The following is a 526871-nucleotide window of genomic DNA, read 5'->3' on the forward strand; positions in this document are numbered from 1 at the left end:
GCTCGCATTTTATCGCATGCTTTCGGTGTAGAGTTTAACATGTCAACAATAAAGAAATTTTGCATTTTTTATTATAGCTCATTAGTTTATTGTTTGTGAAATTTATCTCTAAAATTAGGACCGAGGAAAAGTTAAATTTCAGATTCAGCCTGATTTCTCCAAAAATTAAATGGCGGTTCCATGATTTCGATCCCTCTCGTTGCGATTCATCCTACGATGTACGAATAATGTCCCGTGTGGCGAACTAAATAATGATTTCCAATAAATAGACAGCAGCTTGATTAGCATAATAAAACTTTAGAGCCAATTTTCTTATAATATTAAACGGTATATAACCTGGGAAAATTTTAGCTTTTTCATAATTTTCAAGTAAAGATAACAAGGATTTAAAAAAAACATAATAAAACAACTTTAACAACATCCCTTTGTTGCGTGGTGCGAAAATACCTGCGGTGCATGAGCCTGCGAAGGTAATCAGCCCATTCGGCCGGAGTTATTCGCACAGGAAGTTAACCCTTTGACACCAAGTCCCTTTCGTCAGGGCTGGCTTTGCCGGGGGCTAGACGAAAAATCTGAAAATGTATCAAACTGTGTGGAATTTAACGGGGTATCGTTTGAGACCAATTAAGACGAGATTGGAAAAAACTCTGAGAGGAGGACTCACAATTGCCATTCAATTTTTTTGGTCGATTTTTCGACACTCAACTCATCGTGTGAGCATTATGAGCTAAATTTTGCTTCTGGTGAAATTGATTGGCAGATTTTCTCAAAAATTTAAACGGTATAACCTGGGAAGTTTTCAGCTTTTTCATAATTTTAAAGTAAATAAGGTAACAAAGATTTGAAAAAAAATAAAAAATAAAATACAAAGGCACGCACCCCTTTGTCGCGTGGTGCGAGAATGCCTGCGGTGCGTGAGTCTGTGATGGAATACGCTAGACGGAAGAAAAGCGCTGGCTGGTACCATCAGGTGCCAGGCGGCGTAAGATGAGCTGCTGGGCATGCCCAACTGCTATCGACCATTGGTTGCGAGTGGCGCTCTTGTTGTGCACCACCAGGGTCACGAATCACAGAGTTTACGTCGGAGAACAGCACGCGTCTTGTACAGACACGGATCAGTTTGTTTTCTTTGCCTGTTTTCATTGCCAAGTTAACCACAGACGCGAATTCAGCTGCTCTACTTCGTCTCATCGACAGGGTGAGTGACACTGTTTCTTTTTCTTACCCCTGTTTTTTCTACTTGCGTGTCTATTTAAGGCGCTTGGGTTAATTTCCATGGCAATCATATTTTGTTTCCCAAGTCCCGTTGGTTTATTATGGTTACGCGAAGACGCTTCTTAAAAATTATTTTATTCAGGCTTAAATTAAAGAATTATTTTCTCTGTTGCAATCTATATTTACTACATATGTATTTTTTTATTTCTTTTGAACCACCCTCCAGTTAAATAATAAATAATATAATTGATTACAATAGATTTTTAATACTGAAATATGCAATTTAAAAGATAGGAAAAATTAAAGTTATTTATTACAACATTTTAATTTTGTTAAGATAATTTTATTTTCTGAAGATATTTTGAATATTTTCGTGAAATTTACCATACGTTTGTCTCTTTCACAATTGTTCAGATTGTTTAGGTAAATAAATGCAAATAAAAAGGACGAAAAGTGCTCTCGGCAATAAATGAAACAATTCTGCACAATAAAATTAGGCTTAGTTTCTGGTGCAGTCTGTTTCCGCCTGATTTGTTTCACCGCCCTACATTGTTAGTCGTTGTATTTAAATTCCGGCAGCGAAGCAGCCCCTCCTAGCTGCAGCGCGGTCACACCACTCGGGAGAATAATTCGCATTCGCGCATTGATCAGCAGCAGGACGCACAAGGTCAAAGAAACTCAGCGCTCTCCACATTTAGGCATTTTGCTGCATTATAAATTCATAGCATTTTCTCGCTCCATATCTCCCTTTTTATTTCGAGACAGGAATTTTTTTCGCGCGAATGTGAAATGGAATCAAAGAATTGAGCATCGAATCGGAGAGTTTGCTCCCCACAAAATTATTTTACTTTTGGTGCCGACAGTTGACACAGAAAATCGGTCATGCCTGACAAACGGCCAGCGCACCATCTCCCTTTCATATCATGACGTGGGATGTGCTGTCCGAGCGGCGAGATCAGTTCGTGCTGGACCGTCAGTAAAACGCCAGCTTGTATTTTGGTAGTGTTCATTTCAAAGGCTTTAAACTGGAGAGTACCGGTGAAAAGAATACTCTTGGAGATGTTTCTTCTTCCCCAAAGATCACTTATGAGAAGTTTACTTCATACAGGTGTGTGTGTTTTTAGATATCCTCCCAGTTTTTAATATCTATATTGATCAATCAAATTTTTAGCAAAACAAAAACCTTGAAAACTATGGAGATTTCCTATTCAGGGACTGACACCGAAAGTATGATCCTATATACGCAAATTGAATTATTTTCCATGGGATTGGAAGGCGTCAATTTTATTTGTAAAATTGCCTTATTTTTAATTGAAGATTATTCATTTATATATAATTATACGATTTTCCTTTTAAATGTTATCGTTACATAGTAAATTTTAGATTCATTTCTCACTTCACTACTGCTCGTCAAAATTTATTCACAGCCGCCCGCAGCGTTGAAATATAAAATGCACTTAAAATTGATGACTCTTTCCACGCCCTATTATTGTATTTTAAGCTGTATTTTAGCAACACAAACGCTCCCAATTTTTAATTGCAGAGGTCGTAAAAATGGAGGGGCCTTCGCGGCGTAGGTTGCCCTTGCTCCTTACCCTGGACAACTTTGACTGCGCCGAGGCTCGAGACTCTCCTTACGTCCTAACGAGTCCAAGGTCACTGGAAGCCTGCAAAGTCTTGGGAATTAAGGTACAGAATTAAAATATTTAAAATTCATTGTTTTGTTACAAATTTAATGGATGTGTCATATCTTTAAACTTTGTTGTTTTATAATATGTGTAAATATTTCCAAAATGGATGAAATTTTAATAGGGTAAGAAAATTATCCTATTATTTAATGCGCATAGTTATGTGTCTAATTGTTTCTCATTCTACGCATGTTAATATTATGCTTTTCTCATTTGATTTAAAAATCCTTGATAGTTGATAGGCACACCACCTTTAAATTAAGATGTGAATTTGCTTTAATTTGTAATTTTAGGATTTTGTAGTAAAAAATGTATATAGCTGAATGAACTTTAACGCCGCAGCACTCTAATAATGATTGTGCACAATTTAGCTTTGAAAGTTTCCAAGTAGATATATCGCCCGATCAAAATCAAATTTAATTTTTCAGCCCGTTGAACTGCTTTACCAAAGTTTGGAGGAAGTGAGGCAGAAACTGGGCGAATCCGCGAGTCTCGACAGAGTGATCAGTGTGTACCAAAACCTGGAGCGAGAGCGGCGAAGTAAGCTAAGCACGTTATTTTATTCGCTCACTCACTCTGCGTGAAGTGAGAGGCGCAGTCAGCCACTTCCAAGAGGGCTTGAGTTTCAAAGACTTTGCATGCCATGTCACTTTTTTATTGCCCAATGCTATCGGGATGAAAATAGAGTGTGTGTGTATCGCAAAGAGGCGAATATTGGCCTGGATTTGTAAGCTGTCACGCACACCCTTTTCAGGCAAAATCGAGGCTTGCAAGGCAGTACGCGATCATCTTTCGCTGAGCACCACGGCGGATATAAAGGAGAACCAGAACCCGTCGCCGAAGAGCAGAAAAGAGCAGATTGAGCGAGACAACAACAATGTGGCGAGACACGACAAAGCGCTGAGGTTGGTGTACCCATCAAAAAACATATCCCACTTCTCAATCGCTTCAATGGCCAGATCCTTGGAGAATAACAGCGAGGAGACAAGTGGAGAGTCTTCTGCTGTCAAGTCTACGACTCCGTCCAAGCAAGGCATCAAAGCGCACGGCTCTCCAAACTCGAGGAAGAGCCCAACGTCAAGTGCGCTGAAGAAAGGCTCTTTTCTGATCAAGAGTCCCAGCCCCATTTTAAAAAATATCTCGCCGTCTTCGTCCCGAAAATCCAGTCCAACCCAAATTCCAGCACCGACTTTCAAAGTCTCTGCAACCCCACGGAGGAGGAGCATTGCCAAGTACAATTTAATTGGAGAAATTCACGGCAAATCGATTTTATTTATCAACATTTAATTTCAGAACCAGGCCAAGGACAGTTCCAAACAGAACATGCGCCCAAAGCCCCCCTTTGAGGAAGTCCTCGTTTGGATTTCCTTATTCAGCTGGTAAAAATCGCGTCACACGATTTTCTCCAGACTGCGGAAGACCAAAGTCCAGCACAAGCTACAGTTCGTCCTTGAGTGGAAGCCACAAGCATTACCCTAGGTATTGCACTTTGAATTGTCAAATGGCTCACTATCGAAACAGATAAGGACCGTTGTTAATTCTCAAATTTTCCCTAATTGAACCATCGTAAAAGCAATTAAATTAAATAATTTGATTTTCATAAAATTACCTGCGTGTGTATTTCTTTTTCGTGTCTATAAAAATATTTTATCCTGATTATTTGTCAAAAGCAGACGGCTTATAAACAGTGCCACCACTACAAGGAGCTCGTGTCTCTCCCCTTTCAAGTCTGCAAGATCTTCATCCAAATGGACCAGTGGTTCGGATCTGACATCATGCCGCAAAAGTCTGTTTGGTGAAATCAAATCACAGTTAAAGTAAGATTTTATTCAAATTATATTTATCATAGTCACATAAAAACACGCAAAAGTCTAAAACGCGTGTTACATTTCCAGCTTAGCATCAGCCACAATCCCTGAGCATGACCGGAGGATTTTGGATTCTATGGTGCTCAAGAGGGAGCAGGAAATCGCGGCAAAGCAGCTAGCGTTTGAGTCTCACCAGGCGTGGGAAGAGGCGCGAGAGGAGCGGAACAAGGTAAAGCTTCTTTTCCTCTACTTCAATCGACCCACTTGAAAATTTCTCGAGCAGGAAAAGGAGAAGCAGGCTTGTGTCTACAGAGACTACTTGAACAAAAAGAGGCGCCTTGAAAATGAAATGAGTGAAAGAAAAATGGCTTTGCTGAAGAAAGAGGAGCAAGAGGCAAAAATGCGCCTCCAGCAGAGTTTGGCAGAGAAGGAAATGAGGGCGGCGGCGAATCTAAAGGCCGTTGCTGTTAGCAAGGTAGCCTCTTTTGGTATGGTAATTGTTTCAACATTTCTGGAAATATCCTGAATTACAGTCTCATGGGCAAGGCGACAAAGCTGATGCAATTGAGCAGCAGAGGGCTGCTGTAGCCTCTGCAAGAGAGCAGATCCAGGAGCAGATGGAGCAGTGGAGACAAGGAGTTGGCCGAAGACAGGTCGAAAAGCTGAACCGGGCACATGAGGCTAGAGAAAGAAGTGCTGAACACATTAGAAGGGTAATTACACTGGCATTCTTTGAATAAAAAACTGTTTTATAGTTTGATCAGAGCACTGGTTTAATTATAAATAGAGACTTTGAGGTTTTTAGTTTACGGAGAAACCATTGAATTCGTGTAGCAAATTTTTCGATTCTACAATTGAGACTTAGGAGATTTTTTAGACAATGGCCAAAATTTCAAAATTGATTTAATAATATAGATTTTGCTAAATTCAGCTGGAATGTGGATTGTAGACATTTGGTCATTGGTACAAAGCGATCGGGGGATCATTTTTGACGTCACGGAAATTTTAAAAAATCCAATATAGGTTCATACCAGGATTTTTTTTAATAGCTAACTGTGGAGTAAAAATCTTGTCATATTCTGAACGAAAGTTTGAAAACATTATCTAAAAACGGCAAATGAGCTCCTTGCCAATTTCCCACAAAATTCGAGAAATAGAGACTTCTGGAAAGTCAAAATGTCTATTTTTAAAATATAATCATGATTGAGTAAAAGCTGAGTTCAAATTTTTAATATTTAACATTTCCCAAGTTAAATTCCATAATGATTTTCAGCATTTTAAAATTAATCGCCAGTTCCATGGAATCAAAACTTTTCTCCTGCTTATATCTCTAAAAACAATTATTTCGCAAAAACTAAATGAGTTCCCTTTGTAGGCATTATTTGACTGCGCCTATTAAATGTTATCCATCCTATAGAGAGTTGCCAGTGCAAATAGAGTTGAGGAAATGCGCCGTGCCGAGCGAAAAAAGCTGATGGAGGAGGAGAGAAACCAAGCCTTGGCAGCCATGAGGGCCAAGTGCGAGGAAAAGCTGAAGAGAGCTGAGACGAGGCTGAGCACGATTTCCGTGGATAAAGAGAGAAATCTCAAAGGCCAGAGGTAAAGAATCGTAAATTGTGCTCAATTTTATTCAAAAGCGTGCGCGTGTGGTTATTAATCAGTGAGGCCAGGACAGTGAAATTTGAGAGCGCTCGAAGGATGCACGCGGAACTTGAGCAGGGTTTGCAGCAGTGGCGTCAGCACTGTCGACAGCTGCAGACAAAGGCGGCTGAAGACGCGGCGAAAAGAGCCACACAGCAGTATTTGGAGAAGAAGAGGAAAGCTGAGAGTGCCAACAAGGCAAAGGAGGAGCACCACACGATAGTCATGAGCAGGTAAAGACGTGCATGATACTCGCAACACCGTTATAAATCAATCTCCAACACTCTAGACCTTGTCCAGAGTGTAGTGTAGTTGTCACAAGCAAACTGATTGTGATAGTGAGTCTCCCGTTTCTAATTAAAGCTGGCTAATTCAATCGGTGCCAAACTTTCAGAATATCTGCAAACCAGAACGCGTTACTCGAGGCGCGGCGCAGTGCCCTCTTGGCCAAGGAAGACAAGATGCGGCGTCTGCAGCTCCTCAGAGAGAGTTCTGTCCACGAATCGAGAAGCACGGCCCAAAGCACCGCCCTCCTGAGGGACTCGGTCCGGTGAGTTTTCCTAATTGCAGTGCCGATCCAACTGGTTGGGCACTGCACTCTCTTGTCGAGATTTGCTTCAACGAAAGCGTGGTTGTGGTTTTAGAAGGACTCTGACCCCAGACACTTTTGACAAGCTGGTGGCTCGCACTGCTCTGGAGACGAGAGTGACTGCGAGCAGGTCTAGTACCATCAGCTCACTGCCAACTTCATCTTCCAAGTCCCACATTTTGCTGGGCTAGGTTTAAACCGAAATGCAAACGCTAGAGAAATTACTCTCATGCATATATTTGTCGTGATGTGATTTTCACCGTGCTTTTGTCTGTGCTGCGTGACACTCATAATGTAGAATAGGTATGTAACTTGTAAATGAAAGGGTAAGCAAATTTTGTACAAAACAATTTATTTATTAAAACACCATAGTTGGACATTCTGCTCTTTTTTACTTGGCTGACTAAAAAAATGCCCGTACTTTGACCGTATTACAAAATTAATGACCCACTGTGACTTAATATGATATAGATTTCCGTTTGAATTTTTGTGAGTTTTACAGGAAGATTTTTGTGACAACTAAAGAGCCCGTTTTTAGTGTGTAGCAGTTTACGATTACCAACCTTATTAACATTTCATGACTAGATAAATTTATTGTGCAGAGACTTTTTAATTAATTTGGAGACATGTTTGACAAAATTGCCAGCCAGTTGAAAACAAAAAATATATATATGTATGGTTTAATAATCTCTAAGTATGCGTTTAATTTAAAGTTAATCTTACAAATATTACACTGTGCGCCCATTTTTGACACATTTTGCACGAGTCTGTTTCAAATTTGAACGTGTTTTCAATCTTGAGACCGCTCTTGATGGGCAAAAAATTAAACACACAGCAGTACATCACATACGAAATGCTCGAAATTCCATTTCTTCTTTCCGATTCAGTGACGATGAGGTGAGAGTAGCACAAAGTCCGAAAACAATCATCGAGCATTAGATTTTCCAAGTTTCGATCCTCGCCGTTGAGTATTATCCATAATGTAATATGTACACAATCATTTTTTATTACACAAAATCAGTTTTCTTTTCTTTCTTTTTTCATGTCGTTATTCCAGACTCGAAAATATACAAACATCTTCTTGCACCTTAAAAAATCTCGTTTGGGGATTCTTTTTGAGTGTGGAGAAATTAAGAGTCGCGATTAGAAAAGAGATGATTGGATTAACACACTGAAAATATCGATCAATGCAGCACAAATAGGCCAGCTACAAAGAGATAATATAATATTTTGGACATCAAGTGTATGAAAATCAAATCGAATATCCATGGACATTTGGTCAGTTTTATATTTGTGAATAGCCACTGAGGATCCAACAGATTGACAAAGGGTTCATCGCCTTTTCGGTAGCTGACGACGGTACATCAGCCCCAGCAGCGTAGAATCGTTTTTTACACAATACAAACTCCATATCAAACAGTTCGTGTGCTTCAGATGTGTATGCTTATTAAGGCAAATTGAAAGTATCTCAATTTCAAACGTTTCCCGGATTATTCATCAATAAATAAGATTTCTTGTTTATATTCAATCGGAAGAAAAGTAGAGAGTAACAAAAAATATCTCGTCTCATGCTTTTCTCGGTATGGAAAAGTTTGGAGTCGCAAAAAAATAATTTACAGAGATGCTGTGCTGAGAGTATGTGAGAGTTATATCGTTTCTTTTAAATTGAAGCGCTTTTGTAATGAAAAATGTGGAATAAATGCGTTAATATGTATCTAATCTGCTTACGAAGAGGTTCTTTCTGTGTTGAATGGAGTGAGAGGTATACATGCATGTTGATGGAACGACCAGTTTATAATCTTCTGTTGCAAATGATGGCTTACAATGACTCCATTTAATCGTGGTACATTCAAGCACACTGATTTTACAGCAATCATTATAATTAACACAAAATTGTATTTACTACATTAATCAATCCGCACTACTACTTTCCGCACAAGAAATTAGAAAATGTATTGACTGAGACTCGGGGGTAAATTTCAGTTAGGAAGATGCTAATTTGGAATGGGTCGAGTGTATTCTTTCCTTTTCAATGAAAAGTTAAAATTTTATGAGATAATAGCACCCATTACTTAATTAATAAGTTATTAGAAAGAATTCACTATGTAGTCAAAAATTAAATCTGTGATTTTCAGATAAACAATTTGTGCTGAAATCATATCATTTAAAGATCAAATTTTTGCCTTAGATCCTGAAAAATGCTTGGAATATTAATTTTATCAGTCATTATATAATATCAGGACACACTGATGTGCTTGAATCTTTTTTTCGAACAAAATTAAGCACTTCTTTTTTCTCCTCCCTCAACCTTGATATCATAATCAATGCATTACGCGCGACTCAACATCACATTATTTTGTCCAACTCCTTTCCTAGACCCTAACCTTCAAATTATCTCGTCGTAGTTTTTATTTTTTATATTTTTGGCATCTTTGAAAATCTAACAAGAATAATGCAACAATTATTTTGTTAGGAGATAGCGCTGAAAATCCCACTTTTTCTGTCTTCTTCGCTCGAGTCGATTTTGGCGGATTTCCACGAAAATGCGTATTTTTTTTTAGCAACGCGCGCAGTTTAAACTTTTTTTTCTATCCGAGTGTCCACCAGAGAATGTACCTGTATTGTCGAATTCAAAACTCATTGGAGGTGAGACGACCGTATTAACACGCAGTGTCCAGCCTCCAGGGCAACCACCAGCGGGGCGAGCACATTTTGCTGGTCGTCGTCCAGATGCCGTTGTCCAAGCTCGATTCCGACCGCTTTTTGCGGCCCTTGGTCGTTCGCTCAGCCTTCTTCACGAAGCGGACGTTAAATGGATCCTCAGCCAGCTCAGGGTATTTCTGCACGTCATGCGAGTACTCGCCCTCGTACGCAGTGGCGCTCCCGGTCTGCGTGATTTCTTCCACTTCGGCTGGCGTCCAGTCGAAGCTGCCGGACAGACCGTTCTTCAGCAGCTCCTTTTCCCTGTGCCATGCCTTGCGGATGGCTAAACTTCTGGCGTGGTGCAGCAGACGCTGCTTTTCCCTGGTGGCTGAAGTGCCGTACCTGGCGAACAAAATTAAAATTTATTCAAATGTGGTGACAATGAATTCCTTTTTGAAGCTAAAAAACATAAATTTATATTTGATAAAACATATGACCAACTGAATATTTGGGATTGATTCCTCTATATCTAAAAATTTGCATCATAACCGCGCCTAAACAAAATTTATTTTTTCTCCTCACTGAAAATTTCCTACCTCCTGTTAGATATTGATCGAATTTCTTTTCTTTGAAATTGAAAATTAAATTTTCTAGAACGAAAGGTACGTTTGTGCGGAGAAGTTGCTTATAAAGTTACTCTCTGGAATTTTTAAATACCTCAAATTGACGACAGCGCTGGGACTGTGGATTTTCAAATCAATAACTTTTCCTCCTGAGAGCCCTTCGGTGGACGAGTCTTTTTCGTGGAAGGTCAGGTTAACCTGGTTGCCCAACCTCTTGATCTGACTGTGGTCCTCTGATGCTCGCCACATGTCTTCCTTGACGAAGTAAAACGCGTCTTGCGAGTGCACCATCAGTGTGAAGTCAAGCATCAAAGACTGGTTGAATACAGAAGTGAACACATCCCTGCAGAAGAGCAAAAAGTAATATTCAGTATGTTTTGTTGGCTTTGCAAACACTCGAATCGTACCTATAAATCGAGTTAGCGGCTTGAACACTGCTGACAACAGCCTGATTGCCCACTCGCGACACCAGGATACCCTTTCCGAATGGAGGGTCTGCCATGGTCACCCTGACGGGCAGTGGTGGCCACGAATCCTTTTGGATGGCCGAGTGCATCAGCGAGGAGAGCATTTCTGATCTGTATCTGCGCTCTTGCAGGTGCGTGACGAGCCCAATTTTGGCGCTCAAAGGAGTCGCCCCGACCTGGATGGACCCTGACAGGGTGGGAGGCTGCACGGGTGGTGCGGGCCAGTTGGAGAAGAGGTCGCTGCTGGCTGCTGGGAATCCTCCGACCTCAGCAGGGAAGAGCTGTGGCGCCAGGCTTCGCAGGTCGTGCCCCATCAGCTTGAGCCATCGGTTGTGTTCTGTTGAGGAATCAATCATTTTAGTAACTGATAATAAAGGGGATGATTTTAACTCTTCACCTGTCATGAGAGACCGTGCATTCTCAGGCATATTGCGGTCTTGTCCCGCGTTGATGGGGTCGTTTCCGTTGAATCGGTACAAGTGCAGTTGGCCAGGCGTGTTGATCCTGTCCAGGATGCCCTCCCACCTCGGGGTCATCCACTGTCCGATCAGCGGATCGTACACTCCTCCTCGGGCACCAGGCATGTGCACCAGAGAGGTGACCTTGTCTAAAATGCCTCCGTAGAAGTCGATGGGCATGTACAGGTAGGGATTGGAGTCGTAAACGATGTGGCCGTACGGCGACCGCATGATTTCCCTGATGCCCTCGCCGTACTGGTTGAACATCATGATGGGGGTGCCGCAAAGGTCAGTGGCCACGTAGTACCGGCTTCTGTACACCTGGGCGTAGATCAGGTGGCCGAGGTCGTCGTACACCAGCGACATCAGTTTCCCGTCTCTGGGACTGTAGATCTGGCTCACCTGCGCAAAATTTCACATCAAAACTAATTTACAAACTGCGAAAATAAGAAATACCTCGTGAGGCCTGTCTTGGTTCGTGTAGAAGAACTGGGTTACATTTCCATAGTTGTCCTTTCTGGCGGAGAGCCGGTCCATGTGGTCATAGAAGTACCTGATGTCGAACCTGCCCTTCTTGCTGGCCCTGGTGAGCAGACCCTTGGCATTGTACTGGAAGTGCTCGTCCCTGGCGTTCTGCACCACCAAACCGCGGCTGTCGTACTTGTAGGTTCCCTCTCCAAACTTGACGATTCGGTCCAAAATGTTGTACTCCATCGGGATGTTGTTGCCTCGGTAGGTGAGGGATAAGAGGTTGCCGTTGTCGTCGTACTTGAAGCTCCACGGCTCCTGGCCCTCGACACCTCTGAGCTGGCCATCCGGGTCGTAGCTGAAGTTCTTCACGTTCGTGTAGGTGTTTACACCGACGCCCTGGCGCGTGTAAGTCTTAGACTGGGCGATTTTGCGGCTCTGGGTGTAGCTGAATTCAGTGCGGATCACTTCCATTCCGTGAATGGTGAGTGCAACCTGTTGAGAAAAAAATTGTTAATTGTACAAAATAGGTGAAAATCCATTACCTTGGATTCCCTAAAGTGCCTATCCAAGTGTCGTGTAAATGTAGCAGTCCCGTCAGTTAGTTCAGTCTTGTTCATTTTTGGCTGGCTGAGGGTGAACTGGCCAATTGTTTCGGGCAGTCCGGTCCTACTGCTGTAAGATTGAATGAGATCCGGCAGGGTTTGCCCGCCGATTCGACCCGTCACGCCCGTTAGCCGCATGTTTGCGTCATATTCGTAAGTGAATTTAGCGTTGCTCAGACCAGTCTTGGCGCCAAAATCGTACCGCTCTTCAGTGAGAAGTCCCTTAATGTACTGAGAATCTCTTCGATACTCGTAATCGTTCCTCTCATTGTGCACAATTTCGCTTGGGAACCCTGAGCTAGAGTAGGAAACTTGAGTTTTGCCGTCTCCGTGAACAACCTAAATCCAGGGGTAAATTATTATTGCAGTAAATTAAATTTAAAATTACAAACCTCTGTGACTCTTTCCGCTTCGTCGTATCTGTACAATACTCTTGCGCCCTCGCCAGGCAAGACTGACTGAATCAATTTTCCAGAATGGCTGAAATGCTGCAAATAGGCGCGTTGGCTGCCAGGTGGGGTGTAACTTAGCCGCATGAATCCAAATGACTGTTGGGCCGAGAAAATGTGCTTGGTCTCGCTGGGCAAAGTGATTTGCTTGAGTCCACCCTGCTGGTCGTACTGGAAAGTGAACCTGCGGCCGCTGGGTAATGTCACTCTCGACACCTGTTCAAATCAAATGATTATATTTATTAGGATTAAAAAAAATTTAAAATTACCATTTTGAGCTCGTTGTAGGTGTATGTGGTCGACTCTTTCTTGCTGTTGATTACTTCAGAAAGAAGCCCGTGCCTGTCATATTGGTATTTTTCCGAGAGATCTCCCCACGTCCAGCCATCAAGGCGGTTGAAGCGGTCGTAACTGATGTTGAACGCTTGACCATGCTCCGAAGGGTCCCATGAAACCGGTTGTCCAGCTAAGTCGAAGTGGACGGACAACAAAGTTTGGTGGTCTCGGTCGTAATAGGTCTCCTTGCTGTTGTGGTGGTCGTACTCAACAGTCAGTACTTTGCTTGCGTTCACCTGAAATTTTACGTTAGATTGTTTGAAATGAAAAAAAACATCCAGCTCCAACCCAAAGTTCGCGGTCTAGCTTCTGTCGTTCGGCTTTAACGTCTCCAGAAAGGCGATATTTGCACTCGACAGTATTAGCAATGCCATCTCCGATGATCAGACTCTGGCTGGCTGCCAAGGGCAACATCTCAGCCTCGACCGGCATCGTCAGCTTGAGTAAGGGGTGCTGGGCGCCCGTCTCGCTGTGCAGTTCAGCGCCCCAGCCAGCGCGGCTCCAGAAAGAGCCATTGGTCAAAGCTTTTGACTCGCTCACAGTGCCAGCTGCGTAAAAGGATGAGAGAGAACGTTAGGCGTGTGCTGCTGCAGCTGATTTATTTTTAATTTAATCCTACCATGGCTGATTTCCAAGGCTTTAGCAGGTCCCCGCATCCTCAGCTCCGCAGGCTGCCGATTGTTCTGCGCCACTTTCACAATAACGCCTTGGTCAGATTGCAGTTGGAACTTGAAATTCATGGTTTCGCCGGTTGGGAGAATCACGTGGCTCAAACGACCGTTGCTGTCGTATCTGGGAAATAAAAATTGTGGAGTGAAGATTAGCTTTTAATTTTATTATTAAAGCATGGTCCTTTTTGGTAAAAATTTTTCTCTTCTAAAACAAAATAATATATAAAACGATTTTTAAATTTAACAACAAAAATTCGAGAGTGAAGTTTTTTTTAACCGTTTATTTTATCCTTGTGCAAAATTTCACTCCTCTCATTTGAAGGAATGAAAAATAAGCAATAAAACAGATTTAAAAAAGTAGGCAACCTGCAGTATTGATGGGTCGAGCGGGTTGCATATCTAGTTTTTGACTTGATTCACGGGCTTACCTGTAGATGAAAGCGTTGCCTTTGGTGTCGGTTTTGCTCGTGAGCAAGCCGTTGGTGCTATCGTATTCAAGGTCGATTTCCGACCGCCCTTCTTCCTGCGTCAACTTGGTCAGGAAGCCGACTCCGGTGATCATGAGGTCACTCTTGTGGTCTTGCGTGCTCTCGATCGTTCCCACAACATTGGAGTAGTCCCGCAGGAATTGGAGTTTGTTTTCAGCGCCGTCGGTGACCTTTGAGAGTTTGCCAAAACTGGTGTTCTTGCTGTAGCCGAACTTGTACTTGATTTTGCCCGAGGTCAAATCCTTTGTCAACACATGCTGGCCGTATCTGTAACAAAATGGTGTCATTAAAATCGGCGAAATTACACTCTCTGCGGGCGAGCCAACCTATTGAAGCTGTAAATTTCGTTGGAGGCCGGGTAGGGAATGTGGAAGTCCCCGTTCGTGTCGGCGGTGGGCAGGTAGTGCTGCAGCGACAAAATGTGCAGACTGCCGCGGTCGGCAACGTGCAACACGCCGTCGGGTGACACGGTCATGGCCGAAATTGATTCAAACTGCGCGTTGGACGACAAAACGGTGTCCCTGGGGGCGCCGGGCGGCAGCTTGGGCGTCGGCGTGCACTCGCAGGTCACGTTGTAGAAGGCGTGCTTGATCGGGCACTCGCAGCGGGGCGCCGCTTGCCTGCCAGCGAAGTCCATGATGCGGCCCGAGGGGTCGATCAACCGGATTGCGTTGACGCGCCGAGAGTCGGTTTCGGCGATGTAGAGGTCACCCTCTGGCGAGAAGGCCAGACTCAGGATGGAGCCCAGAGGGGTGGACGTTGCCTCCTCGTCAGCGTCCTCCGCCTCCTGCTCTTGAGACGCGGGACAGTGTAGCGGAGTTCCAGCAACAACCTGAATAAATTTAGACGAAATTTTAGTATTTTCTTTCATTTATTTGAGCTAAGAAAGTGTTTGGAGTTTTGCATGTTACTTGAAGATGAATTGTTCTTTTCATTTAAACTGCTTTTGGCGATCACGTCAAGACTTTGGAATTAAGGGTCGTTAATTTTACATAAAAAATTCGCCAGATCTTATTTTGTTGTTCAAGATTTTTAGGGCCGTATAATATATTTTTATTTGTGACTTACAAGCTGTTTGTGATGGTTATTAAGTGTAAAATAATGTTTATTTGAATGGAGATTAAATGAATACATTGAAGCTAAGAAAATACGTTTAATCGACTTAAATTCCAAATCTAAAGATTTAAATTGCAACGTAAGCAATAACAATATTTTTCACTTTTTGGCAAGTCCAGCTGAAAATTTATTCGAATCCGAAATATTATTAATAAATTTCGCACGAAATTTAATGCTTTCAGTGCATTCCCTGCATAAATGTGATTAATTCTTGTATTATTTCAAAACATTTGAAAGCTAAACTTCACCAAATGCAGAAGCAGTACAGCTCCGTGTGAAAATTTCAGAGTTTCGCTTCCGGCTGACAGCTTTTAATTTGCCTGAGGTTTGCTTTGGCGAGCTAAATGTTTACATACCTTCACTTTGAGGTCGTCAGTGAGTCGGAGCACGAGGTGGTCATCGATAAAATAGAGGCTGCCGTCGAGCGGGCTGAGAGCCAAGCCAGTTGGCCACTGCAGTTGAGCCTGCTGGGCAGGAATAGAGCCGTGGCAGGGGATGGGTTTCCAGTGGTTGTGGTGGCCATGGTGGCCGACCAGAGTGTGGATTATGCCCTTGGTGTCGACAATACGAATGTTCGTGCCGTCCGCAATGTACATGGTCTTGTCGGCGGAAATTGCAAGTCCTGCCAAGCACAACACCAACGCAAGAGAGTTAGTGCAGTTCGCAAAAGTTTGCGCATAAAATAGGGAAACTTGTAACTCACTGTTTTACAAAGGGAATACAAATTTTACGAGAGATTCTAGCTTTTAATGACAAAATTAATTCTGCTTTTACTGGTAGTAAATATACTATGTATATTGATTTTACCTTTAGGATGTGCAAGTTTTGCCTCCTTAGCGGGTCCTTCGTCACCACAATTACTTTCATCTCCAGGGATGCAACGTTCACCAGACCCAACCGCAGATTCAAAGTTGACACCTGGATCGCTCACTTCGTCGAGCGAAATGACCCTCAAAATCTGGTGCTTCTCAGGGTTCGAGACGTATAAATGGCCGTCGGCGGGTGATATGCTCAGGTAGTACTGGTATGACACCTGCGTTGCGCTGTGAATAAAATGAAATGACGGTTCCTTTCAGTAGCTGTTTCGTAATTTTGGTTAATTTCGAGAATGTTGCTATCGATTCGCGAGAAATAAACGCGTTGCTGGACAAAAATGTGTCAGCGGTGGCTGTGACATGGTAATCTTGACAGACAGCGGGGGTTCAATGGTGACACGCGAAAAATGACAATTCTCGAAAAGGAAAAATGCGGCGCATTTTAACTGACAACTGACCAAAACTTTTCTGCGCTCTCCTGGATATTTTACTCGCTCAGTTTCAATTTAAATTGATTTATAAAATTTAGGTATGACCATATTAATTATTTTGATAAGCACCACGAATTTCTCGATATCAATTTCCCTCACTAGATTTACATTTTCGAGTTCAGTTATATACATTTTTTTCCAGCCCAGATTAAATTTGTCTGGTGCCTGACAATTGTTTGCTAATAGGACTCTCGTGTTTGGAAAAAAATCCGCTCGCGACAAAGTGAAAGGAATAAATTTCAGGCTCAAACCGTCAGCTTCATCCAATTATTGTGGCAGATTTTGTCAAGCGCTGTATCGATTCGCGGGGAAAATCGCGCTGGACAAAAAAGCGTCAGCAGTTGTGACACCGTCGAGCTGACGGGCAGGTGGGGTTCGCTCGAGCACCTTTCATGTTTTCCCACGGCGGATCCGCCGGTGCCAAACACAATGGATAGTGTCATCGCATTGTTCAGCGCCGCGGGTATTTTACAGCAAATATGTTCATGAAGATGCGGCGAACGGCAGCCGGCGCCATTGTGTGTGTAGTGGGCCGCTAGTTTGGCTCACAATAAAACTGCATCGCGCGTCGTCACACGCAAACACGCTCATGACCGTACTATAGTGGATCGCAGCAATAACACGACTAACGCATTATGGTGATCATCACAGCACGCGTTTATTTTTATTTCGCTCCTTGGTACTGGCGCCACTGCCGAAATTTTATGCCAGAGACGTGGAAGACAGGGCAAAATGGAGATAAATTCTCGGCTGCTTTTCATGCAATGGTTTTTAGACTCAAAAGAAACCATCGTTTCAAAACTATACATTTTGTAAATATTATCAGGCTTGATAGCTACATGATATTCGGTCATAAATCCAAACAAAGACACCGAAAATGAGCGTACGGGCGATTTGTAATTTTGGACTATTTGTCACATCCCCCATTTAACACTGAGAGCCGCACTCCGGCCAACTAACTCGGTGGAATGTGATCGATACGGCACTACTTCTGCACGAGCGAGTAAATTTCCACACGCCAGTGCCAAAACGGCCGAGTTAAAATGCAATTTGCGAAGTCGAATTCAGCCTTGTTTATGCTTGCGCGAGATATTTAATGAGTTAAGCTACATCTCCAACTGAAAAATTAACGTCGAGTTAAGAGAATGACTTATAGCCGCGAGGCCCTAATTGCATTTCTGTGCCACTTTTAATGAGAATCGCGCACATGAGGGGAGAGCAGAGCAAAGAGTTTCGGCTGCTTGCCGACGTGCCGTTTGTGGAGAATTATTGTCGTTTTAATGCGTTCATTTGATGTCTCTTTATAATCGCTGGAAAGTGAAATAACGGCGAAATTTAATTTCCTCCGCCTGTGCTGCGCGTTTTATGGACTGCTTCTCAACACGTTGACGCGCACAGCCCGAGCGCGGGGGTGTCATTCCTCAAAAGGATTAGGAGTCACACTCGACAGCATGATTTGACTCGCGTAAAAACGCCATGCTGTAGGGAGATGCGCTAGACGCGTTGTCCAAAAGAATATAAAAAATTTGTTTGCATTTAAAAAACACAATCATTGTATAGTTTGATTGAAGTAAAAAGCTTTACAGAAAATTTATGAAATTTTTTTTTACCCTTTATTCGAAATTCTATCTTAAATAGGAAAAAAGTAAAATGTTCCAGGTTGCCGTTAAAATTTTTGAGAAAATATAGGCTCAAAAGTTTGTATGCTAATCAAGCTGCGTCCCTTATTGGAAAACCATGATTTATTTCACAATTTCGGGAGTTTTAACTCAAACTTCTGACACTGTTAGATAGATCGCGACGAGAGGGATCGAAATCAATCGAAAAAATCATTATACTATCGCGAAATTTGGCGAAATTTGAAATTTAACTTTTTCGGTCCTGATTTCATTATAAGTCAACAATGCAAAATAGTCTTAATTGTTTGTCTGGATAAAGCTCAACTTTAAAACCAACACTACGGTTTTATTACTAGATCTAGAACGATTAAATCTATCTCATTTGGCATTTAAATTGAAGTCATCGTCCTCGTTTTAATTATACCATCTTCGATGGTGAAAATATTGATTAGAAAGGCATTAAGTGAGTAAAAAGCAGGAAGCTCCGCTCGAGGCGGGCGCGTATCTCCGTTTACGGCCTCTAATATGCGCGCGTCTTTTCATCACAATAAAGGAAGCTGCCGGCGAGTTTTGTTGCGAAGAGCGGTTTACGACTCGCGAGAATGATTCGCGACCGTAATTTTATTATGGCTCACACACGCGCCAACGAGAGAGCAAGCAAGGGGGGCTGCTGAGACGATAAAACGGGCACATACCTGAGTTTGAGCACCGTGTAGACGCGTCCCTCAGGAGTGACCCTGCGCACCAGATTGAAGTCCCCGACATAAATACTGCCATCCTCCCCAGAGGCCAGAGCCACCGGGGTCAGCAGCCGGGCGTCCTTTGACAAACCGTTGCAGTCATTGCAGTCCAGAGTGCGTTGCAAACCGTTGCCCAGGAGAACCTGCACCGTGCGTGGGTAGCGTTTGAAATGCAGCGTTGCGCCATCGCCCTTTTGCAGAATTCCTGTGTGCATTAAACATGAGTAACATTACTTGTAAATAAAGACGATTTGTTGTGTCCAGGAAAGAGGAAAAAAAGCAATACAAATTTACAAAGTCGTAGAGCAGGGGATAATAGAGTCAACAAGACTTTAGTATTTCAGTGCTGAATATTGTAAAATTAAATAACAATCAACTAAAAATTTCATGATAAAAGAACTACAATTTTTACTGACAAGGAAAGTGTAATAATGCTATTTTTTCGTTAGTGCAAGACTAATTTGCAAGCGCTTAAATGACCGATGAATAAATTTGGAATTTTTTTCTATGAAAATCACGGAATTATGAGATAATTGTTCTATATTTATGAAGCAGTCTAGAGCTTTAATTACATCACAAATGAATTTAAATTATTTCAGGTTTGAAAACAATTTAATTTAAGATTTTTTATAAATTTTTAATAGTTCAGATCGAAAATGCAAGAAATTTTTGATCGGCAGAATAATAGGAAACTAGCTTTTGAAATATAAAAAGGTTTTTTTAATCAAGTAAGTTACAGAGGCCAAAACAAAAACCCTTATGAGATTTTTTTATCACATTAATCTTTAAATTAGCCAAAAATTGATTTATTTTTTATCAGAATTTGTATCCAATTCAAATTACGTGCAAATTCTGCGAACATTGAATAAATTTGTTTATTATTCAGTAAGAATATTTAAAACTCCGTGTCCAATAGAAAATATTCAACCACAAAACTTCACATCACGACACGCTTCAAGAGACCATGGAACTTATCAAAACCACAAAACTTTTAGAATTTTCATTCTAGCGCAATCCAGTATATTTAAATAACTTATAAAATGAAACGTAAGTAGTGTAATTTATAAGCCCTACCTTCGTTGAAGTTGTAATGGTGATGAATCTCGAGGCTCCATCCTCCAACCCCAGATATTTCCACGTCAAATCCTTGCATGGTGACCGTCCTCGTTTCCCAAATGATGCTCGCGCATCCCACGTACTCGTATCCGACAGACACCTTGCCGATGGCCACTCCGTACACCTTCTGCTTGTACACGTTGCGTTTGTTCCAGGCGAAGGTGTACGTCAGGTTGGGGTCGGCTTCAAACGTTTTCTCGTAAACGGATCCTTCAATGATCACCCTGAGGTGGACCAATCGCAGGGAAAGAGGGATTTTCTCGTGTGTCAAGCGCATCAGGGCGATGGAAAGGTACCCTGATGCCTGGCTGCTGTGGTACATCAGGTGCACCTCAGATCCAGGGATAGGAATGCTCTCTTGCAGAATCTAAAATGGGTGAAATTGTTTGATATTTCGTTTTAGACTTGGTTGGGATTTAATTGCTAAAATAAAAAATGTTGAAAATGTCCTATCATTTCCAATCTAAAATAGAGAGAGATTTAAAGCAACTCTATGGCCGTAACCGTCACAAATGTCACTGTCAATACAAAGTTTGCTTTTTGGTTTCTTGTTTATTTTTTAATTAAAATAAAGCTGGTAATGAGGAAAGTCAGGCTCAAAATTGAAGTCCTGCGAGAATCGGTGTGGCGGTTGACTGTGTGTGCGAATTTTCCTTGTTAGCCATTCAATCCATTTTCCACTTTCAATCAATACCAATTCCTCACCATTGCCTTTCACATTGAGAGAGAATAAACAGACCGACGCTTGAGTCGGTCGCTTTCCCTGGGTGCGCACCTTTGGGAAATCAATTGCGGCTTTAATTTCAGCAGCGGCACAAAGCGGGTGGCCAGGCTAATTCTCGGCGAGGGGAAAAGCATGGAGCAAAAAACGCGGGCAAGTTTATCGTAATGTCATCGGAAGTTAACAAGTGTTGGCTCCAGAGCCGAAGCCGCTGCGTGTTGTTTGTTTGCACTTTCAGAGGGCCGAACTTGGTTTGCTGGTTCGCTTTTAATGAAAATCCGTCCATCAGTTGCAGCACTATGGAGCGGCTCAATTTATCAAGCGTCTGAATAGCAGGTGGGCGCACGCAGAAATAAAATAATGAAGCCCAAACAAAGCCGTGGGTGCGTGTATTGAATTGACACTTCAGGAGCAGTTGACGCGGAAGCCTGAAAAACTTGTTTGCGCAGCTCAGTGGAAAATTAATTATATTTCCTGGCTGGGCAAGAGAAAACGTACTGCTAGGGACGTGTAAAAAGGGTTAGCTCTGAAGGGTGACAACTATTTAGAGCAATTTTTACAGCTGTGGAGTAAAATAGAACTGTACACATGTTGTGTCACTAGCTCAAATTGATAAAGGTATTAATTACATTTATTATACTGCTTTTCGCCACACCCGTTGAGCTTTTTGAGCATTTCCAGTCGTTTAAATAACCACCTTTTCCCATCTCTGACATTAGGCAGCCATAAATAGATCCCCGAAATTCTTAAATATCTCTATTTACCTGGACACTGCTAGCAAAATGCCTTAACAATGCGGAGCAACGGGCCGGTTAATTCATTTAGAAGTAAACATTTGATGAGGATAATTATTTGGCGTCTCAATTATTCAGAGAGACAATTCCTCACGGCCCTGGTATCTGCACACCTTTTATTTCGGAGCCATTTTTTGCGTCAAGAAACCTCACACCCGTGCAGCAAATTTCATTAGGGCGCCAATAAAGCGCGGCGGCGGTGCTTCGCAGATAAAAAATTCCATTATTGTTATTGCAGGCGGGAAAGCGAGCGAGCCAAGCAGCAAGGGGAAATCCATTTTTAAAAAACATTTATTTGCGCTGGCAGCGAAGGAATTCGGGTCTCGATCGATAGGATACAGCTTCTCTCGAGTGGTGTGGCAGCTGTGGAATGCGTCGACCCGAGAAAGATAGGAGCAGAGAGAGAGAGAGAGAGAGAGAGAGAGAGAGAGAGAGGGACGGACCAGTGTCCCTTTCCTCCCCTGGGTGCAGCACAAAGGGCGTCCGACCCGTGGAACAAAAGAGCCCGCCAGGGTGGCCATTGTGTGCTGCTGGATTAAATTGGAAATGAAGCCTCGTCGGCACCGTTGCTTGAAAAACAGCGAATTAATAAAGAGCCTGCAGAGTGGAAAAGGATCCGGGTGGAAAAACGGCATCCAAGCGGCTGATCTCAATCGCGGGTACAATGGCGGAAAAATTGTCCCATTGATTTTTAGAAATAAAGTAGGAGTGGAAGCAGAATTGGATTTTATCAATGAACATCGGTAATTTTCATAAAATGATTGCATTGCATTGTGTGAAAAATTGCTTGATTACTTTAATACATCGGTTTAAAACATACTTGTTCGTGCTTTTTCCTTTGAATCAATGCAAAAAGATGGATTTTTGTATGTTTTGTACGCAAAGTCATGCTCTCGAATCTTTCAGGCGAGAAGTTAATTTAGCAAATTATTGATAAAATTTAATTTAATTTGGTAGGCAACTGCTAATTATACTCTAATTGTAGAGTATATTATAGTATATAATGCTTTGGATATACTAAAGAATAATGAATGAAGTCAGCGCTTCCGTTTCAAAAGTTTTTAGCAGTGTAGCAGTCTACGCAGGAAATGCGAATTCTGTGTTCCAACATCGCTGACTATTTATTTATTTATTACACGCATGCAGACACGTGCCAAGGCTGCTGGTGAAAATTCGCTACTGTTTTTGCACGGGCTGCGAAATCCCTTTTTAACTTGCAATTTTGCGTGCAAACAAATTCAATTTCTGCGTCAACAGACTGATTGGTTGCTGCTTTCAGATCGATGCTGCGCCCAAAAATAAAGTTCACAGCGCGGCAGATAGCGAACAAAATAACAGCGGGTGAATATTATTTCAGGCGTTAAGTCGGAGGAAATTGAGAAGTTGCTCTGTGCGCAAAGTGGAAAAAAGCATGGGCGAATCAAAGCGGCAAAGGCGAGAAGTATGGATCTCCGGGGAGCGCAGAGACGAACGAGAAACGCTTTGAATCCTAATTTAATAAATGACACACTATCATAGAACTTGGTCTGCGTGTTGCAGCAGGAAGCAATTTTTGCGCCGCATTGCCGTGAGTAATGCGAAAATCCTGCCGCCTGCCGTTCACCACCGCCGACACAAGAAGGCAATAAAAACTTAACAAAATAGCCAACGGCGCATCGAGATTTCAGCAACAGATATGTATTTTTATTTCCCGGGCCAAAGTTAAGAGTGGCAGAAGAAAAACTGTGACGCCTCTCCGCTCTCTTCCTGCTCTGCTAACGCCAATAGCTATAAAACTCTGGGAAAAAGCCTGGAAAGATTGAGCAGGCGGTCTTTTTTGCACCGCAAGAAGAGGAGGAAATTGAATTTCGCATTACAGCCGGCTCTCGGCGGAGCTTCTCTCTCTTGTTGCCCAACTTAAAAAAAATCAATCCCTTGTCTCGTTGTGGCGCCAGGTTTCGAGTGATTTTATGCAAACGAGAAGCATACCGGGGATTTAATCGCGCACCAATCTCAATAGCAAATATGTTTCCTTCTTGTGACAAGCGTCGCAGAGGCGGAAAGGTAGGCAGACCCTTGGGCCTTCATAGATTCATAGCAATGTTTATGGCAAAACAATTTATGGACATTTTTTTCTATGCTGGGGTAAACTGAGAGTGGAGTTTCATCAAAGAGAAAATGCAAGATTAAATTTTCCACCCACGAAATTGTGAAAACAAAAGGGAAAATAATTGAAATGAGTGGAATGACGCACGGTAGCAATTAGGAATTTAATTTATTTTTATTGTTGGCTTATTTCGGCGTATTTCATATGAATGGATTGAAAATGGAAGAGAAACAGTCATGACAGAAATAAATGTAACAAGGCTTCTTTTTCGAAAAAATAAAAATAAAAAGTATTTTACTTCTATTTCAACGGCTGATCCGTTGTTGGCAAAAATAGTCCAAATTTTCTTACCTGCGTCTCGCTGAAAACGGCGCTCTGGCCAGGGGCACCGCCGACCTTGTCCGGCATCCAGGTGGAGACCACCACCGGACTCATCAGATTGTGGTCGTGCTCGTTGCAGGGCCGCGAGTACCTTTGGGGCAGTTGCACGGGGATGGGCGTTTCAGAGGGAGCGGGAATGGTCGCTGGCTTGCCGCCCTTGCCCTTCCGCCGCTTGTAGTTGGCGTCGTCGGTTGAGTTGCTGTACTGCAGCGTCACGGCCGGGGCCACGATAATTTGGTTCCACGGACAAAAAAGAGTCATTGTGACGGGCTGGAAGGGCATGCGGGTGAAGTGCAAGGTCACCGCACCACCACCGTTAACAAGCAGGTCGAACCTGGAAGAAAGTGCGGGAAAGAGGGTTCAATTTCATGTCCTATTGACAATTCTTGTTGGAAGGTTTTTATCTAGAAAAATCGTCAATACATAGTATTTAGTAAGAAATGACTTCCAACCACTATTTTACTAACATCACTGCCTCGATTACAATCTAAATACCATTTTGGTTTCTATTTGCTGCGTGTAAGTAAGAAAATTGATTTAAATACAAACGACTAGCGCAAAAATTTCATGATAAGAATTATTTGGATTTTATTTATCGGCTTTTGATTTGATACTTAAATCAATTACCGGTTAGGTTTGTCATTTGCTGTTGAGCGTGTTAATATAATTTTTGAACCCATAATAAGGAGTTAAAATTAAATTGTCCTTCTGCGTCAGAATGATCAGAGGTGTCAAAGGCAGTCAAGTAAAATTTAGATCGTCTGAAGCTTACAAGTGTATAGCGTGCTTGCCTGGAAGCATTTTGCAGCTGTTCACTTGAGCGAATGCACATGAACCTGCCAGACTCTATCATTATAAATTAGATAAATATAAATTAAATTGCCACCGTAGTTGAATTTAATCCCTGACGGCGTTGTTATTGTTGCTGTTTTCTGAGGCAATAAATTATTATCTTCTGCCGCCACGCCACAGTCCTCGCAGTGCGTGTAATACACCGAAGGATTATTGCTCGGTTGCGCGGCAGCAAGAGATTATATCCATATTAAATGGTATAGAAAAGCAGCACAATGCTGTGCAGAGAAGGATTGGCACACAAGTGGCGCCAGTTCTCACCAGATTACTGCTTTCAGAAATCGCGCGATGAGGAATTTGTATTAGGCGATTTGCATGCGATTTCTGCATTCGCAGCCTTAACAACTTTTCCAGCGCCGAGTGATGCGGAGCGGAATTATGCGCGGCTAAGTTGGCTCGTAAATTCGAAATTTCAAGCCAAGAGCTGGTCCAATTTATGGATGGTAACCGCACTGGGGGAGAATTCTGGATCCCAGAGAAACACGCAACAGGCTTTGCTTGCCAAATAATAAAGTTTGAGATGCTTTCTAAATCCGCATAGCAAAATTACGTTATAAATTATTTTTTTTTTAAATATATATACACAACCTTTTTATTTTTCCTTGTTGAGCTTGATGCTAGATTTCTAAATTTCTGATTAGCTAAAATACGAATATTCTTGAAATATAAATCGAGGCAATTTATAAACTAGTTAGTGGGAAGTCTCGTTCTAGTTATCAAGCAAAAACCCGCTTTTTGAAGCTGAAGTTTACCGGTTAACTTATCCTCTCTACGCAGTATTTGAAAAGTTTATCATGTAATGAAAACGATGTGGCCTTTGTTTCAAACTATAATTGACCCATACCGCCATCAAAGGCAAGAGCGGTGGTTCGAGCGTAATTACAGTGGTTATCTTTGGCGTGCAAAAATTGCATTTGCGTAACCAACTTACCATCCGCCGGGACGCGTCAAGGTGAAGCCGTTCTTGGTTTTCGAGTCAATGTTCACTCTGACTCCAATTATGCCGAGGCCTTGCGGCGACAAAACTTGTCCGCGGATGACAGCGACTCGACTGTGGAGAGAAATTAATTCTTGGAGGAGAGCGGCTGGCAGAAATCTAGTCATTTTGCCTCGTGAGAATGTGGAAAGAAACGGAATTATGTACACAGATTGAGGCAAAATCACAATGCTTGCTCATCCGGCGCGCAATGGGGTGGTGAGGGAATTTTCGACTGCGTGAGGGAGACTGCATGCTTCATTGCGCACTCGGATGGCAGTTTTATTTACACGTCTATAAACTACAGAGTGCACCAGACAGCGAGAGATTTGTTTCCAGTCTGTAATTCTGAGAGTGGAACAATTACGAGTAATAAAATAGCACAAGTGCGCACATGTAGTCTATATGACCTAATTAAGTAAGAGAAAATGATGGCATGCGAGGGTTAAGTGCTTTTATCCTCTAATCAAATGCGCCGTATTGAATCTTCACTCGGGGGGAGAAAGAAACTGTAGATGCGCCACGTAATTGAAATTTGCAACACTCCGAATCGCAACGTGAACGCAACAGTCTCAAATGACAACTGCGGATTCCAAGATTTCTGGCATTGGATGCCAAATTGAATGGATCAAATTTCAATTTTGACACACAATCAGATTCTACAGAATGGCGCATTTCGTGGAATTATTTCTGAGGGCGATGAAATTGAGAGAACCCTGTGCCTAAGCTCTAACACGAGTGAAAAGCCCGGGGAATAGACTCCTGCTAAAACCGTTCTCCCATAAATCAAAGCGGAAATCATATTTTACTCCGGTTTCACAAACTTGACGTCACAAAAAGTTATCTTCTCTGCTTTTGAGCGCAAGAAAGCCGAGCTTTGTTACTGAACTTTCTCACGCGAATAAAGAAATTTCGTGCCTCCTATCACAACCAACGAATCTCGGGCGGGCGCTTAAAGTGAAATGGACGCAGAGAAGATATGTTCTGAAATTGAAAAGTAATGTTAAATTTACATGAAACAGCACAGCAGCGGAACACATAAAATATATATGTGCGACCACAGCGAAACGCAGTGGCATAAATTCAGATAACAAAGGGCCGACCTATTTTTGGCAGTAGCAGCAGTCTATTCTCAAAAGAAATATGTGTGAAAAAAAACTACAGCGTGATTTCGCATTGAAAAATGAGGGGTTGATGTAATTTCCCTATTTTATAGTATCAGGCAAAAGATATTTTTATATATTAATGGCTAGAGAGTGAAAGAAATGAAAATGGGCTGTAAAATATGTTTTATATAGTACAAAAGTGGTGAGTGCATCCGTCAGCGATTATTTGAAAATAAATAGCAGACGGGGTAGAGCAGCATGTGAGAGAATGAATGTGTGTGAATCAGGATCGAGGATTGGGTTTCAAGGGTTGTTAGGTGACCACAAATAGAGATAGAGAGAGATAAACATTCAGACGCAGACACAAGGAAGGAAGGAGTTTGTTTGAGGGGTAATTTTTTTTAAAAAACATAAATCTTCTGACATTTTTATATGTATAATTTCCTTCAGACGTAAATTCAATGCTTTTAATTGAATCATGACGACAGCTTGCGCTTCAAGTTCGTGAAATAAAATCACTTCAGCTGCAATCACAAACTTGAAAGCAACTCTGCGCATGGAGTAAATTTGATAGCGACCCTTCTTTCATTATTTAAGTTCTCTTGCGGGTCTTTCATTTTTTTCTTTCTATTTAGAAATCATCTAACGTTTCTGTATATTGTCAAAGAAAATAATGAAACAAAAATATTTATCGAACAAGTTTGATGTGAACTTACCGAGGAATGAACGAGTTCCAGAACTGACTACAATGGGGTCAAAGAAGAAATAACAGGGTATTACAAATAAGGATTGAACGCCACAATAATTATCACAGTTGCAATGACAGACACAAGACGGGCATGCACAAGTGGTCTCGTTAACGGATCATTCCCAGTGCTTCTCGCCAGCGACGCTAATTAAACTTCTAATTGCGTTTGAGCGCAGAGCCGCTGGCAAGCAGACACTCGGTTAGAGCTCGAGACGAAACCAATCGTGCATTTCACTTGATCAAAGACGCTCACAATATGATTGACGCCACAAAAATAATATCCAACCTGTTGAAATGAAAACTCGGTCTACTCGGGTTCTTGTGTCTACCATAATCAAAATTTGAGACCTGCCATGAACTGGGCAGTTTATAAATTTCAATCACTCCGCTCGAGATGATGTATGTATTAAGAGTGAATTTATTTCTGGAAATTCTGGTTGACAATTTTCATTTTTACAGACAAGCGAAAACACACTTGTCGATTTTTGCATTTTTGATTTCTTTTTGTCGTATTGAAAGTAAAATAGACACGCACATATTAGGTGGATGAGGTAGGGTATAAAGGTAAAACACTAGACAAAAGACAATGTGAAGGCGTTGAGAAGTGAGAGAAAGTATCAAAGGATTAGTAATTCAGGTGCCAAAGTAAATTGTTACTTAATAAGGCTTTGTAAAGTAGTTAAACCAATAACTACTGATCAACGAAACAAGAAAAAGCAGCGTAGGAAACAGAAACGATAAAATCGAGGATCAGAAAGTGGTGAGAAACCAAAGAAGAGGAGAATTCAAATCAAGAGAGAAAGTCACTGGAGTTATGTGGGTTAATATCAGATTAGTCTCTTCGAAAATCGATCGTTACTGACTCCTAAAGCGTTTTTTATCAAATATATATATACGTAAATTATATATAGTAGTTCTCAATTATAAACTGCCGCTAATGTAGCATATTAATGTGGTGTGTGAGATAGAGGAGTTTTGGCACGTACCTCTCGCTGAACGCTTCCATGGGAGCATACACCTGAACCGAGTTCTCCTCGATGAGGAATTTGACGCGCTGGTAGAAAGAGGCTGTCACCGAAGGCGGCTGCTTCCGTAGCAGAACCTCCACGGGGTCGTTGGATGACTGACAGAAAAGGTTCTCCTTGCATCTGGGAAGCGCGCAGCACTCGCTATCCGCGCAGTCAGTCAAGTTGTCTGTTTGGCAGAAACGGAGGACGACTCTTTAAAAAGTGCCCGCATGCAAGCAAGGACGAATTCTTTTGAACTTTGCCGACGCAGCCCGACCATCGATTTTCGTCTATTTGGGTCTTTTTGTCCTGCAGTGCACAACCGAGGGCGGCGGTGGCGGTGGCGGCGGCTGCGGCACCGCTAAATTGTGATGCTCGGCAGATAGTGATCCCACTTTCACGTCAGGCACTTGAGAAGAAAGGGCTTAAACGTGATGGAAATTTGAAAAATCGCGAAATTAGATTGTTGCCGGCGCACTCCATTTCATTGTAAAAAGCCGGGAGTGGTGCCGGACTTAAAATGGAAAAGTTTGCCTTTCTGTTCCTTTCTGAAAAGCGTTTCCGCGGAAAGCAGTTTTCAAAGTAACGTGCTCTTTTTGCTCACATATTTGCCAAACGGCGTGTAACGTTCATTAAGTCGGCGGATGACGAAGTTATGCAACCTGCCGGCTCGGCTTGCCGGGCACGTTGCATACCTCGCTCCTCCCGGCCGCTCTTTCATCTCCTCCGCCTCCACCGTCTGGCCAACTTTGTTTCGCGAAAAATCGGGGGATCACTCCGAGTGGCCCAGCCTGCTTTAATTAATGGGCAGAGCACGCCCATGCTAAACTCTAATTATCGACGCCGCCTTATCTCTAATGGTCCACTTGAAAGCAACAGCGGCGGCGGCGGCGGCGACACGTAAAGGCTTGCTTAATAACAGGGTGTTATGTCATGCGCCAGTAACGACTGACTGTGCTCCACTCACCCTCGTCATTGTCAATCTGGTCGTTGCATTCCTTCTCTAGGCGGATGCTGCAATCGCTCCCCGCCCAGCCGTCGGAGCACTCGCATCGGTACAAGCCGTCGGCCATGGCGCAGGTTCCATGTCGATTGCAACCATTTTTGCATCCAGCTGAAAGAGTTCAGCACTGGTAATCAGCCTCAAAATTTATACATGAAAATAATGGATTATTTTTTTCTTTTCAAGAGACGCTAAACTGAAAATAAAAATTTGGACGAGAATGAAATGTAAAAAGCGTACGCAGTGTGCAGTGGCGTCCGTTCCACCCTTGCGAGCAAACACAGGTTCCATTCTTGCACTGTCCGTGGTCACCACATCTCAGGTCACAGGGAAGAAGGTCGCATCTGTCCCCTGTCCAGCCCTCCTCGCACTCGCACTTGCCTTTGTCGCAGCGACCGTGAGGTCCACAGTCAAGACTACATAGAGCTGCAACAAAATATGTTTTTTTTTTATTTTTAAATTCACTGCATAAATGGAGATATTTCATTTTTACTTGCGAAATTCCCAACACAAATATTGGCATTGTGAATAAATCATTAGTGCTTGATCTCGATGCGTTGCGAAAAGCAATTTAAAATTGAGTTCAGCAGGGAGCAGCGGCAACAATCAATTTTGCGCACAGCCATATCATATTTTGCACCGCACTGGAGGGAGCAAAAGCGGGGCAAAAACATGAAAAATGCAATGCTCACACACAGACACACCACCGGTGGCAGCGGGCCGACTGCCGTGATAAATTATCGCGAAAAAAGATTAATGAATCTGGCAAATTAATTCCCTGGCGGCGTCAAGCATATCATTAAACCTGCAGCAGTGTTGCAGCTCATAAGTTAATGGACGCAGCGGCGCGCGACTATCAATTATACAGACTTTCCAAATGGGATATGAGGGGTGTGAAAAATAGTCAATTACCCTTAAGCGGCATTTAAAGTGGATCGAGACATCAAATTTTAAATTTTAAATTAAAATAGATTTTAAGATAGACCAATAATTGATTTCTTGTCTGATTTATTAGAAAAAATAAATTTAAAACAGAATACGAATAATTAATTAGGCGCACTAGGAGTACAAGACTGAAACTATAGAACAGAGAAAGTTTTGCATAATTTTGCTCTAAGAGACATTTTTCTTGCCAAACTCGTCTGAAATTGATACTTTTCCAAACCCCACAGCAAAATTTGCATTATAAGTCACCGTTTCGTTCAATAATCATCATAAGTTTCATAGGCCTAGCAGACATAATAAGTGAAAAAATGTCTCTTTTGAAATGATGTACACGCCAGTTCACATTTTAGATCATTTTAGTCTCATAAAATGCGGCACTAATTAATTAATATTTTTCTATTCAATTTACCTCAAAACGGTCTCACAAGAGATTAATTTAAGTTTCTCTTTTTGCGTTCAATTTCAATGAAAGTTGACCGGAAATATTAATTCAGGTATTCATAATCGGTAATGACCACTTTAACATTCCCCACGATCATTTTGCGTGGCGAAATGCGGAACGATCGAAATAATTTCACCCCAGCTGACATTTATACACGGTCTAATCCCTAGGTCTACGTATGTGGCGCACACACGCATATTTGTTTTACGATGCGCTTGGGAGCGAAACTGAATATCAACGCGTGTTTTCCGTCCTCCCCGAGAGCAATTATCAAATTACGTTATAGCGTGCGTGTTTCTACGCCTTACAAGTTCGCACGCGCGGAATTTTTTTATTCGTTGGAGCCTCGCAAGTGACTCGACTGCGCTGCTATTATAAAGTTTGCCAGCTTTAAACATGACGGCTTGAATTTCACACCGTCGCGCCCGCTGCCAAGGTAATTATACGCTTTCATACTCGCACGAGGAAAGAGTGCAGACTGGAAATTCGAGCTGCTGCACCCTGTTATGTTCAAAGGGATGTTCCAATTAGCGCACGGAGGCGGCTTAACAACCAAGCAGAAATTGGTTTTAGTGTGTAAGCGTTGCTCTTCTCTCGATTTCAATTCAAATGAGGTTTTTGTTTCCAGAAAAAAATAGCTCAATGTTTTGGAGCAAATTGCGGTAACAAACGAATACATGTGTAGGTGATATGTTAAGAAAATTAGCTATCAGCAGTTGACGGAGATCTCGATTTCGTGTTTGTATATACTAGGGCACAAGGAAACACCTTTGGCGTACATTATCCGCTATTTGACGCATAGCCCACGGCATTTGCTGAGCAGACGAGAGTCGAAAAAAGACACATTTCATTATGTATTCATATTTTGAGTACTTTAAGGAATGCGACTAACAGGAATTTATGTTTGGGAATTTCCCATGTATGATTTAGCTCGTTTATTTGCAATTTTGCCTAATCTAATCAATCTTAGGAACGTAGGAACGCAATATTTTACCGTCTTACAGGTTTGTTATTGCCCGAATATATTTGCTGCACACATCTTGCCAAAATTCATTTTCCTTAGCCTCGTCGGTGTTTGCTTTTACAGCGGCAGGCACAATGCCAGCAAATGGAGGACTTGAAGTCCTTCTACCTTATTAACTTTTATTGAATCAAAATCCTATTTTAATGTCAGCTATAAGAGCTGCCTTTCCACTTTTTATCGTGGCGGAGAGAACAGACGGGGCGATATAGAGGGCCGTATTTTAGGCGCTCACGACGACCGAGAGTTGCTCGCGGCGTCGGTGGCTTTGTCCAAACCCACTTCTCGGCCTGCAGAAGATGGTTTCCGCACTTTTGCCTGCCCGCCTTTTCGCGAGGAAAAACCGAGAGCGGGCAGAGAACAAACACGCCGACTTTGGGAAAGGGTTGCCTGCTCGCTGCTTGTTTGGCTGAGTGGTGCGGTGGATGCAGCTTTGGCTGCTGGTTCTGTTAATGGGTCCATACGTCACCAGTGGTGCGTGCACCGACCAAAGAGAGCCAAAGCGTGAATCAGCGAGAACGCCTAAATAATAGAGAAACACGCGGCCAGAAAATGAGCGCAAATAAAGCTGGCAGGAAACGGCGGCGGCGGCGGCGGCGGCGGCGGCGGCGGCCAAGCAGGTCTAATTTCTGAATTATAGCGTCCGCAAGAGGGTTAAAGTGTGGGTGGCGTTGAAGTTGCGCGCCTCTGACAAATTTATCTGCTATTGGCGAGCGCGCGGACTCATTCATATAAATAAGGGAAGCGGCAGAGAGCCCGGCGACAAAAAGCGAGAGTCCGCTGCCCGAGAACAAGAACACAAATGAGCATGGGGTGAGAGAGAATTTCACTGGCAAGAAAGTTGTTAGGGGTTGTTTCTGGCGTAGGTGGATAACTTCAGCAGAGAGGGAGAAGCAGCTGGGCAAGGGTTAAAGGGGATTTTGACGTGCTCAACCCCTGATGAATCAAGTTTTTTCATTTTACACAAAGAATTGAAACAATTATTTCCTGGGCAAATTGAATTAACAACATCAGAGCTGAGGAATTTCCACTTCCCCATGCATTTACGGGGAAAGCAAATGTGCCTACCTGACACCGACACAGGAGTTACCTCTTTTAAAGGTGTTGCCCCGCAGTTTATAGATCAATCAGAAGGCACCATCGATCACGTTTATGTTTTCCACAACAATCCCTCCAGCGTTATCGCTCTCGGTTGTGATTTATTGTCACCACCCCGAGGCCCTGAGGCGATTCATTTCAATCGCCCAAAATTCCAGATCCAGATAAACCACGCAAACGTCCGCAAATCCGCGCTGTGCTCGGCCAAGCACGGGGTGGAGAGGGGTTGCCAGAATTATTAATAATAACTGCCATCACGGTGGCGTGATATTATTCCGATGATAAAAGTCGTCCAAAGTTGTCTGTTTGATATATATCTGGCGGGATGCTGCCCACCCCTTTTGTGCGTTGGGGGATGGAGGACAGAAATGGAGATTCGCGCTCTACAAGTCAAGCAAGTTAACTCTGAAAAATCCGAAAAATCATACTATGGAGTATCTTGTTTATTTTTGGAAGGTGAACCATTTTTTTTAAAACTAGTTGAAATGTTTTTTCACGCATAATAGTAAGGTTTCGTCAGTCACGTGATTTATTTTGTCAGACAAAGACTGAGTCTTTTTGGCTCCGTTCAAAAGCATTTATATTATTCCGACTTAAATTATGTGCACAGATTTTTTTTAAAAATTCCAAGGAAATTTATGGAAGAGAGACTAAGCCGGACTTTAAATTGTAAGAATTTAAATAGGTTAAATGGAATAAAATATCCCATTCATGCATGGTCAGTAATGAAATAGTTTTTGATTTCATATGGAGATTATTTTCCAATTTAACATCTTACTCATTTTTTTTTAATTTGCTTCGTGACTCATGAACATTATAGCTGTGTTTAGTACATGAATTTAATTTTCATAATTATTATATGGCGTTTTCCAAGCTGCAATACCTCTTTGGGCATGCATGTACAGTATGAAAATTTATGAGTCTTGGGTTTGAGGGTGTTTGCAGCTGGCGCATCTCCATTCCAGGTCTTTCTGCAGGGGCGTGCACAGCACACGTCTTTCTTTGGTAATATGGCACAAGAGGGTGGCTGCTGCTAAAAGTTTGCCGAAAGTTTCGCCGCTCGAGCAAGCAACACAGATCAATGCGCTAAACAACGGCAGCGGGCTTGCTCTCCCATCGAGCCCGAGCAAGAGTGAGAGACTAACTTCACTACTTAGGTGATGTACTGCGAAGCGAGCCAATATTGGCAGCTTTTTAGCGTCTCTCGTGAGACTCATGCATGTAGCCTGTGTTACAACACACACCCGCCCTCAGACAGGAGGCGATCAATTTGCCGAGTGAGCAGATAACGCTGCATAAATTGCGCCAAGGTGCGCCTGGCGTAGTCTTGGAGCTCGCTTTTATTATAGAAAGTAAATTACTCAAATGCTTGAGCCAGCCGTAATTAACCCTGAGCACACGGTGGAGGCGGCGGCGTGCAGGCGCCGCTTCAATTAAGCGCCAAGTCAAACACATCCGTCTTTTGAATTATTCCGGCAGCTTTCCCGCGGCTGTCAGGCCGCAACGTCTGCTTCGTTATTTTTTTCGCTCTCTCTGTGTGCATGCTTGTGCGGCAAATCCGTGCCAAATTGCGTTTCCAGATTAATTAGATGTGCTTGCGTTTGATCTCATCATTAGTTACTAACTAATTTCCTGTCTATTCTGGCGCTTTTCATTGCAAATTTCACTAATTAAGCATCAAATAGAACAGCATAATTTCCTTAATTAGTTCATCTATATTTTCAGATGAAAGTCCTCTATCATCATTGGTTGTGTTTTGTGTAAGCCACTAAAAATGTTAAATTCAATTTTTTTTCTTTCTAATTCTTTATAAACGCCTATTTTAATATACAATGCAATGATTCGTAGACTCAGTTATTTCAGCAAAAATATTAAATTTTTTATGAGATAACAAACCTCTTTTGTTACTGAAAAACCCGGGAAAATCCTTGTTGCCAATGCATAAAACAATCTATAAGGATTCAGTTAAAGCCAAAATTATGTTAGGTAGCAGCGTAAATTTATGAGAAAAGTGGCTGCAAAGTGAGCATGCTTTTCAAATGGCGAAGACGTACTACCTACGTGAAATCTGACTTTATTTCACAACTAAGAACTTCCCCATAAAGTGGAAAGTTCTCGACGAGAGGAATAGAAATCTTCCAAGAGAATGTGATCAAGCGCTGTAAATTTCAAAGAAAATTTGACAAAATTCAACTTTAACTCTATATAGCAAGGCCCTCTTTTGACTGTTGCACATAGTAGAAAATACATTTACAATTAAAATTTCGATCCTCTGCTTATTTTAGCCATTTATTCTAATAATTTTCGATTGATGCTCTGTACAAATCCTTCTATTTTGGCAGGAGTAGCCAACTCTAACAATGTGGTATTATTATAAAGATTTTATTTTTATTTTTTAGGAGGAAAAATTCAGCTATCCATAAAAATAAACAATAAAGCAAAACCAGGGTGCACCGATTCAGTTTATTCGGTCAAAAAGCCAGTTCTGGACGATTTTAAGACACAATTTATGATTTGCCTTTGAAATAAAACCCCCAAAGGATCTCAATTGGTACTCACGTTCAGAGCAATCGATGCCTGTCCAAAAGTTATCGCAGATGCAAGCGCCGCTCTCGAGGTCATAGGAGCCGTGGTCATTGCAGCCAGGTAGACACTGGTAGACTTGTTGGTCCAGAGCCGAGCAATTGACACCTTGCCAACCTGCTTTGCAGTAACAGCGTCCGGCGACACAGGAGCCATGGTTCGAGCACGTAGGGTCCGGGCACTCGACTGGAACAAAAAATTTTTTCATTACACGCTGACTCGCGCCAATTTACGTGCTGAGAAGAGAAGGATTTTTTATCGCACAGAATGGCTCTCCGCACAAAGACAAAATCGATCGGGACGTCATTCGAGCCAATTCCTTTTATCTTTCATCCGAGGAGCGCGGCTCTATTTATGCTTTAAGCCACTTTTTGCCAGGCGAATCGTGAACGAGAGCAAATGGAGAGGGCGCATTAAAAGCGTAGTATTTCACCGTTTGAAGGTGCCTGCTAAAATCAAGTGCGACACGGGGACGTGAAAAAGAGGGATTCGAATTAAACCACGCATTTAAATTATCATAAAATCATTTTCGGTACAATAATTAGTTTAAAATTTCTCAACAATCTCATATTGTGAAAATAATGATCGTCGCTAGGAACAAGTCTTGCCATTGATTAATAATGAATAAGGTTAAATTTCGTGGGAAAATTACGTGCACTAATAGACCTTAATCAGATTGCTAGAATGTACAATTCAAACGGAGTCAATATTGCATGAGCAAAGGTGCAGCTTGTAAACACAGGCAATAGCAAAGAGGAATGCTTAAACACGCATGTTTGCGAATATATGATTGATCATGCGAATAGAGAAGCTGACACATTTGGACTGAATTGCTTTTATAATTATTTTCACGAGATGGACTTGGGACTGGAGTAATGGTTTATATTTGTGTTAATATTCAGCACCACTGTTTTTCACGCCCCTTGAGCGAGATGAAAAGTGAAGCAGTGGTGCTGTGAGATCAAAGCGGAATCGCGAATGATAATTTCATATTTTATTTCGCCGTGAATGGGTTCACGGCTGCATGGATAAAGCTGCTTTTAATTAAAAAAAGGGAGGAGAGCTGTATGAGAACACCTGTTAGTCTGTGCTGCTGACAATATATATGAAAAGCAATGAGCGAAATGCCGGATGAATGAATGTGTGGCCGCTTTTCCGGGCACCGATTCGACAACAAGGAATCGATCCGGCAGGCGACACTCTAAAAAGTGCCCGTCTCGTCGGCGCCCCTGTGTATTATGCAACCTCTCGGCAGGTGCTGTGGAATATGTGTGTGCTTTGGCGTGCACACACCGTACAATCTGTTGCAAAGCTCCTTTATGGCAAAGGGGGTTCTCGAGTGTACACGCCGAAAAAGTTGTCAAGAGGGAAGAACACAAGAAGGCAGGCGGCAGAATCTCGGCTAGAATATCAGGTGAAGCCCGTGAGATATTAAAACTGCTGCTGAGTGACGCGCGAGCGAGATATTGTATTGCGTGCACGCAATTTCGTCGTCGTGAGGAAGGCGTTGCGAGATTCGCCGCGGCTCACAACTAAATTAGCGTCTGGGAAATGTGCTCAAGGGTGGGTGCTCCAACTGATTAAACATTTTGCAGCTGAAAAGGGGTGAAATATGACTGACGCGTCGAAACTTCGCGCCGCAGCATCAAAACTTTGTAACGGGAATTCGGGACCTATGTGAAATTCAATTTTTATGACTGCAAACTTTCCGGCGCTCGCGTGTAACTCAGTTAGGCTATGTGCATTTTTTACGCTAGCCGCCTGTGGAAAAGGTTCGCTCGACTCAGATAAAGTTGCACCGGATTTGCTTGCAAAATGGAGCTGCTCTCTCTCTCTCTCTCTCTCTCTCTCTCTCTCGTTCCATATTCAACATTTTGACTCCTTTGATACGCTAAAAGGCAGCGACTTTGTTAAAACGAATGCCGTCCCTCTGGTGCGTGACTTTATTAGCCATTGATTTATTACGGCGCATAACCAGGCTGCTGCCGCTTCGGAACAAAAGCTCTTCGTGGTTGGATTAGCATTTTCATCCAACAGCCGACACAAAATACACCCTTTGATCTCGATTTTTAATTTAGGTCCCCAGACTGCTTCAATGTGACGAACAAATTTCAGATTAAAAATATATTTAAGAGTTCTTTATTTTTTGCCTAAAAATAATAAAAGCGAGAGCCCAATTTTTTAAAGGGTGTGTCAGTCGTCAGGAATTTGAGTGACAGACTCCTTAATAGGGACATCCCGAAAAGCTTTTGCAACTCTCTGGAGAGATGATATCTCAGCATACCTATGTACATATACACTTATTTATGTATACACGCACGCACACTGCCTTCCTCTCTCGCGTACATAGAGGCACGCTAACAAGTTAAGGAGGAAGAGGAAGGAATCTATCACGGCGTGCGCGTCTTCAGAATGACGACGCGCAGCCGACAAACAAGGTTTGCGCTCGCAGAAAAAGAAAATAAAAGTTGGGTACACATCGAGAGCCGGCCGAGGTTGCTGAGAGGCATGGAGACACACCCTTATTTGCGATACGAGGCCCCAGCTATTTTCGTCGGCGCGCAAATTAACTTTGCGCCGGTTTAATGTACGCATAATGAGAGGATCAGTCTGGCAGGCGGCTTGCTGCTGATGAAGGAGAAGAGTGCCGCACTGATGGAGCCTCATTTTTGGCAGTCTTTGTGTTTTAGTGCTTTTATTAAAAGTATAAAGGGATTAAGCCGGCAGAACGGTGTGGCGGAGTGCTGAAAATTTAATAATCTGCCGCGAGTGCGGCTTTCAAAAATTCTGGATTTGCTGCGCCGCTCTTATTGAGTTAGCTGTGCATCAAGAGCGTACATTTTAAGGAACAATCGAAAGAGGAAATTTTAACTGTCACGTCGCATTTTGTTTAAAAGAGCTCAAGACGTTCTTTCTTACGAATTTGGATCTGTGAACGTGGAAGCGGAGGAAGTTGGTTGCATTCGAAACCGGTGGAGCAAAAGGGAGGCTTCATTTGGGTGAGCACCGAGGAGCAAACCCGCAGACCATTTAGGATTTGGGATGCTGAAATCAGCAACTCTCAGCAGCCTATCTCTTTTTATTGTGACAAAGAGGGCACATGAATGTGGTACGTGCGCACGACAAAAACAAAAGGGATTTCCTCCGCTCTTGGTGCGCATTACTTGTGAGACATGGAGACGTGTCATCTCGGTTGAAAGATTCTTGAAGGGATATTCATTATTGTTAAAATAGCCGAGGATGAAAAAGGGTTTGTCGTTGTTGAAAAATGTTCTTCAATAAAAAAAAAGAAATTACACCAAAGCTTTAAAGAAAATTTGTGAAAATTCCTTTTTACCTTTATTTGAAATACTTTCTAAAAGTTTGGAAAGAGCTAAAAATTTCCCAGCTTAAAATTTTTGAGAAAATCGGCTCAAAAGTTTGCATGCTAGTCATTTCTCTCGATTCTCTTTACTGTACAATCACGCTTTATTTCACAATTTAGGGCAATTTCCTCAAAATTCGCACACCGTTGGATAGACAGTGACGCAAGGGATCTTAATCAAACGAAAAAGTCATAAATATTCCGAGAAATTTAGCAAAATCTGAAATTTAACTGTTCTTTGGTCCTGATTTCATTATTGCATATTATAGCGATAAGCTCTTCCAAAATTACACAAAAAATAAACTCCTTGCTATAGTCAACAATGCATAATGTTCTTAAATGCTGCCCTGTAAGGTTCTACTTTTATTATCAAATAATGAATACTATTTCACCAGGATTCAAGCATGCTAAAAACTGCGGAGAGAGATTTTGCAAGTACTTCTTATTGTTTGTACCGATCAAGTTGCAGAAACAAATTAGTCTGCACGTTTAAAGTGAGGTAGGTGCCATAGGAAACTATTGATTTCCCTCAGCGGCAGTGGCAGCTTAACCGATCTCAAATCGTTTTTCAGTCACTGGTGGAAAGAGCGATTTTTCCCCCAGAGCAACCTATAATTATCATCAAGCTCGCCAGCTAATGTGCACCGACCTTCCGACTCCGCAGCCTAATCGTAAATTGAGTACGCAATTGCTGACTTTGACCCTAATTCCGGCCCTCGTGCTCGACGGTGAAACCCCGACAAACAAGCAACGACCGCAGAATGCGCGCACAGAGCATTAACTGGCCTTTTATTATATTTATCGCCGGAGAATTATGGCTGGGGTTGCAGCAGCAGCGAGCTATTTCGGTGCGGTGGCTGCAAATTGTGTGTGCTGTGTTGTGTATTCGCCTTGAGTGAACCGAAGCGAAAGGGGGATGCCGCCGCAAAACAACCCCTGCAACCGAATGCACTCCATTTGAGGCGATGGGAAAAGGCGCACCTGCATTCGCCCAGATATGAATAAAACAGCAGCGGCTGGGAAAAGAGGCAATTGGCATCTTAACTGCCGCCGTGCTAACCCTTTTCGTTTTATCCGCGGCGGCACAGATATGAATCTTAATTGTTATTGCAAGGTGGAGCGCCGGCAATTAAAACTAACTTCTCGTGTGTTGGGTTGGGGCAGAGAGCAATCAAAGTTTTTGAGGGAAAGCTGCTCTCAGTTGAATCTAATAATCTAATTGAATATAAAACTGGGTTTAAGCGTGCCATTCCGCGCTAAAGATAAAAGCAAATTTGAAAAGTTTTAATTTGTGACGTGTGCATGTAAATACACTCATCGCTTTAATTATTTCCCGTTTTGTTAGACTTGCAGCAGCAGCGGATTTGTTTGCCGAGCAATTTCATCTCGGCGAGCACACGCTGCAACGACCGATTCCCTCCTTTCGTGAAATATACTTTGATATCTCTGCACATCATTATACCGCGCGGATGCAGCAGCGAGCGAAAACGGAGCCGGCGGAGACAAAATATTTGTCTTGTGCGATACTTCTTGGTAGTTTTGTTTACTTGAAAAATTAGCGTGGAGGAGTGAAATATTAGACTTATTATCCGGTTAGGAAACTTCTGCGCTGCCGCCGCGGCATAAATTCAGCCCTGGGAACGAGGCGCGGGACAAATTATTTAGCGCGCGCACTGGCGGGCACCCTCCTTCGCAGCAAAACGAGCCAGGAAAGAAGTCGGCCGCGGCGGCAGCGGCAGCGGAGCTGGCTTATTTTCCGAGCTGCAGAATTCAATGGAAGGCTGCACGGCAAATATTTGAGCGCGTGGCAGCAAGTTTGAAATTAAATTATTTTCAAAAGTAGTCTTGTGTAATTTTACTTAGAGCTTTCCATTAAATGCGGCATGAAAGGGATACGCAAGCAAAGCAGCTTGAGCAATGAAAAGCCTGTACGCGGTCACAAAAATGTAAGTTCCTTGAGACACACTCAACAGCCGTTTTCCAAGGAACCTTCTCTGCGACTTAATTAAGAAAAAAAACGTTGATGTAAACATATTTTTATTCTTTTACGTTATTATAGATCCTTTTACAGAACAATTAAAAATGACCGCAGCTCTGTTTCGTTCAACATTTTGTGTTAAAACACGAGCCTATTTTGTTGAGCCGCAAATCCCAGCTAAATTTTGAGCTGATTTTCCCACTCATTATCAGAAGCTCCAGTTTCAACTGCTCCGCAATCGAGGAAAACGCGCTCGCGTGGATTGCTGAATAATCTGCGTAACCCGTCAATCACTTGTCTCTCTGCATTTCGCAGAAATCTCGAAATGGCCCTCGAAGCCCATTAAAACGTCTCGTTCGGGAGCGCCGGGAAGGCTTGGAGAGGCTCGCTTCGAATGCAGTCTGTGGAGCTCGACACTGGAGCACACACACTTGGATCGTCGAGTGCTTGCGAAAGGACAGGGAATTTAATTTCGCTGCCGAAGTTTGACTCGTCGACTTGTTTATACAACGCTGGTGAAAATAGCAAAGTTTCTCACTAGCGAGCGGAGGCAGCAAGCCGTGTTGTTTTGCGAGCGGCGAAATGAGGCGACTTTAACTGCTCTCTCGCCCCCTTTTGTCCCAAACGCCTGAAACGACACTCTCGCAATCTGCCGTTTCAGGATGCATTCAAACTTTCTACCTTTTTCGCTTTCTTGCTACACCTTCCGATTTTCTTTTCCCATCTTACTTTGCCAATTTCGATTGAGTGAGCGCGATTTGATGGCGTCGATTCTTTTGTTCCTCTCAATAACAAGCTAGAACAACTGGTGCTGCGCTAATTTTCTCTTCGCACCACCGCGAATTCTGAGAAACGAATATTTTGCAAAATTCATAGATGGAATTCTTTTGTCATCATGGATTGAGTGCGTTTTGATGTCGGCGCTTTCTTTGTTCCATCCATTCGGCAGGCGCTGTTGCGGCCCGGTCTGGTTAAAAATTGATGATCGGCGTTTATTTTTCTTCCTCCGTTGGCGGCGCTGCTGGGGCTCTCTCACTGGTGCACGTCTTTTGTGAAGAAAAATCGATGGCAAAAACAGCCTTAAAGCGGACAGCGCCGTATTATCACGGCAAACACATCCGACTCATGTTTTATGCCCGTGCAATTACGCCGATTTGATTATGCCCGTCACTTTTGCCGAGTTGTTGGTTTTTGTGTGGGCCAAACTCCGGTTTGCCAATGACGTCAGCGAGCCACTTGCCACTGACAAATTTAATGAGTTGGGTAATGAAATTCCACGGTATTTTTTGTGTCCAAACTCTGCTCCAACTCTTGACACGGAACGGTTAGTATAACAAAGAACGAACAAAGGTTAAATCAGAAATTAGATTTTTTGCGAGAATTTAAGAAAATAATCTTTAATTTATAATTGACTCATAAGATTGTTATGAAAAGGAATGATTTTTTTCTAGATTGATAAAATTTTCTGACGATGACAAAAAATCAAATAGAAAATATATTAACGTAATAAGTAAGGGGTTCGAGTTTGGCTTTATAATTCAAGAGGGTGCAGATCATTTTTTTAACTCGGAAAGCTGGTAAAATTTTTGTATTTTTAGCATATGATGAAAAAATATTTCCTCTGCCCAATCTCCCGGAAAAGCTGTTTGAAAAGTTGATTCAAGCTTTCGAGGACGCAAAAAAATTGAAATGGCTAAAATGAAGCTTGATTTTATGACAGCCAAAATGGTAACTCTACATTTCTGCATTCGATTTTCCCAGAGTAAAAGTCGTCTATCAATCGATTCGTCTCACTAAGTACATCGCAATTATGTCAAGTTTTAAATTTTGAATTTTACCACATTTCAAGAAATTGTGGTTTGTTAAATTTTTTAATTTAGGCTTGGATTTTGTCGGTTTATCAAACCATATAAGTAATGGGAGCTTTTTTCATTTAGAAAATTGTCATCTTTTATCAAACACTATCGAATTGTAGCGAAAATAAAAAATATTTTTCGGATTAATAGGTGCATTCCCCGTGTAAGAAGGCAACTCTTGAAACTGAGACTTGAGAACGAGCTGGATTGATGAAGCGTGATCAGGCAGATCTCTTTTACCGCTTCATTGTGCTGCGACTAGAATAGCAAGCGTAACTATAGATCGCAAGTACATATAACAGAATGCGCGCATATTAAGAATCGATCGAGCAAGCAAGAATGAATGTAAATGCTGCGCATCTGCCGCCTGAGATTATATCTCCAGGTTATAATGAATGCTCTCACATTAACGACTTGTTGAGAAAACAAAAGATTATTCGACGTGCAATCAGCAGCACTGTCCTTGCCGTTGCCAGTTAGCGAGTGCAGCTTCCAACAGGCAGCACTACTTCTTGCCATCTAATGACAACGCTTCGTGATTGCTCCTCGTTAATCTTTGTCCTAGGAGGAGGAAAATATTCGCCTCTTATTGAATAAAACATGAGGAAATGGTTTTTCTTTTTCTAATCTAATTTTTGCAACCTATATCTCTCTCGTCCATTGTGCTATTTTTAAATTGATTTATCCTTGCAAACTTTTAGCCTACAAAAGGAGCTCTGCAAAGTGCTGTGCAGATAGTTATATTTTGTTCTGTTCACAAAGATGAACTCCTGCTGCACGTTTGACAGAGAGCAAAAAGGACGGCAGCAAGAATTAAGTGCCTGCTTTTAACCGCTGACTCAGGTATGCTGTTTTCCCGGCTGCTGGTGCGCTGTAATGTATGTATTTCACACACGTACATGCAGAGCAAGCGAGCGAGCGGTCGGCTGGCCTTTTTATGTACATGCAACCATGGGCGAGCAGAGCATTATTTTACAAAAGCACATGCTGACTTTTGCATGTTGCCTGTACAGCAGTCGGCCGGCGTTCATTGCCGTTTTTAGTTAGTGCCTTGTATCACGAAGCGCCGGCTGGTGTGGCTTATATCCAGTCGGAAAATATTATTATCAATCTCCGATCTTTAATTATAAATGTGCCCTTTTTAAATAGCGAGAGGCCGTTGAACGCCTGCTAATGCGAACGGATTAAGCGCGTGGCAAGTGTGTGTGTTTAAGCTGATTACTGATTACAACTTGAATTATTGACAAAGGTTTAAAATACGATTTAACGCTATGGTTTTTCGAACTATAAATTTGCTCTCCAGGTCTGATTGAAATTATAAACGCTTGACCTCTACAAATTCGTCTCCTTCAACGGATTGAAAATTTATAAAGAGGTATAAAATTAACTCGAAGAAGAGGAAATTAAAAAATTGTATCATTAAATTTTGATATCAATTAACTTTGTTATAAGTATAGCCGCGAGATTTAAAGCAGCGGCTGGCGGGACCGGCTTAGCCGAATATTTTTGCCCAGCGGCGGCTGGTCATTTTCACCAGCGGCTGGCGCGGCTGACCAATTTTTAAACCTTAATTTTGATAGTGCTTAACGGCCCCAAGGGCCGGAAGACATCTTTTTCTCCATCACTTTTTAATTTTTCACCGACGGCTGACGTGGCTGGCGCAGCTTAGCCTGACTCTCGGCGGCTAGCGGCTGCCCACGTGAACAAAATTTGCCGGCTGGCCTGGCTTAGCGTGGCTGGCTGAGACCTCTTATAAAGTGTAATATCAATTATTTCAAAATGAACATATAAATATACATATATTGTAAAATATTTATTCCTTAAGAAGTAAAAATTCCAATTTTTTTATTTTACAAATTCAGTGTATCGTTTAAGTTGTAAAAAATTAGTTAAGGAGCATGAACAAATCGATTTTGCACGGTCGAACTCCGTGACCCACGGCATTTGATTTGAACGCCGAGCAATTATTGACGGTTAGCCGCTCTCAACGATGAATTTATCTTCGACTGCTCTCGAGCAAATGCCTTTCAGTGCTCGGTGTTGTGGGACCAATTGCAAACAGATGTACACTGTACACCGTTAGTCTCGCATTGAGCGGACGGAATAAACAAATTTCCCTTCCCAGCGGCAGCGCAGCGGACGAACCCTTTGCGAATTGCGACCGACAACCGGTTGATGGCCTGCGATATAAATCACCCGTCCTTACCTTGCTCGCAGGAAACGCCCTTCCAGCCGGTGTGACAGACGCAGACACCACCGATGCATTGTCCGTGACCAGAACAATCCGGCGTTTCGCAGTCATGTTCCGGGACGTCGCATTCAGCTCCTTTCCAGCCCTCCTCGCAGTGGCACATTCCGCCGCCATAGCGTCCGTGGTTCGAGCACAGCACGGGACACACACCTGCAACAGGAGCGAACCATCTCATTAGAGTTTATGCGGCTGCAAGCTGTTTGCAAAGTACATGCAGGAGAGATAAAATACGAAAACCTGAAAGGGATTTTGTGTGAACTGTTCCTCGGTCCTGATTTACTTATTGCACATTAGAGATGCACATACACTGTTTCTAAATTACACAAACAATAAATTCAATGAACTACTTGCTATAGTCAACAATGCATAATGTTCTTCATTGTTGGCCTGTAAAGCTCTGTACTTTAAATACACAAAGAACATTGCATTTTTGTCACATTCAAATTATTATTTTTGATGAGGCTTCGCGTCATCAAATTCAGCCCGTAACTAAAATTGCAATTCATGCACGCGTGTTAGCATAATTAATTCCTCATGCATGTCGCTTGACAAATTTACGGCCAAATTTTAACAGCTGCAGCTATAAAACGCTTTATGAGCTTCGAAACAGAACACCCTGGCTGACACTGCACATATTGGCCTGCTGTAGCCGAATAGTATTGATTGGTTCGTGCAGTACTCGGTATGTACCGCTACAAGCGGGTCGCGAGCTTTACTGCCTAATAATAACTCGTCTGCATTATAAAGGCAGCGGAGAGCACGCGCGTGTAGCATCAGCAGTGCTACCATGCCATGAGTAGGTAGTTCCTACCAAATTGCCATTTTTATGCTGCACGTCGCTCTGCAGGCAAAATAGTGCGACGCGTAAGACACATTAAAATGCGCTAACATTTACATGTCTCGCTGACTCGGGGGTTAAAGACCAAGCTAGATGCTAAAATAGTCGGATCTAAAGGATAGCAACGTTTAACTATCAACCTTCAAAAAATTACATTTATACAACATAAATCTTAATTAAGGATATAATCCAGCTAGTTGGAACTTTTTAAATTAGCCTATTACAATTTGTATATGTTCTTTCCAGAGAAAAACGGAGTTTTGCGAATTCCAAGTGAAATAAGATCATTAAATTAATTTCGGAGCGCACGGTCTGGAGGCGGAGAGGCTCACTCGGAGCTGCGTGCGTGGCGAGAGATTAATTGCACCTCTTGGACAACCCACGAGTGATATTTATTTCAAGCGGATCAAAAAAGCTGTGGAAGTGATGATAGTTTATTACGAGTGTGTGCGCGCGCGAGCAGGCAGGGGAGCTGGTCGGAGGATTATTACGGGTCAGAAAAAACAGAAGGACGGAGGAAAATACTGCAATTCGATCAGCGGAAAATGAAATGAAAGAGAAAAGAAGAAGCGTTGAGAGAAGAGGGATGTTTGCAGCATAGAGATATTACATTTTCTCATCTTTCCGCCGCTGGATGCCGGGCGATGGGCGGGTGGGTGGGTATCACAGAAAGAAGGAGTCGCTCGCTCTCTCTCGCTATATTGAGGGGATATAATAACCGACAAAATGTAATAATATAAAAAATATCAAGATAGCGAGCAGGAAGGAGACAGAGTGCAGGCGGGCAGCCGCACTGCTGCTGCTGCTTCACTAAAACTGGAGGGAACGCGACGTGCAGGAGGTAACCAAGACACGTATCATTGTGGCGGAGGTTATGCCTTCCCGCCCGCCCGCCCGCCCGGCAGCCAGCTTTATGACGGCTATGGGGAATAAAATAGCACGTCTTTGCCTCCTTGCCTTAATGCCACTTCCAAACTCGCCTTTATTGTTCATATTTTTCGCAACAAGTTCTGCTGAGCGCGCCGAAACAACGGCCGAGGGGATTCAATCATCTCCGGCCGCGGCCGGTCCGGCCGATATATCTAAATTATACGAGCGCCCGCTGGCTGGCCAGCCACTAAATTTGAGCCGCCTTCTTACTACTGAGCCGCGTGTGACCGTTAACACTTGTCGGCGGCCTCTTTTATACTCAAATTGAAACAGGATCATCTGGGGAGCGATCCATACATGTGTCACGCCGGAATCGTTCAACTCTCATGTTTCATTCATTTTCCGGCAGAACGGATGCATGCAAAACGGAGGCTGCGAGGCTCATAAATGTCTACAGAGACTTACTTTTCGAGCAGTCGGGTCCTTCGTAGCCGTCGATGCAGTCGCACTTGCCCAAATAGCAGCTGCCGTGTCCGCTGCAGTCGTTCGGACAGGTTGTGGACACGCCGTCCGCCTCGCCAACCACCATGGTCACCTGCTGCGGCCGCGAGTCGTCGTTGTAGATGCTCATGAACCAACGGCCGGTGTCTAGGTACTGCAGAAGGGTCACGTTCACCATCATCCCCTGCATGCCATTAACGGAGGGTGAGCGTTTTTCCCTGATCGGGGTTGCCGTGGTCGAGGGCGTGGGTTCCTTGCTGGCAGGGATCAGTTGATCATGGTGGACGACTAATGGAGGGGCCTCAACTTTGACACCATTTCCTGAGAAAAAAACATTTTCACCATGTAAAATGAGCGAAAATCACGGGTTGCAGGACGTTTTTGACGGTGTCCAGATCATTTGACGAAATTGATACCATCAACCAGTCTTAAAACTCAAAGAGTGACCGTATTATTTCTGGCAAATTTTGTAAATGCAATACGTCATTTAGAGTAGGTGCAGTTTTTAAGTATGCGTTAAAATTTTCTCGTCAAGCCCGATTGAATGAACACCAAATTTGAGGTCATCGGTCAAGGTCACCAAGAGTCATTTTCGAAAATTTTAGGTAGTTTTTTATTTTCAAAACCGGCGCCATACTTTAAGAATCTGAAACACAACTCAAACGTGGTCTCAAGGTGCGTGTGATCTTGTGTGAAAATTACAAGGTGCTGTTAGGCATCGTTTTCTAGAAATTCAATTTTGAATTTCATAAAACAATGATTTTTCAATTTTTGCAAATATTGCGACCGTCAAATCTCGAGTTCTAACAGTCAGATATGCAAAAAATGCACACCGCTCGACTTGGTTTGACTTCCCCTAGTGAGCTGATTGGTTTTTGGGGTGCTCACCCCTCAATCTCCAACTCCTATTGGCCATACGTTCATTCACAGAGTCGAAAAGGGAATGTTTTAAATAGTCGCGTTTTTTGTTCTTTTATATCTGAAATTTAATAATTTTAAACTCATTTTTTGAAAAAGTGTTAAGAGATGATTTAAAACATTTTTCAATGGGTAAGACGCATTAGACGTTTTAATAGCCAAGACTCAGCTTCTGGAATAAAGGGATTTTCAATAATGACGTTCTATAGAACCAAATTTCTTTCAATTTTTATTTAAAACATTTTTACTGCCTATTTTAATTTGATTTTATTGATGGGCTGCCCAAGAATCTTCCTGTCTACCTCCTCACAGTCAGAGAAAAAAATTAACATGTCGTTTCACGCTTCAAAAATTCGGCCCGACTCCTCCCGCCAAGAAAAAAATCCCCGTCCAAATAAGCTACTTACCAACTGCTGCGAGGTGCCACTTGAGCGTGGTGAAAGTGACAGCGGCATTGTCCGTTTCGTCGGCGCTCCTTTTCAGCCTGTCCACCCGTCCGCCCTTGATGAACTCGACAAAGTCATACTGCGTGACGCTCGGAGCCACATTCCTGCGGCCGTAGACTGCGAAATTAGCGCCCCACGGCATGGAGAAGTTGAACCGGATGAACGCCGGCTGCTTGTTCCTGAATTCCGAGTTCCAAAAGCTGAGCGGAGGGATTAGCGAGGAGTGCGGTTTGCCAAGTTCGCGCATTTCCAGGATGGGCAGTTGTTCGCTGGGGGCCGGGGCCACCCCGCTGGTGATTCCGCCCCCGCCGCCTCCACCTGTCACCGCACTGCCCGTCCCCAAGCCTCGTGCGGATGCTGTACTCGTCGGCATTGATTCTGAAATAGAGAAAAGTAATTTGTAACTAAAATACAACATCAATATTGGTAAAAACCAAAGTTTCAGAAAGCTTAACGCAGAAACTACGTATTTGAATTTGTTTATTTCATTGGAAAACTAATGGTTATTTGTTACTCTCTTTGCAAGGGAAAAAAGTAGAAATAAAAAAATATTTAACAGATTTACAAAAAGAAAGCTAAAATTTAAAACCTGCTTTACAAGGAAAAACACTTTGTTTTGTTAGAATTTTTGCATTACGGCTTAGTTGTTGAGGCAGTGGGTATAAATTAAAACAACAGAAAATAATGTACGTCGTAACAAGACATGAAATAGCGCCACCAGTAGGAGACTATCTTGTTAGCGTACAGAGCGACTCCGCAGGACCGAAAATAATAAAAAAAAGGCTACGCGAACAGCCGAGAGGGAGAAGGAAAGTGAAAACGGAAAAGGCGCGCAATGGTAGCCAGAACAATGAATGAAATTCGCGCACTGCGTGGAAAATAAAAGCCAAGGGAGTATCCATTAGAATTTGGACGCGCGCCAGCTCGAGTGGCGGCGAGGGTACACACGGAGCAAACATAGGCCTTTGTGCCGCCGCCGTTATTTACGCCGCCTAGAAATTGCCATAATTTTTCACCATACTTGCTCCCAAAGTCTTGTGATGAGAGCGATGCCATGAAAGCAGGGTTGCCACTTTTTACGCCACAAATAGGGATAAAAAGCATTTCTTGCAAGAGAATTTATATCTTATTAAGTTGTAATAAAAATTTATTTCAGCTTGACCCATGTTTATGCATTTAACTCCGACTGGGAAATGCCATGCCATTATTGATTTAACAAACATCATTCGCACTATTTATCCACTAATTTCACTTGCGTAAATTTATTTTACAAAGGCATTATGTGAGAGAGAAAAGAATGGACAGGAGAGAAAAAGTGTCTAAAACAATATTAAATGAATTAATCATTTTTCTAATTTACGACATCGCTGCTAATTTCACATTGCACAATTGACAATGCATCGTCGTTTTATGAGAAATGAGTGGAATGTACTCTCAATCAACAATGCAGGACGGAAATGGAATTCACACCATGCACACAATTCAAATCACTTGCAAATTAAGAGTCATGCGACACCATTGCACCTCTACCCCTTGCTGATTGCTGGCTTGCACATTCCCAGTGTGTGATATTGGGTCTTCAATGCTATGCAGGACGTAAAAGGCCCCCAAATGATTGTTTTACTCATTATAATGGTAAATTAAAAACTTTTTCGTTTGCCAAAACGCCACAATAATTGTTATAATCAAAACTCAAATCAACAAAATAGAAATTATCGAACAAAAAATAAGAGTAAAAATGTCCAGAGGAAATAAAGAAAATTCCCACTTTAATTAGCTAACAACGTTATCCTCCTGAATCTTAAATTAAAGGGTGGGTCTTGCGGTTAAGGCAAAAACACATCAAAACGTGGCAACCCTACAAGAGAGAGAGAGAGAGAGAGAGAGGGCGAGAGCAGCATGAATGCGGCGGCGCTCAGTCTCAAATCCCCACTCGTGTGATATACAACCCACACAGCCCGTGATATTACAAGCGGCTAAAAATGCCGGCGCGGGGCACAAAGAAAACAATTTAGTGGAATAGGAAATGAGGGAAAAAGAACGAGCAAGTCACGACGCCGGCGGCTTAGCCAGTCCGAAATGAATTTCCACGACCGGCCCGGCAAACTTCTGGTATCATTAGGGAGGATTTGGCGGTCTTAAGCCGACCCTTTTGCGTCTTGCGTGCCCGCATAGTTAGTTGGCTGGCTTTCGATCTCTCTTACCTTCTGTCGGTACTTGTGATGATGTGACTTCGCGGGACGGATCTTCGTCCAAAGACGCTGCTTTGGCATCCTCGACCAGTATACAACCTGTGCTTTCTATGCCGCTCCTCATGGAGTTTACAGCTGCGAACACAAGAAGCGGTGCTGGGATTAAACACTTGGCCAACTACTGAGACAGCCGCAAAACAATCTCGCCTCAGACGAGGAACGCACCAAATTTGGGATGAAAGCAAACTTGCATTGATATATATACTGTTAATATGGCCGAGCGTCCGTACCATTGCCTTTGGACGGAGGCAAGGGAAATTTAAAAGATACCCTTGTAATCATCAATTTCAAAAAATTCGATATGGATTAGCCAATCAATTGAATACCCTATTTCTCTAAATTTGTGTAAATCATTTAAGAGGATTGATACTGAAAAATCGTGTAAAATGTTTGTTGTCAATGCATGAACTCATCCCTTAGGTATGTATATTCATATTTGGTTAAGTTTATGCGGCTATCCATCTCACATAGAAGAGCTTCTTCGTTAAAATAATGTAATTGAAGCAAAATTAGTTATCATATCCTTGAAAAGGATTGCTTGAAGATTTAATTGACAATTATCTTCAAATGAATTTTATCTCTTCTGGTTCTTCTTAAAATTTCAATTTCTTTTTTCATTACAAAAAGTTCAGTCACATAATGGAAGTGGCCAGCCTTAAAACGTATTATCCTAGAAGCGCTTTGTTTCGATAGTTGAATCCTGGATTGCAGAGCAAACAATATCAATGAATCGTTGTTCAAGGCTTATCCAGGCCTAGAGCGTGGACGAGGCTGAAATGAAGCGTTGCTTTATTGTTATGCAACGCGTTGGACTGTGAAGCTCGACCGGTTGCCTAACCCGACTAGTCCGCCTCGGTCGTTGTGGAAGTGAAGTCAATTGAAATTAGTATGGAGCGGACAGAAGTGGCTGCCGAGGCCGAGAGTTGCTTGGGGCCGGGATGGATTTACTATTTGCGATTTCCACACAATATAACTTGACTCGCTCAAAAGCGAGCAAGTTCATAAGTGCTGTTCGTCAAACAGGCTCCGAAAAGCTGCCGGGAGCACACCACTCGGAAATTGCAGCAGGCGGCTCTCTCTCTCTCTCTCCCTCTCAAGTGAGTAAGTATAATTCATCTGTCGCTCTGCGCGGTGGCGTAATAAATGAAGACGCCGTTGTTTATTTGTAATCAGCCAGCGCCTGTCTTTCCTCTTACTTAGAGGCGAAACGACATCGCCAGGTGACCGCCAGAGGAGAGATAAAAGAAGCGAGGCAAGACAGACGAACGCAAGAAAGAGAGAGAGAGAGAGAGAGATTTCTATTCACATCACAGTAAGAGAGAGAGGGAGTGGGCAAGGCAGAGATACGGACGAAAAGTTCTTTTGATAATTTAGTTGTGATGACAGCAGTTTACGGAGCAGTTGTCACCCTCCAAATGCGCTCGGAAAACGACAGCGCTGAATTTTTCTGAGGGCCAAACTCGTGCGGTCTCGCAGATGTCAAGATTCTGCCCTCGGTTCAAGAGTTGTGCGCGCTATCTTGCTGCTTGGTGTTCCGTTAATGAACTCACTTTCAAAGTTTGACGTTTTCATAATTGTGAGGCGAGATTAAATCGAGGAGATCGAGTGACTCGAGTGAAATCGTACCGTGGCAGCGCTAAAACAGTCGATATTTGCAGCGCAATTTTAGTTATCGCATTCTAAATAGAGTTGCATATTGTTCATGTCCGCAACACTGAGGAAATTTGCATAATCAAGTCGGCGGATGGCTCTAAAGACCCCAGTTTTTAATTACTCAGCGCTGTTTTTGCATCACTGACGCTGAATAAATAAGAGTGGAAAATTAACAGTGGTGCAGCCTGAAATACAAAGCCGTGTAGCTCTCGGCAATATCTAACCCAGTGGACGCTAGAGCGAATCCCTCGAGAATCTTCTCATTGTTGACCTCCCGTAGCCTATTTAATACAAAAGACTGAGCGAGCCAACGTTTCTTCGCCCTTGCTCCCGCAGTTGCAGTTCAGAGGGTTGTGAAAAACAGTTGTTTACTTCAAAATATTTAACTCGTGAATACCTTCTTCATAATTCTCGTGTACAGCGTGATCGTCCTACACATGATTTTTTGTTTTGCAATAATTATTGCCAAAAAAATTGGAAATATGTGCAGTTATTTGAAGTTTTTAAATTTTTTCGCTCAATCATTAAAACTGAAATTTACAAGATCAGATTTTTCTGACACTAAACAAATGGCAAGATTTATTTTTTTAAATAATGTTATGATCCCTCAGGAATTTTATTAATTTTTCACGTCCCCCTATTTGCGTGTCAGTGATTTGAAAGAGAAAAAAAGCTGCCTCTGGAGATGCACACGCGTCTCTACAGTGCACTTCAATAATGAAAACGCACCACTCATTCCGCACAGCTTTTTCTCGTTGCAGATCAAGGTTGAGCATAAAAATTTACACGCACTCGTACGAACGTGCTACACATAATGCACGCAGCAGCGAGTAACGCGCACGCACAGGGGTAGAAAGACTGTGTGTGTGTGTTTCAATTACGCGGACAAAAAGTACGAAACACGACGCGGCTTCTCCTCTTCTCCTAGAATTTTTATGAAACTCGCTCCGAGCAACTGTTGTGTCCCATTAAGTTTCATAGCGCAGTACGCACACACACACACAGAAATTTATTTATTATGGATAAAAGAAGTGAGCCTGCTTTTGCGCAAAGAAAAATAAAATGAAATCTCCAGTTGTGTCTGAGAAAGAGAGATACGACCCCAGGGCTTCGCAAAACATTCCGCTCGACGTCTTTGTGAGGCAAAGAGAAATTTCTTCATTCGATTTGTTTTTGAAAGTCACAATCTCAAAAGAAACAAAGAAAACAAGCTTGGATTAATCTTTAATTTCTTGAGTAACATGAATTATTGATTTTAAGACTGACGCATTCATGCAAAAGAACTGGACCAGTTTTTTTAATTTTTTTTTACAAGATAATCAGAAAAAATTCACCAGCAACAATTTTAAATTTGTATTTAGGCTAGGCATGAATCTATTTTATGAATAAAAATTAATTTATCGAATTTTAAACTCTATACATCTTTTTCGTTTTGAAAATAGTCCAATTTTCAAAGAGATTTAAGCTTTTCTGAGAACAAACATACGTATAATTAGTATATTTCTGTGAGCTAGCCAATGCGAATATCTTATTAAAAGATCCGTTCCAGTTGTGCTCTCCTTCTTCTTTAAAAGGAAAACACTTTACGCAGCGGTAACGGCACTTTCGCACGTTTTATTAAAACCATCACTCGCTCGCAAATTGCAAGACTCATCCTGAAACGATGGATTACACGGGCTCCTAATTGTTTGCCGAGAAAAATGGCCGAGCTGCGAGCCACTCTTCTTACTCATTTTCAGCTCCCCCTCGCGTTTCACGAAAGACTTCTTCTCTCTCGCGCGGAGAAAAGTTTTGTCTTCCTGTCAGACTTTTATATGCAAAGTGTTTTCAGCGGTGTCCAAATTAAGGGCCTCTTTCATGTTGGTACTAACTACCCGAGCGCTCCGGCATTCTTCTCGGCGGCTCTCTTTCCGCGACTGCTCTCTATGTCGCTGCGCTACGGACTAATCTTATTATTTCGCAACAACGTTAGCTGCCTGACTCGCTCGGCTGCTGTTTCCTGCTAAAATAATGGAAACAAATTTGCGTGAAAGGAAAAGGAAAGTGGCTCGTCTGTTGTTCGAGATTAAATTAGGACAATAACTCCGGCGGCGACAACGACGCCACGCCCCAGCGGCATTGTGCGTCCGTCGGCCGCAAAAAGTGCGCGCGTGAATACATTTTTGCACCCATTGTGTGGACGCCATTGCGGGACTGCCACATTCGGAGTAAAAAGGCTCTTAATGAATGGACACTGAATTCGGAATTTGGAAAGAGCCAGATTAAAAGCTTAAAAATATGCATCAGTTTTTTTATCACGGTGAAAAAATGGCCCTATAAAGAGCCAGATGGAACATTTATGAAGTTCTTAAACAAGAGCCTGTAATTTTTAATTTTGCTAATAATTATCAAGGGACCTCACTTGCACAAAAGTAAAAAAAAGACCAGAGCTCTTTTAGAATAGAAAATGATCTCCCTATGTGCACTGCTGCATGAATGATTGAATGAGAATTCCTTCTCATCGCCCACTGGTGTAATTGCAGCACAATCAAATGTGACTTTTCAGTTAATTACAGAAGTTGCTGGCGCGCTTACATAAATCATCTAAGAAATCCCGAGGATAATTACCCAACTGCTAAACTGCAGCGTTGTCTCCCAAGAGCAAATAACGGAGGCTTCGAGTTAGCGGCAGCCCAAATAATAATTATTCAGCGGCGTCTGTTCCTGTTTGATAGTCGGTTCATAAATTACCGCGTGCTAATGAAAGTACCTCTCACATTTATCACTGGCAAGCAGCATTAATGACGGGAATAGAGCGACGACGGCGCGCTATGCATACGCGGCGCATTATAATAACGTGTTTCTGTGCGAGCAAGAGAGCGAGAGAGAGAGAGACGGCGGCAGCGTCTAAGCAATAATAACAACAACAATCACGTGACGTGGGCTGCGCTGCGTGATGCATGGCGTTATGCTAATGCTGCCGATACACGTTCATGCATACAAATTTATTCGCGTTTTATCATCATTACAACGCGACACACGACGTCAAAGCCAGTTACGCGGGTGAATTGCTTCGAAATCTCGTTAGTGCCAACGGCTGATTTGATTGCCCACGCGACCTTTCTACCTGCACCCTTATAAATAAGTAATCCGCGCCTTTGCCCGTCGGGGCTGCTCGGAATTTTCCGCGACACGTCCAATGCATGAAATTATAAAGAGTCGGCGTAAAATATTGCCAGCGAGGCGAAACACAAAGAATCCGAACGTGCATGTGTGCTGTATTTTTGAATGAGAGTTCTGTGTGTGTGTGTGTGGTGTGTACGGGCAATATTTATAGCCAAGCCCACTGCTTTGGCTATAAAACTCGATGGAGGGTCGATAATGCAATATTACTTTCAATACAATCTGCGCGGATGTTTATTCAGCGAACACGCGGCGAGCTGCTTGATATATTGTAGTGTGTTATTACATGAAAAGTGTGATTTGTAGGTCTTGCGCAAAAAATTGCCCCGTTTCCACGACAAAAACATCACGTCGGGAATTGAAAGTTGTAGGACGGCTGCGAGTAGGAATATTTAAGTTTGAAAGCGACACAGAAAATCAAATTGATATTACACACTGCTCAGGGAAATTGTGTTTACGCTTGTTGGATAAAGTATGGAGGTTTGCTGTCGTGTTTCTGACTTTTGTTCGAGGAATAAAGCCGATAGCGAGATTTTTCGTCACATGTATAAGAATGAGTTTGCATCTAGTATCGGCAAAGAATAAAGGGATTGAATAACATTTCTTCAGAAAACGTTTTTTTTTTGTACTCTGGAAACAAAGTTGCGCGGATTTATTCAATGTTGCAACTAGAAATATCCCTACCAGTTTGTACCACTCTTTCTGTTTGATTCATGGGATGAGCATCCAAATTTGCGGCACCGTGAGGCGCTACAATGTAAACAGAGCTGCGTTATTCAAAAGTTACAGGAATGTATGCTTTGCTAATTCCCCTTCATCCCACAAAAGTGGAGCATAACGCGCATCCATCATGCCGGTCCAAAGCAGCGGTGTAACCCATCTCGTTGCCGCTCGCATCCTCCGTCGGATGAACTTTTCAGACTTTGTGCAATCCATTGCACGAGCCATAATTCAAAATAACAGCATCAGCAGCTCAAGGAGGATAACCTCAATTATTGGGCTTAACCGCCCGGCGGCGGCAGGGCGTAATTTATGGCTTGGACCGAGCCCACAGCATGCACGTATAGTATCTCGAGAACGTGTCACGTGTCTTACCTGCAAAATAAGCCAACATAGCGGTGAGAGCTAACACTAAGGGGATGAGCGCGATGCTGGCACATTTCCACGAGCACCGGTGCTGACATCGTTTATCAATATGAAATCGGGAAGGCGAATATGGAGAGTACGACGCCGAGGCCGCCGTCGGCCCGTGAGTGACCAAGTGGGCAGGGGCGCCGCTGATGCCGTTGCCGCCGTTGCTGCCCCTGCTCGTCGGAAACACGGGCATCACGCACGGCGCCGTCGGTGGGCCCGCCGAGCCCATCTGCTGCTGTTGCTGAGCTAGCCTGCAACACAAAATTTCAACAATTTAATTCAAGAAAAGTGCAAGGTGACAGTGCTAAAAACATAAACTTGGGAAAATTGAAAAAGGCTTCATTCAGTCGAAATTCAATCAGGAAAATGTCAGATGAATGTACCGCTATATTGCTTGAAAAAAGGGTGTCTTTGACCCAGATAGGATGAAACAAATTGAAGCGAAGACATTTCATTATTTTGTTTTATTAACACTTTGCTACTCCATCCGTAAATTTTTTTCAATATTATTTCATCAGCCGGTAAATAGTGATTTTCAGTCCAGATTTTTCCTCTTATAATATGAATTTTTGCCTGTTAATTCTTTATCATGAGCTACGAACATTTATATATAAATATATTAAATAAAATGTTTAACAAATATTGAATATATTTTCTCAAATTTGCGTAATTGTGTTCACGGGACGCACCCAATCCACCGTTTGTGATGCACTGACACCCTTTGAGGACAAATTTTATTATTAATTTTGCACTTTACGCAGAACAATTGATTTTCAATAAAAAAAAGAAATTAACCAGTTTCAGGCGGATTTGGAATTAGACAAGTTTCCGCTGAGAGCAAGGGGACAGTTGTTGGGCTGCATGGTTTTAATTAAAGTTGCAAAACTCCAAGTTTGAGCAAATTTTGGAGCGGCAAACTATTTTGCGCAAAATTTTCCAGGAATCTTGTCAAAGCAGCCACGAAAGTGCTCCCCCGAAACAATCAGTAATCTCAAAGTTAAACTGCCACAGCGTCGAAAGCAAAATTGCCACGCTGCGCAAATTACCGGGACTCCCTTTGACACATCAGAAATTAGCGTCAGTGCGTTTAGCATGTTCCCGCGACATGGAACTAATGCAAATTTCCTCTATATTCGCACGCCCCCGTGCACATCCAGAATCAAAAACATTCGTTTAATCGTGGAAGTCCCGGGAGCGTTGTTTTTTTCGCAAGAACAGCGTGACGTTGCACAACTACACACTTGAGCTTTGCATAACACTCATACGCAGATGCAGCATCATTAGAGAGGAAATGGACTTGTTTGTCAAGGGCCGTAGATTTAGTGGTTGACACACATACGCTGTACGACACGCCGGGACGTGCGTCTGGAAGCCGAGCTGCAGTTCCTTTTATGTTATTATTATTGCTGGCAGCAACGACCCTGGAGTGCGAGTGCGAGTCTGCCCCTGGCTGGTTAGGCAAACTGTAGAACAATACACGTCTATTACGAGAGGAAGGCTTTAGCCGGCTGCTTCTTTGCTATTATGGACATGGAGTAATTACACTCGGCTGGATGATGTACCACCACCGCCGCCGCCGCCACTACCGCCAGCGGACCAAGAGCAAAAGCAGCAGCGAGAGACTCGTCAAGTGCCCGTATGCCTGCGCTCTTCAACTATTTAATACCACACGCGGCCTGCTTTTTCGCTCTCCACCAGCAACTGCACAGTCAGACTGCTGGGGATTTGTGTCAAATCAAAAGACGCAGTCTAACTCTCTCTCTCTCTCTCTCTCTCTCTCTCTCTCTCTCTCTCTCTCTCTCTCTCTCTCTCTCTCTCTCTCTCTCTCTCTCTCTCTCTCTCTCTCTCTCTCTCTCTCTCTCTCTCTCTCTCCCTGCCTGCGAATTTCGGTTGCGTAATCCTCTTTAAATTTCGTACGCCCATTCCAGCACCAGAAGTCATTTGTGCTCTACATTACCTCTCTCTAAAGAGTCTAAAGTCTGCACGCTGAGTCGGGCAAAATGCCTTTGAATTTCCGGTTAATCGCTCCAGCTCAGACGAATTGAAACGAGTCATTACGATTACATTTTTTTGACGCATTAATACTATGGTAGCTTTTAATTGCAACTGTTATTATGAAATCTTGCTTTGTGATAAACTGAATATTAATTAAATTCAGGAGGTTCAAATGAAAATGATGAGAAGAGGTTAAAGTAGTAAATGATTTTACCCAATTTTCAATTCTTGTGAAAGGCGGAAATGGTAGAAATTCAAATTTACCCTCTACATTGATTAAAAATGTATTTTAAATACTAAGCAGTAATGCATCAAATCTGGAACCATGACTTTAAATTTCTTGCCAGCGCGAACAGGACCAGGAAAAAGTATTAAATTATTTTTTCAATGTTAGTGCCCTGATATCAAAGACTGGTTTGTTCAGAATTTAGTGATGTTGTATGGCAACATATTCATTTCGTAATGAAAACAGTTTTAGAGGTCGATACGCTTGGCCCGCCCCGAGAACTTGCTTTGGTGCCTGTTTTATTTAAGTAAATCATCCTGCCCATTAATCACTTAATGAAGCAACTTCATTAGTGCAGACCATCGACTCTGCAGTAGTTCCCCGTCTGCTCAATTATTGTTTTATCAAGCAACTGCCTTTATTCGCTCCAGACACGCGAAAGGAAGCAGTTCCACATCGGCGGAAACATTTGCTGAGGGGGAGAACAAGTCCGAGGAAATAAATAAAGCGCTGCGCATTTCAATAATGATGTGTGGCAGGTGTGAAATATACTTCTTCGGCGGCCCTACGGCGGAATAAACGCACTTTATTGAGTTTTCTCTCTCTCTCTCTCTCTCTCTCACGCGCGCGCGTGTACTACATGAGTCATGACAAGTAGTAGTGCTTCGATTCCGGAAAATGAATTGCAGCCCCCGCCCGCACGCTCTTTTTCGCTTTCTCCCCACAGAGTGCGATTGCTTTTAGATCATCACATTGCTCCCCACAGCCTCGTTTTTTGATACGCAATCAGCCAAAACTTGCTTAGCTGGGCGTGCAGCTTGAGAAATCCATCATGATTGACATCTCTATCCGAATCGGGAAACCACAAAAATGATACATGCCCCCAGCGAGACTGCGTTATTGTTTGCCGCATAAATTTGCATTCAATGCAGATCCTGCTACTAAGGCTACCGAGAATCAAGCGAATTAAAATTCTCAAAATCTGTTCCGGACCCGCTGATATTAATGATTTTTACTGATTACACGGGATGTCTTTATTGTTGGCCGTGTAAATGAACGTTAGAGTGCGGGCGGATGAGCCCCGGCCACGTTTAATGTTAATGAACGAGCAGGAGGGTGTAAATTCTCGCCCTTGTCGACAGGACGGAAAGTTGCGCGAGGGCAAAAATCTCAGTGTATAGCTCTGAATGTTCTCGCAATCTCCGGCGGAACTTTGCTTTTCAAATTTTAAAGCGCTGCAGCAAAAACTTTTGCAACGACTTTACGACCTCAAAGCGAGCGAAGAACGTTGTTCGCAGAGCAGCCAGAGCGTCGGGACGAAAAATGCCGAGCGTTTCTTGGCGACAACCATACTTGCATGCATACCATATATTATATGAACAGTTGAATGAATGCATGTGCTTATTGCTCGTGGTGCATCTGCCTGCTCACTGGAAAATAACAACACACACGCGGTAATAAAAAATGCTCGCTCGCCGTGCACTAAAGAGCAAAAGTCATGCACAAGCGAGTGACTGCTGCACGGTTTTTGCACTTTACAACTTGTTCTGTCTCGCTGCTGTTGTCGGCACAAAGGCTATTTCATCAAAGCGACCGTGCTATTGGACATTCAACGACAGAGCCAAGGACACTAGTTTCAGAGGGTTGCGGATTTTAATCAAACCAGACGATTTTATCTCGTTGAAGATGCAATTTCCTTCCAAATCACTCGCTTTAAATGCAAAGGAAAGAAGGGAAGATAGGCAACTTGCTCAGCACACACATGCTAACTTGACATTCAAGTCATGTCACAGCAAAATCAATTAGCCATGACGGATTTTATGGCGTCTGCGACATTTCCTTACTGTTCCAGCTATGATTTATTTACATTTCGGTTTGCAAATCCGGCGCGTTAGAGGCAGGGCAGGATGCGCGGTTAGCCGTCCAGCTCTATTTCCACCTCGTCCTGCAAAGTCCGTGGCTGCCCACAATACGTTCATTTCAACATCGGCCTCGCCGACCGGCCGGGGTGGAGGGCATAAAAGCTTGGTTGTAACGTGCAGAGATGATTCGAATACGCCGCAGATGGACAGCCATCAAGTTGTTTATGGCTGCTAATTGGAGTGCACCGGCCGTGCTCATCCTCCGTGCCGGTTTTATTTGCAACGAGAGGCTATGCCTGGTCATTTTGTGATTTTTAAGGGCTTTCCACCCCCTCTCATGTCACTTTTTATGGCCACCACGGCTATTCACAAGGCAGAGACGTTTTGTCTGATTTTTCGCAATTTTGTTATAACTCACGAGTGCGTAATTTTTTATGGTACCTCTTGAACGTAAAATTCCAATGCCGCACAGGCACTATGAACGATCGTAATTCAAGGAATTGGGTTTCTCGCGTAGTACATTAACCTCTAACAATAAGCTATTTCGACATGTTCAAATTTTGAGCATATTGCCATTTCAAGATATTCTAACAAATTGCAGACCGTCAGAAGTTGCCAATTGATAACTAGTTCTGAGACTTGTCTTTTGACTTGGAAGAACGCAAAGTCAATAGCATGCACATTAATTCCAGAAAGTGGTACATTCTGAGGGCCGGCATCACGTCTGCGAGCGCCTTCCGCACCGGAGAAAAGTAATTTCATATCGGAAATATGCGCATTGAGTTAATTCCAGTGCATGGTGAATGCAAATCGTTCTTGCGAGAAACTCCAGCTTCCTTTGGAACGGCTTTCCTTCCGCAGACGTGCCGGTGCAGCTCACTTTTTGCCTGCTTTTTTCTTTCCTTTCTAGGAAGATAGCTATCTCGGCCAGCTGCGAGTTTTCTCAATTGAATGCAAATCGAGCGACAGCACAGCGGTGCTGAAACTGATACGCCGGCGCATTTTTTTAATTAGAAGGGTGCCGGCCGTCGGCGCGAGCAAGGATTTCCAATTTCACACGTGGGTAACTCGAGCATCAGGAAGTTAATTTATGTTTCGTCTGGGGAGCACGGTCGCGTATCTCAACAAAGCGACCCCCGCCCCCCGGGGTGGAAATTATCGCGTACATACGCCTCTCTTGAGTCATTCATGCATTTTGATGCGGCGAGGGTCATTGTATGCGTGTTTGCTCGGCGGCCCAGTGCGCATTGGTTAATAAAAAGCGATCGGATATTGCCGGCTGAATGACTGACGATTGGATAACGAGATTACATTTCAGCCTTACCGCACTCTGGGAATTCACACTCGACGCTGAACTGATGACGCAACCTTATCTTTTCACATAACGGTACAAAGCAATTGTTGTCTCTCGCTGCGTTTGGTTCGCATTTTTTAACATTCAGTAATAATCTGATAATATTTTAAGCTGAAAGCAGCTAATGGAGAACACGAAAAAATAATATTTACGAAAATATATTTAATTCTTCTTGAGTATAATGATTTTATTCTCCAACCAATTTAAATTTAGCAGAGCCAAAATCCCTGCGATGAAAATAATTTGTTTTTTCTCTGGTTTTAATCGAACTCATTCCAAATTCCAAATAAACCTGTTCCGCACTGCGCAAATTTGTCATTTGCAAACTCTTCGGCGCTCCGAAAAAGCCCGTCAGTCTGCCGAACCTCCGCCTCTCTCTATCAAGCACCAAAAATCTGGACGGCAATAACGGTGAAGCGTGAAATCAAAGCCGCACCGTGTCGTTGAAATCAACAGTGAGCGTTTGCGTCACTGTTTATTCGCCGTCTCCTGGGACGCAGATTCATGAGATGGGAGCGCAGAGCCGAAATTGCGCGCTATAAAAGCAAAGCAAAGGCAGAGCGAGTGTTCCCATTTTCACGGTGGAACGCAGCATGAGTAACAGATGTTTCTTATTTAGCAACAGCAAAATATCACCGACGAGAGAGCAGCAGCAACGCCAGCGGACGCGCATTCGTTGCGATTGTCATCTCCCGCGACATGCAGCATTAAATGGCCCGACGCTTTGCATATTTTACGGTTTGATCTTAAACAGATTAAAAGACCCGCGGGAAATAAAAGCTGCAGTTATTTCCGCACTTTGGATTTTGGTGACGCTCCCTTGACAGTCGCAAAGACAAAGGCCTGATCCCTATCAGTGCGCTTTGAGAGATTTTCTTAAACATAACCCGGAATGAGAAAGAAAACGGAGGGTTATTATATTACAAAAGTTTTCTTTAGAAATCAAGCGGTAAGGAGAGCCGCTTTAAAAACTTTGGAGCGTTGGAATTTCACGTTTGGTTGGTCTTGAGCTGGAAATTATGCTGCACTTTTTTGGGAATCACTTTCCTCTCTTTCAAATTGAAGTATTGACTCAAGGAATTCGGAGGAAATTGTTTGCTGTAAATTAACTTTGTCCGTGGGATGCGGAGTGCGGAAAAACTCGGACGGCCTCTTTCCCTTGCCTCTCCCTTTTGATGTAGAGGGAATTTTAATCAGAACAGGTCTCGTCGCTCTCTTTTTCTGCCTTCTCGCACTCTTTCTTTCTTTCTTCCTCCGCGCAGCAGCCGTTCGCGTGCATCGTTAAGGAGCGGCAGCATATTTTGCTGCATCAGCAATTGAGTTCAAATTTTGTAATATAAAAAGTAAATTACCCCGAGCTCTCCAGGAGGCGTTCAAAGGGAGCGAGAAAGCTAAAAAGCTGCTCAATTTCCATCCTTTTTCGGCCTCTTGTTACTTCCTATTGAAATTTTCATCATCAAAAAAGTGCTCGGCGGCAGAGTTTTTAATAACAATATGTACGCCAGCGAGAGTGCGGTCGGACGGTTTTTCCGGCGCCGCAGTCGAGTTTTAATTGCCGCATTTCTCATCTTTCTCACAAAGCGCCGCGCGCAACCAAGCCTTTTGCGGCCGTGCGCGCGCAATAATTTAAAAATTTAATTTTTGCGGCCAAAAGTGGTGGGTCTTTTGATGTCCGGCTATACTTGCGGAGTCGGACGGAAATTATCAACGCACACGATAATGAAATATTCACCTTGTCGGAAGTTTGTTTCACTCCGGGGATAATCGCGTTTGGTGTGCTTGTTTGGTCACCAAATATTACCGCCGCAATAAACAAGGCTTTATAGCCGAAAAGCGAGCTCGCGCATGTAAAAATTATCGCACCCCGGCGCCGTGTTTACGAATGCATGTTGTGAGGCACTTATCGGCGGCCATTATCACGTCCTCGATCGATTTTGCGCCCTCGTCTCCCTCTCATTTCGGTCCCCGGAGCCGTTGAAAGGCGGCTTTGGCACTTTTTGTTTGATGTATAAATCGCCGCCCCGCATGCATAGGCAAGGACAATAATCGCGACACTCGATCTGAATCTGCACGGAATAAAAGACGACGAACGAGATGCAAAAGGCGGGGGATTTAATACTAGCGGCGGCGATACCATCGCTGCTCCGCTTTTAATCCCTCTCTGGTATGCATTCGCCAGAGGAATAAGTAAGAAATCCGTGCTTCGCGCTGAAAGCTGGAATGTGTGCGCATGCAGTTCGCTCTCTTTCATTCCAACTGCACAGACGAACTCTTTTCCCATAATCCGCAAATGATAGTCTTGATCCCCTCGAGCAAGAAACGAACTTCCCGTGATAGTGGAAGCGCTACGTGAGCTTGAGGGTAAAAAATACCCTGTTGTCGCTGTTCACGTCAAAGGATGCCGGCAAGGTCAGCTAACGAGTACAGTTGTTCTGAGCTTTATGGTCTTACAGGACCATAAACTGGCTTACTTTACTTTTCGGTCCTCTATGATTAAGCTCACAACCTAGCTTCAGATGAAACGTGAAATCCGCCAGAGTTTCAGTCTAAAACTCTTTGTCTAGTGGCTGGCTGCGTCACAGTCTTAAGGTTTCATTAGTGAAGCGGGTGAGTTTCTCTGCGGCTGCTCAAGCTTTGTTCACCTTAGCCGACTGAAGCTGCTTCCTATTAGTGTCTCTCTATCCACTTATCCAGCAGTATTATTATTTCTTGCTGTTTATTTATCAACAAGCTACAGCCTTTGTCTTGCAACCCTCTCAAAATCCATAAATAAAACGACAGCTAATAATATCGAACAAATTCGACAAAATTTGATTAACCAGAAGTGGTTCCCCTTCGCTTGAGTATCAAGCAAAAAGCCTTTGAGTGTGGAACTTGGTTCAACCAAATATTTTCACTTTATATATAGATTATTGAAGTGAATTGATGAATGCAAATTAATAAAATCAGAAAGCAGAATCGCAGGGCGAGCACTTTGAGCTTGTTAAAATTCAGAAATATAAATCCTCGCGTTGTAAACTTTAATGAAGCGCCGTAAAATTGCTATCAATTTCCATAATAATCGTTTTCAAGAGCTCCGATTCTCCACGTTGCTATATCAGAAAATTGTAAATTTTGCTTAATGGAGTGTAATAACAACACGGGCTTCAATAAGGCAATTTTCGCGCTGCTGTAGTCGTATTTTCTTCTGGCAATTGCCACTGCACCACTTCAATTAAATCTCTAATTTAATGACGCCCTATGAGAATGAATAATGACAACGGCTTATCCAGATTGAGGAGTATTTCTAGATAACCTAAGATTGGAGCTTTGAATCGGACCCAAACGAGTCTCCTTGGTTATTGATCGACTTTTCCGAGGATTAATTTTCCGCAAATGTAGAAAAGAGAAGGCCTTTATGTTAGTGCTTGAGCATCTCTTTGCCGAAGCCTAGCGACTTCTTTTTTTTAAATTCAATTACGAGGCGAAAAGAGAAAAAGAAAGAAAAAGGAGGGAAGCGGAGAAGCCACCCTGCGCACTCTCTTTCATCAGTCACTCAAGTGACGGCCTTAACTGACGAGCGAGAGAGACGGAACATTTCTGCCCAAGCGTAATTGCGAATGCATGCATTTGACTGAATGCATAATTAATTCACTCAATTGAGACAAATTCGCCAGAGCCTCGCTGCTGGAATAAGTTAGAAAAACAGTCGCTGCGGAGATGAAGATGGGGTTAACGCTAATGTTGCAGATGGAATTTCTTTTTTAAGATAAAGCGTCGATGATAATGGGAGTTTAATGAGAGCATGATATGAAATCAACGAAAATTGTTTTAATTTTAACAAGTATTTAGTGAACTTTGTAAAATAACGTTTTGATATTGAAGTATTTTTTTCAATCACAATAATGAAAAACAACCAATGGATTTGAAGAAAAGATTGCCTTTCACTACTGATCGTCCAATAATTTTTCATCCTTGCGGAGTGCACAAAGTTGGACAGATATATTTCTTAATATTTCTGCTCCTTTCCTCAAGACAGAAACGTGTCGACCTATATTCCCGTCAAATCCCACCCTCCTATCTCAACAATATTATCAATCATCAAGGGAAGAGTAATCGAAGCACGTTTTATCAATCCCCTTTTAAAGATGACGTTCGCCATTACATTATATTTGTTCTTGATTCTGCGGCCATTTTTCCTCTGCCATATCACTGAGTGGGCCGAACGCTTTTCCTTCCACTTGCGCGAGATGATGGTGATGGCATGTCGATATCAAAGTCAACTTTCATTCACTCAAGGGTGTATACACTCGGCCTCGTGTGTATTTCGATATTTATACAGACGGGCAAAAAGCACGCATTCTTATTTACAAGGACGGCCACTCACTCCGCTAAAACCCTCGACCCTGCTGCTGCCAACCAGACAAAAAGGTCAAACGGCGACCGACTTTGCACCACAATCATGTGGGAAGCTGGCAAGAATCGCGGATTGAAAATCAATATGCGTGAACGTCGAGCGTAAGCAGCAGCTTATTTATTGCGCCGAATCACGGCTTTGACACTTTTGGTCCCTCACTGAAATATTGCTAATGGAGCTCCGTTCGTTCGGCATCACTGGAACTGCATTAGCAGATTGATGAGGGCCTCATAACGTGCGCACCCGGCTGAGTGACTGGTGATTTCAATTTTATAGATGAGTGCGGGAATAATTAAATATGATCAACAAGGCAAAAAGCAATAATTCAAGCTGGTTTGGAATTGCTGCAAGCGGCCAGTCAACTTTGTTTGTTTGTTTTACCTAAATTAGATATCGCGTTTTAACTGAAATTATGGTGAATTAGCTTTTTATTTATTTGGAAACACCTACCAAAAATTATTTTCAATAAAACACACTGCTCTTCTTCGTATATATTGAATTCATAAATTTGGGTTAAAGGAAAAGCAGTTGTAAAATTATTTTAAGTTCACGTCTGGTTTTGCACAATGTTTGCTGAAACTTTTTTCCTCTTGTAAAAGTAACTTTTGGGCAAACTACGCCGCACATGTTTGCCACACATAAGGAGGACCGATGTATATACCGGCAAGCAGGTATAAGACAGCGTTCAGTGCCCTTAAAAGTTGGGGCTTAAAAGTTGTTTGCCGGTGAGAGCGGCAGGCAAGCGCACTTCTTTCCTTCGCTCCTTTCCGGCGTACATGCGTGCGTCCTTACACTCGGCCTCGGAAAGTGAGCGGCTTACACACAAAAATCTTTTCCAATATCGGTCTCGACTTTGATTTTTCCGAGGAAAACATATCAAGACCCCACATCACGTCGACATGCATCCACACGGTATTAGTCCCGTGGCCATCTTCCCTCCAGCAGCTTTTCCTCTTTTTGCGGCCGCCACTCACTCCCGCACACTCGCGATCTGCATATTATTCCGAACAAGTAGTCCTTTCCTGCCTCCACTCTGGCCGCGCGCAGTTCCTCTTTTGGATATTACGCATGGCGGGCGGCGGAACAAAAACAGACGTTGCGAAGGCAGAAAGTAGCAGGAAGAAGACGAAGAAGTAAACAGCACTGATTTGTTCGTGCATGCGTGGAATCGCATGAATAATATACAATACACACGTCAAAGAGCGTGTGCCAAGTAGGGATGTGAAAAATTGTGTGTCATGAATGAATTTCAAAATCGTCGAGATAGATATTTATAAAAGCAAAGAAGTCCTTGATCCATTGCTATAAAAATACGGTTCTGCGTCATAGTGATTTTTCAGCTTTTGTGATATTACTCACAAGGCATGGAAAGCACTAGTTTTCTGTTCCCCAGCAGAATGAATAAATAGTTTGATTGATGACCTAAAAATGACACTCGTTAATTAAATATTTCACAATTTGACTTATTTACTGATGAATGAGAATCTAACTTAAAATTATGCATGTAAATTTTTATGAGAATATTTAGCGTGGCCAGGCGATGGTGAAGATTTTGTCATTTAATTTTTTATTATTTGTGCTCAGGAATCTGTGAAATGGCAATTGATTTGTTTTCAACGGCCAGCGACAATTTTCAGCAGTGAATTTTGATTTTGACGTTAATCTCTGCTAATGAATCGTGCCTGAGCCACTGTTCAAACGTGCAAAATAATTGAAACTAGAATGAAAACATGTGTATATTTTAAATATAATTTGTATAATTTGAAAAATATTAAATTTGAACGAATTTTTCCGAAATTCCTTTGCTGCGAAATAATGGTTTTTTCCATTGTTATCTTTTGGCTGCCCATTCTGGTTAATTTTAAATCCACAGCGAGAAGAGCCATTGTGCTATTTTAGCATGTTTTTGTGGTTATAAAATTGTTGTTTTTTCTTCAAGCTCTTTTTAATTTGACGCGTCCATATTTTAAAATTCCAAATATTCCATTTTACACTTCCCTTGCTTTCAGCCCCACATTCTGTTTTCCGCGGGGCGGGTAACAGGAAATAAAATGCATCCCTCCGGCAAGGGCGCCTTAAATTGCATCATTCCAGCTGGAAGTGAATTTTCCACCATGTATTTCAATCATATGTATTGACGGAATACACGCACGCGTGTACGCCAAATTTGACTGCGATTCTCATGGGCCCATGATGGAAAACAGCCGAGCTGATGTGTGTACGATTTGGGGGAGAATCTGCCCTGTTTGAAGTGTTATGTGTTTTTCCGGCGAGCACAAAAAGGCTTCTTAAATTTGATATCGCGGAAATGGAACTCTCCTCTCGCACATAGTTTCTGCATATTTCGACGTTGAAATGACGTGAACACAAATCAAATCCCGGCGAGGAAGGCGTGGAATTACCAAGTGCGTGTGCAGAAAGAAAGCGCTGTTCACCCGAGCAAACAGGCTTCTTTTGGGCGACGCGAATTTTACATGACCAAACAAACAGCGCGCGCGCGCCTCTACTTCAAACACAAAAGCAGGAAGAAACTGCTTTCCCGAACAGAGCAAACAATTTCCCAAAATAAATAGCGAGACTGAAAATTTAACAGTCCGCTCGCATTCACTACCGTCTCTGCGCCGGTTAAATAATAAATGATTGAATCAGGAAAGTTTGCGTCTTTGTTTCGACAATTGGGCCGCTGGAGCGGAGGAGAATGCAGGGTTGGTTAGCCTCTCGAGCGGCGGCTAAGTTAAACCGAAAGTTTGCTGTTTTGTTTGTTGCAACTTTCCTTTGAGTCCAGGTTTCAAATTGTGCGGATGAATATTTCAGGATGGAACGAGCACGCGGTATGCAGCGCCATTGAGTGATTGGAAAACTTGCTTGTTTGCGCTTGACAGCAACACGACAATCTGTCTTCCAGCGTTGATTTTAATTATCTGGCAAACCGCCGCTCAGCGTTGTTAAAATGCAAACTTCCCACCCGATGAAAAAAATTCATGGTACCTGTCCGCAAATTGGGCAGGTGGGCCTCGGGCGACGTTGAATTGAATTGTTTCATGTTATCGGTATTTGTAAACATTTATTTAATTGGAAAAAGTGTAATTTTCAATCAATCACCAAACGCTTCTGAAGAATAGCCTGGAGATGCAAGGATCGTCATTGAAGCTTAATTTTTCATCAGTAATTTTTGCAATTAGCGTTATCTCAACCAATAGGGTCACACAGCTGTTTTACAATTTTACTGGCTGAAGGTGCTGAGGAATATGGCCTGATTTCTACGCTAGTTGTTATTTTAAGCCCTTCAGGTATGCATAAAAATTGGTTAAAAAAATTGCAAATATTTTAATACACGATGATGAGAGAGCATAACTTAATTTTAACCCAGGGACGAAAAGAATAACCAAGGTTTCAGCTTATTAGAAAATTTGGTAATCCTTTATTGACTGTTTATTGAATGAATGGAGGTCTAATGATGAAAAAACTCTCGCCTTAGGGTGTGCGTTAATTTGCTTTGATCGAGCGATAACAACAACAGTGCACCTCAGTTGCCTAGCAGCCACGGCAAGGCTAATGAAATGAGCATCACCACCGACCGTGCATTGTGTACACACAGGTCGTGCATAGCTAATTGAGTCGAGGAGGGTGGACATCGGTGGCCCAGTGCCCCTATCGTTTCCTTCGCAACCGCTCAGCAAGCCAGCACTGCTTCTACGTGAGAGAGCACCCGAAAGAACCAAGGTGTGCGTTATGTATTATAATTCTCATCTGGGTGCCATAAATTAGGCTCACGAAATTTCAATGGGTCACGTCAGCCCTCTATCAAGATGGGTCACGCGCGTCGGGTGTTTTGGTTGAGAAGCAAGAAATTCTGGGTTTACGGTTCCTCGGAGGCGAATTAACGCCGAGCCTGTAGGGTTTGATGCTAGTCATGGAGTTTAATTGAAAATCGCCCCCCTTTTTTGTCATATATAGGCCAGCTGGAGTTGCGACGCGGGCGTTTTGTTTTGATATCGGTCTCCGTGCAAAGTTTAAAAGCCATAAAAGCGGCGCTATAAAAAGGAGATAAAGGGAATTGATTCGCCGTGAAAGAAAAACAGCTCCCGCCCGCCCTCTCTACGCGAGGCTGGCTGGGCTGTGATTCTGTCGAGCAAAGTGCGACAAGTTCACCGCTGCTGCTCCTTATTTAGGGCACAATAAAAGCAGCAGCCGACTTGATTACGCCCGACCGGATTTTATTGTGCGTGGAGATTTAGAGCCGGCCCTGCGAAATGCAATTTGCCTAATTGACGTCTCAACCCGCTCCGAAAATCGGTTCGAATGCTCCGCTCAGCGGGAAAGGAAAAAATAAATATTTAAGCGGCCGCCTCAAAAATTCATCTCGCTCTCCCTCTCAAAGAAACTAATTAAAGAAACGACCTACTTTCCACTCTCAAAGAGCCGCAATTTTCTCGCGCAGCTGCCTTGCCATATAATTGTTAAAAAACATTATCGTCGTCTGCAGAACAAAAAGTGGCTCTTTGTAAATGTGCAGCATTATAACCAGGGTGTACCAGATGCGATGTTCCTCCCTTTCCCTTTTCTTCCGCGAGCAGAGGGCACATGTTAAGCTTTGTAATTATCAAGTCAAATCCCAAGTTGCCATTAGCATCGGCGATAAAATTAATTCCGCCGCGGGCAATTTTTCGTGCTAGCAGAAAAGTTAATTGGCTCTGGCGACAGCTCGGGCGCGAAAATATTATTTCCAGGGGCAAATCGAATGATAATAATAATTGTGCGCCGTCATCAAGACTCGGCCGCTGCCGATACGAGGGGCCATAACTCTATCGAAAAGCTCCGGCGGCGAAGGAAAACATACTACACAAATTCAATTAAAAGACAAACTCTCTGGACTCGATTGAAAAGTTTGCTCTCGATCTAAATCGACTTAGAGTTTAATTCAATTACAGGCAACGAGTTAGGCAAGTTTTCTTCTTCTTTTCCGGCGCGTCTCCGCCTTTTTCCAATAGATAAATACCAGCCAGCAGTGAATGCAGCAGAGGCACTTTGCTGCCACCGGCTTCTCCGCCGGCGTCTTTCCGATCGCCGCTGATAACAATGAAGCGAGAGCCAACTTTCGTCCCATTCTTTTAATCAGTAATTTTTCACTGAAAGGAATTCCGTCGGGCGAGATGCAAACGGAAACTGTCTGCCCGAGAGATAAGCCATCCAGCCCGCGTTATTCAATTATTTCATCTGCAGAGATGACTATTGAAAAATGAATTTATACAGGAGAAAAAGGTTTCCCCCACTTTTCCGGCCGGGGTATTGAACCAGAGTGAAATAAAAGTACGCTCGCTGGTTTGCAAGAGAAAAATTCCGCAATTTTATTGCTACCGCTCTTATTAAAACGCAGGGAATTTCTGCCGAGCTCAAAGCGAGCCTTTGATGCGTGGCTCGCAATATACGGGAGGGCTCATCAGAAACAGATCGCGCACCGAGAGCGCGTATAGTATAGCACGTTTGCAGGTGCAATGCAGTGCATGCAGTGATGAGTTCTCGATATATCGCAGACAAAGCGGTGCTTGTATGAATTTCCAGCCCAATAATTACCTCAGTGCGCGGTAGCAATTAGACTCGGCGAGCAAGAAGTGATGCGGCCAGCTGCGCATAATTACTCTCATTCTCCCCTCGCAGGACCACTTTTCAATCGGAGCTCGGCGTGATTTCAAGTGGGTGTGCTCCAGAAAGGGTTTGGTTGGGAATATTATGTATATATCTACCTACTGGTGATATTTATGCCGTAATGCGAACGAGCACGGTGAGCCCTTTGTTATGCAAAGCAATTTTGGAGCAAGCTAGAGAGAATTAAAGGCTTTGAATGGAGATGTGTGGGTAGCAAAGTTGCTGATCCAATATTAATTTTTTTATCTTTATCAGATTAAGGATCTAATCATAATACCATCGAAATTACGAAATTTCAAAGTGTAATAATGAAAACCGCTTATGTGAAATGTTTTGCCCATTGCCAAATCTTTATCGGGAAGTTGCGTTTTCAGGCGTTGTTGAGCGAATAATTAATTTCATGAGAGTTTCGTCAGGAACAAAATTTGTTATAAGGAATCTATGGAACCATTTACCAGATTGTTATTTTTGTAATTAAAAAAAGTATTGCCGTTTTTCAAATATCCATTTTGCTTAGTAGCTGGAATACACGACTCTATAGTCTATAAGTCATCGTCATCAATAAATTAATGATTTTGGCCATTAACGGGAAATTTTGCAGCTTAAATTACTTTCCTGAACTCTAAAGCGCGCTGATTGTTAGCACTTTACACAAATCTATTCATATTTGTCACACGAATTACCACAAAACTCTCACGCAGCTAAGAGTTGTTTCATAATGAAATTAATACTTTCAGTACAATAAAAATAATAATGTCCATGACACGCATGGCTCGTAAATTATAATTTATGTGAGGCTCTTTATTTAAAAAAAAGGTAAAAGCCGCAAGCGTTGCATATTGACTATAGGACGCTGGTAATGCGCATCTCCATTCAAGCATCGAAGCTTTGAACATATTACCGCAGACTTGGCCGCCCTTTCTGCCTACTCACGCTTCATTATCCGTTTTAATTGGTCGCAAATAACAATGGGTGCGCGCAATATTCGGCGGCGCTGATCTATTTGACGTGATGGAAATCATCGCATGTGGCGGCGCGTCGGCTTTCTCTCTGCAGACTCTGTGCCAGTGATATTACATTTCACAGCGCATGCTGAGCGAAATGGAAGGCAGAATGAGTCTGCGGTCGCTGTGCTCGAATTTGAGAAAATTGGATTTGCTGCTTCGTTTAATTATTTATCAAATTTATGCATTGCAGACGTCCGCATTGACTAGTCAGACGAAATTGGGATCATGCGTTTGCTGCAAACTTGATGATTAACGACGCAGAAGCGAGGGGTGCACAATTTATGCTATTCAACCGTACTAAAACGTCAATTTGCAATTTTTCACCCACATGCAACTTATTTCCCAACACGTGGAGACATACAGTATGCTATATTGAAGCCATTCACCACCAGTTTTAAATTTCACCCGCTCAATATTCTTTGTATATGCACGATCGCGTTTATTCAGTTGGCGAAAAGTGAGAAAAACCATTCGCACCGCGTCTGTTCGTAATGGAAATGGGAGAGGCAAAGCAGACACCCGACCACCACTATTCCCACACCCTTTTGCAAAACTCTTCAAAAGCTTCTGTGCAAAAAGCACGTACGTGCGCGTACCCATAAAAAGTGCGCATTGAAAAATAGTGGGGATTACTCTGCTCGAGCTCGGAATTACTCACTCACTCAGAGCGAGTTGCAGACACGCCGAATGAAAATAATGCATACACACCCATTGAAATTAGTGAGAGGAGCGCAGGGGGAGGAATAAATAATAACGTGCTGGTACATACAAAAGACGGCACATGCATATATGCGTAGCTCATCGGGTGTTTCATGCAGTGTGCAGTATCTCTGCAGACGCACGGAATTATTATTCCTCGTCGTCTACGGTTAAACAAAGACGCGGTGCTATCTCGCGCAGACAATGCCGCAGAATTAAATTCTTACTCATGCAGAAAAATGTGCGGGGGAGTATAAGGATGACACGGAATTCATCAGTAAATATCTCCACCGAGAATGCGTGTGGTGGATTTAGTCCCGCCCGGGAAGGGGTTGCTCTCCATGCAAATCCAGCCGGGTTTAATTATTTTCTGCCGAAGCTGCAGATTGCCGCGCGTGCACTGAGACTGAGACTGTGTTGTCGCTCAGAGATCAAAAAAGCTTTTTCGGAGCGTATTGATTTTGATGTACGGTTGCCGAGAAAAATAATGGGCTGTAAACTGCGGAGACTTAGCAAAATTGGCCCTTGAGATCCGTTTTGATTTTTCCTTTAAAATTTAACGAGCAAAATAAGCCTCTCGACACTTCGTTTTTGAGTGGGATAAAGAGAGGAGCCATCCATGAATAAATTTGCTATTAACTTTTTACAGCTTGCAGAACAAGCCCAGCATAAAAACTTTCGGTAAGAGCACAAATAAAAATTTCCCTCCGCTCAGCGAGAAATAAAAGCCGAGGCGTGCATGAATTTTGCCCTGCCTATCAGGTACACAAAAACACCACTTTATCGCCGAACTGGGCGCAAGAAAACAGCAATATAGGAAAAATTCTCTGGCTGCAACTCGGTCAACGTGCTCGTAACAGGCAGGATATTATTCTCAATGCCCAGGTCACGACTTATTTTTATGGCCGGTCCGAACTTAGCTGAGGAAAGTACGTTTTATCGGCGCTTGGTGGAAATAATTGGGACGCTCGCACTTGCCGGCGAAACTTTTTGGTCGGCACCACCCACAGGCAAGGGGACTGCAATTGAAATTTACGCTCGGCGGATAAAAATACTCCCCGCCAACCAGTACTCTTGACAAGTGAGTAATGATGGCGAAAGGAAGCGACAAAGAGAGTGAGAGAACGACATTTGATACCGCGCACAGCAGGATTCACTAGGGTGGTACTGCACGAATTTTCAATAATTCTTTGGAATTCACGGAATTCATTAAATTGAATTAATTTTGATTAGAACCGCATGAATAAAACAGAGAAGCCTCTAGTCGAAAGATTTTTAATTGTTGTCATATGATTTTTTTCAATTTAATTTCCACAGTGTAAACCACTTTTTTGTATTCCACTACGCTGCACACCCCTCTAGCGTTGGGATTTTTTGATACAACGTTTCTTCTCTTCTTTCTTTTTGTAAGGATGCAGATAAATCTTTTTAATGTTTTCAAACGATTTCCAGATCTTTCAGAACAATAGTAACATCCCCCTGCGAATATAGCTGAACAAGCAGATGAGATATTGTCGGAAAAAGGGAAGAGCAGAATAGCTAATTGGAAATTCTTCAGACCTTTTTCTTTTGGGGAGCGAAATTCCTTAATTTGAAATCCGATCCAAGAGAAAATTAGCAAAAAAAATCTGACAAGGGAAATTAGTATTCAGCGCGGAACGGTGATTATAATTCATAGTGGTGGAAGAGTCAGTTCGCGCGCGGAAAAGACTGCTGGCTGGTTGGCTGACTGACTAGCTGGCAGGATAAAGGGTTGCCGGGTACATTTTCTCTGCCGGGTCCGCTCTTTTCACAGGCTTGCTCTCGCTAATATCACATGACGTACAGCTGAGCAAAAGAAGCAGAAGAGCTGGCGCTGAGCATTTTAATTTTGATGCCTCTGCACAGCTTTTGTTTCCGAGACTGCCTGCCTCTCGCCGGGTTTTTATATTCATCTAAATATACGCGACTGTATATGTAAGAAACGACCCCAGGGAGTGCAGGCCCGGAACAAAAGTAGAGTCAGTTTTTAATATCACGGCACGAAAAAGGAGCGAACCAGAGACAGAGCAAATTAAAATATTAGACTTCACTTCCCCGTGCCCACGGTGCAAACATTAAGCGGTGGAAAAAGTTTAATATCCTCTTCTCGTCCAGCTCGTCGTGCTTTGTTTTCGGCTCACTGCTAGTTTTTCGCGGTGTTGATTTTTATGGCTGAACAATTTTCAGCTTGAAATATAAAATAGCCGGTCCGGTGCACGAAATTATTGCCCAGGCCGGACACACGGCTCAAACATGATGGCGTTGGAAATTGCTCGCTAATTTTTATTTGGACGCCGCGCCGGGTGTTTATTCATTTATTCAGCCGGCATTAATGGCAACTGGTGCTGTATGCGAGGCATTGCCTTTTTTCGCCCAGCGTAAACAGAGCGCGCGGATTATGAAACGCGCAATAATGAAGTGGCCAAGCAAAAAAACTGGGGACCCAAAAATATGGAAGCGAATTCTGCTCGTCATGCGTGAAAACTGCCTCTGTATCCAAACAAGCACGAAATTTCTTTCCAGGAACGAAATTTGCTTTTTTCTAGACAAATAATCAAGTTCGAAATGATCCGCACTGTTTGCTGTGAATTCTAAAGAGCCATCTGTTTTTTTTTATCATTTGGCGAGACAGAATGTTTTCAATCAGCAAAAAAGGCTCGTCGGCGAATTCACAGCCATTCTGAGAATCATCAACGGCAAATATGGCCACTTCTTGCCTCTCGGTCGACGGCAGCAGCGCAGCGGTGATGAAGAAAAATCAGCCGACTCGTCTCTGGTAAGTCCGTGTAAGCGGCTTTGGTTTTGAAGGTTTTTGTTTGCCGCACGAGAGCGGATCTCTCTGACTGAGTGATACATACACACACACACACACACACACACACACACACACACACACACACAAAAGACACAGAGCCTTGTTATATTCATCAGGCTGGCTGCTTGCTGGCAGCAAGAAGCGGAGATTTGTTGATTTTCATCCTTGAGCACACAACGGAAAGAAGCAGCGCAGCAGGCCGAGAATTGATTCCACGAGGCTCCGCGCCGAATTCTCTTGCCTTGCCGAGGGAGGCTGCTTTGGCAAGAAGAGCAGCTCGAGGATGATTGTAGCGCCCATTAGGGCTGCGCGCTGCTTGCCTGGCGAACGGTTTTGTTGTTGCACAGTGAAATCATTAGCAGTGGTCCGTGCAGTTGTGCTTTGCTTTTATACACACGGCAAAAAGGAAACATAAGTAGCGGCAGAATCAATTTAGCCTTGTGTGCGCGCGCGCTCGGAACTCCTCTTTGTCGTGTAGCAGGCAAAGAAACAGATTTGGTGAATCTTTTTCGATCTTTCTGCTCTCTTTGACGTTCGCGATACCAAAATAAACAATTTAATGAGCAAAAGCTCAGAATAAAACGCAGCGGCGTTGCTGGTTTACCGACGCAATATTAGAAATCGTATTGAGCTGGTTCTAAAATACACTCTGTTTCTCAGTAATTGCCAATTTTAATTGGACTCAGGTGAACACAATGAAGGGTTTAGATAAACAGCCTCTGTCGATTGAAGAAAATATTCAACCTAATATCATTATTGAGGATTTTTTATTAGCTGAAATTTCATTCCGTGTTGCCAGGAGACAGATTGGATTTTTTAACCTTCCAAGAAAATATTTAATTACCGGCTTCCTGTTTCTTCACAAAACAAAGTATTGATTATTTTTCTCGTGCCTTTTTGACAACAACTAGGGTTTTAATCAGATTAATGATTTCTTTCTCTCTCCATTGCTGATCATAAAAGGGATAATAAAGACGGAAAACTCATTAACGTTTCCTCAGTTTACGACTTTTCTGCTAATTTAGCGGGCACTACTGGGAAACATATTTCAGTCCGGAGCAATGATATCAGCCTCAAGGGGTGCGGGCTGCAGCACGCTGATAGATATAGATAGGGCGAAAGCTGCGTGGTATTATGATGGTGGGCTGATTGTCACGCTCCATTTCATCAGACATTTGCAGCAGCTCAGCGAAAATGAAGTGCTCACATTTGCCCTGCTGCCACGTCTGCTGGCCCTGTAAGTTTCGGCCATCGCGAACGTAATGACCGAAAAAAAGTTCATTGTCACGGCCATTTCATGGGACAAAGGATCAATTCATCCGACGACACTTCTTCTTCATTCCAGCGCTCGAGTTCATATCGTCTATTTTATCCGATTGTAAAGATCTTTTTAAATTTGATAGAGCTAAGATTTGCCTACATATTTACCACTTGAATGAATATGTGCTGCTCAAATTCCAATAAGTGGTTTTATTCACACTCCTTTCTCGAAAAGGGGTTCTCAACAAAATTGAATATTTGATGGATGCATGGCAGCCTGCAGCTCGCCCGCCTGTTGACAGACCAATTTTTCAACCCTTTCGTTATCGCTCAACATGCCGGGGTGGGCGACAAATTTATATCCAGTGCAAAGAAGTGAGCCGGTTGTTCGCTTCCCACGTGCGCGACTGAAAAATACATTCGCGTTCGTCTAGGCGGGTGATGCATGCTAGTGGCAGTGCAATAAAGAATTAATGCGCCCCAGAACATGGCGACCGACCGACCGACACACACACTAGTTTAATAATGCATGTGACAAAGGCATGCATAAGACGCACGCCGCCGGGGTGGCAGCAATACAAAGCGACCCCCGCTTTTCCACCCTTTATCAGCGAGTGCAATTCATCTTCGACAGCGACCGCTTTTTATCGAGTTTGAAAATGATTTTTGATATTGGAACAGTTGCTGGTGACTGCCAGAGTTGAGAATTTTAATCACGCTTTTGATTGTTGCAATTTTATTCCAGCCAGTGCTTTCAATTTTTGGTTTTTGATTGATCACAAACTCTGCCAATGACGGATTGAAAATATTGAGTTTGATTTTGAGAGCTTGATATGAATTCCGTAATAAGCGAACGGCCAAGTCATCAAATCCTCACTCATAAATAATTTAAAAGGTCGGAAAACCATTTTTTACTATGAATAAATAATAATAATAACAACTCACAAGCCTTATCAGAAAAGCTGAGAGGATAACAAAGCTGTTGTGTAAGGGCTGCACCAAGTGCTTTTTCGAGGGTGAGTTCTCGATAATGATCGCCTTTCACGCGGTTGTTTTCGGCGCGAAGCGGTGCATGATGGTGCAAATTTCGACATCAAGCAAGACCGGGCTCTTACACATTACATTCTCCGCCCCTGCTCGCGGCTTGTTTGCAAACACACACGCGTGCGCGCTCACAGAGAAACGGCGGCGCCTGGGTTTGTTTGTAAAGAAAACAGTCGAAATTTATTACATGCTAATTTATGCCTTTTATGCAAAACAGCACCTCTTGCAGCAGCAGCAGCAGCCACCGTGGCGCAGTTATAATAGCAGAAATGATGCGCAGACGGAGGCACACTTTAAGGCAAATATTATTTTCTAAGGCTGCTTTTTCAAAACGACGCGTTACGGGAGGCTGTGAGAAAGATAAACACGCGCTGCCTTTTGCTCACTCGCGATTATACGCGAAAACAAATAAGCTTGTGGAGCAAATTATCGAGCAAATACAGCTAAACTGCCACGGGAATGCTCTTTCAGCAGTGAATTATTAGAATCATAACATACCATATTGTGCTGATTTTCGGATATGAAATGATTTTGAGCATACCAGAGGTGAATTTGATATTCAGCCAGGTCTATTTGGAAGTTCTCACGAGTAAAGGTCACGTTAACTCGATTCCTGATTTAATAGGAATCCCTCCATTTTTAATTCAGTTAAATCTTAATAAATATTCTTGATACATTTGGATTTGTCTAGATCGAGCAGTGGCATCAAACGAAAGTCCCAACATCCCTAATGGAATAAGAGCGCTGGGATTAAAACCTAACGAATTCCATCAGGCTCAGTGCAGTGCAAAGCCGTAGCGCTATCCAATATTAAAAAGCTGCAAATAGGAGATTGCTGTGAAAGGTGCACTCAGTTAGTTTTCTTCTTGCAGATGAAGTCAACCTGCCATGTAACTCAGAATGGCCTTGCGAAATGCATTTGCAGATGATGTTTCACTTTACGTGCAGCGCCAGCTCGCCGTGTATGACGGCTGTTATTTGCACTGGCAAATTCTGTCGAGCGTCGGCACACATAGAAATAACTAGCTTGTCCAAGTCACCCAGGCCGTCACTTCAGACGTCATGGCGACTAAATAATTGAGCGCTTTTAAGAGCTTACCCGGAATATTAACATTGAATGGCTCGTGTTGTGTGAGTTGTGAGCTTGCTTGCGGTGCTTTTGCAACTCTCGGTCGCTCTGGGATTATTAAGGCAGCGAGCGCAGCATTCAAAACGCGCGCGCGCGTCGAGGTGAGTAATATGCATGAAGAGCGGAGAGAGAAAAAATTCTCCAGCGGGAGGAAAAATGGGATTAGCTCTAAGCTGATTTACCTGCGGACGTGTAATATTACCCAGAAAAGCGGATAAAGGCGGGATAACCATTTTTGGACACATCTGAGAGGAAGAGCGAGGGTTGCACGCAAACGTAGTGTGAACACTTTTTGCATTCTAATGGCCTTCATAAAGTTTCAGACAGAATTTTACAAACAGGATCGAGATATCTGCTTCTCACCTACTTACAAAAATCAATTTATTTTTACAAGGTTTCAAGGCTAGGCTATTACTAATCATATTCATTGCAATGAAATTAACCAAATTAACGGCCGAAGCTTGAATGATATCAATCTAATAGAAATGTTGTAAAAATTTGCGTGATTCAAGAAGATAATTTGCGAAAATTTCTATTATACCGGTGGCAAAACATTTCTCTATTAATTCTTAGTTTTTTGTTGGAATTCAAAGGACTCGTGGGTTAAAGAGATTACCCGGCGATTCTATCCAAAACTTCTCAGTTCTCAGAATCAGCATACTGCGTAAATTGAGAACTATTTTGAATTTTTTTGGAATTGATCTGATCGATGTGTATCTTTTCGTGGTTCGTTTATCCCGGCGTGTGTGTGTCGCCCTCTTTCCAACGAATCCTTTTACCCGGCTTTCGGAAAGCGTCAGATGCGAGCAATGTCACCTAACCGCTGGTCTGATGAAAATTTTGTCGCACCGCCGCCGTCCCATATTATTTAATACCGCCTGCATTATAATTTACTATAAAGGACGAACACGGCTGGACGTGACGCGAATTCCAAAATGTAATTTCGCCGCCCGGCAGTGTTGTGCTCTGAATTCAAGCAACACACAATATTACGCTCTACATGTCGCCAGGTATATAACTACGCGCCGCTCTGTACATACATGGTGTGCTCTGGGCCGCTTTTTTTCTTGGCTAGTCCCTGTGCGGTCTCTGTGAATAATAATTAACGACCGCACGGCAATTAGGCCACTGTTTTGATGACAATGATTTAGATAGAAGCAGCTATGCTATTAAAAGTTTTGCATGAGAACTCTCTGCTCTCGGTAAAGGTAAAGACTGATGATAAAATTTTATGATGCACTAAACTTGTTAATGTTGTTTCTAAACTGCAAAATTGTAAAATAGATTTGATAATAGGTCGGCTGTCTTGTATGCTAAATCGAGGGGATGGAAACATTTTTTTCACGCCGCCCCAGGATTTAGGCGGCCTAAAGATCCCCCCAACTGTCAGAAAACTGCATTTTTATGGTTCTTAAAGTGCCTAAATGTTCGCGTTCCCAGGGGTCTGTCAGGCTGGAAATCTGCCTATTTCTTTTGCTTGAGCAACACTTCTTGCGAACGCGACTTTAGTGTCTCTCTTAAAAGCAAAAGTGGTAAAACTGCAACACCGCGCGCGTCATTTTTTCAGGCGCTTTGATCCAGGCGGTGGTATCGATCGCGGCATCGCTCGAAAAATGGCGCTTTCAAGCCGTGCACGCTGCAAATTGCGTCTCCTCCGCCAAATCCCGACTTAGCACGTATTTGTACACACAAGTCTCGTCTGCCGAGCAAATCATGCGTGAAATATTCAAGCAGCAAATCTGATAATGAAGCTTCCGCCCTTCGCAAACACGCGAAACACGCCGGCACACCATCTCTCAAAATTATTTTCTCATTAAGCACGGAGGCAAGAGTCGTCGTCATCGTCATTTTCCATTTAGCCTTGTGTCGGTACCGGGTGCTTTTTCCTTTTTCGCCAGCGCAATCACGCCAAACAAGGACGTATTGTTGCTCGCGCACATAGTCGGTCTCGTGGCGCGCGCGCGTTAATTCTGCGCAATGGAGTTAATTAGAAAAATTGAGTGCCGAGCTCGTTTCAGTGTAAATTTGCGCTCTGCGTGAACGCAAACAATAGAGGCTTCGCTCTGACTGTGTGCTGCTGCTGATGTGAGAGAGTGTATGTACACACAATATGGTGCCACTGCCGCCGCCGCCGCCGCACCACTGCTGCCACTGCTGTGTACCCTGGAATTTGTTTTCGAGAACAATATGTGTGTGTGTATTGTGGCGGAATTTATTTTTACTCTCGCACACGCGAAACCCGCTTTGCCGGGAACAAAACTTACAGCCACCAGCAAATTCTGAGCGCCTCAGACTTTCCACCGAGAAATCAATGCGTCCTTTTTTTGTTGCATCAAATACAATACACACCACTAAGAGCAAACCAGACTTATTTCGATTTAAATGGGGGAAACAATGGACTCTCAGACGATTGAGATTCGTTAAGGGGGAAATTTTCACATTTAGTTAATATCCATTTACGACACTGAAAGTAATTATCAAATTAATGAAATAATCGAGCATCTGTAATAGTTTCTTAATAGCAATGATTATAATAAATTTATGCCATTATCGATTTTCCCGATTTTCATGGATCCGTCCGTTTAGTGATGTAATTTTTACCAGCGAAATGTGAGGATAGCCAATGCCTCTTTGTTGCAGATCTGCCATCATTTCTCACAGCTTTCTGTGCATAAAAATCATTTGAATTGATCACATTCCGACAGACATTCCGTTTTCTCTGATTGCGCGCTCGTTTCTCAAGAGGCTCGCCTGCCTTGTTGCAATACATCGATCCTTTACGATTCCCCGGCAATCTCGAACCAATCTTTTCGCGCATAAAATCAATGCAATCCAGTAGCCGCATCTAAATAAATAAGCCATGGAAAGCAACATTTGCCCCAGATTTTCGAAAATAGAAACGCGGAGCGCATCTTGAGCCTGGTGTGTTTATCTGCTTCGACCCTTTCTCGTCAGGCAGTGTTACGATCCAATAAAACAGCAATAATAGGCGCCATTACACCCGATGGATGTCTCATTACTGCATTACAATCCATGCGACGTCACGTTCTCGCAATCTTATAACTCATTTGACAGCGCAGTTTTAATCAGCCCTAATGGCTTCTGTGCCAAATAACACCGACACACTGCTCCTCCAAATGAAAATTCATATATGAGCCCATGTGTACATATGCGAGCGAGAGTGCCTCTGCGCGGGGGAAAATTAATTACTGTAGTGATAAATGCTCAACCCCTTATTTTATCTCGCTCATTAACGCGGAGCGTACGCAGGAATTATTGCCTTCTTCACTCGCAGTGAAAGCGTGCCGGATGAAAGCTGAATGCACACGCGCAAGTGAAAAGATTTTTGCCACTAATTACCAGATGCAAAAAAGACTTGCAATTAAGCGGAATCAAGCCGAACAACACCATGGAAGAATTTCCTATGCAGTATTTTACATATTTTTTTTTTAATTAGGTTCTTGCCAACTTTAGTATGACAATATCACTTTCCTGTCAGCAGCACATTCAAACAGAATATTTTTTTTAAAAAAAAACTAGATCTCACTTAAGCAGGCAGACACCCCAAAATTCAATTTCCACTATTGGGTGCTGCACGAGAGGGAAATTTGTTCTCTGGCGAGAATAAATCTTGCGGTGATTGCATCTCCACTTGCGTAAAATGTCACAATTTGTTACGGGATATTGCCTTCTCAGACTGGTCTTGTGCTTTTCAGGCTTGTCTAGTTGCTCTCCAGAGCCGTAAGAACTTACTATTATTGCCAAAGAACAAGTTACTTCGCACTGCGCAGCTTTGAGATTTGCTCTTAAAGACCAAGATTGCGCGCACTCTTCGGCTTATCTCGACACGCTGGAATTGTTCAAAAGAATGGTTGAAAATCGACTTTTGCCCACACAGCTGCTGAGGAGCAACAACTGGTAATGAAAATTAACCCAGTTACTGCGTAATTGAACGAATTCCAACATTGCGAGCAGCAAGAATTGTGGATTACGACGCTTCACAAGGATAAAAAGTACTTAGATTATCCAATCGAAGCTTCTATCTGTAGTTACGCGCAATTTTCTTCATGTTCGCCAGCGGTCTGAATTCGTTAGGTGCCATATCAACAATTGAATTTATGCACTGTGCAATGTACATTGACTATTTAAAATGTTTTTTCCTGTTTCACTGCAGATTTGTAGAAAGTAAAAAAGCAGATGAGTTGGCTTCCATTTCCTTCTTCTAAGAACAATTCTTGCGAGACTTTACTTCAGCTGAATCAAGTATGCAGTCAGGGTTTAACTTCACTCTGGTGCAGGAAATGCGAGCAGAAGTGTTTTAAACTGCTCCAGAACAGAATTTCCGCCTTGCTGAGAAATTTTCCGTGGGAAGCAGGCAACCTGCTTGTCCGACGCGACGCCCCGGTTGCATACTCACTCATAATTCAGGCGCACTTTGCTGATAGCCATCGCTATGGGAACAAGCACGCTTAATTTAGCACCGAGCGCGTTTGTCTCGCTCAAAGACGCGAATAAAAAATTCTCTTTGGCCGGGCCTGATGGTTTTGTGTCCTCTTCCTGTCTATGTCTCTTTAAAATATCAATCAAAACGGGCTGCAGAGCAGAGGGGACACGGTGCAAATGGCCACTCATATTTTTCTCTCGCATTCATGCATGCGCAAAATATGTTCGCGGCATTTGCCACGGGTTTGTCCTCCTATCTAGCTAGGCATTATTATAAATGAAAGCTCGCTTTTTCCACGCCCTCTCCTTCCTCGCGGGGCGACTGTCGGCGTCTGATGTAATTATCAGAGCACTTTGCTTGCCGGCAGAGGATGAGTATATGTGTGTGAGAGAGAGAGAGAGTGAGCGATACAAATAATGATAATCACGCAGGCACGCACCGTCGGCTTTTAAAATCTCGCATTGTGAGTGGAAAGTGCACGCGCGGCGAGGTTGCGGCATTTTTGCTTGCATGCTTGATGAACATTAGAAAGAGGGCGGAGCAGATTGTTTATTGTTTTTGTGTTCGCAGCCTATTTTTTATACAAGGAGTGAAATTTACGATTCGTTATGACGCATTTCAGAACGAAATGCTTAATGGGTCGATGATGTTATCAAAATGTAATGACGGTGTACAAAGCTGCCTGGCTGGATCAGGCGCTAAAGTTAAACTGAAGAGTGACGCTAATGGTGGAACAGAATTTTTAATTTTCCTCTTGGAAATTCGTTTCAGAAATTGGTGCATTTATTGAAATCGACGACTTTCATCGATGTGCACCGATGTAAATTAGGACCACCAGGCGGGGGGGGGGGGGGGGGGGGAATTGTCGGGAATATTGCGAAAAACTAGATTCTGGCTCAATATTTTCTTAGTAGCAAATTCCATCATGGACTTTTTCATAAATCCAATTATTATTTTTAAATTCCAGTGCGTAGAGTAGTCTTGAGAGAAGATAGAGTCGGGATGGACGCTAGGATTTGAATTAACTTTGTTAATCAAAAAGCCAAAATGTATTTGAGCTGATTGACGAATGTCCTGCATGCAAATTACGCTTGGCGGGAAGTCGTCAAATCAGACTGGCGCAAAATCCCCTTTGGAACAACTTGATCCTCGCGGGTAGTCACTTTCTATCCTCCACTTCTGTCTGGCAGCCCGCACAATCCTCGCAGCACCACGATACGGAGCCGCAGAAGTCATATCAGCACATTTTCGCCGACGCGTGCGTTCGGCACTGCTTTATTTATCGCGCACACAGACAACTCTCAATATGCGGGGACTGCGAGCACAGGAAATAGGATGCAGAGTGGCGGGCGGGTGGTGAGCGGCGAATCCACGGCGCGGCACGCACGCCGTTCATGCAGATTATCTTGGTAGCGAGCGAGCGAGGATCTGCCGACGGAAAAGGCGCGCATAAAATGCGTGAGGGGAGCGCAAATTCGACGCATTAATGCACGGCGATGCATGCGTTGCGTGAAATTGCGAGTGGCCTTAATTGCTGGCAGCCTAATCGTTAACTCAAACACAGCCACACATCGCACACGGGAGCTAGGGATTTGATATCGGCGAGGCATAATTACTATGTGCGGCCTTCTTCCGACTGCGCGGCTCCACAGGCAAAAAAGACGCGTGCAGACAGTGGAAATGCTGCTGTTGGCAGTCTCCCCTAGGAATTATTTGCCCTCTTCATTGAAAATTCTCAGCGGACGATGCCACGCAAGATCATCCCTCGCATCGGCCGGTCGAACACCGACTTCGGACGCTCTTGCCTTGCTCAGCAGCAGTCTGCCTGAGTGCGCGCCCTTTCAATTCCAACCGTCCTATCCTCTCAATTTGCACAGCAAAAACTCCCCTCGTTGCTGCCTGGGCAATATAGCGCGGCTCTATGTATGTACTTTTGCGTTACTCTCGTCCCCTGGCATCCATTCAAATTCGGCTGGCGAATTATTATGTGCTCGGCCGAGTGCGATTCGGATCGGATGCACTGCTGATTCGTGTAATTTCAGCTATGTATTCATTATGATTTTGAATTAATTTGGCGAGTATGTAAATATTGAAGGGTGTATGAAGGCATATATTAGAATGGAAATTAGTTCGTCTCTGCACTTTACCGCAGTTTTTATTGCAATGAAATCGGGGTCCATCCCAAAGATGGCTACTCGAAAGTAAAAAAACGCACACCTATATTTTGGGTTTATTATCCTCAAACAAGGCCCATTTTACTAAGGTAATCCTGTTTATATTATAATTACCTGTGTACGGTAGAGCGGATTACAAAGGATAATTGCTATGATGTCGAGTAAATTAAATTCAAATTATATCCACCCGCCATTAGTTTTGATGAAAAAATCGTCAAAATGTTGCTGCTTTTAGCTGGAATTGAATTTCGTATACGCACGTGTTCAAAATGGAAGTGCATTTGCAGCAACATTGCCGAACGGCGATCCCGTCGGCCAATCAATCAATAACGTTTTCACGCTGGACGTTTTTAACTCGCCGGTATAAATTACCTGTTCGAACCGCTAGGGAGATTTATTAATCGCAAAATTAAAATGACAGGCCCCGCCGGCCGACCGGCGACATTTTTGTGTTACGCGCAGACCCCACAGCTCTAAATTTCGCCGCTGTGATACCTGGCTTGACAGCGCTGATTTCAAAACTGTCACCACGCTGTTTTAACGGAAATTATTATTGCATACGTGCACACGCGTGAGTAAATTTTATACATTTTGTTTGCCGGCTGCTGCGGTTGGTCGAGTGTTTGCAAAAACCATCATTAAATGAAATTTCTAGTTCTAAAGGCAGCAGCGGTGGCCTCTGTGGCTCCAGTGCTATCAAAGCACGGCCGCAAAAATCCATCAGAGTGGCCTTTTGCTCTACAAAAATGATGAAAAAGCCCCTGCAAAGCCGCAACGAGCGGAAAAATGACGAGAGTAAAAATAGAGAACGTTGTAAAATGTTTTGAAAAGAGGCCATTGGTACATCTTTTCGTACTTGTTTCTCATTAAACTGGAATGCAAATCAATAATTAAACAGGTCAAAACAGTATTTTTAATAAGACAAATTATTATTATTGTATCGTCAGTTAGACAAAATTGAATTTTGTTAAGAAGGAATGATCCAACAATTCGTAGGATTATAGGATTAATAATTGGGAGCGTCTACTAATTTTAGAAACAAATGATTGTCATATAATGGTATTCAATGAGATTAAATATCTTTACCATTTTCAATTTTTTGTCAACGAGGTAGAGTTAAATGAAATTGTTGTTTAACATCCACATATCAATAGAGTGTACCATATAATAAATTAATTAGATTTAGTTATGATAACATTAGGCTCCTTTGGTCAATTTTGTGAAAAATAATTAAAATATATTTGACTCTGGTAAAATAATATTTTTTTAACTTATTATCAAAAGCGTTTAAACTTCTTTTGAAAATTGTGCTGTTGTATCAGTGAGTATGTGTGCTCCATTAGAGCGTTAAGTGTGGCTATAATAGTAATGACTTCATTTGCAGCTCATTTAGCCGGCTGAGCATGCTCCTTGTGCCGACCGCACATACGGTCCCGTTTTGGCGATGTCTTTGCTCGCGTAAATCTTGTTTAGCACCGGCTGGCCATACACACCAATTTAATTTATCATTGAATCAGACATTAAGCGCAGAGTGAATGTGCATGCAATGTGCGCCACCGGCTTTGAGCATATTCGCCGGCGCTCTTTCCCGACCGAACAACACAGAGCCGGTCTCTAGCGAGTGATAATTTTAAAGAGCGCGCGGCACATTATCTTGCACCGAATCGCAATAAATACCCCCGCCCGTGCAGCGGAACGGCGGAGTGAGAGAGGAGCCGCGCGCGCTCTCTCTCTCTCTCTCTCTCATCATTTACGCAGCGCACAGCCGAAATGACAGGCAGATAGCATCAGCTGCACTGCAGCCCGAAAATTGGGAAGCTGAGGCGTGCGCACTAAATTTTTTATTATCATTGCATGACTGACTGACTGCCTTTGTGAATTACTGCTCTTGACTCGCGTGAAAAAAAAACGACCGACCCGCTCCAGCGCCGCTCTGCGAGTAATGCTGTGAAAATGGATTTGCATTTCTCGGGAAAAAAAGAGGTCGGCGTGAAATATTGCCGGCTCTGCATGCTACGAAGAGGTGAATCGGCACATTTGGGGATTAATTATTATCACGCAACCCAGCTGTGAAATAGGCCCACCAGGGGCGTATTTCAAATATTAATCAATACTCTTTATCCATCCGCCGACAAAAGGACTTCAAAATCTACTTTGGGCTGGCCTTTTCAGGTATAGACACGAGGAACCGCAATATTTCTGTCATTCTTTGTTTGCCAATCTGATGGGCAATAAATTATTATTTCCCACCAACAGTAAAACATTATGGATGATAACTCCTCATGTTAGGCGATGCGAAAGGCGCGTTCGAAATTCGCCCCAGTGCGTTTAGAGGCGAAATAAACGCTAGCTAGGCAAGAGCGTGCTTCGTCGTAAATAACAGAAAGAGATATAGACTCTGTCACAATAATATGGTCATCTTGGCAGTCCATATTTCACTCGTGCCGTCGGGCCCATTTCGTGCACCAAACACAACAAAAGTCACCCCTTTTAGGACTTAAAAGGGCATCGCATGAATGCCGAATTCCGCAGAAAATTGCGGACCCTGAAAAACACACATCCTCTCGAGAGGATTGCATTATGTACTCACCGGTGTTGGCTGCTGAGCGTGTTGGTTTTGCTACTGCTCAGTCCTTCCGGTTGCATGAAGTCTTTGCCGGCCATCATCCCGCCAGGTCCCATCGGGGACTTGGGGGACTTTGCAGGGTAGGTCCGCGGACTACCCGACATCAGGTATTCTGCAACACAAAGAACGGGAAGTTAGCACCAAAAAGAAATTTGCAAATTCAAAATTAATTAATTATGCAGAATTTAGGTGAAAACTTTTGCCCACAAGCGCCTTAGTTAGGCTCCGCAGCGGCGTATTTTCTCGTGTGTTTGAATATTTAAATTAGGAAATTTCCAAGCATAATAAATTTCGCCGGCGCAAATCTGTAAACACGGAAAACGCGGTCGCACTGGTGTCAAGGGGGAGGCCGGAGGAACCGTCGGAGAGTTAAAAAACTTTGCAAAGTTTACAAGATTATGGAGTCGCTCGCTCGCTCGTTCGCGAATGAAGTCGCAGCGCGCGCGGCAACTTCTCGGTCGGCGTTGGCGACGGCAGTTTGTAAAAAGCAGAGCGAGCGGATGAGGTGCGAGGAAATCCCATCATCCTACTTTCATGCTGACAAGATTATACCCGTGGTATAATGGTAAATAAATCCCCTCTCATTTTCACGCTTCTCTTTCTTCTGCATGTGCGTTTTTTATTTCGTCGCCATGCCTCACGCCAGCTCAGCTCGTTTGCAAAACTTTTGCCGATCTCTCGTAATTACAAAAGTTATATTCTATTTGCGTAGCAGCCTTTCATCGAGCAACCCGACCAGGGGTAAAATCGCAACACCAATGAGTCGGTCATGAGTGCTGCATATATACTCATTTAATTGTATTTGTAAAAGTTACGAGAAAAGAACTGGGCGTCTTTTTTCCTGTGTGTCTCCCCGCCACAGTGCTGTGTTGTACTGCTCAAGTTGGAAAGCAATATCCTGCTCCTCTTTGCATGCCGGATTATTTTGCGAGAGGCGCCTCAAAGCGCCGCCTGCTGCTTCGAGAGGGAGAGAAAGGGTCACATACAAACACATACAGCCGTCGCCGCCGCTGACGACGACAGCATATAATGAAACTAATATTCATTGCACTCGACGAAGACGTCGAGCTCGCGGAAATTCGCAAATACTCCAGAAAGTTGCTATCGTCACTTCAGAATAGCTCGGCACAACAATATTCGCTCCCTTGTTCCACGACTTTGAAAATTGCTTCGCAATGTCTCGTGTTTTGAGAATAATAACTTTCCTTTCAATGCCGACAGTTTCGACTTGCTGACTGTCAAATGAAAAACGACTTGAAACCTTAAGCAGATTAGAATTGCTGGCTTAATATTCCCGACAAAGAAATAAATGCTTCCCAAATCGCAAGAACACAACCAAATGCTCGTTGAAAAGTTACTTTCCCGTCAATATTTTACGGTCACTCTAGCGCATTACGATCCAGTAGTTTTTTTTCTGAGGAAGAACTTGCTGCCTATATCTTAATAAATTTCTGCTGTAAACGTAAATTCTTGGGGAATTATAATTATACTCTGTTATTGCTCAGTAAGAAATTAAAACTCTGATGATTTACTTTGGTGAATTTAAACTACTTTCCACAATTTTTTAACTAACTAGGAAATCTTATTAGCCAAAACAATTTTTAGGTCTAATGTTTTGAAGTCGACAGCTGACATTATAAAAAAATCTAACTTGAAAAATTTTCAATGCAATGAAAAATTAATGAACCATACATAATTTTTCTTTTTTCCGCATTGAAAATCGTTTTGGCTTTTCCTTTTCTAAAACTCAACGCAAACAAGGTTCACTTCGAAGGAAAAGTGGCACCATTTCCTTCAACTTGGTGCCCGCGGCTGCAAGCTAGTGGAAAAATTTAATGCAATTCCAGCAAGGGGCCAATTGGACACGGCTGGTGTCAGCCTCCTTCCGCTCGGCAGAGATGCGCCAGCAGTCGCGGGACCCGGACGTCAAGACTGCAAGAATGCAATTCAGACCCGCGGCGGAAAAGTCACGTCTCGAGGAGTTGAAATTCCTACTCGCTCCCTTCCACGAGACACTGTCAATGCAGCTATTTCAATTGTTCAACTTGCCAGTGGTGGTATCGGAAAATTGACGCTGTGAGGCAACAGAATGAAGCTAATTTCAGCGGCGGGGTGGGCAGGAATCGCACCATCGATCCATTGGACCGACTCCAGAGCCACTTTTTCGCAGAGCAGCCAACCCATTATTTCACTTTGGAAGCCGCAACTTTCAACCGATGACCTAATTAGCATTTTACACGGACGCAAACCAATTATGCCGGTTATTACTGGTAATTGAAGGGTTGCGGTTCGTAATTGTTGCTACATTTATCTCTTAGCAAGGTATTCAGATCATAAAATATACCAACCTCTCTGCTGCGTGTTTCGTTTCAGAGGTAGAGCAAAATGCAAATTTGTAAATAAATGATCTGCAAAACATTCCAATTAATAGGTCTTAAACGGGGAACACGTGTTTTTGATGACCTTATATAACTCACAATTTATTTATGAGAAATGATATCTACATTTACTGGACCAGAAATTGTATGAAACATAATTTAAATTTTTAGAACGGTCAGAACGGTTAATATATTTATTTTCCCAGTGATGTTGTTTAGTCTAGAATTTGCAGGAATGCCTAGAGCTACAATTTTAATGAGAAACAATGAGTAATTTGATATATACGACATTGTTGTTTATTCTTCATCAAAAAGCTGCTGGGAAAACAGCACAATTATTTCCATTTGTAAAAGTTGAGAGCAGCGCGAGTTTAAAACCGTTAAAACCATACAAGCCTTTGTTGAAGAATCTTGGTACACACCGTATACACAGTCCGCAAAAGCTCTTTTCAAGCAGAGCACCTCCCAAATGGACTTTTCACATTCAGGCTAAATTGAATGCTGCGGGCTGTGTTTTCCGAAAGAACACGTCGTTGCCGTCTGGAAACTTTGCATTCATTTTGTCGCGCCACGCCACGCCACAATAATAATAGCGAAAAATAGGTCCCTCATGAGGTGGCTGTGCTCACCAGAATGCCGCGGTGCGCTGCAGACACGCTGTAATGCCGGCCTGGCTGCTGTGTTACATTTCACTACGCCCCGGAGTGAAGTTATGTTAATATCAAGCAGCACGCGCATCAAATCAAATATTTATCAAATTTATTTTTTCCACTCGCATTCGGGGCGGCAAAGAGCGGATGGCGACACTGGAATAATAATGTAAGTGCTCTGTGTGAGCCCGACCGCAATTGCGAGAGAGCTTTAGCTGCCATTGTGCCCAGCAGTGCAGATATTCCGTCCTCTCTCACCCGCCGTCGCTAATAAATTTAAAAATAATCTGCGCTGTGCTGCACTCTGAAACAAATCGAATCGCTTTTTGTTTCGCACAATTCATCGACGTCAATTCTTTTCAGTGCGTTCCTGTTGTAACTGCTCGAGCGATAATTTCAATCTTTTATTTTAATTTAAATTCCAACAAATGGCACGGTTGACGTTTACCGAACACTATAAATTTTCATTACACATCGAATTCCGCTGGCTTCTGTCCAGTTTTACTTAACACATATTATAATTTTAAAATGCAGCTACGCCGTTAGAAGTTTACTGGCGATTGATCAATTCATACTAAATTTTCTGTACAATATTGCACATTCAGCAAAAGGTTTTGCGTTGATCTCCACTAGAGCAAGTTTCCCCCTATGACAAAAAGCGCGCAGAATGGTTCCATTTTACCTTTTAAATACCGAATTCCAACAAATAACACGCTCAATGTATTTTGACGTCTATAAATTTCCGATGTTGATGGCACCGCTCTTTTGGCTTTTACCCAAAATTATCATTTTCGCATGGAGCGCAGCACCTTTTTTGAAAGAACGCACATTTTCGTTTGGAATGTTCACCGTTGAGTGCTCCGGAATGACGTGTTTCGAGTCCGATTTCCCCTGCGAAGTGGACGGTATTTCGAGGCAAGGGCCGTGAACTATTTTAATTTCCTACACAAACTTTTCTTATTTCCAATTCTGACACCGCCCAGGGTAGTCTTTTTTTATCAAAACGCAATCATTCGGAGCGAAAAAGGCAGGCGAAAGAGAGAGGGCCGCTTTTTCTCTGCGATATCAGGCCTGAGGCGCGGCATTATAAATGAGCACAAACGCGAAGGAAATCAGCGCGCGAGGGAGCTTTATATATATATTATTCGGCTGAGAAGGGGAAAAGCTTTGCTCTGCTTCTCCTTTGACGACAAATATAATTAAAAAAGTTTTCGCTCGATATTTTCTCAAAGCCAAGAAGCTTTATTTATAATTTCGTATTTGCAATAATTTTATTGCAATTCATTCCAGGATTTCTTTCGTCGGGCTGAAATGAGATTTCCCATAAAAAAGTACTCTTTCTATCTCCTCTTCGGCTCGCATTATGAGAGGCAAGGCAGTCTTTACTGGCCTGGAAACGTACAATAATGAAATTATTATTGCTTCCTGCTTATCTAAGAAAATGCAATTACAAGATCCGCGTTCAGGAACTCTCATCGTTTTGTTCCAGCGGTTGCCTTTGTGAGAGTGCTTCTGGTTCACTCACACGTACGTATTCATACGTAGGCAAAACCACTTTGAAATAATTCAGTTTTATCAGCCAGCTCGAAGGATGAGTGAGTGGAGAGAGAGCAGAGAGACGTATCACATTCTGCCGCACTCCCTTTTATTAAAGCCAGATTATTGAATTGTAATAATGAAATTTTTCTGCTGCGCGCAGAAATCGTGCAACACACGCGAGTGCTTCCATTTTTGAGCCCACTCGCTGACATGCAAAACCAATATTGAGCTGAAATGATTTCATTACTGTTCAGCAATAAGGCCGACTGCTATATCGGTCTTGGTGGAGCGGAAAATTGGAACAATAAGCGCGCGCCACGAGTGAATTTACTGCACCAATCGACGGTTAATAAGACTGCAAATTGGATTATACCGGCGGTTGGGCTGATAAAATTTACCTGCAGCCTCGCTGTGCCAATATTGCAATGTCAAATTCAGTTGCGGACATCACACAGAAAAATTGCCTGCCGAATGCTGCGTCAGTTGAAAAGCCCCGGCTAATAACGGGTCAAATTTAATCACCTCTGCCTCATTTAGCATTCGGTGCTTTGTCGCGAGAAATGTAGATACGTGTGTGTCGATTGATCATTCAAAGCGGCTCGTGTACTTTTGCGTCTGAATATATTAATTTCGGTCCTTTTATGCATGTAAAAAGCGGTGGAATGCAAAATTATTACCCATGCTTTTTCACAATCCGCAAACGAGGCAAATGAGATGCGGACCACTTGATATGCAACCCACGCAGCAGCACTTTTAATAAAGACTAAGTGCAGCAGGCTGCATAAAAGCTCGGCGGCGATCACGCGGAAACGGAATACAAAATGAGAATTTCATACCGCTTTTAATAAATTAATGCAAAAACCGCAGCATTTTGCAAATGGCTTACTGTCTGTGCTTGTTTGTTAGTGCAGGAAAAATAAACCATGAATGCAAAACGTTTTATGACCAGACAAGCGGAATGTCAATATTCCATTTAATTCAGCAGAAAACTGCAGACTTTGCTCTTGACACGAAGACAAGAAAAAATGTATATATGATGCGTATTCGAACAAACACAAAAATTTTATCGGATTTAAGACGTGTATTAAATGTGTTTGCTTTTCTGCTCTTTTCTTGTGGTGCCCACGACCTCAAACTAATTTATTTCGTGTTATGACGGCGCAGCAAAAGGCGAAGCGTAATTTCTTATACGCAAACGTGGCGCTTGCATCACAAAGGATTTAAAAGAAGGCAGAGGCCGTTTTTGCTCGCATTTTAATTACGCTGGCGGAGTTCTGAAATGCCGCCCCCTTTTTGCAGCGTGTCCAGCTCAGCATAAGCAGTGTTTGTACTGTAACGCACGCTGTTTTGTTTGGACAATGCGCTGCGAGGCAAAAGCAAGGGACGAACGGACACGCCGCCACCCACCCCTGGCCGCCAACAACAGAGCAAAAGAGAGCGATTGTTTTTAGCGGGGCGGACAAAAAGGAGCGAAATGAGGAAAGCGAGTGAGTGCCGGACGCTGTGTGCGAAATTCTGGCAAAAGGATTGTGTGTGTGTGTATGCTGGGCAGAACAACAGCGGCTGCTTCATTTGAAGTAATGAGGGTTGCCTGCATCTCGAGTGTGAAAGGCTATTGCTTCTGTGTGTTGGCATCAGCTATTGTGGAGCTAGATTGACCCTTTTTGTGGAGCTTTATGTATTCTGCCGCGCCAGCCAGAAAGAATGGAAAGGAAGAAAGTCTCCGTTGGGAAACCTCACGCGCCTGCTCGCTCTTGGGCCCGCATTTGGACATTCGCGATAAAACTAGAATTTCCTTCAGCAAAAGTGGAGATATATTCGAGGGGTTGCGTATTTTAGCTGTTCGATCCGTGCAAGATTTTATGTTACTTTCTGTTCCGTGAGACGAAAAAGCCTGGTTTTAAATTCTGTTTATTTATCTATTTAAAGCAGTCCTCAATGAAAGGAGTGAAAAAGCCTAAAGCCTAGATTGCGCCACCCTGTCTGCATTGCACACACACGGCACAAATGCTTTATATCCTTCTTTATTTTCCTTCCCTCCGTTTTTTCCTTTTCAATACAATATTGGGTGCTGGAATTCCAAGCTGCGGAACACACATACACACACCGAAAGCAATGGACTGGCATTTATTGGTAAAAACAAAGTTATGGGGGTCGATGGGAAATCCATAAAGAGTAATGCCTACTTTTCCATTCTTGCTCGCCAGCTTGCTCAACGCACAGACAGCACCGAATTTGCCGCCCGGGCACGATTTTCAGCTCTCCAGACAGCTTGAACGACTGTCGAGAAATATAAAAAGTATCGAGAAAAGTTTTATCCGCCACACGAACCGCTGCTGCGTCATTGCTAGAGCGTGTTCATCATGCGCTTCCAGCTAGAATTCGAGTTTGTATCAGATAAACATTTCTGCTTGATTTGGCTGCTTTTCGTTAACAAATTTTAAAATGAAACGAGACACTAGACTTACTTGGAACGTTCCCAAACTCAAACATGTGCGGCTAAGCCAAATTAGTCGATTTTCAATGTGTTAATATTTACATGAAAGACAAACTTGAATACACATCCGAACCAATCCGAAATTGAGTTTGGACGCTGTGCTGTTACACCGGATTAGGCGTGAAGGCAGACGAATATTACCCATTGGAATCGATCCAGCGGACCGAATAACAAGCTGAGCTACAAAACAGATCCATTCAGGCTGCATTCTCGCTCGAGCCAATCCGCGGTGATGGCATTTTCAGCCCGACTGAGCACTTTTGGGTGCAATTTTAATCGAATGGCAGCGGACGACCAAACCGCAGTGCTCGCGTTTTGATAATAAAAATTGTGCGCGGGCGGGCGGCACACATTCGCGCCGCTGCCGCCACCATGATGGATTGCTGTTTGGGTGTCTTGCGGCGGTGATTGATAGGCGCACACTTGTACGCTGTGATGCCTCATAATCAGATTATTATGCTGCAGCAGGCGAGTGTGCAGTCCCGCGGGAGATGCATCGTGCTACAAGCGACGGCTTTTGCATAAAGTATTAACTTTCGCAGCTATTTTTGATGATGGAATAAAATTTCCATCTATTTCTGACATTTTGTTAAGCTTTCCACAGTACGAATAATTTTGGCTCTTTCATACTGAGTTTTCATTTTACAGACTTTCTCAAATGATGGCTACAAAAATGATTTGATTGTTTTTTTACAGGTTAAAAAGTCCTCAATTTATTTTCCTACATCAGCCTCGCTGTGAAATATTGTGATTTCGCAGATTTTTTTATACCATAAACCCGCATTTTCAGCACTACGAATAAGTTATGCGATTGTAACTCTGTTTTGCTCTGCGAGCTGTGCGGTACTTTTTGCAGCAGAGAGTAATCACGGCAGAAAGCAATCTAGAGTTAATATGCACAAAGAAACAATACGTATTCTACTTCATCAAACTTTTAGCTTCTGAGAACTGTGAATTATGAATTTCAATTCAGTTAGCAGAACAAGCCGAGACGACGTATACAGTTTTATAAAAAGCTGATATTTCTTTTTTAAAGCTGAAATAAAATTCAGGAAATTCCTCGCTTGTGAAATGGAGCAGGCGCACATACAAAGCTCCCACCGGTGTAATGCAATTTCGCGCTCGAGAGGGGGAAATATTTTATGCAACCCATAAATATGTGATATTCAATTTACTTTTATCTCTCTCAGCACCCCCGTCTTACCTCCAAGGTTAAGCAAATTTAAAATTCAGAATTTTATTAGCTTTTTCGAGTCAACCCCGCCGTTTCCTATCAACAAATGCAGCCATTTGTCAGGCAAGAGGTCGTAAATTGAGCTAAGCTCCCCTAAAAGTCAACACGCCCCGCAGCGGGCAAGGTTAATTACGCGCGCGGAGATGTGCCAAGGCGAGAATTCGTCACTGTGCACATCGAACAAAGCTGCTGCTGCTGCTGGCCGACTGACTCCCCGGGTGGCTGCAGCCGTAATGCCGCCGCACATGGCCGGCTAATCGCTGCCAATATAACTGCAGCGCAATGTGCGAAGATGGATATTAATATCGGCCAGCTGAACGCCGCTCGCCACTAATGTGCAACTGCTGCCGCTCGCTACTGCGGCCAGACTGCATCTCCGCATTAGCACACGGGTGTCTACATTAGTGGTAATGTGCGAGAGCAGGCCAGTATTAGCGGAGAAAAACGAGCGCAATGTGTGCCTGCCCGCTCGCTCGCTCGCTCGCTCTTGCTGATGCATGGGGCGGACGAGGATTGAGACCAGATAATTCGTCACGCTGGACCCCCAAGGCTGACCACAGCGTCGACGAGCCATTCTGCTTCCTTTGTCAATGGGACTTTGCGGATAAATACGAGACCTTTCCAGTGCGAAAAAATTAATCGGGAAGGATTTGATGATGAGTAGTGCAGTGGATGTCATTACAGTTGACAGTTGAAGAAGTTTGGGTGATATAAATCCAGAATTTGAGTGCTAGAGGTGCATTAATTAGTAAATCATTGAGTAGTTTTTGGGTGGGACCAATTCAAGGGGGCGTTGGATTTTTAATGCAAGTGAAATTTGACTATTTGCACAAGATGAAAATTCTCTAAAAATTCATCGGTGATAGATATTAGGAGCCGATTGAACCAAAAAATTTTCAGATTAGATTTTCAAGGTATATATTTACATTTTACCTGCTGTTTTTATTAATTTAGTCAACAAATTGTTGAAAATTAGCAATCATAATTTCCACTAATTCGTGGACTGACATAATGTATATTTTTTCTCGTGATAAATGCTGCAGAAGTGTTTATTTATTTCAACCTCGATGATCAATTGTTGGTCAAATCGTACCACGTATTCTTTATTAAACCATCGGATAAAATTTCAATTATTTCCTTTAATCTGTGAGCACCACGCGTTTTCAATCAAAAATATCTTTAAATACCTTTCAACATTTCTCCTTTCCTTAATTATCCAATGAAACCAACAACTTCCATGTTGCTTCGGCTTTTATATTTTAATTTCATGATAACGTGCCTCTCAATTCTTAACGAATTGTTTGGATTCTGTTGTGTGGAGAGATAAGTTACAGTTTCAATATAATCTCAAATAAGGGATGTTCCGTTCCGTGTAGTACAAACTCGCGCATAGCACAAGTTTGGGCAGTATGTGTGGGCCGTTAATTAAGGGCGATTGCCGCAAAGTTCAGACCCCAATTCTCAATATATATATGGCACGGTAGGCAGCAGCATTAAGGAAAATAATCAAATTACCCGGAGCTATTGTGGTCGAGAATGTATATGTATTTTGCGATCCGTGGCACCCTGCCGCCTTTGTTTAGGAGCAAAACTGGGTGCAAGCCCAGTGGCGGGCGGAGGCGCCGGCAATCTATCTAATGATCAGGGAGGCGAGCTCGAATTATGAAGTCTGCGAGGCAAGTTTGATACCAGGGCGCATAATACCTTTCACTCGACACACGAGAGTGAGAGAGTGAGAGAGAGAGAGAGAGAGAGAGAGAGAGAGAGAGAGAGAGAGAGAGAGAGAGAGAGAGAGAGAGAGAGAGAGAATTGAATTACAAGAAGTTTGGCCAGCGGCGGAGAGGGATAGACAAGACTCATTAAAGCTGGGTGAGGAATGGGACTTGACACTCGCTCTGACGGTTTTGCCCTATCAGTCAGAGGGACCAGCTGCATCGGAGCGATCTCGCCGGCCTCAAGTCGCTCTTAACACACTTAAAGACGGCGAGAGAGATGATAATTTATCAGCGAATTACATTCGGCCTATTAGCGGAGAGGTCGATTCGCAAGTAGCATCGCAAGCAGCGTGCAATTTATGGCGCCGCTGATGATAACGAATACCGGTCTGATTTATTAATGAAACACACCGGAGGACACGTTCTGTTTGCTGATGAGTTAAATAAGCAATCGTGATTTACCACCGCACGTGACGAGGTGGAGAGGTTCAGCCAGACTGATAATGGCAGCGTTTACAATTGCATCAGAGCTTCATTAATTACGGTTGCACTGCATGCGCACGTTATGAAATTGCACTGCGCATATGTGCGACTGCAATCTGGTTTTTGCTTCCCACGCATTATTTGTTAATCCCACGGGAGAGCGTTCGGTAAATTGATAACGGTGCATGTATTAAATGATAATGTAATTCGAACATCAGTGCGCTGCGCGTATAGTGGAAAAGAGACGTTCTCCGTGTGCACCGACAAAATTCGCTCGGAATCAAAACTTATTGCATCAGCGTGCCGAATTCCGCGCACGTAGCGAAATCACACACGAACGCTCTTTATCGAAAATCGCAGCAATCGTGTCTCAATTTGCTTTCGGTTTTGTTTCACTAAACACATTACACTTGCCGCTGGTGTAGCCGTGAGCCAGGCAAGGGGGAGATTTCGCTGATTTGGTGCTCTACTTATCTCGCTCGCACACAAAATAACAACACAGCACCAACAAATTCAGCGCACACCATTCTCATTGATTTTTCGGCGGGTCGAAAAGGTCATCCGCGCGCTCTCTGTGTTTCAGCCGGCTGCGAGCCCAACCATGAATGAGAATGAGCGCAGGAAGAAACTCGGGCAGAGCGCGTTTCTACTTTTCCGGACGTGTCTCTCTTTCAAAGCGAGAGTCTATGCTAATAAGCAGTACTAAAGCAACGCTCCCAAGTTACTTTTCAGATTTCGTTTTGATTCTTTTTCCAGAAGTATATCCTAACGACCACCAGCGACGCACGCGATCAATAAATAGCGACTTCAGTATGCGGTTCGGCTTTATGAAAAATGATCGTCGTCATACTGAGTGAGAATATAAACTAGCACCAACTTTTTCCATGTTCCGAATCCATTATCTGTGCCATTAAAACTGCTTGAGCACGAGAGAAAACGAGTTAGCTCATTTCTCTGCACCACATGACGGCAGGGGTGTGAAAAAAGTTGTCTCGAGACAAATTAATTTCGTCGTGAAATCAGCAAAGCTTTGGAACATGATGGCAAAAAACGTGTGTCTTAAGAAAAATGAAGGGAGGAACGAAAAAATCAATGTGGTGCATTTTCAATTCCTCTCATTTAACACTTCTTTGAATGCTGTCAAAATAATGCTTCATTGGACAACAGCAACTCATCACTTTCTCAAAGCGAATTTTGGTAAGATATTTGGAAAATTCAGAGCTGTAATCATGTCTATGCTATATCAAATTATGCTCCACGCTCTGGTAAAAAAAAGAAATGTAGTCTTCCTGGTCTGTGCCCATTTCAGCTACAGTGTGGCAGGCAAGTAATTTTTAAAGTAAAAATTTGTTGAAGCACCATTTTGCGAATCGCAGCAATTTTTACCGAGTATACAACTAAATCAAAGAGAAAATTCCCCTAAGGGTAGATTTCGTGCATGTGTGTGCCGCGCGCGCACTACAATGCCATTTTGCACAGCCCTCGGCATGACTATTTCACCCACCTCTACCCAGCACTTCCACGTGCATTTATAACAAATTCTCAGCCGAGCGAAAGAGTGAGAGCACAGCTGTCTGCTTAAATAAAATGCATTCAAAAATGATGCTGCTGGCAATTAATTACGAGGAGTGTTTCACTGCTCTGGGACCGTCGTCGGAACAAAGTGAACAAATAATGGACCGGCTTTTTGTGCTCTCTCTCTCTCTCTCTCTCTCTCTCTCTCTCTCTCTCTCTCTCTCTCTCTCTCTCTCTCTCTCTCTCTCACACACACACACACATACACATACACACACGTATGCATGAATGTATGTCCTGTGCGGATACATATATGCAAGTGCAAAACGTAGGAGCAGTAGAGTGTACGTGCGACGACGGGTGAGCTGTGTGTCGGGGGCTGGCGGGGGGAGGAGAGCCGCTGAAGAGGCGGCTGCAGAGTTCTCTCTCTCTCTCTCTGAATTCAAAGGCAGCTGCGTTTTGCGAGAAAGGCTTGAGGCGTGTATCAAAAGCTAGCTGCAGCCACAAAGGAAGAAAGGAAGAGAGGCAGCGAGAGAAATGAAACGAAATAAAAATGAATATTTCACAAGAAACATGCCAGGCCGAGAAAAATAACCACACAAAGCATAAATTATTTCGCAACGCCGCAACTTTTTAATCCAAAAGCCGCATGTTTGTTCTGCAGATCCAGTTTTAACTGTGCGGTGTAAGTTAACAGTCCTACGCATGCCGAAGGAATTTAATAAAAAAAGGCTTAATTGAGTGAGGTGGGTGGGCGGTGCGAGGGAAAGATCCGATCGACTCGTCCACATAATTTCATATCCGCGGAGCAAAATTTATGGCTGTTTGAGCTGTTTCATTATGACAAAGTGTGCCGGCGTAAATTTCGCACGGGCAGACAATAAAAAATGTCTGCTGGCGAAATTAATGTCCATTAAAGTGACTAATCAGACCGCGTACGCGCGACGGCTGGGGGGTGGCCCAAGTGAACGTCAATGAAACATGCCCTTTCGCATCAAACTTGCATGAAATTCAAATTACTCGCAGCCGTGGGGAGAAGGCAAGCACATTTTTCCTCCTCCTCCGCCGCCGCCGCCGTAATATATCACGAAGTAGTCTTGTTCCTTCTTTTAATATCCTCGGCTCCTGCACTAGCTGGATGCGAATGAAAAAGCAGCAGCAACCGGGCACATATTGAGTTTCAATATTAAGCCGGCGTCGAATTTATTAGCCGAGGACATGACGAATCAGAAAGTGCAGCCGGGGCACAAAATCTGTTGGCTCAATTACGCGTGCACGCTGCGTCTTGGTCGTTTAGTCTTGTGGCAAAGGTCACGGAAAAGTACACGGGAAAGTAAATTGGATATTCAGTAAAAGGCCAAAGCAGCACTTTGCAACTTTATGCTCAGGATCAAATTTTCAAGGATTTCTAAATCTAAAATGAGCCTCTCTTTCTAGCGTTCTTATTAATACAGGAGCTCAGGAACAATTTAATTGCAAAAGAGTTTAGTATTTGTTGCTCCGAAGAAAGGATGATTTGTATGGCATTGCTCCGAAGCCCTTTTCAGGACTGAATGTCAATTTTCAACCCTTCGTCTGCCGCTCCGTAGCGTAATCTAGTCCAAACAGCAGAAGGCGTCCCAAATTTGAATTTTAAGGGGCGTTATTTTGAGCGAATTAATGAGCAGACGCATTTCCATAATGGTTTCCCGCTTGCTCTCCGGCATTCCAGCCGAAGCTGTAATTTTGGTCTGCGCTAGTTAGTTCGGGTCACAGCACTGCTGGAATGGCTGCTCTGGCTTTATTTTACTCCACTTGCGTAATCTGTGTAATGGCGGAATACAAAAGGTGCGGCGGGCGGCGGAGGCGTCCTCCGCAGTGCAAAGCTGTTGCTTGTCTTTGATGTGTTTACAGTGGATTGAGAAGGGCTTATTAGAAGTTGGAAATGAAGCTGCTTGTTGTATGCATAAGCTGCGGGCGGGCTAGCAATTTCCACACTCTGGAATGTGATCAATGGATCCGATTTGGGCAAAAACAATTTGCCCTTTGATTCCTCCTCCGAGCCGCCTTTGCAAGCGGAAATGGAATTTGGCGGTGGCAGTCGCTGGAAACCAATTTTCGGGCTAGTTGCTTATAGCAAAAAGTCGAATCTAGTTCGTGCGTTTCCTGCGTAAAGGACAAAGAACACAGAGGAAACCAATTCCAACTTGAGTGCTAGTTGCTATACCTATTCTGAATTCATATCCTGCTGTTCCCAAAGCCATTCAGCATAATATACAAGAACTAACCATTCAGCGCCGTCATCTCAATCTTAAGTTTGTGCTCTTTGCGCAACAGTAATAAAGCCTATTCAAACATGGTCGCTCCTGCAGAGTCTTGAGGTAGGTCAGGAGTAAGAATCACTACTTAAGAAACAAACTTGAATTTCTTTCCCTATTGTTGCAAAAAAGGAAACAATCAATTCTTAAATGTGTAGCAAAATTGTATCTAGCTACTTACGATACTTACGAACAACATGGAAAATTCCGTTAAAATTCTCTCTACACTCTAGTCTTTCTCAAGTGAAAATTTCATTACTTTAATATTTTCCTTCAAGAAAACGTCAAAAATACATAAGTCAATTCGAGCATGAACTGTATTGGATCGTGCTCCTGTTGCTAGAAACAGTAAGCACAAAACAAGCAACCAGTACGAGCTATGCTCGATCGAAAACTCGTATCTGGCACAGAGCAAAGCTTCAAATATAGTGTAAAATAAATGCCCAATATAAATTTCACAGACCATTTTGTGAAAAATATTTAAGTGTAGCAGCAGACACGGGCATAAACTTAAGTATGCCGATCTCGAGAGCAGAAAATCGATCACTTTTATCAACCGAACACACCAGCGAGAGTTTGTTTAAGGCGAAAAAGCGAGCGGCGCGCATTGTAAATCACGAGTAATGAGGAAGTATGCGATGCCGCCTGCATTGTGTGCGCTGGCGGCGCAAAGGTAGTGTGAGAGGGAGAGAGAGAGAGAGAGAGAGACGAGAGGAAGAAATCTGAGAGGATCATAAAGAAGAATGAGCATGTTTTATAGAAAGAAAGGAAAGGTCGTGTCGACGAGAATGATAAAGTACGCCTGGAAGTTAGATTATAGTAACGGCTCTGCAAAAGCGCTCACTGCTCCAGTTTGAAGCATGCACAAGAGAGAGAGCCAACTGCCGGCTGAGAGCTGAGCATTTGGCATAGCAAATGAAATAATGAGGAAAAATGGCCAAAAAACGAGCAGAGATAAATGTTCCGTTCGGCCAATGACGGTTTTACTGCCTCTCGAGCGTGGAAATTAAGACTGGGAAAAAGTTTAGAATAATACCCGGCGTGACTGCTGATGGTGGAGTTTTCTCGCTCGATGTGTCTGACTGACTGAACGATTTTGGGGCTGATGAATAACACGCTGAGCAACGTTTATTATGTTTTCTCTCTCTCTCATCTCTACAAAATGTGTGCCTCGCCTGCGAAAAGAGCAGACTGATTTTTCGAACGAACAGAGAATGTATGTAGAATTTTTCCCGCTTATACAAACCCATTAAGAGAGCCGCTCCCGTCGCTTTATACTCGAACATGAAAGATAGATGGCGAGTACGTGCAATGAAAAATAATATTCAAAATATAGAGCCAGCGAGGAGGCCGAAATCTGGCCGGCATCAACTTTGCAAGCCCCATTCGCAAAGTTTTTCCCAGCGCGAGCACGCACATAAAAGTTATCTCTCGGTAGGAAAAAAAGTTGCGAATCGGTTTTGAATCTTCATCATTTTTTCCATTGCCTCGGGGTGGAATGATATCAGGCATAATTTCCACACGATCATCGGCCGCGATTTTTCTCCTCCACGTTCAGCAAACCAGATCAAGCTCGTCCTTCCCACGAGGAGAAAGAAATTTAATCACATCCCAGAGTAGGTTTAAGAGCAGTAATTTGGAAATATAAATCTGGTTGTGTTTTTACAGAGGATGAATTCGGGTGGCTCAATTTCGTGACTGGCAAACTTTCCGCTCGTTCTGTCGTCACCTGGGAATTTATCTCCTCGTTATAATTCAAGACGGCTGTGTTTATTTTACGAGAATGCCTCGCGCCAGCAGCTCACCAAGGATCCATCCCACCAAGGATTTTCATTTGCCGCAGACCCAAATTGAAATTTAACCAAGCAAAAAATTCGCGGCTGCCCGTCGTGCAGGCAGTCCGCACCAGGCCGAAAATGATTACAGTTTCGTGCGTGAAACTGCGAAATCAATTACTCGCGCACTGAAATGGCCCGTCGCTTTCGCGGAATAAACGAAAATTTGCACTGCTCTACACCCGATGGATGGCTCCGTCGACAAATGGCCGGTCATTAAAATGCTGGTGCTGCGAGCGCCATGTTTTGGGCCATGCACCAGACATGAGCTGTTTAACAAGGACGCCTGCTCTGCTTTTTCTAGCGCCGCGTCGCCGCTTTATTTTAATAGTCGCGCGCGCTTTCAACAACGCCACCGCCTGTGTTTGTCCGTTCTGGGCGCGCAGCCTTGTTTTATGGCCATTGTAAAATGTTTAAAAAATACGGAGAGTCATTACAATCGCAGATTAACGTGCGTTTTCCTCTGGCACACACAAATCAAGCATTTTTTACAATTTAAATTGTTGCTGGCAACGAACAATGCGTAATCTGATTTTTTCCAAAAGCGTTAAAAAACAGTTGGTTTTTCTCTTTATAGGAGCCGACTTGATTTATTGAACGCAATCTACAATTATTCTCGTTTCATCCCACCAAATGGCCGCTGCGGACGTTCAAATGAACGTTTTCTTAATCGTTTTGTTACTACGCAACAAACATTGCAACGCCTAAAAATTTAACTGACGAGATGGAGAAGTTTATTTTTTCTGAAGCCTCGTGGAAGTGCTTAGGCACAAACGCTGCCACCTGGAAAGTTTTGAGAAGTCTGACAAATCTGGCGAGGGCGAGTCAATTTAGCAAGGGTGTGTGTGCCGCAAATGGGCGGTTCAAATCCGTGCTATCGGTCAAATTTCCAGCACCTGCGGGCCATTAGGGCGCCAAATCCGAGTGGAAGTATTATAAAGTGCGTGTTCTCGGCGAAGATTTATCCCGCCTCATTCCGACATCACGTAGCGCGCTCTAGGTGCAGGCTTATCTTTCAGCCGAGTGAAGATCTATGCCGTGTTCACCGGTGTGACACGGGGTGGTCCTATTTCCCGATGGGAAGACACGCTCCTGTCGCAAGCCATGTCGCCCATCGATCTCCTAAAGGTCGTGACACAAACATCGCCGTGCCAGATGAGCGAGCAAGCAGATCCGAGGGCGACGAGACGCTTCTTTCCAACTTTCTTCCAAGTGCCGCTCTCCTCGCCGGCTGGTGAGAGTTCAAATAAAGTATCAAATTATATCGGTGCGGCTGCGGTCTGACGACGACGACTGGGCGTTGGCCTCCTAAAATCCGGCGCTTCTGAATCGCACGGATGTGTTTCTACTTCCCTGAAATGAGCATCAGCAACGTTTTGTGTGATTTTTAGGTTTGTTACTAACAAAGTTTCAAATGATGGGATCGCTGCGATATTTTGTTGCACAATCATCTGCCAATGATTAATTTTTTCTGACTTTCTATATTTTAATACAATAATTAGCATCCAAACAAATTGGTAATAATTTAAAAAAAATCGAGGAATAAAAAAATGCTAATCTTTCAAGTACCGCCTTGCGTAAAAATAAAATTATATCCCACAAAGCTTGATGACCAAAACACAGGCTTTTATTTAGTCGTGAATGAGTTCTCTTCAGCCGGGTTGAAAGCCGTGGAGACATTAATAAATTTGAAGGACCCGTCGCAGCACTTGAAATCGAGACCGGGAAGCTATATGCGAGAGCGTACGTTTTGAATTTCAACAGCGCGTGTTGAAGGAGCACTCGCCCTTTTGCTCTCTCATCCCAGAGAAATTTTATTAGCAACGGAGAACTAAGAGGGACGTTCGCGAAATTCCCAAGCATTCGGTGAAATCCGAATATAAAAAGGGGTCCGCCTGGCGGCGTCTTTATTGAATTTCCCCAAAGCGGAAGCCATCCATTAGACGCAAATTAGTATTCACGTTAGTACCTAATGGCATCAAGCTTTCTGCTGCTGCTGCTGCTGTGTGGGGGTTGAAAGGATGACATTTTAAAACTAGGTTAGGGACCGCCAGAGTGCCTACACTGGTGCGTGCGCTTGGATGCTTTAGCTTGTTCGCCGGCAGCACCAAGCTGGGAAATATAAAACACAATTGGTGCGCGCAATGATGACTACATGGGGGCGCATTTGTGGCGGTTAATATGCAAAAGTGCTCGTTTGCAACGGCGAAAGTGCTCCAATTAAGCCGCGACCTAATGAACTACGGCTGCCCGACGAAGGAGAAAATTGCACTTTTTAACCACCATGCACAGCAATATTGTTTTAATTATGCTAATCAGTGGCTTCACTCTCTCAGCCGAATGGCTATTCAAATGACATTGATATTGGTTACTAGAGAAAAATTAAAAAGCTAATGAATAATAAAACTCTTTTAACGTTTCAGCTAGAAAAAACATCCTTGGCAAGAAAAAAATAAATATTCTGGCGATTCTGGCGTAATTATTAAGTCATTTTATGCCACAACAAGGTGAAGGTAAATAATAATTATTTTGAATCACTCATTCGTACAGTCAAGTTCTTTTATTTGAAAATTAAAATCTGGGCGTCCTTAAAAATGAATTCAGGATAAAGACCATTTAAGGCATCCTTAAACTATTTTCATTCGCTCGCAATTTTTACAAAATATGTTTCAATGTTCAAAAAACCATTCATTATCTAAAAACAGTCTATTTGTACCTTTTGTATCGATCTTTCTCAGCCAGTGCAGTGATTTTTGTCGAGGAGTAAGCTACCTGTGTATTCGTATTCGCGGAAGCATTCTCAGATTGCATGTCGCGCACGTTTACATTTCTTTCCACACTGCCGTCACTGAATGTCATTACTCGCTTTACAGGTCATAAATAATTACACCGGACTAGGTCAACACGTACACAAGCCCGGCTGGTTGGTACATGATTATTTATTTTCTTGCCGGGCTGAAAGCTGAGTTGGACAAACGGCCCTCATTATCCGGCCGGCAAAGTTGTTGCTGGCGCTCGAGTGTGACACGTCCCTTCCTGCGCGCAAAACTCTCCAAGTGGCATTTGCTGATGTTTGCTCTCGACTCGGCTGCCATTCACTCTTCGGCACGGATGCGGTATTGAGCGTTGCAAATGTAATTCAATTAATTAATTTGATACTACGTAGCAGCAGAAGCTGTGCCGCTTCGACAAATATCGCGCTCTGTTCTATTTACGTAGAGCGGATAATTCTATTTGCATCGTAATTTGATTACGTTTCGCACACGGAAGAGTTGAATGCAAATTAATTCTTTGATGATATCCGATGCTTTCTGCGTGGTTTGTGTGTGCACCCCTCGGTGCAACCTTTTGTGCTGGTCTACGGCGGTGTCTCGTTTCAAAACGCTGTTCAGAGGAAGCGCGAGGCCATGCTAATTTCGTTTATCAAAGTAATCGAGTTATTTAGAACAAGGGTAAAAGGACGAGCTGGTCATTTTTTCAGTTTTAAATTCGACACGCTTCTCTACCTCACTCGTCATTTCCAGTGTTGCGGTTAACATTTCAAGGGCTCCTTCTGCTACCAAGCTGTGTGTGTAGGGATCGATCGGTTTACGAATGGAAAATTATGTAGGCAAATAATTGCCCAATTTTGCATCAAATAATTCCTAGAACTGCAAACCATTAGGTTTTCCTCGAAGCCATTCAAGGATTATTGACAATCTATACCGTAAATTTTCGGAAATATCTGACAAAGCTGAGCATTTCAATTGCCTTTGAATTTGGTGCGTTTCAAATCTTCCACCCTAAGTATAATAACGTTGTAGAAGCCGGGCATTCGTGATTACGTCTGACATGTTTGCAAAACACGAATTTAAAATTCAAATGTGCGCACCAAGGTGCGAAAGCGATCGAAGCAGCAGTTCGCTGGCGCTGTTTTGTGAAAATGGATGCCCCTTGGAGATTTTCGTGAGAGACCGCCGAGTGAGCAGCTAAAGGAAAGAAAGCACTTCTAAATATTGAACGCTGCCATGGCCGGGAGTTGGCGCAAGAATCCATTTAATGCCGTGATTAACAGCAGGCGTCGGGGCATCAGCAGGTTTTAATGCTCCTCCAGTGACTATCAATCTTATTTCGGGGTCAGACCGGGAGAAGAAGAGAGCGGAGAGCGGGATGTGCGCGTGAGAAGTGATTTCCAATCCTTTTTTCTCAGATAAATCTCTCAGAGTGCAAAGTTCGCAGTGTGCATTATTTATGCATTATTCATGCGTGGAAGGCATCAAGCGACCTGTGTGCGCCACGACAATGCTGGTGGGCTGGCGTTAAACTCGCTCGCACTCACAAACGACCGCGATACGAGGCATGCCATTCCTTACAGATTTCAGAAAAGCAGGGTTTATAGTTTGCACGAGGGATTGGGATAGAAATGGAAATACAAAAAAACGTTGACACGCTACAAATGTTGGCCAAAATCTGTGATGAGCCACTGCAATCCAATAAACTAGAATCAAAAACTACTCCTTGCTGTATTTCGATTAAGTTTGAGACCCAAAATCGCGGCAAGTCTTCATTGAATGATATATCATAGCTTGTGAATTGTAATTTACACATACAATTTTTATTTTAAAGGGTGTTATACTCTTTCAGAAAATTCTGTTGAGAATTCTAGAAGCTATTTTTTTAAATATTTCAGTAAATCCAAACCAGTGTAACATTTCAGATTAACTTCTCATTGAATGGACTTTTGAGTATATATGCATAATCCCAATTTGAAATCCCATTGAAAGATTCTATTTATCCCTCTGTAAAAATGAATGTGTTGAACCCCATACATTGCAGACCTGAAATTACCTTGAATTGTTTCGATCGACGGCTGCAACCGTCACGGCCTCAATCACAAACGCGCGTACATTGTCACTCCACTATCGTGCTGATCCTATTGTATATGTTAGCATTATTAATGATTGGCAAAGCTGATAGTGTGAGCGCATATGCACTATAGGCGCAAGTGTGATGTGTTATTCATGGCGGTGCTGGGTGTCGATAAAGTAGCAGCTAGACCTATCTCTATTATGGGCACACAGCAACGCGCCGCTTGTCGGTGTGCGTATATGTGCACCGCACAGAGCGACAAAAAGCCGTCATTACCCCAAAGTAGGGTACGTCTGCTCTCGGCTGTTGTGCCCGAATCTGTTTTGAGTCAACCGCGTTTGCCGTGTCATCGTTCGCCAGGCTAAATTTTAGATGAGGCCGTATTCATGGCTGCTGCTGCTGCTGCAGATGTACACACACGGCAGTGTTCCAGATACGATAGTACTTTCCGTGCAATTTATTGCCCTTAATCGTGGATGCATGGCTCGGCGATACATCGGAAATCAGGCACGGCACTGCATGTTAGCTCAGTCTGGCGTCCCATTGGAATTGCCTTCGAATCAAAATTTATGGCTAGCAAAATAAAGAAAAAATTGGTCTTGGATACCGTGTGTTTTGAAAGGAAGCTTGATGAAGCATTTATATTCGCTGTTTTTTGTTGACACCCCTGGTTTTTTTGCATTGAAATGAATCATTACCACCAGTCATAACGGATTCATGAAGGTACATATTTAATCTCATGTTTACAACCATGATGTGACTCTAGAATTATATAGAAACATAAAAAACAAGAGACATTTAACGTTGTATTGAGCATTTAGCTACGTCATGATTTTCAGAGTTGAATCCGAAATTCCTTTCGCAATGGTATACCATTACAATTTTGGACTCGGCTTACAATCAAGATCACTACTTACACCAAACGAAATTCCAACGAAAAGATCCCTCGGGCAGAGGCAAACATTCCACAGTGACCCCAAACTATCCACAAATTTGAATCCTGGAGTTAGTCTGGCTGCTTGTTAACAGCCCAGAGCCTCGTTTCGTTCTTTCTTCTCCTCAGCCAGGCCGGTCCCTGGTATATTTACACTGCGACTGTGTATTTGATGCTTGAACTGTTTCGACCAAACCGAGAAGGCCCTCGCCACCGCCACATCAAAGCAATATTAGCAAACAAGGTCTCAGAGCTCACCAAGCGAACGGTCGGATCTAGCGATACGAAATTCGAGGGCCAGCGCACATTTTGCTGCTGGCCAACTACGAGATAAATTAATTGCAAACCACCTGACTCCAGGCTTCTAATAACAGTCAGTCGTCTCGTCCCTAAACTGCCTGGGCTACCTACATCCGCAATTTGGGATAAACAGACCGGGCGAGGAAATTACAAAGGAGTAGAGATGGAAGGCAATAATTCTCTGAATTGCACTCATTAGTCAAGTTTCTTGCGCCACTTGCAAGCTTCAATTATTTCGCTCTTACGGCTTCTCGAGAAAGTGTAACTTCATCTCAGAAGTTAAAAAAACCTTGAAAATTTGTGATATTTTCATCAGACTATTTTTCACTTCCCTTCAATCCTAAAACACGAACGAGTTTCCGCGAATCACAGTCACTTTGCAACTTTTAATCGGCAAAACCTCCAAAGTCCAATTAATAATTCACATTTGCGCGGCCGTTAATCAATCCATTTGCCGGTGCATTAGCCAAATGGCCGCAAATCAACTCGGCACGTCTGTACTTATGAATTAGCAATTATCCGCATGCCTCCCTCCGCGGCTCTGTGCAAATGCAGTCACGTTTTTACCTCACTATCACAACGAGTCACCCTTAAATTACTCGCACACATTGTACTCACTCCCTCGCAGCGAAATAGCTATGCACACATTTGCATGCACAGCGGTGATAATATAAATCAAATTACACACACGTACATCTGGTGCTGAATAATGGTGTGTATTTGCTCGCGCCCGGTGGTCGTCTGCCGCGCGGCCAGTCGCAGCCACAGCCGCACTCTTTTAATTGCATTGCCTCGCTGCTCTTCCAGCATTAAGCTTAATTTAAACCGGGCAGCTAATAAAGAGAGGCGTTGACAGACTTCCAAGTGGCACGGAGATTAAAGCAAATTGCTTTTCATTACGATTCTTTCGAGCTCGCCCCAAATCGATTACGAGGGGACGCAGGCGATGCTCCCAAAGCAAAAAAAAAAAACGTATCACTCACTCACTAGCTGTGAATTTCTGGGACAGTAACAATTATGGTTCAAAGTGGCTGACGATGGTGGAAAATAGTACAAAAGCACTGATTTATTTGGAGTGGACCTAAAGTGACATATTTTCAAAATACACACTCTATGAGACATCAGTGGAGTAAAGCTAAAAGATTCCTAATCACTTATTCGACGTAATTTTTACAAATGATAAGTATAGAAATTAACTTTATCTAAACTTGAAGAGCTTATCTGTTTGTTGTTCAGAATTTTGGAAGTCATTTACCAGTTTAACTTGCTTCAGTCAAACTATTACTTTTTTTCTACCGCACAATTTGCAATGTGGAAGCAAATACGAGATTAATTTGAATCTCGTTTGAGTTTTATCCGCGCCAGCGAATGGATCGATAAAGTCGCGCATTAACATGTAAATAATTAACACGCGAGAGATAGCAAAAGTTTCTCTCTTGCCGGCCCTTTTGAATAATGCAGTCGTAAAATGTGCTCATCTAGCATGTTTTTGTGCCGACAAGCGGAATAAAAATTTCGCTCTGGCCCAGATCCAAACTCTGCGCGTGGGCGCTCAAAATTCATGGTAATTTCGAGTGCGTTTGCGTCCAAATCACAAAGAGACTCTATACCAAACTGAAAGCTTGATGTAAATTCATGCGTCAATGAAGGAATACGGCGAAGGTGCCATTTGAATGCAGAAATTCTCGCCTCCGCCAGAGAAGCTCTCTCTCTCTCTCTCTCTCTCTTACTCTCTCTCTCAGGTTTTTTTTTTACTTTCGCGCCAACAGACTGAATGTGTGTATGTGCCTGCGTGCACGCGTTTCCAACACTCGCACAAAAGAGCTTAGCCTTGGTGGTTGTGTAGATAGGCGGTTTGTGATGCATGCATCAGAAAAGAAGCGACGGTGGCAGAATTCACAACACACACGCTCCAACCGTTGGTCGAGTGTATTTTTGAGTGACATTTTCCATTATGAGCGCAACATGAAGCGCTTTCCCCTATGTAAAAATTCTGATACGTGGATTAGGGATGTGAAAAATAGTCGGGGTAGCATGTTGCGGTCACTGTCGGTCCTTGAAAAGAGAATAGTGCATGATTGGTAGGTTTGATTGGAGGAATAATAAACTAAATATTTTTAATTTGTTTTGTAAATTTCAGTTAAAGTAGCTTTTAAACAGGTGCTTTGCATTATTTTGAAATATTTTACCGCATGTTACCTTAAATAACTACTTATCATTACATTTGCAGCACAAATTATCCTAGTGAGTGTGCTAATGGAGATTTCGCTGTGCAGAAGAATCCATGGCAAAAATGGTTTTACTTTTCCTTTGGAAGAACATATCTTGATTAATATTTGAAAAATGCGACCACTCGAGGTTGTTTTCATGTTCAATATAATTAAAACCAGGCTTCATCCTCGCTGTCAAAAAAAACTTCGTCGTTTTTTTCTATCTTGATTAATTTGAATTTGAATATTATAAATATTTAAATTTATTTAGTATCAATTAATGAGCACCTAAAAGCGTGCCTTCCCACGCTAGTTACACGTTATTTTATATAATTGATGGTGTCTATCTGTAGCTCAATGTCATAAAATTACACTTACTCATATTTTGCAAATTGTTTGCCACAAATCTTACAAATACTCGAATCTATTAATTCCAATTTCAAAGAAAATAGTAAAATGATTTAATTTCAAACTATACGTAATTTATGTGATTTGTTCACTTTATCCAAGGGTAGAGGGAAACACAAACATTGACAAAACAATAAAATTTCAAACCAGTCCTGGTTGTCACGATCCGTCTATCATTTTTCACAACCCCTGTGCGGGTACAATATTTCGGTGTGTTGCTGTTTTTTTTAATACATTTTAAGCCCCAGTTACGTCTGAATATGACAAACATCCGTTCTGCTGGGTCTGAATGCTTCACGCGCGCGCATGCAGGGGTGAAACAGGTCGCTGCCAGCGCTGTTTTATGAGAAACAAAATAACATCAAGAAAGAAAGAAACGCGCGCATAAATAAGTGCCCGAGTGAATAACATTTTCTTTATTCCCGGCCGAAAACTGGGAGAAAAACAAAGGAGCGAAAAAGCCAGCCAGACTGCGAGCGAGCGAGAGAGAGAGAGAGCGGAGCGAACGGCTTCTTTGCCTTTGGCTTTTTACTGCTCGTCTGAATTGTGTTGTTTTTAGCATGGAAAAGAAAACAAAGCGTGTATCAGCATATGCGATGAAATTGCATTTTTCGCCGCGAGCGCGATTTTTCCTCGTAAATAAAACAGCAGGCGCGCCGCCGCGCTATTTGCACCCTCGGCGTGTGTATGTGCGCTACGTGCGTAATGGAAATTTTGCAAACGCAAAATCCGCTCGCCCGTGGCTCCCAGTGGATATGCAAATGCGTTGAATTCGCAACGTAATTTAGCGATAATCAACTCACCCATCCTGATGGGCTGCGGCAGCCGGAGGAGGGGAGTGGCACTCGGAAGATTGGACGACGTTTTGAGGCCGTTGGGTTACCCTTTCGCTGAGAAGAAGTCGCGCTGCCTTTCCGCAATCGGCACGGTGGTTGTGTGGCTCGCCGAGCTACACGCACCGGCCAGTACACTCGACGGCATTCATCGTTATCAGCGCTGAATGGGATGGCAGGCACACGTTTTGCAGGCCTCTCAGACCGAAATTCAGGGCTGACGGAGAGACACGGTCCGTGCTGGCGCGCAGCACAATGCACAGTGAGCGGCCAAAGGGTCGCGGGGTGCGGAGGCAGCCTCTCTTTCTCTCTCTCTCTCGCGCACTCGACGCGGCACAAGCGCACTCGGCCGCCCCTCGCGCGCTCTTTAGCTCGCCCACCGCCGCTTTTGCAGCCCCCGGTTTCCCGTCTTTTTGCCAAAATCGACACTTTTCTTCGCAACTCAGGCGAGAGGAAGTTTATCTTTTTCACGACTCTGTTTTCTCTTCCAGCTCTTGTTTGATTGACGACGAGAGGTCCACATCACTCCGTTCCAAAGCACTAATTAGTGTTTGATAATTAAATTATAATTGATAGTTAGATGTGTACCAAATACATAGTTTCAATTATTAGAAACTCCTCTCAAACACTGAGCTGACATTTCTAATTGACAAGATGTGGAATGTTGCAATAATTTACAACCCCTTCAGGTGGAAATGTAAATGAATAGTTCGAAAAAGCATTCATCATATATAGTGACAAAATTGTTACTAATAAAATGAATGATCAGTAATAATTCCTCTTTGAAGGCATGAACTCAGTTTTCACGACATTTAATTTCACTTGTGAATGGAAAACATGCTGTTCCCGTCAAAGGACTCTTAAAACTTTTCAACCCGTTTTTATTTTATTTTTGCGAACAAATGCCTCCCATTTCCAGAAGCGAAAAAAAATCCAAAATGCAAACACAAGCCAAGCCAACAAGAATATACCTTGAATGTGCAGTGCCTGGTTCACTGGCAGCACCAGCGTGGCGGCACACTCTTTTTAAAACATTAAATTCAATCCTCATTAAGCTGAAAACGCTCTCCAACAAACACAAGAGCCCAAAAGCCGGGCCGTGCGAGCAACCGAGCTCAAGTGCACAAAGGTTGAGACTAGCAGCAGTAACACACGCGAGACTTCTCTCCGCGCGTGTGGTGTGGTGCGGTGTGCGGTGGTGTGCGCACTCATTAATTATTTTAATATCCAGCCGTAATATCCAGCAGTGGCACTCTTTCGCTTCTTGCAGCCAGCCGCCTTCAAGAGTGGCTGGCTGCTGACTGCATTCAAATGTGAATACCCTCGCACACACATACTATATACATATACGAAATTGTGAGCCAACACATACACGCAGCTACCGCCCGCTCGACTATGCATAAAGCGCGCGTGCTAAATTTTAAATCATTCATAATCTTTTATGTTCCGCGGCTCTAAACAAATCCACCGCTTGCTCAGTTTCTATCTCGTGCCAGCTCTGTTTCCCAGCTAGCATTAATAATTCATCAGGTTACATTTATGCGAATTAGAGACGAGAGAGAGAGAGAGAGAGAGAGAGAGAGAGAGAGAGAGCCCATCAAGCTCGCTGCACCACTCTGAGCGAATGTCTGCATGACATCCAGCAGCTACTTTTACAGAAGACTGCCTTTCTGGGTTCTTCCAATATTAATAACCATCGTAAATTGTTATTTTTTCGAGAATTCCGTTGAAGCAGAAGATATTTGTTTGAGAAGCCAGGCAACGTTTTCCGCCCTCTTGGAGAATAATTGTGATTATTATTCCTGCTAGCAGTCACTCTTAGATCTCTCTTCTCCGCCTGTGTTCTCCAGCCTCCACGTTTGTAACCGAGGGTGTTGAACTTTAAACTGTTCTGCCGCCGTAAATGCCCTCATTTTACTTGAGTCCAAATTTGACGAACGGTTTTTGTTTTTGCATAAAAGACGCTCTCATTTTCTTCAGTTTGATTTTTAGTTGGCCATGTTAAGCATTTGGTAAGTAGGCAACGTGCCCAGCACGTATGTCACGATATTGCCTAGCTGTGAAAAGTAAAGAAACACGGAGTTCACTATCATAGCGCTCACAAATGAAAATAATTAAAAACATGAGTGAAATATAATCTGTGTTTAGTAAATTCCCACTCTTAAAATGATAGCACTCTTGATCCTAATTAATTTTCTTAGTGGTACACAGCACCTTGTTTTCCGAGAAAAAAAGTTAATTCAACCGTTTTTATATCTGTTAAAAATTTGACCAAAATTCGCAACCCTCAAAGTAATGTGAAATGCGTCGGATCTCTTTGTTGTTAGAGCTTGCGTGAGAGTGTTTTCTTCCTCTCCTTTATTCCTATTCGGCGCGTCTTACTCCATTCCGGAGTCTGTAGCGTGTGTGTGTGTGTGTGCTGCCCCGTGGAGCGTGGGTATGGCTGGAGTAGTTTTATTTACCACCTCGTCGGCGTTGGAATAACAAATAATGACGCTGCGGCTTGGCTCTTTCAAGTGTGTGGCGGCGGCGGCGGCGTGTGTGTGCAAGTATCTGGGTCACTCCACCCTCGCCCCTGGTCAGGCCATGAATCCTTCTCGGGATCATCTTTGAGAGCACCTCGCTCTTCCCAACACACCACTATATGAGCTCCGCTGACCAAATGAGAGTTCCTATTTTATTTCCCCAGTAATGCAGTTGGCCCCACGTCGTTTAGTCCAACTGCCCGCCTTTCCAGATTTATGGTTTTGACCGCACCGCAGAAGGCTGGAATTTTACAAATCTGGTGCCTGCAATCAAATTTGCTCCTCCGCTTCAATGAATAATGCAATAGGAACTAGTGCTAGTAGGTGTTAGATTCTGGAAGTAAGATATTTTACGACCCGTTCAAGTTAATAAAGCTTTGAATTAGTCTTTACCTCCATTTTTATCCAGGTATTATGACAGGGGATTAAGAAATGTCCAAGAAGTGTGTTTTTCCATACTAAACAAGCTAGTTAAATTTTAAATTATTTATATTTTGTTAATCTTTTGGATGTTGGGGTGTTTGGGGAATAGTTACATTGCTGATCCGCAAATAATACATTTTTAACTCATATTTTCATCGAAGAACAATGATAGACTAATTTCAACTAACAAAAACGTTCTAAAAATATTTTTCTCATTAATAGTCTTTCCAGTAATCCAGCAGGAAAATGAAAAATGTTTCACGAAAATTTCAATTAAATTGAATATTGTCTCGTTTTATTGGTCTCTTTTTTAATATTTTAGCAGTTTTAATTTATATTATACGTGGATTCGAGTGGAAATGGAAAATGCCACATTTCAGTAAAATAAACCCACTGATTGCGGCCACTAATCTAAGCCTTTACTAATGACAGCATTTCAGTGGGCGCCTTGTGGCTAAAATCCTAGCAAATATACGAAACACGCACGCATATCAAAGAGGCGATTTCCGTGAACGTCCATTAGCCATTGAGGCAGATATAAAAAACCTTTCGGCATTGGAAAACACGTTGGATTTCTCCGTCAGCACGCAATTTTCCGTCCTAATGACTGTCAGTGTGCACAGAGGGAAAATGTAGCTATTTTGTTTTGGCTACAAACAGAGGCAAATATTTCAGCTGGAGGCACTATCCCGGCGTTCTCGCATATTTTGCATGATATGCCCTTGCGCGCGCGCTCTCTCTCAACACACACACAGGATCACACACACCAGCATCGCGGCAACTTTTTCAGCATTGTTCAAATACCGTGCAACTTTTTATGTGTGTATGTGCCTTCAGAGCTTTTATCATGATGCGAAATGGTTGGCAACAGCGAGCGCCAGCCTCATCCCTGCGTTGATATTTGCAACAGCAAACTGCTCGCGCACTCGAATAACACACCTACCTATAGAGCCACTAAGCACAAGTGTTCGCTCGCTTTTCCTGCTTCACTGGATTGTGTTCCGCCCGACGAATGCAATCCAAACAGAAGCCTCGCGCGCCGCTCGCGCTTTGATTGGGTTTGTTTTGAGCACAGATAGTGTAAAAACGACAGGCTGCAACAACCAGCGTGCGACACCATTGTGCAGCCGGGGTATGCAATTTGGCGTTGATTGGATTCCACTGCCTGGAAAGGATCGTTCACCGACGAGAATAATACGCCAGCCACCCTCGGCTTCCTCTCAATCAACGATTGCTGCACTATGTTTTGCAGCCATAATAATTTTATTGTTTATTTCCTTTGAAAAAATGATTGTCCCATTCTAAGGTTGTCAATTGTAGATACTTTGAAACGGTTTAAAATCGATAGCTCAACCTGGTACAAGGACAGAATCAAGTTAAGACTCACTGACACAAACAAGGAGATATAATACTTTTTATATAAATTTTTTATTTCTGACAGTGAGAAATGTCCAATTTGAAACAATCAAATACGAATGCCAAAAACCCCACGCAAAAATGGCCACAAATTTGTGCTGTCAACGTTTACAATTTTTTGTGTGTTTATTTTCTTCCAGTAGAACACATACCAAAATTTCAATCGGATGCTCCCTAATTTCCCAAAGGTGAAATCGTACCACAAAGTATTCGCATGAGCGCTATGTGCTCGTGAAAATCGGCAGGCACAGGCACTGGCACTAAACAAAACTAGCTTTGCAATCTCCGAACAGCAAACAGGCGAGGTCAATGTTCCAACGAGCGAACGTTCCATTAATTGCTAGCGTAAGCAGAGCAGGCTGGCAGCAGCGTAATTTTTAGAGCAAAGACAACAGCAAAGCCACAAACTGAAGCACGAGCACGCAGTGTGTTGTTGACCGAATTTATTATGACCAACGTCCACTCCGCAATATTTGCGCTGGCCAAACACTTGCCTGCATTAAAATCATTTTCTCTCATTAATTTCCAGCCGCCTCTCGACGCGGCAAACGCTACAAAGGAAAAAGTATTCACGGCAGCAGAGAGGGAAGGGCGGACAGCATTTTCGCATTGTGCGGTGGCTCCGCAAATTAAATTAATTTAACGCATGAACTGCTCCCCGCCGGCTCATTGTGCTGTAAAACTCAGACACTCTGCACCCTGAACTCCACTCAAAAGCAAATATTTGCCTGCGAGCGAACCCATCTTGGCTGTGCGGAGCGCGGCAGATTCATCAGGAATCCGAGTCATTAGCCATTTAGCGTGCGCGAAAACGCGATTCTTGCATCGGCTAATCAGCGAGCTGCTGCTGGCGCGCTGCGTGATTGCTTTTGCACACTGTGTACTTATTGTTAGCAACTTTGGTGTTACTTCAGCAGATTACCGCCACACCAACGGAGGTGCAAAAGTGCTGCCTGCTGCAAATTTGCCAAGACACCGTGTGCTTCTGCACTGCACGAGAAACGCAAGGCGGTTTCCCAACGGAGGCCGAGATAAAGTGCAACACTTTCCTCTGCAAAACCAATACAGAACAAACAGATCTCAACTCGGCCAAGTTTCGCCTGTTGAAACTGTTAATCGAGTGTTCTGTTGTTCTGTTGGCGTAATCTGGAGCGGTGGAAATCGCGGTGACCCAATCTTTATCCCATTCTTTCATCAATTGAGGAAAACAACGTTGGCTAGAGCCTTTTTAGAATCCAATTGCGAGTGGAAAGTGCTCTATAATTTGACACGCAATCACGACAGTCAAGCAAGCGAAGTCCATTTATTGACGGACACACAATCGGCTAAATCGTGTCAGGTGATTGACGTTGTCCGTAAAATCGCATTCGTTTGCATATACGGTCGTCAAGTTTCGATTGTGCACAAATTAAAAAGAACGGCATGATTTATTTTCAGCCAAGGACGTTATTAACTGCAGAATATCAAGTTTCTATAATTAATTAAAATTTTAAAAGGGTCACTGTTCAAACGTCAAATCACAAAAAGAATCTGTTGTCATTTATACATTTTTATCATTTTGTTGTGTGCCAAACGTTCCAAAAAATATCACATTGTCCGGAGCTACAAATTATTTTCAACCTATTCCCAAATTGATCTAGTACTAATAGGCTACATATTAAAATCTTTTTGAAAAAAAGTTGCCGTAAAATAAACTTTACAGACTAACGACCCACGCGATCGTAATTGTAAATAGCGTTATTTTTCGCGAAATTTCTGTGAATTTTCAATTAAAAAAATACAGGGCAAATAAAATCGATTATATTTCTACTATTTATTTCAATATAAAATGTTAAAAAAACAGAATTTTGACAAAAAAAAATCAACTGAAAAATCACTGTAAAAATATGAATATGCCTATAAGCAACAATTAAATGTCATATTAACATTTTGTGTGAATTTAACTTTCCCGTGAACGAAATCAAAATCCACAATTTAAGACATTTTTTAATTACTTTTAAATCATATTTCAAGTCACGCGTTAGTGGATAGGAGCTCAGCAAAAATGATATCGTTTTTACCTTACCCAAAAAAATTATTCCATCAATTTCTCTGATAAATTCAGTTTACAAATATATAATTCAGCGGGTTGTGAATGGAGGCAAAAAATGTCATCAACTTTGAACTGCAAATATAATTGAATATTTCCGCCAGAGCATCACAAATGAACATTTCAAGTCGTGTTGTATGCAAATCAGGCCGAAGATGACGTCAAGTTTCTTTCCGACGGTCGACCCACCTATTCTTCTTGCTTTAGATAAATAGCTCCAGACAACGAGGTATTGATTCCTTTGGCGCGTAGGACGGAACCCAGATTTTTATCAGTAGCTCGGAAAGCTGCAGTGTGGCGGTGGCTCCTTGAAATTAATTCAATTTGGCGCTTCGTGCGCGCACCGGCGGCTGCTTTTAGGATAAAATAAAACCACACCCGGCCGTAAATGGTGCGCGCGTCCGTTCATAATAGCTAATGATAACACACATCAATCGGCGACGGCCCGAGTGGCTCTTAAATTGATACAGGTAGCCGGCCCCTGTTTTATTTTATTAGAGTGCATGCCCAGATTCACTTGCGCTAAGCCGGCTTTAATCCTGCGCTCAGAATTATTATTGCGCCGTCGCCGCTGTGCCGTTGGTTGCCTCGAGCTTTTACTTTTACTTATTGCCCACATTATTTTTATTATTCCCTGCCGCGCCCTTTTAACGCCTCTAGAGTATAAATAGGTGGGCGCTGAGTCGCTTGAAAAACATGCATTATGAGAATTCCGACACGTTGTACAGAAGCTCGGATTAACTTTCGATCCGCGGAGACGCGTTCTTTGGAATTTTTGTCTACAGGTTGACTGTTAATAGGTAACACTTTACCGCAGAGTTATTTAAAACTCTTTGCAGAGAACATGATTGCAATTTGTAATTTTCATTAGCTGTGGAAACATCAAATGACATGTCATGGTATCAATTTAGCGGTGATAATCATTCGTCATAATATATTATTCATCTTCATCTGATCAAACACAAACTTGTATTTAAATTTATGTGGCCCTTTATGTGAAAATTTCCAATTACATCGTCACAGATCCAACTAATTAAATACGTAAAAGGAAGTTTGTGGGCTAATTGCGGACAGATCACAGTACGTTGACATTTATAGCCCATTCCGCCCATTTATAATCATCGCAAATACCTCGGTGCAAAAATAAGTGTAGCGGTGCATTCATTGACTGAGCCATAAAGCTGAGCTTTGGGTGAAATATCGCTCGCGCAAGGGAGAGCTAAGCACATTTGACATCAATAATGACACACACACACACACACACAGTAAAGTTATAATTGTCCCAAAATGGACGTTGTGTGGTGCCGAGTGCGAAAACAGAGTGTACCGCGGCTTTCGTTTTATTTGCTGGACCGAATGTAAAAGCTGCTTCGTCGGTCGTTCGTGGCAATGGAAATTATTGTTTCAACTCGGCGAGCGTTTGACCGAGCGCTGATGATGGAATTACTTGGTGATGTGCCTGATGCGCCGTTCATTTATTGGATTATTCAATGGCGTATGAAATTTTGTATTGATTAAATTCCTGCAGAGCCGTATCACCAGCACATGAATATTTTATCAGCGCCACCAAAGCCGAAATATTTCCGCCACAGAGCGTCAAACTGCGGGGATAATGGCTTTGAAATGGGCAATACTAGTCCGTGGGTGTGTTTATCAATGCGTAATTTCACCTAAATGATAGCCGGGACCAACTTGCTGCATTGTATGCATGTGTGACCGACTAAAATTATTATCACAAGCCGCCAGAACGCCGCAGCTCGGCAGGGATGATGTGCTCACCTGCTGTTCTTTCACGGATCGCGAACCGAGTTCAAAGGCGCTGGCTGAGAAGCTGACATATTATTGCTCTTATTCTTCCCTGTTGGAATGAAATGGAAATACTTTGTGGACTCGAAAAGAGGTACGCACCGCAGTCTCAAGTAATCGTAAAAAGACACGAAGGCATAAATGAATTATATCTGTTTGTGTTAACATTGAACGCTAAAGGAGCTGAGTGAGGAGGCGAATCTCAATTTAATGTCTCTCACAAACGAGTGAAGGCATTTTTCCACTTGGGGATGAATATGCACACAGCGGAAGGAAAAGTTGGCGAGGGAGGAAAACCAATAACCTGCAAAATGCCGGAAAAATTACTCAGGAGTGTGTCACCTGTAGCTTTTTTGCGTTTTTCCTCGAGAAAAAGCACCTCGAGCTCGCCTGCTTCCGCCGCGATATTTTGCATAATAATTGAAAGCACGGTCTTGGAATGCACGTGTTACCATCCATCGCGAGGGCCCTTTTTCCACCACGTTTGCCGGGAAGGATGAATGTGCTGTTGCTATTTAACCCTTGAAGAGTAAATCACGGTCCACAATACATTTAATACAAGGGCGGGCACACACAATAGGTGTGATAAGCAGCACCAGAGGAGCGAGCTGCCGCTCCCAAGACAAACTTTCCCGCCTCTGCTTCTGTGGCATCATCTCTTGCGTGTTTTATTATTTCTCCAGCACGTTGCACTCTATTTATATGCAAATTTGCTGCACTTTCCTCCACGCCACTCACCAAGGCTTTGCCGACGCTGCTGGCGACAAGGGCTCCGCTCTGAGCTGTGTTCATTTTTATTCAAAACAGCTGCTAAATTAATTTTGCAGACAGATTCCAGCGTGAGATAACGTATAGAGAAATTTAAGTCTTTTGCAGTAAAAAGCGTGCATTAGCTTGCACAAAGTGAAGCTGATTGAAAAGAGGGTCTCGAGATAAGAGTGGAGTTTGAAATAGCCATTAAGAAATATTTTTCCAATGCTGCAATGCAGGCTGATTTCGTGGAATGGAAACACTTAAACCATTAAATCCATAAATGCCGGAGCATAAGCCATATCTAAGTACTGCCGATTGAAAGTAAAAACTTTTGAGAAAAAAAATGAGAAGCAAGTTTTGTACACGAGGGGAGCGCGAGATTTTATCGGCATTCTCAGCCTGCGTCTGGGGTATTTGAAAAGCGGGAGAGCACTAAATAAATAATGCTCAACGTCCTCGTTTCAAGTTTGCTCGCTCAAATCTTCCTAAATCAAAAATAAAACTGTCAGAGAAAAGTAGCTCATACGACTTTCGAAACTACGAGCAGACAAAATCTAGCAAGATGTAAAATACTCATTTCACGATCCACCCTTGTAAAAGGAACGGGCTGAATTTTCGCTGGTGTTCTAGCCATGTATCCCATAATTCTTGCGGAGAGTGGTGAACCCTCAAGAGAGATCGAAGCGGCGCCGGTCCTGCTGCTTTTTCTCCGAAAAAAGAAAGCGACCAAGTTATTACGAGGCGCGCTAGCACGAAGACAGACATCTCACCTGGGAAAATGGCGAGAAGCGGTAGAGAGATTCACCTGAACATGATATGAATTAAAGTTAGGCAATCAACGCTGATTAACGCCAGCCTTGGGGTTGTGCGAAATAGGAGAAGACATCCAAATCAGATTTTTCTTTTATTTAAAAAATAAAATTTATAACCAACTCGCCCTCTTTTGATATTTTATTTTCTGCATTTGATTATTTAACTGGCAGGTCGATTGCCCTGCAGACTGGAGAACCAGAGTAAATGGCATGCTGTATTTTGAAACTAATTAACGATATTGAGTTTAGAACAACAAGTTGCTGCTCCGAGTCATTTTAATTGAATTGCATGGAACCATAGTTATGCTTCAACCCAAAATTCAAGCACTCGTCGACTTCAGGCAACTTGGAAACACGCCAAAACCGAGCTCTCTACTGGCACGAAAAAACGCTTGCAGGCGGTTCAGTTCGAGAAGGAAGAATTGCTTTTCAGTGTCAAAGCAAACTATCCTCTCAAAAGAGTATCAAATATCCGGTGTGGCTATCATCTTGGCTTGATTAGTGCACCTGAAAGTCAGATTTTTAAAATAATTCTGCTTTCAAACTGACAATTTAGGTTGGGAATGTATGAAATACTTTTCTCGCGGCCCTAATGCGCAGCGCAAAAAGGTGGAAAACCTGAAACCATGCTGCGAATCCCTCGGGCAGGCCTCGTTTATTTTGATTTCCTCTGCTTCTCCTACCGTATTATATTTCACCCGAGATAAATATTTTAACGATTCTTCCCGTGCGGCCGGCAGGTCTCGTTAATTAAGACAAAAATATTGTGACGGTTCGTTGGGAGCAGCAAAATCTTACACGTAATGAAGGTAAAAGATGGAGGAAATGGCTGCTTGGTGCTGCTGCTTTTTGATCAAAATTGCCTGGGGCGGTTGCTAAAACTCTCAATAATGGGCAAATGAGCTTTGACGGCAGGTGAGGCGCACGAGAGGCTTGACTGGCGCATCGGTTTCGAATTTTAATAATAAATAAGCACCAACGCGACTCCGACGTCAAAGCAAAAATGGAAAAGAGCCGAGCAGCTTTTGTTGAAATCGAATCAGCTTTGACGTTGCGGTGACGGCAGTGGGGAAAGGATTTTCGCTCGAATTCTCGAAAGAGCACGTCAACTTCATTTTGGGCCAAATCAGCGTCAAGCATGTGCGGCGGCAGGAAGGAGCAACCCTTATTATTCACGATAAATATTTTCGATGCACAGACCGAAGAAAACGAGAAAAAAAAATGAAGGCACGTTTGTATGCACACAAACAAATTTCCCCGCAAGCGGTGAATCTTTCAGGCTATGCGCTGCTTTTTGTGTTCGAGTCGCCCGAGGAAATTCCCTTTTAAATGGGGGCTTAGCGAGAGGAATTTTCTTTGAGCACGTTGGCAAATTGGTCGACTGACTGCAGAAAATGTGTGCGTTGCTCCATGTTGGTTTCAGTCCGTCCGTCATGCAGCGGTACATAAAGCGGGTGCGTCGAACGATCGCTCCGGCCCCTCTGCCTGCCCATTTAAGGCTTGCAGATGTATTGATTGCCGATAGTGAAGAAATGAGGCGGAGACGCTGACAAACCGCGCTCATGGTGCGAGAAAAAAGACACGGGAACAGCGCGCCCAGAGAGCATATTGATGATTATGGTCGTTTACTTGCCTCTCCACTCTCGCAGGATTGGCTAGAGATCTGCAACATCCGGGATTGTTTCTGGAGCGAGATGCTTTCAAGTCCGTTCCGGCCGTTTTTGTGGCTGCATGAATTTTATATTGCTTTTCAATAAAAATGCACACCTCAATGATAAGATAACTTGATGACTCGGACAAATTGCTTGGAATCGATATAAAACAGCCTTCGGTTTCCCATCAATTACGATGAGGATCTCTCTTCTGAGAAAAGAGAACTCTTCACTTATCTCGTGTGCTGCCAGTGCATTCCGGAGGTCGATAAAATGGCAGCACAAGATGCAGCTCATTAAACATTGAGATTGGATTTCAAGTGGAGGAAGCTTTCCTTCGCAGGCCTCTACTATTGGCTTTTCTCAACCAGTGTTCAATTTGCAGTGGCGTAAATAATAGACAACGCAGTAGCAGCATAGGCGAGCCACCGCACACCGGTTCAAATTGACGCTGGAAGCCGCATGCAGAAGGCTCTACTTGGCCTCTTCCTCCGCTTTCCGTTTTCAATGGCAACAACTGCCCTATTATTGGAGTTCCGCTCCTCCAATTACTCCATAACTTATTTACCCCAACAGCAGCGGAAACTCGTTTAGAAAGCACCTTCTTAGCGATTTTCCTTGGTTAATAGCTTCCACGCTTTAACAAGTGACGATAGGTAGCTTCTGCTATTCAAAGAGCCAATTGGAAAAGAATTTAACACTCACCATAGACGGCAGCCTGTGCGTTGCTCTGGGTGCTGCCGCTTTTGCCGACACCGCCATTCAGCAGCTCCAAGCCGTGGTATTCACCTGAAATGATCAACAACATTCCGCTCTAGAAACACCACTAGGATAACTCGCTTAAGGAACGTTTTTCAAGGTTTAACTAGAAACCCCGAGAGAAAGCTGCCGCAATATGCAAAGCGTTATAATTATGCAACCTTGACGCACCTGGGGCAAGCAGGTTGCATAATTCTGACATCTCCGATATACCAGAGCTAGACAATTTCTGCGATTTAAATTTCACGGAGCTGGCCGTTGGCGAATATTTGGCATTCCGCCTTGGTAATTAAAAAGCACGGTACAGAGCCAGCAGCAGCCATGGCGGGCAGGTTGATTGATTCTGTTCTGCTCCGCCTTGCTGGGCTTTGTTCATCCCTCGTGGTTTTGTGTTTACAAAAGCGCGCGCGGCTCAGTAATCAGAACCTGGCAGCCAGAGGTTTTGTATAATTATTTGAACTGCCGGTGATGTGTGCGCGCGCCAGCCGTATCTGGCGAAACGACGGAGCAAGGCCTGGTGAAAAAAGCGAGTGGTTTGCGGTCCCATGCGCTGCTGCGGAGGTTTGCTTTGCTACACAATACGCGCGCGCGCGCGCGGATTCCAGAGTGGAGAGCTCGGCACGATTTTGTTTCCAACTATTCCAAGAGTTTTAACAACAGTTTTGATTGTAATTGGTTGCTAACAGAGGGGCTGTGTAAATGTTTGCATCAAACTCTGAAATTCACCATATTCGCCAGTACTGGTTTGAAAAACTCTCGATGTTGATGTCACAGTGGATTGAGATTTAATTAAACTGAAACAGAAAATGTGTCCAGACTGAATTTTAGACACGTCCGTTCCAGCAGCAATTTTTATTAAAATCACAAATGATGACTTTGCCCTTTGACTTTTCGTCCTGTCGTTTGTTAGAGAGAAATTACTAGAAATTTGCAACGCGCTCATCATTTCATTCATTATATGGCACTCACTTTGTTGTTGGGAGTCAAGTAATATATCAACGTGCAGAGCAAAAATGTTGCCGTATTTGTATGTGCCGACTTTTCGCTTTTTGTTGGTTGTTATTATAACAAAAAGCGAGTATATTTCACATTCTCGCGCACTCTCACTTTCTCGCAGCCGCGGTGATAAATTTAGAGGCAGACTGAGGAGTGTTGTTACGCTGTGCACAACTTCAAAAGGGCGGCACGGCACTAAAGAGTGTTAAAAATGTAGAGCAGCAGTATCACACCGTGTTTTTATATTAAACCGAGACGCATGTAGCAACGCGATTCTGCGTGTGGAGGAATGCATAATGGCAGGGCGCGGCACATCAGGTGAAAAAGAAATGGCAGCCTATTTCCGGCAAATAATGCTCTCTGCGCGCTGCACACGCACCATTCTCTTTTGCGTCGCCGCGTGGAATATACTTAAAAAAGGGAAAGGCGTTTGCATAATAATGGGAAAACTTCTTTTCCGAGCGACGAGGACGACCGACGTGTCCTCTCTTTTTACTCTCTCGCGTCGTCGAAGTCCGCTGTAAGAGGAGGAGGCGGGTGGCACCGAGATTTTAGGGCGCACCTTCTTATATTCCCGGCAAGTTCATGCGACTAATATGCTAAACCTTAACTACTTTTTATGTTCGTTTATGTAAATTTGCAACGCACTCGGGCGCCAAATGAATTTTTTATAATAGCCGCAACGAACAATCACTTCTGCCATGGTGTGTATACTAGTCCTTTGTTTATTTTCAGCTGCACAAACCCCAAACTTGTCATAAATTCTCTTTGCGGTAAATCATGGAAACACGAAGCTTGACAAATAATTCATCACGAAACAATCCTGCCGTTTTTACATCAACGCCAAGAGCAATTTACTGTGCAAAATTCCTCCCTACTTACGTCCCACTTGTTGGTTGTTATCTTAATTGGCGGGCTTTACATGTTTTTGATTTACAGTCGATTTTAATTGGAAAGTGTCATTGCGAGAGTCAGATCTTACAGAGAATTATTGCCATCAGCTGCTCGCAGACATAATTAATCGACGCCAAGAAGCGCAGGCAGACTCGTATTTAAGGAAGAGATACATCACGCACCGAGTTAGAACTCAAGTGTGATCAACTGGTTGCATAACTCGAAAGGAGGAAAATCTTCAGGCATTATGAAAGCGATTCTATGTGTGAGCATCACTGTTCTCAAAGGAACAAGCGAGCAATGAACTGTGTTTGACTTGTGTTTTATTGTTTAAATATGGCATATATCTCAAATATATTGTTTTTTACTATGATTTATTGATTTCCTGTGTTCAATCGATGTAAATGAAGATGATTAATGGTTTGTAAAATCCTCGCAACTATTAATATTTCAGTTTTTTGTTTACGCAAGATAAAATGCCCATCATTGAAGGAAAATACGAACTATTTGAATAATGAAAATTAGAGGTCTCAGCCAGCCGCGCCACACCGCGCCAGCCGGCAAATTTTCGATCAGGTGGGCAACCGTCAGCCGCAATCTGGCTAAGCTGCGCCAGCCGCCGATGAAAAAGGGGTCAAAAATTAAAAAGTGCAGGAGGAATAAATAATGTCTTCCGGCCCTTTGGACCGTTGAAACTTCGCGTTTAAAATATTGCCAGCCGCGCTAGTCACCGGTGAAAATGGCCAGCCGCCGCCTTAAATCTCTCGGCTGAGACCTATTATGAAAATTAATCTATATAATTTGTAAACTGGTAGTCTTCTGTCAAATCTAAAATTAGTTTTTCAGTTTGTTTCCGTGCATCAATTGACACTTTCCTGATATCTGTGTTGTTTCCAACCGGAATAAAAAAAACATTTTTGGACTCCTCAACAAGTTCATCAGCAGCCAATTGAGGTCCTAATATCAACACTCTAGTTCTAGTCAAGTGCCAGAAAAAAAGGGAAAGTGAACGTTGGTGTATTAATTCCGTCAGCGTTCGCCAAATAAAAGGGCGACGCCGAGAGCTGAATTTGTTTGTTTGGCAGCAATGTGTGCGAGAGAAAAATAAACATTATTAATGCCCATTATTTTACCTGTTGTAGCACGATAAATTTAACAAACGAGCTGCAGCGAGTTGAATCCGTGGGGCCGCAAATAATATACAAATGAAAAGCAACAGAGCAACCCCGGTGTAATCTGCGAGCGCCAGCAATGAATCATGAAAAGGCTTTGAAGTGGGAACGGTATATATATATTCGCCTGCTCTCTCTTGCTATGATGATGAAAAATGGAAAAACAAATAGCCACAAGCGCCTGAATTAAAATGAACCCGCATGTACACGTCGACTTCGCGACATTGCATAGCCCCCCTTACCGGTCCAGACAGGAAATTGATAATCTTTTTACAAGATAAGAAATGTCGTGAGAAAATTGTATGATACCAGTTTTCCGACCTTTAATATAACTTTTTTCAGCACCAACTTCAAAGTGTAATAGACCACCGTCTGGACGCATCGGCCTCTAAAAATTTTCATCAAACGATTGTTCATTCCATTTCTGTATGTATGACCTCCAGTCTCAAAAGGGGGTACATGTGGTGCCTTCTCGTCACTACTATCGTAGCAATTAGTTTGCATTAAACCTGAATCACCAGGTGGCAGTTTAAAGGTGTGCGATAAGCGCTGCGTCCTTACTGCACCTTTATATCCTCGCACAACAGCAGTCGAAACGAATGTGTTCTCTCCGACCATGATCGTGCTTTAGATTAGATAGCTTTTAGATTAGATAGTCGTGCAATAAAGATTAGAAACTATAAGAAAAGATGCATTTCTGTCACGGCTCCTCAAAGCCCACAGTTTCAAAGTTGGTGTTTTTTTTACCATAAAATGGAGTTTGAATAACCTACCGTGGTCTGAATGCTCGACAGCTATAACAACAATAACTGATGGCTTACAAACCAACTAATTTTAATTTTGGTCAATTTTTTAAGTTTCAAAAACTAAAAAATTGCGAGTTCCCCTGTGGACAAAAATTAATTTCTTAGGGTATTTTTAGACCTCTTCTTTATCTTTGATTTTAGGTCGGGACAGAGCTCCCCATCCCGATTTGAGTTGACTCTGAATTTAACCAACGATAACGTTGTGAAACACACATGTGTGTTTCAGGGATGCGAAAAAGATGCTTATCTCATTCAACCACATAGCGAGGACCACCCCATTTTGTGAAACCAACCAACCAGCCCTCCACCCCCTTTTTCTCTCTCACTCTCTCTTCCCAGCGGGCTACATTTACCCCAAGAGTCTCTTTGAAGTCGGTTTCATCGCCGGCAGGGCAGGAGCAGCAAAGAAACCTCCTCGCAAGGGGCCTCTCAAAAAGGACGAGCAAACTTTCCAGGAATTTGCTAGAGCCAGGAATGCCGCCACGTCTGCAAAATTTGATGCCTTTTTCCGGTGCGTAATTAGCGCGCGATTATTAATTAGGCTGGCGAAAGTTTTATATTAAAGTGGCTGCGCGCAATGACAGCAACAGCGCTTTGGAAATCATCCCCTTTGAAGCGAGATATGTAATCAACTTTTTGACATTCTACGTCGACGGGTAATTTAGCTCTCCTTTGTCGATTGCAGCCTATAGCTGCCAGCTTCTTTACCAAAAAGCAAAAGCGTGTTTGTCTTTGACTGTGGGTGCGCATGTGTGTGTGTGTGTATGTGTGTCTGTGTCTGCGTATATAGATGTGGGCGAATTAATGACGACGGCGTGTCGCTTATTTTAACAAACCCTCCAATTATAATGGTAACGGCGAGCGAGTTTTTTCATGTCGCTTGCGATTTTTCCTGCCTTTGCTTCAGCGAATACGCGTCATGGCGGACGCATCAATTATTCCATTTGAAAGTTTAATGAATAGCGTGGCGAGTTCGCACAAAATTATTTGATTTAATTGCGTCGGAACGAGCACACTCAAAAGGCTCTCTGATTATTTGTTTTTGTTGTTAGCATATGAATGCCGACGAGCCGTGCCAGCTCTTTTCAATCAGTTCGTTAATTATGAAAATCTGCTGTCGCAACTCTCGCTATTTCTGAACGGAGGCTGCGGTCGGTCGGATTGCAGGACGCGTGTTGGTCGAGTCATAAGCTAATTATTTCGAATCAACACATTCCAGCGAGAAATCGATTAAATCTGTGTCGTTAACGTGACCAGTTTAATTCCATTTAAATGAGCTATAAATATTTGCAGCTGGGGGACCGCATAATTGCCATTTCTGCCATATTGATAACATTTTATTCCATGAGACGTAATCCTTTTGATTCAAGCCAACGAATCTTGCATTTTTAACTACTATACTTTTTACTCAAATTGTGTTTCAAATTGGACATTTCAGCTCTTAATTCTGTATAGATCACATATTACCGATTAAATACATTTAAATTGAAATGCTACACTATATGACCTGGTATGGTAAAATGTATAAAAGGGATAGTGCCCGATGAAACAAACAAATGCGCAACTGCAGCTTTCGATAAGTCCTCCCATGCACCACGGCTCCTATATTAATTTGGAAACCGATCAATAAACCAAATCAGCACTAGCTATGCTGCGGACGAGTTTAATTTTTCATGCTGATCGTGCAAAAAGATAGGAACAGAGAGCATGATTCCCCTTCACTCCAACAAGGGGTGCAGTGGAGCGTGAGCGCGTCGATGGCATTCATGTTGGCACTGCAGAGTTGATATTGATGACTAGAAATTGCAATTGTCAAAAGATGACGCATTTAGAGTTGTCAGCAGGGGGCAGAGCGCTTGTAACGTGTAATACACAAAAGGAAACAGCCGCCACCGACCGAGAGCAACTGATTGAGAGAGCTCTAGAAAAGACACACCCGCAGCAGAGCATATTCAGATTATCACTTTAGCCTCTGGCAATCACACGCGCGCCCCCCGTGAGCCTTTGAATGGGCGGCAGTGCTTTGTTTCGTACTTCTAATAAAAAGTACTCTCGCGGCAGACATATATTATACATATTCAGTGCGTAACGAGCGTGCGTTTGCTATTGACAGCTCACTGATCATAGACCACGTGCCGCTGAGCAAAGGGGTCTTTCATTCTGAGATAGGCAAGGAAATCCAATAATTTGTCTGGTGGTGGCGAATGACGTCTAGACAAAGCGGTGAAAGGCGAAAACAAACATCATTTTCGAGCTGTAATTTCTACTGGTCGTAAAAAATTGAAATACTAAGTGGTTTATTTCAAACGCACGCAAAAATATAATTTAAAGTTAATTTCCTCTATGATTGAACATAAATAATTATTCATCCCATTGTTCCTTGAACGTTATAAATAAACTGAGCCTACTTTTTAAGCACTTATAGCGGTGCGTGCTATATTTAGGGCTGTGAATTTTAGACGATTTTTTAGCTAAAATAGTCGACTATTTTTAGACTGTTTCTAAGAGCAAATTAGTCGGTTTTAGACGATTTTTGTAAATTTAGTCTGTTTTAGACGGTTTTATTTTCAATTGTCTGTTATTTGGTGAAACCAGTGGCATTTTTACTGATTTTTTCAAATCCCTTTTTTGGCCCCTCTCTATGTAAATGAAATCATTTGTAAATAACGAATTTGTTATATGGAAGGCCAGAATGAATCATAGCCCCGTTTATTTCCATCTAGTCCTTAAAGAGATCAGGAATTCAAATGTTATATATTTTTATAAATTTTTCTAGAATGCGTTGACCTGTTTCATTTTCGTCCAGAGAGAAAAATGCTTTCAATGTCTGACAATTATGAAATTCTTGAAAGGCCAGGTGGAAACTTTCTGCTTTCACGGCCTCAATATGTATTTTATCCATTAAAATAAATTGATACAGGGCAACAATTGAAATTAATTTGAATTCACCGATTAAGATGATTTATTTGAATTGTTGACCACATCTAGCAGATTGTAACGAGATTTTGGGGTACATACTCATTGTAACTAAACGAGTATCCAACACTCGTTACAAGATGATCAAATTGTTTGAATATTTATTTAGGCAATTTGCCTCTCTCAAATTAAGACCATGTAAAAATCGAATTTTTAGAACAATTTAACAGTTCTAGTTGATGTTTTTTATTTCTTCCCCTTATTTAGATTTCTCTCATCGTGATCAACCCAGTATAGCAGTGAAAAGCTTGTAAACGTTGCTATTTTAAGTTAAAATATTTAGAATTGTACACATATATGCTATATTCCCTCATTCGCAATACTAATAAAATTAACGAAGTGCTTTTCTAACATTTGACCTTTGAAAATGAGAGCCAGTCCGAAAAGGTAAATTAAACGTTTCAGTAGCAGGAGCATGTTCGTTTCAAGTATGACACGAGTTAAAAAATAAAAGGCCTCATCGGTCAACGAAAGGGACCTGTCAAAGCAACCAGTATCAGCGGCAGCAAATAAACCCAAAATATTGACTGCCGCGTGCGTAGACCGCGTAGACCAATTTTGTCGGGCGATACACGCTTTGGCCGTCAGGGTCGCTGTCAACGTCAAGCACGTTCCAAGTAAATTAATCAGCGCTTGTTGCAAAGTTCGAAAAGGCTACGATGAAATATAAAAAGCAAGCGTGCGGCTGTGACACGCCAATCATCCATCTGCAAACAGCACCGTGCGTTGCAGCACTCTGTAGCAATTTTGAAAATCTGAGTGTATAGTGTGCACTGAAACCACCTACACTCACCAGCAGAGCAGCCGCTTGACAGCAAAGCGGCCGCGCAAAAAGCCCCCTTGTTCCGCGGCGTTGTTATTTTATCAAAGCCGCTGCTGCTGGTGCTGGGCGCGGCTCAGTCGTGATGATGACATGTTAATTTCCCGTGCTAACTCTTTTCAGACTGCAACGCCAGCCTGGCGCGCAAGCCGCAGATACCCATTACCGCCAATCTTCGATCAGTCCGCATGTTTCATCCGCCTTTGCGTGCCAGACTGATTGGACTACCCGGATATGGATACTTCATGACAAAAATGACAGTGATTCTCATATACAAAAATTAGATCTATTTTTCCAATGATTTAACACAATTTATGGATTTCAAAAGCATTTGATGTCTTTTTTTGAGAGTTAAAAAAATAATATCACTCCGATGAGCCAAACACTCCACTCAAAACTTTATGTAAAAGATTTAACTTATTTTTAATGATTGTTTTTAACATATCATGAAGAAATTTCCGTGCAAAAGGAAATTAACTTGATTAAGTTAAAATCTCCAACTACTTCAAAGGCTTGCTTTCAACAAAATTGCTCCTACAGACCCCATGTTCTCAAATTTCACCAATTTGAGAGGCTCGCGTCTCAAATAAAAAGCGCATCCTGCATAAGGGTCGTTCATGCAATGAGCTTAATTAATCTTTCTTCACGGTTCGGGCGAACCACCCTCGCACGCCCCTTCAGCTGCCCAGCATGAATATGTATGAAGAGATAAATAATTTTGCCAGGACGTGTTGAAGCTGCAGTTCGCGGAGGGGTGAAATTTATTATGAATCTAGTCGCTAACACCTCGTGACAAGTCTCTCCAGACCCAGACGAGAATGATTGACAGCCGACTACGGGAAACAATCTCTAAATTACATTTAAATTAAGGAGGGAGCAGTGTTTTGAATAAAGCACGGCGGCCGTGCTGTGTGTGTCATCACACTTGTTTCCTTCTCGTGCACGCCAGTGAGAGGGTTCTCGCCTTCAATTACGTGAATTGTGAGCGTAATCAGAGTAGAAGCGCGCGAAAATTGCTTTGTAATAAGGTTGTGACAAGTTTTAATGAAGCCATGCTTTTTTAACTGTGTTTGTCTGGCGTGGAAATTGAGTTGGCACAGAGGGCAATCGATGATTTAAATTTATACATGCACTGCTCTCATCTGGCTTGAAATGTCAATCTCTTTTGTAGTGAAAGCATTGCATGTTCACTTGAAATTCACAAAGGACGACAAGACAGTCAAGATAAAATCAATATTATGACGTCATTTTCGTATCGAAGCGTGTATTTTTAAAAGTGTGAATTTCTCCATTTTCCTCTCCATGAATTCATAACTCAATTCAAAGAGTAATCTTTTCCATATATTTGAATAGAGAGGCGCCAGCCTTTGACTGACGCGTAAAATCCACATAAAAATTGGCACATGAGAATATAAGATCAGAGTTCAGGGAACGTAAAATCAGAAAGGCGCTGCTTCTGCTGCTGCCGTTGAATGGTTAGGCGATATATCGGCCGGGCTGGCAAAAGTGGCTGAAAATTGCAGTCGGAAAGAAGAGACGCGCGCAAGGAAGCTCCGGCGGGTGAGAAAGAACGAAAAAAGGATTGCGAGAGGAGAACAGAGAAGAGTGAAAAGTGGAACAAATCGCGCGGGTGGCGCATTGAATTTCGCGTCCAATTTGGCCGCGTTCGTTCAGCAATGCCCATTTAAGGATGTGAAAAATGGCCAATTTGCTTTAGCGCCAAATTGTTCCACCTGAAGTTTCTCATTCATTCTGCTTTGATGAGACATGACTCTGTTTAGGAAATGTTTTACAAGTAAAACAAGTTTATTGAAGTTCACGATTGATGTGCAGGTCGTTCGATTTCTGCTTTTCGTCCTTTCCTACCGAGCCGTGAAGCTGCCGCTCTAATTGGCACACGTTGCATCATTTGATGAAGTTGCAGTTTGCTACAAGCCGCGGGCAGCGGGGAATTATCTGGCGAGTTTACGACAGACGTGATTTTAATTTCGCGTGCGTGTAGCCTGGCACGCAGTTATGCGGTGCCACGTGAACGTACGGAATTTTAGGCCGTAGAATGAAAATGTCATGCTGGGCCTTAAGGGAAAATCCTATCCCGCCTGCCTGCCTGCCTTCTCGTGTGTGTGTGTGTGAGTGTGTGCCGCTCATGTTGCCAGCCTGTCAGAATTCAGCCCAACAGGCGAAATTTTATTTAGTTTGACGCAAACACACATCCCTCAACCCTTATTACACCTTCAGCAACGGCAGTCACTCTGGAGGGAGTGGAATTTCGCCGAGGGAAAGAAAACGCATAATATTTTCCTTTGTAGCGTTCCTCAGGCACAATTCAAAACACTGACTGCTACATGGGAACGTTATCAAAAAGGGAGGAATCAATTATTCAGTTAATATAATTCAAAAATTTAAGAGCGATTCAATTTTAAATTAATTAAAAATTGTAATATCCATAAGGGGTTGGATAAAAACTAAGATGATTTGTCTATTGAGAGATGCCAGAGAGAACTATCATTTCAATAGTGATATAAGGTGCTCTATTATGAGCTGAAATCAATCATTAGTTCAGATTAACCACAGTGGAAAGAATAATTTTTGAAAGCAAAAAAATATGTATTTGCTGTTGTTTCTAACACGACTGATATTAGGTAGAGGTCTCAGCCAGCGGCTGGCGGAACCGGCTTAGCCGAATATTTTGCCCGGCGGTGCTTAACGGTAGACATTTTTTTCTCCTGCTCTTTTTAATTTTTGATTTTATTCACCAGCGGCTAGCGCAGCTTAGCCAGATTCACGGCGGCTGCTCACGTGGCCCAAAAATTGACGGCTGGCGCGGTGCAGCGCTGCTGGCTGAGATCTCTTATTTTAGAGAATCAAGAATTGAAAGTCTATTCGCGTCCAGAATACAAAGTAACAGGATGAGATTGGGGTGGAAAGCATTAAACTAGGATGATCTCATCTATTGGCACATTTAAAAACGTAAATTAACTTTTAACATTTCAGTTGTTACTGATTAAATCATCATCATGTGTTGAATTTATTTAGCGATTTTTTATCTCTTTGTTTTAGTGTTTGCAGCGAATCAAACCAATATTTTCCTTTCAAATTGCAAGTAGGAATTTTTTGTTTTCCTCGTTGTAGAATATCAATAGAATGAGCTAACACACCGATTGCAATCGTTATTCAGCCTGTCCTTTTTTGTTAAACGCCATTTGTCCAAGCAGCGAGCGAGCTCCTAGTGTGACATGTTGCAGCTCGTTTATTGTACAAACAAAACATTTTTCACGAAACTTTTGCAAGATGCTCTTTGCGCCACATTCCGCGGCATTGGCGCTCGAGTTTTGGATGCGTCCATATTGCGAGTGCAGAAAAACGGGCGAGAGGGTGCTGTGCACACGTGTGTATCCATATGTATGTGTGGCGGCGTGCTCATGTGTCAACCCCTATAATATTTCATGTTCCTCGCCGTTTCAGGGCTGATCCCCAGAGACCCGGTGGCCCTCGCGCGCGCCGACTAACTCACTCTCTTTGGGCTATGTGCATCGGAGCGTTGTGACCCAAAACTAACCAAAGCCGACCTTCCGCCGTGCACATGCATGTATGTATGTGTGCGCAGGAATCACACCCGGACGGCCGTCGGACGATATTCTTATTTCAGGCACGTAAATTGCTCTGCGCGTGACCTTCTCACATTGTTAAGAGTTAATTAAAATTGAGCGTCGGCCCGCACAATGAGAGGTCGTTTGAATTAATTTGCATTAGGCCAAAACAGACCCGATGTGTTCGTGTATACGCTCATATAGGCGCGAGAGCGAGCGCTGCAGAGAGCCAACAGCCTCAAATTTCGCCCAAAAAGCCGACCCGGCCCGCATTGAAAGTAGTGCCGCAGAGGGACTGGAACGTGCCGTCGTTCTGTTTTAATTAACGACTGCAGGTATACGTTGTTTACTTGCTTGCATGACAAATTTTAAATTGTTAATGGTTAAAACCTTTTGAATAACCTGAATCACATATAAATTCGTCATTTTTTAAGCGTCACATATACCCTCGATAATTATAAATAATTTAATTTTCCAGAGTAATTTATCATTAAACATTATTTAAGTTAACACTATTGGAAAATGAATGAATTAACAAATTTTTCGTTGTAAACATTGCTAAAATATGTATTTTTGCTATCCTTTCCAAAAAATAAATAATATAATTTTTGTAAAGAAAGAGCCAACCATTTTGGCTTTCTCGCATTGTGAATTTACTTTATTTTTGTTAATTTTCCTGCTTGTATTTCTTCTGCATTTTTTTACTTTTATCATTGCCCCGAGTTGCTGAAAACGGTTCTTGATATATGTTGCTGCTGCAGAAACAGATTTTCCAACATTTCATTCTGGCGAAGAGGGGGCGAGATTGAGGTAAGTAAATGGAGAGCTCGCGTCAAAAGCGCTGTAAGTCTATTTGAGCGAATAAAATATTCATGCAGCGAATCCGAATCCCGATGAGACCAAAAACAAGCCGGGCCCCTTTTTGTGCGCTATTCCCACGCGTCGTGGACCGACCGCGATCTCTACTCATTTATTTATGTTCAGCCATAGAGTGTTTGCATTCGAAGACGGCCGGATTGATGGTTGAGCGGAAAAATCTCCATTCAGGCGAGCCTTTTGCTTTTTCTCGGCCAGTGAAAGGGCGCATTACGCGCACCTCTTTGGAAAAATAACACGGCCAATTCACACACGCAAGAACGGGCGTGGTTCGATTTTATCTGGCTGAAGAGCGTCGAGGTGGCGGTCGTCTGCCCTATTCGCCGATTCATTCTTATCCATTAGGCGTAATGGCTGCTCTCTTACTAGGCCATTAATAAAATAATGCCCAGCTAAAGGGACGTGATCAATAGTCTACTCAATATATAAATACCGGCAAAATCTAACGGCTAATATTTATTTTCAATTAAAAATTAGCTGTCCTCTTATTCTTGAATATAACATGGATATGATTGTGGCACCCTTTCCATAGTTAATTAAATCGTTTAGTTAAACAAAGCGAAATTATTCGCACTTCACAATGTTCTCATGAGCTGATTTCGATTTCTCCTGTATAGAGCTATCCAAAGGTGCTTGACACATACAACTGGAAATCTCGTTTTTGCTGCAAAAATCGTAAAAAAACACATAAAACCTTTTTCCATATGATTGTTTACAGTGCATTTGCGTTGGAAAATTCTATTCTCAGGGGTTCATTAAGTGCATAAGGCAACAAAAATTAATTTTCTGCGATCAGCAGTGTTCTAAATTACATTTTAAAATCGCATCTCCTGAACATTGGCTTATGACACAATAAATTGTGACAAATAAGGCAATTTATATTTCTATCTAAAAGACTGTTTTGGCTATTTTGGTGTTATTTTTGTGTTTACGAATGAGATTTTTAAGTATGCTCTGTGCGGTGCAATGCCAAATAAAGGACAATTTTGGTTTTTGGACTATCGTTCACGTCCCTCAGTGGATAGTCTAATCCTACAGTGCACCTGATTCACTGAAGCTGCAATCGTGGTGGACGATTTTCACACCGTGCACTGGCAATTAACCCCGTCGCAAGGGCTTAGTGAGCGTGTAAAAAATTGCACACTCTTTGCAACAAATGCAGACTTACATCTGCGATTGCAGCTGGAACTAGATTTGCGAGCGAGCCAGCCCTGTAATCACGCGACGACCGTGCACTGCACTCGCCCTCTCTCATTACACCTGCAATTTGCCCAATGTATTTGCCCACGCTAAAAGCTCCTTTGACAACGAATTACGTGCTGCGAGTGTAAATTAAAGCTGGAATTGTGTTTGCTCTTAACTCCACATTCGAGCGCCAAATTGAAATTCAACAAACTAAACATTCGTTTGAATTTTGAAAATAATATTCTGCAAATCCGCTGGTCATATATGAAAAGCGGAAATAGATTTTAAGGTGTTTGTATTTATTTTATGGTTTTGATTTCCCCGCTAAAATTGATTTCATATTGAAATTTTCTGCGCCTTTCTAAAAAAATGATTCTTTTACTTACAAAAAATTATCAAGGTAAATATACCAGACGATGATTTGAGTGTTGTTGTACTAATTTTTCATCAATAATCAGATATCTACTAAAGCACGTGAATTGTCTGAGAGTGTTTTAGATCCTGGAAATGCATTTTGGACCTTCCTCCGATTAATTCGATTCAATATTTTTAGATTCCCATTCGCAACAAGTTTCAACTATAAATACTTTACACTTCATTTGGGCTATTTTCAATTACAAATGAGCTCAAGTGTATTTCTGTCTGATTTTTGTGCGTGTTTTCGCAGAGGCAGGAGGAGCATCGGTGTGAAGCGGCAGCAAACGAGATCCGCTGCTTCTGTCACTAATTCGCACCGTAACTGTACATAGTACGGCCTCATCTGCACTCTCGGAACGGCTCACTCACTCTCGCGCTCACGGAGCAACTTGTAATTGTGCACTATCCGTCATAACAAGCGAGAAAAAGTGCGTCAGTTTATCCACGCCTTATTAATTACACGTCTTGTTGCGTTTTTGTCCGCTGCTTTATAATTTACGCGGCGCTGGCAGTGTTTTGCGTCGTTTGACAGACCTTGTTTCCAGCTCTGAAAGCCACCCTAATTGTTCCCCGCTCTTTACAACCATTATTTATGATTCCCCTTTTAAAAACATCTCCGTCCTTACGCATGAAAGGACGCTCTAATTACAGTTAAAAATTAATTAATTAGCCTTATTACTAGGCAGCAACAGCACGAAGAAAAAGTTTCAGATCCTCTTTCAAAGCTTGCTTGTTTACCAAAGTTGGCCAGCGTAATCAAAGCGGATATCGCAGACTCTGCATTCTCGCGATCAACAATTAGGCTTTGGCACAAACAAACGACTTCGCGATTTCCCTTCAAAGGACGCTGCGAAACCGTAGAGGTGCGAGTTAATACCTCCTCCTCCTCCTCATGCTTGCTGTTGTAGAGAGGGTGGGGGGTGGGGTGGCTGCGGAGCGTGTCGCCGTGAAATATTAATGATTCGCCCCTGCTCTGCATAAAGTGTGTGCACGTTTCAACAGCACAGCCGCCTCATCTCCAATTACCGCGCCGCGAAGCAACAATTGGCTCTAATTTAGCAGCAGCAGAGAGGCCTTTCAAATGTTTAAATATTAGATGAAAGCCTCTGCCTGACTGCCTGCCAGCCTGCCTGCTTGTCTGATGGAGCCAATCCGACCGGCAAATGTTCGAGTGGGCGAGCAGAACACACCGGCGGCGCCGCGTAACAGCATTTTTACGGAGCGTGATTTTGGAGAAATCTGATCCGGCCGGGAGGACTGCATCTCCCTTTCGTTTGTACATTTTTTGTATTGCCCCTGGCTTGGGAGTTGGGAGGCAGGGAAACGTGAAAAAAATCGAGTTTGAATTCTGTTAACTTGGACAGGCAAACTGCCTCAATTTCCAAATATTTTGGTGAAAAACACATCGCTAGACTTTAACCATCGTGATTTTATTTTGTATAAAGTTACTAAAAACATCAAAGATAAGTTTTTTTGTTCACTGTCATATATCCGAGCGATTTTTTGCTGCGGATACTGATTTGCATTGCAATGACGAGTCAATTCGTATTTGGGAGGATTGCGAATGCTTTCCGACTCGCTAATTTTTCTGGTTTGCTCCTTTCCAGCATGCGTGGATTAATATCACGAGGCAGATGCTATTGGGACGTGGAGTTTTCACTAACGTATCGAAAAAGGTCCCACGGTAAAAAAGATAAGTTGGAAAGTGGCTAAACGAACCATAAATATTTGACTTTTCCACCACCAGTGTCGATTTTCTTCTCGCGTGGAAATGTAAAATTTGATAGCTAGCTGGAATGAATGACGCAGAACATGATGAATCGATCATTTTTCGCAGCCTCTTGAGTTGAGTATTCAGGCATGCTCGTCCAATTAACGTTTAAAACTCTCGTACACTCCTTGATTATTCGCAAGGCCCTTTCATAATTTCCCAATTCAAAATCATCGCGGTGCTAACTCGAGTTTTACCAAATGGCAGCAAACTTATTAGGTGCATTCGAGAAAGGAGCGTATCTGCTGCGTGAAGAGGCAAGCACACAAAGAGATTAATCTCTGGAGAAGCCCGAAAATGAGGAGTGCTCGAAAATATTTGCCCAGAGACCAACAAAAGCGGCGGCAGGTAGAGAGCGAGGCAATTACTAATTACAAAGGAACACACGAGTGAGCAGCAGCAGAGTAGCAATTCCGCGGCTGCTTTTTAATTCATTTCACAGCCACTTTGTACAATGAGGGCGATCGCGAGAGTAGCACGGAGAGAGAGAGAAAGACCTTTTTGTTTGAGGCGGTTTCAATAAGAGCACCACGAATGCATTGTTAAAAGAATAAAAAGGAAAGGTCAACAAAGAGGGGCGTGGCACGCTCACTTTCCACAAAGTGTGCGCCGCTGTTTTGTTCTGCTGCCAGTTTCGTTATGTATTATTTCCCATCTTTCGCCGCTTTTCTCCAGGACACACACACACACACACAAGCACGCGGTGGTTCGTTTCATTTTGTGCAGCCCGTTGGCTGTGCCCTTTCTGCTGCTTCAGCCAGATGAAAAGTCACCCGCGGCTGCGACGTCGCCAGAGCTCTCGCAGTTTCGTTCCCCAGCAAGAGAGAGTAAGTCTTAATTCCCGACGACGGAGCACAGCCGACCACATAAAACACACAAGGTCTCTCTCCCTAATGCTGCTCCTTCTTTATTAGATATTTTATCCAAACACTTGAGAAGGAGTAAATTCATTAAATGGACGCACTCTATTAATTTAAATGGCGACGTCTGCGGACAACGCCAAGACCGCCAAGACATGTTTGTAAACAGTACAGAGTTTATTACTTCCTTTTTAGGCACTGGTCTTTTAATTTTGACTCGAGTTTCCCTTTATTTGTATTACAACATAAGGCGGTGGGAAACAAATAGCTCCCCCAAGGGGAGATGCTTAAGTTAGATAATGAATAAGAAGTTGTGGTCTTCATTTCACAACTGCTCCGTATTTGCTGGAGATCTCACTTGTTTTGTAATTTTCCTTTTTGTGCAAGTTAAACATATTTTATAAATTTTAGGAGAGTAGTATTTAAAAAAAACTCCCCCATTCTTCTGTGTGCTTGCGAAAACCAGGTGTGTTGGAAACTCGCCTGCAAGAGAGACTTAAAATTAAGCATTGGTTTTCTCAAGAAAAAAGACCACACTGCTAACAAATTGGTCAGGAAATGAGTTATTGGTTCCAATTTACTCATCAGGAGGTTATGAATATTTCATTTTGAAGCTTTATCTGCGTGCCCTCTACACTGCTCTCATATAATGCACGCACAGCGAGGGGTGCGGCGAAAATGAAAATGGTCTGAGCTGCAGAGCCGAGGAATAAATCCGGATGTTGCCGTATATACCGTCATATTACACGCTGTAGAGACGCAGATTATAATAAATATATAATAAAATAAGGAAGGGTCATTTTGTATCGGAGCAGATGGGAGCAAATGGGAGTGGATGCGAGAGCGAGCGCATTAGGAGATTTTTGATGAATGTGTCGCGGTCCATTCCACCAAAACGAACCGCCACTGTGTGCATATGCTCGTATTATGCTCCACCATTCGCTCCGGCACTTTAATGAAGTAAACTGTAAACATTTATTTTGTAATGCGATGTTGTCAGCGAGCATTAATTTAAGTGCCTATTTGTATTTCACTGAAACGGTCGCTCAGAGTCTGGAAAATTAAACTGCCGTGTTCGCTGGTGTATGTACAACAGCAAAAAGGGTTGCCAGACCAAATATGTTTTTTTATTTTATCTTAAAAAAGCAGGGAAATGTCTTAAATCTTATAAATATATTTGATTGTGCCATAGAAACAGAAAACAATGCGCATGATTAATATAATTAAACGGGAAACAACTGATTAAAAGCACAAGATCATGTGGCAACCCTAGATCTGGGATAGAAAGCAGCAACTTATGCACTAGATCCGTTCACTGCTTCTGTTGTTTAAATGCTGCATATGCAGAGGGAAAACAAAATTTAATACTGCTGAAGAAAGCCTTACAAAGCTAATTAAACGGCATGCTACTCAACTGCCTTGGCGGAGTTGCATGACGTTAAACTTTCAGCAGCATCTCATCAAAGAACACATCACTTGAAAGAATCTCGCTCCTCGTCGCCGTCCCATTTTGCTCTTGCTCTTTCTCTTTCACACAGACACACACATACACGCGCGCGCAGAGTTAATTGAGTTTGCTAAATATTTGCAAATAAAATTTTGCATTAAGTTTAATGTTTGAAGACACAAACATGTGCACCGCCATAAAGGAAATGATTTAACTCTCTTAATTGCGGATTAGCGCTTGTGTCTCAAGTTCTCCTGGTGGAATGGCACCGACGCGCTTTAACTCTCTTGTGCGAGACAGCCTTTGCTCAATTTAGCAATTTCCGCAATTCCACAATATTGTAATTACAAAATTCTTCCTTTGTTATGCAGACGCCTATACTGAATATTTGGGATAGTTGTTTGTCAGAATTTTGAAAAAAAAATACATAAACCGCAAAAAGCCAATTAATAAACTTTAATCTTGAAAACTCGTGTCTCGACTATTAAAATAGTTTTACGTTGCTCTCATTATAAATTTGTTATGATAAATTAAAACAGTGATGTTATTAAATTTATTTCAACAACTGGCCTGAAAAGATATGATTTAAAAGTTTTCACTATTTATAAAGCAGCACTTAAGCAATTATATTCGCGAGCCAGATCAGTTTCCATCTATTGTGAGAACCGAAATATATACAGTAGACGATATTCTCTGTTTTAGCGATTGGGAAGACCAAGTTGCTACCCACACGTAACCTCCAGCATTACATCCTATTTTGATACCAAATCCTAATTAGTTTAGAATCAGCACACGCCAACGTAATAACGAAATTCAACCTCCGCGCGACCTCAAAATGACTTTGATTTCCAAGGGAGGCAGCGACGCGTTGCAGCGTGCAGGTGCGCGCGGGGGCGGTAATAAAGTGAGTCATGCGATGTTACACGTGTTGTCAGAGGGATGATGTAGAGGCTAATTACTGACGGATGCATATATATTGTGCGCGGGCCAAATCCTTGATACATCCCGCCGCGCCCACCAACCCCCTCCCGATGTCTATTATTTCGATACGCCGCAGCACGAAATACACACACTCACGGTTGGAACAAGCATGTTCTATCCTCTCTGCCCTTATACATATAATCGGCACTCTGCTAATAAAGGAAAAAAGCACCGGGCCTCGTTAATTGGCGTCATATATCTCTAAGTTGGGTGTATGTGATCCTGTTGAACCGATGCCAATTTGCGATGCAGTACACAGCATTCAGTGACCCGCGAAGCAGTCGTTGTTTGCAAACAAGCCGATTGATTTTGTTTAATTTCAGGCGCGTGCATAGGGGTCACTGACTTAGTTTCATACACTGGTCTAAAAAGGATTGATGCAAAAAATACTACCCTATTTCTTAATTTAAAATAAAAATATATTCAATTTGAAAAAAATATTTTACTGCTGGTACGCCCTCAGAAAAGAGTCAATTTAGGCGAACAAAGAAACTAATCAATATAAGGTACAATAGCTGCAATATCTAATCATTGTGTAAATTAAAGCCTGACAAATATAATTTTTTCTTTTTTAGTGACGAAAATCCGGAAAAGCATCAGTCCGAGTGAGTGAAATCAATGCTGGATCAATAGCACACATAAAAATATGCGCATTGGAGGCAATATCGCTGCCGTAAATTTTTTACTCGGCACAAACAATGCCATAAAGGGAGCAGATTCCAATGTCAGGTGAGCTCTCTAATAAAACGGCACCTTTCACAGAGTGCGGGTGAATTTCACACGCGTCGCTTTGTGTGTGTATATAACTGCAGCCTAATTTCCTGCGGGACAAATATTCCACCGCTTTGCGAGAGGAACGCAATGGAAGGTCGTGTGCGAACGCTTATTTTTATTCTAAATGGGCAGGCAGGCTGCAAAAAATTCGGTTGTTAAAAGCCGAGGGGAGTTAAAATGAATATTCATTTATCGCTTAGCAAGCAAAGGAAGCAAGTTTTATACGCGGCACACAAAGAGAAGGCAGCCATCAGAAAAGAGTCTTTTCCATTTCGCCCTTCTCCCGTTTCTGACGGCTCTCGAGCACACGCTGCCACGCTGTAAAAACAATGGAAAATAAACTTTTGATCAGCGTCTGCTGGCGAGAAAATGTAGGAATGGGTGCGCAAAAAATTAACACAGAGCGAAGTCTGCCGGCTCATCTGATGTTTTTCCAGCACAAAGTAAACAGACCGAATCTAGATGACTCAACTGAAGATAATTCAAATGTGGGGAGCTAGAAATTCGACTCGATTTGGTAAAGTATTATTTTCCAGGACAGCATGCAATACGAGCAATATTCATGGAAATGTGATTTCACAGATTATATTCTCACAAAGGCAGTCTCTAAAGATTTTTTTGAATTTTCAAAGTCATTCAAGTATATAGAAATTGAGCTCTCAAGCATGTGCCTAAAAATCGTCCTCAATTTTTCCTGAAATTTAGTTTTATATTGTGAAAACAATGAGGATATATAAAATATATTTTAATGAAGATTGATACTGCTAAATCCTGGAAAATTTTTGTTGCAAATGCATGAAAACATCCCTTAGGATTCAGTTGAAGCAGCAAATTTGACCCAAATATAGCTCTGTAAATGTTTTAGAAGAGTGGTTGCATTAATATAGGTAGTAGGACTGTCTCCCTATTACTTGAAATCTTATTTTGTTTCAGAACAAAGAGTTTCCCTAAAATGTTTCGTACGCTGTTGGAGAGATCTCGACAGAGGAATCCAAATCTGCCACGAACATGTGGTCAAGCGCTGGAAATTTTGGAGAAAATTTGAATTTTTTCTGTAGCCTGGCCCATTTTTTATTAATTGCAAATTGTAGAACAAATTGTTCTTCGATCAACTGCTTATTGCATCCAACAATTAAAATAATTTTCAATTGTACCCTGTATCAATCCAATTTAAATTGTTGTTTATTCCATTACTGATATACATACGTCATTTCGGAGAGACACAAATAACCGAAAAAAAATATAAACCACCTTGAGAATTTGTTATGAGCTGAAAAACCATCACTTTCATTGTGAGCAAACCGAAAGACATTTTCCAGCGTCAAATTCAACCTGCTTCGTCACCCAAAATGAATGGATGAATGAAGGGCGGTAAGAAAAGTGAAACGCGCAAGCAGCGTGTGTGCTGCGCTGAGCGCGTTTTGTAATAAAATGGAATCTTTAGTGCTGAAGCCACCCGCTGTCAAGCAGTGTGACTGACTTTTTATTACAAACATCAAAAGTAGTCATGTTCTTTATTATTTTGTCTTTCTGATTGGGCGTTTTCCTTCTTTATGGAACTGAGAGCCGTGCGCACGCACGCGCCCGCTTGTTTTCATACACAACAACAGAACGAGCGTTACACTCTGTAATAAATGAGTGCTACACACATCAGGTTTTTTATTTTCGAACAACACACAGCACACAGACAGAACGACAGCAACAGAGAGAAATCAATAAGGGTGCGAACAAAATTTATATTACGACCGCCCGTGTGCCACATGAACACAAAACGTCTTGTTCCCAAATATGGACAGGGAAAAACGATTTTTATAGATTCGGCGGTGCACGTAAGTATTTTCCCCAGGCGAACACAAATTCGATCCACGCCCCCTCGTCTTCCAGATGTGATGCTGTTTTGCTTATCTGACGACCTTCCCCAAGTGCTTTTTATGCGTTTGGTTTTTTTGCTCTCAGGACACAAAATGTCTGGCTTACTTTTTGCATCAACATAACGTAACTGCTCATATTTTACTGCATATGAACCATTCATGACACATGAGCTACCACGTGAAGCTCAACCATGTTTTTATAGAGCATTCGCCACACGTAATCTTGATTGCATGTTTAAATTTTCAAATGCCTTGTTAGGCTCTTTTTAAAAGAAGCTATCCCAATTTTCAATTTTCTTATTTCACTCTCCGGTGCGGTGACTGACAAATCTTGTTTGGAGGACAATAATAAGAAAATCGTTAAAGTCATTTTTAATATTCCAAAGTAGTGCATGTCACTTTGGAAATAAGTTGCTCGGGCGGAATAGCTAATTTGCGTAGTAAAAACTTGGCAAGTTGTAAAAAGTCGACGGAGCTGGAGTCCTTTGTCTTGTCGCAAACAAGACATACTTCGCCTCATCAAACTGTGGCGAAAGCGGAGAGAAAGCAGAAAATACACACACTCACCCTCGCCGTCGGAGAAATGCCCGGAAAAATCCAGCGCGAATGCAAATGACGTTAGCCGCTGCTTGTTATTCAAACCGAGATAGGAGCGAGACTGAGGGGGCCATCGGCTTTACGACTCCAATAGGCCTCCTTCCTTTTTTATATATATCATTTTACAGCGCACGCAGCTCCGCCACCGCAGCACATGCACGGCGTCGCTCTGCTGCTGTAGCCAACTTAATGCCCTAATTAATGAAAGCAGCCCGTGAAAAGGCGACTTTTTGCTGCACGGCGTGCGAAAACGCTGCTTCTTCTTGCGAGCCAGCCAGAGCTCCATTCATGACTTTTTGCTCTGTGCTGATGTCAGAGGACTGCTTAAAAACCAGCCACTATGAATAATGCAAAGTATATACATTCACGTTTATTTCCTGCGAGGAGTGCTTTTGCTGGGAGATGCAAGTTTTGCTATTAGCAGCTGACCTTCACTGGGCTGAGGAGGTCAGCGCTCGGCAGTTGACACTGCTGTCAACGGGGTCCTCTACGTGAGACGATGACGCAATTGTCACTTGGTGAGAAAATTGTCTCTCAATCGAGGGACAGTTTTCGCCTCGTCTCGCCTCGCCAGGATCTTATTGAAATTGACATAATTCGCTGGTATTCGGGGACACCAAATGAGACACATAACAAATTGCTATATCATGCTTCATCTTCAATGACATTTAAGAGCTGAATAGCGTCGAGACAGCCGTAAAAGAATTGTCAATGCTAATATGGGAAATTTTTTATTCAAATCATTCACTATAAAGAACTCAACGTGAAATGACACAAATATTCTCAAATAGATCACCATATAATTATCTTAAATTAAAATATTTAAATTTATTTTAACTGGGATTAAAAAAGAAAACTATTTTCTATGCTCGTAGCGTGGGAAATTAAAATATATCTGAATACATAGATTATGTTATTTAAGAAGTTAAATGGCTGGAAACCAGAACGCGTATTAAGATAAGTTATTTTTAAAGCATGTTGGGGAGTGACAACCGTTTAGTTGCTCGATTCAAAGAGCATTCAATCAATAATATATGCTTCCTGCACAAACAAACTCGACTTTCGGTGTGAGCGGAGCGGTGGAGAGAGAGAATCAAAAACGCTGAGTGCGTTCCATCATTTGGAGCTGCGCGACCAGTCGAACATTCAGTGAGCGAGCGAGTGGAGTTCTTTTGTGGGCCGTAATTACTCGCTATCAAAGACATTATGTCCACTTAGATCCAATCTAACTGGAGCACCCGTACAAGACACAACAATAATTGTATCAATTTGTCTGCATCTGCTGATATGTACACGGGAGACGGGAGTACATAGATAGATCTCCAATCGGATCCGCAAGCCAACTAGAAAATTACGTTCGGGCGCACGGGTTGCAAGCTCGGTCTGTTCACATCAGGCTATAGATAGCTTCTAATGAAAATGCTTGTAATTGCACAGCTTGCAGTTAGGTGGAATTGGCTTTACAATGGGATTTGTGGTTAATTTAATTTCGGCTTGCTCCAGAGCTACGAACGTGTTCTGCTGAGGGTGCAAGAAACCATTCTCATCTTGTTGCAAGGCCAGAATGGAGGCTATACTATTATCATTAAAAGCATGACTTCTTAAATAAATCTGAATTTAGAAAATTCATAATGCCTTGTTTTAATTAAATATCTCCACTTTGTTCCCCTTGTTTGATCTCGCATTATAATGCAAATTTAATCACTGCTCTCGTGAAACAAATACGCAAATATGCGAAAACTTTTATCTCTGTAGCTGCATAAGAAACTATTAAACAACAATTTTAATAAAACTTAATGATTAGAGATAAAACACAGACAAGATAATGAAGATTTATGGCACTGGAGACATAAAATTAAAAATTCATTCAATAAACGGCGGTGCACATCCCCCATGCTCATCAGGCATAATTAAACACGACAATAGCGCGAGCCGCATTGAATCTCCTCAGCCCGCCCATTATTGTGCAGAGACGTGTGTCTCTCAATGTACCAAGTTCACACGTTTGTGTTTGTTTATCGGCGCAGCAGCGAGTTTTAGACTCTCTCCGAGCGGCCATAAAGATAAATTATTAGATAGCATTGTTTGGACAAGATCGAGTTTTCAGCATTTAAACGAACGTTCGCCATGCCGCCTGCCCGCCCCTTTGGAATATATATACGCGCGCGCGCACGCCTTTATTTCTGATGCCAACAAACCGTGAGAAATTTTATTGCCGCGCGCCCAGCGAGAAATTAAATTCTGACCACCAGGGTCGAAACGACTTTAGAGAACGAGAGGGTTGCGTTTTGAATTTTATTCCACTGCCTTACTTCACCCCGGCCGGCATATTTGCATTTTTATTGCGCGCCAACAGCCGAGGTGCGGAGGCTAATTAATATTGAGCGCATAAATCTAAATTTATCTCGGCGCGCAGCGCAAGGGATGCCCTCGCACATCAATCTGTCCAATAAAATATAGAAAAACAATGGTAGGAAGAGACCCTCGCTGCATAAGCCGGGGCCTTATTAATGCGCCCTGCCAACCATCCGAATGTATTGGATGCAAGCGCAGCGGTTATCTAATTTTTCTGATGACCAAGCACACACGATCGTATTATATACTACATATATGTATACGTAGCAAAGCTTTGTATGTGCTTTGAATACATGCACGCGAGTTGGTCGCAGATAGCTGCGGTTGATCGTAAAACGTGAGCATGATAAATAGGTTGTCAAATTTCTTTGCTACAAAACTTTAAATCAGCAGTGTTTTCTGTGAGCGTGTTTTTTATCTAGGATTTGCCAGTCTCAATATTTAAGTTTGAAGACGTTTTGATCACTTGAATAAATGCAAAGAAAAATTCTGAATTTAGTCGCACTTAAAAGAAAATCCGCGTTCCAGTTGGTAAAATAAACTCCCTGCAAATATTCCAAAAAGCCTTCAAACAGGTCTCGCAGCAAAATGAGAATTTAAAGTGAGATGATAAGGACTGGGCTCTCTAAAATTCGCATTTCAGCTTCTATATTACGATATAAAGTGAAACTGGCACACTTTTTAACCTTCCATTGGCGTTCAAAGAAGAGTAATATTCAATTTCGGTTAAAACGAAATGCCAAAGTGGAACTAAATCAAATTTGGCAATTATTGCACTCGACCCTCGGGTACAGCGATATATGTGCCACTCTCCCCTGTGTCGGCCGTGAGCTACCTTTTCCTGTGTTCACTCTCGTCAAATCAAATACCAGAGCCACTATAGCTCGATTCAATAAATTCTCATTAGCCTTTGCGCGTAAAAAGAGTCCCCTTGTTGCAAAATTCTAGAGAGAACGTGTAACGGCTATTCTTCCAAATTGAAATTAAATCTGCGCGCCCCCGGTTGCCGTGGATCAATCTGTATTTAAGAGCGGGCTCCCCTCGCTGTCTCTGCGACACAACACAATGGCTCAAAGTTTTGCCTGCAGAAAAAATAAAGCTGCCTGCTAGTGCGTGCACTCCCACTTAATAAAGGTTACATTGTACACACGTCCTCCCCTGTAATATTTTATTCAATAAAAGAGAACGGCTATGGATCGCTCCCGCAGCAGCAGCAGCAGCAGACAAAATTATGGGGTGTCCTCTCGTTTCTGTGCTACCGAGCGTGGCAATATTTACCCATTCGGTGTTTGCGCTGCGAAATATGCTCAAAGGTGAGGGTCACACACAAAAAAGCTGAGAGAGCATAATGTGAGCAGAGCGACGCGTTTCGAGTATCTGCAATTTCGGATCATTGTCATTTCTCGGCGGCTAAATTATAGGGTGCGGAAGTACCAACTGGTATGATATTCATCACAACTGCCATTAGCAGTGTATAGCGGCAAGATATATTCTGGTGACAAATCACAACATTTTTGTTGAAGCCAGGAAGAAATAAAATTCTAATAATTAGATTTAAGATTTTTGTTAAAATGATAGCTTAAAATTATTTTTAATATGAACCAGCCTGTTGGCTCGCATTGTCAAGGCATTCTCAGGAATGTCAAAGTAATGGGGATTGAATACTGGCTGTCCAGTGTCAGAGATTGGCAAAAGGCAGTAGGTTTAGTTACTCAAAATGCTAAAGTAGGAGGCGCCACTTGCTGGTTTTCGCACCTTTCCAGCGGCTTTAGGGACACACTGGCGTTTCAATGAAAGACCTCGGTGCAAGAGGCAAAAAGATGGCCATGATTAGGCCCAAGCTCCTCTGCGGCCACTTGGGCCCCATGTTATCCGCTCAGCGGTGTTATTGGGACCCGGTAAGCTCATAGCCCACGGGATGTGCCGAGCAGAGATGAAAAAAATTAGTTTTTCTGCGTCATTGGACTGGAGACCTGCGGTAGACAAAGATATTCTTTCAAAATTCTCGAAAATTGTATTACTGCAAACAAACTACGTCCTGCATTCTTCAAATTACACCTGGAAATTGAAAATATAACTTCCAAAACTGAATTAAATTGCTCGAGCAACAATAAATAGCTTCTGCTTCCCTTGATGGTTCTTAGATTAGTTCTATTTTCATCATATTGCCTAAGTATATGGTATCAATGTCCTTTTTGCCCGTGTGTGCACTTAATTCGCGTCCATTCACTGCGTCATCGCATACAGTTAGTATCTAACTGGAGCCCATTGTGCAGCTACCTGCCCCGCCTGGACCGTTTCCTAATTCAGCCTAGTTAATCTCCTTTGGTGAGTTGTGTGGGACCAAATAGGAGCTTCTGCATGCATTAATGAACCTCCATTAACCGGCCGGTCCGGCTAACTTTTGCTTTGAAGCCGCACACGTGTACGCACGTACACATACATACAACGGCATAGCCTTTGTGGCCGTAAAAAATGTCAACCTAGGAGTTGCTCCTTGCAAAGGGTCAATCGGACGATAATTGATCCGTCTCATATTCACCATTGAGGTCTTGGAACCAAATTTGCTGCGTTTGATGTATCCACCTATAGAGAGTTTAGACCCAGCAGCTTGTTTGGAATGACGTGCGGCTCTTGATGCGATTATTGCGATTAATGATCGATGGGAGCAACCTCTGTGTCATATTATGGGATTAAGTGGCTTACGTGATACAAACGCTGCTATAGCAAAAGGCTCGAATTGACTAATTTTCATAGAGACAAATTTGCAAAGAAAAATGCAATTTCTTCAACATTGATGGCCACTGACAGCCTGATTTATTGCCCCCTGCAGAAATACTGTTTAAAACCGGTTTTAAAATAAATTAATGCTCTTTGGCAACGATGAAACACACAAAGTCCGGTTTTTATTTCTATACTTTTCCGAAGAATCAAAATATTTGATTTGTTTATTGTAATAAATCTTGCTCCTAACTGATTACCAGCACGATAAATACTACAATAGATAAATTATTTGCAATGAGCTATGCCATGACTACTGTGTGCGCACAGATAGATAATTTTTTAAGTGCATTTGCTCTAATTGTGTGCCCAGTGTTTTATCTCTGTGACAAACGATGCACAACTTTGCATATTAGCCACTACAAAAACAATTCAAATGCCAATTCCGTTCTCAAAAGGAGATCGTATTTGCATTGTTTGAAACGCATACACAATAACAGCGTGCATCAGCCTTAATTACCTACTCCTCGGTTAATAGGGGCAGAACAAAATCACACAGGGCACAATGCGTTGCGCTCTATAAATATGCAAATTAATTCAGTCGGCGCGCATACAATTTTATGTGTGCACAAACAGCAGAGAGGGCGAGAGAGAGAGAGAGAGAGAGATAGAGAGAGAGAGAGAGAGAGAGGAGCGCGAAATAAAATAATCCGGCCGATTTTTAATCGAATCATGCAGCACACAGACGATAATTGGATTCGATGATAATAATGGCCGACAATAAAAGTCCTTTTTATTGGCTCCGTGCGCTTAAACTGCATATACGCCTCACATGTGAACACGCGTCGTGCGAAATATACATTTTGCGTGCGCACATCAATAACGAAATGTTTGCGTTGTTTGAAATTGAATATGAAGCGCGAGATTCGGCTCTGAGCGTTTATGTATGTGTTTTGGCGCGCAGTTTAATATATTTGTACTGTGTTTTATTTAATGTGCGTGTACAGACGTTGATTGCAGCGAACGTGATGTGTTGCCTCTCTGCAGCATTAAGGGGTTTAGCCCTGCTGGCTGCTGCCTGCCTGCAACCCCCTCGTCACTACTAATCACATTGGCAACGGCGTAGTCTCGCCTGCCAGCGGCAGAGGGCAATGTTTGTCGATTACGAGGGTTGACGGGCGGGCTGTCGCCAAAGGGGGTTTAGCGATGGCTCGAGCTTATTGGAATTCGACGTTAATTAGTGACGTGTCAGCCGAAAAACAGCTTCCTTCCAAGGGATCACGATTTGACGTCAAAGAGCCTGCCAGAATTGCCAACTTGTACTCCTAAAGAAAACATATTTTTTTTCCATCAAACTTGATGAGGATCAGTCATACCTGCATTTAAGGAATTGCCACTGACTCATTTGATTACTAACAGGATATATCAGATAATAATGTCACACATTTTCAGCCGCTTTCATATAAAATCTTATTGTTGCAATTTTTAAAAAAGATAAAAAATAAATTCGAACGAAGGTAGAAGAAATATTTCAAATTTTAAACAATGAAATGATACTGTTCATTATAAAAAACTCTGCTCTTGACTGCTTCAAAATGAATTGAGTAAAAAAAGTCTCGGTCAGAAACGCTCCATTTATTTCGATTTCGCTGTAATGAAAGTGCACTGCTGCCCACGACACATTACCGATGCCATCAAATCAAATTCCATCCCATTTTTACTGTCCAGCGGACTCGCAGTTTCCCTTTCACCTCGAACGATAGGCGGGTGGTGGAGCAATAAAAATTTATCGGAGATGCAGTAACGCCTTGTCGACGAGCGCGGGAAATCTGCGGAAAATGCACTTCTTGCAGTGCGCCGGGCACAAAATATCCTCTGCAAAAGTCGCTCTTTCTCCTTTCACTCTGAAGACAGGCGGGGGAGCATTGTTGGTAATGGCATCGCTCCGGGCAATAAACACACCCCTGACACGCGGGGTGCAGGTTTATTAAAAGTGCATACTGATGTAACTCAATAATAGACAAGTCCGGCGAGTTGTGCTCAGTGGGAAATGTCACTGGATGATTGATAGAGGGCGGTTTTGTTTTATCCTTGCACATCATACTCTGTGAAATAGACGCCGTGTCCTGCTTAGCTTCTTCTGCCCCCGCAATGATACCAGTTGCAATCCATCATTTTGTAAATTACTTTCCTTTCAAGCATTCAGTTGTTGTTGTTACTAGGCTGCTGAAACGCCCCGCTGCAAGGACCGTTTTATTGCTATACTATTCAATTCGTGTGAGACAGCTGTGTGTATAAAGTCATTCCATTTGTATATTTGCTGTTTCATCCAAACCACTGTTTATATATGCTTTGCAACCGGATGGACACTAGAGGATATTTGGGCCCAAAATTCAGTTAGTAGAAAATTTGGAATTGCTTTCAAAGATTTCGCCTCTTACCATTATTTTCGATGATGCCAAAAGGGAAAACTAAGTTTAAATTTGTACACATGATTGCAATGTGTGAACATAAAATTAATGTTCCTTCCTTGCGCTCTTTGGGCGGGTTACTTTCATGCAACTTTATAGCAATTCAAACTCAATGAAGTTTCCTGTGGTGCTTAAGAAAATCAGTTTTGTCCTCGAGGTCAATTGGTCACATTAATTATAAACGAGCCTAAATTTCACATTCATTGAATGGTGGAACAATTTCACACATTGGGAGAGACATTGATAAATGCAATAAATTCACGCTGTCCGCTCTCATATTCAATTTAGCTGGGCGGATCTATTTCCTAAAGTCGTGTGTCAGACACGATGGCGAGCATCCTCGGGCGGAAAACGACTTCCAGCAGCGCTCGATCAGCAGCCATTAATTCAATAAACGGCGCTCGGCAAGTGCAAAAGCGACCATAAAAATCTCGGCCGGCCGCGGGTAATGACCAGGAGATTCTGCTCCAATAATTTAACCAGCGCGAGAGCAAACGCCGCCTGGCGTTGCCAATGGCGCGCGTGATGAAGTTATAATTGCGTTAAATTATTCAGCAGGCTCGAGCATGCACGATTACTTCGGCGGCCGTAGCCGTCGACGCGCGTAATGGCGGCCAACGTACGTGTTTTTAATTTCGGCCGAATAATGATCTCGTCTGTGCTATGAGGAAACACATTAATGTTAAACATCAGCGTCCATCACTGCAAATGCGCGTTCACGCCAGCTTGTTCAGCGTACCGTGCTGGACACTTCAAAAAGATATACGCACCCTTTGAAATCGTGTCAGTCGAGTCTGAGGGTGACTAGAAAATTACCGCACTTCCATATCACCTACTTCACAAATAAAAATTTTAGCAAAACTGTATTAAAAAAGAAAAAAACTGTAAATTTAAAGTGTCAAAATTGATCAGTAAATAAGTATTCTTTTAATAAAAATCTATTCATACCATGGATTTCTACCCTGCGATTTAGATTTTTATTTTAGATTCAGAGATGGGTATATAAACGCATGAATATAACATGGCAAATATTATCATGAAAATGTTGAGGAAACAACTATCCTGAAACAAAAATAACCAAACATCACACCTGAATAATAAAGACATTTTTTCAATTAAAATTAAATGCAGCATCCTTCCTGTCCTTTCGAAGGGCTGAGAATAACCGAGTTATTCGTGTTTTTTAAACAACCTGAAAATTTTACATTTATTAAGCAATTTATTTATTGGTTCCATTAAAATAAGGATGACACCAACAAAAGGGTCCTATAATAATGCCAGAATTGATGTTTCGCGCATCTCCATTCGCAGCCCCTAGCAAACAATGTGTCCCTCTATTAAAGGCGTGTGTGTGTGAGAGGTTTAAGTGATTACTCTTTGGCAATGTCAGGGTAAATTTGGCCGGGGCCCGCACCAAGGAAAGGCCGGGGGATGAGCAGGCGGCCGCGTTCTCCTCGACCGAGATTAACATTTGCGTCACTCTCAATTTATTCGCTCGCAGGCAGCACAGCACCCACTCTCCAGCGTGTGCAGCCTGAAAGAGAATCTGAGCTTCGCTTTTTTAAATCCATTTGTCAATGGCAGCCGTACGTTTTTGCTCGCGCGCGCCTCATCATTCAAAATATATTACATTCGCGCCGGGCCCTTTTGTTACTGCGAAAGTGGCCCATTATGGCGCCCTATATATACCGATTCAGCTGATTTCCAGCTCTGCCTTTTCTTCCTCAAAAGCATTAATCTTTCGATGGCAAAAAGAGCCGACCAGCAAATTTAGAACCGCTTTTGAAAACAAACTTTTTGCCTGCGGCGGCTCAAAAGCGGGTATCGTTTTCCACCCACGGATCTGGAATTTATTCTTCAAGTAAACAATACCCGGGCACAAGAACCGTGTTTGCTTTTCCTGCACATATGTGTTCGTCCGCGCTCACACAAGAGTTGGGCTCAAGCACACAGAAACACACACTAAGTCACTTGACTGCCACTGCATGTTTTATGAGCAGTTCTCATACACAGTCTCTTTTGAATTCACCGTGCTCATAAACGGAGCTTTGATCTTGTACCTGCTCTCGGCTCGGGAAACGCATACAGAGCCGCCACCACCGGCGCCATATCTTTTTGCCTCCGCTCTCTGTACACACACACACACACAGAGGATAGCCGGCCGGCCGTCCGGCCGGCACACACCCTCAAAATAAAACGGGCTTTGTTGCGCAAAGTGGTGACACGCGCGGCAGGTACAAAAGTGTCCGAGTAATTCATGCGCTTGTTTTTCTGTCCGATTTTATCGCTTTCGGGTTGTTTACGCACCACTGCCGAGCGCGCACTGTTTTATTGTGATTTAGAATTATCTTGGGATGAATCCAATATTGTACGTGCTCTCCAGGCAGTTTCAATAAAATTTGAGCGCGCCACGCGGACTTGCTCTCTCGGCGGCGAGTCGTGAAAAGTTATGATCGTGCCAGGATTCACGAAAAGCTGGATTTGATGGGCCGAAGAGAGACAATTGGATTGCCGGTTTTCACTGTCATAACGCAGCAGCATTTGTACCAGAAACACTGCATAGGACGCAATTCGTTAAACATAAAAAATTCGTATTTCTTGCGCGCAGACTTTACAATTGAGTTGTTTCCTACCTTGCAAGAAAATGCAGTTAGTGGCCGACGGGGTGGCAGTGTGATAGCCGGCCGAAAGCTCTGACTCGTTTTCGCCAGTGTTGCCTGGGGACTCGGGCGAGGCCGCGTACGCTCTTAGCTGGCGCAAAGTGGGCCCTCCGTTGCCCAGCGAGGGGCCTCGTGGCGGAACCTCTGGAGGGGCTGGCTCAGGCGGCGAGTCGGGCGGGTCTGCGGAGGACAAATTGAAACATGCATTTTTCAAAATGCATTGTCTTCAATTGCAGATTGGCGAGAGATGGGGCAGAGAGATAGAGAGAGGTGCACTTAGAGCATGCGAGGAGAGAAAAAGAGAGCATGTACACAAACAGGCTTCGGTGCGAGTTTCTCTTGGTGTTGAGCGGAGTAACTTTTCAATTAAACCGAATGAACTTTCGCCAGTTTTCCACTTTTTGCGCTCGCAAGAGTGCAAATACGGCCTTTTGCTTCTAACGAGATTTATTATCTGCATGCTCTGTGATTATCGCTCCAAGGTGCTTGCTGGGGAATTAGGTCTGCCGTGTGTTTACTTATGTATGTACATACACTCATCCAACTTGCCTGCTTTGACCACACCGTCTAATTGGATGTTTCAGAAATTCGATTAACCCGTTTTTGTCTCGCGGCTATTCCGCAAATATCTTGCACCACCTGAATTCAATGAGCTTGTACGATGCTTGATGAAAGAGTGTGCTTTGTTTTCTCATCACTTACGGAGAAGGGAAGGGGGAAATTGTATATTGAGAAAATACAACTAGGCTTCATCCTCGTTGATTCAAATTCGTCGTTTTCATTCTGACCAGTTTCGACGTCATCAAGTACGTCCTATTCATGAGGCACTTGAGGCTTGCTCCAAAGACCAAATATGACGTCGAAACTGATCAAGAATTAAAACGAAGAATTTGAATCAATGAGGATGAAGCCTGGTTTTATAAAACAACCTCGAGTGGTCGCCCATTTCAGAAATTGTATATATTATTGGACATATATGTCTTCCGCGGCAACTACGCAGTTGCAAAAAGACGGAAAAAGTAACAATTTCCTCCTAAGAAAGAAAAGGCACTCGAGACAGCTGGCTCATTAATAATTTTGTCGGGTTCTTTCAAAAAAAGAGGCGTGTGGTGAAAATTGAGGCCTGCTGAAGCAGAAAAATAGAGGCCGAGCGAATTGAGTGATGAGAATTTGTGAGTAGGCGTTCGTTCGATACTTTCTGCAACACACATGAGGTAGCAGAAGCTCAGGGTGTAAATTAATGCTTTGTTAAGAAGGTCTGTTTGGGTACAGCTCAAGAGGAAAAAAGGGAAAGGGAAAAACGCTTTTATGAGAAAGAGAAACAACTCTTAAAAGTAAAGGAGCGCGGCTCATCAACGGCACACCAGAGGAAATTACGGAACAATTTCTCCATTCTTTTCACAAATATCCTTCAACGGTGAAAAATTTCCTCATTTGAAAGATTTGCCTTTTGAATGAAGCACTTGTAAACATTATTATGATAATTGCGTTCGTGCTTAGCGGCTTTTCTGCAAGTGGAAAAGTAGCGCCGCACACGCTCTGGTTTCATACGCGAGCATCATCGGCCGCTCCGAGCGTTGCATTCGACGCCATCTTTCGGTGCGGACCTGAAACTAGTATCTTCCAGCTTTTCCGATTTTCCGCAACCGGCGAGCGTCGTCCTTATGTAGCAAAATAGGAATAATAGCTATGTGTTAGTTTCTATAAAATGTGCACCATCACTGCGATAATTTTCTACCAAACCATTCTATTTTTAATTTTTTTCGAGCAATTGCTTGTGAGATTAAAATATCTTAACCTGCATTGACACTACACTGCAAATCCGGCTGACATGAGACCAGCATTATGTGATAGAAAAGATCTGTCGCTAATCCGACGTTGCCGGATTAAAGCTGGGGCAAAGTCGCATCACACTTGGCAGGGCGCGTGTTGCTGTTTGTTGCTGGCGAATAGTTAGCCGAATTCGCATCACATTTGATTAAACACAACAGGAGGCTGGCGTCAGAGCCGCCACAGCCATCGCCACCCTCAGCCACCACCGGCCACCCCCGGCCGTCCGTGCAGTGTAATGACGATTTCCTGCTAGCCCGCCAACTTGGCGCACGCTCTAAATTCAATTAGCGCTGGACATTGTGTATCGCGCACAGTTTAATGTTTGTTAACGCATGTCAACGCTTATTTCTCTAAGCTCCAAAAGGCCAGCCGTGTTTGCTCAATGATAAAGGAGCGGACCACCGGTCGGCGGGCTGGACACTGGGTGCGTGAGGCCTGTTTACCCCCTGTGCGCCGCCCGCGCGCTCCGATGTGGTTGTTTGTGCGAGCGAGTCGGTCGCCCACGCTGAGCGACTGCATGTTTGCGCTCGCACACCACCGTGATCCAATTTGCGATTCGCTGCTGGTGCACATTCAACGCCGGGGGCCTACTTTGCGAAAGAAGATAGCTGCTTCTGCGGTAAAAATGTAAATCTTTGAATATATATGTGGCTAGTTTTGAGGACACGCGGAAATAAATTAAGATTTTTGGCTTACACTGAATTAAGAAGATGATGGGAAAGGAAGAAGTAAAAATAAATTCACGAAATGATTTAAACCATTATTTAATCTAATCTCGAAATAGAAATAAAATATTTCGGGAAAGTGCCCCTCTTTTCTACCGAAAATCCTGACTGACGAGATCTAGTCGAGGTTTGATATTATAAATAGAAGAATTTTTTATGTCCATTTGTAATGTTTGTATTTTTTTTTGTGATAAAGCGAATGTTTTAAAAGAAACAAAAAGTTAGTTGGTATTTTTCATCTTTCATGATCGTGAGCTTTGCCAAAATTGATTCAGTTTAATTTAGATTTCATACTAGCACTAGCGCAAGAAGCCTCTATAGAGAGACATGATAAAATCACCTTGAATCCTATTCTTGGAAATAAAGTACACGTATAATGTTCTGCAAATTGCTTAGGGGCTACAAGTACTTCCGTCCACGACTGATTTGCAGCTTGGGTGCAGTAGAGCTCAGTGCAGGAACATCGCCGTCGAGATTTTGCAATCGAATCTGCGGAACACGCTATAGCGAACAAACTCACATGGTCTGTATTGTTCCACATAGAAACGCCGCTGGCTCTAACTAATGCATTCATATATGCAAATCGGACTGCAACAGCAACGCCTAATTAGCGGCGGAAATCTGTCCGTGCATACGATCCACGTGATAATTAGTGCATCGCTCCTCTGCTCTCTGGTTCGTGTTGTGCGCAGCCGAAGAATGCAGTGTGTGTCGATCGCATGCAATTACCCCGCAAGTGGGACACGGTATCCGTTGAAAAGAAACTCAATTAGTGAGGGTTGCATCACTGTTGGAGGTGCATATCTGGAGTGAGCCGAGTGAATTAATCACATAACCTCATGTAAGCGCCACTTTTATCACAATAGGTGTGACCTGTTCTCTCTGTGCTTGTAAAAAGCTACCGAGTGGAAAATTTCACTTGCGTTGGCTTTCCTGTTTGAAAGTTATATTTACAAAAGCGTTTACCTTGATGCTTTAATGAAACATTAAACTATATTATTTTAATTATAATTGTAATGTTTGAATTTTTATAATATAGCATTCAAGGCAAGAAAAAACAATAGTAGATATCTTTTAGTTCTCTTTATGACTGTGCAGCATTTGTCTGGGAGCAAAACCTAAAGATTGCAATACCCCCTTTCAAAATCTCCGGATTGTGGCAGGGAAAGACATTTTTTATTAGAAAGTCATGTTCAGGAAGAACGCGACCTGAATGTACCGTACCGGAATTTATTTTTACTTTTTAATATCATTAATTTTTATGGGATTTGTTAAAAGATTTCCAATTTTCTTATTTTCATAAATTTAACTCTTTCAAATTCTTTGGGTTTTTCAGAAATGGTCATTAGTCATTATTGATTAATCAATCATATTCAGGAATATTGTCGACCTAAAGTATTGTGCCTGAATTTATTTTTCTCCTTTTGAATATTGTTATGGGATTATTTAGAAGATTTTCAAACAATTTTCAAGCGATGTGTTTTTATGTCAGTTATGCCAAGCATCCAGGAAAATATTTGTCTGGGTTCAGTGAACGTCATTGATCGTGAAAAACAAAAGTAATCAAATATAGAGGCGCGTTTTTTATTTCCAATCCGGGACATGCTCGATTCCACAAAAATTTAACCTTTTCCAGCTCCTCCTACCGATAATTGAATTGATCAAAGGCAAAATTCGTCAGAGTGCGGACTAATTGTGACAAAGTGCCTCTGCAATTTGATTTCATCCGCTGAAATCCATCGGGAGGATTAAAATTGATATTCTTTCGCATTAATTAGGATTAATCATCAGCAAACAGGAACGAATTCAATTATCCACTGCCAATGTATTTATGGAATTTCACTGTGCCTGTGCCATCGGGACGTGATTGCGGCATGCGCCGCGCAGTCCCTGCTGCAAACAATAATTGTTCAGGGAGTGTTTATGCATGCACGTTTCCATTCGATTAAAACGAAGCCGAGCACACACTCAATGGAATCTGCTTGAGTGCACACTTACGTAATGTGTGGACAAACGCAGCGTGCAAATCATGCAAATTAATAAACCTTACTTTTAGTGACAAAATAGGATGCAGGGAGAATATACAGGACAAAAGCGCTTTGAATAAACACAAATGGTAATTAAAACCTTTTGGTATGTTATTCAGTTCACCAATATTAATTCGAATGCTTTTTAACAAATAAATGGTCACATGAAGTCCAATATTTGCCAACACAAAACAAAGCTTTATCTCGCTATGAGTTACGAGAGGTTTGGCGTAAAATTAGGTTTTGTTGCTCAGAATATGAGAAAGTAGAATACAATAATAATAATAATAAAGCATTGCAAATATCTTCAATAATGCTAATTTAATGCTGTTTTAAAGAAAAATTCACGCCGTCAAGCGCACAATTGCTGACTCGAACGTCTCGCAAGGGAGGACGAAAAAAGAGTCGGGTAAAATTTAAATGGATTTCGCTTCGGAGAGGGAAGTTTTATTGGGTTTGGCGTCGAGTTGCAGAAAAGGTATATCCCTCGAACGGTGTGCAACAACTACTACTGTTCTACGCGAGCGCAAATCAAATTTAAAAGACCGTGAAAGAAGTAGGTACATGAAAAAATAGAGGCAACTCGACTGGTATTTTTGTCCTCGAGGAGAAATAAGTGAGCGACGAAGAGTGGATGTGATAGGTCCTCCCTGAGGATTGTATTTTCATGATTTTCTTGAGCTTCTCTCTCTCTCTCTCTCTCTCTCTCTCTCTCTCGCACTATCTGACGACGATCGAAACTTCGCCAACTTGTCACACAAACAGGCTGAATTTTCATATCACGAGTGCCGCTGTGCTGCGGCGGCCGAGCGTCTATGTATGTAAACGAAAGGCGCCCAGGCAACCCGCTGCACACACTCTTGGTATTCAATAAATAATATTGGAATTCCTCGGCACTCTCGGCTGTGCAGCTTGAACCAATCACTTCTCCCGCTATGCTCAAAGTGACAGAAAAGCAAATTACATTTTGCGCCTTGCAGCAAGAAAAATATAGAAAATAAAAATCCAATTTTGCTCCTTTAAGCTGCAAATAAGCTTGTTATAAATAATTTATTTATTTGATGCGCACTGTGTGAATGAGAATCCCATAACTCAACCAAGATAAATGGTGTTTAGGTCAAAATCACATATTATATGCTATAATATAAAATAGAGGGAAATTGGAACCTTTACAAAAATCTGTCTTCTTGCGATATTTGTAATTATTTATATAATTGAAGCTAATATCATCCATCCATGAGGAAATCAATGCAATTCATTCCTGGCTGGTACCATAAAATTGCAGAAATGGCAGCTTAATAAAAAAATATCAATACAAATTGGTGTTTAAAATTCATTCATAAAATTAGTCGGTTAACCTAGTTTTGATATCACAACAAGGAAAAGTCAAATTTTTTCTCAACATATGCATTCCTCGAGTGCACATTTCTTCAGAAAGTCTGAAATAAATTTACGAAAATAATATTTGAAATTAGGCGCATGGAGCAAAATGATACCGCGCTTGATGATTTTAAACCATTTTGATGTATAACGTGTATAACATTACAATTATTCAACTGGCTCGAATGAATCTCCTTACTGAGAATCTGAAACGCGGGATGGAGCATTCATATAAGTGTTCGCGTTAATCGCAATCAGCGCAGATCCAGCCAGAGCAGCAGGTTGTGTGTTTGTTTGCGCCAAATGAGCAGAAATTCACTCTCGGGTTTCGCTCTCTCACGTTTCTGCTTGAACAGAGGCTCAATTCAATTAGGGACGTCTGTAATCTCACAAGTGCTTCAATATTGATAATAATTAGCTTTATATTGTTGTTTGCGTTAGTCAAAAGAGCGTGCACGTTTTGCCAGCAAAGCAGCGCGCGCGCGGCTCTTTTCACTTGGGAGTGGTGCTCTCGATAAGGCCTCGCACCGCTCGCTCCAGCATGCAGCAACCCGAACACATACAGGCAAATTTGATATATTTACAGAACAACGGTGGCGGCCGAGGGCTACACACAATCGGAATGAATGTGCAAAATATATTCAATGGCACACCGTCATTATCGCGGCCAGGCCAACCGTTGTTTCGCATAAATTGTGTGCGGAAAATAATTATTGTCTACTAGGCAGGTACGCTTTTGATATTTTAATAATTGCTCCATATGAAACAACCCGTCAACGGGACTGTGTACCGACAACAACGATTTTGCATCACTGGTGTTTCAGGGACGTGAAAAACAGAAACAACGGGTTTTAATTAAACCATAGCGGTATGATATGATATAATTTATATTCTAATACTAATTTAAAACAGGGTTTGGAGTGTTTTCCGTTCTTTGAACTCATCCGTGAAAACATTTTCAAACGAACGAATTCATTCCAAATAATGAGAAAGGCTATTTAAAATTTAAATTAAAGTGATGATTTTTTGAATGCGGAATTTTACAGTAAATATGAAATGGAATAAAATTAAATAGTGTATTATTACTGTATACAAATAGAGTGACTGTACTCTAATTTGAATTACAAATACTGAAATAAGTGAAGCAAAAAGTTCCGGTACATTTAAACAGAAAACTAATTTTTACTTTTGGACCCTACTGTTTTTCACATCCCTCTAGCGGTGCCGCTTCTAGTGGTGAAATTTAATTGCTTGTTTATTAATCCACGCCAATTGCGGCCCCAGCTGCCCGTTATAAAGTTGCACCGTTCGCTCTCTCTCAATCATTTCGTGATCAGCAACAACGGTAGTGGCGGTGGTAGTGCGGACGCGGACGAAATAATTGATTCAGCCCCGTCATTGCATTTAATATATGGCCGATCACGAGCACAAAGAAGCGAAGGTCCGCTGCTGCTAATGCGTCCGCAGCGAATCGAGTATGCAACCCGCTCAATGGACGAGCTCGACAAAAAGCCTAACTGTTTTCATTCGGCACTCGTGATGCATTGTCACACGATGATTTGCGAAATTACGACGGACGTTTCGCCGATTGATGGACGGCATGTTACGATACTTGTCGCCTCGATTGTTTCCTCGTGTTTCAATTTTTGAAAATAATTCCAGCACAGCCATTAGTGAGTGGTTGAATTATGTTAGCAGAGGGAAATAATTTAAAACCATTTTCATGGAGTTAGAAATAAAATCGCATAGTTCAACATCAATGTTATTTAGTAGTATTCTATTTCAGCAGGAATAATTGTTGATTCAATGAGAAATCCTAATTTACACAAAGCAAGCTTACTCAATTGAACAACTACTTGATATATTTTTTTCTACAAGATGACTAAAATTATTCTAATGAGATAAAATAAACACTCGCACCTTTTCAATGAACATGAAGATATAATAGTCGGTTTTAGGTATTTTATTATTTTACTCAAATTTGTCTTCGTCAAAATGAACAAATAAATCTTTATCTTTGTTATTTCATTAAATATTTTATGAAGAATTGCCATCCCGCACATTTGTTGCGTTCCAAACAGTTCCAAATTTATTTAAAAGAATAATTTTGATAGACACTGAATATGCCATGAGTAAAAGTACGGAGCCCCCAGGAGGCCCCAGCCGCGAAAATCCACTATTGACAAATTTCATGCAATAATCAGCTTATGAGTTATGACGCAAAATTTAATAACGTTCATTTCGTCGGTCGTGGATGTATATGGCATGGTGGAAATGGGGATTACTGCCAGTGTTACACTGTATATTAAGCATATTCGAGGCTGGGTCATTGAGTTTTGCAAAATACCATCTTCCTTCCTGCAGCCGCGCGTGTTCAGTCAACGACAAAAAAGGTCAATTCAATTACTGCGCAGGCAATCAAGCCATACATACAGGGGAAAAAGGGTTCGGTGGAAATGACGGCGCATTGTTTCACATCCATCACGAGACACATAGCGGGAGAGAGGCAAAAATGAGGAAGCGACCCCATTGTATGGTGGAAAAAGTGCCGAGAGAGGTGCAGGAAAACCTGATGAGAGTGACTCCCATTTCAAATAGCAATTCTATGCTGCGGAATTTTTGTTCAGCTTTGCTAATAATATTTGATTCTTGTATATGTATTTACTAACATTTTATTTGTGACAAAATAAATCTGCACCCAATAAATCTCAAAGTTAGCAAAAAATAGACTTTAGTGCTACCTCAGTGTGCATCCACATATTGAGCGAAGTGCATAGTTAATTCATAAAATTGGTTTAGCCTCGGAGGCCCCATTAGGAGCTTTACTTTACTCAAATTTTCGATTGTAACCGACGGTCAGTAATAAATTATAAAGAATCATGTTCAATATCTGAAAAGCACTCAAGCATTTCCAATTCTGTCTTGCTCAGCAACAAAGAGAGAACTAATCTGGCGCGTGTTTGGTTTCATGATTCAATATCAATCGGGCAGCTGGGGAATGAAAAAATATCGAGAAGTGAGCATCGTTTGCTTGCAGGCGGATTTAGCTAGAAACAATTTTTCGCTCTCTCTCGCTCTCGCGAACGTGTGGTGGCAAACAGTAAGGGGAAAGAAACTAAGCACGTTTGAAAATCTGCTGGGAAATTTGAGTAAGTGGCTCGCGATAAAGGCATTGCAGACAACGATAAATATTGACACGAGCAGATGCCGGGAAGGAAACGCAGCGATTGTTATTCAATAATCAACTTGCTGGAAATTGCCATCTGAAAATAGCATCAACAGAGCGCCCGGAAATTGTCGCTGTCGACGGCAAAAAATTGCGCTGGGCCAATCTCTTGGTGCAAATCCGTCGGCAAACAAAGTCGACGCGCGCGGTGGCTAAATTTCTTCATAAAATTTGCAAAGCTCTCTCTCTCTCTCTCTCGCTTCCGGCCGGCGATTTTTTGTCCTCCTCTTTCGCGCAGTAAAATATCCAGGCTCTAATGCCATGTTTTTATACGGAATAAATCACCCTCGGCTTAGCGAACATCCCACTCCATAATCACCACCGTGCCGCGCTCGTTCGCTCGCCCGCTCTCTATCATCGGATTGGTATTTTTTTCTTCCTCTCTCAGCAATTACCAGCGTAATCTCCACTTGGCGCAAACAGGAGGGGCGCAAAATATCGCCCGATAGATGGAAATGAAAGTGCGTCGTCGTGCGCGGTGCAAAATAATAACTCTGGAAAGCATGCCACGCTGCACATTAAAATCTTGGCTGAGTGCATTGAAAATTTTAATCCTCCTTTCGTTTGGCGGTGCATCATTCATGAAGGGGGGGGGGGGGGGGGAGGCACGCGCTGTCGTCGGAAACGAACAAAATTTTTGCATATCAGGCTCCATTTGTGAGCGGAATGGCGTGCGAGGATGCCCGCTCGACACTTCCGCCACCCAAACTTTTCCAATGGGCGGGAAAATGGACCATTACAGCTTCATGCAGCCATTACAACTTATCAAGCTTCTTCCGTCCTGAGGAATAAACATAAATATTTGAAAGCAACAAAACTAAGGGTTTGCCAGCAGCAAAAGCCATTCAGCTTGCGGAAATCAAACACATTCACAAAGTATTGCTGGAGGGGTGGCAAAATATGTGTTTTTTTAGCAAACTTCATGATTTGACCATCGAAAATAAATGCGAATTTTTTCAAATGGCATAGATTTGACTGCTCATCAATCAAGCATGCTAAAGTTAAAAAGTGAGTACTAGTTTGGTTGCTGCTGGATTTTAATTTAAAAATTTGGTTTTGCTAGATCTTAATCTCAAGCTTTTTGTTAAAACAGAGATTGAATTTAATAAAAAAAAAACACACACACATGACGAAATTTCACGAGTCACCTCATTGCCTACTTTTGCACGCATTTGCGATTTTCTTGATCCAGGGCTAATACTGACTTGCAACCTTTACCAGCCCGTTGGCTTGCAATAAGGCATCTTGAGGAGTGTCAAAGCAGTGGGACATATTTGAACAGTTCAGGGATCGAATACTGGCTGCCCAATGTCAGAGATGGCAAAAGCTAATAAGTTTAGTGACTTGAAATGCTCAAATATTTCAACGGTCTGGAAGTGGCGCCACTTGCTAGTTTTCGCACCTTTCCAGCGTTTTTTGGGGCAAATGTCTGGCAAATGTTTGCGGGGTGACGAAAATATGGACCAAAGCTCTTCTGCGGCCACTCGGGGTCTTGATTGTTATTGGGGCATATAGCCCACGGGATGTGCTGAGCAGAGGTTAAAAAAGTTCACCTGTTTATTTTTAGCTAGCCTAGCCTTGCTTCAATCGCTAAATGAAAATGACGCAGAGAAAGAAATAATACAAATGATGTCGATGGCGGCATGCGAAACACATTAAGCAATCTGAAATCGTCCGAATTTGAAAGGCTGTACTCACCGCTCTCGAGATGCAGCCTGTTTTCCTTGACCAAATCCTCCGGGTAGGTGGCGTCGGACATGTTGTCCGAGGACGAAGTGGAGGTGCCGCCGGTCCTGCTGCGTGTGCCAGAGATCCTGCCCTTGGACCCCTGGAGAGTCGTGTTCGAAGCTTGCTTCGAGTTGCCATTTTTTGGCTGCTTGTTGTAGTGCCTGTTGAGGAAGCGCTGCTGCTGACTTGGCGGTGGCGTCGGCTCGGCGTAGATGCCGGCGCTGCTCGAGAGGCTGCCCCCGCGGGGGCTTGCGCCCGCCATCGTGTTCTCCAAAGGGTACGGCGAGCTCTGGCGTGGAGCGTTCGCCTGCATGGCCGCGGAAGAGTACATCACGGCATTTACTGGTGACGAGGATGCCGGTGGCGTGGGAAAAGGGGACGTCGGGTTGTCGGTCACCTCTGTGTCAGAATTTGTGCTCAGTTGAGAGCCAGTGCGGTAGATGCCGTTTGTTTGTGGAGTTGCTGTGGACATTCATTTCAGAATCGGTTAGAACTGGTGTCAAATCAAACTCGATCAATAATTTTATATGTTTGTATGTTAAATGTTTTATATGCCTTATTTTGAATAAGAGATAAGTTATGAGGCAAAATTTATTTGTTAAATTATATAAAATCTTAATTTTGAACAAGATCTAAATCTATTTTAAGCTTCTGACATGAAAAATTGGATATTTATCCATTTCAAAATTGCATTAGGGCTGTGAAAAACGACGTTTTTTAAGGTAATAGTCGCCTTAGTTTAGACGGTCTTTATGTCCAATTTAATCACTTTTAGGCGGTTCTTTGGAACATATTTTATAGACGGTTTTTATTGTGGTTTAAATGGCGTAAAATTGCATGATTCGTGCTGATTTGATGTTCCCAAAATGATTTGAAACTAAAAAAACCAGTCGATCGTCTAAATTTCACAATAAAAAATTTTGATGAGATCGTATGTATTTAATTATCTTAAATATTTTTAACGAAACTGATAATTTTCTGACTTAAAAAAAAATCGCAAACAGAACAGAAAGCAAACAGAACAGTTCAGACTTTTCGATGTGGAAAAGATCAAAGCTAAAATCCTTGGTTGTAATTTTAAATTGACGGTGAAATTTTTTTTCTTAAATTTTCCACGCAAAATGTTTTACTTCCCATACCAAACAACAGCAACGTAAAACCATACAGCATTTTGATTTAATATTTGAAATTAGCACTGCTCTTTGGTGATTTTTTTCAGTGGCATTTAAATAAAAATGCTCCTTTCTGTTTAATATACCATAAACATACGCTCAGAATCACAAAACACTTAATTTCATTCACATGTGTTTCAAGCTTTTATAATTATTTCATAAGACACGGATGTAAGCTTGAAAATGGTGGCGGAAAAAATGCAGAAAAGGCAGGATAGAGGCTGATTTTAAAGTATTAGCCGGACTTTGCGAGCGGACGCTGCATAATGTATACCATCATAGCCGTAAATTCTCATTAAAAATATTCATTAATCTCCATATTACCAGCAGAGCAAGCGCAAAATTTACAATGTAAATCTAATGGCAGAGCGGTGCAAAGCAGTGCCGGGCCGCTTTGTTTTTGTCTCCCCAGCAGGCGGACTTTCGACCGGACCAGGTACTATGCGTAAAAGTTTGATGCTGCTAATCCATTGCTGGCCGTTGCCTCTGCTGCAGCTGAGGAGAAAGTTTAGTGGTGCCGCTTCAAACGGCTTGTTTTTTCCCTCTCGCTCACTCATCTCTGCGTCTGTGTGCCTCGAAATCAGATTATGCAGCTGCCTTCCTTTTCAATGCGTGTTTGTACTTATTTTCCTGTCTCTCTGCTGGTGGAGCGCTCCAAAAGGCGTCGGTCAGTGGTCACAAGTTTAGTGTTTTGCGTCCACTTTCCATCGCGGCAGCTAATGCTGTTCAAAGAGGATTAAGTCTTGATGATGTATAGGCGTAGTAAATGATGCATGGCATTTGCGGCGCTGATGGCCGTTCAGCGGACGTGTGTACCATTTATTTACATCGAATTTTGAAAAAGATTTTTTTATTTTGTGTTTTGCATCACTTTTTTTAGTTTAACTTTTGTTTTTGAAAAGCAATTTGGGAAAGCGTTTAAAATGCTCCCGTTAGTCCAAAAATATGATGCGATATATATTCCGATTAATTTTGGTCGCTTCGAGGAAAACGTCGTTGGGTAGCAATTTTACAGAATTCTTTTTCGGATTTGTCAATATATTGGTTTCAACGCTCAGCTGATTTCCTTTCGGGAGTAAGACTATAACATTTTGTTTTAATTTAACTTTCAATAAGTGCGTCCAGCTTAAAAATATAGCAAGTAACCGAAAAGGCAAATATTAGTAGGGCCGTGTATTTAATATGTTTTTTCCTACTTTCATATTTGAAAACTGAAAAAATTGATAGGAATAAAAATTCCGCTAAAACATTAAACAAATGAGAATAATTGCCAAAAATGCGAAGCAAATATATGCACTTTTTCCTTGGCTTTTAGTCAATTTAGACGCTTTTAGAGTTTTTTGGCAGACAATTTAATTCAACCAATAATGAAATTGCATGACTCGTGCTAGTTATTAATGGTCTCACAACGATTCGATGCTCAGAAAAAAATTAACCGTCAAAATTTCACTGCCCTAAATATTAGCTTGTTTCATACAAGCTATATTATTTGGGTTAATTGGTAGACTATTTCGATAGAGCTCTCCAATAAAATGCATCAATTTGATGGAATCAAATTGTTTAAATTTTAACAATTTCAAGCACCGAACATACTTTTGGTGATGTTCTTTGGCGTGCTGGTGGGCAAGCAGTTCGCATACGTGCGTGCAAAGTTGTAAAGTATTCGCACAAGGAAAGACTTTGGCACAGGGTGAGCGCAGAGCAGTGGTTGTTCAACTTTTCTGCCAGCCGACTTCTTGCATACTATTTGCTCTATAGAAAGTTTTAAGCCACCACAGCAGCAGCAGCAGCAGCAGCAGCTACATTGAGAAGTGTGTTCAAGCCTCGGCCGGCACCGAACTAAATATTCTACGCAGCTCGCAACTTATTTCATAAAATATCGGACTTATGCGCTTACAAAGCCACTTTTTGCTTAAATATTAGCACAAATTTGCCTATACGGGCAGCTTTTGTTGACCACACGGCGAAAACAAACAAGTGAGAGCTTTTTAATTTGGTCCCGCTGGAAATTATTCATTACGGCCGCGCTAAGTCGAAGCTGCAAATTATCCATACACTGGCTTTGCGTGTGTATTTTGAAGGAGGTTTTTCAAATAATGTGGAACAGCGATGTTTTTTGCGTTTAAAAACCAAACCAAAAGAATATTTTAATTTTCAAAGGTTGCAGTAGCGTTCATACAGCAAACAGAGCAACGCCCACGATATTAATTATATTAATTTATCACAAATAAGCATATGTAATGGGAAATACAGACAGTTCACAGTGGAGGTCAAAAATGGTTTTGTGATTTCTTGTAAGTCTAAAAAATGGCGAGCTCTCGTTAAAAATTCTATGTGACTCAGAATGATCATTTAGGCTGGAATTAACAAATTAAACTCATCATAAGAGTGAGGAGATAAAAAGCAATATGGCTTCTCGTACATTAAAATTGTTAAAAATACTCATGGGGATTTCCGTGCGTGGCTGTTGTTGCAATGTTTAATTCTTCCTTAAAAGGCAGGTTGCTGATGCTATGGTGTCGGAAATTACGCATGGTGCAAAGTGTGCGCGTGAATAATTAATTGGGCTCAGCAGACCTGAGTGCCCGGCCTTGTTTTCGCGCGCTCGCGCTTCCCGGCCCGTCTAACAAGTTGACATTTCGACTGCAACTTTACTCATTAAATATTTTGCGTCCGACGCTTATTGTAATGGGCGCGTCACTTGACGAGCCTGAATTCGGGAACGAACCTGCTGCCGGGGCTGACGAATGACGAATGACTGAACAGGGAATGGCAAATTCCGCGCTGAGAGCAGCCTGTTTTCGCTCCGACGGTCAGTTGGCTTTGTTTGCAACACGGCTAAATAGTTAATTAGCAGAGAGCGCTCTCGCAAGTTGAGCCTTTTTAATTGGCAACACAGGCGCCGATGAAAGGGCATCGGAAAAATTTCTGACGCGGAATTATTTCACTGAATGATGAATGCCGGAACACACAAAAAGCGCCGCCTGATGTAGAACAAAACGCGAACGCGTGTGTGTCGATGCTTTTATGTACAAGAGTGTTTTTCATCAGGTTTTATCGTTTTTCTGGCACCCTTAACGAGTGATATTTCAAATAATTTTTAAATCTATGCAAATGAGAGCATTAACTTATGAAATGAACATAAAATATAAACATTTTTCGAACCGTTAAAAATTTTGATAATCACTTTCAGTCCGAAAAACGAAAGTGTAGATTTCTTGAATATCAAATTTTTTCTACGAATTCGAGCTCATCTTGTAAGTTGTAATGGTCCTAGTCAAAGATTTAATTCATTTTGACCGTATTGTTGCATATTTATTCTTTTTAAATAAACTGATTAGTGCTTTTCTAATGAATATTTCAAATCATAAAAGGGAATATACAATTCATTATCTAAATGTAGCCAGCAATACTCTTTATTACCATTGATTTAATTAAAAAAATATTTATGAGGCTTATATAATACATTAAAAATAATCAAGATTTTCCGTTAAATGCAATAGAATAAAAAATTTTAACAAGTCCATTTAAAATATTTTAAACATTTTCCACAATTTTGATGTTATATAACTAATTCGTTCTTGGTTGAAAATTCACCATTTGCTGGGGGCCATCCTTTGGCGGCTTCAAACACCAAGGGGCTTTCGCAACTGGTAAATGAATAAAAAAAAATCATTTTTTAAAAGCCCCGAAAAAAATTGTTACAATAAAAAATGTCTTTTACTATGATCCAAATCTCATACGGTAGTTCTAATTTACAATGATAGGATTCAATAATAGATATTCAACTTTCATGTTTTTTTTCATTATAAAATTTACTTCTGAGCCGGTTGAATGTCAAGAGTGAAGGGAAATTTAATATTCAGTATAATTACAGAGCACGGGTCAGCTCAGTCTGCTTATCGAAGCTTTTGTTGATAAAAGCGGCAGCAACGGGGTGACGACAAGCAGCGTTTTCATTCACTATAACGGACTGAAGAGAAGAGGACTCTCGCTGGCTGCCAACCCTGGAGAGAGAGAGATGGACACAAAGATGAGCCCTGTGATCTTTACGGGCCACAGATTTCCAATTACAGCGATGTCTGCGCTCCAAGAGAGGGACTCGTCGGCTGCCATCCCTGTGCTCTGTTTTGTCTCTTATCTTGAGCCCCAGCTAATGTCGGCCGACGACTACATACGCACGTTATTGTTCAGTACAAGGCATTTGCTGACAATCATCACAATACACGCAACACGACAAAGTGACTGCTGGAGAAGCAGAAACAGATTTTCCCTTCCACTGCGTTGTACCCAAATTTGATTGCCAGATTTATCGAGTGCCCAGCTCGTTCACTTTATCGCAAACTTTGCTCTATTAAAGAATTTAGGGATGCCAGCTATTGTACCTCCAATAGCAGAGGAAAACACAAGATTCTAATCCAGATTAATCCTAATTAATAGAAGATGGGTTCGGTGCAGACCTCGGTTCCGTGGAAATAACAAATATGCTCACTTTGAAAAGGCGAAAAAAATGAATAATATTGGCGAATACTTTGGATAAAAAGAAAATATATTCGTCGGATTTATTACACAAATTACGAAACCTATGGTGATGTGCGTAGCGATAATGTGTAGCGACAAATATATAAAAAAATAGGAAAGGGTTAGTAAAGGGGTAACAAGTTTAGATATTGAAATAATTGCGCTTATCAAAAAATTCTACTCAACAATTCTTCTATCGGTAGGGTCTCTAATCACAAGTCTATCTTGTCGTCGTTCTTCTCACGGCTCAAAGGGTATGGTCAGTTTGGCGCATGCAGAGTGGAATTGGGTTGGTCGTTCCACGCGGACACAATTGGCGATGCCCGTACCTCTCCTGTACGATGCCCAGGAAGGCGCTGCAGGCCGTCGGTGTTAGAAATACCAAACGGCCCCGCAGGGCACCTGAGGGTAGCGAATTAAATAGTCAGATAATGGCCCGATAAATTAATGTGCACAAAAGTCACATAAATAAGGTAGAAGCCCAAATAAAAACTCACTTACGTTTGAAATTTCAAAAGGGAGTTAAGAAATCCGATCGGACAAAGATCGTTGGTTGGCAAATAGCACACCAGCTTGCGTGCTATGCCTTTTGGTGGTTTTCGGGCCTCTGACTATTAAATCACCGTGAGTGCAACGCATTGCACTCCCCTCATGCGCCTGCGAGGTATCCCAAATATCGCAATAGTTGGGGTTCTCAGCATGCGGTAAATGATTTTTACATGACTTTAATTTTGTCGTTTGACTCACATAAAATTAAGATAAGCGCAATTTGAAGAAAAGGGAGATAGTAAGAGAGAAAGAAAATTACAAAAATTAAAATAAATCACTCGTCTGTTTGAATAATTTATGTGTTAATTTCGTCAAATGCCAATTAATCAATACAACGTTATACCTCCCCCCGCACTTAAATTTTCCACGCAGAAAATCAAATTTTCAACTGGAAAATCAATTACTGGGAAGGCATTTTCTTCAAATCTTTTGCATCAAAATCACCAATGTTATCACCATTCTCGCCAATCAAAGTGAACATGTTTTGAGCTTTTTGATCCACAATCTCGAACGGTCCGACATACGTGGGAAGCAATTTAGCTGACATACCTTCTCCTTTTTTAGACAACACAAAATTCCTCTTCATAACGAAATCACCAACCCGAAACTCACATGGCCTACGTCTTAAATTATAATGATGCGCGTTTTTCCTATTGGCTGCTTGCATGTTTTCCTGAACTAAATTATAAATTTTGTTCAGCTTGGGAAACCGTTTTGAGTAATCTTCAATTGGATTAAGTTTTGAATCATTATCATTATCGCGCGGTGCGTCAAAATTGTATAATTTCGGCTGTCTTCCGAACGCTAAGAAAAATGGTGAATATTTAGTTGTCTCATGTACGCTGGAGTTAATCGCATACGCAATATGTGCTAGGTGCTTGTCCCAATCTTTTTGATTCTCGGAAACGAAACTTCTCATTATGGTTTCAAAAACCCTATTAACTCGTTCTGCTGGATTTGCTTGAGGGTGATACCGCGGTGTATACTGCAACGAAATATTATATTTCTTGGCTAACTCTTTAAATTGAATACTGTGGTAAATTTTGGCGTTATCTTGAATCATCAATTCCGGCACGCCGTACAACAGAAATGATTTTTCAAGCGCCGCACATACACTCTTTGCAGTCGCGTCGCGCAGTGGTGCCAAAATTACCATTTTTGAAAAGAAATCTTGCTGTGTCAAAACATATTTGTGGCCACTCGAGCTTCGCGGCAACTCACCGACCAAATCTGAAGAAAAAACCTGCCAGGGTCTCTCGACCTGATGAGAGGCCATAAATCCCGCCGAGGCGGACTGACATGATTTTTGCTCCAGACAAGTACGGCAGTTGGACACAAATCTCGCAATGTCGGAACGCATTTTGGGCCAGTAAAAATTCTCAGCAATTTTGTGATAAGTCTTAGAATAACCGAAATGGCCTGCTTCTGGGCGTGCATGGAATCTATTTAAAATCTCGGCTCTCTGTTCTTTAGGTACTACTTGTTTGTAACACGATTCTTCCCACGGGTTCCACGATTTTACAACTTTGAATAATTTATCATTTACAATTTTAAACAAAGGGAATTTTTGCGGATTGGATCTAACATTTTGCAATAAATGCAGGTACCAATTGTCTTTCACGCGCGCGTTTGAAGCAACAGCACACATTCTGATCGGCGCAGAGAATGATCGCGACAGCAAATCTGGCATTACGTTTAATTTTCCTGGCTTGTGGTACACGTCAAAATTGTACTTCTGTAATTTGTACACCCAGTTAGCTAGCCTTCCTTTCGGATTTTTAAGATCCTTCAGAAATTTTAGCGGTCTATTGTCGGTGAACAGCAAGAATTTATTATAAGCCAAATAACCTTCAAGTCGCTCAATCGCCCATACTATTGCAAGCGCTTCTTTGTGAATAGTCGGATATTTTTGCTCCGCCTCTGTCAAAACTCTACTGACATAAAAAACTGAATGTTCGCCATCATCAAATAATTGTGTAAGCACACCCGAAATGCCTACATCTGACGCATCGGTCGACAAAATAAATTGTCGCGAAAAGTCTGGAAGTCTTACTACAGGATCTTTGATCAGCGCCTCGCGAATGGAAGTAAATGCAGCCTCCTGCTCACACGTCCATTCAAATGAATTTTTCTTGCGCGTTAGTCTCGTCAATGGTTCGATAATCGTGCTAAAGTTGTCAATTAAACGTCGATAGTAAGAAACGCCGCCAAGTAACATTTTTATCTCTTTGACGCTCTCCGGCCGCTTTAATTGTAAAATCGCCTTTATCTTGTCTGGATCTGGATGTAAACCGTTTTCATCCAACACATATCCTAGCATTTTCATTGAGCTGCGTAGGAACTTACTCTTATCCCAATTTGGAGTCATATTTGCGTCGCGTATCAGTCTAAAAAATTCGCGAAGCACTTCAAAGTGCATTTCGAGTGTCGGCGTACCCAAAAATACATCATCAATGTAAACTTTTAAATACTTTTTTATCCATGAATCGCCTATTATTTTGTCGAAAACACGCATGAACGCTGGCCCGCTATTTATGGCTCCAAATGGTACCACTTTAAATTGAAACTGACCTTTCTGTGGAATGAAAAACGCCGTCTTTGGCTTACTCTCTGCGTCCAGAGGTATTTGCCAATAACTTTTCCGGAAATCTACTGAGCTGATAAACTTAAATTCACCCAAATGGTCTAAAATCGTCGCCAAAATTGGAACCGCGTACGCGTCAGGTGTCGTGAGTTTATTCAATTCGCGCAAATCAAGAACGAAACGTGGTTCGGATCCTTTCGCCTCATTGCGTACAAAAAACCCTGGCGCATTCCACGGACTTCTCGCTTCCTCAATCACGTCCATCGCTAATAGCTCATCTACTGTTTTGTGCATCACCGCTAGTTCTGGCGGAGCAATATAATATTGCTTGCATTTAACAGGCTTTGCATCACCTGTGTCAATATGATGCTCGATATCTACGCGTCCCAATTTTGTCGGAAAACTATCTCTCATCTCAGCAATAAATTCATCTAATTTCGCTTTGTCGCGCTCCTCCAATTTGTTGCCGTCCGTCAAAATCGTTGCCGCCTTTGGCTGAGTGCATTTTCCTCCTGCGCGCGTTAAATGCCAAGTGCCATTTCTCACGTCAGGAATGAACCCCGTTTTATTCCAAAAGTCAAGCCCCAAAATTAACGACTGATCAATTTTTGGAACAACTAAAGTCGGAATCAGAAAAGATTTATTGTCCAGCATAATAGGTAAATCAACACTACCCGTCACCTCATTGTACGTCTTATCAGCTAGTTCAACTCGCTTAATATTTGACTTCTCTACACGCAATTCTAGCTGCTTTACGATTGGAATGCCCGGCCCTCCAATAATGCATACCGATGCACCACAATCTAAAAGAGCCGTCAGCTGTTCATTCAAAATTCTCACGTCAAGAAAAAGCCTGTCATCATCTGCTAAAGTCAAAAATGTCCTATCATTACCCGGTCCGCTCTGTGAATTTGTACGCAATTTATTTTTAATTGCGGCCAATTTCACGCGTACCGTATCTGTCCTAATCTTGTCTAAATGGCACCTCCAGCCCGGTCCTAATTGCCGGCACTGTTTACGGGCCGCGGCGACGCAGTGTGCCCATCGGTCGGGCCCGTTGGTCCGTTTTTTGAAAACTCTTTACAACGCGCGGTCGGACAGTTCGCTCTTGTCACGTCTGGCTTCCCGCACGTCCAACAAAATTTCTTCGCGTCAGAAGAAGGACAATACCTGAAACTATGCCCCGGTTTCCTGCAATTCCAGCAAGTTCTACTACTTATACCATCAGCTCTTGCCTCTCGCACAAATGCAGGATTCGGTTTTGCTGAACCCGGAACATAATCTCGCGGCGTGTACTTACTCCCTTTCGCATTCTCTCTCACAGAAGCTGCCGCCTGCGTTTGCGGCTGCTGCTGCTGCTTTTTCTCGCTCGCTATCGCGCTCATTTTCGCCTCTTTCGTCTTTTTCTCGCTCGTTCGCCCTTTCTCGTCATATTTATAAACCAACTTTGGTTCAACAGGGTTATCGGGAGTTGTCGGTTCTTTGTAGGTTTGAATACGGCATTGGATTTTCTCGAGTCTAAGTCCCTCCCTAACTAAATCTTGAATTGACGAAATACTTTCGACCGGCAATTTATCTAACGAAATCGGATTCAAACGCGCTAAAATGAATTCAAGCTTTTCCGCGTCGCTCGGTGGTTTTGCAAGCAAAGCAAAACTTTGCTTCATCTCTGCCACGTACAAATTCAACCGTTCATCTAAACCCTGCGTTCGCAATCGCAATTGTTGCCATAGTCGCTCGTCATAGTTTGGAGGTTTAAAATTTTGAAGAAAATCTGGCACGAATTCTGCCCACGAAGCCCAGCACTCGCGATTCGCCACAAACCACGTTCTGGCCTGCCCCGAGAAAAGGTTATGAGCCGAAAGCCAAATCTCCTTGTCGGACAAATTGCTCTCGTATCTCTTCAAATCAAACTCACGCAAAAACTCTGCAAAACTCAAATCTGATTTCGGATCTCCGTCATATTTCAGCCTCCAGTCCCTAACGGATATGATCTTTCCGCGCTTCCGCGGTTCTGTCACAGTCTCAGTCATCGGCCACGGTTTGGCCCTTTCATCCCCTGCCAGTATCGGCACTGGTACGGACTTGTCGTCGACGATCATCGGCATATACAGAAGCGCCCCGGTAGGCCACTTTGCACCTTCCGTTGTCACTCCATGCTCGCCGCTCCGACCCTCGCGCGCGCTATCATCGTCCGAGTCACCGTTCTCTAACAACTCAATTGACAAATTTAGCTGATTTAACTGCGGATCCTCTGGAGCCGTCTCCAAACTCGACCCTGCCTGTTGCTCTGTAGTCTCTTCCGCGCCTTTACGCAACTTATCATACGCTTTGCCAATGTGCCGCATGAGTAACTGAATATTCTCTCGCGATTTCTCCGCGTCCTCAGGAGGAGTGAGTCGCTTAACCCGATCCCTAAAATACGCGATATAAGTTCGCACCTTCCGGATTTCAGTCGGATCCTTAGCAACAGATGCCTTGCCTGCCCAATTCTTTAACTCGGCCACATATCTAGTCAAAACAGCAATCTCGCCAGTAATCGCAGTGATATCAGTCACTACAACCTCCTGGGTCTCACCCGCAAGCACCTTCCCGCGCGCGATCTTTAATTTATCACGCAAACTTGTCAACGAATCATCCGCCGTGAAATCAATTTGATGGACTTCGCACTCTCTCTTCACATATTTCTCCTCTAAACGGTCGTACTCAATTATGAGTCGATCCATCTTCACTCTGAACTTAATTCAAATCAAAAACTTAAACTTAAATTTAACTCTCAAACTCTATTTATCTTTAAACACAAAATAAACTATTAATCTAATTCTCTACTCGAATCGGAAAAACAGCTCAAAAATTCATACGATTTTACGCATCTATTTTATCTACAAATATTCACGCTAGTCGAATTCAACAAAATTCTAGTCGCACTACAATTTCGGAAAAAATGCGTGCCGCCCCAGAAATGAACAAACAGCCGCAAGAGAACGCACCACAAAAATTTCTAAGTACCACGAATTTCAGCAATGGTATCGCGATACAAGAGAACTGTCTCATCTAATATGGAAAACAATTTAAACTACGCTGGGGGAACCGAAATGTCGCATTTGACACATATAAGGGATGCCATATCGCAAACTTTGCTCTATTAAAGAATTTAGGGATGCCAGCTATTGTACCTCCAATAGCAGAGGAAAATACAAGATTCTAATCCAGATTAATCCTAATTAATAGAAGATGGGTTCGGTGCAGACCTCGGTTCCGTGGAAATAACAAATATGCTCACTTTGAAAAGGCGAAAAAAATGAATAATATTGGCGAATACTTTGGATAAAAAGAAAATATATTCGTCGGATTTATTACACAAATTACGAAACCTATGGTGATGTGCGTAGCGATAATGTGTAGCGACAAATATATAAAAAAATAGGAAAGGGTTAGTAAAGGGGTAACAAGTTTAGATATTGAAATAATTGCGCTTATCAAAAAATTCTACTCAACAATTCTTCTATCGGTAGGGTCTCTAATCACAAGTCTATCTTGTCGTCGTTCTTCTCACGGCTCAAAGGGTATGGTCAGTTTGGCGCATGCAGAGTGGAATTGGGTTGGTCGTTCCACGCGGACACAATTGGCGATGCCCGTACCTCTCCTGTACGATGCCCAGGAAGGCGCTGCAGGCCGTCGGTGTTAGAAATACCAAACGGCCCCGCAGGGCACCTGAGGGTAGCGAATTAAATAGTCAGATAATGGCCCGATAAATTAATGTGCACAAAAGTCACATAAATAAGGTAGAAGCCCAAATAAAAACTCACTTACGTTTGAAATTTCAAAAGGGAGTTAAGAAATCCGATCGGACAAAGATCGTTGGTTGGCAAATAGCACACCAGCTTGCGTGCTATGCCTTTTGGTGGTTTTCGGGCCTCTGACTATTAAATCACCGTGAGTGCAACGCATTGCACTCCCCTCATGCGCCTGCGAGGTATCCCAAATATCGCAATAGTTGGGGTTCTCAGCATGCGGTAAATGATTTTTACATGACTTTAATTTTGTCGTTTGACTCACATAAAATTAAGATAAGCGCAATTTGAAGAAAAGGGAGATAGTAAGAGAGAAAGAAAATTACAAAAATTAAAATAAATCACTCGTCTGTTTGAATAATTTATGTGTTAATTTCGTCAAATGCCAATTAATCAATACAACGTTATAACTTATGAAAGGTAAAGAGCTATAGTCTTATAGTTTAGCATTTACCGAGAAGGTGCTTTCACGCACGTGAAAATGACCAAGGGACCGACAGTTCTTTTACTTCTCCTTTTAACAGAAAGAAGATGCAACAAATATACAAAAGATGATATCAGAATTTCAAAAGTAAGTAAGGATTTGAAAGCTGTTGAATTGAGAAATGTATTGCACAATCTTTGAATGCATTATCGACAAGTCCTAACGGTAAAATTCCTGATATATTATGACTCTCAGAAATTTAATAACACGGAATTTGCTGCTGCTTCTATTCAAAGCCTTATAAATTGATCCTTTTCACCTTATCAAGCTGTCGAGATCCGCGGTGTAACGATGAAATAAATTTATAATATACACACTGCAAGAAGTAAATAAGTGCAAGACTTGGGACTACGCATTTCTTCATAACAACCTCAGCCATCGCCCTCTTTATTGCCAATTAAGTCCGCTGGCGTTTTATTAGCGGCGGAAATTCGCACATTAAACATGACGCTTGAAGCGAGAAAATTTTATCGGCAAGTGACGACACCTTCGCTTGGAAAAATAATTGCACGCGCCACGCCACCGTAATACGTCACATGCAATTTATTGCTTCTAGTTGATAAATGGAAGAGAAATATTAAATTAAAATAAAAAGTGGAAGCCAAGAGTCAGTTCAAGGAAGCATTGTTTTTTATTTTTCATTTAGAGCAAACTATCTCGCAAAATTTAACGACCAGGAAAACTTTTTAAGCGTATAGAAACAAAACCTAAACAACAAGATTAGACTTAATAACTTTTCTTTTTAAAAAAGCAAAAATGTCCATGAAAACCTTATTCAAATTTTAGGCATGCCAAAACGCGCCCACGAAACTGTGCATCTCACCTGTGTAAACGGCGTTGGTGGCCGTGCTGTAGACGGCGGGCGTGGGGCTGGTCCTCTGGGTCTTGTTCCTGGGCACGTTGGTGCTGGTGTTGATGATGGGAGGCGTGCCTTCCTCCTCGGAGGTGCTGTACTGGCGATCACGCCACTCGCGGCTCCTCTGTCTCCGCAGTCTGCCGGCGGTGCCTGTGGTGGCTGCTGAGGCAGCGATGCTGGCACTGCCCCCGCTGCTGCTGCGGGCCCTGCGGCCTGCGTCCATGGCGCCTGCGTTCGAGAACCCTGTAGCTGCTCAAAGCCGCTCTATCTCGCCGGCGTCATGCTGCCATATCGTACCTGTTGAGCACACCAAATACACTTCCTTCAATGCGTTTACTCCACTCTGCGCTTCATCCCCCGCAACAGCAGCTCGTCTCTGCTGCGCGGATCGGATGTCAAAGAGGGGAAGGGGGTTGTTATTTTGTTTGTCATGTTGGATTTTTTTACCAAAAAATGTTTTAACATTAATTCTTTTCCCCAAATCAAATCTTTTCTGGGAATAAAAGTAGAGGTCTCAGCCAGCCGGAGAAAAAGGGTAAAAACATTATAAAGTACGGTCCTTCGGGCCGTTTAGCACTATCAAATTTCACGTTTAAAATGTTGTCAGCCGCACCAGCCGCCAGCCGCCGGGCGGAAAATTCATCTAAGTCAGTCCGCCAGCCGGCACCTTAAATCTCACAACTGAGACCTCTAAATAAAAGAGAAATAACTGAGAATCACGTGAAAATAAATAATGCTACTTCATTTTATACGTAGATTGCCTGTCCGCCTACCCGCCCGCCCGCCCGCCCGCCAACTGAGCATAAAATATTCCAGGACACGCACCGAGCAGCTCGCAAGCCCCGACAAATGGCTCTAATTAGCACAGCAAAATCCTGGCAAAAGCGTGCGATTGATTTTATCAGAGGGCTGATTGTTTTCAGTAAACAACAAAACGACTAGCAAACAAAGCAGTGCGCGGAAAAGGGGCAGATAGAATTACACGAATCAGTCGGAGAGTGAGCTGGTGAGATGCCTGCGTCTTCATTTGGTAGTCATGGAAACCGACGGGGCGGTTGTTAGGGAGGTAAAAATTTTGGACAGCAGCCTCTGAAATTTCATCTCGCACCTTTCGCGAGCGGGGAGAGAGCAACACCTGTAAATAAAATACGCCCGGAGGCCGGAAAAATATAAATCCCTCTTTCTCTTTCTTTCTCACTGCGCTCTCGTCGACATCGTCGTCGTCGGAAGTAGCAGTGGAAAATAAGCGGATTAAATTCGGGCCCGTGTATATAAGTGGGAGCGGGAGAGGGCGACTGCCGAGAACAAAATGAAATATAAAGAAGTGGCGAAAGACGCCGCTAATTAGAGCTGAAAGTTGATGGCTTAGCGGCTGGAGGCAGTAATTTGCGCGCCGGCCGGAGACTTTCGACAAAGCGAGAGCAGCTGCAATACACAGTACCCTTGAAATCAAACGGAAAACCGCATTGCTGGAGGTGGGATTCTTAGTTGACTTGAGAAACTTTTCCAAAATCAGATTTATTTAATCCCTTGTTAATTAGCATGATGTCTCTTTGATTAAAAAAACGGGCTTAAGAGAAAAGAGAGCGGTTTTCTGAACAAGTTCCAAATATTAAAAAAAAAAATTGCCTCTATTACCAATGTATAATAATGCTCTCGTTATTCTCGAGACTTAATACAGTCGGATGGCTTAAAATCTCTCCCCGCAAAATGCACTTAATGAGAAAAGAGCCCAAGTATTAACTGCAGAGTAAATAGACATTACCACCGGAGGGAGTATTGTTTGCGAGTTTAATTAAATTCTTGCTGCCTCCTCCACGTGTCGTTTTCTCTCTTTCGCTCACTCTCTCAAGGAAATATCACACACACACCTTTTTTATTATTATTGTGCAAACACATAATAAAAAGCCCGCTCGCAGCCAGACGGTATTGCCCGACCATTAACGGTCCATGGGCAAATAATGTGGGGAAGGAAAACTTAACAATGCCTATGGTGGGCGATAAAAACTAAGTGGCCCTAGGTTATTGCTATTGGCCCCGAGTTGGTTGATCAAGAAAGGGGTGCTGCTTCGGCCTAGGGGTGGCACTAAGGGCGCCAGATTAGAGCCGCATTGTGGCTGGCTGGGTGCCGCGCCGAGCATCGTTGTTTATCCTCGTATTTTTTTTGCCAAGTGTGCATCCTGCGTAATGAAAAATAAATGGACGGCCACTGTCTAGTCGCGGAATCTGCGGGCGCAATGCTTGTTTTGGCAGACATTTTGCCCTTTTTTCCGCAAGACTCGTTGCTTTTTGCGCCAAAATTGTAACGGACGAGATGTGTTGTTGGTGCTATTAAGTTGTCCCTCCCTTTATGCCAGAAAACATAAAAGTGCTCTTTCCAGAATTAGAAAGATGGTCATTTCCTGTCCACAAGAAAAGCTAGAATATCAACACCTCAATAATTTTGGAGCTATTTTCGTTCTGTAATCATGTTCACCGTCTAATTTTAAAATCAGTGAATAAAAGGAAAAGCACTCGCAGGAATTTTAATGAAACAATCGTCTGAACAAATTGACCAAGGATGGGTGGCTGAGAATGATTTTTGAAGGAAAAAAATTGCTATAGGATATTAACTGAAACAACGAAAAGCTCTAAATGCTGGCGAGTTTTGGGGAGCTGAAACAGTATACTGTCAAGGAAGAGAAAAAGCGATAATTTTTCTTCAAGATTGACTATAATAATACATAGTATTCTTGAAAATTAGTCTACGCAATAGAGAGGTAATTGAATTTTTTGATTTTTTGAGAAAAAAGCATGATTTTTCATTATTTATTTAAGTATCAAATGAATTAATTACTGATTAAATATTTATTAATTATTCATTACAGTTCTGAAGGGCAACTCTGCTCCATACATAAATGATTTTATATGAAAAGGAGGGTAAAGGGAAATAAAATTGGTTCAATGACTCTTAAAGGGTTTTTCCTTTAAAAATTCCTGGAATATGCTCTTAAGTTTTCATTCAGACACAGATTTAGAAGGAGGTTGATCCACGCTGGCGGTAACACTGAACTTGAAAGTTGTTTTCAGACATTTCCACTTATACAAAAGGAGGCAGCAGTTTCATTCTTTAAGCTCTCGTCTTGCCAAACAAATTAACAAATGAGCTCTAGTAGAGTGGATGGTTTTTATTTAAATTTTGTGTGACGCTAACAAATGCAAATTTCTTCTCTATATCATACCGCATTCAATATTGTACGTTTTATTAAAAAGAAAAAAGCTTCTACCCACGTTTAATATTGCAATTAAATCGAATTACATTGTTCTGCAACACTTTGGAGCTTAGTTAGTTGACAAACACTCAGGTTGCAAAACAAAATACCACCGTAGTCAAAATATGGCAGGATTGAGCTTTTTATAGCCGGCAGGCAGAAACCTAATTGAAATGAGTCGATCCTGTGCGCCATTTGGTCATATGAAACCTCTACGAGAACTTTGGAAGAGAAGTAATCCAAACTTAATGCAGTCTTATTGTGAATTATTTTTACAGATTTAATACTGCTGATGAATGAGATAAACGAGTAAATTATTTTTTCTTTAAAAATTCTCTCAGCCACAATCCGCGCGGAGGCAAAGAGCTATTTATATCTCCTGTTTCGCCGTTTCCCACTCTTTTTGTTCAGTAGATGAGATTGAAATATGAATTATAATTTTATGTCAACAGAGGCATAGCTTGAAACTGCAGATGAGTATTTTTATTTCAGAGCTATAGCATGACAAATTGTCAAACGTTGCAAGGTGAAGCGCGCGCACTGAATACAAACGACGGACATCATATTATTATCATCATCTCCATTTCAGGTCCAGTGGGTCGCGGTGGGTGCGTATGCAAAATAGATTGTTTTCCTCGGTGACGTCAGGAGGAAAGAGTTGCCAAGGTGACCGCGGTCGCACGGCAGCAGAATTTTATTCGCGCGCGCTTGCCGGCGGGAGGCCATGCAGAGCGGCTGTTTATCGCATCCTCTGCGGGCTGCATACCCCACTAGACGCAGCGGCAATGGATCAGGTTGCCTATGGTAACAAACAATTCTGCGAGCGTCTGTTTTGATTGAGTGCGTCCGCCGGCGAGTCGGAACATACGAAACACCTGGATGTATCTCCCGGGCGAAATTATTTGCACCACAATGAGCCAGACAGCAGAGCAGGCGGCCGAGGGGTGTGTGCGGTCTCAATGCCCGTCGCGTGGTGTCAAAAAAGTTTCGCTCCGTCAAGTGGAATTAATTAATAAAGGCCCCAGGCGTAAGGATTGTTTGATTCGGTGCGATGTCTAATTGGATTCCGCTCGCGCGCACACACGGCAGTGTGCAAACCACAGGCGCGTCTGCGATTTCGTTTCAACATAGACACTACCGCATACTCGGCGTAGTCATAACAATGCATAGACAAACATACACACGGCGTTTGAAGTATGGAGAGCGAGCCACTCTATCAGTAAATGCAAAAGTTTCTTTCCCAGGGGTGAGTGGGTAGTGTTCAGAACAATTGACCTTGCGTGCGTGCACGGGTTTGAATGAGAGAGTAAATTTGCTCGCTTGATGCTACTGTCCAATCAGAACATTTTTCCATTATTATTTCTGTTTCAATTTGTTCAAGGATCTAACTAATGATTTATTAAACGCAATATGCGTGCAACATTAAATCTATAATTTATCAATTTTCACATATTTTTGCTGCTTCTCTCAAACAATTCTTTCACAAACTGAAAAAATGAGCTTTTAATTTTGTTTGCCTAAAATTATGTATATAATTAAAATATTTTTTAATTTTCAATCTTCACCTAAATATCAGGGACATCTGGTTGCCATTGAAATTGTTTTAGAATGTACCCCTGTGTTATAAGCGAAGAAGAGCTGAACAACAGCCAGTATATTGTGAAGTCGTCTATTGCTCACGGTAGCAAATACAGTATATAAGGATGCGTCAATTTGCATGCTAGCTTTGAGTAAAAATATTTATTTTAGTTCTTGTGTTGTGAGCTGATCATTTGTTCTCAATGTGCAATATCCACAACCAATGAACTTTGTCTATTAAACATTTCCGATTGCTTCACGTCAATCTTTCCACCAGGCGGCACAGAAAGCAACCAAGACGCTTTCCAATAAATACAAGCCAAGGACTAGATGAGCTCGCCTCAGAGTCGTAGGACATGAAACCACTCACAGCTCTACTTTTTTCACATCATCATGTCAAAGTATCGGTTTTCAAATCAAGTCGCTTATGTCTAAACTGGCGGCAACCACGGCAGTTTTTATGCAGCACGTGCAGCACCAATGGAAGTAGGTTGTAATAAGCTTCAAAAGATAAAAAGGACGCTGCCGATCTGCTTTCTGCTGACACACAACTAAAAGCAACGGCAAGCAATCGACGATTCCTCAACCAGTGTGTCTATTTATTCCGCGCATTATGCAGCGGTTGCAAACTTTTCTAATATACACGCGCGCCCACACGGATATCATCAAGTGAGTGCCTCTTCCATGCCCAGAAGCAAGATGAAGTAGGGAGATCCGCAAGGTGAAAATAGACACGACATCTTCCGTAGGAAGTTTATTTTTAAATCCCCATATTTACGATTTGATGTGAAATGGAGCCCTTGGCTCATTTGATCTGTTTATTGTTTTGAAATAAATTAATTGGCTTTCTATGCATACAACTCTCGAGGGAACCCTTGCGGCAAATCAGTCTCCTTGACTTGATGTTGTGAGCTGAAGAAAAAAAGGGAGCGTTGTTGTGATTAATCGAATGACGCACAATCCAACACACAGAGTGCCATTTGTTTGCAATTAGTTTTATAATGATAAAATACACAATGTAGAATTTAATTTGAAACTTGGCAACAACAGTCACCAAAAAATTCATATTTCAATGAAAAACACTATCCATTATTAAACAAATTCCATTCATTGCACCGGTGACCTCGTTTAAAGAGATTTGATGCTGCGAAAGCCTAAAAAATCGTTGTTGCCAATGCATGAACTGAATCTTTTACGATTCTGGTGAAGCCAAAATTGACCTAAGCAGTGCTGCAAATGTTTTAGAAAAGTGGCCGCAAAGTTAGAATGCTTTTCAAAAAATGGTGAGGCCTGTTTTCTCATTTTAAATCCAATTTTATTTCACAAAAAAGAGTCTCCCTAAAAGGTTTCATGCGCTGTTGGACAAATCTCGACGAGAATCGAAATCTGCCATGAAAATGTGGTCAAGCACCGTAGATTTTGGAGAAATTTTTGATAACTTTGAATTTTTACTGTAGCTGAATGGTCCTTCTTTGATAATTGCAAATTATTATATAACCAATTTTTTTTCGATCAACTGCTTATTGCATCGAACAATTCACATAATTTTTAATTGTTGCCCTGTATCAATCCACTCAAAGGTGAAAAGAAGTCGCTATAGCTGGAGCTTTAAAGTACCGGAACGCGAATCTCTATTTTGAAACATCTCCAACGCGAAGCAGCTTTTTCCCTCCACATCAGAGGCAGCGACTTTTAGTGCAGGAGCAAAAAGAGCAAACTGACGGCTGGCCAGGTAAGAAGGAATATGCAGGTCGGTCGGCGGGCGAAGGCGCACAACACACACCAACGAGAGTTTGCATTTCCATATAGATTGAATGTGATCTGCTGGGAATATAATGTTGCCGCGTCAAGTGAGCACCAACCCAGTCCGCATCAGTGTTATTACCATTGGACTCTCGCGCTCCACCACATGGACACGTGTGTGTGTGTGCGTATTCGTTTGCCAGGCACTCGCGCATGATTATGCCGTTCCAGATATGCTCGGTCCGCGTTAATTACTCAGAAAGCAAACTCAGGTAACGCACTGTTTCGCTGTCAAATACATAATTGACGAGCGCATATATACATTTTGCGTGATTGAGCTTCCTGCTGCGATTCGCTGTTCGGAGCATGAAATCAATTCAAGCACAGCTTGAATTAATTTCAGAACTCTTTGATACGAGTTCAGAACCAGTGAAACCACGTAAATCGTTTTCCTCCAGCGCATATATGCTCAATCGAGAGATTTTTCCAGCTCACTGAACACGAATTTTGGTTTCATTTCCGTAATTCAGTGAGTATTCCTAAATCTTGTGATTCTGTTCACCGTGCGTTATAGCTACAAACCAGTTGAATCAGTAAATCGGGTAAATTGATTAATTTGTATGTGATTATAGAGTCCTCTGATTTCAAAGATTTGATATTGTGTCTGTAGCAGAACACGTCGTCAGGGAGAACTTTGAACAGAAAAATGAAATAAATATTCCATCGTTAAAGAAATAAAACTTAAAAATTTAAAATGTATTAAACTATCCCAATTTATAGGGGGAAACACATCTATGTTGAATGTATTGCTTGTTTTACAATGAATATTTATCAGTTTTTTACTACTGAAATCTACTTTTTTTAATTACATCCACTTGCTGATCGATTGCATGTATATACGTCTTATATAGCTTAGAAATTAGAACAATCCAATTTCAGTGATTGACGCTTTATGTTTGATGCAATCAATATAAATTTCACACTCCAGTAAATTACTGGAACTCGGCTAGTGACAAAGAGCGGCGTTTTAATTGCCACCAGATTCCAGGCAGAGCCCAGAGCCTCAATCTTTGCAGTATCCTGGAAAGGAAATGAGCTTGAGAAAAACAAGTAAGTTAGCAACTGCTCGATTAATTCAGCCCGGCGAGCGCTCTCTTGGGCCCTCCTCTTCGCGATAATCAGAGAATCAATCAGAGCCACTCTTTCTCATCACGCACCCTCGGTGTACAAAGTGTTTAATATCCTCCCTGGGTGCGAGCGAGCAAGGAAAAAAACTAATTTAGCATCCGCGTGGAATGATGTGGATTTTCTCTTGCCGACTCACCGGCGTGTATACGCACTCACTCGCAGCGATATTGGATTTTTCCGGGCGGGCACAGTGCGTATGCCATCAGGATTTTAATTACGTGCGCGTCGCTTATTTGTTTAAAGACGACGGAGGACGCAGGACGTGTCATCGCACTCATCTCACCGACGTCAGAGGTGGCAGGCACGAAAAAAGGAAACAGTTTTATCCCCATTTGCGTTGCGCGTTGTTTGCTTTGGCAACGGCGTTGTGTCGTCTTTTTTCTCTCAGGGTGTGAAATCGCATGGTTAGACCTGCCCTTCGACACGTAATTTAGTAATATACACTGGTGCCTTTTTGCTCCTCATTTAGACGGGATTGAGTTGATGTTACTAAACATTATATAAAAACCATTAAATGTTTTAGCTTGACAAAATTGTACAGACAAACTCCCGGCCTTTGAAATTATTTTTATGGCACTAATTTATATTTCTCATTCAGAATAAATTCAAAACACATCCACTTTATCTTCACTTGCCTACGTTGGGTTTTGGTTCGCAAAATCCCAGACGCATCAATAATCATTAGCTTTGGAAATCGCTGATGGTTGTTTTTTATCGTTTTCAATTATCGTTCAAGCTATATAGTTGAGTAGGTTTGTATTATTAAAGGCTCTTTGGCAAACAGAGTCCACAGTACACACTCTGTAGAGGGCTTATGTTTAATGTATTTGATGCTGCGCCTCGCTTATATCCCCTGATGCAATACACAATCCATCCATCAACCCGATCGCTTCACTGCTTGCTTTTCGCGGTGCACGTTAAATTGCAAAACGCAAACTTTATCTAATCACACTGACAATGAGATGCTTTCGAAATGCGAAATTCAATTCATTGCGGCAATCAAGATTTCAAATTTCAATTATGTCTTTAAGATTAGATTTGAGGTGTCATTTTCCTGATTGTGAGCAAATTCATATTTTTTAATAATTGCAATTCCACTCCAAGCTCGATGCATGTAAAATCATCAAAATTAAAAAGTCAAATTTCTATATTTACACATTTTAGAATAATTATCAGTAAATTCATTGTTCATAGGTGAAGGTAGATAAAAATGCTTGAAATTTTAACGGGAATTTCCCATCATAGTTCGATTTTCAGCAATAACATTTGCTAAAATACGTACATTGTCCTTGCAGACATGATAAATTTTTGATGGACGACATTAGAAGAAGTTTAACAGAGTGAATGGGCACTCTGCGGTTGATAGTATTGGACATTAGAGAACGTGCTTAAGAGAGCCTTTCAGAGGATTTATAAGAGCCTTTCTCAGGCAAAGGTTATTAGTGCAAAATAGAAGAGCGAGCAGGAGAGTAATGATTGGTAAATAATGTCCAAGCCTCGAGATGGGGGAGTAAAACTGAGCGAAGCGTTCAGCAGGAATGAAAGCTTTTCAACCCTCGCATCGCAAAGGCCTGCAAGATATTATTTTATGCCGAATAAATACGAAATTGAGTTATTACATTTAGGACACACAGCCAGCTCAAAGTCAGTGAGCTGGTCGACCTTTTAAACTTATTATTACTTTATGAAGCTTGTTCGCGTTTATTTCATTGACGGTGATGAAACGCTGGGCTGCCTCGCGCTTTCGCTTTTTATCCCCTTTGATGCCGGAATAATAATAATAAAAAAATGCGCCGCCCCGCGTATATTGTGAAAGCATTTTGGCGTCATCGCGCTTTATGCGCGCACATAATTTTATTGCAGCGATGTCGCGACTGGCGGTCTTTCACTGCAGCATAATATCGAGTATCGAACGCGTTGATCAAACACGCTAAAAAATGACCAATGAGCTCGTTTTAAGTGAGTTGATAGGAAATAAATTCCGATGCATACTCATCGGAAATTCTTTGAACGATTAAATTTTCATCGTGCTGTTTATTGCGCAGTGATTGATGCGAATGCTGGCCAAATTCGCGACTAATCACCCGAGCCAGTAGATAATGGCCGGCGGATGGTCGTCAATCACCCTGATAGCATTATTTGTATGCGAGTCGCAGCGTCCAGCGGCCACTGCATGCTCAGTTCCTGCACCCCTGCTACTCTTCCACATTACCTTCTACTCCGCAACGTGCATAGAATCCTACAAACAAGCCAAGTGTATGCCATTTATTCGAAAAACAATGAACAAAGGTGATATAAAATTAAAAAAAAAGGAAAGACGTGAATCGATTTTTATTTTGTTCTTGTAAGATGGATGGATGGGCGAGTCGCTCCCCAGTTCTGATTTTTATAGCTTGCTCCGATCTCTCTTCTTCTGAGCAAACACAATTTTGTTCGGCGCAAAATCAATCCGTCGGTCTAATTTGTTATTGTTTGTGAGGTGCGGCGAGGCGCATCTAACGTTTAAATAGGCTCCCCATATATCAGACGGCACGCATGATGGAATTTTCGCAGTGCTCTTTCGGTGAGAGCACTTCCATGAAATCACAATCAAAGAAAATTCATCGCTTGGTCCGTACATACACAATAACTGAGTGAGGGAGAGAGAAAAGAAGCACTTTCGGCGAAAAGCACGATTTTTCCTCATTATTCTGAACCCGCCGTAACTCAATATCGGCGAATAACAATGAAATTCACTCTCGAATTGAATTCAGTCGGCGCTCGCTGCCATATTTATTCCACCGAACGATTGATTTATTGCAAAACAAGCTCCATATCGTCTACTGTGCGCGAGAAAGAGGGCGAAATAATAAACAGAGGGAACTTTGCAGTGAGACGACGAAAGCCAATATAAAAGGTTTCGTGAAAGCCAACACCGAGCGAGCAGCTCGCATCTGCACGCCTTTGCTGGCACCATATTTCCACGACAAAAAGTCCCAATCAAAAGTACTCGAGAGGACTTATAAATGAGAAATGCGCCCCGTGAAAAGAAATTCTCTCTCATATTTCATTTGCCGGCCGGCGTCTCCATAGGAACGACGCTCAGCTTCGGACGGCGGCCAGCAGTGTGAGGTGGACACCGCAAGTGGAGATGCGTGAACTCCAATATCCATGATACCGAACGACCAATACTTTTGTCAAAGTCAGAGCCATCTCCACAAATTTATTTAAACGCAAATCTGCTCTCTTAATATTTTTCGAATTTAAAATATATCTGTTTAGAGAATAAGCTTCAACATATATGATTTTATGTCTCTGCTCAAACCTATTTCCGACAGCCAGATGGTAATGAGAATTCGCGAACCTCTATTCGAGGACTTTAGTTCGACGTTACACGGGGTGGCAGACTTTGCTTTCACCTGCTGCTGGCCCGACAGAAAACCCCTCTCCACTTTTCTAATAAAAGAAAGCTCCTTTCGCACGGGGGCCAGAATGTTTCTATGGAAACTTGTATTGGAACGCGCACAGCCGTTTGTGAATATCGATTTTCATCAAAGGACACCCCGCGCCATGTGTCGCTAATTTTTTCCCCTTTGACCGGCCGCATTGTGTCCTCGACATTTCCATATTACGCAGGCACCTGCTCGACTCCTAGCTAGACGGTCGCCCTTTGAGTTTCGCCAATGAATCAGATTCCGCCTCCGAGATTCTGCAACGGTCGCTCTCTGATTGGTCCTCTTTTTACTAAAGACGAAACTGAAGAGGCAAAAGAGATGCCAGTCGCGCACTCAAGCCCATTGAAACATTTTTGACGGTGGTTTCCCCATACATTCTATATTTTTAACCTTTGAGCATCCGTAACAAAAATATAGTATCTGCAAATGCTTAAATTTTTTATTATTGACGTCAAGAACCTTATCATGAGAGGTGGAAACCTTACAACTTGTTGAAGTGATAGAAAAACATTGTTAAATCCTACTCTCATCAAATGTTGCTGTACTACAAAATTAAAATTTGTGTGGTAGTTTGAAAATTGCGAGTTGATGTAAAATTTTCAAAAAGCTATACGGAAAGCAAGAAATCGTTGTGATTTTGTCATTCATTTGAACGAAATTTTTAGTTAACAATATTTCGCATTATTTATCATTTGTCTCTATTTTATAAACAAAGAGCTATTATAAAATTGAAATTCATTCCTTCCTTTTATATTAATTTTCAAGGGTTTTCTAACAAATTTATAATTCATCAGAAAACTGAGCATTACTGTGCTCATAAAAAAATTATATAGTTTCGGAGAATATATCATGGTGAACGTCGCGAAAATGTTCAATTATTCTTGACAGTTAAACTACTTCTTTGTAGCCTTCTCGCCCAGTGGGAAATTCATTTTAGCTCCATTACAAAATGACGTGTGAGAGATGCAAAGAAGCGGGTTTCCGTCCGCTCGTGTCTTGCTGCGCCAATTTATTTATTCATCGTCCTTTCCTCGCGTGCAGCGGCGGGTTGATAGATTTAGATTATATTCATGAGGCGGGTTGTGTGCGGATATTTTTGTTTTCCTCCCATCTCCTGCTCGCCCACACAAAACTCCGCGATTCAGACGCATACACACAGTGAAAGCAATTTTATTTGATTTATATCAGGGCAGGCGAGTAAATTTCATTTTCATACACTTTTTGCATCCATGCTGTGCACCCAAGAAGTATTATTCACGTCACTTTTCACACAGGATATATAAGCAAACACGAAAAAAGCGGGTCTTGAGCCAATTTCATTTGGTTGAAAGTGTGATAAGGGCTTTTGTTTGCAAATCTACGCGGCTATCCATTTTGCTCGGTGGCTGAATTTGCAAGCATATGATTCCTAAAATAAGCGCGGGCGAATCCGAGGCCTTTCCTCGCCACTGAGAAGGGTATTGTTTTCATGTGTCCCCTGTCAATGTTCTTGTTAAATGCTTAATTAAGGTGGAAATAATGGATCGTAGTGGAAAAATGTGCCCCTGCTCGTGCGGTTGGCCCGGTGTCAACCCTCGATGTTCCCAGCAGCTGCACACCCTCAACAAGTCCTCCAAGTGACGCTAAGCCTTCTTTTGTTCGGCGGCAGCCCTTCCGTGACAGACGCCCTCCGCTAAAATAACGCGTTTTCAATATATGCCCTTTTATATATATATATATCGTGTGCATGCAGGCAGCGTCGGCGGCGCGCTCCTCAATTATTTTCTCCGTAATGGCGGCTGGTGAAAGAGGCGCCTCTTTTATTTGCTCATCACTGCTGAAAAAATAATGCCGCCATCACACAAGCTGACCTCGTTGCTCTAAACGCACGTGCAAAGCCCAAATATTCACGAGCACCCGTGTTTTTTTTTACTTTTATTAATAATGAAGCTGATTAAAGGATGACGGCATTCTTTGATCTGCGGCCACCATCCTGGAAAATATTTAATTAAAAAGGATTTCATAACGCAGAAACAAAAGTTCGCCTCTCGCTGTGCACCGACGGCAAGTTAGTTTATCCGCCGCTTTTTCTGGCTTCAAAGGTCGAAAACTTTTTAATAAAATATGCAAGCATACCGCCGACAGGACCCGAAAAGTCTGAGATTCGTCCGTGAAACACATTCCGCACGTCTCTGCCGGGCAACTTTATTTACGCGGCAACTTCACCGTGAAGGCATTTGGAAATTGCATTATCCCGGCAAAAAGAGGATGCCGGTGTAAAATTCGATTTGACATTGGAAAACTGCTCGCGCTTCCTCCTGCCTCATATTTCGCCGAACAAAATGTCTAGCGGCGCTTCATTGGAAAAGGAGGAAAGTCGGCCCCTGGAGCTCGCTAACTAACGAACTTTTAGGGCGGATCGCTCACTTCTTTCGGGCCTGAACGTCAGTAATAATCTATTTCCGGCGACCACAATTAGCTTAGCAAGTAGCTGGTGGGAAAGAGTAGACGCTGCTTGACAGTCCAAACACGGCTTGGCAAGGGTCAACCGTCAGTTTCAGCTCTAAATGAATGGGCTTGTTACATCACTGGATTGAATTTTCCTGCTTTCACAATCAGTGTAGTGTGGGTAGGCGATTGCGATTGCCTCCCTATATGAAACGAATTTCCTGGAGTTTCCAAGGGAACGGGCATATTCGAGAGAGGTTCTTCAGATGAACATGACTGCGGCTTAGTTGGAGGAGCAATTAAAATTTCACCATTGTTGTGAATCTCTAATCTGTTTCGAGATACGTTTTAAATTTAATGTTCTTTTTACGTTCGGCAGTCGAACAATCTCTATAAATAGTTAAAAGATTTTTTATCTTAAATTACGCCTCCTTATTTTTGTCCGTAGCAAAGGAATTTCCAAATTTGTTACCAAAAAGATCACGCTACCCACAATGCACACGAGTATTGTAAATATATAATATCTGCGTGAAATTTTCAGAAGGTTAATTCTGGGCCTTAAATTTTCTGCTTGAAGCTAGGCTACCGGCTGGACGCAAATACAGTACAGACGACTCTTTCCATTCCCAGCACGCTAGCATCGACTTTTATTTATTCAGCTGCAGAGCTCAGCGGACAGACGACGTCCATAATTGATGCTTCTCGTAAATAAATTATGGCCCAACGATTGCGGTTTCGGGAAACCCATCCGCGTGGTCGTGTGTCTCGTGTTAGCCAGCCAACCGCTGGTCAAAATACATATGTAGGCGCGCACGCGAATAATTTTCGCACCATGTGTCCGATAAGTGCAGAATTAATGTGCGTTCACGAGCGCGGTCGAATGCGAAAATCTGATGGTGTAAATTGTGTGCAAACGCTTGTATGCTTTTACACTGACCAATTCACGTATCTAGAATTTATCAAACAAAAAAATGTTGTGTGATATTCTGAATATATCTATTAAATGAAATGCATTAATGTGTGTTCTACAGACACTTGGCTTGCAGCAAACAACCGTCTCTCCTTCTCGGAAGAACAGACAGAACTGTGTTCTATTTATTTCTTTATTACATTATCTAACTGTGTGATGAATTTTTACACATCAAGCACAGATGTGTCCTGCCGCTTTTGTGATACAAAGAGAGAGAGAGAGTGAGAGAGAGAGAGAGAGCCTCTGGCAGTTGAATTAAAAAAGACGCCGCTCGAGGAGGGCGGGGAGGAGGAGCAGCCACTCGAGTTGCAGCCAGAGCAAGTAACTGACAAGCGAAATTTAATTATTTCACCAACTGACTGCTCCTGCTGGCGTTCAGCACAGACTAATTCCGGATGGAAATTGCTGAATTTTCAGCCTCTTTTAATTTCAAGACGGCCAAATGATTTATGTGAAAGGCGGTGCGTGAGAGCAAATATCTTTATGAGTGACGTGGCTTTAGAATTAATAATTTTATTTTTTTTCACATCAATATCACACCCTGATCCTGTAGCATGCCTCCAAAAAATATAACCGACTGTTAAAACACTAAATAAATAAAAGAGTCTGAGCTTCTAAACTGAGATAAATCAGTTTTGGCCTCCTTGAAGGATGGCAGGATTTATTTTCAGGCAGGGAAAGGTGCATCTCCTTGGGTTATAAATCGTGTTCGCTCAATAAAAGTAATACTCAATCTTTATCTTTGATTGTGAGTTAATACGTGCCTGGATTCACTCTCCAGCTAAATTTCGTGCTTCTGGAAGTAAAAGGGGCAGCTTTCTCGTCTTGGCTCCAGGGGAAAAAAATAGCTGCTGCGAGGGGCCTCAAAAAGAAAAAAAGATCCTGGCACCGATGTGACTAGACTTCATGAGGCATCTGACGTCACGCTGCGAGCGAAAGGCGTGCTACTACAACAGCATCTCAGCCCCTCCTCGCTAATTTACGGCTCAATTAGAGCAAAGGGTTGTCCTCTCGAAAATAAAGAGAACGCCGACGCCGACGCTCTTCTTGTTTTCTTATTATTAGAGCTGATATTATAATGCAATTGGACACCACCACTACAAACAAGCTGCGCCATTTTGCTCTAAGGCTGCGATGATTACCCACCGCGTCGGCTTTCTTTGTTTTCCTTTCAAAGAGGCCCGGAGGTGAATAACACAACGGCCCATACATTTGGCAATGATTTATGATCTATATTTTTTTCAAGGAAGTGAATGAGTAATGAGATTGATTGGTTCAATAAATTCGATGGGTTATTTTTCTTTTAAATAACATTTAAAAAAATATGGATGTGATCATATTACAAAAATTTTCAAATTGCATCAGCTGTTGATGAGCAATAAAGCATTAAAAAAGGTTTATATTAAATTGCATTTTTAACTAATTTAATTTTCTGCTTTCGCCAAAAATGCATTTATATTAAATTCGAAATTACTTTGTCTGAGAAAATAGATTGCTGGAAAAATTATCGTTTTTTGAAATATGTACTATTGCAGTTGGATTGAATATAGTAATACTGACATTTTGATACAAAAACTGGAAACAATAAACCGAACAATTGTTTTTGTGCAAAAATGTTTTACTGCCGATATCTCTGCTTCCAGCAAGATTTTAAATCATCAAATCCACCCATTAATCAGAATATCGATCATCTCAAAGCCTGGTACGCTTTGTGCTCGTTGCGTACAGGATCATTAGGAATTCTGTCTTTGTTCGCCTCATTAGCAGCTGTAATGAGTTCAGGGGGAGTAAGAGGAGCGAACCAGCCTTGCAAATAGTAATGAAGGCAATATACGGACCAGTAAACTTTCCCTGCAGACTGCTTGCTTGCCGGATAATTTCGGCAAGTTAAATCCCCTCCCGAGACGAGAATAATTTGTTGTGCAGCTTGGCTTACCTGTCGTCACCATGGCCACGGTGATAATGCCCAGAGTGCTATTTTTAAAATGCAAATCCAGAGAGGTTTGTGATTTTTGTTCCTGCTGGAAAAAGCACAATTTATCTTGCTACCCAATTTAGAATTCGCATTTCCGCACGCTGGCACGAAATTCCAATATTTGTTTTCACGGGTTTAATTCTCTGTAATGAAATTCATCATCACGAGGGAGTTAGCAGGAGCGCTCTCCGCCCTTTTTTTTTGCCGGGGTTCACATCACCTCTCTGTGAAAAGGGTCCAATTTTTCATGCGGCGCAATACAAAAATAATGACGGCAGAGAAAAATGAGCGCGTCACATGAATGATACGAGTGGACCGGTCAGCCGTCCGAGCGTGCATGTATGTTTGTGTGTTTAAGTATTGATCTGATATGAGAAGGCAAGGAAAATACACACATGGTGCGACGATTGCGGGCCGGAGACCGGCCACGGGCATCAATATATGGTCCCTGCCGCCGCCGCCGATGCTGTTGCAAGGCGAAAAAAACGAGCGCTCGAGCTGACCCTGCTTGTATCAAAGGACACGAGAGGCGGCTAATAAAGTGTCAATGTGTGCACTCGCTCGTCCGTCGCTCCCTTTGGCCCGCCGACGATGAAAGAGGTGAGCAAGAAAGAGGCCAAGAGCGGCGGCTTTTATCTGACGGACAAGCGCAGTGTACACAAGAGCTGAATCCGTAATTTGTGTGCAGAGAGAGCCAGATGTATGTAAATTACACCTGCTAGAATTTATTTCGCTTCAGAAAACCGTTTGTACAAATTTGGCAATCATTCGAGGCACACCGGTACAGTAAAAGAGAATATTACTTAGTTTGGCTTGACCCTAATTTTAAATTTTTTTACAAATAATTCCCAAACTTAAAAAGTAGACTGTAATACAAACCAACATCATTTCGTGGCTTGCGACCAAGTTTGGTAGTTTTGAAACAAAACAGGTGTGACGTTGATTATTTTATCACATAGCACACAAGCATGGTAGAAAATTCATTTTCTAACAAATTAAATAGCATGTGATTTGCGTTTCCCGTGAACATGTTTCTGTCAACAAAAGGCTCTCTCCAAATTGCAGTTGGTGACGACGGAAACCTCTATAGGTGAATCCTCAAGATCCATTTATTAAAAACACATACGTTTCCAGCATTGATGTTCTTCAAAGCAACTCTAGGATCTACAAATGTGCGCGTCAGCCTAGATTTCTCAAGAATTTTTAATCTGGAAATGGTCCGTCGTTTTTAAAATCAGGATATGGAGGCTTCTAGGTCGTGAAAATCACTTCTAGTTTTGTTATTATTATAAATATTTATTCAACATATACATGCACATGTTCCCGTGAAGCGATATTTATGCGCATGAATACACGTCTCATCGAGTGCTTGACTCAACGCAAATCCATCTCCGTTCGATTGGATTTCCACTCATTCAACATTCAATACATGGCTATGCAACCTGCTCGGGCTGGATGTCGCGCGGAAAGCCTAACTCACTAAAACGATCAAATTGGCTGGCCGAAATCGTCCGTCCGGATCATTAGTCTGGTCACTCGTGACTGATTTGAGGATAACTGGAGTCTGACGGTACATTTGAAGAACATTACTGAACCGGAGCGTGCATTCGGCATTAATCACATCATCTGATGAATACTCATCGCGGCATTGAGTGTGGCCGCTCGGTGCTCGCTCAATTGTGCACGTCAGACTCGCACTTGACAGAACCGGTGATATGTCGTAACGCGAATCTGGATCAAGTACGGACTGCCACCAAAAGTGTTAACTATTTACCCTTCGAGAAGCTATTAAAATTCCCAGAAAATAAAAATCAACCCTTTTACTTTCCTATCTAACGAATTGCAAAAATTGTTCGTCAAACATAGCTTTTGTTGGGCCAGTCCGTGCCTGCTAGCCAGACGTTATCACATTGCACGGGATGTGTGTTCCGACTGGACAGCCGCCTCCGTTTCAGGTACGCCAAGCACAGGTATTGCGATATGAGATATGTGTCACAGAATAATCACTTTATACTCGGCTAATTGAAACAATAATAATTGATGGCGTTTTATCAATACCAGCTGTCTGGCCGGCCAGCGTGCATTCAGCGTCCGCCAGCAGCGGAATTCATCAGCCTCGGCGCGCCGACCAAATGCACTGCCTGCTATCACGCCATTTGCTGTCCCTGATGTAATGAAATATCAATCAATGCCGACAATCCGCAATAAACTTCAAAGCCAACCACCGAGTAAGGTCTCGCCAGCAAATCGAAATACATCCCCCTGTCTGATTTTGCATTTAGTTAAATGTTCCGATGATTTTGTTTTCAATCAAGTTGTGTGCGGGCTGGATATTGCCACGTCTTGCGCTGCAGATGAAATTTTCCCGACCGTTAACCGCCCGGCAAGTGGAGTACATGTATAATCTGCATATGCATAGCAATGCAGGCAGCCTGCGGACATTTTCGCCAGGGAGCAGGTATAATCTGCTCGTGCATGACACCGTGCGGGGAAACTTTTAATTAGAGAGGTTTCAATTAAAAACAGCTTTACTAACTATATTGCTATGCATCCTACTTTGACCTCAATGTGCATGTATTGCAGCAAAACGCAAGAATAGCCGAGGCAAATTTTAACGAGCAAAGTCGTGAACTGAACAGGTTTTGAGCCCAGATTAATATTATTTTATCCTCCTTTAAACAGGGATGTTCTAAAAGAATTCATGGAAACTGCACCATCTATTTATTTTTTAAGAATAATTGGATGTGCGAGACAAAAAAAAATAACATTTCTGATGAGATCAGAATGAAAAGTACACTTAAGAGTAAAAAAATATCTTTATAATTGGATGGCGACTTTTTTGCCCAATATCTTGAGTATCCAATTAAAGCAAGATTCGTCACATTTTTTTCACATCCGTCTCACGTCTTCTCCGTCGGGGTTTGCGAGTCGCGCGTTCATTAGAATGCATGCAGGGTAATACATAATGTATGAATCGCGATAGCGACCGCGTCAACCGGCGCAACTGCAAGATCATTGAGCATGGCGCACGTCCAATCTGGAGAACAGACGGAATTAATCATACACACGTTATACGACTAATTTAAATGCAAGCACCAAGAGAGCCGAGAGAAAAACGTAGCGGCTAAGAGTAATGTGTGTTTAATACTTGTGGAGGCTATGCATCTTGTTATCTGCTGTTTTACAATGGAAATTGAGCTTGCCGCCGGGTACTAGCTTTTGCAGCTGTAATGAGTGAGGTTGTTTATTTGCAACATGGTTAAATGTAACGTTCTCTTGAAATTCATTGCTCTATTTTATGTCACATCCGCTCGATCATAAAATTTTATTCCGTGACTCCGGCCTTTTGTGCAGTGTCATTAACCTAACCAACCGAGCGTCCATTTGCAGCAACGCGCCGAGAGCAACTGGTGAGCGAAAAGGCAGAGATGCAGAGTCAATTATTTCACTCCTATGACGAATGTCCCGTGTAATTTGATTTTCCCGTTCGCGTCTCCAGCCGCACGCCCGGCTGAATCTTTTCTCCCCGAGCAACATCAAAGTGCATCTCGGCCCTATTAAAAAGCATTCGGGCACGCTGCACTCTGCACTCTGCGCCCTCGCGTATCGGCTTCTGCTCGGCGGCTCTATCCATCTCTAGGACGGCTTTGCTTTATTCAAGAGACACCATCCATCACCCGAACGTCTCAAGTGCAGAGCATCGCCGGGCTGCTGTTTCATAAGAAATAAATTGCGTGGCCCCTCCTAATCTCTTCGAGGACCCGCCGGTACAATCGCGGCGGCGGCGGCGGCGGTTTTTCCTCTTGCCGTCGGTGACGTCACCAGCCAGCCAGATTTGGATTATGCTCAAGACGTCGAGTGTCATTTGCAGAACGGTTTGTTTTGTTTGTTTGCTTGTTTGCCGGTCGCTCGCTCGCTTGCCTTCACAATACACCTCCAGCGTACATGTATACGTATAAGCAATGCTCCGACGTTTTAATTTCATTCTGGCGACTATTTTTTGCCAACACACAAATTTTGCGCCGGCATACTGTCGCTTGCAGTTGTTGCGGCAGCGGCTTCTCTCTCTTTCTCTCTTTTGACAGAAGTAATCTTTTCATCCCCGGTCTAATATAATCGCAGACACACCTGCTGGTCTGCCGGATGAATGACGGGCACCGCCGAGGGACTGCGTGCGGCTGCGAAAGGGTTCAGTAGTTAGCCAACAATGGGCCCATAAAATAAGTTGGGGCTGCTGGCAAACATCCTTTTTGACGTATCCGCACACTGCTCACCAAGTGCGGAAGATATATTGAGGTTGTTTCAGGCAAAAAATCTTCAGCCGCCGCCACTGTGTGTGTGTGTGTATTATTCTACCCTCAATGCGGCTGACTATTATCTCAGACCCTTGGCGCAACGGCCAAGATTAATTGATCATAAGGAGCAGGGCGTGCAATGCTCGCACCGCTTCCGATGAGCACGAATGAGCCTCAGAGGGATGTGAAAAATTGAAACACTCAATGCTTTCGGATCATGGCAGAAATTTTGTTTGCTCGGAATCTGGCAAAATATCCATAAAAATTCAAAATCATTATCCTGAATTTCCTCTTACAACTCTAAAAAACAACTTTTGCAAATTAAATTTAGTAGTACTAAACAGCACATAAGCAAAATTTTAAAAACCAGTGAATACAATTCTGCAAAGAATTGAGTGATGGAGTTAGAAACCTAAACCCCGACTTTTTAAACATTTTATCAAACAACATCATTCTGTTCATGACGTTTTTAAAAAACAAAGAACCCATTTTCCATTTTTCACGTCCCTAGCGAGAAACAAATTTATTGGCTTGCTGACAGCAGAATCGCGCTATGTAGTTTGACTTTTCTGAAAATATGTTTTCCTTTCTTTTGTTATTAAGTTTGCTGAGGGGGCCACTTCTCGCGTTCCTTTTTATAGCCCTTCCTTTAACTTTCTCTTTTGTGTTACAAAGAAGGCACTCACACATACAGACGAAAAAAATCGAAGGTGATTTATTCTTCATGGGAAAGGCAAACAACTTAATTTCAAAGGATCTTTTGTTTTTCTTCTTCCAGCACGATGAGTTCGCTCTCTCAACTGAAATTTGCCGAGAAGAAAGCACCGGCCATTCTTTATTTTTTATTCTGACTCCAAGACAAGAGGAGGAGAATCACGTACGCTGCAGCGCAGACGAGAAATCTTAAAATCGCGAGGATCAACTTGCTCTTGCAAGGAGATAAAAGTATCTGCATGCAAATGTAATTATGCGCGAGAGGTCGTCTGCAACACCCTCTCTCCACAAAGCCGCCATCTCATTGCGAGCTAATTTACTAATCCTTTCGGGAGGCATATTAGGATATATATGAGTGCAAAGTTCTACCGCCTGTCATATTTAATTAAGAGCAGGAACCGCGTTCTTAATGAGAGCAGGGAGACACTAATTGGGACTCGGTGAATTTTAATCATTTCAACACGCCGCGCGTGAGCTATAGTGTAGTTGGCATCGTTAATAGAAAAGCCTAATTTCAATTATTTAACATTGTCTAGACGTCAGGTGCAGCGAGTATGAATAGTCTGCCGAGGGATCATAGTGGCAAAACGATCAGGCAATTGAAAGTAATGTCGCCCCGCCTGTTGCCGCGCCGGTTTGGCTCAAGAGCAATATTGGACGGCCAATTTGCATGTCCAATGATGCGCAATACGCACACACGGCTCCAGAATGCGCGTCTCGCCCGGCTCCTTATTGTTATTATTGCGATTAGGTCGGCAATAAACAGCGCCATCATCATCTCCATCCTTTCTGGGTAATAAAGTCCTCGAGAGACGCCACTTTGCCAGAGAGTAGTCAATCTTGTTAGCCCCAGCCATTTCCCCAATGACACACCAGCATGTATGGATTTTTCAGTTTGGATGGAGCATCATCCCGCGTTATGTCTTTGTGTGAAAAAAATACAATATTGGCGCACGGCTTCCACTTTGATACGGCATTATCCTCTAAAATGATTTTTGTCAGAATTGACGTCATATTTATAATTGCAGGACGAAAGCGGTGTTTGAAATCCGTTCAATGGTCTACCCATGTTTAAAAATATCATCAAAACACTAAAAGCAGCCGTAAAATAAAAATAGACATAATCAAAAATATCTTTTGTGAGCCCAGGTTTAATATATATGATTTTTACCAGCACAATTAACACTCATCATGAACCAATATAGAAACATAAAAGTGTACACAAGAATTCTAAATCGCAGCAGAACGCATTTAGCCAGATTGAAAAATAAAAGACTCGTCAGATTTATTACAGAGACTGGCGTTGCTTCTATTTCAATCGTACATCAAGACACACCTCATCAATCTTTATCACGCACTTTGGCTTCTTTAATTACTTTTTGCCAACGCACTGCCCGGAAAGGGAGGTAATGATAGATCTCCTACCTCACTTTTTTCCGCTTTTCGAAGCCATCTGTGTGCATGGTCGTTCCTCATTTTTTGCTCCACCACTCGCTGCCTTCTTCCCTTTATATCTTGAAGCCTTACATTTCTCTCTCTCTCTCTCTCTCTCTCTCTCTCTCTCTCTCTCTCTCTCTCTCTCTCTCTCTCTCTCTCTCTCTCTCTCTCGCACGCTTGTGACACAATACAATTCGCGAAATGCGAAAATCGTTGCGTGACACGTGTTCCGGAATTGTGTGCATGCATTATTTTATCAATTTCCCATTGCGGAGGGGCGAGGGCGAGAGCGCACATATACAAAGCGGCAAGAATTCGCCAGATGCATTCCAGCAAGGGGATCAATGAATAATAACGCCCGCATTCCCAGCGATCCTCCAGTTTCGCTCGCAACGGGTATTATGAAAACTCCACTGCTCTACTTCTTCCACCCTCTCGAGATCGCGTGTCACCAAACGCCAATCATCCCTTATTTAGGCGAGGCTGGAACTTGACATTCAGTGTTTTATTATCCACGCAAGTCGGGACTCACGCCTTTTCTTGAATCTTTGAAACGAAAAGTCGACTGTACAATATTTCGGATCTGGAATGTTTAAATTGCATGATATGAATATATACATTTTTGACAGCTTCTCTTCACGTTTTATTTCAAAGTTTTGGTGATTGTATGACGCTATATTCAATCGAGTGTGTCGAGCGTGTTTTATGCCAGAGATTTTAATTAAAAATAACGTCACTCCCCCTGCAGGATCGGTCTCCTTTAACTTTCAAATTTAGTGCGTTTGATGTCTGCTTGTAGCGAGCGAGTGCAGTGGACTGCATATAATAGAGACGCAGCACGGGGACATTATTTATGCAAAGCGGAGGAGGGGGCATATCATTAACGGCAGGGGGCATCAGCAGTAGCCGTCGTGCTGCCCGGCGTGAAATATGGCTAATGACGTGCCAGAAGCAAACAAACAAAAATATTTGCGCTTGGATCGACATGGTGGCGGCACTTTGATCGCTTCCTAGGTGTCGAAAACAGGAGCAAATCTATTGATTTAGTGCTTTTTAGGCTTTTTCTCTCTTTCTCTCTCTCCGCGTGTCTGTCTGCTGTGTGCGAAATAAAACGAAAACGCGGCGCGCGAGAGAGGGAAAGTGTTTTTACAGCCAGGCTCAACTCCAGCGGATCAACAGCAAAAAGCGCCTGCAGTCAGAAAAGAGGTTTTGCTTCTGTTGGTTTTGCATGAGCTCAAACACGCACGTATACCGCGTATGTATGCGTTTGCTCGCCACCGAATCCACCCGTTTCATTTTTGCGTGCATCCGAGCATGGGATAATTAAATAATGTGGCAAAATGCAAACAAAAATGAGTTCCGCCTTGGGCAAAGAGGAAATGTTTGACGCAGCGTGTACACAGCTTGGTGCGCGCAACCCTTTACTTGCGCTCGCAGTCGGCGAGTCGAATCCGGATGAGGACCACTTTTTACTTGATGTGCTCAGAGAGCGAATGAGATGAGATTAGATTGAAAAAGAGCTGTCGCGATAAAAGCCTTTGATCTTCAAAGTTCTTGAGAGCGAGCGATCTTCTCCGATGCTTTTCTCTGTGAGTGATTTTGAAACACTTTTCGATTAAGATGAGGAAATAGCCTTGTACACATTCAAGCTCTAAATTTTAATTTAACATAAGCTGAAACAACTAACTAACGTCAAAAAAGCACTTTTTAATCTAAAAAAACTTCCAAACCAATTTTGTTTCAAGCGAGTTAGTTTTACTTAAGAACTATGTAATCATCTCCACACTGATCTGCGCTAAAATCTGAATGGTCAAGATGAATAATTAAGCTTGTATGTAATTGATTTTTAAACAAACCATTTTTTCCTAAATTAAAAATACGCTTTGCAACTATTTTATAATTATGGCGTCATCAATTTTCATTAGATAGAATAATATATTAATTCCTTTTTGAGTGATGGGGAAAATAATAATAAATTTTTTAATCAAATTAATGATCTAGATCAATGCTTATAAAGTTGGAAAAGTTTTAAAAGTTGATCGAAAGTATGAATAGAGAAGAATTGGATGTTCGGCTGCGCGCGACTGGAGATTTTTGCCAGGCTGCGCGCGGCCAGCGAGACTGCTCATTTGCCAAAGTCGGGGTGGAAGCTCTGTGGCGGAAACGGCGAAGCTGCAGTTTAGTCCCGCCACTGTAGAGATGGCATAAGGGTCGACGGGGTGTTTTGCGGCGGCCGGTCGGGGTGCTCTCCGCTTTGATGCGAGCGAGCACAGAGAGCAAGAAAAAGGGTCGATAACATCTGGCTTTAAGGTCACCAAACCGACTAAACGCACTTGACGTTCGCTTTAAACAAGACGCCGCGTGTATAAAAGTTGAGGCAGCTAAAGGGGTTTTGCGCCTCTCAGAGTGTGTTGCGAAAAGCACCCTCTCGCCCTCTCCCTGAGAATTATATTTACTCTTCCCCCACAGAGATAACGGCGGTTTGTTTAATACTGCATGCCGGTCATTTCATCCGACTCTCTCTCTCTCTCTCTCCATTGTTTTGATTGGATTGCCGACGCTCAAATCGATTTTGCAGCAATGTGTGTCTAATTGAATTACACATTGTCGTTGCACCGGCCAACCCTCGTGTGCACAAGTTCACGCTTTGCGCTGCTGTTTTTGCACAGCAGCACTCTCGGAGTCTCCAGTCTAATCGAATTGCAGCGCATGAGGAGAATAAGCAATGTCTTTAATTACGTTAATGCAGAAGTTGGAGAAAAAGCCAGAGTCTCCGTTCCCCAGAGAACGATATCTGTGGCTTCAGAAAATCCTCTAATTGTTAGTACTATACGAGATCATCATTTTGTCCGAGTATAATTTCAAATGATTAGGCGATTGAATTAACTCATCTTGTGTATAGCAAATTAGAAATTAGCGAAAGGAAAAAAGTCAACCTGTTTGCGTTTCCAGCAGAACATGAATTTTTAATTTCTCATAAAAAAACTTTCAATAAAGTAAAGAGAACAGAGATTTGCTTAATTGCTTAGCTCAAATAGTACCGAACTTTTACTGCTTATTGTTAGTGGGTTTGATTTAAAAGCAGATAACCCAATAAAATTAATTTAAACAGTTATATCAGAATGAGAGTGAGATATCCATAAAATAAATTGTAAGAAGTGACAGCACACACCACTGAAAATACAAAATGATACAATTAACACGTTTAACTACAGAAGTAATCTCTTTGTGCGCACACATTTCTGTAGAAGAAACTTTACCAAATATAAAGCTTGGGCTAAATGTGGCAGATTTACAGCGAAACGCGAAATTCCGTGGCGTCAGTGGGAGCTCGCGCCCTGCGATGGCGGCGGCACCAACGAATGACATAAAAACCGCACTCCGCAAACGGCAGTCAGCGAGCAGAACGCAGAAAGCGCGCCGCAAACATTTGTTCCACCCTTAGAGTTTACGACGCGCCCGGCGACTCGCAATCGCATATTTATGCGTCATCTTATTAAATATAAAGAGACGGCGAAAACACGCACGCACACAAAAATTGCAACGTCAGTGGCGCGCGCGGCAGAAGAATTTATTACGGTGCAGGCGCGGCGCGTTAGCAAATGTGGAACCAAATAAGTGACTTGTTCCGACTGAACACTCGCGCTTATCATCCTTGCCAAAGATATGTGGAACACTAAATCCTCTCACTCAAAACCAGCTAATAAATAATAATAATAATTGAATTGCTCATAACTGTCACCAGCAGAAATATATCAATGCGATAAAATAATTGGGATGTTTTTCCATCACATATTGAAGTGTACAGCAGACATAAACAAATGAAAAACTGTCACAAACATATCCGTTTTATCAGTTGATTTTTTAACTATACCTATTTTTACAAAATCGACAATAGGAGGGGTGTCAGAAACCCCTAGATCTATCTGGGACATTTTGAAATGATGAAAAGAGCAAAATTTTAACTGTTTCCATTTTATGACTGACATAATTTGGAGTTATTTCATCATAATCTAATTTTAATTCGGCGTTAATTTAACTGACAGCCTATATTGATTTAAAACAGTGTTTTGTTTGATAATTACCTAAAACAGCTAATTAATTGTTGTACTCTACGCGGGATTTTCTCTTCACCGCCCATCCTTCTAAATCACGCATTGGATTACAACGGTTCAATTATAATATATTCTATGTTAGCTTCAATTTTTCGCACTATTTTTCATGTTTTCGTCTACTCATTGACTTAACATTTGGTATTTATTTTAATGAAAATTCTGAATATTTGTGGTATACCATATTAAGAATGAAGGTTCACGATAGAAACTTATGAATTCATGAGCATACACATGAAAAACGGCGTTTGAAATTTGTTTTTATAGATTTCGACAACTTTAAACAACTCCTAAACTTAAAGAGAATCAATTCAGAACGCTTTATTAAGATGTGTTCAGCAGAGGCTGCAGATTTCCAGTCGGTACAAATATAAGTGCGCTGGTGGAAGCGGCTGCCTCCAATCGCACACTGCTGCTGTTTGTTTTGTTGTTATGAAAGGAGGGCATATTAGCGGAAAGTGTCGCAGGCGATGAGAGAGCCGGCCAGCCAGCCTACGTGAACAGCATGCTCAACTGGCTCGCGCGCGCACTGCCACCAGCAGGCGTGATTTACACGCTTTTTGTTCACGCTCCACCGAACGGACTCAATGCGCCGGCCGAATTCAGTCATCCTCCCTCATCAATAACTCCATTGGGTGTATCTCATTATCGAGTTGCGGATTTATGTGTGCGAGTGTGCGTGCGTGCGTGCGTGTGTCGCCAGGCGTCCGCCGACCGATCGCACTTTGTTCGTACGCGACTGATTCGTCAGTTTTGTGAGGCAAACGGTGTGGCACAAATGATGCCTCTATGCCCAACCGGAGCTTTGTGATGAATGGCCACAATCCATTCGAAAATAGTTTTTGCAGTATATCCTTTCAATTGTAAACCATTGTGGGGACGATGTAGGCTTCCGATCAATTAGCCAATTCACTATGTAATTTTATAAAAAAAATGGTGCAAGTGGATAAATGTCAAAACAATTTTTAAATTACTACTTGCACTTACTAGGAAAGGCATTCTAGGCAACCAAATCCATTTTGAGATAATTTTGAGAAATTGAAATCATGTTGGCCTTAAGTTGAATAATAGATAGAGTTGTGTTTAAATAATCTGACTCTTTGTTTTTGCAAAATTGTTCTGTTGAGAATGATCCTATAAGGTAATATATAATTAAAATGAATTTTAACTTAATGCTATTCCTATAGAACACAATAACAAAGAAATTCTACATACATTTTTGAACTTTTGTTATATTATAATTCAATTGACACTTTCAAATCTTAAAGAAAGTTTAACATGTGTGAACCCATTGTTGCAAAAATAATTTATAATTCAATTTTTCTATTTTCACTCACCATACTTTCAAAAATCGAATCATATCCCGATTAAAAAATGTATAATTTAATGTATGTATAGTTGAGTGAAACTTCCACTTGAGGCAGATTCCTTTCCACGAATTGTCGGTGCATTTTAATTAGTGTACCTTTTTGGTGCACGTTTCAAAATGTCAATGATTACGTCATTTTCATCATACAAAGTAGCTTTTGATGGTAAAAATTCACTCTAATCAGAATGAAGTGGTAGAGCTCAGAGACCCTTCACGCCATACTCTGGAATCGATTGATTCAACGTATAATTAATACAAATGAATTTAATTAGTTTTATTGATTAAACAGTGCACCCTCTCTCCCCTGGTGTATAATCGGTCGCTCGCGAGTTATGTTTGGTTGGGTGGAACGTGGGAGAGTAGAACGCGCCGGCGAAAAGGACTTAATTAAAGTCAATATAGGCGCGCGTGCAGTGCTGAGAGCGGGCAAGCTATTCGCACAGTCCGTGTGTTTGCTTCGGCCGACGAGATTTCCGAAGCTCTATACTCTGTCAGTCAGTTAGCGGGCAGAGCATTGATTAAACAGGGAATTCCACAGTCGTTCTCGATATCCCCCATCTTCAATACCACCCGGAATTCGAAATCAGTCTACTGGAATTTATTACGGCCGTTTTTCACCTGAGCCGCCCACATCAAGCTTGTTTGAGAATTATTAATTACGCGACCGAAATCCTAATTTCCCCAGGGCAATTTATGGGTTTCAGCTTGTGTGGCTGAAAAAAATGCTTTAATTTCTGGCAACTGTTTATGCACCGCGAAGGAAAAAAAATTATGGTTTACTGTGACGATATTCCGCACTTTTTGTAGCAATTTAGAAGTTTTTTTAAACGTAATAAAACCTATATTATAAAGTCATTTTCCTTCCAGAAAAATAGTGCAATTTCAAAATCTTGGTCCTTCAAATTTTGTATCCCACGGAAGCCTGACACTGCACAAGCAGATCGTTGTGTGCAAAATAAATTCAAAAAATATAGGTATAAAAGCACCCCTCGTCACTGCCCTATGCAAATATTTTGGTCTTCTGATTTCGGTAACCCAGACGACCAATTTTTTTTAAGAACAAGCAAATATTTTTTTCAAACTCAATAAATCAGCAATTAGTGCTTCGTATGTTTCCTTGATTGCTGTCAAAGTCAATCAACACATAAACCGAACCTTGCACTCTAGGAGTTGCCCAGCTACAAGAGAACAAGATCAGAGAAGTCCAACAAATAAATCGAGAAGGTCTCGGCGTGGACCGCCGGCCGCACTCTCTGCGTGAGAGTAATGATTCCCATTCTGGTCGCTGTTGGGGGCTATTTTGCTGAATTGCCGACCTATCGGAAGTGACTGCTGCCGGCCCACGCGTGCAACTCTTAAGTTAGTCCCTTGAGACGCCGGATGCATGTGTGTACATTGTACATACGTGCGAGTGCGCGGCTTACATGGCATATGTGTTATTCCGAGATGTGAGCGTTGAGTACTGCAGCCTGGCTGCTGGTTACTCTGCCTTTGTTCTGACGTCAGGCCCAGACAAGTGGTGCCCTTGGGTGTCGGAAAGGTCTTGACTCAATGCCAGGCATCTTTTGTTGAAGAATAGATGTGCGTGCACTTACTCTGGATTACTATAAACACACATATACATACATATCTCCCATGTTATGCTGCGCGTAAATTGTGTAGGTCAAGTTGGTCCGACGGTCGGCGTTCGCGAGCATTAGTAGTCCCACGAGTGGCTTTGCCAAAAGTGCTTTTTGCTCATTTTTAAGAATTATTCAAATGAGCATTTGCGAAGAGCGAGGGGATGTGAAACGTAGTCCTGTCTTGGGGATAGATTCAGCTATGTTCACGGTACTAATTTTTCAAAATGATATAACCACTTCATCCTGTATCAATCTTGCCTATTGACGCAATTTTCAAATGTTGAGAATGGATGAAACCGGTGTCACACAGCTTTGTGCGGTTTCCAATGAACGTCTTTTGCCTTCAAAACCAATATGAAGGTGTAGATCAAATGCACAAATAAAATATTCAATATATATAAGTGAAAAGGTAATGTAGTTTTATTACTAAATGCTAAATGCTTTTTTCTAAATCCAGATAGATGCTAATGCGGTCAAAAGCTCGGGAGGGTGTCATAATTGCTGCGGCTTTTTTTTAAACTTAATTAAATTATTCAGATAGGTATTTTGGTCCCAAATGAATAATGCGATATGTTGACAGGGTTTCACTGCAGTTGTATAAATCAACAATTTTTCACAGCCCTTTGTCTAGAGTTTGTGCGGTCGAAAATTCTCGTCTGCCGCAAGAGAATAAATTTCTATGAAATTTGGCGCTGAAATGGTATTAGTCGGGCAGATTTGTACACCCGCAAAAAGCGGCAGATAAAATAAAGGCACACAATATCGTCCTGTTTTGCTGGCAGACGCCTGTGTCTTTGCATTTTAATCGAAACTACCGACGATACCCTTCCCTTCCATGTTAGTAAGAAAAGTTATACTATTTTGAATCGGAAAAGGCACGTTAGTTTTTAACCAGCGAAAAATGCCGCCGAGCAGAGAGCTTTAAGTAAACTTCTGCTCCGCTAACATATCAAGCCCTGGGGCTGTTTTATGCTTGCATTCGCAAATACCACTAAGATAACATTCATTAATAAACAAATGCTGTGCGTCTCCCTCTTTCCTGCGCACACTAGGCAGCCGGAAGGCATTCCTTTCCGTATTTGATACTGCACAAGCCACAAGAAGACTGAATAGAAATTTATTCTTTGTGAGTTTTTGTGTCGGAGAGGTATCAAAGCAGTTTTCGTAGAATTCCTAACGAACTCTTGCTGCGGTTGCTTCACAAACTTTGGACATTGTGAAGCGGATTTTGCGGATTTCTTTTGCTCATACCTGCTGTATCAAACCGTCATTTGTAAAAAGATGCATCAGGCATCCATACTGACAAAAATAAGAAGGCGATTTCGGGTAAAATTACACTCCTTTCAGGAAAAATGATTAATTTCTTTGTAACTGTTAATCAAGTACTAAATATAAGTATTTCCATTATAGAAGCAAACATTTACTACATTTGGTGCGATTTTCAAAATAGACCTGATGGGAAGTATTTCAAAAATATTTTCGTCCTTAGAAGTTGCGACGACACAATTTTTTTTTCAATTCCTAGACAATCTGCCTGCCATTATTGATTCAATGCAAGAAATCAATTCCCTGGACCACCTTCCCGTAGCCAGTAGAGTTTACCTATTTGACCTCATCGGTCGACAGTGTGCAATGTCACAAAATGCAGACCCATTATTATTCCGGCCCGTAGGGTCAGTCGGACCAAATAATGTCAGTGAGCAACCCCAGGGCCTATAACTATTAGCCAGGCGCACGTGTAGCGAACACAGTCCAGTCCGATTCTGCGGCTCTCATTTGCGGTTCCTAATAACAGATACCATCAGGGAATCGTGCATTGCGCGCGCTGTATTTATGTGCCGAGGGGCCGAGATTTAGCATGGGGCAGCCGGCGTGAAATACGCAGCCCAACTGTTTTCTCTGCGGGGCCGTGCGAATATGGTTGGCTGGCAACGCAAGTGGAAAATAGACAAGAACCCTCTTCTTCGGCGCCCGATTCGCGAGCGTAAACAAGGGTTGCTGAATGCGGCGTCGGCCGGGATTGCTTTCTGTCTCTTTTTGATCTCGGCCGCGCTTTCATGCTTACGCCGGGGACAATACCGGTGATAAATTGCACTGATACGGCTACTTTACCGTGCAAGAGTAATTGGAAAATGCTGAGATGAATCGGCTTTGTGGCTCTGTGGCTAGGGATTATGCTCCAGCTCAAGTGAAATGTATGTATCCAAAGGAGAAATAAATTCAATTAAAAACCACTGCGCAGAGAGGCGTTTAATTCTATTCAATTGATATTGCATTCTTATTTATTTTCATTTATATAAGTAAATTCAATTGAATTGTATAAATGAATAATATATAAGCAAATCATTTCATATTTTTAATTGAATATCGTGTTCTATTTCAATCTGACTCCCAGATTGAAATTAGCTACAATTTAACCATAAAACTCGCGTCAGTATTAAACCTCCATGATTTCACAGTCTTTTCAGCAAACATTTTACTCTTCAGTGCTTGAGGCCAAATTTAGGGTCGCCCAAAGAGATTTTTTGGCAGGCTCAGCCCCCACTATGCTGGCCAACTGGAGCATGTGTATACCAGCATAGCTTGTTTACTGCAAAGCGGCGTGTAATTCACATAAGGGCTACTCACTGAGTGCAAAAAGAGAGTTTACGCCCGCCGCTTATTTTCGGGCCAAACTAAAGGAATTCTTTGTCTTTTGTTGCGTCGGTGGTGGCCATTAAGAACACATCAGTGAGCTTTAAGTGATTTCGCAACGAGAGAGCGGGTCCTTTGTGCGCGCAGCCATGCTGCTGGGAATAGCGGCGGAAAAAAGAAATTTGGCACGAGTGCCTGGATTTCCCATGGCGAAAAAAACTCCATGGATGTGATTTTTATTTACAAAAAAGAGGCTGCTTGGCATTAATTGCTAGCCTGGAGATGGCAATTGACCTTTTTATATTTTTGATATCACAAAAGAGCACATTGGCGTGAAAGAGTTTATCTGAGTATATGGTATGGGGTCAGACGAGCCAAAATTAATACATATTCAGCAGAAAAACTGATTCTATGAATAACTTTAACTAATGCATTCAATTCGTTCAGAAAAATATTAAAATGCATGAAAGTTGTGCGGCTAGGATAATACAAAATCAATATGATGGTTTAAATCCAATTTTATTTTTCCCTTGTTAATGAGTAAAATGTTTTTTCAATAATAAATCTGTTCCCGGCCTCTGTGCTCCCCTCCTCAGCGGGGTAAATGCGCTATTATAAGTTTTCGTCCCATTAGCATAATCTGGGCCCAGAGACAAATGACACGTTTCCTGCGCTCTGCGCCGCTCTTGCAGAAGTTTTTTCCTTAAGCTGACTCAACCATATATTTTCTAATTCTGCAACGCTCTTTCTCACTCCCATCTTGCGCGCCCTCTCTCCATTCTCTCTTTCTCTCAATTAGCTATCATTTGGGGAGCTACTCACGGTGCGGCTCGCCAGCTTTGAAGACGCCCGGCGTTAAAAAGGCGACGCCAGCAGAAAGTGGAAACAAAAAGTGCGCGCCATCGCCTCTTTTTGCCTGCCACTCGCCTCACAAAATGAGAAACGCGCGCCAGCGCACCCCTCGCTGTTGTCTAGGTGTCGCTTGTGGTGCCGCATGATTAATACCACCAGCGTTAGCCATTTTTTACATTGGTTTAGTGGAAAATGAAAATTTATTCCTTATGAGCAGTGTTAAGTATGAGTTTTGATCAAAGATTTTTACTCTCATGCAATTTTTGGAGCTATAAATTCATTTAGCTTCACAAACAAATTTACGGGGTGCCACACAGTGTCCTACTGGAAAGTTTCTTAGTGGGGGGGGGGTACCCCAGTGTCCTAATTGAACAGTGTCCAACGATTTGTTTCATCTAAAAGCCCATTGCTCGATCATCTTTATTTTATTTTTTAATTATGGCTTTTAACTGACAGGGTCATCTGATTTTTGAAATATAAGAGTTGCATCTTTTCAGCAATTAATATAACTGTTATGTTCAAAACGGTATCAATCATACGCATCAGGGGGCCTTTTATACAATTTAATTTATATTTCATATTTTGGAGATGGTAAAACAAAACGGATACAAATCATTTAAAAAAATGGTGATTGTGATTGAGAAAAAGAAATTTCCTAGGATTTCGATTCTAGTACTAATGCAAAGTCTATTGATTAAAAATATCAATGTATTTATTAGCTATATAGGTAGACTAAGGACAGAACACACATGTTCAATCGTTGATTGCCAATTTACAAGTCAAAACAAGTGTAATGACGGTATTGCTTCAAAAACAGAAACGCAAAATCATCAAGTACGAAATGTAGGTCTGCACCGTTGGTATTCTGAAATCCCCAGTCGGCTAATTACGGCCACGCATGGCCCATACCCATCAGGCTTGTTTTTGCGGCGTCAGTTACACCGGAGCGTGGGCGCGCCAAACAATTGGCTGCGAAAGCCGAAAGATCACCGAGCAGCAGGCCGAGCGAGCGCGCGTCACGAACACATAAGCCGTTGTTTGATGAAATAAACGCGGAAAATGCGTTGATAATGATGTGGCGAGTGCCGTGAATATGCGATAATAGGCTTAGCGAGGCACACGTCGGGCCTAATATGGCGAAAATGCATGCGCCTGATTGCCTTCAATATGGTGGCGTTCGATGTGCCTGCGCCGACTAATCATTTAAGCCGACTCATCAATCAAGCTTTTCCAGCGACTGCCTGCCTGCCTGCCTGGGCTGATCTGCAAACACGAGGGTGGTTTGCCACCCACCGCCCTCATCTTAGTGGCCTGGTTTGTATAGAAGACGCGAGCGCGCGGAGGCCGCTATTGACACACACACACACACACACACACACACACACACACACACACACACACACACACACACACACACGCACGCATGCAGCAGTAGAATTCCGTTCAGCCAGCACCCAGCATGTGCTCGAGTGAGTGCGTGTATATGCCAGTTTTAGTATTACGTTATTCGAATTCCGCGCAAATGCGTTGCTAATGGGCAAATAACTTTGTTTCCACTTGCCGATTTTATCAATAAAATCCAATAGGATGTCAACTGCAGATGGAAGGGCTAATTAACTTGCCGTCGGTGATTTATGTGCGCGGAAATATTTTAATGTGTTTATAAGCGAAACACACGCAGTCAGGCCGAGATATTCATAAATCACGTCGCCCGCTTATTTGATATTGCTTTGCGCCCAACGCCGGGCGAGAAACGTGCGGAGCCGGCACACACTTTCTTGAAATAGATTTATGCGCTCCCAGCACCGCTGAAAGAAAGTTGAATTTAATTCATCGCGGATTACTTTTTTGCTCAGCGTCTGCGTGTCAGGCTGGCTGTAAATTCATTCTGATGTATTATAATTCTCGCTTCAATGCCCGATGGAATAGATGGCTTAAACTTTGTAGCGATTTACGGATTAAATTTTATTATGCACTCTCCGATCATTTATTGCGTACGACGTGAATCATGCAATTTAACAATTTGTTAAAAAGAACACTTCCACGTTAGTCTACTGATCAAACCACTTATTAAGTCAGTTAGCGTCCGCCAAACGCTCTCAACTCTTTATCACTGCGTAAATAAACGAATTACTTTTTATTGCAAATGGGACGGCCCCCGCTCGTAAATCCAAAGTTAAAATTGCGGCCCTCCCCCACTCGGGAGCCGAATCACGTGGCGAATGTCTAATGAGCGGGCGCATCTCGGCCCCAGGCGATCTCGGCAACGACAAGTTATCCCTACCGCCGCCGCTGGCTGCAATTAAACAATCGAAGGGCACACCAGGGTAAACTAACCACCGTCAAAGAGGTCAGAAGTCGTCAACAGGGCCAATACTCTCACTTTGCTTGCTCGGCAAGTTTCTGCGGCGGCGGCGCCGCGGTATTCAAATGATGACGGTAAACTAGCTGTGTAATTAGAATACATTTAAGCGAGAGTATCTATAGCACAGGCGTTGGTACACTGAATACAAATAGCCTGATTATTCTGCGAAGCAGCCGCCTTCGCCGCGCGCGCGACTCGCAGCAGCTATATTCCCTCTCCAAAAACCGCGCGCAAGCAGCCGTGCGAAGGCAGCAACGACGCCGTGTCAACTCTCGAAATTCCCTCTTAACGCCAGCTTCCGCGAATCACTCCCGCTTTAAAACAAACTGCCATCAACTCGCCAAACTTTAAACAATCTTTTGATTTGCTCCTAATGGAACCATTAACATCCCATCCAATCAGAAAACTCCATTTGGTGCACAGAGCAACTTGAAATTGATTAAAATTGTATTTAAATTGTGTGCAATAATTTAAAAAGAACAGTCATATAACTTTACATAATTATTATTTAAAAAGGGCTGCCTGCTGAAGTTCAGTCAAGAAATTGAGAATAAATTAATGTTAATAAAGAGTTCATGAAACTACTCGGAGATCTTGAACGGTGTTTAATAGATTAATCATTTGACCACGACAAAATTATCAGTTTGTTTACAGCAAGTTTTGTAAAAGTGGAAAATACGAAGCAAATCATCTCAAGTTTAAAAACCGGTAATAACATGAAAATTTATACAGAAAAAATAAATATCTCAGAGGTAAGTTATATTCAAATTGTTCGTCAAGGAAACCCGCACAACTGCCCGCAATTAGTCTTTGCACTGCGGAAAAAAACGTCAAGCATCTCTCCGGTAGCCGCGCCACTTGCAGCCTCGCTTTCAAAACTCTTGTACGGAACGAAAAAGAGTGGGCACGCTTGGATATTACCCTTAATTGAATGACGCGTTAAGCAAGCGGCGTCATGCAAAATAGGTCAGCGTTTTATTGTCAGCGGCACTTAAATCAAATGGCGGGATGAATGTGCGTCACCGTGAGTTGAAGCACGCTTCAAGGCGTATATTTCCCAGCTCGTGAATTATTCCACCTAAGCGATTTTGCTTGCTGCTTCGAGGAGTAAATAATTACAGCGGGCGTGTCTTCATTGCACGAAGAACGGCTCCGTGTGATGTAAGTTTCTCATTAGTGACTATATCGCACGTGCGACTTGGCTCGGTATTGAGTTTACTGCGACCTGCTTGAAACTCAAATACTCGGTAAATTAAACTTATATGTGGTATTAATAATTCCGAGAGCATCATTAAATAAAAGATATATACAAATTCTCATTATAGCGCGCATGAGAGATCATTGATTCAAAAATTTTCTTCCGACTGCAAGTCAGGATAGAATTAATATAGGAATAGAACTAAATATTTGATTTGGATTTGGTTTGAATTGAAAAAATTGACAAGAAAAGTTCATTTAATAAAAAAGCAAAAACTCGAGGACTGTGGAAAACCAAATTCTTGAATCATACATTTGTTAATTTTATTTAGGATAGGTAACCACTACGAAACTAATTGTAAGTGTTATTAAAAAACCTTTGGAATAATCCTACAAAAAAAATCATATTAATTTATCAAGCAGGAAAGGCCCAAATCACCGCTAGCTAATTTTGATTAGCCAGAGATGGATGGAAATAACGTAATAAAGAGCACTAAATTATTATTGTGCCACATTTGAACAGAATGAAATTTTCCATCAGAGGCGTCAATGTCAGGGCAGAGTGCAAGAAAAGAAAATCTAGAGGGAATATAGCGCGATGGGCGCCAGACGCAAGAAGGAAGCTTTTTAATATTTCAACTCTCCCTCATCAGCGGCACTACTCACTCCATCTTTCATCGATCAGATCCATTTGTAGTCGGGAGCGAAGAGGGCCAGCCAGCCAGCAAGCCTGCCAGCCAGCCACCCACTGGTGGAATATTTCAAGTGCTTTGCCAATATCATTATCTGCAGACTGCGAAAGCTCTTACTTATACATAAAGAATGGAAGAAATGAAGTAAGAATGAGCCCCGACCGCCACAGCCGCTTTTGCCTTTCGCATTCGCTTTCTTCCCCCAAAGTTTTGTTTCCATCTCCGGCCAACTATGCACCAGATTGTTATCGCCAGCTTGCAGATACAGCATTAATTGCTGAGAAAGTTTGAACGCTTAAAATGCCGTTTTTCATAAAAATGTATGTTTTTTTTAAATTGCATCTATCAAAATCTCTAGGAAAAATTTCACCATTTTTAGTAAAAAAGCAAACTGTTATTCACTTCAAATTTGCTTGTAATTACCAATCAACTTAATAAAGGCTTAGTTGAAAAACTTAAAGAGCCATATTAACATTTGGATTTAAACATTCTAAGTGCACCAAACATCATCCCCTCAATTCTGATAAAAAATCGATTTATTTAGATTTGCATATGGGTTTGACGTGTAATGCATTCGAATTGCAGAATCGGAGCTTTTTAAAGCCAATTTCAATTGCGATATTAAACTCGGTGATGTGTGAAGATCTCTGGTAAGAAATTGATTGATTCGCCTACTCAGCATTTCTCCGCGCAGACGTGATTGCACTGCAAAAAAATTCACCGAGACTGACTCACCTAGCGGAGGTTGAAATGCAGTTCGCTCGAGCAGATCAGCTGACTGCAACAGAGAGAGAGAGAGGGGCAAAAGCGCATGAGATAGATGCTCGGAGTGGAGCTGATTCAGATCCATTATTGTTACACGCTACATGCATCCAGCATTACGCTACGTGGCAATCATTTCCTTATACCGTTCCCCAACGGAGCCGTCGGCGGGATAGTGCCGAGCAGGCCGTTCTCCAATCTCGCACACACGCGAAAGCTGAAAGTGCAGTGGTGGTCGTGTAATGATCATTACTGCCAAAGGCTCTCGCAGCGACGTCCGTTCGTCCGACTCGTCGGTGTTTACAACGCCCTGCTGGCTGCCGGAAAAAAGCGGCACGAGAGAAGTGGAGGAGCACGCGGTGCGCAAATAATTTCCAGGTTGAATCATCACGCGCCGGCGAACACACAAAATGCTGTTCAGCTGAACCGAGGCCACCCTCTCACTCCCTTCGAGCGGTGAATCGGCCACTGCTAGATTTTCGCGTCGCTTTTCCTGTCATGTTTTTCACGCTCTGCTTGTTTGCACATGCCTAAGTCTATGCACAAGTAGTGCATTTCCCTCGGAGGAGTCGTGCCTCGACGCACTTTGCCCAATGATTATACCAGCATGCTCTTCTTTACCGTGGTGAAGTTTTTATTCCTATTTCTGCGGTTTATTCAACCCGTGCGGTCGCATGTTCCATCAACTTGATCGACCGGGGAATACAATGGGAAATAGTTTTATTCTCCTCTTGTTTGTACTGCTTTCAACTAGACAATTTTCAATTAAATTTTTCTTGAATAGATCAAGAGGAAAATTATTATATCAGAATAAAGTATGCACTCAGAATGTTAAATGTAAAAATATTTCCTTAGCAATGAATGCAGTCGATCGCTATGACACACTGTGGCATTTATTTTTTTACAAGAAAGTTAAGTACTCCTAAAAAGGTTTGAGGTGCTTTAAGAGTGATTTTACAGCTCGCGAAAGAGCGAGTTAAGCGAAAATATTAATATTTTACGCTAATCCTTAATCAGTCACTTGTTATTTCCTATAGCGAACTCAATATTAAAGTCCTTGTATCTTCATAATTAGGAAATCTCTACTCGACGCTGGCTATGTTCTAGTTCTTTCTTATATTTATTTTTACCTACGAGTATCAACGCCTTAATTTGAATGGCATTTTAACTTTTTTGAAGAATTTACTATCGTTAAGTTTTACAGTAGATACTTTTTTTCTTAATCATATACTCACAATGCAAGGTCCGATGGTAGGACTCTTTTGCTATGAAAACATTTTTGCACTTATGTTGGTCAAGAGTCTAGAGCTCAAAATGTTTGCCAGCACTCACAGGCCCAAAATACACTTCAAGAGCCCATGTTTCCTACACTCCTTTCAACATTTCTGTTCCAAATGTTTGCCCACAGACACTTTATGCATAGAAATCAATCTTATGTCCCAAATCGAGCTCATTTACAATTTTTTAATTATAGAATTTGAAGGGAAACTCGGGGTAAAATAGGTCTATTTAATTCAACTCTTGCTACTGTTATTATATGTTTAACAGGAAGAAACATTAATTTGTTTTAGGAAATTGAGTTTTTCTTAAGAAAAAAGGAAAATTTACAATTATACAGTTGGGGAAAAAAACAGATGGCGACTTCTGGTGGAGCAAATTTTGCGCTGTTATAGTTCAACTCCACAAAGGCCGTCATGTTGCAGTCTAGACCGGGGTCAAGCCTCAAGCGGAGGAAAATCGCTTTGAGATGGTGCGGCTTTCGGCTATAGTGAGGGTGGCTGGCTGGGAGCTCTGTCTATACGCCGATGACTTCTTAATGCTTCCTGGTTGATAAAGGCTAGCCGGGGCCTTACTTTGTGACATCTAATCTCGGGTGGACAAAGTAGAGAAGCCGCACCTGCCCAGCCATGTCGGCTGCCCCTTCGGCCAAAGCACAATCGAACCGACTAAAGTATGATTAAAAAGCAGACGCTGTGGAATGAGAAGGGAATCTCCGGCCCCCGCGCGCGCGTGCTCTTTCATTCGCAACCCTCGTGCTGTTGTTGCGTCGCTTGTCCATTATTTGTGCATGAAACTGCCGCAGCCAGTGGTGTGTTACGGGGGGAGAGGCCAAATTACTTTTTTTCTATTACTCCTCCGTCGCCGCTGGAAAATCAGTCCATTCAAGAAATTGCTCTACAATGTGAAAACAAACAGAGGACAAATTGAAAGGTCCGTGGGGCTGGGGCGCCAGTTTTTGAAGATTGCACGCCAAATAGAAAGAGTACTTGTTGATAGACCATTTTCTAGTTCAAGGTTTTGAACCTTATTCGTTGCTTCCAGTTTTATTTGTTTCCATGCGGACGGACAGATGTTTCGAGAAAAACAGTTTTTGTCATAGCAACGCATGATCTCATATTTCCATCGTGGCTCGAGAAAAAGCCCAAAAGGAAATTTTCAATTTTGCAAACGACGTCTCCTGCTTTTTCTAGCACGAGCAAGAAGGAAGCGTAGGGAAACATTTTTATGCGTCTGGAAATGGATTTTCGTTGTGCTGCGCGACAAGACTTCTCCATCTTGCGAGAGTAAACCAAATATAGACGGAGGAAAAGGACGTCTCTCTGTACGATTGAGTGTGTCAATTTCAGCACGAGCGGTCAAGTGCACAACGCCATTGCAATATATCAACAGTTAATAAGCAACAAGTCAGCGTATGCCACCAGCTAAATCCTTCAGAGCCGACGACGTTATCGTGTCGTGCACAAAGAGTCACTTTGAAATTTTATACTTTATTACGTTGTCGCAAAGTGAATTCTAGTGTACCAGGAATCCTATATGCTTTATAATACGGATAGATAACTTTTTATATTCATGCCGTAAACGGCTACTTTTGCGATATGAACGTCTCGTGTGGAAGCACTTGAATATGTTACGTGAATCACGAGTTTCAATTTTCAGTATGTCTGGAGGACGCTTCAATCAATATTGTTGCAGGCTGAGATAGCTCGATTTTCATTTTATTTCATAGCGGTGATTGATCGAGCTATGCAAACAGTAAAAATATCAAGAAGCAATGCAATTTCCTCACAATCAGTTAAAAATTCAGGCATAGATTACTTTTAAATTGTTTGAAGTTGTAAAAATTATCGAATCCAATTCCGTGTTCCTTCTTTCAAGCAATTGCATCCAAAATTAGGCCTGCCATTCATGCCACTTCAGAGTCCTTATTTAGCTCCGTCCGTTTTCCCTCTTGCAAGATGAGTAGGCAGCCGACTCTTTCTCTCTCATTATTTTTGACAAATTGTCCCTCGAGGTAACTGGGCGGCATTGTCATTTGACTACAACATGCTTCCTTTAACGAGGGCTGGATATAAATTTTTTTTCCTCCGTCACCCTACTGCAGTGTCTTGCGGGCGAATCAGAATAAAAGAGAAAGCTGAGACGCGGGAGTGCCGTGCATGTGCTGCCAGAAAATATTAAATTTCAATCAAGATGCCGCAGAAATAATAAGTAATGGGGAGAGAGAGAAATGACAAAAGAGCAGGCAATCTTCTCCCTTCGTTTTTTCCTCTTTTCTCGCCGTCATCGTTTGTTAGCAGGAGTTAAAAGTTTGAACAAAATGCCTTTGGCGTATTTTCCTCAGTTAAAAGAGAGCCATTTTTGTGCCAAATTTGTTCTGCTCCCCTTCTGGAAGAGCAAATTAACAATAACACCCTCTTCAGCGTTAAGGTATTCAACTCTAGTGTGCTGAAATATGAAATAGCGCTTGTATATAGGTACTTAAATTGATTGATAGTTGCTAAAACTCTTTTTTTATGAAGTTTACAGAGTTTATGATCTCAAGAATAATAAGAGTATTTTCCCCATAATTTAATTTTCTCTGTCTCTACAAGTGAGAGAACAGAGATTCTCGTTTTCCCTCGACATCAAAATGTTCTCCTGATTGTATTTCATACCATTATTTAATAAATAAATTATTTTTACAAAGTCAACCACTTTTTTGTTACATTTCTCTTCATTTTGCGAAAGATGCATAATGAAAAAAATAAACAGAAGCTTTCAGTAACAAACAAAACATCGTCATCATTATAAATTTTCGACAAAGCTCTTTGATCTCGCTTACAAAGGCTACTTTGCTGAGTTATAACGATCAGCAAATGCTGCAGGCAAAAGTATTTTTACCCAATTAGGGTGTACAAATTCGCGCTAACGGCATTTCGGCAATCAGAACCGCAGAGCTTTGAAAAAGTAATTAGCTTTTTTGCCCTAGTCCGATTTTCGGTGCGTATCAAATAGTGCACAAGCTAGCTTTGCCGGCTCCTCTTTTTTGAAGTCCCAGCGGCTCCGCTCCGAAACAGAAAGCTGGCAAAGCGCGAGCGAAATATCATCCCCAAGCTGCGCCGCGTTAAATAATATTGATGCCGGCGTTGCATCATAAATATCCGACCGGCTGCTGGATGTAGGCCACCAATCAAATCAGCCTCGCTTCCAATAAACCAGTAGATCTGGGTTAACATGTGGCATCGCGAGAAGCGGCCCGAAACGGCGTGCAAGCAAGCAAATTGCTGGCGATTCAGGGCCCGAAATAATCTTCCCTGCTTCTTTGATCTTCCTCTTTAGAGCACCTCTTTTTTTATTGCTAGGCAGTAATGCACGAATTTCTCTTCATTTTCTCCGAGCCGCTCTGCCGCTGCTCAACAGCGTTTTTATATCGCCCAATTTTTACTCTCCTCCACTGTTATGCCTTCGAGAGTGGCATTTTGGCGTCTATATGGCTGTCGGCATTATTTCGACCCTGATGCTTCCTGTGAAACTCGTCGGGGCATAAAATTTTATGTGCCTCTCTCAAATCGATTTCGAGGATTTATCGACTCTGGCTTCATTGAGATACCGAATTGTGGCGTTCGAAAGTTTTGCGGAGCAAAAAACATTCTGAGACGATAACGTTTCCTGTTTCAAATTTCAATCATTATAACAGATTATTTTGCAAAAAAATCTCGATTCAAAATAGTGCCAAGAAGGAAAATCAACTTCAATCAAATCTAGCTTAATATTAATACATTTTTGGTTACTGTATTTTAAGCAGGCGAGTGGTTCTGCGAGATCCACTGAACGCTCACTTTTTTTCGAAGAAAATCGACTTCTCTTACGGCCAGAGCCTATCAGTAAGTTCAACCTCGAAACCAAATCTGGTTTGACGCGAAAAAGGCACATCCATCTTCCTGTGCTGAGGAATTCTCCGAGCCATAATGAAATCTAGCGTGAGATAGCAGCTTCCACCGGCGGCGCCGCGTCGTTTTTCCACCACTTTCGTTCGCTCTATCTCGCGCACGCTAGATAAGGCATTATAATATCCACTTTGGCGGCAGGCTCTGCATACCAAAGAAGAAATGCAGCCAGCAACTTTGGTCTCGTCGTCGGGTCTATTGTGTGCACGTAAGTGCGATGATGGTTTTCTATTTATTCCACCTTGGGATTCTTTTCCTATGCCGTCTTATGCATTCTAATAGAACAAAAGTCGCTCGAGTTCGTGCCGCATTCGCATACACAAGAAAACAATTGCATACATTACAAGCTTGTTTTTCCTCTCGGCTGACTGAGTGCATGCAAACTTTTGCCAGCTCCACTCCCGGAGGAAATTGCACCGGCTTGTTTAAAACGCGTCTTTAATTCATTCCGATGCTTTTGCAGAGTTGGCTGCGAAAATATTTGCTCTGAAAGCTCCCGACTTGTTTTTCTGACCCACTTGGAACAAGACACTTTGAGTTATTTTTGCACAACGCAAGCAGTTCCGCAGGCTTATCAACAACCTTTCTTGCACTTGGAAAAGGGAAAAAATTTCATTAGGCCAAGAATTCAAAATGGCATTGCGAGGAAGGCAAGGTGAACTCTCAAATGAGGTGTCATTTCAGTTTTATCTTTCAAAACTATCTGCCGCTTCTGGCACGTCCAAAATTTTACCAGGGACTATCTGCGCTTTTTCAAGGCTCATTTCGTCGCAGATATTGCAGACAAATGCGGCCGTGCGCACGGGAGGAATTCCACAGGGAATGCGAGAGTTGCAATTCTACTCTCATTGTTTTCCAGTACAGGTGTGTTGGGCAAAATCTTTGTTCGTGGATTCCAGGCAGTGGCCTCCATCTGGGTTGAAGAAATTACTCACAGTGTTTGGTATTTTTGACGAGGACACTGCTAATTGTTTCGATCAAAGAATAGGATAAATTAGAAACTTAAAATAAATTCAGGCAAATACTGATTCAGACGAAATAAAAACTTGAAAATCACCACGCTGCGTGTAGTTTCACTTTCAGTGAAGTTTGCGGAGGAAGTCACTGCACTTCCGCACATCTGCAAATGTTTTAGTCCTCATACATCATGTCTGGCTATTTTTTTATTAAAAGGAAAACACTCAGAGCAGTCGGCTGTGTTTTTTCCATTTCCTTCAGCACTCCGGCGCGCGTCAGCCAAAACTATTTTCTTTCAAGACTCTCCTGACAACAGTTCCACCCTCGCATTTGGTCTATAACTTTTTATACGGCACACCGACTTGGCCGTCATTAATATTTCAAAATGAATTTGTCCCCGTCCCGTCATTCTTGCTCCTTTTCTCTCTTTTCTCTTGAAAAATAATATTCCCTGCCCAAACTCGGTTCAGCCAAAGCGAAAACTTTTTCCCCTGTCGCTGCGTCGCTGGCTGCGTACCGAATTATAACAGCGCCCGGCATCCGACAAAGGTAGGCTTTTTGCCGAGCACACCCGCAGCACCGGTTGCATACTCTCTCTCTCTCGCTCTCGATTCGCAGTTCTATTTGCCGGCTGGTAATTAGAACCGACTGCCGGGGCGCTTGTTCCACCTGGAATTTGGCTGTTTCTTTATGAATTTGCGTGCTTGCGCACGAATCTCTATAGACTTGTTGAAGCGTGTCAAATATTCACGCAGGGGGTAAAAATGTGTTCTAAATTAATGGAATTTTCGGATAACTCTCATATTATTGAACTTCATATGCAAGCGTTTTCCCTCAAATCTGCTTGTTGGTGCGTGATTTAAAATTAGTTTTAGAAACAGAACTGTCTAAATTCATTCCTCTAGCTCTGAAATTGGACACTAAAAAGTCATCAGCGAAAATAATTTCCTTCCTGTCCAATCTAAAAAAGGAAAATCACGCTTCATGGTTACCCACGCCAAATTTTGTCAAAGTGCCCAACCTTTGTAGCCGAAAAATCCTCGCAAACGAGCATCATCGTGGCTATTGAACCGCGCTTCTCATTTCCACGCTCAGCCAGACTAATCGCTTTCGGTGGCCGACAACTATGATGCATATCACAGAGCCCCTTTGTAGTGGCATACTCGCAGAATAAAATTGGCGGACATGACGGTGGCATGCATGCAACACAACACAGGGCAGACACGCCGCACATGTAGTAGCAGTCGGTATAAAGACGTCCGCACGGCAGCGTACGTGCAACATCAAACAAGGCCGTGTTTGCATGGGAATCAGCCTGGCAATGCGAACCAGATACCCTCTACCGGTGACTCGACACCTAGAGTGGAGATTTGCATGCTCAAATTTAACTCTAGCTCCGAATGTAATTAAATATAATAATAATTAGGTCAAAAATCGTTTGATTTTGTGAGATTTTATATATAATTTCAGTACCTAGGTATGATTTTATAGAATGCATTTACTTCCTAAATTGTTAAACTAATGCAAAAGCCACCTAAGTGCAACCCTGATTTATTAATTTATCAGTATATTGTACTAAAAACTGATTTAATTTTAAAACATCCTTGCAATTCGATGTTGGAATTGCTTTTAATAACTGGATTTGTGCTTTCAGTGTCGCAAATCTCCTTTTAACGTCGGTACTTGTGACCAGCGAGAGTTCTGATTCAATTTGCTGGTGCACGGTATTAGCAGAGGAGCACATTACGAAGGCGACTGCGACGCTAACGGGCGCGCGAAACTCGAGATCGCTGCCTGCGTATTTGTTGCAGTCTTTGCGCGTCGACGGCGTCTCCATTGTGACGGGAAAATTGCTCTCTGATGAATACCTCGCTCCTCTTTGTGACGGATTGGCTTTGACAAATATGTATTTGGCAGGGAAGGAAGAGTTCGAGTGTCACGGATGAATCAGATTTCGCCTTTTCTCCCCACTCTCTGATGTTCAATTTCCCAATGCGCCCAGCACAGCTTCAATGGAGGAGACAGGTCTTTGACTGGGGCCTTATGATGAGAGCACGCCTAAATTTGGGATTTCTGCACACATGCTATTTTTAGATTGACAAAGTTGAAGACATTGATTGAAAAGTAAGAAGCTAAAAGGCTTAGCATACGTGAACCAAGTTTCTTCAAAGAAGGATCAAATCACAATAAATCTGGCTGGGAATTTGAATGATACTAAAATTGAAACAAATATTTTACTAATAACTGCCATTTTTAAGCAGGGAAACATTGTTTAGAAATTTGAACACTAAAATTAACTATTTCCCGCAAACTGTGAATTTGTTTAACATTGATTCGAAGGATAGTAGAGCACTTTTAACCCTTAGGCCCTCCATTGAAAGAACAAAATAATATATTTAATGAAGATCTCTTTTACTTTTCCAATATTCTCTTTCCCTTTGAAAAGTCGAAGCAGAAATAATTGAATCTCTATGTTTACACATTTGTTTAATACATTTAATCAAAGTAAAGGCAAGTAATGTCAGGGAAAAGATCATTAACTAAAAATGTAATATTGCAACCGGATTGTTCTGACTAGAATATCATTTGCTCGAGTTCTACTTGCGCCGGGATCCGCGCAGAGGCGTTCTGGAGGCAACAGCACACGCATTTTGCCATCCAGCACGGTGCACGGTGAGTTGCGTCTCTGCGCCAGGGCCGCTTGTGTTGTAATCCTCTTATACTCACAAAGTATGTTACTTCTCTCAAGCGTGCTGTGCGCGGCGGGCGCACAGGCGAGCGCAGCAAGCAAAAAATTATCATGAAAGTGCCGCCTAGCTGTCGGCGAATATAATTTCAATTTAATATGCAGTGCAACGTTACAACGCACGACGACTGGGGAAAAGTTTTGTTGTCTGACGTGCAATTATATTTACACTTCACACCTCTCCATTGCTGGGGCTTTTTGTTTCCTGTGCGCTAAATCTGTGTTAATTGTGAAGATTCTCATTGAATCTTGCATAAATGTTAAGAGCGTGCCCCACTTTGAAAGGCGTCGTTTCAATTCTAGTAGATTATAGAATTTTGAGACGAACATTCTGAGAAACTGTTGAGTTTCTTATTCTTGTGGCTGTTCACTTTGAATCACGTCTGCCAGTCGCGACAGAAAAACGTTCCTCTTCACTTTTGTAAAGCAAATGCTCTGAGCGAATGAAAAGCCATTAACCCTGTCCGTGGATTGTTTCATAATTAATCCTCCTTAACCCCAGCCGGCCACAACTCGTTCGCTGGCTAATGGCGTCTTAAAAAGTGTCATTTCCTGTGCAAAAGAATTTTTTATCTCTCCCTCCATTACCCCTTTGGGAGTTTTAAAAAGTTCTCCCACTTGACGGCGGCGAGGGCTCCATTCTTTCTTTTTCCTCGTGCGCGCCGCTTCTTAAGTGCTGTTGGTTTTAAACAGGCCTGGTGGCAGCCTCTGATTTATCGCAAATGGCACACCAATTAAAGACGAAAGGAAAGTTTGAGGCCTGATGCAGTCGGCGGCGGCAGTGGCGGCGGTGCGGGGCTGCACTGGCCCGTGAACTTTCTTAGACCGCAGATACGTTGCGGGAATAATAAATAGCGGGCTGATGTGTTTGCAGCGCACCAAGAAATTAGATCAACCGTTGATAACTTTCCTCGTCGGGAAGGGCCACCTCGCTTCCTCCACCTGCCAGTCGTCGACTGTGCGACGGAAACTCACTTAAGACCAGCTGCGAAAACACGGTGCCCGGCAACTGCAGCGCAGCGGCAGAAGCGCTCCTCTTGGGTGCGAGTTTAGTTTGCAAAGTACCTCCACTCTCGGTGGAGCACATACCCAGCAGTACTTTGATTAGGTGATTACAGCAAGCCAAGAGTTGCTCGTTGCTTCACAGTCAAACGGTCTAGTTTAGTGTACAGAGCTATGACTTTCTGCAGACGCTATCCGACTTCCCTCGCAAAATTTAACTTCATTTAGTGCTTGTCCTTTGGTCAACTCAAAATCAATCTGGTTAAAATTAATTTAATTTTGTGCGTTATGATTATTGATCCAAATTTTAACAGATATATGTGTAAATAAACGTGCATATATCAAGAGTTATATTCACATTTCCACTTTAAAAGTGTAGATTTCACAAAGCAAAATGCGTTGAGTTTGCAAATGCCGAAATCTTGTACGGGAGAAAGTAGACATGGGGGCGGATTACGGCAACGCAACCTTGAAAGAAAATGGAAACACTGCGGGCATAAGGATAGCACATTGTACAGTGTTTCAAGGTCAAGCTAAAATACAGTGCCGTAATCCGCCCCATGTGTAGTTGAAAACATTTAATCATCTTGATTTTCTGCTCTCATTCGTGTCGTGAAATGAAGAATCAACAAGAGGAAATTCACGTGAGCTAGACACAGGATTTCTGAAGCACCCTCGTGCCTCGTGTGCTTTGAACGAGTTCTGCTTTCGAAAGCTGGTAAATAATGCGCGTCGCCACTCTAGATTGCAAATTGCTGCGAGAAAAACGCTCCCTCGACAGCCAGGTGGCAGCCGGCGCGCAGTTAAAAAAGAGAGACACTCGAGCCGCTTTTGTTTACGCCATGAGCAGCGACTTGATAATTATTTTCCGTATATACACGCATAACGAGGAGAGCTCCAGCCGAGTTCTTTTGTGTGTGTAGTGTGCAGTTAATTCGCTCACCGCTACTTTAATTTGTTCCACCTTGCTTTCTACAAGCACATTTCGCTGCAGAGGCAACTTCATTTTGGACTTTATAGAGCGCTCGCTGCACACAAAAGCGAATGGTCCAATGAAAAAGTAAACCAAATTAAGACAAAGCGGCCGCGTCGCCGCAAAATAACGCTCGCGCGCTTAAACTCCGTCATTTTTCTTCGCACATTCCGCGCTAGACACATTGAATTAAAAGCAAGCCCGACCGAAGCTCTGCTTTTTTGCTTCTTTTTCCTCCATCTCTCTGTCCCTTTTTTAAATTACACTTTTCCCCAGCCCCGCCTATGCCAGTTCACGTTTGTGGCCTCTGTATTAATTCCTTTTTTTGCCCCGCTCAAGTAGAAAAAATTCGCCTGCCTTTTTCTCTGCTTTTATCCAGCGGAGAAACTTACTTTTGTCAGCTGACAAGGTAAAATATTTTTCTCACAAAACTCTCCGCCCCACCGACAGCAGGTCTGTTATTGTGTGCCTCCCTCCGAAAGCAGCTTACTGTGCTCCGAATTCAAAAAGCCCGTCGCTGCTCGATCCATACAGATATATCTGCACGTCTTAATTACTTTTCTCTTTTCCTGTTGATACGCAACCGTGTTTCCTTCATAAATTGAACGCAAAAATTATCAAAATTTTTAAATAGAAGAACAACAGTCACACTGAGTTTCAATAGATTATGAGCAGTCAAAAGACAAATATTTTACTGCACTTAGGTCAATTGACAGTATTGTGCTCCGGTTCTTGCGCCAAATGTGAAAAGCTGAAGTCAGGAAAACATATTTTCCGCTCTCCTCTTTTCATTAATATTTAATTAGCGCCGGCAGGTCTGACAAAGCCGAAGTTTCAAAGGCAGGAGGTCTTAAGGCAGTCGGGCTTATTAGATCTTCATTAATATACAAAGTAAGAGGTGTCGGGGGGTGAAAGGGCAATCATTGAGCGAGGCCCGACACGAGGCAGAGGGTTTTGACCACAAAACTGGCTCTGTTGAGAGTATGAGTAAGTGGCTGGTTGGGGCACCCAAACCAAGGTCGAAATGGGGGCTCGTCGCCACCCGCTTTGCGCGTCTCTGCTTGCAAGAGCACCGGCCGCAACGAATTTGCATATCGCACCTATACACTCGGCGCGCCACCACCCGCGTGAATATGAATTGATGCAAATTCTTTAGCGGCAATCGTTATTGAAAATTCTGATTTCAGGTTCAATCGTGCTTTGTACTCACACAAAAACCATAGCGATTCAACCAGGATACTGCAAACCTACCTGAAACAAAATTCATGATTTCAATGTGATGTTTTTTTTATCCCTGTCCGAGGACCGGGAAGGGCGCGCTCTGTACTAGCACAACCCGGGTCCCAATAACACCGCGAACGGATAACATGCATGGGCGCACCAGGCCGCACAGGGACCCAGCCCACTCAAGGGCCACTTGCCTCCGCACCGAGGACTGCATTCATTTTGTTTAAACATTAATTGTTCTTAAATAAAATATTTGATGAAGCCTATTGACACCTTTCTCTACAATATGTAGATGGAAACTGCCAACATATCAGAACAAATTGAGGTTTAATTGGTCAAAATTTATAGCTCGATATATCATAATGCTAAAAAATTCAGAGTTTTGGCTGGGTAAGTAGAACATTAAATTTTAAAACAAGCAACAGTCTTAAATTTCCAGGTTTGTTGAAGAAACAAATATTAAATTGTTGTTATAACGCATCCTAGATAATATTTTTAATAATCTATATATGTAGCACTAAATGCTATTGGTATTAAAAAAAATGTGTCAAGTAAACGTGATCAACTTGCATTACTACTTTGTGGTGATGCTTTTTTAATTTTCATTAAAATCTAAGATAAATGATTCCATAAGGATTTGAAATGGCCTACAATTTTTTTTTAATCGAGCCCCGGCGTCAGGGCGATCGATATTATTAATTACTATGCGTAGCCACTTTGCGGAGGCCTGACAGGCTCTGTATTGGTTCAATCTGCAAGATTTGCGCACCGTTCGAACGGCCGAGTTATGAGCTTTCAGAATTTGTCCTTATTTACCGTAATTTGACCCTCCACGCGCCCAAAGGGTGCTCAGGAACAAGATTTTGGACACATCTGGGCGTTGCTTGAGACCCATCATTGCTTCCAAAGGGTCAAATCCTTTATTCAACATTGCGAGTGTACAACTGACAAGATAATTAGGAATCGCTCATGCTTATTATTTAAATCAAATTTTAATAATTGCAACTTGCAACATAGCTGGCTTTGAGAAAATTAATTTACTTGAATGGAGAGATGAGGTGAAATTTGTTGCTCAACAAAATGAAACATTTTTTGTTTGCAACTTTTTACTAATTAAAACGAGTTCTCCGCCTTTCAAAATAACACAACAGCAGAAAACTGCTGCTCTTGACAAGCACCAGTCGGCGGCGTGCATTTAATCGAGCCGGGCGGCGCCATCGTTCTTTCAGTCTCTCGCACACACTCACACGTGTCTGGCACCTGGTTTGCTGCGGCATTTTTCACCCCGGCACATTATGAGCCGACCGAGATGGATGGCCGGCACGTCCTTGGCAATGAACCTCTCATTTAGCACCAGTTCATAACATCTGTGACGCCCGGCGGCGGCGTTAGCACGGCGCTCGCTCGCTCTTCCGCATAATCATCGTGCGGCGCTCACCTATAAACAAATGACTTTGCGCCGACGATGAGCTGCTACACACACGACTAGGGTGTAATTTTTTATCTGAATTATTTCTCTCTCGGCGTGCGGGCGTTGTACGCGCGCGAGAGGCTTGCTTAATTTATCTCTTCGCTCCCCGGGCCTGATATTTTATGCGCCATGGACTGCAGCAGCACATTTCAGCGCGCGAGGGTCATTCCTCGCCGCCGGACATAAAACACCACCGTGTGTCGTGTCTGCCGAGGTTTTATCTCTCACTGCCAAATTAGGAGAGGAAATTCCTCCCTAGTCCCCTTCATTTTTTATTATTTTTTCGGGCTGTGGTTCGAAATTTTGCACCAGCCAAAAGGGGAGTTTTTGCTTTGGCAAGGGCGCTTTTAATCAATTCTTGTTTACCACTTTTTTCGACAGCTCGTTTAAAAGCTTGTGGGTTTTGCGAAAGCTTGTTTAACAAGTGGATTCAATTTTTTGCTCGAGATATTGTGTGATGTGAGGCTATTCTAAAAATTTCACCAGCCGAGAATTTTTTGCATTGACTGCTGGTGGTGGATTGAGCGCAGAACAAAAGGAGAAATTGGCGGTACTTCATAGCAGGTACGCAAAGTTTGAGCCTTTAGTTCGCCTTTAACAGAATCAGAGATTTTCAATTGAGTCTAATTCCAGTTGCTTACAATTAGAGACCTTAAACAGACATGGCAATGTATGGGGCAAAAAAGCCCTGCAGAAGATTATTTTGAAACTAAACAGAGAACCCCGTGTTAAATGCAACACAACTCGACTCAAATGCAATTCACTTGAAATTAAATTGGTTTAAATAAATTTTAAATGTGTTTCTGCAATTTTAAATCGATAGAGCAGCTCTTCAGTCGCACGTGGACACCAAAAAATCGGTAGCAGATCAAGACGAGGCATTATACGTGGGTTTCTAATAGGAGAAAAATACATTCGGAGACTTTTCTGAGAGTGCTTATCTATTTAATATCACTACTTACAATAAAAAAATATACTCGTTCCTTTTAAACACAGCTGAATTGAAAGTCATTATAAATTTCCCCTCGAGGGGAAACTTAAACAAATGCAACTATGAATTTTTTATCTTCGCGTCGTTAAAAAAATATTAATTTAATCTCGGGGCTCCCCTAGAATAGGTTTCTTCCAGCCAAAGACAATTTACTGCACAAAAGAGCAATCGAGAAAGCAGTCGAGATTTTCCATTATGCCGAGTCGAAAGGAAAAGATTTACAGATTGAGGTTTTCATTGCATCCCTTCGAGAAGCAGAAGATAATAACCTCCAGAGCAGCGTCTGCATTACAGCGAGGAGACATTATATCCTGCGAGTCTCTAAGTAACTAAGCAAGTAAGTACGCTTAGCTTGACTTCGGCAGGCGCAGACTTTATTATCGAGTGAGAGTGAAATCGGCGGGCATAAATATCGGACCCCCCTAGACAATGCGCTCGGCTAAATCAACCACTTGCACTGCCATTATAAAGCGGCGCGCGGTAGTGGCATTATTGTAGCTGGAGCGGCGCCAATTTCGGGCCGCGTGTGTATGTGTGTGTGTGTGCGAGTGTATTTTCCTCTCGCCGCTTCCTTTCCAAATCGGATTTTCGCCATCATGCGATTCTATCATCGTCTTTCCCTGCTTAAATTGACGTGGCCGCGTTTAATTCAGCCCTCGTCCGCTTTGTCTTGCCACGTTCCTGCTGCTGACGTGACCCAAGAGCCAACTCAAAAAACGCCAGCGCTAGCTGCTGGCCCTTTGGACTCGAGTGCCAGATTATTATTATTAGTCTGCCGGGACTCGGCTGCTTTTTTATTGGGCAAAACAATTGGTGAGCGCTGCAGAATTTCGCTCGAAGGCGCGGATGCCATTGCCAAGGAGTCGCTGAGCGTGAATTGAAATTCACATCAAATTTTATCTATCTCTCTGCAAACTAAGTTGCGCAAATAGCGGTGCTAATCCTCGAAAGTTTTGCTGCTCAGACGGACCAGCACTTCGTTGGAATTGCCGCCGCTGCTGTACTACTGCTCCAGGGGCAAAGTTTGGATGGTGCTGTTTGTGCACTTGAACGACGAAATTCTCTGTAGAGTGTTGTTGATTTATTTGCCAGGATTAAAAACACTGGGACGCCTCGGTGTGTGTGTGTGAATTGCTGTGCTTTTTCCATAAACTAATGCAAACCTTTTGTTTGCTCATGAGAACTTCTGCAGTTGTGACTTCTACTACTATTACGCCTCTGTGGATCAATAAATTGTGAACTCTGTACAAACATGAAACATTCACATGTATAGCGGTTAATTCATCAAAATTCATTTGACTCTCGAATTGAGATTTGAAAATGCCGGAATTTTGTTCTCACAACATATTGAGAAAAGAGCACTCAACCACCTCCTATGACTACTATTCCCAGGTCATCCGTCAGAACACTTTAAAGCTTTTTAAGCTAGCCGTAGCTCCAATTGCGAGCTACGGAATTCAGGTGATTTGGCCATTTTTAACTTTAAGTGATTTCCACAAAATAGAATACTCCAAATCAAGATTTCTAAATACAACTTTTACCATGTGCCAAAATAATTAAATCCAGGCTGAACGCACCAATTAGCGGACAAAGACGTTTTCGTTAAAGAGTTGCTAGATAAATACAGTTAATTTCTACCAGTCCCTAGACTGTGATAAGAAAAATTTTAGCTAGCTCTCTGTGTAAAACCACCAAAAGCAAAAACGAGCTGTGAACATTGATCTCCATTTTGTTGCCTTTTGTTCACATTTTGTGTTTAATAAACACTTCGTTTAAAATGCCAGCAGCAGAATTTTTATTCCGTCATTCTTGTAAAGAGTCAATTCTAAAATAGATAAACTATTTTCTTAAATATAAATCAATAAATAATGTGCTTTGATGAATTTTTCTGAATAAATGGAATTAATTACAGCCCAAATTTCATCTACGAGGAGCTGCTGATAGAAATAGCGAGAAATTCTCTCAAGCGAAAGGCTTAAAGAAAGTTAGTGGGCAGAAGATAAGATATATTCAAAGCCAATAATTTCAACTCACGGAGCATCGCACCCGCCGAAAGAGTTTGTCGTGGGGAGCAGATTACAAGATTAATTTTCGTTAATTCCAGTCTTTGACAGCAGCAAGCGCTTTGTTCCAACTTTAACTGCGGCTATAAATCAGCAGCTAGCGCACGCTCTCATTTTGCTAAACTGTAAAACTGGTGCTGCGCCGCCATTCACTGCGCTCTGTCTTTCGCATTAAATGTTTACCATCAGGCCTGTGCACGCTGAGAGTGAGTCAGACGACGGCAAACAATGCCGGCTCATCCATTCAAGTGCTCGTCATTCTCATGAATTTATGACCGCGATAATAAAGACAATGTGTTTTCGCAAATCACACAGCAGCCGCTTCAAACTCAGCGGCGCGGCTCCTTTCACCAGAGAGCACAGCGCGCGGCAGAATCGAGAAACACATTTATTCCACGCATTTCTCGCAATAAAAACAGCCTTGGCAGCCGCTTTACAGCTCAATTCGCACGACAATATCAAACATAAAAGTGGCCGGGAATTTTGGAAAGGGCCTCGCCCCACTTTTTGCGCCACCTGAACCAGTGGCAATTTGTTGCAGTGCGCGCGGCACTTTTTATGGACCATAAAGCTCATGTCTGGAATTAGTTTTGTTGCCGGCGCGCTGGCTGCGCGCGACTTTGCTATTGAAACTGCGTACCTGCTACTTTGGCACGCAAAAATTAATTTTTGTTTGCGATTTGACTGACGGAAAATTGCTTTTTTATTGATTGCCTCGCGGAGCAATATCACCATGCGTGCAAGTGAAACTCGTTGTTTCGCTTATTTTCCAGGTGGCGGCTGTTGATTTTATGATTTTAATCGCATTCCCAGACCTGCACTAGCAATTTTGTTAGATTGGCTCCAGCGTCCGTGGTTGAAAAACCACGCAGGGTTATTTTGTCGATAGGTAAAACAATAGCCAGCAAGAAAAATCATTCTTATTTTTGAAAATTTTGGTCAATTCAAGCTAATTATTTGGGCAAGCAAAATGAATGTTTGTGTTTCATTCGACAGAAATATGCTTTTTACTGATTGCCTTGAAGCAATTCCATCGAGTGTGTGCAATTGAAACTTGTTTGAGCGCGTAGTAATAAACGAAGAGTACCGTCAAAGTGAATCAAAGCTCAGATTTGTCGTGGGTATAAACACTTATGAGCTTTTAGATGAATTAAAAATATTCTTCAAAGGATTTTGCTCGCTACTGATGAGTTTGTGCGACCTACCGCCACAGTAACTTTCTCCTTAATGACTCCCGAGTGGACAGTTTGGACATGACAGACATTGGCAGAAAATAAATTTGCCACAAAATACTGCGGCCACGAATTTTGTTTTGTAGGTGAAGTACTGCTAATGAGGCATGTTTTAAAGACTAAACCAATGTGTTCTTTGTCTTAAAGCTAATGTTATTTGTTTCCCGATAGATGATTGCAAACTGTGTACTAATTACGCAACAAGAATTAGCAAGTCTTTACCCCGCACCATAAAATTAAATGGGACTTGATGAAAGTGCACACGAGCTCTCTGATGGCACATTACTTGCTCCCAGCTGTGTGATCAATAAAGCAATCTCGGATTCTGGATCATCGTGGCTGCAGCATATTGCAAAATAGCCGGACGCATTCCGTCAGCTGCGCGCAGTGGCTTTAATTATTCGATAAGGATGAACGAAATCTCGTCATTGCTATGCAAGCGGTGACGCCAGTGTTTGAACTTGCGCGGTGGATTCTCTTTGATCCTCGCTCAGCATGCCAAGTCAGGCGGGCAGGTCTCGCCATTAAAAATACAAAAAAGCGACAAACAGCTGGCTGCTGCCTCGCTCTCGGCTGCGAGCGCGTGATGTTCACAGAATTTGCGTTTACGTGAGGAAGTTGCAGAAGACACACTCACTACCGCTCACTACAGTGGCAATAGCCCCGCATATTGTCGAGTGACGAAATTGGTGCTTGAGCAAACTGGCAATTAGCATATCAGGACACGATAATAATTACGCTACGCCGGCGATGCACCATCGCTGAAACGGCCCTTGTGCAAACAAGGCGGTCTTAAACGTGTTTGCCCTCCGCCTGTGGATTGATGCCGATCGAGAGCGGAGGTGCGGTGCCCTTTGGAGATGGAAATGCCAAGCAGCGCAGCCATCACCAGGAATATGTAAATTAACAGCTGCTGAGATGCGGTGGGAACGAGCACGGTGCCATTGTCAAACTGAAGCAGGAACCAGGACAGACCAGGACTTTTAATTTTAGCCTACACAGTAATTTGACAACATTATTAAATTTGCGAAAAAAAATATTCTTTTTAATATTAATTGTTCTATTTTACCCATATCCAGAACTGCTAAACCAACGCCCTTTTCAATTTTCTGCGTGTTTTTTCGTCCATTTGACATTTTAATTAAATTGACTTAATCTTGCGCACAACAATTTAGCAAAAATTTCTTTATATAAATACAAAACAAAAATTTATTGCTGTTACAACAGTTTGGCATTTTATAAAATACGCAAAACCGACGTTCCGTATACCTTTCGCTCTACTTTTGTTCAGAAAACAGTTCACAAACTCGTATTTTGGTTTCTATTCTGCTATTTATGCATTTATAAATGTCAACTCTCAACGAGCAAAAAGGAGCGCGCTCCAAAAACCCTAAAAACGACTGTGTAATGATTGTATGAAATACATTTGGAGAGAGGCAATTGAGCAAAAAAGAATGAAAAATGCCTTTCTCGCTGAGAGGACTCATTCAAGGCTCAAAAATAGAAACCACTGCAGAAAAGAGGGCGCGCGGCTGGCAAAACATTTTGTAGATTGCTTTATCCCAAGGTCGTAACCTTTACCGCCGAGAGAGTAATATTCCTAAAAGGAATTTCAGCCCCATCTTCGCACGCCGCCTCCTTTGAAAGGCGCTAATGTCGCAATGAGGAACGCTGCTGCGAAAAAATTGCCGCTTGAAATATGGCGCGCGAGCAGAAAAAGTGAGCGCGTCGCCGACTAATCTCTACAAGATTGCAGAGAGCCCGGCGTTTTTGTAAGCATGCCAGGAAAAAGAATGAATAAAAAGCATGCGGTAGCTGTGAACACTCGCCCCTTCGGCCCTGAGCGCGAGCCGTTGGGCAAATTTTCCAGCCTGCATTTTATGAATAATGGATTCTTCGCTAGGTACATAAAGCTAAATGGGGTGTCACTAATAATGAAATTTATCGGCTGACGCGGCCGCACTAGTCTCCAAGGAGCAATCGATATTTTTAATTAAAAAACCGCGTGGCTCACCGACCGCAGCCACCTACACTTCTTGCCTCTTTTTGCGGGGCACAAACGTTTGTTTGAAGATACAAAATAAATATCCTGCTGTCGTCTCCTGTGACACACAACACACCAGGGCCGCTCGCTCTTCTGGCCGGACGATCTTTTGGAGGAATGCGAGTATTGGTCGGGGTGCTGCGAGACAATAACACATTGTTGCTAAAGTGAGCCACTTGTGTGTGTGTGTTGTCTACTGAACTGATGCTTCAGCGGACTCGACGCCAAACAAAATACACCGCTCTTTTTGCTTCTTCACTGACGGAAATTGCGCTTTTACCCCTCCACGCCCTCCGTCTTGCATTCGCCACCGAGTGTTCGAGCACTTGGCCGCCACGAACGAGGTGTAATATGTGCGGTGGCTCGGTTTTAATCAAAGTTCCAGACTCCTCCAGCTCTGGCAATCTGACCAAACTGCCCCGATAAATAGTAAATTAATAGAAGCCTTCTTTTAAAAAAGAAAACTGACACGCGTGATTTTGAGAGGAAAAGTGATAAAATTTAGTTTGCCATGCAGGGTGAGCAGTCTTTAATGTTAAGTTCTGCGTCCCTTTCGACAGAATTCGATGACGTCTTTTCTTGGAGAAGGGAAAAAGTTTGAGGGTCGATAATTCTGTTTATGAATTCCCCTAAGCTGTAATTCTATTTCCATTTTTTCAAAATATTATTTTAATTCGTTATAAAAATTTGTTTTCGACCAATAACGTCATTGAGAGAGACACAATTGTCAATATTCTACATTTCATAAGATTTTACTCATGCGAGCATCGTAATCGATCGTAATATTCAAATACACCTGTTGGGTAAGCCCTGCTTAGTGTTTGAAGCCACCGACAGATGGCGCCACCGTAAACTTTAAATTTAAATGCACTTCCACTGCGATTTCAGACTCAATCCTGCTGCTGTGCTTTCTGCTTCTAGAATCATTTCTTTACACGTGCTGAAAACAAAAATCAGTCCAGCCATTCACCGTCGGAAAAGATTTTTTATTAAAAAAAAAAACAGTGGTTTTCATGATTCTATGGCGGTTAGCTTCACCGATTTTGGTTTTCAGCTCGTCAAAGGAAACCATGATAAGAGAAGAATGCACAGTGCAAGGATCGAGTATGAAATCGTAGCGGAAGTGCCTTAAAAATCGGAATTATATGGTGGCGCTATCTGTTTGCGGCTTCGAACAATAAGGGCTTATACAGCTGTTGAATGAAGTGATAATTTTGGAATAATTAGAGAGGAAGCGTTGGGTGGAACGAAAGAATTTGAATCAGCATCTTGAAGATTCCAAACCGGAATTCGGTCATTGCGGGGGGATGAAGCGCGAGGCGTGGAGCCACAGAGAGGGTTAAAAAGTTTGGAGGCAAGTAATCGAGAACTTTGAGTAATAAAGAGGAAACCCGACCAACTCTGCGCGTGTAGCAACCTCGGCCCTAACGAAGCAAATCCACTTAGCTGAAAATTAAATTGCAAACTCCCTTGTGAAATTCAGAATGTTGGGCGGCAAGAGGAATTGTGCGCGAGGATTTCATTCCGCGGAAATATGATTATCCTTTGCCAATTTGGCGGCGGCGTGGAAAAGCCGGTTGTTTGGAGAAAAAATACTCTCAGCAGGCAAAACGTGCGAGCTTGTTTAATTCCTTCTGATGATCTCGCCAGACGGGGTACAACAAATAATATTTGGCATCAGCGGGGACCAACCATTTCCTCCGACGTTTTCGCCAACCCCCGCTCCATAGTGATTAATTTCATGTACGCGGAGGCGTAATTTAAGAGTGCATCCAAGCATGCCATATATTAGCTACGATTTCCAACCCTTTCATCGTCAACCTTCGCAACAGTGACTCATCTAAAATTTTAATCGCCCCGTCGGCAATTTTCGCTCCCTACGAAAGTGGCAAAAAACAGAAACTCGCAGGAGCGGTTGCCTATTTCCCTTTGTCCGGGCTGGCCATTCTTCATGAACGCGCGCGCGTGTGTCACCCGCCCACTACTCGAATACAATTGCGTTTCCCTTTCGCCGTCATCTTTGGAGGAAATTAAGACTGCTGCAGAGGCGGAGGACCTTTATTTCAATGGCGACAATGCCCCTCGCCACTTCCGACACTTTCGCCAGGAGTAATTTATTGCTGGTGCAGCCGCTCCGTCTGCAATTGCTAATGTCGGGGTCCGCCAAATCTGATTCTCGATCTGCAGACAGGCTGAATGACACTTCTTGCAAAGTTCTGCGCCAGAAAAAGTTTTTTGTGTGCTTAGTACATCCAACCATGGCAATATCGACGGCAGAAAAACTTTGAATTTTCATTTAAAGTCAAATTTTTGTAGGTATCACTGAACTTTTAAATTGAAAAGTTGTGAATTTAAAACGTATGATTTCTCTTTCGAGTTTGTAATTTTTTACTCTTAAAATTTTAACAATAAATACATTCAGGTCGCGGTCGGCACTGTTCTGGACAGACTTTGTTCAAAGGCTCCATGTCGACTCCTCTCCTTGAGCCAATAAAATTGTACGGTTGGGACGCATTTCTGCAATCTTTGAACGGCCGCATTACGCCTCCTTTCAAATATCTCTCACTCGTGCATGAATAACTATCGTGCTGTAAGATGAAACCTGCAGAAATCAAAGATAATTTAACAGTGCGGTCAGTGAGGACGTAGTTCAAACGTTTATCCTTTTCGCCCTGTGGCCAGATGGTATCTCTCAAACCGTTTTGGTCAAAGCTCCGTTCTTTCCCAGGCTCCATTGCAAGTCTAAACATCATTCTCAGTTGATTAGAAAAGAATTCTCTGAATCCTGTGTCTAATCGTGCTCCCCACATGCCAGCTGATAATTTGAATGTTTATTAGTTGTTGCATTTTTGCATCACTTTTTCGATTCTAACCCATAATGTGCCGGCCCATATGTCCAGGGTGATCGCGCATAACGTGAAAGGTATGGTCAGAAGAGAGCCACTCTTGCACCGCATTTACTTCTCTTTCACTGATTTCACCGTCGAGATCTCGAACAATACAAACGTCTACAAGAGGGTCGGCGATTGGAATAAACCGCCACATATAACACGTGTCTATAATCACATAAATATAACAGTAAATTGCCATATTGAGACTTAATATCTGCCAACTTACGAGTCGAGTTTCCAACATCAGGAATCGCATCAACGTAACACATGTCTAACACGTCTCCGTAGCTCATTTTAAGAAACTCTAGTATCATTTTAAATTGCCCCTGATCAGCACTCATGTTGTGGTAAACTCGCATAACCCAGTTTGGATAGTGACTCCTGACGAGTCTGGCATTAATTTCGATTCCTTCTAAAAAGCCTCGAACTGAGTTGGCAAGAGTTCCAAAGAATGAGTACGAGACAACTTTCTGGTGTGGCCCTCGTTTAGTGGCATTCTCGTTGCACAGTGATTGCAAATGCATCGTAGATTCGTCTGAGAAATAGGTTAATAAGAAAAGATAAAAATTATTGAATATTTGGTACACACCAGCAAAGTCCTTTAAATTTGGTGAACCTCCAAAAAAGAAGTTACTTTGATCGAAACCAATCGGAAGCCGATACAAACTGGCCTGCTTAGATATCAGAATGTTTGTGCAAACCAATATCCATATTAAGCTTGCGGTTCCTAAAGTAACAAATATTTTGCAGAATATATGAGAACGTTGAAAGTTTGCAAGCATTGTCGGCGAGTGAGTTTTTTGAGCACTGAAAATGTGGTCGGCACTTTCATATACGCAAAGATAATGCTTACTTTCCGCCTAGATAACACTACTCATTATACAACACAAGATATTTTTAATCTTTGACGTGTCGTGCAAGCTACTGCTACTCGTCGTCATCCAACAGCACATGTTATAAAAATGAGAGGAGTGAGGTGGAAGGCGACCGTGACGACCGTAGACGAGCCGTGCGTTACAGTGTATAAATATTCACGTCGTTGAATTTTCCTTATTTTAGGTTTCTTGCAGTGGGTGCCAACATTTAATCTCAATTAAAGTCCACCATTCTTCTTTTATTATTATAGGTATGTCAAATAAAATCAATAATATTAGCAATTTGTTCCAAGTACTGTACAGTTCAACTCTCAATTTATACCCTGGCCAAATTTAAATTAAATTCTGTAGCAGAATCTTTTAACGAGTAACTGGAAACCAGTGTGCTTTGCAAGAACTCCTGCTTCCCTGTAATGAACTTAATATTTGCTCCGCTAAAACCAAACATGTTTTTTGTGGCGGCTACCATTGATAAAAATGCTTTTATATTATGGTGATATCATAAATGATATGAGGTCATGATATAATGATACCACCAAGGAAAGAAGGCATTCGCTCAAAGTGTGATGATAAAAAATTTATGTTAATGCATTTTAACATAAAATGAAAAAGCGCCAGCTTATAATTTTCTACGGGCAAAATGTGACGTAAATGTTTTGTTAACAATTTGGCCTAGCCATATAAAATTTTTATTCTAATTCTGATATTCTCCTCCTGACGTTTTGTAGAATAAAGACATTATAGAAACTTAATTAATATTAAATCAGATATTGATTTAACCAATTTAATCATACATCACCTTGTATTAAGTTTTAATAAAATTCATGAAAGTCCCACCATTGCTTTCAAAGCTTATCAAAAATACTTGGCACATCGCCGCCTCTCATCTCACAGCGCACAATTAAGAGTTGATTTGACGAAATATCGTTTGCGTGCTCCCTGGCAGCAAGAAGCGCATTAAAAGTGTAGAGGGGTCAAGTAAGAAAAGGATATAATTAAAACAATATTGCGTAGAGTGGAGCGGCTTCAAAGGAATATTGCAACTCGCGGCGCTTTCCTCTCTTTCCACCGCCTTTCATCCGATTCCAAAAGATTTTAAACACACAATAGCGGAGCACACCCGCCCGCTCTTTTGTGATGAAAGAGAGGAAATCTCAAAGATTTTCATGTCAAAGCGAGGGAGAGAGAAGAAAATAAGCTGCTCCATGCCTCGGCTGCCACTGCTGTATGGCGAATAAATTAATTTCATCGTCTTCGCGCTGCAGAAACAATGGCAACTCCTATGCGCGCCGCGATAGGGAATGTTTTATTCATTTGCACACGGCGTGCTGTGTATATTAGGTTTATATATATGTACAGAGCCACGGACAGCCAGCCGCGAGTTCCACTTTCCGCTTTTGTCTTTCAGCCAGTCAGCAGTCAGTCAGTCTATCTGCTGCAGGCAATGAAATTACGCGCGGGCCAATTATTTCGTTCCGTGTCACTGCCGTCGACGGGCGCACTCTTCCTCCAACAAATTAATGTAGCTGAATTATTAATAGTGACTTCTCGGTGCTCAATTTGCACGTCGTCCCACGCAAATAAAGGCGAAGAATGTTTTTGTTTTCTTTGAATCCATTTTTTATGCTTCTTGAGTGAATTTCATTTTTAGCTCCCACGCATCAGCAAAATTTGCTTGACGTCACGATTTTATGTTTCAAGCCGGTTGTTTACTTAATTTACACAATTATAGCGAATTTCAATAACTAAAACACTTTCTGACAACTATGATGATGGTATCAAACACCTGTAACTGATGGAATATTATCGCCATTGATTGTTCAGTGATTGGGGTGGATTACGGCACCGTTTTTTAGCTCGACCTTGAAACACTGTACAATGCTTGCCTTATGCCCAGCGTTGTCATCTTCTCTCAAGGTTGCGTTGCCGTAATCCGCCCCATTCACAAAAAATATGATAGGCAATAATACATTAACTAATGGCTTTCTTTCCGATTAAATTATTGAATATATCTTGCGTAAATGCAGTTTTACACTATTTCAAAACCGTTTATTTTTGTTTGAATCGATCCTTTTCTACATATAATATCAAAGTTGTCTACAATTTCAAAAGCGCCCTTTACCCTTTAGTTGGAGAAACTCATGCACCAAAAGCAATTGCCAATTTGAACGCTGAAAGCAGCCGTCTAGTGCAGAACCATTTTTAGCAGCGCCAGAGCGCACGCTGCTTTTGATCGCGTCCAATGAATAATTAATCCAATAATTTACGTCGTCTTGCGGCGCTTTGCTCGCGCTCTAGCTCGCTTTCCGTGCAAATACCTGCACAAAGGGCTGGATGTGCGCGCAACAGACTTGATACACGCGCCGCGTGTGTATGCGTGTGTGCACAAAGACAGCAGGGCGAATGTTATTTACCTGCTGCAGATGATGCTTGAGATGATGGCTGTTGCTTCACTCGCTGATAAGGGGTGGGTGAGAGCTCGGTGGTGTGTGTGTGTGCGGCGGATTTCCCGGGCAGCGAACCTGCAACAAGAAGCGGCGATGGGGCCAATTAGCGCATAAGAAAGCTGTACTTTACAAAACGAGAGAGGCTGGCAGGGCGGGCATGCGGGCGGGCGGTTAGTCGTGTGTCTAGGGGTGGATAGGGCGCGCGAGAGAGATGATAAATGACGGAATCTGTCAACCGGGCCGCTATACCGACGAGATACAGACGCACTCACTTGCAATCGATAAATGGATATGCGCGTCAATATAATTGGCTGCAGATAAGTTGGATGCTCATCATTTTTACGCCCCGGCAGGAAAAGTTCACCGGCCCGATTCTTTCCGCGAGGGGGAATGCCGAATCAATCATCCTACGGCGGCAATTGCAGCCTTTGGCCTGGCTCTCTCTCTCTCTCTCTCGCGTCAAAATTTGCAGCCCCTCTAAAAAATCATTTCTGCATTCGCTGGCAGTGTAAAATCAATATTTAATTTTGTATCTTTTGACGGCTATAAGATCTCCAAAATAGCATCCCTCAAACGCACAAGTTCGATTGGCATAAAGGAGTCCAGCACCTCACTGGAGGGTCACATCAGCCTCCACGCTCCAACGGCCTCACAACTTCAGGCCGGATCATGCACTTTGATGACTCTCGAGTTTCTGCGTGGGAATTGACCACTCGGATCATTCGACCATCCTCATTTCGCTTCTGCTGGTTGAATTCGAACAGATTCGGAACTGGCGCTTTAAAACCAATGTGATTCGCAACCTCAATTATTTGTAATTCCAGCAGCTGTCAGATCCAGTTTTGAAGCTATTTCCAGATTCCAAATCGATTTAGAACTTAGCAAGGGCTCGAATCTTTAATTGACACACGCGTATAGCAAAGCGAATTTCAGAGGCGAAGAGAGATTTGCGGCCTTTCTAATGTGCTGACTTGTTAATGCCTTGGCAAAGGGCTTATCTGCATGAGCGTTTGCTATATTCGAGACGCGGAGTGAGCGACGAGCTGTGAGTGAGTGAGTGGAAGAGAAAACTGGCTTGTGTCTGATGTGTATGGTGCTCTCACATACACACACATACACACACGCGCGCGTGCATAGCGCCGGCGTGTAATTTGAGCGTCAAATCTGAATTGAGGTGGCATTTCCAATTCGGGGCCTGCACCGGCATGAATAATGCTCTCTCGCAACTCGGCGTGCGGCAAATAGAACCCTTTCCCATGCACGTGGAGCGTGCAAACCAAACCAAACCAAACGGTGCATGTACAGCCAGCCAGCTTAATGGGTGTGCACGCGAAATACGTCTCCAGCCATATTGCTGCTCCCCGCTTACACAATCATATTATGCAAATTTAATCATTGCCTGTCAAGTGAGATTATGTGTCAAAATAACGGTAACATTGTTAGCACTAATGTTGCTTTAATAATCTGTAGGATTCATCAAAGTTTGTTTTGCATCAAGAAATTGGTTTTGCTATGTTTGCAGTTGAAATTACTCAACTTGCAGACTTGAGCACGCACAGATTCCAGACGAAATTCGCTCAAGAATTTTATTTTAATTTAGAAAGAAAGCCAAAAATATTTTAGCTCTATATTTTTTAGTCCTGGTTATTAAAAGCTACACAAATAAAAACATATTTAGACACTAGTTAAAACGAAAATTCCACTCGCGAGGATTAATTTATTTTTTGTTAGAAATTTGAACACAAATGACGACCGACTTTTGCAGTAAATTAACATTATCTTGGTTCATTCCACTGTTGCCCGGCTGGCTTAAAATATTTCGAAAATTGCGTCCGAGGAAATGACGTGAGCGTAAAAGCCGGCGTGTTTATCTGCGCGTTTGGAACAAGTGCGGGTAGGGAAGCAAGTGGGCCCTATGTCCCTGTGGTGCGCGCGTTGAATGCAAAGTAAAAGAGGACAGTCATAATGTAGCAGCAGATTATATTATCCATAAAGACATTACGCTAAGCCTTTCGGACTGCAAACGCGATTTCAAATTCCCCCACCAACCTCAACGGCCCGTCCACGCGGCCGCACCCAGCCACGAGGAGGGTATTTGCATTTTACTACCCCTTTCGTAACATCCTCGCAACCGCCGTCGGATTTTTTGTCAGCACAGCGCGGCGAAACACGAAAAACAATTTACATCGGCGGCCATGCGGACTATGGTTTTATTCAGAGTGCTTAAAACAGAACACACAAACTCACTCGCGGCAATCAACTCTTCTCGTGCCTGGCAAATAAAATTTGATCGATTCAAAAGCAAATGAAGCTCGAAATTATTTCAATGAAATAATAAAAACCCAGCCACAAGCCAACAGCAGCGCTTTTTAGAACAACTGCGAAGGGGTGCTACGCCGAGAGCAAGAGCAAACAAACGGCCGGTGCGTATTGTTTGACGGACGTTCAATTATTTTTGCACCCTAATTAGATTTTTGATTTGCTTCCTCGCTGACGCTGCGTGCGAATGGATTTTTTGATTGGCTTCGGCAGGTGCCGCAAAGTACACACCGCGGTTTTTCAACGCTGAAATACACGAGCACGCCAGAGTGTGATTTGTTTGTGGACAAAAAGAGCGAAATCCATAACGATAGGACTTAAGTTCAAATTAATTTGCGGTAAAAATGCTTGGATAAATTAATGCTTGATGTAGAGATCTCAGCCGCGAGATTTAATGCGGCGGCTGGCGGGACCAAATTTTTCGCCCGGCGGCGGCTGGCGCAGCTACCAAATTTTAAACGTGAAGTTTGATAGTGCAGCTTAACGTTCCGAAGGGCTGCAAGAAATTTTTTCTCCTGCACTTCATAATTTTTGACCTGTTCTCAATAGCGGCTGGCGCAGCTTAGCCAGATTCACAGAGGCTGGCGGCTGCCCACGTGACCCAAAGTTTGCGCGGCTGGCTGTGACCACTAGCTTGATGTAACCTTTGGTGATTGGCATAGGACGCTTCGAAAATTGCGTGTGAGTGTTGAGCCGCAAAAGGGCCGTCTCCGTTTACCTGCCCCGTTTGAGCCGATTCCCGGCGGACAGCAAAGGTGTGGAGAATTTGGTAACTACGGTAATAACAATAACGCCAAAATATGGACATGAGAGCAATATATAAAAGGAGGGGGAGATTATACAGGGACGGGCGGGACGGGAGCGAAAGAGAGAGAGAGAGAGCAAGAGCGACCGCGAACACGAGCTAGCTAAAGGACACATATTGAACAATGTCGGGCCTAATTAAGCCTCCAGGGAATCCACCCACTAAAATTCAACCCCCCGCCTCGCTGCCGGCACAGCAAACACCGCAGCGGCGCCGTGTTTAGTTAGTTTCGTATGCGCTGCACCACATCGCCGAACACTCAAATCTGTAGTTTCGAGCTGCGACGCTCGCGCGCGGGGGCGGGGGCGGGAGCGGCCGGCGGGGTGAGTCACTTCTGGTGGCCTTTTTAACACCCCCCGATGATGCTTTATCATGCCGAGGCAGTCGTTAACCTTTCCTAATCAATTTTTGCCGCGCCAGCCTGCCAACGAGCTATCTCCGCAATAGGTGCTGAAAATTTTATGCACACCCTCCAAATGGGTGTCTGCCTCGAGCAGTTAATTAATTAATACCTGGCATGGCTGCGTGCGCGCTGGCTTTCACGGTGCGCATCAGATTTTCCATCAAGCCAATTGCGTGCTACGCGAGTTTCGCCGATTTATTTGTGTACCACAGGAATCCGATCTGCTCCTAGATTATGTAGATAATTGGAATTCTTAGCTGTTTACCTGATATTAAATTGACGCCGATTTTTTTTTCTTTAAAATGGACAATATTAAGCATAGCTTTTTGTGCCCCAAAAACCTCGACAGCAATTTAAATCTCCACAATATATCTGATTTTACTTCATTTCTATTAATAAAAATTTTATCAACCCCTTCGATTTTAAAAGATCTCTATTTGGCTCAACTTACCACCTCACACTAAATCCCCTGAAAATGTGCTAGATTATTAACAAAGCAAAATTGGAATATAAAGTAAATCAGATTTTTCTATAAAAAAACAGGTAGCTGCCATTATATTATTAAAAAGTTCATGATTTAGGCTGATACCAACGATTTAATAAAGAAGATGAGTGTCTCGCCAATTAAGGCATGGAGAGAGCGCTGTGGAATGAAAAAAGCAAGCCACTTGGTGTAATTGGCAGCCAAGCACACGTGTAAGCACGTTAATTTGCATGTTTGAGTGGGCGAGCGAGGGCGTATTAATTAAAAAGTCTCGCAATCCGGATCACCATTCCTCCAGCAGCAGCACTCAAACCAGATTAGCGTGTGCTCTGCGGAATCGTGCTCGGCATTATTTTGCTAACAAGCGCAAAAGATGATGATATTGACCAGCTTGCCCGGCCGAGCAGCCAGCTTTTGCCAGACATGCACAAGCCAGCGAGAATTCCATCCGAGAATTATAATAATTCCCGCGCATTATCAGCGCACAGAGCGCTCGGCTATCTGCTGACCTATTTCATTTCACATGAAGTTAAATACTTGCGAATTGCATTTTGCTCTTTGCCGCCGTGTTTTTCGCTGTTAATCGCTATCTCGTGGGGCGTGATAAATAAATTTAATTGCATGCAAGTAGAATAATGACGGCCATTGGGAGTGCAAAATAAACACTATGTGCGCAATACACATTCGTTGTCCAGCACTGTGCAGGCATTGTGCCGCGCGACAAAAAGATAATTGCCTTTGGCTGCACTTTTCCATTGTTCAAATGCCGTGTCTCCTCAATTAAGGATGCAAATAATGTTGCACGGGCTTTTAACGACAATATGACTTCAATTGAAGCCCACGTGGAACTGATGAAATGGTTATTTGCAGCAGAGAAACCTGAATAGACAAAATTAGAATAGTGCAAAAACCTTGATTGGGCTGCAGTTCACATGAGGAAGTAGAGACGACTTAATAGGAGTGCAGAAATCGAGATTTTTCGCTCGCAATGTTTGCGAAAATACAACAAAATCGTGTTTTGAGGTCTGCAGTATCTCGTGAACTAATTAACAGCGATCTCATCGTGTTCTTTTTATCATTTCTTTCTATACTGTATCTTCATGGCTATAAATATCCTGGCACGAAGAAAAATAATTGAATTAAAATTAGTTATTTCTTTATAATTTGCTGAGCCTGCTAAAATCAATAGAAGATAAGTTGTTCTGTCAGCACTTACTGCCTCGAGAATATTTTTTAAAATACAACAATAATTATATTCTCGGTAAATATCGAAACTGAAAAGATACATATATTTCATATACCAACAGCTCCTTCGGAAGGGAAACTTCTCTCCTAAATTCTATTATATCAGCGCAACGTTTAATTAGCGTGCAATACTTTGCTCATTGATTCGAGGAGAAGAAATAGAGAGAAGCACAACTCTCTCAGCAATATGAAACTGCGCTTTGTTCATTGAGTAATAAATTCGAAACTTTTACCATGAAACTGCGCGCGTGTGCACTTTATAATTGCAAGTTTTAATCACTGCAACTTGATATCTAATAATTGGTCTCAGTCGACGCTCGGATTTATGAATTTTTTGCTCCTCTAGCGATTTAATTAACCAAGTTTCCAGCTTCTTGATCTGAAATTTTACGACCCCGACTCACTCCCCATTTAAGTTTTTGAGCCAAGATGGTTTACAAAAAGCAGCGCTCTCGCCAAGCTGTGAAGTTAGAGGGCGTGAAATTACACAAGCATTCCTCGAGACAAATTTGGTGTGTCGTTGTGAACGTATCATTAGTCCGCTTGGTAGGAAATAGAAAAATTAAATTACCCTGGCGGCCCTAAATTAACGCCCATTAGGCTTGATATAATTTAAGTAGCGAGCGCGCGCGTCTCCCCGACACAAGAAAAACATTAAGGAAGACAAATTAGCAGATAATTTTACGAGGCAAACTTTTTAATACTCCCACAAGCTCGGCGGCATAAACGTCAAAACGGCGAGAGTGGGACCGAAACTAACTTTCGCAACTTGTCCTCTTCACTGCGGCTGAGAGAGCTCCAGATAGTTTTTGCCAAAGTGCAGCCAGCTTGAACTCTTTCGCTTTAATCTCTCGGCGAAAAAAAATACAAGGTGAGTGCGCGGCTGCACGCGCGGGCGCGCGCACCAGAGAGAGAGAGAGAGAGAGAGAGAGAGAGGATAATGGGGCCAAAACTGTATTTTCCGCCGACGATCGCTTCCGGGCGACATTTTCACGATCCCCGCGTCCAATTTACGAGCCCCGTGGACGTCATTATTTTCCATAACTGGCAAGATGCCGAGCCAAGCGCGCTCGCTCCACCTGCCATATTTCATCTGGACGATATTATGGCTACTTTTCCAGACCACTAAAATCCTTTGGCTGACTGTATGATTTGAGTGTTCGGTAAACAACCTGCCTTTATCAGGCAGCTTGCAAATCATCCGCTGAATCTTCGTTTTGTGCGTCAGCCAATCATAAAAGCGGTAAATCTTTATTGAAAAATATTCTCTTCGAGGAGTGCTTGGGTACGTGATGCAAAAATAAATTATAGAATGTATTTTGTAGTTGAGGATTGTAGCATTTTTCCAGAGAGCTGAGACTTTATTCTTGTCGATATTATTGTCCAAATTTATTCCATATTTTATTTTGGTGTCATTTTTTTCTCACTTCCCTATCGATTAAACACATTTAAACAATAAATCCGTCATTCCTGTTTATTTTTAGTTTAAATTTCAAAGCATGAAATTACCTAAAAATCATATTTTTAATAAACCGTCACAAATTAATGGACTTGCAATAGTCAAATTATTTTTTGGTTATTTCCAGAGTTTTAGCAATATTTAAATCAGATTTATCAAAATAGGTATTTCAACTATTCATTAAAATATCATATTTATAAATTAAAAGTTATTGATCTCTCAGGATATTCAATTTGGTGCAAGAGTTTAGCAAGGAGAAAGACAATAAGATCCAATTCGAATTCAATCAGAGCGAGTCGAGCTTGATAATTTATTGCTGCAGCACGTGCATTGCAATTGCACCGGTGAACATACAATCAAAACAACTTTTTCTCCATATTTCAGCCGGTTTATTGCTTTTGCGTCTGTGATCGCGCGCGCTTTTTTGTTCCCCACACATGCAGAGGGAATACGAATGTAGCTCATGAAATCGTGCTCTCGTGGATTGCGCAATTTTACCGCATTTGATATACATGCAGTTGTGTGTAATACCCATGTACGTACAGCGCGTGTTGATGTGGCCGGTGGTGAGGAAAAATCGTCGCTCTCGTGTGCATTGCATATTTATTTGCAAAATCCAATACGTCTCCTCTCCCAGTGAGCATCATAATACCTTTTGTATTGTATCGGCAAAACGGTTTAGTTTTATGTACCTGCATTTGTTTACAAACTATTGTATTCTACATAACCGAGTAGGGTGTTTTTTCCACCATGGTGTCCAATCGCTTTAAGTCTGGCTGGCACTTTTATTTTTATTTCGGGAGTACCACCGTGGACGGTTTTTACGAGTTTTTCTCATGATTTATCCGTGACCTGCTGGAGAAAGCAGCCAGTCGAGAAATTCGTCTTGCATGTCAAAACTTCTGTGCAATTTGCATCTCTAATTCTGACAATTACAGATCGATGTTGGGTAAAGGCACAGTGGGTAATCCAAATATGGTCTCAAATATTTTGGCATTTTTAATTACAAACATTTACTCAACATGACGGAGGATCGGTATCATAATCAGTTTAGTAATTGCGGCACATTGTGGCGAGAGATTACCTTGTAATTAGTTGTTTTAACTTCATTTTTATATTATTGTATGCCCTCCTATTGGAGTAATTTCAAATGACTGCTTTCCAGGAATTTAAGCTGTTTAAAATCATTTTTTATTTCTATCAATAGTGGAATTTAATTTCATTAATTCTGACTTAATCATAGTTACCGTAAAAATTGATACACCTACAGCTACATTTGGCGTCAGTTTCCATCGTTCCTGCTGATTTTTGCGTTTATTTTTCTGATATACTAGCAATTATTCTTCGACGAGAAAATGAAAGGGTCTGAATTCCTGAGATTCTTGACTGGTCGAAATTTATTCTCACCCCGGTTCCGACGTGATAGCTGGGGTGAAAGGTCATCTGAGCAGAATAAATCCACGTCACTATGTGCGGCCTGCATTATCGGTGGCGACGGAGGCCATACTTCATTTAGTTCACGCTCCCCCTAGATGTATCCCATCCGCACTACACCATCAATGCTTGGCGCAGCTTGGCATCACGCTGGAGCCAAAACGGCCGGAAAATTATTTAACTCGTGTAAATCACCGCGGCGGTGAGAAAAACCGACTGGAAAAATAAATCTTTTCTAATTTGCATTGCGTGCTCGGCGCGCATCACCATGAAACTCGTAAATTGCTCGCCGCCATCGTTTAATCTATTCCGGCCTTCTTCTGGGGAAATAAATTTGATTGTTTAATCATTTTCGCAACATTATCCATTCAGACGCGTGAGCCACAACACTTGGAAAGTCTCATTTTTCTTTCCTGAAAAATTTGGCGCGGACTAATTTCTCAAGGGCATTTCAAAAATTCAGCTCGCACCGGCTGCGCCTCGGCTCATGTGTGCGCGCATTATTTTCCAGCGGAAAATTTCCAATAGGGAATTTGCGGCACCTTTTGCGGCACGGTAGGCTCAAACAAAAGACGCAGCAGTGGCAAATCGAAGCGAAATGTGCGCCGCGTGGAATCGATCGATTTCGCGTCGTGTTTGCATTTTACATCAGGATAAAAGTGTTGTGAGCCACCATCAAGCCAAATTGGACTCTTTCTTTGATCTCCCTTTTCTCTCGCTCGAGCCAGCACATATAAAAGCCGAAACACAAAACCTGCGAAATAAAGGAAACTCGATTTTAATAAAACGCAGCGGGACAACAATGCTCACCGTAAAAGGCAATAAAAATAAACGGCGGTCCCAAAGAGAGTGCTGCACCAGCTCACGGTAGCAAATATAATAAACTTAAAACGACATTGCTTTTAAATCTGTTTCGTTTGCTGATTACGATTACAAAGCACAATTTCTTTTAACAAAGTTCTGGATTCTTGATGTCTTCTGAAAATTAAGCCATCCTGGCTGTGTCGTCATTTCAGAAACACGAATAAAGAATGAGTACAAATGTGAATCTGGTATTTTTGGTCTTGTGTATAAACTAGGTCTGCTTCTAGGAAAGTTTTGAATGATATTGTGGGGATAGACAAAGAGTAAGAGTTTAGTTTGCAGTGCACAATAAGGTATTAACCTATTAGGAAGAATTTTTGCTTCAATGATTTAATATTTTAAATTTCCACCAAACCTCTAAAATGGATATAGACTACGCCTATACGTAAATACTTATTCAAATTTTCTAAATTGCCAGCATAATTTATTCATACACAGTAAAAAGTGATGATGCATTTTACGAAACACAAACAATGTTAAATGGGAATTGGAGGGTACCAAATTTGGAGGATAGACATTTATTTACTCGATTTGCATGCCATGGATATCACTATTTGTTCTGTTCAAATCAGATGTATCATTATGAACCTCAGGATATTTGTAAATTTAGATATCATGGTGAACAGTGTGAAAAGTATCATATTTTGAAATGTTCAACAAAAAGAATTAGTTTAAGAGAAGCAGCAAAGAGTTGTAAAAATTAATTGTAGGATTAGTGTCGCACGCATATATGTGTTTAATGATAAATTCATTCAATAAATTCAAAGTCGAATTTTAAATTGTTATTATTTCAAAATCTTTAGAAGATTATCTCGGATCTATTTTAACTACCAGGTGTCAGGTGCTCTCAACACTCCTCGCTTTGCACCAGCTAAAATGTTGCTTTCCGATATTCGCAGCAGCTCAAGAGGGAGGATTTCAACAGCGTCCTCTCGAGCGAGCACTTAACAAAAAGAGAGGATGCGAGCCCCTCACTTTCGCCGTCCTCTCACTCACTCACTCACTCACCCACACACCTGCTTTTTTGTAAATTGCAAATCACCGTGAAAAGTACCGGGAATAATAGCGGAGGTCATTTGTCGCGAATCCGTGCAGCGAGGCAGCGGCCCTATCAATTGGGACCTAATGGAGCGGTCCGCACTCGGAGGGCCGCATTCATGCGGACAAGCTCTGAATGACAATGACGCAAATGTGTCGGCCGCTGCAATTATAATCCTCGTGCTATTGATTCGCCGACCGCGGTCATTACTCACGACTGCAGCCGCCATCACTTGGTCCGTCAATGACGACTGTTTATTCTGCAGCCGCAGCACACATATACGCGCGCGCCAGCCATTTTTATTCGTCCACACACTGCCACCGGCACTCGTGAAGGGGTTAGTTAGTTGCGGTGTATTTATGTCGAGCCGGACTTAATTATAAAATGGTAATTGGATGTTTGCGCACTAGCATGGTGCTCGTGATCAGGAAATTGTGAAGGGTTTCAGCTGCCCTGCTGCAAACTGGCTGTCAGTCCATGCCGATGATGCCAACCACCACTGAAACCAGTTTTCCCGTGGCTATCTATTATTCCCAACATTTTGCTCCTGGCACAGTCGATCCACTGGCTTCTATGCACGAGGTTATATTTTATAAAAAATTAAAAACGGATGTTGTAACTTCCGGAAAAAAATGCGTTAAAAATTGAAAAATTTAACAAGTGTATTATGACAAATATAATTAATACAGAATTATCCGACTTATAACATGTTGCAATTATTATTTTACTAATGATTATAGCTATATTTTTATCGATATGATAAGTGGTATAAAAATGATAAAGTGAAATCCAACATTCCATCCAGCAAAACGAGCAATATAATTTTAAAAGCCGTATTTCCTAAGAGTTAATAAGCTTTAAAAAATTACATTTCATGTTTCCACGCAGCTTTTGTTTAAAAACAATTCATTTTAAGCTCTAATTTGTGTTCTTAGCTATCAATTAATTGAAAAAGAAAATCTGAAACCTCTTTTAAAATATTCAATTTAAATGAAACACGTTCATTGCCTTCTCGCGTCCTCTCTGTGCCTTCGTGTCACTTTTTTGTTGTGATTTTCAACTATATTTGGTACTATTATTTTTAATGATGTATATCGTGTGCAAGAAACAACAATATAAAGCAACTGGCGTAAATAGTGTGCTGAACATAATGTATTTAAGGGTGCATAATCCCATTTTCGGCGCGGCTTCGGGATTCCAGCCGACAGATTTAATTATAGCGGAAAGCAACATGGACAAGCCTATTATTAAAATAAATAGGATCGTTCGCTTGCTGTATACAACGCAAAGAAACGTTAGCTCGCGCGCACACCCTTTTAATTATACGCGTCTGCAAAAGAGCTAAAAATATCCGAGTTTTGATCTCTCTCGCGAGCAAAGAGGCCTTAATTAAAATCTTTCGATTTTTCCGCGAGCACGACGTTGATGAGAATCCTGTAAGTTGCAATTTAGAGTGTGCGTGTGTGCTAGCGGGTAATGAGAGGGATGAGAAGAAATATTTTGAGAGATAAGCCAGGCAGGCAGAGTGACTGAGTGGAGCGCATCAGTGCTCACTTCAGGGCTAATTCTTTTACATCACCGGCAGTGACGGAGGCAGCGGCGGCGGGGATCTCAATTTAAAATCCGCTGGAGGAGGCGAAGCCGTGTGTAATGAAAGGGAGTTCCCCGCGACGGAGGAAGGGGCTTTGAAATTAAAAGCCGTGCATAAGACGTCAAAGGCGGCGCGCAGAGATGAGCCGCGCTCTTCTGCATGAATGCAGCGATATCGGCTGTTCAAAGGTTGCCTGCTCGCCGGTTACGCAACAATGTGCGGTGTTTCCTTACACGGTCCGAAAAAACACAAAACCGGTCGCAAAGAAAACAAACTTTTATTTTTTCTGAGAGACAGCCAACAAAGCTCTCAATTCGCATTGTAAATTGAGCTTTGAAGGTTTTTTTCAATAATCAAATAGGATCAAATGAAGGCTTATAATATAATAAGCTTGGCTCATCACAAATATGTGAAAACCATTTAAATTCGTAAAAAATAATTATTTAAAATTAATTATATTCAAGTTCATTGAAAGCGTTGATGTGTGTTCAAATTTGCTTAAGATTAAATCATATTTGTGGAGCAATCACTACAAAGACTTCAGAATCTGCTAAATTACACTATATTCTTTTGGTTGGTTTGGAGGCTCTCTATAAAGTTTGTGCTCTCTGTTGAGCGCCATAATAATTTGTTGTCTGTTTGGCGGGCCCGTTGTTACTTTTCTGCAACAAAGCGCGTACCTTTTCATGCTCTGACACCTCGTTCGCCTTTCCTCTTGCGCCAGACAACTTTGAGAGGTGCTTTTAGCCGCTTGTTTTTCGAAAGTAAGCTGCAATTGACGTGGGAGGAAGTCCGGGCTTTTGCAGGCATCCCCGCCCTGGCTTCAGAGAATTTTTAAAGATATTTATTTTCTGGTTTAGGCTAAAGGCGAAAGCTCTTATTTTTTGCGGAACTATACGAAAAGGTCAAGAAAGGAATTGTGGTGAAAGGTTGTCATCTGCGTGTGCCTTTCCAGTTGAATGCACCATTTACATTCAAGCGACAAGGAATTTGCAAGACAAGCTTGTTTTGTTTTTGAATCTTTATGTAGAGGTCGATATTTACTTTTTTAAAGTTCTGTTTGATTTATTATGATAATTTCCTTCGCCTAACACGAAAACTCATTTTTATACGCTCGATTTTCCTCTTAACTACTTCATGAAACAACATTTTGCACATTTTTCTCATGCACATCATATTTCACGTTTTTTGTGGCACATACACGTTTCCTTCTCACTTCCCACGACCCAAAATTGACGACCTCGAAACCAACAAAAACAGCAGAACATGATTAACTGCATTTGTATAAAAAAAACTATCACACACAAGCGTGATATTGATTCCCTTTACAAGTGCATGAAAAATGGTGCGCACGACAGTGAAAAATGATTGAAATCTGTTATTTTCCTCCCCACATATGCTGTCCATCTCTTGACGCAGCGTCGTGCGAAATGAGCTAGAACAAAAGACTGCCATAGAGATAAGGAGGCTTGTATGGCGTGCCAGAGTCGGACGTTTAAAGCCGAAAAATGGAGACCATTGTGATTGAAAATTGAAAAGTAAAAAAAATCTTTCCACCAGCAATTTTAGTCACTTTATCATAATAACCTTTAGTGGTTAAAGTTGATCGATACAAGGCAACAATTGAAAATATTTTGAATTGTTGAATGCAATAAGCAGTTGATCGATAGACAATTATTTGTTCTAAAATTTGTAATAATAAAAAAAGGATCTAGCTACAGTAAAAATTCAAAGTTTTGCCAATTTTCTCCAAAATTTACAGCGCTTTTACCATATTTTCTTGGCATATTTTGATTCCTCTCATTGTATGACACTTTTTGGAGAAATAAAAACAGATTTCAAATAAGGAGACAGTCCTCACCATTTGAAAAGCATACTAACTTTGCAGACACTTTTCTAAAAAAAAATTACACTACTTATTGTTAGGTCAATTTTGGCTTCAACTGAATCCTAAAAGGGGTGAGTTCACGCATTGTCAGTAAGGATTTTCCTCTTTACTATTTAAACTAATTATTTTCATGAGATAAGAGATAAACATCTGAACTGTTAAAAATCTTAATTTACCCCCTCCCCTCCCAAAAATTCAATTTTTCGCTTATGAGTGTGAGCACCACACGTGATTCGTGAGTTTCTAACATTGCTGGAGACTCGAGGCGAACCAGAGAGGATGTCGACCGGCCATAAAATGCACAAGCCTAGAGATAAGAGGAAAGTCCTGGAGCATGCAAATAAAATGTCGGAATCCTTGCACGAGAGGTAGATTTTTTCTTAATTTAATTTCAGCCGTCGCTCCCCAAGACTGCAGGACCATCTCCCTGTCATTCTCCTTTCTCTCTTCCTTATTTTCACTCACACTCGAATGAACTTTTGATGCGTTTCTTCTCCAACATTTTGTTAGAGGGTGTCGTGCCGCCGCCGCCACAGTCAGCCAGCTACTCTAGCCATTATTTCCCGGCGCAAAGGGCAGGAAAAGAATGGAATCTGCGCCGTGCGCACGTAAGGAAAAAGCGGGCAATGATGTCGTCGGTGGCACCTTTCTTTATATCACGGTGGCGAGGAAAAAAGAGACTGTCAGCATCATAATAGGAGCAAACTCCTATTCATTTTTATCCGCGGGAAATATCTCGGCTGACAGCAAGCGGGCTGACACGAAGCAGATGAGCTGAAAGAAATTGTGCAGAATGCGATATTGCTCCTGTAGGTTTTGATTAATACCAAAAGGAGATATTGATGAGCCGTTGTGCGCGAAAAAGGGCTGCGTTCCCTTTTTGGCCGTGTGCGCTGCTTTGACACGACTGCCTTTTTGCTCGCGATAGAAAGCCTTTACAAATCGCGCAAAAGCGGAAAATTTTCTTTAGCCCTCAATTCTTTCCTCGCTACAAATGAACGTGTCAAGTTCAACATTACAGGCAACCATAATCATCGCTCAGCGTAAGGATATTCACTATATTCCAAATCATGCGAATCTGTGTATTTCATATTTGCATTCGCGTTAATTTGCATGTGGGAAACCGTTTTACTCTTATATGGAGATGGAGACTGTCGTATCCATTATGGTTTATGCTGTAATGAAGTCATTTCAAATTTTGACTATGTAGTTAATTCCTACTAATTAATTTAAAGCATTTCAAGCATGGTTTCCTCGGTGCTGAACTATCAGATCCTCCTTTAACCACAGCCTGACATTAATCATTCGTTTGAATATCGCACGCATGCAGTATATGGATTATGTTTGACAAAGCTGATTATGTATGAATAATCCATATCAGACAACCCAGATTAAGTATTTATCTCATCGCAGTATTTTTGAAGCTAGTGGCGTGCACGAAACTCTCAATCAAGAATTCAGGAGTTTTAATAAGATTATTTAATCACATTATGGCTATTATCGAAGTTTCCCATCTTAACTTAATTCAATAAAGAAAAGTTTATCTAAAAATTTTCAAAAAAAGGTTAACTTTATTTTTCTGTACCGTGCCGATAAAACGTGTGCAGTGCCACTTGAGCCAAAAATTGTAATCCAAGTTTATTTTAATTAAACCAACAACAGGGTGGTTAAGTAAGCATTACAAATGCAGTGGATTGAATGAGCAATTCTATATACCATAATAAAGCCATTTTCAATAAATTTCCTGTCCGCTCTTTTTCCGAGCCATTAACCATTTATGCTAGCCGACATATATAGTATGTACCAGCGACCAACCAGCCGGCGAGTGCGCGCGAACCATTCATTCGATATATATATAAAAAATAGATCATCGACAAAAAAGGTCGTTGGCTGGCACACATCGACTATATTCCGCACATAAAATACAGCGAGACGACGGAAATATCAGTCGCGTCGCGATGCCGCTCGAGTGCATGGTATTGATTTTATAATTTGATACGCGTGCCGCAATTCTGCATATCATTCTCGGCACATACATTATCATTTTACGATACGTCTCAACTGCATACAATCCGATACGCCAGCATGTGGTTGAGCGAATTGGATCTTTTGCCTGCACAGCTCGTAATTTCGTTGCGAGGCCATGCACAATGCAGGAAGCGAGAATCCCATGTGCATTGAATCTTGCGGGTTTAAAGTGGTGATTTACATGACTACGATTAAGATTGACTATAGCAAGTAATTCATTGTGTTTATTGTTTGTGATATTTGGCAACAGTTTACTTCTATAATGAGCGATGATGAAATCAGGACCGAGGAAAGTTAAATTTTGGCTTTTGTCGAAAAATTAAAATAAATGACATATTTTCACTTGATTTTGATCCCTCTTGTCGTGGTGAGCGAAATTTGAGGTGAGCGAAATTTGAGGAAAATTCCCTAAATTATTGTGAAATAAATCTGGCTTTTATAGTAGGGAGATAATGCTTGATTAGCATTCAAAGTTTTGAGCCGATTTTCTAAAAATATTAAACAGCAACCTAGAAAATTTTAATCTTTTTACTAAATCATCACCTGAATGTATTACTATGCTGAAAGGCCAATAAATAAATAAATTTAAATTTAAATAGTTTTTCAAGTAAAAGTAAAAAGGAAATTTCACAAATTTTTCGTAAAGCTTTACTTGAATGTCCGATGTAGAGTGTCAGACATGATTATTGTTATTGTCTAGAAATTGTGGTAAAAAATAAGATAAAAAGCAAAAATTAAACTACAATTTTTCATCCTTACTGAGAATGTATACTAGCAACCACACCACTCATCCAAAATCAGCTGAAGTAACGTTAATTCATAACTGGCAGAATATTTTTTTCCAGTTTGCAGGAAAATCTTCTAATAAAACCTCTAATTAAAACCGCAGGCAGGTGTACAATGAGTAATTATTAAAAAAAAATTATATGTAGTTGGTGTAGTTGCCATAATGAATAAAAAATTAACGGTCTTTACACAACAACTCTAGAAAGGTAACAGATTTTTTCTAAAAAAATTCTTTGTTGGCAGTTGTGTGGGTCGTGCGCAGATTGTGATCACAAAGAGGCTCAACAAGACAAACAAATCATCAAGAAGAGCGCCAAAATCAGCGACGAGTCCTCCAAAATACACAACGGTCTCGGAGCTGCGTATGGGCACAGCAACTGGGGACACTCACTGCGCGGACGGTGTTCGCTCTTCGCTCGCTGTTATTGTTTTGACGTACACGTGTCACCTTCCCACGTTATGACGAGGCAGATCTCCATGAAGATGAGATTAAAACAGTGGCGAGGCGTGTTTGTGTGGGTTTATGTGTGTGTGTGTGCGTTTGCGTTGTGCGCCCCATTACCGCGCGTTCCCTCAAAGAAACAATAAAGGGATGCTGGTTGGGAGCAACCGCACTTGTTTTGTTGCCGCTGACGAGACCATTTTTCTGCTTCCATTAACTAATTAGGAACTTGCCTGCAGTAAAAGTAGCTAACTTGCACACATGTATGCAGATAAAAATGGAACTCTACATCATTAAACCCAGGTGGAATTAAATTGTTTTGTTTTCCTGACGAATGAGTTATGAAATAAATGCGAGTTCATGAATTTACCGAGACAACTTTTAATTAATGACTCATCAAGACTAACAATTACATTCATTACCTTGCATTCAACACATAAACATTTCAAATTCAAAGTTAACAACTGCTGAACATGCTAATTTTATAATTATTCGATGCAAAAATAATATGATTTGATCAGTCACAAAATAAAAGCACATTTGTATAGCTGAACCGTGCCTTTTATTAAGCACGCAGTGCCTGATATTATCATTTTTCTATATTTTCAGAACTTTACATTCATTTCTGTTAACGACCCCCTTTCAAATTCATTCCTTTCTCTTCAGTTTCCTTTGGCTTTTGAACATCATACAATATATTATCGCAAAATGTATTTCTGCGTGTATCCAAACATCCGCTGTCAACAGAATGCTGTCTGGAGAGTTGCAAAAAGAGTGTTGTAATTAAAATCCACGCGAGCAAAAGGCCCACCATGCCGTTTTTGTGTATAAATCAGCAAGCATAGCAGCTCTTTTCGAGTCGAGAGTTGCGATGTGGGCGTGCGATTCGGCTTGCCTTCTTCCCTCCACGAGCACCCCATCTACTTTTAAAACCTCTCCTGAGATTTATTTGGCAAAAAGAGCGGACTGAAGGAAAAACGGACTATATTTATTCACCCATTCAGCTGGCGGTGAAAGGATTCCGAATTCAGAGCAATTACACGGTGGCTTTGGAACTCTCAATGCTCGCGATTCATATTCATTAGTTTTGTTTGTTGTGCAAATCAGAAAGTTAAAAATTAAAACCTCTCAAGTAGCCAATTTGCTTCATCCACAAAGATAAAATCCAGTTTCCTCATCAAAAGTTGACGTGGGGAATAGATACAATGTGAACAAAATCCCCTCTTTCACACACACACACACACACACACACACACACACACACACACACACACACACACACACACACACACACACACACACACACACACACACACACACACACACACACACACACACACACACACACACACACACACACACACACACACACACACACACACACACACACACACACACACACACACACACACACACACACACACACACACACACACACACACACACACACACACACACACACACACACACACACACACACACACACACACACACACACACACACACACACACACACACACACACACACACACACACACACACACACACACACACACACACACACACACACACACACACACACACACACACACACACACACACACACACACACACACACACACACACACACACACACACACACACACACACACACACACACACACACACACACACACACACACACACACACACACACACACACACACACACACACACACACACACACACACACACACACACACACACACACACACACACACACACACACACACACACACACACACACACACACACACACACACACACACACACACACACACACACACACACACACACACACACACACACACACACACACACACACACACACACACACACACACACACACACACACACACACACACACACACACACACACACACACACACACACACACACACACACACACACACACACACACACACACACACACACACACACACACACACAAAAGGAAAAATACATAAAGCCTTTCATTTAGTACAAAATTGAAATGAATGTGATCAAATTCTAATCGCAAGCAAGTTGAGAAGAGCCTGCTATTCTGTTCAGAAACCAACGTAATGTACCTTGTGCAGGTGTAAATTTGCTGCAATGATTTCATGCGTCAGTTGTTCTGTCCGTCAACGGTTGACCCTGTATTTGAATACGAACATCAAACGGAATTGATTCGTCACACGCGTAGTTCTAGTGCGCTTTGACGGTGAAAAATTCGCTGCTGAAAGCGTGTCCGGTGTTGTTGTTGCTGGATAATGAAGTGCACCCTTTGATCATTTCCACTTTAATCTTAATTGAAAAGCAGCGTCACGTGAAATTTCTTCTTTTCCCTGCGGAGGCTGGCAGCGCGCGAATTATTTACAAAGGCAGCCAGCTAGGGAGAAATTAATTTCGCGTCGTGCTCCAATTATAAAAAGGGAAGTAAAAGTGTTTCTACCTTTGGTTAAAAATTAAGCAGCAGCACCGGCGGCTCCTTTTGCACACCGCGCGTATCTCGAGAAACACACTTCATTTGAAATTCTAAACATCTTACGGGGCTGAGCGGTGCAAAGTAGACGAAGAAGAAGTGTGATAAATGGAAGAAGAGCGCTCGCGAAAGAGTAAGAAGCAGCAAACGCGCCGCGAGTTGTAGTTTTGTCGCTGTTTACACGTTCGCCTCTTATTCAATTTACATTTCGTTGAGATTATTTATACAGTGTGTGTGAGAGAGAGAGAGCCGCGCGCACTTTGCACGATATTTCGGGCATAATTTCGTTTCGCTTTGCAATTTAGCGCTTGTTGGAATAAATGAATGCGTAATTAGCCGGTAAACTGTTGAAGAGCCGAGTGAACTGCTTGCAGTGTGTATGTGTGTGAGAGGCCTCTCAAGCACGCCTCACCGGCAAATGTTTTAATTTCGAGAGTTTTGGCACACACTGCCTGTCAAGTACTTAGCAAACACGTCTGTGCCGGAAAGAATGCTCAGGTGCACCTTTCCTCGATTTTTACCTCCATCAAATTAGCCAGACAACATCATCCTCAGATTTTGTAAAGCTGAGAAGGGGTAAACAATTTTGAATAGATTTTGTTATCTTATCCTCTCATTGTAAGACTGTTAAGTAGTTCGATTTCATCATGGTTTTAGGGAATGTAAATTAGGCTTCAAGACTTTTTTTAGTGCGTTGATAAGCATGCAGCGTTTTTCTAGGTTTTCCCATTTTATTCTGTCATTATATATTAAAAAAATTCGTGCATGGCTTCTCTCGAAAACTCTAATATTACCAAGGAGAGAGGAAATTGGCAGAGTACGCAGAGTTCATTTTCTCATTATGTGCCAACTTTGCAGTTTGTCGATTCCTTACAAACAATTGATTCTGAATTAAAAATTTTCCACACAGTTCCAAGAGAGGAATATTAGCTCCTGGATGCACTTTTGCGGCTGCTTTCAAGTGACTTCAATTCCAAAGTTTTCTCATATTACGATCAAGTTTGAAAGAGCTAATTATTCAAGAAATTGCTTTTTCCGGTCGAGTCTGCCACAAGCGTGCCACTCGATTATGCACGCGGAGAAGAATTCCGAAAGCTTTGAGCATAAGAGACTAGAGACTGGCTCATTCGTTAGTCGTGGCGATGAAAAAACAGCAGCATCGGATGAAGAGTCGCTTTGTTATCAAGGGCACGTCGCCCGTCACGCTATAGTATGCGAGGCGCTTTTCGGTGCTGCAGATAAAGCAGCTTGGAGTTGAGAGAATGCTTCTGCTCCTCGCTAGCAATATAAAATACCACCAGCGGCACGCGCAAAAGGCTCCCAGCCAGTTTTATGTTTCAATAAAGCCCGTTTTTATAATACGACAGGCCGAGAGGGCGAATTATTGCTCCGCCACCGTAAACTGCTGTGTTGGACTCGGAGAAATGCGCGCGAATTATAACAGCGCCGGTTTAAACTGCAACGCACACAAGCCGTCTAATGAGTGCCACACACTGCTTTATGCCTCCTAAAAATTCTGCGGGATACAAAATTAATTAGCTGCGGGCTGTTTTCCTGCTTCGAAACTTCTTTCTCGTCATCAATTATTTACAAAGGTGAAATTTTTATCGCTCACCATAGTAAAAACAACCGAATTTCCTTGTTTACGAGGAGCACGGCTCGCATTTTTAATAAAAACACGCGAAGTTTACGACGCGAGTCAGATTTTAGTTACCTCCAGCTGAAGGCGATTTACGATCCAATTTTGCACTGTCTCCAGCACAGCTCAAGGACGTCGAGTCTGAAGCAAACAAATCCGCGGAAAGGAAGCAGAGGAGAAGACGAAAAACGGATGCTTGCAAGTGATTAAGGAGGAGCTCTTCATTGGTGCAAAACTGACGTGCGGAATGTGGGACACAATTTTCGCGATCAGTTCTAGCAAGATTTTCATGGCCGAATTTTATAAATTATTTTGATTTAACTTTTACAGAGAAGGATTTCGTTTAAAAAATCCGGACCTGATTCATGCTATAGAATGACTTCAAAAGCTCTCTAAAAATAGTCCAAATTACTTTCCTCGACGCGTGATTACGCTTGCGACCCCTTTTTGCGCGCACGGAACGAGGCAAACAGACAATTTGCAGCCGGTATAACAATTACCAACGGTGCCTGCTGATAAGAAGGCAAATAAGACCCTGTAATTACTGTAATTAACCGCAAGGGGAGTCATGAGCGCGGGGGCTGCAGGCGAATCGACGGCTTCTCATCGCCGGGCTCTTCGTTGTACGTATGTGTGTGCGACGAGTCATCTAATATAATTACGCTAGAGCTGAAACTCAACGCTGTATCCGAGCCGCCGGGGCCAAGAATTAGCTGTCGGACGGCCATTCTAATTGGCCTTCTTCAATTATTCTCAGCGGACGAGGAGCGGACGGTATTCAGCCAATATTAGCACAACATCAAATTTGCATTCGGCGCTGACCCTTCCATCAAGCGTAGCATGCTTTCAATTCAGTCTAGTTTGCATCGAGTACAAATGGAAATTAAGCTTTTCCGCAGCCCATGGTACCGAATGCGGAAAAGCGAACATGCTCTTCTACTATTCATTACAAACTCGGGAGGAGCCAAACAAATTTCTCAAACTCAGAGTTTTCAGTGATTAAATTACTCTGATGCCAACACCAACAAACAAATTTGTCATTATTATCAAAAGACGCAAAAGACAACGCACAGTGATAACCACTGCGCCGTCACCTCAATCTTATAGGCTTGTGCTCTTTGCACAACAGTAATAAAACCTATTCAAACATGGCCGCTCCTATAGAGTCTTGAGGTAGGTCAGGAGTCAGAATCAATACTAAACAAACTCGAAATCCATTCTTTATAGCAAGATAAGGGAAACGAAAATTTGGGTGTTTGTGAGAGATACGCAATTTCTCGACCAGTGCATGACTCTGGGGGGTGGCCATCATGCGCGGCCCGATCGGGTGACGGCGCACTGGTGATAACGGTGATAAAATTAGCTGAAACTTGGTCAAGATAAATATCATTTGTTATTTGACCTCTTTTTTTTAAAAAAAAAAAGGTAAGGCCATTTTCCTCCACACTTCTTTCATGGAGAAGTTCTTTCAACGTTCAATTCTAAATGCTATTTTTTCTTCTTTATTCAGATAGCAGGTACATAAGCATAAAATCAGTTCAATAAATTTGGTAAATTTTCTTAATTAATAAAGCTCTCCTTCCCAATGGGGGATACTTATTTGTCAGTTGGATTTAATATCACCTTAATGTGTGTCCCGCAGACATAAATGAAGTCTTATCTTAGCGAGCATTCGCAAAGATATTGCCAAAGGAATTCAATTTGGCGGAGAAGCTGAGCAAGCCTTGCGAATTTCCATTTTGAAGGTCAATTTAGACGCTACCCTCGGGGACATTGGCCGGGACGAAGTGATTTAATGCGCCCGATTTCGGCTTCTTGTGCCACTGCGGCCAAAAACAAACGCACCCATGGTCTCGCGTTTATTGCGTGGCAATTTCAGCGAAAAGGTGAGTCAGATGGCACAAGAGCGAAAGAGCTTCTCGGGCAGGCAGGCAGGCAGGCCACCATGCCGCTTATTGATTTTCAAGAGGGGCGCCCAAAGAAGCGCTGTGCGCGCGAGTGAGAAACATCCACACACTCGCTCACTCTCACACACGCGGAGAGCGAGCGCTACATAAAAGAAGGTATTTGCAGCGCGCGCGAGAAATTGATGGCGGCTTGTGTTCAAAATGTTTTTGTGGCGTGTAACCAATTATTCATCCTCCATCTTCCGAGGAAGGCGCGCCTTGACTTCTGAAAGAAATTTTTGGCCTGCAATTTAACCGCAGAGCTGTCACACACTTGATGGTGTAATTGATTGTCCGCCTGTGCAGCTGTTTAATCTTGCCGCAGCATCTCTCATTGTTTGGACCAACTGATACATCGTGGCGATAGGGAGGAGAGATATTGTTTCAGACTGTTGAGTTAGTAATCTGCTTTGAACGCTGCTCCTTGAAGGGAAGGAGATCAGTCATTCACTCGTGGTAACGTAATCATTTCGAGATTGTGAGGTTCAGATTCTGGTTTAACCAGGTAAAACTTATCGATGTGTCAATTAATTCAATAGCGTTAATGATTTTTGAATGAGCAATGGGAGTAATTGGTAACATTTGCAATAAAGTCAAGATCCTTTAAAGATTCTTAAAGAGACCTTAAAACGAGTTAATAATCATGAAACTTAAAGCCTAAAAAGAGCTAACAACTCCTAAAATTTATAAATAACTAACTTTTCGTGAAAAGTTGCATATATATCATGTTGTTTGATAAAGGAATAAGGCGAATTTTGTTCAAGACTAACTCTTCGATTAATTTTTCAACTCATGAAATAATTTTCTGTTCATTTCACGACTGAGGAAATGTTTCCCACTTGAACTCATTCAATTTCATTTGTATTCCATATATTATACAGTTATTTTTATCTTTCGAGCAAATTACCATTAAAAATGCTGCAACGGACGAGTATTTTATATTGTTCCAACTCGCTTTATTGATAAAAAATCTTACATAGTTCATTAAAAAATAATAATATAAAGAATAAAAATTTTAATATTCCTGTAGAGGCTGCAGAGCTACAAAATGCTAACGGAAACCTCAAACGAGTATGAAACTAAAAAGTAAATAATATTTGAAGAAATTATTAAGTGTGTATTTGTCAAAAATTAAAAAAATTATTAAGAATATTTTTTTTTAAATTAATGTTTATACAAATAAAAAGGGGGAGATTGTTCCGCTGAGAAAGTCCATATCAAGGAATGAATTCATGTGAAATGGGATTTTAAAGATTAATGAAAAAACTTTGAAAATCATTTAATTTTCTCTGAAAATAATGCGTATAAAATGGCAAAATAACTCTCCAAACACCGTTTACTTAGATTTTCAAAGTAAAAATGCAAAACACAAAAAGGAATGAAAGCAAGCAGAAATAGATGACGCAACAGCAACTTTCGATTATCCAGAAGTGCAGCAAAAGCAAAACGGAAGATTGCACAGGGATTCGTTGCTTTCAGCATCAATAAAAATTAATCCGCATTCTTTCGGCTCCCCTGGCGCTGCCTGATGTGATAACACAAAACTTTCCTCCTTATTATATTCAATTGTGTGCGGGACTGTAGTTTGTGTGTGTGTGTGTGTGTGCCAGATAGAGACGCGTGCGAACTGGCAGCCGGTCGGCAAGCAGGCACAGGAGCAACCCTCGGATCCCGACGCGCCACACTCACGAGGATTTGTTAGCTCAAGTACAATAGACTTGAAACACGCAATTTTCCTCGGCTAATCTTGAAGCTATATTGATTGGCAAATTGAACTAACTCCAGACGAAGCACGAGCACTTGCACGAGGGCTCTTAAATTTCATGGCTGTCGGAAAAACAGCCAAGTGCCCCGTGAAATTAAACTGCACTCTTCAATTCGATATATCGAGGAAAGCAATTTCGTTCCGATCAACAGAACTGACAATCTTTCCAATTATTTTTTTTATTGTTATGCACGGCTGGGCGTTGAATTCTTATAAATCGAAATCAATGATAGCGTTGAAGCATTTCCCTGCAAAATCGCATGAATATTCAAATTTTTGGAGTTGAAATTGCACCCCCATTGATAAAACAAGCAGCTTGAAGACTTAGGCTACTTACACTAATCTGCGTGGCGAATACTTTCGCACGAGAGAATTCATAATCGGCGGCGCAAGAAAGTTTTGATTGAAAAGTGTCTCGGTTTATGCATAAAGGCGGCTGGAAGAATACATTAAATCGGCTTCCGGCGAATGAATTTAAAGTGCGCGGGCGCGCGCGAGCGTATCGTTCGTTCCGTTCCACGTGAATAGAAATCAGTTGCTATTATTCTTTTCCTGCTGGGACCTCGCGTGCTTTTTCTCAATTTCTTTGCAGCTTGCTTTCTTGTGCGCGCCCATCAAACTTCATTATGCACGCGGCGGGTGAAAGAAGAAAGTCGTCACTGCTGTGTGCGGGCACCGTTGGCGCGGCAGCCGCTTTAATTCCCTCTCATTCCGGCTATCGCACGCCGATGTGCCTCTTGCCCATTGTGATTTGCCTTTTGTTTCGTGCGCCCCTTCTATTCACTCTGGCTCAGTCTCGGCTAGAACGCACTTTTCAATTGGGTTTGCCCACGGCCAACTCCACTAATTAGAACAAACAGGGCCAGCCGCAGACTTTTGTTGAACAAGCGTTCTGAAAAGGAAAAACTAAATAATATAAGTGATATGAGCTTTGTGTTTTCATGATTCAAACCAATTTTTTGAACTCCGGTACAATTAGCCACGTTTCCTAACAAAAATTTAGTACTACACCAAATACGCACGCTAACTAGAGATTGCATTCTAAGCAATTTAAAGCGCAATGAGATGTTCTGAAAAATCTAAAACAATCACAAACTTTTGGTGAATTTCCAGCAATAAAACTTTGAACTAGTATTTTCTTTCAGTTTTACATTTGTTGGTATAATATTATGCCTATGAAGGCGCAGTTTACTATATACCGAGAAAGCAGCTTCTAATTTCAACTTAAAAACAGTTAGGGAGAATTACGGCATAAATTAACCATTTTATTTGTCCTTATATATCAATTCTTCTTTTAATCAGTTCACCTCTTTCGAGATGATTGCGCACAACTCGCGTCCCTAAACCGTTCAATGGGTGCACGGGCCGCATTGGAGGAAGCTCAGTCCAGCTCGTGTTCCTCCCACCCAATCGGAGTTTTTTTTTATCGGAACGCTAGACATTCATCCCGTGAAACTAATTCACGCATGCTGGAAAGGTGCAAACCAGCAAATATATAGAGAGTTAGAAAGCTTTCGCAAACCTCCCAAATCCGAATGGATCCGTCATTGAAATGCTAGAGAATCAAATTTAGGCACAAATTGGCCCGCACTTGATCCCCAAACATCGCTCGGATTCTCTCATAGCAACGTTCACACAAAGCATGCACTCAAAAATGCGAGCCAACGAACGACTTAATGGTATTCATTTTTGCGCTTAATGGAAATAGTTTTACAATTTATTAGCTATTAATTAATTTTCATAATTTTTAAAAGGGATTTTTACTACCCGAGTAAGCAACGAGAAGTGAAAAATGCAATTTTACGTCTGAATTAAGAAATTGTATAATTTTTTACTCTCTGATAATATTCTCTCAAACTTTCAATACTTGATTTTATTAGAATCGCTCATTTTTCCGTATTGACAAAGAAATTATCCATGCAGCATAATGCATTTATCATTTTATACTTTCAATAAATTACCGACCGCATCCCGCATCAAAGGGAAATTTCTGTTCATTTCTGCATCTCCGCATAATTATGTGTGCGTCTACCTTCGTACGTAAATGTTTCGAAGGACATAAACAATGCATCACACAATTCGCAGTTGCAGCCTTCAACTCTCAATTTAAAATGCTCTTTTGCGACCGGCGCACGGAGGGCGCGCGCCAACGGCTGCGTTGCGGGTTTTTACTGGGAAGCGGCTCTGGAGCATAAATATTTGACTGGGTGCCGTGTATACTATGTAGAGAGAGCGAGAGAGCGAGCAAAAGGCGCCGGTGGAGAAGAAGTGACTTTGTGTGTTACACCCACCACAAGCAATAGCTGCGGGCCTCTGCAACATTTAAAACAGCGCTGCAATAAGTGTATAATGTATAAAGGAGCTCGAAGCAGGCAGGCAGGCAGGCAGGTAGGTAGGTAGGTGTATTTGCTCTGCGGGCTGCTTTCGGCGTGTATGTGCTATATACGCGCCCGCGCGCGCACACACGAAAAGACAATGAAGACGGGAGGCAAACTGCATGGTTAATTCGCAGCCGGGAATTAGGCCAGCACAGGCGCTGGAACGGGCGCAAAATCCTTGAAACAAGAAGTCTTTTGTTTGGAATTCGCCGCTTTTGTGTGGATGACGGCAATTATGCCGCCCCACACAATGCGACTAGCTTTCTAATTTGCCTCGCGCTCGCAATCGAAAACAAAGCGGTGTGATTTTTTAATAAAGCGCTCTGAGCGTCGGTGTGTGTACACGTGAGTGAAAGAGAGAGCCGTCCGGCAGGGACGTGAAAAATGGTCAGTCTCAAACTGGATCAACCTAGTTTGAAAATATTTTCTTTTCTGAGTTTCTTTACGATTCATTAAAACAAGTTTGAGTTTCAATAATGTATTCTCCAAAACAATCGTTGATCATTTAGATTTTTAGAGCCGAGTCAATCGGCTTTGAGTCATTATTGAGCACGGCTCTGAAAACGGACGGAGAATCTTTCAGATCTCTCACATCCCTGCGGTTGGCTGCGGCTGCTTTCAACTTGGCAGTGCAATTATTTTTGCTCCGTCGCCGCAGATTGGAGCTGTTCTCGCGCGGGATGGACGGAATGGGGTTATTTAAGTTGTTGTTATCCGAGTGGAAAGGCTGAGAGAGCACTACTTATTCTACCCCGTCCTCTGGCAATCTTTGCTTTGTGTCAGTCTTCTGGAATTTCCACTCTTCCCATGCGATAATTTTCAACTAAGCTTTCTCTATGCAATTGCAAATGCACTCAGCAGGATGAAGTAATCCAAGTGGAAATTCTCATTGCGTTCATTCATTTAATATTAAATTTCAGTTCTCCATTTGAAGAAGAGATTTTCCAACCCGATTTGTGGTGATTTCAAAATTTCGCACTCCTTTTGACATATAGCCGAGCTTTATGTCATTTAAAGCGCATTAATGAAGACACAAAGTTTTTATAAATTAGAGGGGCACGCGGTGATGATAAAAGGACCGACGTGAAAGAAATTTAATTGCAGCTTTGGCGTAATCCAATTAGTTCGCCGCCGCTCCCCATTCTGCTTGCGCGGTCACGAGAAAAATTCTGCTGGTGGAACTTCTTCCATCACGGGGAAATTGAAAAATAACTGCGAATATTGCTGCCGGGAGCACACGTGCGCTGAACGGCTGAATTAAGTGCATTTACCTGACGTCTGCTGTGAGTGACTGACTTTCCCTCCACCACCGAGAAAGAGAGCGGCGGAATTTTCCAAAGCAAACATGAGAACTTTGCTTCTTTATTCTCGTTTCATCGGAAATTCAGCGAAGAAGTGCAGCAGCAAAATTAAATTAATGCAGGTGCATGAATTCTTAACGAAGCTTCAAGCTCCACCCCAGCGACGTTGATAATAGAATTTTATTGCGCAGTAAAAAGTGCTCTTTTATCCCTATTTTAACACAAGTCCCGGCGGCCGCTGACCGTCTTTTCGTATGGTCATAAAGTTTTTAAAAAAGCGTGTGTTTGCAGGCGAGTGAAGAAGTGTCCACGGCTACGTGACGTGGACGACGGGCGAAGGGGTCGTCTGCTAACAAGTTGGATGCAGAGGGAGAAAGAGAGAAAAAGGCCGAATCCGTGGGCCTGTCATCAGAGAAGCGCCCCTGCAGTCGAGGGCCAATCAAATGATATCTGCCTGCGCTGTAAAAAGAGAACGCACAAGTTGCTGCCGCCGGTTTTGATATCAGCAGACTGCGGAGGAGTTTGTTAGGATGAGTATACATTTCACCATCAATAGAAGCCTTGATTTTCTTTGCCGAATGCTGTGCCCCTCTCATAATAAATAGCCTGCTGGCAGAACAACTTTTTTCGGTCGTGTTTTACTGCGCGGTCGGGCAACATAAAAGGGTCATTAAAAATGAGCAAATGCCAACGTGTGGGCTTTTTATCCACGCTTCGGGGAATTCAGGACATCTCGTGTGTGGAAAATGTCCCTGGCCAAAAACTGGAGCACGTGGATAGTGTGTGGAATTTAAAGCATATAATATGTATTCATGTTGGACGCTGTCGCCAGCCGATCTGAAATCAGCTTCTCAATGCTTGAAAATTATTTTTTAGTTTGTTAGTTAAACCGTTGTTAATAATTACTAGAAAACATACCGTGTCTGAATCAACTTTTTCTTCCTTTCAAATCCAGTAAAAATAACCAGTATAATTATAAAAAATTAACTGTTTTAATGCAATCTAATCTCCTACAGTTGGCAGGGGTAACGAATGTCCATCTCACTTACTTATGAGTTTAAACACGCCTTGTACGCGTTATTGAGTACGAAGCATTGAGTCTTGCTTAGAATTGTGAATAGTTAGGCGAGCGAGAGCAGAGTTGTGGAACTTTTCGACCAGACATGGACCAAGACGGACGTCACCTCACTCACACAAGCACCTCCTACGTCTCATCTGTATGTAGGACTTAAACGAGCAACTAAATGGTGAAGTTCTGCGAGGAAAATTATTTGACGAGAATTAATTACGAGCGCCAAGTTAGAATCAGTGCGGCAATAAGTGTACACTTATTAAATGCAAAAGACAGTGAGACATAACAAGTTCACTACATGTTCCCTCCAAATGACACTAATGAGAGAAGCAGAGATAATTAATAAAAGGACAGAACGGTGCGCGCCCTTCCCGGTCCTCGGACAGGGATAAAAAAATGAGCTACTCTACTAGACGGCACCCTGACACAGTCTCACGTTGAGATTCATTAATTTCACAATCAATTCATCCTTGAAAAGCACTTCTTACATTTTCAAACGTTGAATTGCGTGTCTGTATTTCACCATTTTTCAATTTAACCCCCAAATTTTTAATGTCAATCGGACTGTCCAAATCTTTTGTTCGGCCAGTTATTTTTAGTATTCAGCTGGCTTGTTCTCTGCAGCCTCGAGCGCTCCAAGAGATTTATAACGTAGCATTAATTCACCATTGGTATCAGCCGGGGCGGCGTGTCAATGGAAAAATGAAGGCTCAAAAGGGGTAGCGACGGCGTTTGTTTGAATCAGGATTCACGCCACATTTGTTCAATTTGCAGGCCTGATATCCATTCAACATTGACTAGCAGCGTGTATTTGCATGTGAAAACACACCACACGCGCGCCGCTCCCAGCTCGGCAGTGTGCCGCCTTTTTGCAGGCGACGTCAAAGAGAATGTTTGTAACACGTGTAATATATTGGCTGAGGCATAAATGAAGATAAATCTGCATCGATTCGGGTGGTGGAAGAGGGACGGCCCGGCTGCGCAAAAAGTGGTCTAGCTGGCTGGCGTCACACCTCACCGAAGCGGCTAATGCGGCTGCAGATAAAGATGAAGCTGCTAAATTTCCTCCCCAGCACGTAGAAATCGATTTTGTTTCTATTGACAGACAGACAGCGTGGGTTGAAATCACCAAGATTTGCATCACGTGAACGGCTAAGGGAAAAAAATACCCAGAAAGAGATTATTTATTTTTCCACGGTCCCCCGCAAAGCAGAAGTCGCTTGATTCTCTGAGGGATAAAATGTAAAAAGCATTCCTCGAGAACAAAGAACAAGCAAATGGGGTGATGCGTGCAAGCATCCTTCCATACAACTGCTTTCTTCTTTTAAGAGATTTGCTGTAATACGAATCGGGACTCTGCAGGCTTGTTTGTACGACCGTGTGTCTCTTCCGATGGCAAAAGGAAATAGGAATTTTATTTCTAAAATCTGTCTCTCGTTGCGGTGCGGCAGGTTTAAGTGCAGACGAGAGAGAGTGCGGCGATTGTTGACTATGAGGCAGAAATATTGCCGAGGAAAATAACATCATCATCATCATCTCGAGCCTCCACCGCCATCCATTCTTTTCCTTTTTCGGTGGCATTAAGTGCGGTGTTTGCCCAAGCAGCCCACACCATAAACTGTCAGCGCTCGAGCCCGCAGCTCTCTCTTAACTCGGCCGCCATATGAGATGTCACCAGAGGAAGTAAAAAGGATATTTTTATCGCCGCAGCGTAAAATTTTTCGTGCGGGCTCATAATTGAAGTGGCTATGCAACGAGCCGGCCACCACCGCGCCGCCGGTTGCATAACGGCCAACTCCTGCAGGCGCCTGGCGCAATCAGCTGCATTTACTGCCAATTTTGCGGCTGCCGCGCGATGGTGGTACGGGTAGTAAAAGGCTCGAGGTGATTTTTGCGGTTTGGCAACTCATGAATGATTGCCTCCCAAAAAAAAAAAACCTGAAAAAGTTTTCGCGGCTTTAAGCGAAATCTTACATTTGCTCTCCTTTAAGTCCTTGAAGCTGTGCTTTTAAATAGTTGGCCATTGTTGCCATTAAAAACGTTTTAATTTTTAATTTTGCCAATCTAATCGTTCACAAAGTTTAATTTTGCTGGTAAACCAACCAATCTAGATCAAACTTGATCGAGTTTTCGAGCACTTGAATATTCGTGGGTGCGTGCGGGGCAGCAAACAAGCTGTGCGGTTCATTATAGATATTATCGCCGCAACTAACACGTCACGATTGAAACATTTGTTATGTTAATACCCATGCACGTGGCAAAAGGCAAGAGCGGAATTGATTCTGTGAAGGCGTGAAGCAGCAAGATGGTCAGATAGACGCGAGCACAACAATAACAACCAACGTGTCGACCCAATCACACCCTGCTGGCGAGCGTTTTGCTTCCTTCAGCAGTCGGACCCTCGCTTGTTCGTGAGAAGCGGCGGTGGCGGCTTATCTCGCACGCACTCGCAACCTCCATTGTTATCCAAATATTGTCACACTCGGAAAGCGAGGTAAATCAACAAGAACAACAGACACGTCGAGTAAATTCCGAGGCGCGTTCGCTCTTTCGCGCTCTGCCTGCCTGCGAGGCAAACAATGCGTATGCTTGATGTGTGTCTTGGCGTCGCCGTGTGTCACTGGATTTTGTACATTTGCGTAAACCCTCAGCTCATTCCCGAGTCTGTCTTCGAATTTCAGAGATTTTAAAATACGCTTGGCCCAGTTTAAAATCACACATATGCTTACCAAAAGAATTCTCAATGCTATAACCTATAAAATAGTAAAAATACTAAAGTAGAGCCAAACGCAGGCCAACAATTAAGAAAATTTTGCATTCTTGACTTTAGTAAATAGTTCAATGAGCATGCATAATGTTTCAATAATAAAATCAGGACCGAAGAACAGTTAAATTTCAGATTTTGGCAAATTTATCGAAATATTAAATGCTTTTATCGCTTATTCCAATCCCTCTTGCTGCAATCTATCCAAAAGTGTGCGAATTGAGAGCCAATTTCCCTAAATTGTGAAATAAATCGTGATTTTACAATAAGGAGAAAGTTGATGCTCGACCCTCGATTTTTTTTGAACAAAAATTTAAACTGCAAAATCTGGGAAATTTTTTACTGTTTCATCTTTTTTTAGATAACATTTCAAATATAGGTAAAAATAATTTTTCACAAATTTTCGGTAAAGCCTTACATTAAGTTTAAATAACCCCTTTTAACAATTATATTGTATTTCTCGTAACTCTACCAATCGGAAATTCAAATTAAATGTCAGCAATTTTCGGCTGAATATTATTCGACGTGCGCGCAGCTGCTTGAGACGCGCGCATTTAATTATAACTGCTCGCTAAGACTGACACTCTGCTTTGCAAAGACGTCTTGGAGGTGCATTAATTATTCCCAGTTGCACAATCGCTCGGAGATACCTGCCACGAGTTCTGCTCTTGTCGAACAGACAATGCGGCAGAGTTGCAGACTTGTGCGCGTCCTTCATCTCGCGGCCAAGTAATGCCACACTTGAAAACCACGGCGCGTTTTATTGCGTTCGCGACGCAACAGCACAAAGCTTTCAATTTAAAATGAAGATGCAGCGTCAGAAAACACTGTAGCGTTCCCTAGGGACCTCTGCATGACTGCAAGCTAGAGCTCTCGTCCCTGTCGCAAAACACCTAGAAAGGAGTATCGCGGTAATGCAGTTCTCCTGTGCTTTCCAAATATTTTTTGCATTTTTTCGTTTTCAATTTTTCAAAGCTCTAATAATCCTCAACGCAGGGGTTTCGTTTTAATTGCGGCTTCCCTTCTTCGTTATACAGACAAAGGCCACAGGGAACGCGACAAGTTACCGCAACGTGACGGTTTACGTTTCTCCTTTCAAGGTCATTTCCTGAGGCACTCATAAATGTATGCATGCGGCCGCAGAAGAGACAATAAGCAAAGCGGTTTTAAAGATGCATGCATCCTCCAGCAGCAATCAAAGGCCAAACAGTGCAGAAAGACGCCTTTCAAGCTGATATATTATTCATAATGGTATTTTTCCTCGAATTTCGAGGCAACTGGAATCGCTGTTTGAATTATTAAGCAGCAATTTCTCGAGACGAAAAATTATTATTTGACGCCTGATGCAAGAATTTTCCGCGCGCCATTCAGGGGGAGAAAAAGTTTTGCCGCTGCCGCTGCTGCATCTCTTTAGAGCAAAAATAAGCGTGGACTCGAGCGTATCTCACATGACCAAAAGCATCATCCCTTGCTTAAGTAATAAATTACAAGCCCCCAAAAGGTTCTCATGCCGGGTGTGTGTGCATACATTTTATGAGCGGCCAACAGAAAAAAGCAGATGGGGGATGTGGTTGAACCCTTTTGGATTGAAACGGCCGCACTTCCTTGGAATGCGCGCCCCCGGAATAATGTATATATATCCCTGGCAAAATTGCCGCGGAGAAACTCGGCTCGACTTTTGAGTCTTGAGGAAAGTGGGCCGCATGCGGATTGCTCATTTGGGGCTTCCTCTTCCGCAGGGGATGCTACCCGACCAGTTTATGTGTTTCTCGTAAGGAAATCTTGTGTCTGATAACGAAATCGTACCTTCAATCTTTTAATCGAGCTAAACATGCTGAATGAAGCACTGCATTCCACATACCTGGAACAAACAAACAAACATAATTTGTAAAATTCAATCTTTGACTTACATAAATCATGAAATAAAAACATTTTTCCATGTATCTTAAAATTATTTTTTAATTATTAAATTTCCAATTAATATATATCAGATAGCGAATTTAGGATTTTAATCAAACTAAAATCCAAACATGTAATAAATGCTGACTGAGCATATTTCGCTGTTAAATATTAATCATGAATTTCAACTATTTGTTTGCTATTCCTACACATTTCTAATTCTAATTTCTCCTAAATCCGGTCAGTGCGTCACAGGTGAAGTACTGCTGATGGGTCCTGAGGGACTTAAACTAAGCAACTCTGCAGTAATGTACGAGGACTTGCGATAAATTTTCTTCTTGGAACATCGCAACCAAAGGTTTTTAAATCCGCAATGTTTGCGACTCAGTTAGCTTTCTTCGTTCACAATTTTTTTTTTAACAAGCTAGTTAACGCCACACGTAAAATCGATATTACAACAGATCCACCACGTCAGCATAATCTGAACCACAGAGGGGAACTTTTCTCCACTTTTTTCCCAACCTCGTGTTGCCTCTGATCAATTATTCAAGCCAAGTTTGCGTCAAATATTTGAATTTTCACCGCACGAACATATATTAAATTTGAACATAACCGAGGCCATAAAGCTGCTGGAGGCTGCTCCGCCACTGCAACTGCAAAGTTTGAAGTTGAGAGCGCGGTAGATTGGCTTGTCGGGCCGCACAAGTCGAGCCGGGGAGAATTTCAGTCCGTGAAACGTAACTAGGTGTTTGAGGTTTCGCCGTCACAGTCGCTAGTTTGTTCGCTCGCTCGCTCGCTCGCTGCTTCTTTCCGACCGGCTACGCATACACATGTGAGCCAAGTGCAAACCCCCAGAGACGGATGTGGGTAGGCTGGAAGTAAGCAGCATCGATCTCGTCGGCTTTTACACGCCTCCAGCATTCGACGCAAACATCATGCAAAAGGGGAAAAAGTATTTTCTCAACTTCAATTTACTTGATATGCCAAATGATAAATTCTTTATTCTTATCGCACGCTCCTGCCAGCCAGACCGACCGCGATAGATTTTCTCGCCCCTCACCTGCCGCGGGGAGCTCGCTAGAGGAAAGTGCAGGTGGTCTGATTTATTGATGCACTCGCTGCACTTTTTTGCACCTGCCACTTCGCGATTTTTCAGAATTGATTTGCTGAAACCCGAATGGAATCTTTCTTCGAGAAGATGTCCCCTGGGCTCAGGATCGAAATGGATCGAAACTATGCTTCAAAATCATATGATTTGAAATTAGAACAGATGAATTAAACAGAGATGAGCGCTCTCAGAAAAGTCTCCGGAGGCATTTTTCTATCTAAATGTTGGTCTATCGATTTATAATTGCAGAAACACCATAAAAGTTTTTTTTAATTGATTTTACTGCGAGTGAAAACACCCAAATTGGACACAGCAGCCTCGAAGAATCCTCGACGCTGAATGGCTGATGTAAGCAGCTCCCGCGGGATGCACGATTCACGACACATGTGAGTTGTGTTGCGTTGGCCAATCCGCGTCGAGGATTAATCGAGCGAAACCTTTGTTTTTTTAAATCAACTTTTAATGCGTTTCTGAAATTTTAAGCCGATAGAGAAGCTCTTTAGCTGACACCAAACAATCAATTCCACGCGCATCGGTAACTGAACAAGGAGCAATAATAGATGAGAGACAATTAATGTGGGAAGGAAAATGCGTTCGGCAATATTTCTGAGAGCGCTCATCTCTATTTAAGGCCTCTAGTCATAATACACATTGGGAAACTTGTCACACCTGGATGTGTTATAAAAATACGTTTCTTCAAAAGCTTTAATTATTAGAACCTTCGATTTTACATGAAACTCGTGTAACTTGTATGTATGCACAAAGAATAAATGAGAAGGAACCATTGTTGTAATTTCCTCTATTCTTACTGATAGTGACTTTATTGTAACTACGCAGAGAAAATGATTAAAATAGCTAGATTTTTAATATGCTGCAACTTATCCTCACCACTTGAAATTACTCAATTTGCTTGGCTTATACTCATAAACTAGAGGTGCATCATTATACATAGATCAAGGTTATACCTTCACTACGATTACGCATCGTGCAATATACAACACGCACAGACGAGGATATCAATCATTTCGGTTGATGACTTGGCGGGCGGCTGCACTAATTTATCAATGACAAGGCTGCACAATTGGCGCCAATGGCAAAGAGTTACGCAAGAAATGAATAAGTCGGAGGATATATCGCACCTCTGACGATAAATAACCAAACATTCATGCTCACCGGCAGAATTGAATTCAGCGTGTGTGCCACGGCGCGAGAGCGATTAATCATGTTTTAAACCGCGCGTTTGTGGTCGCACAGCGGGGGGATGGGGGTGTCTTTTGCTGCGCAAGTCCCCTTTTTGGCGTGATAAGCGTTTAATCATATGTTTGGGGTGAGATTTCTAGTCGATTCCACAACTATATCATCGTCAAAAACAAGGAAACATCAAATACAATTTCAAGTCACGCTGTGAAAATTAAAAAATTATTTTGACAAGGAATATAAATTCTGATAAATGGCACGGAAAACGCGTATTTTCTTGTAACACTACATTTTTACATAATTCAATAAAATACACGATTGGAAAAAGTGAAATAAGTCTCATTTCAAAATTCAACAATTTAATTTTTGCATAGCGAGTGTGTGTGTGAAGTCATTAACTGCATTAAACCGTTATCAGCGCAAAGACCAGCTTAAAATTTCATCCCTAATCATAAAAGGAGCCTCTGCTTTACAAACTGCAAGCGGCAACGCGTTACGTTTTATCGTTACGGCGGAGATGAAAAGATTTCGTTCGGGGCAGCATGTGCCCCTGGCCGGATGTTGTGGCGAACCGACGATATAGACAGCAGCAGGTTTATCAGTTCGGAAATAATGCTAAACAATTCACGATAGGGCGCGTAGGTCACAAAAATTTTTATGCCACGCACAACTAGAATGGGCTCCTAACTTTTTATGGGTCATATATAAGTGCCGAATCGAGGTGTCATTAAAATGCTGACTGAGCGAGCGAGTGAGCAGAGAGGAAGGCACCCGGCTCTCGCTCTCTTTCTCTCCTTTATAGATTAAGGAATCCATTAAAATTTTATCATGTCATCCAGCTCGGCTGGAGGAGAGATATGCATGCAAATGTTTAATTTGTCTTCGTCTGGAATAATAAAAAGAAGAAGAATGGGATATTTATATGTGTATGTCGAATGAATGGAACCTTCTTCTTTTGCTCTGTGCAAACTGCCTCTGAGCCCTTTATCCCGCTGCCGTGTCTCTCTGTCGGTGTAATTATTAAAGGAAGCCAACCGTTAATTAATTGCCTGCATACATAAACTCCCTCCTCCTTTTAATGCACGCGACTATACCGCGCCCGTGTCTTAAAATACGAACACTACTCGCCTCGGCGTAATATCAGAAACCTCTGGTGGAATTAAAAGTTTTTACGACCACGCGACTTTTAAAACTTCATAAGATGATTATTGCCAAGTTTAAAGGCGAAGCGCGAGTTCTTTTCAGTGCTGGAACAGCGCGCAAATTGAACGTAGAAGATTCTCCACAAGTTCTCTCTTTGCCAGTGCATGTCTTGTTCGTTTTCTAAAAGAAGAATTTAACCCGCTAGGTGCGTCATTACGCTCAAGATTCAATGTGCAATTTAAAATTGATTGCTTTGTTCAATCAAGAGAGGATGATCCGAAATGTTAATGCTTCTGGAGCCCATTTCCAATTTATTCATCGTCAAATTATTCTTGTGTGGCTGCCAATAAAGCAGATGCAATGTTTGTCCTAACGCCTGATTTTTACATGACGTCTTGGTTAACTCTAACCTATACACCAACACTCTTTGGTATAAATCTCCTATTGTTGGGAGTTCCCAACAAAATCAGGATCATTTTATTATGACAATTTAGCCTGTACGGAAGGATTCACAGGACCATCATTTTGATTGGGAAGGAGGAGTTAAATTTTATTAATGAGACATCTTCCCTTCTAATATGCATTTCATGATTTGATAATTTCAAAACATAGTTCCTTTCCTAATGTTAAATTTTTAGTACTCAAATTACATTTCTTTTGCTGTAGATTTTTTCTGTTCCATACTTTTTTAGGTTCAACTTTGTTTATCGTTATAGGTCAGCAGGGCAACTCTGCCCGATCTTGCCCACATCCAAAACCAAAATATTGTAAATTATAACAAAACATACAAGAGAGATTTGTTCAGTAGTGGGAAAACATCAGGTCTTCGATTGTCCGTTTTAATGAACCTGAGTTCTCATTCATACATTATATTGGTGACAGATTGTTGTAGCACTTTTAGCACTGTCTTTTTACGTGGGCGATTTGATGTGTCTCATAGCAAAAGATATTGATGAACAAATCAAATAATGAAATTGCACGTTATTAGGAGTCAAAAATGTTTTATTTAGGTCATTATATTTTCAATGTTGTATATATGCGACTTGACGCAGTATATTTATTTAGATGACCACTGCAAAGCTTGATAAAAATTTTAAATTATGCTATAAATGTTATTGTTTCTTGGCAATATGTTGAGTGTTGTACAACAGAGTGCATAACAGAGCACTTAAATATAGCAAGTCAAACGTGTGACAGAGATTTAAATGCCATTTCCACTTTGGCAAATGTATTCCAAGTTATATACATATCAGCAAAATATGCCAGCTGCGCTTTGTTGCCAAAACATTTATTTCTCTGGCTGACCAGCCACACTGATGTGAGGCAGCAATTGCAAATAAAACGAGCTTGCATTTCCATCGGCCGGCAGCACAAAGCGCCGTTAGGAGAGCTCGTGCAGACCTACAATTTCCAGTTTGGGCCCATAAAATGTATTGCCCGACATACGCTGGTGGCTTTTGGCGAGGTCTTTGCATCATTGTGTTGTTTTAACTTCGCAACGCGAGCGCGGCCACCGGAGACTCTGCTAGCGAATTAATTTCACTTGCTTGCTATGTAATAATGACGACCATGTGCCGGGCGGCCGATACTCTGCATTTATGGACGTGCGCGCGGAACATGCGGTTGTGAAAGCTATTTATGCCGGTGCGGGCTGTATACAACATGCGAGCCGAAACAATTTTCATACACACAGCGCACATGTACTTTTCAATGGACCCGCTGATAATGGCGTGTGTTGGCTGGCTGCTGGCTGGCTGGCTGGCCACATCAAAAACGGACGTACAGTTTCATTCTCCGCCGAAATTGAAAAATTATGTTTGTTTTCAGCTCGGTAATCTAATATGAAATGGAATATTCTGACTCGGAGCGTGTATGTGGGACCGTGCTTTTGTGCGGTTTATCTTTTTTGCGGATCTCATTCCTCAAAGCCATCAACGGAAAAATAAACAGTGCTTTTCAATGTTGTTTTTGACCGCGATGGACGAGCTGTTCTGCATGACTCTGGGATCGATAATTTCACTGCAAATATGCAAAAAGTTATCTTATTGCTAAAATTAATGCTTAACTAATTGCCATTAATGTGATGGATATTTTGTTTATTTTTATGAGTGAGAATATTTACATGAATATCAAATTTGATATTTACAATTTGTAAAGCTTTCAACATCGCATATATCTCTTTGAAATGCTTTTTTTACCTTTGTAATTTGAAATAACCTTCATGAATGTAGTGCAAAATATAATACCTAGGTATGTTTTGCCTTTCAAAGTTCCCCTGCACTGCGTGACGTTACACAACCCAAATTCGAGAGAGAATATATGTTAATTTAAATTAGGCAGCCAAAATATGTTTTGTTTTATAAAACTTCCCCGTGGCACCATTACCGCCGGAAGAGAAGCTGCAAAAGAGAGAATTTGCACATTTCATGTTTCGCAGTGCAAATTCAGTTTGTCGTTGCTAGCCAAAGAGCTAGCAGGCCAGGCTGCCAGCAGCTTTCACCAGACGACAAAGTGAATATTCGAGCTACGAAAACGTCAGCCCTTTTCCACTGAGCTGCTAAAAATGTGTGTCCAAATGAACTCTGGCTTGCTGCAAATTATCCCGTCGAAAATGAGCAGCGGCGGCGGATGCCGGCTGCGAGAGAGCAGAGGAAAAGTAATGCTCTTAACCCCTTCACATGTGAAAGAGCACGATTCTCCGCTCTTCCTCTCCGCTCGAAAAAGAGGGCACATGCACTCGCTTTCTCTCTCCATCCCAATCACAGCAGCAGCTCTAAAAGTGATGAATATTTGAAGAAGACCCGCCCTTTTTTCGCTTGAATAATGCGAAATAATGGACTACATATGAGCGGCACTTCTCTATCTGAAAAAGGGATCCACGCGCGCCACTTCCGATTGCACGCTAGAGAATATAAAAACGAATAAATTTGCCTCCGCGCGTTGTAGATATTTTGACAAATATGAAAATCCGGGTTGAGAAATTTAAAGCTACACCATTTACAACATATCGTATGAAGATAAATTAATGCGTAACGATGATTCTCTACATAGATGCCACGCTCTTCAATTCAAATCTATAGTCTGCGTTTCAACGATTAATCAAGTTTGGGATTCGGTATGGGCTTAATTAACATTATTTCACCTACTTATGGTTGAGATGAGCTTTGTTGCAGAGGAAACAGGATGAGCGTAAATCGTCATTTCATTCAAAAGTCCGAAATTCACAACCCTTTCCCACATATCGCTGGAGAGAAAGGATTAAGCTTCTGCTTACGTAACGCAGCTTATTTTTATCTGTTGCAAAAGCGAGAGGGAAACGTGGTTTTAAACTACGCTGGAATATAAGCTCCCTGGCCGAGAGCAAAATCGAGAATATTCGTGGAAAAAGCAAATCAATATTACCTGTGTCTGTTTAATGTTTTTCCAGCTTGCGTCAAATTTTTTAACGTTATATTTCAACCATGGTTTTGAATCTTTGTAGCGAACATGCCTGCTCGTCTGGTTGTTCATGATTTTATTATTTAGCTTAATGCAACAAAAAATGCAGATGTGTAGTTATTCCACCCTGCGTTTCCACAACATTTTGCTCGATACATTTTTCACGAGATGAGCGCGGCGCATTTAGAGTGCAGCTGCGGGGAAAATGCATTTCGCAGAGTGCAGGTCGGCGTGTTGGCGCACAAAAAGTCCTTGCCGCTAAATACAACAGAGAGAAAAGCCCCGGCTTGTTTGATGTGTTTTGTGTGTCGTAAGGTTTCATTAACTGCTAATGAAAATACGCATTGTATATGGCTAGGTATGGTGCAACGGTCGGCCTGCTGGCCAGCAGCAGCCATGCAGCCTCTCTCCCTCGGTACATAATTAATGTATACGAGTCCCAGAAGCAAGAAAAAAAAACTGAGCTTGCTGTGTACAGAGTACACACAACTGAAAATTTGCTCCGTGAATTATATGCCATTGTGCTCTCGTTTGCGGCTAATAAAGGAGAGACTGCACCATTTTAGACGCATACTACATCGTTCGTGGTGCAGTAACCACATGTAAAGGTGACAAATTGTTACAGCGCGCAGTCGTGCTCTCTGCACAAACGCTGCGATTATTTGATCTCGGTATATTTTTATTTTGTCTTGGAACAGCATTGAAGTAACCATTCGAAAATTTAACAAAAAAAATCGCGAATAAAGTGCTAGAACTAACATCCATTTTAAACCTTGCCTTTTGATGGAGACACCACTCATCCCACACTGAAAATTAACCCCCGAAGAATATTTTATTTATTTTGGAATCAACATCCAATCTCTGATCAAAAACACCACTTAAAGTTAAAAATGATATTGTTTTAAAGCACAGAAAAAACAGTTTGAATAGCAATAATTTATGACAAATAGCAAGCATAATCTATCATTTTTAGAGAGAAAAAAATTGTAAGCAGACGCAATGGCTCTCCGTAAGTGGCATAGAGCAATAGGGAAAACTGTGCATTTATTTAATTCAGATTCGATTTCTAAATTTCCGTTACCTCTCAATTTATGGCTTTGAAATTCATCAATCCATAGTAGCCTCTTCATTGGCATAAACTAGCATCCCGACGTCAAAACGCCGCTCAATGTCGGTAATAAATCAACTAAATTGGGTTAAACGATCATGCAAAGCACACCATTAAGCATGAAGTTTCCTGATCCATAATGCTGTACACATTTCAGTGCTGCTACACGATCATTATACGGGGGGCGAAAGGTGCCGTGTTTACATAAACATAAAACACACACGCACCTATGGGTATTTATTTTGATTGTAATGTTATTACTGTTTGCTGCTGTGTAAATAGAGCGTATAATTGAACACAGCATACGTCTTGTCAGCACATCCATTTTCATTTAGTGCAGACCTTCGCCGAAAGCGCCCCGCCGATCCGGTTGGTGGAAATTAAACTCTGGCCTATATTGGGAATTGGAACTTTGTTTGGAAAATTTTCGCATAAGCAGGAGCAGAAAGGGGGAAAATAAATTTCACCGGAAGCAGAGAACAAAGTGGAGGCGAACAAAAGACGGCCGGCCTATTTCGGAACGTGCTAAGCCCCCAAATCGCGCTATCTCTTCAGAGACAAATCACATCGCACGCCAACACTCGAAAAATAATTCCTCCCCTTTATTCGGCGGCCCTGCTTATTATTAATATTTCAACACGCAACCTCTGCGCGCGCTGGCGCCTTATTATCCGGCCTTTGGTGTGTGGAAAAATGCAGCGGTTGTGTTGTGTGCTATCTCGCCGCTGCTTTTATGGCTCTTCTTTGTTCCCAAATAGGCTGTTTCGTTTCAATGTGATATTAGAAAAGCGGCTGCCGGTGCTAGGCCATATTTTATATTAACTCCTTTGCTCGATTTCCTCCTTCGACTGGTTTATTGCCGGCTCTATATGGTTTTATTCATTCTAGACATCATAACGTCAGATTAGGTTCGACATTTGAATATTCCTTTTATCATGTCACCTTTTGATAATTTGTCTATTTTGCTTGCATTCCTTTGTGTCTGAATTCATCTCAACTACCAGTTAATTTTCCGCAATACAATATTTTTAAAACGAATAATGTTTGGCTAATTAATTTCTATATTATATACATTAAAAAAATAGTTATAAACAGGTCTCAAAGTGACGACCGCTATCTACCGTGTCTAAAAAACTTTGATTTCCGAAACTTCGTCGAAAAGTTTCCGTGTTGCGAGCGAAAAATTGCCGCGGAAGAATTACCATTTGATTAACACGCACTCCCATAAGAACGCATGTTAAAATTGTCAGCATAAGAATAACACGCCGGTGGGCCCTGACGTCAGGTGGTACGACCTGGCGAGGACAGCTGCCCATAATGGGTGGTGGTTGGGTCCAGCAGGCCAGAGGCCGCGCAATGGCGGTGTGTAAATCTCCCTTAAGGTTAACATTGGCACTGCTTTCTGGGTTCCAATGGTCCGAATTGTACCAAAATCGATCAGGAGCTGCTTTTTGGGCTTGCCGGCGGTGTATTCCAATCGCAAATACAGAAAAAGGTTGCTCTGACGAAGCGCACATCCCATGTGCAGTTTGGGGCTGCTCGTCGCTGTCGGCCGGGAAAAACCAAAATTTTCAAAAAATCCCCATAATTCGTGTATGGGCCCGAATCGTTGCAAACTTGGTTTGGAGTACTTTGACACCGAAAGGAAGAGTTGACCATATGTTCGAAAAGGCAATTATAATTATTAGGCACAAAAAGTGAGTATATAAGTTTTTCTAATGAAGTCATTTTTTCTATCTTCAAAAAGTTTCTCCTCTCAGTTTTTATTCAATCGCGTCGTAATTGGTCTCAAAGGATGCACCATTAAATCCCGCACAGTTTAATTTGTTTTAAAAATTATCGTTCAACCCCCGCTGGAGTCAGCCCTGATGAAAGGGACTCAGGGTGTCAAATGGTAAAACTTCCTGAGTGAAAAACTCGGGCCGTATGGGCCGGATTTTGGTTCTCCGCACGCCGCTATAGCTTTGTCTCGGTTATAAGAATCCGAATTAAAGTCCCAAGGACCCATAGGGCTCCCATCGTACGCCAAAGAGTAAAAACTTTCAGGAAAGTCTTACAATAGCCCAAAGTAGTTTTTGGTAGAGATTCTTCTATTAGGGTGTGAAGGAAAGGAAGATGCAGACAATATTTGGCTTTGAGAGAGGTTTTGTGCCAAAAATGAAAATATGATAGCAAAACACGTATGACAGTGTTGACCCTGAATTAGCAATAAACTAGAGCGTTGTTCTGGCAGATGTGATCTATTTTCCTGTTGCTAATTTAACAGATTCAGCCCAAAAATGCTTTCTCGAAGACCGCTAAACCATGAATGATTTTGCAAACCCGTTCAAATCAGCGAATACTGCTTCTTGCGTTAGATTTGTGCATATGCAGATTGTTTAAATAAGATTATAGAGCTGCGCCGGGTCGGCGATACAAGCTGATCGTAAATTCTGCCGGAGTCGCGGGAACAATTGAATTTCAATCAGCTCCACATTGCCGCGCTCCACTCGCGCTCTCTTTGTTAGCTGAATTAGCAAAGCAAATACATTGTAAATTTGCCTGTCGCAAACGCAGAATCGGCAACAACAAATAAACACCCGCGGCGCAGTCTGATTTCGGCGATTCCTGCGGGGCTAATAATTCGTTGGGCAAAAACACGTAAGAAGCTTGATGAAATTCTCATTACGCGCTCTCTCCGCACCTTTTCGCTCTCCCGCCCGTGTTGATGATTAATCTAAATTCAACCGTACGGAAAATTACATTCTCTCTCCCGCCCGCCCGCCCGTTCGTTCTCTCTCGCTCTTTGTGCGCCTACCTCTGATATTATTGTTCGAGAACTGGTGCTGCACGCGCGCTCACACGCTCTCCCGCCGCGCGTTCTACGTTTCCGCGCCGCTTCGAATGTTTATTCAGCTACACGTATTCGCAGCCGAAATTGGTTTTCATGCAACGACCTGAACGTGTTTTGCACTCGGTGCCCGTTCACTCCGCCAACCACCGGCTAATTTTATGACTCGACTCAAATTTGTCCAGCGGTGGCAAATAATTTTATTGCTCCTGTGTATTTCTGAGCGAGAGAAACGCGGCATTTTATTCGGTGCTTTATTGCGTATGGAGTGAGGAAATAAATTGCTGCAGCGCGCTAACTGACTCGCATACTAGACAAACAAACCGTGTAAATAACGACATAAAACCATTTTGGCACAATATGCGGGCCATTTGCAGTACTAGTCGTTTATTTTGAGGAAAAGGTCACAACATCACTTTAGGCTTTCAAATATTTTGCCGTCTAATGTGGCCTGACTCGTAATAAATTTGGCCTGTTTATTTCATGCGGAATATTATTCAAAAAGCAAAAGGGTAAAAATGTCGTGTGTAGATACATCCCGTGTGTTGCGCAAGAAGTGTAGCTGGAAGGAAGAATACAAAATCAAAATCATTTTTATTTCATTGTTAGGGGCGTTGCAATCAATGAATGCCAGTTTCACCCTTGTTCCAAGAAGCCAACTTATTCACGTGCCTTTCTCTTGTAATTAATTCCAGCCAATCAGGAGTGAGGAAAGAACTGTTATGATTCAACTCAGTATTTCAACTGCAAGATCAAGAATCAAGCTACGCATTGCAAGATAAAAGCAACAATTAAAAAAAAATCCAAAATCCAACGCAGCAACTTCAATTATCCTGGCAATGATAAAATTTTCATTTTTTATCAGCTCTTATTGAAAATAATTTAACAATTAATTTCTTCGGAATCAAGGATGAGCTGGTCTGTCAAATGGAGACACTGATCTCCAAATAATATTTTAAAAGCCGAAAAAATTTCAATCCCCTGTGGGGCTCTTTGATCTAAACCAATTCTTTATTATTAACAAGGATTTAAAGAGGTAGGTCTGAATTGTTCCGCCAGCGTCATAATTGCAGCCATCAATCGCTTATTTCCCACAACTAGGGGTGCTTTTATTACCAGGCAGAAAATCTCATCAGCCAAATTGTTGCGTGTGCAATAAAACCGCAAAGACGGCAAAGCTTCCCTTTGATCAATTATCCACTTTGGAGGGTCGGAGCAAAACGTTCGGGCAGCCAGAAAGTAGCAAAAAAAAAACCATCGCCGATGCTTTAATTTCAATCAGCAGCAATGCATGTTGCGGACAATTCAAAGTTGAAGTCGATTTTGCTCTGTGGGCAATAAGAGTCGACCGTCGAGCCGGCATAACCATAAAAACATTGTGCGGTGTCGGTGGCGGCTGGCTCATGGCTCGGTCGCTCGGCCGGTTGGCGATTCACATCCACGACGGCGGCACAATACGTGCTGCAGATACAATCTTTATTTCCGGCCCGCAGACCTCAACGAGCGGCCACCTCTGCTAGTTGCGTTACATTTATGTATCCGCGGCCAATGATAAACACGACACGCGAAGGATGAATAAACCAAAAGATTGCTTTTCGACCCCAGGCGGCCAGCCTGCTCGCTCGCTCGCTCGCTCGCGCCACAGCGCTTCATCACCACGAGTCGAGTCGTCGTCCGAGCCGAGTACATTGCACCGCGATTGTTGACCGCTGTTTACGATACGGTGTCGCCGAGATATGCTAATTTCAAATTCAATTATCTTTTACGGCTTTTTTCGCGGAATGGGACGCTTATGGGTTTATTAGTCGTTCCAGTCTCGAGTTATTTAAGCGTGTACATCAGTCTAATGGGGTTTCCTTTCATCACGGAATTACTTCATAATAAGTTGTTTAAGGTTGAATTCCCCATCGCTACGACCGTCCAACCTGCGTTTGGGGAATTAATTTAAGATTTATAGGTGTTAGTTCCACGCCTGTATTGTATATTATTGACCCGTGCCCGGTCTAGTATGGTCTAGAATTGAAATAGAGAGGGTGTTTTCATTTCGCAGTTAGATCGAATTAAATCAACTTTAAGTTTTTGCGATTATAAATCGATAGAGCAACTCTTTAGAAGCAAGTAGAAACCAAACAATCGGTTGCACGCACATAGGCAGCAGGAAAAGGAGCAATATTCGAGAGGCATTTTACGTGGGGTTCGTATGGGAGGAATAATGTGTTCAGCGAATTTTCTGAGAACGCTTATCTCTGTTTAAGGTCTCTAGTCTAGACTCCCTTCAGCTTTGTCTTCATGAGGATGATCTTAGTGACTATATAGTTTACCTTTTCTCACTAAAAATGTATTTTTATTCGACTAATTATAAGAATAAGCATATCTATATTATTTAAGTTCTGCTTATAGCAAAACACGTAAAAATTTTGACTTTTATTTATTATGTGTTTAAAATTCTTGATACATTTAAAAAGGAAATATGCGTCCAAAAAATTTTGAGTTCCGTGTTCTAGAATATTTGTAATTTTAGCTACATTAAGTATTTTCATAGCTTTTGAAAGATTATTATTTCAATTAAAAGAAAGCTCTATTATTATTTTTTGTAACATCAAGCAATAGATTTCATAGATTTTTATCGCGAGTTTATCAACCCGTCCTCAACATTTGTAAGGGAAACAGCGTAGCTTTGTTTAAAAGAAACAAAGACAAAGTCATTTCGTGGCGGCATACATTCACCGCGGCAGACAGGCACGATTCGCGCCATGGCTCAGGTCTAACATTACGTGTATAATAAAGAGATGTGTTCACGAATCCACGACAAGCAAGGAGCTTTTTTGCCTCTGCACTCGACGGACGGATGACGTGGAATGGTCGCTGTATCAAATGGCTAGCGAGCTGTTTGTTTAGCTGGCGGAATGGAAACAGCAGCGGCAACTCAGTGTGGCTAAAGAGGCGTGCAAGTGGAGCGCTCAGTGGCATTAACTTGGATGACACAGATTTCATCATCTGATATGCATTCATGAATTTTCAGGCCTTGCGAAAGGGACGGCGGAAGAGCCTTATTAAAACAGCGATACACCCCGACCGTCCACTTTTCCCCATAACTTGCCGCACCGTCTTTTTCCTTCGAAAAATATACACTCTCACATAAAACTCGTCTCGTTTCTGTGTGTAACAGAGCGGGTACATTTTAAATTAAAAAATGAAAGCGAGAGAAAGACCAACGAGCCGGCCAGCGTGGAATATTATAATCTTGGGCTTTATTTTCAAAAGAAATGAAATATTAACTCTGCTCGGCGGCGGCGGCGGCGGCAGCGCGAGCCGGCTGCAGCTTTTTGCGCCTGGCGCAAACAGAGCGAAATTTAATTACTGAGAAGCTCGGGAGCGCGCTCGGAAATGATGACATATGCAAAAATCGATGCCGTAAGTAATTTAAACTGCAGTGCGAGCGTCGGCGGCTGCTTTGCTGCGCGCCAGGATGTAATTTCGACTATAAATAGTGGCAGATAAAGTAATAAATATGTCACTTTGCACTAACTCTCGCTCTGTTTTTGTTTATTACACACATGCATGCTGGGAAAATGTGTACGTTTTACTCCATATTATGAATATTCCCCGGCAGATATATTATTATTTTGTTGTCGGAGCTCCCATTAAACTTCATACGAACGACATACGCGCACGGACAGCTTTCCGCACGGCGAAAACGTTTTCCGCGCACGGCATGCAGCCAACATGATTCTGATTTATCTCCCTGCCGAGCCATTCTTATATCCGCGAGTCCGCGAGCACGAATTCCGCAAGAAGAGCTCTATCAAAAATTCTCGACGCCCTGTCGTGTGCTTTCGTTGCAAGAGCGAGTATTGTTATTGGGGGTTTGATCGCTCTGACGTGCACGCTATTCAATTTATCAAACCATACACACACACGAATTGTTGATGATGAAGCGTTTCCATGACTGGTGGTAATTGCAAATTTGCATTGCTCATTGGCAGAAGTAGAGGTCATGCGAAATTGATGTTTGCTATCCTATTTTAGCGGACATTTGAATAATCTTTAAATAATATGCCAGCAGTATGCATTATTTGCTTTCTATTTGTTCGCTCGATCGCAATCTGTTTTTAATCTGAATAAGTTTGTGTTTGTTCATTGTTGACCATCACATTTTACCCTTGTGCTGAAATCGGTTTCAATATTGACTTACCGAAAGCAAATTGAACAGACCCAGTTACTATCCTAGAGATCTGGTTTTTGTTGTTGCTTCAAACGTACCTGAAACAGAAAAAAAAACAAATTATCAAAGAGGGAAAAATGCCAGTACATACAGTACACATTTTTATTGGAATTTGGTTGCAATTATTCGAACAAGAAAAATCCTAATTTTTTTTCCAAACAAGCAGCATATTAGAAAATGTTATCCTTGGATCTAGGTAAATTTCACGGCTCTGCAATTTGAATTCAGTTTAGAAAGAGTCCGCTGATGCTAAAATTAAGGGGAAATATTGTCGCCATTAAACAACTGTGGAAAATTTCAAAAAAGCTTTTGAATTCGTCAATCAAATGTTAAAAAACCCAACTAATTCTCATCATTAGATATTTTAGATTGTAAATATCTTAATGGATCGAGAGTTAAATTCAGGTCAAGATTGCATTTTCTCGTTTCATAAAACAACGAGAGCTAATTTCTAGACTTTTTTGCATTTTCAAGATGGCTGCTTTTGCTCTGGGAAGCAGTGTGGATGCACAAGAAGGCTCTATGGCAAAAGCCAGGCGTCTGCTCGATGTTGCGACCATCTCCCAATGCCATTGTACCGTGCAAGAGTGTAAGGCGCTTTATGTTATAATCTACTGCAAACAGCAGCAGCAGGCTCGTCTCCGCCACCGCCGCCGCTGCATCTCCAGTCTCCAGTTATCGCAGCACGTATTTGCAGGCTGCTTTTTATTATTCCTTTGAATGTACGTTCCGCTTTTTCCCTCAGTGTAGCTGCTGGCGAGCGACGCGGATTGTGTGAAATACGTACTCACACACACACACACAATGCCAACACTTAAAACGCCCCAAGACACTCAATTTGAGGCTCGGCATGATATTTTTACAGTGCAGAAATAATGCGGTGAGGAGGAGGAAATTGATTCGATGCCAGAGCTGCAAAGCAGAGAGTTTCTAGAGAGAGGGAGCTGCTCCGGAGCGAAGTTTGCCTTTGGGGATGTGTATTTTTCCGTGGGACGTGAGTTTTGTGCAGAAATTGGCGTCTCGGCCTTTGCGTCAATTGTGCGACTTCATAAATTTCCAACCAAGAGATACAATCAGCCAATCAGGGGGCGCACTCTGGTGGCCACTAAAAATCGGCCGATAAATTCCACGTCTGCCAAATCCAATAAAAAAGTAGTGGCGTATACACTCGACCACAACAGAAGTAGTTGGCCCTGCCACGATTGCTGCGAAATCAGAGCGCATTGTTACTCTTTACGACGATAAATCAAAAGGAGAGAGACTCTCAAATAAAGTTTGAACCGAGATTAAGCTATATGCGATGGCAACAGAACTAGAAACAAAATTCAGCTTTGTGAAAAAAGCTGTCCATTGTGGCTTAAAGTGGAATTATACTGGGCAACAATTGAAAATTATTTGAATTGTTGGATGCCATAAACAATTGGTCGATAAACAATTTGTTCAACAATTTGCAATAGTAAAAAAGGACCTTCATACAGTAAAAATTTTGAAACCTTTAATCAAAAGAAATTTATATATGTTTGAGGAAGGACCTCAAAAGAATATTTTACGAAGACTGAATCCAGTCCAAGAGAAAGGAGCATAGTGTGGAAGGGTAGGTTGAAACTGGTCCAAATTCTCACCACTGCTTGCGCTCAAATCGAATTATCGGCACCCACGCTTGGGAGACAGTTGGGGTGTATGATTACAAAATCACAGCACATAGTGTCTTGGCACTGAAAGTTTCATAAACCAATAAAAGCAATCGCTGACGTCCTCCACAAACACACAAACGCTGGCATATACACTCGCACGGCAGACAGGCACAAAAGAGAGAATATGCCAGTTGCCGAGCTACAAGTTTGAATAACAAACTGTTGGCAAATTCAATAGCATTGCTTTTGCATCAAAGAGCCAAAACAGAAAAAGCAAACAAAAGTGTAACGCTGGCTGGTTGGCTGGTGAATACGAAAAAGACGCCGATCGGGAAATGGTGTCCATTTGGCTGGAAACTTTGCGATAATAGGCGCTGAATGGCAGTTCATTCCGCATTCTATTGCCCGCTAATAATTTATAGCTTTGTTTTCGCCGCTAATGCGCATGGTAATTTATTCGGTTGCGCTCCCAGCATTGAAGCAGGAGTGTTGCCAGAGCATAAGTTGCGCGAACGCTGCGGAGAAATGTTATTTTTTTCTTAAGTAGTTGGCAGCGGCGCAAAACTTTTGAGCTCCAGCGGCGCACTACTTTCCTCCTCATAGCGCTGGCGATACTTGCTAATGCAGGACTAAACGCAAAAAAATGATCTCTTGTTTTTAGACCCGGTGACAAATTAGTGCGGTAAAAGGGCGAGAGCTATGAACCTAGACCCACTATTTCTTAAACTTGAGTTATTACCATAAACATCACTACAACCCAAAAACGGAGAGATTTACAATATTTTCCAAGGTTTTTACTAGAGCTCAAATAAATTTGCTGACAGCAAATTCGAACCTTTCGACTTAATTTTTCAGAAATAATGGAACAATTAAATTCTAATGAAATAACAGTCTTACTTACACAAACTTTTTGCTGTTGGAGCCACTTTCGAATGGATCATTTAATTAAAATACCCCAAAGTCCTCGGAGATTACATTATTCCTCATGCCACACACAGCTTCCGCATGTTTCTGCGACTCACTCGCGCATTAATTCGCTCGCACCTTAATTAGCCGGAGCCGAATTTGCATACAAACTTCCGCATTTTCGCGGTGGCTCTCTCGAATGCAGAGACGCCGAAAATTGCCAAACACGTGAAATTGCTCTAGCGTTGAATTAAGAGCGCCGCGTTTCTGCCTAAAAGGGGAGTTGCCAAGGGAATCAAGATTTTCCAGAGCGAATCGAGAGCATAATATTCTGCCAGGAACAAGAAAGCAGAAGATCCCGGAATAGCACGTGCGTCCGCCCACTTGCTCCCAGCAGTGCCACTTGCTGCGAGGAACTGATAACAACACGCATAATGTATTCTGCGGAATTCTGGATAATTTAAACGTCATGCGGTATAATGTGAGATTGCAAATTTTGGCTTCATGAAGAGGAGCGTGAAACACAAGAGCTTCGACTTTGATGCATGAAATGCCAAATACCAAAGTTAACCGCAAACCATCATGAAGAGGCTCGTGGCACCTCTCTTCACAATTTCATACTTATTCTTCAGGGAAGCTGGAATTGCGCTTAAAAACAATTTTATGGTTTTTATTCTGAAAAATAAAAATGGCTTCATTTCATAGTTTGATCAAGAAATGAAAAAATTTCAATCGTTCTCGTGGTAGACAGTCAGTGATTCTGTTCAAAAATCACTCTTCATTTGGCTAGTGATAGAAGCAGCAGATTTGATATTTTTGATAGCTGAAAAATATAGAATTTTGGGCCTGTAAATTAAGAAGCAGGGTGTGAAATTTTGTTCCTCGTTATCTTATTAATATATGTGACATCGACGGCTGGAGATTTAAATTAATCCTCTACATTTTATCTCTGGTAATGAATGTTTTTTTTTTGCGGATAACATACTACTTATGAGGACAGAAGGGACCGGCGTTCCAGTTGCCCCAGTTGGAAAACGTGGTATTTTTTTTTTCAATTTTTGGCATCTCATCCTGATCAAAATCACAATGAGAAGAACCGTTTTATGTGAATATAATTTATCTCTTTTAATAGTTTGTAAAAAATCATAGTTTATTGCTTTTATTTAATCGGTGTTCACCCTTTTTCGAGATGGGCGACCTCCTGATAGCGAATACTCCGTGCCACAATAGCATCTCGAGTTTAACTGTAATTCACAAACAATTTTGTAATATGCACCTTTAAAATCGATTGAAGGGATCATGTTTTGTCAGAGTGACGAGACGAGAGCAAAATCTGTCAAATTTAATACAGATATGGATACCGGTTCAGGAGTGAACAGCAAATCGTCTGCGACTGCAGAGCGTCAGCCAGTTTGACGTGGAAACGGAAGGAAATTTGAGCTTGGGGCCGTGAGCACAGAGGCAGACTGGATTTTGGCTCCATTCCTGACAAAAGCACAAAAGCATGGTTCTTGCTCTCTCGCCCATTGTGCACGCATGGCCAGGGAAAGAGAGACGCTTTCGCTAAAGAGAACGAGAGAGAGAGAGAGAGAGAGAGAGAGAGAGAGAGAGAGAGATTTGCAAGTGCGTGTGGTGCGAAGAAAGCTGCATGCGACGTGTGTGTATGAAATAATGATAACAAAATGGGTACTGCTCAGCACAAAGCGCAGGGGCAAGCAGGTGAATTCACGGTACATGGAGGAGAAAGCGAGAGAGCTACTTCTGGAGAACCAACCAACTTTGTTGCATGTTTTACACACACCCCCACACTCCATGGCAAATGAATACACGTGTGCCAGCTGCCTGGCAGGGGGTACAATACAGAAAGGGTTGCACACCCACACATGCACACAAAAGGGCAGAGCAAACAGCCGTGTTGGGCGGCGGGGGAGCATTGTGCCTTCGTGGAAAGACGGAATGTAATGACGCGCGCGCACCGTCGATTCTTGATTATTCGCGTAATAAGCCGAGTGCAGCCCCTCTCGCGGAAGCCGGCGTTTTGTGCTCCTCTCTAATGGCTTTCAGTTAATTTGCTACCGGTGCACACAGGAACCCGCGTTTTTGTCGTCCTTGAACATGCAGGTTCTGGGTAGGCTTGGAATGTGTAATCGCCTCAGTTAGAAACTTGAAGCAATTCACAGGCCATGCTACAACATTAAATATCATAATGGAAATCCTTTATAATTAATGTGGCAAAAGGTAAGGCTCTTATTCAAGTGTTTTTGTTCAGTCAGTGAAAAGATTAAAAAATCGTTACGGTTATTTATAATTTGAATTTTTATTTAACAGTGTAAAATATTATATTATTTGGTATATATATTTATTAATACGTAAACCTCAAATAATGCTCCAAAAGTATGAATTATGTATTTACTAGCGGTTTCCGAGGGTGTCATGCCTATTTACTAAAAGTTTCTGCTTGGCGTCATGACTTCTCAAAGATAGGAATCCAAAGTGCATGCTATCCTGTGTAGAAAATTTATTCGGAGAGTCATTATCAGAACATTTGAGAGCATCGCTTGCACATCCTCTTCCCTCAATTTCCATTTCCTGTGTTTTTTAACTCACGCGCCGCCATCCATTTCCTGCCAGCAGAACATTTCAAAAGCACCCCTCTAAACGCGGAATACTGGCACAGCGGAAAAATGAACGGTGAAATGAGGAGAAAAGTCGCTGCCAAGTCGCCCGCGCACTGCTTATTGCGGCAATTGTAGGCAAACACACGAATTACGAGCGGTGTACGGACTCTTTTCCGCAGCTACACAGAAATTGCAAACTCGATTTCGCTCTTTTCCCTTTGCTGCCGCTCTTTATTGCTCTCGAGCACTCATTCCGCCCAGGCCGCATTTCCTCTCTAACCGAGTTTCATTTAAAAACAAATTAATAAAAACTTTCCAGCAGACGTACTTACAACTTCCTCCTGCTCGCTTTCGCTCGAATTATGTGTATATCTTTCTTGCTACATCTGTGTGGAAAAAGCAACCGCTGTCGAGGTCATCCAGTGTAGTTGCAAAAATGTCAAGAGTTTTTATTCATTTCCTCCACTCAACTCACAACAGAAAAAAACAGTGAATTCATGCAAAACAATTTCACTGCCAACATTTAAAGAGGCATCAGAGAAAAGACTCCGCTGTTGACAGTGGTTTGGGAGCGAAAATATCCAGAAATAAAGTCGTAACACTTTACATACATACATGTTAGGTAAAACTTTACATATTTTCAGAAAAATTTGGTACAGTATTTTTGTCTGTGAGATATTAGCAAAATAAAAAGCGATCCTCTTGTTCTTAGCCGCACTTTCCTCGTTCTATAGGGGAGTGTGGCGCACATGTGAAATCTTATTTTTAATTGGACGCAACGAGCAGCGACTTTTTGTTCGAGTCATTTAAGAATTATGGCCGTTCACGACATTTCGCCCACAGTTATGAGAAAAATATGCTGGCTCACGATAAATTATGAATCCAAAGGCCAGCGGCCAAGTTGGCACCAGTCCAGCCAGCATCGGGCCACGACTGTGAGCACACAATTCGAACCAATCAAGCAAACAGTTGGGTGTAATAATAACCAACGTGGCCTCTGAATGGGCAATTGTGTTGCAGCCGGTCGGCCAGCAGCACAGTCCAATTTGCGAAATGAAAAGGTGCAAAGGATGCGCGCGGTGTTTTATTGCTGACGCCGGCAGTTCATTTGCATTTTTGAGTCACTCAGCGCAAAATTGATTAATTCCAGCCCGCGGTGGCTTCGTGCCGCTGAGTGATTTATTTTCCATGCCGCCGAGAGCAGAGAACAAAGCGCGCGCACGCCACTTCAGCGCCTGCGAATTGAATTAATTTTTTCGACGGCTACCTAATTTGCAGGTCGAGAGGCATATGAATCAGCTTTCCGATTCGTCACTGCTAAAATTTGCATGCTCAACACTTGATTTGAAATCCCTCTTGTCCCGTTGTCTCTCTAGGGTTTATATAACGTTTAAATTGACTTTTGCTCGCGGTTTTGATTCGGGAAAAGGCTCCATTTCATAAGCAAATGCAAATTGAAAAAGTCTTTGATTTAGGCTTGACAGGCCATTTATGAAGCGTTCATCGATTTCAAGTTGCACACTCCAACAGTGGTAAACATAACCAAAAATCTAGTCCTTTGATGTCCTAAGTAGGGGGTTTACTTTGAAAAATTTCGTTGGCAACTCTCTACGACCATAAGCGGTTTTAATTTTAATCTCGTTGAGAAAATTGACGAAAAGGCGAGTTTCATTTAATTTTTCTGGTGGAAATAATCTGCTCATCATATGGCGGAGCCAACCGAGAAGTAAAATATTTGCCCATATTAACGATGGAACGTGGGAAGGGGCACAAACTTGCTCAGACTCATGAGTTCACAAAGTTTTTCCTTTGAAACAAACTTTTCAGTGGTTAGTTCGCGAGAGGAGGAGCAGAAGCAGAAAAAATTATACGCCCGAAGAAAAGTTAGCCGCTACGCCAGGCGCTGTAATACACGAAATAAAGAGTGCTACGTTTTGGGGAGGTTTCGCTGGATATGAAGAATGTTTGCTCGCTGTTATGAATATTTAAGGCGCCGCTGGCGCTGTCTGAGCGAAAGGGAGCGCCGAGTCTTATTCCGTTTCGTAATTCCCACACCAGCAAAAATTAGGGTTGCCAGACAGAATTGGTCTTGCGGCTTGCTCCGAATTTAGAGAAAGGAAAATGTGGATGTCTTGGTAAAACCGCAATTGCGCTTCCTTGTTTGATTCTCAGAGAGCAGCGTTTCGGCATTTCAACACATAAACAGCTAAATAAAAAACCTCAAGTTGCCTTAACAATGCGAGCCAACGGGCTGGTCATTTATTATCTTTGTTAAATTAAAAAATAATGTGCTTTTTTAAATTTAATTTATAATAAATAAATTGAAACAAATAATAAGAGCATTTTTTTAAATATATTTATAACAAAAACAAATTTATTTTAAAACAAAATTAAATTGTGGCAACCCTAGCAAAACTACAGAGTGATGCCAGAGCTGCTGCGTCTGGTGCAATAATATTTTGATGTTTCACGTCCGCGCGGCGGCAGCTCCTCTCTCCACGGCACCTCCACGCTTGCTTCTATAATAATCTAATATGGCTAATTTGGCTAATGCACCCCTGAAGCGGCAGAGCGGCGTGCACGCGCAGACTTGGTAATTATCGCCGTGATATTTGCCTGGATTATCCCCGCGCGCGCACTTAAATCCGCGCGCGAATCGAAGATTACGCTCGAGGGGAGTCTTGCTGCGACTTCTAAGCGACGAGAGCGAACGAGCTGCTTTCCACCTTGCTGAGCGGGCACGCCACTCAGGGGTGTGAAAAATAGGTTACACTGCATTTGCCAGTTTCCCTTTTCCTCTCATTGTCAGCTAGACACGGTCAGTTCAATTCACTTTCATCGACATTCAAGGCAATTAAATAATAACATCATTCATTGTGAAGGTTTAAAAATGATTTTTTGAAATTGGTTGTTGATTGTTTTAATACACGTATTCGTGAGATAAAGTTTTAATGTTTGCAGAGCAAAACTTTTCTCTTTTTCTCAACCCGTTTTTAGGGGAAGAAACATATAAAAAATGCCATTTTTCACTCCCCACGAGCGCTGCTGCTGTTTCTGCTGCTGCTTCTCCTGCATTGCGCAACACCAGCCGGGATTATTCGCGAATGGTGAGAGAGTAAATTTTAATTATGCAAGTAAAATGACGTCTTCGGGATTACACCGAAAAGTGAGCAGGCATTTAAGTTAGACCTGCAGTGTCGCTCGCTAAAATAATTTATATGCACGCTCTAACGGGCGAACACAACTCGAGCATCTCCGGCTAATTGACGGGATTAGAACGGCGCGCGCTATGAAGACATTAGCCTGGGATGAGAGAGCAAGCTAATGCATTTAGGTGTGTTTTCACAGGAAAAGTACTCTCGAATAAGTAAACGGCCTCTTGGAGAGCATAGTATAAGCTGCGGTAGAACCAACAAAGAGATATTAATGGAGATGCACGCAGAAGTGAGCAATAAATTTTCATGAATACGTTTTTTCTGTAATATGGTACTAAATAATCAACCTTCCAACTAGGAAAGGAAGAAGTCAAAGCGTAACTATAAGATAGAATGGTGCTAAAAGTACGCACCAGTTGAATCTTAAAAAGATGAATTCTCTGAAAAAGATGAAGCTCATGAGCGTACAGGGAAGCAAAATTACTCAATTGCTAAACTCTATGTGGAATTTTTCTCTTCAATTGTTCACTTTTAGCCAGCCATCCCTGCTTTACTCGCATAGGGTATTTTTTTGTACATTCCTTTCTGGGTTCTGATATTTTTTTGTTTTCAAAAACCTCTTTTATAAATTATTGATATTTTGTTATATTAATTGATTACCCCGCCAACTTTTAAATGTTAATAATAATAATAATATGTTCTGTAATTGAAATTTTGAATAGGACAAAGTATGGACAAGGTTGCTCAGCAGAGTAGAACCATAATAATTATTAGAAACTATTCGGAGCGGGAAAATGAAATTCATTCTCATCTCAATCCAAGCAGCAATAACAGTTTTCAAATTAACACACCCCCGCACGAGCGCAATATTGAATTTCTGGCCTGGAGGCAGCTAGCTGAAAATGCGGCAACACGGATTCGATTAGGCGAGGGAACGCAGAGAATCTGGCCTGTCGTCGTCGTCGTCTCGCTAAAAAGCCGTGTTATTATTATTAGAGCGACGACGAGAATCGTCTAATCCCTTTCTTTCATCATCTAGCCCGGTCGGAATCGGAATGTAAAGAATTTATTAGCTATCAGAAGCAGAGGCGCGTGCAGTAGTTCGTCACGCGCGCGCCTTATCGGCAGCTCTCAGGGATGATTGCTCTCCTTTGCCTCTATAGGCAGCCGAATTATTTAAAGTCGCCCACCGCCTGTGCTTTTGTGTTCTTTCGAGATTGGACTTGTCTTCTTCGCTCAGCGTGGAAATTTGCAAGTAGATAAAAGTGACTTGACAAAGAGACAATGGCTGCGAGCTGCGTTGGCGAAGAGCGAGGAGTAAGAGGAGCTAGCTGCTGACAAAGTATCAAACTCAACAAAGACCGCCACTGCTGCTATTATTCACAATTTGCCACTGAATGCGGTTTCCTTACTTCCTTTTTAATTAGCTCTCTGCGAAATTGGACAGCTCCATTCGTGAATGTAATTATTGAAGAGATAAAACACATTTTTATCGCTGTTCCGATTGCCAAGTTTTATTTCATCTCAAGTTGATTCCATTAATTATAAGCCTAATTCCAACTTTTTAGTCCTAATCATTGAAAGTGCCTGCTGAGAGTTAATCCCAAAAGTTAGACCAAAGTTTTTGCTCTTCGTCTCTTGTCACTCAGGCATCAAGCTGAAGTTGGCATTCAGCAGGAAGAGTGACACAATGGCAACTCGAGTAAGAATCACACGCGCGCGCGTGGGTGTAGGCAAAAATATCAAAGTTGCTGCAAGCAGGAAAGAGAGAGAACTCTTATTGACGCTGAACAGTCATTAATTACGAACGCGCTCGACGTCAGCCTGAAAGTCGAAACCCAGTAATTGCGTCTCTTAGGCTGCCATTTTAATTAACTGCTCGGCGGTGTTTGTTTCCTCGGGAAAAAGAAATCGCCGCCTTTTCCGCTGTTTACGGTCCAGACCGAAATGTAATAAATCTAAAAGGTTTTAGCGAAAACACTTTGTAGTGTCGCGCACAAAGGGTCGGATACAGATAAAGAGGAGCAAAAGTTTTTTTTCTCTGTTGCTGGAGGATCAGTCGGTGGAAAGGTCATACCATTACGACGCCGAGGTTTGGTCGGCGCCAAATGCACGGCCATCAGCGGGGATTTGGTGCACTTTGCTCGGACTTCGGCTTAGGCCCTTCGATATATCGATGGAATTGGCCCAGCCAAGCAGCCAGTGTGACGGTGGAGGCGCCTGTTCGGCCAGCCGGAATGCCTCCACCCAAACAATTGCTTCATTAAATCCAACTCGCCGACCTTTTCCTCTGGCGAGAGAGGGCCTGGACAAACAATGAGAGGACGGTCCGCGCAAAAATATTCGCTCCACTTCAAGGACCAAACTTTCTTTTTCGTGCGGGACCAACTTGCGAAAGTCATCTCAGAAATCACCATGTATTGCTGTCGGGCGTCTCTTTTCTTCTCACAATCAGGTAGGAAATGAATTAAGATAAACAATGCTTTTCAATTTGATGATTGGATTAAAAATCGAGGTATCTTCCAAATTTTAAGTCAGAACAATTTTTCTAAACATTTTACAAAAATCATTTTTCTTGGAGCTCTGTTGAATAAAAAAATTAAATAATAAAAAAAACAAAGTCGAGTGTCCCCTAAAAGAATGCGAAGTATGCAACGCGCTTAATCAGGACGCCGCGCCTGTTGCATAACAAGCTAAACAGTACACGAAAGCCTTTTTGTCGGCAGAAGTGAGGAGGAAGAAAGGAAATGAGCTAAATAATCATAGCGAGAGAGGGACGTAGAGCCAAAAATGCCTTTTATGTCTGGCAAAGCGTTGCAATATGAGGCTTGCGGGGGGCGGCAAGTTTGTTTTGCTTGCGAGTTGTCATCCGTTAGGTAGTTACTAGTGTATCTGTTGCAGTGAGATGAAACAGACTTTCTACTCCAAACTACAGAGAGATATTTTGACAGGCCGAGAAACAAAACAATAATTAAGTCTAAACTGAAGAACACGCAGCCGCTCTAAGGGGAGAGCAACGCAGCAAACTTGTTGGGCTGTTTGCAGAGTTATTCAATTTGAAAACGGAGCGCTCGCTCGCTCGCGCGATGAGAGAGAGAGAGAGGCGAACAGCGGGATTATGACTCAAGATATTCGCGCAAGTTTGCTTAAACTCTGAGTTACAAATTGCCCTCGGAGCTGTGCCCGATGCTGCTGCTTGGTGCAAGTACAGAAACAGCATTTTCGGCCTGCAAATATATTAGCAATGCCGAGTTGTTGTCATCTGTAATCGCTTTCCCAAAGTTTGCACTGGGAATTAATTTAACGACTTGATTCTGCAAATTGAATTGGACCACTCGGGCCTTACTCACTCGCTCTCTCCCCTGTTTGGTTTTTATCCCAAGATGGAAAATTGCGTTGCCTCGGATTACTCGAGGCGTTTGTCGGTCCTTTTTTGTTAATTTTGCGAGAGAGTGGAGACAGCCGAGTGAGATAGAGAGCAGCGTTCGTTGTGTTTTGCGCTATGGTCGGTCGGTTGGTTCATTTTGGTGCAGCAGGTATATAGCCCCGGCCGTGCTTGTCAAGGGGCGAACGAGTATGTGCGCTGCTGAGAGATGTGAGGGTGTGGGTGAGGTGTTAATTTGGTTTTCACCCCTCCAGCAATGTGAGGCAGCGAAAAAATACGCACCGTTCTCGCAGTGATGAACAACGAGAAAAGCAGGAACCCACTTCCTTTGATTTTGCGCACATTATTTAAAAAATAAAATGCCAACCTGCATTTCCCACTTAAAAGCTCTGCTGGAAATTCTAATTAAGAAACAAAAACGTCTGCACGGGAAAGGAATCAGTGGATAATAAACCCAAATTTGGCTCCTGTGTGATACAGGAACAAAAATAGCCCGACACACTGCTGAAAGAGTGGTTTGCAGCTTCGTGGAATATGTATAATTTGAACGCGAGTGGTTCAAAATCCTGGCCCCATTCCACTTGAGAGGATCAGCTTATCTGCCATTCAGCACGTCCAGCAGCAGCTGTACCGTTTCATCAAATGCATAAATTTGAGCGAGAGAATGAGCGGAAAAAATTAGCAGGCGGGTCGAAAATAGAAGAGCAAGGGCCAATGGCAGATGAAGAGGAACAGAGCGTGACGACCCTCATATTTCCACACTCGCAGAGATGATGTCGAGACGCGAGAGTGGAGTTCCTTTTCCACGCGCCAGAGAGATAATGGCCCTACATTTAACAGCCATATGGTTATTGTGTTCTCCAAGGGGGAGGAAAATGTCAATATTGAGAACAATAAAATATTCTGCTTCCAGCCCGGCAATGGAACACAGCTGGCCAACCTACATATATCACGTCTCGTATAATGCTTTCAATTCGAAAAGCACGCGGCTGGAGCCGAAATTGATAAAAATGGAATTTGCACGCGCGCGCGCGCGAGTGCCTCTTGGAAGTTCCTCAGAAACTCTTTCTTTGCTGTTTTTAATCGAGTCGAGCAAAAAATCATTTCGTAACTGCGGCTCGCATGAATTTCGTCTGCACCAATTCAACTTGGCAAACACGCAATATCTTCGGAGGGTTTCTCCTCTGTATGCGTGCGCACAAAAGGCTTCCACTGGGAGCGGAGAAGGTGTGCGCAGCGTGCGGGCAGGAATTACTCTCTCATGGCGGAGTTCAAAGAACACAATTACTAAAGCGCAAAAAATGGATATGAAGCCTGCATCTCCGGCAGTGCACACAGGTTCCCTTGTTATAACGCTGCGATTTTTTTCGCTTTGATGTTCAACAGCAAAAAGTTGGCCTGACGTGAATTAACTTCTTCTTTCTCTACGTGTATGGGCACCACTCAAAATGCTCGTGCACGCGCGTGGTGGCACAGCGCGTATGTATGTGTGTGTGCACTTATAAATAGAGGCCAGGGGTTATTTGCGGCGGGACGGCCGCACTCGCCGTGTGTATCCCTGCCGAGGGATTAGCGTCTCCAGCCTTTACGGTTCTTTTCCAGTCTCCTTTGCTACATCTCGGTCTCAAGGCGACCACGTCATCAGCATTTTAAACATATTTCGCAATGAATATGTGAGCTTCGTGTTTAGCAAACGGTCGTAATGAAAGGAGAGCGAAAAAGAGCAAAGCTTTACAAATTGGAGAGGAATATTTTTTTGCAGAGATATGGAAGTTGGAAATAAATGTTTAACTAGAGGTTGCAAACGTAGAGGCTTTATGTGATACAACTTTTTACAGTATTCATCATTTGGGCTAGTTAACCTGGCAAATCAAAATAGCTAAAAGATGTCAAACAAATCTTTGAGATAATGCTAATATTTCATAAACTCGCTTGCAACTAAAATTGGGATCTGCATCATATAGAAATATCTACTTGATTTAAAAAAAATGTCAGATATGATTAAGTCTTTAATTTTTTTGCTTTTTATCCCTGTCCGATCGGGAAGGGCGCGCACTGTGCTAGCACGAATGCTGAAACCCGGGTCTCAATAACACTTAATGCTGCATAGAAAAATTTAATTTGGTGAAAAACAGATTAAATCACCGCTGCTTTCAGCGTGATCATTCGAGCATCAAGATGGAAAAATCACGCCAAATGCAGTCCGAAGTGCTTGAAAAGCTTCAGATGGGTCTGAAGTAAGCTAGTTAAACGTTAAATTGACTTCAGATTGATTTTTAGAGGGTGGAAAGTGGAAATCTTAGGGAATGACTCAAATGACGGTAAAAATTTAGCGAAATTTAATAATTAACCAAAACTCAATCCCTGGGCGTGAGGGTTGATTTCTTCCCCCTCAAAAAACATAACTATTCAAAATGGATCACTTATACTTACAAAATTTGACTGAAAAATGCGTGAAACTAGTGTAATTACAAATCATCAGTTGGATACGCCCTAAGTGATCGAAACCCAATCCTGTACTGTGCATTATTCCCTTAATGTTTTCTTTTGACGTGCTAAAAACCAAAATCGGTTATACCAATCACCGTAGAATAGATAAAACCACTATTTTTTGAAATAAAAAACCTTTTCCAACGTTTCTACAGTGAATGGCTGGACTGATTTTTGTTTTCAGCACGTATAAAGAAATAATTCTAGAAGCAAAATGCACAGCAGCAGGATTGAGTCTTAAATCACATTGGGATAGTGCCTTAAAATATAAAGCACACCGTGGCACCATCTGTTGGCGGCTTCAAACACTAAAGGCATACCTACTGGTGAATTAGAGTAAAATATTGGGTCGAAAAAACACGTTTTTCAAAATTAAAATTCGTGAAACTCGTAACAGCATTTTTACATCTTTTTTCTTACTCTATGAGGCACATTTTGGCAAATCAATAAATACAATTTTTGTTTCCTTCGATATGCAGGAATTTCTTGAAATCTTAGGTTAAATTTTATTGACATACGAAGTTTGTCAACGTGGCAAAGTTGTCGGGCGTTTAATGTAGATAATTGTAGACATCTTATAAATCAATTTACCTTTACTCTAACTACACTTAAAATTAAGATCCTGCCATAACTAGTGGTCAATGGTAAAAAAAAACAAAATGTTTGTTTGAGAAAAATTTTTAGTTTTTAATCAAGATGATATGCATGGAAAATATTTCTTCGAATAGCAAATGGAGATGTTTCGAAAGCAACAGTTGAAAGTTGTAACTCGCGCTGCAGAAGCGTTTAACTTGCTTGCGAAGCCATAAACATGGCGGGTGCACACACCAAGAAAGCTATTATGTTAATCAAACTTTGCGAATATACCTGGCAGCCGCGAAACAAGCCAGCTAACTAATCGCAAGAGTAATAAAGCACAGCCCCCTAGCTCTTTTCCAGCCAGCGCCCTTTTTGATTTTCGGCTGCTCACAGCGGCGAAAAAGTGCTGATAAAACTAATTCCACCTCACGCGTTTCCGCCTCGCATTTCCTGCTGCTTCCATTATAAACCTGTTATTGCTTGACATCTTCGTAGCCAGTATTGCGTGAAAAACGCCATGAATATAATCATAAATCCATCCCCCTCGTCGTGCTCGTACACTTCTTCTCCTCGCCTCGAATTTCGCCGCCGCGCGCGCTGAATAATGTTTTGCCGTCTGCTTCGAAAAGGTATGGAGAGAAAGAGACAACGTGTTGTGCATGCCAAGCAATAAAAATTCGCCAAATTAAAATTCGGCGACTTTTGCCGCACCGTCTGTGTCACGTTGAACAGCCGTCGTGGGGGTAAAAGTGTTGCAAAAGCCGAGTGTGCTACATGCAAGTTATAGGGTTGCCAATTTTAGTCAAATAAATCTATGTTTCTTTTGGAATAGCTAGATTTTTACTTTAAATAAATAACGAAATTTGAACATTCTTTATTCTTTTTTATTCTCAAGAAAATTGTTTAATTGATTTTGCTGCAATCATTTCTCCATTTTGAGTGGTGTGAACTGAACTATTTTATTGTAATTATCTTTGTTGGATGTAACAAGCATTTCATCGATAAACAATTTGTTCTACAATTTACAATCATTAAAATAGGACCTTGTTACAGTAAAAATTCAAAATGTTCAAATTTTCTCCATAATTTACAGTGCCTGATCACATTTTCTTACCAGATTTCGATTCCTCTCGCCGAGATCTGTCCAAAAGCGTTTGAAACCTGTTAGGGAAACTCTTTGTTATGAAATAAAATAGGATTTCAAGTAGGGAGTCAGTTTTCACCATTTGAAAAGCCACTTTTCTAAAACATTTACCACATTTACATTGCTACTTAATTTAATTCTGGCTTCAACTGAATCCTAAGGAGTGAGTTCATGCATTGGCAACAAGTATTTTCCAGGATTTTGCAGAATCAAATCACTTTGAATGAAATAAAAAATAAGAATATTGAACTTTATCTTACATCAATGGCGTGTCACCGTAAAATTATAATTATCTTTTAATGCTATATATTTTCTCTACATAGCATTTTTCCATAAAATTGATATTTAAAAAATTCATGAGTTCAAACCATTGATGATGTGCTGCAGTCTCTACCAGAAAATCTGCTCTTTATTTTGCTGAAGTGTCCTTGTAAAGAAAGCGCTTTTTGGTTGGGAAAATTCGTTTAAAATTCCCAACCCCTGCAATTTTCATTCTCATTTTGTACACCCCCTCGTCTGCTCTAATAAGGAAGTCCCTGGGTGATAAATGAAAAGACGAGGTATGAATATGAATACCCCGGCAGCCAAAAGCAAAACGTAACACGACAGACGTTGTATTCGGCTCACAAAAATTGTGTTGCGCGCACGCTCGTCATCCTCAGTGGCGGCCACACTTCGCAAATTGAAGAATGACTCGGAAACGCGTTGTTGAGGAAAATGAAAAATTGCTGGCGAATGTAAGAAAGCAGGGTCCCCATACCCGTCTTAAATACCTTCTTATGAGAATTCAAGTCTTCAAGCTCTCGCGGGAGGGAGACTTTTCTTAAGGTGACACAACGTCCGCATTAACGAGATTGCGTTTTTAATAAATTTTTAATGTGTTTGCTCCTCGCACGAGGCAGACTACTTTCGTTCTTTTGGACGTGAAAAATTGTTAATGCTCTCCCTCCGTGAGGAATGCGGATTTGCATTTGAAAGGAGGGAAATGACAAAATTGCTTTCACAGTTACATAAAACATTTGCATTTCGAGAGGGGTGTTTTGATCTTAACTTTTGCATATTTTGCACTGATTGTAGTTCATTTCAACAAAACTCTTGGCAAACAATACGGCTCTTGCTGAGTCTGAAGGCACATATGTTTATTTTATTTTCAGAAAAACAGAACAAATTCATTTTTCATTAAAGACGCCATCCTTTACTGCAAGATAAACTCTCTCTGGTGCCACACAGCAACTTTATTTTGTTTTTCCACCCATTCATTTCTCACAGTTTACCACAGAGAGGATTTGATTATCTTTCCACCAGAACGCTAAGCGCGAGTTCAAAAAGTATCTCCAGATTTGTTTTTAGAAATAATAACCGAGCAAAAGCCGAGTTAAATTTACCAGAGCGGGGGAAAGATAGAAACAGTGACACTCTCTGCGTTTCATTGTAGGATTATAAAAGTGTCACCGATATATTTTTATTATTATCATTAGAGCGCAGGCAGGGTGCGCTGGAGTTAATATTCTTAATTACGCTGCCACGGGTGATTAATTTGATGCTAAAAATAATGCTCCGGCGGCGCTGCATATTTGCTCTCTGCTGCTGCTGGCAGTGTCATAAATTTTATAACACCTCCTTTTAATTCCTTAACACATTATAACGCGCAGTTGAATGGAAAAAGGGGCGGTCGTCGCAGTCATTATTTCGCTTGCATCCGCGGAGGCTCGCATTAATGAAAAGTTTTAGAGGCGCGCAAAAAGTCACTTGCCGCGCGCGCGACAGCAATTTGAATATACGTACACGACAGTACGTAATAGGAAAGACATTAGAGTCGAAACTGGGTTAATGGGAGTCGCAAAGTGGAAAACAAGTTGCAGCTAGAATTTCATTTGAAATTTTATGCTCAGCGTAGTTTGTATGTGACAAATAATTCAACGTGTCACGACAACACCAATCGAAACTTGCCACTTGTTTATCTCAAATTGCTCTGGCTAATGATCAAATTTTGTTGATTGCTTCAGCAATTTAAATAACCATCAAACAACACGACGAGTGAAAAATTGTCATTTTAGATTCAGCAAAAAAACAAGTTAAAAGCACTTTTCCACCTGTTTCCCGATGTTGATTTACTTTACCTTAAATTATGTATATTTGTAATCTGTGCTCTGTAAATGCAAACTTTGGGATAAAGTTTGTAGGGATATGTACCATTTTAGTTCATTGTAAAAATAATAGAATAGCATCTCTCTATTCCAATTACCTACCAAGTACACAAAGCTGAAATTAAAATCATCTCGTCACTTGCTGTTATCTGTGTTATGTGGTGCAGTTCACTCAAAAAATTGCGCTCAACAAATTTTTTAATCTAATCTAATATTTTTAGTTACCGTCATGCAATTCACTTAAAAATCTGTCGCATTTCTTAGTTATTAACTTGCTTAGGTCAGTGCAGTTTTCTGATCTCTCTGGGGTAAGATGGGTGTGCAAAAGGGCTGCTGCCAATATAGAGGCCGTGCTTTGAAGGTCATGGGGTCTTAATTTTCGGGGCGATCTTTTGGGGTCCGGTTATACCCAGCAGGAGCGACTGAACCAAAAACATGAGCCAGGCGACCCGTGTCTGTCGGAACCCAGAATTCGATCGGAAATAATCTCATCATTTAATAATAAACTAAATCATTTTAGAATGACAAACAAAACTCAAATCTACGCAATAAAAAATAATTTCAAGTTCCAGATCTGAAATTTGCAGTTGTTTCGATTTAATAAATTTAAATGGTGCTGCATTAAGTGGACTTCATAGAGCATAATAAATTAAAATATTAGCGTATAAAATGCATAAAATATCGTGCATTCCTGAGCACTCTATTTTTCAAAACAGAGAGGCTGTTTGGCTGTGAGTCACGAGAGCGAGAGGGTGATGCGCGGAGCCCTGCGACCACAACAGAGACAAGTTTCTACTTGTTTCTGCTTGTTGGCAGGCTGCATAAACCCTTCAAAACAACAGATTTGGCTGTTGGGTGCACTATTTTCCTGAAATGATCTCTAACGATTGGTGCAAACGCGAGTGCAGCAAGATTCCTGGTTGTTGTCAACCCGAACGGACTATTTAAGCCCGGCGGTACGCAGCATCTAAGCACAGTCTACCGAGATGTGTATTGGAAGCAGGAGCTCCTCATCGCGGTTTGGCAATTTTTCTCCGCGACTGTCCATATGTGCAGATGTGTCCGTGGGGGACACTAGTATCTGTAGCTCCAGTGATACTCTTGTCTCCTCAGGGCTCTTCTGCACAATTAATATTCAGCAGTGCGGGCTGTCGGTGCTGTTGGGAATTGTAGCTACTTGTTTTCTTTGTTTTAGCAGAAACATTGGCTGCAATTCTGAGCAGCGGTTACTAGCTCGGTTGTTGCCGCAGCCGTTGGCCTGTGAGGGAGAGTAACTTCAGATGGTTTAATATTTCAAAATCACTGGGGTTACTTTCCTCCATGGATCACGGCAACTGTCGTCTTTGCAATGCTGATTTTCGGCCAATTTCCACCGGTTTGACACGTACATGCTGTTTTGTTAAACGATTTTGTGCTGTTACTACCCTTTGTTTCACCTCAAGGGTTAATGGCATCGCATGTAAATTGCTTTATTTCACACGATGTCATTATCCCTAAAGGTGGCACTGATGCCTGCATTAAATTTTTTGCGCTCCCTTGGACCGCTGTCTAATGTTCTCCAGATTGATATTTTTCATAATGATCATCGGGACTCATTTGGCACTGTTCCCAGTGGACACAAGCTTCATTCTTTCTGCTGATTGGACACCTGATTTGCTGTTAGAGCAAATCTGTCTATGTCTGCCTGTAAATAGAGCAGCAGCGTAGATGGTTTTGCTCTCATTGCTTATCACACTACTCTCAACGTTCCCGGAATCATCGGGGAGGCTCCGCGAACCAAAGGTTCCGTTTTTAATATCAGTCTGCCTTCGCCTGCTTGTTGCTTACTTAGCAGCGAAGGTGGCTTGGTATTCAAATTTTGAACCGCTTTCATCATTCGTTTTACTTCGTCTATTTAGTAACACTGTTTTTTAATGTTATTGGTCCATACGTTTATATTTAGTCCATATATTTCATCCCGTCGAATTTAACCTGAATTTCGATTTGGTTCTGCTATGAAAACGTATCACTACCTGATCGAGCGAATCTCAAATATATCTTTTATATGGTTTTAAGGATATTTAAGATGACGCTTTGGAAAATTATCATTCAGACGGGAAGTATTTGATTACTATTTGATTGACATAGGGAAATTTACTCTATTGTTAGCATTACTGGTCATTTGTTGAATAAGAAAGCAGCAAAGGGCAGCCAGTTTGTATTGTTTCTGAGGTGTCTGATGTATGATCGACACGCTTGACTCATTCAAAGCAAAGAATAATGCTGCAGGAGGCGAAGGAGATTTTGCGATCGAAAACCGAACGTGCGTAGGTTGTATGCACCCAACTCGGGGGCATAAATGCAGTAGTTGGCCTTCTCTCTCAATTCCATCCCTTTTCCAGCAGCTCTTCCGCGCGCGACGCGCAGGAATAGATTGAATTTGGCAATATGTATTGGTTCACTTCCCTTTACAACATCCCCCGCCACCTCGGCTTATATGCAACACTCGATATATACGGGCAGGTACATAGTGCGTGGAGGTGACTTAGAATTGAGATCCGCGGGCCTGCCTGTCATGGATTTGGGGTAATCTCATTCTCTTGAGACAAATATTCGTTTAAAATAGGGATTTTTTTCATTTTTCGAATCATTAAAAATGTTGGTTAATTAGCTGTTTCCATACGTGTCATGCTATTTCCTGTGATAAAATTAACCTTCTCCGTTATTGGGAGAATGCGAATCTCCTTTGCAGGCTTGAAATGTGTATAGGGAATGCACCGCCCATCTTTATACCAGCTCGCTTTTTTTGGGAAAGCACATCTTTCAATCTAGCCCGCGAAGAAAAACTACCAGCGATGAAAAGGGACGAGCAGTGAAGAATGTGCTGCCGGTTGCATACCTGCCCTGTCGATACCACCTACTTTTTACGCGAAATGGACAGGGACAATATAGAGTTGCAATTTGTGTCTCGCGTCCACTTTTTTTTATCTCGTGTCAACGACGGAACGAGTTTCGCCTCGCCTCTCGTTTTAATTTCCCATTTAAGCTAGATATTACTTTAGAAATTGCACGCCACCAACAGTGTACGTTGTTGCATTGTGAAAGATTATTCAGTGCAAATTGATGCTGTGAATATTTACCAGCTATAGACAGCTGCCAGTCAATATAGTTCACAACACTGCCTATTGATCGCGCTAACAACTCAGTCAGTCAGACGCGCGGCCTCACTCTCTTTTTAAGCGGCTGCAAATATGCAAGCGCTCGACGAGTTTGCCTTTTTCGTTATGGAAAAATGCAGCTCTATCTTTGTCCACGTGCACTGAATAGAATCCAGGTATTTTATGAAGCGGCCTCATTTTTGCAGCACGCTCAGCTGAATATTTTCAGCAATTTCTACAGCCTGATATAAAAAAAATGACGACGCTACCCGTTCATGAATATGTAGATGCAACAGCCTGCATAGTTATTATTTTAATTGAATATCCCACTACCATCAGGTAGTGAAAAATGCAAATTTAATGCTTGCCCGTCTGGGATACGACCTCCACCGCACTCGACCATATGAACGGAACTTAAGTCCTATAGGGATCTGAAAATTGGCAAGAATGATGGATTCTGATATTTATTTATTTAAAATTATTAAAGTCATTTCGAGAAAAGAGTCCCTAAAGTAAATGTTACCAAAAGGAAAGTGATTTATTAAAATTTTCATTCTTATATGTAGTGAGATTTAAAAAAATCCAGCAGTCAAGCTGTCGAATCCGATGCAGAAACACTAGGCTGAATAATTCATTTGCGAAATTAATTTAGCCAGCTAGAGCTGGAGGCGTTTTTGCACAGCGCAAAACCTCTTCAGCTCGCAACAACTACTCCATCAAAAACCGCACGGCGGGCCTCCTAATTTGGACCTTAATTCCGTCGGCGCTGATGTTTTATGGAGGGGGGCTGGAATTGCCTGCGTTCTTCGCCTGCAAATTCACGCGTATGCATGCGAAAATGCGTCCGAAAACAAGGAGAATGGATGCGCGCTTGTCATGCGGCTCTGTGTTATACCTGCTAACAAGCCAGCAATTTCAGGGGCACCCGCTGAAATTGCTGCCGCCTCCAAAGGTATGCTCTTAATTACGAGTGACGAGGGCTTGCCTGCTCACAAGGCTTCTCTTTCTCTCAATGGTTGTTTTCTGCGTGCTAAACATTTCAGCCCCGCTTGCTATGCGTCAAATTCAATCTCGTTCAACATGAGCCTTCAAGACAAACAAACAGCAGTCTCTCTTTCTCTCGATGTACACGTGTCTACACTTTAAAAAAGAAAATTAGGTGTTTCTGATATTCAAATTTAAATAAATCCTTTTAACAGGAGCAATTTCTTTTCATCGATCAACATCAACAGACCTTGAGCAAGTGTACGCTGCACACCTTCTAAAGGTGTCAATTTCAATTCACTTGGCAAAGCACGTTGCCGAGCAGATAGAAAAAAACAGCAGCAGCAGCAGCAATGCTCGATGCCAAGAGCAACACGCGGCTACGAGGCCTCTCATTGAAACACGTTTAACGTCAAGATTGTTATAGGTGTATACATATAACGAGCGACAATGTGACGCAGGCTGCTCTCGCTCCTCGTTATCATCTCCTGCGATAATAAGTGCACAGGAGGTGTGCTCTATCAGGTCAATCAGTTGGCGAGGCAGTTGTTGCTCTGTGAAATCGCTGCTCTAAATAATATTAACAGCCACTAGAGGTCGTCACGTCCAAGAGAATGCAGCAGCAAGTATTGGTAATCAATGCCAGAGCGTCAACTTGATGCTGCTTAACTTGACTTTCTTGCTCCCTGGACCCAAAAGCAGAAACTTTCGCAGCTCCCGGATACGTACTTACTGGCAACAACTAAAACTTTCGACTCTCTTGGCAAAATTGAAAGTTGGCGCAATAAATAAGACTGCTCGCTGCGTCTCTTCGCCTGTATATATATGTATAGAGAAATGTTTTATTTATGTCTGGACGATTGAGGGAAATAAATAATATAAAGGATCTTTTTCAGACGCACTCGAGCGGATATTGCTTCAAACTTATCAAAGTAAAAGAAGACTGTTTCAGACGATTTGTTGTTTCCAACAGGTCCGTGCGAATTTATGAGATGCAAGTTTCGGTTGAGACGAATAATTGATTACGTGTCTTGCGCCGCTGCGAGGATTGAACTTTTTGCAAGGCGACAGCAGAGCCGATTTCCAGTTTCCGGCTCGATGTCCTCTCGGAAATTTAATAAATGGTCACCGAAAAACGCGGAAAACACCATTCAGGTAGCGTGGCGAACAGTTGCTTTCACCCCGCCATGCATGTAACCGCGCCAGTCAATGACGCACGAGAGCCGAGGAGAGGAAAAGAAAGCGCCGAAGCATGAAAGAGTGACACACAGAACTCACCATCGATCCCAACCACTTACTCCATAATGTGGAGCATCAACGATTTTCACCCGATAATTATTGGCCCGCGCGCTACCCCATTAACGTCAAAGTCAGTCCCGTTCTTCTTCCTCTTATCACACAAAAACGCCGTTCCTCTTTTAGCTCGGCAAATGCACCCTCTTTAACGAGACACCTTCAACGGAGGTTTGCGTTCTCAAACAACCTCATTGCACCCGTGGTAGAGCTTCTTTGACAAATGGACGAGATAAGATTGGAGTTGATTGCTTCAATCGTCATTTCTTATGGAATCTCAGCGTATTCCCATTATTAAGCGACCAAACTGAAATTTCAACAAAAACTCTTCATAATTATTTTATTAAAAATAATAACCAGTATGGACCGTCAAATTTCCATCACACAGATATCTTTTTTAGGCCCATATATAGCTTTCGACTGTTAAATCCCTTCCAGCGACTCCGCGCTTGTTTCACCCACGAAAAAGGATGCGGAAGACGTCGGTTTCGTGAGAAAGCCGGTAGTTTTACTCGAAATAACTCTCTGGCGTCCTTTTATTTAAATTTTATAGCCGAAGCGTGGGCGCGTTGGTTTTTTCACTATAATATATCATCATCATATGCACACGAGTCCCGGATTTGGCAAGCAGTGTATGTGTGCGGGCGCGAGCACGGGAACCGCAATCAATCAGTGTGAGCGAACGCAAATTTGTTTTAATAAAGTGTGTACGCTGTAGTGTGGGCAGGCAGGGGATGAGCGAACCAGCCGGGGCGCAGATGAAAAATTAAATTTTAAAATATGACCGTACCGCCGCAGGCCATTAATACAATTTCAAGGATGATTGATGTTGCGGACTGTGTATAGCACGGGTGGCCGTTGAACCAAGCTTTTGTTTTTATTGGCGTGGGTTCCATTTTTTCTGATTTGCTATGTGAAAATGTTAGATTGCGCAATATCGTTGCAATCGATACAACGTTAGGTTTAATTTAACCATTTTATTGGGCCGTATATTGTTGATAGGTGTTTGAATTATAACCACCTGAAACGCTTATTTGTTATTTGCAAAAGAATTAGAGGTCTCATGAAACCGCGCTGTTCAGCGCCATCCGTAGAATTTTGGGTCACGTGGGCAGCCGCCAGCCGCCGGTGAAAAAGGGTTAATACTTAAAAAGTGCAGGAGAAAAAATGGCTTCCACTTTTAAGTATTATCAAACTTCACGTTTAAAATATTGTCAGGCGCCAGCCGCCGGGCAAAAAAATTTGGCTAAGCCGGTCCCGCCAGCCGCCGCCTTAAATCTCGCGGCTGAGACCCCTAAATAAAACTGTTAGTTCATCAAACAGACATATACCTTTGCTCAACGTGTTAACTCAGTCAACTTCTCATTTTAGGTAGAAAATGTCAGAAGCGTGCCTTAAACCCCTTTCCTCTGGTGGACAAAGCCAGATTTAACCCCTGAATTTAATCAGCTTTACTGTAAAAACACGCTTTTCAAATCAGGTCGATATGGAACGGAGCATGTACGCCGCATTTCGCGAATATGACGCAATAATGCCCAGCGCGAGACAGCGATCTATTAGGTTGGAAACGCCAGCTGTCAGTCACGTCCGCCTAACTATGTCGTGCATTACGGCAAAATCTCATCCCCCACGAGGTCATTGAGTGCGCGGCGGCCGTAATATTAGAGACCAATAATATGTGATGGCGGGGATGATAATGCAATTTTAATGGTCCACCCTCTGCCTAATACGAGAGAGCCATGCGGAGGCTCGCTCTTTTTATGGCCAAGTGTCGTGTCACACGGTACTGATGTGCATTATGTACGCCGCGAGAGTGTGCATGATTTGTCTGGCGCGACGCAATACCAGCTCGCTCTGTATCTGCATATTCATGGGGCAGAGAGCGGATAAAAAAGGCCGAGTTTAATCTAATGCCCGGCAAAAGGGCGCGGCAGATTTTATGTTCAAATGGGGTTTGCGATCCTAACCAGTTTTGGATAAAAGCTCACTCACCGTGAGTAATTTTATTCACAGGTCAATTGAAACAATTTCATTCTTTACATCAACTAACAAAGCGGGTAGATTGAACGTCCTTTATTAAATATTGAATAGATTCACGATTATGAAATTGCAATTCCACAAAAAGGTATGTTTTTCATTTGAGATGGAAGAGATTAGAAGGCATTGTGCGATGTTTAGGAATTTAGAAGTCTTAAACTTGTGCAGATATACCTTTTCTCTATTTTTTTGTAAAAAAAAAACAGCCACTGGTCTAAAATTGCAAGCCCTGCGACTGTGAAAATATTGCATTCACGCGCGCGCGTTCCGCAATATTTATCGACAGCTGGGCAAAAAGAGTAATGGCTTTGTTAATCCAATTTGTGCAGCAGGCTATGCAGAGTAAATGCATTTGCCTGTAATTTCCAGCATACGCAAATTTTATTATGCGCGCGAGCTGTTTTTGCGCTCGGCTAAAATTGAATTACGGGTGTTTAGGCGAAATGAAAGACTTTTGCCAAATTGAATTCCTTTGTGTCTTGGATTTGAATTCAGCCGCCTCTCTCGTCGCACTCCTATTTCTCTGTTTCCCGTTCCCCTTTTGACGTTTGAAAATCCACCTTACTTTTCTGCGAAACAACGGGCCTGACACGGTCGTCATAGGGTTGCCGGGCTTCTGGTTTCCACTGAATATCTTAATTAAAATTCCCATTTTCATTAGAGCCTCAAACTATAAAATAATGTGTGAGGCTCTAATTTCCTGAGAATATAGAAACATTATTCACTGACATTTTACCTATATCTACTGTAGGTTTTCTATAGATTAAGTTGCAATCAAAACTTCAGTAATCGCACATGTTGTCCTTAAAAGTTAATTGGAACAAAACTTTTCTTCTACAATCCTCATCTAAAATTTAATGGACGTGGCAACCCCGACCAAAGTTCTGGCGTTGTTGCAGGCAGCACCATGTTTCAACGGCTTTAATCGTGTAAGCTAAATACCTCTGACAAAGCGTGTTCTCTGCTTTTTATTAAATTCGCGCAAGTCAGTTTGGGAAGATGTGTCTCGCAATGTTATGTCTCCGCGAGAAACGTAATTATTAGAACAACCCAGCCGGATTAACCGAATTTTCTCAGGCATCCGAAACGACCAACGCTCGCTAGAATAAAAATAATTGAATTCTGTTGTTTTTGTAGCCACTTCTGAGAAATGGGCTGTAAATCTTGTGTGGAGCGCCACGTGTGCAGTGCTGGCGGAAAAACAACAACCCTGCCGCTGGCTCACTTGTCCGCCCGCCTGCTCGCTGCTCCGCTCTCTCGAGTAACGCGTGTTCCATTCTTCCTACTCCATACCAGCAGTAATTGGCTCAGTTAACAGAATGAGGAGTGCAACGCAGGGAGCGTGTTCCCTCCAGAAAGTGATGATATGCAGCCCCGCAACCCAAAGTTAAGGATGTCTCTCATCACAAACACATATACACACCCGCTAGCACTAGCAGAGGGTAAGAAGAGGCCCCGAGTTAAACAAAATTCGTTTGTGTGTGCCACTTTTTACAACAGCGGCAAGCAGGGACGTTCGCATTGTCCCAGTCGGGTATTTATTTCCTTTTGCTGACTGTCTGGCTAGCTGGCAAGACTCTTTTCGATTGCTCTTGTGTCCCTTGTGTAATCCCGCTTGTGCTGCCTTGAGTGAACAGGGAAATTTCACCGGTTTCGACCAAAGTAGGAAAATTTGAACGGAAGAAAAAGCTTACTCAGTGCGGATTAATTAAGGAAATTTAAGGTGGACGGTTATACATGAGGGAAATTTATCTATAGAGAAAAATATCTCGCATGTTCTCGCACTAAACAGCCTCTGTTTCGAGCCCTCAAGCCTAACCAGTAGTGCTCAACCTTTGTTGTTGGTCGTCAAGATCGATTAACCGAACTAGAGGTTATTAGAATCAAGTGATGGAATCTCGTAAAAACGCCGCCACGAACCTGCCTTTAAAAAATTCCACTCTTAATTTGAAACTATAGTATGGCACAAAAAACCTAGAAGGAAAATTCCATGTGCTTAAGGAAGGCCGAAAGTACTACCCAATTAAGATAGATTTAGGAGAAGTGAAATGCTCTCCAAATTGTGGACAAAACCAGGAAAAATTCTAAATTGGCAAATTAAAAAAAAATGTTTTATCCTTTAAATCCACTTTTTTGCCTTAACCTAATCTAATGGGAATAAATATCGTTTTTCAATTTAGAAATGAAAGCGCTAATATTCCATCCTTTTATTTTTAACTTCTATGCCTCAATTTAATTATACGCCCTACATTACATGCTTTTGTATAGGTACACTAAAAAATCGAATTTGAGATCGATTGGATTTTAATTTTTCTGACCACATCTTTTTTGATGATTTCATAAGGATAATTCGTATATTATTCAGTTTTAGGCTCCAAGTTCAGATCAGTGAAATTTCCCTCACCTCAAGAATCCCCAATCAAGCCATAGTCACCATGCAGTGAGCCTGCTCCGCTCGTTTCTACAGTTACACGCGTTTTTTTCCTAGCTTTGTGAAATATACTCACACTAACAGAGGAACTACAAAAGTCTTGTTTCGCACACGCTCTACAAGCTGGAACAGCTGTAGCAGAGCCGCAGGGCCTCTCTATGTGAAATTCTTTGTGTCGTAGCTCGAAATTCACGTACCTGAAACAGAATGGAAGAGAGTCAAATCAATAATTAATTGTTTGAAATTGAATGTGCAGGCAGGCTAAAAAAAATCGTATTACTGCAAAGGCTCTTTTGAGAGGTCTGTTGGTTCAGCCGGCTTTTATTTGTTAATTAGAGCCGCAGAAACAACTTGGGAGGAAGGCGGGAGGATGAATTTTTCATGGGTGCGAATAAAAAGCAAACAATCAGAGCTGGCTGAGGGTGGGCGAACCGACGAACGCCGCCGCCTTTTTGTTTACCGCCGAGTGAGCAAATTTAAAAAGTTTTCCAATATTTTCGACTGCTGATATTTTATGTATGAGTGGATTGTATGAAGGCGAACGGCGCTGATGTTTGTGTTGCCTACTTTCCTCTCTGTTGCGCCCGCACAAAAGTTCTAATTGACAGAAACACAGTTTGGCTTTTACTCCGCTCAACAGCGGCTGAAAAAATTCGCGCTTTCTTGCCCGCCCCGGCCAAACTATAAGTCAAAGGAGAAACTTTTTCCATTTTGCCGCGACGCCGACCGACCTGCCGCTGCAAATTGTATTGTGCAATTTCACAATACATTATGTATCGCGAGCACCAGCATGAATGTGCCCTCCTCTAATTTCCGCCCTCTCTTTCTCTTTCTCTCCATCGCAAAGTATGATTTACTGCCGGCAATATATTTCGACTGCAGTTTTACACTCGGCCAAATGGCTCTCCGGCAGTTTTAACTCCTGCGAAAGGTGCGCCTCGCGTAAAAGCTAGCTGCCGTCTTTAATAATTCAGCGTTAAACCAGCGCGTCATCGCACCCCACCTGGAGAACGCGACACGGCCGGGTCGAATACTTCCACTGCAAACCAGCAGAAATCTAAAAATGGTATACCTCATTGGTTCCATTTTTGCCCGAAAGACGTGTTTTATTTTTTAAAAGCGGCTAAAAGAGAAGCAGAGAAGAGTTTCTATCAATGTGATTAAATAAAATAAAAGTTTCTTATTTTAATAGTAAGTTGCAATTTATTTTCAATAACTGCTTCTGCTAACTGTTTTTCAAGAAAAATGAGCAACTTTATGTGCGCTGGTGAAAAAAGCGACAGCAAAAGGCGCTAGCAGTGGCAAATTACTAAACGAATCGATAATTTTTTATCCGATTTATGGCTTTTGAGAGAAAACGGTCGTGTGCAAGCAGTGCAGAATAATGTGTGCGTTGCTGGAATAAAATCAATTTTTTCAAAGAGCCACCACCGCTTCCTCTTTTTTCCTTGGAGAGCGGCACACAGCATCCGATGAAGCAGCATTTGCATAAAAAGACCCAACGTTTTCCTCTGAGCAACCATGCCGCAGCGCATTGTACCCATTTTAATATTGCAAAGTGATTCTTTTTCGGCACACCAACAACCACTCAGGACTGTTGCAGAGCAGGATACACAAAAGTTCAAAAGGCAATTATAATGATGGCTTGTCACACAAAAAAACGGTACCACTTTCCGCTTTTTTTTTAAATTTTGTAAACAAGACGACTCAATGTGAAAGTGGATCGCTTTACATTGTTGAAGCATGCAACTGCAATCGGAGTTTGCGTTTTTTCCCCTTTGAAGAGAAAGGCTGATTGTTCAAATTGAATTTTTTCTAGATGAAGAGCTTATAAAATAATATGCAAAAAGTATATAGTCATTTCTTTTATAAGCTACTACACTAAAAGAAAAATTAAAAGAGGATATTATTTTTAGCAGTTTGATAAATTTACTCATGACCTATCTAAAAAACTTCTGACTTTGTTTAATTTTAATTTATTCACGTTCTTAAAAACAAGGACATTTCTCATAAGATCGATCCAATTAAAACGTGGAGGAATGAGAATCGCTTTCATCAAGTAAAATGGTCAGAAAACGGAATTTGAATACATTATATAAGATATTGACGAGCTGGTTGCGAGTGGGCGTACAGAGCAACTGCACGCATTTAATCGCATTGATCCATGAAAGTTGTAATGAAAGATTAAGCTGTGCTCGTGACACAACGTAACCAAGTTACCAATTAAGCCAAAAATTAATTACGCCGTGCTCGTCGCATGCAATTATTGCCGCCGTTGATCAGAATTATGGCTGTGGTTGGTCATGAATATTTAAAAAAGCGATTATCAAGGCCTGCTCGTGAGCTGTTTATTCCGCAAACCAACCTAACAGTTCTCGCAGAGTGGAACATAATTTGTAACAGAGTAGTTGCAGCAGCTAGACCAGCCAACCGCCATTGCCATACATTCGCGTACGTGAATTAATATTTGTGCGGTTTCAGGCATAAAATGTTATCACGGCAAAAGTGGTCGTAAATTATCGCGGCCACTTATTTAGCATACGTGTATAATGGATTAGGGCAGCTGGAAATTGGGCATTGATTCATTTCCCAGCCGAAAACACGCGCGGGGGCAAGAAAGAAAAGTTAACAAAAGACCTTTTCCACGGGAGGACGGAAATACTACTTTGCGGCACGTGAAATGGAGTCTGCTTGCTGCTTTTGGGCTCGAGTGATTTCCGCTTTGTGTATATTCATGCGTTTCATGCGCGCACCATGTGTACATATAATCCCCTGCTCTGTGTCATTTTCCGGACAAAAAAGGAACACAAAATAATGATGTACAACAGAAGCCGGGTGCTGCTTTTTGCATTTTCGTGTTGCACAAAGGGATCTACGTTTTTAGCTCAAATAATGATAAAACGATACCCAGCATGCCCTGGACGGCGCAAGGACGTGTTATTTTTTGCGATGAAACACCAACTTGGGGTAACGAGAGGAAGGGTTCTGTTTTTTCGTCGGCGCTCGTGTGTGGGTGCGTCGGTTCTTTGCGTGGCCGTTCTAGATTAGTTTCATTAATCCGGCGCCGTAATGAATGGCCGACACGGTCGCCATCAGGGCCGCTGGGCTAGTTTTAAGACTCGCATTACAAAGATTATTTACCACTTTGCAGGCGGGGGACTTTCATGTGGGCTATGCTTGTAATTGAAATTGTGAGGCGGCACCAAATAGCGCTGACGGTGTGATAAAAACCGACAAAGGTGTGCGATTAGTTTTTGGAAAAGGAGCAATACGAGGCCGATATTTCAATTTCAATTCAATAATTTTCTCTTTTAATATTTTCATGCGCATGACTGGAAGTATTCAGCAGCCTCTCATTGCAAATAATCACTTGTAAAAAATTTAAATATTGAAAAACTGGATTATGAAATCAATACCAAGCACCAAACGCTTTTAATTGGGATTCTCGCGCGTATAGGCGGGTCTCGGGCGGTTCAAACGGAGCCCTCGTTATGAGATTAAATTAAAAAGGATGCAAAATTCCGATTTGTTTGCAAACAGAAGGGAAAATTCATTAAAATCTGCATAGCTTAAAAATTCACCGATGAGCCCTGACTTTTAATTAAAACTTGTGGAGCGCGATTAAATTTAACGCTCGCAATAAAAGCGCCGGCGCACCGAGCACCAGCCAATTTCAGCAAGCAAATAGTTATGATAATCATTCGCTCGCAGCAGCGGCATTTATCACAAAGTTTCGCCCGTTGCAAACCGCTACCGGCAATATAATGTGATCCTGCCCCGGTTTAGATTAATATAAAACTCTCGCGCACGACGCAGAATGATTTGTGTGTTACTTTTTGCGGTGGACATCGCGCAAAATTAATTAATTACAAAACCTCACCGCATTGACAAGAGTACAAGCCGCAAAAATACATTCATTCAAAACGGCAAGCATTTATTGTGTTTCATGGAAGCTTAGGAATTCCTGTGCACTCTACAATAAAACAATCGTTTATAACTGCACACACTGCTTGTGGAGTATGCAAAATGGTTATCCTTGAGATATGTGTGGCTTTTCCAACTGCTGCATTGCTTGTGCAGTTAGGAATTCGGTATAATTTAAATACTAGAAGAATATATTTCAGCTAAGGGTTTTATATATTATGCGAGACTCCAAGGGAGATGAAAATACCAACATGAGTTATTTTGCAATAAAACGATTTCTTGCTATTCATGAAGTAAGCCCTCTATTTGCTCTTTATTAAAAAATTGTGGTCTCATCTAAATTGTTCATAAGTCCTCTTTCCAAAAGTGCTTATTCCATTTGTGTCAGAGATGTTGAATAGTTATTGCTGAATTCTCCACTGAACTTTATCATATAAGGACCCCTCGTGCACATTCAGCGCCCAAATTGAATAAGTCGACAGTGCACGGTGCTTCCACATTGCTCGACCGCTCAGCAATAACGAGGCAATTAAACCGGTGATGACCCGAAGCAGCGGGGCTGCCTTGGATTCTCACAGGGGGCCAGCCCGTCACGTCGTACCTCAATTTGCATTTCTCATCAAAGTGTGAAGCAGACAGGCGCTGCAAATTGTGATCAATACCGTCAACAAGCCCGCGTCTATGAGTATCTCGCTCATATCGGCGGTCGCGGTGTATTGATTGTGTTACACTATAACTCTCGTGCATTGCACGGTGTGTGTGCCACGTTCACGGTATTATGTTCCGCGCTGCCCCGCCAACCCTGTGAATAATTCACCACGTTCTGTATTTCATTACACGTGTGTGAATATGTACGGCACTCACGAGTACACACGGCACATAATATTCTGGATACTCGCACACACAAGCTGATAACGTTTGACACATTTGATATGCTATCTGCAAGCTCATGTGATACATTTTTTAGGAACTCTGAACACCACCTTGAACTCTGAAAACAGCAGTGACATCCTGTTATACGCGCATGCACATGCAAAATGATGGTTTCAACAGAGGTTAACAACAAAAGAGCGAAATATTTTTACGCATAATGAAATATGTATAATGGAGTGTTGTCCAAATTATTGGCACTTTTTGTAAAATGCTTAGGCAACATAAACAATACTTCCCCGGAGTTAAAAGACAACGTAATTTTTTCCATTATTTAGAATTTTTTAACATTTTAATTTGGAGCTCAGGTTGAATTAATGAGTTAAAGCTCATGCGGGCTGACGCAAATGATGTGCTGTAGTATGTGGTTTTGAGTAAAAATGCGTCCTACTTCGGTGTAACCCGCGGTATACAGATCCCTATTTATAATTTTTATTTTGTTTCCTTTTCTGTTAAGAGCCCACCACAATTCATAATATCAAGCTTGAGTCCAAACGGAAAGAAAGTGGAACACCACAATTCCCAAAGGATTTCTAAAAATTAAAAAGAAACAGCTAATTTTCCGTCGAAATAGCTACGTATTATATAAACTTCACCCTGCTCAATTAGTTCATTTTCCACAAATCAATTAACTGAAATTAAAAACCCAACTGCTCCAAATTAGGAATGATATGGTTCTGCTCCATGGAAAGAAAGTCTTAAAAATCACTGACACTTTGTTGAGCTCTCCCATAAATGTGATGAATCGTGCAGTCCGCGCGGAAGAAAACTCGCAAGCAGCGAATAAAAATAAATCGCAAAAACGTGTCAGCAGCAAGAAGTAAAAGATAGTTGCTCTCAACCTGTCAAGATTTAATGTGCTGCTCGTCTGTATCTCAGCACAAGAGAAAGAAATTAGCGTACTTGCCACGTCTTCCTAGAAGCCGCATTGCAAAAAACTTGGCTAGAAAAGCGACGCGACGGCGACTGCTCTATGACACAATTTATTTACGTGAGGGAAGGAAAGAGCAAAGCCCTGCAGAACGTGTGTAACGCAGATCACAGCGGTTTCTGCTGGATAATGTGTTAAATGTACGTAAAAGGTACATAGAGGCGTAGTGCATGCACTGTCGCGCCGATAAATTTCCTGCGCGCGGCAATAACTCACACAGCCCATATTTATCTCATTAAGGACGCCTTTTTCTTCCGACTCCGCCGTGGGACAATTTATTGCTGCTCGAGTCGACCGAGCTAATTTGGAGCAGAGGGCAATTACTGGTCGTGATGTTTGGGAGAAAATTAGGACTCCTTGCCACAAGAAAGATTCTTGCTGGCCAAAATGCCATTTATCTTGTGCAGAGTCAACAAATTAGAGGTCGGTGTTCAAATAAATATTATTTTCCTAGTTTATTCAAGATTGAAAACTTATAACTTATAAAGCAAATTTTACTCTACGGCACCTGCAACCAAATGTGTTTTATTAACATCCCCAAAAAGCATTGTGGAAACTTATCACGGCATCACACAAATCTGCTTCCCACGCAGAAATTGTGTTTCTATCTCTCGTTTGGGACCGCAGGAAAATTTTGTTTCTCGCACACGCCTGTCTGCCCCCGTTTCCCAATTTTACGGCACGCTTTACGACATTTCTGGAGCCACTCGCCTTCGCACAGATTGGAGCCGAAGGGGGTGGGAAACTCTATTTTGGGTGTTATGTGTCGCGCATTATTACTAGGCGGACAGTCGCGAACGGAGAGACAAAAACATTCGTCATTGCCAGCCACACGCAACAGACCTAATCAAACCTTGCTGACGGCAGCTTCATCTCAGTCATCTCGCAGCCCTGGTGACAAATTGAGTCACGTGATTCTCATCATTACTCGGTCGAGGAAAGGAAAACACACACCCACCATAGTCTGGCTGGCGCGGCGCAAGGGCGTGATTTCGTGCGAGTGTATTTGTCAGCAGGCGCGCACGGGCCTCATGCTAATATGACGTGAAGTAATTACTTCCTCCGAGACGCCGAATTTTCTGCCGCAATCTTGCCTTTAGCAAGTGAGCCGTGAGAATCCAGTTTTCTGGGAGCGGAATGTAATAATCGGTTCTGCGGATACTAATAAACCAGTACGTTTTACTTCCCGGATATATGCTGCGTAATATAACACGACTGGTTTCTTTTTTAACGCAGACTAATGACCAATTAGATATTCAAACTCGAAATTTCTTGAAGCTTATTGAAATTTTACTAACCGTTAGACAAATTGAAGGGAAAATTTACTCACTTCAAACATCAGAGTGTATATTCAAGACTTGGCACAAACAAGTTTCCTTGGACTTTACGACCGTGTATTTTTGTTTGAAAAAAAAGTGTCATAAACCTCTTAAACTCGAAAACTTACGATGCTGGAAAACTTCTCAGAAATGCTATTTTAAATCCGAGTTTATAAAATTCGAACAAGTTCTTCGAGTCTCGGAAATAGTTGTTACTCCTGCTCTTTAAAGCCACAGTTTTCACCAACACGAAATTTTCTCGCTTTTGAAGTTGAAATATGGGGCAATATCAGCGGTCGGCGCGGCGAGCAATGTCTTTAGGCGGGCGGCCGTGTTTCCAGACGTGTCAGCGGCGGAAAACTCGCAGTGACAGCAGGTGGAGGCTTGTCAACAATTAATCCTGTGCACTTAATGTGAGCGACCCCGCCCCGCAACTTTGTGCCAGCAGCTCAAAGGAGCCAGAAATCTTTGATGCACTTTGTCATAAAATCCTCTCCTCCAACAGCCGGCCGAGAACGAGTTGAGCGGCGCTCAGTTTTCGTGCTTCGGCAAACTTTCCCATGCACCTCTAACTTTTTAGTTATATAGTGAAACAGTTAAAAAAGAGAGCCAAGTGCCTTTGGTGTTGGCTGGCTGGTTTACGCCAGCTTCCCAAAGCACAGCCACGGCATAAAAGGGCGGTCGGCTCCTTCATTCGGCGCGTTTTTATTAATGTTCCCCGCACCCTGGTTAAACAGCGCGCGCCAGAGGAAAAAGTGCTCGCTGCTTGCAACACCCTTGTCGTAAAAAGTTGCCGATGCCGCATGTGCGGCTACGTTGCCGTGCACCGCTTTTCCGCCAACTTTCTCACTAAAAATTTTCGCAAACAATATAGCTCACAATTTGCCCGACAATATGCGCGCTACGCTGCGCGAACTTTTTAATCTACTCGCTGCCGCGGATGTTCTTGCAGTATATTTCAGAGGTGCTACTAATGCGTGCACTCCTGGTCCGAAATGCAAAACCTCTTGCTCCATGGCCAATTAGAGTGCGAATAGCAGGATTCCCGACGGAGAACTTTTAACGATTTTCAAGCTTGAAACGCCAACAAAACAAAATCGTAACGCAGTACAGCGTTAACATCCATTGTTTTTCATTTTAGAAACAGCAAAATAGATTTTATGGACAATTTTTTCCAATTTTGTTTTTAACGGTTTATCATAAAAAGGATACAATAAAATGCAATTTTAATTGTGACATGCATCTTTAGCCTTAGTAAACGATATCGTAAATAATATTATGGAAAGAAGACTCAAACTACCGCTATAGAAGAGATTAGGATCCGTCAAAAGTAACAGGATATATTCACCCTGATTGTTAGGTTTCTGTTTGAGTTGTAATTTTAGATTCCTTCTGTCGAGATCTGTGATGCATGCCATACTATATTACGGTGAGACACCACTTGCTTTAATACAAATAATTATATAAGTTTGGTCTGGGAGACAGGGCTTGCCTTTTAAAAATTATATACAAATTTTCTTGAGAAAATAAGCATGAAGTTCAAAATTTTCACTACTTGCATAATCTCCCAAAAATTTTAAGTACTCCTTGGGTAGATTTTGGACTAAGAACGGCAAGGTTTTTTCTGGATTTTTCAGTCTCATTCTATTAAAATAGAGGCTTTCAATTGTTATTTCTTAAAATTTTCATTCCGTATGGAATAGACGCTCTGTGAAAAATCTCTGAAAATATTTGTAAGAGATAAATATAGTTGTCTAGAGCGCAAACAGTCTTCCACTAGAGCAAGCTATATTTACGTACTATTTTGCAGCCTGCTAGGCCAGCCTCAGGCGTAGCACGTACCTTAATGACTTCCTTACATGAGAGAAGAGAATAGGCAGTTAGCAACCTGGTAATTAAAACATTAATTTTGATGAAGCAAAGGAATTAACATGGCAGTGTGAGCATTACTTCTTAGAATTTTGCATTGTTGTACAAAATGTTTACCTCAAGTAGGGAGCGCGTTCACGTGCACTGCAAACTGCAAACGCCACAATTATTAAGAATTCCGTGCTTTTCATGCACTACAAAGTCGTCGTCGCCTGCATGGAATGCCCCAGTGCATTATTACGGGTGGCCGCTTTTCAGGCCGCCTCTTTCTCGATGTGCAGTGCTAAATTAAACAGAGCGGCAGATCCTCATGCAGCTCGCAGAAAAGAGCTCAAGTGCATCATTACTGCTGCATGCTATGTTTCAGCTTGATACACAGTACAAAGTTCATTTTTTTACTCTCCCACCGGACGCACACACTCACAAATCCCGTATGCACAAACGGAAAACCACAGAGCAGCGGGTGGAATTTGCATTTCACGGAAAACTAAAAAGAGAATTGAAAAAGTAAACAAGTCAGTCGGCGTCGGAATTTAAAATGCAAATCCGTTAGTGGAGCGAAACAATGGAGGCGAATGTATTTAATTATATACCTACACTGCATTGTGTACAGTCAAGCCTCGTTCAAACCTAATCCAACAGGATCGATTTTTAAATGCAAGAGTTGCAGATAATACGCTCTACGCTCGTTATTCCTTAAGAAAGCTCTGACCACCGAAATTAATTTCACGTGATAAACACTGTTAATCTTTTAATTTCTCCTTGATTTTAATTTTTTTTAAATTATTTATTTTGAAAAATTTGAACAGACACGTGAAGATTTTCATCAATGGCAACTCAACTATTCCACAGCAGAGCAATCTGCCATCCTTTCCACTTCATTAAACGCTCTGTGTTTATTGCTCAGTTCACTCCAACGTTCACCGTGGGTATTGAACCAAGAAGTGCATCTTTCCTTTTATATTCTACGTGCCATGCGTGCGACCGCTTCGATTCAATCTATCTTACTTGTCTTTGCGCTGACTGTAAATTCCATTCTGCAGAGAAGTTACTTTCCCCAAGACTACGGTCGAGAGTACCAAGTATAGTTGAATTTACTTATTCGCAGTGCAATCAACGAAATTTACTGCGTAATTAAATGTACACGCTGATGGAATTGATTTCACTCGTGTACCATGAGAACATTAGCTAATTAGAAGTTTATCGAGTGAGAATGTGTAAGACACTCTGCGAGAGAGCTGTGTAGAGCATCGGATGCGCTGTAAAGTGATGCGAAAAGTTGCACTGATGTTTTCTCAACGATTACACTTCTTTAGAAGATTCATAGATTTCTAACTCGTGTATTTTATAATTTTTTTCTTTTCATCCCTGTCCGAGGACCGGGAAGGGTGCGCTTTGTGCTGACACGAATGCTGAATGCTATATTTTGATATATTATTTGAGATCTCCAATACGACCAAAGGATTTTATTTAAAACCTTTCGTACGTCTCTTTTTTCCTTTTGCCATGTTTTTTATATTTATATTTTACACCAACGCAGATAATCTTTCTAATTTAGACACGACATTACGTACAGCCCTTGACCCAAAAAACACATACTGGAACAATTAAAGCATACAAAATCTTTCATTTGAAAGTAAATTGTGATTTTGCAAAGTGAAAATTCGTGCTGTTAAGTCTGGCATGCGCGAAAACTTCTTTTAAGCTTCGCGAGTCGCGAGTCACAGCAAGCCAAGTGGGAAAACTCGGAAAACATAAAATATTCAGCGTTCACAACTAAATTTGGCAGCGGAAGTGAGTAAAAGCTGCTGCGAAGCCGGTTTAGTGTCGCAATTCAGAAATAAATCTGGCACCGAGTGTTGCCCCGCGCTCGAAATGAATGAAGCAGCGGAGAAGAAGTGGCGCCGGCAGCTTTATATTCCCAGGCCTGCCATTATTCGGAGCGCGCGTTCTGCACTTTGTAAATAGCCTGCTCGCGAGTTGTGTTTTAGTTGCTTCAACAGCCAGCGCCGACCGACTAGTTGTGTTTTATTCATTGTTCTGGTAAATGATGCATGGCTGAGTTGTAATAAAAGTGTACAAAAGTGCCAGTTTGCATGCGCCCCGGCAAACAAGCAGTGCCACTCGCGCGCATACACATCCGACAGCACAATGACACGTTTCTCGCCGATATTCCAGTTCTCTCTGGCGCGCTGTAATTCTGCACGTCCGTTATTGGGCACTGCATCCCTCTATGTCTCTCTCTCGCTCTCTCGTCACTGGAAGCGGCAGCGGAACAAAACAGCTAGTCAGACACCAGTGCAGTCGGTCACGATTCAATCGAGAAATAATAATGGAAGCTGGCCAGCATTAATTAAGGCGGATTTGCGCTGCTCGTACTATATTTAATATTTGCCTGGCTGGACAATGCGCCGAGTTAGTTGTTGGACTGTGTAATTCGATCGGAATGGGTGTGTGTTCGCTCTCCTCGCCGATCATTAACAGCCGTGTTTCAGGCTGAGTGGCACATTTCAAATAAACTTTCAAAATGTTGTGAGCGCATTCCTCCATCATGCCCTAGTTTGTCACACACGCCATTAGCGAATGGACCGATGGGAATTTCAGGCCCAGCTACATCGGAAACGCACACACATCAGCTTGGGAGGATGGTAAATTTTTGGGAAGCTCTGCTGTTTTCCGATAATGCCAACCCTAAAATTTAATCAAATTATGCAGCATGTTCATGCTTAATTCATGTCCGGATCGAACTTGCAAATTTTCAGCATTGCTCATTAGATTCTCGTTCATTTTGCTAAGCGAAGACACGTGTAATGCAATTAATACATATTTATGAGCGTTTACCACAACCTTTATCACTCCATCAATCGAAATGCCTCTAACGTAAGATTCTATTTGCGATAAAAAGGTACGAATCCTAGTCAATCTGCATGTATCAGAGCATTGGCCAATATTTTGCCACACGTTTCCTACATTATTTGATTTTTTGAACGACAAAATGTTTAGGTACATGCAAAAACTGTTGCGAGGCGCTGTAAAAATTGCATTGCTACGAGTCAGCTCGGGCAGGTGGGCAGAATTGTAAATATCTCTTTCAAGCTGGTGCGGTAAAAACGAAGCTTTATGCTCGGGTTATAAGCCAGAAAGTGGGTTGGCATCATTTTTAATATAAAAAGGCGCAGCATGCTAAATAATAAAAAGGGATCGCTGCTCATGCCGCTCTCTCAAAATTCTTCCAGCGTCCGAATTTCCTGCCGTAATATTGAAAAAGCGGCGGACAAAAACGATTTTTATCCACTGTTGAATATTATTTGACATAAATAAAGTGGCTTCTCGCTGGATTCCGCACATTCCTCTCAATCCCCTTCTCGCAGCGGCAATTTATAATATCGGAAAGGGCCAGGCTGCTGCGCCGTCGGTGCGGATGGAGCTTCTTTTGATTTACACGCGCGCCTCCCTTGCGGAATGAAAATGAATCTCGCCCTGAAATAAATGCGCCACCGCCCGACGTATATTCCGTTCTTGTCACAACTGGCTGCTGCGGTGATAACAAATATGCCGCAAAGCTGGTACACCGGCTGCATGTGCAAGTGACTAATGATTCGGCTGATTCCTCTGCGCTGTGCACTGCACTGACGGCGTCTGCTCGCGGTGTGCGGAATGACGTTAATTATCGTTATCGTCTAGTCCTGTGCACACTTCCAGCTCATTTGATCGGAAAAAAGAATAAAGCCACACGTTTGATCGTAACCCAATGGGAATTGGATTGAAACTGTAAACCACAAATGAAAAAATAATTTATTTTATTTGAAAACAGTGGCCTGTGTTAAAATGGAGATGATATAGAGGTCTCAGCCGCGAGATTTAAGGCGGCGGCTGGCGGGGCCGGCTTGGCCGAATTTTTTGCGCGGTGAATGGCCATTTTCACCGGCGGCTGGCGTGGCTGGAACAACTTAGCCAGACTCACGGCGGCTGGCGGCTGCCCACGTGACCCAAAATTTGCCGGCTGGCTGAGATTTCTGAGATAATCATCCTTTGAATAATTTAATTAATGTGCTGATTCACCAATAAAAGCTTATTTTCCCTCGGTTGCAGTGGACCTAATTATCTACAGTTAGAGTTAAAACAAAATGAGGTTAATTTAAATTTGCAGTGGTTTCCAACCTCTCTCTGATAATAGCCAGAGTCACAGTTTTGATATTAAAGAACCAACTCTAACTCAAGCAACTGTAAAATTGCCTGACATTTGTTACGAGATGAACGAGTATACATTATAAAAAGTTAAGTGAATTTATTTGCACCGATTTAGCACGAGAACGCGTTCTCCTTTCCAAGGAAAGGAGAGAAAGAATATCGTATTATTTGTTCTACGATCAGACGAATCTCTGTTTGTTTTCCGCTTACAGTCGCAACAACTTACTCCCATGTCGCAGATTTGCCGAGCACAAATAAATGGCACAAAGAGTTGCGTCGCGATGGTTGTGCATTAATTGCACGAGTCACCTGAGGACAAAAGCAGGCGTGGCTGTGCAGACGGTATATTATTCAATATCACAGCTGTAAAAGGCTAAAAAGCAGCAGTCCGCCGCCAATCGATCGGAACTGCATTTTCCCTGGGCGCCGTTGTTGCCGACGAATATTGCAATAATGGATTATTTATGGCTGGCAATTTTGAAAATAAAATTGTACTCGCTGGTGCTGCTGTTCGAGAATATAAAATTTTACACGACTTTGGGGATGTTGTAATTTATTTATGATCACGTGCCTGCAGCCATGTAATTGCGTTTTGTTTCTCATATCACACCCTAAGCAGAAGAAATAAATTTCTATTTCTTTCCACTCGTGCAGGGTTTCTCATCTGACGATCTGATTCTCATGCCAATGTCATCAGGTTTTATTATCTTCCTATAAGAGTCGTTTGTACGTCATACTTAAAGATAGTAGGGAATATCTTGCGGAACTTGGTGTAATAATTTGATTTGAAAGCTCCCCAATCTTCTGAAACTTTAATTCGAGCAACATTACCGTGAATTATGATTTAATATCGAGTTACGGACAGCAGTTGCTACTCGTTATATTTTGTCAATCACACTGAGCTCTGTGATTCAATCCTATGAACAAACTTCCTCAAAGGAAAGGAAAAGTTTGAGACTGAAAATAATATATCCGATACGAACGGAACACAAAAAACAATCTTTTTGAGGTACCAAACTTTATTTTTCCTTATTCTATGTACTCCTTTCTAAAGACCTAATCTAGCTTATCCTGAATTGCTTGTCATTTTTAAGTAATATATCAGCTCTGCACTTTTTTAATCACTAACCAAGTGGCGCGTCACGAATTCCCCCTGCCTTCGGCATGTAATCAAAAATAATTAAATAACGGGCAAAGCGTTTAATTTGATGCTCACGCTTCCAGCTATCCCCAGCTGAACTGTAAAACTGCTTCGTCGCCAGGGCGAGCCGAAAGTGAAGGAAGAGAGAGAGAGACACACACACACGCCGCGCGCCTTTGTGTAATTTAACACCGCACGCCCCAAATCCAATAATTCACCAGGCACATCTCGCCCGCGCCTCGCCAACTGAAGGATTTTCTGGATTCTGCTGCTTGCCTCATCTGGCTGCGAAAGGAGGAGCTAATGCACCCTACGTGATAACAAAGACACAGAAATTTATAATAATTGCCATAGGGAATGCCACCGTCGGTATAACAGGACAATTTTACTTCATTATGGAGTGAAAGGTTTCAATGATTGACTCAGACGTCAAAGAAACTATTCGAGACAACTTTTAGTTACCCTCAGACTCATTTTTATTTACATACGTGTTAGCTATCACTATAAGCAACTATGGAAAGGTAATCACAAAATGTGTCTTTGTATTATTTTAAATTGAATTCATTTTTCCATTGTCCCATCATTGATAAAAACTAACGAATGCTGAGTTTTAGTCTCCAAGCACTTTCACAAGTTCCAGCTGATTTTTTTAAATCTTATATGTTAATAAAAATATAAAAAATGACTGACGTTAAAGAATTTGCTCATACGCTGCAAACGGAACGCACGGACTACTTAAAATTCCATCCTTAAACGATCCCAAGCGACAGCAGCTTTCATTTTTTTGTCACACACATTTCCCTTATTTACCTTGGAGGATGGGCGTTAGTTTGGAAACAACAAGTTATTAGTGGCTGGGATTATGGAGTCTAGTGTGTTTAGGTACTAAAGTTTGACGCTATTTAAAACACATTGGCTAATAATATGTACCGAAGCAGCTGCCTGCGCCGGTGGAATTATGATCTTGGCAGCGAAACTTGCATTGCTCCGCCGAGAGAGGAGCAGGTGCTGTACCTTCCTGCGAGGCAAGAAGCAGGCTCATACACACCATTATTATTACTCGTCATGTCACACCAATAAGCCGCTCGCATTTTATTCCCGGCAATAAAAATAGCTGGCCGGCCGGCGTGCCAGACTCGAGCGCCCACGCCTCTCCGCTCAAACGAGCCGCGTAATTTCATCGTGTCTTATAAATTTGCTCTTCTCGCCGATTCTTGCAAGTTATTAATAGATGGTGGCGTGTTAATAGTTTCAGTAGTTAATGTGCCGTGTCTAGACGGGCAATGAAAAAGTTTGCGGTAATTGGGAAAATAATTGAGGTAATTTTCCAGCGCGTGCTATTGAATTGCAATTCTATGGTAGTTTTATTATGATCCGTGTATGATTCAATTGAGAAAACCGAGAACTTTTCATATCATATTCCAATTTGGTACTTAAACTACAACGTATCTTTCAGAATGTGAAGCTATTTTTCCACATTATTAAACCTCTGCTATGAAGGTAAGAATAATATATTGGAATCATTTTTCTCTCCACAGAAACAGACTCAATTTGCCAATGCAAATTATGATGATGACGGATTTATGAAATTATTTTTAATTTAATTTTAAAAGTTGATTTAAAAAATACGCATTGCTCTCTGTAGTGCTGAAATGGGCTAAGACCAAAAAGGTTTCTTCTGAGACGCATTGAAAATAAATCTAATTCCAATCTAAAATTATTTTTTTGTCAACGCAAAAGCACATTGTTATTACGTTTGAGGATTATTTTGAATTAACAACATCAACCACCTTTTTCCTGATTGTAAATCACTTGAGGAACTGTCCAGCAAGATTTCAAGTCTCTGCCGGAGCAAGCAGCAAAACTGTTCGGTACCTGCTTACTTAGAAGGTATAGCGGAGAAATCAAACGCACGAAGAGAAAAGTGAAGCAGCCAAGCAAAAGCGGCAGTGCTGCAGATTTATCTGCCAGGCTCAAGTCAAGGGGCGAAAGGCTGCGCAGATAAGGAAGAATATTCGCGAGATCGTGACCGAGGCGGTTTCGAAATATTATACGCCACTCTGGCCCACATGCTTCCGTCCCATTCAAAATCGGCGAGAGGTTAGATAAAACATTTTGTGCATTCCGCCATAAATCAGTCGAGTATTTTGTGCCAGTCAGCGGCCGATCAATTTAATTCAATATTTATTTTGACTAATCGATTTTCGATAGCGGCTTTAGTCAGCACGACGTATTGACGTTTCGCGTGGCAGACGCCCGAGTGCGATGATATTTATTTACAATTACAGGCTGACACTGATGGCAGTTTGTGCCCACTGAGAGGTATGCAGCCGGTGCGACACAGCCACATTCCCACCACACAACTTCCTCGTAAATGGCAGAATCTGCGGAAACCAAGGTCGAGGCCGGTCACTCCCACCAACTCCCAATGAATGGAGGGAGTTGAAAAATAAACAAACTGAATAAAAAATTGTTATTTTAAACTCTTACAGGACATGATTGCTTCTTGTAAAATAAAATAAAAAATACTTTCACCCTATTTTGTCTTGGGTTCTCTTAATTTTAAACTAGACTTCTATATCATTAAATCGGTTAAATGTAGAAAACTAAATTCAAAACTGTCATGTTACAGCAAGTCTTACCTTCAAAAGCCGCCTTCCAAGTAGTCCAAATAGTTCCGCCTCCAGGTGCAAAAATCCCCGGATCGAAAACTCACCAAACAATTCAACAGTTCACGAGAAATTCGAGTCTACTGACAAGCCGGCTGTTGCGCGTCGTCTGGTTGACACGGATTGGCAAAGCAAACCGGCCGAGGGGGCAACTAGAGGACGTGTGACGGAGTGCAGTGAGTGAGTTAACTGTGAGTGAGAGAGACGGAGAGTGGTGCACCGCTGGGGATGTGGCGATACCGAGCTATCACCCGTCACTGCCTCATGCACACTTGCACCCTCGGCTCTCGGCCAGGCGTGCGCCGTCCCGCCCCGACGAGGCGCCACTTCACTCGCGTCGCGCAAACTAACCGACCGCCTCCCTTTGCCATTCCATTCACCTCAAATCGCTCGACTTTAAAACATGTACACACGCCCGAGGACCTGCTTTTTGCAAGGCTCAAAAGCGATCGTTGTAAAAAATTTTGCTCGCTAAGAAAATTGGGAAATAAAAATTGACATCTTTCTCATAATGAATGATGGTTTGAAAAGTACAAAATGGAAAGATTTGCGGCGTTAGATCGGAAATTCCACTTGCCAGACACATGTCACAGTTTGATTTGTCCGAAATAAGAGCTATCGTAAACCCAATTTCTCAGTTAGTAAAGTAGGATATTATCCGAATTCAGCTAACCATAATAGAGGTTTAATATTTTTAAAAAATGTAATATTTTAGAAACTTCAAAGGAATCGTAGCTGGTTTCATGCTCGAATTATTCGAATTTACTTATTGCATTAGCCAAACTATCTAAATTATGTTAGTCAACAATTCTAATTCATTTAAATTATTTGCTGCAATTAGCAATTGATCAACTATTATCAATTATTAACTTTCAACAATTTGCAAAAATCAAATTTGGACCAATTATTGATGGTTTAAGTTCTGATTTTGTCAAATATCTCGAAAAAAACAATTGGTTAATTTGTCAATGATCTTTCCGCTTGATTTTGATCCCTCTCGTGGTGTCCGAATTATGAGGGAAAATCCCCCAACTTTTATGAAATAATTCGTGATTTTACTGCAGGGTTGATTGGTATGCAAACCTTTAAGCCAATATTCTCTTAAATTTAGACGGCAGTCTGGGAAATATTCAGCTTCCTCGTAATTTTCAGAGCATTTTTAAGGCAAAGTTAAAATATTTTCCAGAATTTTTCAGTTTTATTCTACTTTAAGCAGTCTAGTCTTTGAAAAATTATTCTAGATATTTTAGATTGTGGCGCCTTCTCGCCACTACTGCACTAATAACTGTTTTGCATTTAACCTGTATCGCCAGGTGGCAGTACAAAGGTGTGCGACAAGCAGTGCACCCTTACTGCACCTTCTCCCCCACTGCACCTTAAGCCTCGCACCAAAGCAGTCGCAACACAATATTTTCTCTCCGGCTAGGATGAGATTTGGTGCGAGGAAATTCCATAAAAACGATTTCCTATTAGACCCGAACTACGGGGTAAGTGTCATAATTGTTTGTATTTGAATGTGATGTTTTTATTGTTATAATCATTTATTGTATTTGTGATATTGATTATTATTGTAATTTCTCAGTCTCGGTCCTGATCTTGGTCTTGATCTTGATCTTAATTACTGAACCACGAGACATGAATAAAAGACGAATTACTACAATGAGAACGACGCATTTCTGTCACGGCTTCCACGTACCCACAAGATGTATTGAGATTTCTTTGAGATCGTCTATATACAATCCCCATTTTGCTAAAAATCAGTCACGATACTTTTAAAATTTTATAATTTGTTAAACGCTTTACGGTTCTTCGTGTTTATCTAATTTTTAAGATTTTTTCATCTCAATTTGAAGTTGATTTGTAAAATGCGGCACTACATCGAACATCTATTGTGCTGATTGGATTGAAAGCAAAATCGGTTACACTAATGGAATGGCGTTGCGGTACCCATTCAAACATACACTTTTAAAAGTAGGAAACATTCCGATATTGATTCGCCGCTCACGCAGATGGAAGCCGCCGCCTTTTGTGCTTGCATGGATCGGCTTTATGGATTCACACTCGCATACGCAGAGCGAATGCAACTAACTCTAAGCAATAATTATTATTGCTTCTGTATACGCATTGTCTCCCGTTACTTTTGCGGTTTATGATCAGTTTACATTTGCACAGTACAAAACCTAAATACACACGCGCGGCTGTGGGTGCCCCACTTAACTCTCAATAATTACGCTCAACATCCATATATGGGCGGTGCATTGGCGCTGTTGTGTAAGAATTATGCCGTCCCACGATACACCCCTGGCATGCAGCACTCACTAATAACGCTAATTTTGCTAATTGCCCAATGCGAGCGATTAATCATGCCCCGATGCGGTCAGCAAACTCATTAGTCATTGTGTGTGTGTGTATGTGTGCATGCCGGTGTTTGGTTGCAATTAGAACTGACGGCATTATATGTATAGACGTATTTTATCAATAAATATTGTTTTGGACAAATCGAAATGATGGTAAACAGTAAAGGTTTCAATATCGAGTATGGTTTGAATCAATTAAGCTCATTTTTATTCATTCAATAATCCACTTATATGCATCTAATTGATTTGGTTATAAAACAGTCTGTTAAGATGAAATCCTGGAACACTGTTTATTGAGTACAAAATAACTTGGGAATATGTTTTCTTTGTGCGCACTCTTTGCATACCTTTAAAATTTATTCCACATCCTGGAACCGTGCATTAAAATGTATTATATCAATATATTTGATATTGAATCGATTGCAAGTTTGATTCGCATATAAAACTGAAATTAAAATCGGATTTTGCAAGGGCTTTTCAATAAAAATAAATATATTGAATTCATTAACTCACGCAGTCTTTAGAAGGAAAAGCACGCAATATTTTTTCCTGGGCACAGCAGCACTCCACTTGTGCTTTTGCAAGCACTGTCTATAATTAAATGAAAGGTCACTTGACTGTGTTGCTCCCTATCTATGCCATATTTGCCTACCTTTTTATTGCAATCTGTGAGGCTTAACGGATAGAGAGCACTGCACTTGAAACTCTTCCAATATTCCCATCTAGTTCCAAGCATTACACAATGAATGGTTGGCTGCATCTGAAAAAGACTTACTTAGAAGGATATGCAACCAAAGATAAGAAGTATCATCGAGAGTTCGTTAAGTAAAAGGCATGTATCGTAATGATGAGAGGAATGATTTCTTCTATTTGTGAGATTTGTTTGAGTAAATGTTCAAAATTAAAAGCGTTCTCAGTCAGAAATGAATTCAAACTCACTAGACTCTTAAGTAAATCAAAAAATTTGAATTTATCTATAGCCGAACTCAAATTTGTTTATGAGTTATGTGGCTTTTTCTCTATTAATAAGAAAATTGTATGCCTAATAATAGCATCAAATAAGCAACAACAAAGGGGTTGAAAAATAAAATTAAACAATGCAATGAGTAATCAGCTCTTCAATATTTAAAATATTGGAGAAGTAAAAAGCTTGAACCTAAATAATGAAACTCTGCAGTGAGAACATTAAAACGGCAAGCGTGGTAATATCGTGAACAGATTACAAAGCAAGCTGCAAATTTTGCTGGTGTTCATTTTCATCGGTTCTAAAATTTGGCCGTTTCAGCTATGGTTAAAGCATTCCAACGCTTTTGGTTTTGAATTCATTCGGGCTGCTGCCATGTTGGATTAAAAGTGACAGACCATCGACTTTTTGTGTTGAAAGCGTTTGCTGCCTGCGAATCCCCCTCGTGTCTCGTTTTGTGTGTGTGTGCGCGCGCGATCGTTCTCATGCTCGTGTGTGTAACTAATTCAAAGCATCGCGATTCGTGTATGTGTGCATGGCTCGCCGAAAACAAATATTGGAACACACGCGCGTGCTTATTTTAAATTACACTCGTTGTATAGAGGTCTCGGCGCGTTCGTTTTTTGATCGGGAGCTTGCTCATCCGACTGAGCCGCTTATACATGGACGGACAGCTTTTATTAAAAGCGTATGTCCAATTTCTTTTGTTGGAATTACAAATAAAAATATTTAGAGGTCTCAGCCAGCCGTGCTGCGCCGCGCCAGCCGGCAAATGTTGGGTCGCGTGGGCAGCCGCCAGCCGCCGTGAATCTGGCTAAGCTGCGCCAGCCACGTCAGCCGCCGGTTAACAAGGTCAAAAATTAAAAAGTGAACGAGGAAAAATGTCTTAAGTTAAGCACTTCACGTTTTAAATATTGTCAGCCGCACATTCCGCCAGCCGCCGATGAAAATGGCCAGCCGCCACCACCGGGCAAAAAATTCGGCTAAGCCGGTCCCGCCAGCCGCCGCCTTAAATCTCGCGGTTGAGACCTCTAAAATTTTTTCGAATATTTTTTGTAGTCACTAGATTTGCCTGTTAATCGTTATTGCTATCATTCCTGCACTAATCAGACATTTTTTCAGAGCATTTCTGAGTATACACATGAGTTAGTGATGAAAGAGGTCGAAGAAAGTATGGGTCACTCTCCGCCATAATTAGATCATCCCTACGTTCAAACAATTTCGCTGTTAGGGCGGTCGAGCCACAAACTATAATAACAACGCGTCGCTCGTCACTAGAACTGCAGTTTCTTGTCTCTCCCCCGGCCCTTTAATATTCATAATCATGATAACGTGCGTCATTACTATAGTAATTATGTTTGGCTAATTAGCTTTCGATTATGTGTGCCTTTGAAAACGGCGAACGGGGGCCTTTGTTGGAATTTCACTCTAGGGTGCCGACGAGGGCGGCGGAAATAAGCCACGCGTTTGGGCGCCTAGCTTCTGCATGTGAAGTTGTTTTGTGTGTTTTAACCCTGCTGCCATGGATGACGAAGCGATCGGCCAGGGGCGTGCCCGCCGGCCGTTCCTGGCCCTTTGAGGTCTTCCTTTTCCTTGCAATCCACTAGTTCCGATGCAGTTGCATGGGCCTTTGCAACCTATTTATAACAATTTCTAAACCTTATGAAGGGCTAAATTCACTTTTTGTTTTGCATTATAAAACTGATTTATCAATGGTAAAATTCAAATAGGAACTTCATGAAAACCTTTTTCCTAAAATCCGATTAAAGAATAAAATTTTCCTGTTTGGAAAATTTATTTAATTGAAATTCAACCAACATAAAAATTTTTACAAATAAAAAATGATGACAATTCTCAGAAATCAAGCAGTTTTCCGTTGCCTATGTGCAATCATCAACAAGCACTTCCTTTGAAGAACGTGGTTTTCACAAAAATAAATCAGAGTGTTGCGCCCCTGGCTGCGAATGTGTGGTTGGAGGCGCTATTGATTCCCCTCCTTTATGGCACGAGCAGGACCATGCTGTGGGTGCCATCCAAGTGGCAGAGAGAAAGAGGTAAACTCTCAGCAGCGGCGTACACAGCCGTCCGCCCATCGGCCTGCTGCTCTCTCGGCGCTTTGGCCAGTATGTGTGTATCTGCTGTTGTTTGTAGCTTGGTCCAGGCCGCGCGCATCAAGAGCAAACCCTTTGAGTACAGCGAACAGTGCAGCTTAGCAATCCGACCGCCACTTACGGGGTTTGAGAATGACACGGGCCGGGTAAAAAACAGAGACTTTTGTCTCTCGCTCCAGCGTCGCCGTTGTGGCATAAGTGGCACAAGAGAGCTGGGATGTAATCAAAGAATTTTCCACAATAGGTCGATATTTCGCCTCTAGCTGTCTGAGTCAATGCCACCACATAATAATTTAGATTTTGAAGGAAAAATTGCTGATTTCCAATTCAACACTTAAGTCAAAATTTCATCTGTTTTTTTGAAGTTGTTTCTAAGAGTGAAATTCTGATTGTTTAAGACACGAAAAATCGGTAATGAAAATAGGTGTGGTAATTATCCCTAAAATTATTATCTTTCGCCACCCATACTGGTTTAATCCACAGGAGTAGGCTCACTTGTTAAATTTTGTGGGCTTTTAAGTTACGAATTGTTTGTAAGCTATATCTAGCAGCCAAATTCACACAGAAGCTCAAAGTAGACTAGTTTTTCCCGAAATTTTAATTGAAGATTAATTTTATATATTGAATTTTTGCCTATATGAGTTTTAAAAAAATGTTTCAATTCAACGCTTCTGGTTTGGAATTAATTTTAAACGGAGTAAACTACCAAGAAATGGAAATCAGTGTAAAAAATTGCAGCTGGTTATTGGAAATATGCTTGATATGTATCTTTATTTTAAATACACAAAAAATCTTTCATCACTTTTGCTTGAAAAATTGGAGGCTATATATAGAAATGATTTTTCTTGCGTCTCTATTGTTAGAATAGTATAGCTTTTAGCGCCGTAAGACTTTTTAATCCTTTTTATTTTCCCAAAGTTAAGAGTTTTTCAGAGCACTCCCATTTTTCTTAATGAGGAAGCCCCTACAATTAAGTGCGCCAACAGAATCCAGAAGGCGAACGGTTGACGCGTCAGTAATGAGAGTCTACAGCAAGGGGATTAATTTTGCTCGGTCTCGGGGCCAAAACGCAGGTTTCGCGCGCGCGACGCCCGCCTGCTCACTCTTGCAAGAAATCCCCCTTCGAGCAGCCTTGATGGCTTTTAAATTCTTGCAGCGGGAAGTCATCAAGCGACGAATGCGCGAGTGAGCGTGAAATGCAATGAAAATAAATGCAGAATCTTGTGAGACGCAGGAACTGCGCGACGGCGTCTGTGCGGCGTCAGGCGACGAGAGCGAAATTTGAGATTTTGACAGCGCCACAACCGGCCTGTCACTCGCAGAAAGTGAATCCCGACGCTAAATCTGCTTTGATCGTGCAGTCAATTTAACGTCTAATTGGCAGGGCAGTGGCAAATGCTTGGACCGATATCGATTTTGCTGCCGGGGCCGCAATTTCTGCGAAAACACCGCGCCTCGCGTTGCGGCAATGAATATATTACGCTACGCTGCGATTTTCCATGTAAATTTCCTTTGGGGCTTTTCATTGGCAATATTCTTCACGGCTGAAACGTAAACATGTCTTAACGTATAACTCTTGCAAAAATACTGCGCTCTTAAAAATAGCAGATTAATAATAAATTTCGCCCTGCTCCTTTGAGTAAAAAGGCACGGGCAAGTAGTTTTGGGTAGTAACGCACTTTCACTAGTTCACATGCGCCAAAGCAAACTCGAATTCTGCCCTAGGTGTCTTGAAATACTTGGGAAGGAACCTTCCCTCTCCGGCTCGCCTCTTTGAGGGTGTGCCGTGTACGAGGCAGGGCGAGGAGTTAATAATTTATAGGAAATTCAATATCAAGGTATAAAGCCGTGCCGAGCGAGCTAGTGCAGACAAATATTTGCCTCGAAACGTAATTATTTGCATTTTATTCGCTGACAAACTCTTTGACAAAGTTGCTGCCAAGCAAAATCAAACAGATGTTCTCGGCGGTGGGGAGGAGGCGAATGTTTGAGCAGATCTCTCACATGCGGCTATTTGCGCACATATTTGAAGAAATCTCCGCCCCGCGTTTGATGTTTACTGACCATGCTGGAGTGCGAAGCTTGCCTGAAAGTACTTCTGCTCAAAGCATTTCAGTCGCGCATGAAAATTTGAGCGACGTCCAAAAACTGGCCATTGAGTTTTGAGTGCATATGGAACGAACTCTCACATTCATACGAGCTGTTTTTGGGACCGATTTTTCAAACGTTGGAGTTTTTAGTTCATCAGAAAGGATGTGCGCGTTGTCAATATGAAGTGATGATGGTTGAGGTTGGGGGCCAAAAGAGTTGCCTCCGTTTTGAAGTTTTCTAAAAAAAAGCGTAAAACTTTTCACCCATGTAGTAAATCGGTTGTCAAACTCACGTTGTGGGGACCATTAAAAATCACCACTTATTAAAATACCTCTGGCGTGAGATCGCTTTGCGTATTAGTTTAGATACTCGTGTCTTCTCGACTGCTGCGCAGGGCAAGTGAGTACAATAATCGTTGCTTCGACGGGAGGGGAGCAAAAGTGACCTGTCGTGCAGGTTGCATACGCTGACAGGCGGTTCCCATAGGGCGATAGTAGTGGTGGGAAGGCGCCACAATGTCCAAGTTGAGATATCAACGTAAAGCCCTACCCTCATATACAAACTTACTATTTCAATTTACCATTGTAGATAAAAGGTTTGAAATGTTTTCCAATGCTTTTTAACCCTTCAGTTCTTTCAGAGCCTAAATGTAGCCTGTGGAATTCTTTTCAAGTATTATTCACCAATTCTCATTCACGCTCTCGTAGTACTTTTTGGTTTGAAGTTGAATATCCGGCTCGAATCTGCATGGCCCTCTGTATATGACTCTCGAATTCGTCAATGAGGGTAAATATTTAGAGCCAAGCAGCTTTGAGCTTAATTTTTCAGTTAACTGTTTAAACATGAAGATTAATCCATTCCAGTTCAGGTTCAATATTAGCCGTAAGGATCAAAGTTCCGAAATTGTTAAAAATCTGTATACTCTTGGTTCATTTCAAGTTTTTTCAACCATTTAATTTGAAGTTTAAGCCTCAAAATCAAATCAAATCTTTAAACTATTTTCAAATTTTGCGGTAGACCAACATTTTAAGTCTCATTTGTAATTACATGCTATGTTACGGAGAAGTAAGTAAAACTCACATGCATTATGCAACCGGGATGCACATTCATGTTCAGCAAACTTTGCTGTGTATAATTAACACAAAACGGATCTCATTGTCAGCAGTGAGGATTAAACAAAGGCACGAAATAGTTGTAAGTGCACTTGCACAAGTTTAGTATTTGTGCGAGGGGTAAACAGGGCTTCCGCAGATAAAGTCTATTGACCTCTTTCTCTGCGCTTGAGAAATGTGAAACAAAGACCGCGTTTGTTGCCTGCTACGCGATATAGCGCTCGGCTTGCTCTCAGCAATCTTCCCCGTGGCGGAGGGCGAAAGAAAAATGACGCCCCATTCATTTCTACAGTCAAAGTTGGCCTGCGCGAGATATACTTGTTATCCGCCTCCAGAATATTGTATAAGGTATCATTGGGTATTCTGTAAAAGTCAATCTGGAAAATAAGTTTTCTCCTCCTTCTTCGCCTGGCCGACGGACTGACTCGACTACGTATTTACTACTTCAACGCCGCCTATCACACACTCCCTTCCCACGCTCAGATGGAAAAAAAGAGTTATTCGCTTATTTCGCCATTCCGTCCAAGTTTGTGCGTCGCTGGCAGGAATTTTATGTCCTCCTCACCTAGCGTAGCAGCATAGAATTTATCTCTTCGTCCTGTACCCTAGAGAGGAGGCCGCTCGATAAAAATATGTCCGAAGATGAGGCTTAAAGGGAGACAATGTAGGAAGAAATAAGATACCTTTTCAGTACTGATTGTGACAAAAACTAGCTGCCAGATTTCCTTGCTCAACATTATCCTTCTTTAGATCTTTAGATATAAGGCACGCATACGCAACTTGTTATGAATTTTTAAAACAATTCAAGATGAATTCAATAAATTGCTGATTTTTAGCTGTTGCACAAATTACCCTTTCAGATTTGACCACATGTGAAGTAATGGAAACAGGCATAGGGGAATTTTATTTTTCTACTAAAAGTCCTAAAAGTGTATTTTTTACACAGCGAAAAATATTTCAATTTCAATTGCGCGTTAAAGATTTAATTTAACGATGAGTCGAGAATGCTTTATTCCTTCTAGGCAATCTCCAATCTGTGATTTTCAGGTTTAAGTTGTATTTCAATACTAGCCGCGGACTTCTGCAGTTTAAATAAATAAATTTAAAAAAAATATGAGCGAGAATTTTTTATTCAAAGAAGAATCCGTAAAGTAAGTTTCCACAGTAAAATGAAGAGAGCTCATAAAATTCCGTAGAATTGCACATAAAACCTTTTGAAACGCATGCCGCACGACTCCATTCAAATATGCATGAAAGCAACAAAACACGCTCTCATCCTCAGACTTGTGTATTATTTGCGTGTACCTGAGGCGGAGTCATTGTCGCTAAAATGACCTCCTAAAAATAACTCGAGCATTCAGCACGCACCATTGCCGCGCGCGACTCGACTCACGTCTCAATTTATCTACCAAGAAAGTACCAATAATTTTTAACACCTTTTCCTAATGCCTTTTGAAACTTTTCTATATATCCGCGGTTGGTTGGCTGTTGGCGAGATTTATCTTTTTATATCTCAGCTGCAGCGCGGCGAGCGTGTCGTAAAATAAGTGCAATATCACATATGTATGAAATTGCCGTCTCTTATGCTTTCCTCGTCCCTTTCATCGGGCACATAAAACTCTGCTTAACTGCCTCTCGCGCCCCGCGATGTGCCTATTTATATTTATCTTGCTCCAAAGTCAGTCCTGAAAGAAAATTCTCGCAGGCAATAAATTTGTTTCGCGTAGTAATTATTCGAGCGCGTCCCAAACATGACAAAAACAAATCTCGCCCTTCCACTCAAGCAATTTTTCAATGGAACGAATCGCTCAGGCTGCTTTACTCCACTTTCCCCACTTCTAATGAAGATCTTTCGGAGCAACTCGCGCGTAAAATGTTTTTATGGGAAAACTTTTAAGCCGGCCGAGAGAAAAAAAAGGAACGCAGACAGTTTTATTATTACACTTTTATTTGTTATCTCCAGAGAGTGCGTATTGATTTCCACTCTCTGCAAAAAGCGTGCGCGATTCTGCATACAAAACGCCGATGAAAAGCAACTTCTGTCTTTTTTCCATCCGACGATAATAATGTTTCTTGTGAAAAATCGATCAAACATAATTTCTTTGGAACAAAAGACTCTTTAGACTCGAACTTCAAAAATACTCAATCATTGTTATGCTTTTTGCTTTGAAACATATTTGTTATGTGCTCTATATGAAAGGGATTTAAAAGGCGTTTTTCATGTTTCATTCGTCCAGATTCTCTAACAAAGATGAATCTTTCAATTGGATAATCCAGCTGTATACCGACGATCTCATTTCCTCGGTAAACTCCATGAATTTTTTTATGAGATGTCTATGAACAAAAGAAAATTTACTCATCCCTATAAAGTTGAGTGTAACAAGTCCAGTTTACAGCAGCACGCATCTTTTTAACTCATTTCCTCAGCATCACCGTCTGCGTTTGCAGTTTTGGGAATGCTGCGAAATTCGGCGGAGAAGAGCCCCTAAAACCAACCATCTTCCACTCGAGCTGCCCGAACGTGCATTCTGAGAGCGGCTCACAAGTAGTGCCAGAGCCAAGTTAGTGACGTATAGGATATAAGCTTGAAACGTTTGTATGAGATGCTAGTCATATTGCGAACGTGCTCTGAAAATAAATGGCCATTTTTGAACAATAAGCAAAAGTGTATTACACACGCTCGCGCGTATGTAATATGCATTTGGAATGATGATGGATGATAGGAATTGCACACGCATCGCGATGATGATGAGGCGCGCATGCAGGCGAAAGGGGTGCTTGATGAAATTCGCCGCTATGCCTCAAAAGCATCTCGTGCTTTCGGGGATGGAGAAAAAGGAAAGTCCGCAGGCTCAGCGAACGGCTGCTTTTCAAAGGCTAGCTGCTTGGCGGAAGAGGATATTTTTCAGATGGTTCGCTTCCACACACACACACAGATCTAATGCGGAACTGGTATTTATGATTTATTTGCGGACATGTCACTTGCAGGCGCTTGAATACATTTCCTCGGTCCCAAGTTCGGGTTTTTCCTGGTCTTTTTTTCTGAGAGACCAATTTTAGAGGGATGAAAATTAAGTGAAAAAATTAAGCAATAGTGTAAAATAAAATGGAAAATCATCTAGAACAAAAAATGTTCACTTTTCTTTCCATTATGGGATGTGCCCAATAAAAACGTAATTCATGTCATCATGTTCACATCTTTTGCAACGTGAAGTAAATTGGTGAGGATTTTTTGTTCCATTGTGCATGAAAGTTGTACAAATGACTTGAAAAATACGACGACGCGTTATTAAAGTTGTAATAATGATGATGGTTCTGACATTTTTCTCACTTAATCCAGCTCTGACGATATTAAACTGACTTCCCTGCAACAAGGAAAACGCCTGATTTAGTTCCCTACAATGAATTATTCATAATAAGTTTGAAATACCTTTACAGAAATTGAAAAATTGTGAGAAATGACATCAATTAGTTAAATAACAGACTTCATCCTTGTTGGTTTAAAGAGTTTTTTTTAATCACTTTTACGCTTACCAGTTTCAGCGTCCAAAGTATTGAATGAACTTTGAGGGGTTTATATTTCTGCGAAGAGTGCAACAAAGTCAAGTGGACCTCGCGATCATTTTTCAAGATATATTTTTTGAAAATGTGCTAATTATTAAAAAAAAGAAAAATAATCTAAAAAACAAACATTATCTTCAGCTCTGTTTTAAAGGTCAGGATCATCTGGCTTTTTTTCACACAGAGTCGCAGAAAAGGTGAATCGACCATCACAGAATCCAAGGCCAGATCATTTTGGATGAAAACACGCATGGCTGGATAAACATTCATCCAGGCCAGCAGTTCATTAAGGAATTACAACTGACAGCTGACAAAGGCGTTGACTTTCGGAGCAACATTGTTTGATAGCGGACCAGCGAGGCCCATCCACCTCTCTAGTCTAGCGAAAAGTTGGTTGCGTCCGCAGAGGGGCAGCTCGCAGATATGCGTACCGAGTGTGTATAAATACGCACGAGTGTGTGGATGTTGACTGAAGTGAGGTCACTCAACTGCGACGTAAAGGTCCAGCCAGCCAGCTATAGCAATCCTCTCCGCCAGGCTCTTTCTCACTTTGCACAGCCGAGTGGGGACCTGCAAGCGAAATATACTGAGCGCAGCACAAAGGCACAAGTTTGTAAGTCAAATATAGCATTATAGGAGCAAAAAGGGTTAAAGCCCCCGTTCTTTATAAAATATTTATGAAAGAGAGAGAAGTCCAGCAGGGCAAACTGTCAACTTCGACTTGCACGCTGCTGGGATAATTCAAAATTATACACGTGCTTACTTTTTATTTTTAATGTGGATAGCGCATCCGAATAAATGTGCAGATGAAATATTTACTATGTAAATTTGGACCGCAAATCGGTATTAAATTCAACCTTCGTGAAAGTAAAATCCATCTCCCGACTGCGAGTAAATATTTTTATTTATTGGACAGCGCCAGATATATCGGAATTTTATGGGACGCACAAAAGAGGAAAAATTCACGTTTGTGTTGGCTCTTGCGGCAGCTTTACCTTTGTAAAGTATTACAGGATGGGACGCCACGTTGGATGGAATTAAAGGAATCCCTTTTAAAGCGCGGTTGCAAAACAACGACAGTTACAAACTCACCACAGCGATCTATTAAAATTCAATACACTCTTCTGTGCATTTCAATTAGAATTAGGAATTAGAACTCCTGATAACTGCATTGTTCACTCATGTAGCAATCCGCGTGACTAGAGCTCATATTATTTATTTTGAAAATTTCCACTTTAACTTTTCCTGAAATCTGTAAATTTGCCTAAAAGTTTTTCCAAGCGTGACTGCAGGACGTTTTCTCTGCCGAATTACTTCATCCAGATAAGTCAAAGAGCCTCTTTCACTGCCCTCCTGAGTGCGACCGAATCATTACCCGCGCGCCACTCCATTTGGAATCTCCTACATTCCTTGTCTGCGATACGACTGTATATAGGTGAGGCCGAGTTTATGTCAGTGTTTGCCGCATAATAAATTAGCCGTGAAATGGATTCAATTATGCAAATGAAATTTCGGACTTGTCCGCTGCGCAGCAGAAGGAAGGGAAGCAAGCAAGCGCCGACTTTCAACCGCCGGCTCTTCTCGCCCCGGCGCCTCTCCTCAGCCCATGTCCGCCTACATCAGAGCAATTCGCCGATATTGAATGAACACATAAAACATGCCGCGCTTGCTTGCTTGCTTGCTTTCAGGTCAGCGAGTCTTTCGGCGGCGTTCTTTTCAATCTCACAGATTGAACCCTGTTGTGGTGGATAGGATATGGATGGATTGACCTGGCGCATCCATTTATTACTTGCGGCCCGGTGGAGGGATTAATTTATTACATTTTCAACGCTCCCTCATTTCTGCCGAGTGGGCGATTTTTCTGCTCGTTTCTACAAAAATAACATTTAGTTAGTGGCGGATTCGTGTGGCAGGCTTCTATTACTAACACCACATCTATCCAGAAAGAAATTACTATTAAAATAATAAGTTTGTTAAAATTGAAAATTAGTTGAATTGCTGATCGATTGTTCTAAAAAATTGTTCTAATCAAAAAAGGACCTTGCTACAGTAAAAATTCGAAATTTTCAAATTTTATCCAAAATTTACAGCGCTTGACCACATTTTCTTGGCAGATTTCATTTCCCCTCGTCGATATCTGTCCAACAGCGTATGAAACCATTTAGGGAAAATCTTTGTTGCGAAATAAAATAGGTTTTAAAATAGGGAGACAGACCTCACCATTTGCAAAAAGTTACAGTCAATTTTGGCTTTGACTGGACGAGTTCATGAATTGGCACCAAGCAATTTCCAGGATTTTGCGGTATCAGTCCTCTTTAAAGGTCCATTGGCATTGCAAACCAAATTAAATTTCATTTCAAAAAGACATGATTGAAAAAACCTTTATTATTCCGATTGCTTTATTATTTTTCTAACAGCATGGCATCTGTTTCAAATAGAAACAGAAACGTTTTACTCTACAACTACATCTTCAAATCCATTGGGGAGAGTTACGCAAAATGGAATTGTGTCAAGTTTTCCCCTAACAGCGCCAGTTGGTGTCCTCTTCACAATCCGCTCTCGAGAAATGAGCGGAGCAGTGGTGTGAAAAAATTATAAACTGCTTGTAACAATTTTGCTGTCTCCGCGCGCACGCTGCAGCTGAATAAAAAGAGGCTAGAAGTGTTCCTATTTTGAAGCGCGCCGCACGTGAGAGGTAATTGAAGCGTGCTGGATAAAGAAAAAACTGGCTAAAGCAAAGTTTACCCTCTCGTTGTGCAAAATAAAAAAGACGCTCGCTCTCGGCTTTCAACCTCGGCGCACGGGTTGGTGTCCTTAATTGTGTACACAAGCTGGCCAACCGTCTTTCGTTGGCCCCTCGCTTGTTTGAGCTTCCTGCTGTGTGTTTATGATCCTGCGAGTCCGCCGTCCCACCTTTATTACCTGGAAAATGTACTTATTGTCGCACACTGTGCTGGGCAGCACGCCCTGAGATTTCATTAAGCACTGCGGTTCATTTTATTTCTCTGTCATTTGTTACTTAAAATTTGTGTTTTTATTAGGGAAAGTTTCATAGTTGTTTAATGCTTCGAGATATATGAAACAAAATCCAGCAACGTCTGAAATTTAACAGATTTCGTTGATTACAATAAACTCAATGAACTGCATACTATAGTCAATCATGCAAAATGTTCATAATTGTCGGCCTGTACAGCTCTACTTTAAAATTACCAAGCAATAAATATATTCACCGAGGAATGGCATGGCCGAAGCCAATAATTTTTAGCAGCCTATAACAAGCCTCGATTCCCACAGCTGTTCGAATTCCCAATTAACAATGTGACTGGCTGGCACATCCGATTTGGCTAGTAAATAATTCAACCCCATCCAATATTTAGAGGGAAATCCTCGGAGCTGCTTCAGGGAGTTAATATTTTCGTTGTAAATATTTGATGGCGTCCAAAGAAAGCGCTGCACTCTCGCTCGCGAGCTCGCGCTCACCTTATTCCCGCATTATCCCATATCTCTGCGCTGCGAGTAGTCAGAGAGTGTTATTGATTGCATGTACAGTCTGGCAATCTCATTCGAGTGTGTATGTGGGTATTAAAAATACATGAACACATTCTGCATACAGTATACCTGCGTCCTACGCGCGCACCGGATGAGAGAAAGGCGCTCCCGTTTTGCTGTGTGTATGAGTGTGTGTGTGTGTGTTTGTGCAGGCATACAAAAGTAAGCATAAAAAATGAATATGGAAAAATCATATTAGCTTTTGTGACGCAGCGAAAAGAGCGGCTTTGTCACACAAACGTTGAAATAATATTTGGCCCTTTCCTTTTGTGTTAAATATTGAATTAGGCTGTATTTATGTTTGTTTTCAAACCTATTTTGTAACGAATTCTGAGGGAACAGGAAATATATTTTTTGTCTAAATTTATTTTTATTCTTAACTATCAATAATTCTGGACCCGCTCCGGCTTTATCCTCCAGGACAGGGTTTTTGTAAGTTTTTTGCCAGGTTGGTTCCTTTTCTCACGTGTTTTTATAATTTTTCAACTATGTCATAAAATGATTGTAATTTGACATTTGTGAGAAAAAAATTATAGAAAATTTGATCTTTTGTTATTATTCCCCGAAAAATGCCACTAAATTGGGTTATATTTGGCTTAATACTCTCAAAAGAAATTGGAAACGAAACTATCAAATAAAATTCTGTGGGTGGAAATAGGTTTTTAGTAAGTCACTTTCAACATTTGCTGATGAGTTCAGTCAGCAATTACGAATACTTTCGCTGGATAGCTAAAAAATATTTTTATTAATAATTTTTGGCTTTTCAGTCCCGAAATCAGTATAATTTTTTTTACCAATTTTCATACATCACATTCGTTTGTGAACGGCAGAAACAATCTTATGTTTTTATTTCAAACAAATATTTATAGTTTTTTTTTCGTTGCGCTGGGATTTAGAGAACAATGTGCCGCAGGACACATCTACGTTTTTTTAGGGACACTGAATTTACATTTAAGGCCTCATCATCTCCGAAAATGCAATGTTCTCATTAATATGTGTTTACGATTCCAACTTGATTATTTGTTTGGCTATTAAAAAAGAAGATGTAATGTTATCGACTATAAACGAATCAAGAAGAAAACTAATCAGAGCCAACGGAAATTAAATCCGTAGGGTCAGTGGTGCAGCAGTACGGTTGCTGGTCAAAGCAGGCAGATTTCAAGTCAATCAATCGGAAAGCCGTCGTGTCTGCAGCAGCAGCAGCCAGTTGAGTCGAGTCCTGCCGTGGGGTACGGCAGGAAAGCGACCCTGCCTCGGGTTTAATCATGGCGTCGACAATCTGGTGTTTACCTAAGCAAAGCAAGGCAAGGGACACCGCCGCCGCAAAAGCAGCAGCAGTGGCGGCGCCGACGGTACTTTATTTGAGGCCTGCTGTTTGCCCAGGGAAAGAAGTGTACGTGCCGCGAAGGACATGCACAGCTCGCTCGCTCGCTCTCGGGGGTGGGAAGCAAGGGGTAACAGATGCCACAGACATCATATCCATTCCGATGGCTGCGCGCTGCAGTCCTGCAGACTGGCTGATGCTTTTTCACCCCGCCAATAATATCAGCGCCATTCGCAAGCAAATACAGTGATTTCGTAGGAAACGCCAGCCAACCTGTCGACCTTTATCCGGTTGTAGTATTTTTCATACGCTCCGTATACTCCTGTTGGAACTTATTGGATGTGGAGAGCTGAGCTGAAGTGTCATCATTGCCAGAGCTTCGTTCTGCTCTGCATGCGACCGAAATGTTTCCACGCGCACGTACGCAGCATGTTGTTTAAAGTGGATTTCGCCTGGACTTGTCAAGGGTGCGACATGTAAATTTGCATCGGATTTAGCAGATGAAACTCAGAAACCGAGAGTAATCTTGAGTTGATTGCAAGTTTTAGCGGAGCGGGTTACTGACTAACTTTAGAACCAGATTAGCTTATTCTTACGAAAAAGATTGTTAATTATTCATTTATTGGACACCATCGGTGTACGACTTAATTACAATTTTGTTTCTTACAACAGGATGCTCGGGATAATGTCAAAGGTTTTTTGACACAGTCCGAGTAAATGATATATTCTAGTAAGCAAAGAATCACAATATATATTCTTGTATATATATTCTTGCTTATTCTTGCAGTAGTCAATACAATAAATACATTGAATAGAAATATTAAAAGCAAGAGATACATTTACAATTTATAGTAACTTCAGGATGAAAACATTTATGAGAACAGATTAGGAAATGATAGCCTTGAAAGGAATATCTTCATAAAATACCTTTTTAGTAGAAAAAACAACAGAAGCCTATTTTTTATTTTATGTATTTTATTAAAACAACTAGTGATGTCAGTCATAACAAAAGAAGCTTAATTTAAATAACATTCTTTCTTTCTTTCATTTAATTGGAAACATTGGTTCGTCTGACTAATACACAATTTTGAGACTTAAATCTCAAAACGATTGGCATCAAGAAATTGTCCATATTAATTTAAAGCATCTTTCTTCTAAACAACCAAACCATTAATCAGATTTAGTGTTTGACGCAATTGTCATGCTCAAACCCAAATTAAATCTTCCAGTGTGTGTTTGTCTAAGTCCTCTGGGGGAGCGTGCGTGGGCCTTTTTGGAAAATGCAAGCTGGAGTTAGCGAGTCACGCATATCTACTTTAATAAAACGAGAGAGCAATATATGGAACGAAAAAAAGCATGTCCTCCCTGCAAATACGTACAATTCAGAGTCGCGCGCAGCCGAATCCTCTTGAATTCATTTAAATATAAACATCAACAATTTGCATTTGAATGGAGTTTGCATTTCGCCGAGCGCTTCATATTGAAAAAGAATGACCTACGTACGAGCACGCTTTTTCGCTCCCACACTTACACAGGCAAATGGAGCGCTTTCAAATGCGTGCAATATCGCAATGCGAAAAGCACAGTCCTTGCACTTGGTGTATGTATAAAATGCACTCTAAAAAGCAAGTGAAACGCCATCAAAGGCGGACGGAAGGCGGTGAACATACTGTATACCACCTTCGTTGCAGCTGATCTCCCCCATTTTCTCATTTTGCCTGCTTGATCCCTCCTGGTGCAATCTCGTACCAGAGAAACCTGTGCCGTACATGATTTTGCCGGGGTGGTGGATTTTATTTGCATTGTTATCGTATGCAGGAAGTGTAAACACATTTCCTGCTTATTTGGAAATCATAAAATCAGCAATTCTTCAACCTTTGTTATTGTTTATGTGTGAGAGATGGAAATTTTGTGAAAGGGTCTAAATCGGGTGTTTGATTCATGTTATCTATTTTTCCATCGTTAAAGAAGAACGTTACAGTCCAACAATTAAGAAGCATTGTAGACCATAGCAAGTAATTCTTTGAGTTTATAATTACATATGTAGGTCTAAATTTTTAGCAAGAGTTTATCTGATACAATATGAAGTGTGCAACAATTACATACAAATATTTCATATTTTGCCACAATCCTCGAAACATTAAGCGGTTTTTCAATGATTTTTTCGCTTGATTTCTCTCTCTCTCTCTCTCTCTCTCTCTCTCTCTCTCATCGCGATCTATCCAATAGAGTCCGAATTTTGAGGAAATTCCGTAAATTGTGAAATATATCATGGTTTCAAGTGAAGAGTGAAAACAGTGCTCGCCACTTTATTAGCATGCAAACTTTTGAGTCGGCTCAAAAACTTAAAAGGCAACCTGGATTTTTTTTTGTTTTTTCCTATTTTTTTAGAGTAAAGGTAAAAAGGATTTTCACAACTTTTTTTAAGCTTTACTTTAGCATTTTACCGCAACTTTTGGTTTTTTAAAGGAATAAAAAATGTGGTTGATTTTTAACATTTATTTCGTCTTTTGGATCAACAATTTTTTTATTTTGGTTTCTCATTCTCTCATGAGAATTTTGTTACATTCAAGTTTGATTCAGATCCTCCACCCCTGGCTTCTGGCTTGCGAGAAAATCCTGCAAAGTAATATATGGGCGCACATATGCAACCGGCACGCCGCGCTGCTGTTGCTCGGCGTTTCCCACATACCAGGCTGTACAATGTACGTGCGCATTTCTTTATTTATTCCCACTTTTGCCCGACAGTGAATGCATTCTGTGCAGTCAGCCAAAATGCAAAATGCAGGACTTCTTTTCAACACTTTTGTGTGCCCTTCCCCGACATATTCTGCAACGACAATACCCATAAAAAGCAGAGAATCTGGAAATGGCAAAGCCAATAAGAGGAGCAGTCCCTACAAATGCATGCACAATAGCTGGAATTGCTGGAAAGTAGTATTATATTTTATAAAAATAACTGTTACAATTAGAAAGCTTTTTGAACGTATACTTCGTTTGATCAAAATGTTGTTAAGCATTTTTATTTCATTCAATAAAATTTTCTACTTTAGCTTGCAAAAATATACCTACCGAATGACTTTGATGAAAAAGCAGTCTTCTTTCACTCCTCAAAAAACTATAATTACTTAAATAGAGCTCTTTGAGCGTTTTTTAAGCTTGTATGGTATTCCAATCAGTAATATTATAGTTCATATGATCTTGAATTTGAATCTTGTACCGATAAACGACATTTGTGTCTGCAGAATTTTATTTGTAATTCGTTTATTAAACACCTATTTTATCAGAAAGAAAAAGTAACACCTTCGCCGCGTCATTCTTGGCTTTTTTACGCAATCAAAGAGCACGTGTCGAGTGCATGCGCGTCCCATTATACAACTAAACTCGGTCACCGTTGTAATAGCACAAACACGACAAAGACCAGCAGTGTGTTCGCTATGGCTGCAATATTCCTCTGAGAAATTCAAACAACTTGCTCTCTCGCTGATGGTGCGAAAGTCGCAGTAAGTATGCAACCAGCGGTGCCTGGGAAGTGAGCAAAAAATGCTCCAGAGCGCAATCACATGCATACTTACGCGGCTAATTCGCTTTTCTGCTCGTTTCGAGTTGCCAGAGGGGTTGGTCAGCATCAGCAAGCGGGAGGCTGTCCGGGGATTTGGTCAAGTGTTTGATGTTATTTATTTTTGCACGTGCATTGACACTTTTTGCTGCACGGCACACGTTACTTGTTGCTGCAGTGAATTGCCACGTAAATCCCTGAGCCAATTAACGCGCGTCCTGCCGGGATTTTGAAGGTATATTATAATCATGTTTGCCTGCCGCCTGCTGTTCGGCAGCTCGGCTCATTGCACAGTGAATCCAATTAAAAAATGCTGTGGATCTAGATCGCAGTCGCTCTTCAAAGCCAAATGCCGTGTACCAAAACGGAACGGCTCAGGACTCGACGCAATAAAGGATTTCCCATGAACATCAGTTAAAAACAAAGCCGCACTTAAGCCGCAGGTAGTTACATGGGATCGGTTTCTAAAAGAGAAATACGGAAACGGACATATGCTTCTGGGCGAATTACTGAGCAGCAAGAATTTCGTGTGGTGGAATTTCCCGGAAAAGATATGAATTTCAAAGTAAACCCAGCAGCGGTGGGCCGGGATATTCGGCAAAGCAGCTTAGAAAAACACTATGGGAATAGGAAAGCAGAGAGCGAAAGGGAAACAAAAGCGGGCGCTGCTGGCCAGCAGTGTGCTGCAGACAAAACACAATAAATATTTTAGCAAACTTTGCTGCGCGTGCATTCTGTGCGCGCCATTATACAATTTTTCTTCTGGGAATGCTCCCCTTATTCCTACCTATTTCTTCCCTTCTCTTTCTCCTCTGCATTTCAATATCCTCCAGAATGTACTCTGCGTGCAGCTTGAGACGTGGAAGACCCTCGTTTTTCTGCCTGCAAGCTGGAATTTATTTTTCACGAAACAATTTTGTGAAATAATTTAATTTAAAGAGCTGATTTTTTTAAGATTTTGAAAGCAATTTTAGTAGCACATATTTTTAATTCCCCTCCGTAGTTGTATACTATAAACTCTATTTTAGCCTGATTGAATTTCTTTATTTTAAGAGGGAGATCCCGATTAAAATAAAGTTATTCTCAGTGGAAGCAGGAGGAGCTAAAATTTACGCGTTCCTATTTTCACCAGAAAATTGATAAGAATCGCGTTCACTTCCCGACAATCAGCTCGGATAATAGAAAATGCGCGAGTTGGAATTTATGTGACCAGGAACTTTCTTTCTCGGAGACTCTTTCGCTCACCCTTGCGTATAAAAGCGTCTGCGGAATGAGAGCAGAGACGAGAGAAAAGGCCCTTTCCACTCTGGAAGAGGAAGATGAAACTTTCGTCGCCAGCTCAAGCTGGAAAATCCTGAGCTGCGAAAACGAGAAAGCGGGCGAATGAACGAACGAGGTTTCAGATTTCCCGACGAGGGATGCGCGTTGCCTAATATAAAGCACGGCGAGGCTTTCTCCCGCTGCGCACTATAAAATCTTTTGCTTATGTAAAGTACCTGCATCAGAAAGCATCGGCGCACGTGCTTGCTCAAAAATACCCTTCAAAGTGCTATTCCCGCCTTGCTGATCTTTCGAATGGCATTCTGAATTTTACTAACTTACAGTCACAAAACGAATCTTAACTGAAATTGCTCTTTTTTACACCGTGCATCAGTCCGGAATTTTATTTCAAAGGCTTTATCCTCATCTCAATTGGTAGATGATCAATCAATAATCTAATTTTTTCCATATATTTTTACTGAAGAACACAATGTTAATTGATTAAAAAATGAGAAAAATTATTGTTCTTATCGGCCAACTATGTACATCATGTCCAACTCGCACAATAATCAGGTTCCTCTTTGGCTCTGATTATACATTTCTTACTTTGGCAGGCAAAAGGCCAGTGTGGTTAGAATTCAACCAATATATGGCTATACAGATATAATCCTGATATGCTTGCGTAGCGTGATCATTTATTGTTTGAATTTTGATTTTTATTTAGCAAACAACTGCCGCGGCCGCCCGCCATCAGCAAGGTAGTTTAGGATAACGATGTTCTGCCAGCTCTCAGCTTATCAATGAAATTATTTCGCTCGTAAAATGTAATTATTGCCACAGGATTAGACCCGCATGCGTGCATAATTACTTCAGCGAACGTAAAGTGGCCCAACGCTAGCTCCATTTGCATGTTTATTTGGCCGCTTTGCGTCGGCCGGCTGGTACAGCGCCGGCACATACAACTCCTATTTTTGGCCCGTGTTCTATTTATTCCCAATTCGCGCCCAGAATTAATTTGCCAGTTTAAAGCTGTAAGTGCTCTACTATGAATTGCATTTTTGCCAGACTGCTGGGTCAGAGACCATTGATGACCTGCGCCAGCAAAAAATAAAATGTTCAACACCACTTTGGCTCTTAAAGCTAAATAAAAAATTGTTAATATGTATGTTTCCTTTTTAGTTTTACTTGAAAAACTATCTAAAAATGAGAGAAAAAACTTAAGCGATCATTGGTGGCCGGATTTATAGATTTTTGACCGAGAGCCATAAAGTAGAGCTTTACAGGCCAAAAATTAAGAACATTTTGCATTGTTGACTCCATCAAGACTTTTTTGCGTTTATTTTTTGTGAAATTTGCTACAGTTTATCTCTACAATGTGCAATAATCAAATCAGGATCGATAAACAGTTATATTTCAGATCTTGCCGAATTTCTCGTAGAACCAAACGGCTTGTCAAGATTTTTTCGCTTGATTTCGATCCCTCTCATCGCGATCTATCCAATGTTGTGTGAATTATGAGCTAAATTTACCGAAGTTGGGAAAAAAGCGTGATTTTACAGCAGGGAGAATTAACATGCAAACTTTGGAGCTGATTTTCTCAAAAATTGAAACGGCAACCTGTGAAATATATATCTATATAGCTTTTTTCTCATTTTTATAAGATAGTATTTCAGGTACCAGTAAAAAGGATTTTCACAGATTTGCTGTAAAGTTTTACTTTCAATTCCACAAACAATAAACTCAATGCAATTCTTGCTGTAGTCAACAATCTAAAATGTTCTTTATTGTTTGCTAGTAAAACTCTACTACTTCAAACACTCCCAACCTTTTGGAAATTTTAATATAGATACAATTAAAATAGGAGAGAAATAATATAAGAGTTGTATCTTCTTACAGCGCTGCTAAATAAAATACCAAGCAAGTTGAATCTGCCGTGCATTTAAGGCAAATAAACATTGAATATTGGGGAGAGAATTGATTTTTTCGGTAATTGAATTGCGCGGCAATAACGGAGGGAAAAAGGAACTAGAAAACAGTCCGACCAGCAGACCAACAAGAAAAGCGACTGCGGGCATGTGGCTATAGTAAATAATGCAAAAAGAATATAAGACTCAACAATGCATGGAGAGGAGCCAATTCCCTAGAGTAGCATATAACGGCATTGTCTGTCTGCATCTTACTTCAATAAAAACACGAGAGCAAGTGTGTGTCTGCGAATGCACACAGCATTTTACTTACTCCTCGAAGGCAGAGAGACGCTGCAGTAGCGTTTTTCTCCCTCCCAAATGGCCGCTGCTGAAGAAAGTTGTCTTTTAAATGTTGTTCTGGCGGCGAGTAAAAAGCTCTCTTCGCCACTCCAAATCATAAAACAGCACCCTCTCTCGTACTCCCATTTATCGCCTCAGCAAACATAACAGTTGTGACCAAGTGCATGGCGAGAGCATTTGTTTTGAATCATTAGGCTTCGCCGACAAAAGGGAAGCGAGTGTTGTCAAGTGCGAAAGCTGTGCAATGATTTTGAATGATCTGTTTGTGAGCGCTATATCGGATACAAAGAACGCCTGCGAATTCCAGACGTAGGCAACCAGCTGAACACTATACAGTTAAAGTTAATTCAGCTGGTAATACAAATTTGTGGAAAATCCTTTTAAGTCTTTTAAAGTTTGCATGCTAATCATGCGGCGTGCAACAATTGTCACCTTATTGTAAAATTACGATTTATTTCAAAATTTAGGGGAATTGGCACAGATTTCGCAGAGAGAAAGCGAAATCAAAAGCGATAAAATAATGACAAACCGTTTATTTTTTTTTCGAGAAATATGGCAAAATCTAAAATTCAACTTTCCTCGGTCCTGATACAATAAGTTTAATAAACTTGTTTTAAACTAAAAGATTTTCAAACTGCTACACTACAAAAATATGCATGTCAGAGTAAACTCGAAAAATGTTCCGTTCTATTTTTCTCAACTCTTTGCAAGCATTGTATCCAAACGACGCTTGGTGGCTAGTTTTCGCATTAGCAGGCCCACTAGCGGATTGTGATTCAATTAATTAGAGCGTGTGACATGCGGCGACGCTCATTTGCAGTCTAATAATAAGCCCGGCAAGTTTGGTGAGCGCACATTATAAATGCAAGTTAATGGGTGCCTCGGAGTAATAACAGAGGCGAGTTTGAGGATCGCTCCCGAGCGACCTCTTGTGGTTCCAAGCTTTTATAACATTACGCATTAATCTTGGTCATAAGAGGTGAGCAAAAGGGGTCAAGCGGCCCAGTGTCCACGACACTCTTTGATTAATGCGCCCGGTCGTGACGTCATCCTGCCAGTTTGAGGGGCGTCCTTTGTTGTGTCATTGTTGCGGTAATAAAAGTGCCTGCCGGGCGAATCAATCATGCGCTGCAAAATCGACTTTCTGACATTTTGCAGGCCAAACTTTGTAACTTGCGCCGTAATTTATAGGCTACTTCTGTTTACACTGCAATCTGATAAAATTCTTGCCCCAGACAAAAAAATTTACCATTAAAAATGAAATCCATATCTTCTTGGTTCCCTTTATTAGAAGTTGGATTTTTTAATGTTGAATTATATTCTGTCAAACTAATTGAGAGGCACGCTGTCTTCAATTCTACACATAATACAACACGGCGGTCCAGGGCAAAAATTCTAAAAAATGGCTCTTCAATCTACGCGAAATTTATATCTGGAATCATTTGAAGACCAAATACGAGCCGATCCGATCAATATCCAACGAGGAGATATATTTTGAACTTTGAAAAACGTGATTTTTTCACCATAGAGATAATATGGGAAATCGAAAAATCGCGATTTTTACCAAACGGAGAAAACATGAAGGATTTTAAAAACTCCATCGCTCGGGCAGGACCACCACCTGTCTGGAAACCGATTTTCATATTTTTCGCGACCATAGAACAATTTAAAATTAATTTTTTCGGTTTTTTGGCTTCACAACGCGCAATGTTCACGGGCGAAAATGGTTTTATTTTTCTTAAATTTCGGCCGTTCATCCGATCATCGACCACGACCCCTCATCGGACAGGTCTCAAATGGGGCTTCGACCTAGCATACCCTAACGACCTTTTTCAGGGTACCGCGACTTGAGATCCCCTCCCAGGTCGGTTTTTAATGCTTTTTAAGTAATTTCATCTAACCATAAAAATTGGATATGCATGAAAAATCAAATATCGATTGTCTTTATTAATAGATGCCCTATTCTCAAATGTTAAACATTTTATTTGTGAACGGAATACAATGAAAAAGTAGCAGCAGGGGGACGCTGAAAAGAAAACTGGCAGAAGTGCACAAAAACTGGACGAATTGAAAATATCGGAATGCTAAGCAGGCGTGGGAATTCATCTCTTTCACTCTCTCCAAGGCAATAAAACAACAATACACGCACAATGACCTGCAGCTAGAAAGGCGGCTGTTTTTTTCCACACAGAAAGGAAGAGGAAAAGCGCAAGAAAATTCCCCAGAGGAAAAATTCTGCAAAGGGCAGCAGGCAAAGCGCGGTCGGTTTGGGAGATGTTTTTTCATTACAAAATTCTTGTTGAAATGAAATAGTGGAAACACGCGGCCCGCACACCCCACCCGTCTCAAAAAGCAGAAGCCACCTGCCTCTTTGCGTCCTTTATTATAGGGTAAATATTAAAAAATGCAAGATGGGGGCTTGGGAAGAATAAAGCTCATCATAATAGATTGCATTATTTTTTTCATTTATACTCATGCTGGTGATGTGCGCAGAATAAGTGAAAAACGAACAGGGAAAACTAAATTGCCTACTAAAATGAGACAATACCCCCTCCCCACAGAAATTCATTAAATTACTTTCTTGTTTATTCTTGCATGTCAATGCCTAATATTAAATATTAAAAGAAAAACAGCAAATCAATTAAAATTTCGTTTCATTAAAAAATGAAATTTTTAGACGGGAGATCAGGATAAAAAGCTGCACACGATGCAATCCTTTACGATTGGGTTAGTGTCACATTAATGGCGTACGTGATGGAGATATCGAGTGGAATCGATGCTTCAAAATCATACTAGGGTCAGCCAAAACATGCAGCATGCCTCAATTGCCGTACTGCCTCGTCAGCAATCGCTCTGATCCCCTGAGAGACAATGCCCCTCTCACACTCCCCAACAGCTTGAATAATGCATTTCCTGCGCTGCGCTGCCCTTGCCGGAATTCTGCTGGACTGACATCAGCGGCTCACCATTCCAAGCGCAGGCTACTAGAATAGCAATTATTGGCAGTTTTGGGGTAAAAATACGATTCCGTCCTAACCGTTCCTCTAGAATTTTGAAAAGATTAACTCGGTAATGCATCTTACTCAATCAAAAATGTATTAAATCATCCTGCACTACATATACCCTCTATATCTGTGTTCAAAACAGGTGTGTAAAATTTTCAAAATCTAGATATTAAAGGTAAAAAATAGCAACGATTTAATATACTAAATTTTCGACTCGGGAGATGAAATTATGGTCAATAGAGGGGTTGAGCACACCAAAAACCATTCAGCTCCCCAGGAAAAGTCAATACAGGTGAATTGGTGTTCACTTTTTGCGCTTCTGGCGCTTAACTCAAGATTTGGCGTTCAAATTTAAAAAAAAAAATCTAAAAATTACTGTTTGTCGAGATTCAAAATTGAATTTATCGATTACGATTACGAAGCCAAACGCCACCGTGATATTTTCAATCAAGTTCACACGTACCCTAAGACCACATTTGAGGGTCGTTTCGGGTTTTTAAAATATGGCGCTTGTTTCCAAAATCCAAAACTCACATAAATTTTCGAAAATAACCCTTGGTGACCTTTGAACTTGACCAATAATGGCCTACAATTTGGTGTTCATTCGATCGGGCTTGTCAAGAGGTGTTTAACGCCCATCTTAACTAAAAAAAATGAGTTAAAGCACTCTCTCAAAATTCGCCCAAAATTTCCCGTAAAACCCGCAAAAAATGAAAATTTTGACGAATTCCTTAGGTTACTCTTTGAGTCAAGACTGATTGATGGTGTGAATGTCATATATTAGTTTATCTTGACACCGCCAAGACTATTCTCTGCGAACCGCGATTTTCGCTGTTTTATTTTCAAAAAAAAAAAAAAACGCACATTAAGTGGACTAATAATTTTTAATTAAATAGCACAGATTTCTTCATTGTTATATATTCTCGTGATTCAACATGATACATATATCAAATAAGAAAGCTCTTTGCGAACGTAACCAAAGTAAAAAAATATTTTTAGCAATTATAGTTTTGTTGACAACTGGGGGGTTTCCTGCACAGAGATATCGCTAATTATGTGGTCTGCATTTTCTTGCAGGAAGTTCCCGTTGTCCCATTTAACTGAATCACCTGAAATATATATATATTTTGTAAAATTTCTGCCGTTAATTGGTAGACGTAAATCATATTACCTAAGCGCTCTTTAAGATATCTGAGCACTATGTGGGTGTTGATTCTCAATCCAAGGTTGCCGTCGATTCTTGGTTTATCTCTGTTCAGCCGTAAGCCAATAATATTCGGTGAGTCGCAAAATTGCTCATGGGTAGATTTCCTACAAATTTTTTTATATATTGCAGCTATGAATGTCAGCAGAATCATACTTAACAGTGAATTTGCTATCGGTGGGTGAAACAAATTTCCGCATTATATCCAAATTACCTTTCAAATCTAATTGAAAGTAATCAGCATTGAGGAACAGTTTGGGCACCTTGGCCAGAACTTTTGGCATGTTTTCTTCATTTTTTAAGCCAAAGAGCCATGAGTCAAGAACAATCAGCTGTCTGTAAAATTTGCATTCTTAAAATTCAATTTCTATATATCCATGGAATTGCAAAATACTTGAAACGATCGTCTTTGGCTGCAGTTACAAGAGTCGTAGCACCTCCAAATGAATGGCCCATCAAAGAGGCCGTCTCTAAATCAAGCCGCCCTTTCAATTGCTCCAATATTTTTGTTTCTGGGTCGAGCAAATTTTCACAGTAGCGGCCTTCGTTCACTCCAATCAAGAAATCCAAAGCACGAGAACACTCATTGGCTCGGATGTCAAGCTATTTTGTATTTTAATCAAATTTAAAAGCCCGTCGTATTTTGTGTAACTTGCCTGTCTTCTTCGGACTAAGAGCTGGTGTCCAGTGTCAGATGTCGCACTGACAGTCCTGAAGAGTATTGTGCTTTTTTTGCCACTCAAATATTTGCTTTCGTTTTCATAAAAGAACGTCGAAGCCGCGCTCTCATCTCTGAACATTGTGAAATCAAGAATTAAGGTAATCAAATTTTAAATTTAAATTACTTGTGTTCAACCGCGGCTACAACAATTCCATGAGATGCTAGTTGCATGCAAAGGCTCGAGTATAGGAATCTGCAGGCGCTTAAGCCGTGAGAAAGCACCACTGTCGGAAACTGTTGAGTCCCTTCACGAACATCAGCATTCCACACGCCAGGAATACGTAAATCATCTAAGAAATTTAAATAGTATGTTTTGCTAAAAATAATTAAAACAACTTGCCTCCAATCCAACGCAAGGCTGTCCGCAGAAATATTGGCCATATTCCTAAAATTGCAGAAAATCCTTGCAAATAAGCATTGTCCATCCACCTTGGCCACTGGCTTGCATGTTTCTGGCAATTAATCCAAGGTTATTGATTATTGAACGCGCTACAGAATTGTAACAATGAGTTGTAGCTTTAGATAGTATTAATTTGGCAAGGGGCATAGAAGTGTATATATATATATATATATATATATATATATATATATATATATATATATATATATACACACACACACACACACACACAAATATCATTTGAATAATTTATATTAATGCAATTATGCGTGCAAAAAGCATACAATCGTCCGTATCAATTTTTACAACTCTTTGCTGCTTCTCTTAAACTAATTGTTTTTTGTTGAACATTTCAAAATTATACTTTTCACACCGTTCCCCACAATATCTATATTTAAAATAAATTATACGATATTTAAATAAAGTGCTGGGAATATCGTTTGATTAATCTTAATATTTTACAACGCTAATATTTTGAATTTGACTTTTTAATGAACGAGCATATAAACAAGACTATGTTAAAATCTATTTTAACAATAATTAATTAAAAAATAAATATACATTCCACGCTTTCACGGGGTTTGCTAATTTACCACAGCAATTAAATTTGTAAATTTGCTGTGAATGTTACAGGTAAATTAGACAGGTACTCTTCTAAAACCTGTATTTTAACGCTTTGAATTTTACACTAACCTTGACATCAGTCAATGATGTTGGGTACCAAAGTCGCAAATATGTACTCTCTTCTCCATAGCCTGACATAACATCAAAGCATCCAGGGACAAATGGACCTAAATATTTATGATATTTATTTAAAACTCATTCATTTTGAAGTGATAAATATACCACAATATTTAATTGTACGCCAAACTAAAAATCAGTTTTTAACCTCATAGTGGATGCCACCTGATGGCGCTTACCTTCCACCTTGCGCCCATGCGCACAGCTGGTTCTGTCTTTTCAAGTTCATTGTGAAAATTTCCTACAGGCCTGTGTGTTTGCTCAATCATTCAAACGTATTCTAGCAGTGACCACCATAAATCCCGCCTTACGAGCGATATATCATAATTGTATGGTGAATAACCAAAAAATATCGTAGGAAATATTTAGGCTGATTTTGACAAAAATAAACTGCAAAAGTTTACCTTCGGGGAGTGGCAAATGCTTTGGTAGCATTATTCCAGCGTAGAAAAGTTTTTTGTGTTTAAAGAAACTATGAAAATGAATTCTGATGCCAGTTAGAGACCCCAGGATGTTCTCGTTTAAAATCTGTTGTAGTACTGTGTCGTCTGAAGCACTCAGCTGGTGGTTATCTACTACTGCACTGATAATTATATTGTACATATCCTCGCGGCCTCATACGAGATATAACTCGCTAGCGGTTCTCGTTATTTATATACTGATTACGACATCGCGAAAGCTTTCTTTAGAGGCTTTAGAGAGAAGCCTGCGCACAGCTCATGCGGCCGCAGCCGAGTTAAAGTTCCTTCTTTATAGAGAATCAATTCCTACAACTAGAGATCGCAATTATAGTAATTGATGGCTCTCTTTATTAATTTGCTTCATCTCCAGACAAATTCAAAACCTATAAAAACGCTGTTGTTCAACTGTATACCTTTCCTATAGTATCATTTTAGCTTGCGCTGCAAAACATATTTTTAAGATTTTATATTATTCAAATAAATGGATAATACATGGTTTATTTTTTTCAGACGCTCATTTTGAGTTCCATTTCCAATAAAAAGAAGGATATATCAAGTATATTAAAATACACCTTAATTTTGAAGAATATATTTCATTTTAATATAAAAAACAACACGATAATGCACACATATATAAAATAAGAAAAAATAATCGAATTCAGATATTCAGCTCTTTTTATAAAACGTTAACAAATGAAACAAATTTGAAATAGATTAAATAATATCCCTTTGTTCCATCATATTTCAAATATTTCTTCTATCACAACTTAGCTGGTTCCAGAATTTCAGCATTTTCTCTAACAGAGATGTCTTGAATTATATGGTGGCCTTGGTCGTGCAAGAAATTCTCATTGTTCCATTTGACTGAGTCACCTAGAATGAACAGAACTCTTTTCTTAATAGAACATTCAGCGAATGCCGAAAACTAGCTATACCTAAGCGCTGTTTCAAATAACTGAGCACAAGATGGAAATTAATCCGCATGCCAAGATCGTAGTCGATTCTTGACTTGCCTCTGTTTAGCCACATGCCAACTAATTTAGGCGTATCACACATATGCTCATGCGTTGTTCTCCTGTTAAAAAATCGTTTATTTTTAGGAAGGTGAAAAATTAATCTCAGCCCTACGAACCTAACCGTAAACTTGGTATCCTGGGGACCAACAAATCGCCTCATGACTTTTAAATTGTTCTCTATTTGAAAGTAATCAGCGTTCAGGTAAAGTTTGGGAAATTTCGCCAATATTTGCGGCATGTCCTCCTCATTTTTCAAGCCAAAGAGCCACGAATCCAAAACAAGCAGCTGCCTGTAATTGTTCAAGCATTAGAAATTTTGAATTGCAGACAAGAAAATAGCATTTTAATTACTTGAAGCGGTCATCTTTGGTCGCAGCTACAAGCGTTGTGGCGCCGCCAAAGGAGTGGCCCATCAGTGTCACCGATGCAATATCAAGGCGACTTTTGAGTTGCTCCAGCACTTTGCTTTCCGAGTCAAGCAGATTTTCAGTAATTCTGCCTTCATGCACTCCAATCAAAAAATCCAATGCTCTAGAGCACTCGCGGGCTCGGATCGTAAGCTACAATAAAAATATAGAGGTTATAAACTGTCAAATATAATTGTCCAAGAGTTAATACTTGTCTCTTTCTGATCATTAGATGGTACCCACTGTCCGTTTCATCAACTGCCCTGTAGAGCATGAAGCTCTTCTTTCCACTCGCGTGTTTTATGTCATTCTCGAAGAAGAATGTTGCTGCAGAGCTTTCATCTCTAAAAGTCATTCATAAGAATTGACCTAATTCTAATCTTGACGAAGAATTAGCAAAAATCAATTTTTGTCACGCGATATAAGGGAACAATTTAATTGGATATTTATCATATTTATGTCTATTTGATTTTTTTACTTGTGCTCAATCGCTGCAACAACAATTCCGTGTGATGCAAGTTGCAAGCAAAGGGTTGAGTAGAAAAATCGACAGGCACCCAAGCCATGAGAGAAGACTATGGTGGGAAATTGCTGATTGTCATCCAGTACATCTGCTCCCCAGACTCCAGGAACATGGATTTCACCTTAAATTTTAATTCAAATCAAACTCCCTTTTAAAAACTAGTAATTTAAATTTACCGCTGTAAAGGCGTCTTGCAATTTTCAAGAAAATTGGCCATATCCCTAAAATAGTAGAAAAGCCGCTCATATAGGTCTCATCCATCCATCTAGGCCACTTTGCAGCATGTTCCTGAGTTATATTTAAATTTTTAAGATAATGTATTCTATCAATAAGATTTGGACAGGGCGAGGGTGTAAATATGTTTCAAAATTAGAAATTATGTGTAAATTGAAGAAGCATCCAACCTTGACATCCTTCAGTGATGTTGGATACCAAAGTCTCATTAGGACACTTTCTTCTCCAAACCCCGACAGAATATCCTGGCAGCCCGGAACAAATGGCCCTTTAATAATTAAGTGTATGAGTTCTTGATTTGAAGAAGTTTTCAACTTGGTTGCCACATTAAAATAATAAATTGCCTAGTCATGTTTCAAAGAAAGGTATAGCATTGAAACTAAAAAAAAACAATAAATTATGGTACCTTCATGAAGGGGCAAATGATTTGGTATATTTGCAGAGCCGTCTGACATAGTTATTACAAGTTTTAAAAAATCACTAAAATAATGCGATGAAACATGTGAGTTGAATCTACAAATTATAACAACTCACATTGACAATGAATCGACAGTGAATATAATTTATAACAGTTCCTGTGATTTAGATATAATCACGTCCCCACCACCTCCTACAAAACATAGCACATTGCCAACTGCACAGAACTCATCCTGAAAGACACTGTCCACTTTAATATCGTCGAAATTGTTTCTTGAACTTCTCGTAATGATAATCGTCTGTGGCCTTATCGGTCCCATCTCTGCCCCTTTTGCCTTTTGCTGCAGAATCAGATTCCATGCCAACGACGAGAGGTTTTTTCACTTCTTCCTTGATTTCCTTCTTTTTCACCGGCACATTTGGCTCTTCAATAGTAACTGTTGGGTATTTAATGTGTTAGAACTTAGGCAGTGAAAAATGATATGATAACTTACATCTATTGTGCTGGACAAAGTTGACTGCCATGTTTGTAGGAACAAATTGAGAGGGTGTATCTTTTTTGCTGCTCCGCTCTTTCAACATTTTCATTTTTGCCTCTTCAGTAGCTTCTATATTTCTAATTTTGGCGCTGGATAAAGGAAAATTTTGAGTTAATCTAGGTGAATAAAATCTGAAATTAACTTACTCAATGCCAAGATCAACCTCAGGAATACCACTGAGCATTTGATTACTCAACATCTCTTCCGACTTTTTGGTTGATGAAACTCTCAAGTGTTCTGGCACAGACAGCAACGCTGCATCTTCAGGGCTTAAGTACCGGAAACTGTTGCTTGCAATTCCATCATTGGCAGACCCTTTCTTCTTAGTCAATTGGTCCTCAATGAATTTCATCCTGGTCAAATCAAATCAGTGATTAAATTTTTAAGATCTCTTCAAAGCATACATTTCTTCATCTTCATCACGCGTGTTCGTTTCTGCAGAGAATTGGGTACCTATTCCAACGTCGTAGGCATCGTCTACTTGTTTGATCTGACCACTTTTTAAGGCTCTCATATTCACCATTCCGCCAGATTTTATTTTGAAGGGGTCATTCTGAAAATTTAATTGACCAATTAGCTATCTCGGGTTTACAAGTGCATAAAAACGCAGTTTACTCTTCGAAGCAGAGCTTGACAATGGAGATGTTGAAACTGTGAGGTTAAAACTTGGTTAGAAATTTTCCTGAATATTTATTATGTGTGAATTGGCAGTGCATAATCATGTTGAACACATTATTCTAATTATTGTTCTCCGTTCATGCTGAAGATTCAGGAATTTTGGGAATTTTGCCACATCCATGTTTCTGTCTATATTTGTTTATACCGCCAAAATTAGGAAAATTAGATAGGCGTGTTTCAGCTCTTTATTCTCACACGAATTAGTGCAAACCCATATAAAAAATTGTACAGTATTTTTGGAGCAGCGTTATTATGTATACATATTATGTAGGAATAGTTACCGTTGAAAGTTCCTCTACTTCAGACACTTTTTCGCCAACAGCCAGTCCAACCAATGTCACTCCATGAGCCCTGTTTCGCAGCTTTTGAATTTCTCTCAAGTCTTCAATCTTTGAGCTACATTATCATACACAGATGCATGAAGACAATAAAATGAAAACAAATCGATTTGATCATACATAACATCTTCTTCCTCTTGCGCATTTTGCTCCTCTTCGTCACTCGATTCCTTTTTTTTCCGAATGTTTTTGTTTTTCCTCGATTTGAACTTAATTTCTGGCTTTTCATCTGCAGCAGCAGAATTGTTTATCTCCTCATCTGCCATGTTTGTAAATTTAAACTCGACGCGCCTCTGTTCAGTTGTCCAACCTGCTCGTATCGATTTTCATTTTTCTTCTCACTGCTGGCCGGAGAAGAAAATGGAATCGGTAGGAATGTTGAGCCGAATTTTGGCGAGATCAGGTAAATTTAAACCATTTTATCGTAGCTCGTCATTGATTTTAGCAACTTAACTAACGGCTCCATAATATTTCGCTTGAGCACTGTTCTCATATCTCTAATGAAGTGCGAATCGTGTTTGACATTTTGAGACCTTCACTGGTCCACCCCTCAAATTGGAGCAGTTGTCCACAAATTTTACAGCCATTCCTCATCTAATATATATTTTGCAGCCACTCCCAGGCTCCTGGCTGTGCGCAGCTTCCGAACGAGCGCACCAGCAATCTCCTCGGCCATCGCCGAAGGCCCTGAGCGTGACACAAAGAACTTCCCCCGACAGCTGCGCCCAATTCAGCCCGGCAAGGTACGGATGGGATTCATCCCTGAAGAATGGTTCGAGCTCTTCTACAAAAAGACTGGAGTCACTGGTAAGTCTTAATGTTTTGATTCTCTGAATAGTGGTTTCAAGTGTAAAATATCGCAGGTCCATACATGTTCGGTGTGAGCTTTTTGACGTACCTGTGCAGCAAGGAAATCTACATCATGGAGCATGAGTACTACAACGGTCTCTCCCTTGCTATCCTTTGCATCATTGGTGTGAAGAAATTGGGCCCTAGCGTTGCTGCTTGGCTCGACAAGGAAGTCGATGTAAAATTCAATTGTACTTAAAAACACAAATATTATTGCTTATGTCTGATTTAGACCTATGAAAAGGCATGGGAGCAGGGCCGCGTTCAGCAGTTGGAGGACCTGAAGAGTGCTATCGAGGCTGAAAAGAAGGAGCAGTGGCGTGCTGAGGGTCAGTCTCTGCTCTTTGAAGCCAAGAAGGAGAACATTGCCCTGCAGCTGGAGGCTGCCTACCGCGAGCGTCTCATGAATGCTTATGCTGAGGTGCTTTGAGAGTTGAAAATATTTTTAATTTCATACTTAACCGTTATTAACTTGGTTTTAGATTAAGAAGCGTCTTGACTACCAGGTGGAGACTCAAAACATTGATCGTCGCATTTCTCAAAAGCACATGGTCAACTGGATCGTGTCCAACGTCCTGAAGTCCATCACGCCGCAGCAGGAGAAGGATTCATTGAAAAAATGCATTGCCGACCTCAAAGCTCTGTCAGCGACCGCTTAAATGGAGTGTTGTCAGGCTTTGTAGTAGCGCCTCAATTTTTCCTAGATTGAAAAACAAACCCTTATTTGCCGCAATTTGCTTTGTTGTAAATTTCAAAATAAAACTAAACTGTCTGTACATGTTACATGAAAATATTTAAAAATCAATTGGTTCTATTATTCAAAAGCTACTTCTCTTTCCCGCAATGTTGATTTCAGTGATTAAGTTTAAAACAGTAAAAAAGAACCTTGCTACAGTAAAATCTCAAATTTTCACCAACATTTTTACAATGCTTGACCACAATCATTTTCTTGGCAGATTATGATTTCTCTCGTTGAGATCTGTCCAGATATGAAACCTGTAATGAAAACTCTTTGTTTTGAAATAATCAGATTTCAAGTAGGGAGACCATCCTCACCATTTGATAAGCATGCTTACTTTGTAGCCATTATTCTAAGAAATTTACATTGCTACTTAAAATTAGGTCAATTTTGGCTTCAACTGAATCCCATTGGCAACAAGGATTTTCCAGGCTTTGTCAACATCAATCCTCTTTAAATCTACTATGTTCAATAATGAAATCATGGCCAAGGAACAGATGTATTTCACATTTTGCCAAATTTTCGAGAAATTAAACGACTATGATTTCGATTACTCTCATTGTAGTCAATCAAACGGTGTGCGAATACTGAGGAAGAATTCCCTAAAATGTGAAAACAGTAGTAGTTTCACGGTTGGGAGATGGAGCTTGATTACCATATTTCAATTTTCTCAAAACTTGAAACGGCAACCTGGAAATTTCAAGCTTTTTCATAATTTTTATTTAAAGTAACAGTTTTTCCACTAATTTTCTGTAAAGCTTTAATGAATGACAAAATGAAGGCAATCTTTTTGACAAGAAACTAGTCCATTACTAATGTTTAAACAAAAAATAATAATTTAATTCAGTCAGATGATTCACTTTTATTTTACACCCAAGCTTAGTATCAATTCTAACACAAAGAGAACGGCGATTATTACTTTTACACAGGTTCAGTACAACTGTTGATCATCCCCAAATATATGATTCCCAAGGTGCACAGTGCATAAAGGTCTTTATTTGGATGCCCTCTTCCACTTATCAGCAGCAGAATATTCCGTCATGGGCCGACCACCAATGCCGCAGGTGCCAACTCCCACTCGACCGCTGGCGGTCTCTGGAGAAGCAAAAATGCTTTTCTTCACTACACCCTTCTTAGCAGATGCTTTGTTAGCAAAGCTCAGCCACTTGTTCTTCTCGGTTTCCCGAACCTCCTCGATTTCCTTCATTCGCTGTTGCTTCTTCTGCTTCTTCTTCTTCAGGTATTCCTTCTGTTGCTGCATCATTTGTTTCTTCATTTTACTTCCAGCCATCAACCCCTCAGCCATTTTCCGCTTTAATGACTCTTTCTGCTCCAAGTCTCTGAGGTTCTCCATCTTAACCGTGTCCGAATGTTGGTAACTGTCAAACAGAACAGTAGCTTCCCCTGTTTCATAATCAACTTCGCCTACTGTTGCATCGTAGTACAGGCCATCCTGACTCCACACAGCCAGACACCTGTCGCCGACTTTCCAGTCCTTTTTGATGCCAACCCCAGAACCTGACGCTTCGTCCTTCTTTTTACCAGACTGTTTCTTTTCCTGTTCCTCAGTGTGCGCTTTGACCAGCTGAGACGTAAGGGTGATCACCTCCTGCAAATCCTCCTTCAGCTTTAGCAGCTCTGCATTTTCTGGGTCAGCGGTCAATGCAGCCTCCACCTGCTGCAATTGCAGTTTGTGAATCTGCAGACTTCCCACAGGGTCCTCATTCATTTTGTTCTGGAAAATTTAACATGAGGTTAACAAACAATGAACAGAAAAACTCAACCGTGCCGATATTGCTACTATTATTTATTGTTGTACTGTGCAAAAAAAATAAATATAAACAAAATGACCTTGATGTAAACAGAAAATGTGACTCAGAAAAATCTCAAGCAATTTTGTATACCGAACGAGGCAAACTTCACGAAATAATTATCTCATCCAAGAAGGATTATTTGTCAAAGACCGTATAATTGGAATTGAATGTACAGGAGGTGAAGTAAAACAAGGTAAATAAATGAAAAAATAGAACCATTCACCTACTTTGTTTGTTTACTTCAATTTAGCGCCTGCTAGTTATACAGCCACGCACAAACTTTAGTTCCACAGTGGACCACTTGGGAAAATTTTCGTTCTAAAATGGCAGCACTATCAGTTTTTGGGCATGGCACGAAAAGCACGCTCGCTCAGCTGCATGCGGCTTCTCTTGTTTGTTGGCTCTTGTGGACGGTCTGTCGCCTGATTTGGCAAGTTTGATCGAATCCAAAGATTTTCGCTGACTCTTTTCTGCTCTCTGGACATATTATTCTGCTAATATGAGTCGCAGGAAGCACGATGAGGACGATGGATACGGTGAGTGCGGAATTTAAAACACGATAAGCGTGTCTTTGGCACTTCAAAAATGTAGCTTCTTTCATTACTGCAATAATTCTCCATTTCTCTTTGGATTGTGGCATTTACAATAATCTCAACGGTTGCTAGGGATATATTACAATTTTCTTGTAAACCTTAAGCTCAAATACTCAGACTTCACCATGCCTGAGTTTATACGGCCCTTGATAGAAAAAATTATTAATACTGGAATAAAAAATCAGTCCAAGAAAACTAAGAAATGCAAGGGTAAGACCATAACAGGCCACTTAAATTTTCTACAGTATGATACAATCATGGCTGTATGTACATGATTTTATTTTCTGATTGTCCTAATTTATTGAATTCATTTTAGATCGCATGTACAGGAAGCGCCGTAAGGTATCAGAAAATCAAGACATTGAGGACCGCCTGGAGTCACTCATCCTGCGTGTTGGAGAAAAGGTATAAATTTTTAAGTTGCTATAGTTAATCACTGTCGTATTTCTTACGTCCAGAGTACCTCTTCACTGGAAAGCAATCTGGAAGGTCTCGCCAGTGTTCTTGAAGCTGATCTGGGAAGCTTCAGAGTCAAAATTCTCCGTATTTTGGCAGACTGTGCCACCAACATGCCAGAAAAATGCACCATCTATACCACTCTGATAGGACTACTCAATGCTAAAAACTACAGTTTCGGAGGAGAGGTTTGGCTGTCACGCAAGTGTACACTACAATGATAACACTTGTCTGTTTCTTAGTTTGTGGAGTACATGGTGCGTAATTTCAAAGACGCATTGAAAAACTGCAAGTGGGACGCCGCTCGCTACGCCCTGAGATTCCTTGCAGATTTGGTCAACTGCCACGTAATTGCAGCTGGGTCTCTGCTCCAGTTACTGGACAACATGGTTGACGCAGCCAAGGAGGATGGCGTTCCACAGGTATGTCCGAATACATTTTTGTAACACAGCGTCTTACAATTAAGTTTATCGGCAGGTTCGCAAGGACTGGTACATCTACGCAGTTCTCTCAATCTTGCCTTGGGTTGGCCGCGAACTTTATGAAAAGAAAGAGCAGTCTTTGGATACACTGATGAGCGCTATCGAAGTGTTTCTAATAAAGCGCCACAAGAACCACCACGAAGCTTTAAAAGTGTGGCATTCTGATGTGCCCCATCCTCAAGAGGAGGTAAATAGTCACCAAAAAATAAAAAGGTCAATATTAATTTTCTGTTTGTAAATAGTACTTGGACTGCTTGTGGTCCCAGATCCGCAAACTGCGGCAAGACAACTGGGCTGAAAAGCATATTCCCCGGCCGTACCTGGCCTTTGACAGCATTTTGTGTGAGGCTCTACAGCACAATCTGCCTGCTTTATTGCCACCTGCTCATAGTGATTCTTATCACTACCCAATGCCCTGGGTTGTGTTCCGCATGTTTGACTACACTGACTGCCCAGAGGTAAAATATTTTAATTAATAGCAAAATAGTTTAAATATGTAATATTGAAAATTCAAATTATGAAATGGTGAACCGTGCAATGTGCTAAAACCCGTGAAATTTCAGGGTCCAATTTTGCCAGGCGCACATTCTATCGAGCGCTTTCTGATTGAAGAGCACTTACATCAGATCATTGAGAGTCACCACTTGGAGAGGAAAGACGCGTAAGTTAAATTTGCACCTCTAGATAATTACTTCATTTTATTATTGGATTTTTTTAGCGCTGCCCAACTGTTGGATGTCCCATATAAACAGAAAATCCCGCTGGACTACATGATTGTTGAAGTGATCTTTGCTGAATTGTTCCACATGCCGTCTCCAAGATATCTGGAAGTGTGCTATGGATCTATTTTCATTGAGTTATGCAAATTACACCCAAGCCGCATGCCCCAAGTTCTTGCTCAGGCTACTGAACTGCTGTTTAGCAGAATCGACTCCATGAACACAGCTTGTTTTGACAGGTTGGGACACCTATTAGGAATTGTGCCCGTTTCTTTAACCAAACTCTTCCAGGCTTGTGAACTGGTTCTCGTATCACTTGAGCAATTTCCAATTCCGCTGGAGTTGGGAGGACTGGGAGTCATGCTTGCAGTTGGACCCAGAGCATCCTCGCCCCAAATTCATCAAAGAGGTCCTTCTCAAGGCCCAACGATTGGCTTACCATGAAAGAATCCATAAAATTGTACCAGAGACCTTTGAGCCTCTCATCCCTGAGAAACCAGAACCAACCTTCAAGTACTCAGATGGTGAGTACAGATTTCACTTGAGTTCTTGCGCTTTAACAAACTTTATTGAACAAAATATACAACAATTACTGAGACTCTTTGCTGGTGTCCCTATACTTTGAACTGATTTTAGTCGTGGTTTCCATATCTTCCTCCTCCTCCTCCTCTTCCTCCTCCACAGTCTCAGCTTCATTCTTATTTTCCTCGTTGACTCTCTGTTTCTGCACGATGATCCTGAAAGTTTTTGATTCTTTTTTGCTAGTGGAGCTTCCAGTTCCGCCCGATTTTTCTTGCCCTTGAGGAATGAGTCTTGGTGACGGGATTATGTAGATCGGCTCTTGTTTGAAAATAACTGGCTGTAATTAAAATAAGTCAATTAGTTAAAAATACATAACTAGTGAGCTTTTTAAGTACCTCATTACGAGCCTCTTGAGCGGAATTGATAAGCTCCTCTTCAGGGTGTTTGCCAATGAAACTTTGCACTGATTGTCTGTATGAGTTGATGAACAATGGGTGGTAAAAGTGTCCAGGTCTGTAATCAAAAAAGGGTCCATCGTATGGGCTCTTCTGATACCCTTTCACTTGCTGCTGCAAGTAGTGTAACATGGTGAGATGGGATGCTGGCGTCACAGTGAAGTAATATTCAATTTTTGGTGCCTTGAGGCCTGGACCACTATGCCGCACCCTGATAACACTCCAAATCGCAGAAACTTTGCGCGGGGTGGCAGAGGGGTAGAGAAGAATGTCGTCAGGTGCGAAAAGCAGTTGACCCCCTTCTCGCACTAAAACTCCCTTTGCCAAAATAGACAGGTCTGCGTCTTCGCGCTCAGGTTGCTTCAGGTGCGCAGGGTAAATGGGAGCTGCTGCCAGTTGCTCCCACAGAATTTGTTCAGCCCGACTGCTATCTGCGAAACTAAGCAAACATTTTATCAGTCACCCTATTTTGCGATCTTTTGGGATTTATCACAAAATGATAATTCTTGAAGTGTTTGCAGTCCTCTTAAATGCTAATTTTCCCCATCAATTTCAATTTTATGGGAATATGGGGGTTAAGAAATATAATTATTTCGCTATGTGACAACGTGAAAATTCTCTTGAGGCGTTCTGGAAGCAATTGTGTATTTAAATTTTCGACTAAATCCCTGTCAATTGATTTGCTTGCAGAAAATAAAGTGTTAAAACTAATTATTCACTTGCAAAGATGCTTTGCCGCCTGATCCATTTAAAATATTTACGATATTTACCTTGATCATCCACCATGGCTAATTGCCTTGTTATCGAATTTTGTAATCGAATCTCAGACACAACACTGACGATTCCTTTGTTTTATGTTAATTTGCACGCACTAATTGAGCTCGAGAAAAGCAACTTGAAAGATGGTGCGCTCATGTTTGTGAGACGTTGGTCAGCAAGCGTGAACGTGTGATTGCATTATCCAATTGTATGTGCAGTCGGACTGTGCAGTTAAGCAAGTCGCGCGGTTTCTTAAAGATGAAATTAGCATGATTGTGTTTCAAGATAAAACAAGCAGCAGTTTTCACGGTCTGGGCCACTAAATGTAAAAGCTACAAGTTTTCATTTGGTTTCATTTAAATACTTCTCGCGATGAAAAGCATGCGCATCCTTTTTATTGCCTTTAATTGATTCTAATCAAGTAGTTTTCACGCTAATTTCTTTCATGTACTCATTTCACCTTTTACTTATTTACATAAAACACATTGCATGTGCATCTCTTTGCTGCAAAAACACTTTTCACATTGAAAATATCGTTAAGGTTTGTGCATGCAGACACTTTGAATGAAGTTAAATTGTAGTTATTATTCCAATTTTAACCGTTCGCGTGGGAATTCGTGGAATGATGCCAGGACCGATCAAGAATGACCCTAAAAATCAAACTGATAAATAATATCATTGGTTGGTGGTAGAATATTCTATTTTGCTTGTTGGGTCAGGAGCTCAAATTTTAAATAGATATTGCAGAGATACAAATAATAGCATCAGCTGCATGTTATTTGTATATCTGCATAATGTATTTCTAATTTAAACCACTGAACGTACAAATATATAACTTCCACTCCCAACTAAGGAATTTTTCTTATTTTTTAACGTCACTTCCATGCTTTTTAAGTTAAAGAAAAAACTATTAAGGATTTAAAAAGTACTTTTTTGCAGAATTTTTTTCTGATTTTAAAAATGTATCTCTACTACTCCATTAGGATAATATTTAAAACATGTAACAGATCTTTCCAATTTACGAACCAGCGACAAACTCGACAAAATGGAAACGACATGATATTTAAAAAAATTGAGTATATATTGCAACTTACCTAAGAATTTTTCTTCTTAAGCTCTGGAAAGCTGTGTTTTTAAGGGCTGCATGCCAGGTTAGGGGGGCTAGACCAGCCTCAGGAACAATCAGTCTGAACGCGCTATGCTTGTAACCAGGTGGTAGCGGCTGAGCTTTGTTCCTGTAGCCATCCACTCGCGAATCCACCCCAAGCTGTTGCAACAAAAGCAACGCCACTGCCTGTCGGCAGCACAGAAAACTTACAACATGTTAATTTTGAGATGAACGGTTGGGTACCAAAGTGGCGGTAGCGAGAGGTTGCATCTTGTTCGCGCACCGACGTCTCCTTGCCGACTGGGAGAAGACCTTTTCGCGGTGGAAGGAACCACTGCGAGTGTGTGTGCCAAGCGAGCGTGAAATTGGCCAACCCAATTGTATGCGCGCCTTTTCTGCACTTTTCCCTTCCGTAAAGCTATAACCAAAGTGTCTTCTGATGAACAGAATTTCGTGTCGGTAAAAATAATCTTTTGCGTCAATTTCTTTGTAATTAGTAACGCTCAATTTGGTAAACGATTCTGTCTCCATATTATCGAAAGCTACGCACAGTTCTCGTGCTAAAGAAATTTCAGAAAATTCACAGCTCAATTAATTTTTATTTGTCAGTAAATTAGAATAGTAATCTTTTTATTTGAATACTTTTTATTGAAACCTATGCTTTGAAACAATGCTTGACTTTGCGGTTTTGGAAAAGAAAAGTTGAACGTCCGATCTGGCTGAGCGATTTCCTTTGCATCTTGCCGGTTTTCACTGATTCACATTGTTAAGCGGGTGCGTTACCTGCTTTGGTCATTGGTCTTGATAGCACGTCACTCGTAAGGTGGTCTTATTCTATTTTAGGCTTCATCTTCTGCTTGTCAATTCTTGAATGAGTTAAAACAGATTTTCACTGATGCTGCTGTAATAATCAAGCGCACGATGCGCTTTTTCAAGGATTTTTTCACGTCGCATCATGAATGATGGGATTTTCTCATCGTTTTACTGCTGCGTCGCCGCTTTTTTATTTGCTATGATGTCACTTTACAACGTGCGCCGTTTTTGCCCGAAACATATCCAATTCCACCTGTCCGTCCTTGTCTTCCCAATTCGATTTTCCTTTCGGTCGGAACGTGCGCTGTCATGAAAATCGTACAGCGTGAAATCCGGCTCGCAAAAAGCATTAGAGCATCCTTTCCCATTACCATTTCCTTGTCGGCGTAATTTATGCCGTCAGGATTGAATAATGGATGTGAAAAATCAACAACAGCCTTGATTGAATAGAAGCGGAAGAAAACGAAAGTGCAATAATAATAATAATGTTGGCGGCCTGCCGCTTGCGTAATTAATCTTGCATTAGACGTTAGCTGCTAATTTGTGCGACGCTTTTTTGACAATTAAAAGCCTCTCAAGGTTGCCACTCCAGTTTGTAGTTTCTCATAAGCAAATTCGTAGAATAAGATTCCCAACAGTAAGGTCACCCTGACACAAAGCCACATTGGACACACACATATTTAATGAAACGGACCTGTTTCCTTGAAATCATATTAATCCTGTTTTGACACTTTTTTTATTTCCATCTCTAAAACTCATGTTTTAATTAAAAAAAGCATGTAGGAAATTAACTGCGTTTTTGCATAAGTCTCAGGATTGTTTTCTACCGCTTAATGTATGTATTTTATTTTCCTATAAAAGATTTATGAAAGTCTCTTGCATGGTAGGCTTCAATTAATAATCGTGCGTGATTCAGGAAATTAAATTGCAATTAATACTTTTCAAACAATTCTCAAGGATTTTTTTGTTCAAATTCCAGTCACTGCGCCTGGAGCAAACACGGCCCGTGCTATTGCAGATGCCATCCGCGAGCGATGCACTCCAGAGGAGGTTCTGACCGGATTAGCTGAGCTGCCGAATCCTCGCGCTGGCGTCGATGAAGGCGATGCGTCCAGCTACAACCCTCTGAAGATCGATGTTTTTGTGCAGACACTTCTGCAGCTGGGAATGAAGAGTTTCTCTCACTCATTTGCAGCCATCTCCAAATTCCACTATGTATTCAAAGTGCTGGCTGAATCTGAAGAGGCGCAAATCTGCGTTCTGAGGAGCATGTTTGAACTGTGGCACAATCACCAGCAGGTAATTGCGATATATTTCTTACGTGAAATACTATGTACTCAATACTAAATGCTAAATTAAATCTTTTAGATGATGGTGGTGCTTGTAGATAAAATGCTCAAGACGCAGATCATTGAGTGCTCTGCTGTGGCCAACTGGATCTTCAGCAAGGATATGAATGGAGAATTCACAAAGTAATTAATATTTTATTCAATGTTTTTATTAAAAAACAGTAAGGAAATTCTGAAAAACTAATAACTCTCAAAGCTACAAAGCTAGTTAATAATCAAGTAAAGCGTCAGTAGCTTTGACTCATTCATTTTACTCCTGATTTATTTTGATACTTCCAGGATGTACTTGTGGGAGATCTTGCATTTGACCATTCGCAAAATGAGCAAGCACGTGCAACGTCTTGGCAGTGAACTGAGTGATGCCAGAGAACGATTCCACAGAGATGAGAGTCACACCTCTGAATCTGACGAAGAAATGGGAGGCGAAGGGGCTGGTGGCTCAGGTGTTGGCAAATCAGGCAGTGGAGACGACAAGGACAAACCTAGCGAGGATATGGTGGAGCGCATGGAGGAACGACTGGAAGCCGCCCAAGCTGACCAGAAGAACCTCTTCCTCATCATTTTCCAGCGGTTCATCATGATATTGTCAGAACATCTGGTTCGCTGTGACACGGATAACAGAGACTTTGACACATTTTGGTACCGCTGGACCATCGGCCGCCTTCAACAAGTCTTCCTTGCTGTAAGTATCATCCTTTGAATGTTTTGTTTACAAGCCTACTAATTTTTGGTAATTTCCAGCACCATGAGCAAGTGCAAAAGTACAGCTCTACTCTGGAAACTCTGCTCTTCACGCATGACCTGGATCCACACATCCTCAAGGTGTTTCAGCAGTTTGTTTCCCTCCGGGCCTGAGGAATTAGACTCGCCCCATAAATCGTGTAAACTATTTGATTTTTGCATTATTAGTAGAACTGTTGAAATCGAGGTCATTATATGTAGCATCTTGGGTGTAAAATCTGCCTTGTTGCTTATTATCATGTCTCTTTAATAAATAAGTATGATAATGTGCTTAAATACACATTTAATTTATCTATCCCGTGAAACTCATTATATTGGTTGAACCTTATTTAGGGCAAGAAAACAGCTAATTGTAGATAAGAAGATTTATTTGCGGGTATAAATTTTCAATAAAAATCTAAAATTGGAAATTTAACATTCAAGTCTTGTAAATAAACATAGGCACAAGCTTCAGTCTCGCTCGAATTTTGTTTGTTATAAATCCCATGAAACGTGAGCTTTGAAATTAAGCAGAGTGTTTCTTGATGAGGTCCAAAACATCCTGGACGTCATCTTTGGAGCCCAGGAATATTGGTGCACGCTGGTGGATGCCCTCAGGAACTAAATCCAAAATTGGTTTGACGCCGTTAGAAGCAAGACCGCCAGCCTGCGTAATGATAAATGCCATCGGATTGCATTCATACAGAAGACGCAGCTGCAATCAATAGAAAATAAGTTTTTGACCAGGTTGAAAAAAGCGCTTTTCTAACCTTTCCCTTGGGGGCATCCTTGGTTGCAGGGTACATAAAGATTCCGCCATATTTCAGAGTTCTGTGGACGTCAGCAACCATAGAGCCAACATAGCGGGCGCCGTAAGGTTTGCCTCTGGCCGGATCTTTTTTGCTAGCGACATATTCGGCCACAGCAGGTTCCCAGAGGTGAGCGTACCCTTCATTGATGCTGTAAATCTTGCCTCTGCTCGGCACTGTCATGTTTGGGTCGGTCAGGACAAACTCTCCAATCGCCTAGTCAATCATTGCATTGATATTTTTTCAAGGAAAGCAAAATTCGAGCATACAGGGTCGAGCATGAAGCCATTGACACCTCGTCCAGTGGACAAGACCAACATGGTTGCGCTGCCGTAGAGTGCGTAGCCTGCCGCAACCATGTTTCTTCCTGGCTGCAGGGCATCAGCAGTTGTTGGTGCACTGTCCCCAGCCTTCCTGCAATATTTAAATATTTAAATTAAGATTGTGCTCTCCACAATATATCTTAATTAAATCTTACTTGAAGATGGCAAAAATGGATCCAATAGAGACAAGACAATCTATGTTGGATGATCCATCAAGAGGATCAAAACACACAATGTATTTGCCTTGTTTTTCTGTCTCGACCTCAATCACCGTCTCATTCTCTTCACTGACAAGCATACAAGTTGTGTATGAAGAGCGCAGCAAGTTGATGAACAGCTCGTTGGATAGCACATCCAGCTTTTTTACCTCCTCACCCTGGACATTGGTCTCGCCAGAAATTCCAAACCTTAAATAACATAAAAGTTGTGTATTCCTAAAGGTCACTTAAGGTCACATACAGCTTGGTAATGCCAGCTTTCCTAACAGCGGAGCTGACCGCTTTGACGGCTGACTGGAGGCTGCTAAGCAGCTGGGTCAGGTCACCAGTGGCTCCGGGAACCTTGCGCTGCTCTGCCAATACAAACCGAGTCAGGGTCATGCAGTTGGTGTCCAATTGTTGGCCTGCGTTTAACATCTTGCTCACTTATCTGTAAAAAGCGCAACTTTTAAAATATAAATGTTCCATGACGAACATTAAAATTAAAAAAATCAAAACAAACGCAGGGTAAGCGTTTCCAAAAGAAAGAAAAATTTGGAAACAAATACTATGAGGTTTTATGCTGACTGGGAGCTGGATAGCTGCGTGCAAGTTGTCAGGCGACCGTCTTCAAAGCAAAGAACAAGAAATTGGAGAAATGAAGCGAGGTGCCGTGGTGGCGGGTGGGCATCTATGTATTAGAAGCGAAAACAAGTAGTCGATAACGAAGAAGATTTAAGTGTGATTGGACTGGACGGCAACACAGACGAGCCTTTAATACTCAATGACCTCTACAATCACGCGAAGGTCATTGAGAGGGGGCTCGCTCATCTGTCGCTTTGATTCAACATCCAACGTGCGAATCGCTTAAGCTAATAATCACGTATTATGCTAGATTTTTAATGCTGTATCGTACTAATTAAAAAAAAATATATAATAGTTTTATCTGGTGATATCAGAGTAGTCAACCCTAGAAAATTTATTGTTACATATTTATGATAGTGGGATGTTGTAGCAAACACTAACCCTCTTTGGCCTCCGATTTAAATAATTTAATAAAGACTCACTTAGAAGCTACCAGGAAGCTACACAGCTCACTACAGTTTGCAGGTGGTAGAAGGGGTAACTGTTTTGATGACAGAAAGCCGGCGCCTGCAGCTGACAGCACCTAAACTCGTGCCACGCTCATTTCTATTTTGTTACGCCTACTTCTTGCTGATTTTGATTTCCATTCGTTCATTGTTTATCTTATCGCCATCTCCCCTGCTTCTATCTGTTCTCCACCGGATCTGATCGGACCTAATGCTTACTGCTTGCTGAAGTAGAATTCATAGAGTTATCATCTGCAAGAGCCATTCTTACCATTTCTTATCATAATTAGATATCTACATAATATCATAGATATCTTAAATCAGCATGGCTGAAATTGGAGACTGGATAAACACCAAGCTGTCAAAATTTCTGTCTTTTCCGGCACCACCAGATTTGATAGAGTAAGAAATTGAAAATATAATTTTTGACGTACCACATTACTTTGAATGACCTGCACTCAACCCAAATGAGTCCTTTCATTATTATGATACTTTTCAAATTTTTGTTTATGCAGTTACATTTGCACAATCAACAACGAGAAAGATTTTCAAGAGTATTTCACGTCCCTGCTTGACTACAAGGACCCTGAACAGGTTGCCTTTGTGAATGAATTAGCACAAAAATTGCTTTCCAAAGGTAAGAATTCTCATTTTTCTTATACAACATTATTTTACTACTTTTATTTCTTTTAGACCAAACTAAGGGTACCAATAAGCAGTCGAGTGGCACGAAGCAATCATTGGCTCAAAAGTCTATTGAACTGAACAAGGTCGAAGAAGTACATCAAGAAACGCTGAGAAAGAGAGAAAAATTTCCCACTCTTGTTCCAAATGAGCAACCAAAACAAAAATCTCCACCCAAGGAACAGCAGGGAAAGAAAAAGACGAAATTTGTCAACATCTATTCCAATGAAGGACGCCAAAAAGACGTAATCACTGTACCTGGCCGGCACAAGTGCTGCTGCGAAGCTACCAAACATGAGTTAGTGAATAACTGTCTCAGCTGTGGAAGGATTGTTTGTGGCCAAGAGGGCCCTGGACCATGCTTATTCTGCGGAAAATTGGTAATGAAAACCGCTGAAAGATAAAAAAATCTCAAATTAATATCTTTCTTGCTATTAGGTGTGCACCAAAGACCAGGCGAGGATTGTAGGTCGCGGCAGCAAGAAGTCTGAGAAGTTGGTTCAACACTTGATGAAGCTAACTGAAGACCCCAAAATGGACAAGGCTATTGAGAAGAAAAATAAACTGCTCGAATATGACAAACAAAAGTAAAACCTGTGCACAAAGTTGCTCTATAAGTTTATTCATTTGGTTTGTAAATTAGTTTCAAGATGACCAGAGTTATCGATGACCAGAAGGACTTCTACGCCTTATCAACCTGGCAGTCTGAAAAGGAAAGGAGCCATATCCAGAAAAAAGAGCAAGAAATGATGAACCTTAAGTATGGATCAAGGAGGGACAAAAAATTCACAATTGACTTCTCAGGTGCTGTATTGCTGCTGATAAAAAATGTGCGAATAAGTGCATGAAATTGTAGGCCGAAAGGTTTACGAGGATGAGATTGTTGAAGAGCAGTTCAACCCTGATGATGATCCTGTCTTGAAACAGATCAGATCTGATGCGTTGAAAGAAGTTTTAAAAGAACGTCCAGCACTCGATTCCAACCCAACTCTTTCTCACAAGCCTCAGGTCCGTTCCTTCCGCAATTTTTAGTTCTTGTGCATACAATTTTTGATATCACAGTTTGTAGATGTTGGTGGCAGCAATCCAGTTAATATTCCGAAAAGAAGAGCAGAACCTTCTGAAGGCAGGGTACAGGACAAAGAGTTGCTTGAAATGAGTGATCATGCCAAATGTCTCAGCATGCATCAGCCATATGCTTCACTTCTTGTTCGCGGAATCAAAATGTATGATTCTTAACAGTTATATATTTGAAGTTCAATTTTATTCAATTAAATTTTTTAATCTTTTAAACGATTAATTAAATTTAGATACTTCTGCAAGTTCGGATCAGAGTGAACAAATACATATCTAGTGTTCGCGGTTTTGACCAGCCAGTTAGAGACAGGGCGGTTAAAACTGGATGAAACCAAGCCATTTTTGCTGGCTTAAATTGGAATTTTTAAAATTATTGAAAACAAGCTTAATTAATTAGGTCATTGAAAAATTTAAATGCGGCTTTAAAATCATAATATTTCAGGTGAAACCGTTTTCTTCTTACTTCCACATATTTCAGTTGAAGGAAACCTAATTTCAGTTAATTTGGCAGGCTAAAAACCGGCTTGGCCGAAATTGTTTTTTTTTTTTTAAAACGGCTTTTTCAGATCACTGAATATTTATAATCTTTGTATTGATGTCAGGCATGAAGGGCGGAACTGGTACACAAAGCACAGAGGTCCTTTATGGATTGCAGCCGCAGCTCATGAGCCAACGCAAGAAGAGATTAAAGAAGTTGAAAACGCCCATGCTCACATTGCTAAATCAGGTAAACTTGCTGCTCTAGTTGATACAGAACGAAACTAATCTGCAAACTATTTTAAGAGGGTCTCGAGTTCCCAAAGAATTATCCTGTCAAGTGTTTGTTGGGCAAAGTCAACGTTGTTGACTGTTTGGGCCAGGAAGAATACAGGATTGAATACCCTGATGGTCTGTCTGAGAGTCCATTTGTTTTTATTTGTGAGAATCCCGAGGAACTGCCTTTTTTCCTTCCAATTAAAGGCCAACACAAAATTTGTAAGTAAAATATAATAATTATTGTATTATCAAAATTATATTCACAATGCGAATTAAAGATAACATGGACAGAGCTCTCCACCATGCTGCGGTAACTAGCTTGAAGAGGAAGGGCCTTCTGCAGAATCAGAAAAGGCTGGATGCGTCTCGTTGATGTCGCCAAGGTATTTTTCACTGACACCTATTGTAAAATTCAATGTATTAGTTAGTTGGTGTTAAATAAAGGTCCACTAAACTTACAGTTTACTCTGCAAACTTCAACAGGCGCGCTAATTCTCATCAAAAAATCAATCCAGACTCTTTGGGCATTTGACAAGGTATCGTTAGGACTTTTCACCTCGACAAATTTATATTTCTGCGAAATAAATTTCAGTAAATGTTGTTATTCATTTACAATAGTTTAATATCTTACATCCTTTTTCCCTGGAGTCCAGACGACCAAGTCAGGAAATCCGCTTCTTGTTTTTCGGTAATCCTTCATTAGCCTCAGGCAAATTTTGTTGACAGTTTTAGCACCCATGCACTCGAATAGACTCTGAAATTGATTTAAATGTGCTAAGGGTAACATTGAAATTAACTGGCATTTCGCATACATGGGCCTCTTCAGCATCTTTGAACGCTGAGGTATTTACAAGACAGACTTTGTCGGCACACACTTCCCATGTGTTAATGAAATGTGCTTTAGACTCTTCGGAGTTCCATCTTTCTATTCTCTGCATCTGTCTTTCCAACTGGTCACGGCGCCTCTCATAAAAGTCAATGCCATAGAGGTCCAGAGGCTCAGATTGGTATCTGCTGATGAAGGCGTCTGGAATGTCTTGATCGTAAACTTCGTTCCAAAACAAAATCCCAAAAAGCGTAACAATTGTAGAGCCTTCATTATGCCGTCCTGGAAATTAATATGATAAAAATGTTAAAGCACAATGAAGAGAAATTTTGCAAATACACACTCATACTTTGATTTGCATATTAAAGTACCTTTCTCAAATCGCTCGTTTTTTAAGTAATGGGCTATGGCACAAGATTCCACAGAGCTAACCAACGTCTCTCCAGTGCTTGCGTCCTCCAAAAGGAAATTCATTTTTTGCCCTACAACACCCTCACCCCTACATATTAAAAATTAGAAGTTTTTCTTCGTCACAAATGATAAGAGCTTCACCTTGATTTGACCCTTCCTTTAATGACAATGCAAGGAGGGTCAGACAGCACAGCACTATTCGCATAGTAATCCAGCTTTTCTTTTGTGTCCTTGCTCAGCAGCTTTGAAGTTTTAAATGAAGCAGCTCTGTTTGCAAGCGACATCTTGAAACGCATATCCACCTTGGGATCAGTCATGCCTTTGAAAATAACTTGAACAACCTAAAACACACTCCTTTATAATTTCAATGAACACACCCTAACTAATCTGGATACCTCATTGACATTTTTCATGTGCTTGGAATAAATGAGAGCCATTTTCTCATACCAATCGCCTCTGAGTCTTACACAGTAGCAGCTCTGGTCAAGCAAATCTTTCAGTATGTAGATGATGCTGTCAAACTCTTTTAGTTTGGAGAGCGCCTCAATGCCATTTGTCATTGCATGAGCCAGAGTATGCCCTGCAGTGTATCTTCTCAGGTACTCTGGCAGAGCCTCATCAAAAGCTCTGTGAAATACTCTGATAAATTAAGATATAATTGAGAGTAAAGGTTGTAATCACTTCGTAGCGGTTTTGCTGGGCTCAAAGAGAGCCTTGAAATATTTCCAGGCTTCCTTTGCAAGTTGTGCTACAGCCCCATAGTTTTTTGCAACTCTTTCAGTCTCCATTTCCTTGAATATCAAGTAAGCGCGGTGGAACCTAGAAATTATTATGTTGCGTCAGTAAACTAAAGTTAGCGCTTAATTTTGTTCATAGTGGCAGTTAATTTGAGGAATCTCAAAAGATTAGAGGTCTCAGCCAGCCGCTGGTAAAAAAGAGTCAAAAATTAAAAAGTGCAGGAGTAAAAATGTCTTGCGGCTCTTCAGGCCTTCAAGCACTACCAAACTTCACTTTAAAAATATTGACAGCCGCCGGGAAAAAATTGGCTATGCCACCGCCTAAAATCTCGCAGCTGAGACCTCTACAAAAAATACAGTAGGCAGCGTGCGAAATTTTTGTTTTTCCTCAAGTTTGCCTTGAATACCAGAAAAATAAATTTACCACACATATCAGCCAAGACATAAAATGACAAAAATGACTTACTCCAAAAATGAGTCTCGATTTTGGAAAATCTGTCTCTGCATGTTGATTTTGTAATCAGGATAGACCAAGGTCCCATGGGTCAACATATTCGCTCTGTACAAGATATCGGACAATGACGTGTCCTTGAAGCAAAGAGGAAGTGATTCTAGCAGGCACATTCGTTTCAACACATCTACGGTTGCTAAATTGACCTTCACACATTCGCCAAGAATCAGCCTGGCTCTAAAAATGACAAGATTAAGAGTTGCAACTTTGACAATTTCTAGAAAGCCCTAAAATTACCTCTTCTCAATCATTAAGGACATGTTTCCTCTGATGGTCGACTGCTGCTGACAATGCTTGAGGAGCACTTCTATATTGCCCGCTTTTTTCTTGGCACTTTCCAGCTTGTACACTTTCAACAAGTCAGCAATTTCTTTCACCTTCAGCAGTTCAAGCATTTCTCGGAGGTCAGTTAGTTCTGAAAATATGAGATTCATCGAAAAATCCATACCAACATTATGTGTTAAAGTTACCTGTGTCTTTCTTGAGAAAATCAGCTCTTATCAACTCATCAACCACATCACCAAGGTCCTCAGCAATTTCTGGGTGCTTTAAATCAGAAACACGCCTCCAAATATGCTTGATTTTTGATAGTTGAATTAAGAGTGCCTTTGATCTCTCAGAAACCGAAAGGAAGTTGCAAATGACGGTATGGTCTTCAGGGTTGATGAGCGCATTGTAATGCTTGTTCATAGTGACGCTGATCAAGATCTCCTTGAATCGAGTCAAATTTTCTAATGTGGACTTTCTTTCCTCTTCACCTACATTGGACTTGAATAGAATCTAGTTAATCACCAATTTAAAAATTAAAATATATCCTATCTTACTTTTCTAATCTTTGAAGATGATTTAGCAGAAGTCCCTGCTGTTTCATCTGGGGTTGGAAGTTCTGGAGTCTGCATTTCTTGATTTTCAGGTTCCTGAGCTTTACTTCCATTACCTTTGGTCGGGGAAAAATAGCCCGAGATTTTTGGTTGTTTCTTTGCAGGACTAATGCTGGTATTACTATTAGTCATTGTGTGAGAAGAGGAAGGTGTCTCTTTTGCATAACGAAGGAATTTCATGTTATTGGGATTTGATGGCCGAGGCGCCAGAGACTTTATGGGCCAAGCATGGCCTGTTTTAAAAGGTTCTGCATCATTTGTTTCACTTTCAAATGAATGCAGGTCCTGGAGGTGATTTGCCTTCTCTACTTCTATCACAGGTGGCCCATAGATTATTACAGCAGGCCGCTTAACCTTTACAGATATTATTTCAAGCTGCAGGAAAAAAGAATTTTGGTTTAATGGTCATATTCAGTGTTGTTAATAAAAAATACCTCAGGGCTTTCTCGGTCATTTTGATCTTCTGCACTAGTGTTTTCGACAGCTTGGCTGCGTTTTTTGGCTTGTTTAGGAATGGATTTCTCTGGTTCACTTTTAGCGTTAGCCTGTCCCACATCCTCAAGATGTTTGTGCTTCTTACTCAGCACCTCTTCGAGAGCTCCAGATTCAGAAGTCCTCTTTTTGGTGAAAAGTTTTTCCTTGGGCGATTCTTCTTTTTCAGCAGGCCTTGCTTCTGAATGATCATGAGAGACCTTGAAAATGTCCGATCTGACACGCACTCCGCAGTTCATGCCCTGCATTGTCATTTCGCACGCTCTCCTCTTGATCCTTTCTTCTTCTGTTTCAACTTCCCTTGGCTTTGCTGCTAACATTTCAACAGCCTTCCTTCTTATTTCTTCAAAGCTTGGAGACACTGGCTTGTTCAGCAATGCTGCTGCTCTTGCTTTCACCTCTTCAACTGATAGCGTGAACCTTCCTGGTAGGGGATTCTTGTTAGCCAGCAAGGGTGGTCTATCTTGGTGCGTGTCATTCATGCTGTAAGTTGATGCTTTGGCAAAATTTGGCGGCGTAAAATTGTTGCTAAGCTTTCTTGGATAATTATTTGCTGGTTGTCTTTTATCATTGGGCATTATTCTGAAAAACAAGTTGAGTTTATTTTTTAAAACTGTAATATATTCTATGAGAGCAATTATTTATTAACTTTACTATGTATCTTAAGTAAATGTAGACACAATATATAATATTTCGTGCCCACCGGCCGCGTCGAAAAAATTAAATCATTCGTCGAGATAAAGATTTTTTTCGACCCAAGTGGAGAAAAATTGAGGAGATTAAACTCACATTAAATAATTACCGAAGTCGATTTGGCTAATCACAGCTTGGAAAATTGAGAACAACTGCTCGAAATATAATGAAAACAAATTTATCTTGGCAACCAGGTGATATCTGATCTCAAAAGCTCAAAGCGCGGTCCTCTGGCGGTAGCAGCCATGTGTTATGAAGCAGCAATCATTTCAAAAGGGGCGTGGTTGAAAAAAATTATTTGTATCACACATAGAGGACTGTAGAGTAAGTAAGCACTCTACTGCAGAGGACAGAACTAAACTCCATTTTTATCCCATTCTGTATTATTATCAAAAATTAAAAATTTAAATTTCATCTTGGCTGAACAAAGTTGGTGCCTACCTTACAAAACACGAACTTAAAAATTTTACTTTTATTCGCCTTCACTGTCTAAACATTTCGAATTGGCAGGCTTGACCACTAAAATCGAAAGGTTTGTCTCGTTTCAAACGAGTCGTTTTTGTCTCTTTATTTGCCATTGATTTTAATACAGACTTTGAACAATTTCAGGCTGCGTACGATCGATGATGACAGAGAAAAATCCTTTTTCCGGGCCTATTAGGCGAACAGAAATACCGATTTACCGCGACCAGGTGGACAGGTTGATATCAATTTTTCAAACTTTAACTCTAAAACCAATTGCTAATTGAACTGATTCTGATTCCATTATATTTGCCAGGTTCCGTCATGAAACGGTGAAAGCTCAAGAGGCATTGGAGGAGCCTCTTTTGCTGAGGAAGTTTCTTGGAGAGTCAATTTCAACCTGCAGACATCAAGTTGCAGATGTTTACAACAAATACCATCCCGATCTTACTGAATTCAAAGATAAAATTGACACTGGAATCGCCCACGCCAATGGTAAAAATTATTTTATTTATATATTAATAATCAACACAGAAAATTTTCAAAGGACCTTGCATCCCTGATGCTCCTTTCTTTAATTTCTTGTTTTGAGAAGGATTGAAAATCTTCTGTTATTTCTTACACACATTCAAAAAAATATTTTGCTTGATTTCAGTGACCATTGATTATCTGAGGCAAGAGGAAAATGACATATCAAGGGTTGGTGCTGTAGCAATGGCTGGTATGGCTGGACTTATCCTTGGTCTTAGGGGAGGCATCATCAGAAAACTCTTCTACACCTCCACTGCAGCAACTGGTCAGTCACAAGAGCTCGAGTATCTTTAGAGATAAATTGTTCTTATTTAGGTATGGCTGCATTGTGCTACCCTACTCAGGCAATTGATGTCTCCAAGGACCTGATGGTGCATTCTAAGAAGTACGCTTTGATCAGCTATAACTTCATCAAAGGAGGTAAATTGAAAGAAAACTTTTTTTCCCTAGAAACTACAAATCATTTATATTTTAAAATTTCAGTAGATTCAGGAGAAAGTAAGCCTGCTGCTGTCTCGTCCCCAGCTAAGGTTGTTAAGCTGTCAGAACCATCAAAACCAAAGGCTCCATTGGTAATTAACCTATTTTTTTGCTATTTTGAAAGACGATCGTTTTGTTTGCAGGTAAAAGGTGATCCTGGAATGTCTAATCCGGAGGACAAAGACATGTACACAACTCGTTCGTAGAAATAATGTCTCCCGACAGAACTTTGGCAGTGTGCTGCGGCTAATTTAGACATTCACAATAGAACGTCTTTTTATTAGCTGATTGTGTATAAATTAATTTTGTTGATTTTATTTAGACGTTAGTCCTGAAAAATAAAACGACAACTGTATCCACTATAAAAAATGGAAAATTCCTTTAATCCTTAAGCTTAACTTTAACTCATCGTATAATTGAATATTCATGGTGGATAAATTATTTCTGCCAATAAAGCATCATTACTATATTTAAACTGTTAAAGCGCCAAGCGCTACCAAGTATGATGAATTAAAATCATTATTCCTTCTTGACCGCGCGCCTTTAGGGCAGGCCCTGCATAGCCGTGAGGGCGTGGTATGACAACAGCTGATTTGCCAGCCAGCTGTCAGATTTGGATGTTTAGTTTTGATCACCAACTGTTCCTAAAGGGTTAGGGTTTCTGACTTAAATGTCAAAATTTCAATTATTGCTCTCATTATCTCTTCTATAATTACGTTGTCTGTTGGCAGGGATAATCTCCTAAAGTGATAGGTGAGTCCACTTACTTTCAAAATACTCATGTATGTATGCGTCATAATAATACAAAAGGCTCTGACAGATATTAATCTGGACGGAAATATTGTGTAATATGTGGTGTATGTATTGTATGTGTGTAAATCAATCAAACTTTTTTATTGCCACGCACCTAGGCCTACGTAGCAGATATAATTACAGGTTAAATTTAAGTAGAGATAAACGCATTCCTGCTAGATACATAGAAATTGATTATTTATAAACATTTTTACATACATACACCCGCGAATCGCCTTGCAAAAATTATGACAAAATTATCTCTTTTGCTTTTTTCCACAAAAACTGGTAATAAAATCTGAAGCTTTATGATCCATATTTGTGTATATCTACTTACAGTGAACATGATTGAGTTGATAGCAAAATTACTCAGAGGACCAGTGTATCTCGCAGGTGAGACTGTCGAGTGCAGCGTCACATTCAGAAATCCTTCGCCTCCAGAAAACACGCGTTCCCAAAGCAATAAGTGAGTTCTTTTTACTTATAGCAGTATGATGATCCAAAATTAATTCGTTCTTTTTCCAGTGATGTTTTTGAAAACCTTGCTTGGGCAAGCGTACAGTTGCATTGTATCTGTGCAGTGAACGAGTCGCGGGTCGTCGGCGGCCACAATAAGCCAGCTCTGGCCGACACCGCCACTTCGGCATCCTCCAGCACATCTTATGTTCCCTTCAAAGGAGAAAGTGGTCAGATAGTTGTTGCCACAAAGCCGAAAATTCTTTTCTGCGATCTGAGATTGTCTTCTGGGGAAAGCAAATCCTGTAGGCGACTCAAAAGTGAATTATTTTATTAACAATATAGCAATAATTTTTTTTAGTTTTGTACACCGAGACTTTACCAAGCGAAGCACCTCCTTCTTTCCGTGGACAGGCTGTGAAATACTCTTATAAACTAACTGTGGGCGTTCAAAGGGTGAATCTGCCAATCAAGATGTTGAGAGTACCTCTAAGGGTGCTTGTAATACAAGGTTTAATTTAATTAAATGTTGCTTATTATTTTTTGGATTTAACGATGATTGGTTTTTACAGGCGTTACTGAGACTTTTATGTATGGAGAAAATGAAGAACTGACACCAAGCAATCCTTTCCTTGAACACCAGCAGAAAGAGTCGACCACAGACCTAGCCCTGCAGGAACTTCAGGTTTGTTGGTATTCTTTTAATCTGCTTAAAGCTGAAACTGAAAAAAAAAACAATTCTACCAGAATATTACAGCAAGACGAAGTCCCAATTTTTACAACATCACAAACAGCAGGGGCAAGGTAGTAAGATTTTGCCTTTTTAAGCAAGCATACAAGCTTGGTGAAGATATAGTTGGCACTTTTGACTTCACTGACGCAGTGGTTCCTTGTGTCCAGGTCAGACTAAATAAATCTCACATTTTTGATCAGAAAATTTATAAATCATAAAAATATTTTAGCTCTCTGTTGCCCTCCAAAGTGATGAGGAGATTGAAGAAGGAAGACGGCGTCATGCAGGCCAAGGCCCTTCCATTGCCATTTTTAGCAAAACGCACGAGGTTTGCCTTGGCATGAACTACTCGCACCTCTGTCTGCCGATTCCACTTCACTTGGCACCTACGTTTAGCACTGATCTTGTGTCTCTGAAGTGGAAACTGCACTTTGAGTTTGTTATCAGTGTGGAACCGGAAACTGATCTTCAAGTGATTCCTGACGAAGGCGGCCTGTGGCAAGGGCCGGCAAATTTGCCCATTGAGACCATGGTATGGGATCTCCCTGTTACAATTTACCCTTCAAATCCTCAACTGGTTTCTCAAGGACTAAGAGCACAGACTAAGCATGAGATGATCTTTTAATCCTGAAAAGAAAAAATGTGAATATTGTTATCTCTTATGTCCTTGTTAGAATTATGTTACCCTTTCAGTTTAATTTTGATAACACTGTGAGCGCTACAAACCGAAAGTTGGTCTATGAATGTTGGGAAAATTTTAAATTTAGTATGAAATTAGGAATTTTAAATACAAAAATGTGCAAGCTTATGCTTAAACATTCCAAAATGTTTATTGAAATAAAATTAATTATGAACTGGACGCAGCTTCTTTTATTTCTAAAAATAACTACCCACTCTTCATTATAGTATATATTTGAGAACAATAATTATGAGACTGGAAATAGTTACAAGTCAAGATAATTATTTTGCGAAAAAAATCGGTAGTTTTAGAACAAGGAAACTTCAATACAATTTTTAGGACTTTCGGTGTGCTAACTATCATTGTTGCCACCCCTAGTCAGAACCGTCTTTTCGGCCAGCAAGCATATTCCTTCAGGACCGCCATGCAGTAGAATAATTTGCCTCTTGTCCCTTCTGGAGACCATACCCGCGTATCAATTTTTTCCGTCAGATAACTCTTTAAGTTCATCTGTGGCAATAATTTAAACGTGTTGAGACTGATGAGTGACTGTGGTTTGGCGACAATAGCATCTCGCCCACTAAATATTTTCGTCTTCACATTTCATCAACTTTATTGCTTGCTTGACTTTTCACTTTTTTATTCTATTTTTATTTATATGATTCAGTGAAATTAATAAATTCATTAATATATTTCAATGCCTTGAAGTGTTGAATATTTTTTACATTTCAATTGCATAATATTATGAAACTTTTATTAGAGCATTATATTATACATATTATATAATACTATATAATGCTCTAATAAAAGTTGCAATTAAAGTTCGCTTATTTTGCAGCAATAATTGATAATCGATGGGTAATTTCAACTTTATCAATTTTAGGAACAGCGAAATGCTCATTATATATATATAGCTCAACGGCTTGGAGGCGCACGTATATTATACTGACGGCGGCTTATTCACCACTTGCTGGTTTCCGCACCTTTCCAGCGGCTTTAGGGTCAAATGTCTGGCGTTTCGATGAAAGACCTCGGTGCGGATAGGCGGAAAGATGACCCTAGCTCCTTTGCGGTCACTCGGGCCCCATGTTATCATCAGCTCAGCAGTGTTTTTGGGACCCAGTGAGCTCAGCCCACGGGATGTGCTGACAATGAGCATAAGTTAAAAAATAATATATTAACGATTTAATTTCAACGCTAAAATATGGCATGGACTGTTCGCTTTTAGGTTTACCGTAATAAATCATGTAAGTGTTTTTACCAGGTTTTTATTATTTCAGATTGAATGAGAAAGCAACAGACGCGAGCACATTTTCGGAAAACACTTTGGGGCAGGAAGCCGTGGTAATATTAAGCTCAGCAGTAAAATAATAATTGCAAATTTCATACTGTTGCATGCTACAGTAATTTTGTAATACGAAATAAGTTGAATTAATTAAGTACTATTAAATTTTTTGTAAATAATTTTGCTTATTATTAAAAGCCTAACACAGGGAGCTAGAATGAATACTACAAAGTCAGAGGAACAAGTGTTGCACTTTATTTTGCAAAACTGCAACAACAAGAAGTACGTTATGTAGTTTGTGTGTCCAATACAGTAGTTTGGAAAGGCGCGTCCGCGCACATTTTCGATTTATACAGACAAAGAACATTTGTATCGCAGTTTTTCCTCAAATAAGATCTTTGTTCGCTGGGGAAGAGCTAGAGAGAGGTCCTCACTTTTATTTTAGTAAAATCGTCGCGTAGAACCTGCCCTTCCGGCAGCGCTATTTTTATTTCGTCATTATATCACATATTGTAGAAATTATGATATGGAAAACATTTTTATTGTTAATCAAACGCATTATTTGTATTCTTTCCAAAAAATTAGACTCGTCGAAGAGGAAAACAGAGCTGTATATAGCTTTTACGATTTAAATGCAAATCGGAAGAGAGAGATTGAAAGAGGAGAGTTGAAGGGAGCTTGCTGAAAGTTGATTTCACCAAGTATAAGAACACTTCAGGACATTTTACACGTTCGGTGATATCATGTTCACAGTAAATGTAAGGTGCCAGATCGTTTCTCTCAGATTTCAGTGACATCACAAAAGTTACTCGTTACGCTAAATTTCACGTGCATTATAGGCAGTACACAGAATTCTCACACAAGATTTGTGGTGGAAGGAAGGCAATTAATTTTCGCATTGCACACATCAACAAAGGTTCGTTTTTGTTATCCTCTACAGTCAAGACTTCATTACTCATGCGCGTGTGTCATAGAAAAAGTAGAAAATTATCAAATTGGGCCAAAGTACATTCTCCTCGCGCGAAAGACAACAGCAACTTGATCTTGAACGCGCGTTCGACTTTTCTCTTTCTTAATCAGAGAAAAAAAAGAGATAGGTAATTGGGAGAGAGACATTATTTTGCTTCAACTATCAGTTCTCTATTGAAGGTTATTCGTTTAAAGGGAGTCTAACGTGTTCTGTCATATCTAAGCAGATTTTCAAATGTGCAGAATTGTATAATGGGAAATGGATTGAACCCTTAAAAATTGCATGCAAAGCCGAGATTGTTTTTGGTGACTTAAGTGCACAACTCTATGCATTGCAAATAGTCCTCTAAACACGGTTGGTTTTAGTCGGGCGCGCAGTCTACGATTTAATAAAGTGCTTTCTCAAAACTTCGTCGTTCAAGACTAATAGATTTTACTCCTTTTTATCAAATTGCGTTTGAAAGTAGAGATTAGTGTATTTCCATTATAAATTCTCCAACACGTCCAATCAGTCTAACAATTAAACCTATGTTCTAAGTCTCAATTGAAGCAGAGAAAGTCGAGAGTTAGTCTGGAGGTTCTTATTTAACTTCAAAAAATATCTACTCGCTAACCGCTACACAACACTTAGGAACACCGAGGATATATTTATTTATTTATTTATTATTAACCTTAAGTAAATATTTAGAGGCTTACAGCACAGGCTTTCATCGTAACGGGACAGTAGATAAGCGTATTGTGGTCAAGAACTTCATCTCTTACAATGAATTATTTTCATTCTTATTTAAGTCGTAAATATTAGGCGGTAATCAATGAAACCCAACGGTAACCAGAATAAACAAGTAGGCCTTAATTGATTACAGCATCATAAATATTACTTGTTTGCAGAATAGGCCTCTCCTACGTTAAGAAAAATGTCATGCTAACTAATAATGTCATATTATTTTCTTGTTAGTATAATGTAATAATTTGTGGAATGTGTGAAAGAGGTTTTTCGTTTCTTGAGAAAAATTCGACTACTCCTACTCCAAGAGAGCTGCAATATTTGCAAGAGAAAGAGATTAAAATACTTTGTGCTATGAAGATAATACTGCCGTTTGTTTGTGCACCGAGAATATATTCTCTTTGGGAACAAAGATCGTCGTGTGAATACACAGAGAACGCAATCATAAAAGTGGATGCTGAATCCGCCTTTTTTAAAAATCAAAACGTACTTCCAGACTCCTAGCGTCTTCCTAATACAAGGGTACATCGAATATTGCGGTTGATAACACTCACGTTTGTTCAAAAGGTCATTGGATCACTGGGTTTGGATTATTTGTGTAAGAAAATGTATTGCTGGTCTGCTGCTCCCAGGCAGTGGATCATTTTAGTCCTTACGCTTGCTCTAATTGGCACTACACGATTGCATAGACTGTCCTCTGGTTTCTATTCTAAAGGAGAAAATAGATTATTACCGACTTTGGACAGGAAATGATCCGCCGCTCTGTGGATAATTAAAAGGGTGAACAATTTTTATCACAGTTGACACTGAATGAAAGGGGCTTCCTTGAAAAGAAAAAATCCGTTCTCGTTATATGTAACTCTTACCGACATCCAAGGTAACAGTAAGTTTTCAGGAAGAATTTGTGTTTCGATACCCATACAAATAAGTTTCGCAGTCTTCTCAGGAGTAATCAATGATAATATAATGCCAATGAAGCGCGTCGTTCGGTACTTTTCGCAAGTTATATGTGCATGTATGTGTCGCAATACAATGTATAATCACAACATCGATGTACATTGAAGACAGCAAAAATTATACTGATAATCTAAAAAAAATGATTGATTTGTCACAGGCAGTAGTTTGAAAAATGCTTTCCTTTTCTATGTGTGTGCTCCACTTTGTGCAGTAGATGAGGCGATGTATTAGAGAAAATGCCTTCAAAGTGAAATGTGTGCTGTTAATGCAAAGGATGATCTAAGCATGCATTTTGTACTCAAGAAGGCCAGCGCTGACCCCTTTTCTACTGGATCTAATAATGTGACGCAGAATTCTAGAATTCGATGATCAGTTTTCGATGTTTGACTAGATTATGATGCTTGAAGATCCTTGATTCCTTGCAGTATTCGTTTGACGTGGCCAAGCTTCTCGACGCCCAGCTCGCGCAAGTCTCGCCGCCCCAGGGACAACAACTCCCTGCCCTGGATGTCGTTCTGGGTGAAGTTGTCTCTGCAGGATGCACGGTTCAAGCATCAGTTCAAACGGGAAAGATAGGAACCAACCTGTATTCATTGAGTCCGAGAGCGGTCAGCCAGGTGGCAACCTCCTGAGCGCCCCAGGCCTCAACAGCGGCTCTGCCGACTCGAGGACTCTTGCCACTCGCTTCCTCTGTGCTTGATCCCCTCCTTAGATTTTTCAGCTTGAACCAGCCAAGACCGGGAAGCGGGGATGATCTACTTTTGCCCTGAAATTATGCAAAGGGATATATGAGACTAAACAAGTTAGACTTAAAATAAAACAAAGGGATGTAATTTGTGAACTCGTGAATTATATATTTTAATAAGGAGGCCAAGTGGTGCGGGTGAACGATATTTTGCCACTCGATTCTCATTTTTCTCAAAATGCAGCTGTCCAGAACTAGAACAAGCAATATATATTTTTTTCTCTTCCAATTTCTATTCTCAGCCACCCATTCTTCATCAAATTTGCGCAAAGTGAAGCCATGATACATTTCCTTTTTTACTATTATATAAATCCCGCGTGATTTTATTTTATAATTTACATTATAATATCTGATTATTTTAAAGAAAAATATTATATCTTGAATGTTTATTAGTCTTCAATGGAAGTACACATATCCCGACGGGCCTATTATATATTAGACACCAACGATGTACAACACATTAAATTTATCACATTAAAAAATTGTTTTGGTTATAAAATTCTTTTTTTTTTGTATTTAGCAGCTTGGAATAATGTGATACTAATATTTTTACTATTTAGCAAATGATACAATCAATACATTCTTCATCACAAAATTGGCATTTACAATTGACAGAAATATTTCGATGGAATAAACTTTTGTTTTTACACAAAAGGAAATGAAAACCATGGAAGAAGTATCTCGTAAAAACATACCGATCTATACAATGAGAAAGTCACCAGTTCTTAATTATCATAGATGGTGTGCGATAGAAATTTCAAAAATTTTCACATAAAAAACCATATTTAAACTGGGACGAAATTATGTGTCTTGAATGTGTAAATCGTTTTGGAAGCATTTTATTTCACCCTTATCTAGAGGTCTCAGCCGCGAGATTGAAGGCGGTGGCTGGCGGGAGCGGCTTAGCTAATTTTTTGTCCGGCGGCGGCTGGCCATTATCACCGGCGGCTGGCGCGGCTGACAATATTTTAAACGTGAAGTTTGATAGTGCTTAACGCCTCGAAGGCCCAGAAGACATTTTAACTCCTGCACTTTATGATTTTTGACCCTTTTTCACCGGCGGCTGGCGTGGCTGGCGCAGCTTAGCCAGATTCACGGCGGCTGGCGGCTGCCCACGTGACCCAAAATTTGCCGGCTGGCGCAGCGCAACTGGCTGAGACCTCTACCCTTATTATACACGTTGTCTTAACTAACATTTGAATTACACAAAATTAAACCGGTTAAGCTGCAGATTTTATCGATATATATTAAACCCTGTTCAAGAATTTTAATGAGCTCTCCGCCCTATTTTTACCTGTTCATCAGTGAGGAATGAGATTTGCCCAGAGCTCGGATCGGTGTGGCAGTTTTGCAATTGCGAAGCCATGGCCAGCAGGGCTGCGCTCAGCTTGGGGGTGAGCTCGTCATCCCCCTTGGATAGATCCGACACGATTTGACACGCCTCGTCTTGCAGTTCCCTGCAGGCGGCCACCATGTGCAGAATCATTTCGGGCAGTTCGGAAGACTCGACCATTTTTCCGCCTGGGTGGAGGGCCTCCAGTTTGATGTTGGCTTTTTCTGCAGTCGTGTACAGCGAGTCGGGCAGTGAGTGGTTCGCGATGAAGAGCAACTTGACGCACTTAATGAGGGAAGTGGCCGCCTCCATGAATCTGATTAAGGCTAGGCGCTCGTCATCTGATATGTTGTGGATGGAGCCGCACTTTTGATCTGCCACCAGTGGCTTGTCTTGCTGCTGTTGCCGCTGCTTTTCTTCCCATGAGCGCAGAGAATTTTCCAGTGCGCGGTTTCGACACAGCATCTGCATTCGGTTCTTGTGTATAATCCGAATTATGCCTGGCGGCTGCACCCAGGCCTCACCGTCAACCTGAAGCACAAATATTATGTCTTTTAAATTTTAATCGCATATTTCTATTGAAATATTGACGTTAACATGAACTTTGTGATGTGATTTGATTTAAGTGGGGACAAGAAATTTGTTACTAAATCCGTCTGTAGAATTCCTGCTTGTCATTTATTTCCATTATCATTGCAATTTACAAAAAAAATGTATTTTACATGGTTAAAATAAACAACTAAACCTACTAACTATGTGAATACAAACTTAAACCATAAATTTTGCCTGAGATAGCCTACGTTTAGGACTCTCACGTCATGACTCATGGCCAATTGTAGCCAAAATACATCGCGAAAAATAAAAATAAATAACCAGCAATGACAAGTCTAATTATTTCATGATCAGAAACACCAAAATTTCAAATTCCAAGTTTTTCCTGCACTTTTCCCAGCAAACTAAAACAAATAAAATGTTTAGCTCTCATCTGCTGCTATGTTTGTTTAGATCATGGAGTAAAATAAATGAGAATCAAATGAAACACAAAAACATGTGATGAGTAAAGACTATTTGTCTTTGCACACACATTAAAAGTCAGAATGTGAGTATTTTGTCTTAAATAAACCAAAAATGTACACTTCTTGATTATTAAAAAAAAAAAATACCTGCACTGGAACTCCCTCGTCACCAATGATTGAAATTTGAACAGATGAGCACTGGGCGATCCTGTGGCTCTGAGCGCTCAAAATCCGAGAAGCTGCCATCTGCACGGAACCAAAGACTGCAACCACTTCGAGAACCCGGTCGTCAAAGCTGGGCGCTAGGAAGCATTCGTCGCTTTTAGAGCCACCCCAGAAGTTGGTTCCGCCCATGAAGCTGGGAATATTGAGCACCACGATGCCTTGAAGTGAGGGCAAGGGAATCCTCTGGCCGTCGCATTCCAGAGTAAGCCGCTGCTCCAGTCTCCTGCACGAGCGTTTCAAAGCCTCCCTCGAGCCCAGGACGCCGTACCACATGTAGTTTCTGGCCCGGGATCTGCACTGCTCAGGGTGTTCTTCTCGTTTTTGGTGGAAAGCAAGCGAGATCTTGGCGTCGATGCCGATACCAAAGTAGTTGTTCATGACGCAGCGCTCGTAAAATCCTTGCAGCAGACTGTCATCGTGGTCCATCAGGGGCGAGACAGCGGCACACAGGGTGTCCGCATTGGCCAGCAGGGCTTGGCTGATGAAGCCAAGGCCTCCAGAGTTTCCTCCGTTTACGTTGGGCCAGGCCGGCGAGCGAACCAGCGGATTAATGATGGGCAGCTTTCGATTCGCTTCGAGTTGTTCTGCAACGCTCCCTGTGACGACAAAACCAAATTCAATTTTTAAATAGCTGACAAATATTTAACACTGCATCAGTGAAACAATAATAATTCTCATATTGAAACACATTATAATTTGGTTCTGATCATGATTTATAAATTCCTTTAGGATCATCTAGCGTAAATTAAAAATATGGCAAAATGGATTAATTTTACATTATTTTTTAAATGTTTTAAACGAAAAGTTTCTGGAAAACACCCTCCGCAATTTTGAGCATTAGTCCAAAATAAATGTATTGGCATAGTAAATCAAATAATGCGTTGTATAGTAAAAAATGAATTTAAAAAAATCATGATGAATTGAAATACCTGACATTTCCCTCAAAGCGATAAAAAATCCTTCTTGAAAACACTCTAAGTTGGTGGGTTTTCAGGCTGGTTTTCTACGCGAGAATTCAGTTGCGCATTTTTACCCATTACACCCAAAAAGAAAAAATTTAGAGGAATACAGAAAAAAATGTTGTTAAATGACTGCTCTTTTATTTCGATAATATGGAATCGGTGGCCATTTTAAGCAAACAAAAAACTTAATCAGCGTATGATATGATCCCTGCAACCCATTCTTGACTATTTTTTTTCTTCAAAATATTTTTCTCTCTTTTAAGGATTTTTTTAGTCTGATTCATACGGTATAAATAAATTAATTTGATATGAATTTGAGAATTTCAATACAAATGCGTTTACCTCTTGGCGAAAAAATACTTCCTCTGGGATGTGCGCTGAATATGCTGTGCCGGGGAGAGGGTGACCTGGCGTGAGGAGCAGGCGAGTTGGGCGCCTGCAGATCACCAAATAAACAACCACTGCTGATCCTCCTGGTGGCGTTGCTCCTGCGACCATAGGTGCCGTCGTGACTGGACCTGCGGTACTCGGACAGGAAGAAGGGGTCAAACAGCAGATTCTCATCCGGAGACGGTAGGGGTGAGGGGGCGTCGTGTTCAGGCGAGGGGGCGCTGACCACCACGCAGGGCACCTCGACGCCTCCAATGCTGCTGCCGGCGGTGGGAGGGGGTGAGCTGACCTCGATCGGGGGCGCACTGCAGGGAGGCGAGCCCGCCTCCGAGGTAGGGGGCAACAGCCCGTCGGCGAACATGCTCGGAGGGGGCGCGATCCACTGGTCGGAACCGATTGACCCTGGAGAGTGGGGGCGGAAACCTTCGAAGGAGGCGGGCGACGGCGGACGAAGGCATTCCAGCGGCGACGGAATGCGCAGGCCTTGGAATGGAGACGCGGGTCGGGAGTGGATGGGGGTGACTAGCAGGGGGAAGTTGGTGGTCAGTGTGGGTCCCAGGTAGGAGGAGGGCGGCAGGAACTGGGTGGTGGTGGTCGCGGGGTCGATCATCTTTGCGGAAATGACAGGCAGCTTGGGCTCATCGGGCCTAACATCGTCCTCGTCTTCGTCCTCAGGTTCAGGCGGCTGCTTGAGCTCAATCAGGTTGCTCGCCTCGGACAAGGCAGTCTCCAGACTATCCGCCTTGGACACCACCTTGAACCACACCTTGGCGGTTCAACAATCGGTCTATTAATACGCGAGTTAAGTTAAATAATCACCTTTCTTCGGCAGCTTGTTCGGCGATGCGGGAACGTTTTGCCCTCGGGCCGGCTGTTGTCAGCCTTGATGGCGTCTTCGTGGTCGTTCAGGGCGCCCTTCAGGGCGGTCAGACTTTCCTTCAGTGCGACCACTTTTACAGTCAGCTCCTCTCCTTCTTCGTTTTCGGCGAGCGTCAAAAATCTCTCGGCTCTTTCGCACAACAGCCTGTAGATGTGGAAACTAATCATTGTCAAGAGAAAAGAACAGTATGAAAAATGGCGAACGTTCTCCATGCGATGCAAAATGTTAAGACAGTGCCCCCGGCAGAGAAAGTTATTGAAAAGGAAGTCCATTTATCAAAGATGCACTCAAAAGACGATTATTTAAAATGAAATGAAGCAGAGCAGAGTTGCTGACAGCCAAGAGAAAGAATATAATATACATTCTAATTTTTATACACCGTCCAAACTTTGGCGTTGTAACTTTATTTTCTTGATGAAAAATACAAAAATAAATTGCAAAGTTCTCTACGCGACTTTAAGTCATCTCCGCAAAAAAAATATAACATGCTTGACTGGCTCGATAAAATTTCTGCTGAGGGCATTAAAAAAGTTGCGTGTCATTACTTTGCAGCTGCGATCGCGTCCTCCTCCAATTCTTCTTCCAAGCTGGGTCCCGGCATGTCCACAAAGGGGATTTCGCCGACTCCGCTGACCTCTTCCTCATCCTCCTCGTCATCCTCGTCGCACTCGATGGTGGCCGACTCGACGACTGAGCTGCTGCTGCCCAGATCAGGCACCACAGTCTCCTCTGGATTGCCACTTTTATTGCTTTGGCCAGGCTGCATCACTTCTCTTTCAAGGCACAAAACGCTCCACCTGTCCAGCATCTTGGTGGTGGCTTGTTCGTAGCGCTCCAGCAGGTGGGGCAGGTTCGCGTCGTGGTCGCACGCCGAGCCCCATCCGAGCACACGGGCGAGGTCGTTGCCCGTCCCCAACGGCAGCACTCCCACTCGACAGTGCTTCTGAAAAGTTTTTTGCCATTAATCTTTTGTGTTGCTCTAAATGTATCCACTAAAAGCACTTGGGATTTAGGAATTATTTTATTAAATTGCCGAGAAAGTTTATGCGTGGCGTGGCCATACTTAACAAATAATTTCGAGCAAAATAATTGAAATATACATTATTTATGTTGGTGTGCACATGCAAAATTTTTTAGCAGATATAGATTGAGAGAGAGAGAGAGAGAGAGAGAGAGAGAGAGAGAGAATTAATACAGCAAAGAAATTCTTAGGAAGTAAGGTATTCAATAATAATTGTGGCTTTGTCAAAAAATTTTTTTTATTTAGGCAGGGAAAATTTCGAATGCCTTTGATGGCGCAATATTATTGGTCAGAACTGTATCACATCTGTGATAAAAAAATTTCGCTTCTTGTCAAAAGCATAACCCCAAAGAGATTCCTTAAAAAAAAAACAATCATATATTTTTTTCAAAGGGGAAGGGGGGTGGAAAGGTCAAGTGACACTGTATTATGCAAAGTGGTCGAGAATGTGAATTTTAATTAAAAAGCACTGGTTGTGGCAGCTTGATCCGCGGCGCACCGCCTTCTTAATGGTGCTTCTGGTGGTTGTCATGCACCTCTCTCTCAGTCAGAACACGCCACTTAAAAATAATTACGCGCTGTCTCAAGTGCTTTCAGCACCAAATGCGCATTTCAATCATCAAATATGCTGAAGTGGGCCAAAAATAGCGAGCAAACGTATCATAGAAACGGCCTAGCACAGAACAATGATTTCGCACTCTATAAAGGGGCTAATTGGAGGTCTGAAAATTTGCAAGTCAACCGAATGGAAAGGAAGCGTGTACTCACGTGCAATCCGAGGCGATCAATCTCGGTCAGGACCCAACCGACGGAACCGTCGCCTCCGCACACCAGAACACGGAATGGTTTCAAATGGTGGAAAAGTTTGAGCCTGCAACATAGACACGAAGCTATTTTTAGACAGAAAATAGTGTCTCCAGAGATCTAGTATGCAAATGTAATAAAAGTTCCTTGATGGCGTTCACATGGTGCAACTATCACATTTCATGTGACGAGCGCTGTACTTTTAGTTCCAAAACTCACTTGCCTCTGGGAGGACAGAAACATGAGCGTATATTGCATTTTGGATAATTTCTCTTGAGTCCATTAAAATCAAATTAGACGTGAACTCCCGCTGTTTGAGCAGATCCCTTTAATTTAAGAAGCTCTTGAGAAATGTTTCATTGCTTAAAATGTGCGAATGGTCAAAGGAACCATTGAAAAACCAAACCAGATTCGAATTTCATAAAAAATTATGTTTGTTGAAAGGTTAGGCAAACATTCTGACACTCATGTTCCACTGGTTGCATACCTATCAAAAATTAAGCAAAGAAAATAAACAACCCTGTTCTATCGAAAGATTAAAATCGAACTGAAATAAAAAATAATAATTCTAGTCAGCTCCAACCTATATTCTGTCATCAGATCATCCGTCAGCACAGCTTATAAGTTTTTTAATCTAGCCATAGCTCCGATCGTGAGCTAATAGAATAGAGACGATTTGACCATTTTTTAATATAAGGGATTTTCACAAATTAGAATCCTTAGAATATTTTTTGTGTCTGAATTAATGAAATCCAGGCTGACGTACAGATTAGCAAACACCGAAATTTTTCGTTTGAGAGTTGCTCTTTTTGCTACCATTTCCCCGACTGTGATAAGGAAAATTTAACTAAGTCTCAAGCCGCCAACGTAAAAACGAGCAGTGAATATTATTGATCTCCATTTATATTATTTGTTGTCTTTTGCACAAATTTTTTGTTAAAGAAATTTATAACAAATTCATATTAACGTTGATATTGTAGGAGTTAATCATTAAAAAAATGTGGAAACCACTTACCCTAGGGCAGGTCCTCCGCTGACAAGGTCGAACACCTGCGCCGGATTGAGAAGTTGCCTGAAGCGGCGCAAGAAGCGGAGCCCCTGGTTGTCGCCTGACCTCGAGTTAACAAAGACGAGCAGCGGCGATGACAGTTTGGGCCCGTGGCCCACGTCCCAGCACTCCTCGGAGCCGTGCGAGTGAAGGGCCGTGGGCGGCACCACGCTGACCTTTGCCGGCCCCAGGTTGCACTGCACGGAGTGCTGCGGACGGCAGGCCGTGTGCACGCTGCCCGTGCACCACAGGCAGCGCCAGTCCTGCAGCCGCAGCACCGAGCCGCACGTTTTGTCGCATACGCTGCATTTGGCTGACACTGGCAGATTTCCTTCCATCCACTGGTGGGGCATCGTGATGTTCTGCGTGAAAAGAGGAATACGTAATTAAGGAGCGAAATAATTAATGTATTTTATATAGTATTTATGCTACCATAATTAAAAAAAAACACTTAAGAGAAAATTTGTGACAAGGTAGTCCAAATTAAAAAATTACTTTCTCGTATTGGGGAATATTTTATAGATAACTGATGTGTTCCACTGGTATTTTTAAAGCGTTTTATATTGAATATTTAATTATGATGTTTTCTCATGATAAACCATTTGAGGAATGAGCCATTATTTCTATAAAATCCGGACATTGCTTTGAATTTATTCTTTTAATTTTTAATATCGGCTTACATGAGAAACTTTTAAAACTTAAATATTTGGTTTCCTTTTCCGTTTCAACGTTTTAACAAAAATCTTAAATTTCCTCGTGTTGAAAATGTTTAAAAAATTAAAAGCTATAGTGTATCAGCACTCATCGGATTTCTCACTAATTTGAAACAAAACCATTCTAGAGGATACACCAGCGAGAGGATAGCTTGAGACCAGATAGGCCGTAGAGGGGCTTGGGCCCAATCGTGGCCGTCTTTTCGCCTCCCAGCACCGAGGTCTTTCATTGACACGCTAGACATTTGGAAAGGTGCGAAAACCAGCAAGTGGCGCCTCCTACAAGCCTGTTGAGCTATATGAGCATTTCAAGTCACTAAATTAATCACCTTTTGCCATCTCTGACATTCGGCAGCTAGAAATAGATCCCAGAAATGCTAAAATATCTCCCAATTGCTTTTAAATTCTTAAGAATACTTTGACAATCCGAGCCAACGGGCAGGTTAAAGAATTAGAATTTGAAATTTGCAACACCTTTCTATTAATACAAATGATCAAAGATGGAAACATATTTGCAGTAGTCAGTGGTCCTATACATTCAATATTAGAATTCAAATGTGCATTAGAGCCGACGTGTCTAATTTGAATATTATTACAGCTTTACTGCTCTCTACTCATTGTCAGCCAGATTTATTTCAGGCCTTCCTTCTTTCCCTTTCCGCCTCTTGCTATCTAAAATTTTTATTTATATTTTATTTTTGACAGAGACAACTGAGTAAAAGCTCATCCTGGAAAATTTCTTTTTCAGTTCTGTCATTCAAAAGATTTGATTTTTCTAACAGAACCGCATTTATTGATATGGACAAATTTATTTATCAAAAACGTCACAGAATAAATTTTATAAATTCGCTTTAAGTCAATTTATTTGAGATATCTAGCGATAATTACAGTTTAGAGGCCACGGAAAACGTCATACACATAGAACAACGGGGTAATTAAAGCTCAAGCATAGTGGCATGAAGTATGTGATTGAAACGCTTGAATCAAACGCCGGGAGCAAGTTTAACGAATTTATCTAATTACGCCAACCAATCCAATCAACCGCCGATTAAGCCTAAGCTGCAACCGCTGTGCTCGATTAAAAATCAATAAACCGGCAGCCCAGAATAATTTGACAGATTTCACTCACCCCGTCATTGTCCTCGATGATTTCGTGTCCTATGCTGGCCAGTGTGGTCCACTTGCAGTTGTTGAGCGTTTTGCACGCGCACCTCTTGTGCACCTTCATTTTGCAAACCTCGCATGACAATCCGTGCGATGTAACTCCTGAAAGTTATTTTATAATTTGTTAAGTAATTGTTCAGAAAACAGGGAATTCGCTTTTAACTCAGTCAGAGATTTTCTAAACATTTTGTCTCAAAACTGCTTCATTAATCCTGAAATGGAAATAGGTTAAGAGGTTTAAGCTTAACAACATCTTGACCGACTCAGTTTAAAGAAACTTATTTAGTAAAAACGATGGAACTAAAAAATACAAGTTAAATCCAACCAAACCTAATTTTTTAGAGGTATTTCTACCAAGATTGTAAAAATATTAAAAAAAATAAACAAATATCGTACTAAAAAGGTTGAAGCAAAATACAAAGAAGAGAATAGCTTTATTTAAGTTAACGCTCTATCGGAGACTTCCAAGGATTTCTGTTTGGATATCCTTTAGCCTTGCAGCACCGTCACAGAAAAGTTTTGTGTTTGTTCACGGATAGGTCAAAAGACAAAGTCGATTGCGAATGAGAGACAATTTACAAATTGCTTACCAGAGAGTGCTTCTCTGCAGACGTTGCAGTATGTGGGTCTGGCGTGCGAGCTGGCGTACCAGTGGTGATTTCCCGAGAGCACCTCCGCCTGGGCGGAGGTGGACATAGCCCTCGGCCGACCAGATCCTGGCACCTGCAAACAAGATGAACAGCTCGATTGAGTGGAAATGGGCCCCAGCCAGGTGGATTATTTGCAGTGAGCGCTTCAAATATTTCATCAGAAAGCGGGCGGCTACCGAAGGGGTGAAATAATAAATGTTTCCAGACCGGCCTGCCTGCGTATGTATGGGGTGCCATTAGACGCCGGGTTTGCGGAATTTATTTCTCTGCTCTCGAGCGGTATCCCCCGCCCCCCGCCCCCGCGGGGCTGCTGAATTGAAATCATCGATCTGGTCCCCATTCAGGACAGATTTGAAAGCAATTGTCTGATAAATTTATTATTTCAACGGAGCATAGAGGGTTGCCTGCGTTGAATTTCTATTTGCACGCTCCAGATTTATCGCTACAAATACTGGCATTGTTCGTAGAAATTTAATTGGTTGACTTGGTGGGTAGAGGATTTTAAGTGAAGCCAATTTTATTTTGAGATGGAAATGCATGAACAAACGTTTGGTTTTAATAAATTTGAATATCACAAAAATGTTTAAGAGGACTGATGCAGACAAATAAAAAATCCCTTTTCCCCTTAAGCCCAAGAAGTACCCAAGTTAGTGCTTCAAAATGTTCAATAATTGGTGTACAAAATCCTGATTCAGTTGTATGAAAAACAAAGCCCATCTGTTGCTATGAAAACAGGGTCGAGAGCTTTCAAATCCAAGAATAATTGTTAAAATCCGAATTTAGATTGTAGCTTGTGCTTGGGCCTGTTTTGACAGGCTAAAAGGCATTCTTTTTTTGATATAACAAATATACCGCAAGCTGGAAGTCAGTTCTTTATAGCTATATGTGTGGTCCGGTGTTAGTTTAATGCTCCCTATAATTTTTAAATCATTTTTCGCAACAAATACAGGTTTGCTCGAACCTAAGGTCACCACGATGCAAAAGTAACCGCAGATCAGAATGAAATATGTGCAGCTCGATTCCCCAAGCTGATGAGATTATGAACTAGCTAGCATTTTTACAAATTGCACGGATTTGGCAATGAAAAAACTTTTAACCCTTTCCCTCAAATAGCCCTATGGGAGGCTCCTTTCCACTTGAGCTACTCGTTTGTGAGGAAAGAATGTGATTATTTTTTCTTCTCTTTTGAGATCAATAATCACAGCTATATTGTGTTGCACATGGATTAGGTTTCAGCTTGATAGATAATCGAACTATTCAAACACGCCGCGGATTCCAACGATTCGATTGTTCAATTTAACTCCAATGGCAGTACACATCATCAATTTTGGTAGAAGCTTGCCGACGTCAGTTGGTCAGATTCGAACGGATCAATTTTTGCAGCATCAGCCTCCGCGCTATTCGCATTATTTTGCAACGAGCGACTCGTCGTCTCTTTCTTTTCTACCCTCGCGCACTTTTTTCAGAAGATATCTCCGCTGCGCCGATTTCCATTATGTTTTTGTGCGGCAGCGGAGGCATTCATCTCCGGCTGGAAACCCCAGCCAGCATCTGCAGGGACAAAAGACACACGCGCGCGCAAAACTGCACGCATTGGCTGTACGCGCGCGTATACAGCCCTTTTCGGAGTGGATTCGAGCGGCTTTTGTTCCGACCTGCAGACCCATGTCGGGCAAAATCCCGCGGTGCAAATTCAGCGCCAGCTCGCTTCATGCTCGGATTAAGATTTCCACCAGGCTGCCAGCCGCGTGTTTTTGCGCTCGTCTGGTTTTTCAAGAGGCGCAGCGCGAATCCAATCGGAGAGAGGGTTGTGGAATAAGCCGCCGTCGCCGCCACAGATCGATTCCCTTTCAAAACCAGGGATTTCGGAACACTGACGCGGGCGCCCAAAGATTTGTGAAATAGGTCGATCAGCGTGAAATTGCTTCGCGAAAGACCTTGGGTGCAGCAACTGGAATAGTTGGATTATATCTCTGCTTCCTTGATTGTCTGTGTGCTGGTGCCGAATGTACGAACAATGCGAAACATAACGAATATGTATTGCAATACGATAAAGTTTATCTGCAGAATACATTTTCAAAATGAGGATTTTCACGAAATTGATTAAATCACAGGAGCTAAATAATTGATTTTAATTACTCGTTGAATTCATACATCCTGCAACTTTTGACAGAGATAGTGATTCACTAAGCTTTATCCATTTATTTAAAATTGGAATTTACAATTAGCGCAGATAAAATTGTAATATTTTTATTTTATGTTTATCTCGTCTGTGCGGCCTACTTAACAACTGCCGAACAAGCCTATCTTTTATGATGCTTTGTTACAATTTTGGTTTTGGATGTGGGCAATTATGGTGCAAAGTTCCCTGATGGCTCATAACAATAAACAAAGTTGAACTTAAATTAGTAAATGCGGTTTTCGGTAAAAATGCGGTTAACCGCAAACGCGGTTTTGGTTTTTTATTCCAAGAAAGCGGTAAGCGCGCGGTTAAGAAAAAAAGCTAGTTCCCAAAATACGAGAGTTTAAGATTAAGACTGTGAACAATATTTTCTGTGCGTCCGATTTCCTTAAAGGCAACAAAAATGAGCATGATTCACGGAATTTCAAGACTTTTGAGCCACAGTTAAAATCGTTATTCATCCCAAGTCAGATTTTCTTTTAAAACTGAGATGTCTAAAAGATTGTTGGAATGAATCAAGCCAAGTCATATCCGGTTAAGACTACATTTCATCGCTTTCTTTGATTACTGATTTTTTTTTATAGTAAATATAATGAGGAAAAACGTCTTAAATAAATAAAATTATCTATCTATCTATCAATGCTAGCTGAACGCGAGCAGCTTAGTCGAATTGAATGTAGTGTAGTTAAAGTGACATAAGATAAATCACCAAAAAGGATCGATAAAATTCTGTGATACGTATTAATTGATGTGTCCTCCACGAAACGTATAGTTGAAGCATAGATTTTTTACAGCCCATATAATGTTACAGGCTGTCATTTTTATCGTTTTGTTTAAGTTCTTGGGCAGGGGTGAGTGTAACTTGATGCCATGCAGCCCTCATTGTTAGACGAGGGTGGCGGCGGTGAGTATATCTTAACGATGAACACACGCCTTGTTGCGTTATGCGTAGCTCGATACTATGGAGATAAATCGTTCCGTTGGTTGCTACCTTTGAAGTGGCGTTTAAATAGAAATAAAAGTTTCATATTTTTTTTGTATTGACCATTGCAAGAATAAACACGAAGAAATAAAGCAGCAGCAACACACAAAAAAATTCAAAGAGAGACAAATGTTTGATGCGTTTTCGAAAATGTCATGAATAAAGAATACTCTAGGTTCAACCTAGTGGAGAGAGAAAAAAGGGCTGTGACGTTTGAGAGTCAAAGGGGACAGCGTGTGTGCAATCGCGAATCGTTGAAAAGCGATATATGTAGACAGCAGTCGGTGTAACGCGAGAAGCCTCCGGCGGACAAAAAAGGGGCGAGAGGGAGCGTAATATTTTGTTGATGAAAGTGCATTTTATGTGATTGCTATCAGGAGGCACGCGGAGCTTTTGCCTTCTGGCTCTATCAAGATTTGGCTCAGCTTCAAAGGAGCCAAACGAGGCGCGGCTGCTTCTGCTGCGCGTCTGCATTATCGTCTTCTGCTCTCAAGACGAACACTGTTGACTGAATTGAACTCAGCTAATTAAGAGGCGCATTAGCGAGGTTTCGCGCCCGATACACACACGCGCGCATATATTATACAATACAAAAAGCCATCATCGCCGAACTGAAATTTTAATTAGCTGTAACGGTGGCAGCAGATCGTGTTGCCGCTTTTGCGCTTCCCGTCGAGATTTTATTGAATTAATACCCCAGAGTAGGCTCATATATGCTAGCAACGGATGAGAAACTTCTACTGTCGCAATACTTGACTCCCTTGCGACATCCGGCCGTTCAGGCGTACCAAAGTCGCTAATTAGTATCTGCCTATTCAAACGTAGAGAACAAGCCACTTTTCTGAGCTGTCGCACAAATCTGCTGACATTTTTGGCTGAGGGAAGAAGTGGTGAAACTAATCACTTTTCCAAAAAACATATTTTTTATTTGAGAGTTTGAAGACAAATAATTTCTTCAATTCCAAAAGACATATCGCGTGAGTACAGAACAGGTTATATTTTCATTCAAAATGCCGTGTGCTTGAATACATATTTATTAGTATATGACCAGCCGGTTGGCTGGCATTGTTACGCAATTGCTAACATTGTAAGGCATTGAAAGGCATTTAAGCATTTCGGGCATTCCAAAGTCAGAGATGGCAAAAAGCGGTTAGTTAAGTTACTCGAAATGCTCAAATGTAGCTTAACGGGCTGGGAGGCGCACCGGCGCCGACTCGCACTTGCTGGTTTTCGCACATTTCCAGCGGCTTTAGGGACAAATATCTGGCGTTTCCGGCATTTCAAACAATGACCTCGGTGCGGGGAGCGGGGAGGCGGAAAAATAACCACATTGGGCCCAAGCTCCTTTGCGGCCATGTTATCCTCTCGGTTATTGGGACCCAGTGAGCTCATAGCCCACGGAAAGTGCTGAGCCGTTCAAAATGTATGTACATATTTAACAAAATTCCTCCAGTCACATATTGATTAACATGCAAATGAAAAATTGCAAATTATTTGTAACTATGCAGTCACATTTTATCAATTCAAATTTTTATGCACACGGGTCATTTTTCTTAACCATGCAGATCCAAAAAACACCAAGTTTAGCTTCCCCCATCGGGACTGCATACATTTTTGGGTTTGGCTCTAATTTAGATACTAAAATGTAAGGTTGGCTTTTGTCTCCTATAATCGGCACAGGCACGGCGACTGTCGGGTTGCTGCACCATCGAGTTACACCTTGTTTGTCCTCGAAGGTTTCATCCCAACCGATCCACGCACCAGCAGATTTAAACTCAACTCGGTCAAGAATCTCTGTAATTATGACAGTTCGTTCTGTTACACAATTTCTAGTTTTGGGATGGCTTGAAATTTTCCTTTTGTGTTGTTGTAGAGAAATTGAAAACGTTCAGGAGTATCAGCAACCATCAAGGTGCCATCATACAATTTACATTCTGGTTGAACCATTGTCAAGGCTGGCTGAAAGCTCATTACTCAATATTAAAAAAATACATCTTCAAAGCGTATGATAAAATACATAATCCATCCTTGACAACCTTGCAAGTTTTGTACCATCCTTAAGAAGATGTATTGGAATTGTAAGGTTCACCGAGACTAAACAATCACAATATTTAAATTTATAGGAGATATTAAGAAATAGTTAATGCTTACAAAGTCCCGAGCAAATATCTACACCTAAAAAACTGGCATTCAAACCCAATGCTGTGCAATATGAAGTAGCCCTGCGAACACCGCTAACAGTGTTTACGTTCTATGAGTGATACAACCAATTTAATGACACGTGTAGCGGAATTTATACAAAATGTTCTTACCTCAGTTTTGACCAAGTCATTATCTATAAATTTTTCCCAGAACCGTTCCAGGTCTGATGATCCATTAACAACACACATTACTAAACTATAGACGTAAGAGCATGCGTCTCCCAACTTTGGAACTAATAAACACAGTAGTGCTCAATTGATAGCGTTAGTTTTCAACGTATTGCTTGCCAGTGTTGTAGCACAGATCAATTTTCGCTTTCAGCGCCGATGAAAACCGTGCGTTTTTATCGGATATCGAGTCAATTTTTTCCCCAACAAAATAATCCAAAAAGAGATTTGTTTTGTTTTGACCTATTTTGGCTGACAATCTGTCTAGGAAGCCGGAATCCACATTATTTGTGATGTTGACATCTGATGCAATCAAGTTGCTGTCGATGAAGTCGAATACCTTATTAAGAATAATCGAATATTCTTCCGAAAGCTATTAAATATTAAACCTCTATGGCAGAAACAAAAAAAAATAATTTTAAGTATTACAAAATTCAAGGTCTCCGCAATGCAGCGCATTAAACACTGAAATAGCGATTTTTAAGTAGACTATGATGTTATCCATGGTTAATGTTTGCATTTTACTTTCATTTTGTAGGAAAATCTAGAAATATCATCTGTTGAAAACTTTTCCAGTTCACCTTAAATTAAAAGAGTAAAATTCCATGAACAAAACATATAAAATGGCTTACGTTTCTTAATCATTGAAATGATCACGCATTCTTTCAATATGTTATCACTTCTCTTTTTATACTCAGGTTTTGTCTGTTCCATACAGTATTTTTATATTAAACGTAAATTCAATGCAACTTAATCATACTTCGCAAACGAAGTCCAACGTCAGATTGCAGTCCTCTTTTCCCAATAATACCATTCCATTTTGACCATCTTTTTCGATGAAAACACAGCGGCTGGTCAAATTAACGTGGTCTTCCTTCCAAGCCAATGAGTCTGTGAAAATGAAGCTTTGCGTTTTTCTGGAGCACCACTTGAATTTTCCTGGACAGTCAACATCAGAACCAGAGGTCCAATATTTAATTCCACTTTCGTTTTCTAGCACATTTAATGTGGTTAATGACAGATATTTTAATGAAAGCCACTTAAAATACTCTTGTCCAAAATGTTCGCCATGCACATTTGTTTATCAAAGCTTGCGACAGAGACCAGGCTAAGACCCAATGAGTCGCACATCTTAACAGCTTGCTGCCAAGTGGCCTGTGTTGATGTATCTTGTATTAATAATAGACCACCACTATTATTATCAACAATACTGATTTTTTCGGACGTAATGTTAACACGCCGCACTCTTCTGACCAATCACCCAATTTGTACGGCTCTAAAATAATCAACATCACTAATAAAAGATATTAAAATTTTCCGATATTTTACGGTATAGACATGGTTTCATTTCCTGTGCTGTATATGAAACCAAGTTCATCTAAAATTTCAAGAGTTGAAAGAGTCAAACTGATTTTGGACTTATTACGTCATAATCGATTTCGTTTTGCAGCATGCTACAAATGTGATTTTCGCAAACATCTGGCTCTGGGGGCACGATATCATCCGCATATTGCTAGTGGACATTTTTCAATATTATTCCATTCGGTGAAATTTCTTTCTATATCACGAAGTACTTTTGTAAGGGTCAGGTTTTCAGGACTGTTCTCCTCATCGGTGAGGCGACACGCAAAATGAAGTTTCGTTTCGCAGGGTGAAAAATTCAAATCATGAATCAGGTGAACATTGATGTCGTATGACAGACGCTCTTTCAACATAGTATAGTATGCTCTTAGGGAAACGCAGGCGCCATTTTGGTCCGAGTTAAAGACATTTCCGGAGTACAACCATTCCTTTTGGTTGCTGTAGCACCACTTGTACTGGCCTGAACAGCCGCGACGCGTGCCACCAGTCCAAAACATCTTGTTGGAGCCTTTGTGCAAGTAAGAGGAATATTATTATTATCTGCAAAAATATCGTCCATACCGATAATGGACAACGATAGTGACGGTGTGTTGCCAAATGACAAAGGTTTCATGCCAAGTTCACAGCACATTTTTAAGTTTTCGTTCCAAGTCACCTTATAACGAAGGGAACATTAATATGAAAATTGTGTTTATTACGACAAGTCATCAAACCTTTCGATTTCCGAGTAGATATATAATTTTCCGAGCTTTCACAGAGCTACCATCTATCCCTTTCGTATAAGGGTGCTCGTAGAAATCTCCGTATTGAAATGCATCTGCGAAGAAGGATTACAATACTCCGCCTAGAGTGGCTATCAATGAAATAAAGAAACCTTTGAGCTCTAGTCCCTTCGGGGTTCTTTCAAACAACGAGTACTAAAAATAACAGGAGCATAGTAAAGGTCGTTGGATTTGATTTGCGCATACGTTAAATCTGCATAGCTCGATAGGAGGGCACACGGGTTCTTTGCAAGAGTACTGCAACGACAAAATTATATCAAAATAGCTATACGATCACCAAATATTTCAGCAACCTTGCAGTAAAACCTATGTTTTTCTTTGCAATTTCGGCTGACAAGAATCCTTTTTGTCCTGTTCAGCACCAAACATTCGGCTTTGTTATTGATGTATTTGACTTGTTTTGGAAATGAGCAAGTTTCGTTTGTTGAGCACCAGGTTACTAGAGAACTATTTTTTATTTGAACCGGGGCACCACTTGTCCAAAACAGTTCTAAAAATGCATTCTTATTTATTAATTTTTTTAACGGAAAACCAAGCACCTTTATATTTTCCATTAAATGCAGGCTCTTGGATATCAGTTTTTAAGTAGTCCGCTGGAAGTGAAATTTTAAATTTTCATCTGATTCAACGTTTACCAACGGACTTATAGTCATATTCCAGGCGTAATTGTACTCATGAAGATATTGATATTCCGCGTCAAGACTTGAAAAAGAAATCAATTCCATTTTTCTAACGATGCAGCTGGTCACAGCTTCGTAAAATGGAACCTTTATAAAAAATGGAAGTTTTTTTCACAATTATAGCAAATGGATTTAGATACTTCAATATTGCTTTTATAATAGACGCGTCCTTTGCGTTCAAATTTGTAACCGCTTAGAATGCCACCATTGAGGAGCAGATCTTTAGAACGAGCTAGAAAATCAGGATATTATGATTCATAGTAACTAATTTAATTTAATTTCCTTTAATTTTCCTTTATTATCCATTATTTCAAGCTGTTGTATGTACTTACGATTTTCATTTATAACAAAATCTGCACGAGAATAGCGAAAAAATAATTAATTAAATTTATAGGACGAATTTTACCATCAGGGATAGCATTATCAAGAAAGATCTAGGAAACAAATATTAAATCTATCAAAACTGCATAATTTATGGACTTACGGCTCGAATTTTATTGTACCTAGTGCAGTTACCAACGACCCCTTGTACGCATTGACTGCTGGCTGAACTCTTTTTAAGAGACATGAGGTTATTTTAAATTGTAGTTGGTAAATATATTATATGCACGAGTAAAGAAGCAGTTAAATATATGATGCGTTGGATCAACATTTCCACTTGTTGCTACACACGTGTGTCAACCTTTTGAATGGTGATTTTGAAAACACTGTTTATGCTTGTTTATGCTTCAACTTCCTATGTGATTTGTTTATTTTGCCGGCACGCATCAGGTTATTGTTCTTCATTCCATCCGTTGATGCAAACAATAAAACAGGACCTGATTATAATGAACAGTTTAGTCTGGAAAACTAAACTCAATATTTGATTCATATAGAATCCACCCTTATCAAAATGATTAAAAACCATCTTGAAATGTCACACCAAAAAAATTATCCGATTAAATATGAAACACTCACTCAGCCCTTTCATATCATCTCTATTTCTTAAACATAACATTCAAAAAAAATTAAATTTATCAACAATTTATTGATTTAGAGCTTTATGAACTTCTTCAAGTCAACAGGAAAGTTAAAAATTTAAACTGCGACGAACAATGGAAGCAAGTAAGTTTTAATTGTTGAAACCATTGCATCGACCCGAAGAGGCGGAAAATCACGCCCTCGAAGCCTTTCAAACCCACTAGGCCCGACGAAGACCAATGAAAAAGCATGCGTGCGGCAAAAATGAGAATGACGAGGTAGTAGTGCGGATCGTGAACCCAGAGACGAGGGCGCTTGTCGCGCGGCCGAAGCAATTTGGCAAGCTGGTGGACGTGCTGCTGACGGTGGGCAGCAACGACACCGGTCGGCCAGTGTTATTGATAGGATGTCAACTGGAAGGTGAATGGGTGACGCTTGATTTATTGAAGGACCACACTGCAAATTGGTGGGACCGTCTGAACGAGCAAAAACGCCGGACGCTGCCACCCACGCTGCAAAATCTCAGCCCAAAATGCCGAACTCCCGATGGGACGCAGAGCTTGTACAGCTCCAACCTCGCCAGGCCCCGGCCAGCCTGGAGCCCGATGCCAGGCGTCGAGTCAAAGGTCGCTTTCCACCCTGGGAATGGAGGTCGCGACCTGAACAAGTTGCCACAAGAGCGGAGGAGGGCGCGTGCAGAAATTCACAAGCGTTACGCCCGCGCGTGGAAAAAACATTCTCAGGAGAATTTGGGCGAAGATAATGACGGCGACAACACACTGGACATTTTGCTGACGATCGCAAGCCTTCTAGACAAACAATAAACGATCAAAATTAAAAAATATTTAATTTAAATTTGAAATTGTTTTTTTTTAATATTTTTTATCAAATTAATTATTTTAAAAGCCATTAAATTACGCATGAAGCAAGAAAAGTGTTTGAATTTCAGTCGAATAAATTATTCATTTCAAGGTTTTTATAGCACTTTATTATTTCTTATTCGATTGTGCCTCGAGATATTGCCAATCAATGCACCAACAAAATAAGAGATGGTTTTCTGCTGTTGGTCTATTCATTTTGATGAGTATATGGAAACCAATTTATTGAATTATTTACCATGTGACATACAAAATAAATTAAAATATGCTTTCACAAACATTTCGCTTCTCTAACTAGCATGTGATGTTAAAAATGTTTGTATAGTTTGTTATGTTTGAAACTCTCTCTCTCTCTCTCTCTTTTCATTTCGCTTACTCTAACAAGAAAATATAATATTTATTTTCCCACATTCATAGCGATTTTTAATTTTCAATCATTCCCTCCGCATACTCGATTTGGCAAGCAGCGCGAGAGGAATAATTCGAGCCCAACACGACGAAGTGACGCGCAGAGGGTCCATTTTGCACCCTGTAATTTAGCGTAGTGGCTCTATATTCGTGGAGAGAGGAAAAGCGGACGAAAAAGCTTTATAATTTAAGCGGGACTAAATGTATACGCTGCTTAATGTAAGCTTTGTCCGGCGAGTGATGGACTGTTGGAGCCTGAGAGCGGAACCGGAGAAAGATGATGCATTATCGGGGACCCACATTTTGCCAGCAGTGCCATGAAAACAACAATATCATGGTCGACCTACTATGGAGGGCGTGCGACGAAGCTTTGCTTAAATCTAAAATTTATATCAACATTTGGCCATATAAACGTTATAAACTTTGATTTCATACGTCAGTCAGAGTTAAGAAACAATATATATGTTACGCAACCATCACTTGAATTAATTTTGGTACTAGTTTTGGTACAACGCGGTTTTAGCTAAAAATGATTTTGATTCTGGTCAAATATTCCATTTTCCGTATACTGAATGGTGGCTGGACGGCATTATTGACCAACAAAGGGTATCATTTTCGCTGCGTCATGCGGGAGGCTAGAGAGGTGAACTTTGACCTTACCGTGACTATCTCGGGCTCCCCAGCAGCCGCTGCCCGCAGGGCAGCCATCCATTCCTCCATGTCTGAGCGCGAGTCAGCGCACAGCACCAGACTCCGATTCGCTGTAATTACCTGAAAAAATAATTTAAAAACCGTGTATATGTGAGAAACTGGCGCAGGCAATTTTTTTGCGGTGCGCTGGAGTTTTTCCCGGCCAAACGGATTATAGACCGTGCAAAAAATAGTTAAAAATGGGGGGACATTGTTGGACTGTATTTTAAATTGAATTGATTTTAAAGTAATGAACAAAAACTAACCAAATCGTTTCGTTCTAGTTTAAAAAATAGTTTTTAGAGGAACCACGGCTAGTGTATTGCAATATTTTGGTTTATTTGAGATCCAAAAACTGTACGTACAGCAATCAGTAGCTCATATAAACTAATAAAAACATTGACCATTAAAACCATTAACAACAAGCATACAATGTTTGAGAATTTATTTAATTTGCAAGGGGTACTTATTTATTGCGTAATTGAAAAAATGTCCTGCGTTTTTACACTCCCCTTGTTGCAGAGTTATATAGTGAAAGGAACTCAAGAAAGGCTTCTGCTCGCAAAATCAACGGTCGTGAACCAAGAAACTCGGTGCATTTTATGGCGTTTGTGAACAGAACTTGCTAAGCAGCGGCGTATAAAAAGGAACCGAGTGAGAGGTAAGAGCCATTCAAACGGCCTTGCCCAAGAGCTTAATTGTTCTCAGGTCCGTTCTGCAGACAAAGCCATTTCTATAAATTGCAGTCCGGCTCGGCTCGCGTGCTGGGCGCAAAAGGCGGCACGAGAGCCACTCTGCGCACAGCAGGCCATTGTTTCGCCAGGATAACCAAGTTAGCAGGCCATGTTCCATTAGGAAAGCGGACACTATAATGCACCCTGCGTGGTCCTCACCTGAAAGCCAAGGTAATCGGATCCCCTGACGCTGCACTCGGCGACGCTCGCATCCCGCAGGTCAATTTCATCAAAAATGGCTGCCTGCAAGCAGAGAAAGAAAGAAAGATTGATTAGCAAGAAATGGGAGAGCCTATAATTGTTGCCGGCCGCAATTTATTGATTGAGTTGAGCGCCTGGCTCAGGTGCTCGCCTTCTCAGCATTCTTAATTCGATCTGTTTAATGAGCCGCCACCTGCTTCCTATCACTGTTAATCTATACGGCGGCGGAGTTTTTTCCGCCTGCATGTCAGCGAGGTAAAATGGACGCCTTTCTTTGAATCAGCATCATATCAAACGAATCACGAATCTTTCCTAACTAAGTAAAATGCGCAGTTGACGCGATAAAGTTGCAACCAGAGCAGTGAAGCAGGTTGATTATTTCTTGTGACAGACATTTTCATTAAGGTCTATTGGCGGAATTGCTGATGCGAGTTTATTTTCTTCTCACCTATCAGTAAGAAATTTAGTCACTGTTATATTTGAAATTGTGAAATTGCTATCTAAAAATGCAATTCAGTCGCTAATCGTTTTTATATCCTAGAAGCTATGCTAGTCTAGGCCTACTTCGGATTTGCCCTTCTGGACAAGAGACTTTGCTAACTTGTTCGCCTGTAGTGTCGCCCTATCTTTATTTTGACTGTGATACGTCAATGTATTTATCACTAATTGTGAGGATACACGAACATAACTTTTGTGCTCTGTGAAATGTTAAAATAAGAATAAATTTACAAGCCCATACCCAGCCCGCACAAATGATTCCAAAAGATAAGAACACTCCTAAAACTCCATTTCTGAGTTGAACTGCGTTGCGCGGCGGAATCAGACTACATTTGTACGCCCGAGTTGCGTTGAATGGAGCGAAATTCTCTTGCACCGCCAAATTAAACGTAATTCTGCGCCAAGGCAGCGACCCGAAAGTGGGCCGACGCAACATTGCAAATATGGGGGTGACTAGAGGGAATTTGTTAGCATGCACAGCGGCGAGGGTTGCACAATTTATCATGTGCCAGGATTTGCTCTGCAAACTATTTCTGAGCTCATTACCCGGTAATTTGACGCTCGTTCAGACAATGCGCGAACCAGCCTAAACGCCATTAGACTCGCACGCTGAAATTCAAGTTAATTTTGCCTGGCATATATAGATAGGTCTGGGATTCAAATTCGAGATTTATGGCGCGCCACTGATGTGACTAGACATATCACACAAATCAACCCAAATTAAAATTTGTTTTTGCCTAGACCAGAAGAGTTTTACTTTGAGATGGCTCATTTAAAGTGTAGTTAATTTTTTTAGATAATTATGGTTCAATCCCGACGTAAAATTTAACCCCGTGCCACTCGTATAGTGCATGCTGAAAAGGCAAGAGAGGAATTAAGTTAAGTCGTATCGCGCAATCAAGATGACATTGTTATAGTCATGAAGAGAAATTAAACGTACTTGTTCAAGTTGTTGCCTCCTATTCATCTCAGCCAGGTTTCTGCCACTCTAACAATTTACTAATAATACGAACACATATTTAATTTCTATCCTAATTTTCTGCAGGAAAATTTCTTCAGCAAAATGTTATGGCTGGTTTTCCTCACGTACAGCAAGCATAACTATTTTTAGCACCAACCAATTAATTGGAACAAAAATATAATAAGCAGTAAGAACAAAGGGTGACATTATTACTCAACACTTGAGAGCAAAGCCAGAATAATTCGAAAATTGATTTACCGGTCGACATGACGACATTTGCTTTATTTTAGTGAACTTATATATGCGTGGCGGAAAGTGATTCAACAAAATTAATTTGCTGCTTTTGAGCTCAAGGAACGTGTTTGCCAACTCACGTGGCTTAAGAGAATCAACTTGGTGATAAGGCACGTTCAAGGAGAAAAGTTATTCAAAATAACAAAAAGCTAGAAAGAACACACCGGTTGCCAATATAAACGGAGAAGATATAATCTACAGATGAGTCAACATTTTCTTGAAAAAGTTTTTGACTATTTGGTAGAAGAATCACGAATGTTAGATTTAAAACGTAGACCGCGATGTCAATAAATTGAACAAAAGATGTAAAAAATAGCGTGTCCTTTTGAGATTGTTTCAGCTCAATTTTCCAGCAGGAGTCCTGCAAGTAGTCCTTTTATTAAAAATATACGATGACCTCTATCTATAGTTATATGTATTATTCTATAGGCAACGTAAGCAATTTAAATAACGCAGGACTTACACATTTTTTTAATTTTTCTTTTAAATAAGCTAAGCAGTGATCTGAAATGGAGGCAAATTAAAATAAAGTAATCGGCGATTTCAATGCTTTTTTGGTCCGCAAGCCTACAGCATGTTACGTTGCAAGCAATAGGGGACAAGAGCGATCAGACCCGGTAGGTAACGAAATCTGGTTGGGAAATCGTACCGCAAAAGCGTGCAATGTCTGCGGGCGGCTGGTAATTAAAAAGCGTACGCCGGTGTTGTTGTTGGTGCGCTGCAGCCGCGGCGACAGGAGCAGCGAGCACGCTGGCTGCGTGATGTATAAATCGATCCCGCCGGGCCGCGCAACAAGTTCGTATACTATACACGCCGAGGGAGGTGAGCGGGCGTGCGAGGGAACGGAGGCTATAATATAGCTGCTGGTGCGGCGAAAAATGCACTTTCTCCATCCCTCTCCTCGAGTCGGCTGCCCCTTGTCTATATAATTCATGATTGAAGCGTTTGAAAGAAGAAACACCGTGTTGAGCACCGCTCGCTCGTGAAAATTTCAAGCTCGCAGCACGAGCGCGAAAAGTTAGTTTCCCTTCCCTTGGCCGCCCAACGCAATACATTTTTAAGTAGCTTTTCGGGCTCTCGACTTTCCTTATGTTCGCAATAACGCGCGGCTCGTGACCTGCGGGTTTTACCCTCACAGAATCGCGATCGGACGAGCTGCTCCAAAAGGGATTGGTCAAGATTACGTCCGATAATTGAAACTTGTTCTATCATTGTGTTCGCTTCTTGCTGGCCGATAGGACTTAGCAGTCCGCCTCGCTCTTTCATAGCGTTTTGTTGAGAAAGACTTTTGAAGCTTCTGATTGTTTACTTTTATCCCCAAATCAATTTTACTCTCAACAAACTTTACGATCTTGGAATAAGATCATCGTTTAAATTTGAAATTGAATGAAATAGAAAAAATACTCTAATCTGTGTCGATTTGAACACTGGATATAGGCTTGAGAATTTCTAAGAGGGTATTTTTGTCGCATAGGTAGAATGACTGGCGGGGCGATCTCTTTTCGATTGTACTCCGCAATAAGTGCAGACGATTGTTTCTACCAGTGGTTCAAAATATTCTGCGTATTAGCACTGTGATGTTGAATTTTGTATTATAGGCAAATTGCTGATGAGGCTGAGGGACTGGAACAGATTGATGAGCAGTGCAATAGTGTGTGAGATCAGTTTTCGCAACAATTTTTACTAGCCGCGCACCTTAACTGGTTTTAGGATAGATCACAGCAATTTCATTGTGGTATTTTTCTTAATTTAGTTTAAAGTACGCCAGAAAAGGTTAAAAATCTAGGCTTTGTTTCATTTAGTCCACAGATGTGATCAAATAAGCACATTTTTCTCCATCATGTTAAGTAATCGTTTGGTCTCAAAATTGTATTTTACTGCTTTCTCAATCAAACCTTTGTTAAATTCTTGATAGCTACAGATCCAAGCGCTGACAAACGAATGATTCGAGTTTTTTGACAAAAGACACGAATTCATTCCATTTCATTGAGGTAGCAAAAACGATTTTTGCGTCATATTGAGTATATTTCCTAAACTGTCTAGCAACAAAAATATTGGTAATGACAAAAATCTGTCCATCGGCCCCCAAATTTTAGTCATGGACCAACTTGATTGCTTTTTAACGAAGCAGGGGATGAGATTTTGAATAAGGAGTTAATTAGAACGTCGCGCTCGGAAGCGAGTGCGTTCGCCGCACGCCACGGATATTGCTGCGAAAGAGCTCGGCACTCACGGGACCAGACCGGGGTAGATCGATTTCAGGTTGCACGTACGTATTGGGCGAAAAAGGACACACACACACACACAGAGGCAACAAGTAATCAAAAAGTGCACTGTCAAACATCCATCAATCATGGGCGTGAATATTGATTGGCACGCGAGTGAGCGAGCGAAGTGCCCCTTCCGTTTTTTACACCAGTACCCGTCCAGACGCATATTTTTTTATCGTGTTTTCCCTCCAATAGCACTGACAACAAAAAAAGGAGTGATGCGTGCACGCCAGTGGCACTCTATTTCGATCTCTGCGGAAGATAAGTGTACCGACATTTTTTGTTGTTGTTCGCTTGAAACGAGGAGCAAGGAAACTCTATTAAAAAAGTGAACTGAATTTCCACCAACCTTGACGCATATTTATTTTTATCAATCATGACTGGAAAACGAAGCCTATTTACTTCCAGCAAATTAAGCAGGAATGAAAATGTAAATGTAAACTAGGGGAAAAAAGGAAAGGAATTTTCATGCTCCAACAACTACTATCAAATCTGAGAACGAGCATTTAAGACATCAAAAGACTGAAGGACATATTGTCTTAGACAACTTAAAAAAAATCAGATCCGCAAGATTGAAAGTAAAAAAACAAGTGATCTAAAAATTCAAAATTTAAAATGGCAGTACAAATATGTAATTTTATAATTCACACTGTATGACTGCCGTGTGGAAAGATGAAACTTGATTGAGCAATAGCGAAAAATACACACCAGCGTTTCTTATTTATAGCAAACCCCTCCAGATCTCTGGAGAGAGGTGTGCTTATTCTCGGGCGCACGACAGAAATATATAAGAGGTCGTCCCTCTTCTCGAAAAGGACGCCACTCGCCCGCGGCCTTATTGAATGGCACTTCTCTCCGTCTCATATTTTCCAGGAAAACCCGTGATTTGTCCTTCGGATTTGAGGCACGAGATGTGTGCCTTCAAAAACAAAAGTTTGCTGCGCTGCTCTGCGCCGTGATGATTTGTGAGAACAAAAGAATTGTTTTCCGCGAACAAAGCAGCAGCCACTTCACTTACAGGTGCACGCGCACTCTTTGCCCAATGATTTTGGTGTGTTTCGCTTCCCTGCTGACAAAGGGTCTCTTGCGATGAAATGCGACTCGCAGCATCCACTTATCAACCATTTTCAAGAAACTTTTCCTCCATTCCTCGCCCTTCGTTTAGCAGTTGAGCCGCGGAATCAAGTTCTTCTCGAGATTTCAGGCCCTTCCCCGGAGAGTATAATTGGCGATGGAAATTGAATTCACGTTGGCATCCAAAATTTATGAACTGCAGTCAAGTTTAAGAGGCACCTGCCAACTGTCTGACATGCATGACATGAACTTTGGAGAGACTTCTTGTGTGTGAGAGAGAGAGAGAGAGAGAGAGAGAGAGAGAGAATAAAGCTTCGCTTTTGAGTCTTCTACAGAAATATACGATGAAAACCCCCAGAGAAATTGCAGATCTTTTTTTATATAAAATAGCTTAACGAAATCAGCTCATTATCAATCATTACATGCCTGGCCTTTTATGCCGGCAGCTTTCAAGCTGCATAAAGGCGTCCACGCGTAAGCTGTATAATGATAGAAAGAAAAATACTGCCTTTCCTTGGTCGGTCTTAAAGGAGGAAATTGGATGCCCTGAGGAGCTGCGCTTTGGTGGTCTGCTTTTTGTTTGTCTGAGATCCGCCTGGCGGCACAATGGCAGCACTGAAGTAAGGAGATTCAACAGGACAAGGCGGTGGGGCGTTCGCCTTAATTGACAACCAATTCCGAGGAGGGCAACAAATTTCAGGGTTTCGCTGCATTTAGTGTTTGCTGGGGTAATGCGCGCAAAATCGAGCCCGCAGGCTGAGAATTCAATGGACAGACGAGCTTTTGTGTCAATCTTAATTGGCTCCGCTGCGTCCATAGGGAACAACAGTCGGCGGATTTGCTGGCTTTAGTTTTACCTTATTTGCATTGTGATTGCCTCGTAACACGAGTTTTGTTTCGGACAGCCACCTTCCTGCTTCCTTAGAACGGCTTTATCTGCTTTTTTAGGCTTGATCTGTGTAAGCCAGAAACTGCAGCACACTGAATTCGGGAGTTTTTACCGGGAAGTTGGTTTGCTCTTTCAATAACATAAAATGGCGGTAGCAATGGTGTGTGCTGCACAATTTTACTTCGGTATTCTTACTGTTTCCTGTCATTTCCTTGCAGAAAATATGACATTTTTAATTTTTTTAAGACTTCAAAGATGTGTACCAAAGGCGAATAAATAAGTTTTCTCGGGAATTTCACCCTAAAGGTATTAAGATTTGCCATCGTGTAAGTTTGGAAAATATCTCCAAAGTGTAGATTAAATATATTGTTATTTATTCTATTTCTTGGCATCATACATAAATAGTGGGACTCGTGCGCTAATTGTGAGTTTGTGATATCAAGCACCCCATATACATTTGTGGATATAGAATCAGAGCAGATGCGCCGAGCATTATTTAAATCTGTAAAAAGATCGCAATCACAAGTATAGCTAGGGAACACGCTTTTATTTTGTAGAATAAAAATGTTCCTGTACAAGGAAATATTAAAATTCGCCAATTGACAGATATCCACAAGTGGTATCAATAGCATAAGCCCGCGCTATTAAATCATGAGCGCTGACGCTCCACCTAAAGATTTCGGATTAAATTTATCATTTGAACCAGTTTAAAATATTTGAAGTGCCTAAAATGTTTAATACCATTTTTTGCCATCACTCAAATTGCGAAAATCAAAAGTGGAGTTTTAAATTTAGATTTAACAAAACATGTAGTAGCAACAAATTAGCATAGCATGAAATATGATTTTTGATTAATTGTACGGTTAATTTACTTTTGTTTGAATTTAAAACCTGCATAGCAAATTTGTTTCTTAAACAGATAATTTGAACAGGCACCAACCCATAACCAAACTTTAAAATGACTCATTTAAATTTTTTGCTTAGTTATCATTTCACTTGAAATTAATTCCCTGATGAGTTGTTTTGTCGTTCGAGGAAATCATTTACTGTTCTTCAAATAAAACTGATTTAGCAGGTAGCAGGTGTATATATAAGAAGCGGAATCCACCCACGTCTGTTGTAGAGCGTAAATTGTGTCCCGTAGGCGTGAAAAATTTTTATGGAATGATTTCATTGGCACACTCCAGCAGGAAATCTACTACATTAGCTCATTAATTTGAAAGCAATAGAATACTAAGAAAACAATCGGTGCAAAACTTAATTTCACCGAGGTGTCATTTATTGTGGACGCATTTTTATCAAAACAGGGAGAGAAATTAACTCTTTCTCAAAGCTGCGAAACACCTTTTCGAGTTAAGGTAAAGCGGCACCCCTTTGCAAACCCGGTTCCAGCGAGGCGCGAGTTCCGGCCGGGCCACGGAAAATTTGCAAGCTGTTGCTAGTTGCCAATCGTCCCATATTTTGCACGGAATTGCGATATCGGGGCGGTTGGGCTGCTAGCTCGAATCTCTCGCCTCAGAATTGGCGCAAGAGAAAAGCTGTGTTACCTTTTGCAAGAACTGGTCTGGAGGAGGAGCAAGAGCGGCGGTGCAGAGCGCTGTGTCGCACTTGTAGTACTACGCGACGGGCGCTCCGGCAGCTTGAGCTGGGGGTTGGCAGCCTCCTTCTCCTACCCCGCATGACGTCACGCCAGAGTGACGTACCGTATCAATAATTCAATAACGCTCCTCGGCGAGCCCTTTTGCTCATTTACCAGGCTAACAAATTTCCGCAACACTACCTCCCTTAAAGAGATACCTGCTCCTCCGAGAATTATTATTTCTAACGCCCTTTGACCTTTTGCTAACTCGATTTGTTCGCAAACCGGCTGCAAACTAGCTCGCTCGGCTGATTCGATTTCGTACGCACGCTACGCGTGACGCGCCTAATTGGGCCCTCACTCGTCTGATCAAGCCCGAAAAGACACATGCGACGAGAGGCGACGCTCGCCCTCCCGCCGCCCCCTTCTTTCTGCCACTGCCTTTGTCGTCCAGGGCTAAAAATGGCCCGCAATTTGCATTCTAGAGTGCCCTTTTGCAGAGCAGACGGCATATCTGAATGTCACCACTGGCTTCTTCCCGCGTGAATTCCTTTTTCCGACACCTGCACATCCAGCGTTTGTTGCCGATTTATTTTGAAATTTTATACATCATTACTAATGCGAATGCTGCAAAAATATTGGTATATTTTACCTCAAATTAATATAATTAGTAATTCTCAACAATAGTGCTTTAAAATTTTTCAGTTTAAATTTGTTACGCAAGTCGAGTTGTTTTTGGTCGAAGAAAAAACATATTACGTCTTAAAATTTGAGCATCATGTTGCGGTTTGTTCAAAATGGAGCTCACGAAGTATTGCAATGGAAATTTCCATTGTGTAGGAGCAGGAGCTCTGTCAACCAAACTAAACCAAGCCTAAGTGGCGGGAAAAAGATTGAGTCGGCGCAGGTGTTCATTTAATTACTCCGCCGCATGTAACGTTATAATGTGGGGTGACACGAGATACAACAAGCTCCGTGTGAAACGAGCAGAGCAAGAGACAAAAGTGGTCGCTCATTCAGTTTTCTATTTAACACGGTTGAGATTTTACTCTAAAAATTTAAATAAAAACTCACGGAGGAGGGAAAACGGCGAAAATACTTCCGCGGACGCAAAACGGAGAGAGAGAAATTGCCTGGCGTGCGTAGTGTGGGAAAGAAAACGGCGAACTCAGCTGCGTCTGAAACTTCTCATTTATTTTGCTCAGAAAATATTCAGCACCTCTACTCTCTGGGGTGAGGTGAGGCTTGCGAAATGTTTGCACTCACGTGAGTACGGCAAATGAAAATAGAGAGAAAGTGCAGGCTCCGCAGCGAGCAAGCTGAATTTCACACGCAGAAAGTAAATAACGTCTGGAATAATATTTGCACTCAAAGGATACGCATGTCTCGCGATACATCATGTGCCAAATTGTTTCATTTTGTATTTACCCTCACTTAAATGACTCTTTCGAGAAGCCCTTCGTCCGCCTTTCCCGTTAGATGCGAACAATTTAAGAAATTCACTTAATATGTGGGACGATTATTGCCTAACGTCTAAAGAGACTATCACTATTCTTTTCTCCTCTTAAGTTGAATTATTTTTCAGGCGAACGGCACAAAAGTCCTGAAATTCAAGACGAGAAACACAAGTTTACTCAAGTTAGCAATTAAAAAGTTGAGTGAGTAAACGAAAACTTTTGAAGTGAAAGCCTGAAATCTCATTTGAAGAGGAGTCTATATATAACTTGCTGAAATTCAACACCACAAAAGAAATTTCCCTGCTGCCAGCACAGATGAATGGGGTCTTTCCCAGAAATTAAGCTTATCCAGTTGGTACTTCATTAAAATCAACTCGGCGCTACAAAAAGAGACCGAGTAGTCCAGTTTTTCAGTTAACACATATAAAAGGGCAAACGCGGTTGAAAGAGAAAAATTTGTTTAGCAACGCTACAGCTCTTTCTTTTTCTTTCTCGAGCCTACGAGTCAACACCCCTTTGTCTCGCTAATCCCTCTCGGGGCGAAGAAGCAGCAGCGGCAAAGAAGGCCCGCGAAATGAGAGCGTGCACCATCCAGGCAGAGGCTCTAATTTAGGGGTGTGAAAAATAGTGACTTTGTACTGACGAAGAGGTATAAGAATGTCAGCGACGCGGGGCAGGGGCCGCCAGAGGTGTGCAATCGGCCTGTGCCTTACCACTCTCACGAGTTCTGAGCTCGTTCCTCTAGCCATAATTAAAGTTTATAGGGGTGCAGTGTGAACTGTAGCGTCCGGAAAGGAAGGACATGTGCTTACAATATACCATACCATTTTATTGATGATAGTGAAGAATGTTAATCACGGCTGCCCAAGGGATGAGCGGGGAGAGAGACAGACAGAGAGAGAGAACGTCTTGCTCGGTCCGCTGTCGGCAGGAGAATCAGGTCCAGAGAGGCAGAGTGCCCAATAGAGGAAGAGACAGTCATCCCCGCGAGTCGTGGTTTTATCCCTGAGACTCTCCCTCCGCTCTCCCCTTTGGGCGCCCAAACACTTCACATCGTTAAAATCGGTAACGATATAATTGAAACCTTGACAAAGAGCAAGACAAAAATTGCCTAAATAAACATCGTACTCTACGCGATGATAATGATTGGGTAAACAACCCAGCTGAAAGAGCAGATTGTTTTCGGTTCGGCAAGTTTGTTTTGCTGTTGCGGGACGGAGAAATAAAATAATTGCAATGTAAATCAAATGCCCTCAAGGACTGATATTCAAGAGAATTAGCAACATACACACGTGACTAGCACAGAGAGCACTTCGACCAATGATATTTTAAGTCCATAATTCTTTGTTTTCCTCTCCCCTGCTCTAACTATTTAGAGCTGGGACAGTTTTCCGTAGCAAAAGGTATCCGCTGCACTTTCCTTTTTGCCCTCCCGCGTGTACACAAATTTCGTGTTTGCATGCAAATGAGCAAGGCTCGCCGCTGGCAGAGTAACGAAAATGGAGCAAACATACAAATTCAGAGATGTCATCTTGCGCGGCGCAAAATGGAGCGCGCGCGAGAGAGAGAGCGCGTCTTGCTTGTTTTGTCTACTTTGTCAGTAAAATCGAACAGGTTTTGCGGCGGCGCCCGAGGCTCTTTTATTGTCTCTGGAGAGGCCCTTTCTTACGCGGCAGTTCCAGCACTCTCCTCGAAAACAACACTCAGCCGGCTGCCTGCTGCGTGGAGAGGCCCCGGCAAAAAGAGGTGTGCAACCGGCACGACGCACTCGACCGGCGGGCCTGCATACCCACACACTCACCTTGGCTTGCTTGGCGTAGTACAGCTTGCGGCCCCGCAACCTGAAGTACCGGCGGCGCCACCGCTGGAAGCTGCACGTCTGCTTCAGGAGGAAGCCCTCAAGGGTGCACGCCTGCAACACCAATCGCGCGGTTGTTTAAACACAATGTGGTTGACAGGAGGAAATCCGAGCCAAGTTTCGAGTCAATCTATGTGTGTGTGTGTGTGCCTTTGTCAGCCGGGGACTTGCAGCAAAGTTGCGGCGAAGAATTTCAATTTGTGGCTCAAACATGCACGGAATATAAATAATGTTGGGGGTTATTAACTGTCTGAGAGTGTCGTCAACAACTCGTTCGTTAGAGTCGACCTCGGGCCTGTAATCAAACTTTACTGCTGCGGGCAATTCAAGCCGAAATCAAATACTTGGAAACGAGACACTCCCTTGGTTTTGAGTTTAATTACACACGTGGTTTGTTGATCACAGATGGAAATAGAAATGTGTGGGACCACAAAGTGCCGAAGTTTCAAAGGCTAAAAATCAAGTAAACAATAATTAACACGACTGTTGTAAAAGCACAGACGATCAAATTACATGCCCTATAATTTATAATTTAGGATGGTAGACTAAACAAGGAAAGGGATTGCGATATTTTTTACAAAACACAAATGGCCAAAAAACATTAACAAGAGGGTCTACATTTGTGACGCGATAAAACCGAGTGGCTAATATAATGTTCCATGAAAACGCAACACGCTATTACAGGATTGACGTTGTGGACGAGGGCGGCAAAGGCGTAAAATTTCACAAAAGAGGCTCACGCGTCCAAAAATAATCCAGCAGTTCGCTGTATCTCAATAAATTATATTTATTTGCAAAGCTGAAATAGCATTGTTTAAGCTTTGATGGATGACGTCAAAGGAAGAGAGAACTCCACTCGAACTCGCATCGCCAAACAAAATGAAATTCTTTGTCCTCCGTTGTTTGAAATCGCGACGAGTGTTTCTCAGCGAACTTTAAATTGACAATTTTCTCGCCCCTCAGGCGCAAAATGAACTCTTTGTTGACGACCTGCTGGTGCAGGCGGACTGATATTTAATCATTTGCAATTGCTGGTTGGGCTGTGTATGCTAAGAGATGTATACGATGATTCAATTTTGCAAATTTCAATTTCTTTATTAATTCATTAAACCAGGAATATGTACAGATGATGGCTTCGGATTCAAAAAGGATGAAAACAGGATTGTAAATTTAAATTAATTTTCATTTTGGAGGTTATCCAGCAACGATTTAAAGTTTTGTCCAGTTCAAACATACTTTTACGGACGATGAGAACATAAGAAATCACGATGGTCTTGAAGTATATTTTAGTACATCTCTTTTCGTTCCAAAAGTTGGACAGCGATTTATTTGGATGAGGAGGATATTAAATCAAGGAATTTAGAATAGTTTATTTTTAAAGAGCTTGAAAAAGGATGGAATGGGTGGACATGGACACCACTGTATGACCAAACCTCAAGAGTATTCGAAGATTAGCAACTTACTCTGAGGATTTCTACTCTTCTCTTTTGTATTACTACCTTTTAAAATGTTTAAAAATAAATTCCAATTAGCTTTGCCATTGTCACTTCACTCGCTGTTGGTTCGAATGATTAATTGTAAATTCCACTACAGCGTGCTCAGCCAAAAATGTAATTCGTTACCACACGTAATGAGCTTTTTGTTTTTGTTGCTCCGCTTACTGTTTCTTCTTTGATCGTCTAATGTTGGCGCTTCGATGTGCAAGCTTGTGGCTTTCACGTTGGAGCTAAATAAGGTGTGGCAAAATCACAAAACAGGGCCGACACTCAAGTGATGAATAAAAATCTTCGCCTCAATCGATTATATTATTTTTAAACTCTCGCTGAAGGAGAATTCATTTTTAATCAAATCTGGTGCCTTGATTTTATGAAATATTTGCGTACAATTAGGAGTGCTCTGAATGCGTAATAAAGAACAGCCAGAACGATGAATCAGGTTTATGCTCTTGGGAAATATCGTTTAAATTGCCTGGAAATGTAACAAGTTTAATTAAGACGCGAGTCCAATTTATTGGGCGTACTTGACAAGACGGTTCTCGTTCGTTCTCCCTTAATCGCAGCAGCCGGCTTGCGTCATCAGCGGCAGTCAGAAATAATGGAAGGCGTCCGCGACAAACCAGTCCAGCAGGTGAGAGTGCAGTCAGCATCCGCCACAAAGATGATTTAATTTCTCGGAAAGGCAATAAATTTGGCCATTAAGGTTTTCCAGGTACGGACCCCTCGGGCATTCTCGGTCCTTTTTTCTATATTATTTTGACTCCCTGGAGATGGCAAACCGCACAGAGCGCGACTTTCCCGCGAAGACTGCCATAAATTTCCATTTGGGGTGTGTGTGTGCGCGCGCCATCGCTGTTCTCCGCGCATCATCATTTCAAAAAAGATGCTCGCGCCAGTAAATTAACACCTGACCCCTTTATCTTCATTGCGAGGCGCGTGCAGCCAGGCCGGGCAGTAATTTCCACTGCTCTTGCGGCCACACCCGCCGAGCAAACATGCACTTCCTCGGGCCCAATCACCAGCCGGCCATATATTAATGATTGGACAGTATTTTTAGCTCTCATCTTCTTTCTCGCGCGCCGCTCTTGTTAATCTATCACTTTTTGCTTGTGTCGTCGGGTCGATTAATGTGTTTCGCGACCGAGATACACTTCGCAGAATCTGGCAGGGAAGTCCCATCCCATGGACGATATTTTTTGCACTCTGGCGGTATACTCAGTTAGGTATTGAACAAAAACACACGATCAAAGGAAGTAAAATTCTTAAATTTCTCTCTGCCGCCGGACATTAAATTTCCAGAAAAATGTGAAAAATACAATATGGATGAAACTTATGAAATTTATGTTATTTTAACCATAAAACAACCTGATAAAACCTTACAAAAAGCATAATATTTCGAAAATCTATCGAATTCTCAAGCCTATATTTTTAAAATGTAATATAAAACTGTAAAACAAATCTTTATTGCTTGTGAAAAATACAAATGTGAGCTAACAAGTTATTAAACTCGATTTGTTTAGTGGTACCGCCTAATATGGAAAAAATACATGGAAAAAAATCTTTAGCTCTGAAATGCACTTCATCGAAAAAAAACGGAGTTCAACGCATCGTTAAAAAAATCGCGTCCAGACGCGAATTTTGAATATTACTGGAGAATTCACACAGCCTTGCGTTGCTTTGACCGAAACGGAACTTGAGGCCATATGTCCATCGACTTTCCCGCACCGTTTAAAGGGGAGGAAAAATTAATTTCCTGAGCCAAAGTCCCCGAGTCTAATCCCACCAAAGATTAATATGATCTTAATACAGGCGCAGCTCATCGATTTGACATGCAGTGTGTCCTTTAATACAGCAGAAGGAGAAGGCTCAGGCCGGGTCGCGAATAAATTTGGGAAAGGTAAAGCCTCGAGCAGAGAAAAGCCATCCTTGCGTACACCGGAGCATGTTCTTCTGCACTACAACAGACTGATGCCTAAAACGCACGTTTTTGCAAGATTAAGAAAGAAAAAAATGGTCTCAAGATTGGCAAGCTTTGAAACGAAAAAAATAGCTTACTTTGGCCTGACAGCGAATAACATGATGCGAGATTTGGCGATAGCATAATTTTAATAATTTTTTATGTCCACTAAGAAGTCTTAAGCCTCTTGGAATTGCGGAAAAAGGTGCACAAATTGCTCTAAAAGATATAAAAATTTATTTTCCTATGAAAATTGTAACTTCAATGTTGGATTTTTTTGTTAAATTCGCTGCGTGTGTATGTTACGCTCAAGGCCGAAAAAACGAACAAGACTCGATCTTGTGTACGTTCAAGATCTAAAACTTGCAACTATCTATCTACTACATACTCTTTGCTTCTTGCACGTAACAGACCCAGTCATGCATGATAAAACAAACAAGACCAGCTGTTATGAAAGCACGCGGTCAGTTATTACTAAAACAAGTGCAGTGAATGGAATTATTGTTGCAATAAGGCAGGTGCCTAATTTCTGAGATTGTTTGCTTCATATAAAGTGACATTATTAATTTAAATTGACAATGAATAAAAAAATTTGCATACAACTTTGCCCACCATTTAATGGGATGTCGCAATGGTCATGTGGAATTCCTTTGAGACAAATCATTTCATTTTTGTTGTGACAGGAGGTAGAAGAGTCACATTTTGAAATTATTATTTTTCCATAAGGATTCGGTCTTGCTGCGCAGTGAATTACTTTACAATGCTATTTTTAGGTGATGCTTGAATTAATCGCCACTAGAACGCAGAGCTTCAAATATTGTCGACGTACTTGTGAATTCAAAATCAAATTATTTAATTGCAAAATAAAGTATTTGCTTTTGTAGCTCACAGAACCAAACAACATGCACCGCCGCCGCCGCCGCTGAAACCCAGTGAATAGCAACCTCGATAGAGCCAACATAAATTAATTTAATACCCAAACAAAACCTAACCTTCCCCTTAATTATTTATTTCTCATAATTGTTTGATCTCGGAAAATTACAAAATTATAAAAAAAACATTATTTTTATGAGAAAATGAAAGATGTGTTATCTTTAAAACATTTCACATCTCTAACACAAGATTTGTAAATAAATTACCTTTTTGAAATAGGAATGAAACTTCTAAACCAAAAAATCCTTGTTACCATTGTGCTAATACTGCTTATCGTATCCATAAAGGATTTATTTCAAGACAAGAGAAATGTATTTTTTTTTTAAACTGATTGTAACAATTTTCTGATTTTTTGGTGCATCCTGATTTGATTATTGCACACGTAGTAAACCTTAAATTGTTTCAAATAATAACTCGTTACATAAAGCCAACAATAATTCAACAAAATGCACCTGAAATTCATACATATATAAATATTTTATGTGATGCAATACAATCAGCGTTCCGTAAATAAATAATGGTATCTCAACACATTTCCTTTTAGCGGTTTAAGGATTGCGTGCTAACTTGAAGAGCAGGCCCGGGTGAGGACGTGTGATATGCACACCCCTACCGACAATGCATTACAGTGTAGCATGCGAGGCCCATGTCCGCGCGTTTGGCGAAATGGCTAATATTTGGGTCTATTGATCCGACGGAAAGAAAGAGCAGCGGCGGCGGTGGCTGCACGCGGGGAAGGCTAAAGGCGAGGTGCGCTCATGAAATAATGCAAGTGCGAGGGCCGGCATTAGCGAGTGAGCAGACTTCTGGAGCACGTACGCGACGGGCGACGGCACACTTTCGGGGATGACCTTATTACAAGAGGAACCAGCGCGACCAAAGTGCGTGACGTCACACCACATCATAATATTTATATACGAGGGCGCACACAAAATTCATACGTGCATTTATACCCACTTCCGCGATCATTCAGCCCAAAAATAAAAAAAAAGACTTCAAGAAGGGAATGTAAAATAAATTGGCTGCCCTCTGAAAAAGGCACATTCATATAAAAAATGAATTTTTTGAACATCAAAGTCATCCTACTTCTATTGTAAGCTGTAAATTTAATGGTTATTTGTTAATAGACGAGTCAACAAACCATTTTGATGTTTGATCGTTAGCCGAACTGTAACTTGTGCGTGTGCGTCACAGGCATCTGATTTTGCTTCAGTGTTTCATGAAATTTAATGAGACCATCTGACAAGGCTATAAATATCTCACAAAAATTAGCCGCGCTCTTAGAATGATCTCATTTTTTACTCGGTTCTTTGATATTTTTCCGAGTCGTAAATTTAATTTAATTTTGCTATTTTCACACTCTAGTTATATTTGGCGGATTTGCTTGTAAATCATTCAAAATTAAGATGATCGAAAATGTTTTGAAAAATCAATAAAGTTCACAATTTAAAACTTCGCTTAAAATTGGGCCAAACAAAACTAAAAATAATTTAACCTCAAGTTTGCTGTTGGGAATTTCTCACAATGACCAATGAGGCATCATCATGCATCTGATTTTTCCTGTTCCTAACATATTAAATGATCTTGTTCAAAACCCTAATGGCTCGTTAAAATGTTTCATATGTGGCTTTTGCAGCAAGCGATGCACCGGCTTTGGCAGACGAATGTTCTAGCCGCAGCGATAAAGACAAGTTCCACATTTAGATGGCGGAAAAAGCGAGCGTGCTGTTTAGTTTATCACCCACTGCTGTTGCTGATCGTGTCAGAGAAGGGTCTTGTCCATTAACCCCGGTGGCATGTGCCCTACCCATTGTAAATTCCAATTGAGCGTGAAGAATTTTTTTTCATGGATAGCTAAGATAAGAACTCTCTCCTCATTATGAAATTAAAAGTGAGAACAATGGTTGAATCAGCCCGTGGTTATCTGTGTTATTCAAAAGAGAAGAAAATATCTAACAGGATAAATGACAAATGGTTACATAGATCGATCATGATTTAAAAAACATACATATTATTTCTTCCAGAATTTATTTTTAATTCCATATTTTTCAGAGTTTTGTAATGTGAGTAGAAATTATTTGTGCAACCCCTTTTGGAGTAATTTTAAATTAGAATGATAATAATAATACTTGTTTATTCTCATCTAGTCATAATACAAACATGGTACAAATATAGTACAAGTCAAAGACCGAAATATATCGATGAGTAAAAGGCAACAAAGCTAGCGGAAAACCGATTAAACAGACCGTAATAATCGCAATGTGCCCGTGGGAACGATCACTAACACGAAAAATTACGTTCACTTGATTGGCTTTTTTACATTGGTTTTTCCTGGAAAACATCACAAAGTAATTCCAAATATATCGCAATTTATTTATTTGTTTGTTCTTTTGGCAGAACAAAAGATTAGTATGCGATAAGAGCAGCAAAAATTACTTTGTTGTGGTTCCGCGCCGCTGCAAGCCAGTGCAAAAACAGTAAACGAGCACCGCCGCAACGCATGCGGGCCGGGAATAAATAAAAAAATATTCTTTGGGACATGAATATTCAATGCCCGCGGCTCTCGGCGCCAAATTGCAAATTCCCCTGAGTAAGATTAACGATTAATGTGCGTATTCGTAATCGGCCGGCCACAACACAACAGAGATGTGACCCCAAACTGTCAATCAAAACATCAACACAAACCACCCCGTCGGCGGGGTGACAATCAACGTAAAGGCCGCGGCCCAAGGGACGAACAGTGGCCGAAGTAGGCGGCCCCCGCCCGTCGCGTGCACGACGCGTTTCGCCTGCCCTTTCCAGGAACCCTCCGGCGCCCAAATGGGCACACAATGCAGCAAAAAGTCGCGGGGCCACGCCCACCGGGCCGCACGGTCGCACTCACCACGGCACCCTTGGAGGCCTCTTTGGTGGACAGCTGGCGGCGGAAGGCGGGGGCAGGTTCAGTCTCGCTGCCCGAGGAGTCCTCGCAGTCCTCCTCAGGGGCGGCCAGGGTGCAGCAGGGCTCCTGGGCACTCATGCCCGTGCCGACCTGCCTGCCTCCCAGCTGTACACTACTATCACTCACCCTGCGCAGCCGCACCACTCGCTCCGCCGCTTCCTCCACTCCACTACCGCGAGCGAGTGCCGCGCTCCGTATCCTTACTCCAAGCGAAATGAAAAGGCCGGCGCTGCTCACGCTGTCGTGTGTCTTTCTGCTAGCGATCGTATGCAACCGGTGTGGCCCGACTGCCCCGCAATAAGCCTACTTGACCTCGATAAGGGGCTAACCATTCTGCTAATTACGTGATGAAACCACTGATCTTCTCGAGCGCTTGTAAGAGTGAGAGAGAGCTTTTCTATTTGTGACACATGATCTGCTCTGCATATAATTCCGTTTCAAAGTTGCCCTTTGAAACAAAATGTCGATATATTCTTTCCTTCGGTTTTTAAGCGACGTGTATTTATCAGCCAGGTTACAAGAAATTTAAGCCATAGACAAATTACATTTTGACTTGAATTGCGCTCTTAGCATATAATACGTAAGTAATATTTAAAAAAAACATTAATTATGTAATGTCACATCTTTAGAGATCATTTCCAGAATTGCAGGAGGGCACAATCTAAGGGGGGAAACTTCGAGCTGTCATGGTCAGCAAAAAATCTGGAGTAATTAATAAGCAACTAATTGTATTGAAACAGGATTGTTTTTTCTTTAAATGTGCTTCAAAAATAATAAAAATGATGAGTTTTGCTTGTCATATTTTAAAATTTTCGATGGTATTTCTGTTTTTGGAACTGTAAATAAATGAACATTTTAAATTATTTGCGAAATTGCAGGAAAATATTTGTCAGGGTTTTATCTGACGAGATTATGATCGCATTAATAATTGTTGTATACCGATAAGTAAAGACGTAAATTTTCGGGCCTCCACAGGGGAGAGCGGAGGGAGAAACTCAGGCAACGCAAGAAGAGCCTCCCTCTCGCGCCGGCCGGGCCGATTGCACACTTTGAGCGGCCCCTGCCCCGCGTCACTGACAATATTCCACCTCAAGTTTCTTGTTGCATGATTGAAATTGTTAAAGGATAAAATGTGAAGTTTGAATTTTTTTGGTGAAACATTTATTTTATATCTTTTATATATCAAACTCTCGAACCATCGTAGGTGTTTTACTCTCAAAATTATGATAACATTGCCAACTCAATCCGAGCGAAAATTCAGGTACAATATTTTCTCAAATTTCATTGCTATAACATTTATAATAATTTTGGACGTGACAGAAAAAAATAAGGATGGATGTTGTATTAGTTAGTATTTAAATACTGTATATTTTTAACTTCAACACCTATCATATACGTAAATTGCGTTCTTGGACTGGTTAGTAGTTACTTTGTAACCAGTTTCCAAATTAAATCATTGTGAAATGTATTAAACTTTAAAAATCACAAATACATCGAATTATTTAAAAACTACTCAAAATCATTTCTCTGTTTGATGGAAAATAGCAGCAATCACTTAAGACTTAACATGTTTTATAGTTATTTTATTTGATGAGAAATAAATGATTTTATTTAACGCTGAAAACTGTAAAACTATCTCAGGATGCATCTCACTTGCTATACAGTCAGACTATATTAATAATATCTATTTAATCACAAGTCCGGAAACAGGAAATTAGAATCACTTGCTCTTTTATCGCAAAATTTACAAACACATTCTGTTATTAAATAGCAGTGGCAATTTTTGTGTATACACCAAACATAATGGAGCCCGGGACAAGCGTAAAAAAGAGATTTTCATTATAATGAATGTGTCTATGAGGTCTACTATCAAAAAACGTTGACTTCCAGTTTTGGTCGAGTATTGCGGGAGTGTCAAAAAATTTGGTCCCGTTCTGTGATCGGTGAAATCTACTAGCTCATACAATATTTGTATTGTGTTATAAATATTATGTGTTTTACAAAAATAGGATTGAGTGAGCACTGTCAATTTAGCGCCTCGCCAATTTAAATCTTGGTGCAAAATGATAGGCTCCGCCCAGCTCCGCCCCTTTTAGAGCACTACTGCTGCTGTAATGCTCATGCTTTGCTTCTTCAGCTTCTTGTCTGGTCTCTTTGTGGTTACCCAGGTGATCGCACACCGTGCCTGTGCTGATTGTAAACAAACCCTTCGTGACGGCTAGAACCGGATTCAGGATTACAGACCAAGATTGACAGTCAAGGATGGGGCGTCGCGCAAAGGTTGCTGTGTGCACCCTGAACCAGTGGGCGCTGGACTTTGAGGGCAACTGTAGAAGGATCATTCGCAGCATTGAAGAGGCAAAGCTCAATGGAGCCCGTTTCAGAAGCGGTCCTGAGTTGGAAATTTGGTTTGATTTTTAATTTTGACTAGATTAATTGCTGAATTGACAGTTTAACATTTACTTCTAGCGGGTACAGTTGCGAGGACCATTTCTATGAGGGAGACACCCTGCTGCATTCATGGGAGGTTCTAGCAAACCTCATCGACCACCCCTCGTCCCTAGACATTATTATTGATGTTGGAATGCCTGTGATGCACAAAAATGTTACCTACAATTGCAGAGTTATCTTTTTGAACAGGTTTGAAATAATTATATCATTTTGTGCAACACCTTAATACATGTAACAGTCTAAGACTTTTGAGAGGAAAATAATTGTTGATTTTAATTTAATAAAACACTGGAAAAATGGTAAAATACATAAAATACTTCATAAAGTTATAGTGCTATAAGACACATAAATATTTAAATTTTTTATTGTTTGATATCTGAATCTTAATAATTACACAAAAAACTGTTTGCTTCCAGAAAAGTTCTGCTTATTCGTCCTAAGATTATGCTATGTGATGATGGCAACTACAGGGAGTCTCGTTGGTTTACCCCTTGGAAGAAGGTAAGCAAATACAATTAATTTGCTGATCAAGAAAATAAATTCAATTCTCAATTTGATTATTTTTTTCAGGTTAGAGAGGTTGAAGAGTATCACGTGCCTCGCATGATCCGCCAGATAACTGGTCAAGAGACAGTTCCTTTTGGGGATGCTGTTATTTCAACCAGAGATACGTGCATCGGCTTTGAAATCTGCGAGGAACTGTGGAACCCTATGAGGTCTTGAGCACTGCAGTTTTGTGAATTACATTAATAATATTATTTTTCATTTCAGCTCTCATATTGCAATGGGCTTAGATGGGGTTGAGCTCTTTGTCAACAGCTCTGGCTCTTACATGGAGCTGCGAAAAGCGTATGTGGCTGTTGACCTGATCACCCTGGCCAGCAGGAAGAGCGGAGGGTGCTACTTGTTCAGCAATCTGAGGGGTTGTGATGGACAGAGGGTGTATTTCAATGGCTGCTCGTGCATTGGTCTGAATGGGGACATCGTCGCCAGGGGTAGCCAATACGACCTGAAGGATGTTGTAAGTTATATTTCATTAGAGGCATCAGCCGCGAGATTTAAGGCGGCGGCTGGCTATTTTCACCGGTGGCTGGCGCGGCTGACAATATTTTAAACATGAAGTTTGATAGTTCGGCTGCCGACGTGACCCAAAATTTTCTGGCTGGCGCGACATAGCATAGACTTCTATTTATATATATTCATTAAATGTTTTACTCTTGGAGTGTCTCAAAGTAGAGCTTTACTGTCCGAAAATTATGAAAATTTTGCATTTTAACTTAAGCTGCTTCAACAGGATATTCATTGAGTTTATTACTTGTGAAATTTAGCACCAATTTATCTCTACATTGTGCGATAAAGAAATCAGAACCGAAAAAACAGTAAAATTTCAGAGTTTACGAATTTTATCGAAAAATTATATGATTTTTTGCTTGATTTTGATCCTTCTCGTCGCGATGTATGCAACGATGTGCAATCTATGAGGGAAAACTCCATAAATTGTGGAATAAATCGTGATATTAAAATAAGAAGACAATGCTTGATTGACGTGCAAACTTTTGATCCAATTTTATCAAAAAGTTATGAAATATTTAGCTTTTTCCTCATTCAAGTAAAGTTTAAAAAGATTTTGCACAATTTTCTGTAAAAATTCAGCATTAGAATAGAATTATCATGTTCCATTTAATTGCATTTTCCCTGTATTTAATTCCAGGAGTTGGTTGTTGCCACAATTGATTTGGAGGACATTCGCACCTACAGGAATCTGCTGAGATCCAGGTGCCAAGTTGCTGCAAGCAGTCCCTCCTACCCCAGGGTGAAGGCTGAGTTTGACCTTTCACCTAATGACATCTTGGGACTGGCTGCTCCCATATGCCAAGCGATTAAGTGGGAGTACCACGCGCCTGAAGAGGAAATCGCTCTCGGGCCTGCCTGCTGGCTGTGGGACTACCTTAGGTAACCAAATTGATTTGGTTCAATCCAACAAGATTACAAAATTTCATCTTTAAAAGGCGCTCTGGGCAGGGCGGCTACTTTTTGCCTTTGAGTGGTGGCGTTGATTCCGCCAGCACTGCCTGCATCGTGCATTCCATGTGTCGTCTGGTAGTGAGCTCTGTTTCTCGTGGAGGTATTCCATTATTGCCGCCTTTTTATTCGAAAATTGATTGAATCCGTCTTCAGACACGCAGGTGCTTAGTGACGTTCGCAACCTTGTGTCTGATCAGTCATACGTCCCGATGGACCCAAAAGAACTGTGCAAGAGAATTTTCTTCACCTGCTACATGGCTACTGAAAACTCCTCTGATGACACCAAAAACAGAGCTGCCAATCTAGCAGAGCAAGTTGGAAGGTACACGTGATTCCAGTAATAAAGAGCTAAAATGTCTAATAAACCCTGCCTAGCTATCACTTCAACATCAATTTCATGAGAGTGGTCGATGCGGTTTTGTTTGTCTTCACATCGGTCACTGGAAAGTCCCCTATTTATGGATCCCGTGGAGGTACTCCTAGGGAAAATTTGGCTCTTCAAAATATTCAGGTAATTCTTGAATAAAATAGCTCAAAAAGATTCCATGCAATTTTTCAAAACCAGGCTCGGCTTCGGATGGTGATGGCTTACTTGTTCGCGCAGCTGATGCTCTGGGTTCAGAACAGACCAGGAGGTTTGTTGGTTCTTGGCTCCGCAAACGTGGACGAAGCTCTTCGAGGCTACATGACCAAGTACGACTGCTCCAGCGCAGACGTCAACCCAATCGGAGGCATTTCCAAGGGCGATCTCAAGCATTTCTTGCATTATGCCATGTTAAAGTAAGAACTTTGTTTAAATTTACAACATTATCTGCCAAATTATCAGTGCAAAAATGTTACTTGACTAAATGCCAACAATATTTCCATAAATGTGGTTAATCTCAAATCTAGAGGTTTCAGCCGCGAGAATCAAGGCACCGGCTGGCGGGTCGGCTTTGTTATTTTTTTTATGCCCGGCGGCGGCTTGCGCGGCTGACAATAATGTAAACGTGAAGTTTAATAGTGCTTAACGGAAGACATTTTTTCTCCTGCCATTTTTAAATTTTGACCATTTTTCACCGGCGGCATGCGTGGCTGGCGCAGCTTAGCCACATTAATGGCGGCTGCTCACTTGGCCCAAAATTTGACGGCTGGCGCGACGCAGCGCGGCTTGCTGAGACCTCTACTCATATTCTAAAATATATTTTAAAATTCATTAGTCTTATTAGAGTATACAAACCTCCAGCAGCTGATGATTTTTATTTAAAGCAAAAAAAATACTAATTGCTTCCTTTTCATTCATAGGTTTGATTTACCAATTCTGAAAGAAATTGTCGGTGCCCCACCAACCGCAGAACTGGAGCCGCTTGTTGGCAACAAAATCGCACAGACTGACGAGCAGGACATGGGCATGACATACGTAGAACTCGGCCAGTATGGTCGCCTGAGGAAGCAGTTGTGTTGCGGTCCGTTTTCCATGTTCTGCAAGCTCACTGAGACGTGGAGCAAGAGTTGCTCTGCTGAGGAAGTTGCTGCCAAGGTGAAGCACTTCTATCGCTGCTACGCCATCAACCGCCACAAGATGACTGTTCTCACTCCATCGTATCACGCTGAAACATACTCTCCAGATGACAATCGGTTCGACTTGAGACCATTCCTGTACAACAACAAGTGGACCTGGCAGTTCAGAGCCATTGACAATCACGTTAGTGCTAATTTAATCGAAAACTCTTTGCTGATTTAAAATCGATTTTTTTTTTTAATTCAAGGTGAAAGAAGTGAAGTCTGCACTTACCAGTCCCAGGAAAGAGTCGGGCGCAGTGCCGAAGTATTCCTCATTGTCTCGAGAGAGCTCAGGTGAAAAGGAATCTGCTTCAAGTTAATTACTCTCAAGGTGAAGGTTTGGTGCATGGCAAAAGACATCTCATTTTGACGGGCTAATAACCAATCTATCTCTGCAAAATTCTTAACCAATAATCGCTCTGCATTAAATGCTGAATGCATTAGATAGATGTTGTAGTAATTTTTAACGGCTCTAATTAATCTGTGTCTATCTTGTAATTTTTATGTGACAATTTTTCCAGGTACCTATAAAGGAGGGAGCAAGGGTCGTCCTGGAGGAGTAGAAGTGTGAGTAGACAAACGATTGTCGTAATGGATGTTATTTTTTTCTGTCATTAGAGTGACAAAGAAAAGTCTTTATATTAATATCGTCACTTTATTGTTAATTTATAAAATGTTTAACAACAGTTCCTAATCATTTGCACAAAACAAATAAAGTCACAAATAACCAAAGAAACGTGTTTTAAACGGTTAAAATAATCCTGGGATTAGTCTGTAAGGAACTAAGTTACAGTATTTATTCCAAAACTGTCCATATTTTTTCGAACATTTTTCCTCGTCTCTCAAAATTCTGTGAGGAATGAGAGCTGCTATAAAGTAGAAATAAAATAGCGGCATGAACCAACTTGTGCCGAATGCCGCGGTAACGCACAAAGTGAAACAGCAAATCAGCTCACACGTGTAATTTAAATGGCGCGCTTTCCCCCAGAAGCCAGAGGTCAAGAGGGCAGACTTGACCTGCTGTCCTTGATCATTTAGGTATTGCACTTCAAGGAACTCGACTTGTTTCCCCCACATTTTGTACGGTTTGGCTTTCCGTTTGACGTAATTTTGCCTCCAAGCTACAAATACTTCCTTTTCCTTATCGATCTGGTACTCAATGACCGTAGCCGTAAGCCCTGTTATAAAAATAAGAGCTGCTCCGAATGCGGACAAAGTCGACTGGTATCTGACCATGTACATCTGGCTGAGAGGAAAAAGGGCTGGGATCCAGACCGAGCCTCCCCAACAGAGGTAGTAGCCGGCACGGTCGTAGGTGATGTCCAGAGTGGTGTAATAACCGTTCTCCCACCTAGATAGATTCCTGGATTAATATTTCCATGGCTTTGGAAACTGGAATATTACCAAAAGAATTTGGCAATATAGATAGTCTGCAGTGCGAGAGAAACGACTTCCGGTGCTTGCTTTGGACCAACGAAGAAGGCGGCGAGGATGAGAACTTGCCACAAACTCATGCCCAGCCTGCTCACCGTCAGTTGCTTGGCATCGCACCCTAAAAATTTAGGGTGCAACTCACACCCTCTGTAGAAATCGTAGACGAATGATGCTCCCTGTTGCACTTTGCCCTGAGTAGAAGGTCGCGTTAATTCTTTTGTTTTTGTAAAAAGGACCTCATACCTTAATTATTCGACCCGAAATGCACAGCCAAACGCAGAGAAGTAGGGCAACTATGCTCAAGCAAGCTAATATTTCAGGAAAGTTGTCAACAATAATTGCGCTCAGCAACGGGTTCATGAACTGCGGAATATTGATTAATAAATTTGAACATAACGATATTCTTCAAACAATCAACCTGTAGAGCACAGAACAGGATGCAGGTTGCAACGTAAAATTGAAACCCATTATCTTGATACTCTGGAATCTCTCCTTCAGGGGATACAGGGCCTTTGAATTTTTTGTCAGGAATCCACAGCCAAACAAATACCCACAAGAGATATGAGCATGTCTGCGGAAATTGCAATTTTCGTGAATTACACAAATCAATTCTGAAAGACATACGAGAATCCAAGCGTGAACACTTCCCAGCAATCGGGGACACTGCTCCAGATCCAAAGGGCAAGGGTTGTCACCCAGTAATGCAAGCCACTGAACTGCTGCGGTGAAAATCAGGACGAAAATAGGTGGTATCACATTGTACCTGAGACTTTTGTACCAGCCAGTTTCAAACAAAGATTTTTCCTGTGATTTAGCCATATGGACAACAGATTTATGACCTTTGCTCGATTGTGCCGGATTGACTTCTGCGACATTAGTGAGTGTGATAAGATTAAGAAAATAAAACATGTTTGAGTTATTTGGATGCAGATTAAATAATAAAAATGTTTTTTATTTTCTTTGATCATTTTGACGATTACACTCAGCAAAGAGGCTGTAGCAATAAACGAGGATTGCTCTCAATTTTAGATAATACTTTGTTATAGTTTAATTTTTTTCAATACTTTCCAGTTTACAAAGGAACTCTGGGGTTAGCAGAAGATGCGCTTTTTAGTTCCATACATTTTTGTAAAAATTAAGTATGTATTATACTGAAAAGAGAACTAGATGAAAATACCTCACAGACTAACTTATTAAATTCGCTTTACAAACATTCAGTTGAAAATACGTAAATTCTTACATTATTTTTTAAGTATCTCATCAAAAATACTTGCTTAAATGAGAGCTCACAATGTTAACAAGATTCTTATTATTTTTAACATCACATACAAATTCACAAAATTTGTGTTATTACCTTATTACTTTTGGAATCTGGCATTTAACTGCCATTTAAGTATATTTATACTCTCCGACAATTGAAAGATAATTCCAATCATATAAGCAAATAGTTTGCAATTTAAAGCGGATTAAGTACATCCAGAAGTAAAGGAAAAATATCGAAACCAGGGTTATTGCGTCAGGTTAATTTTTGGCACTGCCAGGCGTGTAGTATGCAACACATAATCTCAGAAGGTTGATGAGAATTCTTAATAATCAGACAAAAGTCAAGCACTCTGATCGCGCGAGACAAGAGTGAGAATTAATATCCGTTTCCACAGTGACATTAATGCTTGGTGTGGACTTTCACATAACAATATTTGGTAAGCTTGGATAAACTAGGAATTCACAATTTTAGATCCGCATCTCTTGGATATTCATGCTTCTCAGCAACAGGTGATTCTCTTTGTGACACTTTGAACAGTAGAAGTCTGTGTCAGGGCATCCAAAAAACTTGCAGTCGGGCGTTCGACAAGGCCGCGAACTGGCTGTATCCAGCATTTTGAACCCTGCGTAGTCCCTCCTGATGTTGGACGGCGAGCTGCTGCTTGAGGTGTTGTTCACCGGCACCACTGTCACGTGGCCCTGCGCCACGAAGTTGGTCTCCCAGTTGTTCTTTCTGCTGAGCGCAGGGCTGCCCGTATCATTGTAGAAGGTGGACTTGGACAGGTACAGCGTTTGGTCATTGTTACTCCCTGCTCTGCTCAGCGGAATTTTGGACGCCATTTGATACGCCTCGGCGTTGGACTCGGCGTAAAACTTGGACCGGCCGGTTCCATACTTGGCCTCGTTTGCCCTGCTCATGAGAGGAGAGTTGATGTGCTCTTTCTGCTTAGCGTAGCAGCCAGAGCAGAGGTAGCTGGTCATCGCCGTGCCATACAGATTGCATCCCTGGTTGACGCACAGCGACGGACCCTCCAATTCGGCCAGGTCGCGCAATCGGTCATCGTCTTTGGCACGCCGCTCCTCTGCGTGTCGACACCTCAACTCGAGGTCTTTGTCGAATCTTATCCTAGCGGACTGGAGGTAATTGCGAACCATCTCCTCTTGGTACTCGTGTCGCTTTTCCGTGTGCAGGATCGCACACAAAATGTGGTCCTGACTCTGCTTTTGGCCCTCGTGTTCCTTCTTGCCGCTGGGGCCATGCTTCTTCTTAAGCGAGTTGTTGCGGGTCATTTTGGTGATGCTGCCAAAGTTCTTTTTGATGCGCTTGCTCATAGACTTGCCGATACTGCCAAACTGCTTTGCCACCGACTGCAGCTGCTTGGCGGCCTTGCTTTTGTAGACGCCACTGTCGGAGGAGCTGCTCATCTCATCACACTCGAGGTCGACTTCGGAGAGGCGCCGCTCGATTTCCTCTTCCTCCACTGGCGAAGAACCTTCGAGTTCCAACTCTCCGTTTTCTCCGCCATCTGAAGGTGTCAGGGGCACGGTGATGACGTCCAAGTACTCCCTCAACAGGCCCAGTCTGTCCTTTTGTGCAAGAGTAAAGCGGCTGGCTAAATTAGGGATGTGCTCGTCGCGGCCCCAGACAAATTGTTCGCCAGGATCGATACTGAACTGAATAGGAAGCAGCTCATGATCAGAGTCAGTCAGTGGAATCACAGCTGCAAAAATTCAATTTTTTAATTAGAAATTAGGAAACGTAGCAAATAACAAGCGAATTTCAAATGGTTATGTTCTGCGCATGTCGATTAAGCGTGGCCAGCTAAAAAGTAAATTTTAAAGATAGAAAAATTACTGCCGCAATGTTCGCAGCTAAGCTAGAATCACTGGAAATTATTGCCTGCACTCATTCCTGACAATGAGCACGATCACAAAAAAGCCAAATTTTTCTCTTTAAATTAGAACTAATTTTAGTAATAGTTTTATTCTTTTAGCTACCTACGCTTAGCCAATTTTTTCTGGTGGTATTTTTTTAATTGTTTTTCTGTAAAAATGTTTAAAATTGCATCAATAAAATTGTTTTGCAGCTAACAAAAAATATACACAATCTTAAAAACGTTCTGATTTGGAAGCATAATAGTTGTCTTTTAGATAAAATTCAAAGAGTGGGTTCTTTACCTGGTGGTTGAGGTGCCTTATCAACAAAAGATTCCTTTTCCATAACAACTAGAGCTGAGAAATGAGCTGCATCATAAGTCAAAACTAGCGGAGACCTGTGGCACTCCTGTGGAGGGCATTCTAAAGGGAGGTAGATGCCACCGAAAGGAATGGGAGCCAATGCTTCTCCATTAACATCCTGCAGATATTCAGTTCATGAGGCAAATTTACGATTTCCAGTTTTCAACTAACCTTCAAGACAAGATCAGCTATCACAATGATTGGTCTCCTGAGGACATGGGCCAACGCAAGAACGTGAACCTCTTCCAGGCTTTCGTATACAGCATTTTCAGAACAATCATCCCTGATAATTTCAAAATTAGCACCACATGGGTTGGAAAAAAGTACAAATGAATACCCTTGCTTTCCAAAAGCCGAATCAAAGGCCATGCTCCTTCTGCGCGAGGTGGTGCCCTTTCTGGGAGCTGTCGAAGCCATGTTCACGATGCTGTCCCACTCTTTCTTCCACTCCACTTCAGTGTACACTAAGCCTGCCTGCTGGTTCAGTTGAGTCTGCTGCCACCTCCAACGCCTCCAAAGAGCTGCTTTGCAGTCGCTGTTGGTGAGGAAGTTGTACAGCGCCTTTCGCAGGGTGAGAAGACGATCATGGAAGCCCCACATTCCTAGGTGAAATATTTTAGGAAAATTGAATAACCTATTGCAAAATAGTGCGCTGGCGGCGTAATTGGATAAAATGATTGCCGCTTTGAAGCTATGCAAGTGAAAAACGGACGGGGCACACGTGTATACCTAGTGATGCAGCATGGAGAAGGCAATTTCCATCGCCCGAGGTGGCCAGCGGCCATAGTCTCTGACAAGCTCCTGCATCCGCCCACCAATTCAATCTACCTGACTGTTCTAATGATGCTAAAGTTGACTTCTCAATCAAGTCTTTTTCCAAGAAGGCTCGAAAATCATCTGAAATTTAAGAAAAATGAATAATCTATAACACAAGAAAAATAAGTTGGATATATAAGTGCATAAATCACAAATTAAATGCAAAAACTTGAAAAAAATAAACCAATACCTGCGTATATTGTGAGATCTGGCAGTGTGAAGGTGTAAACAGGTGTTTCGATAAAGTACTGGTTCAGATTCACCAAGGCATTGTTATCTCTGAAGTCAAGTGCGAATTCTGAACGAGCCTTTGACACCAAATTGACATTGTCTGTCGCTCTTGAGATTCCTCTTGTCAACTTTTTTCCTACAAGAGAAGACGTCGTTTAGAGCAAAGAAAATTTCCAGCAGCTAAAGAGCCATACCTTCAGTGAAGTCGACAGCTTCTGCTTTCTGCAAAACTGGACGGCTGGATGGAACAGATAGCGAGGCGGGCAGTGGTGGTACAGGCGGCGGTGGAGGAACGTGTGTGCTGCCGTTCAGGAGCAGAGGTCGCAAAGAGGTGGAGGTCGGCACCGTCTCATGGCCCATCATCAGAAAGTTGTACGATTTGACTGCCAGGTGAAGGTCCCAGTTCTCGGCTGTAAGAGACATTCATACATATTTTAATCCTGAACTAAAAGGCACAGTTAAATGTGAACGAATTTAGATTAAAAAGTAGGCTTGAAGTTATTGACCGCATTTAATTCAAATTTAAACGTCATAAATTGATATTATACATAATAAACGGTATTTTCTTTTACTTAGGGAATAATTGGAACCATGGATTAAAACAAAATAAATTAAATAATATGAAAATAGAGCCACAACTAGATAAATGGGAACGAACCTATTAATCCGAAAAATATGTTGTATTTTTTCACTACAATTCGATAGTGTGTTTGATAATAATAAATAACGACAATTTTCCAAATGAATAGCTCCCGTTGTTTATGGTGCACTACATCCATGCCTAGTTTCTTGAAAAGTGGTCTAACTAAAAAAAACATGACATACATATATTTGGAATCTATTCAGCGAGACGAATCGAATGTTAAACGATTTATATAACTTTGATCGTGATTTTTTTTATAAAATTTCTAAGAGAAAGGTGCTCTGGAAAAATCGAATGCTAAAATGTAACGGCTTGTGGTAGCATTTTAAATTTTCTTAGTTATTTGGAATAAAATCAAGCTTCGTTTTGGCCATTTCAAATTTTTTCGGGCTGCATAACTTCCTGTTAAGTTTGAATCAACTTTTCAAACGGTTTTCCCGGGAAACTAGGACGAAAATTTTGTCAGTATACGCAAACATTCCCGAATTTTAACACCTTTCCGAAATTGAAAAGATTTTTGAACTAGCACTCATAGCAGCTGAATTATGAAGCCAAACTCGTAAACCTTATGTAATTCGTCAATATTTATTTATTTGTATTTACTATACTTTTTAAGTAAACCTCTAAAATTTACAATGTTGTTGCTGTCGATTTCTATGTTTAAATTAGAAAAATGTCAATCTAGATAATATTTTCCGCTTGGCCTAATAGTTTTTACAGGCGTAGAGTTTTAAAAATTCGATTGTTCAAAAAACGCAACTAATGGAAAGTTTTCCTTTGGAATATTATCACCGTATTTTAAACTCTGTATAAAAGTAATAAGGAAAAAAATCATTTATTAGGTGTGTTCTCCTTGTGAGAAGTATAGACTGCATATAAAATAAAGTTCGTAAGATACTTCACTTAAACTTAGGAAAGTAGACTGATTGTTGTCCAATATTGGTTTTCTCACCTTGTAGGATGTTCCGGGCTACACCTGGGTCTGCTCCTGTGTGAGCGCAAAACTCCGCCACCAGATTGTTCTCCATACCCCATCTAAAACACAGCACCAAGCACATTTATTTCACCTTGCGCTCAATTATACCTGATTCGTGATTCTGAGCCTACAAAATCAATAAGTGTGATGGATGGATGGCCAACCGCACTCTCAGTAGCATATTGGAATTACTTTACCCTCCGACAACCGACATGCACCTGACCAAAAATAGAAGCTTTAAGGGAAACGAGTGTTATTTTCACTTTTTTCACTCTCAAATCGGACATTTTACGCGGCTCACCGGGTGTGCAAAGATAAGCTTGCGCGACGCTTTGGATAAGGGACACACTCGGTGCGTCAGTCCAGCTTTTGGACGCAAAATTATTTCCATCTGACTGTACAATGCGGAGTGAGGCCAAGCGTCCGCTATAAATAGGCTAGCACATTTTGGCGTCGCTCGTGATGAGATTTCACTCTTGATTGACCATCAAAATATACACCGAGGACTAAATTTATGTGCGCTTCGCTCCCAAAGGCCATCAAAACGTTCGCCGTGTAATTCAATCGTCTCGGTCACATAGGACATTTCATTCGCGTTGCACACGCAGGAAAAAACAAGGTCTTACATCGCATGGCTACAAAGGGGAATTTTGAAGCTTTTGGCGGAAGCAAAAATAGGTCGGTCGTGACACACACTTATAAGTAAGAGAAAAATAATGTGTTCAGAAGAGGAACAACGAAAGATTTAAATTTGCGACTTAATTCCCTAGATACCTTTTTACAATCCCACAGTAAAACGAGCCTGCTATGACTTTGGAACAAATTGAGTCACCTGTTTTTTTAGCTAATTTTTAAATCTCTACAGATTTTCTTGAAACTTTCAATCCATGAAAAGCCTACTATGAGCAAAAAATTGCACTCCAACCTCCGCAACGAGCTGCACATCACAGTGTTTGTGGCGAAAACACAAACAGTCCGCCTGCACGCTGCGTGAACCTCTAAAATTAGACGACAATAGCCTCTGCAACAACGAGTGCTGCGAGACACGGCGTTGCTTAAATTTAATCGCAATATCGAGCTCACGTCGTGTACAGTCTGTGCATCAAGCAGACATTAATTAAGTGGGGAAATTGCCATGAAATCACGCAAAGGCAAAGAATGGCTCGACAACGACGGCAAATAATTTCGAGAGAGAGGGACTCACCTGTCCCAAACGTAGTTCCGCTGCTGCGTTTTCGTCGTCATCGTGTTTGCGCCGGCGAGACAAAAAGAACATCGATTCTGCGGCGACGACACCGTGACACCGACTGACTGCCGTGCTGAGGCAAATCAGTGGCCGACTAACAAAACTCCAAAGGGAGGGGCCCCCCTTTTGATCGCCACTTCCGAGGGGGAAGCGCATTCGCTTTTCTATTACACAAAACGGGCCCATTTCCGCCTCGCTTCCACCGCAACAAACACTAATGTAATAGCAACAAAAGAAACTGCGTCGTTGCATGATTAATAATGGATGCAGCTCGATTCGATAGAAATGCAGAGCTGACGGAGAAGTCTTTTGTTTGCCAAGAATAGGAGGAAAGACAAACCACTAGCTGAAACGAAACGTCCACTCTCCCGTCTTAGGTTTCTTAACAGGAAGTTCTTCCAATGCATATTTTTTCAAATCTACCTATCTTTTAAACGGAAGTAAATAATTAACTGATGATAATGAGACTGTCAGCTAGTTAAATTTTTATTTCCTCGTAGCAAGAAGCAACTGATTAAAATATTAAATTTGAGATCGTAGAAATTTAGCGCAAATAAAGCTTATTATCTTCATCCACAAGTCATTACTTTACTTTCTCAATAGCTAATAAAGTTTTTTGCCCCGCATAATAAGAGTGAGAGTAGTTTGTGCTTAATATCAACAAAGAAGCGCCTTACACAACAATTGTCGTGCAGCTGATTCTAGTTAAAACACAATTGCCGAGCAGTTTTTACGTGAGGAAATAGCACACCGCAATTTCAACCGACATAAGCGCTGATCAACAGCTTTTACAACAGAGGCAATAATATTTGACGCAAAAACGGAAACCATAAAAATGATCGTGCTGAATATTCGACGCTGAACGCTACACAATTATTGGACCTGTTTTAAAATCAGAGCAACATAATTAAAAACTCGGAAGAGTGATATCGACTTAACCTTCACTTGTCCGAGACTCTCAACCGCGAAATAATTCAATAATTGCGATTAATCACAAAATGCTGGTTATGCAACGTGCTCAGCACCAACGACACGCGGGGCATATAAACAGGATCAAATTAGCTGAAGTGAAAAAAAATCAAACCCTCAACGAGAGACACAACCACTTCCTAGAAGGCCGCTATTTGCAACTGGCCCTTATTGCAAAAGTTTATTACTGACAAGGAAATCAGCAAACGTTAAATTCGACCTTTCATAGCTTGCGGCGAGTTGTGTAGCTAAATCTCTGTTTGCTGACCCAAAGCAATTAAATTGCAGCTTTTAGGGTGGAATATTGACAAACTTACAAGACGAAGATGATGCGAGTGGGAGGGTGACGTATGCATAACGCAGTTTCTGTACTGATTTTAAATTGAATGTTGCATTGATTTCGCAATTTTTGTGTGTGAAGCCAAACAGGCTCGTGAAAAACTTACGTGCGCATCTGACTTTGAGCGAATGTAGGCTCATTAAGCTGAACTAACAAGAGAGTAGGCGATTCTTTCATTGAATCAGATAACTATATTTTGGAACTGGGGGAAAATATATATTTTTGGTGGGGTTTGAGGCGGGCAAATACCACGAACTCTTAATGCGCGAAGGGAATAAGGTTTGGTAAACACGCGAAATTCGAAAGCTGCATAAGTTTGTTCAGTCAGAATTTAGCAAGAGCGGGTGAAACAAAACACGAAGACGCATTACACCATTGCAAATAAGAAAGTAAACATTCCCACGCATGCGGCTATTGACAGAGCAAAGGTGAAATTGCACCAAGGCCAAGGATTTGACCGAGTGAACGAGCGAAACCATAGCCGCGAAAATCGAGATTAAGCCGCGCCAATTTCACGCTCCAGGGTGTCGTTCGACCCTGTTTGACACGCGGCAATTAACTCAATTTCTGCTTCTTTGGGCACGAGAAAATTAGTCTTTTTTTAGAGATTATCAATTTGTAAATAAATGCTACCCGGCATTACGTTGTGCGTAATCAGTTTTTTCACAAAATAGAGTAACATCCAGCAATAAAAACGAATCGTATTTTTATCTAATCAGTGAACGGATATATGACGAAAGAAGTTAATGAACTTCTAAAAGTAATAGCTAATCTAAAAGGAGGAAAGTCAAGAGATTTAAAAGCTTAAATGCACTCAAATAGTTATAGATACGGTGCACTTAATCAATAGGCGAGGTTAAAAAATGATTTAAAAATATCTTTTGATTTATTGAGCTATTTCTACTGATATGAAAGCGGATAGCAAAAGGAGGAAAGGAGAAACAAATTAAAATTGTTTAGCAAAATGTGCAAGGTAAATTAACGTTTATATTTCTACCAAAATATGCAGAACTGAAAAATAGTAATAATCAAATAATAATCAAAAGGAATCCTGGAATTTAACGTTAGAGAAGAAAATCGTGCTTTTATTGGACTAGTTAACCCTTTCAGAGGTTTCCCCTTCCAATTTCCTGCTTAAATACAGGTAAAGCTGGACTAACCCACAACCCACCGAGAGACCAACTCCCTATAATATTGCCTTGCTTACAGTTGCAGTTAGCAATAAATTTGTGGCAATTAACTCTGGCGTTAATTTAAATCCAACTTCGTTTTGTAAACCAGAAAACGTAAATGTATGGTTGCATTTAAGATTTTTATCTAAATACTTTTCGAGGTGAAATTTCAATCCGTGACGCGCAAAAGTATTTCTGAGTCACTGCTCGATTGAATCATTGAATGGGTCTTAACTGCAGTGCACTCCAGACCAGCTCAAGTAGTAGCCGCGCGCGTCGATTCCATAAAAAGCACACGTGCACGTAGGCTGCAATCGTGCATCTCTGCGACGGGCTAACAGTAAAAAGAGTAATTACTCTTTTGGCTTGGTATCAACGAGTGCGGCAATTTTTCGCCTGCGAGGCCCATCTCCACCCAATTCGTCGCCGCTTTGGCAGCGCACAATAGGCCTGAATCGTGTGCCGAACCAACACAACGAGCGAGTGAGCGAGACCTCATGTAGTGCCCGTAATTAATTCTTCTGGGAGCTCCTCTCGTGACCCACTTTCCTCGCCGTGCATCCAGCAGTGTACAGCACCGACCGACTATGCATGTGAACGAACGTGTATGTGTGTGTGTGTGTGTGTGTGAGTGCATGTATGAGCTGGATGGTAACACCTTGACGCCAAAACCTTTGCTTACTGCACTTGAATATAGAAAAGGCGCGCAGATGACAATGGGGGGGACGTGTCGGCCGTGCCAGGGCGAGGGGGCAAGGTCACGGCACGGCACCTGGGTCAAACAACTCTCTACTATTCCGCTTGCGAATATTCTCGAACTCGTCAAATCGATAACAAATTTTATTGAGAGCATTGAATTGAATTCTAGACTGCTGTCAGATTTTCAATTTGATAGAAAGCAGCAATAATAAGTTGCTGGGAAGAAGAAACTACTGCAAGAACTCACGTACAAGAGGCTTGTAAAAATTTGAAACGATAACAAAAAGGGATAGGTTCCAACACAAAAACTAGAACACAACGAGTGAGACTCGTGGAGGTGTTTTAATTCGTTCCATGGGAAAAGCTAGTAAATTAATTACGGACTGGAAAGAATCGCAAGGAAAAAAGCAAAGAAAGTAAAATTTAAACCTAGTTTGAAGCCTGTGTGTTAAATTACCAAATATTTTTTTGAAATTACCTGTTATTTGAAAACAAGGACCTTGCTACATTAAAAAATTCAAATTTAGCGCTTGACCACATTTTCTTGGCAGATTTCGATTAATCACGCAGGGAAACTTTTCGGTGTAAAATGAAATAGGATTTCAAGTAGGGAGACAGTCCTCACTATTTGCAGCCGCTTTTCCCAAAACTTTTCAGTGCTACTTAGGTAGGTTTTGGCCTCAACTGGATCCTAAGGGACAGCAAGGATTTTGCAGTATCAATCCTCTTTAAGTTGTTAGAAGAACAATAATGGCAAGCCCCATCCTTTGAAAAAAAAAAATATTTTTATATCTGCGCCACAAAGTAAAATAAGTGCAAGCAGCTCCCATTGTCAGTGACAACTAATTGTAAGGGACGATGAGTCTCAAATAAAAATGGAACAACGACAATAGAGGCAAATGCCAAGCTGTCGCAGAAGCACCATTTTATTTCTGCTATTAATTATTTCAACACAACTTCGCTGCTGCCACTGCGCGTGTACCGTCCAGATGCCGTGTTATGCATATTAGCGCGGTTTTGTGCCCATGTTCATACGCAACAGACGCACACGCGAGTCTGCAGGTTTTGTTTTTTCAGGATAAACGTAATAATAAATGCAATCCTACTAGCGTCGCGAAACACAAAACGAGCGCGTGTAATTTGAGCACCAAATAGCCAGCAGACCGACTGACAACAGTTTGACTCTGCGCTGCTCACACAAAGGCTTCATTAAAAAAATAAAAGGCTTCTCGCTTATTCACCGATCCAAGCCAAGGTCACATAGCATGCACTTTGCTATGACCTATCTTTCGCATTTCGCATGCAAAAATGCACCTCGCTGAAGAGACAAGACTAAACTTGTCCCTCGTCCACGCCCGCGTTCGACCTGAATTCCTGTTGGTCAGGTACATATAATCTAGAGCACCAGGCTAGTTTTTCGGAGGGTTTGGCACCTACATTATAGGTGCTATTGGGAAGAGAACTGCAGTGAGAGGTGCGGAGGCGTGAAGTCAAATTCGGACAGTGTGATTCGCGAGTGACCCACCGGTCTAGCGACATTATTTACTTACGGGAGTGCGACGCTATAGCCGGTGGCATGTAATGCGCTCGAAATCCAATTTGTCTTGATTCGATTAGCCGGAGAAAAACACAAAAATGCTACGAGCTGCAACAGCAGCAGTAGCACGGCAGGACGAGTTGTCACTCGAGCAAATCTGGCTCAGCTGTTGCTCGTGGTTGGCAAGCCAGCTGAGCAGGTGGCAGCACTGCGCCTTTCAAATCAACTCTTCTGCTCGAGTCGATGCATAGGATGAAAGCGACAGTTTTGGAAGATGCGAATAAAAGTGGTGGGAGATGTTGTAGAGTCCGCGAATTTTTGAATAAAGCGTCTGCAATGACGTAGTTTGAACACGGCGACGAGCTTTTCGAACCCCCCACTGCTTCTTCTCGTACCCTGCAACAGTTCAATGCTCTTTCGTCGATTCGATCCCGAGCTGGGCCAGCTGGTTAGACCAAACAAACGCACGACACCACTGATTAACCCGAGATAATTAGCGTCGGAGCAAGACCTGCATGCCCGCCGATAGTAAGTTTGCTTTTCGCTCACGGTGCCAAAAGATTCCCCGGGCAATTGGAAGCACCTTGTCAGCCACTAGAGTCTATTGCGTTTCTGCATTTTAGCCATTTTATGATGCTCTGTGCTCAAGGAAAAATGTCGAGTGTATCATACTCCGAGATTGCAGCTAAATTTTCCCTTTCCCAGGCACATTTTTACCTATTTCAACCTGAATTTGATAGGAATTTATTGTATTATTTATTTTTCTGGCATCCATCATGTACAAATTCCACTAATTTGGTCTGGATTTTGGAAGTATGCCTGTTATGTACCCGATATTCGAGTTTGAACTTTATGTATCTAATAACTTTTCCATCGGAAAATTATTCCACTGGTTGCTGCCAATGAGTTTAGTTTACAGTAGTTCTCTGTCAACTTTGAATTTTGAGATTTATTAAAGATTCTCGCGCGTGGAGTTTTTTAGTTAAAAAGAGTTGGTTTACAAAGATAAACACATAATTATGTACAACGATTATATAGATGTTGTTTTTGACCGGCCCAATCGACAATACGTGCCTTACAAACAAAAATGGAAATATTCACCGAAAAAAATTGTAATCAACAAGGGAAAATTTCAAACTACTTCAACTCCCCTCAGCGATTAAAACCCACTCGCAAAAAATGTAGATTTTCCAGATTTTCTTAATCTGTGTGACCCCTTGAAAAAGGAGCTGAATTTTTGTGAGTTAATTTAGACATTTTGTGTGCAGCCTAATGGACTCGTCGAGTGAGGAGGACGACGTGTCCAGCGGTGGCGGCGGCGATGCCGACGAGTGTCCGGCGAAGAAGGCGCGCGTCGGCGATGCCATCAGCGTGGGTCGCGCGCGCGACGAAGAGCTCAAGTACTGGCAGACAGAACAGCTGGCGCGCGGCATCCTGGACAACACGCTGAACACGATGCTCGAGCACTCGGGCCAGGCGCCGGACAACCCGGTGAACGAAGTGGCCGTTGAGCACGAGGCCGTGCTGATGGCCATCCAGAGCCACGGCCTGCAGCACTTCCAGCGGCCAGACGAGCGCGAGCCGAGCCCCTCGCTGGCCTACCATGTTCCCTCAAGTTCCTCGTCCAGTGGTGATACAGCTTGTCTCGAGCACGACTCGTTTTTGGACGCGGCCGTCGCGGTGGCCATCCAGAAAAAGGGCCTCGGGGTCTTCACCTCGGCCAACAGTGTCTGACGGGGGATGCTAGGGGTTTTCTCGCGCGAATGCTGGTGAAGTTCTTTGGTGGAAAAATAATATATGTACTTCGCGAAACTAAATGCTAGTAAAATTCAGGTGTGATACAATTTCATCAGATAGACAGAATGTCTTGATTGGCTATTTAGACAGTTAACACGCTGGTGTGGCTCTCTAATTGACTGATTTGGATTTTTCATATATATCGTATGAAAGAGTTTAAAGCCTAGAATCGACTCCAACGGGATTGGATTTCAATGTAGAAGTACACAGTTGCCCGTGAAGGGTGTCAATTCGTTCTAAACGACGTCTCTGCCTGCTTTTTTTCTAAATCGTCGCAAATTTAAATTTGAAATAAACAGCGCGTACAAATGAACAGCTTGAGGAAATTTTCTTGTGATTTTTAATTTTGGACGTCGTTTGATTTTAGTTGCCCCTTCCCCGATTTTAATACACTGCCAGTAATTGGAAATAAATTTCTCACCTTTTACTCGCAGTGTGTGGGCTCCTTCAAAAACTAAAAGTTACACAAAACAAAACGTAAAACTGGAACTTCGTCTACAGGTTGCGGAACCGGTGCGAATAATCGTTCGTTCTACAAAGGGGAGAGAAGAATTATCGATGTTTGTAATTAAAACTACTGATAGAGAGTGCCATGCAGCTCTTCTTTGTAAAAATGCTCCTTTTTGAAACTGAATATCCTTAATAATTTTTACATAGTGACAAATTTCACGTATCACAACATTGTCGCAGTCGATGTTTCCAGTAGTGCATTTTAAATGCGCTCCCATATCGGAACTTTGGTCGGCAACGATTTGCATTTATTATATTTTTTACCTATGGATCTTACTGTTGGCGAACCGCCGCCATTGTATTTATGCTTTTGTAGCTCTGGTGTGCGTGGTAGTGAAATTTAGTTGCCAACGCCAGGCGCAGGGTTATTTAAATTACGATCTTGGTTTCCTTGATGACTGAAGAGACGCCCTTTTATTTTTTATGTTATAATCATACGCTGAATTAGGCTATTTAGCGCCTGGCGACGCGTTAAGATTGAAACTCGCTGATGTATGACAAAAGCCATAAATTGGCGTCAGAGGGTTACCTGATTTATTTGCCTACCACTGCCAAGGAGCCTAAACTGCTAACCTCAACAAGCTCCTGTCCTCACGCCAGATGTGGCGACACCAGAGGTTTAATTTTACTCTGCACGTGTATTGCATTACCTTTTTGTCTCATTAATAGCCCACATACATACAAATATACATAATACATTATTTTACTAGTGCTAAGGGCGTTATGTTTTCAGTTTACAATTTTATTTTGATTAATTATATAAATGGATGTAAAGACAATGTGTTCTTTTGTACATAAACTATCCATTGCGTGTCCTAAAAAGTAAATGGTCATAGCTACGAAAACGAAAGCTTTTTATTCCACACCTCACCAATCAATTGGCAATATGCTGTTTTCTTTTTAAGCATAGCGAAAAGAGTTATTATATCTATAGCTCAGTTGCAGCCTAAATGGCTCAAATGGGGTCTCATTGTGATGGTTAGCAAAATATTCTCAACTCAAAGGAAAAGGCCTAGCCTGGCGCAATTTGCACTTGTGAACAAAGAATTATATATTTTTTCCTTAAAAATTTCCAGCATGTGTGTATTTCTCTTCAATTTTTGATAAATTATTCTCGGCAACCACAGGGATATACAAAAACAGCCTTGACACTTAAGTACCTAACTTATTTCGTTAGAAGTTGTGTGCATATTTTTTAGCTTTTATCGTGGGTTTGGAGGTGGAAAAGCGATAAGCGCGTAGGATATGCAGAAAAGTCAGTTTGAGCAACAAATGTAAGCATATGGCTAACGATCGCAATAATTTAGGGACATCGTCCCAAATTTTAACTACTAAAGAAGGAGTGCAATGGAGACAATTCTTTTATGGACACGCTAAACTTGAGGGCACAACAAAAACATCAATTTTCCTCGCAGCTTTTGGAATGGTAAAGAGATAACCCCAATTTCTTTTGTTTTTTAAATATCCACGTATTGTTGCATTAGATAAATATATTATTAATTTATATTTCTTGATTTCAGGAAGTGATCACATCCTTCCAATTTACCCAGCCAACACACGTGCCATCATTTTTAGTGGTTCTTCTCTCAGTGAACACAGTAATTTTAATCGCACTGCATTCATTTGCCTTCATAATTGGCACCTGTCTCCTGCCTAACTTGGAAGCCGTCACTGTAGAGTATGTCTCGCCGCAAAAAGGACATCTTGGTCCAGTTCCATCATTTTCTCCCCATGAAAGGTTTTCAGGGTTTATTGGAATGAGTCACAAGATTGCCCACGTTTTTGGTTTGTTCGTGTTTATGGTTGAAGTGCCACTCGTGGTTTGGGTCAAGTTGTGGGACATTTCGCAATATTCAGGCATAGCCAGTGTTGTGACAATGGTGCCGTTCATGGTGTTGTTTGCACTTTTCTGCTGGTATTTTAACTTCCAATATAATCTCCAAATGGTAAAAACCAGACGTAACGTCATCAACGATGCAGAAAATCAATACAGGTGTGGATCGCAGGAGTCAATCGAAATGAGTTCATACCCTAATTACGAATCGCATCATGATACGCCTGAAACACCACCACTAAGACGCAGTCTGCAAGCAGATTTTGGAACTCAACCGCCAGTTCTGACTAAAAGACTCTCAAGCGCTAGAAAAAGTGTCACTTTGGAAACGGTAGTGGAGTATGCTAAATAAAAAATTAAATATTTCACGTTAAATGTTTGGCTTCTTTGTTAATGGTCTTTGAATTCAATCTAATTTAGTTGGTAAGAAATTCTCAAAAATTGCAATATGATTTTACCGATTTTACTTCAACACTCAAACCGCATTATGCCGAAGAGTATTAATTTTTACTGTTATATTAGGGTTAAATATTGAGTCATATTTTCTTACTTGATTAATTTTCAAGGAATGTATATTTCAACCGCAGCGATAAAAACTGTCCGTGTCATAAATTATTGTTGTGTTAAATACTTACAATTTACCCTTAATTGACGGGATTCACTTATTTTTTTGCCATGTATATCACGAAATTGCCTTTCTGAACCAGAATAAACAAACTTTTAAATAACATAAATGCTTCACCTTATTATGAAATAAACTTAAAAAGGGGCTACAGAGAATAGAACATCATTTGATTTATGCGAGCGCGCAAGCTAGATGCTAGTTTTTAAATCAGCCTTGTCCATTTAGAAAAAAAATAATATAGATAATTTGGCAGGTATGTGGGAAAACAAGCATATTATGTCACAAACTGTTTTAGCAGTGGGGAAAAACGATAGCTACTGTATATGAGCGAGTAGTTTAGCTTGGGCAATATGCTTGAGGAATGGCTAACGAAAACAGCCTGCATCGTGCAGGATTCCACGTTTTGAACACGAAAGAGGGAGTTCAGTGGAGGATATTCCACCATGGATACGCAGATCTTGAGGTCACAACAAAGACTTCGATATTTCTTGCGGTGTTTGGAATGGTATGTATTTTTTGAAACCTATTGGCAAATCCCCACTCATGATTATTTCCCTGTTAATTTTCAGGGGATAGTGAGTTCGTACCAAATCAACTACCCCACTCAGGTGCCGTCATGGCTCGTTGCAGTCATGCTATCGAACTCGGTGTTTCTGATCTCGCTACACTCATTTGCCTTCGTCATTGGAACTTGGTTGCTTCCGAACTTGGAAGCAGTCAGCGAAGAGTACGTCCCACCGCAAGAAGGACAGCTCAAAATCAAACCAGTACCATCATTTTCCCCACATGAAAGGTTTTCTGGATTTGTCAGAATGAGCCACAGGATTTCCCATGTATTTGGTCTATTTATTTTCCTTGCTCAAGTACCATTAGTGTCTTGGGTTAAATATTGGGACGTTTCTAAAAACGCTGCTATTGCCAGTACTGCTATAATGGTACCATTCATGGGATTTTTTGCACTGTTCTGTTGGCTCTTCCATTTTCATTTCTTTTCACACGTGTTTCAAACCAGGCAGGAGGTTATAAATGAAGTTGAAAATCAGTACAAAAGCGTTTCACAAGAATCTTTAAATTGTAGTAATTATTGCGACTGTTGCAAAGGAGCTCAAGAATCTGCAAACATTGTGTCTCGAAGACACAGTCTAGATCCCGATTTCAAAGTAGCTTATGATATAATGAGAAGAAAATCGAGCTCTTTAAAAAGTGTTACTTTACAGACAGTAATGGAGCAAACAGAATAAAAGCACTATAATTGTTAATTGTATGAATAGCATGATATATTTTACTGATTTCGTTCCTTGATTTCAACACACATATTTTCCCTAAATAAAATTGAATTGTATAATTTAGAATGTATGCTTTTAAAGCCAAATAAAATGCATTGCAATCCAGAAATGCTGTTTAGGAAGTAATAATAACTGCAAAATCCACCTAATGTACGGCGATTCTTTTTGTTTGAGTAATGCAATAACGAGCAGTGATGCCAATCACAATGATCACGGACCTAAAAGTCCTTTGATCAAAAATAATCAAGTGAAATTAATAGATTTGAAAAAATATACAGCTCTTGCTCTAACAATAAATAAGATATGGACAAATCTGTCTACAAGTAAGCGCTAAACATTATTTGACAACTTGATGATAAATGACGACAAATGTCTACTCAAAAGCAGAAAATGATCTCAGGGATTTGCCCGTCTTCCACAGATGTTCCATTGTTGTTACCTGCAGCGTACGAAAAGTTGAATGTCACCTTGCTTCCCGAGGGGCAGTCCATGATAACTCTGCGCATTCCTTTACTTCCATAATGAGAATCTGGCCCCTGAAATCATAATATCATTCCATATAGTTAAAAACTGTTTTGACATAACCATGACTTTCGACCAGCATCAAGACAAGTTCAATCTTTTTTTAAATTGCTTTTTGGCCAATAACTATATAGTAATTGTCTTGCAATCGTTAAACTCATAGATAATTGCCATTTTTAAATATTTTTTTTTGTTTTAAGCAGCATAATCAACATTTGCCTAAATACTCTACATTTTTAGTAGGAAAATCAAATATTTATCTTAATTTATTTAATTCCAAGTTTCTCCTGGGCAAATTTATATATATATATATATATATATATATATATATATATATATATATATATATAATTTAAATAGAAAATGGCTGCTAAGCATGTTTTAGCAACCCTTTGAAAGCATATTAGTATGACCTTACCTTTATAGTAACTGACGCGATGTAACTGTTGTTAGCCATGATTTCAACAGGCTGTTTAAACATGACTCGGAATGTGTAGTTGAAGCCATCAGTGCTGTAACTGACGTTATTCGAAGCAATCACGCGGCCAGACACAGTGTGGATGATTTCAATGGTGGCGGTGTAGTCAGCCGGGCCGTGAATGGAGCCGTACAGGCCAAATCCAATCACATAGATTTTTTTGTCCACGGTGAATCGGACCCGGTCGCTGGTGCCTGAGTATCCCCAGCGAGTTTCGACCTCTTTGAACCGGTTGATGGTCAACTCTTTCCCCATCATGCAGCAGCGGGGCGCGTCCAGAAAATTAATGGCTGGCTTTGGGTTGACTGTGAAGTAGAGAAAGAGAGAAACGAGCTCTCGGTCAGAGAGCAGGCCAGACTGTGCGGGGCCTTGCGCGAACTCCTCCACGCTCATCAGTGGGAATCGGACGAGGAGGATGGCCCTGCCGAGGACAGATCTCTGATGTTCTGGACTCACTGGCAGATTTTGACGCTGGCACTCAGCATCGGACCATCTGCAGAATTGAGGAATGATGAATAATTTAAATTATGTACTAAATGTAGTAATATTTGTTTTGAGTTGCCGAAAAAAATGTGAGCAGTATAAGAGTCTGGAAAAACACATAGCCAAAATTTTTTGTAATATAGTCCTTATATTTAGAGTCGCGTGGATTAGCGGACCGAAAATTGTTGAGTTTCTCTAACTGCGAAAAAAACCAGAGGTGCAATTATGCGCAGTGCTAAATCGATAAACCCTGCCAATGATGAAATTAATTGCAACTAAAAGGGAAACTTTTATGTAACAGTAATACTAATTATTAATTCACAGGATGTAAAAATTCCAAATTAATTAAAATTATTTTAAAATACTAAAGGATCAATTACTATCAAAGCGAATGTTTAACTAATTGTGGAAGTTTATCGTAAGTGAGGGTTTATTGGAATTCCCTGGATGATGGTTTCAAAAATACCTGACAACAGCTTGAAAGAGGTTGATTTCCCTGATGCGCAAAGTATCTCTCTCAAGGACAGCCGTGAGTGAATCAATGTCAATGTCAGTGAAGCCATCTGCGTTGAGAGCCTCGACGGTGTTGGTGTCAATGGTTTCAAGACATAGAGCGGCCAACTGCGGCTCATCGAACAACCTCGCTTGAGTGAGCAGCATGAACGCATTATCAGACTGCAGGTTCCTCTTGAGAAACTCGACACACTGCTGCTCCAGAGCAGGCACGGCGTACTTTTTGGCTGTGTACAGTGTGGTCATGACTGTTTCCGGACCGATGTTGACCTCGTCCGAGTACAGAAACTGCAGCAGAGCCAAGAAGGAGGACGGCTCCACGTCAGGAAGCTCAACTTCATCAGCCTGCAGGGCCAGAGTGCCGTTGAACATTGCGTCGAATACGGAACTGCCGACCGAGAGGACAAACTTGTGCGCTGGGATTCTTTGGCGTTGTTCTCCGCGGCCGACTAGGAAGTGCACATCCGACAGGATTTCATTATTGAAGAGGAACGCAAAGCGCTCTTTCACAGTAGTTTTTGATGCCTGAAAATATCAATAATATCATTTAAATTGAAAAAGATAAGCTACGTCGTAGCGTTTGGTTTTGTGACACAAAAGGGCAAGTGGCTGGGTCCCTGTGCGGCCTGGTGCGCCCATATTATCCGTTCGCGGTGTTATTGGGACCCGGGTTTCAGTATTCGTGCTAGGGCAGTGCGCGCCCTTCCCGCTCCGAGGACAGGGATAAAAAGAGCAAAAAATAAAATAAAAAATTATCAACACATCGTTGAAGGATAAATAAATATGTAATGTCGGTCACTCACCTGCCAGTTATTGTAAACATCATCTTGGGATCCTTGAGGGGACGGAACGGGCGAATTGTTCCTCCGCATTGGCTGAGCCTGGTCATACGACTCTTCGTCGTCAAAGGCGCCGAAGGAATGAGCGTTGTGTGGAAGGTTGAGGTGCGGGGGCATCATGTTCTGCGGCATTTCGTCATCCAAATTGATGCCACCCATCCGTCGGCTCATCGAATTACACGGCTCTTCCAAATCCTAGACGTAAATGGGGAAAACAAGGGCGAAAATTAGATAATGGTGCCGCCTTTGGCAACAACAAACGATGTTTACCTTTTCCATTTTAGAATTCTCCTTACACCATTAGTGCAAGAAATAGTTCTGTGGTAACAAGGTCGATCCTGGTGACTTTGGGGGACGACAAAATCTAAACAAATTAATCTATTTGGTCTAAACAAGAGAAACTTGTGACCCCGATCACAACTCTTCTTAAATCATTTGTTTATATCTTAGAGTATCATATGTCACCGCTAGAGGCTCTGACGTAGGCAGCGCAGAGAAGGGGATCGCGCACCGTGTTCAGCGGGTTGCATGACATTATTTCTTTAGCGTGCCACTGTGCGTGGCAAATAATTATTTTGCCCAATTCCCCAAATTCAAATGATTTGTTTTTCATTAACTGATGATGAGTTGATTAATTGTGCTGATTTTCTCTTAGATTTAGTAGAAACAAAAAGGTCTCACATAATAATACTATGCAAATTAAATCAAAATTTTACAGATAATGCGCATTAGAGAAAGCGTCTATTTGCAAAATCACCAGCAATACAGAAATTTTAAAACTTGACGGTACATTTTTGAAAAAATCTTTGAACACTAACTTGAAATACTTCTAAGAATTAGGAAAAAGCTAAAACTTGCTTGTCCATGTAATTTTTATAGAAAATCGAGATCGGCTTCAAAGTTTGCATGCGCTAATCAAGCTGCGAGCATCAATTGTCTCCTTATAGAAATATCTTGATTTATTTCACAATTGAGGTAAATTTCACAACAACTCTCACACCGTTGGATAGATCTCAACGAGAGGGATTGAAATCAAGCGAAAAATCACTGATAAATCGGTCCGTATTTCGTGAAATTTGGCAAAAATTGAAATTAACCGTTGAATCACCCTCTGTCCTGATTTCATTACTGCACATTGTAGAGATGAACTGAGCTAAATTTCCCAAACAATTAACTCAATGAACTATTTTCTAAGTCAAAATGCAAAATGTATCTCTGATCCAAGAAAGGTCGATGGTTTTCTGTAGCATATATACTACAGGTACCGAGTTCTCACACTTTTTCGTTTTGTTGTTGAAAGACACTGGAGTAAAATCAATAATATATATAACACTGCGAGCAAAATGATGATGTAATGACTTCTAATGCCACAAACTCATCGAATTCAAATTGAACTACTACTCTGTAAATGTTTAAGGTATTAAAATATTGATTTTTAAAACTTTACAGATAAGAAAATTGAGTCTAAAAAATTACGTCAAATTTTGCCCATCACACCCACCAGTGTGGGCAATGATCTCTTTCGTTAAAAAAAATTATATCACATATTGCAAATTTTATTGGCCCACTTATATTTTATTTTATTGTAACGAGTAATTGTATATCACTCGTTGAATTTTGTGTATGATTGATATATTTCGCCATCTAAAGGATATATTTGGAAATATTTGTAATTCACTATTAGAATGTTTGTGAGCCGGCAAGAGCGAATGCTCAAGCCTGGCATTAGGAGTGCGTGTCTGGCCGAGTGCAGCACGTAGCTCGTTGAAGGTGGAATGGCCACGACGGGCCATGTCCACAAATGACGCACGCTTTGATGCGGATCTGCGTACCTTTGTAATTTGAGTTGATGAACAAAATGTAATTTGAACTGATGTTCAAATTAATTTTTGTGAGTATTTTCTTATTGTGACTTTCTTTCCAAACTATTGTTATTCTTTTGTGAATTGTAAATTTATCATGGCGAAATATGTATGTTATAAAGGCAACCTGGCCTAGAGGCTGTAGAGTGGACATGGACCAGCTACTACTGTTAATTAAGGACGAATCAATGGGATGTTTAATGCTCGAATCGGATCTGTACGAAGATGAGATTAGCTCCATTGAAGATCGTCGATTGAAGACCAATTTGTATATTTGTTGAGTATGATTGTGAATTACTAACCATGAGCTGAAATTTATTATTTAATTGCCACACGCCACTTAGAATTAAATCTGACGGTTTTTAATTGTTTTAAACCAAACATTCAGTCTATTTCTCCTCTCGCCCCAAAGAAACTTTTATTCGTTAGATTATAAAAAAGAAGAGAGATGTTTTACATAAGCATATAGAAGCGCCTCAAATATAAGGAAAGTATTATACAAAGTGAGATCGCACTATAACACGACTTTCGTCAAACACTGCTCATCTTAGAATCGATAAAAGAAGATAAACGCCGCAGTGTGTTCCCCTAAACTCGACTTGAAGTGGGAAGAGCAAATTCAAACACAGAGGCAGATCCAAGTTCGCAGTGTGCAATTGCCATCTCCAGCACATGGTATTATTTGCCTCAATCTGAGGGATTATGTATGCTATATATGTACATGGGCACAGAGAGGACCAACGAGACTGATTTCGCCAAGGCTGAGCAAACAAAAGGCCGGCTGGCGAAATGAGAAAGAGAACAGCGCGTATGGGGAGAATAACATTCTCTCAAACTGCGAGTCCATTATTATGATGCGTGTGTTCGCCATTATGAGAAATTTTCCGCCCGGATAAATATTGATAGGAAAACTTTTCCGCCCGTTTGTTATTACAGCTCGTGCATTCGTCATTGGAGGGTGTCGTAGGCGAGCAAAAAGTAGTAATAAAAAACGCTCTCGCCCCATTGATTTAGCGTTTGTCTTGCTGTTGAAATGACCAGGGGTGGAATTTCTAGTATTTAACCATTTTCCCGCTTAACACAATATAAAATAATAATAAATTCACTATCATTGGATCATTAATTACATTTAATATGTGGCAATATTAGGAAACGAAATTATTTATTTTTTTGCTTTTCAACTTGTGAGATAATACTTAAAATCCGTATCAAATTTTAAATATTTAGAGAAAGATTAGAAACTGCTGTAAACGCTTTCAATTTCTCAATGGCGTTCCTAGAGGGTCATTTTCATCTCAAAAATAGAATAACGTCACTTCAAAATTAAAATTTATTTATGAGATTTTGAGAGCTTCAGCAGTATCAATCAAAAATCTTTTAAAGCACTCTATATAATATGTAAAACTTTCCCAAACCAAAATAAAGAAAAGAATAATGTTTAATGGTCATGATTTATCATATTTATTACACAGAAAAATTCTTTTTAGCATTCACTCATATAGAGATCGACTCCCCATTCACCAAACTCTATTAATTGCGAGCGATACCACGTACTCTTCACAACCTCAATGAAAGCTAAAAATCTCGTCCCTCTGCCAAACACACACTTAAGAGCAATGTGTTCGAGTGACGCGATTTGATCGCACCACACACACACACGAGTCCAATTGCTCATAGTCGGGATTAATTACTTGTGTTGATCGTCTGCTTTTATGTTGATCATGACACGTTCGCAGTGCAGTCGCATTTCAGCGAGCTTTGCGCAAACGGATGGACAACAAAGCCCGATGGAGAAGTGACATTAAAGGACAAAAATCAATGGAGATTTGCCACTGGCTGGCGGAAAGTAAAAAAAATACAATTTTTGCTCTCCCTCCATTAAAACATGTTTACATATGCAAATTAAACATTCCTAATCCCTCTTGACAGCAAACCAAAGAAAACCTAGCGACGCTATGGATTGACGAAAAAATACATGAAATGATAACTGATGATTTATATTTATTGAGGTTATGAAAAGAAAGACGCGCGTGCTTACAAAATTGTGAGCAGTGCCTTCAGCGCTGCCATAAAGGGCACAGACACTCAAGACTCACCCAGTAAAAATTTAATTTCTCTTTATTTACGTGTTTGGCATGTACATAAATCAATATAACAAATACACTGACACACATACATCCAATTGCAAAAACATAATAAATCCAAACAAAATTTTATGCACTTATGTATTAAATTTATACAAGGAATATTCAGCAGCTTACAACTCTTTCACGCAAGCAAAATTTTCATCAGCACAAACATTTTATCTATACTCATTTTCTACTCACATTCTAGTTATACCGTTGTTTGTGGAGTAACAAGAAAAATTAGATTGATGCGAACAGAGAAAATAAATCTAATTCTCAAACTCATGTCATTAGCCAAGGCAGAGGAAGTGATTTACATCATACTCAAGAGGAAAGTTCGACTTTGGCTCGGTTTGGATTATGTGAATGCGTGGGAGCGACGAAAGATGAAGCTCGTCAAGTGGAAAATCAATTTACCAGACACTGTTGGGTTCTTATTGAAACTTCAATGAAAAAAAATCTGTATGTTGGCTGAGATTAAACATTGAAGTGAAAATTTGCCGAAAGATGTGGAGATTCCCTCGTGTGAACATACTGCTGGTGATTGATGTTTTGCCCTTGGCAATAAACCTAGACACACTTAACTTTTGGAGTGCCTTTTTGATGAAAATCCTTTCAGTGCTATTCATCACTGGGCAAGTATTTGAAAATGTAAAAGCAGAAAGGGTATTGTGAACTAAAAAATTCATAATCCGCGAGCGCTCCTCGCTGCCATAATAAAATCAGGCCAATCAGAAACTTTCGCCATAACTTCAGGCTCTCATCTCGTGTGTCCATTTTGCTGCTCAAACGCATCAGCACAAAATGAATTATATCCCACGTTGAAAGCTGCTCTCTGGGAAATGCGTCGCTGGCGTTCGAGTGGGCTGAAGAGTAAAAACGCAAGTTCCGTGAGTGTGTGCGTCGGCTCGCGGAGCGAAAAGTACGTAATTATTCATGGAGCGTGACGGCGGTCCTTGTGGTGCGGCCGCCGCGTAATTAAAGAGAGAACGTGTTGTTCTTATCTCTGGTATCCATTCACCTTTTGGTCACACGAGAGCCTAATTTCGTCAGTAGCGAGCTTGACAAAGGCGTAGGTTCAACAGATTAGGCCCGCACGACCGCGCGTCATCAGAAATGTTTTTACCACTTTCATAGCTGCTCGCAGCCCTCACGACGACGAACAATAAATTATATTCGCTTTGAGTTTGTGCTTTTACTTGCTTTCTACCAGCATCAGTTCATAAATGAGTAATTATCGGCGTTTACATTGCAAAACGAAATCGGTTATTTCGTGTGGAATGAGATTAAATAATAATGGACGGACTGTGATGAGGTTGACCAAAAGTTGTGTTTTTGGCTTTCCAGGAAATTGTACAATAGTAATTACTTTTTTAGTAACCATATATGCAATAAACTGCGCCTGTTGAAGCTATATCGTTTTGCTTTTTAAGCCAACATTAAAGGCACATGATTAAGCCAGTTTTCGTGGAAATACCCGCAATGTTGCGTGTAAGGAACATAACAAACGACATTGCTTCAATTAATCAATTTTATATACAATTTAATTTGTAGGGCAATATTGCCTGGCATCAAATTCTTCAAAATACAATGAAAAATTCCCTTTGTGACTGACTGACGGTGGTAGGATGATTTAATCCTCGGCTGACGTCCTAAAATGCCCGCTATAGAGCTTCCTGTGTTTTGCACAGTACCATATAGGTTATCCGCCCATCCAGCCTGGCCGGTTGCTCGAATCAGGAAAATCGCTAAATTATTCAAAATGTTGTGATGGTAGTGTGTAAGGACTACTTTTGTCTGGTTGGTTTCCACAGAAAGCTTTGTGAACGCATGCAAAAATAGCCTTCAAGTATTGAATTCTCAGTGTGCGGAAGAAATGATAAGGACGTAGGAATTATGTTGTAGCTGTTGTTGTTGTTGTTGTTGTTGGTAGTGGCGACAACCTGGTCTGCACCAGGGCGCAGGCCGTTGGGGCCACTTTAAACAATGCAAGATTTAAAGTCGACTTGCACTCTATTTGGCGCGCGGCAATGACCGCAGATTGGCGCCAGAATGGCAACCCCGGGGATGAGCAAGTTTTTTTTCTTTATTGCAAAGTGGCCACAATTTCCCAATTTGGTTATTCAGAAAAAATAAATGGTTAAGAAAGCGTTTTGTGAAAAGTAACAGGAAAAATACCGCATTTGTTGTTGTTTTGCTCATGCTATAAAGCCAAGAGAAATTTCCAGCTACCCGCTTTTTGCAGACCGATCAAATATAGCTGAAGGATGAGCATAAACGCACTATATTGAAAGATGCAGTCACGTGAACTGTATGATATGAAAAAGGTAATATGGCTTCTGTGTTTTGCGCGAAATTCAGTGGAAGTTGTCTCCAGCGCTCCAAGAAAAAGCAAGCGAGCTTTAACGGAGTCAGAAATAAATTTTCTTTCGCCAAAAATTTGAACCGATTGTCGGAAAAGTTCAAAGCTTTTAAGCAGCTTAATTTGACAGAAATGTCTGAGCAGCTGCGAAAACATTGAAAAACTAATCGATGCGTGCGAGATAATTTGAACGAGGGGTGTGCAAAAGTGGCGACGGTCTGGCTAATCAGATTTAGGACGCCACTTGGCAGTGAGCAAATAATTATACCAAGAAGATTGTGAGGATCCGCTGTGACGCAGCCAGGACGGACGCAGCTCACCGGCGAAAGAAGCAACTTTAATTTCCTCAGCTGCTTCCGCTGTTTTTTTAATTTGACTTCTCCTCCAAAAACAAACGCCTAAGGCTTTTTCGGAGACATCACAAACTTGCAAGAAGATGATCTGAGACAGATATAAACACACGAAATACGCTTAAATGTTGCTACAAAATAAATTTCTGTTTATGCTCATATGACAAACTCAAATTACTGTTGTTCAATATACAAACACTATACAGTTTACACGCACAAAATGCTTTTATTTCATGGATCTTTTTAGAATGAAAGCATTTTATAATAAAACAAGCAATATTTTTAGTTTGGGGCCATTCTTAAGGCGGAACCTTTAAATTCTTCGTAGTTTAAGTCATACATACAAGCTTTGCCTTTCTACAACCCGCGGATTTATTCCTCAATTACTTGGCACAAGATGCGGTACATCTGACTGTATTTAATTATAGTCGCCTTTCATTTTAATCCGCACCTTTTGCCTCAAACACTCTTGAATAAGACGTAGATTCACACAAATCCATCCAAGAGATGCCAATCTGGAAGGAGCTCCTGAATTCCCTGCCATAATTACTCCCTTTCACTTCTTAGATCAGAAGGCAGTCCCTGAATACCATCTTCTGTCTTGCCAGATGGGAATACCAAACTCTTGCATATAATTTGGAGCGTGTCTTGCGACTTGGAAAGAGGAAAGCACGCGTTTGATGCAATTTGCCTTGATGAAGTGCGGGCAGCAATTGGATTCATGGAGAATGACGTTAGTCTGACAACGCCAGTTGAACAGTCTGAATTATTTATTCCAAATCGAGAGGAACGAATTACCAAAGGGAAAAGCTTGCGGCAGCCAATTTGAATTCCGCATCGATCGTGTACCTCATTTTCCAGGATGGACACGCACAAAAGAGGATTATTTATGTGTTTAACTGGTGGCCGGGTTTGAAGCTAACCGAGTTGTCATGTGTTTGGTTTGAATTTTAAAGCACAGCTCCTGGCAGAGAGCGAGAAAAATTTGCCTCCAGCTAGGATGAAGCGCGAGAATGTGGCACGTGTGTGCTCAGCAATTGTCTATTTCTAACGCCGCGTTAGAGAATAAACATAATTAATGAATGTTCAACCTTAATATTATTGATAATTTAAATTAAATACTGAAAAGATTTTGTTACGTTTATGAAATAATTGCGAGAAAGACTCCAATTTGTACGACATGGATTTGAAAAATAGATTTAACTTACCAGAGACTGCTGAGATGTGTTCAAAACGTTTTGTGGATCAAACAAAACAAACAGACTATTGATTTGTGCCGAATTCTTTGAGACTTAAACCATAATTAATGAGAACTGGCGTGGCCCAGATTTTCCTGATAGATATATTTTTACAAGATTTGCTTGTCATGGCTATCACTTAATTTTCTGTAGTAATAGAACATTTCATTATGAACCTAATAATGATTGTAGATGTAATTTCTGTGGCGAGACTTATAAAAAAATCATATTCATAAGTGTGCAAGAAGAAAACGGGCTTTAAGCAGCAGAAAAAACAAGTAAAAATTGATTTAGTGTTGCACGCATATTGAGTTTTAATTAAATACTGAAACGACTACGCATTATGATAATATTTTCATTTTAACTCGTTTAGAATAAAAAATTTAAGTATTTTGCACAGTGATATTTTCAAGCTGTACTGTTCAAAAGTTTGTTTCAAACTGACAGTTATTACTAGCGCAGGTTGATTAAAAGCGCAAGTAAAATTTCATTGATTTCATTGACTGAAAAATTTATGCACACATTGAAGTTTTGTTTTTTACTTGCGATTTCCTAAAACAGCTTATGCGGAATACTGAAGAGCAAATTAATTTTTTACTTGCTTACACACAAACTTTTCCTATTTGCTTTTCCAGACTGCTCAAGCGTTTTTTGTCCGTAAGCAAAAACAATTTGCATGCTTAAACAGCCCTCTTCTCTTACCTACTACTGCCTCCAAACTAATAAAACTCTCACACAATCATATTCAAATTAAAACAGATTACAAAAAGTGTGATGCAGTTTAGTTTATTGATCAAGGAATTTTAGGCAAAATCAACTGAATAAGGTCAACAGGTGAATGAACTGTGGAAGTGAGACTAATTTTCTCTTATTTTTCGTTAGTTTTCCAGTGAAGATGGCAATTAAGTCGCGTTATGACGGATGATGACGTGAGAGGGTGTCTGATGTGCGCCCCTCGCTGCTGCACTACACACGCCCTCGCAAGCCGCGCTCGCGCCGTGTCCTCGGCTCGACGCAACTTGCCCGTGTATTTAAGCACTCGCCGCCTGCCAAACATCTCTCTCGGCCACTCAACAAGTTCGTGCGCTCCAATCCGACTAATTTCGGCTCAAACAATGTGAGTATACTATGTATTAGTGTTTTCGAAGTTTGGTCCCCTCATCGGAATACTTCCAAGAGAATTCCGTCAAACTAATCGTTTGCTATTTTACTCAAATCACTTGTTAGTTCACTACATGAGATTCGATTCTCAACGACGATCTGATTTGAATTACATTTTTGGTTCCGCTATAACTTCCAAGTTGACACTCTTTTCTGCGGAACTCTAACGATTTTTTGGGTTAGTGAATTTTTAGTAAGAAACCCAGATGATGATAACAACCAATTTTAAAGCAATTTCTTTGCTCATGACGATTGTTTACTAATGAATGAGAATAATTTATTAAACGCAATCATGCGTGTAGCATACTAAGTGAGCCTACAATCGCTCATATCAATTTTTACAGCTTTTTGCTGCTTCTCTTAAACTGATTCTTTTTTTTCTTTTTTTTTGAAAATTTCACACCGTTCACCACAAAATCTACATTTACAAATCTTGGGGTTCATAATGATGCATCTGATTGACACAGAACAAATAATGTATTCCATGACATGTTTTTTTACTGATGTATCAATAAAATGAGAAAATATTTGTGATTCTTGACAAAAATATGATGCATTGATTTCGTGCATCAATGGAAGTTGTATCAAGCTCGTCAATTATAAAATATTGCATCGAATTGCGGCGACTGACTAATTAGCAAGCTGAGTGGAGGCATTGAAGCCCTGGAAATGCTGTAATGAGTCAGCGGGGAGATTCTATCTGGCGCTCATTTTTTATTATTTTCCTCTCGGCGATATAATTTTCTCTCCATCAGGTCAATCTACAGTTCTTTTATCTCCCGACTCACCTGTATTTTTAATCGCGCGGCGAAACGCTGCTCGGCTGAGAAAGGTCAATAGTGGGGAATCCAATCCAGCTCGCGTTTTGTGCACTGCACAACCACAATGCGAGTATCTATTTATGAGAGAGAAGCCGAGAGCTTTCGCCTTCAAACTTTTCCATCTTGCGGTACCCGCAGGCTCTTGCCAAGTCAAACGCTCTGAAAAATACACGCGCCGCCATTTGTGGGGAAATTGAATTTTCGACTTACTATCTGCGATCGCAGGGACCAAAATGCGGGCAAAATGATTGATTTAGTCGCATGGCTAAAACTCCACGGTTTTAGAAGATTAAATCTGGTTTTTGTCGTCACTCTTAAGTACAAGTTGCAAAGTTTAGGACTTTACGAAAATGTGGCGCGCAAAACCTCATTTGCAAACTTGATTGCGATTTCATTGCGAAAGTTGTAAACTATGGAGTGCACACTCAGCAATCAATTAAGGACGTAGTGTGGAAAGTACAAATTCACAAGAAGGAAGATAAACAAAAAGCCGAGTTTATTGCGACTTCTCCGCATGGCACGCACAAGAATTAAAGTTACGCGTTGACATTTCGCCTCCTAAGGGCGAAGGCGCTTCCGTTCTCCCATGCTACGTGCAAAATTGAACCTCCTCAGATGAACGCGCCCAAATAACACCGTCTCTCCCTATTTTACTTATTATATACCATTCTATTTTTAGATGTTATCAAATAATCAAAGAGTGGAAAATATTTGGCTGCTTTATCATTTAAGATAAGAAAATGTATTATAAGAGCGCGACGCTCCTGATGAAGGAAATTATCACATCACTTCACAACTCAAGGCATTATTTGCCTACTTTTTATTACCGTCTAGAATTATTTAACTAAAACATTTTTGGAACAATATTAAATTAAAACCTTAAGTAAATATTTTTTATTGAATTTTAGCATGTTTTCTTCTCATGATACAAACAGAGCTCGGTTTGTTAAAAAAACAGCTTTTTGCTGTGCCATGGAATGATACCGTCATGCTTGTTATCATTCCAATTTTCAATTTAAAAAAATGCTCCCAGAAAATTGGTGTTTTCGTATAACCCAAAAAAACCATCCAGGCGATTACGTCATAGCAAAGCGCCTGGTGGTTCCAAAGTATGCTACCCGCCGAACTAACGTTTTGCGCGGGTTGCCTAATCTCATTCTCATCCTCATCCGTCTCGCGGCGCAAAAACTCGCACGCACAAATGTGAACTTTTTATTAGGCATATGCTGCCTGCCACAGGAAGACAGTTCTTCGAATAGCTCACGAGGAAAAAATATAATGATCAAAGGGAGCGCAATCAATCGCTACCGCAAAAGGGTGGAACGAATATAACGCGTGTGCATTGAATAAACCGACCTGTTGCTGACATCGCAAACCCGACTAGCCAATAATAAAAATATTATGTTACACGCGAGCGAACGAAAGCTAGGAAAAAGAAACACACAGGCTGCGCTCGTCATTAAACCGCACGCTCTCACCATTTGCAATATCGTTCAATTTGTTGTAATGCTTGCGCGCGGCTCTACGAGGAAATATTTGTTTTTACGCCCGTCGGTCGTTTACGAGCAAGCATAAATTTTATGTGCGTGTACATATTTTGGTACATAAACAGTACAATGTGTGGTAAATGAAAATACACCGAGGCGTAGCATTGGCTCAAATAATTCAACCGTTTTCCAAAGTGTGGGTCGGTTCAAACGAGACCGAAATTAATTGGATCTCAATTTGGTAAAAAAAAGTTATTTTCCAAACCGAGAAGTAAAAAAACTTATTGCCAAAGAAGACCACTAAAGAAATCTTGGCTCTTATAGAAGTTTGTGTTTCCTTTGTTATAGTTTTTGAAAACCAATTTAATAATAACTTAAATTTTTTGGAAAAAACTCTGCTGGACGCGTTGTAGACAGGTTTTACAATAATTTAGAACAATTTGTAGCTTTTAAATTCGATTGACCTGTTTTATATAGCACTGCAGAGATGCTTGCCTCCAGAGAGATATTAAAATCATGATGGAATATAATCACCGTCAAAATTTTACGCACGAGTTTGTTGTGACGAGGATGAATTGTATAATGTGATTGGGAAAACAAAAGGCGTAATGGGATTTGAACAAATGAAAAAATATGCCTCCCCATACGCGGTTTTTTGTTTCCATTTTTCGCTCGCGGTGAATTTGCTTGGCACTGGTTCAAACATGAGAAGCTTTTAATTACAAAGCACCAGTGCTTTTAAACGTCAAATCAATTCAGCCGCAGAGACCACCGTTAACTCATATAGAAGCTTTATGAAACCATTTTGAAAATATTGAGAAAGAAAGAAGAGTGTTCCTTGTGTGTATGTTGACTTTCTGGTTTCTTTAGACATCTGCAGCTGCACCCGGGGCAAAATCGTTGAATGAAAAAGTAATGCGACTTTTCCTCATGTCTTGTGTCAACATGGCCCTGGAAATTTAATTCCTTGCCCTTTGTCGCTTTCTTTGCTTAAAACGGCTGTGAATTTCGAGGGTAGGCTGAGAAGTTAATTTCATTGAGATCAAAGGGCAAAATAAATTTTAATGCGATGTTGCTACCTTAACAATTGCAAAATGGACTGTCATTTTTTACATGATATTTATTAAATATTCAAAGGAGCGATGCTTTTGTTCTGTTAAAAGACTACACAAGGCAAGAAGTTAACTGACATATGATGATAACCGAATGACCCTTTTTTCTCATTTAAATGTTTTGCCAACCGTTGAACAGCAAAAATGTCTATAGAAAACAAAATATTTTTAGTTACGTTATTTTAATTAATTTTATTCCTTTTTTATCTTATTTTTGGCAAATTCATGTGGCGATTCGACTCCCCATAGGACCAGTGAATAAACTACTCGCGGCAGTGCTTGCACAAAAAGAAAATTGAGCAGAGGCGATCTCCCTTAGGCAAAAGCAGGTCGATTTTTCCTAATATAAACCGGTTGAATCCAATTATTGTGAGCATCGCGTGAAATTTCATGCAAAATCGGTTAGGCCCGGCAGCTGCTGGTTCAAGATAGAGCAAACAAAGTGGCGCACACAATTGGAATCCCGATTGGGCTGATATATTCGTTCCCTTTCAATTGATACCTGAGCTGGCCGACAGAATTATACGCGGCGAGGCAAAAAATTAATCATCACCTCCCGTCTGAAAACAAAAGGCTGCTGCAGGCAACCTTAGCCGATCGTAAAAGCTCTCTTTTGAGCGGCAAAGAGGATCGTCTCTTGAGTTTTATTACATTCCTTAAGGGTGTGTCGCGCGTGTGCAGGTGAGGGGAGCAGGAATTCTCTCGCTCGCAGCTATAGAGATTAAGCGTTCGGCATATGCAAGCTGCTTTACCTGCTGGTCGAGATTTGTGTTTGTTGCGAAACTAAAACGCCTGCAAAATGCTGATATCGACATCGCAGTTATTATTCTATAGGCTACATGCTCCAGGGCCTGGTTCGATGAAATGAACATAAAAGTTTGTTGTATTTTAATTACTGTCAAAGCCAGGATTTTATACTCTCTGATCTTCTATTGTAAGAAGATAATAGAATAATCCAGCCAGAGGGCATTTCAATTTGCTAGGAAAATTTCTCGTAATAATAAAGATAAAAATTTGTTAATGAACCAAACTGATGAACGTTTTTTATGACTCACAAAAGATATGAAGGTAATTTCTCGAATATATAAAGCAATATTTTTAAGTCCTCCTAAACATCAGAAAACATGTAAGCTTTTCCTGTTCGGAAATTGACTTTTACAGTCTCTCTGGGACCTCTGGCAGTCGTACATCATAATGCTCGTGCCATGAGGCTCGAGAGTTATCAGATGAAATGGAAAGTGGATGAGATGGAAGGCCAGAAGCGGCTTCCTGACACGATGTAACCTTCCATAAAATGCATTTTGCTTAATTACTATACGCAATAGCTATTGCTGTCACTTGAAGAATCTCTGATCTTAATTCATCTTCGTCTTTTTGGAGCAGCCTAATTTCAGACAAGCTGGAATCAATCATAATCGGTTAAGCTAAGTGGCAGAATTTCAGATGAGCCCCCAATAGCTCACGAAGTGCGCCTAGAAGCCGTTCTATTATTTAACAGCCTCGGCTACATTGTAATTATGCAACCGTACGTACGACGTTCACGTCACTGAATTGTGCAAACAGTAATTTCGCTTCCTTCGCGAATTTGAGCATCAATAATTTCAATTCGCTCCAGTGGTGCGAGATTTGCTGATCCACGATCAAGAAAAAATTCAACGACCCACGCTCTTCTCCCTTTCAACGACGATATGGCGTCGCAGATTGAAAAAAATAACATTTTTGTTTGGCATTGCGGCAGCGAAAAGCTTTTCAGTCGAGCTAGCTGTACATTGTGCGCGCGCGGCCTTTCAGCGCAATTCTTTCGAGTGTGTTCTAAAAAATGCACAGAGCGCCTCGGCAAATCGCACGATTCGCGTTAAATTGCATGTCTGCATAATTCACAACGGACGTGGCGCTGTTCTCGCACCGCGTGTTGCGCGTTTGTCTCACAATAGGATAGAAATAAAGAGGAGCGGTGGCGTGTGTTAATCCACGGCCAGTGCTTCATGCTAATTAATGCAGTTGAAAACGAACGTGCAGAAAGCTCTCGCTCGGAGGCAGAATGTATTCAAACTGGTGTTTAACTTTAGTTACATTTACGCTTTGCATTACTAGAATTATTATAGTTAATTAAATGAAAAGAGACATCCAGAGCGATGCTTTTAAAAATATTCGGTAGTTTTCATTTTCGGCATATCAATGATCGTTTCCTCAAAATTGAAGAAAACAATTGTGTTCTGCTGTTACAGAAAACCAGTACACCAAGCGTTGGGTACTAATGAATGAACTAAATCCCACATTCTCTCGCTAAATAAACTAAAACGTAAATAGCTGATATAGAGGAAAGTTAATACGCTGAAAAGAGTAAGCTCGGTGTGCTATTTCGTGCGACGTATGTGTATCCCAGTTTAGGATAAAAGGAACTTGATATAGCATTATTTGCCTGAATTCTGGCACTCGTGGTGGCAATAATGAGAGAGCAAACAAAAAGCGTGGCACAAGTTAAATAGGCAGAAACGGTTTTAGTTTCAGCGGGCGAGTAGGCGTAAAGAGAGGAAAAAGGGATGACGCTCTCAGTTGGAGTGCTGCCGGGAGCATGCAAATTTACTTATTGTGACGAAAACGATACTTGAGAAGGCGATCAGAAGGGTTCCCGGGGGGTCGGTCGGGGCCCGCGGGGCGCCGAAATCTGAACACGCGCCGCCCGCGCTGACCACGCAGGGCCATTAAGATTTTTATCGCAACCATATTTGCGATGAGGAGTAATGAATTGGCCGCCGATTATGGCGTAAGCAACATAAAGCCGCGGCCAAATTGGACCGGATGAGCGGCTATTTTGGACTGCGAGCAGTAATTTTCTATTATGATGCGGGGGTGCTTGCGTTTAATTCTGGCGCCGTCGAGCGCTCTCCTTCTCTTTACGAGTTGGAAGTTATTTTATTTTTGTCTGTTGCAGCGTTAGAAAATATAATTAGAGAGGATGAGGCCAGGAATTGCAGCCAGCCTGTTCGCGCTTATCACATTATGCCTGATGGCCTGCGCAAATGGATCCCCCCTAATCAATCCAAGGTGAGTGGTGACCCGGTTGCTCCTGGCGCCCACGTCGCTGCGTAACTGCAAATTTCTCCACATCAACACGCAGTAATTTAATTAAATGTTGAAGGGTTGCTGTTTGAACATTGTAAAATTAATTCGTTCCATTATTGAGCCTGCCGTGGGCTGCTGCGTTGCAATCAAAACATTGGAATTTCTACACCATCGTTCGTACGCAGAGAAAATATCAACGAATTCATTTGATGAGAATGACTTTCCAACACACGTCAATATATGTGAACTTAAATGGCTTCATTGCAATCATGATGTTTCAATTTGAAGGTTCTATTCCATTGTTAGGGATACTGTGACTGTTATACATTACATCATATTTTAATATAAATCCAAAAACGGATGTATTCTTCTCTAAAAGAAAACACACTCATTTTTCATTGCAGCAACGAAGTAATAGAGACGGACATGGATCCTGAATTGATGCTCCAAATTCTGGCTCGCTTGGGACAGTCGATGTTGAGGAATCAAGAATTGGAGAGGTATTGAACTATCCAAGGGGCTGCTTGCAACAGCACCAAGAGATGAAAGTCTGCACTGAAACTGCCAAAAAGCACAACCTTTGATTTTAAACAAAAAAGATGTTGCTTTAATTTTGAGCTTTTTAAAATTAATTCAGAGGGCTAAAATATTTCAAAAATTTACTAAATTTAATTCACATGTAACGAAGCTAATACAGGAAAATTTTCTCGTTTCATTGGAACAAAAGAATTTACACCCCAAAGAGGTAAATATGAGTTTCATTTTCTCATATCATTTTAACCACTTTAGCATGTACTTTATACATCAGATTTCTTTCACTCATAAACCAGTCAAGCAAGTATATATACAGAGTCGATATCTCTCTCGAACACCCACGTCTTTCCACTCAAGTTTAAACACATATGAGTCATTTATTTTTACGATCGAATTTCACTAACAAAATACACTTGAACTATAAACATATTTTCCATGGTGTCGCGCATGCCTGTGTTGTACAAAATGTTCGTTGTGTTATTGTTCCTCCACTGCTGCTATGAAGCGCACAATGCAGAAAAAGCCACCCCGAAAAGAGCACCAGTTCTTTTGCACGCTGTGTGGAATTTATGAATAATGAACACTTTCATGCATATTTCAGCAGGTTACAAGGGGCCACCGCGCCTCTGCATTTCGCTCTTTCTCTGCCTGTGTCCCGTGTTCTCTGTACACGTACACCAGTACAATTCGTCTCACTGATTTTCGCAGCTCAAAACGAGGCCTGGATTTCGGCATGAGCCGTGGCTTCTCGGGCTCGCAGACGGCCAAACACCTGCTCGGACTGGCGGCCGCCTCTTACGCAGGCGGGCCCGGCCGCAGGAAGCGCGACGCGGCACCATTCACCAACTAATCCCTCCTAATTATTCGCACCCACTACAGAATCTCTTCATCCCACCCTTTCCCCAGGCAGGCTTACCCGAAAAAAATCAGAGAGGCGGTCGGTGTCTGCCTTTTCCTCCAGAGGAAATTTCTTTCTCTGTCTCATTATTCACGACGGCCAAATTAAGTTCTCTCCCCCAGAGGCTCCTTATTTTTCCTCCAATATTATCCATCCCTCATGGTCCTGTTGGTATTCACCAGATTCGTACATGTTTTAGCAAAGCAGATCGATGCTCTCGGCGTAGTGAGTGTATATTTTTGTCTCTCCGATAGCAACTCCTTTTTCCTTAGTCGCCGAGCAGGATTGATTGTATGTAATATATATCAATGTATTCGAGATCTTTCCCATTTCCCACTCCGCCGTGTAGTGTGATTAGTAACCGCGCGCAGCGAATTAGCGTGCGCATCACTATAGGAGCATGATTGCGATCCTGGCCAAACCCTTCACCCGTTCGTTGCAAAATATTACCTCTCAATTCTAATATTGTATCGGGCCTCGACGTCAAATTCTACATACACACATTATGTAGCGCACAGTAAGTCTGTATCAAGGTTTATCAATAAAAGTCTAATATATGCAGCCACAGTATACTTCCGTGTTTGACATTTCTCTCGCCAACCCCTTTTGACAAATTGGATTTTCTCCCGCAGACGTGAAAGCCTTTAGATCGAAAAGATTGCTTTTTTGAGCTAACTTTGTATCGATTATTATTTTTCGAGGAAAATTGAAAGAGGATAAGAGCCTGATTTTTCTAAACATTTAATTTTGAGTATGAGATTCTTATAAATTTCTTTGGAAAAAGCGGAAATCGATGTTATTTCAATTGATAGTCATCAATTTAATATTTACAGAAGCTATTATAAGAGCAAATGATACATAAGAAAAATATATATGTAATTGAGGAAATGTATGGTGTCGGTAAAAACTTGGACAAATTTAAGTGGGATTCTCAATTTATTAGACAGTTTAAAGCAACATTAACTCTTACTTAGTAACTTTTATATGTTAACCACCATTTTCCACTTCTCAGAATGCTATGCACCCAGCTTTTCTGTATCCTCGATTTCTCGATGCTTGAGCGAACTCTCTTTTTTCCACTGAAATCACATTTGCAACTCTAGGTCTACACTTGAAGACGAATCAAATCAAATACTTTCTCGTCTCTTGAGGGCAGAGTGGAGAGAAAGGAGATCATTTCTGGTTTGCTGGGATCCGCGAGTGCCAGGACAGAGATGCATCCATCAACCGCTCCCAGGACGAGCGCTTTTCCGTCTTTGGTGCTCGCAATAGCGCTCAACTCTGCTTGCACGCGGTAGTTTGCAATCATACTCGCATCGGCAGTCCTGCAATGCATGAATGCGGCAATCATGAGGGATTCTCGTAATTGAAACTCGCTAATCGAAATCAGACACGAAGCAAACAGCAATTTAATTAACTACACTGAATGAGCCAGTAGCATTGTGCAACAGGCAACAAGGGAAAAATCTACCTCTAGAAATAGTTAGAATGGCTTTATTTTCAAGTGGATTATTTGGATTTTTGGATGCAGTATGCAGTTGATCGATAAACAATTTGTTCTACAATTTGCAAGAAATAAAAAAGAACCTTGCTAGAGTAAAAATTCAAAATTTTCAAATTTACTCCAAAATTTCCAATGGTAGACCACATTTTTTGGGCACATTTCGATTCCTCTCGTCGAGATCTGTCCAACAGCGTATGAAACCATCTAGGGAAACTCTTTGTTGTCAAATAAATTTTGATTTGAAATTAGGAGACAGTTCTGACTATTTGAGAAACATGCGGACTTTGCAGCCACTTTTGTCAAAAATTTACAGTCAACTTTGGTTTCAACTGAATTCATAGGGATGAGTTCATGCATTGGCAACAAGAATGTTCTTTTTCAGCATCAAAATCCTCTATAAATAAGGAATAAATAAAGCAGCACACTCAAATTTAAATGTTTGAATTCGATAGCCTGAGGAAAACAAGGAAATATCACCTGAATACGCGCAACGTCCGTCGTCCGCTGTGATAGTAGAGTACATACTCATCCGTTTGATTAAAAAGCGACATGACAGTAAAAACACCCTCAGCAACTTTAGGAATGAATGTTTTGACAGTCGCTCCATGTTTCAGCTCCAGCAGCTGCAAGCCGCCGCTGTAAAACGCAAAAGAATACTAATATGCCCAGAGAACGCCGGCGGCCGATTTGAAATAATTGCTGAAAGAATAACGCGAGAGTGTTTAAAATACCGAGTCGGGGCGTAGAGGCCGTATTTGCCGTCCTGTGTGCAGCAGCCGCCCCATTTCTGGATCGTCCTCGACACTTTGGCGTTATTGCCGTTGCCGCCGCGAATATCGACCACAGTAGCTTTATCCGAATCAATCACAGCCACCAGGTTTCCCTTGTTTGGCATCGCCAGTATTTGCAGCACTTCCTTCCCTGCGGAAATCGATTTGGTCAGCCGGGCATTTTGAAAGGGGTTGAAAGGCGAACCGGATTTTAGTTGGAATTTGGCGTTAAGGGTGCCCGTTTCGGCGTCAAAAACCATCAGCATTTCTTTGGTGCTCGGGCCTGTGCCAGATGAAGTGGAACCGACGGAATTCGAGCGGCTCCTTGCCGAGCCAGAGCGACTGGACTTGCTGCTCCTGGAGGAATGGACACTGCCCGGTGTACTGGACACACTGCCCCGTCGGGAGCTGGGTTTCTTGCTGTAAAGAACATGGGTCACAGGCACGAATCACAGCCAGCAATTTTTTTTACAAAATATTTTTTGATTACTCTTATAAAAGTCTGTAATAAATTGCAGAAATAGTTTATTTTCTTTGAAAGTAGCAATTTATGCTTAATTACCTCTTCAAGGAGCCTTTAAGGCTAGCTCATTATAATAAATATTTTCTGATTTACGACAGAACTGAAATTATTTTAAAAATTAGTTGGAGAAGACCCAGTGCCCGCGAGCTTAACATTGTAGCATCTAATCAATTTTGCGTTGAAGGAAATATTTCTACCTCGACTTAGGAACACCGGAGACGTCTTCCTGGCTGCAGATTACAATATGCTCATTATCACTGGTAACAACGGCTGGTTTGAAACTTGTGCTCAGAGAGAAGTTTGCTGCCCAAACGCGTCCGCCGTCGGGCAAAGTTCTAACCACTAATAAGCCGTCTGTTGAGCCTTCAGGTGGTCCGGACACAGTCAAAAACCTTTAAGAACAAGTTAGGGACCATAATACGGAATTCACAAAAGATGCGCAATTTCCTTGCAGCCGAGAACAAAGAGCTGTAAGATCGGGTTTTGCAAATTCTGACCTTTCGCCATTATTCAGCAGCAAAATCTGCTTGATGTTGGGTTGTTCCTCTTTAAAAATAACGCTCTCCTGCACTCGATTCCAGATAATCAAATTCCCCGACTCAGCGGACACGATGTATCTGTGGTGGTGTCAGCCAGCTTTAAATATTTACGGACAAAGCACACGTTTATTACCTTCCATCTGAGGTCACCTCTGCATGTGTGACGATCGCACCCAAAGGGCTGTCGGCCAGGCGGGATTGCTGGGTGCCCGTGAGCAGGTCCCACACTCCCACGCAACCTCTGGTCACGGTAACCGCGATACACGCTTCTTGCGCGATTCTAAGAAAGCACAGGGTGAGTAATGTTTGATTTTTCCTTTCGTGAAAACATTTTTTGCTCACGTTATCTGATCAATCTGCAATTCGTGTCTGTCAATCGCGTGGACTTGCTCAAAGATATTGTTTATGTTCCAAACTTTTACTGATCTGTCGATAGACGACGTAATGATCTAGAAAGTATATTTTATTGCTTCAAGTCTTTTATTTCGTTCACTAAATTTCTCACTAAATTCCAATTGCCAATAGTGAGTGGTTCTAGGGAAATTATTCTGCCGAAATGGGCATCAAGCTGTTTCAACAATTGCTCTGTTTCAACACTCCAAACGTGCAAGCTTTTCCTAGAAATTCCGGGGAGAAAACATCATTTGCGATTAGTTGCTCTGGTAAAATAAAAAATTTGAAAGTATTGGTTTGATGTTTTTATGGGTAACGTATTTTACTTAAAATCAGAGCAAAAAATAAAAAAATAACCCTAAAACGGACATCTTGTATTTGGAAATATTATTATCTGATAAAAGCAAAACCATATACACTTTCCGCTTGACTATAATTTATGAAAAGCCATGAATTAAGTTATACAACGTGAGCAACAAGCTGGTAGCACAGGTTGCATAATTTACAACCCACGGGCTTGGTTGTTCACTCAGCGCTGCCGCTTTCATTACGATTTATTCCCGCTTGATGTAGCGGAACGGGCGTTCGCAGTTGCGAACTGTGCGAATTCCGTCGTTCACTCTGGTTTTCCAATAAAAAGACAAACCTAACTGCCGCCACTAGAATGTCCTTTGATAATGAAAGCACGCAGGAGTTGGACTGCAGCATTTTCGTTGAAATGTTTCGAACGCTGTGAGGCAGCGTGAACGATTTCATGGTGCACTTTTCCAAATGCCATATTCTGAAATTATTGATGCATTTTAGAGCTGTTTTAAGAAGCGTGCAGAAAATTCTACCTAAAGCCGTTGCAAGTTGTACCGAAAAGATGTTCTTCCTCTTTGTCGAGTTTTAACTGCAGTAGTTGTTCCCCAGGCTTGTCAAATTCTTTGGTAACCGTCCACATCGTGCCGTCCACGCTAGCCTCAACCACGCCTTTCTCTTGTGTCATGCAGTAAACTTTGGTCCACCCGGCATTTTGCGCCATGGCGCTATTACTCGATTAAAGAACGCGATATGAAATAATTTAGTTTCGGTGTTTACCTGTGAAAAGGGAGCGGTTGCATTTTTTGTCCGTCCTCGTTGCTCGCGATTAGCATCATGTCTGGCTTATCTAATTGGCCACTCCACAGAATGAATCGCATTGTCTGTAGGCTCTGGCATTCCATTGTCAAAATCGGCTTACGCACCCAGCCGCTTTCATCCTCCATGCCCGCCTTTAGTACACAAAAGGGACATAAATGTGCCAGATTTTAATGAATTAAAACTTGAGCCGGTTATAAATCATTTGGAATCTCCGGAAGCGGAATAGAGGCGGGAGAGCTATGACGCTTGCAAAAATTTCAGGCAAATACATTACATGAATTAAATAAATTTAGGAAGATTCGAGGCATTGAGTGCCTCGCTTGAATTTTAAATTTGTCTTAGATCATAAAACACCTCCTTAAGCTGTATTTTAATTTTCAAGAATGCCCAATCCCAAAATTACTTGAATTTTTAGTTGCAGCAGCTTTATGATGTATGAAAAATGTCTAATTCAATTAGTTTCATTGATTTTGGCACTTGCCTGTGCGAAAGTGGCGCTGATAAACTCGGCGCCTTCATGACGCGCTTGCAGATCGCCCTGCAGACTGTACTGAACCCATGTGTGGCTTCCATGCACGAGTAGATGTGCATTCAACAGGAAAACACCATGGATCTCCTCATCATTCTCTAGCGGCGTGGCCAGGATTACAAATTCACTGCTCAACATGTTCAGGAGAACAACCTGATCGAGTATTCACAATGAGATTACAGAGTGGTGCGACTCGTTTGTTTCCAACCATGTTGTTATTTGTGTAGGCGGCCGCGAATCTGTTGTCCGGGCTGAGAACCAAATTTTGCATGATTCCCTCGATGTCGGGATTGACTTCGCGGGTCAGGTCACTGGTGGCCAGGTCCCAGGTGAGGAACTTGTTTGAGACAGACACAATGTAGCGGTAGTCGGCGGTGAGTTTGAAGCCAAACACGGCAAACTGGTGGCCCTCCAGTGAATACTGTGTAAACGCACCTCAAAATTAGCCAGCGCAGTCCATATTGCAATCAATTAATTATTCAGAGCTTTTAGTGCATAAGCAGAGGGTGATGAATTTATTCGTACCGAATAACGGATATTTTTGTTTGTTGTATGGAGGGAATAAAATAATTTTAAGGAAATGCGAGTCAATTTATTTACCTTGAGGGGGCCACCTGGGGTGTGCAGACAGTGATGCATGGGAATGAGGGCGGAGTGGTGCGGGCCTTCCTTATCACATTGTTCAAGCAGCCGTTTTACATTAGGGTTGGTAGCGATTTCTGGCAGAAGGCGGCCGACTAATTGCGACGCAAGCATGTCTGGATAAACGCCCAGAATTGCACCGCCTAATCTTAACGCGTCAGCTACCAAAGTTAGCTCCCTAGTGTTTAATGGAAAATGTAGATTTTATTTCTTTTCATCCTATTTTATTTGACCTGATTGTTTCTTTATTTGAGAGATGAGCGCAGGCGTCCTCGAAATCAGAGAGCACCGCTTGCAAAGGGCACGAGGATAGCTTAGCGTGAATCCACTGGTAATTAAAGAGGACGTGCTCAAACAGGTCGTCGAATCGTTGTGACCTGACCAAGTGGAAAGGCAACTCTCCAAACTGCACTCAAAAGAATTTTATTTAATAATTTAAAGACTTCTCAAGGTGTTTCGTTGCTACCTTTCTTAAATTATAACGAGAAACTTTGCCCTCCTTTGTGTAATACACAAGCGGTTGAGTCGGCACTTTCCTGTCTGCTGAACTGTCTTTAGAAGCCAAGTTGAATCTGATAAATTGGAAGCATGTTTTAATTAAAATTAACAATAGCATACTGGCCATGCAATCGATCGTTCTGAATTCAAAGTGTGAAAAAGACTGGTTGGAGGTTGTCGAACATATCACTTGGAACAACATTTATCATTCGGGCTACAATGCATGAATTAAATTGGAAAAGCGTTATTTTCAGATGCGTCAGTTTGACAACTCATACTAGTATTGGTTCACACCTGTGTCGTTGAATTTCAGTAAATTTAAATGGCTTAGGGACGCCACCACCCCATATTCCGAGGAAATAGTCCGCGATGGAGGAGTGAAAGTAGTTTGAAAGGTTCTTATTCTTGAAATAACGCTCCTTGGCTGCGTCTCGGAATTGTCTATAAATCATTTTATTGATTAATGAACGGCATATCAAGGTCGAAGGGGCCCACCTGTGGTACCAATTCATGACGCTGACGCCGTCAGCTTCCCGCTCTGATAAATAATTGGGTAAGTCGTTTCTAATTCTCGTCCAAAGCAGTGGAGGAATCCTTCTTGTCGGCGGCAAGTGGTACTGATAGACGTCGTCCAAGACTTTATCGTCCAGGGAAATCAAATCCTCCAGCTCAGACTCGGACAGGCCACTTTTAGCGGCCGTGATATACGCGAGCGCGTGGAAAACCAACAGCCTACCGTGCTGTAAATCCCGTCCTTATTAAAATGGCACGTACTATATTATTCAAAATGAAAACCTGTTTTTCAATCCTTTCAAACAACATCATAATCGAATCCATGATGGTTGAGGCCAAGTACGTTTCCTGCGGCCTCGTGTAGCTCCTCCAGCGGCAAATTTCGGCAAAAACTAATTTGACGAAGATGGGCAGCGAGCATTTTGAAATTGCGTTTGCCACCAAGCGCCACTGGTAATTAGTCAAATCCCTGCACGCCTTCTGCATCCACATGCTGTGCAAAAACCCATAGAAGCAGTAATCAATTTTTTCTGCCACGTGCTCAGCACAAAAAACAAGCACCGTGTAACTTGCATTGCCAAGTCCTCGCCGAGATCTGTTATCTCAATGAAATTCTCATCAGCATCAATCATCCGCCTCAACAGGTGGTAGTCGCGCGAAATTTCTGGGTTGTCCGCCTCTGCGGCGCACGTCAAAATGATCTGCAGGCGAGAATTGCAGAGGCGAGGCGTTTCTCATTAACTCAATTTTGTGTACTTTGCAGTGGGGCGGAATTTTCGTCGGCAGCCAGGAAATTTTATTTGCGCCTTGCGCCCCCGTCAGCTGGTCGATCGAGTCGAGGAAAAGTAGCAGGGGCATTTCCTTGGTTGCCATTGTCAAGAGGTACTTGAAATAGGCCGTCAGAGGCACCAAGTCGTCCGGAATATCCTCAAATGGCAACATGTAGTTATAGGATATCTAAGAAATTTACATTTATTATTATAAAAAATATATAGCAAAGCGGGGCAAAAATTCCAACAAAAGATAAAGACATAATTTAACAGCAGCCATAGTGTTATAACGTATTTGCATTTATGAATGGGACCTGTGGCGCATGATAGCAAGTATGTATGCAGATGAAGTTTGCTCAGATTTGCAAATTTTGATTATTTACCTGCTGACAAATGGACACGAGGGTAGGCTGGAGACTGCTCGAGTCAGGTGTGGTGCCGAGAAACCTAATTATGCAAATCGGCTTAGAGCCAGGAAACCACTTTGGCGACATCGAGGCCGACTTGGAGAGCATGGATGTTTTGCCGCAACCACCCTCGCCGTAAAGGACCAGCGGTTTTTTGGCCTCTGGATTTTGCTGGTGCGCTCTGATTCGCTCGAGAGTGTCCTCCCGACCGTAAAACACCTTTGGCCACACGAAATATAATTTAAACACAAGCCAACCATTAATCATACCTCGACGCAGCTCATGCACGCGTTCATGTGCTGCAGGATTTCTGTGACGATCTGTCCTTGCGCGCTTGAGTCTTCTTTTCGCATCGCGCGGTCCACCAATTTTACCATGTTTTTATAAAAATGCGTGATGAAATGTTGCAAGTACTCTGAGTGAGTGTCAGGGTCCAAACCTTCGCGCCCAATCCATTCAATCGTGTATCTTATTGGTTTTGAAAATAATCTTATTAACATGTCAGGCTCATTTTTTTTTAAATATTAAACCTTTGCAAATTTGTTGCTTCTATTTTGTTTGGTAGTCGGACATCCCTGAGATCAGCCATGAGTTTGCAAGCTTCAGTGTCGAGACTTCTATTAAGAATATCAATAAACAACGACGCCTTCTTTAGATTTTGTAGGTTAATGTTGTTGATGTATCTGATATAGCCGAGGCAGTGGTTTTTGGTGTTTTTCACATTCAAGATACCGTTTATAATCTCTCGCTCAGTCACTGGAAAAGTAAAATTACCGTCGGCGGGGAAAAATGACACACATATTTTATGGCTTTGCGTCACGTGAGTTAAAATGAGCAATTTGAGCTGTTAGTCTAATGTACCTGACATGAAATAGTTATGCATGGTGTCTTTGTCAATTTTGCCGCCGTTGAATAATGACTGCGACGCTTTTCGCAGCAGTTTTTGCATCTTCACCATTGTGTCCCACCAGATAGCTTGATCTTGCTGCTGCAGCTTAGGAACTCGCTGCGAGGAATGATATTATAAACGAATAAAGTGATAAAAAAGGCTATTTTCAAGACAACGATAATCGTGAATGTTAAAATCTTAAAAATGTCACCACATGAAAGTTTAATTCAGATTATTTTGATTTTTAATGATTATGAAAATTAAACTTAAAAGCAAGAAAAAAACTTAGTTCCGTGAATTTAAAAAAGGAAGATAAACTCCTTCCACGAGGAGAGCTTTGCTCAATTTATTTATATCTCTGGTGGGGTTGTTTGAATCACCTTATTGTTGAAATTGACCAAAATCGATGAAATTGGCTGCAGTACCGAAACCGGCGGCACTGCATTGCTGTCCTTTCTGTACCATAGGTCAAGAGTGGAGCCGTCTACGTTTAAGGCGGTTAATTCGTCGCGCAGCAGTTGCAGCTCGGCCGACACGATGTACGTTGGAATCGGTCGGTAGCCGTACTTTTGGCCTAGGAAACACTGGATGGCAAATCGATGCGACTTATTAGCCTAGTTTGTGTAAAACACCACGTGCAAGTAATAATGCAAGAGAGGAAATGAGCGGCTGTGCTTGATAACTACTTTGCATGTTAATGTTCAAATTTGCGATCAGATCGGCAGTCTCAATTAGCAGTTTAATTCCGTCTGCTCCAAAAATAGCAACTAGTGTGTTGAAAGCTGCAATTGGCACGATCAAACGGTGTCAAATTCTCGTGTGTATTTGTGCACTTTGTTTGCTCGAGAGTTGTAAGCGTGCGGAGCAAGTTCGACGCGGCAAGGAAGAGAGGCTGTGGCTGTAAAGTACCGCCCGCCACTGGCATTGAAGACTTCGGTGCCAGGTACCGGCGAAACTAAATCCTATAAATATTGCGCAGCGGTGTCGTGGCCTTTTGATATTCATAGTATTTGCATGTGTGAGAGAGAGAGACAGTAGAGCTAGAACTACCCCCTTCCACGTAAAGCTGCATGCGCGCATTTAAAATGGGCTATAGAAACTACAAACACTGACATTTCGCATGCAAAGATCATAAAGCACGCACTATGTGTCACTCGCCTAATGGAGTGTTTATTTATTGCAAGAATAATAGTTCATGTTAGAATACTTTGCATTACGAGAAAGTTTTGAGTGGTGAACCTACCAATTATATGCAAATTAAGGAGAAAAAGACCAATATAAAAAACGGTGTTTTATTTCAAACGACTTTCTATCTATAATGAAGAGAAAATTCAGGAAAAAATCACGGCTGATGCCCTCACTATTTGGATAATTTGACCAATTAGATTCTTAGCTAGCTTTTAATTCATCTTTATTTATAGTCCCTCTTTCTTAATATTGCAGATCTCATCGCAGAAGGAATTAAATGGCAGATATTTCCGCCACATTCATATGTAAAACCTGTATAACTCGTATGTGCCAATTTTGATTTGTTTCAAATTATTTTTTGTATTATTTTGATGAGTTTAATGTATATTGATATATTTTTTAATTGTTTTGCAGCAATTCATTCGAGATGGGCGAACCCCTGATAGCGAAAAACATGCGAAAATTCGCATCCCAATATCATCCAATGGGCGCACGGGCCCAGAGGAAGCCCAATCCAGAAACGTTCCAGCTCGTGTTCCTGCCCCCTAACCGGGTTCTTTTATTAAACGCTAGACATTCATCCCGTGAAATTAAATCACGATTTTTGGAAATGTGCAAACCAACAAGTAGCGAGTCGGAAAACTGTCGCAATTCTCCCAAATCCGAATGGATCCGTCACTGCAATGCAAGAGTATTAAACGTGTGCAAATCAGCCCGCACACGACCCCCAAACACTCACATTGCAACGTGCACGCAAAGCATGCGAGCCAAAGGCTTGGTCACCTTTCTATTTGAAATAACTACCATGCTTAAAGCTTAGACGACAGGAATTGCGTTGCTTATGTTGCAGTTAAATTTTAATTGCGTAAGCGTACCACAAAGTTGGGGCCCATGGAGAGTCTCTGGCAGTTTCTAATCTCTCTCATGCACAATTCAGTTGTCATGTGGTCGTCCGTGGCTTCATCTCTCACGCCCCATCGCATGTCCACCACCTTTTTGTTAATTACAATTTACAGTAGATGCCATATGAAGCGCTCAGCAAAATAATAAATCATTCTTTTAAATGAACAACTACCTGAAATTCAAGGCCGTGTTTCTCGCGACAGTAGTCCTTCAGTTTTGGGTACACCTGGGCCATCAAAGTGTTCCTCTCCATGCCAGTGTCTGAGCCAATAACGATGTAATTTAAAAAAGCGAGGCTCACTTATTCTGTATTGTCGCAGATCACTAAGTGTTATTTAACCTTTCAAGGCAAGTTAGCGTAAAAAATATCGGCATATTATGGAATTGGTGTCAAAATTGAAAAGAAAGTGCTGGAACAAAACTAAATATTGACCTGTGAAAGTAGAGCTGGTAAAAATGCGAACAATCTTGGAGCTGACGGGCGGCAGCCGATGCTCCAGCGAGCCCGCAAAAATCCTGTCCACCATCCGATCGTCCATGGTGGCTCAAGAAGTTCCTCTTGATGAGGTCCAACTAACTGATGAAGCGAGAATTCAATTTGGCGCACGACTTAAACCGACTGGCGCAGTGGAGCGCTCAATTTTGTTGATTCATCGCCATGGCTACGTTTAAAACGGCACCACTATACGGTTAAAATTTTTTCGCGAATTACTGAAAATTTTAAAAGCGCGGTTTTTATCCCCAACACAAGTAATCACAGCATAGAAACATCGAATCGCACATTTTCGAGATAAAAAGAACTTCATGATTAAAGTAATGTCCATATTTACTAGTATTCTACGTAACCGTCATTACCATTCACCAGACAACAGGCTACATTACACTTATCCAAATCACATGCATTTGTCAATATTTAGCTTAGAATATATATTTAGTGAGAATAATTTCATCGGAAATTCCTTACTGAAAATCATTATGTGACTATTTAAAAAGAAGCTCAACTAGTTATTTTAGAAGCCGCTATTTTCAAGAAATTAAAAACAAATGCGTTTATTACGTTGTCGATAAAAATTAAAGGAAACACAAATAATATTTTTCATTTCTAAAACCATTAGAGTTATAGTTGCACTCTGCTTTCATTACTACACATTGAGTGCCTTTGCGCACTTAGACCCTTAAAATGAGCGTGCACGTTTTGCACGTTGCAACTTTTTTTGCGATAGTCAGTTCTTTGGTTCTGCTGAGTGTCTTTTTCGCACCCTGGTGGCTAGTTAATGACGGTCATCATCCAAATGAAACCTTCCAACGACTTGGTATGTGTGCAAGTGTTTAACCCTCAAAATCATTTGAAATCTTCGGTTAGGCCTTTGGACGGCCTGCTTCAAGGACGCCAACGTATCGCACACTGAATCCAGCACTCAATGCTCGTGGATCTTCAACGAGGATGATCTTTCAAATCATAATATCACGATACCGGGTAAATTTTTACTTTTTAGCGATAAGACGCTTTTACGTTGTTTTCGGCTCTAAAAATAATGTTTGTGCGTCGTTAATTTTTATATAGACATCTCAGGTAGTAAACATAATTAAAATTTCAGCCTTCTTCACCGTCACCCAGACGCTTGTTACCCTCTGTGTTGCATTTTTGATACTTATAAGTTTGCCGGCATTGACGCGCTTTTTTTACGTTCATGAAGGTGCAAGATCCAAGATCAATTTACTCTTCGTCATCTCAGGATGCTTGAGCTTTTCAGGTATGATTAATTACAATCTGTTTCATCCCCATCTACTGTTTCTAAGTTAAATTATTAATTTGATGTAAATTTTCAGACTAGTTTAATAATAGATTTTATTTATTTCAGCTCTTTGCGGTACTGCAGCAATAATTGTTTTTGGTGCGTATAGTACGGAGCAGCAGTGGGTGCCAAACATTGAGCACAAAAACATAGGCACAGCATACTATACTGCAGTTATTTGTATTTTCTTTGAATGGATTGCCTCTCTTCTTGTGTACTTGAAATTTTTGGAAGAGCGAGGCAAAAACAGAAATGACCATTTTACCTTAATAGATGCAACCGATTTTTCTGTTTACACCTTATAATGTGTGCACTCAACACCTAATCAATTTTGGTTGCGCTGGACTACGTGCATAACAGTTGTGAAATTAATTTCAAAACTTTAGTAAAACTCAAATATTGCGGTGATTTTTAACGTATCCAAAAAATTTTTATGTGAACAAAAAAACTCAACATTCTATATTAAATAAATAAAATTTCGGTGTTTAAACCTCATAGGTCATCTGCTCATCAAAATGAAAAGAAATCCAAAAGTTTTGATTCTACATTCACTTTCTAAAAAAAAATACTCAAATTTGTTTCCGTGCATGTTCTATCTGATATTTTAGTTCCCCCCCCCCCCAACCGTTAATCGATAATTTAATGACGCTATCAGGAATCGAATTATAGAAGAACTTGGCAGCTAAAGCTGCTTTAAATAGGATATAAAAACATTTCTCAGTCGCGAGTCGTGAAGCAAATAAGAAATTGGTATTAAGTGAATTATATTTTATTTTGACATATTACAATTAACTTTATAGATTCTAAAATTGAGTTTATTGTGGATCAGAAGGGTGGCTATCTATGTCCCACATATCCCCACACATACAAGCATTAACAACGAAAATACGTACTAAATTTCTTTTTAAAGAGGATTTTATAAAGCTGTTTATTCTCACAATTTGTCAAAGTACATTCATGTTATCACAGGTCAGTTTACAAATAGGATTGATACTCCAAAATCCTGGAATTCCTGGTTACAATTGTTGAAAAAATTGTTCATCGATCAGCTGCTTACTGCATTCAAAAACAATAATTCAAATACTTTTCGACTGTCGCCCTGGGTCGATCCACTTCAATTAGTAGAGAATGAGATGCATCATTACAATTATACGCCATTGCCTTGGTTAATTATTCACTTTCATCATGAAGATTGCTATTGATTTATAGCGAGCTTCATTGTGTAAAATTTGTTGAATAATTAATAGTGTGTGGTCGGCAACGCATTGGCCCGTCCACACAAGAGGCTTTTTCCCCGAGCGGCACACGACGGCGCGGCGCCGCTGCCGCACGCCACCTATTTCGCTGCTCAGGCACCACAGAACCAAACAAATTCCAGCCCAGAGGAGCCCGTCGCTCTCACACTGCCCAGCCCCAAAAGTCCCTAAAAATGGGCTACCGGGAGAAAAACATGCTCATTGCGAGTTGCTTGCTGCTCTTTTGCTTTTTTCTCGTGGTGATCGCCTTTTCTACGCCCTGCTGGTTGGAAAATGACGGAGAGCTTCCGGACGCCACCTTCCAACGGATTGGTATGTCTACATCTTGTTAGGCGTGGCTCCAACACAAAAGCGTCCACAACAGGTGGTTCCAGGCTGATTTTTTTATCTTTTTTACAGGACTCTGGCAAGTTTGCTTCAAGAACTTTGAAGAGCCGCACCATTGGTACGACACCAAGTTCACTGGCTGCTGGTGGGTCTTTGAGGAAGAGTACTACATCATTCACGACTTCTTGCTGCCGTGTATGGATTTTGAATTTTCGCTATAGATACAATTTTCTCGTTACTGTTTAATCAGATCTCATTCATGTTAGATTACACAAAATTGAAATATTTTATCTTATACTAAATTTATAATATTCGATCTCTTTTCCAGCATTCTTTGTAACGACCCAGACGTTCTTCACTTTCTGCCTTGTAGCCCTGCTTATCTGTTTGCTCTTTTTGGCACGCTACGTCTGCATTGATGACGATGACCCAAACATGGCTACTTTGCTGTTTATTGTCTCGGGATTTTCAGGCTTTTCAGGTAACCCCTTTTTTATTTACTCTGCTGACCGTTTAACGAGCGATGTGATATCAAACAGACTCTTAAAATAATTCATGTTTCAGCATTCTGCGGTACCATATCAGTGGTGATCTTTGGCGCTTATGGAGACAGTCGGTACTGGATGCCTCATTGGGAACACAATTACATTGGGTGGTCCTACGCGCTGGCAGTTATCAGCATTCTTCTAATGTGGATTGCCACGGCTCAAATTTTCGCAGAGGCCAGGGTTCACCGTGCCAAAGACAGGCGCGAAAGGCAAAGAAGGGCTGCGTATGGACTTGGCTAAATAGGTTTAAAAACCCTTTCCGCCGCCATTCCTTTTTTATCTTATATTTTTAGTAAAATCGAATCTCAGTTTTTACTACAGGAATCTTTGATATAGAATCTGATATTATTTCTGGTCAGTTTGAAAACGCATTTGTTGAATTCCCACTGAATAACTGACCATTATAAAATTTTATAATCTCATCACAAAAGATCGCAACATTAACTCAATGTTAAGCTCTAAAATTGTATATATAATTTCTTTATTGTATTTGCAACACTTAAGGTTAAGGCTGGGAGATGCAACACTTGTTTATTAATCATTGCAAGTGCATGAATTTTATTCAAGCGGCTACTCTGTGACCTAAATCCGTCCATTGTTGGTTTCATTGTCAGAGTCTGGCTGGCAGTATTTTCCCACGCCATTGCAATTTCGAATTTTGATGCAAATTCACAAAAATAATATATTGAAGTAGTTTGTTGAGCCATTTTCGGCCTAAACTGGCTATGGGCAGTTTTATTTTAGATATTAAACACACGTCCATGTGAAATAGTCAGATAAAAACCATTTGATCATGTTTGATGATTATTTTTGACTTGAAATAACATTTGTAATGATATTGACCAGAAGTGGCACACGAGCTATGAACTGATACGCAATTTACCCGTCCAAATCGTTGAAGGAGACACCTATTCATAAATGATTTTGTATGCACTAATGTACATCTGACAAAAATAAAATATTCTTGGAAAGAATAAAAAAACTACTCTCGTTTTCATTTGAATCTTTTTATGACGAAATGATATAATTTTAATCTAAATGACTCAGTGACCCATTAAAACTCGACTCTGTTGCCTCAGACAATTACGCCAGGACTTCACATCATTTTACCCACGTTTGTGGGAAAAGTTAATTCCCACCGGTGGCGAACATTTCTGCAAAATTAGCAAGCGCAGCACGCGAGACGCTGTAACTTAAGCGTCGCATGGTCGGATCGATGGGAGAGGCAACCTTCTGCTACCTGAGCAACCTGAGCGGCCCTGCTACGAGCCTACCCGCCGTGTCTACCTAATTAAAATAACTGGCATATGTTCCACGGAGGCGCTGCGGTTCGTGACTCACTCAAACGAACCAAACACAACGACAGGGCGTGCACCTGCTATTCTCAAATTTGAGCTGCCTTATTTTTATCAAAACTGCCCCACATCGGAAGGAATAGCGGTGCGAGCTTTTCCGCGTCGATAAGGCGAAGTAATCAGCAAAAGTGGAGAGACAGGTGAAAATCTACCGGGCACCTCCCGCGAAGGTGAGTCTTACAATTTGCACCTCAACCAGGGCTGTGTGTTTGTCGAGCGGAACCTCTCGCACAAAGAGACCTTTTGACACCCAAGCAATTAATACATTGCCCCGAAATATGGCGCTTCCGAAGCTCAGAGTACGTAAAACATCAGTCTGCTCGGCGCTTTGTTTCAGTGAGCACCAAGTTCAATCGTAAGAAAAGACAAAAGGGAGGCGCGGTTCTCGCAAACGGGCGCACCCAACAGGTTTGAGCAAAAAGCATTCAGCATTTGCAGCCAGATTTTGGTGCTTCATTAGGTTTTAATTTGCAAGGCTTCTTAATTTAATTTTCGGGGTGACACTTTTAAGCTTTTTATTTTAATTTGCATTCTTGCATTTTACTGCTTATTCATGGTTATTTTATTTTCTAACTTCTAACAATCGCATTCACCACACACAAGACGTTATCTTGCGCCAATTCCTGCTTAACATTTGCATCTTAATAATATTTATTTTACTCTATGGCATTGAAACCAGTCTTGTCTCAGCATTTCTCGCGTCAGAATATACATTCGTAATACGTATTTATTCATTATTAACTTTTGGTGACATCAGGTAATCAAGATCAGCTTTCTGGAAATATACAAATCTTTAAATCCTTTCATAAAAAATGGCTTCGTTTTTTGTGCTTTGTAGGGGTGGCAATTTTTATTTTGATCAATCTAATTGAATTTTTCTTTCTGTTACTTGAAGGCAGCGATGGTGGCTAAAAAGCGAAGCCTCGCGGGTAACTGCGCCCTGGCAGTGTTTGCACTGACTTTCATTTGCGTCTTCGTGGCATTCTGCTCGCCCAGTTGGATTGTCAGCGACTACCGCATCACAGGAGCGCGTCTGGAGAGGTTCGGCTTGTGGGCCCATTGCTTCAGGTCACTACCTGACCCCACCGACGAATACCAGAGACGGTTTTTCGTTGGATGCCGCTGGATCTACGATCCTTTTACCACTGGATATGACAAGATTAGAGGATTCCTTTTGCCTCGTAAGAAGGAAAAACATAACGAGATGTTCTTAAACAATAATCCACTCTCTTTACAGCTTTCATAATCGCTACACAGTTTTTCTACACGGTGGCATTTATTTTGACGCTGATCGCCTTTGGACTCTGCTTGTTGTACTCCTTGTGTTGTGGACCTGATCAGTCAAGATACGTGCAGCTAGTACGAGCAATAGGGCTAGTCTTACTGTCGGCAGGTAATAACCCATATTAGCGAAAAATGATGAAAGTTCGTTGGATTTATTGAAATTTCTATTAAGTGTGTTTTAAAATAATTTTTCATATCGCTAGTTAACAAAAATGAGGTTAGCTATAAAGAGCATTTTTTTAAATATTTATCAGTTTGGTTGTTTTTAGTCATTTATATAGAATCTCTATCAAATGTAAAATAATGTATGTGATATCACTTACAACTCCATTTAAAGCATATATCCCGTCGATATTTAATAAAACAATTTTCCATTGCAGGATTGTGTGCTGCAATAGCGGTTGTGGTGTTCGCAAGTTTGGCCAACCGGCAGGGCTGGATGCCCGGACACCGCAACAACTTCTTTGGCTGGTCATTTGCACTTGCTGTGGCTGGTGTTTTCGCCTCAATTGTGGCTGGAACCTTGTTTATTATTGAGACACACATCCAGCAAAGGAAGGCTCGCGACATGAAAGACTCACAGGCGAGGTTCAGCATAGAAGAGACCAAGGCGTAAAACGTGGCCATGATCTGATCCTTAATTAGCGAAATGACTGATTATGGAAAACAACAATGTTTGCACAATGTTAACGCACCCGTCCAAGCAATCCAATACGACTTTTTAAGACCTTAGTCTTAATAGTACCTCACAAATCAATAAGAGTTAAAATGTCATTAGATCTGCAATCATGAGATCTTCATAAATATAAGAGTTTCAACTCATAATGTCAGTTCTGGAAATCAAAATAGCTCAACAAACGAAATATTTGATTGAACAGTATTTTTTATCACTTTTTATATTATTTTTATACTTTTCCTCATTCCGATTACACTGCGTGGTATACTCAATAAGTTCAAAAATCAAGCTGAGTTGAAGCTTCGCGTCATAAAATAGATAAGTGTTCATTTTCATCTTTTTTTGTTTCTTAGGTTTCACAATGCTATGAATAGAGAGAAAGTTTGTGTAAGGAATAGTTTCGTTTAAAAATGTTTAAGTATAATACAAATGACCTACTTTTGAGTGCTTATATATTTGTTTAAAATGGAGGACAAAGCCTTTTTGTTCCTGATGTAGGAAAAAGGTACAAAAGCGTTCCTTCTTTGAAATTTACTCATCCGTCCAATATAGTGATTCAATGTGAAAGCGTCAGCGTGAAAAACCACCTGACTTGATTTAGTCTACCAATCAATACTATTTTTGTGCAACTATTTTGAAAATGTTTCAGAGAAACCGTCCAATTTTTTTGTTATTATACTAACACTATATTACAAAATTTTTCAGGAGGTTAAGTTCGATTTTGCGATAGTTGATGGAACATTATATTTTAATTGTTCAACGTGTATTGAAGCAATAATAATGTTTTGTATTAAATTGAAAATAAATATTTAAATTATATGTAGCATATGAAGTTTTTATTTTCTGAAGTGTGAATCAGAGTCATCTCAGTTCATGCATTGGCAAACAGGATTTTGCAGTATCAATCCCCTTTCATACGTTTGCAGCGTGTGCCGTGTGCCATTTTCCTCTATGGAGAGGTGAAATCGAGGGGGATATTTATAATTTTAACGGACGTTGTCTCATCGCCTGAGCTCACGGACTGAAAAATTGGCTGAATTTTCTTATATAACCCTGAGTGCGACACAAGCTACATTTTCAGCTCATTCGTAAAACTGTTTATATGGCTATTTGACTGATGGACTGGCAAAGGAGCAAAAAATTTACAATTATTTGTTGATTCTGTAAAAGCGATTTGCTCTTTTTGGATGCATTTTCAAACATTCTTTTTCACAATTTACTCTTTTACTGTTGGATTTCAGTAAGGCAATGTCGATCTTCTTTCACAAAACACTTTTTTTAATTCCGCTTTAGTCTGTGGAAAAGAGTTGAAATTTAATATTTAATTAACATTCAATATTATAGCAGATCGCATGTATGGAAATTGGATAGTGAAATTAATTGTGTCGTTGGGGAGCACGCAGCACTCTCTCTTGTTTACTATGCTTAATATGTGAGGACCAAATTAATTAAAGCGCTTCAAAGGTGAGTAATCCTGGGCTTGGGCAAGCAGAAGGTGTAGAGCTGCGAGCGAGAGCACACATCGCGCCGTTCGTTCCCTCCGCGCATCGACAACAGCGCCGGTCGCGGCGCATTATTCAATCCAGCGGCCAAGCCCCAGCCCGAACCCTGTGAAGGCGTTGAAAACAACAAGCGCTTCGTCCCGCGGCCAATATTAGGCAAAAAATTCACTGAAGTCCGGGCCGATTTCGATTTCCAGGTCCGAAAAACCGAGGCCCCGAATCCAACATGAGTGACAACGCGAGTAGCAACAAGCAGGAGTACCCAAAGGCCTCAGGTATGTGGCGCCGAATAAGGGCGTCGACCCAACGCACTTGTCACCTTTATTTGTTTACATACACGCATTGCCATATATGTCCGATTGATTTCACTCGTAAACTTATTTTGGACTTTATGTATTCGCAGATTTCATGGTCTACGGGGGCCTCTTGGCCTACTTTGCGGGGCTCCTGCTACTCATCTCCTTCGCCAGGTGTGTAATGTCAACCCAAGTGGCTATTTATGAAATTTCTAGCCCAGCGGAGCGGTAACTGGCATTTCTATTGTCCCTTTGTTAATGTTTTCAGCCCGTACTGGCTCCAGAGCTTTGAAGAGACCTTCAGCTCTTTCAAGAACATGGGCCTCTGGGAATACTGTTTCGACCAGTTCCGCTTTCCCAACTATCAATTCGACCACCTCTTTGATGGCTGCAATTGGATCTTCAGCCACGAACTGTACTTGATTCGAGAGTGGCTTGTACCCGGTAATATTTTAAATGAATTGATTTTTTTTAAAAAATAATAAAATAAAATAAACGTTTAAAGATGCTAATTTTTCTGTTGAAATTAAAAGCAGCATCTAATTTCAACTGAAAATTTTTGATATCTTTATGTGCTACCGCCGTTATTGGCATCTAACAGCAATTAAAAATTAAAATAAATTTGATTTGAAACTTGAAGCCACTTATATTCTTCTTTTGTAGGTGGTCTTAAATTTTCTGTAAATTTTAACAGCTATGCTCCAGGACCATAAGGTCAAACATTAAGGGATTTAAATTAATTTATTTTGCTGTCGTCTGAACCATTTGTAACTTATTTTCTTAAAATTCAGACTTCGCAAACACCAGCAGATCACATTTATTTATTTGACGTTGGTTTGAACAAAATTTGAATTAAAAAAACACCAGTGGTGCATTTTTACGCATTACAAAACTGGCAAGCCTTATTAAATAAAGAAAAATAATCAAAAATTTAAATTTAGGTTGGCTGATGGTTGTCCAGACCTGCGTGACTTTTGCTCTGATCTTTTCAATGATATCCCAAATCTTGATTGCGGGCATCGTTTGTCGCTACCCTCTGCGCTTCGTTCTCGAGTATGAATGGCTGCTCTCTGGGATTTGCTTCATCGGCCAGGTTTCTTGCGGTAAATCACACTAAACGTTTTCCATTTAATACTTAGGATTTATTTTACATTGCAGCATTTTTCCTCTTTTTGGCGGTGTCGGTCTTTGGCGCCGAAGCTTATCGTAAGGATTGGATGATGTACCCGCAGTACAACTACATCTCTTGGTCATTCGGCCTGTGCGTTTGCTCCATGTTCTTCCACCTCTTTGCCGCAGTAGCAATTTACTTTGTAAGTTTAAAAGATTACTGGCTATGGTTTAATTTGTGATCTAATGAGATCATGCTCAAAATGTTGGCGTTGTCCACGACAGGGAGAGTGCTCCTGGCTATACAAACTTTGGCTAAGATTTCAAATCTATGCCAGAACACAAAATTTTATTTTGCAAAAAAAAATCTTTACAGAAAATTTGCAAAAAAAACTTTTATACCTTTAATTGAGAGACTCTCTAAAAATTGGGCAAAAAATTAAAATTTCCCAGGTGGGGATTTAAATTTTGAGAAAGTCAGTTTGAAGGCTTGTCAAGGGGCGAGCACTAATTTTGTTTCCTTGTTGTAAAATCACGATTTATTTCACAATTTAGGTAAATTGCCTCATAACTCAAAAACAGTTGGATAAATTTTAACAAGAGGGATCAAAATCAAGCGAAAAAATAATTTTATTTTTCGAGAAATGTGGCCTTATTTGATATTATTTAACTTTCTCCGTTCCTGACTTGATTATTGCACACTGTAGAGATAAACCGTTGCTAAATTCCACAAAAAGTTAACTTAATGAACTACATAGTACAATGCAAAATGATCTTAATTGTTGGCCTGAAATTTTCAGAAAGCTTCTCACTTTAAATTTTCCTTTTTTATCATTTTTTTAATGAAAACTTAAGTTGCTGAGATGTTTTTCAATAGCATTAAAGAAAATATTCTTGCAATGCTTGTTGTTTGCACATATATTTTTCCCATTTTTTAACAGATAAGCCAGATAAGCTACATATTATTATTTTTTTGTGGTGCCACCAATAAGCTAACAAAATTTTCAAATTATTTCCAGGACACCCGGAATCTGTATGAAAACCGAGAGCAGTCAAACAGCCTTGTGATGCAGATGTACCCGACCCAGAGGGCCCACATGACGCACCATATGGGAGTGCCTTTGTACCCGTCCCAAAGCAGCCACGGAGGTTACCTGTAGTGTTCCGATTTTCCCAGCTTAAGAATCTCCATGACCAACTGCAGGCACAATTTTTATTCGCACAAGCTGGCAGCTGGTTTTATTTTATCTGAAGCACTGCGGAAAAGCATTCCAATTATTCTAATGATCCTCAGAGTTACTACTACGAAAAGGATCCGTCCAGTAGTTGATAAATGTTGACTTTAGTTTTTATCTTAGCAACATTCTTTCTTATGTTTGATTTCTTTTTCCAATTAAATTGGCGTAGTTTTTTCATTTTGAATTATAGATCTTTGGTTCATGATAGAAGTTATTAATCAGAATCAAAATGTTGGCATCACTTTTGTGTTGTCAGATTAGTATAAAAATGGCCTACTTTGTTGATTGATATTGAAGAAATTCATGTTGTGCAAACGACAGCATTTTTAAGTAGGGTTTGCGACTGCCTCTGTAGGTATAGAGTGAAATTAGCATAAACCCAAATTCCCAAATATTTTATAATATCAGGGTTCCCCCAAAGCAGTGAATAAATAAATAATGAACGCATTCTCTCTCTCTCTCTTTGCTCCTAAGAGTGCGTATGTAATCATGCACAAAATTGGATGTAAATAACTCTAGTGCCTCATGAATAAATTCATGTGTTTGGAATTTGTGAAACAGGGTTAGCAAGACTTATATAAATACAAACACGCCTTTGGTAAGGGGATCTGTAATCTGATAACGTCCCTCCACCGCAGCCTCGACTAATCTAATTCAAATTAGGCTTGCAAATGCGTACAAAATTGTAATGCGCACGAACTGTAATGTGTGCAATGAATTAACTTTTACCATGGAGCAAAAACACGCGTGAAAGCGAGAGAACATAACAGAACTTTATTAAATGTACGTGAAATGGCAAAGAAAAATAAAGCAAAAAAATTAATCGGGACCTTGGCTGCCTTTTAATCGAGAACTATGATATGCATTAACCTTGACCCAAAGCCGCCCGTTTCTATTAAACAAAAAATAACAATCTGATAGCCGTGACCAGGCCGGACGGCAGCGTGTGATAATCACAAAGGGGCTTAATAGAGATCACCTAAAAATGCACGGCGGCTCTCATGAAATTATGGCCTCCACTCCACGCAGCCAGAGTTATTCAGGTATCATCAAATAAACGGGATTGCGTGACCCGTAATCTCGGCCTGCCATCGCAAATGTGATCTACGGCACCCGGGCTTACGTGTTAAAGTCCATCTCCGGCTGTCCGGCTATAAGCGATCGATTTCGCAGCAAAAAAGGTTAAAGGTCTCTACCTTAATGAAGGGGCGTCCTCTGTCGTCTCGCAGGCGTGATTTCGCTACATCATCATCATCGTCCTTCATCTCTCAGCCGATCAACAAACAAACGAGCCGCAAAAACGCTCCAGTGCATGGTTCCGCGACATTCCATCGAGGATGTTGTAGCACTTTGCCAAGAAACACTCGAGAAAAAGCACACACCGTGCCAAAACGCATAAAACACACAGCTCAGTTTGCACTAGACTTGTAAACAAATGCACATATGATTTTGAACTGATCTCAAGGTCAAGGTCGACTGTGTCTAGCTGGTAAAATGCACTGAATTAAGAAGATGATCGCAGCGTGGTCGCTTGTTCTAACTCGCATCGCAGGAAGGGGAGGAATATTCGAGCATTACTTCTTTTATCTTCTAGGAGAGAAAAAGGGCCTATGCAACATGTTTCTCTCCAGCGACCTGCAGGTTGCCTAACCCATGTTTCAGATAATTTTAAATTGAAAAAGGTAGAAGCTAAAAATATGTCCTAGGTTGGCTGTTTAAATTGTTGAGAAAATCGGCTCAAAAGTTTGATAGCTAATTAATAAGCCGCAAGCATCAATAATTGTCTCCTTGTTAGAAATCATGAATTTTTTGCCAGAAGGGAAATTAGCTTAATTTATAATTCGCAGCCCATTGGATAGATCACGTCGAGAGGCATCGAAATCAAGCGAAAATTCACTGACAAACAGTTTAATTCGTCTGGAGAAATTTGGAAAAATATGAAATTTAACTGTTCCTTGGTTCTTATTTCATTATTGCGCATAGTAGAGATAAGCTGTTGCGAAATTTCACACAAAATAAAAAATAAACGCAATAAACTACTTTGATATAGTCAAAACTGCAAAACTTTCTCAATTGTTGGCCCGTAAAGCTCTCCATTTTATAAACAATTTTAGTTTGGACTATAATAATCCCTGTTTCATTCACAATAAAAAACAATACAGTAGTTATGAGTTGCATTGTCTGATATTTTACGAAAAATATTTGAACCAACACAATTAAAAAGTTTTAAAACCAGCAGAAAATCCACAAATTATAATAAAACTTAAAAGCATCTCGCATGACCGCCTTTTGTTCAAACTGCGCCACTTCGGCATCCAGGGTAACATTTTGGTGTGGACAGAACAATCGAAATAGTGCGAAACCAATTAATTTGTGATCTGAAGTGGTGAGAAATCGGAGCAGCGCGACGGGCCCTCGGGCTGCACGAGTTTTCCTTTCATGTCGTTATACAAAGGAATTACCTCAGGTCTGAATTAAAATTGTGTCTGGTTTCGCAAGGTACTCAAAATTTTTAAATTGTTTGATGTCTACATATAATGAGCGATTATTAATGATTAGCATAAGGTTTCGCGAGTGATCTGGATGAGTGATTTTTTTCACTGTTATTTGGGTCATTACTACTAGTTCGCCATAGAGATAAGCCTTTTTCTCTCTCCATGAGATTTAATTTTCTATTAATTTTTATGATTTGTATTTGGAGGAAAATAAATTAATTGGATGTATTTTCTAGAGCTCTACAAATCATAGCACAAAGTTGTCAAGCATATAATTTCTCATTGGCTCTCAACAAAAATGAAATACACTGACGTGTGCTGCTTTTCATTGCTTGATCGTTGTGTATTATTCAGATTAAATATTGATTGGTATAGTGGCATATACAAATGAAAGAAAGTCAGCTCTGTCACACGAAACGTGCAAGAAGTGGAGCAACAAAAACACGACGTTTGGCTCTCCCTCTGCAGCAAACGAATGATGACTCGAGACGAATTGACTGCTCAGGCCACGTCTCCACTAATACATTTCACTAAAATTGCTGGCATCGCTGACCACAGCAGCTCATGGATCCACTTGTTCTATTGCTATTCAAAATCTGCTACTCTCACTGTTGCCTCGGCCAAGATTTGCGTGGACAGAATGGAACAAATAATATATGCCCCAAACAACGCGGCCACTGATCTTGTTGCTATCTGTTATCAGGTAAATTAAAACCAGGGGTATGATTAATAATTGTCGCATTTATTCTTGCCAGGTATCTATCATGGCTTTGGCTGGTGCATCGATTTTTGCTCATTACACGTCCAAGAATTATCATTCAATTCTTGGGGCATTGGATGAAATCGCACAAGTAGACAAAGAGGCTTACCTTTATGACATTCGCAGAAAGTGTCGCAATGTTCTTTGCGTAGCAATCCCGCTCATGTTTGTTTTGTTTCTCGAAGAGTTCTTCGGTTGGGGTGTGGATATTACGATAGTCACAAATTATTTTGTTAACCTTTACGGACAATTGATGGACGTTAGAATGCTCATTATCGTGTTTTCTATGCGCAAAATATTTGAACAAGTGAATTTGGTTATTCGCCAAGTGACAGTTGCTTGTAACTACGGTATACACATTAAAGAGCCGGAATCGAATTTAGTTGTGCTCATCAATATGCATTGCGCTCTTTGTCAATTGACAGAGAAAGTGAATAAGCTCTTTCAAACAACTCTCATTTTCACACTCGCCCTCAACTTTTTAAATGTCACTTCATCGACTTACATTATATTAGTTATGTTGGGTGGGATGAACGACACTAAAACGCCTCATTTACAAGCTTTCTATACATTTATTTGGGCCTCTGGTAGCTGTCTAAATACTGTCTTTTTGTGTCTCGAGTGCGACCTAACAATGGCCGAGGTAAATTTCTGCAAGCTTTCCATTTTCAGTTCATTGTAATTATTTTTCTTCTCAGGCAAGAAACACAAGTGTTCTTCTCTGGATATTAGAGTGCAGAGACGAAACAATAGCAACACATGTAACTTTTATTATAACAATTTTATTTTACAGACCTAAAATTATACATTTAAACAATTCAGGCCAATGTGCAGCGGACCAGAGCTATGCTGAATCAGAATTGCAGTTTTTCAGTCTTTGAACTGTTTAATTTGAATAGAAAATTTCTGAAGCAGGTAAGAAAAGAAAAAACTTATTAAATAAATTATGAAACAAATTTATTTTGTAGACTGCTGCAACAATAGTGGGGTATATTTTCACTTCACTGCAGTTTCACATAGTATCCATGCAGGTATCCAACTAAAGCAACTTTTCTGCGGTTAAATGACGGCATCAATTTTAAAAAGTTAAGACATTCTGTAAATAAATATATTTTACAATTTTGTTTCACGTAAAAAGCGCTCGTGTTTCTCATATTTTCAAGTTTGACAGGATCACAATATGATGAAATGCTTCCGAAAGGCATTTCCGCTCGTAAATTGTGCCGAGGAAATTGCTGAGCTGAAATTAATCCCTAAAAACTATATTTCGCGTGCAACAAAAGCTGGCGTACGCCGTTGCCTATTGTGCTGTTGGGCGATGACTTACACAAAACACCAGGTGGCTCGCATAGCACACCCCGACCCCATGCACCCACGTGACGTTATTCACCAGAGCGAGATGTCATGTAAATTCCAAGCTCCTCTGGGGCCGTGATGCGCAAAAGAGATTAATGCCGTAGTATGAAATTGCGCACGATACGTACGGGCCCTGCATAAAGCTGATTGATGCCAAACGAATTTTGATTTTCCTGCTGTTGCCGTCGGCGTTGCACCCACATACAGGTGACCCAGTTTCCGCGGAACTGTCGGCGCGCGAGAGAGAGAGAGTAAATTTCAAGTTTGTACAGCACGCGCGCAGCGTCGTCTCCGAAAAGGCAATTTATCACAGGCTGTGTGGCGATACGAAATTTATCGCTTCTCAATGAGGCCGCCGGAACGGAATTTATTCTGTTCCAGGTGCAGGTGCGCGCACGCTAATCAGCCTGCAAGTTGAAATAGCACCTGCAGTAAACGAGTTCCAACTCGCGCTGATACCGGACTAATTGCGATTCTAATCGAGGGCGTTTGGCACGGAAATCGAGAGGGTGTTAAATATACAAATCAGGTTAAACCATCAGAGCAGAGAAGAATAATGACTGTGCATGACGCGCCGATTATTTTTATCATATCGTCCTGGACGTCCTGGGTCCGGAAAATTGCGCAACTTTCAACACGAATTTCCTTGTTGCAAGAAATGGGCATCAATCAATCGTACCATGAAAATTTGGGTGTTTGTTGAGCGAAGCGCAATTTTACCGCGACCAGGACGTCTTGTTTGTTAGAACAACTTTAAGCAAGCCTGTTTATGGACAGGATGAAGAGATCTGTAAGAATGAGCTTCGCAAATATAATTCGATCAGTTGTTTATTGTGTTAGGTGTTATTTCATAGAGTATATGACCTCATGCAACACAAAACTTTCCTGTTCGATTTCTCCCGGCAGTTCAAGGTTGGGAAGGAAGTTTTCTCGTGTTCCTTTTATCTAGCTTTCCGCATCTTATTGAGAAAAGCCGTTTCACAGAAACTCGTAAAAAGCATAAAAAGTGATAAAGATTGCGTGAAAGTACGTTATATCCGCACGTTTCCCATTCTACCGTCCAATCCCTCTTGTTTCGTCCTGCAATCCTATTTCGCTCAAACACCCGCACAGCCTGGCGATTGTAAATATACAACGGGCTAAAGACGGAACGTTATATTATTATGCTTATGAACTGTGATCTTCCATCATGAATAATTCATGCATATACACACACTCCACGTGTCCCAGTTTTCCTGTTTGCGTGCTCACTACTAAAACACACACTCACCTCTCTGCTGAGGTTAAATATAGTGCAATAACAAACTCAGCAGCACTCGTTGCTCGGCGGGTGTCTCGCGTCTTGCGTGTAATTAAAATGTGTTAATTGTAAGTGATTTCAACGGAGTGGATGTAAATTTCATTTCATTATCTTACAACAAGTGACTACAGGTCAAGATTTTGTTTCATTCCTAGGGCTGTGACGATATTTGAGACTGTCAAATCATGAAATTTCGAACCATACTTAAAATTGATTACATGCCATTTCTAAAATGGCCAAAACCATCCAATTCGGCAGTAAAAGATTGCTATGTTTTCTGAGTTCGTGATCAAACACAAAGTATTTGAAATATTTTCAGCCTAAAATATAATTCCAGTTTTTAGACCACACTGACGGCACGCGAGCAAGAGGGTAACTCTCTCGCTCCCCCGCTCGTCCGTCTGGGTAGCCACGCTGTACTGTCGCCGCTATCAACAATAAACTGGTATGGTATAGTAACTGGGCATTTTCCCTTCTTGTCCACCCTGCACCCTTTAAAGTCTACCATGGCTATAGAAGAATAGGCTCCGACCTCGTGATAGGGAGAAGGCGCGCCGGCAGGGCCGATTGCACCAGTTCGGCGGCCCCTGCCCCGCGTCGCTGACATGAACTATAGCAAGAAGAAGTTCATTGAGTTTATTGTTTGTGAAATTTAGCAAACCTTATCTGTGTTATGTGGAAAAATGAAATCAGGACCAAGGAACAGTTTAATTTCAGATTTTGCCAAATTTCTCGAAATATTAAACAGTCTGTTAATAATTTTTCGATTGATTTCGATCCCTCTCTTAGAGAAAAGGTAAAACGGATTTTCACCGATTTCTGTAAGGCTTCTACATTTTTATTTCAGCCTTTTTAAATTGCGCAAAATTTAAAGACAATATTTTGTTCTTGGAATATAAAATGACAAAAAGTATAATATTCATCTAGTGAAAATTCTTATTGATAAAAACTTTTAAAGTGAAACATGTATAAGAAAACTCTTTTTTAATTCTGCAATTCTCTCAAATATGAAAAATTATTTTTTTATTCAAACCATGCTGTTGACTAGGAGGAGGCATATTGCTTTTTGGTTCATAATTGAAAGGCTGGATGAGACCCTCGCTTTTGAAGCCGAGTAATCAAATTGTCTGCGCCCAACTCATCATATGTGTGCATACAAACACGAGCAGACGAGCATACCACGTCTTAATAATGTGCTTTCTAAATATATCGAGCAGGCAAAATTTGAAATTCTGTCCAATAAATAATGCATAAAGTACGAGCGCTGTCGTCACGAGCGCCTTAGCAAACGGTAACAGGCAAATTGCTTCTTACTTCGCTTGCAGATTTCCCAGTAGGGAATTTCCTTAGGAAGCGCGCAAATACTCGCGCGAAAAATTGTAAAGAGAGAGAGAGGAAGAAGCGCGTTTTGCATTTACTTTTTGCAGAGAGTGGCGATTCCACTCTATTATTTGCGCTGCTGCGCTGGCTACGCCGAGCCATCACTCTTGGAGGCTGAAATATTTTCGAAGCTGCCATCAATCACGCCCGATGATAAATGACACTTCGGATTTAGGGTGCAACTCAAGAAGTCTGCTGTTCTCGCCGGCACCAATCACAAATTAACTGGCGTGAGTGTGTGAAAAATGGGAGAAAAATTGATGCCCCTGTGACGCAAACAACCCTGGCGCTGAAAGGTTGAAAAATGATACAAACAGCAATTTGTTTTGATTTTCCTGAGAGCAAAAATCCAGATGCGAAGGATAAATTTGATACATTGAAGAACTTAACAATGACAAAAGAGTTTAAAAAATGACTGAGTAAAAATGTCTACACCTAAAATTATGGCAAATAATTGCAGAAATGAAATATTTCAGAGACAAAATAAGCTAGCCTTAATTTAAAAGCGCGTCAAAGTAAGGCTTGGAAAAGACTATCTCAATAATCGGCTCTTCGACTTTTCTATTATATAAATTAATCTAAATTTTTAAAATTTGAATAATAAATTGTGATGTGTTAGTACTTGTACTTTTTATTAGCTGTTGTAAATTAAAGTTGATTATTATTATGTTGCTGGCTGTTTTTGGATCCATGAAATGACGCCGATATTTGTTTTATTGAGGAATTAAAGGATTTTTTTAACAACGAAGATGACGTCTGTTATTAATTTTTAACATGGAAAATTGGGTGAGTTTAGGCCTAGGGTACAAAAAATGAATCATAATTTTGTACATATCTTTTCCTGGCGTTTCCTGGATCGTCACTTGTATGTACTACTATGCTGAAAGTAAAAAAAAAATGGAAAATTGAAATCAAAATGTTTTTGATTTGTTAATGCAATAAAAATATCCAAAACATTTACGGTTAATTAACGTTGTAACTTGCATGTTGTCACCCTATCGCCAACTAACGGACGTTATGAAGGGATGAGGCGAAGACTGGCGTGTCAAGGTGCATGCTCGAACAGAATTGATTCACGCCGGCTACAATGGCAAACACTAGTAGTGGCAAGGTTGCGAAGCCCTTCAAATTCTGGATCGGCGCCAAAACTGCCCGAGTCCGCCAGATATGGCTGTAATTAATAAAAGCAAAACACAGCAGGCCTCGACATGCAGCATTTAGCGGTTGCAGTATGGAATATCTCGGCGAGATAAGCCTTCTGGCACGATTTTCAACGCATTTAACATAAATCACACGGTCGCTCGTGCAATCATTAGTCAGCGTCTTTGCCGCAAGTACGCGAGCGACAGAAAGGTTTAATGAGAGGCCGCTCCTTCGTTTTTTCGCATTATGCGATTTAATGAGGGCCTCGTCAAGTCTGCGCTTATAGTGGTTAAACGGTTGATGAGGTTTGCTTTCAATTCCGGTTGAATACGACGCAGAGATTAATCAACTGCCGGCCGAGAAGCGTTTTCCACGAAACACCTTGTACTGAAAACGAAAAATTTTACTGGATAAAACGAAATGTCGAGTGCACACGGCTCGCAATTTAGCGCTGTGAAAATGCATTAGTGGAATTAAAACGTCTATGGTGCTGCTCCGTGTTGCCTGGCAGAAAGCAAGGGTGAATAAAGGGTTAAAATCAAGCATTATTCAGGCTGCTGTGCAAACTGCATCACGACGCAGGAGTGCAGAATACACAAGCAGCAGAATTAATTGCGAGCATTTTCAATGAAAAATGCGCCGCTTTGGGAACGAGTGCGAGTGTATTAGAGTGTGAATGAATGACAAGCGAACTGGAAATATTGCAATTATTGGAAAAAAAATTCCTCAGGTTTATTTTGCACTTCAATCTTGAATCTTGATGCAGATTGCACGGCCTCCTTAGAAATTTGCTCGTAAATAGTGATAGAAATTATACTTTAACATTGCGAACCTAATGGAAACTAAAAACACTTTTAGTTGGGACATTTTTTGGATTTTTCCAACAGTTATTTTCGTGGAGGGGCAATTTTTGGTTGTGCTTTGTGTTTCATTTTTTGTTTAATTTATCCTTGAGCTATAGACTTCAATGCAATTCAAAATCATTGTGATCTGAACAGATATTTAACGGCCATCTCATACTCTTGTCAACGTTGTCTACAGGAAAAATATTTTAATTTCGTAAGAGTGCAAATGGCGTTTTTTGCACAGACAATTTTTATAGGAAGATTGTGAGTGCCAAGTTTGGTTGCTGTCCAGTTTAAATGATTGAACAATCTTACTCTGATCAATTTCTTTCATTTTAGTCAAATCGTGTTGTGTAAATTTGTTTGGATCAAACCTTTTAATTTTACTGATAATATTCTCTCATCAAATAACTATTAATTCGAGCTTTATAGCTTTTAAAATAGTAAGAAAATTGCAATGAATATTTTCGTCCAGTCCTGTCAGTTTGTTCCCAAATTTAAGCAGGCAAGTATGATCAATTTGAAAGTTCGACGAAAAAACGAAATAGAAAAACGTCAAGGATATGGTACATTGGCTCGTGTTAAAGGTTTAGAAAATTTCCCAGCAGTAAGCATTCATAGCCGACATCAATTTATGATACCTGCCATTCGGAGCACTACATGTACGTGAGTATTACTTGACTTGAGCAGCAGGTCTACCACGTGTGACAGCTGGCTGCTGGCCCAGAGTAAAAAGTCGGCGCATCTGCCCACACTCTCTCTGGCTCTGCTCTACTCACAAAGGAATCTGGCAAATTAGTCTAGTTTTAAGACCATAAAACAGGAGGTGGATGATGCGATAAGCCGGCC

General features: G+C 41.4%; 28 protein-coding genes across 53 annotated transcripts; 14 read left to right on the top strand and 14 right to left on the bottom strand.

Annotated features, from left to right (window-relative positions):
• The first annotated feature begins 930 nt into the window (after positions 1-930).
• LOC135938111 (coiled-coil domain-containing protein 177-like) lies at positions 931-7320 on the top strand. 6 transcript variants are annotated; one of them, XM_065481660.1, is made up of 16 exons: positions 1101-1198; positions 2079-2323; positions 2387-2442; positions 2759-2904; positions 3332-3443; positions 3658-3808; positions 3863-4135; positions 4197-4382; positions 4574-4720; positions 4799-4940; positions 4995-5186; positions 5245-5424; positions 6129-6310; positions 6373-6585; positions 6747-6902; positions 6997-7320. In XM_065481660.1, exons 3-16 carry the CDS (start codon positions 2409-2411, stop codon positions 7130-7132), a joined length of 2250 nt encoding a protein of 749 aa, XP_065337732.1. In that variant the 5' UTR covers positions 1101-1198; positions 2079-2323; positions 2387-2408; the 3' UTR covers positions 7133-7320. The 6 variants fall into 6 exon arrangements, with proteins under 6 accessions (XP_065337730.1, XP_065337727.1, XP_065337728.1 ...); XM_065481659.1 differs by lacking the exon at positions 2387-2442; XM_065481658.1 differs by lacking the exons at positions 2079-2323; positions 2387-2442 and having other exon boundaries at positions 931-1198; positions 7000-7320.
• Ten-a (tenascin accessory) lies at positions 7277-343781 on the bottom strand. Of its 7 annotated transcripts, XM_065481646.1 has the most exons (36): positions 343494-343781; positions 249471-249578; positions 223351-223393; positions 184728-185057; positions 170771-171262; positions 159855-160061; positions 127588-127671; positions 89695-89842; positions 56994-57283; positions 51036-51158; positions 48793-49209; positions 47432-47788; positions 45214-45408; positions 35786-35995; positions 29961-30146; positions 29685-29831; positions 28697-28904; positions 27679-27705; positions 25812-25931; positions 23999-24362; positions 20005-20413; positions 18886-19135; positions 16073-16308; positions 15622-15887; positions 14476-14981; positions 14090-14416; positions 13610-13782; positions 13279-13538; positions 12924-13226; positions 12598-12870; positions 12146-12544; positions 11589-12095; positions 11072-11534; positions 10615-11011; positions 10302-10550; positions 7277-9986 (listed from the first exon to the last, which is right to left on the bottom strand). In XM_065481646.1, exons 4-36 carry the CDS (start codon positions 184981-184983, stop codon positions 9602-9604), a joined length of 9234 nt encoding a protein of 3077 aa, XP_065337718.1. In that variant the 5' UTR covers positions 184984-185057; positions 223351-223393; positions 249471-249578; positions 343494-343781; the 3' UTR covers positions 7277-9601. The 7 variants fall into 7 exon arrangements, with proteins under 7 accessions (XP_065337718.1, XP_065337719.1, XP_065337721.1 ...); XM_065481647.1 differs by lacking the exon at positions 223351-223393; XM_065481649.1 differs by lacking the exon at positions 159855-160061.
• Positions 134631-401064, top strand: Mic26-27 (MICOS subunit 26/27). Of its 3 annotated transcripts, none has more exons than XM_065481673.1 (7): positions 134631-134635; positions 399833-399925; positions 400004-400182; positions 400343-400483; positions 400534-400638; positions 400702-400790; positions 400842-401064. In XM_065481673.1, the coding sequence occupies exons 2-7, from the start codon at positions 399849-399851 to the stop codon at positions 400902-400904; spliced, it is 654 nt and encodes a 217-aa protein (XP_065337745.1). In that variant the 5' UTR covers positions 134631-134635; positions 399833-399848; the 3' UTR covers positions 400905-401064. The 3 variants fall into 3 exon arrangements, with proteins under 3 accessions (XP_065337745.1, XP_065337747.1, XP_065337744.1); XM_065481675.1 differs by lacking the exon at positions 134631-134635 and adding an exon at positions 326398-326401; XM_065481672.1 differs by lacking the exon at positions 134631-134635 and adding an exon at positions 399626-399757 and having other exon boundaries at positions 399835-399925.
• On the bottom strand, positions 245680-247003 carry LOC135936490 (uncharacterized). The gene is made up of 5 exons (XM_065479319.1): positions 246771-247003; positions 246408-246716; positions 246164-246346; positions 245947-246105; positions 245680-245892 (listed from the first exon to the last, which is right to left on the bottom strand). Exons 1-5 carry the CDS (start codon positions 246961-246963, stop codon positions 245693-245695), a joined length of 1044 nt encoding a protein of 347 aa, XP_065335391.1. The 5' UTR covers positions 246964-247003; the 3' UTR covers positions 245680-245692.
• On the bottom strand, positions 371546-374348 carry LOC135936729 (platelet-activating factor acetylhydrolase-like). Its single transcript, XM_065479664.1, has 9 exons — positions 374151-374348; positions 373699-373796; positions 372946-373057; positions 372730-372895; positions 372541-372676; positions 372279-372487; positions 372041-372220; positions 371852-371991; positions 371546-371789 (listed from the first exon to the last, which is right to left on the bottom strand). Exons 1-9 carry the CDS (start codon positions 374179-374181, stop codon positions 371683-371685), a joined length of 1179 nt encoding a protein of 392 aa, XP_065335736.1. The 5' UTR covers positions 374182-374348; the 3' UTR covers positions 371546-371682.
• LOC135938114 (platelet-activating factor acetylhydrolase-like) lies at positions 374785-376933 on the bottom strand. The gene is made up of 9 exons (XM_065481664.1): positions 376794-376933; positions 376558-376655; positions 376330-376441; positions 376109-376274; positions 375842-375974; positions 375575-375783; positions 375340-375513; positions 375143-375282; positions 374785-375080 (listed from the first exon to the last, which is right to left on the bottom strand). The coding sequence occupies exons 1-9, from the start codon at positions 376840-376842 to the stop codon at positions 374968-374970; spliced, it is 1194 nt and encodes a 397-aa protein (XP_065337736.1). The 5' UTR covers positions 376843-376933; the 3' UTR covers positions 374785-374967.
• Positions 377057-378625, bottom strand: LOC135938118 (splicing factor C9orf78). Its single transcript, XM_065481670.1, has 6 exons — positions 378480-378625; positions 378303-378417; positions 377748-377896; positions 377490-377696; positions 377299-377432; positions 377057-377241 (listed from the first exon to the last, which is right to left on the bottom strand). Exons 1-6 carry the CDS (start codon positions 378623-378625, stop codon positions 377057-377059), a joined length of 936 nt encoding a protein of 311 aa, XP_065337742.1.
• On the top strand, positions 378624-380013 carry ATPsynB (ATP synthase subunit b, mitochondrial). Its single transcript, XM_065481669.1, has 5 exons — positions 378624-378762; positions 378972-379166; positions 379223-379386; positions 379441-379629; positions 379691-380013. Exons 1-5 carry the CDS (start codon positions 378624-378626, stop codon positions 379865-379867), a joined length of 864 nt encoding a protein of 287 aa, XP_065337741.1. The 3' UTR covers positions 379868-380013.
• Positions 380785-382109, bottom strand: Spf30 (Splicing factor 30). Its single transcript, XM_065481671.1, has 2 exons — positions 381989-382109; positions 380785-381682 (listed from the first exon to the last, which is right to left on the bottom strand). Exon 2 carries the CDS (start codon positions 381674-381676, stop codon positions 380942-380944), a length of 735 nt encoding a protein of 244 aa, XP_065337743.1. The 5' UTR covers positions 381677-381682; positions 381989-382109; the 3' UTR covers positions 380785-380941.
• Positions 382136-390034, top strand: Cbp80 (Nuclear cap-binding protein subunit 1). Its single transcript, XM_065481662.1, has 13 exons — positions 382136-382297; positions 382671-382759; positions 382813-382998; positions 383053-383232; positions 383288-383479; positions 383535-383750; positions 383856-383953; positions 384011-384250; positions 384303-384535; positions 388648-388967; positions 389037-389140; positions 389297-389699; positions 389759-390034. The coding sequence occupies exons 1-13, from the start codon at positions 382261-382263 to the stop codon at positions 389870-389872; spliced, it is 2412 nt and encodes an 803-aa protein (XP_065337734.1). The 5' UTR covers positions 382136-382260; the 3' UTR covers positions 389873-390034.
• LOC135938116 (uncharacterized) lies at positions 384300-387227 on the bottom strand. Its single transcript, XM_065481668.1, has 4 exons — positions 387099-387227; positions 386842-387041; positions 384929-385427; positions 384300-384870 (listed from the first exon to the last, which is right to left on the bottom strand). The coding sequence occupies exons 1-4, from the start codon at positions 387123-387125 to the stop codon at positions 384601-384603; spliced, it is 996 nt and encodes a 331-aa protein (XP_065337740.1). The 5' UTR covers positions 387126-387227; the 3' UTR covers positions 384300-384600.
• fbp (fructose-1,6-bisphosphatase) lies at positions 390109-391813 on the bottom strand. 2 transcript variants are annotated; one of them, XM_065481667.1, is made up of 6 exons: positions 391655-391813; positions 391329-391517; positions 391025-391276; positions 390816-390960; positions 390508-390762; positions 390109-390452 (listed from the first exon to the last, which is right to left on the bottom strand). In XM_065481667.1, exons 2-6 carry the CDS (start codon positions 391502-391504, stop codon positions 390264-390266), a joined length of 1017 nt encoding a protein of 338 aa, XP_065337739.1. In that variant the 5' UTR covers positions 391505-391517; positions 391655-391813; the 3' UTR covers positions 390109-390263. The 2 variants fall into 2 exon arrangements, with proteins under 2 accessions (XP_065337739.1, XP_065337737.1); XM_065481665.1 differs by having other exon boundaries at positions 391636-391803.
• LOC135937498 (activating signal cointegrator 1) lies at positions 392483-394663 on the top strand. The gene is made up of 8 exons (XM_065480651.1): positions 392483-392559; positions 392673-392794; positions 392851-393221; positions 393280-393428; positions 393485-393645; positions 393698-393849; positions 393904-394015; positions 394521-394663. The coding sequence occupies exons 1-8, from the start codon at positions 392483-392485 to the stop codon at positions 394661-394663; spliced, it is 1287 nt and encodes a 428-aa protein (XP_065336723.1).
• Positions 394797-399479, bottom strand: LOC135938110 (fanconi-associated nuclease 1-like). Of its 2 annotated transcripts, none has more exons than XM_065481654.1 (14): positions 399335-399479; positions 398475-399114; positions 397984-398415; positions 397630-397927; positions 397397-397574; positions 397115-397336; positions 396593-396730; positions 396307-396538; positions 396053-396252; positions 395872-395999; positions 395487-395782; positions 395306-395428; positions 395134-395248; positions 394797-395074 (listed from the first exon to the last, which is right to left on the bottom strand). In XM_065481654.1, exons 2-14 carry the CDS (start codon positions 399108-399110, stop codon positions 394989-394991), a joined length of 3084 nt encoding a protein of 1027 aa, XP_065337726.1. In that variant the 5' UTR covers positions 399111-399114; positions 399335-399479; the 3' UTR covers positions 394797-394988. The 2 variants fall into 2 exon arrangements, with proteins under 2 accessions (XP_065337726.1, XP_065337725.1); XM_065481653.1 differs by having other exon boundaries at positions 399322-399475.
• A 230-nt stretch (positions 401065-401294) lies between the features above and the next one.
• On the top strand, positions 401295-403538 carry LOC135936730 (RAB6A-GEF complex partner protein 2). Its single transcript, XM_065479665.1, has 7 exons — positions 401295-401451; positions 401830-401956; positions 402016-402251; positions 402308-402457; positions 402519-402631; positions 402694-402846; positions 402909-403538. The coding sequence occupies exons 2-7, from the start codon at positions 401835-401837 to the stop codon at positions 403302-403304; spliced, it is 1170 nt and encodes a 389-aa protein (XP_065335737.1). The 5' UTR covers positions 401295-401451; positions 401830-401834; the 3' UTR covers positions 403305-403538.
• Positions 403539-404875: 1337 nt separating this feature from the next.
• Positions 404876-448813, bottom strand: LOC135935323 (diacylglycerol kinase eta). Of its 5 annotated transcripts, none has more exons than XM_065477568.1 (15): positions 448623-448813; positions 441296-441406; positions 430431-430514; positions 429508-429618; positions 418185-418317; positions 417560-417696; positions 415685-416079; positions 414634-414736; positions 413390-413787; positions 412784-412988; positions 411917-412730; positions 410535-411208; positions 409333-409902; positions 407878-408059; positions 404876-407824 (listed from the first exon to the last, which is right to left on the bottom strand). In XM_065477568.1, the coding sequence occupies exons 1-15, from the start codon at positions 448755-448757 to the stop codon at positions 407686-407688; spliced, it is 4191 nt and encodes a 1396-aa protein (XP_065333640.1). In that variant the 5' UTR covers positions 448758-448813; the 3' UTR covers positions 404876-407685. The 5 variants fall into 5 exon arrangements, with proteins under 5 accessions (XP_065333640.1, XP_065333639.1, XP_065333638.1 ...); XM_065477567.1 differs by having other exon boundaries at positions 411917-412718; positions 412784-413003; XM_065477566.1 differs by having other exon boundaries at positions 412784-413003.
• Positions 448814-450840: 2027 nt separating this feature from the next.
• Nadsyn (NAD synthetase) lies at positions 450841-455358 on the top strand. Of its 2 annotated transcripts, none has more exons than XM_065480461.1 (13): positions 450841-451087; positions 451149-451319; positions 451547-451631; positions 451701-451846; positions 451902-452151; positions 452842-453083; positions 453140-453255; positions 453309-453477; positions 453531-453666; positions 453721-453935; positions 454440-454839; positions 454904-455028; positions 455219-455358. In XM_065480461.1, exons 1-12 carry the CDS (start codon positions 450942-450944, stop codon positions 455015-455017), a joined length of 2190 nt encoding a protein of 729 aa, XP_065336533.1. In that variant the 5' UTR covers positions 450841-450941; the 3' UTR covers positions 455018-455028; positions 455219-455358. The 2 variants fall into 2 exon arrangements, with proteins under 2 accessions (XP_065336533.1, XP_065336532.1); XM_065480460.1 differs by having other exon boundaries at positions 454904-454991; positions 455219-455357.
• Positions 455359-455389: 31 nt separating this feature from the next.
• Positions 455390-457040, bottom strand: LOC135937315 (uncharacterized). Its single transcript, XM_065480463.1, has 5 exons — positions 456756-457040; positions 456550-456702; positions 456375-456494; positions 456102-456322; positions 455390-456048 (listed from the first exon to the last, which is right to left on the bottom strand). Exons 1-5 carry the CDS (start codon positions 457038-457040, stop codon positions 455448-455450), a joined length of 1380 nt encoding a protein of 459 aa, XP_065336535.1. The 3' UTR covers positions 455390-455447.
• Positions 457041-457047: 7 nt separating this feature from the next.
• Positions 457048-468440, bottom strand: LOC135937312 (OTU domain-containing protein 7B-like). 2 transcript variants are annotated; one of them, XM_065480459.1, is made up of 9 exons: positions 468275-468440; positions 462275-462357; positions 460874-461089; positions 460639-460815; positions 460362-460529; positions 459970-460234; positions 459804-459915; positions 459573-459750; positions 457048-459115 (listed from the first exon to the last, which is right to left on the bottom strand). In XM_065480459.1, the coding sequence occupies exons 2-9, from the start codon at positions 462348-462350 to the stop codon at positions 457863-457865; spliced, it is 2445 nt and encodes an 814-aa protein (XP_065336531.1). In that variant the 5' UTR covers positions 462351-462357; positions 468275-468440; the 3' UTR covers positions 457048-457862. The 2 variants fall into 2 exon arrangements, with proteins under 2 accessions (XP_065336531.1, XP_065336530.1); XM_065480458.1 differs by lacking the exon at positions 468275-468440 and adding an exon at positions 463503-463869.
• Positions 468441-468630: 190 nt separating this feature from the next.
• On the top strand, positions 468631-470672 carry LOC135937319 (uncharacterized). Its single transcript, XM_065480467.1, has 2 exons — positions 468631-468789; positions 469530-470672. The coding sequence occupies exon 2, from the start codon at positions 469534-469536 to the stop codon at positions 469993-469995; it is 462 nt and encodes a 153-aa protein (XP_065336539.1). The 5' UTR covers positions 468631-468789; positions 469530-469533; the 3' UTR covers positions 469996-470672.
• An 883-nt stretch (positions 470673-471555) lies between these two features.
• On the top strand, positions 471556-473081 carry LOC135937317 (calcium release-activated calcium channel protein 1-like). Its single transcript, XM_065480466.1, has 2 exons — positions 471556-471994; positions 472089-473081. The coding sequence occupies exons 1-2, from the start codon at positions 471851-471853 to the stop codon at positions 472752-472754; spliced, it is 810 nt and encodes a 269-aa protein (XP_065336538.1). The 5' UTR covers positions 471556-471850; the 3' UTR covers positions 472755-473081.
• A 177-nt stretch (positions 473082-473258) lies between these two features.
• On the top strand, positions 473259-474543 carry LOC135937316 (calcium release-activated calcium channel protein 1-like). The gene is made up of 2 exons (XM_065480464.1): positions 473259-473532; positions 473597-474543. Exons 1-2 carry the CDS (start codon positions 473389-473391, stop codon positions 474266-474268), a joined length of 816 nt encoding a protein of 271 aa, XP_065336536.1. The 5' UTR covers positions 473259-473388; the 3' UTR covers positions 474269-474543.
• On the bottom strand, positions 474280-477578 carry LOC135937314 (BTB/POZ domain-containing protein 2-like). The gene is made up of 5 exons (XM_065480462.1): positions 477419-477578; positions 477113-477343; positions 476263-476834; positions 475254-475806; positions 474280-474849 (listed from the first exon to the last, which is right to left on the bottom strand). The coding sequence occupies exons 1-5, from the start codon at positions 477425-477427 to the stop codon at positions 474691-474693; spliced, it is 1524 nt and encodes a 507-aa protein (XP_065336534.1). The 5' UTR covers positions 477428-477578; the 3' UTR covers positions 474280-474690.
• An 8510-nt stretch (positions 477579-486088) lies between these two features.
• Dh31 (diuretic hormone class 2) lies at positions 486089-494735 on the top strand. 2 transcript variants are annotated; one of them, XM_065479847.1, is made up of 5 exons: positions 486089-486203; positions 492603-492715; positions 493138-493233; positions 493461-493478; positions 493976-494735. In XM_065479847.1, the coding sequence occupies exons 2-5, from the start codon at positions 492627-492629 to the stop codon at positions 494115-494117; spliced, it is 345 nt and encodes a 114-aa protein (XP_065335919.1). In that variant the 5' UTR covers positions 486089-486203; positions 492603-492626; the 3' UTR covers positions 494118-494735. The 2 variants fall into 2 exon arrangements, with proteins under 2 accessions (XP_065335919.1, XP_065335920.1); XM_065479848.1 differs by lacking the exon at positions 493461-493478.
• A 354-nt stretch (positions 494736-495089) lies between these two features.
• On the bottom strand, positions 495090-506073 carry LOC135935461 (NACHT and WD repeat domain-containing protein 2). 2 transcript variants are annotated; one of them, XM_065477792.1, is made up of 31 exons: positions 505789-506073; positions 505528-505616; positions 505328-505444; positions 503645-503848; positions 503237-503381; positions 502906-503131; positions 502645-502843; positions 502352-502594; positions 501955-502155; positions 501760-501899; positions 501481-501691; positions 501181-501425; positions 500980-501126; positions 500654-500759; positions 500421-500593; positions 500146-500365; positions 499754-499966; positions 499498-499698; positions 498975-499147; positions 498731-498922; positions 498541-498675; positions 498007-498118; positions 497844-497950; positions 497635-497781; positions 497460-497579; positions 497160-497354; positions 496645-496859; positions 496401-496590; positions 496147-496305; positions 495301-495490; positions 495090-495244 (listed from the first exon to the last, which is right to left on the bottom strand). In XM_065477792.1, the coding sequence occupies exons 1-31, from the start codon at positions 505892-505894 to the stop codon at positions 495182-495184; spliced, it is 5184 nt and encodes a 1727-aa protein (XP_065333864.1). In that variant the 5' UTR covers positions 505895-506073; the 3' UTR covers positions 495090-495181. The 2 variants fall into 2 exon arrangements, with proteins under 2 accessions (XP_065333864.1, XP_065333865.1); XM_065477793.1 differs by lacking the exon at positions 503645-503848.
• A 2384-nt stretch (positions 506074-508457) lies between these two features.
• On the top strand, positions 508458-510264 carry kune (kune-kune). The gene is made up of 4 exons (XM_065477798.1): positions 508458-508719; positions 508807-508929; positions 509063-509215; positions 509299-510264. Exons 1-4 carry the CDS (start codon positions 508581-508583, stop codon positions 509520-509522), a joined length of 639 nt encoding a protein of 212 aa, XP_065333870.1. The 5' UTR covers positions 508458-508580; the 3' UTR covers positions 509523-510264.
• Positions 510265-510600: 336 nt separating this feature from the next.
• Positions 510601-513420, top strand: sinu (sinuous). Of its 3 annotated transcripts, XM_065477796.1 has the most exons (5): positions 510601-510807; positions 510975-511045; positions 511533-511818; positions 511875-512030; positions 512302-513420. In XM_065477796.1, the coding sequence occupies exons 3-5, from the start codon at positions 511539-511541 to the stop codon at positions 512535-512537; spliced, it is 672 nt and encodes a 223-aa protein (XP_065333868.1). In that variant the 5' UTR covers positions 510601-510807; positions 510975-511045; positions 511533-511538; the 3' UTR covers positions 512538-513420. The 3 variants fall into 3 exon arrangements, with proteins under 3 accessions (XP_065333868.1, XP_065333869.1, XP_065333866.1); XM_065477797.1 differs by lacking the exon at positions 510975-511045; XM_065477794.1 differs by lacking the exons at positions 510601-510807; positions 510975-511045 and adding an exon at positions 510838-510936.
• A 676-nt stretch (positions 513421-514096) lies between these two features.
• pck (Claudin superfamily protein pickel) lies at positions 514097-517572 on the top strand. The gene is made up of 6 exons (XM_065479335.1): positions 514097-514374; positions 514503-514569; positions 514664-514839; positions 515337-515498; positions 515554-515708; positions 516525-517572. Exons 1-6 carry the CDS (start codon positions 514326-514328, stop codon positions 516663-516665), a joined length of 750 nt encoding a protein of 249 aa, XP_065335407.1. The 5' UTR covers positions 514097-514325; the 3' UTR covers positions 516666-517572.
• Positions 517573-526871: the final 9299 nt, after the last annotated feature.

Source organism: Cloeon dipterum, chromosome 2, assembly GCF_949628265.1.
Source record: "Cloeon dipterum chromosome 2, ieCloDipt1.1, whole genome shotgun sequence".
NCBI lineage: Eukaryota > Metazoa > Arthropoda > Insecta > Ephemeroptera > Baetidae > Cloeon > Cloeon dipterum.

Bases quoted from the DNA above. Each gene is read 5' to 3' on its own strand.
- LOC135936729 (XM_065479664.1), bottom strand. From the start codon at position 374,181: ATGCTACCAAAGCATTTGCCACTCCCCGAAG. The intron at 372,896-372,945 runs GCAAGTTGTTTT...TAAATTTCTTAG, and splicing joins AGCCTTGCGTTGGATTGGAG to ATGATTTACGTATTCCTGGC. The intron at 372,677-372,729 runs GTAATTTAAATT...CACAATGTTCAG, and splicing joins GTAGCCGCGGTTGAACACAA to AGATGAGAGCGCGGCTTCGA.
- LOC135938114 (XM_065481664.1), bottom strand. From the start codon at position 376,842: ATGTCAGACGGCTCTGCAAATATACCAAATCATTTGCCCCTTCATGAA. The intron at 375,975-376,108 runs GTAAAAAAATCA...AATGACTTTTAG, and splicing joins GTTGCAGCGATTGAGCACAA to AGATGAAAGCTCTGCAGCAA. The intron at 375,784-375,841 runs GTATTAACTCTT...TTTTTATTGTAG, and splicing joins TAATGATCAGAAAGAGACAA to CTTACGATCCGAGCCCGCGA.
- Mic26-27 (XM_065481673.1), top strand. From the start codon at position 399,849: ATGATGACAGAGAAAAATCCTTTTTCCGGGCCTATTAGGCGAACAGAA. The intron at 399,926-400,003 runs GTTGATATCAAT...TATATTTGCCAG, and splicing joins TACCGCGACCAGGTGGACAG to GTTCCGTCATGAAACGGTGA. The intron at 400,183-400,342 runs GTAAAAATTATT...GCTTGATTTCAG, and splicing joins TGGAATCGCCCACGCCAATG to TGACCATTGATTATCTGAGG.
- sinu (XM_065477794.1), top strand. From the start codon at position 510,916: ATGGCGCTTCCGAAGCTCAGA. The intron at 510,937-511,532 runs GTACGTAAAACA...TGTTACTTGAAG, and splicing joins TGGCGCTTCCGAAGCTCAGA to GCAGCGATGGTGGCTAAAAA. The intron at 512,031-512,301 runs GTAATAACCCAT...TTTCCATTGCAG, and splicing joins GCTAGTCTTACTGTCGGCAG to GATTGTGTGCTGCAATAGCG.
- LOC135938111 (XM_065481655.1), top strand. From the start codon at position 988: ATGAGCTGCTGGGCATGCCCAACTGCTATCGACCATTGGTTGCGAGTG. The intron at 6,311-6,372 runs GTAAAGAATCGT...GTTATTAATCAG, and splicing joins AGAAATCTCAAAGGCCAGAG to TGAGGCCAGGACAGTGAAAT. The intron at 6,903-6,996 runs GTGAGTTTTCCT...TTGTGGTTTTAG, and splicing joins CTCCTGAGGGACTCGGTCCG to AAGGACTCTGACCCCAGACA.
- LOC135935461 (XM_065477792.1), bottom strand. From the start codon at position 505,894: ATGGACGATCGGATGGTGGACAGGATTTTTGCGGGCTCGCTGGAGCAT. The intron at 502,595-502,644 runs GTATGATTAATG...GTGTGGCCAAAG, and splicing joins CGTGCATGAGCTGCGTCGAG to GTGTTTTACGGTCGGGAGGA. The intron at 499,699-499,753 runs GTTGGAAACAAA...ATACTCGATCAG, and splicing joins CCTACACAAATAACAACATG to GTTGTTCTCCTGAACATGTT.
- ATPsynB (XM_065481669.1), top strand. From the start codon at position 378,624: ATGTTTGTAAATTTAAACTCGACGCGCCTCTGTTCAGTTGTCCAACCT. The intron at 379,387-379,440 runs GTAAAATTCAAT...TGTCTGATTTAG, and splicing joins GGCTCGACAAGGAAGTCGAT to ACCTATGAAAAGGCATGGGA. The intron at 379,630-379,690 runs GTGCTTTGAGAG...ACTTGGTTTTAG, and splicing joins TCATGAATGCTTATGCTGAG to ATTAAGAAGCGTCTTGACTA.
- LOC135937498 (XM_065480651.1), top strand. From the start codon at position 392,483: ATGGCTGAAATTGGAGACTGGATAAACACCAAGCTGTCAAAATTTCTG. The intron at 392,795-392,850 runs GTAAGAATTCTC...TATTTCTTTTAG, and splicing joins ACAAAAATTGCTTTCCAAAG to ACCAAACTAAGGGTACCAAT. The intron at 393,646-393,697 runs GTGCTGTATTGC...ATGAAATTGTAG, and splicing joins ATTCACAATTGACTTCTCAG to GCCGAAAGGTTTACGAGGAT.
- LOC135937314 (XM_065480462.1), bottom strand. The intron at 476,835-477,112 runs GTGAGTGACCGA...TGATATTTTCAG, and splicing joins ATGTTTACAATAACTGGCAG to GCATCAAAAACTACTGTGAA. The intron at 475,807-476,262 runs GTATTTTTGAAA...TCAATTCTGCAG, and splicing joins CTCTTTCAAGCTGTTGTCAG to ATGGTCCGATGCTGAGTGCC.
- LOC135937317 (XM_065480466.1), top strand. From the start codon at position 471,851: ATGGCTAACGATCGCAATAATTTAGGGACATCGTCCCAAATTTTAACT. The intron at 471,995-472,088 runs GTAAAGAGATAA...TCTTGATTTCAG, and splicing joins TCCTCGCAGCTTTTGGAATG to GAAGTGATCACATCCTTCCA.
- pck (XM_065479335.1), top strand. From the start codon at position 514,326: ATGAGTGACAACGCGAGTAGCAACAAGCAGGAGTACCCAAAGGCCTCA. The intron at 514,570-514,663 runs GTGTGTAATGTC...TAATGTTTTCAG, and splicing joins CTACTCATCTCCTTCGCCAG to CCCGTACTGGCTCCAGAGCT. The intron at 515,499-515,553 runs GTAAATCACACT...TTTACATTGCAG, and splicing joins CATCGGCCAGGTTTCTTGCG to CATTTTTCCTCTTTTTGGCG.
- LOC135936730 (XM_065479665.1), top strand. From the start codon at position 401,835: ATGATTGAGTTGATAGCAAAATTACTCAGAGGACCAGTGTATCTCGCA. The intron at 402,458-402,518 runs GTTTAATTTAAT...TGGTTTTTACAG, and splicing joins AAGGGTGCTTGTAATACAAG to GCGTTACTGAGACTTTTATG. The intron at 402,847-402,908 runs GTCAGACTAAAT...AAAATATTTTAG, and splicing joins CAGTGGTTCCTTGTGTCCAG to CTCTCTGTTGCCCTCCAAAG.
- LOC135937319 (XM_065480467.1), top strand. From the start codon at position 469,534: ATGGACTCGTCGAGTGAGGAGGACGACGTGTCCAGCGGTGGCGGCGGC.
- Cbp80 (XM_065481662.1), top strand. From the start codon at position 382,261: ATGAGTCGCAGGAAGCACGATGAGGACGATGGATACG. The intron at 382,999-383,052 runs GTTTGGCTGTCA...TCTGTTTCTTAG, and splicing joins ACTACAGTTTCGGAGGAGAG to TTTGTGGAGTACATGGTGCG. The intron at 388,968-389,036 runs GTAATTGCGATA...TAAATCTTTTAG, and splicing joins TGTGGCACAATCACCAGCAG to ATGATGGTGGTGCTTGTAGA.
- Spf30 (XM_065481671.1), bottom strand. From the start codon at position 381,676: ATGAATGAGGACCCTGTGGGAAGTCTGCAGATTCACAAACTGCAATTG.
- LOC135935323 (XM_065477566.1), bottom strand. From the start codon at position 448,757: ATGAGTGCCCAGGAGCCCTGCTGCACCCTGGCCGCCCCTGAGGAGGAC. The intron at 430,515-441,295 runs GTGAGTGTGTGG...CTCTGCTTGCAG, and splicing joins ACTACGCCAAGCAAGCCAAG to GCAGCCATTTTTGATGAAAT. The intron at 414,737-415,684 runs GTAAGTGGTTTC...TCTATGTTGCAG, and splicing joins AGCGGAGGACCTGCCCTAGG to GCTCAAACTTTTCCACCATT.
- LOC135938110 (XM_065481654.1), bottom strand. From the start codon at position 399,110: ATGCCCAATGATAAAAGACAACCAGCAAATAATTATCCAAGAAAGCTT. The intron at 397,928-397,983 runs GTAAGATAGGAT...ATTCTATTCAAG, and splicing joins CATCTTCAAAGATTAGAAAA to TCCAATGTAGGTGAAGAGGA. The intron at 397,575-397,629 runs GTAACTTTAACA...TCATATTTTCAG, and splicing joins TTTTCTCAAGAAAGACACAG to AACTAACTGACCTCCGAGAA.
- LOC135937312 (XM_065480458.1), bottom strand. From the start codon at position 463,543: ATGACGACGAAAACGCAGCAGCGGAACTACGTTTGGGACAG. The intron at 461,090-462,274 runs GTGAGAAAACCA...TGTCTCTTACAG, and splicing joins AGCCCGGAACATCCTACAAG to CCGAGAACTGGGACCTTCAC. The intron at 459,116-459,572 runs GTAAAGAACCCA...GAATTTTTGCAG, and splicing joins TAAGGCACCTCAACCACCAG to CTGTGATTCCACTGACTGAC.
- LOC135937315 (XM_065480463.1), bottom strand. From the start codon at position 457,040: ATGTTTTATTTTCTTAATCTTATCACACTCACTAATGTCGCAGAAGTC. The intron at 456,703-456,755 runs GTATGTCTTTCA...CAATTTCCGCAG, and splicing joins GTGTTCACGCTTGGATTCTC to ACATGCTCATATCTCTTGTG. The intron at 456,049-456,101 runs GTAATATTCCAG...GAATCTATCTAG, and splicing joins TATATTGCCAAATTCTTTTG to GTGGGAGAACGGTTATTACA.
- Ten-a (XM_065481647.1), bottom strand. From the start codon at position 184,983: ATGGACGCAGGCCGCAGGGCCCGCAGCAGCAGCGGGGGCAGTGCCAGC. The intron at 160,062-170,770 runs GTGAGTACAGCC...TGTCCTCCGCAG, and splicing joins CAGGCTGCATCTCGAGAGCG to ACCCGCCCGACTCGCCGCCT. The intron at 19,136-20,004 runs GTAGGGCTTATA...TAATGCACACAG, and splicing joins CCATTACAACTTCAACGAAG to GAATTCTGCAAAAGGGCGAT.
- kune (XM_065477798.1), top strand. From the start codon at position 508,581: ATGGGCTACCGGGAGAAAAACATGCTCATTGCGAGTTGCTTGCTGCTC. The intron at 508,930-509,062 runs GTATGGATTTTG...TCTCTTTTCCAG, and splicing joins TCACGACTTCTTGCTGCCGT to CATTCTTTGTAACGACCCAG. The intron at 509,216-509,298 runs GTAACCCCTTTT...TTCATGTTTCAG, and splicing joins GGGATTTTCAGGCTTTTCAG to CATTCTGCGGTACCATATCA.
- LOC135938118 (XM_065481670.1), bottom strand. From the start codon at position 378,625: ATGGCAGATGAGGAGATAAACAATTCTGCTGCTGCAGATGAAAAGCCA. The intron at 378,418-378,479 runs GTATGATCAAAT...ATGATAATGTAG, and splicing joins CAAGAGGAAGAAGATGTTAT to CTCAAAGATTGAAGACTTGA. The intron at 377,433-377,489 runs GTAAGTTAATTT...TCCTTTATCCAG, and splicing joins GAGGTTGATCTTGGCATTGA to CGCCAAAATTAGAAATATAG.
- Dh31 (XM_065479847.1), top strand. From the start codon at position 492,627: ATGAGGCCAGGAATTGCAGCCAGCCTGTTCGCGCTTATCACATTATGC. The intron at 492,716-493,137 runs GTGAGTGGTGAC...TTTTCATTGCAG, and splicing joins TCCCCCCTAATCAATCCAAG to CAACGAAGTAATAGAGACGG.
- LOC135938116 (XM_065481668.1), bottom strand. From the start codon at position 387,125: ATGCAACCTCTCGCTACCGCCACTTTG. The intron at 385,428-386,841 runs GTAAGTTGCAAT...ATGTTTGCTTAG, and splicing joins TTAAGAAGAAAAATTCTTAG to TTTCGCAGATAGCAGTCGGG. The intron at 384,871-384,928 runs GTACTTAAAAAG...TTTTAATTACAG, and splicing joins CTCAAGAGGCTCGTAATGAG to CCAGTTATTTTCAAACAAGA.
- LOC135937316 (XM_065480464.1), top strand. From the start codon at position 473,389: ATGGCTAACGAAAACAGCCTGCATCGTGCAGGATTCCACGTTTTGAAC. The intron at 473,533-473,596 runs GTATGTATTTTT...GTTAATTTTCAG, and splicing joins TTCTTGCGGTGTTTGGAATG to GGGATAGTGAGTTCGTACCA.
- Nadsyn (XM_065480460.1), top strand. From the start codon at position 450,942: ATGGGGCGTCGCGCAAAGGTTGCTGTGTGCACCCTGAACCAGTGGGCG. The intron at 452,152-452,841 runs GTAAGTTATATT...ATTTAATTCCAG, and splicing joins AATACGACCTGAAGGATGTT to GAGTTGGTTGTTGCCACAAT. The intron at 453,256-453,308 runs GTATTCCATTAT...ATCCGTCTTCAG, and splicing joins GAGCTCTGTTTCTCGTGGAG to ACACGCAGGTGCTTAGTGAC.
- LOC135936490 (XM_065479319.1), bottom strand. From the start codon at position 246,963: ATGCTTGCAAACTTTCAACGTTCTCATATATTCTGCAAAATATTTGTT. The intron at 246,347-246,407 runs GTAAGTTGGCAG...ATGTGATTATAG, and splicing joins TGATGTTGGAAACTCGACTC to ACACGTGTTATATGTGGCGG. The intron at 246,106-246,163 runs GTTAGAATCGAA...TCAAATTATCAG, and splicing joins TATGGGCCGGCACATTATGG to CTGGCATGTGGGGAGCACGA.
- fbp (XM_065481667.1), bottom strand. From the start codon at position 391,504: ATGTTAAACGCAGGCCAACAATTGGACACCAACTGCATGACCCTGACT. The intron at 391,277-391,328 runs GTATGTGACCTT...ATGTTATTTAAG, and splicing joins AAAGCTGGCATTACCAAGCT to GTTTGGAATTTCTGGCGAGA. The intron at 390,763-390,815 runs GTATGCTCGAAT...ATGATTGACTAG, and splicing joins ATGGCTTCATGCTCGACCCT to GCGATTGGAGAGTTTGTCCT.